The sequence below is a fragment of the Pogona vitticeps genome, chromosome 5 (assembly GCF_051106095.1).
Source record: "Pogona vitticeps strain Pit_001003342236 chromosome 5, PviZW2.1, whole genome shotgun sequence".
Taxonomy (NCBI): Eukaryota; Metazoa; Chordata; class Lepidosauria; order Squamata; family Agamidae; genus Pogona; species Pogona vitticeps.
In genome coordinates, this window is record NC_135787.1 from 95156093 (window position 1) to 95632865 (window position 476773).

Genomic DNA, 476773 nt, shown 5'->3' on the forward strand with positions numbered 1-476773 from the left:
ATTCCCATCAGCAGATGGGATTCTGACTATAGCACCCTTTTGGAGGAGTGTTATTTCCTCCTGTAGCATAACTGCATCGATGTTGTTACTACCACCAGACAAGTACGAGTGTTTTCTAATAACAAGTCTTGGCTAAATAGAGAAGTGCGCCTTTTATTAAAAGCCAGAAATGCTGCTTTTCATTCTGGTGATGAACTACAGTATAGAGAGGCCAGAGCTAAACTGAAAAGGGGCATTAGGGATGCCAAAGCTATGTGCAGCCAGAGAATTGAGCAACATCTTGAGAGTTCTGACACTCGTCGAGTATGGCATGGCCTATGACAAATCACAGGGCAGAGTAACAAAAACAGTCTGTGTAGCAGCAGTGATTTTTTGGCTGAGCAGTTAAATCAATTTTTCAGCCGTTTTTTGGTGGAAACAGGAACAACCATTATTCCAGCACCTACTGTCTGTAATACATCACTAGAAACTACCATTGACAGACAACCACTAGTACTGCAGATTTCAGATGTGAGACACGATTTCCAGAATATTAACGTTCGAAAGGCAGCTGGACCAGATGGAATCATGGGACGAGTTGTTAGGGGCTGTGCTGCAGAATTAGCTGGAGTTTTTATGGATATTTTCAATCTATCCTTGTTGCAGTGTTCTGTCCCCAACTTGCCTGAAGACATCTATTATAGTGCTAGTCCCCAAGCAGTCAGCTGTGGTATCGCTCAATGATTATACACCAGTAGTTTTAACATCTGTTATTATGAAATGTTTTGAGAGATTGGTGCTGGATTACATTAAGGCTAGTCTTTCACCTTCTTTGGACCCATGGCAATTTGCATACAGGAGAAATAGATCTACTGATGATGCTGTGTCCATTGTACTCCATACTGTATTGAGCCACTTAGAACAACAGGGAACTTATGCGAGGCTGTTGTTTGTGGATTATAGCTCTGCTTTTAATACCATTCTACCAAATAGGTTGTTTTTTAAAATGATCAACCTGGGATTACCTCAGGAGATACGCATGTGGATAAAGGATTTTCTGACAGATAGGCCACAGTCAGTAAGGATGGGATCTCACCATTCTTCTACCCTGGTACTAAGTACAGGAGCTCACCAGGGCTGTGTGCTAATTCCCTTCCTCTATTCCCTGTACACACATGATTGCACCCCAATGTATAACACCAATGCAATTATTAAATTTGCGGATGATACGACAGTGGTGGGGCTCATAAATAAGAACAATGAATCTGCTTATAGAAAGGAAGTACAAAGGTTGATACTTTGGTGTAAAGAAAATCATCTCACACTTAACATAAAAAAAACTAAAGAACTCATAATTGATTTTAGAAGGAAGAGAAATGTACATTTACCACTGTACATAAACGGTGAGGAAGTGGAGAGAGTTGGTAGTTTTAAATTTCTGGGTACTTACATCTCAGAGGACCTCTCATGGACTATATATGCCAACATGCTAATGAAGAAGGCACAGAAGAGGCTGTATTTCCTGAGAATGCTCGGCAAGTTAAATTTGTCTCAGCATTTACTTCTGTCATACTATTGTAGCACCATTGAGAGTGTCCTAACCTATGGCATTCTGGCATGGTTTGGGAGTAGCTCTGTAGCAGACAAAAAAGCTCTACAGAGAACCATTAAAATTGCCCAGAATATAATCAGGCTCCAGCTACCAACCTTGGATGACATCTTCACATCCTGCTGTCTGAGGAAGACACACAGCATCCTGAGAGACTCTTCCCATCCTGCTTATAACTTTTTTGAACTGTTACCATCTGGCAGAAGATAGAACAATTAAGTCTCGGACCACACGTTTTCTGAATAGTTTTTATCCCAGAGCTATAATTGTAATTAATAATGAGCTTAAAGACCACCAGTAGTGAATAATTAGTTGGACTGTGTTACTTGGCCTGCGGTGTAGATGTTTGTATTTTTAGTGGGGGACTTTTAGTGGGTGGGGAGTGTTTGGGGAATGTTATGTGTGTGCATGTGTCTGGTCTCTGGGTGTCTGTGAATTTCGTTGTATGGGTATACTGTGTATATATTTACAATGACAATAAATTATTATTATTATTATTATTATTATTATTATTATTATTATTATTATTATTATTATTATTATTATTATTATTATTATTATTATTATTGAGAGGGAGGTGCTCTCAATATAGTTTGATGGAGGGGTTTGAAAGTATTCTATACAATAGCCCTTTTCAACAATGGCTAGGACCCACTTATCAGTTATCTTTTTTCCATTCCATGAGGAATGGGAGAGTCTCGTGGAACTATAGAAATAACTAGGAATAATGCTTACCCTTTTGCTGCTGTTTACGAAAGGGCTGTCTGGTGCCTTGGTACTCTTGTTGTCTGAAGTGCACAGGATTGGCCTGTGTTGGTTGGTAAGACCTTTCCTGAGATTGCTGTTTACTGGAGCGAAAGGGTTGATACTGGTATTGTTGGTGGTAAAAGGGCTTCTTATAGGAAGGCTTTTGGTATCGGTATGGTTGATACGGCACATAGGATTTAGCCGTCTTCCTCATCTTATGGATATTCTCCATGATGTCATCCGATTTGGCATTGAATACCCCCACGGCGTCGAAAGGGAGGTCTTCTATTTTAGCCTTGGTATAATCGATGATGTTAGCTGACTGAAGCCATGCATGCCTCCTGACTGCTATTGAAATTGCCATGGACTTCGATGCCATGTCCGCGGTATACTTTGCCGCTACTATTTGCTGCTTCGCCAGAGTGGTAGCCTCTGTATATATGTTTATTAGCTCCGATTGCATAGGTTCGGGTGCTGCTTGCAAAGTGGGGAGTATTTCATCCCATAGATGTCTCTGATAGGCACCCATGGCTGCCTGGTAATTGGAAATCCAGATCAATAGTGCTGCTAGTGAGTAAAGTTTTCTCCCCAAAGAGTCAATCTTGCATCCCTCTCTATTCATTGGGGTCATAAAGGATTGGGTACGGGACTTGTACTGTGTAGATTTGACTACTATCGAATTAGGTGTCAAGTGTTTGGCTAAAAAACCCTGTGGGTTTTGTAGTGATGTTCTACTCTGTGTAGAATCAGCAGGGTTGAGGGTGACTTGTCCCATGATTCTTTCATGAGCTTGAGCAGTGCCAGAATACGAGGTCCTTCTCCTCTTGCTGAGAGATTTGTGCATCAAGCTGTAGGGTTTTAGCCATGTGTAGTATGAGTTGAGCATATGATGTATAGTCCTCCGACGTTGATGGGGGATGGATATTTGACGTATCTGCATGGGGGTGTTGGCTTTGAGATGCATCCGATGAAGACGAGTCTTCATTACGAGAAGACATGGAGGCCATTGAGGGTGAACGGTGTAATCCCTTGGTGTGTGCCCTTGGTATGGGGTCAATGTCCGACTGTGTAGCTGCTGAAAAGGGTTCGGTGTCGAGGCCATGTGGGCTGGAATAAAGCGTGGTCATGTCAACTGTTGGTCGGCTACAGGCATGCCTAGATCGTTTTTTAGGTAAGGTGATTTCTGGCACCACCGTCCTTTTTCAAGGTGGTCGAATTAGGGAGGTAGTGCTGTGGGAGAGTACCAAACTGGTGGTGGGTAGTTCGGTCCCCTGTAATCATCTTGGTAACCATAGCCATGGTACTGATCAAAGTAGTGAGAGATTCAACTTTTGAACTGTGAACGTTTTGAAATAAATTGACAAAAACCATCTGCTGAGGGAGTGGAGCAAACTCAAGGGTTACGAAGAGCCTGGTACGAGGATCCTTCTTATTTATTTATTTATTTATTTATTTATTTATTTATTTATTTATTTATTTATTTATTTATTTAATTTATACCCCGCCTATCTGGCCCACCGGACCACTCTAGGCGGCTTCCAAATATAAAATCAAATAATAAAACATAGACAAATACATAATAATCAAACAAGAACAGCAGTAAAGATAAAAAGGAAAAGTAAGAAAAAATCAAGAGTTGGCTGGAGGGAAGGCCTGAATAAACAGCCATGTTTTTAATTGGGTTTTAAAGGTGCCCAGCATGGGGGCCGCGCGAATCGCCGGAGGGAGATTGTTCCAAAGGCGAGGAGCCACCGCCGAGAAGGCCCGTTTTCATGTCTTCTTCAGGGCCTCTCTCGGCGTCAGGCTCCTCAGCCTCACCTCCTGACTTGCGCGGGTGATCCAGGTAGACCTTGGTGGGAGGAGGCGTTCCGCCAAATATCGAGGTCCTAAACCGTTTAGGGCCTTATAAGTAAGCATTAAAACTTTGAAGTTGACACGGAAACAGATGGGCAGCCAATGCAATGCGGCCAGCGTTGGAGAGATGTGTTGATATTTTCTCACTCCTGTAAGGAGCCTGGCCGCCGCATTCTGCACCACCTGAAGTTTCCGTGTCAGCCTCAAAGGCAGCCCCACGTAGAGCGCGTTACAGTGATCTAATCTTTAGATTACGAGCGCATGCACCAAGGTAGTGAGCGCCCCCATGTCGAGATAGGGTCGCAGCCGGGCAATCCGCCAAAGATGGAAAAATGCGGTGCGGACTACCGACGCCACCTGAGTTTCCATGGTGAGTGTCGGGTCCAAATATATGCCTAGGCTGAGCAAAGGAGATTCCAAACCTGTCCACTAAGTGATGGAAGACATATTAAGCATTCCACACTTCACAATAAGTGATAAAGACCATATATCTAAAGACATCTCTACCACGCATGCCCTGTGAGCAACCTGAGACAAAGAAATATCTTCTACGCAGGCTCTACTAAAAAAACAAACCCTGCCTAAATAGAATATAAGAAGAGGGGTCTGGGCAAACATTGGTCTGTCTGTCTGCTGAGACCAAAAGGCTTTTGGAACTAACTACTTTCTTTGGAACTTGGACAATGCAAACAAAGAATTCTTCTCTCTTTGGTGAGTATGTATGTGGTGTGAATGTGCTGAATGCATCAAACCCCTTTATTTAGAACTGTAATCAATAGGTAATAAAGTATATTTATTTTTGCATGTATTAATGTGTCTTGTGAGGTTCCTTGCTGTTTAATATTGTTCTTCCTGGGATACAAAAGGACAAGTAGTCACCCATTTGTGACATCAATGTCTGCCTGCCCTGAAGATCGAGGGCTCGTGTGGACCATGGCCGGGCTGGAAGGTACATCAGCCTCAAAATGGCCTGAGTTAGGAGACATGCTGAGTATGTCATGAGGTGCCTGGCCTGGAGGAATTAATTACACACTCCTCTCTGTCTGAAAGCCCAGGGTCCTCTCTTGAAGATTCCTCCGTGGTTAATGGGACCGGAGGAAGGGGTGCGCTGGTCGGCTTGGCAATTTTCTTTTGCTTATTTTGGTCTTTTTCCTTTTCTTTTTTCCCAGAGTTGTCGGACCATGCCTGAGCCTTTACCTTTTACTTTTACTTTATTTAGATTTATACCCCGCCCCTCTAGACAAAGTCTACTCGGGGCGGCTTACCCTGGCAGAGCTAGTTTGGATATCTTCTGAGAGTTTTTTGGTTTGGTAAGTATAGATGCTGAGCTGGATAGGGATTGTGCAGCCAGACTGGAAATGGTCTTAGCAGCTTCCGGATGAGGAGGGTTAGACAGGGGAGGGGGTCTGCACCTCTATAGTAGGATTTAAAGTCTTTTCATAGAGAAATAATGTTAATCTCTGCAGTGTAAGCCTAATTGCTGTCTTAGACGCCTGCACGTGGTGCATGACTGGGTTTGATGGAATTCCCCAGGCAAAATAAGCATTTATCGTGCCCGTCCATTAACGGAATCTTACGGAGGCAAACTGAACACCTCTTAAAGCCCCAAAAGGCCATAAAAAGTAATCATTGTTGTTTAGTCATGTCCGACTCTTCGTGACCCCATGGACCAGAGCACGCCAGGCCCTCCTATCTTCCACTGCCTCCTGTAGTTGTGTCAAATTCATCTTGGTTGCTTCGATGACACGGTCCAGCCGTTTCATCCTCTGTCGTCACCTTCTCCTCTTGCCCTCACACTTTCCTAACAGCAAGGTCTTTTCCAAGGAGTCTTCTCTTCTCATGAGATGGCCAAAGTACTGGAGCCTCAGCTTCAGGATCTGTCCTTCCAGTGAGCACTCAGGGTTGATTTCCTTTAGAATAGATAGGTTTGTTCTCCTTGCAGTCCAGAGGACGCTCAAGAGCCTCCTCCAGCACCACAATTCAAAGGCATCAATTCTTCGGCAGTCAGCTTTCTTTATGGTCCAGCTCTTGTGATGATTTGTGTTTTTATGAGATGCTAGAATGGGTTTTGTAGTCATAATATTGTCTTGACAGCATCCATCTTGATTTAAAGTCTGCTCTGTAGTAGGAAAGTTTTTCATGCTGTTTCAGAGAAGCTTCGCTCTCTGGTTATCTCGTTGCTAAGATGAGTAGAGAGCAGAGACTTTCGTAGTCAAAATAATTCTGCCACAAAACATGATAACAACTCTCAAGCTCTCATGAGAAAGTTAGGTGGGACAACAAGACCCAGGAGGGGGTGTTCCTTATGAAGAATTCTGGGAAGAAGAAGGGATTTGGTAAGAAGTTGGAAAAAGATGGAGTTGGACTGAGAAAGGTCAGACATGTGCTTTTTCCCATAATGGATTATAACTTTGCTATGGACTATTTTTCTTACCATGGACTGATGGAAGTCAACTGGATTTCATCTAGCGTCAGCCTGTGAAGACCCAAGACATGCGAGATGGACTGTGTTATGTTTTTTATTAGTTAGCATAATTCCATTTCTTTATTTTTATAGCTGGAGTGGAGGGGGGTGTTCCGTTTGTCTTGGTATGAAAATGTACCTACTGAACTATTTTACCATCAACTGAAACCTTTTCTAAAGCAATTCTTTTCAATAAAGCAGTAATGATTTGATCTGCATGCATTGGTTCTTGTACAGACTAGCTGAATGTCTAATTGGCCATGTGTGTTTGCTACCAGAGTTTTAGAGCCAGATTATTCTGAGTATAACTCATGGATTTGTCTGTGTGTGTTGTTTTTCTTAATAAAGGAGATTGGCTTTTGAGGAAGAAGTGTTAGACAGGACCTTGCTGAGACCTAAGGGCTCTGCTCAGCAGTCAGAGGTTTGTCTGGACTTCGGACTCATCCCAGTCTCCGGCACCCCCGTAAATCTCTTTGGAGATAAGGGGCTGCTTACAGCTCTCACTTCCATACATCACGAAAGGAAAAACCATAGCTTTGACTATTTGGACTTTTGTTGGCAAGGTGATGTCTCTGCTTTGTACGATGCTGTCAAGGTTTGTCATCGCTTTCCTCCCAAGAAGCAGGTGTCTTTTAATTTTGTGGCTGCTGCCACCATCTGCAGTGATCATGGAGCCCAAGAAAGTAAAATCTGTCACTATCTCCATATCTTCCCCTTCTATTTCCCAGGAGGTGATGGGACCAGTGGCCATAATCTTAGTTTTTTTGATGTTGAGCTTCAGACCATTTTTTGCACTCTCCTCTTTCACCCTCATTAAAAGGTTCCTTAATTCCTCCTCACTTTCTGTCATCAGAGTGGTATCATCTGCATATCGGAGGTTGTTAATATTTCTTCTGGCAATCTTAATTCCAATTTGGGATTCCTCCAGTCCAGCCTTCCGCATGATGTATTCTGCATGTAAGTTAAATAAGCTGGGGGACAATATACAGCCTTGTCGTAGTCCTTTCCCAATTTTGAACCAATCAGTTGTTCCATATGCAGTTCTAACTGTTGCTTCCTGTCCCACATATAGGTTTCTCAGGAGATAGACAAGGTGGTGAGGCACTCCCATTTCTTTAAGGACTTGCCATAGTTTGCCGTGGTCCACACAGTCAAAGGCTTTTGCATAGTCAATGAAGCAGAAGTAGATATTTTTCTGGAACTCTCTGGCTTTCTCCATAATCCAGCACATGTTAGCAATTTGGTCTCTGGTTCCTCTGCCCCTTCTCAATCCAGCTTGTACTTCTGGGAGTTCTCAGTCCACATACTGCTGAATCCTACCTCGTTGGATTTTGAGCATAACCTTGCTAGCGTGTGAAATGAGTGCAATTGTACTGTAGTTGGAGCATTCTTTGACACTGCCTTTCTTTGGGATTAGGATGTAGACTGATCTTTTCCAATCCTCTGGCCACTGTTGAGTTTTCCAAACTTGCTGGCATATTGAATGTAGCACCTGAACAGCATCATCTTTTAAGATTTTAAATAGTTCAACTGGAATGTCATCACCTCCACTGGCCTTGTTGTTAGCCAGGCTTTCTAAGGCCCACTTGACTTCACTCTCCAGGATGTCTGGCTCAAGGTCAGCAACTACATTGTCTGGGTTGTTCAGGATATCCAAATCTTTCTGATATAATTCCTCTGTGTATTCTTGCCACCTCTTCTTGATGTCTTCTGGTTCTGTTAGGTCCCTCCCATTTTTGTCATTTATCATGTCCATCTTTGCACAAAATGTTCCTCTAATATCTCCAATTTTCCTGAACAGATCTCTGGTTTTCCCTTTTCTGTTATTTTCCTCTATTTCTTTGCATTGTTCATTTAAGAAGGCCCTCTTGTCTGTCCTTGCTATTCTTTGGAAGTCTGTGTTCAATTTTCTGTAGCTTTCCCTATCTCCCTTGCATTTTGTTGCCCTTCTCCTCTCTGCTACTTGTAAGGCCTCATTGGACAGCCACTTTCTTTCTTGCATTTCCTTTTCTTTGGGATGGTTTTTTTTGCTGCCTCCTGTACAATGTCATGAACCTCTATCCAAAGTTCTTCAGGCACTTTGTCCACCAATTCGAGTTCCTTAAATCTGTTCTTTACTTCCACTGTGTATTCATAAGGGATTTGGTTTAGATTATACCTGAGTAGCCCAGTGGTTTTTCTTACTCTCTTCAGTTTAAGCTTGAATTTTGCTATGAGAAGCTGATGATCAGAGCCACAATCAGCTCCAGGTCTTGTTTTTGCTGACTGTATAGAGCTTCTCCATCTTTGGCTGCAGAGAATATAATCAATCTGATTTCGATATTGCTCATCTGGTGATTTCCATGTATAGAGTCGCCTCTTGTGTTGTTGGAAAAGAGTGTTTGTGAGGACCAGCTTGTTTTCTTCACAAAACTCTATTAGCCTTTGCCCTGCTTCGTTCTGAACTCCAAGGCCAAACTTCCCTGTTGTTCCTTTTATCTCTTGGCTCCCTACTTTAGCATTCCAGTCCCCTCGAATGAGAAGAACATCTTTCTTTGGTGTCAGTTCTAGAAGGTATTGTAAATCTTCATAAAATTGTTCAATTTCAGTCTCCTCAGCAATGGTAGTTGGTGCATAAACTTGGATTATTGCGATGTTGAAATGTCTGCCTTGGATTCGTATTGACATCATTCTATCGTTTTTGAGATTATATCCCATTACCACTTTTCCCACTCTTTTGTTGACTATGAAGGCTACTCCATTCCTTCTATGGATTCTTGTCCACAATAGTAGATATGATAATCATCTGAGCTGAATTTGCCCATTCCTGTCCATTTTAGTTCACTAATGCCCAGGATGTCGATGTTTATTCTTGCCACCTCCTGTTTGACCACCTCCAGCTTCCCGAGGTTCATAGATCTTACATTCCAGGTTCCTATGTAGTATTTTTCTTTGCAGCATTGGACTTTCCTTTCACTTCCAGGCACGTCCACAGCTGAGCATTTTTTGGCTTTGGCACAACCACTTCATTAGCTCTGGAGCTACTTGTACTTGTCCTCCGCTCTTCCTCAGTAGCATGTTAGATGCCTTTTGACCTGAGGGGCTCATCTTCCAGCGTCATATCTTTTAGCCTTTTGTTTCTGATCATGGGGCGTTCTTGGCAAAGATACTGGAGTGGCATTGCCATTTCCTACTCCAGGTGGATTGCATTTAGTCGGAACTCTCCACTATGTCCTGTCCGTCTTGGGTGTCCCTGCACGGCATAGCCTATAGCTTCTCTGAGTTACTCAAGCCCCTTCGCCACGACAAGGCAGCAATCCATGAAGGGGATAAAAAGTAGGGGAGATAATAAAAAGAATTTGAGGGAGAACTCCAACAGTTGGAGGGGGGAAAGGGGGGAAGGCACAAAACGAACAAATGAAGGTTCTAATTGCTCCGGGGAAAAGAAACAAATAAGATTTAAGGTTGAAAAGATAAGGAAATGGTAAATAAAGATAGCTAATAGCTAGAATCACTTTCTTTAATTGCTCTACTGTTCCTCACATCCTATCCGAATGGCAGAAAAAAAGGAACCGAAGGGTAGGCTGAAGAGGAAGAGCTAGTGCCCTTGGGGGGGGGGAGTGTGGCAAACCCAGACCTACTGGGATATGCCACAGTTTCACTAAGCTGCCACCAACCATTCCCTATAAGAAGTCACACAGACCAGGGATGGATTTTTAACAAATAAAAGAACAAGGTTTATTTAAATGACACACAGGGAAAATAAAATGATCAAATGAATAAGATACAGTAACGTGGCTTAGTCTCAATCATACATACACTAGTTTGGTTCACACAGAACGCATTTAACTAAAGCACAGACCCTGAACCTATCAGTTCTGGCTAACCCTACAGACACCTGAACCTATCAGGTTGGTACTGACTGACACACAGTAGTACCCTGTCTGACACACAGACTCCCACTCAAGCTTCTTCTCTCAGCTCTTCTCCAGCTCCTAAACTTCTCCACACAGGCTTCACATATATATACAGTACAGCCCCTCCTCCTGATGTCCCGCCTTCCACTCCCCATAGGATGGAACTTTCCCTCCAAACCCATGACAGACAGGTAACATCAGTGTTGTATGTAACACCTCCCCTCTTTATAAGTTGTTTTGTAGGGGGAAAGCTAAGGTGCTTTTCTCCAAAAAACAACCTGGATCCCAAAACACACAAAAACAGATATACAATAACATACAATACCGTACTTACTTATACTTACACTGGGATAAACATATCAATTAGCCATTTAAACATTTACCATGTACAATACATCAATTTATCTTTATTCATACAAACCAACATGTTTAATAAACAGACACATTTGACTTTTTGTCATCAAAATATATACATAGTCCATGTTTCTTTCGCCGTCTTCATTCTTCAGGTCTTCTTGACAAGGCGTCAGCAACACAGTTCACTGACCCTCTGACCACCTTCACTTCAAAGTCATAGTCTTGCAGGTTTAAAGCCCACCTCATAAGTTTTCTATTGTGGGTTTTCATTGTCTTTAACCATTGCAGTGGTGAATGGTCAGTGCACAGAATAAAATGTCTTCCCCAGATGTAAGGCTTGGCCTTCTGGATCGCGTAGACTATGGCCAGGCACTCCTTTTCCACGGTTGCCAAATGTCTCTCACCTTTCTGGAGTTTCCTACTCAGGTAGGACACTGGATGCTGGTCACCATTTTCATCCTCCTGGCAAAGAACTGCTCCTACCCCGCTGTTAGACGCATCGGTGTAGATGATGAACTCCCGGTCGAAGTCTGGAGCACGCAGCACTGGATAGTTGATGAGGGCCTCCTTCAACCTCTGGAACGCCTCCTCACAGTCACTGGTCCACGGGATGCGGTCATCAGTCTTCTTCCGCGTCAGATCGGTCAGCGGAGTCGCTATCTCGCTAAACCTCGGGATGAACTTTCTGTAGTAGCCCACCAACCCAAGAAATGATTTGACTTTTTTCTTGGTGTTGGGCCTGGGCCAATCACGAACTGCTTCTATCTTGGCCTCTAGGGGTTTTATCACTCCTCCCCCTACTATGTGACCCAAGTCTTTTATTTCTGGGCTACCCAGCTGCAGTTTGTTCTCTTTGCAGGGCCTAGGCCAAAGCACTTCCTCCCCTGGGTTAAAGTGCCTCTCCCTGCCTTCCTGGTCATCCCAAGCTTTCTTTCTGACCTTTTGAGCTTGCAGGGTCTCTGCTGCTAGCTCTAGGTTTCTCTTTAGGTCATTCCTTAAAGAGTCTATCTATGTCACAACATCTTGTGGGTCATCCTGGGTGATCGGCTCCCAATTTTGTTTGATCAAATCAAGGGGCCCTTTCACCGTTCTCCCAAACAAAAGTTCAAACGGACTGAACCCGGTACTGGCTTGTGGCACTGATCGATAAGCAAACAAAAGGGATTGCAGCTTCTGGTCCCAATTGTTTGGATTCTCTGCCAAGTAAGCCCTAATCATGCGCATTAGAGTCCCATTGAACTTCTCAGTTAACCCATTACTTTCAGGGTGATAGGCAGTGGTTTCCTTGTGCTTAATTCCACAGATTTGCCATAAGCGTTTCATGAGCTTCGATGTGAACGATGCGCCCAAATCTGTGATTATTTCTGAGGCAAATCCCATCCTGGACATATACCCCACCAAGGCATCTGCCACTGTGTTAGTTTCAATGTTAGTCAAGGGTATGGCTTCAGGGTACCTCATGGCATGGTCCACAATGGTGAGAATGAACCTGTTCCCCCTCTTTGTGGCCTTGGGCAAAGGTCCCACAATATCCACCCCTATGCATTTGAACGGAGTGTCAATCACAGGCAAAGGGCACAACTTTGCTTTGGTCCTGCCGCGGCTATTCCCCTGCCTTTGACACACATCACATTGTTTACAGAACTCTTTGATCTGCTTCCCTATTTCAGGCCAGTAAAAATTCTGTGTGATTCTCTGCTGTGTTTTGTTCACCCCTAAGTGCGCAGCAAACATGTCAGAGTGCCCCCTTTGTAAGATCATGGGGCGATACTTTTCAGGTACCACTAGCTGACTTCTGATCCCATCTCCCCCTTTTGAGATATTCCTCAGGGTCTCTCTATATAAGATTCCCTTTTTCTCTCGAAATCTCACTGGGGTTTCAGGTGTTAGCTGGGCGTCTGTCACCTGTTCAAAACACTTTTGGAGAGTGGCGTCTGCCTTTTGCTCTTGGCCGAATCTGCTGTCTGTGGTTAAGGTTTCCACCACAGCTTCGGAACTCCCCCCACCTGCTTCCGTCTCGGGCTCTTCAGTACCCCCCTGAACTGTCCCCGTGGTATCTTGTGAGCGTGTAATCACTAGCACCCGTTTCACATGTTCAGCCAGGTCATTTCCCACGAGCACGGCTGCTGGCAGAGTCGATGAAATCGCTAGCCGCCAAACTCCCCTCCAGCCTTGAAAGTTCATAGGTACCTCAGCTACTGGCAGCGAGATCACCTGTCCCTCAATCCCTGCCACCTTTATGCTCTCATTCGGGATTATATACTCCCTAGGAATAATATCTGGATGGCACAGGGTCACCTGGGAACAAGTATCCCTCAACCCCCGATACTGATGGTCAAGTATTCCTACGTCCACCCCTGCTGTTTCAAACAACTGAGAATCTGTTCTCACTAGCAAGCAGCGCTTGACCTCCACAAGAGGACCATTTTCCTCAGCCTGATCATCAGATGTCACTGTTCCAGATTGAGTAGCCATGGCAACCGGCTCCCTCAGTGACAAGGAGCTTTGCTCTTTCTGGACACAGAACACAGCTTTTGGCTTGGTTCCACTCGAATCATGAGGCACACTTCCTTTTAGCTGCTTTAATTTCTCACACTCTGAGATTAGATGGCCCTTTCCTTGACAGAAATAACATTTTCTGCTGTATTTTGAGTCTTTCTCATCTTGTTTTGGTTTTCCCTCCAGAATCTGAGGTCTTGGTTTCGTGTCTGAGGGCTTCCCTTCACCATGGGCCCCTCCCACTTGCTGGTTTCTTCCTGGTCCCTGAGAGTACTTGCTGTAGGTTTCTTTAGGTTTCCCTACCGATTTCCACTCAGCACCTAAGGGCTTTCTTATCTGGGAAATAAAATCTGCGATCTCGGCTGCTTCTGCCACAGATTTCGGTTTCCTTTCCCTCACCTGGAACTTCAGTTCCCCATGCAGGACTGAATAGAACTGTTCCAGCGCTATCAAGTCTTTGAGCTGCTGAAAGGTCTCTGTCCCCTCCTGAGATAGCCATTTCTCTAGCAGCCTCACCAGTTGGGCCCCCACTTGGGTAAAAGTCTGCTCTGGTTTCTTGGTGAGTGACCTGAATCTTTGCCTCAGCTGTTCCGCATTTATCCCATGTCTGGCAAACACCAGTTTTTTAAACTCTGCGAAATCTTTTAGCAGTTCCTCTGGCATCTCTGCATAGACTTCTGCCAGGCTGCCACTGATTAAAGATCGCATAATGGTCATCTTCTCAGTTTCCCTTACTGAGAAGTCCACAAACGCTCTTTCCACTAGGGAAAAGAACACCTCAGGGCAATCTCCCTTGTGGTATACAGGGAATTTCTTCAGGTCAGTCTTAGACAATTGGCCCCCCTCAGAATCTCTGTTGTTATTATTGTTCTGATTCATCAGTTCCAATTTTCTTAACTCAAACGCCATTTTCTCTCTCTGCAATTCCAATTCAAATTGTCTTTGCCTCTCCCTTTCCCTTTCCTGTTTCTCTTCCTTTTCCATTTCAAATTGCCTTTCCCTTTCCTCCCTTCTTTCTCTCTCTAATCTTTCTTCTCTTTCCAATTGCCTCATCCTCAGTTCATGCTGTTGGGCTAGGAGCATTTTCCTGAGTTCTGGGTTCTGTTCTCCCGTGCTGTCACCCTGCACTGAGCCAAATTCATCCTCAGAACCTTGGTCAACCTGGGGGTCTTTTACTTCACCCATTTCTGCCATTTGGCTTCGAGTCAAGGGCATAATCCCCCCCCAGAACAGGCTGCTTTCAAAAGTCAAGCCTCAAAATAAAGTGACCACTTTTTTTTTCTCTCTTTTGCCTCAGAACCAGCCTTCTATAGATTGCTGCTGTTCTTCAGCACTAACTTGCAACTGTTGCCAGCCAGAGTCCAACCCCCCTCTGCTAGGCCTCTCAGCAGACAAGCTAGATCACTGCTACTTTACACAGTTTTGCCTCAGCTTTTTTCCCGCCAAAACAGGTTGCCTCAGAGCTCCCTAATCTAGTCCCCAGTTGGCACGTTCTTCCACTAGCGCACCTCCCCGTGAGGTACACCTAGAAGATTACCTACGCGCTCTCAGATTGTCCCTGGCTAGACCCCCCTTGCTCTGGGCACACTTGCCAAGGCTTTGCTGGACCACTGGACAACTGGACCAGTCGTATCCCACACGCTGGACACCAATCAATGTGGCAAACCCAGACCTACTGGGATATGCCACAGTTTCACTAAGCTGCCACCAACCATTCCCTATAAGAAGTCACACAGACCAGGGATGGATTTTTAACAAATAAAAGAACAAGGTTTATTTAAATGACACACAGGGAAAATAAAATGATCAAATGAATAAGATACAGTAACGTGGCTTAGTCTCAATCATACATACACTAGTTTGGTTCACACAGAACGCATTTAACTAAAGCACAGACCCTGAACCTATCAGTTCTGGCTAACCCTACAGACACCTGAACCTATCAGGTTGGTACTGACTGACACACAGTAGTACCCTGTCTGACACACAGACTCCCACTCAAGCTTCTTCTCTCAGCTCTTCTCCAGCTCCTAAACTTCTCCACACAGGCTTCACATATATATACAGTACAGCCCCTCCTCCTGATGTCCCGCCTTCCACTCCCCATAGGATGGAACTTTCCCTCCAAACCCATGACAGACAGGTAACATCAGTGCTGTATGTAACAGGGAGAAACTAAATTGTTACTCTTTTTTAAGCTCAAGAATCTTCCGAACATCCTGCGCAGGCACAGAAGAAACCTATTTGTGTAAATTCACAGAGGCCACTACGAAGAAACCCTCTGGCTAAACTGAAGCATCAAAGGGATCTTAGTTAGGCATCCTTCAGTCTCGAAAGACTATGGTAACGTGCGCTGTATGGAGGACTTGGAACACCGTCTAGTGTGGCTGAGGAGGCCAATTTGAGAGTGACAATCCCTTCCACACTGAAGACAAATCCAATCTGTCCCCTGTCCAGCTCCCTGGTTTTGCTGCTTTTGTGACTTCCTCTTTGCCTCAGCCTGCTAGGCAAGGGTCTCTTCAAATTGGGAGAGGCCGTGATGCAGTGCCTGCCTCCAGGCTGAATGCTCAGATGTCAAGGTTTCCCATCTGTTTAGGTCTATTCCTAAGGCCTTCAGATCTCGCTTGCAGATGTCCTTGTATCGCAGCTGTGGTCTCCCTCTGGGGCGATTTCCCTGCCACCTCGTGGCGCAGTGGTTAAAACGCTGTACTGCAGCTAAAACTGTGCTCACGACCTGGGGTTCAAATCCCAGGTAGCCGGCTCAAGGTTGACTCAGCCTTCCATCCTTCCAAGGTTGGTAAAATGAGTACCCAGCTTGCTGGGGGGGCAATGTGTAGCCTGTATAATTAAAATTGTAAACTGCCCGGAGAGTGCTTGTAGCGCTATGGGGCGGTATATAAGTCCAATAAATAAATAAATAAATAAAATAATTCTCCATACAGGAGATCCTTTGGAATCCGACCATCAGCCATTCTCACGCCGTGCCCAAGCCAACGTAGATGTCGCTGTTTCAGTAATGTATTCATGCTGAAAATTCCAGCTCGTTCTAGGACTACACTGTTTGGGACTTTGTCCTGCCAGGTGATACCAAAAATCCGTCGGAGGCAACGCATATGGAACGTGTTCAGCTTCCTCTCCTGCCATGCACAAAGGGTCCAGGACTCACTGCAGTACAGGAGTGTGCTTAGGACACAGGCTCTATAGACCTGGATCTTTGTATGTGTCGTCAGCTTCTTATTGAGCCATACTCTCTTTGTGAGTCTAGAGAACATGGTGGCTGCTTTGCCAATGCGTTTATCCAGCTCGACATCCAGAGAGAGGGTGTCAGAGATGGTTGAGCCAAGGTACACAAAGTCATGAACAACCTCCAATTCTTGTGTAGAGATGGTAATAGAAGGAGGTGAGTCCACGCCCTGGCCCATGACTTGTGTTTTCTTCAGGCTGATTGTTAATCCAAAGTCTTGGCAGGCCTTGCTGAAACGATTCATGAGTTGTTGGAGGTCTTCAGCAGAGTGGGCAACAATGGCTGCATCATCTGCGAAGAGGAAGTCCCGCATGCATTTCAGTTGGACTTTGGTCTTCGCACTCAATCTAGAGAGATTGAAGAGCTTTCTGTCTGATCTAGTCCGGAGATAGACACCCTCAGTTGCAGTTCCAAAGGCATGCTTCAACAACTGGCTGTTGTGGGTTTTTCGGGCTTTTTCTCTCTGTCTCCCCCCCCCCACCGCATGGTTTAAAGTGGGACCTCCCAGGAGCTTCTGTCCATTTCCTCAGGAAGTTTTGTCTAGGAAGGAAACCCAGGTACTGGCTGTTGTGGGTTTTTCTGGCTTTTTCTCTCTGTCTCCCCCCCCCCCCACCGGCTGGCAGAAAAAGCATGGCACTACCAGGATTCCATGTGGTCTCTTCCTGCACAGTTTTACCACTGGCAAGATAGAGATTCTTCTCCTTCCAAGACTGCAGCAAGGCATCTTCAGGATGTTTCCCATTTGTAAGCTTCCTACTGGTCCTGGAAGTGAATGCTTTAATGCTTGGTTGATCCCACACTTGGAAAACCCTGTCGAGGAGATTCAACTTCCTTGTTAACTCAGTGTAATGGGTCCAACAGCTGATTGAACTCCGTTGGCACATGCTGCACTAGAACGAAGATGTGTCAGACACACCAGTACCACAAAGTTGCCATGTCTATAAGCTGTAAGGATCTAGTATCCCCTTGTTTGTGCACCACACTGTGTAATTGTCAGAGGCAACCTGCACTGCAAAAACTGTGGCTTTGAACACTGCCAATAGTTCCAGAAAATTTATATATTTTGCCTTTCTCTGAGAGCCAGTGGCCATGAATGTATTTGCTTAATTTTGATGGTGAGGCTGGTTTGTGTGATTTTATTATTTTTAGCTAAATGTAGGTAAAAGATGACGCTGTTAAGGTGCTACATTCAATATGCCATCAAGTTTGGAAAACTCAGCAGTGGCCAGAGGACTGGAAAAGATCAGTCTACATACCAATCCCAAAGAAGGGCAGTGCCAAAGAATGCTCCAACTACCGTTCAATTGCACTCATTTCCCATGCTAGCAAGGTTATGCTCAAAATCCTCCAAGGTAGGATTCAGCAGTATGTGGACCGAGAACTCCCAGAAGTGCAAGTTGGATTCCGAAGGGGTAGAGGAACTAGAGACCAAATTGCTAACATGCGCTGGATTATGGAGAAAGCCAGAGAGTTCCAGAAAAACATCTACTTCTGCTTCATTGATTATGCAAAAGCCTTTGACTGTGTGGACCACAGCAAACTATGGCAAGTCCTTAAAGAAATGGGAGTGCCTGACCAACTTATCTATCTCCTGAGAAACCTATACGTGGGACAGGAAGCAACAGTTAGAACTGGATACAGAAACACTGATTGGTTCAAAATTGGGAAAGGAGTACGACAAGGCTGTATATTGTCCCCCTGCTTATTTAACTTATATGCAGAATACATCATGCGAAAGGCAGGACTGGAGGAATCCCAAGCCGTAATTGCCAGAAGAAATATCAACAACCTCCGATATGCAGATGATACCACTCTGATGACAGAAAGTGAGGAGGAATTAAGGAACCTTTTAATGAGGGTGAAAGAGGAGAGTGCAAAAAATGGTCTGAAGCTCAACATCAAAAAAACTAAGATTATGGCCACTGGTCCCATCACCTCCTGGGAAATAGAAGGGGAAGATATGGAGATAGTGACAGATTTTACTTTCTTGGGCTCCATGATCACTGCAGATGGTGGCAGCAGCCACAAAATTAAAAGACACCTGCTTCTTGGGAAGAAAGCGATGACAAACCTTGACAGCATCTTAAAAAGCAGAGACATCACCTTGCCGACAAAGGTTCGCATAGTCAAAGCTATGGTTTTCCCTGTAGTTATGTACGGAAGTGAGAGCTGGACCATAAGGAAGGCTGACCGCCGAAGAATTGATGCTTTTGAATTGTGGTGCTGGAGGAGACTCTTGAGAGTCCCCTGGACTGCAAGGAGAACAAACTTATCCATTCTAAAGGAAATCAACACTGAGTGGTCACTGGAAGGACAGATCCTGAAGCTGAGGCTCCAGTACTTTGGCCATCTCATGAGAAGAGAAGACTTCCTGGAAAAGACCCTGATGTTAGGAAAGTGTGAGGGCAAGAGGAGAAGGGGACGACAGAGGATGAGATGGTTGGACAATGTCATCGAAGCGACCGACATGGATTTGACCCAACTCCGGGAGGCAGTGGAAGACAGGAGGGCCTGGTGTGCTCTGGTCCATGGGGTCACGAAGAGTCGGACACAACTAAACGACTAAACAACAACAATTTTTATTCTTTTAAATGTTTGTAAGCTGCCTTGAGCACTATTCTTTAGTGGAAAAACAAGGTATAAAAAAACAAACAAACTTTGGTCTTGCACACAATGGACTCCATAGACTTCACTGGAAGCATGAGTTGTAAGACTGGGGAGATAAGACAGACAAGCCTAGAGGCAAGTCCTAATATCCCTTAATATGGGAAAAGAAGAAATGTGAGCCATATTTGTTTTGAATCAAAGATCGGGCTTGTGGCCACCTCCTCATACGTCACAGAGGGGACGCCACTTCACACTTTCTTTCTCTTAACACGCTGCCACCAACCACACACAAATATCTGACTCCTCAGACAAAGGTATGGATTTTAAAAATAAAAATTATTGTTTATTGGTACAACTTAATATAAGGTAAATCAATATATGAACTGAATATGTCAATCAATAAAATAAAGAATCCCTTCAGTCACTATATCACTCAGACCTTATCTAACACAGTACTTCCTAACATACATGCCCTAACTCAAACTATCTTCTCATCCTAGCTAATCTCCCACACATCATTCACTCCCCCCTTATATACATAGCTCCACCTCCTGGAGTCCCACCTCCTGCCCTGCTATAGGCAGACGAGCTCCAGCATAACATTGATAGGCAGGTGACGTCATCGCAGCCGTCACAGGGCTGTAGTGCAAAGGTCTCATTTGGAGTGTGGTGAATTGAAGTACCAATGCCATGCATCTGGGCAATTTCAAAACATGGACCACTTTTCCCATAGGACAGCCAATCCTTTGATATAGCTATTATTGCCTTGGTGGACTGCAGTCTTGCCTCCATAAATGTAATGTCTTCAGTGGACAATGGATATGACTTTTTCTGATTGCTACAGAGAACCAGATTGCTGAAATGTTTCATTATAATACTGACACAATATTGTAGGTGAGACTCAGTATGGGCTCTAGCCAGTCACTTGTCTCTGCAAGGAAAAAGGCACTCCTGGTTACAGCTGATATTTGAACCTACATAGAGAGTGCTGGTTTCAGTACTCCAAGCTGCAGACCCAATCCTTCAGGAGTGTAATCCCATCAACCACAGGTAAATTTCCTTTAAACTGGTCTGACAATCATTTTAACAATAGGATATACATTTTATTTGAATTCAGTTTCAGTTTATTGGTCTTTGTCCTGTTCATTATTGCTAGGCAGAGCTCATGGACCTTTGCAGCATCCCTTGCAAATGATGTGAAGGACAGAGCTATGTGCTGTCACCAGTACCAGTGTACTGGTGACAGCAAACCCCAAATCACCAAATAACTTATCCTATGACTTCATGTAGATGTTAAAGAGCATTAGGGAGATAGTCGACCCCTATGGAACCCCATAGCAGTGATCGCAAGAGCGATCGCTTTGTGATGTTCCCTATGGGGGAATTTCGCTTTGCGATGATCGGTTCCCTGCTTTGGGCACCGATCATCGCAAAGTGATGATTTTTGAACAGCTGATCAGCGGTTTCAAAATGGCCGCTGGGTAAACAAAATGGCCGCCCGCTGCGTTTAGGGACGGATTCCTCGCTTTAGAGGCACTGAAAATGGTGGCGCTATGGAGGATCTTCGCTTAAAGGTGAGTTTTAAGCCCATAGGAACGCATTAATCGCGTTTTAATGCGTTTCTATGGGCTTTTTAATATCGCATAGCAATGTTTTTGTTCTGCAGCGATTTTTGCGGAATGAATTAACGTCGCTATGCGAGGCACCACTGTATATAAACTCACATGCTGTACTAACCAGAGCCAGTAGAGGGAGAACATATCACTTTCTGTTCTCCATTACAGAGTAATTATGGAATTATATTTTGCTAGAAAACAAGTAAATAACACTCAGTTTTATTTTAAGAGAAGAATATTGCCTTGAGGCAAAATTATCAATCATCTAGTAACCCAAATGTTCTTGGACTGTAACTCCCAGAAACCCTGGCCAGCACAGCTAACGGTGAAGCTTCTGGGAGTTGCAGTCCAAGAACACCTGGGTTACCCAATGTTGGGAACCACTGATCTAGTATGAAAACGGAATGGTAAAAAATGTTATGCGTAGCACAGATGATCATAATGTATGTTTACACTGGAAAGTCTACTGACATTGCACATATTTCACTATCACCTTCCCGAAGGAATACATCTAATTACGACATATATACCGCTTTCCCCAAAATAAGACCTAACCTGAAAATAAGCCCTAGTATGATTTTTCAAGGTAATATAAGCCCTATCCTCAAAATAAGTCCGAGTTAAGTGAAACCTCACCCTCCACCATTGTGCAGCAACCAGAAGATTACCACATAACTGTATTTGAATAAATCTAGATCATTGTACATGAAAAAAAAAACGAAAACATCTCCTGAAAATAAGGCCTAATGCATTTTTGGAGTAAACATTAATATAAGACCCTGTCTTATTTTTGGGGAAACACGAGCTAGGAAATATTTTTCTCAACCCACACATAACTTCAGGGTGAACACTATAACAGAATGTTGGCCATTAAATTGCATACTGACCATGTATTAAATATGTAGGAATTTTCTCTGAATACAGAAAAAGAATTGCAAAGTCCAATATCCTGTTGGGAATTTTAGCACACTCAACTAACATTGCAGAAGTGGATCCACCAATGTAAGAAGTTTGCTGCATGACTGGCTGAGAATGTGGGCAAATTTCCAACAGAATACTGGCTGAAAAGCTTTTTTCTATTGCATGTGGGATTTGCAATAAAGGAAGTTATACAGCAACCTTTTAATCAAGTTACTGTATGTTCAGATGCAGTAATGACAGTCTACAAACAGGGAATCGTTTAAAGCCATCAGTTTAATAAATACAATATACATATATGTATACATCAAATGCAGTCACATGTATAATTAAGTTTACATGTATTATATACATGAATGAGAGGTCCACATTCTTTTTGATAAAACTATAATTCTGTTGGCAAGAAAGGTTAAGAGATAAAGATATAGAATATTGCTGAAAACCAAAACACTAAACCTTCCCACCTTGTATTTCCATATGTGAAATCAACAGTTTCTCTTCAGAGTATCTAGTCATGTGGAATTTTCAGATGTATTAATGTTTGTGCTGTGCACACTCATTGACAAAGTGCTAGAACATAAAATCATGCCTACCTGCTTATTAAATACTTATGCCAACTCCAAAGTAATTATAATCAGATCTGGTTACATGCAGTTTATAGTGTTTTCTCAATCCAAATGAAATGCATGATTTTAATCAGAAGAATGTTTAATCATGACCATGTTTGATGATCTGCTGCCTGGAAAGTAACCTTTTGCTTTCTTAAAATGTTGTGCAATTAAAAAAGCTCATTGAAGTGACTAGTCCCTTTTCTCCATTTATATATTCAAAATAAACCCAAAGCACACCCAAAAAATTATCTCTTACACCAAATTTCAACTAATTAAATATATTCAAGTTTTCAAATAGTTACTTAGAAAAGAGGAAATATAGCGCTTAAAATGTAAATTGTACATCAGAGTGATTTAAAAAAATATACAGGAGGAAGAACATACAATAAGAAATTAAGGGTAGTACTACTATGAAGACATTTTGCATCAGTGGCTATTATGGATTTCATCTTGCAAATCTTTTCCTGTTCTTGCACCATTCTACATCTTTACATACTATACATGATATAGAAATATTTAGAAGTGTTTTTTTACCAATATATTGATCCAACTTACAAATCTTGAGGTAAAAAAGGAAGTATGGTTACAGATGTCTACTCCTCTCCCGAATCCTCATAACTCCACAATATGTTAGAGCAGTGGTCCCCAACCTTTTTCGGTCCACGGACCGGCTGGGGAAGGCGGGGCACCCCCTGCGCTCGCGCGCATGCAGAAACAGTGGTGCGGCAATTGTCTGGGCGTGCGCAGCGAATACGTGCGGGGGGGGGAGGTCTGTCTTAGTGGCCCGGGCCAGCTCAGGCCATGGACCAGCACCGGGCTGCGGACCGGGGGTTGGGGACCTCTGTGCTAGAGAATGTCTAAAGACAGAAACATCACATGCTGGATGTGTTAAAAGTCTCTTTCTTTCATCATAAGAAAAAAGACTGATCAGCATTATGCTAGAACTGATTACATAATAGCAACATGAAATATAAGCATTTTGGTTTTTAAATAACTGACTTTTACACTGTGGAACTGAATATTTATCACATTCAGTGTTAACAGAGTGACTTAAACTGACATGAACAATTTCCTTTGCATTCATTACTCATCTGTACCTTGCAAAAAACTAATGCTCAGGTTTCCAAAACTTTATGGCTAATTAGATTTTGTTAGCATTCACCTGCATTCAGTGTAGTTTGTGATGGTTGGTTTCGCTTTCTACAAAAGAAGATGAAAAAACAGAAACAAAATTTCAAATTTAGGATGGGATCAGCACATTTGTAAATGTTCAAGTGCTCCTCATATGCCAGATTCAATGAATAACTAATATGGGCTAGTCTGCAGTTATCTGATCTTGGTGGTCTCACTCTTCTCCACATGGAGAGTGATCGGTCTGCAGAGGAAAATCCATGTTATCCATGGAGGCTTTTAATGTGGGTTGGCACATGTGAATCAGTGGACAGTAGGTCTCTCTTCTCCAGATGTGTTGCTCTCCAAATGGAGAAGAGCAATGGCACCAGAAACAGAGTGGGGCAGGGCTACAGAGCTTCTGTCTAAGTTCTAAACACCTGAACAGGGCAATGAAGTTTCCGAATTATATTTCTTCATGTGATCACTTTGCCACGGTTTTAACATGCTGTAATTTTGTGGACATTTTGCAAACAATTTAGCAGCTGGTAATATGGATTTCCAGGTGAAGCCACCACTTCAAATACAGATTGGAAGGCTCTGCGATCCAGTTCTTCATCTATCTGATGTCGGTAGAAGTCTATGGCCACCAAGCAGAAGAGGTTGACATCTACTTGTTCGGATTTTCCCATTCTGCTGATTATATGTGGAAGACTTCAGAAAAAGTCAAGGATATTAACAAAAACACTCTTGAGATGTTTCATATTACAAATTGTAACTGCATCATTCTCTAGCAAGACTAAGATTTAACAATTAAATTGGTTCTATAAATCAGTACAAAGATATCCTATAAAGTGGTGCCTTCCAGAAAAATCTCCTGTTTGGCTATATTTCTGAACTATTCCATAACATATTTTCCTTACAGGAGTGTATATGGCAACTCTGTGTTTTGCTCTCAGGCAACTGCAAGGATCAACTGTAAAGGGACCATTCACATTATTCTACATTACAATTCAACAAAGCCAATCACACACAATCAAGCCTTAGTACAAGAAGTTGCAAAATGGGTATTACATTGATAAAACATGGTTATTAACCAGTGTGGTGAAATATGAGAATTCTTTTTGAGGATGATGAAAGATCATCCTTCTATTGATTTTCTCCTGGGAGTATGATAAGAATATTCTTGTTGAAGTCTTGTTTCAGATGTTACACTGCATTAAGTTGATGACATACTTTTTCAGAAATAAAACACTTCTGATTTTTCCTGCAAAAGTCCCGAGATTCCTGTGTGTATATATGTGTTCAACTGTGAAGCCTCTGTGTGTGTATGTGTGTGTTTAATTTAAAAAAATTGTCATGAGCAGGATTCCACAGGAACCTCAGTATCTTGGGGTGGGCAGGGTTAGGGGAATCAAACATACTTTATTTCCAAGAAGTCCCTTATCTGGTGTAACTCATGGAACAAGATTTCAGCTCTTTAATGCTTAACTGCTTATTTTAATAAAAGCTGGTGTCCCACTTAATATAGCAATTGCTAAGAAAAGTTTCAATACATTGGGGTTATTTGTACCCCCAGGATTCTGGATGTGGTGTTTACGTTTTCTCCATCTGGTTGGAGTTCAACTGTTCCCAGTCCCCACTGGAAACTTTCAAATCAAATGTGCAAACACACTAGAAAATCTAACCCCTTTATTGTAAGATAATGCATAAGTATGAAATGTCAAAGGTTAAGAAAGGGCCGTATCAACTTTGTATTCCGAGGACTGAATGCCGGTGGGAGAAATCAATGTTTGGTATGCGTTTGTGTGCATGGACAGGATCAGTGTCTCACTCACCACACCGCAAAGACAATCATTCTCCATTTATACACACATTTAATTCCCTCCACACTTTCCCTCTCTCACGCAAACATGCATGCACAGTCATACCTCCCCACTGTATCTAATGGAAAGGACTTGCACATTCCTGCCCTCCTTCCTACAACTGTGTTTCATTCAGTTTGCTGAAGAGTTGTTTGATGGGCTGGAGAGAATGCAGTTTCAGTGGAGAGGACAGTAGTAAGGATGACTCTCATTTCCATGAAAACATCGGTGGCACTTGTACGGACTGTTCTAAAGGCCTCCAGTGGTATCACATGAGCCAGAGACTGACAACATATGAGCTAAAGGGTAAAGGTGCTCTTTTTTTATCCTTTTGAAGTCAGCTGTGACTGCAAGTGCAGTAAAGATGTATTGCCTTAACGCTGTATATCAGTACGATCTGTTTGTTAACTTCCATTTTGTTTTTCCTGCTATTGCAGTGATGAATTCAATAAAAGTACTGAAAGTTTTTGGAGTGGTCTGTCACAGAACTTTGCCCTAAAGATTACATCTTGATATGACAACAGCAGCAGCTATAGCAAAATCTAAACGGTTTCACTAGTCAGACTCCAGATAATCCTTTGCTGTTCCTCTGACTAGAAAACTGCATCTGATTCTCAGCTATAAAAGCTATGACTTCCTGGGAGTCATTACACTGGTGGTAGTAGCCTTGACTGAAAACTGTACTGAAAAAGCAAACCTGCTAAAAATGCATCTGACAAACAGCTATGTAGAATATTTAAAAAAGAAAACAAAATGATTTGTCTCTAGCCCCTACACCAAGTTTTATAAATCTTTGTCTGAGGAAGAGTTCTGGAGAACTCATAAGCTAATATTGTCTGTAAATTTTTGGTGATTACAGAAGCATTACCCAACCAGGAACTTTGTTTTTATATACGGATCATAAGGCGGTTCCTCATACATCCAGAATACATTTTGCCTATTTATAAATATCTCAGTCTCCATAAGATGGACTATCAGCCATCAAATATATGACCCTAAAGAATAACAGAATTTAATGAACAGGCTCATATCACCACGAAGAGGTCTCAAAGCGATTTCACAACTACTTCGGTGTGCAACTGCTACCCAGGTGTCTTAAAAGGGAAAAACACTAAGGCTACCAGTGGGATATCTTCAAGAGAACTGAAAAAACATCTTCAAAACTTAGAGAAATTGTGGAGCTTTGGCATTCTCTGGTCCATAGTTTTCTTGTGCCAGAATTAGCCTACTCAACTGTAACACTGTATAAACTGTTGTTAAAAGGGCACAGATGGAGATGGTGATTGCCCTGTCTGTGCCTTTGAAACATGTCAGCCCAAAAACTGACAGAGTCTCCTCTAGCTAAAGGTTCCAGAAAACGTTGGCCAGTATTCCTTGGGAAAAAATTGGTGACAAAAACTGAGCATGCTTGAGTTCTTCCTACATAATTTCTTCCTAAGACAGCTCCTCTTCCTTCACAAGAGGTACTAGTTCTCTCACGTACTCCAGAAATGCGTGCCAAAAGATGTTATTATTGTTTTCCCATATGTCGACGTTTCACCTTTGAGGGTAATATTTTGCATGTATATGAGAAATGACTTCAGAAGATTGCTCCACACTCTAGCTTAACATGCCTTTCGATGAGCCACAATGTACATTCAGATTTTTGCTTTAAAATATTTTTTATGGTCAAAATACACATCATCTCCTTTCCCATCCTACCTAATGTTGATTAAATAGAGCTGTGAAACTACTTTTCATTTGGTTGTTAGACTAGTGATAAAAACTTTGACCTAGTGTACTTTCTTGACGGACCTTGATCAGAGGGGCACACTAAATGGAATGGAAAGCAACTCACTATAGGTAACCCATTGCATTACTGGTACAGTTTCTCAAAGAGTGATGATTAGATTATACAGTATTAGCATGAAAAAGGCAATCGGAAGCAATTCTGTGCTGCTAGACTCTATTATTCAAGAATGAGGAATCTTGTAACTGAATAGTCTCTCCTGTTTTCCCTTCTGGCTATCAAAGATAGATAACAGTGCAAGAAAGTAGTGTTGAGTACTGCTCTATACTAATGAGATGTATTTTCTATTAGGCAAAGAGGAATGGGGAAAAGACTATTCATTGTCCCAGCCAAGTCCTTAACTGAGACAAAGAGACAGAGAGAAAGTTCAGACATATAGCAGTGAGCTAGAAGCAGACTCTGCAAAGACCATGCTAGCTGCTATACAAAGTTGGCTAACCTGGGAAATCCACTTGTTTTAACATCTTTACAAGATGATCCTGCCTAGTACCAAGAGGAACTATTTTTTTATTCCAGCACCATTAGAAAAGAGAAAGATTATTACAGAATTCTGCAGAACAATACATATTGCATAGGATACATTGCTGAAATCCATTGGCTGGTGGAAGCACTGACAAAGAAACAAGACAAACTCCACATTGCCATAGCAACAGGTGTTCTCTGTGTGAAGTTGGAGAGTGACAACATCACCCAATCACGGACCATAGAAGATTGACCAGTGGTATGCAATCTCTGAAATACCTGTAAGAATTAAAACAGATAATTCATATGCATTAAAAGCTCTCCTGTAAGGGAAACACAAGAAATACATAATACCCCTAGGTCATATGTAAATGTTGTGGTTGAATTCTATTTCTGTACTGATTTCAATTATATATTTAGGCATTTTATAGCTGTCTCTTCAGTTCAACATGGATTCTCAAAACAGCTCACAAAAATTAAAAATATATAATGAAATATACAAGAAGCAACAGTACTAATCAGCTGTACAGCAAAGAGAGTACAACAAAAACAGCAGAGACTATTACTGTTTGCTTAGTGTGATGAATTCATCACAACGGGCTGTTACTGCTTCCCTGCATTTGTTTTAACCTAGAACTTATAACTGCATGAAATCCAAAAAAACCTGAAAAAAAATACCACACATTATAATGACTAAATTAAACAAAAGCAAAATGGAAATGTGGGAAAATACTGTATGTTTAATAGTAGTTACCTTACCTTATATACTACAGTTGCCATAAACTGTGGATATGGCTGCTGGTTAGATAAGAATTCTCCAATAACTTTATTCATTACATCTTGTGGAGGGAAAAAATCATCAAGAAATTGAGGAAGGATCCGAGTTACCACTCTGGCTTCAAAGGGAAACCCTTTTCTGACTCTAAAAATAAAATGGCATAACAGTTACTAACCATCTTCACATTGTTCAGATGTGTCAAGTGAAACCCACTTCTATTCATCCTAATTAGTGACTTGAACAGACTGGGATTGACAAAAGGGTTCTCCTTTGTTCTGGATAACACTCCCTTCAGAATGTTGTGGATGATTTCCCACTAGACCTCTTCAATTGAGGTAGATATAGTTAGATCAGTGGGCCAAAGCCTATAATGAATACTTACAGTTGAGCTGGAACCTTCACACAACCCATCTGGAGCAAGTTAAGTTCCCAGTCAATGATTTCAACAACAAGAATTACTCCAAAACCACCACAGGACCTCAGCAGGTAACAGGGTTAGTGCTGCCTGAGAGTCACAGTTCTTTGGGAAGCACCTTTTCTAGAGCCTAACAGGCAGCAACACTACAAATCCCAGGAAACCCTGTGGCAGTTTCCTTATTTATTTATTTATTTATTTATTTATTTATTTATTTATTTATTTATTTATTTATTTATTTATTTATTATTATTATTATTATTATTATTATTATTATTATTATTATTATTATTATTATTATTATTATTATTATTATTATTATTATTATTATTATTAACATGGAGAAGGCCATACAGGCTCCGAGGCAGGCACTGCTCCAGATAAGCATAATATATCTGTTAGCAGGTGGGCTAAAAACCCTTGCATTCTGCCTGGGAAATTCTTGAGGAATACTGGACACTGCAGTCTTAAAACACAAAAATGCAAACCCCGGTACTAGCCACCATATGCTATGCAGCTATGATCTCAGATGATCTGTTCCCCTCCTGCCCCTGAGCTCAAGGTGCATCTGGTACACACAAGTGACACAGGCTCAAAAACAGGACTTTAAACATGGCAATTCCCCTCAACATATTTAATTCTGCCCTCAGTTTTGACTAGTTGTATGCATACTGTATACTTAACTGAAAAATGCCATGTTCTGTGACTATTTATTATAGCTTTACTCACCACAGTTTACACCAGCTAAACTACCTGCAGTTTTTAGTAGAAGTCTACAGATGTATGGTTGGTTCTACTGTTGACAGATGAAAGTAATTGCTGAAAACAATTTCACTCTTGTTTAATACAGAATATTGATAAGACTTATGTTTTATCTATATACTGAAAAACAAGTGTGAAGTGACGTTTAAATTGTATCTTAACTAATGTTACATATTAATAAAACCAACACTTACTACATTTGCTTTAAGATTGAAATTTTCTACCTGTCAAAAAGAACAGAAACTCGCTCCATGGCCACAATTACAGACTCACTGTCTGGGGAGGCTTGACTGTGTTCTGTAACTCGCACAGGACTAATTTTCTCTTTTCCTAAAAGCAAAGAAAAAAGCACAATGAAACAGTTTTAAAATACAAAGGAATGCATTGTGGGGCAAAATACTGTTGTGCAAATTGGCATAACTGAGCTCAGGACCTAGAAAAATTTAATTTAAACTAAAGGAAAGCTTCCTATACCCCAAACATTCAGACTCTGAGGCTCCCCAAGGCCCCCTTTTGCCCTGAGGAAACCTTTGGGAATCTCAGGACAGAGGTGGGAAGCCTTGAATTGTAAAAAATAGCTGCTGGAATTCTGGATTGGGACCATGGGCAGTGATTTATCAGTATTAAAGGCATCCCAACCTTTCCTCCTAATGGCTCCTTTAGAGCACAAGAGAACCCTAGAGAGCATCAGAACCTGCAAGGAAGAGACAGGAAATTTTCCATTAATTTAATTTAAATACTTGTGGTGCATGATCTGGGTTATGGTGACATAAATTTATGCCAACAGGATTTTGCCCTGTTTTGCTAAAGGCCAGAATAATTCCCCTAGAACACAAATTGAGTTACCAGGATGCATCAGCTAATAGCTGCATGTGGCTGCTTACAGTCTGCATAATTAGCCCCATTCCATTTTTTTCTTCAATGAGTAAGCAGCAAAAATTGTTCATGATATTTCTGTGATAGCTTCAAGAGTTGAACTACCAAGGGGTTTTATAATGTTCTATAGTGCTCTGAGAGTATTGTTACACTTTTGACTTTGACAGATTTGCCATCTTGCATGCTAGCTTGATATTCTCCACAACCCACTTGGCTAGTCTCTGGGAGGACACCAGGTTGCATTTCCTTACGGCCTTGATAACACAGCCTGAATGACTTCCTAAATTCCATCATTCGTGAGTTATAGAAGCACATTGCACATCTAGGTTATGAAGAGATTTGCCCAGAGGTGGAGAGCTGAAAAAAAGGTAGATAGATAACACTTGTGAAGGTTCTGAATGTCATTGCCAGACCAAAGAGTAGGACCTGAAACTGGTATAACTCCTCTGAACAGAATGAAATGGTAGTGAGGGAGATGTGAAATAATGAATCCTCCAAGTCTACAACAGCAAACCAGTCTCTTATTGTGTAATTGAAGAACAGAGGTGAGGGTCACATGCAAAACTTCTTGGGTCTTACCTACTTGCTTATACCTCTGAGCTCAAGTACAGGATATAAATCTCCATCTTTTTTCAGGACTGTAAAGTAACAGGGATAATACTTCTTCATTTATCTCTTCTTACGGCACACAATGAATCACATTCTTTTGAAGTAATTGTGCTATTTTGTCTTTTAAGATGTTGGACAGAGGAGTAAATCAAAGATTTCCTGTGGACTGAAGCTTTTGAGACCCTGTGGCATAACCATGAGAGATGATAGATACTACCCAAGCTTCTGTGGTGACAGTACAACAAGTGTTATAAGAGACACTAAGTAAAAATAATATAGAAATAAAAAGCAAAAAAATGACAAAAAGGTGGTGGCATCTTAAAGACTAACTTTGATCTGTTTTTTTAATGTGAGCTTTCGTGAACAAGTCCACTTCATCAAACATAAGAGAAACAGATTCAACATGGAAATATGGCATGGTATGAAAATATAGATATCAAATGCAGAGATCATGGTTGGTTTGTAAGAAAGTCAGTGGGAGCATAACAATGTCATGATAACATCTTTGCTATGCAGGTCTTTCACTGAAGCTTGTGCTGTAAAGAATGCAAGAACCTCAGTCACAAAATAACAATGGTAAATATGGCGGAATGCCCAAGTCATGCCTGTCCGTCATATGGAGCTCTAGGGCAGGAGCCTATGGCAGAACAGGAGGGGTGGAGTCAGGAGAACAACTGGAGACTGAGGAGGGTTAGAGGAGAGTTTTTGAAGTGTTAAGACTGAGATTGGAAAAATGGTGTGTGTTAGAGAATAGATAAGAGATAAAAGTAATAGAAAATAGACAGTCGTAAGATATTGTTACAGTGGTTAATGTGAATTAATACAAACAAGCAAACGTGAATCCTATCCAAGTTAATGACTGAACAATAAAAGAACATCTATGACTTTACTTCTGTGATTTACCAATCAAACAATAAATAAACCTGTTATATTTGGCACCCCGGGTATAAGATTCATATTTGGTACAGAGTGGATAAAGATCCACTGGTGGCAGCATGTAAAGGGAGAAAATAGCACATCATGTCTGAAGGTGGACCTGTGTTTGAGGGAAAACAAATAGGGGACACTGGGGGAATGTGACAGTAGAGTAACGTGAATGTTAATTAGACTGGCTATTTACAATCCTTGATGATCTTTCCCCACTACAAGCTTCCATTTGTAATTGGTTGCAATAGTGTATGAATTACCTCAGGCAATGGATGACCACAAGGGCAGAGTCAAGAATCTGTTTTACCTATGAAGTTGAAAAATGCTCTTGTGGTCACCCATTGCCTGTGATAATTCACACACTATTGCAACTGATTACAAAGGGAAGCTTGTAGGAGGAAAAGATCATCAATGGATGTAAACAGCCAATCTAATTAACAATACCAATGGAGTAGACTTGTCCATAAAAGCTCACATTAGAAACAGATAAAAGTTAGTCTTTAAGATGCCACCATGTTTTGGTCTTTTTATACTTTTTATTTCCATTTTGTTGTTACTTATAATGCTTGCACAGACTAACATGGCTATCCCTTCTATAAAAGGCTCTAGATGGCCAGCAGAAAGGGTAGATGGGAAGGGAAGACTTGGTTACTTATATAACTATGGTTCTTTGAGTGGTGATCCATGTATCCACACAAAATGGGTTTGTGTGCCTGCACGGCACCACGACGGAAAGTTCCAGGGTCTCAAAAATGAAAGTGCCTCTAGCCAAGCACAACCTACTCTCCTCAGTCCCAGTTGTCCACTGCAAGAAAAAAGAGTAAGAGTGGAACAAGAACGGAGGTGGGTGGGATTGTATGGATACATGGATCGCCACTCAAAGAACCATAGTTATGTAAGTAACCAAGTCTTTTTCGCTGTGTCCATGCATGCACACAAAATGGGTGACTAGCAAGCTATACACTGGATGGGGGAATTACACCAGAACTGAAGACGTAGCAGCCCTATCCAAATGCTCTACACAGATCTAATCTGTAGTGTGTGACAAATGTCATCTGATGGGACCAAATTGTTGCTCAGCAGATCTCTTGGATGTCAATGCTTCAGATGAAGGTCACAGATGAGGATATTGCTCTTGTGGAGTGACTGTGGAAGGTCTGAGGCAAGGACTTGTTTGCTAGTTCTTAGGTCAGGGTGACAGCCTGAGAGATCAATTTAGAAAACTTTGAGACAAGACTAGGTGTCCCTTCTTGGGACCTTGGTAGAAGATGAAGAGTTTAGTTGTTTGCCTAAAATACTTTGTTCTATTTAGGTAAAAGGACAAGGCTCATCTGACATCCAAGGAGTGGACAGTTTTTGCAGAGAATGATAAAAGGCAAGTAAGATGATGGTTTGAGAGATGTGGAAACAGAATGCCATCTTGAGTAGGAAGGTAATATCTATGTGTAGAATAGCCTTGTCATGGGAGAAGATGAGGTATGGTGAATCACAGCGAAGGGCCATGAGTTCTGCAGCCTAATGGGCTGATGTGAGGGCCACAAGTGTGATCTTGAAGGTCAGTAAGTGAAGGTCTGTTGTGGCCAGTGGTTCAAAGGGGTGATTAGTGAGCTGTGGTAACACTAGTGAGATAATGGATTATAAGGGGGTCACACACCCAGGCAGGCATTCTGGAGGTCCTTAAGAAACCTCTTAATGGTTTGATGTTTGAAGAGATGTGACAATAGCTGGTTGGCTGGTTGATGCACCACTATGGCTGCCAGGTAGACTTTGGAAACAGATGAAAAGTCCCTTCCATTTAAGGTGGAGCAGGAAGGTTAGGACACTGGAGAGGCTGGAAATGTCTTCACTTATAAGTGTAGAGCAAGGTAGTGGAGGGGTGTCTCATCTGCCTCAGGATATTTACGAGGAGAGGCATATCCTCCAAGCAGTGAGCATCAGATGAGTGACATCTGGGTGAAGTACTGTGCTGTAGTGATGGGAGAGGAGGTCCGGGTGTCAGGGCAGCACCACCGATTGGTCGCTGCAAGGAAAACGGCTCTGACAGGGTTTGCACCCCGCCTGCTCAGGAGCAGTAACGGGGGCATCTGAAGTTAGTGATGTTGGCAAAAACATCAACAGAAGACACACCCCAGTGGGAGATTAGCTGACCATATACTTCACTGGAGAGTTCCCATTCATGTGCGGTCATTCTGTAGCTGAGCCGATCTGCCATCTATCTCATCTGTGCTCGAGATTTGAGTTGCAATGAGAATCTAATGGGCAATGCACATTTCCCATATGAGTCCTGTCAGGAAGAGGAGGCTGAGGGACTTGGTTCTGCCCTGTTTGTTCAGGTAGTGCACTGCCATAGCATTGTCTGTGGCAATTTGGACAGTGTGTCTCTATATCATAGTTCTGAAGGCTTGGAGGGCCCTGGATGATAGTGTCTACCTGTGGTAGGTGCAATTGTGGCATTGATACAAACTCCAATGTAGTGGATGGTTTGGGATAGGATTTCTCTGTATTGACTTATAGCCTAAGACTTGAGAGTAGTTACAGGATGAATGCAATGTTGGTAATTAAAGTGTCTTTGTTGTGCGCTACCAACAGCCAATTGTTGGGGTAGAGAAAGACGGTGATGCCTTGGGTTCTGAGAAATGCTGTCACTGGCACCATGTACTTGGTGAAAATCCTTGGGGCTGCGGATAACCCAAAGGGAACTGCCCAAAAGTTATTAGGCCTGATGGTCAATGAAGAAGCTTGGGAAGCAATGATACTGTGGGTAAACTGATATATGAAAGTACACATTGCAAAGTTTTATGCATGTGAACCATATGAAAGTACATGTTGTGAAGGTCTATGGATGTGGACCAGTTCCCCCTAGTGAATCAGGGGGAGAATGGATTATAATGTCACAACCTGGAGTGATAAACGTGTTGGGGGCACACAGATTCAAGAAGAGGCATAGCCTTCCATCCCTTTTTGGTAAAGTACTGGAAAAAGAAACCAGCGGAGGTGTGGTGGAGAGGTACCATTAAGATGGCTTCTTTATTCAGGAATGTGTGGATTTCCTCCTGGAGGACAGTAGAGGGTGGGGTGTGTTGGACACAGTCCATGGGTGGAAGAGTGGAGAATTCTACTGCATATCTGTGGGTTATGATGTTGATGATCCATGCATATGAAGTATGGATGAAGAGTGCTAAGCATATGTCTGTAGTTGTAATGTGGGGTGATGGTGGTAGAAGGATGTGTGCTGTTGAGTTTGGGTTGAGGCACAGCAAAACTGGTGTTACGGTTTCCTGCCTGCCTTTATGGAGCAGGTTGTTTGCTTGTATTTGGCAGAGGAGGCTGGGGTAAGGCCTTGGTGAGAAGGAAGAGTAAAGGAAGAAGGGAAAAAGGAAGATAGAGAACTTGTTAGAAAAAGGAACAAAGGTAAGTGAAGTGAGGCTCTGGAGCAGTCCTTCGTATGCGGACAAAAAAGGACTGAGGAAAGTGGGCCCATGCTTCTGCAGTACAGGCTAGAGGCACCTTCGTTTTTGAGGCTCTGGAACTTTCCAAAGTCATGGTGCACAGGCACACACACCCATTCTGTGTACATACATGGATACCATGAAAAAGAAGTATGCTTTATTTAAGCTGTACGTCTTCAAAATAATGCAAAGATTATGTTTTCACTTTTTGTCCTGTTTCTTAGTGGAGCCAGAAGACTTGTACCTTGGCTGTTGAGAGTGGTTCTTGTAGTATTGTAGAGTTCATTGACAAAAATATTGTGATTGATCAGATGGTAATTTATATTTTGTATAGGAGTAGGATCTATGCTACGTTTGTCTAAACTGCCTGGATGACAGTTGATTTAGTAGCACAGAAATCATCATAAGCTTAGCTGTCATCCATTTCTTGTACAGATCATCCATTAACTCATGTATCTGGGTATTAAAAAGTCCCACCCCATCAAAAGGGAGATCCTCAGTAGGAGCTTTGGAGTCATCTGAAATGTTACATGATTGCAACCAAACATGTCTTCTCAACATAACTCCTGCCACCATAAGCTTAGCATTATAGTCTGAAACTTGATGAGAGGAGTGTATCTGGCAGGTTGTCAGATTATAAGCATCTTGTTGCAATATAGTTGTGCCAAACTCTTCTTATCTATTGGCTATTGCTTCTTAGCCTTTTGGCTAGGATCAAGTGTGTAGGTTGTAATTTCCCCCAAATATACTGATATGTTCCCATGCCTGCCTGATAGTTAGCAATTCTTATACCCAGAATAGGTATCAAATAGACTTTGTGTCTCAATAAGTCTAGTTTATGCCCTTTCCTTATTGGAGGATCAGATTTTCTGAAGGAGAGGGTGGAGAAGTATCAGCCACCAGAGTCTGGAGAAAACAGTAGCTGTGAATGTTGCACATTCTCTGATTACTGGTTGTGGGTAGTATGATCTGTTCAACAACGGTTCCAAAGGAGCTGTTTGTTTCAATAGTGTACTGATTTTCCTGGTGAGTGATTTTGTTTCAATTGAGATGGTTGCATAGAGTCAGCAGCCATGAGTTCCAAAATTGGCTCCGCCAGAGGTTTTGAAACTGAGGCCAATAGCTTCCTTTTTACTATCAGTGGTGACACTGATCAAGTCATTGAACTTTGGCTGTGTGGAAGAGGTGAAGCTGAGTCTTTACAATGAAGTCAAGGGGATCTCTGTCAATATGGCATGATATATCCATTATCTAGGTTAAAGGAGTTGGTGAGCAATCAGGCAAACAAGCCCTGTGAAGTGTAGATGTTTCTATACTGATCTTTGGCTTTTGATGGCTTGAATCGAGCCAAAGAATCATGACATCCATTTCCTTTTTTTTATTTTTTTATTTTTCCTGTTTATCTGAAGATGTAGCAGACTTCTTTCTCTTAATTGGAATCAACTCTGAAATAATCTTTGGTATTGATGTCAGAATCACTGCCAAAACCGACGTAGATCTGGATACTGGAGTAGGGAAGTATAGATAAGTAATATGGTAATACTATTTTGTTTGTTTGTTCTCAAACATAGAAACTAGATGAAGGAAGGAGAAAACCATGGTAGAAATAACTACATGGAAGAAAGAAACCTGAGGCAAGTAAAAGTTCTGATGTTCTCTAAAGATGCTGCATGTGCAGTAGGCTGAGGAGAACTAATGGAAAACTGTTAGAGTGTGTCTTGCTCAGCATACCAGCAAAATAGATAATGATCTACAGACAGCAGCTAATATTCATGCAAAGAGGTTGAGGAGTGCCTGAGTGTGTCCAACACCATGTTGCTGACTCCTGGTATATGAATTAAAAATGAAAATTTTGTTTCTCTCTATAACTATCCCCACATGTGAAAAGCGACATCCAGGAATATGGTGCAGCACGTCCTTCACTGTTTGTTTAAGTAAAACATGATGTGGTACTATGGAAATCTGAACCATGTTTCCTTGTAACATCATCTCAAATGCCTGGAGTGCTTTCCAGACTGTAAGAAGCTAAAGAGCATTAATATGTATTCAAGAAGGCATCAGAGGTCATTATTGGTAATTTTGCTTAAGTAAGCTTCACAATGACATTACTGTATTGAGATTAAAGAACTGGAGGCATCAGCTGAGTGTCAGATATTGCTGGCGATGGCTAGCTGTTTGAAATTTGAATGGAGATAGTTCCAAAAGAACCCACAAAACAAACAAACAAACAAACACAACACTGTAGAAGGTAATATCAAGGTAGTCTTGACAAAACACTTGTTTTGAAAGCCATACACCCCAACACCATTTGGGACGTTCTCTGACCACTGGTGTAGAGAGCAAGGCTTGTTTGTTCTAAGGCAGTGCTTCATTACTAGCCATGCTGTTCAGGACTTCTGGGAGTTTTAATCCAAGAATATCTGGGGAACCAAGGTTGGGAACCACTGCCCTAAGGGACAACTGATAATCAAGTGCAAGTTGCTTGCCTTGTCTTCTATGTGTTATTATTTAGATCTTCGCCATTTCTCCTGTGATGGAGGAGTATTCTACATATGAAGAGTGCCTTTTGGACACAGGGGATGAGGTAAGACTAAGACAATGACTGATTATTTTTACAGGGACAGAGCAAGTCCTTGCCCATTTACTGGCATCCCTTGGGCCAAGGAAAGAGGGATAGATAACAAAGAAGAGGTTGTTTCAGTAGGTTTGCCACTGCTTAGTGAAGCACTACGAGTCGCCCCGAGTAGACTCTGTCTAGAGGGGTGGGGTATAAATCGAATAATTAATTAATTAATTAATTAATTAATTAATTAATAACACTGTAAAGGATTACAAAACAATATAGGGATACACAAAGATATATGGTAACTGAATAGTTTCCAAGAAGTGTTCCTTCATGGAGTGCATTTCTAACACAGAAATAAATTAAGAGACCCATACCTGTATACATACAAGTCAGCATTAATCCCAATGCAGCCATAGCTCTGTGGGGGCTGTGTACATTCACTCTGTCCACACTCAGTTTAACTAATGATTCACAATCCAATCTAGACAGTTGTTCTGAAAGGAGGAGTCGTTCTAAACCTCTCAGAACACAGTGGTAAATAATGGATGGAGTTGATTCTTCACTTCCAGACAATATCACTCCACACATCTAAGATAAACAGGAAAAAGTATTAAAATCCACAGACATGCAAACTATAGGAGAGATAAGGGGAACTCAGTTCAGAATACAATAGCATAACTAAAATAAAACATTTATAAATAGATTGGAAACATCAAAATCAGGCAGCTTGCCAGGAAGGATATTACTACTTATTCTATCATCTCAAGATCTGCTTCTTTGTCAGGCTCCTTTCTCTCATTAATATTTTCTCAGATTACGCTAAAATAACTGGGCCTTGTTTCTGAATAAACTAGCAGAGCACTGCTCAACTTATTCAATGTTTGCCATACTCCCCAAAATAGCTTATTTACAGAAAGCTAGAAAAATTACTGTTACAGCTGAATGCTTCTCATTTGCCTGGTATCTATCACTATTACCATAAATACCACAAAACCTTCTGGGAAGCTGCAGACAACTTGGCTGAATCTCCTGCTAACTTTTGCAGCAGCCACCATGGGGAATGGCCGCAGTGGAACAGGAGTCAAACATACAGCCGAGTTCCACTGGTACAGATATCTTCAGAATAGCAGTTACAAAATATCCTTCCATTCACTGAGAATTTCAACCTCTATCAACTCAGAAACAATTTCAGATAGAAACAGATGTTACATCTTGTCAGCTATGATTTCTGAGAATGACTGGCAAATTCACACCAATTAATGTATGGTAGACCAGTGGTCCCCAACCTTTTCCGAGTTGTGGACCGGTTGGGGGGATGGGGTGGGGTCCCTTCGAGGGGGGCAACCCCACTTGCGGTGGGTGGGGCACTCTCTTGGAGGGGCATGCTCATATGCTTGTGCAGAGGGGTGGGATACGCTCGTGCACATGCGCAAAGGAGCAGGGTGCGCTCACGGAGGGTGCTCGTGGGTGGGTGGGGCACCCGTGCGTGCAGGTAGTGGGCCGTCCATGTGGGTGGGGTGAGTGCATGCGGGGAGACGGGACATCTGTCTCCACGGCCCGGTCCTGCCATGACCACGAACCAGCACCGGGCTGCGAACTGGGGGATGGGGATCCCTGTAGTAGACTACTGGACAGAGACGGACATGATTAAAGGCTGAAATGCATTTCCTTTCATTTATATTTCACCAGTCTGAAAAATACTAATTCATTATCCATTTTATTTCTCAAGGTAAAAAACAAGTATAAGGAAACACAAACATATCTGTACAATTCACACATACCTGTATAATTCCAGAAGAGAATTCAGGTCCTACATCAAGTGGATAGTTTTCTATTAAATAGAATGCGACCGCACACATTACTAAAACATGCTGCTGGTTATGGATATTAACACAGCTGGTAAGGCAAACAAAAACAGGATTATCAATGGCCGGACTTTTGCCTTCAAAGTGTTAAAAGTATTTTACATTTGAATTCTAATGGAAGTCTAGAACTCTTTTTGACAAGACTCAAAAGTAGTATTGCAAAAGTTATTTATATGGTGTCCCTATCATTTCAAAGTTGTTGAAAACTTTACCTGAAATGCCTATTCAAATAGGCCAGACAGCTTAACCACAGTAAGATACACTGCTTTTCAGTTGAACAGCTCAGATATTCTGTAAAATGACCACAGCACAGAGCTTACTATGATAACACTTACTGTGCTATTCCTCTCAGATTAGAAAGCAGATATTCAGTGATGACTGGAATGAGCTGCTTTGCTGTTTCATCAAGCAGGTCACACTCAAGGATGTAAAGAATGCCATGGAGAGCTCCTATTCGGCTCGGCATGTGAGTGCTGCGAAGTGTTGATTCCAGAAGGCGACTTACTGGCTCTGCTACAGCTTTATCCTGAAATAAAAGATAAAATAATGCATGGAAAGGCATACCAAATTAGATCATAAGGTGGTGACTACAGCTAAAGTTAATTTTTAGCTTAAAAAATAATGAAGCAAAGGTTCATGAGGAAAATACTCTGGTGATTTTATAATTATGTGTCAAGTTAAAAACATGCAATACACTTCCTTTCAAGTTTATTAAGATTCCATATCACCTGATTTTTTTCTAAAAATGAGACACCACTTAACTCCTTGTGGGTCATTTGTTGAAATAAATGTCAGAGCTTGTTTGTACCATGCCGAGGAAGATGTGAGACTTGGATATGAGGCAGATCTTATTACACATTATGCTGAAATATTTAGATAAGACGAGAGTCTATGAATATAATTGGAAATGACTTCTTCACATTAACTTACAACACAGACTATGATGTCATGATGTGCAATGGAGTGCAATCAGAGAACGCTATAGGGTCTGGTTTGGAGAACCAATGTCCCAGACTACACCCTTCTACTATGGTCCACAGTAACTTCCTATTATGTTGCAATATTCAATAGTATCAGCCTTCCATCTGTGGCTCAGCCAGTTGCTTGTGGCTCAGCCAGTTGCTCTTCCTTCTGCTGAGTCTCCCTTTGTTTCTTGGTTGAAAGTGCTTGGTTTGCACTATTCCATTAGTGCAAACTAGAGATGGGGGTATTCGTACCCCTGCACAGGTGGACATAATGAGTGTCCAGTCCCCTGGGGCTGGACCATCCACTCACCCGTCCGCTGCTCTGGCTCCACACTCCCTTCCAATCACTCTGGAGCTCATGGCCGACTAGCCACTTGTCAGCCTGGCAGGGAGGCTCATCCTCCCTCCTTCTGCCAGGAGTGGCTAGTCAACTGCAAGCTCGCACATTATCAGTTTCTCACATTGTTGTGGAGGAATTTTGTCCCACTCTTCTTTACAATGTTGCTTCAGTTCATTGAGATTTGTGTGCATTTGTTCATGCACACAGCACACCACAGCATTTCAATTTGTTTGAGGTCTGGACTATGACTGGGAGTGCATTAAATAGGTTTCAATGCATTCCAGTGGGGAAACTGTTTTCGCTGGATGATGTTTTCGCTTAATAGTGATTTCAGGGGAATGAATTATCGCTGTCGTGCGGGGCACCACTGTATGTTAAAACACATCTGAATGCGCCGGACCAGCAAACTGCTAAAACTTCGGCTTTTATAGGTGGTCACACTTGCTGATGATCAATTACTCAAGAGCATTTAGTTAGCAACACCTGGCTGCTACTTTGCCTCTTAATTCCTATGGAAGCAGTAATGGTGTACTACACATGGCTTCTCCATGTTCACTTTATTTTTGTTAAATAAATCATGATGCAGTGCAATATGTCATGTGTTGTTCTTCATCTGAGGTTGTATTTATCTAATTTTCAGACCTGCTAAGGACCAGATGATTTTTATTATGTCTTGATACATAAAACCACAGAATTCAGAGGGTATACTTTCTTTTTCACATGACTGTATACAAAGAAAATACTGAACTGACCATAAAAGACATTACTGATGGGAAAAGTGGCAAAGGGCACTAGGAAAAGAGAAAGAGACAGATTTCTCAATAAAGGAATCCCCTTGACAATGCTTAAAAACTGTCCCTGTTTTTCCAAATGTAGTTTTTCTGCTGCATTCAACAATACCTGGCCATTCCTGTCTTTTTCTCTAGCCAACAAGAATGGAAGGATAAATGACAACCAAGAATGAAAATAAAAGAACACTGCAGATTTACATGCTTCTGCCCATTATGTAAGAATTTTTACTGCAAGGAGAATAGGGCTCTTTAGCAGGCATTTTTAAAGAAAATGCATGGAAATGTCAAGTCCCTGCGTAGCCAGTAGGTCCAGCAAGCCAACGAAAGTCTGCTGACAGACATTCTTGCAAGAAAACATCCCTATGTTGAGAAGACAGTGGGCAGTATAGTGGAACCTCTACTTACGGACTTAATCTGTTTTGGAATGGTGGCCATAAGTCGAAACATTCGTAAGTAGAAGCACCATTTCCCATAGGAATGCATTGAAAACCAATTAATCTGTTCTGGTCGAAGAAAAAGCACCAATTTTTTTTTTTAAAAGAGCAGAGCAAGCCCAGTCGGAAGGTGCTCTGTTGCTGAGGCTTTAAGAAAAAATCTAAAAAACAAACAAACATTAGAGCCACCTCCGTTGCTTAGGTTTAAGGGGAAAAAACTCCAGAGCCCTGCAGACACACACACACACACACTCCTTCGAAGCAGAGCACAGAAACATACCCTCCCTACAGACACACACACACGCTCACTCTGAAGCAGAGTCACTAACAACATAGTATAGAAACACCAAAAACCACCCAGAACAGTTTTTCTAAAGGAGAAAACAGGAGCTTACCTCCCTGCACACACACACACAGGCTCACTCTGAAGCAGGAGGCTCTCCCAAGCCTCCAAGTGCGACACACCCTATAACTGCCAAAAGAGCTACAGCACAAAGAAGCAGCCTCGGCGCCACCTACAGTTAGAAAGTTGAATTGCCCGCCTTTTCCCCTGCCTTTTTTCTGTTTGTATCTTGAAGCTCCATTTGCAAGTAGAAGAAAAATTTTGCGAACAGAGCCGTTTGTAAGTTGGATCGTTTATAGGTAGGGACGTTCATAAGTAGAGGTTCCACTGTACTATATCATCATCTGGATTCTCCTCCCCAACCACCAAATTCGAAGCATGACAATGTGCTATTTTTAGCAAGAGCTGGTAAAAAACAAGGTAACTCTGCACATTATGGCACAGATCATTGTTTGTGGCCCCAGGAGACTGTCTTTAAGGAAAGGATACTCTCAAAAAATAAAAGTTTCTCTAACCCTGCCTTAGGTCAATACTTCTTGGTGTGTTTTAATATGTGAAAATAGAGGAATGTGTGTGTGATTTTTCTTGTTTGTCTCCAGTATTGCAGACTGTACTGTAGACATGGATACCACAAGATTTACGTCATTGCTAGGAGGAGAACTGGATGTCATCAGTATAACAAAAAGGAAATAAACTAAAAACAGAAATAGTGTTGCACCTCAAATAACAATAGATTTATTTCAGTGTGAGATTTTGTGAATTACAATCCACTTCCTCAGACACATGTGCATATAACTGGTACTCAACTGCAGAGAACTTCTTCTAGACATTCCAAGTACTGGTTAAAGACCTTGAGGAACAAACCAAGAGCTCAGCACCACCGAGGTGAAGAGAGTATTTCCCAGCAATGCACTGGAATAATACAACTCCAGCAGAGTGCCTCTGATCCCCATCTCAAGACAGAATCCAAAAGGCTAGCATGGTTAAAATTACTGCAAGCAACTGAGAACTCCAGCAGAGAGAGGAACGTGCTCTTATGCAGGGCTTCAAATGAACAAAAGCAGATTGAGTTCCCAAACCAGGTCAGAAATAGACCTAAAAGATCACTAACACTAGCCTGAAATACCTTATAAAAACAATAACCTACCATTCCAAGGACAGCTGCTGCTTTACAAGTAGCTGGTACCAAATACTGAATAAGTATTTCATCTTCTGAGGGATGCACCTTCCGCAGTTCTGTTAACGTAGTGTACATCATTTCAAATTGATTCCTTTCTGTAAATAAGTCAGATACAGCTAAAAGCTGCAAGTAGAAAATACAACACGTTACATAGTTGTTTGTGGTCAGCAGTCAGTTTAAGACAGCATAGTACATTTGAATGTGCTTTAACAGAAAGAAACTTGAAAATGGAGATGCTCAAATACTTGTTGTTATTTAAAGAAAAACTGTATATTTTTTAAAAATCATGAACAGAACATTGGGCTTACTATAAGTGCTAGAGTAAAGAGAAGAGCAACTGCTCCCATTTGGTTCTAAGAGGCAAGGCTAATCAGGCAAACTTCCTATCACTTCCACAGAAAAAGAAGTCACCTGTAGCTCTGGTTCTTCGAGTGGTCATCTGTGAATTCACACTAATGGGTTAATCTGAGCCTTAGCAGAGCAGGCTCGGAACCTTCTATAGCTTTAAGGCCCTCCCCCTAGGCTATATCACCACCCCAGCACCAGGTGCCTCAGTTCCATAGAACTGTCCGCCGCTGCACAGCACGCCAAATAGAGGACGTAATATAGAGCGGGGAGGCAGGGCAGAGAGTGTGAATTCACAGATGATCACTCAAAGAACCAGAGTTACAAGTAACTTCTTTTTCTCTTTCGTGGTCTCTGTGAATGCACACTAATGGGTGGCTAGCAAGCTGACTTACGAGGAGGTGGGTGTCACGACAGGACAGAGGCCAGGACTGCTCTCCCGACGGCAGCTTCCGCTTTAGCCCGGACATCCAGATGGTAATGGGCTGCAAAGGTGAAGGGTGTGGACCACGTTGCTGTTTTGCAAACGTCCGACAATTCCACTCCCCAGAGGAAGGCTGTGGAAGATGCAACTGCTCTGGTAGAGTGGGCCTGAATGGTGCCTGGTAGAGGGATATAAGCAAATTCATTGGCCAATTTTATTGTAGATACCACCCACCTGGAAAAAGTTTGTGGGGAAACTGGTGACCCTTTAGTCTGTCCATCAAAAGCAATAAGGAATCTTCTGGAAGAACGAAAGGATTCAGTTCTAGAGAGGTAATACGCAAGTGCTCTTTTAACATCCAGTGAGTATAGGGATCTTTCCAAGTTCAAGGACGAGTTAGGAAAGAAAGTGTGAAGGACTATAGGCTGATTCAGATGGAATGACATGGCAACCTTTGGGAGAAAAGAGACATCAGGAAAAAGGATAACCTGGATGGAACTGCAAGAAAGGAGGGTCCAACTGCAGAGCCGTCAACTCACTAGCAAGCCTGGCTGAAGTAATAGAAACAAGAAAAGCTGTTTTCATAGTGAGCAGTTTCAGAGACGTGGATGCCAAAGTTTCAAATGGCAGCAACATTAGCTTCTTCAGAACTAAACGAAGTGACCACTGAGGTGTGGGTAGCTTGTAGGCAGGTCGCGTGTTCTTTTAGAAACTGCTTCAGTGTTGGGTTCTGAAATAGTTTGGCTGCATCCAAAGATGGGGGTTGGTGAGCAACCACTGCCGAAATGTAAACCCTGAGAGTTGAGCGAGACAGACCATGGCGAAAGAGGAGGAGAATGAAGCGGAGCAGGGCATCCAGCGAGGTAGGAGAAGCAGGTAAGTTATTTTTGGAAGTAAAGTCTAGAAATGCTCTCCACTTGTGGGAGCATGTGGTAACAGTGGATGGCCTACGAGCGTGCTGCAGAACCTCAGCTATAGAGGGGCCAACCTCCAGGCCGTCAGATGCAATGAGATCTGGATGGAAGATTGTGCTGTTGTGTAAGGATAGTAGATGAGGCAGCTTTGGAAGGCGAAGATGATCGATGGACATCTGACAGAGCGGGGAGAACCACACTTGGCGAGGCCACCACAGGGCTACAAGAATTACACTGGACTGTTGTTGGCAAGCCTTGACTATCACCTTTTGGATTAGAGGGACGGGAGGAAACATGTATAGGAGATCCTCCGTCCAGGGTGTCATGAACACATCGCCTAGTGAGTTCGGTCCAATTCCCGCTCTGGAGCAATACTGTTTGCATTTCTTGCTTATGGCGGAGGCAAACACATTGATGGACAGCATGCCCCACCGACTGCAGAGAGAGTGGAAGATGGCATTGTCCAACTCTCACTTGTGGGTGGAGTCCCGTGGATGATTCAGGCCTATATGGATAAGGCATGGGATAACGAAGGGTGGAACCAAAATGGCGGCTGGGAGAAATGTCGAGTATCATCCCAGAAAGAAGGTCCATGCTGTTCCATTCAAGGCCAGTTGGGTATGAGGTTGGACTCAAGGTGACGGGTCTTTTGCTTCTTTTTCCCTGGGCCGTCAGCTGTTGAGCCAAAAAGGGACCCAGGAGTAGCCGGTAGTTTGGGCTCAACAATTATCAAAGGTACCGGTGTTGGAGATCGACTACAGTGAGGCGAGAAAGCCTCATCCCAGTGTGAGGGCGGACTGTCCTCCGGTCTCAATGGAGTTGCTGTGGGTCCATGTCGAGCTGAAGCAATCAACACCGAAGGAGACAAAGGAAGAGCAGGGTGAGCCTGTTTGGATGCCTTTTTCTTCTTCTTTGACATCAAGCTCAACGGGGACTTCAATGTCGAGATGGTCGATTTTGAGCCCAAAGAAACGGGCTTTGAGACCCTGTGGACATCGGCGTTTGGAGGAGTTGCAATCGGTGAAGTCTCCGATGAGGGAGGGAGAGACGGCTCCATTTTGCAGGCTGGTTCAAGAGACTGTTTCCACAAATGGGAGCAAAGTCTCTGCTGCCTCTGCTTCAAAGCTGGTTTCATAAATGCTTTGCAGTGCATACAAGAGGCAGGTTGGTGCTCCTCACCCAAACAGAAGAGACACAAAGAGTGGCCGTCAGAAAGGGGAACCTTGACGTTACAAGTGGCGCAGCACTTGAAAGGCCCCAAAGAGGTCATAAAGTACAACTTGGACTTTGCTTACAAGTCCAAGTTGTAATTGAAAGGACATTCAGGAAAGCCAAAGTCAATAGAGGAGGGAGATCCAAGCCGAGGAATAGGAAAATTTTAAACGGACAAAACACACAAGCTCCGGTTACTGATGCTGCTGAAGTGGCAGCAGGAAACGGAACCAAGGCACATGGTGCTGGGGGTGGTGATATAGCCTAGGGGGAGGTCCCAGCACCATGTCTTTAAAGCTATAGAAGGTTCCCAGCCTGCTCTGCTAAGGCACAGATTAACCCATTAGCGTCCATTAACAGAGACCACGAAGGAGAAATGCTCTTTCTTTGTTGTAACAGGCTGCTTATGGTAAATCCAGTCAAATAAAAATGCTCCATGCCATTGTGTGTTAACCCGAGAATAACAGAAAACAAATTACACTAAGTAACAGTAGAGTGACAGATGCAACATCTGTTCTTCTCAATCCATACTTAAATGCCGTTCCCTGAGGAAGGCCAAAAAGACAGCTGAGAAGGAATCATGCCTTTTCAATAGTGGCCCCTGTCATGGATTGATTTATGTGGATTAAATTTTGTACTGAAGATGGGATATGTAGTAGTGAACAATGTAAAATGGATTCCATATTGGTTCTCTGTATAAATGATTTCTGCATGCTGACAGTGTATTTCTAGAGGGATGTGGGAATGTTTTCTTGTAGGCCTGAGGAGGACATTCCTAGATAAGAAGACTGGTCATTTGTTATGGCGGAATTGCGAACGTGCTGAGGAAAACAACACCTGTTTCTCATGAGAAGAGAAGAGAGACGATAAGGAAGGACTGTTTACCTGACTTCATGCTGTGATTGGATGACAGCGTGAGAGACGGAGAAGAAGGGGGGTTCCAGCTAAGCTTGAAAAAGGAACTCTTACTATGGACAAGAGACCTTTCCTGATTTTTTCTTTATTGGACCTTTTGGGACTAGGTCTTGTTGCCTGCTGAGCAGTGCAGGTAACAGACTGATAGAGCTGTAGGGGGACTAGGTAGAAAGGGGGGCTTTTAATAGATTTTCTAGGATTTCTAGTGTTTTCGTATTTAAAGAGAATTGTTGCTTCTTTTATATTTTATATCAAGCCTTGAAAATGATAACATGCTTGCTTATGCATTAAACTGACTTTATTTTGTGAATTTTTATATCTTTTTAAATAAAATAATTATAAAAATCAATTGGTCTCTTGAACAGTATAGCTGTCTTATTATTACCCTTAGGGGGAAATTTGGGCCACATTTAGCTACTGAGTCCTACCCAGATTGAGCAAAGTGAGTCTACTGACTACATAGCTCATGTGTATTTCTTTTTTGGAATTTTCTAAGGTTGCTGAAGTATCTTTTTTAGGGCAGACGTGTAAGCAGAAGTTGTGGGGTGGCCCTTGGCTGAAGTTACCAGGACTCGACTCAGCCTAATAAGGGAGCACAGGCTTCTAATTACTCTCTGTCTGAACGGTCAAGCATCTCTTAGGAGAGCTGATCGCTTACAGCCCCCAGCCTCTGGAACAAGTTATCAACAGAGACATGCCACTCTCCTTTCCCTCCTTATGTTCTTTTTTTGAATTTTATTTAAATTCAACTAAGACATCAACATAGAAAATCAAAAACAGAGAAAAGAAGAAAAATCCTTCTACTAATCTAAACCTGCCCCCCTTTTGAGTCAGAGACTCTAGCCTCGTTAACCCTCTGCTCTCCCCGGTTGGGTTTCCAGTGTGCATTGAATACATATACATGTACTGTATAGTCAAATTTGCCCTACATTCCTGTCTTCCTCTGGGCCCAAGAGTATATTAATTCCCAGCTTTGTTTTACATAGTCTTTTGATTGTTCCCGTAGTGCTTCTGATAGTGTGTCCAGTTCTGCTATGTCCCATAGCTTCTTTAACTTCTATCGTTGGAGTTTCTTCGCTTTTCCATTTTTGGGTCCAGAATACAGTGGGGTCTCGACTTACGAACTTAATCCGTATTGGAAGGCAGTTCTCAGGTCGAAAAGTTCTTAAGTCGAATCTGCATTTCCCATAGGAATGCATTGAAAACCATTTAATCCGTATCTGCTCTTTTCGTCCATAGAAACTAATGGGAAGCTGCTATTCCGCCTTCTGCCACTAGAGGGGGGATATATTTTTCTTTTTTCCTTTTAACCTAAGATGACTTAGCTTTTAAAAAAAGGAAAAAAAGAGTTCGTAACTCGAATCTAAGTTCGTAAGTCGAGTCCATATATTCCTATGAGAGCGGTTCGTAAGTCGAAACGTTCGTATGTCGAGCCGTTCGTAAGTCGAGACCCCACTGTAGTCTGGCTGCTGTGAGTATATATATTAGACAATGTTTCATTTTTTTATCATTAATCCCTGGCATGACATTCAATAATGCCATTTCAGGTTTTATATCCAATTTCTGCTGGGTAATTTCTTTCACTATTTCCCACACCTGTGTCCAATAATTTTTGACTTTTTCGTATGTCCACCACATATGATAGTAAGTTCCTGCATTTTTTTTACACTTCCAACACATATTGCTGCTACCCTCTGACATTTTTGCTAGTCTTACAGGTGTATAGTGCCATCTATAAAACATTTTGAGGATATTTTCTCTAATATTTGCTGGTTTGATCATCTTATAACTTTCTTTCCACATCTTAGCCCAATCATCAAGACCTATGTTGTATCCAAATTTTTTTGCCCATTTTACCATCTTCTCTTTCACTCTCTCATCCTCTAAATCATATTCTAATAAGTATGTATACATTTTTAAAATTATTTTTTCATCAGTATATATCCACAGTCTATCCACCTGTACTTTGCCCTCGGAGAAACCCACAGTCCTATCTTTTTTGTATCTTGATTCTAGTTTCACCATTGACCACCAATCAGCAGCTACACCCAATTTTTCTAACTCTTGTTTGTCCTTCATCTTCTCTTCTTTAGTTAACAGATTCTGATATGTGGTTAGTACTCCTTTCTGGTTCAGCACTTTTAATGTGAACGCTTCTATAGGCGCCACCCACAATGGGATTTTCTTATAGTTTTGTGCTTAAATTTTTTGCCATACTATCCCTAGGACCTTTCTGAGGATATGTTCTCCAAAATATGAGTCTTCCTTATGTCTCCCATACCATACATATGCATGCCATCCCATTTTTAGATCATGTCCTTCCAGTTTCATAAGTCTTTGATTTTCCAAAGTTATCCATTTAATCCAGTTCATAGCGCAGGCCTTGTAATATAGTAACCAGTTCGGTAGACCTGCTCCCCCCCTTTCTTTCAGATCTTGTAGCAATTTAAGTTTTATTCTTGGCTTCTTAGGCTTCTAGAGAAAATTTTATGTTAAGCTGTCCAAGTCCTTAAAATACTTCAATAGTATTGGAAGATTTTGAAATAGAAATAAAAGTTTGGGTAAGATCATCATTTTTATTGTTGATATTCTTCCCATAAATGAGAGTTGTAATTTGCGCCATTCCTCATGACTACAAACTAATATTCTCTCTTTTATAAAAGAAGAATTGTAGCCAATGCGACAGTCCGAAACATCCTTATTTTGATTTACTTGTTGACACTTCTGTAGTCTAAGATCAGGTAAAGACTTCTTTTTTTGGCAATAGAAAATATTGGCACTTCTTCAAAAATATGCAACTGGTAGAACATTCTGGCAGAATATTCAATGGCACAGATGAAAAAGCTATCTTACCCTCTGGTAAGGAGAAGCAAATTCCATGACGTAGCCATGGGCCTTGATGATTAATACCCATGAGTCAATGGTGGTAAATGTTGAGAAATGCGGTGAAAAGATCTATAAAGCCCTGTTGTTACTATTGTTTTTTCAACTTACATACTGCCCCATAGTACTGAAGCATACCCTGGGCAGTGTACAACGTTATTATGTAAACAATGTTTTGCCCCCATCCCCAGTGAGCTGGGTACTCATTTTACCAGATTCAGAAGGATGGAAAGCTGAGTCTATTTTGAGAGGGCTACCTGAATTTGTGGGGACTGAAATTAGGTTATGAACAGAGGCTTGCCTGCAGTACTTCAGTTTAACCACTCTGCCACAGAGCTCTTTATGTATTGTATGTATTATATTATCTATTGATATGAGAAATCTACTTTGCAAAAGCAGTAAGCTTCATATCTGTTCAAGTCAATCTTCTCATAGAAAAAGCCCTAATCATCAACAGGTAGGTACTCATTTTGGGTTTGGTGTCACTGGTCACCCTTGCTGATCTCAGCTATATGTGGCACTGCAAGGCGGGCATGTCCTTCAATAAGCAAATGGTCACATGCTGGGCTGAATTGACTTGCTGTGCTACTAGGATATATGCCTCATGAACAAGAGGGTAATAACTTTATGGTCTTTGGGAAAAGCTATTAGAGATTTCCATTTCTTCCAGAGAAATTGTTGTTAAGCAGTCAGGGCAGCTTGGTGACTATTATCGATATCCAAAGCAGTAGAAGATTAATAATTTTGGCTTATTAGGTTCAGATTCATTTATTCGAATTTAATTTTACCCCATCCATCTAGTGGCCAGGCCACTACTCTGGGCAGCTTACAATAAAATGAAAGCATGAACAACATAAACTAAACATAAACCAGTTTTCTATCTTTTTTGTTCACATGCATGGAATGAAACTTTCTCTTCCCTTCCATCTGAGTTTGCTCCACAATAATAAGTGTCAAATGGCCAAACAAAAACATGCATTTTCTGCCTGAACTGTGTACACACTTCCTATCCTAAGGGAAGTTAGAGACATGGTTGATAATTTAAATCATGAATGCTTAACTGAGACAGGAATAACAGTCATGGCGTCTGTATTGGTATTGAAGGGGTTGCTTCTACTCCATTAAAAACTGGGTCTGGAATTGTTGGTGGAGGTTTCTTAATTTCTGGATGAAGAGATGTAGCACTCTATTCGTCTGGTCAGTTTCAGAGCTAATATTCCTATCTCTATACAAATAAACTGCCTTTGTACAGATCAATGGTGTGACCACATTTGTAATATAGGCAAAAGGAAGCATTTCCTTATATAGTATAACTATGGAGTTTGCTTCCACAGGATGTAGTGATGGACACCAACTTCAAAGGCTTTACAAGAGTACTACAGAAAATTTATGAACTCAGGTCTGTGACTGCACAATAAGGAATGAATGAATGAAAATTCATGAGAATAAAGTTATCAATGGCTACTAGTCATAATGGCTGCATACTATCAAGCCCCAACTAAAGCTTCCAAACTGTCTTCAGAGGCAGACCCACACAGAGTGCCTTGCAGTAATCCAAATGAGAGAGAACCAGGGCTTGTGTCACTTGCTGAGTCAGGCCTCTCAAGGAATGAGTGCATCTGGCAGAACAGTTTTAACTGTGTGCATGGACTCCTGGCCTGTACAGGCAAGCATTATATTGTGTTTAACCAAATGAATATTTCTAATAAATGTCCCTTTCCAGGATTCCAATTAACCTTGCAATTTCTGCATGTGCCGAATTACAAATACAATTCTTTGCCAGCAACAGGAGTCCAAGCTATATGGAAAGAAATTGGCACCTTCTCTTCTGAAGATGCAGTATCAGAATTGGCATCTGGAGAGAATCAGGGTACTTTTCTAGTGGGCTGGTCAAAACAATGTAATGTGTTAACAGTGCAGCAATCTGCTTTTGAGAAATTATTTTAGTGATTGCCTCACTGACTCCAAATGAGAAGTAGCACACCAATTTTCTTTTGAAAAATAATGTTCCCAACTCTAAGGCAGGTTGAGAACTGGGCAGTTATCTCCCGCAACAGAAGAAACAAGAAGTCTGCTTGTTTAGCCATGCCTGTAGAATACAATGGGAGTCATGGGTCTTCTTCCTCCGTGGAACACTTAAGTCTGCATTCACAGATCATGGGAAAACAAAGTTCAAGCATCTGCATTGCCTGGCATGGTTAAAAAGTGATGAAACCCCTGTTCGGTCATTATGAAAAGCCATATCTACTTGTTTTGTATGTGTATGCAAAACAAACTGAGGCTCTGACTCATGTGGAAAGCCTACACAGACAGAAAACCTCTCTTTCTTCAGTTAGTTCTGCATACAGGCACTCCTCACTTAATGACTGAGTTCTGTTCTTATGACTACGATAAGCAAGGTGTAATAATAGTGTATAAGGGAGTAATAAATCTAATAAAGAGGCTAGATATCAAGAGCTCTACCCGAAACGTTCCTACCACTAAGGCGGAAAAAATAGAACTGGAGGCTGAGGGGGGAATGGAGCATGTGTGCAAGGGGCAATCTAAACTTTGTATCTTTTCAGATAAGCTCTAGAAGATTCCGAAGTTCCAGCGCAGGCGTTGATTTAACCCATATGTGTGCATTCACAGAGGTCATGCTGAAGAATGCTTTTCACTTTGTATTTTTTCATTATAAAATTCTGATTTTCTTTAATGTATTTTTAAGATAGCTTTTGAAGCTACCGTATTTTTCGCCCCATAAGACGCACTTTCCCCCCACAAAACGGGGGTGGAAAGTCTGTGCGTCTTATGGAGCGAAGAAAACAGATTATATTTTCCTGTTTTCTTCTCCTAAAAAATTGGTGCGTCTTATGGAAAGGTGCGTCTTATGGAGCGAAAAATACTTTTAAATGAAATATTATAAAGATGTATACTTTGCCTTATTAGGCTATAAGTCCTGATTGTTCATTTTTTACTCTTGAAAGAGTAAAGAGTACAGACGAGATACCCAGATGAGTTTGGAGATGCTTATTGTCACTGATTACTTGGTTTCATTCTGGTATTAACTCTTTACTAGGATAATGTGAGCTATGATAAATCACAGAATCTGCTCTCTTTGCCCAGGAGGCCTATTAATCTTTGTGGGACTCTTGGGGGGGTTGTCAGTAATCCAAATCAGGATCTGACAGTGAGAAGTGGTACAAGCAGTAACTTGTCAACTACTGTACTAGCAATTCACTGCTGCAGTTTACACCATGGTGCATGTACTGGCATAAGCCAACAGGAGTCAGGCCAACAGTTTTCATAAAATTTATTTTCCATTTTATCATCCACTAGTGTGAAAAAATAAGTTTCTGATAAAAGCATGATATGCTTCTAAATTTTAGCTGTTTCCATTATTCCAAACATTAGAAAAAAACTGTTTATTACTTCCTGAAATTGAAAATATAGACACTTACAGATCGGACAACTTCACTGATCAGAATAACTGGTGTCTTCTTGCTTGGGTTTGCTGGTAAAATCCACTGACTGTATAACTCTAGTAGGAACTGAGAACATGAATGTATATCCACACCAGCACGGTGTTTCCTATAAACACATTAAAAAAATAACATCAAATAACTAGAGACTGCAGAGAGACAGAGTAGATCTTGGGGCGGGAAATTACTCTGTCAGTTTTTCCTCACCACATTACAATTTAATTAAAGGCAATTTAAGTGGATTTTCATTATTCAGGTAGCCAAAAATGTTCACAAAACCTGGAATTGATGGGAGAGGATGGTGGTGAGGAAGGAGCAGGCATATCACTCTCATCATCTTCATCTTCATCCCATTCTTCTTCACGCAATGGAGTAATGCTATTTCCTAGCCATACAGAGTGGATGGAAACCTTAAACATTAAAAAAGGGTGGAAAATTTAAAAGTAATCAACAATTTATTTCTTAAATGCCTATATATTTCAACAGTGGCCACAAAGCTGTTGCTTAGTGTACTAAATCACACTAGCCCCCATACGTCCATTAAACCAACAGAGATTTAGTGAGTCAACTTCCATGTAATGTGCATTACTTTAAATAGGACTACTTTAACTGTGATTAAAATAAGTAACAATTAGAAAGGAACACTGGTGCTCACTGTGATATGTTCATTTTATATAGCAGAAGGAGGACATCCTCAAGAGATGGGTTGTTCCTCCTACTTGCTTCCACAGGCAGAACTGATCAGCCAATCAGGCTGCAGTAGGACTCCCTTAAGATCAGATTTCATCTCCAGCCACCAAAAACAGGGAATAATATAAACAATATAGTTCAGAAAAAAACAGATATGGTCGAAGCCTCTCCGAGGACCTGGTCATAGCAACTCAAGTGAGTGGGAGAATATCCTCCTTCTGCTACATAAAATGAACATCTCACAGTGAGTATGGAGGTACTGACAGATTTTACTTTCCTGGGCTCCATGATCACTACAGAAGGTGAGAGCAGCCACAAAATTAAAAGACACCTGCTTCTTGGGAGGAAAGTGATGACAAACCTCAATAGCATCTTAAAAAGCAGACATCACTTTGCCAACAAAAGTCCGCATAGTCAAAGCTATCGTTTTCTCTGTAGTGATGTATGGAAGTGAGAGCTGGACCATAAAGAAGGCTGACCGCCGAAGAATTGATGCTTTTGAATTGTGGTGCTGGAGGAGACTCTTGAGAGTCCCCTGGACTGCAAGGAGAACAAACCTATCCATTCTGAAGCAAATCAACCCTGAGTCCCCACTGGAAGGACAGATCCTGAAGCTGAGGCTCCAGTACTTTGGCCATCTCATGAGAAGAGAAGACTCCCTGGAAAAGACGCTGATGTTGGGAAAGTGTGAAGGCAGGAGGAGAAGGGGACAACAGAGGATGAGATGGTTGGACAGTGTCATTGAAGCAACCAACATGAATTTAACCCAACTCCGGGCGGCAGTGGAAGACAGGAGGGCCTGGCGTGCTCTGGTCCATGGGGTCACAAAGAGTCGGACATGACTAAACGACCAAACAACAACAAAGACCCCTCCTTGGAATGAGGGGAAGGGGTCAACTGACCGGGAGCAGCCGTTGCAGGGGGCTGAGACTTGACCGATCCTTCGCGCAACTGAGTCGGCATTGGTGCAGAAGCTACTGGGTGCATAGCCACCTCCCAGAGGTCCGAGCGCAGTCTCTGGAGCCTGTGTTTCAGTGCGGGTTTAGTAAAGCTTTTACAGGCTGCACAGTTCTGCGCCTGGTGTTGTTCGCCCAGACAAAAGAGGCCGTCAGATGATGGAACCTTGCCGTTACAGCTCACACACCTCTTAAAAAGAGCTGAAGAGGCCATAAATGGTGGGAAAGGAGGGAAAACAGTTGAAGAGTCCCGGGGAAGGGGAGGGGGGAAATCCAAACACGGAGAAGAAATAAAATGAAATAACTCACGGGGGATTGCAAATTACAAACGGAAAAAATAAATCAGGCGTAATTGAAAAAGTTAGTAGGCAATAAAGGCTGAGAAAATAGTCAATGAATCGCTCTATCTTTCCGAGGAACCTTTCAGCATGGCGGGAAAAAGGAACTAAGGGAGTGCTGGGTGGGAGGAGCATATACCTCATGGGGGATCATGCCACAAAATTGTTACTTTTAGCTCTAGAATATTCCGAGAACATCAGCGCAGGTGCAGACATAACCCATTTGTGTGCATTCACAGAGGCCACGAAGAAGAATTCTGATCTGTCACTAGCCCAGGTTGTTCATTGTTTTCTAGTAAAGGCAGAAGATATTTTAGTTTATAACCCTGGTGAGAGGATTCTTATTAATTGAAAGTCTTATGTAGGGGTGGTTGATACTTGTTCTAACATAACCCTGTGTCAACATGAGGTAATTCCTAAAGAACAAATTCTCCCAAACCAGACTGTTACCATAAAGAGAATAAGTTCTACTCCAGTGATTCTACCCACGGCTAAAGTGAAAATAAACTATAGAGATTGGATTGGAAATTGGGACGTGGCAATTTCTGATCAAATTCCTGCACCTTGTTTAACTGGGCTAGATCTCACTAAGTATGTGCAGAGTGCTTGTGAAGTAACAGGTTCCCTGAGAGAGCAGTTAACAATCCCTGAGGGAAAAATGGAATCCCAAACCTCTGAATCTATCCAGGGATATCCAAAGTTAGAAAAGAACCATGAGGTAACCAAAATGAATGATGAGGTTATTTTGAAAATCCCTAATGATCTTTCCTGTATTGAGGAACAGATGGAAGATAGTACTTTGAATGATTTTGCTACAAAGGTTAGAGATTATCCCATTCCACTGACCCCTGAACACCCAGAGAGGGTTTACATCTGATAGAGCATGTTAAGAGTGCTTTTGTACTTGCACGCTCACAAGGGGGCCAGGAATCACCCACTGCTAGAAATGGATACAGTTGCAGAGGGAAGCCTGGAGGGAGAAAGTCTCTTAGAAACTGATCTCATGCTTTTGAAAACCCCAAATAAAACTAGTTTGGCTCAGGAGGAAATTAGTTTGGTAGGCTGCTTTGAACCAGCCACCAATACACCCACTTTATTATCTCCTGAATGCCCTGAAAGGTCTTGCCTGGATAAGGAGCTTTCATATAGAAAAAAAGTCCTTAGAAGTGGCAGAGCCAAGCTTGGGAAGTACTCCTGAAAAAGGGAAAGGCTTGTATGAGGCTGAGGAAAGTGTATTCTGTCCTGAGGACCAAGTAGTAGAACTGATAACTATAGAGGGGAGAAAATTGCTTTTGGCAGGGGCAGAACAAGTAGTCCTTAAATCCTTGCAAGGCAACCCCCTATCTAGCATATAACTGAAAAAAGAAACAGAATCAGCGAACATACTCAGTGCATCTAAAACAAGCCAATTGTTGATTGCACTTAAGAGAAACTTGTATGAGAATATTAAGGTGACCCATGATCATGGTCCCCCACATGAGGAAAATGTTTCAATGAAAATACCTGTTGTAAGCTACACCCGTCTCCAGGGAGATCAGATGAGCCGGGAATAGAGAGATTCGAGAGTTAGGGCTAAGATGAGCCCTAAAACTCAGCCAGGCCACTGCACTAAACCTCTTTCCTCAAGTCCATCCCCTTTCTTAAGAAAAGACAGAAACACAACCAAACCATGAGTTAGTACTCAGATGAAATATGGGCTCGGTGGTAGCAAAATACTTGGCCAATTAATCAGGCTATTCTGTTCAAGAGACCAAACATAAGATCTTAAACATTACTGTTTTTATTAAGAAATATAGCTCTAAATAGAATTCAGTTTATTGCAAAGTAAGGCACTTAGTAACATTTCCAACCAAGACATCTAGATCACCCCACAAACTCCAGCTAAGAAAAATAAAACAAGAAATGCATACTAAGCTAGATTAAAGTATAGGCTTAGCCATCCTTCTCTTAAGGAAAAGGCATTCTTACATATCCAGGGATTCCATAGTCCATAGTCCATCAGGAAAGGTAGAATCCAATTGTAATCCATGTTAGGAAAAAGGCTTCATTTTAGGAGTTATAATCCATTTTGGGAAAAAGGCTCTTCTCTGTCTTTCTCAGTCAAACGCCATCTTACAACTCTCTTCTCCTTCTCCTTCCCCCACAGAATGACCAATTAGGAACAAGCAACTAGCGTCTTGCCCCGCCTCAAGTTCTCATGAGAACTTTTAGGTGTTATGATGTTTGTGGCAGATTTATTATGACTACGAGCAGTCCAGCTCTCCAGCCATCCTAGCAACTAGATAAGGCTAAGAGCTAGGCAGTTTGGAAAACAGCCTGTGAGATTCCTGTCACAGACACAGACATTAATTCAAAATGGATGCTATTAAGACAATCCTATGACTACATAAACCATTCTAACAAACACACAAATAACTTCAAAAACACATATCATTACACCTGTGAGTGAATGTTTGAGTGAGGAGGAAGGCGTAAGCCCTGACGTCTTGAAGAGGGACACATCCAGAGATGTTTGGGAGGAGGAGAGGGAACCGCCTACCCTTCCCCAAGCTGAGAAGGTGAAGCCCCGAACCAGAAAGAAAGCAGGCTTCACTAAAAAACAGCTGGCAGAGGATGCCCAGTGGACATCAGAGGGCCCGATGACTCCCAGTCGACAGAAGAGAACACGGAAGCAGTAGTCAGTGATCATTGGAGGGACTCCTGAGTGCCAGCAGTCGTGTGTCCAGCTGAAGGAGGCAGTAACAACCGGACCAGTCCATGACACACCTTACTACAACAGGAAAGGTGAAAGACTTGGACTTTGCAAACCATGGAGTAAAAGAGACTCAGACCGTGCCTCGAAAGCCAAATGACTAATGGGGGGGGGGAATAAACCAAGCTGATAATGGTATAAGAAATGTTCTGTTTGTGTATAGTGTGGAAAAACTGAATATTGATGAACTGAAATGTGGAGAATGATTCAAGGACTTTTAAAATAAATTGGATCGGACTATTGATTTACTGGTTAATTATCTATGTAAAAGTTTCCTGATTGTGATATATTTTTATAAGGTCGAAAATGTGAAATGTAGCAAGTGTAAATGATAAGGGATAAAGTATATTATTGAATTGTATTGGGATGTTTAGACTAAAAGAGATTGTGATTGTTATAATATTGTTATTGCTTGCAAAATGATGCCAGAGGGTAAGTAAAGTTTCATGTGTGATGATTTGTGTTTTTATGTGTATTAGAATGGGATATGTAGTCCTAAGATTGTCCCAATAGCATCCATTTTGATTTAAAGTCTGCTCTGTAGTAGGAAAGTTTTTCATGCTGTTTCAGAGAAGCTTCGCTCTCTGGTTATCTCGTTGCTAGGCTGAGTAGAGAGCAGAGACTTTCGTAGTCAAAATAATTCTGCCACAAAGTATGATAACAACTGAAGCTTCATGAGAAAGTTAGGTGGGACAACAAGACCCAGGAGGGGGTGTTCCTTATGAAGCATTCTGGGAAGAAGAAGGAAGTTAGTAAGGGAGTTGGAAAAAAAAAGATGGAGTTGGTCTGAGAAAGGGCAGACACGTGTTTTTCTCATAATGGACTATTTTTCCTACCATGGACTGATGGAAGTCAACTGGTTTTCATCTAGCATCAACCTATGAAGACCCAAGACACGTGAGATGGACTATTTATGCTTTTTGTTAGTTAGCATAATTCTATTTCTTTATTTTTCCAGCTGGAGTGGGGGAGTGGAATATCCCGTTGACCTTGATATGAAAATGTACCTACTAAACTATTTTACTATCAACTGAAATCTTTTCTAAAGCAATTCTTTTCAATAAAGCAGTAATGAATAAATCTGCATGTATTAGTTCTTGCACAGACTAGCTGAATGTCTAATTGGCCACGTGTGTTTGCTACCAAAGTTTCAGAGCCAGATTATTCTGAGTATAGCTCATGGATTTGTCTGTGTGTGTTGCTTTCTTAATAAAGGAGATTGGCTTTTGAGGAAGAAATTTACACAGGACCTGGCTGAGAACTAAGTGGCTCTGCTCAGCAGTTAGAGGTTTGTCTGGATTTCGTACTCATCCCAGTCTCCGGCACCCCCATAAATCTCTTTGGAGATAAGGGGCTGCTTACATCATGCAATGATGCATGTTTGTTTGGGATTGAAAACATGTTTCCTCTCCCAAACAAACATGTTTAAGGGGGGAGGTATGTAGCATTCAGCCCATTATGCAAAGTAAATCATGCTTTATTCATGTTCTGTGCTGATGTGGTTGAGAGGTGGGGCTACCAGAGAGGTTAAAAATGCGGAGCCTGAGAGGAGGGGAGTGTAGAGTTCAGTCAGAGTTAGAGGGAGAGAGAGATAGTTGGGAGATCTGAGGTGTGATCAGTCTGAATGAATAGCAACCTGTGAGATTTAAATAGAAGATTGATGCTTGATGAACCTGAAGTAAATACTGTACTTATGAATTATTAAAGAAACATCTGTAATTAATAAACCCGTTTTAAGAAAAAGTAAAAACTGAATGGACCTTCATCTTTCTTAAGTACGTTGATTTAGTGATCAACTGGTGGCAGCGTGTGAAAAGGTGTTTGGTTTGCCTTCATGTGCTCTGGGGCCACGAGGGGCAAATATCACAGTGGTTAATTGATGAGCATGATATATTAAGGCTTAAAAATATTTGGATTTCATCTTTCAATATAAATGAAACCACAAGGTTCATCTTAACAATGTGGTACAAGCAGCACAAAAATCTAGCCTTGCTATATTAAAATTCTTCTACACAATGGGAGGTCAGTACATTCCAGCTGCACTAAAACTGTTTCACGTCAAATCCTTTAGTCAGTTTTTGTATGGGGCACAACTGGGCCCCTATTCTTCATTTATCCAGGTAGAAGTAATTCAATCTAAATTCATGAGAGCTATCTTACAAGCTCCACTAGGGGTATCAAATGCAGCCCTTAGGCTTGAAGTGGGCTACCTGAAGGTTGAAGCCAGAGCTTGGGTGGCTATTTTTAACTTTCGGCTAAAACTAAACTTTTAAACCAATTGGACTGACTTCGCTGGTATTACAGGATAATGGAAGAGAGCAATATACAATAAAATCAACAGATATGGCTATTCAGTAGAATGTATCCAACAAATGGGATACATTAAAGCCAAGAGTAATCTTATTGAGACAGAAAGACAGCAGGACTTTGGTACTGTCATAAATAGGCTTATACTGTACTTGACAATGCACTGCTTCCACCCAAACCAGCTAAATATCTCTACTTACCCTTAACATCTAAACAATGCAAAGCTCTTACTCTAGCCTGCTTCAATGCACTTCTGTCAGCAGTCCAGGGAGGGACGTATAACAACACCCCTTACATGCAACGTATATGCCCCTGTAACACTGGAGAGACTGAAACTAGCTGCCATGTGTTATTTCACTGTGCTTTTTATTCTGGCATTCAAGAAGTCCTTGTTAACCCTTACATAAGAGCATTTCTTGGACAATCAGAGGCACATTACACACTGCTCTTGCTGACAGGGTGATACCCTGGCAGATATACTCAGCTAAACCAAAATTCAGATATGTTGACAAAAGTAGCTCAATTCTATGCTGCTGCAATCAAAATCCATGAAGGTTCCACCCAAAGCATAGCTATAGTATCTGTAAATTGGTGTACACACATAGAAGCCTATGAGCTTCTAAGTAACAATTCTGTTGTTCTATGCAAGCTACAATAGCCCATAGACAAGGCCTATGATAGGGAGGCAGGAGATATCTAATAAGATGTATGAATGTAGTTACATATATGTACATAGATGTTCTGAGTGTTTTTAGAATAATTTTATGTATCCTAATTTAAATAATGTTGCTGACTTTTGCTGGTCAATGACTGTAATAAAACATTATTATAGGAGGGGGAGCGTTAAGAAGCATCTGAAACAGGGTATGGGAGAGAACCACAAGGGTTGGGCAAAAAACCTGGGCTACTCCGTATGAGATGTCCGAGGATAAGGCACTGGGTAGAAAGAGTAGGAGCTAGTTGAGAAAAAAATTGCCCTAAAGCCCGGGGGAGAGCGGAAATGAGTCCAGTAAACAAAGAGTGTGCCAAGGCTGAGGCTGACGGAATTGAGGTCTGGAACTCAAGACCAGTAGATGGAGGATGTATAAGAGGTGAAACGGATGGATTTAGGCCTGAAGCTAAGATAGAGGAACCATAGTAGATTGAAGCAGAATGCCAAGCGAAAATATTGGAGCTGGAGTTCAGGCTGGAGGCAAGGGATGCTGGAAGACATCAGGCTGAATAAAAGATGATGGAGCCAAGGGGACAGAAAATGGTTCCTCTGTGGAAGCCCAGAATCTAAAAGGTGAGAAGGGGATGAGGAGTGGCTCGAGTCCAAGGATGGGACTGATAACATTGCAAGTGGGAAAAATGACCCAGTGAGTCCAGTATGGAGCCAGCAATTGGCTAAAGGCTAGGGAAGCAGGCTGCAGAGTTCCAAGGCAGATGAGGTCCACATGGGAAGTCTCTGGAGAAGGTGGAAGGAGGTGAGAACCACCACTTGACTTGGAAAACTTTCAGTCTTATCTCCAGGCTTGGGGTCCCGGGACTGTTGAAGGCTCGTTTATCTTAGAAGAGGATGGGCGCAGAGATCTTCCCAAAGGTGGGTATTCAGCCTAAATCGTTGGTTGCTGAAGGCTAAAGGACCGGAGTTGTAGCAGTAAGGGCAGGAATTGGGCTTGTGCACCTCTCCCAGGCAACTGAGGCACTGGGACTGTCCATCCAAAAGTGGGACTTCACAGCCACAGGTTGCGCACTGCTTGAAATGGCCCCCTGGGGCCATAAACGGGAGGGGGGAAGGAAAGAAAACAAGAACCAGGATATCCTACCACAATAACACAGTCATTCTCTCAACAGGGCAAGAAACGTGAAAAGGATGGAGAAAAAGCGGTGACTCGTGGTAAGCTAAAGAATGTTCCAAGCTCCCACAGTGGTGGCTAAAAGGAACTATGGGGACAGGGCATTTGTGTGCCAATATTTATGTGCCAAGTGATCAATGATCTTTCTTTTAAGCTCTAGAATGTTCTGACTGCTAGCACATGTGCACTACAACATCCATATGTGTGATTCACGGAGGCCATGAAGAAGAACATATTGCTTTGCTTGTTTCTGTGTTTGCTGCAAATGGTGCTGGTTACCAAAAAGACCCTGGTTTTGTTGTTTTCGTGTAGGAGCAGAAAATCTCACTACAGTAGACAATTGTCTGGCAGTAGATCTTGAGAAACCCTTTCTCATCAAAGAAGAGAAGACCTGCAAGTATTTATTATATATTTACACAGACAAATATGGCTAGTAGATATTCTGGGGATTATATGTAGTCCAAAAAAAGGAATACTTTTCATTTCTGATCCCATTTGATCTTGATGCTCCTAGGTATCACTGTAACAAGACAGTATTAGGTCATACTTCTGGAAAATCTGTTTCCCCTCCTACAGGAACTCATATTGTTTTCCATTGTCTTATCAGGCACAAGTGTTCCAGAAACATCACAGTGATTTAGCAGGAACAACGATCTAGTAGAAATAGCACACATGATTTATTTCTTGTCCCTCTCTCAGGCACCAATGTTCTTTCTGGCAATGGGGACTGTAAAGAATTAATAAATCCCTCTATCCTTTAGGAAGACTGGATGATCAAAAAACAAGTGTGAAGCTTTGAATAATGAGGCTAGGTTGTGCGACACATCCATCTAATCTAAGTTGAGGAGATCATATGTCCATATAATGCTTCGCACTCATCCTGTCTTGAAACATAATTTAGCTTCCCTTAAATAATAATCTTTACATTTGAAATCGCAAGACTGTATTCTTCACTCTCAGTTTCACAAGCATTGCTAAACAGACACACACTTTCTCTCTCAGAGTAAACAGCTGAACAAACCTGTCCCAGTTTATAGCCCATGTTTCCTATTTCACGTTCTGTATTGATCTGTAGTAAAAGTTTTTCATGGCTGATAAGACCACCTGAAAAAAAAAGACAAAAAGACATACATGATTTATACATATACGTATATACTCTCTCTCTCTCTCACACACACACACACACACACACACAGAGAGAGAGAGAGAGAGAGAGAGAGAGAGAGAGAGAGAGAGAGAGAGAGAGAGAGAGAGAGAGAGAGAACGAACCCACCTAACCCCCAAACATGAAGAAAGGGGACTTTTCTTAAGCATTATCTTTTCTGGGAATTGTAAGGATTGCCAACTCAATCAAGCCTTTTAGGATTTTTGGTGGCAAATCAGAATTTGTTCAAGTTGGTTTACACCTGAAGAAATTTGTCCATGCAAGGCATGGATAATAGTGACAACCGAGGGTTTCCTCCAATTCTTCTAAGTGGCAAGCTCTTTTGGAAACTGCAAGGCTACAAGCCATCTGTATAAGGAGCCATTGTATACTAACCTGTAGCAGAAGGGGACAGAGATGGAACAGGATCCCATGCTTGATATAAATGGTGAGTGGCAATGTTTTCTCTCTTGGATGCCAATTCTTGAATTTCTTGTTCTACAATTCCTCTGATGACATTTAATTTTCTTCCAAATCTGAAGTTCAACATAAATACTCATCAATGGTTAAAACATCTTCTATAGTTAGACAAACCTTTGGCCAGAATCCTGTTGGATTCATGCAGCATTAAGCACTACTTGCACAGCCACTCTACAGTTTGCTCTGCTTCCTTGAATGTAGGAAAGAGATGCATGTGTGATCACCTGGCATGACAGAATAAATCTGACACTAGATACTCATGCCTTGGTAATATCCTGCTTAGACAGGATATTGATAATTTCCAAAGTTTTGAACAGTAATCCCCACAATCCCTGATGATTTGCCATAAAGTGCAAGACATGAGAATTGCAATTCAAGCATCTGTAGGTTGCCAGGGCTCAAATCCTATGGTTTACTTCCACCGGATCCTACTGTTTCCACCTGGTTATATGCATTATAAAGGCCTTCAACAGAAAGGGGAGGGGAAAGTAGTCCCTATTACATTAGCCTTGTATATAAAAACACAGTGCTGGATATTGTCCTGTGTTGTATACCCCTGGGTTTAGGCTTTTGGAATGTGTTGTCCATTTGTTGATGAAAGTTTGGAAACCACAGTCAGCAACACCACTCCTACATTTGTTTCAACTAATAGAAAAGGTATGGCACACATCCCTGGCCATTTGTCCATTTCTAGCCTTAATTTAAGGTGCTTGCTTTAGCCTTTAAATATTTAAATGCATTGAGATCCAGGTAACTGAAGCACGATCTTCTCTATAATTCTTCCTCTGAGGTTCTTCACTGGATGAGGTGTACTGTCTTTTGAACATACTCTAGGAGACGTGCATCAGATAAAACATTTTTTATTTGTTCAGCATTTTAGTGTGGTTTAGCCTTCATAATTTTTATCTGTTCCCTGCCTTTACTGTTTTAAATGTATTCATTTTGTTTTAATTATATTTTTGTGTAACAGCTCTGTGAGACTACAATCTGAGAAATCCATACACACACGAAGTGCTCAACACATAAATGATGACAATATTTCCGGTATTTACTTCCAACAAAACATTACATTCAATTTATGTCAACATTTATAGCGTTTAATGACAAAAACCTAAAACTGAACACTGAATGACGTTTAGCTGCAGCCATGTTGGGTGATTATAACCTGGCCCACTGCATTTTACTTTTCTAGAAGACTACATGTTTAACCTTTATATAAATCCTCTGTATGAAGTCCTCCAGGGATTTGTAGTAGATTATCACCAGCAAGCTACAGACACCCTATCCAATTTTCCCTTTTCATCAGATTCATTTGATGCTGTGGAACTGCTAAACATATTTCTAGGACCAGCAGTGGCTTGGAAATGGCTTTATCATTTTTCAATTAAAGTGGATTTATATACTGAACAAAGTTTTTCAAAGGGCTATTTCAAAATATTCTATGACAAGAGGTCTGTGATTGTTTCTAATGATGTCTTGGAGAATGCATTTTTTCTCATGCAAGGTGGATCACCCACATTTATTTATTTATTTATTTATTTATTTATTTATTTATTTATTTATTTATTTATTTATTTATTTATTTATTTATTTATTTATTTATTTATTTATTTATTTGATTTATATCCCGCCCAACTGGTATATTTATTTGTTTGTTGTTCCCCATTAAGTTACTACAGTATATAATGCTCACCCTTATACTATGGTCTTGTATACTACACCTGATACTATTTTATGCAGTCCCTAGTAACAGCTTTTCTAGGGGCATGAATGGCTTTTGTAAGAAGCAGGGATAGGAAACTGAAAATCAGCTGCCAATCTTTATATGAATAAAAGCAATTTCCCTAGCATAACACCATCATTGGCTTCTTTGCTCATTGTTACCCAAAATTATTTTCAACAATCCCTTTTAAAAATAGATTCAGGAAGGAGAAAATTAAGATAAGAAAAGCAAAAACAAACAAACAAAAGAGTATCCAAAATACCGTGTATCTAGGACTTTCAAAGCTTTGTTGCGAGGTTGCTGTTCCAAGCTGCTAACCGCTGGATTGCCTGCAAGTGGTATTGTCATTGCACTAAGTACCAGAGATGTTATGGCTTGGACAGCTAGAACATTTATTTCTGTCTTTTCTGTATCTTCCTGAAAAAAAATTAAACACAAATCTAAAGTCATGGGTGTCTTTCTACAGCAAGAGATATAAAACTCACAAAGAATGATGGCAGTATACAATTATTCAAAAACCTCTGGTTTATCAGTGTGGGATATTGTGCTTCTGTATCAACAGTTCAAAACAGCAGGAAATAGTCCAATACTGCTGCATAAAAGTGATCTGATGGCACATACTATTTTTGGAGTATTTTCCTTAATTACCAGAAAATTGTATAGTGGCAAGATGGGTGGAATGGTTGAAATTGTGACTGGATATAACCACCTAGAGTGGTCTTTTAGGCCAGATGGGCGGGGGATCAAATAAAATAAAATAAAATAAAATAAAATAAATAAATAAATAGGCACCAAAGCTCTGCTAACAAAGACCATCCCTAGCCACAAAGCAAGAAAGAGTAATTCTACAGCTTAAAAAAGTGAGCTTCTAAATATTTGTTCTCTATTCTTTTTAAAACATTTTAAAAACTAGATATTAGATTTTAAATTGTATTTCAAATGCCAAATGTTTTTTTGAGAAGTACCTGAAATTTTGAAATGTTATGGTAGCTAGATACCAAATTTTAAATGGTTTTTTAAAATGCCAAAAGTTTTTATAAGGTATTTGGAATTTTGGAAACTGTAAATGTCTATTTTTCCAATGTGTGATTGGTCTAAGGACCATAACAATAAACTCTATAGGCATAAATATTTTTAAAAATACATTTTTACAACCAGACACTCCAGTCCTCTGGAGATGCCGGCCATAGAGACTGGCGAAACGTCAGGAAGAACAACCTGCTGCAATACAGGGATCACCAGGAGTGGTGGCAGTATTTTCCTCAGCCTCCACCATCTCCAGTTATCTCTATGGGGCGTTACAGGTGGTCCATCTCTGGTTTATGGCAGAAACGGGCTGTGAGGCAATCAGCTGTTTGCTGATCGCCGTAAAGCGAAAAATCAGTTCCCGAAGCAGGGAACTGATCAATGTTAAAGTGAAATTCCCCCATCTAAACATCGTTTTGCGATCGCAAAAACTTCAACGTTAAGTGGATTCGTTGTCAAGCGGGGTAATTGTCCAGTGGGGCACCACTGTATAATTAATCCTAACACTGCAATTCAAAGCTATATGAACTAGCATTATATATCAGATAATTTAGGCAAACTAAAGTATTTATACTGTACCTCTTGCTGGTTTTCCTCTTGATCAGTTCCAATTGGCTGGGTTACAAGAACACCAAGAAGAGTAGCCCAAGTTTCTTCAAACTGCATGCGATTTGTCCAACCTATGGAATGACACTACTGTCATTTGCCATGTCATATGATACAAATTTAGAGTAAGATATTTGAACTTCTATAACTCTATTGTGGGATGTGAGTCTCATTGCCTTTTACTTAGCAAGAAACCATGAAAAAAAATCCCCATCTTCTACTTGCAGGAAGATGTCACTGTATGTGATTCCCCACCCCACCCCACGAAAACTAACTGGAAATTATGTCAGATTTCACAGAAGTTTCATTTTTTATCCTAAAAGAAACACCTGTTCTCTATTCTTTTCAAAACACCAGTCTGAGCAGAACTATTAAAATTCCTGTGCAGGATTGCATCTTCCCTGTGTAGAATTCACAGGGGCACTGAGCAAAACAGGATTTCTTCAGAATTTGAGTTTGTGCACAGAATGGTGGCTCTCATCTTTTCAGGAATTCAGGAAATCTCTGTGGATGTGAAGAAGTCCAAGCAGGGAATCTCAGAATGGTGAGACTCAGAAAGTCTCCAATAATAAGAATTTCTGCAATACTCATAACAGCCCTAGGTTTTTTTTGTGTGTTTTTTTTACTAGCTAAAAATTGTTCAAAATTTCTGCAAATTATCTGTGTCATTTAGCTTGATATGGAGACATGTGGAGAAAAGGGGGAAACTGCAATTTATCTGTAATGCATCTTTACACATATCAGTTTGTATAAAACCTGGATCACTACACTGAGTTAATATACCTGATGTGTCACACACTACACTATTGTCTACAGCCAAGCTCTCAGATCTAATGGATATAATCCTAGCTTAACTTGTCCAGTAATAATAGATACTTTCCAATCTTATAGTTTAAGGATGTGGACAGAATCCTCAGGCAAGTGAAAAACCACTAAACCAGTATCAGATATCAATAACAGACTGGATGAAGGTGAACAAACTGGCATCTAGACCAGACCAGACTAACAAAATATATGTTCCTGGTCAATCAAAGGCAAATTAAGGGAAATGCGTTCAATCTGCACTAGACAGGTTTACATTTTCCCTGAAAGCACAGGTTTGAAGTTTGGGTGTACTTCTAGATTCAGCAATGAAGCTGAATGTCCTCGTTTCTATGGTGACTAGAAAAATGTTTGCACAGTTAAAGCTAGTGCACCAGCTAAATCTATTATTGAAGGTGTCTGGTCATGGTATGGTGATATACATCTTAGCTACATCTCATTTGGATTAATATAACATGCTTTACACAAGACCACTTTTGCAAGTGTTCAGACACATCAACTGGTCACAAAACATGCAGCTATACTGCTGACTGGGGCCAGTTACATGAAACATGATTCAACTGCTATGATAGTTTTGCTGATTACCAGCCTATTCTGTGCACAATTATAACTGCTAACTATGACCTGTAAAGTCTTATATGCCTTGGTTCTATGTTATAAGAAAGACTATACCTTAGTATCTAGCTAACTGAAAATCACTCACAATTATAGATATACTGGGCTAAATTCACATATGCTGACAAAAGTAGCTAAATTCTGTGCTGCTGCAATCAAAATCTGTGAAGGGAAGGTTCCACCTAAAGCACAGCTATAGAATCTGTAAATTGGTGTATACCAATTTGGTATAATGATCACACAGGCTCTATGAACTTTAAAGTAACAATTTTGGCATTCTGTGCAAGCTGCAATAGCCCATAGATAAGGCCTATGATAGGGAGGTAGGAGATATTTAGTAAGATGTATGAATGTAGTTTTATATATGTGTATATATAGATGTTTTTAGTGCTTTGGTGTTTTTAATGTTTTTAGATTGTTTTTATGTCTCCTAATTTAAATAAAGTATCTTACTTTTGCTGGTCAATGACCGTAATAAAACATTTATTATTATTATTATCTATTATTATCACTCACAATTATGGCTTAGGTAATTTTAAGTAACTTCTCTTCATTATGAAAAGTTTTTAAAACCAATGAATACTCCACTGCAATTTATGTGTTCAACTCATTTCCAATGTATCTACGTACCCAGTGTATTAATTCGATAAATAAATTCCTTGAATACTTCTTTCTCTTGAAGAAATTCTACTGGGATTTCTGGAAAAGCTGTGCCAAAATCACCAGTAGGCTTTGGAGACCAACCCAATTTCCAGACCTGTTATAATACAGAGAGTTGAAGAAATAAGAATATCTTTCTACTTGCTTACTATTCCCAGACAAAGAAAGATGCTGTAGTATGACAATGCCTTCACGAAAGGTGATTTTGGCTGAAATCCTGTTGGCAAAGCTATGCCATGTAACTTGGATAATATTATCAGCCATGTCCATGCTGCAGATGTTTTGAAGCAATAAATTACTAGGTCCCCCATCCCCACCAGAGTTCAGGGGTCCGTAGGGATGTCCTTTATCCTATGGTAGCCTTCAGGAGCTATAGAATGAGGTAGCTGCAGAACACAGTAGGGAACAATTTAAAGCCCAAAAATTGTTGCTGTTGATGGTCCTATACATGAGCACCACGCTGCATCAAAAATCCCTGGACCATTACATTGAGTTAATATGCTTCTAGCTTCCCACAGTAGACACCACACAGTTTATAGTCTACAGTCAAGCTCTCAAATCCATTTAGATTCACATTACAGAGAATCAGAACCTATTTCCAATGCCTCCTTCAGCAACTGACCACTCAGACGAGGAGGAAGGACAAGGATTCTACCCGCATAGCTGTTGCATGGTCAGCTGCTGGAGGAGGCAGGGGAGGGCAGCTCAAGCTCCTGCCTGGACTGGAGCACCACTGGAGAAAGAGGACCTTCACAGCATGAAACGGATTGTGAGAGTGGGCCAGCTAGCTGAAGGGTGCGGGGGAGGGAACCCGCAGAGGACTTCATACAAAGGGGTATGATTTCATTCAAGCCTATCTCTACTAGTAAACTGAAAGCCAAAAGAAAAAACAGCTTCCTTGCCTGTAACTGTTTCTTCAAGCCATCATATATGCACTCAGACATGGGAGCTTCTGTGCTTGTGCAGCATGCTCTGGAACCTTCTAAAACTGATCATGTTTTCCTGGGAGGAATTGGTGAAGGAGAATGGTCTAGTTGTGAGGACTTCTCAGTGATTTCTCCTTCAAAACTGAGACATGTTGAAGTGGTTGGGTTTTCCCCTCAAAGGAATGGTATGTATCTCCTGCTGGATGGTAGGAATCACTGTATCAACCCTTGGTAGTGGAGGAGGCAACAGATGCAATGGGTGATCCTCCTTCTCCCACTTCCTCCTCCTCCTCCTTTGGTTTTATAGGTATCAGGAGATCTTTTGCCTTTGTGTTTAAGCACAATATTGAGCTTGGATACTGGAGCCAGCTGAGGTTCTGAAACCCGAGGTGCTGCTACAGAGGTAGTTGATACCAGTTAATAGGGTGCCTGCAATGCTCTATTGCAGTCTGAGGTGATGGTTATGGAGGAAGCTAGAAACTGAGCAGCTGGTGAGGGTTCGTACAGAAGGCCACTGATTTGCATGGTTGTAAGTCAATGGATCAACTTTGGAAGATCCTGGAACACGCTGTGCAGAAGCTCCCATGTGTTTAAGTCCACAGAAACTATGGAGATTAAATAGTAGTTAATTGTGCAAAGCTTTTCTGCTTGCCTGTACAATCCCAAACCTTACTATTTAAAGGTCTTTTAAAAATCTGTTCTGCACAATCTGGAGTTCCTGTTTCACATACACCAACTGATTAAGGTTTTACCTTTAAATTAACATCCTCAGACTTGTCAAAAATCAGAAGTGAAGTTATCTCTGTAAAAAGCTGACAACAGTTATGTCCAAAAATCCGTATCATATATCAATTTTTGGAAAAAAATCTAAAGCAAGGGAGGCTGCTCTACCAATGGTATGTCCACATGAGCCAAATCACCTTCCCCAATTAGGGTTCTACCTCATGTGAAGAAGCCACCTACATTGCATTGCTTCTGCCTCTTCTGCTTCTTTTAATTTTGTAATGAAACAGAAAAATGTTAGGACTAGGATGCACCCCTTTTCACATATCAGCCCCACATGCAAACTGAATGGGTTTTATTTTTGAGAAAGACCTTTAGATAAGAAAACTCATAGCAGTGTAAGAATAAAATTTTATATTGAGGTGAAAAAAAGAAATGAAAATATCAAGTGTAAGCTAAATAATAAGCATCACACAATTATAATTAGTAATAAATATTAGCATCAACCTGCAGACACATACCAAGGGAGGAATTCTTGCATAACTGTTTACTAAGGGCAGCCTGGACAAGCTGATGATGATATTCCTAACAACAGGGGTAAGGAATGCTGGGATACGACTGTTTTCCTTGTGCCCCAAAGCCAAGATAGACTGCAAACATTCCACCAACTCTGCTACTATTTCACAAGTTGCTGCAATGTATCCAGATTCTTAAATTGGGAGATAAAACAAACAAGTTATATAATACTTAAGTAAGTAAACATGATAATATTAAGTTGCACATCGCTTCAAATCCATGCCTCGACTGTGTCATATCAAAACACCCAATTTTACAAGTCAGATTAACAGACTTCACCTGGCAGTACACAAATAACTGAAACGTCCTACAAAACATTTTAACATATCTTAAGCAATATCTATTGGAGCATTAAACTAAACATGTGCCTAAATCTACAGTGGGGTCTTGACTTAAGAACGGCTTGAGTTAAGAACATTTTGACTTAAGAACCACTCTCATAGGAAAATATTGACTTGACTTACATACTTAGATTTGAGTTAAGAACTGAAAAAAACCATGTGGGAGGCAGGGAAAGTGCAAAATGTGAACTTTCAGTTAACTGTTGGCCAGTGAAAAGGGTGCCTGTCTGCATCCCAACTCCTCCCAGCGTTTAGAGAGTGGATTGGGAGACAGTCTTCGGACTGCCTGGTACTGTACTGCCTGGACTGTATTTTCCCTGCCTTCCCTGAACCTTTCTTGACCTAAGAAAAAAAAGAAACAAAATATCCCCCTCTAGTGGTAGAAGGCAGAATAGCAGCTTCCCATTAATTTCTATGGACGGAAAAGAGCAGATACAGATCAAATGGTTTTCAATGCATTCCTATGGGAAATGCAGATTTGACCTGAGAATGTTTTGACTTGAGAACTGCCTTCCAATACGGATTAAGTTCTCAAGTCAAGACCCCACTGTAACTGGCAGTCCTAACTAGAGTACTGAATCAATGACATACTGAATGATGACTTATCAGTTACATAGATCCCATTAATTCAAAAGGTCTATTCAAGTTTGAATGACCAACTCCATGCAGGACATTATACTAAATGCATGATTGCACTTGTCTTTCCATCACTTTCAAAATAAACCTGGCAAAGGGTTAGAATCAGTACTGTTAACTCAGGATACAGGGAGAAGTTGCTACTAACCTTTTCCTCAACAATGTGTTTTCAAGGAATCCCCACTCATCAGCTAAAAGACATCATGGCTGTTATTTGCCCTGTGAGATATTTTCAACGCCTTCCTCCCACTTATTATTTTAAAAGTTAAAGAAAAATACATTATCCCTGTAATACATAACTTGATTTAATAAAATAACAAATACTTAAAAGAAATGTTCAAGTTTTTCAGAAAACATGAGCTCCATAATCACGTCGTTATTAAAAACAACAAATCCTGCCAAAATATTCTGTTAGTTTATTTAATTATTGTATGTGATTCGTAGCTTCTTCCATCCTTACCTGGTGCCTGTGAATTCGATTCATCTTCACTGACAGTGTTTTTAAGAGTCTTCTTCCTTTCTGGACGAAGAAGCTGACTTCCAGGTTCAATTGCCACTAAAGAAACACAACCATGAAGCACTTCCCAAGGTTAATCTTTAATTTTTCTGACTTATCATCAGATAAGGATTTGTATTGGCATACTTAAGATTCTTAAGAATGAGTCAAATAAACTTAGGTTCATGCAATATGATGGGCAAAAGTGGAAGGAGATGCTTGATCTCCTGCACTTCTACACATAGAGTGTTTTAATTTTTTCTGTCTCTCAAAAGTTCATAATACCATATTGTGATATGAAAACATTATTGTATGCTAATACTGACTGAGCAAACTCTCATTCTCAATTGCTAACCACTTTGCTAATGTATATGGAAGTTGAATCATTATTAGGTTGAAACATTTTGCTGTTCATCTAAGTAGCTTCTTCAGTCTGAGGAGAGTTGGTAGGAGATCCCTGATATATCCTCCATGTTGGTTTCACTTTCCCTTTGTCTAAATTGGCTCATTACATGCACAAAGGACTGGAGGTGAGTGAAAACCCTACTTCTGCAGTCCTTCTCTACCCATTGTCATGGGTCATTAACAGTTGTTCACAGCGATCTTTCTGGTGTGTGTGGTCCTGATCTTTCTAGAGACAGATGAAAGGGCAGCATGATAAATAGGAGACAGAAGTGCACTTCAAACCCACAAACACACTAAGGCAGACTTGTCCACCCAAAAGACCAGACACCAAAACATAACAGGAGCAATATAGAATATGCATTCCAATGCAAAGAGGAGTGTTTGGAGCTCTACGATGGAGAAACCAAACAGCCACTAAATGGGAGAATGGTTCAGCACAGGAGGGGCAACAGCTCAGGGCCACAATCAGCAGTGTTCCTTCATTTGAAGGACAGGCAACACTCATTTGATGTACTCATTTTGGACCGAGAAGATAGGTAGTTTGAAATAAGGGTCAAGGAGGCCATACATGTGCAGATTAATGCGGCGAGGGCCTTAACATACAACCTGTCCTTTCATCCGTCCTGTTACCGTGAACCCGCGTAGAATCCAGCAGAGTTAATATTTTCAGGTCCAGAAGGCAAAACAAATCACCCAGACACGTTCAGCTTCCTCCAGCACGACACGTGTATTTACAGCATATATACAAGTGTAGAAAGCGGCAGCATGACAGCATGGCATCATCAAATGAAGGTGGTGGTACATGTTCTCTATACAGTACATATATACAGTTGAGCCTCTGCCCTTATCCAATCACAGCAGATGTTGCATCATCCAAGGCACCACCTCTCCAGAGTCACTGTGACTCAGCAAATTACATACCTGTATAGCATGGCAGCTCATTATTACTTCTGCTCTGCTCTGTTCTGTTCAGGCCTGTAAATTTTCAATACTCTTGACATGTCCCCAGAAACATCCGTCCCCACACGCCAGAAAGAAGACCACTGCTAATGGCTGTTAACAACCTATGACAATGGGTGCAGAAGTGAGATTTTCACTCACCCCCCCATCCTTTGTCCATCTAACGAGCTGGGGAAGTGAAACCAACGTTGAGGATATATATCAAGGATCTCCAACAACGCTCCTCAGATTGGAGAAGCTACTTGGAAGAGTAGTGAAACGTTTCAACCTAATAAGAAGTCCAGTTGCTATGACTAAACTTTCAGATAACTTCACCTGGTTGACTGAGAATCTTCACAGATATTTTGCTAAAGGTTATATCATGGAATAAAATTTCAAGAACACCTTTGAATTGTACAGGTAATATCAGATAATATACTGACAGGATAAAACAGAAACAGTAAATGAGATCTGTAAAGTTATTAGAATGATGTTATATTACAAAAGTTTGGGAATGCACCAAATTTGCTTCAAGGAGCTTCACGCTCCACTTTCAGCAAGTTAACTCACCTGCTTCTATAATAAACTGCATACAGTTGATTAGAGAGCATGCATGTGTCGTATAATCTGCTGAAGCCAGCAAGTTGCACAAACTAGATTGTTGTAATGTCAAACAGCAGCAATCTAACACAGCCTGGAGATCTATACTTTGTGGAATGAACTTGTGTATTAAATGCCAAGCAAGTATCTGTGGAAAAACAGGTATCATGTGAGCACAATTCATTTCAGCAGATACCAATATATTTCACTTCTTATAATTAGAAAACAAGAGGTACAACTGTTTTAAACAAAAAAGTTCCATTAATCTTTAAATGACTGATTTTATTCAGTGTACAATCACTCTGTAAAATCCAGCAATTTCCAGTTACAGTGGTGCCCCGCATAGCGATGTTAATCCATTCCGGATTAATCGTCGCTATGTGGAAACATCGCTAAACGGAACGGAAAAACCCATAGGAACGCATTAAACTTTGTTTAATGCGTTCCTATGGGGAAAAAAACTCACCGTTCAGCAATGTTCCTCCATAGGGGCGGCCATTTTCGGTGCCTCTAAAGCGAGGCAACACAGCGGGGCAGCCATTTTGGAACCGCCGACCAGCTGACTGAAAATGGGGCCTTTGGCATTTTCCCCCAGCTGAGTGGCGGGAGTTTCAAGGGCCCGCTGCTTAGCTGGGAGAAAATGTCGGCAGTCCGTCGGCGGTGGCTTTGGAAGGACCCCGAAGCCACCGCCGACCGCCGACATTTGCCTTCCGAGCTCTCAAAGGGCTTCCCCCCCCCGACATTGGAGAAAGCCCTTTGAGAGCTCGGAAGGCTCTCAGCAGCGGCGGGGGCAGGGTAGGGGGTGTCCGGATGGCTTCCAGGCAAAGCACTGGAAGCCATTCGGAACCCCCCTGCCCCCGCCACCGCTGCTTGGAGCCACCCCGCGCTCGGCCAGCATGTCCGAGCGGCGGTGGAGAAGCCTTCCCCCGAGGCCACTCGGAAACGCTGGCTGCAAAAATGCTGGCGAGCGCTTCCGAGAGGCCTCAGGGGAAGGCTCCTCCTCCACCCCTCAGACGCGCTGGCCGGCATTTTCACCTGAAAGAGAGTCCGACCACGGCGGGGGTAGCCGGCCGCGGGGCGGATCCCAGCGGCGGGGGCAGGGTGGGAGGGATCTGGATGCCTTCGGAAGGGTCCTTCCGAGGCTACCGCCAGCATTTTCCCCCAGCTGAGCGGCGGGGCTCCCGCTCAGCTCGGGGAAAATGCCCCCTCCGAAGGGGAATCCCGACGGTGGTGGCCTCGGAAGGACCCTTCGGAAGGGTCCTTCCAAGGCTACTGCCAGCATTTCCCCCCAGCTGAGCGGCAAGAGCGGTTCTTCAGAGGCTCCCGCCGCTCAGCTGGGGGAAAATGGGGCCTATGGGGAAAAAATCGCAAAGCGATTTTTCCCCATAGGCAACATCGTAATGCGATCGCAAAAGCGATGGCAAAAAAGGCATCGCTATGCGGATTCATCGTTAAACGGGGCACTCGTTATACGAGGCACCACTGTAGTTTGAAATTATTTCAAGACACATCATCACAGTGGAGGTATGACCCTAATATACAAAAATCGCTAGGACTTAGATTCTCTCTAACATACCAGTTAACAGTGTGGTGACAGAATGTTTCTCAACACATATGTTCTGTTAGCTATTTTTATGTCTTACCTCTAGTGACATTACCACAAACCTCAGAATATCACTCTCTTTGTCTGGTGGAATACAAAGAGAAGCTGGCAGTTTAGAGAGGAATACCAGATACTGACTTAAAGCACGAGATAAGACCATTGTAGACTGGTATGCCACTGTGTCTCCTAAAAATAAGAATATGGACATAAAAACAAGTGTTATCAACAAACACTGGATTTTGTAAATCAACATATACAGGCAGCTTTTAAGTGCCCTACGTCACTGTTTCTGGGAAGGACAGTATTTTCCAACAAGAATTAAACAACAGCAGAGGACAGCCCTATCATATTTTTCTTTTTAACCAAAACATAACCAAATCTAATCGTTTATCTGCTATGAAACTTTTGCTGACTAGCCTAGAATGACATGGAAGTATCAGAAGAGCCAGTCATATCAGAAGGAAAATGTTTGTTTGTTCGAATTTAATGTACCACTCCTGCTAGTGCCATGGTACTACTCTGGGCAGTTCACAGTAAAATTCATAATCCAACAATTAATACAGTAAAACCATAAACAATCTAATCATATAAAAAAGAAGGCACCAGAGCATAAATAAAACTACATAAAATAAAAAAAATGAAACCAAAATAGAGAAAACAAATGACTGGATGGAGGTGCCAAATTGACTCACTCAACCAGGGTCAGAGTGGAAAGCCTCCTTAAAGAGCCATGTCTTCAATTGCCTCTTAAATACCACCAGAAAGGAGGCCAGGCAAAGTTCCTCTGGGATCTGATTCCACACAGATAGGGCCATTGCAAAGGTGACCCTACCTCTGGTAGATTTATGGGCCTCCCTTGGGGTGGCTAAACAGAGAAGCTTCATCTGTAATAACCTGTTGGGTCAGGCAGCTGACATTGGGGAAAGATGCTCTGATAAGTAACATGGGACCTGTGACAACCAAATCTCCCTAAGGGCAGAGTTCCACAGGCCACAGATCTACCACTTTGCACTGGGGCAAGTCCTCAACCTTCAGCAGTGCATAGCATCCGTGCCTGGAACAAACCTGATCATTAAAGAACACCTTACTTTACTCAGCACTTTGCAAGTGCTGCAACATGGGCTTTGTGAGTCCTTAGAACCCACATCAGCTCAGTTAAATAGGACTTCTCTTTGGTAGCTAGTCAATGGCTTTTACCACTCCTCTGGATTTATCCAAACCCTGATGATCCAAGAGACCACTCCTCAGTATGGATTTTTATAATTATTTTTTATTAAGAAAATATAGTTTCATAGAAACAGTTTGTTTCTGCTCAAGCATTAGCATAAAGACATGTTCAAAGGATGACTATAGTTAAATACAACAAATAAACACTAAAACTGGGCTAAGGTGGGCTAGCCCCACCTCCTTCTTCTCTTACCTACATTCTTTTTCCTTCAAGCTACACACACCATCAAGAACTTCTCTCAGGCAAAAGTTCTCTTCCACACCATGGTCTCTCCATCACATAACCCATTGTCCATTTTTGTATATTCCTCGGACCTCCTTCTTCATGACTGTAAACCAATTAACTCAAAAAGGCATAACTGTCCACTCCACCCCCAATTCTCATGGAGATGCAGGTGGTTTATCTCCATTCCAATTAGAAAATACAGTGGGGTCTCGACTTACGAACTTAATCCGTATTGGAAAGCAGTTCTCAGGTTGAAAAGTTCTTAAGTCAAATCTGCATTTCCCATAGGAATGCATTGAAAACCATTTAATCCGTATCTGCTCTTTTCGTCCATAGAAACTAATAGGAAGCTGCTATTCCGCCTTCTGCCACTAGAGGGGGATATATTTTTTTCTTTTTTCATTTTAACCTAAGATGACTTAGCTTTAAAAAACAGGAAAAAAAGAGTTTGTAACTCAAATCTAAGTTCGTAAGTCGAGTCCATATATTCCTATGAGAGCAGTTCGTAAGTCGAAACGTTCATATGTTGAGACCCCACTGTAATTTGTTGGGTCTTTGCGCTCTAGGCCTCTTCCTCCTTGCATCCTTATCAGGTTTCACTCTGTACCAGCCTCTCTGCCTTTTTCACATTCCCATGTCTTCAACTCCTTTCATTTTTAAAACCTAATAGACTCCATTTTCTTTCTTTCTCATTGACTACAAGTCCCACTCTCCTTCGATATCATGACAGGACCGAATCACGGGCTTTATACGCGAGCCAAAACCTTGAACCTGATTCAGGTCTCCACGGGTAGCCAATGGAGACGGGCCAGAACTGGGGTGATGTGAGCATATCTGCTCACACCCACCACCAGTCTGGGCACCACATTCTGGACCCGCTGAAGTCTCCGGATCAGCCTCAAGGGAAGCCCCACATAGAGAACATTGAAGAAATCTGAGAAATCCATCAGAATCCATTACCTTATAGAGGTGGCCCTCTCATGCAGAGGGCAAAGGAACTAACTTTCTAACACTGTTCAGGCATGAGTTGCCTCAGCATATCATTATAAATTTTTTCAATTTTTTAAATTAATATACATAAAAAAATGTAAAAAATCTACATATACACGTTGTGCTCCCCTTCATGGGACCAATGGAGATAATCAATTCCTTCCTTTTATAGAGCCCCATTCCCCTTCCAGAAGTACACTGAGTCTTGTTAAGATACACAAACTTCCCCTTTGTTAACATAAATTTGATAAATTCTCCTCATATATTCCCACGCTCATTCTTATTTAACATTACGTCTCTTACTCTAATTTCACATGTTAATTTATGATAAATAGCTATATTCCACACTTGTCTATATCAGTGATTTAGTTAGAAATTGCACTTAACCTTCCAATTCTTTGCTCTTATTTTTAAGCTAATATTACTAAATTTATAATCAATTCTTTTGTTGTCTACTTCCATTGTTCCCTCTCAAATATCTGTAAAAGTGCTATTTTTGGACATATTCTTAGATTTAAATTTTATATTTCACTTATTTATTTGAAAACCAACTTCCAAAATTTTATCATATATTTGCATTCCCACCACATATGGAACTAGATTTCCACTTCTTGCTTATATCTCCAAAATATCTGGAGTATTTTTTATTCATAAATTTTCATTTCACTGGCATTAAGTGCCATCTCCAAACCAATTTATAACTTTTCTTTTATTATTACAGACATACTTATTCTTTTATGCCACAGATTCTTCCACTTCTCAGTACTTATTTCCTCTCCCAAATCTGTTTTCCATAGCAGCTTAAAAACCTCTTGGGGATCCTCTATATCTTTTAATATTTTATAAATTTTATTTGTCATCCCCTTCATTCTTTTACGCTCATTTTCCTTTTCAATGTGTAATACAATTTCTTCAAATTTTGTAAGCTCACTGCATTCACCATTTCCTCTTACTAGTTTTCTAGTCCAACACTCCAACTGGATAACATTAAACCATCGAATCCACGCGATGGAGTGAGCCCCCATTTCTTGTCCCAGCTCCCGCCAACCTAGCAGTTTGAAAGCATGCAAAATGCAAAAAAATGCAAGTAGATAAATAGGTACCATCACGGTGGGAAGGTAACAGTGTTCCGTGTCTAGTCGCTGTGGCTATGTGACCATGGAAGATTGTCTTCGGAGAAATGCTAGCTATATGGGTTAGAAATGGAGATGAGCACTGCCCCCTAGAGTTGGACACGACTGGACAAATTGTCAAGGGGAACCTTTACCTTTTAACTATGATATTATTGCCGAAAGGTAGACTCTCAAGGATGAGATGGAGAGGCCTTGGTTTTGAGATGTAGGAGGAAGCAGAGAATGGTGGAAAGTGATGGGTTGATGGAGGATAACGAGGAACGTTTAGTAAAAGATTGAAAATTTCTTCCATTTTTACAGGTAGGCCTTTCTTGTGGATGGTTTTTTGGCCTGATGAAGAACATTCATTAGCGAGGGGGAATCCTCCATGCTGCCAGGTGCAGAACAGGTAAGTGCAGGTGTAGGATTTGGGAGTTGCTCTGTGTGAGAAGGTGTGGCAGGTGGAGGAGGTGGTGGATGTCTGACAGAGATTGTGGAGAACTGAGAACCAAGTCTGTCTTGGCCACCAAGGGGCTATAATGATGGCATTGGCTTTGTCTTGTAGACAGATGACACCTTTGTGGAAGAGAGGGAACCATGGAAAAAGGTAGGTAAGGGTTTGGGGCCAATGGCCAACAAACATGTCTCCTGGGAGTGTTTGCCGATCCCCGCTCGAGAGCAGTACAGTTGGCATTTCCAATTCATTCAGGAGGTGAAGAGATCAAGAGTTGGTGTGCCCCATTTCCGGCATAGTTGACGGAATACTGATTGATCTAGTTCCCACTCGTGAGCTTGGACATCTGTGCAGCTGAGTGAGTCTGCTAGGTCATTGTCTTGACCAGTGATGTGTAAGGCTGTGAGGCAGAATTGATGTTGTAGACACCACTCCCAGAGGTTGACCGTTAGGTAGAGGAGACCTGGGGAGTGGGTGCCACCTTGTTTGAGGATGTAGTACATCGCCGTCGTGTTGTCGGTGGCTATCTGTATCATTTTCCCCACAAGGTTTCTGAAAGCTTTGCAGGTTTTTATGACTGCTAGTAGCTCCAACTCGTTTATGTGGAGCAGTTTCTCTGTGAGACTATTTGGTGTGAACCATGAGGGATTTGCAATGAGCCCCCCAGCTGGTGTGACTACCATCGGTAGTGACTTGTATTCACGGGCAAGATTGTTGGAATGGCCGCCCGATAGAAAGGGTGGTATGGGAATGCCACCATTGAAGCTGAGAGGTAAGTTCTGGAGTGACTCTTAGCAGAGTCTGAGGAGAGTCTGTTAGTGGATCGAATAGGGCCAGAAACCAGGATTGGAGAGATCTCATTTTCAGACGTACATGTTGTATAACTGACATCATAGAGGCCATGGTGCCTAGAACTCGTACTATTATAGCAGGTATCAAGGCATGAGGAGTGAAACCATGAAGTAAGGTGATGAGATTTTGTTTTTTTTTTCTGTAGGAAGGAAGGTGCGAGTTCATGTGGAGTCTATGAGCATTCCTATGTAATGTACAGTCTTTGTAGGTTTTAATTTTGATTCCTGTTCATTGACAGTTAGACCAAGATCACAAAGAAGGGCGAGGGTGAAATGGGTGTCTCGTCGAGTTTTGCGATCGCAGTGTGCTACAAGGAGCCAGTTGTCGATACAGTGGTGCCTTGCACAGCGAGGTTAATCCGTTCCGGATTAACCCTCGCTGTGTGAAAGCATCGTTGAATGGGGCAGGAAAAGCCATTGGAATGCATTAAACATGGTTTAATGCGTTCCAACTGGGCTGAATACTCACCGTTCAGCGATCCTTCCCTATGGCCGGCAGCCATTTTCGCGCCCTCCCCTCGCTTAACGAGGGCGCGAAAACACTGCGCGCGGCCATTTTGGGGCTTCCAGCGGCCATTTTGTAGCCGCCGAACAGCTGATCGGCGGGGCGCAAAGCGAAGGTCGGTAAGTGAACCGCTTACCGACCTTCGCTCTGCGATTTTCGCCCTATGCAGGCACCGCTTTGCGATCGCATTTGCGATGATAAAACCGGCTTCGTAGAGCGAATTCATCGCTCTACGAGGTGCCCGTTGTGCGAGGCACCACTGTATATGGAAAGACGAAAATGTTTTGAAGTCTGAGGTAGGTGGCAACTGGTGCCATGCACTTGGTGAATACTCTTGGAGCTGTTGCAAGGCGAATGGGATCCTTTTGAATTGGTATGTTTGTGATCCAAGTTGGAAACAAATGAATTTTCTGTGTGCAGGATGTATTGCAATATGAAAATAAGCATCCCTTAGGTCTATGACCATGAACCAGTCCTTTTTTTGAAGTAAGGGAAGAACTGATTCTAGAGTTACCATATGGAATTTTGTGGTAATGATGTAGTCATTTAATCTTCTCAAATTTAGACTAGGGTGAAGTCCCCTGTCCTTTTTGGGGATGGTGAAATAGCAAGAGAAAAACCCACTGTTGTTTTGGCATTTTTGAGAAGTAAATTTGTTATTTCTTCTTGCAGAGGTTGTAATGGAGGGTGATGACGTGTTGCTGGAGGAAGTTCAAAGAAATGGATGCGGTAACCGTTTTTGATGATGGAGAGTACCCAGGAATCCATGGTGATGGATTACCATGCAGGTAAGTGTTTCTGAAGGGCAGGGTCGTGATCTTGGTCAGAGGAGCATCAAACATGGTGTTTGGGCCTCCAGTCATTTCCCCTAGCGGCAGGCTGTTGCCGGAGTTTGGCTCTTTGGTTTTTGAAGTATGGAAGGTAAGAGGTTTGTTTTGGAGGATCTAGTTGGAACTTCTGTGTACAGGTTATAAGGTTGTATCCATTGATTTTGTTGAGAACGCTGCTGGTAAGAAGGGTAGACTCCCCAACATCTGTTTGCTGAACATTTCTTTTGTACATTTTCTAGTATATTGTCAGTTGCAGCATGAAAGAGACCTGCTCCATCAAAGAGGAGGTCTTCAATATGTGCCTCAGCATCTTCGGCTAAGCCGGCTGTTCTGAGCCAGGAAAAATAGCATAGGGCTACTGAAGTGGACATGGGCTTGGCTGTAGCGTCTATGGTGTGGCGGGTGGAAGCATCTGTTGTTTAGCAAATGAGAGACCTTGTTGTTGGAAGGTTTGAGCTAGTATCTTTTTATCCCCTGGTAGGGATTCAATAAAGGTGGACATATTGTCCCAGAGGAAGTATTGGTAAGCAACCAATTGATAATTAGCGACTAGCATGGTGAAGACTGTGGAAGAGTAAAGCTATCTATCCACAGAGTCTATTTGTTGACTGTCTTTATTTGGTGGTATGAGAGATTGTCGGTGTTGAGATCTCGATTGTGAGGCTTTGACAAATATAGAATTTGGAGCTGGTTGTTTCTCAAGGAAAGTGGCTCCTGGGTCATGGATCCTATAGAGATTATCAATCCATTTAGACATGGTATGGGAGGAAGCTGGCTTTGTCCAGGATCCCTGTGCAGTACTAAGGAGAGATGGCAACATCGATATGTGTACCAGAATAGTTGTATTTTTAGAGATTGGATAGTATGGGTGATTGGCTGGTTCTGTTGATGGTTGGTGGATTTGAAGATCGAGGGATTTAGCCATGCAGATCATAATTTGGGCATAAGTCTGGAAATCCTCTGCCAGTGACAGTGAGTTGGTGTCGACAATGTTCGACTCTGCGGAGGTAAGTAATACTGATGGAGTCTGTGGTCAAGATCCATGTTCAGAGCCTTCGAGGTCATGTCTGGACTCGACGTATTGTCGATCGACTTTGGTGTAGAGAGGCTGAGCTTTGTAGTATTGCCGGTTATGAGTTGGAAAAGATGCAGGCCGCATGTCCATGGACATCTGTTGATGTTGAGAATTGTCGACATTGAAAGGTGGTGGTTGAGTTTGGTAGGGATGGACCTCAGTGTTGAGTCCGATGTCATAACGGTGCCAGAGTCAATGACTTGGATTTACTGGAGGGCAGGAACTTTGTGGAAGTAACAGAATGGAATGTGCGGGATGGATATTGAGGATCGTCGCTATCAGAGCCTGTGTCCCTATGATGCTGAAAGAGAGGTTGCTGATGCAATGGCATAGCAGTAGAATAAACGGACACTGACAATGCCGAGCATGAAGAGTGGTTTCCATCGTCTAGTCTAGTAGGAAAATAGGCTGGGGCTTCAAAAGCCTTGCATGCGGAAAAAAATTGCTCAACTGTTCTGGGCTTTTTTGGTACCAGGTGGGGAGCAGGCTGAGGTATAGCAATGTCTTGGTGATGTGGCCGTTTCAACACCGATGGCTGTCGAGAGGTAGGCCAACTACTAGAGGGTATTATCAAACCAGATAAAACACCTAGTTGACTAGTCAGTGCAGTTTGTTGAACAGAGCACTGGTTGGGGCAAATGGCAATCCGATGCGCGTGCTGAGCGTGGGTTTGAACCACATGCGATGAAGCAAGCTGTCAACATTGGTGATGTTGATGGTTCTGGTTAGGGATTGGTGGGCAATCCAAGGGTATCGAATATGGAATGGTGTCAAGCAGTTCGGGATGGAGATCATCAGGCAAGGCAATAACCGAAGAATTGCTCAAAGGAATAGAAGGTTGTAGACTGGGAGGAGAGGACGTTAGGCAGTCAACTCTATTGTTCCATTCTGGAGACTGAGAACAGGGTTGATGGGATGGGAGTCCGTCATCATCTGAAGGAGAACCAACTGAAACTGATTCAGAGAGTTGTTGTGGTGGGATGGCTGCAGGCTTAGACTGCTTAGCTCTTTTTAGAGGAACAGGCTCCGGAGCCGAAGCAGTTTCAGTAGGACAATGATGTCCAGAAGTCATTTTTGACGTCAAGGACTTCAGTATCGAGGATTCCAACTTGTGTCTTTGAGGTCTTAGACAATGTAGATGGAGTATTGAAGTGAGCTGATATAGCCGATGGACGTTGCTTTGATGATTCAGCAATAGCTTTTTCCATTGCTTTGGTTTGGGAAGTGGCCCTACAGGGAGGTCTGGCCATTTGAACTGGTTGTAAAGCTTGTTCCCAAAGTTGGAATTTTAGCCTAGAGAGGCAAGACCGGAGAACTCCACACTAAAAATTTTTGCAATGGGTACAGAAGGAAGTTTGATGTTCTTCTCCCAAACAGAAAAGGCACTCAGCGTGTCCAGCGGAAAGTGGGATCTTATTATCGCAGACGACACCCAAAGGGGCCATGAATTAGTAAGAAACGATAAAGAGAAAATGAATTGAATGGGGGGGGGGCGGCCTAAAGGCTGATAGCCAAAAGGAAAAATATTATATTTGTTTAGCTGACAATTGTAGTAAAAGAAAATGAAATAAAAGGAATCAAGATTAAGCTCTTTTTCACTTTACCCACAGAAGCAGAATGGAGAAAGAGGCTCTCAATGCGGCGGTTGAAAGAAACTGAAAGGGGACGCTTGGCGCCATGGTACTTATATGGGTGGGGAGGGGCTTATTCTAATGTGTTTATTGCTACCGCAGAAGCTCTAGAATCTTGCGATGAGGCTCCGCGCAGGCGTGAATCACCCAGGGTGTGATTCACAGAGGCCACAAAGAAGAACCCTCATTCTCTTATCTGACTTATAAAGCCAGTACAGGTAGCATGGCAGATGTTGCATAGTAGGTTAATATAATAGTATTCCTGAAGAGCAACTGAAATCAGACTAAACCCAACACTTGGAAAATCACCTCTACCAATACAAAAGAAAAGTAAATTTAGGCTTTAAGTTACATTGAAATGCCCTAAAAGTTACCAAAGGTGTTTTAATAGCTTTTGCACCCCTTTTTTCTCTCTCAATATCTTAACTGAAATTGGGAAACTGACATATTTCTTATGATTTTATTATAGTTTAGGATGAGCCTTCCAAAGGCTCAATTTTAACTAGTTCGAGTAAAGACAGAATATTTCACTATACATATACAAGACCTGGAAGGCCTTTGATGTTATATAATTCAATCATTCGGACAGTGCAAAATTTTGGTGCAGAATTAAATTTTATATTGAAAAGAATGCCCTAGGCAGCTAGTAATAATTAAACAAACAAAATACAGTAGTCATGGTCTTTCAAACAGGTGGACCCCAGATCATAAAAGGTTTATAGATCATAAGCAGAATGTATGCAAGACAACATGCTCTTTGATTTTCATTCCCACTGGGTGAGGCTCCGCCCCTCTCATGCACGATTTCTCCCCTGCATGTGCACCCAATTCTGCCCCCCTGCACGTGCACGGAGTTCTGTTGCAGCCAGAACCAAGGGGGCCACACAGAGTCACTATTTCAAGCAAGGCAATCACATGTTCCATATAAAACATCCTGAAGAACTCTTCATGTTCACTGCTAAGTTATGTGTGATTCTGAAGTGTCTGAATCTCCTGAAATGTTTACTATTGCTGATATGCAATGATGATGAAACTTTGATTGCTATTTGTTTTAATGCTAGGATTTTTAATGTTTGTTTGTGGTTTATATTTTACATTCAAGCCACATGAGTTATAGTAAGACATATTAAATATTAAAGCATAAAGCAATAAAATCTGCAGTATGTCTGTATGTATGTGTGAGTTGATAGTTACTTTGAACAAGTCATTGGAATAAAAGGTCTTTCTTGCTACTTTTTTGTGGACTTTTTCAGTGGAAACAAAGACTAAAGGACTTCATCAAAGCAAAAAGGAGCACAGAAACACACAGGCTGCAAAGGCACCTCTGTAGACAGTGCTTCCCTCATGTTGACAGCAGGAAGTAATAGGAGGAAAAGGCAACTCCATCCCTCGAAAGGCAAAAAGCCACACCAGCAAAGATAATCAATCCAAGCACAGTAAGCTGGCCAGGTTGGACCAGAGTAGTAATGTTAAGTCCATGGTGGGTGAAGGTATGGGCAGCAAAACCCTTTCTCCCCTTTTCAAAGGGCTGGCGTGTGTTGGGCCAAATATCTCCAAAGTTCCATAGTTTTCCCTTCATTGTCCAAGGCTCTCAACCCAGTGTTGGTATGTTAGAGGCAGGTACAAGAAGGATGTGGGCTGAGGAACATGGCAGCTGCAGCAGCTGTTCACTCAGATGGTGATTCTTGTTGAGCAACGGCATTAAGGTAATGAAAAGAATCCTTGCCTCATCCACAGTGGTTCCCCCTAGCAATACAGAATCTCTGTACTGGGCATGCAAAAATTGCTGGGCCTCTACAAATTCAAAACTTGAAACAGTATAAATTATTGCTCCCATAAAATGTCAGTGTAGTGTAGTGGATAGAGTGATGGACCAGGACTCTGGAGAACAGGATTTGAATCCCCACTTTATCATGGAAACTCAATGGAGGAGTGGAACTGGCAAAACCACTCTTTAAATATCTCACTTACCCTGAAAGCCTGATTTGGGTTGTTATAAGTCAGTTCCAAAACACACACACACACACACACACACACACACACACACACACACACACACACACACACACACACACACACACACACACACACACACACACACACACACACACACACACACACACACACACACACACACACACACCTGCAGATGAAAAATATTTCCAACAGTCTTAAGCAGAGAAAAGTCTCAATACCAGACAGATTGTCTTGAGTATATGGAAGTTCCAAACTACATTTACAGACAATAAAGATCTGTGAAAGTAAGAGAGAAATGAAACATAGATATTTGCCTAAAGATCGTGAGTATTTAAAAAATCTATTTAATGTGCAGGAGCACAAATTCATACCACAGAGCTTCTGCTAACATACTTATCCATAGGCCAGTGCCAGAATGATCAATGTTGTAATCCAATTAGTATGCATGTTGTCACTGTAAAAGTCTGCAGAAATGCTTGTAAATAATTCAACTGGATATACCTGCAGCATTTCTATGACTTGGAGCACTGTCTTACACGGATGAGAATTCCCACAATTAGAGCTACAGACTTTCAGGCTAAATGCCTGAACAGAGCTATAAGTTGCCATAGTTTGTGTATTCATATGTCGTATTTTTAAAAACAAACTGCTTTCTGAAAGCCAACTCTGCTTTGCTGAAGAATTCGAATGGGCAGCAACATACTCAGAAAATAGTTCATTGGGTCTGTTTGTAACTATATAGATTTAAATTGGTTAACCCTACTACATATAAAAGTGCTTTATAAAAATAAATGCTCTTTACTAAACATTACCAAGGATATCACTCAGTTTGTTCCAATATGGGGATGTTTCAGCTGGCTGCAATGGCTGAAAAACTTGATGATTGATTGGAAGCTTTTGTACAACAGAAGTCACATGATTGAGAGTTACTTTAAGGGCAGTTTCAAAAAGATTCTTCTGGCCTTTAGAGATTTCATGCATGCCGAGGCTTAAACATGGAGCTAAAAGGCTTATGTTGAAGTCCTGAAAGAACAGATAAGAGAAACTTCAGGATAAATTTTTAATGCAGAAATTCTTAATAAACTGATATGATATGTTAATTAGGTTATATCTGAAGTTAAGTTTATACAACAAATTCCACTCAATATTGAATACAACAGATGGCTGGATCCAGAACACACAAAAAGTGAAATCTGAAGAATACCTAGTGCAAGATATGTTCATTAAACATTATGAGACAGGCAATATTTATGTCTGGTATAAAAAACCCCATAAAATGAAAGATATTTTGCTTGTATGCATGGAGGAATAATATCTATGCCTTTATTTCACATAGTGGTAGCTATAATTTCATCAGAATTTAGGTTAAGCAACAACTGGATGAAATTCTATTGTTACGATACACATATGTATGCAAAAGGTTTGTGTGTGTTACAGGGGGAGAGACAATCCCAATCAAATCTAAATGTGAATTAAATATGTAAATATTCATAAGATTTCATAATTAGTAAAAACAAAAAATATAACTTGTCTTGTAAGCAAGCTCTATGGCCAAACCCCTCTTTCATAAATTAACACCAGTATAAGAAAAATGCTATAACCTACAGGTTGTCACTGACTGAACAGTAAATTCTCATTTCTTAACCTTAATCTCTTTGCATGAGAGTTGGGTGACTCTGCATACAACACAGAATCACAGCAGAGATGCTTTAACTTGTGCCAATCTAATTAATGCAAGAATCCAAAAGACAGCATCACAATGAAATTATGCTTAAGTAATCAAATTGAAGTAGGGACTATTTAATTAACAACAATCTGCAATTGCAGATTACACTGTCTCCCTTATGCCAAAGTAATTTATGCAAGATGATTTTGGCCATTAGTGCAAAATGGCACTCAAGTTGTAAATATTCAGTAAACTTCACTATTTAAAAACAGAAAAAGACTGAACTTTACCTACCATGGCCCAATTTCCTGGGTACATAGTACCAATTTCCTGGTATACATTTATCATACATAAATAATCTATTGCAACGGATTGGGAGACCAGCCCAATGTTAGATTACTTGGGATTTACTTTGATCACATAGCTCCATACTTGAAACAGGAACTGATTTCCATTTTCCAAGAGTGTTTGCATAAAGTAGCAGCCTTAGTAATAATTCTGATGGACGTCTTAAGAATATTTTGTTTTTATTCAAAAGAGCAAAGAAAGATATTTGAAGATCTGTAACATGTTTTGAATCTATTCAAAGAAGCTAACCTTACATCATGTTAATGCACTAATGTTAAGACTCAAAAATTGATTTAACTTGGAATTTAAAAACAGGTACTCCCATGGATTGCATCTGATGGTATCCAACAACAGAATAGATTCTCACTCACTCTCTGCATTCTCCTATACTCTGATGAGTGGGAATACTTGGTGGGGGAGAGTACTTTGGGATACTTGTGGGGGATTACTGTGAAGCAGAGCTTTGGGAAAGGGAACAAAGAAAATTCTGTCACATGACTGCAAGTCCATTTATAGAATGTTATTTAAATGTTTAAAAAGTATGACCATTCCATAATCTGCACGATGTGTCAGCCATCACATCTTTCTGCAGCATAGTAACAACTCTAATCATTTGCCTTTGCCTTTTGTTTGCTCTTTTTTCTTATTTATTTAGTTATATTTATATTTATTTATTTATTTATTTGATTTATATCCCGCCCATCTGGTCTGGTCGACCACGCTGGGCGGCTTCCAATAAGGTGTATACAATAAAACATAAGGATTTTACAAACAGTCTATAACACATACAATAATGAAACAAATAATAAATGAAAGAAAAAATAAAGAAAGAATTAAATATTGACAGGAGGGAAGGCCTGAACATACAACCATGTTTTTAGTTGACTCTTAAAATTGCCCAGCATAGGGGCCGCACGAATCACCGGAGGAAGGTTATTCTAGAGGTTATTCCTTTCCTTCCGGGCCTCCCTCAGTGTCAGGCTCCTCAGCCTCACCTCCTGGCTTGCACGGGTGACACGGGTAGAGCTAGTTGGGAGTAAGCGTTCCACCAAGTATCGAGGTCCTAAACCGTTTAGGGCCTTATATGTAAGCATTAACACTTTGAAGTCAATGCGGAAACGGATGGGCAGCCAGTGCAGCATGGCCAGAGTAGGAGAGATATGTTGGTATTTTCTCACTCCAGTAAGGAGTCTGGCCGCCGCATTCTGCACTACCTGAAGTTTCTGCACCAGCTTCAAAGGGAGCCCCACGTAGAGAGCGTTACAGTAGTCTAATCTAGAGATTACGAGTGCATGTACTAAGGTAGTGAGCGCCCCCGTGTCTAGGTAAGGTCGCGGCCGGGCAATCCACCAAAGGTGGAAAAAGGCGGTGCGGACTACCGACGCCACCTGCGTTTCCATGGTGAGCGTCGGGTCCACGTGTACCCCCAGGCTGTGGACCCCACTCTTCCTCCCAAACATGAGGGAGTTTCCCAAGCCACCATCCACAGGGCCACCCACCCTCAGAACGTCCGTCTTGTCTGGGTTCAGCCTCAGTCCGTTCTCCTGAATCTATTGCAGTACGGCCCCCAGGCAGCGCTGGAGGGACAGGACGGTATCACCTGCAGTTGGTGAAAAGGAAATGTAGAGCTGGGTGTCATCAGCATATTGATGACACGATGCTCCACACCCCCTGATGACCCCACCCAGCGGCCTCATATAGATGTTAAACAACATTGGGGAAATAGTCGACCCCTGTGGAACCCCACATTTGAGACTCCACGGGGCCGAGACACTCTCCCCAAGCTGCACTCTCTGGGGGCGGTCCTCCAAGAAGGAACGGAACCAGGCCAGAGCCAAGCCACCGATACCCAACTCAGAGAGCCTCCCCAGGAGGATACCGTGGTCAACGGTATCGAAGGCTGCCGAGATGTTGAGGAGGACCAACAAAGATATTTTACCCCTGTCGGCCTCCCTCAACAAATCATCGTACAGGGCGACCAATGCCGTCTCTGTACCGTGGCACAGCCTGAAGCCCGACTGAAATGGATCCAGGGCATCTGTTTCATCCAGATGTGCCTGAAGCTGGTCAGCCACCACCCTCTTGACCACTTTGCTCATGAAAGAAACATTGGCGACGGGCCTATAATTGCCAATTTCGTCCGCCGCCAAATTAGGTTTCTTTCTTATGGACCTAATGAGTGTCTCCTTGAGGGCAGAGGGAAACCTGCCCTCAAGGAAAGACCCATTTATTGTTGCTTATGATAAAAATGGATATGCCAGAAAGAGTGGCATGTCCTTTATTTAAGCAACTTAAATTGGATTCAAGTACATTAAAATTTGCTGTTTCCAGACCCTGAAATTCCCTCCCACAGGAAGCCAGGCTGGGCCCATCTTTGTAGCCCTTCCGCAAGCAGCCAAAGACCTTTCTCTTCAGAAAGGCTTTTCTTTAGGGACTGGCAGTCTGAGAGGGGTTTTTCAAATTGGATTGTTGTAGTCTCTTGTTTTTAAATGTTTTTTTCAGCATTAATTTTATTTTTCATTTTTAACATACTTGTTTAAATCTTTTTTAAAAACTGTGTAATTACTGTTTTTAGCTTTTAAATATTGTCCTTTTAATGATATAAGCTACCTTGGGTCTCTTTAAGGAAAAAAAGGGGGATATTTTAAATAAATAAATAGACATAACTAATAGGTTGTGGTGGAGGTCAACTTTGTTGTCCTCTGTGAAGATGCATGTTCATTTCAGTACATGCAGGGCAGGTCCTTGTTTCTTTAGAAACATAAAGGCAACAGGACAATTTTTTAATCCAGATACCATTTGAAAAAAGCAAAAGCACTGGAAGCAACTTCTTAAAAAGCCATTTCGCCAGCCTCTGGTAAGCCCACTCAGCAGTCAACATTTCAAGACTGTTCTAATGTATGAGCACTGCTGATTGATTAGTTGTGCTCTGCTGTTATTGGGGATGGAACTACTTACTTAATTAATTTTACTGCAGAGTGTCTTTTCCATCTGTCTGAAACATCTCAGTTTCTTTTAAAAACTTTATTTCTACATATTTTTTCCTGAAATCTGCACAAGGTAACTCAAGCACCAACATTTATGGAAAATAGTTACCTTTTTTAGATATCTTCAAAATAATTTTGAGAAAAAAAGACACTGACCTTTATGACAGTTACATCACAAATAATAGATTAAATAAAAATGGAATTCATTCAGTCCTCTATAAAAACTTTCATTTAAAAATATGCTATTAAGCTGTCAACAGAAAATTTCCACCTCAAAATGCATTGTTTCAAAATATTTACCATATTGAATGAATGCAATACAATCAAATTGGACATTTGAGATAAAACACAATGGTCAGAATCCCACTGCCAATTTAGCCTTGTGCAAGGGAAATTGTGCAAATCTTGATAGCAGATTGTTGCTTATTAATATAATACTCAGCTGGCTGGTTAGCTTAGCGGTTTTACTATAGAGCCAAAGATTGGGATTTTGATTCCCTACTGTGCTTCTAGAGAGGAGGCAGCCTGTGTGCTCATGGGCAAGCTGCACAGTCCCAGGATGCCCCCAGAAGAAGGGAAGGGTAAACGACTTCAGAGCACTCTCTGAAAAGGGTGTCCATAAGTCAGAATTGACTTGACGACACATGATTATTATTAATGTAATACTGGTTACATTACTGGGGTACGTCTAGTTGTCTTGTGTGATTTCCATCATCCATCAAGTGTTAATTAGCAGTAGGATTATGGCCAACAGAAGTAAAATTTAAAATGATTTTTTTCAGGTACTTTCCAACAATATTTTTATTTCCCCTTAGTTATTACTTTTATCTAATGTATGAAATAGATTTTAAAACTATCTTTCAGGATAAAGTATAACTTTAATGTAAGATCCCATGATTACCGTCTTCCTGGATGATAGTGAAATTAACCCAATATTGCATGCCTCCTCACATTCAGCTATCAAGTCTGATACTAGATTGTGACACTAAACATTTAGAAGTATAATTATAATTTCTAAACAGAGCTTCAAATTAGTTTGAATATAATATTTAACCTATACATCATAGTGCATATCATGCTATCACTACCAGAATCCAATCTGAAAAAAAGCTGTGCTCGGTCAGATCAGAGCCATCGTAAGAGACCTAGATCAGTCATTCTACATGCAGAATACACAAATTTATTATACTGTCTTAATTTTTTGCAAGCCATTTTGAGTCCCATCCCGCCCCACCCCCAGGCAAAAGGTGGCATATTAAATGAATTAATAGATAGGAATGTATGAAGACAGAAGATCCAAGTTCCGATCCCTTCTACCTCTCAGCTAGGTCTGGAAAATACTACCTGATCAGTGGGAACATTGCCCAGTAGTAAAACACATGCCATCCATGCAGAATGTTCCAGGTTCAATCCCCAGCATTTCCAGAAGGGCTACAAAAGACTCATGGGAGAATCCCATAAAACCACTACCTGTAATTACTGACTAGAGATGGGGGTATTCGTATATGAATATCCTGACACAGGTGATGTTAACGAGGGTCCAGCCCCATGGGGCTGGACAGTCCACTCACCTATCCGCCATGGATGTGGACGGCGCAATTCTACCAATGGCTCACCAGTGCGCGATCCACTCGCCACTCCTGGCAGGAGGCGGGAGGACAAGCCTTGCTGCAAGGTCAAAGACTGGCCAGCAGATCACGCACTGTGGAGCCATTAGTAGAATTGTGCCATCTGTGTCCCCGGCGGATCAGTGAGTTGATCCCCTTGTTAATGCCACCTGTGCAGGGATATTTGTATTTGTATACTCCCATCTCTAGTACTGACAGTACTGAGCTACGGGGCTGTGGTCTGACTATTCAACAGCTTCTTTTGATTCTGCAGGAAGCTCACAGAAGGACATGAGCACAGTAATTACATATATCCATGCAATGACTTTTGGCAAGTAAAGTTAGCTTTTAAAATATATACATCTTTTAAAAACTGAAAAAGCACATCAAACTCAAATATGTCCATTAATTTAGATCAGCAAAATTTCTTCCAAATACCCACCATTAATTATGGGATTTTTAATTTAAGTTACTTTTAAGATATACATTGTGTTTCTGAATGAGTGTGTACTAGAAGGAGGGTTTTAACCTTTAATATTTTTTAGTATTCCCCCCACTTTTTTGTTCCTTTCCTTTTACAGTTCCTTATGCCGTCCCCCTTTTTTTCCTTTTCTTTTCTAATTCCCTTATGCTGTCCCCCCTTTTTGTTGTTTGGTTTTTTGTTTGTGTGTTTTTGGGTTTTTTTGTTCTGTTTTTTTTGTTTTGTTTTATGGCAAGGGATAAGAGGGAGGATAGATTAAGAAATTAGGATGCTAAAAGGGCAATAAATAAGTAAAATAAAAGAGGGAGGGTATTAAGGAAAAAAGTAGGGTAGAATAGGAGCGAGAATTTGGCTGGGGTTTGGACTGGTGGGGGTGGCGTCCCCCCCCCCCCCGAGCTTGCGTTGAACCCTAGTACGGCACAGGGAAGTGGGGAGGGGGAGAAAAAGAGGTTATTTGTAGGGTGGAGGGATAGGGATAGGGAACTGCAAAATCTATTATGTGATTTTTTAAAATTTTTCTTTGTTTTTTGGGATGCACAATGGGACCTAAAAAAGATGGGATATAGAATGGACATGGGGAAAAATACAAGGACAGCTGTTCTAAATGTGAAAGGCCTAGGGTCTGTAACAAAGAGAAAAAGAACAGAAAAATTACTGAAGAAGAATAAGATGGATATTATTTACTTACAAGAGACTCATCAATCAAAGATGGAGTTATTGAACTGAAACTTCAAAATATACATATTTATGAAAAAGGATTTGGGGCTACCAAATCCAAAGGTATAGCAATATTGATCTCCAAACACTGAGAATTTGTGGTAAAAGAAGTAGTAAAATATAGCAATAGTAGGTATTTAATAATACAGGGATTAATGGGGGAAGATTACATGTTAGTAAATATTTATGCACTGAATGTAAACCAAGGAGAATTTTATAAAACTGTTGTTAGAGATGGAGAAGGTTAGAAAGGGATATGTTATTATGGCAGGAAATTTTAACCTGGTTTTAGATAAGGTAAAGGATAAAACTGTATGCAGAAAACATGAATTGAATAGTACCCTATTGAGTAAGATATTGAAAACCATGGATTTAAAAGATATATGGAGAGAATTGAAGGGAGATGAAAGAAGATTTCCTTATTATTTATCTGTACATAATAATTATTCTAGAATATATTTCATGTTTATATCTCAAAACCTAAATTTCTAAAGTAGTAGATACAGATATTAATGTGATAAAAATAAGAGATCATGCATTGATGACGATGGAGATGAAAGTTAAGAGAGATTATAGAGAGGCTAGAAGATGGACACTAATATTTTTCAATATATTAGTGCAATGGACAGGGCTAAAAAAGAATGGATAGAAATATGGTCAATAAATGAAGCAGGTGGGAGTAAAATAGGAGTGTTATGGGATACCATGAAAGCAGTTGTGAGAGGAATTGCCATAAGGGAATCGTGCAGAATAAAAAAAAATTGAAAGAAGAAAATATTAAAAAAATAGAAGAATCATTAAAAGTTTTAGGAAGCAAATATTTTATAAATAGAGATAATAAGAAACTACTAGAGATTCAAGCTAAAAGGAAAGAGTTAGAAAGCACAGAGTTAGAAAAGGTTCAGAGGGATTTGATATACTTGAAGAGGAATTTTTTCAATATAATAATAAAAATTCAAAGCTTTTAGCCAGAATATCTCAAACTAAAATATTAAAAAATACAATTGCAATGATTAGAAATAAAACAGGAAGGAATTGCAGCCTGATGAAAGAAAAATTAGTAGTATTACAAGAATTTTATCAAAATTTATATAAAGGAAATGATATAACAAAAGAAGATACAGAAAGTTATATTAAAGAAAATGTAAAGAGCAAACTATTAGAGAATGATAAAAGAAAATTAGAAAAAGAGATAAAGGATGAAGAGATTACAGAGGTTATCAACAAACTAAAAAATGGTAAATTTCCAGGCTTTGCTGGAATGGGACCAGAATATTATAAATCTTTTAAATCAATACTGATTCCCAGGTTGAAAATACTCTATAATGAAATACTGGAAGGAGAGAAAATACCAGAATCTTGGAAATATTCACTAACAGCTCTTATCCCGAAACCCAATAAAGATCTGACAGATCCAAGCTCGTATAGACCTATCTCGTTATTAAATCAAGATGCAATTTACAGCAATTTTAGCAAATAGAATGAATAAATTCATTACAAAATATATTAAAGAGGATCAGAATGGTTTTTTAAAAGGACAACAAATGGTGAATTTAACTAGAAGTGTTTTGAATATTGTATATAATACAGAAAAAGATAAGATAAAGGCAAGTATTTTATCATTAGATATTTTTAATGCATTTGATTGTGTAGAATGGCAAACATTAAAGATTCTTTTAAAGGTTTGGGGTTTGGGAAATAAATTTATGGGGGTAATAGATCAACTATATTTGGAGAACACTTCCGCAGTAATAGTTAATGATGGGATGACAGAACAGATAGCTCTAGGCCGAGGCACTAGAAAAGGTTGCCTTCTTTCCCCGGTTTTGTTTTGTTTGACTATTGAAATGTTAGCAAATGCAACAAGGAATGATGATTTAATTAGTGGTATGAGTGAATATAACAAAATAAAGATTAACTTATTTGCTGATGATTCCCTTTTGACAGTTAAAATCCATTAGAAAGTATGGATAGAATTAAAAATCATTTAGAAAAAAATGGAAAAATAACTAGATAACGTGTAAATTGGCAAAAATCAGAAATGTTTAATCATAATAAATAAAAACAAGAAAAGTTTGCTGATAAATATGATTTTAAGATATGTAAATCTGTTAAATACTTAGGTATAGAGTTAGTAAAGGATACTCAAAAAATAAAAGAGCATAATTAAAATAAATTAAAAGGGGATATTAAAACAAAACTACAGGAATATTCCAGTCTGAAACTTTCTTGGTGTGGAAGGATTGCATTGATGAAAATGAAGATTTTACCAAAGATTAATTTTTTATTTAGGATGTTACCAGTACAGTTAACAGAAGATTATTTTAAATTTTGGCAAGTAGTGATTAATAGATATTGTAATGAAGGGAAGAAAGCCAGAATAAATAAAAGGTATTAGTATAAGATAATAAAAAAGGAGGCATAGGTATACAAAATATTAAAAATTACTATATGGTTAATTGAAGTTTATTGTGGAAATTATATATAACTCAGAAAGGTTAATTTGGTGGAAATGGATCACCAGAAATACAGGTATATTGAAAAATATCTGTTTCAAATAATTGAAATATATAAAATAAGTGAAATCAATAACCCCTTTTTAAAAACTATGTTAAATGTCTGGTATAAGTATTTAAAAAACTATGTTCATTTAACTCTCCATTAATATTAGTGACTGAAATAGAGATTATTCCTGCCAATATGAAAGTCTATTTAGAATGATTTAAAGAAAAAAGTGAGTAGATTAAAAGAATGGTTGAGAGAAAAAGATCACCAATGAGACCAAAAGATCAACTGAAATTTTTCAAAATAAGAATATATCATGGTTGAATTATATGCAATTACAAAGATGAACTATGAAATGGGTAAAGAAGTATAACAAAGGTAAAAAATGAATAATTTCTATTATCATATGAAGATATTCAGATGAATGAATCAATGAAGGGTATAGTAAGTAAAATTTATAGATTTACTTACTTACTTTATTGAACTAATACCCTGCCCCTCCAGACAAAGTCTACTCAGGGCGGCTTACATGAGTAATAAAATACAATAATACAATAAAATACAATAAAATAACATACATAATAATAAAGACCTACTAACTGATGCATATATACGTTATCAAGATGGGATAGTTAAAAAAAATAAAGAAATAGAAAAATAAAGAAATAGTTAATTGACTGGAGGGAAGGCCTGCCTAAAGAGCCAAGTTTTTAAATGGCTTTTAAAAACACCCAGCGAGGGATCCAGATGGATTTCCGTTGGGAGAGTATTCCACAGCTGAGGGGCCACTGCTGAGAAGGCCCCTTTTTAGAAGAAGAAGAGATCAAGAATGAAGGACTGAAGCTAGTGTGGGAACAAGATTTAGGAAATAAATGGTGAAGAATGAATGAAGATATGGAAAATGAGGGTTTTACAATTTATGTTGGTGAGGATAAAATAATTTTTTTACAAAACTAAGTTTAAGATGGCATTTGACACGATAAAATTGAATAAAATTAACTCTTATTTGAATATCTGTTGGAAATGTGAGTAGGAAATTGTTACATACTTTCATATGTGGTGGGAAGATGAAAAAGTACAAAGTTTTGAAAATTAAACTTTAAAGAATTAACTGATAAATGTGAAAGGGATATAGAATTTAATCTTGAGATAGCTTTGTTATCAATATTTGTGAATGTGGAATATGAGTTGATGACTAGAGAGCTGATTTTCAATAAAATAAATAAATTTATTAACAGCAGCCAGATTAAAAATAGCCAGGAACTGGAAATCAAAACTTGAATTTCAAATAAAAGGATGGTATAATGAAATATGGAATATTGTTATAAATGATCAATTAACTTGTAATTTAAAGGTCAAGAAAGGAGATTTTTTTTTATTATATATAGGACAGATTTATTGAATATGTGCTAACAAAAGGAAAAGAGGAAGTTCCAAATCAGGAATCAATGCAATTCTGGAGAACAGGACAATAAAGGAAGAAGAATGGAGGCAATAAAGAAGAAGAGTACTGCAAGAGGTCCGGACTAGGGTGGTGGGGAACACAATTGATTTTTATTTTGGTTTATGTATTTTATGTTGTACTTTATAATAATAATAAAAAGAACAGCTTTTCGTTCTGATGTATACATTTACTGATACATTCATGTATATCTGTAATTGTATTTTTATACAACTACAGAGATAAGTGAACATACTACACTACAAACCAGGATTTTCTAGTTGCATTAATGGGGGAAACACAATCAATACATAAAAGTATACTTTCAATCAAAACTCTATCAAGCTTACCTTGTGTAGCATAAAAGAACTTAGTTCATGTTGAGGAATCCGATTTACCAACTCCGCACCTTCAAGTAGAGCCAAAGGTGACTTTGTGTAGCACTGCGAGCTCACTAGTGAAATATACCACTCCTTCCAAGAAAATAATTGAAGTTCAATCACACAATTATAAGCAAAGTAAAAATACATGATGTTTCTTGCTCACATTTCTATAAAGTTTTCTGAATCTGAAAGCTTATTGTACAGAGCTTCAGGAATTTGCTTTTTTGACCACAATTCCCAGAATCCTCCAGATAGAACGGCTAGTGGATGTTACTAGCCAAAATGTTCCAGCAAATGCGGAAGTACTGGAAACACAGGATATTACAATACATATTTATTGGAATGACATACACAAGCTTCCTCCCTTCAGCAATTCCATAAATGGCTGTTGCAAAGGTGCACAGTACACAAAAGACTCATCAGTGTACATGCGAGTCTACAGGTAGGTTGTTCTATACTATTCAGAAGGGGACAAATCCAAACACTTTCTCACCTTCATAAGGCATTTAGATTCCTTCAGGCTTACTGCAATCACTGTAAGGATTGAGCAGAATATTTGAATGACAGACCTGAGGACAGGAGGCAGTGTGGTCAGTTCTATGCCCCCTTCAAATATATAACCTGTCCTTCAGGATTTTCTCCATTCCCATTATAATGAGAACTATTAATTCTGTTGTGCTGATCTGACCAATAATCCCTGAAGAGAATGGAAGTACCTTAGTATGGTGTTTCAGCTTTGATAATTCTACCTCTGCTAAGAGTTGATAAGAGTCAACGCAACAAAATCTAACCTTCTGACAGCATTGAGCTCAGCTTCTCTGACACAGTCAATCCACCACCACACTGAAGTGTTAATGGGGGGGGGGGCTGTACATCTACCTAAGGAATTTCAGGGTGGAATGTTCACTAGAGAAAGGGAAGGAAAGCGAAGCGAAAGACTGCTTCTATCAGGCACCATTGACTTTTCTGTCACTCTGTGTCATCTGGTGTCTTTTCTCTTTGTTCCTGTTATAGGGAAGGATGTTTTTACATACCCTTGCTATATTGACATTTCAGTACTGCCTTCTTCACTGCAGGCCCTCCTGGGATGGCCCAGTTTATATTCTCTATTATTTAAGAAGTGCTCCTTTCTTGAAAACCAATGCAGCAGTGGATCCATTTCTGTTTTCCATTTATTGTGGAATGAACATTTTACTGTCTTTTCTGGTTGTTGAAGTCACATGTGCACTCAACCAATTAAAAGGCTATCAAAGCATCATAGCATTGCATAGCACCTTGTTTGCAGTATCAATACTACTGAAGGGGTCATGTAGCTGGTGAACTAGTGCTTGCTTAGTCCTGCCACCATAACATGGGAAATAACAAGCTTGTTATACAAAGCCTCAACCTGAAACATCACAATTACGATACATGATTTTTCCCACCTACTAAAATTTAGAAAATCAACATTCTGCTTCTAAATTTAGCAGACATAGAGTGCTATTCATACATCTAAAATGCACTGATAATTATGGAAGATCAACACCTGTTGTGCACACAGCAACAAGAGGTGTTTTGTGCAAAAAAATTTTTAATGTGGTCTTACTTTGTCTGGAATTACAGCTTCTAGAGCAAGCTGGTTCTCTCCATCCAATGGGTGTGTAGTAACTGAAGGAGATGGGCTAACTGTTTCTGGAGCAACAGTAAGGCGAAACCTATCCAAGAGCGAGTAGAGTCTTTGGTGTCTGAAAGCAGCATGAACAAGAAGAGAGAAAGAATATTTACAGTCTAGTAGAAACAAAAGTCCCTTCACGGACTGCTGCCTTGTCGTGGTGAAGGGGCTTGAGTAATTCAGAGAGGCTATGGGCTAGGCCGTGCAGGGACATCCAAGATGGACAGATCATAGTGGAGAGTTCTGACTAAACGCGATCCACCTGGAGCAGGAACTGGCAAGCTACTCCAGTATCAGTACCAAGAAGACTCCATGGACAGAAAGAGAGGTTACTTACCTATTATCATGGTTCTTCGAGTGGTCCTCTGTGAATTCACACAATAGGGTTCAGTCTGAGCTTGTGCTGGATTCCTCGGAATATTCTAGAGCTTAAAAAAGTAACACTGATTAAACATTGCCCCTATAGTGCATGCTCGGCCCGCCTCAACCCTCAGTTCCAATTTATTTGCCACTAGCAGAGCTCCGAATTTCAGAGAGCTGAAAAACCAGTGACGGATAGTGGGGAGGCTGGGCGGGATGTGTGAATTCACAGAGGACCACTCGAAGAACCATGATTACAGGTAAGTAACCTTTATTTTTCATTGCCTCTGTGAATGCACACAATAGGAGAGCCGTCACAACAGCAACAAAGTCAACAAAGCTCTCCCGAAGCTGGCTTCCTTCTTGGCCCTAAGGTCCAGTCTATAGTGTGTTATAAAAGTAGACGCAGTGGACCATGTAGCCGTTCTACAGATGTCTGGAATATCCACACCATGGAGCAGGGCAGTAGACATCACCACGGCTCTAGCAGAGTGAGCCTTCAGGCCATGTGGAAGAGCCTTGCCAGTCAGTTCATAAGCTAATGCAATGGTGGAGACTATCTTCTGAGAGATTGTTTGAGAGGAAGCAGGTGTGCCCTTGTGTGGGCCAGGAAAACAAACGAACAATTTGCAGGAGGTGCGAAAGTCTTTGGTCCTTGATGTATAATAGGCCAACACCCATCTGACATCCAAACAATGGAGCATCCGCTCAGCTTGTAAGGAAGGGTTTGGAAATAATGTTGGTAGAATCAGGGGCTGATTGATATGAAAACTGGAGACAACTTTTGGGAGGAAGGAAACATCGGGATAGAGGATCACTTTATCCAAGAAAAACTGTAAATAAGGTGGGCCGACTCGAAGAGCAGCTAGTTCACCTGCCCTCCTTGCTGAAATAATTACTACCAAAAATAACGTTTTGAACGACAACAGGAGGATATCGGAAGAGGCCATGGGCTCCAACGGTTGACGTGTCAAGGCGTATAGGACAAGATGCAACGACCATTGCGGTAACAGTGGTCTAACAGGTGAATGAATGCTATGGAGACCCTTAAAAAACATTGTTAACGTAGGATGGGAGAACAGGCGTGATGATTCAGAATCACTGGGTTGATAAGAAATAATAGCAGATATGTACACTTTTAAAGTAGAAATCGCTAGTCGCATGTCAAACAAGTGCTGTAGGTAAAGGAGAAGAGTGTCAAGGGAGACTGGTAATTGTTGCAATCCCTTAGGCCGAGTGAATCTTAAGAAATTATAAGAATATAGCAGTTTAGTTGATGGCTTCCTAGCTCTCTGCAGAACCCTGTGGACAATACCCATCTCCTGCATCTCAAGGTTGGTACGGAATAGAATGTTTGCACTTTTCCGTACTTTTCCTAGGAGTGTTGTGGACAGACTCCTGTTCAGAAAGTGACTCGGTATCAGCCCGCCCTGGGTATCGAGGGCTAGAAGGGGCAACGGCCCAGCTGGCGTCTGGCACAGCCTCGAATCGGCCCGAGTTTGGAGACATGCACATGGTATCCTGAGCCGTCTGAGCTAAAGGAATGTACTCCTCAGTATCAGAAAGTCCAATTCCTTCCCTCGAAGACTCCTCAAGCAGTATCGAAGGAGCTGGAGGAGGCACAGTAGGCAGTTTAACTGATTTCTTCAGCTTTTTGGGCTTATCGTTGTTTCCTTTTTGCAGGAAGGGCAATTCGAGAAGATGCCTTGGCTTTAGGCGGTTTTGAGGATTCCTTAGGCTTCACAGGAAGAGAAATGGTAAGAGTCAACTGCTCAACGGGAGAAGTCTGTTTAGAGGCCTCCAAACGTGGAGGGGTTGGTGCAGGGAGGGAGGAGCCTTCCATGGCGGGAAGAAGAGTCTTCTCCTAGAGAAAAGATTGAAGCCGTTGGCGTCTGAGTTTAATGGCTTGCTTGGAAAAGCCTTTGCAAGCAATGCAGGTCTGGTTGAGGAGTGATTCTCCCAGACAAAACAAGCATTTGTCGTGGCCATCTGAGAGAGAAATTTTGCGGGAACAGACGGTGCACTGCTCGAAGCCCCGAGGGGCCATAAAACAAAAAAGAGAATCCGTCGAAAAGCGGGGAGCGGGACAGAACAACAGCAAGCTAAAAATGAAAGGCAAGTTCTGTTGAAGGGTCAACAATAAAATAACAACAGGGAAAAAGGAGAAGAACAAAAAGATTAGCTAGGCTAGAATACTTAAGTATAGATGCTCTGCTCTTCCTAACATCCTAATGGTACGGCAGAAAAAGAGGAACCGAAAGGAAGAGGGAGCAGGCGGAGCCTATATACCCTTCGGGGGGAACTAATTGACTCTTTTTTCTATAGCTCTAGAACATAGGTTGGAAAACAGGGGTAAATTACCCCAAATTGGGTAAAAGTGAAAATCCTGGGGGTAATGAGCAGAGTGCTACCCCCTCCCTCCCATCCACCCCCACCCTCTGCAGCCAAACCTCAAATTGTAAGCCACCTCTCCCTGTTACTTCCTTCATTGCAGCAGGGCACTCCTAAATCATCTGTTCTTTCAGGAGATCAGGAGATAAGCTCCTTGATTGGTTGCAGCTGTGGATTAGCCCCAGGCAATCAATCAATCCGGGGCTTCTGAATGACTGCTTCCTCCAGAAATGACTGCAAACAAGCAGGAGGAGCAAGAGGATAAAAGAGCAAGCAAGGGAAAGGAGGGAAGAAAGGTGCGAGAGACCGAGGACTTCATCAAACTTATTTAAATGTACAAAATGGAGGGAGGGAGGAAATGGAGGGAGGGTGGGTGGATGGATGGGTGTGTGTGTGTGTGTGTGAGAGAGAGAGAGAGAGAGAGAGAGAAAGACTGGGTCAAAACTGTGAAAATGAACAGGCAGGCAAATAAAAGAGAAACTGAATTAAGGGGGGGAGGGGGAAAGGGTGGCTTTTTAAGGTGCTGTCTAGGTTTATCATTGCTTTCCTTCCAAGAAACAGGCATCTTTGAATTTCGTGGCTGCTGTCACCCTCTGCAGTGACCATGGAGCCCAAGAAAGTAAAATCTGTCACTGCCTCCATATCTTCCCCTTCTATTTGCCAGGAAGTGATGGGACTAATGGCCATGATCTTAGTTTTTTTGATGTTGAGCTTCAGACCATTTTTTGCACTCTCCTCTTTCACCCTCATTAAGAAGTTATTTAATTCATCCTCACTTTCTGCAATGCTTTTGCGTAGTCAATGAAGCAGAAGTAGATGTTTTTCTGGAACTCTCTGGCTTTCTCCATAATCCAGCGCACGTTAGCAATTTGGTCTCTAGTTCCTCTGTCCCTTCGAAATCCAGCTTGTACTGTACTTCTGGGAGTTCTCAGTCCACATACTGCTGAAGCCTAACTTGTAGGATTTTGAGCATAACCTTGCTAGCGTGTGAAATGAGTGCAATTGTATGGTAGTTAGAGCATTCTTTGGCACTTCCCTTCTTTGGGATTGGTATGTAGACTGATCTTTTCCAATCCTCTGGCCACTGCTGAGTTTTCCATTGATGATGATAAAAAAAGCACACTGGTCCTTTGATATTGGGCTGTGCCATCAGGGTGTGTGACATGGCCTTTAGCCTGGTTTGTTCCTTTTTGCACACCACACATAGAATGATTAAAGTGGTAGGGAAAGGCCCCCCTCCAAATCTGTGTTGGCTGTCTCTAGCAAGCATGTCATTGCTAGCACCACTCTGACAGACACTGATGATTATTAAATCCTCTGCGAGCTAGCAAAAATTTAATGCAACTTGCTAGGCACGTTGGACACCTTACTACTCCATATACCATACAATGGCTGGAGTGCAATGTGTTCCAGCCAAAATAGTGCACATCTTTATGAAATTTGGTGCATCCTGCTAGTTCGGTACACAGCCTGTGTAGATTGAATAATATTTTTAATTCAAATAATGTATGATTTCCTTCCTTTCGAATCAAGGGGGTAATGTTGGCGTATATAAATTTTTTTGGGGGGGTAAAAGGTAAAAAAGTTCACTGACCCCTGCTCTAGAATCTTCTGAACATCCTGCGCAGGCGCAGAATTAACCCATTTGGGTGCATTCACAGAGACCACTATGAAGAAGCGGAATTTTATTACTGCAGGCCATGCAGCATTTAAAAGGGTGTGAAGAGGCTATGAACTGAAAAGCCAGTTTGGAAAAGAAAATTGGGGGGGGGGGGGTGTTTCGGCCCTAAGGCTGGAGCAGTTATCTGCAAAAAAATTAATAAGCAAAATAATAATTAAAGCTTCGTTATAAATGAAAGGAAATCAATAACTTTCAGTTTTAGAAAGGACTCACAGAAGCGACGATAGAGGCTGTCAACATGGCAGTTGAAAGAAACTGAAGGGAGAGCCTTGGCACCAAGGTACATATACCAAGGGGAGGGGTCTGCACTAATGTATGTTTTTGCTATTGCAGAAGCTCTAGAATATTCCGATGAGGCCCCGTGCATGCGTGGATTACCCACAGTGTGATTCACAGAGGCCATGAAGAAGAACTAGTTATGTCAATAAGGAAACTTCTTGGATCTGCGGAAAAGAAACTCTCTGACCCCAAGGCATAAAATGAAATCTGTTTATTAGAAGGAAGAATTTTAATCATAGAGGATTTTAATTTGACTTTGTCATCTGCTTCCTTTGTTTTTTCAGACACTGTAACTGCTGTTTAGATTGACTGAGAAGGCTGGATCTGGTTAGCTAGGGAGTTCTGATGGACTATCAAAACATTCTATCTCACCATCAGTGAGTTCAAATTCTTCCCTAACACTGTTCAGTGATATTTAAAGTTAGGGCTGAGACATAAAGGGCTAGAAACAATGCTTTTTAACATCTATAAAATGCCGCTGGGGCAAGTCATCCAGAGATGTGGAGTTCACTGTCATCAATATGGTATTGACATGCAGCTCTATCTCTCCTTTTGATTTTCAGCAGTAGAAGCTGTGCAAATTCTGGAACACTGTTTGGCCCAGTTATGGACTGCATGAGGGCTAACAGACTGAAATCCAATCCTGATGAGATGGAGACGATGTTATTAGATGAAGAACCTGCTCAGTTATGAGGTACTCTGTTTGGTTTGTACAGGGTCACACTTCTCCTTGACCCAGCTCTCTCTATGAAGCACCTCATCTTGGTGGTGGCTAGGTCTGCCCTTTTTCCATCCCCAGCAGACTGCACAGTCACAGTCCTACCTGGACAGGAAATCTCTAATAACATTTGTTCATGTGTTGTTAATCTCTAGGATCAACTACTGCAGTGCTTTCTATGAGGGGCTGCCTTTGAAGGTGATACAGCAGCTTCAACAGGTGCAAAATGCAGCACCCAGATTCATACTGAGAGTACAAAGATATGATCACATCTCCCTGATTCTGGCATATCTGCACTGGATCTCTGTATGCTTCTGTGTCAAATTCAAAGTGCTGGTATTAACCTATAAAGACCTTAATGGTTTGGGGCCTTCTTACCTGATGAAGCATCTCTCCTTAAGATTGTCCACCTGGGCCAGCCAAGTTTCGTGTTTGCACGTGGCCACCCCTACAGAGGCCCAGAAAACTGCCACCATTCTTGGTAGTGGCTGGAATCCACTAAATAAGTACTTTATAAAAACAACAACAACAACAAAACCTCCACACTCAGCAAAGAACACCCCAGTGTTCTTTTGAACCACTGGATGGTCCCCACATAGAAGAATGATCAGTGAATAAGACAGCTTTAGCAAGGGGTGGAAGCTGGGTGCCTCACTGTCCTGCCTTGCTATCTTAGGCTGCCAACTAGAATGGATGTTGACAGGAACTGTTTTACTTAACAGAGGAGATAATGCTGTATAGAATATGAAACATGGTACAGGGCTAGCAGCCTGACAGAACAGATAAAAGGAAACCATAATTTAAAGGGTTATCTAACCAGTAGTCAAAATATGTTGAAATAAGAAAATAAGAAAATCTCCAGGTAGTGATTGAAGATGTTTCTATTGTCACAGCTTACTAATAAGTAAACACTGATGGCTAAAATCTAAACACCTTTGACTTGAAAAGATGATGAAAAAAAAAGGTCAGGTTTAAGATGACATGATATTTGGACATGATGAGCAAGCATGTTGTTTTTTCAGTTATCCTGGAATAGACAGCACTACCTGATAAAGTCCAAACATTAACCAACTGTGTGTAATCTGAAAAATATGTACATGGAAATGAGTTCAATTCCCAGAAAAATCAGCAGTCGCTGAACATGCCCTAAAACAAGCTGGACATGAAATTCTATTTCAAAATACTGAAGTACTGGACAACACCAGCAATCGTTATGTTAGACTGCACAGGGAAGCCATTGAAATCCATAAACATCAGCAGAGCTTCAAAAAAGAAGAAAGTCTAAAACTTAACAAGGCCTAGCTCCCAGCACTGAAAAGTACAGTGTGCAAAAGGTCAACGAACTCTAGCCAGCCACGAGGACCTGGGATCATTGCACACAAAAAGACCAGCTAAAGACACCCATCAACCACAGTGACAGATAATCTCTCCCCCTTATCACAACAATACATCCACAACAAAAACACGCTGATCACCCTATCTCCTGAAGAGGACAAAAGCTGTTCCCACAGCTATAAATACTCAACTATCCAACAAACAGCAACAGAGCATGGACAGTTCCTACTCCAGTCCTCTGAAGAGACTGGCAAACATCAGGAAGAACAAACTTCAGAACACAGCCAAAGAGCCCCAAAAACCCACATCAACCATCAATTCCTTACAATGCACAGGTATTGGACTGTAGTCTTCAGTTGCAATACATAGCATGTCTTGATGGGGGAATTTAAAAACTTGATCTACCCTGTATAGATTTGTTAGAAGACTAGCTCTTTGCTTCACCTTTGTCTATAGATGAAATAAAGACAGTGATTATGACTATGAACACTAGTAAATCACCGGGACCAGGTTTTTTAATTGAATAGTATAAAACTTTTTCAGACCTTTAAATTTAAAAAGTGCATTAGGTTTAAAATGAGATGTATGAACAGGGGACCTTAACATTCTCGTTGTATGATACCTATATCACAGTGATTCCCAAGCTTAGCAAAGACCACACTCAGTGTCCAAAGTTTAGACCCATTCCAGTAATTAAAATTGATGCTAAAATAGTAGCTGTTGTACTGGCCAACGAACTTCAAAAGGTAATTGCAACCTTGATACATTCAGACCTTATTTTGCAGTATTAGTAATGCATTACCTGTGTGCCAATCCACTTTTTTGAAGATAATCCTGAATTCTATCTAATTCTTCAACAGGCAATTGAGCAGTACTGTTCTATAAAGAAACAAGAGAAGCAACAGTTTGCATTGGCAATAGTTTCAGGAATGAAACACAACCATGGAGAGGCGGGGGGGGGGGGAGAGAATGGTAATCAAAAGCCACATACAGACACTTAATTACAATAAGCACTATTGTTTGTTGTTTTAATTATTATGGGCTAGCTTGACAAGCTGAGACTTGAAGGTGATGAGGTTTGGAACTGAAATGCAAAAGTATAGTGTGGTAACAAAGAACCTAAATTGTAAGTAAAAACAATGTACAACATCTTAATTAAGTTCAAGTAATCCCCTTATTGACCAATCATGCATCCAAAAAGGACAGAAATTTTTGCTTAAAATGTATGTTTGTTTATTTATCACATTTATAGTCTGTCTTTCCACAAAAAGATAGTGCTCAAAGAACTTTACAAATTTAGTCAAATAATAAAAACAGCTAAAACAATATGCAGGTTAAAAAATCATAAAATCATGTAAACCACTACCCCTATAAAACCATCAAAATCATATAAATTCATTAAAGCTATTAAAATCAACAAAGGATGAAGTTAAAAATAACAGAGCAAGCAGACATATGCCTGTCAGAGTGGAAACAGATTACAACTTGGAAGGGAGTGCATTTCATAGTCTTGGAGTCATGCAGGAGAAGGCCCTCTCCTATTTACCTGTTAAGTGGGCTTCTGAAACTGTTAGTATTTCTAAGAGTGCCTCTGCTGAAGATTTTAACCTCTCTTATTATGCGCCTCTCTAGACGGCTTATAATAAGAGAGGTGGCCCTTTAGATAGCAGGCCCCAAGCCAAAAGAGCTTTAAATGTTAAAACTAACCCTTGAATTAGGCCTCATAAGCAAATGACTACCAGTGCAGATCTTTTAGTATCAGGTTATATATGTAATTAAAATCCTATCCACCAGTCAATAATCTAGCTGCTGCATGTTGCACCAACTGAGGATCTTGGACTCTCTTCAAGGACAGGGCCACATAGAGTGCATTACAGTAGTCAAGACATAAGACAACTAAGACACGGAAATATATGTTTATAAATTTTAATACATTTAAGGCTTTGTGGCTGAAAAATGCTCCATTAACAATACATGGAAATAAAGCCTTCATTTATGACATAAGTAGGTTGAATCAGACGTCCAACAGCTCCTTTGCATATAGTATTTCCTTCCATATATATTAGTAATAATCCTCCCATTATTCTTTCCTATATTCCATAATGTCCCCCCAAATTTTTACACATTTTGAAAACTTAATTCTGAACGCATGTAGCATGACCTTGGTATGTGTCTGTTATGTTGATACAAGCTTCATACAGAAATACATGCAGAGAACCACCACCACTAGTGTGCACGGTCCCTTCCCCAAGCAGATTTTAATCATATCATATTTCAAGGAAAAATGAAGTAGGGATGTGCACCAGCTCCAACTAGGGCAGAGTTGGGATATTTGTGCATATCTGCGTCAGCTACAGAGAGGTTGAAAAAGCCTGCAATCCCCTTCAGGACAGTTCCCCTGACTCTACAAATCACTACAGATTGCTCTAGCATTTAAGGCTCAGATATGCTTGTATTGGCAGGTGGGGTGGTGGCCTTTGGCACCAGCCGCTGTAGCAAAGTAGAAAAAGGCTGACAGCTGAAATATTAATGAAAGTAAAAACCAGATATTTCCAATGGAAACTCCAATTGCTCAGCACCTGGGGAGGGCTCATATCAATCTCACCAGACTCTAAATATCACACTCCATCTTTTTGAGCAGCCACTTCAGATCCAGGCACTGCAAAGGGATGGTGAAGGCTAGTCACCTTCTTATTATTTTTCCTTTTACATAACTACTCTGAATTTTTGTTACACTTATGACTATGTGTCAGTGAACAACTCTCTTCAGTTGGATTTGACTGGGTAAGTTCAAGTGCTTCCTCCACTGTTCTGTTATTTTTGTTTTAATTGCCGGCTAATGCAGAGTGGGAGCTGGGCAAGAAATAGTTTAGGAAGTTGGCAGTAGCTCTATCTATACACTGAATATTCTCCAAAATTGATGGTGCTACGAAATGCTCCCCATCACAGGTCATAGTCCTCTGTTCCACCCATTCAGAAACATCCAAATACCAGCTCAAGGCAGGTAAATCCCAACCTATCCACAAATATTTGGACACAAACTGGATTGGGTGGTATTTGCATATCTTCTATTATGAATGCCAGCAAAATTAAAATGGGGGAAAAACAAGGACAAAATATTGTGGCACTGTTTCAGAGTGAGATTTCATGCACCAAACTCCACCTCTTCAGGCACAAAATAAATATCTAAAGAAGTAGATTTTGATCCAGGAAAGCTCATATTGAAACAGATCTGTCAGTCTATAAATTGACTCCATATTTTGGACTTTGTTATCCTTTCCCCCCTTTTTATCTTTCATACTGCCAACATGTTGAGATAGATTAACATGGGTACTTGTTTGGAAGTCCCTACCATGGAGCATTCAGATGGAAATATGAAAAAAGCTCCTGGACATTCAGAATTAAATAGATGGGGAAGGTCTAGGTGGAAGCATAGAGTAGTTGTCATTTGTGTTTAGGTGGTAATGAAAGCCATAAGATTTCGTAAGTAGATTTTTTAAAAAAACCCGGTAGCAATAGCAAGGAACCACAATAGAGAAAATACAGAATCAGAGAGCATAAACAAAACAAGGCAGAAAAACAGGGTTATTATATTGAAATCTGCAGAAAAGTAAAGCATAAGAACTTAATGAGGATCGTCAGATTTGGCAATGAAGTGGGTTTTTTTTCTGTTTCATCTTTTTTATTTCTTTCCTACACAAAATAAGAATTGAATTAACCCTTTAATGGTAATTTGACATGTGAGATAAAAATTAAAATTGAGATTGTTAAAAATGAATGAATTTAGTGATATATATAGAGATTTTATAGAATTTGTTCTAGTGAAAGGGAAAGGTCAGGCAGCAACACAAGAAATATGATATTTTTGGAATGGATAAGGGGATTTGTAATGCAAAAGGAAAAGAAACATATATTAACAACAACAGCAACAACAAGTATCTCAAAAGGTCCCAGTGGTGGGGAGCACTAAATGTTAGCAATAACGATAGCTCTGTGTATAGAGAAGTACTGTATTACTTTGTATTAAGGATACGTATATTTTTTCTTTTTTTCTTTGAAACTATTAATTTTATCTTTTTTAACTGATATTGCTGTTTGATGTTTGTATTGTAAGTCTGTTTTTCAAAGTTAAAAATCATTTCTTCTACAATTTCTCAGAGGAAGAACAGGTAACTACAAATCTGCGAAGCGTTATCTGTGTATTAACGCAGTGGTCTCCAACCTTGGGCCTCCAGATGTTCTTTGACTACATCTCCCAGAAGCCTTCACAACCACCTCTGCTGACCAGGATTTCTGGGAGTTGAAGTCCAAGAACATCTGGAGGCCCAAGGTTAGGGACCACTGTATTAACGTATAGGGTCAATGCCTATGCAAAGCATTACTCAGGAACATTCTAGAGCTGGAAATTTTACATGGTAATCCTAACTGAATGTTCTCAGACAAGAAAGTTCCCACTGTCCCTCTCTGTTTCTTAAGAAAATCACAGCAGACTGAAAAAAAAAACTAGTAGCATCTGAACAGGAGCAGAAACAGGCTCCTCTAGAGATGGAAGCTGGTCATGCAAAGGCACAGATGACCACTTAGAGGACCAAAATTACAGGTAAACAACCCATTTCTCTTTGTGGTCTCTTGTGCAAGTTAAGCAAGTTAAAGCATTGTGGGGGAGGTGCCTAAGATATACCGTGTTTCCCCAAAAATAAGACAGGGTCTTACATTAATTTTTGCTCCAAAAATGCATTAGGGTTTATTTTCAGGGGATGTTTTATTTTTTCATGTATAACAATCTACATTTATTCAAATGCAGTCACATCATCTTCTTATGGTTGCTGCACAATGGTGGAAGGTGGGGTTTCACTTAACTGGGGCTTATTTTTGGAGTAGGGCTTATATTACGAGCATCCTTAAAAATCACACTAAGGCGTGTTTTTGTTGTGGATGTATTGTTGTGATAAGTGGGAGAGATTATCTGTCACTGTGGTTGATGGGTGTCTTTAGCTGGTCTTTTTTGTGCAATGATCCCTGGTCCTTGTGGCTGGGTAGAGTTCATTGACCTGCTGCATGCTGTATTTTCCAATGCTGAAAGCCAGGCCTTGTTGAGTTTTAGACTTTCTTCTTTTTTGTTGAAGCTCTGCTGATGTTTATGGATTTCAATGGCTTCCCTGTGCAGTCTAACATAACGATTGTTGCTGTTGTCCAGTACTTCAGTTTTTGAAATATAATTTCAGGTCCAGCTTGTTTTAGGGCATGTTCAGCTACTGCTGATTTTTCCGGTTGTTTTAGTCTGCAGTGTCTCTCATGTTCTTTGATTCTGGTGTGAATGTTGCGTTTTGTGGTTCCAATATATACCTGGCCACAACTGCAAGGTATCCGGTATACTCTTGCAGTGGTGAGGGGGTCCCTTTTGTTCTTTGCTGACCGTAACATTTGTTGTATTTTTGTGGTGGATCTGAATACTGTTTGTAGGTTGTGTTTTCTCATAAGTTTTCACATGCGGTCCATGACCCCTTTGATGTATGGCAGAAATACTTTATTTGTGGGTGGCTGTTTTTCCTCTTTAGTTTGGTGTTGCTTTCTTGGTTTGATGGCTCTTTTGATTTCATTCTTGGAATAGCCATTCGCCTGTAGGGCCCAATTCAGATGGTTGAGTTTGGTGCTGCGAAATTGAGCTTCACAGTTCCGATTTGCATGGTCTACCAGTATTTTGATTATGCCTTTTTTGTCATGAGTGGTTGTTGGAGTTTTTGTGTAGGTACCAGTCTGTGTGGGTGATCACCTGATCACCCTATCTCCTGAAAAGGACAAAAGCTGTTCCAACAGCTATAAATACTCAACTATCCAACAAACAGCAACAGAGCATGGACTGAGTTCCTACTCCAGTCCTCTGAAGATGCTGGCCACAGAGACTGGCGAAACGTCAGGAAGAACAACCTTCAGAACACGGCCAAAGAGCTCAAAAAACAGTTGGAACATCAAAAACATTTATAGCTTTTTGTCTAGAGTTGATCAGTTGCTTATCTTTAACATACAGCAAAAAACCTCTTTAGTATTTGTGAAGATTAACAAGTTTAAAATAAAAACAATCATAACATCACTGTTTCATTTTATTTTTAAGTAAAGTTGGTTCGGGCCCTGAATACAGTTCAGATTTTTCATGTGGCCACCCTACAGAAATTAATTGCCCACCCCTGAACTAAGGCATATGTCACTATAGCCCAACCAGGCATCTCAAGGAGACCAGGCTCAGAGATGAATTCAGGAACACATCTGAACTGTGCGCCTGAGCTTTCAGGGGGAATATTCTCAATCCAACACAGTACTGCTTCATCTCTCTTTTAGTTGACCAGGAGTGCCACATCCTTGTTCGGATTATATTTCAATCTGTTTGCCCTGAGCCAGTCCATTACACCAGGCATTGGTTTAGAACTGAAATAGTTCCTTGGATTTGGATGGAAAGGAACAATAAAGTTGGGTATCATCAGCATACTGATGGCACCAGTCTCCAGAACTATGGATAACGTCTTCCAGCAGTTTCATTAAATAGCACAGGGGACAAAACAGAACCATGAGGGATGCCACAAGCTAATGGCCAGAGCATCAAACAGAAGTCCCCCATTACCACCTTCTGAGTATTTCCTTCTAGGAAGGACTATATTGTAAATAGATCCTGTACGTCCCATCCTAGAGAGCCAGCCCAGAAAAATACCATGGTTGAGGGTATCAAAAGATACTGAGAGGTCCATCAGAACCAACAGGGACACCTCTTCCCCCATCCGGTTCTTAGCATACGTCATCCACTAGGGCAGTGGTGGTGAACCTTTTGGGGCTCATGTGCCCAAACTGGGGGGAAAAACAGTGGGTGGCGGACCCAGAACCGGAAGTGGCAGCGCAAGGGGGAATCCTGGCATGGAGGGGCCTCAAGGCCCCTCCGCTGCCATCATCAGTTGCTCCAGATCTGCCTGCCGAAGCACCAGTACTGGCTGCAGCCACCTCCTGAGGTTTGGCTGCGTGGGAGGAGTAGTGATCTGGCAACCTTTGGCTCGTGTGTCAGCAGAAAGGGCCACAAACCTGTCTCCATCCCACAACCAAACCTGAGACCAGACTGAAATGGACTGAGATAATCATTCCACTTCATCCATGTATCCACTGGACTGAGAAATCATCACACACTCCAGTTTGTTATCATTACTGTTTTGTTCTGAACTATATTCAAAATGTCCTTCAACAGCCCTACTCAGCTTTTATAAACTCAAGACTGTGGCTTCCTTAAGGGAGTCAATCCATCTTATATTTGGTCTTATTATCCTGCTGCCTTCAACCTTTCTCAGCATTATTGACTTTTCTACTAAATCTTGCCTTCTCATGGTGTGCTCAAAGTATGACAGCCAGAGTTTCATCATTCTTGGTTCCAGCGAAAGTTCATGTTTGATTTTATCTGGAACCCATTTGTTCATCCTTCTGGTGGACTGGCATATTTGGAAAGCTCTCCTCCAGCACCATAATTCAAATTCATCAGTTTATTTTCTGTCAATTTCCCTCATTGCCCCGTGTTCATACCCACACACTGGTTGTGAATACAATAGTGTGGATGATCTTGGTCCTGGTCTCTAGTAACACATCCTTAAACTTGATGAGCTTTTCTAATTCCTTTATTGCTGCCCTGAGTTTCAGCCTTCTTCTGATTTCTTGGCTGCAGTCTCTATTTGGATTAATGACTGAATCAAGGTATACAACATTGCTAACTATTTCAAGTTTTTCACTGTCAATAATTCAACTCAATAATTCTATGATACTCTGAAACCAATTTTCCACATGATGTATTCTACAGACGGACTGGGAAATTAAATACATCTGACATATTTGCCTTTAGGAAGGAATGCTAATGCTGTTCAGAACTGATAATAGAATCATGGATGTTAGGACTGGTTCAGCTGGTACTGAAGTACAGGATGATCAATGCAGCTCTCTTTAATAAGGAGTGACATCCATTGCTAAATTTCACCAGATGGTGCTTTGGCATCCTTTCAGTACCTGCTTAGCAAAGGTGCTAGCTACCTGAAAAAACTCAAAGACAGGATAGCTGCCTTGCATCCCCATACTGGAGGAAAGGTAGACCATAAATAAAATAAATAATTTTAAGAGCAATTGTGATGAGTTTGCCAAAGGAAATTGTGACTTTGCCAGATGGCTTTTCCCTGGATCCAAGAGATACATGGAATGTCTATCCATAGTGGGGCAACTTAACTTTCACACAGCATTTCCAAAAGGGGTCTCTTAAGACCATAGCTGAGTTAGGGGATTTACAGAATGCCTGATAATGTGCACAAGGGAAATCATCTCAAAGAAAACTCACAAAAGAAGCTACACAAATGGAAATAATATTAAGAGTATAACAGTAATAGCACAATTGGGGGAAAAAGGAGAGACAAAAAAATAAAGGCATGTTAACGAATAGTTCACTTGGCTCATGCAAGAGACGGCGAATGCTCCCAATCCTCTTGCTGCAATGAAAGAACCATGAAGAAAGATGGCAGTCATGCCCTTTAAGCATATGCAATTTGCTTGGGGTCAGGCTTCCCACCAAAATCATTTGCCTCTAGAATAATTTTTAGTAAAACCTGTTAGGCATAAAGACTTCAGAGAAGAACTATTCCATGAAACAAATCTGTTCTTCCAGTGACATGTGGCTCAAGATAAGTTTAAAGAATAATCAAAGTAATAATGCTATCTGGACTTTTTATTAAGATTAATGAGGGAGTGTTGGTACAATCTGAAACAGTGGGAAAGAGATGTGGGAATATATGCATATGAGGAAGGGGGCAGCAAATTGCTTATCCTTCGTAAGTAATATGACATGCAATTCTACATATTAGATGAATGGTAAATCTTCTGACCTTCGTTACTAAAGGATGCTTGCCCTCTGCAACTTTCACAGAGAACTCAGCAGACGACACTGTTGCTCGCTGTGAAAAATCTGCACAACACTTTGAAGGCAGAATCTCTCAGATCTGCTCTCACTTGGATGTTATAGCTGTTGCAGGTCCTGTGAATGAAACAGTGGCCCCCCGCTTCCCCAATGTTAATTGATGAATTTCAGATGCTGCAGCCTGATTATGTGGTCAGGATCCTTGGAGAAGTGAAGGCTACCACATGCCTTCTGGATCCTTATCCTTCCCGGCTCATAAAAGCTGCCAGAAAGGGAATGGTTGATTGGTTAGGATGAGTGGTGAATGCCTCCTTGCAACAGGGTAGGATCCCATCTTGCTTAAAGGAAGCAATAGTAAGACCATTGTTTTTTTTTAAAAAAGCCCTTCCTGGATCCCACAATAATGAATAATTACCAAACAGTATCTAATATCCCATTCTTGGGGAAGGTACTAGAGTGGGTTGTGGCCTCCCAAGCTCCAGAGGTTCCTAGATGAGACAGAGTATCTAGACCCATTTCAATCTGGCTTCAGGCCTGATTATGGGACAGAGATGACTTTGGTAGATTACCTACATTGGGAAATGGATAGGGGATCTATTCCCTGTAGGTTTTGCTAAACCTCTCAGTGGCTTTTGATACTATTTACCACAGTATCCTCCTGCCCCGTCTCTCTGGAATGGGACTTGGGGACACTGTTTTACGGTGGCTATAGTCCTTCCTGGAGAACTCAGAAAGTGGAGCTTTGGACTCCTGTTCAAAACCTTGGCCGTTGACCTGTGGGGTCCCTCGGGACTCTGTTTTGTCTCCTATGTCTCTTTGTCTCCTAACATGAAACCACTGGGAGAGATTATATGGAGTTTTGGGGTTCTGTGCCACCAATATGCAAACAACACCCAACTCTACCTCTCCTTGCCACCTAAATGCAAGGAAGCTACTTCGGCTCTAGATCAGTGTCTAGTATCAGCAATGAATTGGATGACGGTGAATAAAATGAAACTTAATCCAGACAAAACAGAGGTGCTCCTGGTCAGTCAAAAGGCAGATCAAGGAATAGGGATGGAGACTGTACTGGATGCGATCACATTCCCATTAAAAAAATATGTACGCAGCACAGCTTGCGGGTGATTCTGAATTCATCCTTGAACCTGGGTATCCAGGTCTCAGCGGTGGCCAGAGTGTATTTGCACAATTAAAACTAGTGAGCCAGCTACATCCGTTTCTTGAGAGATATGATCTGGCCACTGTAATATATGCCTTAGTTACTTCCCAGATGGATTACTGTAATGCGTTCCTGTGGGGCTGCCTTTGGAAACTGTCAGGAAACTTTAACCTATAAAGGTCTAAATGGCCTGGGTCGAAGCTGTCTCAAAGACCGTATCTCTCATTATGAGCCAGCTTGGGTATTAAGATAATCGGGAGAGAGGCTTCTCTTTTGCTGATCCCAGACTTTGGAAGTCCCTCCCACAGGAGGCCAGACTGGCTCCATCTTTGCTAGCCTTCCGCAAGTAGGCAAAGGCCTTTCTCTTCAGGCAAGCCTTTCCTCAGTAACCAGCTACCGGTGTGTGATTGTTATGCATTACTGCTTTGACTAGGCTGCTAGTACTACTTGCATTTTCCTCTCAGAGTGACATTTTAAAACATGTTTGTATAGATTGATCTTTGCATTAATAATGCTTTTCAACTGAGGTAAGCTGCCTCTTTATTCATTGTTCTTGTGTGATTTTTAGATAGATTGCTATGCATTACTGCTTTGACTGGATTATTTAGTACTACTTTTAATTGAAATAACATCAACTGTGGGTCCTGATGGCAATTTTTAAAGTATCTATTTTAATTGCCTTTTAATCATTTTATCTTTTATTGTATTTTAACTGTTGTAAGCTGCCCAGAGACCTTTGAATAGAGTGGGAGGCATGTAAGTTAAATAAATAAATAAATATATAAATAAATAGATAGATAAATAGATAAATAAATAAATAGGTTGTTTTTTAAATAGGTTGATTTTTAAAATGATCAACCTGGGATTACCTCAGGAGATCTGCATGTGGATAAAGGATTTTCTAACAGATAGGCCACAGTCAGTAAGGATGGGATCTCACCATTCTTCTACCCTGGTACTTGTTACATACAGCACTGATGTTACCTGTCTGTCATGGGTTTGGAGGGAAAGTTCCATCCTATGGGGAGTGGAAGGCGGGACATCAGGAGGAGGGGCTGTACTGTATAAATATGTGAAACCTGTGTGGTGAGGGAGAGATGCTGAGAGACACTGGGTTGTGACGAAGCAGCAGCTGGGAAGAAGAAGCTGTTGTGGGAGTCTGTGTGTCAGACAGGGTACTACTGTGTGTCAGAGTACCAACCTGATAGGTTCAGGTGTCTGTTGGTTAGCCAGAACTGATAGGTTCAGGGTCTGTGCTTCAAGTTAAGGGTGAACCAAACTGTATGCTTGTATGAGTGAGAATAAGCCACGTTACTTTATTTATTCACCTGATTGTTTTATTTTTCCCTGTGTGTATTTAAATAAACCTTATTCTTTTTATTGTTTAAAAATCCATCCCTGGTCTGTGTGACTTCTTGAAGGGAATGGTTGGTGGCAGCTTAGTGTAACTGTGTGGCAGATCCCAGTAGGTCTGGGTTTGTCACATTGATTGGTGTCCAGCGTGTGGGATACGACTGGTCCAGTTGTCCAGTGGTCCAGCAAAGCCTTGGCAAGTGTGCCCAGAGCAAGGGGGGTCTAGTCAGGGACAGTCTGAGGCGCGTAGGTAATCTTCTAGGTGTACCTCACGGGGAGGTGCGCTAGTAGAAGAACGTGCCAACTGGGGAGACTTAGATTAAGGTGCTCTGAGGCAGCCTAGTTTTGGCGGGAAAAAGCTGAGGCAAAACTGCGTAGCAACAGCGAGCTAGCTTGCCAGCTGAGAGGCCCAGCAGAGGGGGGTAGGCTCTGACTCGATACTGTTGCAAGTAGTGCTGAAGAACAGCAGCAATCTCTAGGGAAAGCTGGTTCTGAGGCAAGAGGAAAAAAGTGGTCGTTTTATTTTGAGGCTTGACTTTTAAAGCAGCCTGTTCTGAGGGGGGATTATGCCCTTGACTCGAAGCCAGATGGCCGAGATGAGTGAAGTGAAAGACCCCCAGATTGACCAAGGTTCTGAGGATGAATTTGGCTCAGTGCAGGGTGACAGCACAGGAGAGCAGAACCCAGAACTCAGAAAAATACTCCTAGCCCAACAGCATGAACTGAGGGTGAGGGAAATGGAGGAAAGGGAAAGAGAGAAACAGCGGCAATTTGAAATAGAGAGGATGGAAAAGGAAGAAAGATTAGAGAGACAGAGAATTGAATTGGAATTGCAGAGAGAGAAAATGGCGTTTGAATTAAAAAAATTGGAACTGATGAATCAGAACAATAATAATAATAGGGATTCTGAGGGAGGCCAACTGTCTAAAGCTGACCTGAAGAAATTCCCTGTGTACCACAAGGGAGATTGTCCTGAGGTGTTCTTTTCCTTAGTGGAAAGAGCGTTTGTGGACTTCTCAGTGAGGGAAACTGAGAAGATGACTATCATGCGGTCTTTAATCAGTGGTAGCCTGGCTGAGGTTTATGCCGAGATGCCTGAGGAACTGATGAAAGATTTTGCAGAGTTTAAAAAACTGGTGTTTGCCAGACATGGGATAAATGCAGAGCAGCTGAGACAAAGATTCAGGTCCCTCACAAAAAAACCAGAACAGACTTTTACCCAAGTGGGGGACCAATTGGTGAGGCTGCTTGAGAAATGGCTATCGCAGGAAGGGACAGAGACCTATGAGCAGCTTAAAGACTTGATAGCACTGGAACAGTTCTATTCAGTCCTGCATGGGGAATTGAAATTCCAGGTGAGGGAAAGGAAACCGAAATCTGTGGCAGAAGCCGCAGAGATCGCAGATTTTATTTCTCAAATAAGAAAGCCCTTGGGTGAGGGGAAATCTGTAGGTAAACCCAAAGAAACCTACAGCAAGTACTCTCAGGGACCAGGGAAAAGCCAGCAAGGGGGAGGGGCCCATGGTGAAGGGAAGCCCTCAGACATGAAACCAAGACCTCAGATTTTGGAGGGAAAATCAAAACAAGATGAGAGAGAATCAAAATACACCAGAAAATGTTATTTCTGTCAGGGAAAGGGTCATCTAATCTCAGAGTGTGAGAAATTAAAGCAGCTAAAAGGAATGGTGCCTCAGAATTCTAGTGGGACCAAGCCAAAAGCTGTGTTCTGTGTCCAGAAAGAGCAAGGCTCAGTGTCACAGAGGGAGCCTGTTGCCATGGCTACTCAGTCTGGAACAGCTACCTCTGCTGATCAGGCTGAGGAAAATGGTCCTCTTGTGGAGGTAAAGCGCTGCTTGCTGGTAAAAACAGATTCTCAGTTGTTTGAGACAGCAGGGGTGGACGTAGGAATACTTGACCGTCAGTATAGGGGGCTGCGGGACACTTGTTCCCAGGTAACCCTGTGCCATCCAGATATCATCCCTAGGGAGTTTATAATCCCAAATGAGAGCATGAAGGTGGCAGGGATTGAGGGGCAGGTAATCTCTCTGCCAGTAGCAGAGGTACCTGTCAACTTTCAAGGCTGGAGGGGAGCTTGGCGGCTAGCGATTTCATCGACTCTGCCAGCAGCCGTGCTCGTAGGAAATGACCTGGCTGAACATGTGAAACGGGTGCTAGTGATTACACGTTCACAAGCCACCACAGGGACAGTTCAGGGGGGTAATGATGAGCCAGAGACGGAAGCAGAGGGGAGTTCAGAAGCTGTGGTGGAAACCTTAACCACAGACAGCAGATTTGGACAGGAGCAAAAGGCAGACGCCACTCTCCAAAAGTGTTTTGAACAGGTGACTGACGCCCAGCTAACACCTGAAACCCCAGTGAGATTTCTGGAGAAAAAGGGGATTTTATATAGAGAAACCCTGAGGAATATCTCAAAAGGGGGAGATGGGATCAGAAGTCAGCTGGTGGTACCTGAAAAGTATCGCCCCATGATCTTACAAAGGGGGCACTCTGACATGTTTGCTGCACACTTAGGGGTGAACAAAACACAGCAGAGAATCACACAGAATTTCTACTGGCCTGACATAGGGAAGCAGATCAGGGAGTTCTGTAAGCAATGTGATGTGTGTCAAAGGCAGGGGAATAACCGCGACAGGACCAAAGCAAAGTTGTGCCCTTTGCCTGTGATTGACACTCCGTTCAAATGCATAGGGGTGGATATTGTGGGACCTTTGCCCAAGGCCACAAAGAGGGGGAACAGGTTCATTCTAACAATTGTGGACCATGCCACAAGGTATCCTGAAGCCATACCCTTGACTAACATTGAAACTAACACAGTGGCCGATGCTTTGGTGGGGTATATGTCCAGGATGGGATTTGCCTCAGAGATAATCACAGATTTGGGCGCATCGTTCACATCAAAGCTCATGAAACGCTTATGGCAAATCTGTGGAATTAAGCACAAGGAAACCACTGCTTATCATCCTGAAAGTAATGGGTTAACTGAGAAGTTCAATGGGACTCTAATGCGCATGATTAGGGCTTACTTGGCAGAGAATCCAAACAATTGGGACCAGAAGCTGCAATCCCTTTTGTTTGCTTATCGATCAGTGCCACAAGCCAGTACCGGGTTCAGTCCATTTGAACTTCTATTTGGGAGAAGGGTGAAAGGGCCCCTTGATTTGATCAAACAAAATTGGGAGCAGATCACCCAGGATGACCCACAAGACGTTGTGACTTACATAGACACCTTGATGAATGACCTAAGGAGAAATCTAGAGCTGGCAGCAGAAAACCTGCAAGCTCAGAAGGTCAGACAGAAAACATGGTATGACCACAAAGCTAGAGAGAGGCACTTTGACCCAGGGGAGGAAGTGCTTTGGCTTAGGCCCTGCAGAGAGAATAAACTGCAGCTCAAATGGGCAGGACCATATAGGGTCATTTCCAAGATGTCAGACCTGAACTACCTAATAGAGCAGGAGGAGAACCAAGCAAGGAGGGTGGTTCATGTGAATGCCCTAAAACCCTACTACAGAGGGGTGTGACAAACCCAGACCTACTGGGATCTGTCACACAGTTACACTAAGCTGCCACCAACCATTCCCTATAAGAAGTCACACAGACCAGGGATGGATTTTTAAACAATAAAAAGAATAAGGTTTATTTAAATACAAACAGGGTAAATAAAACAATCAGGTGAATAAAATAAAGTAACGTGGCTTATTCTCACTCATACATACACACAGTTTGGTTCACCCAGAACCTTAACTTAAAGCACAGACCCTGAACCTATCAGTTCTGGCTAACCAACAGACACCTGAACCTATCAGGTTGGTACTCTGACACACAGTAGTACCCTGTCTGACACACAGACTCCCACAACAGCTTCTTCTCCCCAGCTGCTGCTTCGTCACAACCCAGTGTCTCTCAGCATCTCCTTAGTGTGTGTCCTTCACCACACAGGCTTCACATATTTATACAGTACAGCCCCTCCTCCTGATGTCCCGCCTTCCACTCCCCATAGGATGGAACTTTCCCTCCAAACCCATGACAGACAGGTAACATCAGTGCTGTATGTAACACCTCCCCTCTTTACAAGTTGTTTTGTAGGGGGAAAGCTAAGGTGCTTTTCACCAAAAAACAACCTGGGTAAAATACACAAAAACAGTTATACATACCATATTATACTTACTCATACTTACACTCCAAGTTAACCATAGCAAATATGCATTTAAACATTTTACCATATACAGTACATCAATTTACCTTTATTAATACAAACCAAATTCAAAACCAGGTACATTTTACTTTTTATCAGCATTATATACACATAGTCCATGTTCTTTCGCCGTCTTCATTCTTCAGGTCTTCTTGATAAGGCGTCAGCAACACAGTTCACTGACCCTCTGACCACCTTCACTTCAAAGTCATAGTCCTGTAGGTTTAAAGCCCACCTCATAAGTTTGCTATTGTGGGTTTTCATTGTCTTTAACCATTGCAATGGTGAATGGTCAGTACACAGAATAAAATGTCTTCCCCAGATGTAAGGCTTGGCCTTCTGGATCGCGTAGACTATGGCCAAACACTCCTTCTCCACGGTTGCCAAATGTCTCTCACCTTTTTGAAGTTTCCTACTCAGGTAGGACACTGGATGCTGGTCACCATTCTCATCCTCCTGGCACAGAACTGCTCCTACCCCGCTGTTAGACGCATCGGTGTAGATGATGAACTCCCGGTCGAAGTCTGGAGCACGCAGGACAGGATAGTTGATTAACGCCTCCTTCAACCTCTGGAACGCCGCCTCACAGTCGCTGGTCCACGGGATGCGGTCATCAGCCGTCTTCTTCGTCAGATCGGTCAGCGGAGCCGCAATCTCGCTAAACCTCGGGATGAACTTTCTGTAGTAGCCCACCAACCCAAGAAATGATTTGACCTTTTTCTTGGTGTTGGGTCTAGGCCAATCACGAACTGCTTCTATTTTGGCCTCCAGGGGTTTTATCATTCCTCCCCCTACCATGTGACCCAAGTATTTTATTTCTGGGCTACCCAGCTGACACTTGCTGGCCTTTACTGTTAGCCCTGCTGCACTTAACCTCTGCAGCACTAACTCCAGGTGTATCAGGTGATCTTCCCAGGTATTACTGAAGATCCCTATGTCGTCAATGTAGGCCACTGTCAAGTCACTGAGCCCTGCCAAGGTCTGGTCCATCAGCCTTTGGAATGTGGCTGGTGCATTTCTGAGACCAAAGCTCAGGACTCGAAACTCATAGAGACCAAAAGGGCTGCAAAAGGCAGTTTTTTCTTGATCCCTGGGATCAATTCTTAATTGCCAATATCCCTTTACCAGGTCCAATGATGAGATGAACCGACAACCCCCTATGGTTTCAATCAGGTTGTCTAGCCTGGGCATTGGGTAGGCATCAGGAGTGGTTACACGGTTTAATTTCCTGTAATCAACACAAAACCTAATGCTCCCATCAGGCTTGTCCACAAGGACTATTGGAGAGGACCAAGGACTAGAAGAGGGGACGATTATATTCTCCCTCAGCATCTCGTCCAGCTCCTTCCGCACCTTGTCCCTATAGGGTCCCGTTACTCGGTATGGGGATACTGCCTGCGGGGGTGCATCTCCTGTGTGGATCCGATGCATCACTCCCTTCACTATCCCCGGCTTGTTGGAAAACACCTGTTGATATTTACTAAGCAGCATTTTTAGTTCTTGCTGCTGGTCTTGGGTGAGTGCAGGACTGATCTTTACCTCCTCTGGGTTGTATTTTACTTCCCCTCTACCCTCCCAGAAGGGTAATTCCGCTTCCTCACTCTCAGCTGCTTTTATCGCGAATAAAACCCTCTGTTCCCCTCTGTAGTAGGGTTTTAGGGCATACACATGAACCACCCTCCTTGCTTGGTTCTCCTCCTGCTCTATTAGGTAGTTCAGGTCTGACATCTTGGAAATGACCCTATATGGTCCTGCCCATTTGAGCTGCAGTTTGTTCTCTCTGCAGGGCCTAAGCCAAAGCACTTCCTCCCCTGGGTCAAAGTGCCTCTCTCTAGCTTTGTGGTCATACCATGTTTTCTGTCTGACCTTCTGAGCTTGCAGGTTTTCTGCTGCCAGCTCTAGATTTCTCTTTAGGTCATTCATCAAGGTGTCTATGTATGTCACAACGTCTTGTGGGTCATCCTGGGTGATCTGCTCCCACTTTTGTTTGATCAAATCAAGGGGCTCTTTCACCCCTAAGTGTGCAGCAAACATGTCAGAGTGACCCCTTTGTAAGATCATGGGGCGATACTTTTCAGGTACCACCAGCTGACTTCTGATCCCATCTCCCCCTTTTGAGATATTCCTCAGGGTTTCTCTATATAAAATCCCCTTTTTCTCCAGAAATCTCACTGGGGTTTCAGGTGTTAGCTGGGCGTCAGTCACCTGTTCAAAACACTTTTGGAGAGTGGCGTCTGCCTTTTGCTCCTGTCCAAATCTGCTGTCTGTGGTTAAGGTTTCCACCACAGCTTCTGAACTCCCCTCTGCTTCCGTCTCTGGCTCATCATTACCCCCCTGAACTGTTCCTGTGGTGGCTTGTGAGCGTGTAATCACTAGCACCCGTTTCACATGTTCAGCCAGGTCATTTCCCACGAGCACGGCTGCTGGCAGAGTCGATGAAATCGCTAGCCGCCAAGCTCCCCTCCAGCCTTGAAAGTTGACAGGTACCTCTGCTACTGGCAGAGAGATTACCTGCCCCTCAATCCCTGCCACCTTCATGCTCTCATTTGGGATTATATACTCCCTAGGAATAATATCTGGATGGCACAGGGTCACCTGGGAACAAGTGTCCCGCAGCCCCCGATACTGATGGCCAAGTATTCCTACGTCCACCCCTGCTGTCTCAAACAACTGGGAATCTGTTTTCACCAGCAAGCAGCGCTTTACTTCTATAAGAGGACCATTTTCCTCAGCCTGATCAGCAGAGGTAGCTGTTCCAGACTGAGTAGCCATGGCAACAGGCTCCCTCAGTGACACTGAGCTTTGCTCTTTCTGGACACAGAACACAGCTTTTGGCTTGGTCCCACTAGAATTCTGAGGCACCATTCCTTTTAGCTGCTTTAATTTCTCACACTCTGAGATTAGATGACCCTTTCCCTGACAGAAATAGCATTTTCTGGTGTATTTTGATTCTCTCTCATCTTGTTTTGGTTTTCCCTCCAAAATCTGAGGTCTTTGTTTCATGTCTGAGGGCTTCCCTTCACCATGGGCCCCTCCCCCTTGCTGGCTTTTCCCTGGTCCCTGAGAGTACTTGCTGTAGGTTTCTTTGGGTTTACCTACAGATTTCCCCTCACCCAAGGGCTTTCTTATTTGGGAGATAAAATCTGCGACCTCTGCGGCTTCTGCCACAGATTTCGGTTTCCTTTCCCTCACCTGGAATTTCAATTCCCCATGCAGGACTGAATAGAACTGTTCCAGGGCTATCAAGTCTTTAAGCTGTTCATAGGTCTCTGTCCCCTCCTGCGACAGCCATTTCTCAAGCAGCCTCACCAATTGGGCCCCCACTTGGGTAAAAGTCTGCTCTGGCTTTTTTGTGAGGGACCTGAATCTTTGTCTCAGCTGCTCTGCATTTATCCCATGTCTGGCAAACACCAGTTTTTTAAACTCTGCAAAATCTTTCATCAGTTCCTCAGGCATCTCGGCATAGACCTCAGCCAGGCTACCACTGATTAAAGATCGCATGATGGTCATCTTCTCAGTTTCCCTCACTGAGAAGTCCACAAACGCTCTTTCCACTAAGGAAAAGAACACCTCAGGACAATCTCCCTTGTGGTACACAGGGAATTTCTTCAGGTCAGCCTTAGACAATTGGCCTCCCTCAGAATCCCTATTGTTATTATTGTTCTTGTTCATCAGTTCCAGTTTTCTTAATTCAAACGCCATTCTCTCTCTCTCCAATCTTTCCTCCCTCTCCATTCTCTCTCTCTCTAATTCAAATTGCCTTTGTTTCTCTCTTTCCCTTTCCTCCATTTCAATTTGCCTTTCCCTTTCCCTTTCCTCCACTTCAAACTGCCTCATCCTCAGTTCATGCTGTTGGGCTATGAGCAATTTTCTGAGTTCTGGGTTCTGCTCTCCTGTGCTGTCACCTTGCACTGAGCCAAATTCATCCTCAGAACCTTGGTCAATCTGGGGGTCTTTCACTTCACTCATGTCTGCTATCTGGCTTCGAGTCAAGGGCATAATCCCCCCTCAGAACAGGCTGCTTTAAAAAGTCAAGCCTCAAAATAAAACGACCACTTTTTTCCTCTTGCCTCAGAACCAGCTTTCCCTAGAGATTGCTGTTCTTCAGCACTAACTTGCAACAGTATCGAGTTGGAGCCTACCCCCCTCTGCTGGGCCTCTCAGCTGGCAAGCTAGATCACTGTTGCTACGCAGTTTTGCCTCAGCTTTTTCCCGCCAAAACTAGGCTGCCTCAGAGCACCTTAATCTAAGTCTCCCCAGTTGGCACGTTCTTCTACTAGCGCACCTCCCCGTGAGGTACACCTAGAAGATTACCTACGCGCCTCAGACCGTCCCTGACTAGACCCCCCTTGCTCTGGGCACACCTGCCAAGGCTTTGCTGGACCACTGGACAACTGGACCAGTCGTATCCCACACGCTGGACACCAATCAATGTGACAAACCCAGACCTACTGGTATCTGTCACACAGTTACACTAAGCTGCCACCAACCATTCCCTATAAGAAGTCACACAGACCAGGGATGGATTTTTAAACAATAAAAAGAATAAGGTTTATTTAAATACAAACAGGGTAAATAAAACTATCAGGTGAATAAAATAAAGTAACGTGGCTTATTCTCACTCATACATACACACAGTTTGGTTCACCCAGAACCTTAACTTAAAGCACAGACCCTGAACCTATCAGTTCTGGCTAACCAGCAGACACCTGAACCTATCAGGTTGGTACTCTGACACACAGTAGTACCCTGTCTGACACACAGACTCCCACAACAGCTTCTTCTCCCCAGCTGCTGCTTCGTCACAACCCAGTGTCTCTCAGCATCTCCTTAGTGTGTGTCCTTCACCACACAGGCTTCACATATTTATACAGTACAGCCCCTCCTCCTGATGTCCCGCCTTCCACTCCCCATAGGATGGAACTTTCCCTCCAAACCCATGACAGACAGGTAACATCAGTGCTGTATGTAACAAGGGGAACAGAGGGTTTTATTCGCGATAAAAGCAGCTGAGAGTGAGGAAGCTGAATTACCCTTCTGGGAGGGTAGAGGGGAAGTAAAATACAACCCAGAGGAGGTAAAGATCAGTCCTGCACTCACCCAAGACCAGCAGCAAGAACTAAAAATGCTGCTTAGTAAATATCAACAGGTGTTTTCCAACAAGCCGGGGATAGTGAAGGGAGTGATGCATCGGATCCACACAGGGGATGCACCCCCGCAGGCAGTATCCCCATACCGAGTAACGGGACCCTATAGGGACAAGGTGCGGAAGGAGCTGGACGAGATGCTGAGGGAGAACATAATCGTCCCCTCTTCTAGTCCTTGGTCCTCTCCGATAGTCCTTGTGGACAAGCCTGATGGGAGCATTAGGTTTTGTGTCGATTACAGGAAATTAAACCGTGTAACAACTCCTGATGCCTACCCAATGCCCAGGCTAGACAACCTGATTGAAACCATAGGGGGTTGTCGGTTCATCTCATCATTGGACCTGGTAAAGGGATATTGGCAATTAAGAATTGATCCCAGGGATCAAGAAAAGACTGCCTTTTGCAGCCCTTTTGGTCTCTATGAGTTTCGAGTCCTGAGCTTTGGTCTCAGAAATGCACCAGCCACATTCCAAAGGCTGATGGACCAGACCTTGGCAGGGCTCAGTGACTTTACAGTGGCCTACATTGACGACATAGGGATCTTCAGTAATACCTGGGAAGATCACCTGTTACACCTGGAGTTAGTGCTGCAGAGGTTAAGTGCGGCAGGGCTAACAGTAAAGGCCAGCAAGTGTCAGCTGGGTAGCCCAGAAATAAAATACTTGGGTCACATGGTAGGGGGAGGAATGATAAAACCCCTGGAGGCCAAAATAGAAGCTGTTCGTGATTGGCCTAGACCCAACACCAAGAAAAAGGTCAAATCATTTCTTGGGTTGGTGGGCTACTACAGAAAGTTCATCCCGAGGTTTAGCGAGATTGCGGCTCCGCTGACCGATCTGACGAGGAAGAAGGCTGATGACCGCATCTCGTGGACCAGCGACTGTGAGGCGGCGTTCCAGAGGTTGAAGGAGGCGTTAACCAACTATCCTGTCCTGCATGCTCCAGACTTCGACCGGGAGTTCATCATCTACACCGATGCGTCTAACAGCGGGGTAGGAGCAGTTCTGTGCCAGGAGGATGAGAATGGTGACCAGCATCCAGTGTCCTACCTGAGTAGGAAACTTCAAAAAGGTGAGAGACATTTGGCAACCGTGGAGAAGGAGTGTTTGGCCATAGTCTACGCGATCCAGAAGGCCAAGCCTTACATCTGGGGAAGACATTTTATTCTGTGTACTGACCATTCACCATTGCAATGGTTAAAGACAATGAAAAGCCACAATAGCAAACTTATGAGGTGGGCTTTAAACCTACAGGACTATGACTTTGAAGTAAAGGTGGTCCGAGGGTCAGTGAACTGTGTTGCTGACGCCTTATCAAGAAGACCTGAAGAATGAAGACGGCGAAAGAACATGGACTATGTGTATAATATGATGACAAAAGTTAAATGTACCTGGTTTTGAATTGGTTTGTATGAATAAAGGTAAATTGATGTAATGTATATGGTAAATGTTTAAATGCCTATTTGCTATGGTTAACTTAGAGTGTAAGGATAAGTAAGTATTATATGGTATGTATAACTGTTGTTGTGTATTTTATACAGGTTGTTTTTTGGTGAAAAGCACCTTAGCTTTCCCCCTACAAAACAACTTATAAAGAGGGGAGGTGTTACATACAGCACTGATGTTACCTGTCTGTCATGGGTTTGGAGGGAAAGTTCCATCCTATGGGGAGTGGAAGGCGGGACATCAGGAGGAGGGGCTGTACTGTATAAATATGTGAAACCTGTGTGGTGAGGGAGAGATGCTGAGAGACACTGGGTTGTGACGAAGCAGCAGCTGGGAAGAAGAAGCTGTTGTGGGAGTCTGTGTGTCAGACAGGGTACTACTGTGTGTCAGAGTACCAACCTGATAGGTTCAGGTGTCTGTTGGTTAGCCAGAACTGATAGGTTCAGGGTCTGTGCTTCAAGTTAAGGGTTCTGGGTGAACCAAACTGTATGCTTGTATGAGTGAGAATAAGCCACGTTACTTTATTTATTCACCTGATTGTTTTATTTTTCCCTGTGTGTATTTAAATAAACCTTATTCTTTTTATTGTTTAAAAATCCATCCCTGGTCTGTGTGACTTCTTGAAGGGAATGGTTGGTGGCAGCTTAGTGTAACTGTGTGGCAGATCCCAGTAGGTCTGGGTTTGTCACAGTACTAAGTACAGGAGCTTCCCAGGGCTGTGTGCTAAGTCTCTTCCTCTATTCCCTGTACACACATGATTGCACCCCAATGTATAACACCAATGCAATTATTAAATTTGCGGATGATACGACAGTGGTGGGGCTCATAAATAAGAACAATGAGTCTGCTTATAGAAAGGAAGTACAAAGGTTGATACTATGGTGTAAAGAAAATCATCTCATACTTAACATCAAAAAAACTAAAGAACTCAGAATTGATTTTAGGAGAAAGAGAAATGTATATTTACCACTGTACATAAATAGTGAGGAAGTGGAGAGAGTTGGTAGTTTTAAATTTCTAGGTACTTACATCTCAGAGGACCTCTCATGGACTATAAATGCCAACATGCTAATGAAGAAGGCACAGAAGAGGCTGTATTTCCTGAGAATGCTCGGCAAGTTAAATTTATCTCAGCATTTACTTCTGTCATACTATCGTAGCACCATTGAGAGTGTCCTAACCTATGGCATTCTGGCATGGTTTGGGAGTAGCTCTGTAGCGGACAAAAAAGCTCTACAGAGAACCATTAAAATTGCCCAGAATATCATCGGGCTCCAGCTACCAACCCTGGATGACATCTTCACATCCCGCTGTCTAAGGAAGTCACACAGCATCCTGAGGGACTCTTCCCATCCTGCTTATAACTTTTTTTTTGAACTGTTACCATCTGGCAGAAGATATAGAACAATTAAGACTCGGACCACACGTTTTCTCAATAGTTTTTATCCCAGAGCTATAATTGTAATTAATAATGACCTTAAAGACCACCAGTAGTGAATAATTAGTTGGACTGTGTTACTTGGCCTGCGGTGTAGATGTTTGTATTTTTAGTGGGGGACTTTTAGTGGGTGGGGAGTGTTTGGGGAATTTTATGTGTGTGCATGTGTCTGGTCTCTGGGTGTCTGTGAATTTCGTTGTATGGGTATACTGTGTATATACTTACAATGACAATAAATTATTATTATTATTATTATTATTATTATTATTATTATTATTATTATTATTATTATTATTATTATTATTAAATAAATAAATAGTGTTTTAATCTCAAAGTGAACTTTTTAAAATTTTTGTATACTCATTGATGTTTGCCTTAATATTGCCTGTTGATTAATGTAAGATACCTCCTTATTCATAATTTTAAAATATTGATTTTCAATTATGTTAACCACCATTTTAAGTTTATTGTTTTCAACTTTAAATATTGTATTTCATTGTTGTAAGCCGCCTTGGGTCCTTTTAAAGGAGAAAGGCAGTGTAAAAATATTTTAAATAAATAAATATTGAATAAATAATAGCCTTTAAAAACAACAACTATGAATCCTATAGCATTTTAAAGGCTACAAAGTCTTACTGCCATAAGCTTCCATGGACTGCAGTTAACTAACTGCATCAGCCAAATTTGAGTAATTGGCCAACTGCCATGTAATTAATATTCTATGTCTGACTATTCTGCTTTCTCAGAAACATTGATATATGAAGCATACATGAATACAAGAACATATTCAGGTACCTGGACAGTTGCAGCTAAAAGCATTTCCACTCGACGGCAAGCAAGGGTGTCAACCATGCGAGCGAGCACACGGAATGGAGTGCATAAAAGCTTGTCCACATACAGTATTAATACAGCACCAGACTGGCTCAGATGAATCCCCTCTAAGCACTGTAATGTCTTCTTTACTGCAGTTGGCTAAACAGAAATTAAAAAATACAATTAGAAACCTTTTTCAGACTAAATTTTCAAAAGGCAATTAACTCATAAAAGTCAAAAACTGCCAAATTAAATTTATTCCTCAGTGGTTACACAAAGTAACGGGTAAGATTTACATGTATTAACATAAAGGGTGAGATTCAAGGGTAAGGTTTACAGGTATTAACAAAAAACTCAACACAAGTTGTAATTTTCCTGCAAGTTTCTCTTTATGTTTTGTTTCCTTCTCCCAAACTGATGACGACAACCCAATTGTTACCTCTTTTTTAATTTACTCTAGAACAGCCTGAAGGAAATAAATGGAGGCTAATAAACTGAGATCCAGCATGCTGAGTCAATGAAGTGTTGGACTAAAACTTACAAAACCTCGGTTCAAGTCCTTACACAATCATGGAAACTCATTAGGACCATGAGTAACAGAACTGGTAAAACAACTCCTTAAATATCTCACATACCTTGAAAACCTTATTAAGGTTGCCATAAGTCAGATGCAACTTGACAGCACATAGGAACAACAACAACAATCAACTGAAACACAATATTTTGTAAACTGTCTAGAGTGGCTTGGGTTGCCAGATGGTACCGGTACAGAAATTAATTAATTAATTAATTAAACAAACAAACAAACAAACATGTTAGGAAGTGATTTCTCCAGCCATGGTATTCAGCTGGTTCTAGAATCAGCTGCACTTCCCCTTCAAGACTATGTTTATAGCTTTGGGTGCATGTGTCTACACTTATGGATCCAAAAGTACTCACAGAAACTCCAATGGTAATTTAATAAAATGAAATGAAATAAAGTAAATAATATCCATATACTTCAATAGTCTCAGTGTCTAAAATGGGCTGTATACCTCTACCCATTAACATTTTACTCTTCATAGCAAACAAGTGACACACAGTCAGTATGGGTTACAGCAATAATTATGTGCCACTGAGTTAATTCTGACTTATAGCAACCCCTTCCAGGGTTTAATAGATATAAATACTCAGAAGTGGTTGACCAATTCCTTCTTCTAGTGGTGCTCTGGGACCATGTAGCTTGCCCAAGACCACACAGGCTGGCTTTTCTCCTACAAGGCATAGAGGGGAATCTAACTCCTGAGTTAGTCACCAAAATAAAAGCAAATGCGTACGTTTTAAAACTCCAAACAACTTACAGCTGTGAAGTTCTCACACCGTGACTGAATTGCTTGGATGAAAAGACCACTTGCTGCAGAATTCCTGTGAATGGCACTAATGAAATCTTGCACTGGAGGTTCATGAGAGAGATTAATAAGATCTTGTACATGATTCACTGTCAGCCAGGTTAAATGTTCTGAGTCATGCAGGTTTTGACACTAAAAAAGAATATAACATAATTGACAGATTACCCACCTGTAATTGTAATTCTTTGAGTGGACCTCTGTGAATCACACCCTGGGTGATCCGCGTATGTGCGGAGCCTCATCGGAAGATTCTAGAGCTTCTGCGGTAACAAAAAAACACATTAGTGTAGACTCCCCCCCCCCCATATAAGTACCTTGGCACAAAGCCTCTCCTTTCAGTTGTGTCAACCGCCGCTTAGTAGTAAGCAGAATGGTGTAACAGAGGGGAGGTCGGGCCGGATGTGTGAATCACAGAGGTCCACTCGAAGAGCTAAATAACAGGTGGGTAACCTGTCGTTCTTCGTGGCCTCCGTGAATCACACCCTGGGTGACTAGTAAGCTGTCTTACCTGGAGGAAAGTTGTCACACCAAGGTAGAGACTAGAACTGCACGTTTAAAGGCCGCATCAGACTTTTGCCGGAGGTGATGAAAGGGGACGGCTGTGCTGAAGTGGCAGAAGCACAGACGTCTGGGAGAGGTACACCACAAAGAAAAGCTGTAGAAGCTGCCACTGCCTTAGTGAAGTGAGGGCGAATCACTCTAGGGACTGGTTGTCGAGCGCATTGGTATGCCAAATGGATGGTCGAGGCGACCCAAATAGATATAGTCTGGGAAGTTACCTGATGACCTTTAGTAGGTAGTTGATGGTTTATGAAAAGATGAGGTAACTGTCTAAAAGGTTGGGTACGTTGGAGACAGATGGCAAGGACTTGTCTGATGTCCAACGTATGGAGAAGTCTCTCTTGATGTGAAGAAGGTGATGGAAAGAATGAAGGAAGAACGATCGGTTGGGAGTGATGAAATTGAGATACCACTTTGGGAAGGAAGGAAATATCCATGGATAACTTCACCTTATTGGGAAAAAAACTCTAAGTAAGGATTGTTAGAACGCAGAGCTGCTAAGCTGCTAGCTCAGTGAGCTGAAGTGATAGCTACAAGGAAACCTTTTTTAAAGGTGAGGAGCTGTAGATCAGTTGTAGCTAAAGGCTCGAAAGCTGCTTAGGTAACTTGTTTCAGAAGCAGAGTTAGCAACCATTGTGGAGAAGGTGGTCGAGTATCTGGGTACATATGAGAAAGACCTTTAAGAAAACATTTTAGTGTTGAATGTCTGAAGAAATTAGCTGCTGGAGAATTTGGAGGTTGATAAGAAAGGTACACTCTTAAGAATGAGATGGAAAGGCCGTTGGACTTGAGATGGAGTAAGAAACAGAGGTGGTGAGTGATGGATTGAGAGAAGGTAGTGAGGAAGCTTCAGTGAATGATTTAAATGTTCTCCATTTATGTAGGTAGGCTTTCCTGGTAGACGGTTTTTTGGCTTGATGGAAAACATTCATTAGCGAGGGTGAATACTCCACGCTACCAGATGCAGAACAGGTAAGTCCGGGTGGAGGACCTGGGAGTTGTTCTGCGTGAGGTGGTGTGGCAGGTGGGGGAGATGGCGGACGTCTGATGAGAGACTGCGGAGGACTGGGGATTCTTTTCCCGAAACATAAGATTTATTTATCCGTCTCACTCTCTTGGCTTTAGAATCAGCCTGGTGTTTTAAGAGTTCACCTGGAGAAGCTTTGGTTTCGCTTTTGAGTCAGACTGATAAGATAAACCCGCCGCTGCTTTTCTTCTTTCAGCCAAATATTTTCATTCTTATTTTCAGCTTAATGAAGCTGCTTCATAAATCACAGGCTTCGGCTTACTTACTTGTTATATATTATTAGTTTATATTGATTCCTCTCCTCTTCCCCGGTAAAGGGTTCCTCGCGGCTCAGTGCCAAAGATGGCGCCCGCTCCGGTCCGTGCACGGTGATTTCTTCAGAGGGAAAAAGTCCGGGTCTGCCTCCCATTCTTCTCCTTCTGCCGCTCACCATCTGCTTCAGAGAGACTTCTTCTAGACTCTCCTTCGATTCCCATTTCAAAAGGGGGATCCCGGACCAGACGGTTCCCGGACCAGTTTTTCCAGAGAGCTCTTCTCTGGAGTTGCTGGCACCTCCACAACAAAGCCCCACCTCTCCGACTATCCTTATTTGGTGGTATGAGTGTTGGTGTCGAGATCTCAACTGTGAGGCTTTGACAAATATAGAGTTTGGAGCTGGTTGTTTCAGGAGGAAAATGGCTCCTGGGTCATGGACTCTACAGAGATTATAGATTTGTTTTGACATCCTATGTGAGGAGGCTGGTTTCGTCCAAGATCGTTATGCAGTACTAAGAAAGGATGGCAACTTTGATATGTGTACCGGAGTAGTTGTGTCCTTAGAGATTGGATCATACAGATGATTGGCTGGTTCCATTGATGGACGGTGAATTTGGAGGTCAAGGGACTTAGCCATATGGATCATAAGTTGGGCATAAGTCTGAAAATCTTCTGCTGGTGACGGTGGGTCAGCACTGACAATGTCAGATTCTGGTGAGGTGAGTAATACCGATGGAGTCTGAGATCGAGATCCATGATCAGAACCTTCGAGGTTGCATCGGGAGTCGACGGAATGTCAATCGATTTCGGTGCTGAGAGGTTGAATGTCATAGTACTGGTGGTTATCACTCGATATAGATGGAGGTGGCATATCCATGGACATTTGTCGGTGTCGAGAGCCCTCAACATCAAAAAGATGTTAGTTGAATGTCCATGAACTTTGTATGGTATGAGTGGACCTTGGTGTCGAACCCAGTATTGTAATGGTGTTGGGTTCCCAGTATTGTAATGGTGTTGGGTTCCCAACATGTTTCAGATTTACTGGCGGATGGAGATCCTGTGGAGGCAGGGGGATGGAGCAGGCGTCCATGGACTAGGATGGATATTGAGGATCATTGATGGCAGAGCCTGTGTCTCTGTGATGTTTAAATGGAGGTTGGTGATGCGGTGGCAGAGCAGTGAAATATATAGACGCTGGAGATGCCGAGCGTGAGGAATGATTTCCATTATCTGGGTTGGCAGGGAAATAGTGGAAGGCAAAAGCATCACCTGACGAAGAATGTTGCTCGGCCATTCTGGGTTTCTTAGGTGCCAGGTAGGGAGCAGATTGAGGTCCATAAGTGTCTTGATGATATGGTCATTTCGACAGCGATGGTTGTTGAAAGCAAGGGCAACTGCTAGATGGTACGATTGAACCGGGTGAAGTGCCTGGTCAACTGATAGGTGCAGTCTGTCTGAGAGAACACTGGTCGGGGCAAATGGTAACCCGATGAGCGTGTTGAACATGGGTCTGAGCCACACGTGATGGAGCAGGTGGCTTGTGAGACTGTTGTTGTCGATTTCTCTGCATAAGGATCAGTGGGCGATCCAACGGTACCAAATGGGGAACTGTGTCAAGCTGTTCGGAATGGACTCCTTCAGGCGAAGCAACAACAGAGAGGATGCTTGAAGGAATGGAGTGTTGCAGACTGGAGGGAGAGGATGTCAGACAGTTGACTCTGTGATCCCATTCCAGTGACTGAGAAAAAGGTTGATGAGACAGGAGTCCATCATCATCAGAAGGAGAACCAACTGAAATTGACTCAGACAGTTGCTGAGATTGTTTGAGGTATGGCTATAGATTTGGATTTATGGTGTTTGCTTCTTTTAGGTGGAGAAGGCTCTGGAGCTGAAGAGGCTTTGGTAGACATCTGGCGCTTAGTGGGAGCTTTTGTTGCTGAGGATTTCGGTATCAAGGGTTTCGACTTTTGCGTTTTAGAGGTTCTTGATGATGCGGATGGAATGTTGGAGGGAGATGGTGTGGCCAATGGACATTATTTTGAGGACTCAGAAACAACTTTTTCCATCGCTTTGGTTTGAGAAATGGCTTTACACAGAGGTGGGGCCATTTTAACTGATTGAAGGGATTGCTCCCAATGGCGGAGTTTCATCCTAGACAGGCAAGATCGGAGGACTCCACGACTGAAGTTCTTACAATGGGTGCAGGAGGAGGTTTGACGTGCTTCTGTCAAACAAGGGGCACTTGGCGTGGCCATCCGAGAGCGGTATTTTATTATCGCAGACCACACAGTGCTTAAATATGCCCAAAGGGGCCATGAATATATGGAAAAACCAATTTACAAAACAAAGGGGATTGGGGGGGAATGCTGTGGCCGAAAGGACGAGCGAGAGAAAAGGGAAACTAATACAGTAATAGTATTTAACTTGATCTATTTTACTAAAGATAAACGGTAAACATAAAAAAAGGAATCAAGATTAAGCTCTCTTTCACGTTTACTCACGGAAGCAGAAAAAACATGAGGCTCTCAATGTGGTGGTTGAAAGTAACTTAAAGGAGAGGCTTGGCACCAAGGTACTTATACAGGGGAGGGGCTTATTCTAATGTGTTTATTGCTACCACAGAAGCTCTAGAATCTTTCGATGAGGGTCAGCGCAGGCTCGGATCACCCAGGGTGTAATTCACAGAGGCCACAAAGAAGAACCATCAGTTCTAAGGATGTATTTTCACAGTGATCACAAAAAATAGCATTAAGTGTGAGAGACATTGACTTTAACAATTTTACTGATATCCGAACTCAGGAATAGCAAAGATAAACTGAGGGTCCATTTTGCATTTCTCCAGTCTGGGAACCCACTACTGGCTCTAACCATTTAAAATATGTTTTCTTTGCATTTTTCCAAAAATGGAAGTGACCAGAGGTTCACTGTTGGTTTCTCTAGAACAGGATAAAAATTTGTGCACCCAGCAAAGACATAAAACACTGTGCCTTAATTTAGGGAAGAATCACTGTTCCTTTTTTTCCCAGACTAACAGCGGTTTGAGAGGGTCCAAGGGGTGCCAAATAAAATTAAAATTAAAAACTAAGTGTTGGGGATGACATTTGGCCCAATTAATTCCACACCCGCCTAGCTGTACACCTCTATCAAACATGGGAAGGGTGGGAACTCCTCACTATATTAGAGACTGCAAAAATGGAAATCAGGAATAATAAGTTGCAATGCTATCCTTAGACTAGTGCTCTTTATAAAGTTGCCAATGGACATACTCACCAGACAATTCTCTTAGTAACTTAGTAGGTTCAGAGTCTACACTATTAAAAATCTATTAATAAAGTAGTGAAAGTAGAACAAGCACATAGCAAAAAGTTTCCTCCTGCTGTCCAGTTTGGTGAGATATACAGTGTATTACATTCTGGAAGAAGACAAGTCTAGCACATCAAGTTCTTAAGTAAAGGCATCTCGCAGAGACAGATTTGGTACAATAACCAGAATATCAATTTTAGAAAGTTCAATGACATTTAAGAAGTACAGAAATGAATACACATTTCATAAAACACCTAACTTCAACACTGCATTTAGTCCTGACACTGTTCTATCAAAATGACAGCCAATCAAATTGGTTGCATAAGAAAAAAAGAGAGCGAGCACTGAGAAGAAGGAAACTCCAGAAACAGTGTTTCAAATTATTAAAAAGGAGTCAAACTGATGCCTGTATCAGTTTGGAGGAATTTTCCTGATGTTATTATTAGTATACTATCAACGTAGTGTATGTAGACTTTCATAGCAAAAGACAATAGGTCTTTAGTGTAGGTGCTTTCAGTCACAAGATGCTGACAATGTAATAAGTGTAAGTGAAATTCATGTTAATTGTAAGTGGTTGTTTTACACACAAAAACAATGGCCAGAACCTTATGTGTTATACAAATATAAGTGCAATGACATAAATTATGAATTGTCACTAATTAAGACATTGGCACTTGTATTGTGTAATAGTTCTGTGAAATGATTTTTAGAGGGATATCAGCAATGTGTTAACTAGTGGCAATTTCCCACTGCAATTTATGCCACCATACTTACACTGGCATAATTAACTAATAGGATTCTGGCCACAGAAGGATGAGGACATTTAAAAGCAGGTCAACAGAAGAAATAACTCTCATATTTGGAATAATTCAAAACCTACCACATAATCACAAAAGAGGATGAGTGCCCCTCTTCGAACAATCTCTCGGTTACACATTCCAAGTTTTGATTCAGAGTCGTTGTTTCCTCTACTTATCTGAGAGCTAAGCAATTTAGCTGTGGAAAGACTGTGCCTTCTGAAAGAGACAGAATGATTTACATAATTAAATGAAAGCTTGGATTTGTAGAAAACAATGTTTTGCTACATTTTCTTGAAGTATGAATAACTCTTCTTGTTTTGCAGCTAATTCTTTGTGAGGGGTTTTCTAAAGAAAATGATGTACCAGGAGCTGGTATTTTAGACCCCATAGTCACTTCCTCTGGCAGAATTCACGCAGAATGCAAAGTGAATGCTGTTTTGCAGCAATGTTATCTGCAAATGATTTCCCCAAATTTCAGCTACCTGTCATGTAAAGTTTTTTTAAAACAAACAAAACATGTAAGGACAAGTCTCAACAATTGTATAGCTGTTTGCTGCTGGGTTGGCAACCAATGTAATATTGGGGGGAAAGTCTCACACTATTATTCAGTGAAACATGATGCAGTGGCTGCAAGGTGGCAGGAGATGGGGGGACTGGAATTCTTATTGGCTCCAGGAAATACAAAAAATATCCATTAATTCTTAACCATAGTCCCAATGTTCAGAACAGTGGAATTCTCAATAGGATCAGAAAAAAATCAAGTTTAAAAAAGAACATTAACTGAGAAAAAAGTGTTAAGAAATACACAGGTATCCTATCATCTCTAATCAGCAAAACTCAAGATGAAAACTGGGGAAAGAATCTTTTACAATGAAATATTCAGTCTGGCATTTCAAATTCATGTTGGTAGCTTCGATGACACTGTCCAACCATCTCATCCTCTGTCGTCTCCTTCTTCACTTGCCTTCACACTTTCCCAACATCAGGGTCTTTTCCAGGCAGTCTTCTCTTCTCATCAGATGGCCAAAGTATTGGAGCCTCAGCTTCAGGATCTGTCCTTCCAGTGGGGACTCAGGGTTGATTTGCTTCAGAATGGAGAGGTTTGTTCTCCTTGCAGTCCAGGGGACTCTCAAGAGTCTCCTCCAACACTACAATTCAAAGGCATCAATTCTTCAGCGGTCAGCTTTCTTTATGGTCCAGCTCTCACTTCCATACATCACTACAGGAAAAACCATAGCTTTGACTATGCGGACTTTTGTCGGCAAGGTGATGTCTTTACTTTTTAATATGCTGTCGAGGTTTGACATCGCTTTCCTCCCAAGAAGCAGGTGTCTTTTAATTTTGTGGCTGCTGTCACAGTGTAATCGAAGCTACCAACATGAATTTGACCCAACTCCGGGAGGCAGTGGAAGACAGGAGGGCCTGGCATGCTCTGGTCCATGGGGTGACAAAGAGTTGGACACGACTAAACGACAACAACACTAATGTGCAGCTCTATCAAAGCAAATGAAAATATGGGGCCAAGAAAAATTATTAGGAGTTACATGGCAATGGTCCACACATTCATAAGGGTGCCTTGCATTTTAAGACTCATTTACACAAGTGGGGGCAGGGATTATTTTTTTGTCCTCACACCACCACTCTATGGGCTAGATACTCTCAGCCTGACCTATCTCACTGGGTTGTTGTATGAGAAATGGAGAAAATAACATAGGTGTTGCCTTGAGGTCATTAGAGAAAAAGGAGGACAGAAATTTAAGAAAGACAGAAAGAATTTCTCACATTAAAGCTTATCTTTTTAATTTTTGTAGACTTTGGGTAGTTTTTTTTTCTTGGAAGAAGAAGCACAACAGGAAGAGCTGTTTACTAATGAGTATATGATATGGCTTATTTACTTCTTTGAAAAAAAAATCTATTCCAGTGTTTAGGTTTGGATCGTCCAGTGTTACAAATGGATACAGCAATACAGCTGGAAGTCATGAGGAAGTAGGAAACAGGGAAGAGAAGCTCATCCTCTTTACATAGGAGCCTCTGGTAAATGCTGGCTACACATTTCAAAACAAAAGTCATGATCAGGACTGGAGTCAACAAGGTAAGAACTAAGAACCTTCATTTGCATGTGCAGCTGCCCACTGTGTTGAATCAGGAGAAACTAACTACAGAAGAAACACTATAGTGGGAAACAAAGTATGTTCAGACTCCGGTCTGGTCTTGTGTATTCAAAGCTGACATTCTCATACAAGGATTTCATAAAGAATTTCCTATGTAGACTGGGGCTTTGTTTGAGAAGCACTTATCTTCCTGAGCTGTGGTGTGTTTTGATTAGTCCTTTTGCTGTGACTCTTGTTTTTGCGGCTTGACTCTAGCACACGTCTTGCACCAACATAAATATTTCTGTGGTACAACTCCTGTTTTAGAGTGCCCACTAGTCATGCATGAAGACAGCCTGGAATACAACCAATGCTTCCAGCAGGAAAACTGTATTTTAGTGGAATCTGTTTATCATTTCTATTCATGCTCAAAAATCCTTAAAAGCTTTCAAGGAACCCAACTAGACAAGAAAAAAACAGAATACTGTATATATTTTTGGATAATGTGATGTGGGGAAGGCTTCATTTCATTTTAACATGCAAGAAGGAAAAATATAACAAAGGATTATTTTATTTGACTGGCAAACCAAAACCAAAATAATGCTTAACTATGCAATGATTAATTTGCATTTTAAAGTCTGAACTCCAGAGAGTAAATTCATTTATTAGTTCCAGCCAGAGCACACTGACTGAGTGAATGGAATTTATTATGTGAACAATTATGCAAGTTCCATTGACTCAAGGAGTCTGTGCTACATGGATTGACAAACAAATTTAACCTTGGCATACAAGAAGACCTGGGAAGCAACAAGAGCAATAATTTAACAACATGAATTTAATAAAACTATGAGATGTGTAGTGGAAAATAATTCTGTTACCATGTAAAACAGCCTTACTTTGGAGTCTGATGTACTTCTGCCCACCAGCTGCAATTAGTATAATTCACAAGTAGTAATATTTGACACCATAGGAGTACTAAAGATGGATGTGTGGGTATCATGGATTTAACAAGTTCATTTAACCTTCCAAGTGTATAGAAATGATGATCAGATTCATCTGCTGTAAAAAGCTTGCTGGCTGCAGCTGTAACTCTTCTGAACATACCTAAAAAAAATTAAATGGTTAAAAAAGACATTTAACTTAGATTCAAGTCATATTAAAGGAACAGGTTAGTGGTCTTTAGTAAAGGCAAGTGATAGAAAAAAGGGATTGGCAAGGTTCTATTTCTTTCTAAAACCATACTTGTAGAGCTAATAACTTGAAACTTCGCCATTAAAAAAACTCAGACCACAGACCAGTTCCCCCTTCACTCAAAACATGGGCATGCCAATGCACCTTTCCTTTCCTTATGTTGAGGATACAGGTTCAACTTTTTGCTTTAAAATTGAGAGTTTTTAATTTTTTATGAATTTTGTCATTTCTTAAAAACAACTGAATGAGTAGACATCAATAATGGGAAAAGAGTCTGTCTTTACTGAACAATATCTTTAAAGAATTAGAAAATTTCTTTAAAGTCCCCATGCAAACAAACAAAGCAGAAACAAAAACAAAAATCTAGCAAGGAAACACTTTAGATTTATCAACATCCCTCCCAACAGAGTGATCTCTATGGAAACCACACCCACTCACAGACAAGTTCTTATTTAAGTCTCTTCTTTAAAATACAGGACTAGCATACTACAAGGTGTTGCAGCTGTGAGCTGCTCAAAAGTTTTTCCTTAGAGAACATGTTCTAGGATTTGACATGCTCCCAACAAAATCTAATGCTACCCAAGGAGAAAAAGTCAGAATCACAATTTTTATCCCACAACTGATACTCTAGCTTATCTATTTCAGTAAAAGATACAGATGTGGGGATACCATCAGCTTCAATTTACTCTGAATTATTTGTCTTAGAAATTACAACCAATTTGCTTTGAGCTGATATGCAGCCTGTTCAACTCAATTTGTATCCTGATATTTTCAAGGATTTGTAGATGCAATCAAGTACTACTCAACCTCAAATGTGAAAACAATGCTTGGGTTTCCTCTCCTTCCTTCTTCAACCCTCCCTGACTCCTGCCAAAGAGCACTGGAGTCTTTGCCCAATTCTCACCTTTCTATAAATTCATCTTGTATTACCTAGGCTCTATTGCCCAGCTGTCAGTAACCTCTGGATCCTCTCAAACAAAAGCTTTATGCCTGGCCCTGTTACAGAATTTAAATAATACAACTCTTTTGGGATATAAGACTATAACTCACAGGAGATATGAAGGATGCTTTTCATAATGATTGTAAGGAGGAGTGAAAGATTTGAGAGAAGAAAGAAACTACAGCAAGGATAAATAACAAAAACTGCTAGCTAGAGAAGATAGTGCAAGAGAGGAGACAAATTGCCCTCCAGACTGACAGGATTACAACTACATTTGAGTACAGCAAGAAATAAACCTGAGAGAGGAGTTCCTAATCTCTCACAAGACAATTTCTCCAAACTTCCTTTTGCCCTCTTTGGTCCTCCTCAAATATGTATATATTTGAGGATTATATATATATAAAATTCAAACATTTTACAATATGTTGGGAGGGCTGAGTACATAATTCTTTTAAATGAAAACAAATGAATTACCCATATTTGTAAATGTTTCTGTAGAACTATTACTTTGTCCAGAGAACACAAACCAATGTAAGCCCCATTCAGTACCTTAGGATTTATTCAGTAGAGATAGCAGTATTAGATTTATGAGCATAAAAGGATATTGGGTTGTATGTAAACATGAATGTGTCATTATACGTGAATGTCTAGTGTACATAGACTATACAGATCCTGAAATTAACATCCTCACTCCCTCAACCATTAATACCTCATTAGGTTCCTATGAAGATAATTTGAGAGGAGAATGAGAGGCATTTAAGCCACCTTGAAGAGCTTCCTTCAGGAAGGCAGGATAAAACTGTAATTTTGAGAAGGAATTTAATGTATGAATACTACCTACATTTGTTTTTGTTCCTTGCTCATATCCACTTGTTCTAATTTATGTAAGTCAAGCATGCCCAAATCAAGCTCAGCATTGCTCTGACATGAAAAAAAGTAAAGTGAGCAAGTGAGTGAGTAAATATGTGCATTTAGCAAGAGATACAGCAAACTACACCTGTTGACCATCACTTCCATTTTGGAATTTAAGCAAATCAAAATGCTTTTTCCATTAAACATCCAGCTTTTCTGCTAAGCTAAGCATTAAGAGGGAGAAGTAAGAAAGCTAGGAATGTGTTATATGAATGTCCAACAGGTAACATTAACTAAGATTAGCTCCATTAAAAAGAACAATAAAAACAGTTGTTAATTCATCTTTGGGATTATCTTATCAGGTATGTCAAGCATGCTCAGTTCAATTCTCCTGCCAAGTAATGGGGAAAGAGCAGCAGGAACATGTCCATAGAAAGAAATTGATTCTACCTAACTGATAAACCACTGATGAAGAGATGAAGGGAAATGGGAAGCTTAAGGTAGCATTTTTATGTAGGCTGGCTCAAAGGGATTTTTTTCTTGGCACAGAAGGACATATCTATTCATATCAGTTCCACACATCTACCTAGTTAATAACGTTTTTGTGCACACAGTATATCACAGGAGTACACCTCCACATAAATATTTTAGTATATCTTTTCATGTGACAACACTGAAGAAACGACACTTGGCTACAATGTAAAGCAGTGAGTGTAACAGTGCAAATGTGCTGTCCCCTCAAAATAACGCAACACACAGCCATTCGTGTCTAAACCGCTGACAAAAGTGAGTACACCCCTAAATGACAACGTCCAAATTGGGCACAAAGTGTCCATGTTTTGTGTGGCCACCATTGTTTTCCGGAACTGCCTTAACCCTCTTGGGCATAGAGTTCACCAGAGCTTCTCAGGTTGCCACTGGAGTCCTCTTCCACTCCTCCATGACAATATCACAGAGCTAGTGGATGTTAGAGACCATGCACACCTCCACTTTCCGTTTCAGGATGCCCACAGATGCTCAATAGGGTTTAGGTCTGGAGACATGCTTTGCCAGTCCATCACCTTTACCCTCAGCTTCTTTAGCAAGGCAGTGGTCATTTTGGAGGTGTGTTTGGGGTTGTCATCATGTTGGAATTCTGCCCTGTGGCCCAGTCTCTGAAGGGAGGGAATCATACTCTGCTTCAGTATGTCACAGTACATGTTGCCATTCATGGTTCCCTCAATGAACTGTAGTTCCCCAGTGACGGCAGCACTCATGCAGCCCCAGATCATGATACTTCCACCACCATGCTTGACTGTAGGCACGACAGACTTGTCTTTGTACTCCTCACCTGATTGCCACCACATACGCTTGACACAATCTGAACCAAAGAAGTTGATCTTGGTCTCACCGGACCACAGGGCATGATTCCAGAAATCCATATCCTCCACTAAAATTTTTCCCAGTTTAAGAAGTCCAGTGCTTTCATTTATTTCAGATGAACAAGTAAAATAGACCTGGGCCCTTACTTCATTTAACAAGTAAGATTTTAAAATGTAGACACAAGATCTTTGCAACAGGAAGTCTAGAAAGGTGTGTGTGTGTTTTACACATATATTATCTTATATGACTACAAACATGCATATGTTCAATATGGCTGGCCCAATACAGGAGGTGAGCATAGGTTACAATGTACCATGACTTGGATAGGGGCACCATTGGGTGCTTCACCTCAGGTAACAAAGTATCTTGGGCAGGCCCTGTATGAACACAGAAACACTTAAACCTTATATGAATTTCCCTATACATTCCTACTGTGACTTCAGAGATGATAACAAAGTCTATTTTAGACTGTAAATTACACTGGTGTTCTGAAAAAAAAGGGTAAGCAGCAGCTTCTAGTTCATCTGACAGGATTTGGATTTTAATTTCCTCAGGGAAATAGTGCAGCAAAGAATTCCTTCCAAGAAATAAGATCTTAAATTGTAGTAACACTGAAACTCGCAATTAAAAAACTATAGTTTCATTGGCTGGCTTAATGACATACTTAAACACATTACATTATGTTTAATACCTGATTTAAAGGTATGAATTAGGCACATAAGCAGTGTGCCCAACTCTTGGCAGTAGAATGTATGCTGCTGTTCATTCATATCCACATTCAAATGTTTAGTAGTAATATCTTCAAGCAGGATTCCTACTAACTGTAGTAAGAACCTAGAGAGAAGAAGCAACAAAATGTTTAAAAAACCATTGTATAGTTTACTAAAGAACTAAACAGACTTAAATATTTTCATTCCCACATTAGAGAAAAACACATATTCATGAATATATACACAAATAGTTCTCACTTTCCTAATTTCATTAACACAGATTATAAATAATACATTACAAAAAAACTAATTTAACTCGATGACTAGGCGTCATATACCTAGAAAATGTCTCCTCAGGTAGATATTGATCTTGTTCTTCCACAGTTTGTTCCTGAGTTAAGATAGGTATGTTTTCACCACTTCGTAGTTTGTTAATTTTTTCACATGAAATTAAATAGGGTGAAAAGAAGAGCTCCTGAATACGGGAAAGGACAATGTCTTCTGTTGACTGTGAAATCAAAACCCGGAGAATAGCAAGAATGCCTGATATCCATAACTGGACAGTGCTCACTGAGGCCTGTTGAACAAGGGAATCATAAAAATATATTATATTTAAAACAAAGACACCCACATGATGCAAGTTCTGCAACCTGAAAAGATGGTCCTATTCAACCATGAGTTCCAACCTTATATGTAACCCATAAGGGAAAGGGCCCAAAATGCATGAGAATACAAAATGAGGAAGCCTCTGTCAACTGTAGGAGGAAGTTGACAAAACTATTCATAAGGCTGCTTTATTGATATCTACATATTGACATCATAAGAAATATTAGGCTTACCATTGTATTTGGAGTCACAAACATGCTCCTTAAAAGCATGTCAACTGGGCGGAGCGCTGATGGTGCCAAAATTTCAAATAAAGTGTTCAATACTCCCAGAGCTTCATGGGAGTCAATCTGCATCTATTTTAAAAATTAAACACATCCCAATCATCATCACCATCACTACCACTACCACCACCACCATCAGAAGAAAGTGATCTGCAAGGGCAGTTAAACAATGTATGAAAAACATACCAAATTATTATTCATTTCACAGAATATCAAGAGCTGCACATTAAGATTGTTTATACCACACTCTCAACATGACAAAAAAACAAGAGTGAGGAAGTTTTTTCATCCTAAAGGCCAAATTCAACTTCATTTTCAATTCAACTTAGAAGACCTTCTTGGTGATGTTCACGTTACACAGCTAATCTCAAAAGGATAAGACCAAGAGTACCAGCATATTCCAGTTTAAAGCTATTACTGATGGTACCTAAGCCCTAGCAGAGGCATTTCTACTTTTCAGAATAGGCAAAACCCAACATGGGGTGTCTTAAAACAACAGAACTCATATAGACAAATATAATCAACATAAGAGTAAATAGGTGCAATTGAAATAAACAAGCTTTTCTTGACCAGTAATTAAAAGAACTATAGATCAGACTGAAATGTATCACAGAGCAAGTCACTTCAGGCTAAAAAACTGACACATATACTGTAGGTATACATATTTCTGGTCAATGGAATATTACTGAATAAGGGTTACATACTGTAGGTATGGTTCTTCGAGTAGCGATCCATGCATCCACACAAAAGGGGGTGGTGCACCTCCGTGAACACCATTTTGGAAAGTTCCAGAGCTTCAAAAACAGAAGTGCCTCTAGTCTATACAGCACAAGCTGAATGCCACTCTCCTCAGTCCCAGTTGTCCACCACAAGGGGGAAAAAAGGGGGAAACAAAAGAGGAGATGAGCAGGACATGTAGATAGATGGATCACCATAATTATGGTAAGTAACCAAGACTTTGTCTTTGTGGTGTCCTTAAATGCACACAAAATGGGTGATTAGTGACTTTGACAGTGGAGCTAGGAGTTACATCAGAACAGAGGGCAGAACAGCCTTTCCAAATGCAGCATCTTTCTGAGCTCTGACATCTAACCTATAGTGTGTGATAAACATCAATGTCCTGGACTATGTAGAAGCCCAGCAAACCTCCTGGAAGTCCACATAATGTATGAAAGCAGTGGATGAGGAGACTGCCCTGGTGGAATGACTGCAGAAAGTCTGAGACAGAGGTTTGTTCGCTTGTTCGTAGGTTAGGGCAATAGCCTGAGGGATCCATTTGAAGAATCGTTGAGAGGAGACTGGGTGTCCCTTCCTTGGACTTCGGTAGGAGACGAAAAGTTCAGTTGTTTGTCTAAAGTATTTTGCCATGTCCAGGTAAAAGGCCAAGGCCCACATGATGTCCAAAGAGTGAAGTGACTGTTCTAGGTTATTCTGTGGAGAAGGATAAAAAGTAGGTAAGATGGGGGGTTGAGACATATGGAAATGGTAGGAAGGTGATCTTGGTGTGGAGAATGACCTGATTTTGGGAGAAGATGAAATATGGTGGATCACACCAAAGGGATGTGAGTTCTGCAGCCTGGCAGGCCAATGTAAGGAAGCACCACCTTGAGGGTGGAGGTCCATTGTTGGCTAGTGATTCAAAGGGGTGCTTGTTGAGCTGTGACAGAACCAGCAAGAGAGACAATGGGTCATGTGGGGGGTGTCTCATATTTGGGTAGGTGTTCTGAAGGCCTTTCAGGAATTCTTTAACAGTTTGATGTTTGAAGAGATGCGAAGATGCATGATCAGTTGGTTGGTGTGTGACTATAGCTGACAAGTAGAACTTGATGAAGGAAATGGAGAGTCCCTTTTGCTTGAAGTGCAAGAGGAAAGCCAGAACAATGGGGAGATAGCTTGGAGAATCCGGCAAATTCCGTGATAATGCATAAAGTTGAAAACTTTTCCACTTATGAGTGTATAGATGATTAGTGGAGGGACATCTTGCCTGCCTTGGGATGTTTGCAAAGAGAGGCATATCCTCCAGGCAGTGAGCTTCAGGTGAGTGATGTCCAGGTAAAGGACTGTGCTCTGGTGGCAACAGAGAAGGTCTGGATGCAGGGACATCATCTGCCTGTCAGTCGCAGTGAGAAGGCCAGTGGTAAACCACTGCTGACATGGCCACCACAAGGTGATGACTGTCACGTCAGAGCAGTCATGGAGGATCTTCATTATTATTCATTGGACCAATGGAAAGGGAGGGACATTTATAGGAGGCTCCCAATCCAGTTTGTGGTGGCTTTTCAGCAGTAGTGGGCATATTTGGAATTGGTGACAGTGACAAAAATGTCTATGATGGGCTCACTCCAGTGGGAGACAGCTGAGTGTACACCTTTGTGGGAAGTTCCCATTTGTGTATGAGGGTCATCATGCAGCTGAGCTGATCTGCCATTTTGTTGTCTGTGCCTGAGACATGGGTTGCCACAGGGAACACTGGTGAACAACGCAGCATTACAAGAGGGAGCCTGACAGGTAGAGGAGGCCAAAGTACTTGGTTCCTCCCTGTTTGTTTAGATAATACATTGCTATGGTGTTGTCTGTGGCAATTTGAATGGTGTGGCCTCAAATCATGGTCCTGAAAGCCTGGAGGGCCTTGAAGATGGCTAGGAGTTCTGAGGAAATGGATATGATGGGCCCTCTTGTGTGTGGACCCTGTAGCCTGGACCTCTCTGTGGCAGCAGTGGGGCCCACGTTCCATCATGTTGGCATCCTGAAAAATCATATTAGGGTTTATTTTCAAGTTAGGTCTTATTTTCGGGGAAACAGGATGAGATCCATCAGGGTCTCAAGCATTGTCATTTCAATGGGGATGTTTGTCTTTTTATAGACACAATAAAAACTTTATCTTCGGCTGATAGTACTGGTTTGAAAAACTGGCAATTGTAGTGATTTTGCCATTCTCTCTATCAGGTCTCATTATAAGAGATCCTCCAAGGAGAGAGGAACAGCATCCTGGACACCAGGTGAGTATTCTGGGGAAAAACAGGCTTTCCCCACCTCCCTGTCAGAGTAAGCAGAGCTGTCATTTGATTGTCTCTTGCAGGGACAGAAGGTGTTGCATGCTGATGGTGTGAGTCATGCAGTAACTGCGAGCTGACTAAAAAGTCCAGATTAGGGGGGAGGCAGAAGCAGCTTGGATTAGGTGGCTTGGAGAGTCAGGGCATGGGTGGATGCCTGGGGAGATCCCTGTTGTTGATGCCGATCCTGTGGAAGACATAGAGCAGTGGAGCTGTGCGGGGAGAGAGATTGATTTTGAAGCTCCCGATGAGGATGGGACTCATGATGCTGCTCATACCTCCAGGGAAAATGGCCTTGAGGGCTACTACCATTGGTTTCTTGACATCAAGGGCAAGCACGTGTGCATGATCAAGACCTGCTACAATCTCAAGATGGGTGATAACTTCCATATGACTGATAAGGCCAGCCCATGTCCTCATACATAAAGTGACAGGGCAAAGGAAGGATTCATAGCAAGCATCCTCACAATACTGAGAGCTTGATTATGTTATCAGCATGGTGGAGATCGCGATACCAAGAACGATCAGGACCTCCTGTTCTCCCTGTCATAGTGTCTTGATTGTGGAGACCGTTGGGTAAAGGAGGGGGATCTCGATTTCAACTGTCACTCATCCTTGGATGGTGGAGGCAAGGATTGCTCATGCAATGAGATCTGAAGAGAAGGTGCTCTTGACAAGATGGCGATACTCTGCACAGAGGGGCTCTGACACTCATCCTCTGAGACCGAAACCATATACTGGGTGTCAGTAATATACTGACATCAACAGATTGCCATTTCTATCTCTTTTTTCGGTGCCTCAGTATTGGGGGCTGCTGTATACTTACGGCTGCTGTGCTACAATTTTTTAGTCTATTTCTATGGTGGTTTTGAGGAAGACTCTGTATAAGGGGCTTTCCCCAGCAAACCTAGCTAATCTGTTTGAGTGCTTGGAATTGCCCTGGGAAGGAGATAGGTCACTCAAAGGGATTGTTCCCAATGAAAGGATTGAGGCCAAGACTGGCAATTCTTGAGAGTAAGGGCAGTGAAGCTCTTACAGATTTCACAAGGCTGAACTAAATGGGTTTCTCCCAAGCAAAATAAGCAAGTATCATGCCCATCAGATTGGGGAATCTTCTTGCCAGAAGTGGCATATTTTTTCATTAAAGCAGGGGCCATAAATCATTGGAAAAGGGAGATGGCAGAGCCATGGCAGGGAGCAAGGAGTAGAAAACTAAACCCTTCCTAAACTAACATACACACACACTCTTTTTTAATTTTTTTACAAAAAAAGAAGAAGAAAGGAAACAAAAGGGAAGAAAAAAGCAGAGGACTTATCGGGGGGGGGGAACTCCAAAGGTAAGTAAGTGAAGGTTGCAGCAACAAACAAAAAAGGTCTGAGGAGAGCAGGGCCACATTTGGGCAGTAGAGGCAAGGGGCACTTTCGTTTTTGAGGCTTTACAAAGCTGTATTCATGCAGGCATACAACTCCCTTCTGTGTGGATATCTGGACACCTCAAAGAAATCCTCTTAGAAAATACAGTGCCGAAACACCACGTTTAACATAACACACTGGAGGAAGGCAGGATTTAAATACAAGGGAAGGTCATAAATGTTTTCAACAAACAGATGTGGAAGATTTACTCTACTGCAGCCCAGATAGTTTGGAGTTCTGATAAAATCTGTCTGTTCATAAAATTTGAATATTTTTTCCAGTCATGCATGCATGAAAATTATTCAGTTTGGCACCTTGTCTGTATGTTTTTCAATTGACAGTCACATTCCAGAACATACAGTACTCATATAACACCCGTATACAATCGTGGCCAAAAACATTGGCACCCTTGCAATTCTGTCAGAAAATGCAACCTCTCAGAAAATTGTTGCAGTTGCAAATGTTTTGGTACTCACATCTTCATTTCTATGGCTGTGTTTCAGGTCATTGTCCTGCTGGAAGACCCCTGACCTCTGGTGGAGACGCAGTTTTCTGACATTGGCCACTACGTTGCGCCCCAAAATTCTTTGGTAATCATCAGATTTCATGATACCGCTCACAGAGACAAGGCATCCAGTGCCAGAAGCAGCAAAGCAACCCCAAAACATCTTTAAACCTCCACCATGTTTGATTGTAGGGACTGTGTTTCTTTCTTGGAGTGCCTCAGTTCTTTTCCTGTAAACAGTGCCATGACATCCTTGACCAAAAAGCTCTACTTTTGTCTCATCTGTCCACAGTACGTTCTCCCAGAAGGATTGTGGTTTTGTCACATAAGTTTTGACATACTCCAGTCTTCCTTTTTTATACCTTTGTTTCAGCAGTGGTGTCCTCCTGGGTCTCCTACCATAGCGTTCTTTTTCATTCAGATGGCGACGGATAGTGCAAGCTGACACTGTTGTACCCTGTGTCTGCAGATCAGCTTGAATTTGTTTGGATATTAATCTGGGTTCTGTATCCACCATTCGAACAACCCTTCGTTGTAATTTTTCAGGAATTTTGCTCTTCTGTCCACGTCCAGGGAGGGTAGCTACAGTGCCATGGGCTGTAAACCTCTTGATGATATTGTGCACAGTGGGCACAGAAACATTAAGATCTCTGGAGATGGATTTCTAGCCTTCAATTGTCAATGTTTTTCCACAATTTTTTTCTCTGAAATCCACAGACAACTCTTCACACTTCATTCTTTTCTCCATGCTCAGCGCACATAAAACACAAAGGTTGAGTCAACTTTTATTCATCTTAACTGGTTGCAAGTGTGATTACTATATTGCCCACACCTCTTACTTGTGACAGGTGTGTCTAAATACAAATCAAAGGAGCATCACATGCCTGAAATGCAATTATTTCTTACAATTTAGACAGGATGCCAATAATTTTGACCGGTGCATTTTTGGGGTTCTGTGTGGGATTGTATCAGATTTGAGTTTCTTCTCTGTTCTTTTGTGTTGTTCCAACACAAACCAAAGAAATGAACATGTGAGTACCAAAACATCTGCAACCGCAACAATTTTCTGAGAGAAGGGTTGCATTTTCTGACAGAACTGCAAGGGTGCCAGTAGTTTTGGCCATGATTGCATTGCTCACAAAATTAATGCATAAGAACATATTTGTTGATAGAAGTAACTTTTAATTTAACCTGCTGTTTTGCCAGCATTGGAAGAATTATGTCTGCTATCTGTCGTGATAGTCTTTTCCACTTGTCTTCATTCTCTCTGTGACACTGCTGCAACACTAGAATGAACATTTCCAGCACCTAAAGATAAACAAAAATCTCAGAACACTATGTATTCCCTTGTAATGCTAGAAAAAAGTAGTTCTAACACAAATATCTTGCTTGTCTTAAATCTGATGCTCCAGATCTCCTTGGTCTTTTCATTCCCAATATACATTAGATATATCATTATATATCATTACATTAAGTATATTTCTGCTCAATGCAGTCAATGATAATGCTTATGAGAAACTGGACACTGTATTCCAGGTAAAGTCTGTCCAAAGCAGAACATAGTTTAGGTATGAGAAAACAAATAATATACAGTGGTGCCTCGACTTACGAAATTAATCCGTCTTGGACTGGTGGCCGTAACTCGAAAATTTCACAGGAGGCAGAGGGCAATGGGAGATGGGAGACAGAAGGCAGCGGAGGGGGTTTGGAAGCCCAGGAAGCCAAAAGCTGGCAGCGGGTGCAGAGGTCGGGGTGGCTTTTGGCTTCCTGGGCTTCCAAAGCTGCACCCGCTGCCCTCTGCCTCCTGTCCCCGCGGGGACAGGAGGCAAAGGGCAGCGGGAACGGGCGGCAGAGGGTAGCTTTAAATTTCCCCCCCTTCCCCCCCAGCCTTTTGTAGGTCGAAGCGTTGGTTGCAAGTTGAACCAAAATTTTGCGGCCGGAGCTTTTCGTACCTCAAAATTTTTGTAAGTAGAGACGTTCATAAGTCGAGGCCCCACTGTAATGAGAGGACTCATATTAAGAAACAGAAAAAGAGAAAAGGGCTACTTTTGAGGCAGCAGTCCTGCCAAAGAGTAGATGATTTAAAAAGAAAAACATACAACTTCACAAATTCTATTTATAGAGGCTTAGGCAGAACCATAGCCTGAGCAATACAACTCCCAGATCCTCAAACCAGCACAGCTTGCTGGCAAATTCCAGTAACCTTAAACAAACAAACAAACTTCTTCAAAGCTCTGAGCAGAAGCCATAATTTTCCAGAGTAAAATCAAATGCATTTCCCATTAAACACATTTGCTCCTCAACTATGGAATGCAACCTGTGCAAAGTTGCATAATCAGTTTCCATTTAAGTTGTTTTTTAGGAAGAACGGTGAATATATATTTTTCAGTCTGGACTTTTAAGCTGTTTTGATTATTGTGTTAATTTTTCATGGTTTTATTATTCAAACTGTTTCAGTGAAGTCTTGGTATTTTGCTTTTGAGTGGAAAGACCAACTACCAATATAATAACAAATAAAATACAAATAAATATAAACAAATGAAAAGCTGTTCAATCAGTCAGAATTGAACTGAACCCTCTATTTACGATCCATATCTTTCATTACCAATTTTGGGAAGTTGTTGCAATTTATTATTTCTTTATTACATTCATTTATGCCCCATATTTTCTAAAGTGGAATAGAGAACTCTCTTCTGCCATTTGTCATCTCAAACCTCTAGAATACTTTTTTTTTTACAAGGCACTTCATTTAACAGATTAGTCTCAACTTCTAATATTCATGAATCTGCAGTGCTTCAGCAAACGTGAAATAGTCTTAATTCTGGTTTCAAACTGTCAAGAGTTTTTGAATCATTAAAAGCACACATAAACAAGCATTTTATCATTAAGTGTCCTAAGTCTGGAATTGCCAAAAACTATGCTCCTTTAATTCCATGCTCTAAATAAAATAGTAAGAGATGTTAAAGTGAAAGCACTCAATTACACTTCACTACAGCTAAGAATCTACTTGATGGCACATAATTATTGTTATTAAGGTAGTTAACAATCAATTTACCTGCTGATTATCAGAAGCTAGAGCTAATAGTGCTGACTGGTTTTAGCACTGTTTACAATCATTATTTTTGTGTTTGCTAACAAACCCACTTTTTCAATTGAATAAACGGGTGAACATATTTTCACCTAATGTCAATCAATGTCTTGGTCATTTCTGAATTAAGAAAGGGCTGCTAGAAGTAGTTTAATTTGTAAGCCCAGTGAGATCTTTCACATTTTGTAAAGTGATGAGCAGCTCCAGCGGATCTAGGGGTCAATTAACCAGACAAAGGCTGCTGCAGGCTCAACTGCTTTCAAAAGGCATTTTCCCCATGTATCCCTCCCCCAAAAATTAATGAGCAGAAGTTCATTCTTGTTTAGTGTGTGGGTGAAAAGCATATGGCAAACTTTTTCTTACATTAAAGAAAATATTACTTTAGAGAATTATGAGCCCTACTTTAGCAGCTACAGGTCCACTACAATATGTTAGGGTTAATTTGTCCTCAATGATAAATCTGGAGCAATGATAAATAAATCTCACTTTATTTACAGTATACTGAATTTTCTGGGGTATCAGATTAACGAAGGAGGAATAACTAAGATTACTGTATCGTATTCACTGGACAAAATCCTCCTGCAGAATGTTATACTGTGTAAAATTATGCTGTCAATATCCAGCAGAAGGTATCATAGACTTGGAAGGGGCATATAAGACCACAGAGCTCAACATTCTGCTCAGCACAGGACTCCAAATTCAGGTAAATCTGACAAATGGCTGCCTTTCTCTTGAATGCCCCTAGTGTTGGAGTGCTCACTATCTCTCAGGACAGCTGGTTTCATTTATTTTATTTTATTTATATACCACCCATCTAGCCAAAGGCCACTCTGGGCAGTTTACAACATAACACAAATGATAAAAACGTCACTACTTATATAAAATAAATACAGTATTAAGTCATAATAAAATACCACAACATTTAGACATTTAAACATAAATAAATTTCATTGTTGAATATTTTATTAAAACAAATTGAAAGCTTTTCATTCCCCCCCCGCCCCAATTTCAGTTTCCAAGGCTCTCTTTTGCCCCAGGGAAGCCTTTGAGAGCCCACCACTGCTAGATCACAGCAACTGAGAATGCTACTTTTCAACAGGGTGGATAAAAATCAACAATTAAAAAAATCTAATTCATTTAAATCACAATTTAAATAAAAAATTAAACACTAAAATCAATTTTTAGAATTTAAATCATGATTTAAATCAATTTGATTTAACTTTTCCTGTTTGAAAAGAATGTTGGGTGTGATTTAAATCAAATCCATCCTGCTTTTCAAACAAGATTTGACACTGGATTTGTTGCATTTAGTATGTTTAAGCCAAGGGAGTCTGAATCATGATAGGCATATTGTGCATAGTACATGTAATTCCTATAACATTTACCTGATGGTACTGGATAAGCCTCAACAACATTGAGACAACCACTTCTTTTTGTGTTTCTAGTTCTTTACCAGCATCGGCTTTGTTTGCTCCTCTTAATATAAAGAGATCATGAACAATGGGTTGCAGAGCTGGTATTGCTAAAGAGAAAGACATTATGGTTTAACTTATAATTACATTTGTTATGCCACAGTAATCTTCTCATCTAGAGATGTTCTGCCATAAAGCTTAGTTCTGAAGCATCTTTATTTACACAATATCTTTCTTGCTTCCTCATATTCTAAAAATAGCCCAAGTGGTTACTTATGTAGATTACTGATCATCTCCAACTACAACAGGAAACATTTTTATCATGAATTCAGCTCTCAGTGATTTTCAAAGACAATTCCATATCCTAAAAAACAAAACCACTTTTTGAATGCAAAAGGTGAGACCATACTTACTCAAAGGAGGTGTCTTTGCCCTCTCTGATCAGACTACAAGAGCAAAAAATACTCTTCAGCCCATAATTGTGACAAAAACCCTAACAGCGAAACAACAGCCAGTGAACACTCTAATTGGAACATGAAGTGGAAAAAAGCAGAGGTGACAACAGTTCCTTTGTTTTCTTTGTTCATGTCAGAAACACCCCAATAAAATTTAAAAATATATTAGTTCTCACCCAGTAACAGTCAAAATCAAGAGCATTTGTGGCAATTACATCAAATCTTCCACATACTGAGGCACACAGAATACACTGACAAAGGTATGAAGCTGCTCATTATCCTCTGAACTCACAAAGAACAGTGCAAAACCCCCCATATTCTTAGGTTCATTTTGCTTCACTCTATCACTTATCAAGTAACATTGAAGTCACCTAGTTCTCTCTGTTACTGAGTGCTAGACTTTCCTGGGGATCTATCCATTTTAGGAGATATGTAGCTCTTTCTTTCTACACTGTAATCTTAGCATTCTCTGTTGTTTCTTCAGAATTCACAAATATTCTGAAAAAAAAAAGTTCATGCTTTTAATCTGGAGGGGCACAATGGTCTCCAAAGAGTGGATGTGCATTTGATGTTGATGCCTTCAGTGTTTCACTATTAGCTGCTACCTTTATCCATATGTCACTGAACACCATGCCTGCCAAGTAACCAAATTATCAATAGGGATTGGCTTCAGGCATCCAATAATTATTCTTCAGCTTTTATTGACTGCTATATCTACTTGCTTTGCATGGGCTGAGCCATTCAGCATCAGGTAGAATAGCATAGGGGCAAGGATATAGGTCTTAATATTTGTGGTTGTATGCCTCAGCTGGTTCCTGATAGGTTTCAAATAATATTCCTTATGGACACCTTTTGCATTGTTTTCTGGCAGTGTTTTTTATAGGTCATTGTATGATACAAAGCAACACCCATGCATTTGATGGCAAAGGAATGACCTAGTTCAACATTATTCTAAATTACCTGAAGTTTCTGAGATGCCTGCTTTATTGCTCAGATAAAGGTACATATCTGAGTCTTAGTAAGAGTGGATTTCAAGAAAAAAAAACTTGAGATTTTGAAGAAGGGTTGTTATTAGTTTAGTTTATAATCCTTGGTTAGATTATAAAATTTTAACAGTAAAATTTAATAGTGAACAGTGTTATACGTGGTAGAAAGATCAATACAAGCTACCTCCATGATATTCCTAGTTTCAAATCGTTCATTAGTCGTTTAGTCGTGTCCGACTCTTTGTGACCCCATGGACAAGAGCATGCCAGGCCCTCCTATCTTCCACTGCCTCCCGGAGTTGTTTCAAATTCACTTTGGTCCAACCATCTCATCCTCTGTCATCTTCTCCTCTTGCCCTCACAATTTCCTAACATCAGAGGCTTTTCCAGGGAGTCTTCTCTTCTCATGAGATGGCCAAAGTAGTGGAGCCTCAGCTTCAGGATCTGTCCTTCCAGTGAGCACTCAGGCTTGATTTCCTTTAGAATTGATAGGCTGATTCTCCCTGCAGTACAGGGTACTCTCAAGAGCCTCCTCCAGCACCACAATTCAAAAGCATCAATTCTTCTGCGGTCAGTTTTCTTTATGGTCCAGCTCTCACTTCCATACATCACTACAGGGAAAACCATAGCTTTGACTACACGGACTTTTGTTAGCAAGGTGATGTCTCTGCTTTTTAAGATGCTGCCAAGGTTTTTCATCGCTTTCCTCCCAAGAAGCAGGAGTCTTTTAATTTCAGGGCTGTTGTGCCATAATCTGCAGTGATTATGGAGCCCAAGAAAGTAAAATCTGTCACTGCCTCCATATCTTCCCCTTCTATTTCCCAGGAGGTGATGGGACCAGTGGCCATGACCTTAGTTTTTTTGATGTTGAGCTTCAGACCATTTTTTGCACTCTCCTCTTTCACCCTCATTACAAGGTTCCTTAATTCTTCCTCAATTTCTGCCATCAGAGTAGTATAATCTGCATATTGGAGGTTGTTGATATTTCTTCCGGCAATCTTGATTTCGGCTTGGGATTCCTCCAGTCTAACTGTTGCTTCCTGTCCCACATATAGATTTCTCAGAAGATAGATAAGGTGGTCAGACACTCTCATTTCTTTAAGGACTTGCCATAGTTTGCTGTGGTCCACACAGTCAAAGGCTTTTGCATAGTCAATGAAGCAGAAGTAGATATTTTTCTGGAACTCTCTGGCTTTTTCCATAATCCGGCGCATGTTAGCAATTTGGCCTCTAGTTCCTCTGTCCCTTTGGAATCCAGCTTGTACTTCTGGGAGCTCTCGGTCCACATATTGCTGAAGTCTACCTTGTAGGATTTTGAGCATAACCTTGCTAATGTGTGAAATGAGTGCAATGGTATGGTAGTTGGAGCATTCTTTGGCACTTCCCTTCTTTGGGATTGGGATGTAGACTGATCTTTTCCAGTCCTCTGGCCACTGTTGAGTTTTTCAAACTTGCTGGCATATTGAGTGTAGCACATTAACAGCGTCATCTTTTAAGATTTTAAATTGTTCAACTGGAATGCCATCACCTCCACTGGCCTTGTTGTTAGACAAGCTTTCTAAGGCCCACTTGACTTCACTCTCCAGGATGTCTGGCTCAAGGTCAGCAACCACATTATCTGGGTAGTCCGGGATATCCAAATCTTTCTGGTATAATTCCTCTGTGTATTCTTGCCACCTCTTCTTGATGTCTTCTGCTTCTGTAAGGTCCCTCCCATTTTTCTCCTTTATCATGTCCATCTTTGCACAAAATGTTCCTCTAATATCTCCAATTTTCCTGAACAGATCTCTGGTTTTTCCTTTTCTATTATTTTCCTCTATTTCTTTACATTGTTCCTTTAAGAAGGCCCTCGTCTCTCCTTGCTATTCTTTGGAATCTGCATTCAATTTTCTGTAACTTTCCCTATCTTCCTTGCATTTTGTTTCCCTTCTCCTATTTCTAAGGCCTCGTTGGACAGCCACTTTGCTTTCTTGCATTTCCTTTTCTTTGGGATGGTTTTTGTTGCTGCCTCCTGTACAATGTTACGAGCCTCTATCCAAACTTCTTCAGGCACTCTGTCCACCAAATTGAGTTCTTTAAATCTGTTCTTCACTTCCACTGTGTATTCATAAGGGATTTGGTTTAGATTATACCCGGTTACCCAGTGGTTTTTCCTACTCTCTTCAGTTGAAGCTTGAGTTTTGCTATGAGAAGTTGATGATCAGAGCCACAATCAGCTCCAGGTCTTGTTTTTGCTGACTGTATTGAGCTTCTTCATCTTTGGCTGCAGAGAATATAATCAACCTGGTTTTGGTATTGCCCATCTGGTGATTTCCATGTGTAGAGTCGCCTCTTGTGTTGTTGGAAAAGAATTTATTTATTTTATTTTACTTATTTATTGTATTTATACTCTGCCTATCTAGTCATTTCGACCACTCTAGGCGGCTTACAACATAAAGGATAACAAGTTCAAGAAAAAATTATAACAATTAATTAATTAAATGATTCTGCAAGATGGGAAAAATACAAAATAAATCAAATTCTTTTTCAAAGAGAAAAAGAATAAAAAAGGAAAGAGGACAGGAATTAACTGGAATGGAAGGCCTGCCTATACATCCACGTTTTTAGTTGGTTCTTAAAAGTACCCAGAGAGGGTGCAGCGTGAATCTCCGGAGCTAGGTTATTCCAGAGGCGAGGAGCCACTGCCGAGAAGGCCCGGTTTCTAGTTCTTTCCTTCCGGGCCTCCCTTGGCGTCAGGCTCCTCAGCCTCACCTCCTGGCTCGCGCGGGTAACACGGGTAGAACTAGTTGGGAGTAAGCGTTCCGCCAAGTATCGAGAGGTCCTAAACCATTTAGAGCTTTATATGTAAGCATTAACACTTTGAAGTCAATGCGGAAACGGATGGGCAGCCAGTGCAGCATGGTCAGAGTAGGAGAGATATGTTGGTATTTTCTCACTCCAGTAAGGAGTCTGGCCGCCGCATTCTGCACCACTTGAAGTTTCCGCATCAGCTTCAAAGGAAGCCCCACCGTAGAGCGTGTTACAGTAGTCTAATCTAGAAATTAGATGCCAGGTCTGCATTCTCCTACAGGATAAGAATGTTTGTGATGACCAGCTTGTTCTCCTGACAAAACTCTATTAGCCTTTGCCCTGCTTCATTTTGAACTCCAAGAGCAAACTTCCCTGTTGTTCCTTTTTTCTCCTTTTGACTCCCTACTTTGGCATTCCAATCCCCTAGAATGAGAAGAACATCTTTCTTTGGTGTCAGTTCTAGAAGGTGTAGTAAATCTTCATAAAATTGGTCAATTTCAGTCTCCTCAGCATTGGTGGTTGGTGCATAAACTTGGATTACTGTGATGTTGAAAGGCTTGCCTTGGATTTGTACTGACATCACATCCTCACCATGTTACATTAAGTGTAGTATTTGTGCTGTAAAATTCTTTCCTGGACTAAAGGAACACTTCTGTGGGATAAAGAGTGTTTTCACTACCTTCATTAGACAGTCAAGAATCATTCTTTCTAGGACTTTTAAAAGGTGAGAAAGTAATGAGATCAACCTGATTTTTTCCCCTGGATCTGTAGATTCTTTATCAGGTTTTAAGACAGCAATCAGTCATGACTTTTCCCAAATTTTCAGAATTCTGAGTGAGTCAAGGCAATTCTTGAAGAAATTAAGGAGCAACTTTTTTTATAGTGCCAACATGTTTTATCTATTCTACACAGATGTCATCCAGGCCTGCTGAATTGCCATTTTTGTAGCTATAAATAGTTTCCTCCCAATTCATTTAAGTCAAGCAATTTTGTAAGATTATTGATCTCCAGTTCTGATTTCCAATTGTGGTTTTCATTAATGAAGATGGGCTATTCCATTTGCTTAAATGTTTGAATGAGTAGTAGGCATCTTTCATTCTCGAGAGACTATGGTAACGTGCTCTGTATGGAGGTCTTGGAACAGTGTCTAGCGTGGCTGAGAAGGCCAATTTGAGAGTGACACTCCCTTCCACACTGAAGACACTCCCTATCCAGCTCCCTGGTTTTGCTGGTTTCAGGACTTCCTCTTTGCTTCGCCCTAATGGACAAGTGTCTCTTCAAAATGGGAGAGGCCATGATGCAATGACTGCCTCCAGGCTGAACACTCAGACGTCAAGGTTTCCCATCTGTTGAGGTTCATTCCTAAGGCCTTCAGATCCCTCTGGGGCACTTTCCCTGCACTAATTCTCCATACAAGAGATCTTTTGGAATCCGACCATCAGCCATTCTCACAACATGCCCAAGCCAACGTAGACAGTGCTGTTTCAGTAATTTATACATGCTAAAAATTCCAGCTCGTTCTAGGACTACTCTATTTGGAACTTTGTTCTGCCAGGTGATACAAAAAATGTGTTGGCGACAACGCATATGGAACGTGTTCAGCTTCCTCTCCTGCCGGGCACAAAGGGTCCAGGACTCGTCGCAGTACAGGAGTGTGCTCAGGACACAGGCTCTATAGACCTGGATTTTGGTGTATGCTGTCAGCTTTTTATTAAGCCATACTCTCTTTGTGAGTCTTGAGAACATGGTAGCTGCTTTGCCGATGCGTTTATCCAGTTCGACATCTAGGTACACAAAGTCATAAACAACTTCCAATTCTTGCGTGGAGATAGTGATAGAGGGAGATGAGTCCACACCCTGGCCCATGACTTCTGTTTTCTTCAAGCTGATTGTTAGTGCAAAGTCTTGGCAGGCCTTGCTAAAATGATTCATGTGTTGTTGGAGGTCTTCAGCAGAGTGGGCAACAGTGGCTACATCACTGGCAAAGAGGAAGTCCCGCATGCATTTCAACTGGACTTTGGTCTTAGCTCTCAATCTAGAGAGATTAAAGAGCTTTCCATCTGAACTAGTGCGGAGATAGACACCTTCTGTTGCAGTTCCAAAGGCATGCTTCAGCATGACAGCAAAAAATATCCCAAACAGGGTCGGTGCGAGGACACAGCCTTGTTTTACTCCACTTTGGATGTCAAAGGGATCTGATGTTGAGCCATCAAAAACTACAGTCCCCTTCATTTCCTCATGGAAGGACCTGATGATGTTAAGGAGTCGAGGTGGACATCCAATCTTGGGAAGTATTTTAAAAAGGCCATTTCTGCTAACCAGGGATGAATGCAGGGTTGAATGAGTAGGGCCTCCAGAAACACCACTCGATGAGTGCTACCTACTGCTCCCACACATGTAACAGCATAAAAGCTGTGAAAGTAATGAATCCCACATGTAGTAAAATGAGGACTACCCAAGCATCATAGACATTGTGCATTTAGCCAACAAATGTCCTTTTCCATCCATATTTCCAAATACATTATATACATTATGTTTACATGTCCCATTAATTGTTAGATACCAAACTACAGCAAAAGCTCATTTGAAAGCACATTTCAAACATATATGATATAATGAAGGAACTACGCAGTGACACCTCATTTTTTAACTAATTTGTTAGTTTAATTACAGCTCTAGCTTTTCAAATGATTTTCTCACATAAAAATAGTATCTCATACATTTTAGCGCAAATTCAGCAGCTGTTTCTAATGATGCTGCTGAACTGGAGATACATAGGATAGCAGCTCTTGTTCACTTATGACAGGAAATGAAAGACATCCAAGCTCCAATTTACTGACTTTATGTAGCCAAAGGTACGTCATGGTGCTGCGGGTTAAACCGCAGAAGCCTCTGTGCTGCAAGGTCAGAAGACCAGCAGACGTAAGATAGAATCCATGTGACGGAGTGAGCTCCCGTCGCTTGTCCCAGCTCCTGCCAACCTAGCAGTTCGAAAGCATGTAAAAATGTGAGTAGATAAATAGGTACCACCACGGTGGGAAGGTAAATGGCATTCCGTGTCTAGTCGCGCTGGCCATGTTAAAGAAAGCTAGAAATTGTTTTATCATTGGGCCCAGAAACAAACATGAGTAGAGAATATAATATATGTTCTGGATTTTACTATCGTAACACAGCCATGGAGTCAAGATTATATTAGATACTGTATCATTGTAAATACCTCCCTGTGTTTATGTTTTGTTTTCTCTTGTTTTCCCCCCCCCCCATTTGTATCCCTTTGAGTGTTGTGTGATTGTTATCTAATTAAAAAAAATAAACATGAATGGTTGAGATCGTATGGCAGCTTTATGCTAACTCCAATAAAGAAATTCCTCATAAGAATGCCATGAAGGTAGCCATGGCCCTAGAGCAGTGATTTGCAACTTTGGGTAACCCAGGTGTTCTTGGACTACAACTCCAAGACCACCAGACATGCTGGTTGAGATTTTTGGGAGTTGCAGTCCAAGAACACCTTGGTTACCCAAGGTTGGGAACCACTGCAGTACAGAAATAACTCCTAGGGTTGTCAGGGACGGGCTTCTTGGCTATTTCATAAGCCATTGTAATTGCCTTAATTACCCATTTGGCAAATCTAAGGGCACAAATAGCTTGTCTAATGCAGGACAAACAATAGAATTGTTCTAAATGTAGCTGCTCTTTGCAGACAAAAAGCCAAAGCATGTGAAGAATCTTACTCAGCTGCATGATATGGGTGGAGGAGGAAAAACACTTGCAGCACAATCTCCTGTGCCAAGTGGAACTCCAGTATCATTTTTGTTAAGGAGAAGAGAACATAACAAAACCTTATGTTGGCTCCCGTGAAGATGTGGCCCATTTTATCTTAGGGCAAAGATCTCCTGCCCTGTAGGCAGAGAAAGTAGTGACTAAGAAGCTGTACTTCCAGGCACATTATAGTGCACATGCTTTTTCCATCCCTTCAACGAAGTTGGACAAAACACGTCAGATTCTTAAAACAGAAGCAGAATAGCTATGCCTGTAATTGATGACTTCCTGAAAAACTCTGCTGCTCTGTCTGTAGAACTCCTTCTATCAAACAGATCACAGTAGAGGAAAAGTCCAGATTTTATCCCCGTGACTATCAAATTCACTATAAACTACTAATTACTTTGACAGAAAATTCCAAATTCTATTTCAAAAAACAGTTTTTCAGTCTGATTTTTAAATGCAGTAATACAAAGGCTCTAAAATTTTAATTAGCATATCTTATACCAAGTGTTGTTATTTTTCCTCTTTAATTACCGTGTGTCACAGCTTTCCTTCCACTGGCCATTATCCCATCACATAGCTGAATAATTTTTGGAATTCCAATTATCTGTTTGGAGTGGTAACGCTCATAAGATAGTAATACCAAGAAGAAAAAGACACTAGGAATAATTGCTTCTGATTCCCTGGAAGAGAAAAAGAAAGAAAACTGTTGGACTTAGCCACCATAATCAGGAACCTTTTTCTGGTAATGGAGGAGAATATTTTGCAGTAAGAGGTGTCTCTTCTGACACCTTCTCTTGGAGTTTGGGAAGCCAAACTCCAAGAGAAGTGGGAGTCTTAGTTTTGGAGTCACAGGACTAGACTCAACCAATCTATTTCTTAAAAGACAGCCTACACATAACAAGATGCAGCAGATGGTCATGGGATGATAACACAGCAGAACTGCCTTCCATGGTACAGTAACTGCTAACAGAACTTACGCTTCAGCTCATGTGAAACATCAGTTCTATTTTGTCTGGTAAAGATGAATAACTTCTACACAGAAGCCCTACAAGCAATGGTCTTTGCCCACTATCCAAAAATATAGTTCTGGATAGCCTCTTGGATCCCTTAAAAGTTTGTCATGAGCTTCCTTAGATCTATGTTTTTGTCAACCTGAATAAAAAAATATGACAAAATAGTGACAAAAAAGGTGAACTAGGTCTAGATGTGCATCCTCTTCAGGTTTCTACCACGAACAGGCATGGCAACAATTTTGCGGAACATTCAGATATTTACAATCCAATCTTATGTAATGGATAGAGCGACAGCTACAGAAACTCATGAGGGGTTGGAACTGGTGAAACAACTCCTTAAAGATGTCAAATAAAAAGCCCTATTAGGGTTACTATAAATCAATTCTGACTTCACAGAACATAAAGACATTTACAACATTCACAAATTCACCTGTTTTGATTCAGTGTCAGTTTTTATATCAATTTATGCAACTTGAGGAGACTGTGCAGCATTAAACAAAGAACAACAAAGAAGAAAATACTATACAAGAATGGATTTGTACCTGAACTGGCCCACCTCAATGTATTCAAACTGCTTTAGAACAAATCCAATGAAGACCTATAAGCAAAATGAATATTCATATTGAGTTATTAAAAACATAGTTTAAATAATTTACATTCACATAAAGCATACAAACATCAAATGTAATGAAGCAATTAAAATCACTTTCATATGTATTTTATTCCAGATAACCAAAAATACTTTTTATAATACTATTTTTAAAAGATAGAAAAATGTCTGTAATGTGCAGGGTCTGGACTGCAAATATATATGAACACATCATTAATTTCCTTTTTTTTAAGACAAGCAAAGAAGCTAGCTATTTTGTTTGTTTGTTTAGATGCTGCCCTTCTCTTTAAAAGCATCCAAGGTGGTTTACAGCTGCAGTCCCCAACCTTTTTAACCCCGCGGACCGGTTGGGGAATGTGGGGCATCCCCTGCGCTCGTGCGCATGTGTGAACAAGCGGGCACTGTCTCGCACGGGAGCTTGTACGCAGGTGCAAAGGAGGGGGCATGCATGCTTGTGTGCATGCGCAAAAGGGGGAGAGCGCTTGTGCAGGCACATGCTCGTGAGAATGTGGAAAGGGTGGAACGGCGCTCAGGGGGCACTCGTGCACATGCATGAAGGGGTGGGGGAGTGCTCGTGTGGGCACAGGTGCACACACGTGCAAAGAGGATGTGCAGGGATGGGAGTGCGTGCGGGGATGGGGGGGGGAGGTCTTTCTCCGGCCATGGACCAGCACAGGGCCACAGACCGGGGGTTGGGCACCTCTAGTTTACAGTATTAAAAGCTAAACAGTATCAGAATTTTAAAAATACAGTAATTAAACAAATATAGTATTAAAACGACAAGATAAAACAGTAGTATAAGTATATTAAAAATAATAATAAAAACTCAGCAATCTAATTTTAAAAATAGCTCTTAGACACTCAGTCACTAAGAAAAATCCTTCCTAATGAGAAATGTTTTTAGCTGCTTGCAGAAAGACGGCAAAGATGCTATCAACCTGGCTCTCTATGGCAGGGAAGTCGAGAGTATGGGAGCTGCAACAGAGAAGGCCCTTTCCCATGTCCTGATCAAATGCACCCACAAGGGTGGAGGGACCAAGAGAATGGACTCCCCTGATATTCTAAAAACATGAGAAAGCTCATAAAGGGAGATACAGTCCTTAAGATGACTTGGGCAAAAACCAAAATCTGGGATAAATCAAGGAGCACACCCAAGCAGCACACCTGCCTTTTCAGGGAGAATGTAACCCCATCCAGGACAGGCTGAATCCTTATTCCCACAAGAACCTCTGTCTTGCCTTGATAAAGTTTCAGTTTATTCACCCTTATCTAGTCGCTTGCTGGCTGGATAGCTCAATGGTTTAGGTATCTAGCTGTGGAGCCAGAGGCTGTGAATTTGATTCCCCACTGTGCCTGCTGTCAGTACAGCTAGCCTGTGTGGACATAGGCAAACTGCACAGTCCCAGGGTTCTTCCAGAAGAAGGGAATGGTAAACCACTTCTGAGTATTCTCTACCTGGAAAACCCTGAAAAAGGCCACCATAAGTCGGAATTGACTTGATGGTACATGATTATTATTATCCAATCCATTAATGACACCAGACACCAATCTAGCACCATCACAGTTTCCTCAGATTTAGATGAAAATGATAGAGTTGGGTATCATCCACATAATGGTGACACTGAACCCTAAAACTCTGGACAACCTCTCACAGTGATTTCATGTAGATGTACGACAAAACAGAACTATGAGGGACATCTCAGGGCATTGAAAAAAAGGGCCCCCAGCACCATATTCTGAGTTCTCCTCTCCAGGAAGGACCAATGCCGCTGTAACACAATGCTCCCAAATCCCATCCCCGAGAGTCGCCCCCCAAAAATACTATGGTTGATGACACTAAAAGTTACTGAGAGGTCCAGCAAGGACATAGTCCCCCTGTCCAGTTTCTGGTATAGGTCAACCAAAGCAGTCCCCATTCCAGGCCTGATGCCAAACTGAAATAGATCTAGATAATCAGTTTCCAGGAGCTGTGAAGCCACCAGACTCCAATACCTTGCCTAGGAAAGGAACAGTGGAGATTGGCTGGTAATTATCCAATACCATGAGATTCAATGAAGGCTTTTTCAGCAATGGCATTACTACTGCATCTTTTAAGCATGCTGGGATCCTGCCTTCTTGCAGAAAGGCATTCACTATTCTTCTTACCCACTCAGTCAGTTACTCTCTGGCAGCTTTTCTGAAGTCAGGAAAGACAAGCACCATAAAGCACAGTGGTGAAACTGCTGTACTGCAGCCAAAATTGTGCTAATGACCCGGGATTCAATCCCAGGCTGCCAGCTCAAGGTTGACTCAGCCTTCCATTCTTCCAAGGTCATTAAAATGAGCACCCATCTCATAGGGGGTGGGGAGGAATGTGTAGCCCCAAGAGTGCTTTAAGTGCTATGGGACAGGATATAAGCAGAACACTGTGCTTTTTCTTTTTGCTTTTTTTTTTTGCTTTCGTAGCCTTCACTTCTACACGCATCCTGTCTCCATCTTCAGACTGCAACAACTGAAACTTATTCATTAACATAGGACAAGCAGGGGCCACAGTTACATTCACAGGACCTGTATCAATTACAACATCCAAGTCAGAATGGATATGAGTGATTTTTGCCTGCGAAGTGTCACATGAATTCTTCACAGAGGGCTACAATTCTGTACTGACACATTGGTAGCAGAGAACAATGACTTCTTTGCTGCCACCATTGCCAGAGAGTAGGCCTTCCAGTGGACCCTAGCCCATGTTTAGTTGAATTCACTATGAGTTTTCCACCAGTGTTACTCTAATCCATAGGTCGGGGAACCGGGGTAAATTACCCCAAATGGGGTAAAAGTGAAAATCCTGGGGGTAATGAGGAGGATGCTACCCCCTCCCTCCCACCCACCCCCACCCTCTGGAGCCAAAGCTTTAATTGTAAACCACCTCGCCGTTACTTCCTTCCTTGCAGCAGGGCACTCCTAAATGCTCCGTTCTGTTAGAGAGATCAGAGAGATAAACCTAATTGGTTACAGGTGGGGATTAGCCCGGGGAATCAGTGAACCCCGGGGCTTCTGAATGACTGCTTCCTCCGGAAATGACTGCAAACAAGCAGGAGGAGGGAAAGGAGCAAGCAAGGGAAGGAAGGAAGAAAGAAAGGTGCGAGAGACCTAGGACTTCATCAGGCTTATTTAAATGTATGTAATTGTAGAAAATGGAGGGAGTGTGTGTGTGTGTGTGTGTGTGTGTGTGTGTGTGTGTGTGTGTGTGTGTGTGTGTGTGTGTGTGTGTGTGTGTGTGTGTGTGTGTGTGTGAGAGAGAGAGAGAGAGAGAGAGAGAGACAGACTGACTCAAAACTGAAAATGAACAGGCAGTCAAGCAAAAGAGAAACTGAATTAAGGCGGGGGGGGGAAGGGTGGCTTTTTAAGGTGCTGTCTAGGTTTATTATTGCTTTCCTTCCAAGAAGCAGGCATCTTTTAATTTTGTGGCTGCTTTCACCATCTGCAGTGATCATGGAGCCCAAGAACGTAAAATTTGTCACTGCCTCAATTTCTTCCCCTTCTATTTCCCAGGAGGTGATGGGACCAGTGGCCATGATCTTTGTTTTTTTGATGTTGAGCTTCAGACCATTTTTTGCACTCTCCTCTTTCACCCTCATTAAGAGGTTCTTTAATTCCTCCTCACTTTCTGCCATCAGAGTGGTATCATCTGCATATCTGAGGTTGTTGATATTTTTTCTGGCAATCTTAATTGCGGCTTGGGCTTCCTCTAGTCCGGCCTTTCACATGATGTATTCTGCATACAAATTAAATAAGCAGGGGGACAATATACAGCCTTGTCGTACTCCTTTCCCAATTTTGTACCAATCAGTTGTCCATATCCAGTTCTAACTGTTGCTTCCTGTCCCACATATAGGTTTCTCGGGAGATAGATAAGGTGGTCAGGCACTCCCATTTCTTTAAGAACTTGCCATAGTTTGCTGTGGTCCACACAGTCAACGGCTTTTGCATAGTCAATGAAGCAGAAGTAGATGTTTTTCTGGAACTCTCTGGCTTTCTCCATAATCAGCACATGTTAGCAATTTGGTCTCTAGTTCCTCTGCCCCTTCGAAATCCAGCTTGTACTTCTGGGAGTTCTTGGTCCACGTACTGCTGAAGCCTGCCTTGTAGGATTTTGAGCATAACCTTGCTAGCATGTGAAATGAAATTGCATGGTAGTTGGAGCATTCTTTGGCACTTCCCTTCTTTGGGATTGGTATGTAGACTGATCTTTTCCAATCCTCTGGCCACTGCTGAGTTTTCCATTGATGATGATAAAAAAAGCACACTGGTCCTTTGGTATTGGGCTGTGGCACCAGGGTGGGTGACATGACCTTTAGCCTGGTTTGTTCCTTTTTGCACACCACACATAGAATGATTAAAGTGGTAGGGAACCCCCCCGCCAATTCTGCGTTGCCTGTCTCTAGCAAGCATGTCATTGCTAGAAACACTCTGGCAACCACCTCTGTGAGCTAGCAAAAATTTAATGCAAATTGCTAAGCACGTTGGACACCTAACTACTCCCTATACCACACCATGGCTGGAGTGCAATATGTTCCAGCAAAAATAGTGCACATCTTTATCAAATTTGGTGCATCCTGCTAGTTCGGTACACAGCCTCTGTAGATTCAATAATATTTTTAATTCAAATAATGTATGATTTCCTTCCTTTCGAATCAAGGGGGTAATGTCGGTGTATATACATTTTTTGTGGGGTAAAAGGTAAAAAAGTTCCCTGACCCCTGCTCTAATCTCTGTCCCACTTGCTTTAATACCAAGAGCTCCCTGGCAAACCAGGGAGCCAGTTTGATTCTGCTTCATGGTGGTGGGGGGGGAGAGTAAAATTTAACTCGATATCAAACAGCATATTCCTGATAGATCAGTGTGAAGAGAATGTTTTTAAAGCTACTGCTTCTGTGGTGGTTAAAAAAGAATTTAGAGGCATAAAGAGAGATACTGAATGAGGAAATATGCAAAGTGCTAAAATGTGTCAATTACCATATTACACAGGTTAAAGATCCCACACAAGAAAATCAGAAACCACACCTAAGTTTTTTAGCACCAGAAGAATTTTTTTAAAAAAGTTTTGTCACTAACCCTCTTGGGTTCCTATTGAGATGGCAAACAGGTAGCGGGCTATCTTAACAACCTATCTGACAGACTAACTGTTGATCAATTTCAGGACTTTCAGAAAAAAAGAATTGTTAGAATGTCAGGCAAAATTGCTAAAAGATCTCTTTGTAACTTCTTTTATTTCAAAACCATGAAACACGAGGTCTACAAAACTCTTCCAAAAATCCTACTGCACAACAGAAGGCAGGGCCAACATCCAACGACATGACAGCTCCTCTTCCTGAAGGGGACCAAAATGATAAGAAGTTATTTGCCACTCAGTGGGAGGTCCTATACCAAAGGTTCCAGAATGCCCTTAGGGAGCCAAAATAGAATATAAATAAATCTGAAATATTTGATACTTAAACTACTTTAAATACTGAAAAACACCATGCTTTATTATCTATACAGCTTGTCCATTTAAATAAAAACATGAGTGGCTGCTTGTCTGTAATTAACTCTGTTACAAGGAAGCTGAAGAACTTACCTGATCGGAATCTAGAAGGCAGTAGTTAACTCGTAGTTGAACAAGCTGTGCAAGAAGATCTAAAACTTGCCTCTGCAGCTGTACTGATGTTGTTGTGGTATACTGCTTTAAAGCTTTGATGACAAGGGGCTCAAACAAACGAATGTGATTATGTATCATATTCTGTAAAAAAATGGGAGAAATGCATTTTGCTCAATAAGATTCCAGTCAGAAAGGAAGACTGCCTGGCTAAAGCAGTATAAACCTCATGCTGTTCATGGCCATCATGAGCCTCATTCTAATCATTTGATTATTTGATTTATATCCCATCTTTCTTACTAAACTGGGACTCAGGACAATTCAAAATAAGATTAACGGGAAGGTACAGACAAAAATACAAATTTAAAAAACACTAAAATAGCCTGTTTCCCTAAAAATAAGACCTAACCTGAAAATAAGGCCTAGTATGATTTTTCAGGATGCTCATAATATAAGCCCTACCTCAAAATAATTGTTGTTTATTTGTTTATTTGTTTATTTGTTTGTTTATTTATTTATTTATTTATTTGATTTATATCCCGCCCACCTGGTCAAGTAGACCACTCTTTGGGTAAGAAATGAGGGCTCGTGGTTAATATATTATTGAGCCCATATCTTGGAAGTAACTACCTAAATGTGATGTAACTACCTGTAACTAGTCACAACAAGACACATTTTAAAATAAGCCCCAGTTAAGTGAAACCCCACCTTCCACCAGCAACTCATTGTGCAGTAACCAGAAGAAGATGACAACATGACTGTATTTGAATAAATGGAGATTGTTGTACATGAAAAAAATTAAAACATCCCCTGAAAATAAACCTTAATGCATTTTTTGGAACAAAAATTAATGTCTTATTTTCAGGGAAACACGGTATAAACACAATTGAAAAATATATATAATATTGAAAGAAATTAAATTTCAACCAATTTTAAAAGGAATAATTTAAAACATAGAGCACCTAGCCCTCCTCAGTAATTAGTCAACTTCTCAGAAGCCTACCAGAATAAAGAGGACGCTGCCTGGCAACCAACAGACTAATGAAGTTGCGGAAGAATAGGTAAAATGTGGTTCCTCGGCACAAGGTAACACCATACGTTATTAAAATAAGTTAATCCTAGAGGCGAAAGGAACTCTTTGGGTAAGAAATGAGGGCTCATGGTTAATATATTATTGCGCCCATATCTTGGAAGTAACTACCTAAATGTGATGCAACTACCTGCAACTAGTCACAAGACACATTTTAAAGTAACATAACAAGAAGTTACGCAATTACTTTTGGGGGGGTAACATCTAGTCAGGTTCAAACATTACTTTTAAAATGCGTTTTAAGTCTTTTTAGAGACATTTTGACATGAATTTTCCAATGCCACCCTCTTATCAATTTTAGGTGCCAAAGGAAGTACTGTTTTGTTGTCCACTGTATTTTTAAAGTATTTCTGCAGTGCAATATCAGAACAGGCTGCTAGATGGAACTGCAACATGTTTCTCTGTAATTTTCCAACATGTACTGATTCTAATTGCTGGGCCTTGAGCTCAAATGCTTTACAAACGCCTAGACTTCTTAGTCTTTTTCTTCTTCTATTTTGTTTTATTTATATGCCGAATTTCTCCCATCAAGGGGCCCAAAGCGGCTCACAACATTAAAATTCACACAATTTGAAAACAAAATAAGTTAAATATTAAAAGATAAATTAAACAATATATAAATTAAAATACAATTAAAAGATTAAAACATGAAAAACAAAAAAGATTAAAATTATCTACTAAAATGGGGTCCAGGGATTCAGTTATACAGTGGTGCCCCGCTTGACGACGACCCCGGTAGATGACAAAATCGCTTGACGATGAGTTTTTTGCGACTGCTATTGCGATCGCAAAACAATGGTTCCAATGGAGCTTTTTGCATTACATTGATTAGGAGCCTGCTTTGTGAACCGTTTGTTCGCTAAACGATGATTTTTCTGGTTCCGCAAAATGGCTTTCCTCCGCAAAATGGCTTCCCTCCCTTCGCAAAATAGATGCTTTCCGGACCCCTGCTTTGAAAGACAGCAATTTTAAACAGCTGATCAGCAGTTCTCTATGGGTGATCTTTGCTTGACAATGAGGTATTTCCCCATTGGAATGCATAAACCGGTTTTCAATGCATTCCAATGGGGTGTGGTTTTTTTGCTTGACTACGATTTCGCTTAACAGCGATTTTCCTGGAACGGATTATCGTCATCAACTGGGGCACCACTGTAATTGTTAAGAGTCTGCCTGAAGAGATGGTCTGTAGCTTTTTTCAAAAGGATAAAAGGGAAGGGGCCATTCTGATCTCCTGAGGGAGACCATTCCATAGCCTGGGAGCTGCCACAGAGAAGGCCCCCTCCCGTGTCCCCGTCAGTTGTGCTTGTGCTGGCAATGGGACCAAGAGAAGGGTCTCCTCTGCTGATCTTAATTGCCAAGAAGGTGCATACAGTGGTGCCTCGCATTACAATGTTAATTCGTTCCAGCGAAATCACTGTAGAACGAAAACATTGTAAAGCGAAATTAAAAAGCCCATAGAAATGCATTAAAACCTGTTTAATGCATTCCAATGGGCTTAAAACTCACCGTCCAGTGAAGATCCTCCACAGGGCGGCCATTTTCGCTGTCTGTCTTGCGAGGAATCCGTCCCTAAACACAGCGGGGAGCCATTTTATTTACCCGGCAGCCATTTTGAAACCGCCGATCAGCTGTTGGAAAATCGTCGTTTTGCAAAGAATCGGTTCCCGAAGCAGGGAACCGATCATCGCAAAGCAAAATTTCCCCATAGGAAACATTGTTCTGCAATCGCAAAAAGTTCATCGTAATGCGATTTTGTCGTTAAACGAAGCGATCATAATGCGAGGCACCACTGTATAGGGAGATGCGATCCTTCAGGTAGCCTGGACGCAAGCTGTGTAGGTAATGACCAGCACTTTGAATTGGGCCTAGAAACAGACTGGAAGCCAGTGCAGTTCTTGTAACAGTGCAGTTTTTCTAGCAGGCGCGTTACAATGGTACCTGTAGCTAGCGCCCAGTCAATAGTCTGGCTGCAGTTTTGCACCAGTTGACTTTCCCCAGCCATCTTGAAAGGCAGCCCCACATAGAACTTGTTACAGTAATCCAAACGGGATGTAACTAAGGCATGTGTCACTGTAGCCAAATCCAACATCTCAAGGAACAGACGCAGCTGGCACACCAGCTTTAGCTGTGCAAATGCACTCCTGCCCGAAACCTAGACATCCAAGCTTAGGGATGAATCCAGGAGTACATTCAAGCTGCGGACCTGAGTTTTCGGGGTGGTGGTGTAACCCCATCCAGCACAAGTAGTATCCCTATTCTCTCATCTGCCTTCCAACTAACCAGGAGCACGTCTGTCTTGTTTGGATTAAGTTTCAGTTTGTTTGCCCTCATCCAGACCATTACTGATGCCAAGCACTGGTTTAGAGTCAAGACAGCTTCCCTGGAATTAGGTGGAAAGGAGAGATAGAGTTGAGTGTCATCAGCATACTGGTGGCACTGAACTCCAAAACTCCAGACAACCTCTCCCAGTGGTTTCATGTATTGTAGATGTTAAAAAGAAGGGTGACAGAGCAGAACCCTGAGGATCACCACAGGCCAATGGTGTTTTAACCACATTGTCTACTGGTAAACCTATTTCTTTCACTGGAGCAGTGGAGAATAGACCCAACCTCATATAAGAGCATGGGTTACAGCTGTCTGTATGTGAGGAAAACCCCTCCCAGTGCCATACCCCATCTCTGTGCTAAGCAGCAGGTGGAAGGTTTATAAAACCTTAAGTCACATGTCTCTGAGACATATCTGCATTAAAAGACTCAAATCAGCAGCCTCTTACATATACAGTGGTGCATCGCTTAACAAGCGCACTGTTTAACGAAGACTCCGCATAGCGATCTATTTTTTTAGATCACTAATGCAATCGCATTGCGATGTTCTGAATAGGCAAAACATTGCATTGCGATGATCGTAAGCATTTCGCTTACCGATCTTCGCATTGCGATGTTTTTTTAAACAGCTGATCGGCGGTTCCAAAATCGCCGCCGGGTGCCCAAAATGGCCGTCACAAGTGTTTTCACGCCCTGCCCTCGCTTACCGAGGGTGCAAAAATGGCGGCGCTATGGAGGAACTTCGCTGAACTGTGAGTTTAGGAGCCACAGGAACAAATTAAACGAAGTTCCGTTTAGCGATGTTTCTGCATAGCGACGATTAATCCAGAACGGGGCACCACTGTAGTCACATTTTGCATTTACTAGACTTCAGAATGAAGTTTTACACCACATGGTTGCATTCTGTACCATAATATGTCCTGTGTATGCGGACAGGATAAAAATTGAAGTAAATATTTTAAAATAATGTCTTTCCTTCACAGTATTTTTTAAAAACTATCAATCAACAACTTAAAAAATGTATTTTTTTACCGGTACCTTATCAGCACGATGCTTCACTGTACTCATCACGCCAGTTTTTAGTTGTGTAGATACCTTCTGTAGTATATCAAACCAGCTAAGAAAAAACAAAAATAAACTACTTTAATACTTTAAGAGGTTGTACTCTTAGTGGGGGATTTTAGTGGTTGGGGAGTTTCAGGAATTTTTATATGTCTGCATGTGGGTCTGGTCTCTGGGTGCCTGTGTGAATTTTGTTGTATGGGTATACGATGTATATATTTACAATGACAATAAATTATTCAAATTAATACTGTTAATGCCACAAAAAGAGAAGTTATCTACCTGTAACCATAGTTCTTCGAGTGGTCCTCTGTGAATTCACACATATGGGTCTTGTCTGCGCCTGCACTGATGTTCTCAGAAGATTCTAGAGCTGGAAGTAACAATTTAGTTGTGTGATTCCCCCACAAGGCATATGCTCCTCCCACCCTCCATTCCCCTCAGTTCCTAGATTTTTTTTCCGTCAGGTGTTATAAGAGTAGAAATGTAAGTAAACCGTGATGGAGAGAGGGGAGGATGGGTGGGTAGTGTGAATTCACAGAGGACTACTCAAAGAACTATGGTTACAGGTAGGTAACCTCTTTTTCTTCTTTGTGGCCTCTGTGAATACACACATATGGGTGACTAGCAGGCTTCACTTACCAGCAGGTGGGACATCACGGGAGGAAGGATGCCAACACAGCTCTGCCGAATAAAGCATCTTATCTTGCTCTGACATCTAGCTGGTACTGCTTGACGGAGGTCGACGGTGTGGACCGTGCAGCAGCCCGGCAGATGTCTGGGATCTCGGTCCCACATTGGAAGGCAACCGAAGTCGACAGGGCTCTGGTTGAATGAGCCTTAAGGTGTTCAGGAGGTGACTTTCCTGAAAGTTTATAGGCTAGAGAAATGGTGTAAACTACCCACCTAGAGATGGACTGAGACGATGCATGGGCTCCCTTGTGGGGGCCATGGAAGCAAATGAAGAGTCTATTGGACCTCCTGTAGGACTTAATCCTGTCTAAGTAAAAGGACAGGGCCCTCCTGACATCCAAAGTATGGAGCATATGCTCTAGTGGAGACAATATGGCAATATAATGGGTTGGTTGATATGAAAATCAGAAACCACTTTGGGCAGAAAGGGCACATCAAAGTACAATGTCACCATGTCAGGGTGAAATTGGGTAAAGGGTGGGTCGCTTCGAAGGGCGGCAAGTTCACTAGCCCTTTTTGCTGATGTGATAGCTGTAGGAATGCTGTTTTACAGGTAAGTAACTGCAGGCTTGAAGGTGACATGGGTTCAAATGGTGGACGCATTAAGGCGTTAAGCACTGTCTGGAGAAACCATTGGTATAATACGCTGATGTGGTGGGCGAATGTTGTTGAGTCTTTTGAGGAATTTCTTGACAGCAGGGTGTGAAAATAGTTTTGCAGAAGGGGAGTCGTCAGGTTGGTAGGCAACAATGGCAGAAATGTATACCTTCAGAGTGGATAATGACAGGCCAAGTTTGAAGAGATGGAGGAGAAAGTAAGTAAGGTATTAAGTGAAACAGGTACAGCAGGTAAGTTCTTATTGTTGGTGTACTTGGTAAAAGATTTCCATTTATTTTTATATAAGGAGAGAGTTAAAGGTTTATGTGCCTGTTGCAAGACTTCCATCACCTCTGGGATATCTTCCATGCTGCAAGATTGATAGAGGTCAGGTTTGGATGGTGGATCATACCTTGATTGAGAGTCAGAAGATCCAGGATTAGAAGAAGATGGACCCGGTCTGTGGACATCGATGTCAGGTGAGTGAACCAGGGCTGTTGGGGCCAACTCGGGGCTATGAGGATTGCATGAGCCTTGAACTGTCAAATCCGAACGATTGTACGCTGGACGAGTGGTATTGGTGGAAACAGGTAAAGGAAATCCTTGGACCAGTCCACCATGAATGCATCCCCGATCGAGTGGTTGTCCAACCCAGCTCTGGAGCAGAATATCATGCATTTGCAATTGAGTCTTATTGCAAAAAAAATCGATTGATGGAGAGCCCCACCGACAGCACAGTTGACGGAATACGGTATCATTCAGGGATCATTCGTGTGTTCCCAATGGTAGACGGCTGAGGTGGTCCACGAGATAGTTGTTGTCTGTCGTAATATGAACTGCTATCGGAATATTTAGTTTTGACAGCACCACTCCCATAGATTGACAACAAGATATAGAAGGGAAAGGGAGTGAGTGCCTCCCTGCTTGTTGACATAGAGAAGTGCTGTTGTATTGTCCGTTGCTAATTGGACAACCTGTCCCTTGATAAGTGGGAGAAAGGCATTGAAAGCTCTGATGATTGCAAGTAACTCCAGGTGGTTTATTTGAAGAGTCTGTTCTTTCTTTCACCACAGGCCGTGAATTTTGTGATGCAGGCAATGGGCCCCCCACTCAGAAGGGCTGGCATTGGTAGTGACCTGTATCGTGGGCTGAAGGGTCAACTGATGCACAAGTTTGGAAGGTAGGTCAACCATGTAAGTTGGGTAGCTAGGTCATCTGTGACTGTTAGCATCTTGGTATCATGGGATCGAATAGGGCTACAAACCAGGATTGAAGTGGTCTTATCTTGAGTCTGGCATGAAATATCAGCAATGTCGTGGAGGCCATGAGACCGAGAAGTCACTGTCCGTGATGTGCAGACATTGAAGAGGTGGGAATGAGGCAGCTGACTTGTTTATTTTTGCAAATCTTTCGTGAGGGAGGAAAGCTTTTGCTTGTATTGAATCTATACCTGCCCCAATGAAGGTGGGTGTTTGTTTTGGTTGGAGATGGGACTTTTCCAGATTGATTTTGAGTCCTAGTTTCTTCAGTGTATGTAGGGTGGTGTCTCTTGCGGCTACAACCTCATGGTATGATGCCGTGACTATCAGCCAGTCGTTGATGTAAGAGTGGATGTTTATACCCTGGAGCCGTAGAAAGGCTCCGACCAGCACCATGCATTTTGTAAAAGTTCTTGGAGCCATAGAGAGTCCAAATGGGAGAGAACAGAATTGGTAGGAAAAACTGTCGACATAAAAACGGAGGTATTTTTGGTATGAAGGGTGTATTGAGACGTGAAAACAGGCATCCTGTAGGTCGATTATGACGAACCAGTCATTCTGTGAAAGCAAAGGGATAACGGTATCTAAGGTAAGCATTCAGAATTTACGGGGCAGAATAAAACTATTTAAGTGTCTCAAGTCCAGAATAGGACAGAGTCCTCCATCTTTTTTGGAAACAGTAAAATATTTGGAATAGAATCCATTATGCCAATCGAATTGTGGTACAGGATTAATAGCCTGCTTGGAAATCAAAGTGGCGATTTCGCCCTGAAGGATGGGAGCAAAGGGCGTGGGTTGGATGAGTCCCATGGGGGTAAGGTACAGAATTCAATTTTGTAGCCATGGGCAATGATGGCAAAGACCCATTGGTCGCTAGTAATGTTTTGCCAGTAAGGTAAGTATGGTGCCAATCTGGTCTGAAAGGGGGGTTGTAGGTCTCTAAGGATATGGAGACATTGAAAAAAATATTCAGAATTGCTTACCCTTCCTTTGATTCTTGGGAAGGGATTACCTCTGATAAGTTGCATTGCAGAGGCAAAAGGAAGGAAAAAATGGCTGTGGGGTCGGGAGAGACCGTTCTGACTGTTGAGGTCGAAACTGCTTGTATGGATAATATCGCTGGTATTGATATTGAGAATAGGACCAGGAGTATGGTTGATTGGGATGGTACTGAGAAGGAAGGTCGAAAATTGCTGATTGGAGTAAGATTTCGCCGTTTAGCACATCTTATGAAAATTCTCCATGGTTTTGTCAGTTTTGTTGAATAGGCCAGTCCCACCGAAGGGTAGATCTTCAACCCGTGATTTGGTGTTGTCTGAGATTGTGGATGCTCTGAGCCAGGCATGACGTCGTACTGAGATGGAGGAGACCAATGTTTTAGTAGCAGCTTCTGCTGCATGACATGCAGCAATTCTTTGGTATTTAGCCAGGGTAATGGCTTCGGAATGGGCATTAATAAGGTCACTCTTTATCACTTTGGGTGCTGATTCAAGAAGGGGAAGTACAGTGGTGCCCCGCTAGACGCTTACCCCGCATGACGACAAAATCGTTTGACGATGACTTTCCTATGGGGGATTTTTGTTTAATGACGATTAGGTCCGTGCTTTGCAAACCGATTGTTCGCAAGACGATGATTTAAAATAGCTGATTGGCAGTTCATAAAATGGCTCCCCGCTGTTTTCCAGACTGATTTTCATAAGACAGAGATCGCAAAATGGCCGCCCTATGGAGGATCTTCGCAGGACGATCAGGTATTTCCCCCATTGGAACGCATTAACCGTTTTTCAATGCATTCCAATGTTTTTTCTTCGCATGACGATGATTTCGCTATACAGCAATTTAAACGGAATGGATTATTGTCGTCAAGGACACCACTGTACCTTGTTCCAGATATAGCGTTGATACGCTCCCATAGTGGCTTGGTAATTGATGTTCCTCAATAAGAAAGACTGTAGGGAATAAATCCTTCTACCTTTCTTATATCTACATTATATCTATCTTCCTTCCTTCTTTATTCATAGGGGTGACTTTAGATTTATTGTGGCCCCTAGACTGACTAGATTTCACTATTACAGAATTTGGTAAAGGATGCTTATTTAGGAATTCACTGTCATCACCATGAGATTTATAGAGGTTTTCAGTTCTGCGTGAAATCTGCATCATTGAAGGACGCTTATCCCATGTGTCTTTAATGAGTTGTAAGACAGATTTCCTGAAAGAAAGGCTGACTGGTGAAGACCTTTCCTGAATGATGTCGTCGAAAACAGGATCTGTTTCGGGTGATGAAGGTTCCTCAATGTTAAGACGAAGCGCTTTAGCCGTTCTCGATATAAATTGAGAATATGAGGAAAAGTCTTCTGAAGGAGAAGGAGGTTGGTTATCCTTGGTCTCATCAGGAGGAGTGGGGAGATCAGAAGATGAGTGATGAGAAGAAATAGATTGTTCATCTTCAGAGGAAGATGGTGAATAAGGTGATGTTGGCGACGGTTCATGTTGTCGAGTATCGTAAGGTTGCTGCTCCTGAGTGTCCGTTCATTCCATGACATACGTAGGAGTATGTAGTGAGTGGTCATACCTGCTCCATGACTATGTTAGTTTGGGCTTGGATGATGCTGAAGTGGCCGATGCATGCTTCTTGGTTCGACCTCAATTTTGTGGAGAAGGGGGTTGAGATGGCTCAGAAATAAGATGAGCTTGCTTTTGTTGCTCGGTATGATACAGTTTGAAATGTGATTGCCAGATAGAAGGGTCAAAAAACTGTAGGTCTCTTTGGGGAGACATGCTTCCTTTTCTCCGTTCGTTTTCTGGGAGAAGGAAGGGGAGTTTGGGGGTCAGAAACCGAGATTTCAACTGCCCACCCTAATGTAGGGTTGGAATGGGCCGAGGCCGGGCTGGACGGGTGTGCAGCCGGGAAATGGCCAATACTCAGTATTAAGCTTGATGTCATGGCAGAGACTATTATTTGTTGAATCTCCTCCTGATCAGAGGCAGAGTCATGAGCGTCCCTCGAGGATTCCTCCAAAATGAGAGAGGGGAGATATGGCTGAGAGGGCTCAAGGTGGGGTGGGGTATCCGTTTTCGGAGTTTTAGTTGTAGGTTTTTTCTTTGAAGGAGTATCAATTGATTTAGTGGAGGGTTTAGTAGACGATTTTGGCTTAGAAATCTTCGTTTTTTGTGCTTTATCCTTAGGTGGGACAGAGACCGCGGTATCAGGGGCAGTTTGAGCTGCAAGGAGTCTCTTGCCAGGGGAAACAGGGAATCTTACCGGCTCCCTGGAGGGGGAAGAAGGATTAACTGCGGTTTGCCAAAGATGAGATCTAAGCCTCTGTAAGCACTGTTTGCGTGCCGGTTGAGTAAGGTTTTTGCAGGCAGCACAAGAATGAGTGTGGTGAGATTCACCCAGACAAAAAAGACACTGATTGTGAGTGTCAGAGAGAGAGATCTTATTGGAGCAAGAAGTGCACCACTTGAAAGGAAACTGGTAGGCCATAAGAGAGGAAAGGGGGAGGAATCAAAAAGGCGGGAAAAGGCGACAAAACGCAGTAAGAGAGAAGCGATAGCTCAAACTGATTAAGTAAGAGTAAAGAAGATAGAGAAAATAGTAGCCCTGAACAGGGCTGTTTGGATAATTAGCGTTAAAAAGGCTAAAGAGAAAGCTTGGTCTTCCAAAGGAGAACCATACAGTTTGGCAGGAAAAAAACTGATGGGAATGGAGGGTGGGAGGAGCATATGCGTTGTGGGGGAATCACATCACTAAAGTGCTTTCAGCTCTAGAATCTTCTGAGACGCAGACAAGACCCATATGTGTGCATTCACAGAGGCCACAAAGGAGAACCAGTCTCTGCCTCCTCTGTTTGATGGCAGTTCTAAAGCAGCCAAAGAAGCTCCTTCTATCTTATATACCAAAGGTCCTCGCTGGGGCCTCTACTTAGCTTGGCAGGGCATAAAAGTTTGTTTCACTCTTTCCCACGTGAAATCAGTTGTTCCCTTCTGTATACTCAGAAGTATCAGGGAAAGAAGTATTGTAAGTAATATCTCGGCCTTGTCATAAAAAGTTTTATCAGGTTTCAACAATTACTGTATACTACGCCATAGGAAATCAGAGAATCAGAAAGTAGCCACAGCAGGCAAAATTAGCATTGGTTCCTTGATTACCATGGTGGAAAGGCAGAAATGTTGACAACTTGGTACAAATCACTACCTTGTCACCAATATTTGAAGGGTAATGTAGAAAAAACGAAGCCAAAAACTACAATATCCACACTGCACAATTTAAAATTATGGGCGTATATGAAATTTAGCTAAAGTTCAAACATTTTTTTACCAGTGGGACGTTTCTTCAATTTTAGCCATTGTCCATGATGTCCATGAAGTGGATGGGTTTGGTGCTGTATTACCAAATTTGTTTGTAATTAGTTATTAAAAAGATAACTAACACTGAGGAGGTTGAGATGGTGGCAGTAAATCAGTAAAGGAAAGAGGGCTAATTATTGCATTTTAATGATACAGGTGGGTAACACATATACAGGACTTTTGTGGGGGGTGACATAGGGATGGGGATAGGAAAAGCACACATTCTGGAGCTGGAGCTTTGATTAGAGTACCTTCTAATATACTGTAATGCCTTAATATCTCAGGCTATTTGAAAAGAACCTGCTTGCTGAATCCGAACCTCTCAGAATGGTTATGCAAGCAAACTTACACAGATATGGAGCTGGTTTTCAGCCATCTTCACTGCTATTACTGATTTTACTTTCAATGCATATTATTTACATATAGACAGATTTCATTCCAGTACATCAGCAAAAATAACATTCATTCAACTGAATGCATTTTCTATTAAGAGCTTCAAAAGATAAGAAATCTGACTACAGAGCTGGAGAACACAATAAAATGTTTTGTTCCAGGTCCTCCCAAATATTCTAACCAGTTGCATAAAAAGTAGTATTCTGAATAATCAATACAAAAGCATCTGAATAACTGCACATTCTAATAAGGCAAATGGGTTAATAGTTAATTTAGTATTAATAAATCTATATATAATGATATTTACAGGTTTTTTTAATCTGTGTGCCCCTTTCCACAAATTCTTAAGCCCCCTTATCAGAAGTTTTCTTACAAAAAAACAACAAAAAAGTGGGGAAAAATTAAAAATTGTTCTTACCCAGAAGTATCATGTTCTTGTTCAGCTTGCATCATATTCCTTAAACTAGCATCAGCAAGTGCCTGTGTAAAATGTGTGTAAGGAGCCATGAAGCAATAATGATAAAGCCCAGGCCTCAAATTTGAAGAACCTAAGCGCTGGGCTTTGCCTTGAGATTTGCTGGGGTTTGAAGATATACTATCATACTGTGAAGCCAGGTTTGTGCCAAACAACGTCTTCAACAACTAAAGAAAGACAAAAAAGCAATTCTGAAAGCAGTCAAATTAATAAAATTATCAAAATCTGCTTCTTTTTTAGGAAATTATAGCAGCATCACAAATCCACCCTCAGAGGCTATCTGAAGAAAAACCAAACAAATGTAGCTCTCATATATTTCTCCCTTTCTCCTTCCATGTCAGTCTGAAAACTTACACTCTTAAAGCAGCTCTGAAGGTGAGGTGAGAATGATGTGCACCACATTCACCTCCATTTATTAAGACTTCACTACCAGGGTTTAGGGGGACAACCCTTTAAGTACACCTAGAAAGACATACTATAGTATCAGGCAAGTAATCCAAATTATTTTTCATCTAGTTAAAGCAGGGGTCCCCAACCGTTTTCACCCCATGGACCGGCTGGGGAAGGTGGGGCACCCCCGCGCTCATGTGCATGCGTGAACAAGCCCACGCACTCTCTCGCACAAACAAGCGTGCACTCGTGCGCATGCACAAACTGTGATGCAGTGCTTGTCTGGCCACGCATGTGCTTGTGCACATGCGCAAACAGCAGAGTGGTGCTCACACTGGCCCATTGAAGCACACGTGCATGCGTGAATCAGCTGTGCGGGGGTGAGTGCATGCGGGGGCGGGAGGTCTGTCTCCACGCTCGGTCCGGCTCAGGCCACAGACTGGCACCGGGCCACAGACCGGGGGTTGTCGACCTCTGTCCTAATCTCATCCTATATCATGTGACTCAGAATATCTTTTTAACTTTAATGTCGTAAAAGAGCCAGAGGATGCAATGGTGTCATGTCTTGACCAATGTCTCTAATATTATGTGATTTTATCTAAATAACGTATTTTTTCTTCCTGGTCACTGACTATAGTAGTAGTAGTAGTAGCAGTAGTAAGTAGTAGTAGTAGTAGTAGTAGTAGTAGTAGTAGTAGTAGTAGTAGTAGAGTAAATAATATATTAAAAAACAAATCATCAAAATTTTCAAATGATTGAAAGCATTAACTTTAAAAAACTATCATGCTGAAAAACTTAGAACCAGGATCCAGGGACTTAATTTTAAAAATACATATTAAAGTTAAAAGCCTGCATGGAAACGTGGGACTTCAGCTGTTGGTGGAAGGATAAAAGGAAGGGGGCCAACCTAATATCTTAAGGGAGAGTATCCATAATCTGGTATCTGCCACAGAGAAGGCCCTTTCTCTTGTCCCTGTCAAGTATACCTGCCATGGCAGTGGGACTGAGAGGAGGGTCTCTTCTGAGGATCTTAAGAGCTGCAAAGTTTCATATGAGAAGAGACAGTCCTTCAGATAACCCAGATCCAAGCCAGGAGGAGTTTATCTGCAATAAAGAGTCCAAAAACAGTTTGATGGACGCTTACATGGCATTTACTGTATTTTTGTAAGAGTACACCTTAACTCCTTTTTTATAATTGAATCCTTTCTGTCAAACTAGTTTTTGTTCTTTTGTCTTATTTCATATGTAATCTTATATTCTTAATCAGAATGGTTTAATTAAATTATTGCATAGTGCAGGGCAAGATATTCAGTGTTTAGTGAACAGAGTGAAGGATTCAGGAGGATTTGTTTCAATTCACCACTCAGCTGTGGATGCTCACTGGAGGTGTGGAACTAGTAATATCACTGCTTAAATAACTGTTACCTTTGAAAGCTCTAGTACAGAGGTCCCCAATGCCCAGTCCGCAGCCCAGTGCCGGTCTGTGGCCTGAGCTGGGCCGGGCCATGGAGAGAGACCTCCCACCCACCCGACACACACTCCCCTCCAGCACAGCCCCTTTGTGCATGTGTGCACTCGCCAGCCCCCATGTAACCGCTCCCCCACTCTTTTGCGCATGTGCCCGAGAGCCAGTGCACCCGCATGAGCACAGCGCCATCTGCACATGTGCCTGAGTGTCCACACAAGCATCCTCCTGCTCCTTCGCACGTGCGCATGAGTGCACCCATGGCTGCATGAGAGTGCTCCTTTGCACATGTGCGTGAGAGCGAGGGGCTGCCCTGCCTTCCCCAGCCAGTCCGCGGGGTTAAAAAGGTTTGGGACCTCTGGCTTGGCAGACACATATAACCATCAGTATTCCACTCCAACTCTCCTAGAAAGTAGGTTAAACAAACTCCTCTAACAAGGGTCAGGACACTGACGCAAGCTATTGCGGTAGCATAGTATTTGGCCACTTTGCTAGTAATGTAAGAAACCTTATCACAGAGCAGCAAAAGAATGTAAAATTTACTGGGTTTTAAATTTACTTATTTTAACTTTGTGTTTTAAATTTATTTCTTTTAACTTTGTGGGCCACCTTGAGTCCTCTTATGGGGAGAAAGGAGGCTTATAAATGAGACGAAATGAAATGAATTATTATTATTATTATTATTATCATCATCATCATCGTCGTTGTCATTGTCGTTGTCGTTGTCGTTATTGTTATTATTATTATTATTATTATTATTATTATTATTATTATTATTATTATTATTATTATTATTATTATTATTATTATTATTATTATTATTATTATTATTATTATTATTATTTCCAATGCCTCAGTACAAGAATCATGGCAAAAGCTTGATTTGGTTATAAATGAGAAAATTATGACGAAGTTCTGATGCCTCCTAGACACCTCAGAAAGGAGGCTCAACTATAATTTCAGTTCCTATCATCCATGGCATGTTGAGAGGAACATTTTAAAATATATATCCAGGGACCAATCATTAAACCAATTTAGGCAAGGGCCTCTAACTCTGGATTATTAACAAATATTCCAAGGGATTACAGTGGTGCCTCGCTAGACGATGATAATCCGTTCCACTGAAATTGCTGTTTAGCGAAATCATTGTCTAACAAAAAGCATTTCCCCATTGGAATACATTGAAACCTCTTTAATGCGTTCCAATGGGGAAGAATTGTCGTTGTCTAGCGAAGATCGGCCATAGGAAAGCCGCTTTGTGTACCGCCAATCAGCTGTTTAAATCACTGTCTTGCGAAGCTTAGGTCCCTGGACGAGACAATCTCTACAGCAGAAATAGTGTCTTCTATCCCCCACCACTGATTGAGCAGCAGTGAATCTGAAGAGAGGAGATGACGCTGGGAGACACAAGGAAAATAAATTGGACATTGATTGGACATTTAATTGTACTTCAAGGAAGGAAGTTTGGTATTACTTTGTCATTATAAACTTAAGAATCATTCTCTTGAAAACATCATTGGCAACAACTCTGGGAAACTACACTTGTTTATGCTATTTGAAACATCTATCTAAGGTGCTGACAAAAAGCCTAGATTCAATGACCTTGAACACTTTATGGCTGTTTAGAATTGCCTTTCTTTTTGAGGACAGAACTGAATTGTACAGATAAATTAATCCTAGAAAGCCCTATCCAGACAAAGTGGAACTTCTAAACTGCATCCTGGGTTCTGAACTTGATGGGACCTTGAGCCTTGAGGCGAGGAAAACTCTACATCTGAGGCTGGATTCAAGCTTAACCCTAAAAATGATCAATCTATTAAATTGGACCTATGGAAGCAAGTATGGATGGAACTGGACTGATTACTTTAAACATCTGGACAACTTTCACTTGAATATAATTATTTGACATCTGCGACATAATGCAACAACAAGGACAATTTTGGGATGAAACAAAAGCTAACAAAAGCTTCAAGCAAGTTTAGAAATAGTGAGATCCCACAATGAAGAGGGAAAATTATTCACGAAGCAGTTAAAGAAGAACTATAGTCAACAGGAGACAGGGAATAATGAACAAGGAAATGAGAGTCTGGTGGATAATGTATGCCAAACAAAAGAGGGGCTGGAGAAAATTAGAGAAGAAAACCTAGGAGATTTAATTCTAACCCTGGATCTGAGGAGTTTTTTAGGTGTGCTAAGGGAAGATAAGGGGAGAGAATCAGCAGATCTAATTAAAAAGAGCCTGGAAGAATTATTGGAGACAGATCAAATGTATAAAATGTTCTCAGGTGGCACAAGGCACGGCAGAATCTTTAGAGCGATAGAAACAAGAACTGAGAAAAGACAAATAACCTGTAACCTGTGATAGTTAATATAGAAGGTTAATATTGAAGATTGATGAATTGTGAAGAATGTGCTTATGAATTATTCCAGAAACCACCTGTAATTAATAAACCTGTTTTGTTGAAACATCACTACTGGCTGGACCTTCATCTTTTCGAAGTAAACTAAGTCGATAAAAGAGATTGACTGGTGGCAGCACTTCAGAGGGCATGCTGAGGTACCTTGTGAGCTCTGTGTTTGGGGAAACAAGCAGGGGCCACAAGGGCAAATGCCACAGGAACCTACTCAGTTATTACTGCTATAAAATACAAAGCTCATTGGTTAAATTACCTCAAATTATATAAATTTGGAACCAGAATTATTTTTATTAGGTATGTTATTAGAGGATTTTGAGAACATGGTATACTATGAAAACAATATTATGATAGTAGCCAATATTGTATACTGTGAAACTATATATTTTCTTAATAAAAAATTAAAATAATTACCTGAGGAGTGGTAATGGCCATTGACTAGCTACCAGAGAAGTCCTAATCAACTGAACTGTTGTGAGTTCTGAGGAACTACAAAGCCCATGTGTCTGTACTGGCAAAGTACTGGGTAAAAGTAAATTGTTCTTTTAAGGTCAGGCTTATTCTAGGTGCAAAGGCTATGCACTGCTGGAGGTTGAAGACTTGCCCCAGCATAAAGATGGTAGATTTGTGGCTGAGGGATTTCCTGACCAAAGGATCCATGCTCCTTAGGAAGGTTCCAGTCCTGACAAAAGGTTTTCAGGAAAAGAACTGATCCCCATGAAGGGCCAAAAGATCAGACGTCTTTTTTGTTTTGTTTTACATTCTCAAGAGTATTGTTCTAGCTCACATCCCTTTCTGGGGATAATTGCTCTATTGAGACCATTTAACTTATCTACCCATAATATTTTAAGATTACACATTCCAGACAGTCATAAAGTACAATGTCTATACAATGTTATCTTTTGAACTCTTAAGATATGTGGATGACTTCTTAAGTTACGAATGTGGAAAACAAAGTAGCATAATTCTTGTTCTTTAATGTTGATGCTTTAGATGAAGTAAAACTAATTATGTAAACTCCAGGAGATGCTGTCTTTCTTGGTGACTTGAATTAAAAAAAAACAAAGCTAAAGATTGTTGAGAGAAGTGATGCCAAGTGCATGAGAAAAAAAGCATGATTACCACATGCCACATAATTACAGATCTTTAAAAAATCTGTACAGATCTTAATAATATCTCAGAATTGCAGAGCGGTAATGAACCAAATGGATTATCCCTTGTCAAAGAGACACAGTGAAGAATCAAACTCTCAATCTCTGGCTTTGCAGCCAGATGCTTAAACCTCTGAGCTATCCATCAGTTTTTTAAAAAAGTTATAGGAACTCTCTTGAATTAACATGCAGAAATACTACTACAATGATTAATGAGTACCATAGTATCCCTTAGAACAAGAAACACTTTTTCTGAAATAAAAAGGTGAACACATTGTCAAAAAGAAACACTTTTTCTGAAACAAAAATGTAAACACAATCTCAAATTGAAAATGAAATTCTTTTACCTGCTGTACACACACCGTTGCCATCATTGGTTCTCTGCTGAAACAAGATTTCAGATAGCCCAGAATTTCTTCAACATACTAAAAACAAGAAGTTTCAAAAAAAGTGGCTATGTAAGCAAAATGTCTTAAAATACCACTGTATAAATCTACAACACTATGAGGCCTGTATTGTCTGACCAACTCTGTACTGTTTTCGCGAATGCTTTCACGGCCAGGATCTAATGGTTGTTGTGGGTTTTCCAGGCTCTTTGGCCATGTTCTGAAAGTTGTTCTTCCTAACGTTTCGCCAGGCTCACCAGAAGAACAACTTTCAGAACATGGCCAAAGAGCCCGGAAACCCCACAACAACCATCTATATTGTTTAATAATTTCTTTAGATTTAAAGAATGAGAACATAAGGGGGGAAAAAAACCACATATGCCTCCATAGTGATTACTTTCCTTTCAAGAAGGAAACTGCCACAATGATACTTGAGAGTAGCAAGGGTTGATGGGAGTCATAAGGGTTTATGGGATGGGTAGTTCTTTGAGAAACTCCCCTTGTATGGCCTAATGGGCAGGGAGACTACATGTCCCCTGAGCTCCTGAGACTCCCATGGAGTCTTGTCACTCTCAAGCACCATTAGGGAAGTGTCCATCTTCTTGAAAGGCAAATAATGGCAAGCAATTTGGAATTCAAAGATGCAGTCAGTGTCAAGGCTTAGGGTGTGAGGAAGATGCCACTAGGGAAAGGATGACATGGAGTCAAGGATCCAAGTTTGTTTGGGTGGAAGGATACTATCTGATATTGACAGAGAAGTAGCATCTTAACCACCAAATCTAGTTAAAAAAAAAGATTAAAAGGGGAAGCTTGAGAAGATGACACATCAGAGCTGTCACCATCATCAGGTAATGCAGAAAAAACAGTTTTTACTGTCTTGTTTTATATATGTAATCACTCCATTCGAAATAGCATTTATTTTATTTATTTATTTATTTATTTATTTATTTATTTAATTTATATCATGCCTATCTGGTCTCGCAACCACTCTAAGCGGCTATAGAATAATACCTATTGCATTACATTGATAGTAAATCCCTTATCCATAAACTCTTATACCTTCACACACATACACACACACACACACACACACACACACAAATTGTTTACATTACCTGTTTATATTTCACACAGGCTCTTCTGTGGCTCATTATTGCAGTTTTATTTCTAGCTAATGTAACGTAGAATAACCAGCAGTCCAACCCACTGTCTACTTGCTTTAGTCTACTTTTGACTCAATATCCAATTTCAACAGCGGATGCCATATCTTCATAAATTTATCTTGTTTAATCTCCCCTCCGTATAATCTGACCCAATTAGTCAGTTTGTCCATCAGTGCCACTGCCCATATTTTATTCAAATATCTTTGCAAAGTGAGGTCCTGAGCATCTTTCCAGCATTGGGCAATTTCATTCTGCACTGCCCTTAAAAGAGTCACCACCAATTCTTTATTTTATACATTTTCATTTCTTCCAAAAAATAGTGAAAAATAACAATACGGTTTCATTTGGAACTATTTTTTGACTTCCTATTTTTTTCTAGGCAATTAATTACCTCATACCAGAATACTTCTATATTCAATCACATTAACCACATATGTTCTAATGTTCCATTATGGCTACACTTTTTCCATAATTCTAGTATCTTTCAATTAATTTTACGTACTTGGGCAGGACATACATACCACCTATCGACTATTTTTAACATCAATTTTTTAGATTTTCCCAATATCGATTTGATAAAGTTTGATAAAGTTAACTATTTGAGTTATTTGAAAGGCTTCATAATATTTTATTAAATGCAGTAACTAATCCTCCTTTTATATTTGGTCGATATTTTACAAAATGTATGAATCTTACTGTTCTTCCTTTTCATGTAATACATATTTCCAAGGTTTCTTTTGCCATAATTTTATATATTTCATTTCTGGCTTGTAGGGGTATATTTTGAAACAAAAATAATTATGGTAAAATAGAGGCTTTTACTGTCAATGTTCATTCACCCTAATAACGATAAATTTAGTTTTCCCAATTTCTTTATTTTTTTCTCTTATAGTTACAAATACAGCCTTAATTCCTATACACTAGTTGGGTTTATGTTTTTTGTTAACCATATACAGTGGTGCCTCACTTAACCGGTGCCCCGTTTAACGATGAATCCGCATAGCGATGGCAAAAATGCCATCGCTTTTGCGATCGCATTGCGATGTTGGCTATGGGGAAAAATCGCTTTGCGATTTTTCCCCATAGCCCCATTTTCCCCCAGCTGAGTGGCAGGAGCTTCGAAGCCCTGCCGCTCAGCTGGGGGAAAATGTCGGCGGTTGGTCAACGGTGGCTTTGGAAGGACCCCGAAGCCACCGCCGACATTTGCCTTCCGAGCTCTCAAAGGGCTTTCCCCCTGACATTGGAGAAAGCCCTTTGAGAGATTGGAAGGCTCTCAGCGGCGGCTGCAGCAGGGTCCGGATGGCTTACAGGCGAAGCACTGGAAGCCATCCGACCCCCCTATCCTGCCACCACTGCTGCTTGGAGCCGCCCCCGCGCCGCCTATCCCAGCCATGCTCGGACTCCCAGGGTGGGGTGGGGGGTCCGGATGGCTTCCAGGGCTTTGCCTGGAAGCCATCTGGACCTCTTACCCTGTCCCTGCCGCCAGGAGCCGCCCCGCGCCCGCCTGTCCCAGCCATCCTCGGACTCCTGGGAGTCCGATCATGGCTGGGATAGGCGGCGCGGGGCGGCTTCAAGCGGCAGCAGCAGGGTGGGGGGTCCGGATGGTTTCCAGGGCTTTGCCTGGAAGCCATCCGGACCCACCCTACCCTGCCCCCACCGCCGCTGAGAGCCTTCCGAGCTCTCAAAGGGCTTTCTCCAATGTCAGGGGGAAAGCCCTTTGAGAGCTCGGAAGGCAAAGAGGCAGTGAGAAAAGGCTGGAAATTCGAATTTCCCGCCTTTTCTCCCAGGCTTCTTGCTTTCAGAGCCCTGAAATGGCCTCCTCCGATGTGGGGCGGACATTGGAGAAAGCCCTTTGAGAGCTCGTAAGGCTCTCAGCGGCGGCAGGGACAGGGTAGGGTGGGTCCGGATGGCTTCCAGGCAAAGGACTGGAAGCCATCCGGACCCCCACCCACCCTGCCGCCACCGCTTGAAGCCGCCCCACGCCTGGTTTCCCAGCCATGCTTCGACTCCCGGGAGTCTGAGCATGGCTGGGATAGGCTGCGAGGGGCGGCTCCAAGCGGCGGCAGGATAGGGGGGTCGGATGGCTTCCAGTGCTTCACCTGGAAGCCATCCGGACCCCCCCTACCCTGCCGCCGTCGCCGCTGAGAGCCTTCTGATCTCTCAAAGGGCTTTCTCCAATGCTGGGGGGAAAGCCCTTTGAGAGCTAGGAAGGCAAATGTCGGCGGTGGCTTCGGGGTCCTTCCAAAGCCACCACCGACCGACCGCCGACACTTTCCCCCAGCCAAGCGGTGGGGCTTCGAAGCTCCCGCCGCTCAGCTGAGGGAAAATGCCAAAGGCCCCATTTTCGGCCAGCTGATCGGCAGTTCCAAAATGGCCCCTGGCTGTGTTGCCTCGTTTTAGAGGCACCGAAAATGGCCGCCCCTATGGAGGATTTTCGCTGAACGGTGAGTTTTGGGCACCATATGGGATTTTTCTTTCCGTTTAGCGATGTTTCCACATAGCGACGATTAATCAGAAACGGATTAACGTCGCTATGCGGGGCGCCACTGTACCCAGATATCTAAAACTAGAACACAAATCTAACATTACCTCAGTTTTCTTTTGTTCTATAGGAATATTTATACATAACAATCTAGATTTTTTATAATTATTTTTAGTATTGTGTGCTGATCAAACCTTTTTAGTACAGTGGTGCCTCGACCTACATATGGTCAACACTTATGACCATTTTGAGTTACGACCAGCTCCAGCTGCAAAATTTTGCTTCGACTTGCGGCCGGAGCTTCGAGTTACAACCAGGAAAAGGCGGGGGGGGGGGGAGGCAGGAAATTCAAAACGTTGGTAATATTCCGTAAAAGTTAAAATTTGTTGCTGTGCAGTTACAATTCTTCTTTCTTGAGTTTTAATTTTAACAACTGCCTTTTTAATAGCTTTGCTTTTTATAACTTTGGATACTACTCTAGAGTTTTTATCACCAAATTCATAATAAATCCTCTTCAAACACCTCATAGCTATTTCAGTTTTATTTGTTTGAAGGATTCTCATTCTATTCTAGCTCCTATATAGACGTGTCTTATTAGAACCTGATTTATTGTGTTCCTCTGACAGTTTATTTTTTCCTCTAATTGCCTTTACATTTTTTCTCTCTACTTTAATCTTGCCCCTCCATTATAAATTTTGCCCTTAACATTAAAGGATCCTGTAATATTTTTATTTCTTCTTTATCATTTATTTCATAGAACAGCTTAATATCTTTTTAAATTTTTTCAATAATTAATGGGTAAGTAAGCATATTATAACTTAAGGTTTAACTACAGTGGTGCCTCGTATAACGAGTGCCCCGTTTAACCACAAATCCGCATACCGATGCGGATTTTGTGATCGGAAAAGCGATCGCATACCGATGTTGCCTATGGGGAAAAATCGCTTTGCGATGTTTTCCCCATAGGCACCATTTTCCCCCAGCTGAGCGGCGGGAGCCTCCCAAGGAGCGCTCCCGCAGCTCAGCTGGGGGAAAATGCCTGCGGTGGCCTCGGAAGGACCCTTCTGAAGGGTCCTTCAGAGGCCACCGCCGGGATTCCCGTTCCCCGCGGTCGGCTTCCCCGGCCATGGTCGGACTGTCAGGAGTCCGACCACGCCTGGGGTAGTAGGCCGCGGGTGGGATCCAAGCCGCAGGGGGGGGGGTGGAAGGCATGGCCGGGCTCTTCGGCAACTGCCGAGGCTCGGATCCAAGCCTCGGTGGCTGCCAAAGAGCCCATCCATGCCTCCGATCCTCTCCCCACGGCTTGGATCCCAGCTGTGGGGGAAGGGTGGAAGGCACGGCCGGGCTCTTCGGCAACTGCCGAGGCTCGGATCCAAGCCTCGGCGGCTGCCGAAGAGCCCATCCATGCCTCCGATCCTCTCCCCACGGCTTGGATCCCAGCCGTGGGGGAAGGGTGGAAGGCATGGCCGGGCTCTTCGGCAACTGCCGAGGCTCGGATCCAAGCCTCGGCGTCTGCCGAAGAGCCCATCCATGCCTCCCATCCTCTCCCCACGGCTTGGATCCCAGCCGTGGGGGAAGGGTGGAAGGCATGGCTGGGCTCTTCGGCAACTGCCGAGGCTCGGATCCAAGCCTCGGCGGCTGCTGAAGAGCCCATCCATGCCTCCGATCCTCTCCCCACGGCTTGGATCCCAGCCGTGGGGGGAGGGTCGGAAGCATAGCCGGACTTCAGCCGGCTAAGAGGCCAGCGATCGGGCAGGAGGAGGTGGGAAGTTTCCCCCAACCCCTCCCGAGCGAACGCCGGGTTTTCAGCCAGCTAAGAGGCCAGCGATCGGGCAGGAGGTGGTGGGGGAATCTTCCCACCTCCTCCTGCCCGATCGCTGGCCTCTTAGCCGGCTGAAGTCCAGCTATGCCTCCGATCCTCTCCCCACGGCTTGGATCCCAGCTGTGGGGGAAGGGTGGAAGGCATGGCCGGGCTCTTCGGCAACTGCCGAGGCTCGGATCCAAGCCTCGGCGGCTGCCGAAGAACCCATCCATGCCTCCGATCCTCTCCCCACGGCTTGGATCCCAGCCGTGGGGGAAGGGTGGAAGGCATGGCCGGGCTCTTCGGCAACTGCCGAGGCTCGGATCCAAGCCTCGGCGTCTGCCGAAGAGCCCATCCATGCCTCCGATCCTCTCCCCACGGCTTGGATCCCAGCCGTGGGGGAAGGGTGGAAGGCATGGCTGGGCTCTTCGGCAACTGCCGAGGCTCGGATCCAAGCCTCGGCGGCTGCTGAAGAGCCCATCCATGCCTCCGATCCTCTCCCCACGGCTTGGATCCCAGCCGTGGGGGGAGGGTCGGAAGCATAGCCGGACTTCAGCCGGCTAAGAGGCCAGCGATCGGGCAGGAGGAGGTGGGAAGTTTCCCCCAACCCCTCCCGAGCGAACGCCGGGTTTTCAGCCAGCTAAGAGGCCAGCGATCGGGCAGGAGGTGGTGGGGGAATCTTCCCACCTCCTCCTGCCCGATCGCTGGCCTCTTAGCCGGCTGAAGTCCAGCTATGCCTCCGATCCTCTCCCCGCGGCTTGGATCCAAGCCGCGGGGTGTGTGTGTGTGGAAGGCATGGCTGGGCTCTTCGGCAACTGCCGAGGCTCGGATCCAAGCCTCGGCAGTTGCCCATGGCAGGGCTAGCCCCGCGGGTCCTATCCAAGCCACGGGGAGAAGGTGGGGAGATCGGATGCCTGTCAGGCATCCTGGGCTCGGCAGCGCGGGGCGGCGGGGACAGGGTGGAGGGGTCTCCCCACCCACACTGTCCCCTTCGCTGGCAGCCACCCCCGCCGCTTTCTCCAGCCTGGATCGGGCTCCTGGGAGTCCGATCTCGGCTAGGGAAGGCAGCGCGGGGCGGCGGGGACAGGGTGGACGGGTCTCCCCACCCACCCTGTCCCCTTCGCTGGCAGCCACCCCCGCCGCTTTCTCCAGCCTGGATCGGGCTCCTGGGAGTCCGATCTCGGCTAGGGAAGGCAGCGCGGGGAGGCAGGGACAGGGTGGAGGGGTCCCGAAGGCTTCCAGGCTTTTGCCTGGAAGCCTTCGGGATCCCCCACCCACCCTGTCCCTGCCAGTTTTTAGTCCATTGGAATGCATTAACCGGGTTTTAATGCGTTTCAATGGGCTTTTTAATTTCGCTTTACGATGCTTCCGAATAGCGATGTTAATCCTGGAACGGATTAACGTCGCTATACGGGGCACCACTGTACATTGTTGCTTACCTGGTCCTACATAAATAGTGGCTTTGATAGGAGCTGCAGTTACTGGTACTTAAAGCAAGCATTTCATACCATAAAGTAACTATTAAGTAAGTGCCATCAGTGCAATCTAAACCAAAATCAGATCTGAAGCTGGTATTGAGGTCAATATCAGGCCAAAGGACACTGAGGCTGGAGAAACCATGCCTCTACACTGGAAAGGTAGAGCTAGAAAATGCAAAGATGTAGTGACAGATGATAGCAGTATCTGAAAGAGCAGTATGGCTAAGGTCAATACCATGGATGACTAAAAATTCTAAAGGAGAATGGGAGACTGAAGGGAAAAAAAGACTTTTTCCAAGAATGAATTGTTTACACCAATAAACAACTGAGCAAAAAAAGGGTGGTACTGTATACTGGAAGTGAATGTCCCAAGAGCTACAATCCCAGGCAAAATTTGGAAACAGATCATAAAGTGGTCATTGTACAAACACCTAGAAAACAATGCAGTAATAACTACAAGCCAACACAGATTTGTCAAGAACAAATCCTGTCAAACTAATTTGATTTCTTTTTTTGATCAGGTAACCTCTTTGATAGACAGAGGGAATGTTGGAGACATCACATATCTTGACTTCAGCAACACTTTTGGCAAAGTGCCCCATGATATCCTGATTAGCAAGTTAACTAGGTCTGGGCTGGATAATCAAGTGTCAGGTGGATACACAATTGGCTACAGAATCGTACTCAGAGGGTGATGACTAATGGGTCCTTCTCTAACTGAAAGGAGGTAACAAGTGAGGTAGCCCAAGGTTCAGTCCTGGCCCCGATGCTGTTCAATATTTTTTCAATAAAAACACACATAGGCTTGGAAAATGTTCACTTCCGTGGTTTTACAAAATAAGTAATTTAGTACATAACTTAGCATACTGAATTCCTACAAGTGGATTTTGCTATTGCCTTATAAAGAGGGGAGCATGCTGTGCTGCCTGCACCCCGATAGTGTCTCCCCTTCTTCATGTGCATAATGCCATTTTTGCAACACCAGAGAGGGAGAGTGGAACCTCCTGACTCTCATGAACTTGACAATGTTCTTTGAAACCCTAAGATTCTGTACAACCCTGGTTGGAAAAGATTGCTCTCCGACATTTCAAGAGTGGCTTTGTGCAAGCACAAGACCAATGCGTACAAGTCACAAACCAAGAAGAACAAAATATTTCAAAAGCTTCCTTCCCATTAGGCAAGATAAAAACAATATTTTTTGCACTGGGACTTCTGTGGGAAAACTACAAGATTTATTTTGTGCACAATACAAGCTGTTTTCCACAAAATAATTTTTTGCTAATACTGCTGATAGGGAAAAAGTGCTGGTCTGTTTGCAACAGTGAAAAATCTCATAGTAGTTTACATTGTTTTCAACAGGGTGTCTTGGCCTGTCTCATGGACACTCTTTTTCATGGAAGGTGAGATATCCTCTCTTGTGCAGGATGAGATAATCTGCCAATATTAATTAGATATTTTTTCAACACATAGCCCTCAGTCATGCAAATCACAACACATTTTATACATACCTTTAGTCACACCAACATTAATCTGATTGAAATCCACATATAAAACTACACTGTGGACCAAGGCTGTACCCCAATGGACTACATGACAAACGTTGCGCATCAATGGGACTTCGATTGATTTTTCTCTTATAACAGCTTAATCAGTTTGATAAGTCAGATTCTAATGCAGGAAACTGGTGTTAGAAAATTTCAGAAACTGCATTGTGGAGGTGCTCATGTAGAGCTGAAATGTTTCTCAAGACAGAAATCAAAATCCTGAAAAGTTATCTTTTGGTACCAACCAACATATGGAAATGATGCTCCCATCATACCAACAAAACCAGGAGAGCTCTGAATCTTAGGATCTAAAATTAGCAAAACTGGGTGTTACTGTTTGCTTCTCCAGTTGATACACCACAAGGATACATAAACTACATTTAATCTTAGCCAAAAGTCTGAGAAACAGCATTCAGATATGTCAACTTACTTTTCCAATGTCTTGAAGAGTTGCAAGCTCTAATATTTGAGAGAGAACATCCAAACCAGATCGCAAGAAACCACCAAACTTTTCATTGTTGTTCTGGAGATCCAGTGTAACCTTACATCCCACAACAAAAAATAAATATTCAAATTGAGAGCACAACTCTATAGGATGCTTAACAAACCTAGCTGAGATTGTAACATTAAACTGATTTACTTGGGAATAATGCCTATTTAACTACTTCTGTGTAGGCATATGCAAAGCTGTACTGTTAAAATGATATCAGAAAAGAACCTGCCACAAAGAAATTCAGCAAGTGACAAGAAAAAAGCAATACAAGCATTACAGTGGTACCTCTCCTCATCCGATGAAAAACTCGCAAGACGAAAGCGTTTTGCGATCACTGTGGTGCCTCGCAAGACAGCTCCTTCTATGGCCGTGCTTCGTAAGACAATTCCCCCCCCCCCGCAAGACCGATGCCTCGCACGTTGAAAATAATTCATTTGTCTTGCAAGGTTTCCCATAGGAATGCATTGCAATGCATTCCTACAGGAAACCGCTTTTCACAAGACAAAAATTTCACAAGACAGTGCTACTCGCAGAACGAATTACTTTCGTCTTGTGAGGCACCACTGTATTTGCTTCATTTCTTTGTATTAGTTTCTGTCAAAGGAAGAAAAGCTAATGAAGAAAATCAAAAGGTGCCCTTTAGTTTAGTTTAGGGCACATTCAAAGCTGCAGAACCACAGGTCAAAGTTAAAGAGTAAAAGGACTGCAAGTTCCATATCTTAAAGTAATCCTATACCTTTAAAAGATGTCTGGAAGGGAAAAATCTACCAGGAATAGCATTCCCTATCACTGCAAACTATAATAAAATTCACACTGCCCAACAATGCATATAAAGGCATTCTCTCCACGGATGGTGAACAGGCCAAAAAAAAAAAAAAAGAACTAACCACACCTACTACCTAGGATAGCTGCCTGAGTAGCTGTTAGGCTGGTGCTCAGGTATGAAACTCATAGGAGACCTATTATCTCTATCTATGGCAAAAGGTCTCCTGTGATAGCACAGATATGTAAGCTTCTAAAAGTGTGGCCAAGTTAAAGATGCATCCAAAAATTCCACTAATAAAGGAAGAAACATTGTTTTCTATTCTGCCGAATTCTGCCCTTGAACTGCAGACTATGCACCTATCAAGGAGATGGGAAAGGAAGAGATAAGAATATTGCTCACTGCGACTTGCATTTCATAGTGTTACTAAATGCAAAATAATAAATGTAAAAAAGATGTCTGGTTTGATTTTATACTGCTACAAGCACTGGAAGATGACAATATTATACACATGGTGTTTATCTAGGATTCATGGAAGATACATTTCTTTAATATGATCAATGCATATGACAAAAAAAAATCACAATCAGAAACAAAAGCCAGAATCCAGATGATGTAGATTTGTGAATGTTAAGCTGACGGTGTGCACAGATGTGACATTTTATCTTTAATTAAAACTTTCCTATCCCCCTCACCCTCAGGTTCTGAGAATCCCTAAGGATCCCTTATAGAGATGGACATGAACCTTGGTCTAATTCATCGTCATCCTTGCACAGATGTTGTGCTGGCATGGCATGCTCCCGCCTTCCCTGCACACCCGGCCATTCCTTAGGCAACGTACACTTCCTTCCCTGTCTGCCCATCACAACTACTCACTCACCTTTTGCAGTGTCTCTTCCCTCTTCCACCTTCTCCATCAGCCACCCACACAAAGGTAGCACTGCAGAAATCCCTGCCCCAGCTTCTTGTTTGAGTGGGTCATTGATGAAGGAGGCAGAAGAAGGAAGAAACACTGCAAAAGGTGAGTAGGGAACCATGTTGATGGAAGCACATGTCACCCAAGGAATGGGTACAGGGGCACCATGCCTGCAAAACTCCTATGCAAGTAAGGCAACAAATTGGGCTGGACATCTGAACAAAGGTTCATGCCCATTTCTAATCCCTTTTGATCTGGTAAAGCCTTTGGAGGGCTCAAGATGGGAAGATTTTAATGTCTGAAAAACACTGCTGCTGTTCTCACTGCAGACAGTGGGGCTGCTGGTGGTAATTTTGGAACATTAAAGACTCTTCTCATCCCAAGGACTACAAAAGTTTCTCCAGCCAAAAGGGAAGTCTAGGCAGCCTCAGAATTTGAGCAGGGGGATTAAGGGACTTTAAAGATAAAAGGCTGTGGTTGATGACAACAGACCAAAGTACACATAGCTGTGCCAACAGGATTTCAGCCATTGGGCCCATTTATCAGATAGAAAGTTCATATCACACCTATTCATGTATTTGTGTACTTGCATGTAAGGCTCAAGCTGGGGACAGAGAGACAGGACATAAATGAGCCTACTTGGAGCATACATACAGATCAGCAACATTGCAATGTTAAGAGGCCAATGTTTTCTTGCCATTACAAACCGCTTATGACAACTTGCCTTTTCAGCATTTCCAGTCACAGGACTTCTGTAGCAGCATTAAACTGAACTGAACTTAAAAGATGCAGAAGTCAGTGACTAAAATTATGACTGGACTGGGGCACCTCCCTTATGAGGAAAGGCTACAGCATTTGGGGCTCTTTAGTCTAGAGAAAAGGCCCCTAAGGGGGGGGGGGCATGATTGAGACATATAAACTTATGCACGGGATAGTTAAAGTGGAAAAAAAGGGAAACCCTTATTTTCTTCTCACGCAATACAAGAACCAGGGGACATAAACTCAGCATGTTGTTAGTCTGTGGAACCCCTTGCCACAGGATGTGGTGATCATCTGGCCTAGATGGCTTTAAAAGGGGGTTGGACAGATTCCTGGAGGAAAAGTCCATCGCAGGTTACAAGCCATGAGCGGGATGTATAATCTCCAGGCTTAAAAGGAAGGTACCTCAAAATGCCAGATGCAGGGGAGGGGTATCAGGAGAAAGGTATCTAGTTGTCTTGTGTGCTCCCAGAGGCATCTGGTGGGGCCACTGTGGGATACAGGAAGCGAGACTAGATGGGCCCTTGGCCTGATCCAGCAGGGCTCTTCTTATATTCTTATGAACAGAGTCCTCTACAGTCTAGCATACTGAATAGACAAAATTCTATCATATTACATCAATACTATGTTGCCTATTAGTGTCTTTGGCAAGATAATTCTTTAACTGGGATACCTAGAGTGGTGGAGTGCAACAGACCCCAACCTTTTTGTACAAAAGGCGGCACAGCGCTTGTCTGGGTGCGTTTGTGCTCATGCACATACACAAACGGCGGCGCAGCGCTCGCACGGGCACACTGGAATGCATGTGCAAACGGGCTGTGTGGGGGTGAGTGCATGCGGGGGTGGGGTGGGAGGTCTGTCTCGGTGGCCCAGTCCAGCTCAGGCCACAGACCAGCACCGGGCCGCAGGTCTGGTGTAGAGGACAGAGTGACGGAACCAGGACTCAGGAGGACTGGATTTGAATCCCCAATCAGCCATGGAAGCTCCCTGGAGGTGTGGAAATGGTAAAAACACTCTTTACATAACTCACTTACCCTGAAAACCCTATTAGGGTTGCTATAAGTTGGTTCAAAATGACAAAATTCTTTGTCAATTACAATAAAGTTTGGAATACTGGGTGAACTACAGTAAGCCCAGGGAAGTAACAGAACTTACAGAGAAGATGATACCCCAAATCCCCACTGCTTCAATAGTTCAACTCTAGTTGTCACTTATTATGCTAACTATTAAGACTTCTGCCATTGGGCTTTATTTCAAAAACTTGCAAAACTCTGTAAGTAACTTAGTATGCTTCATTTACACATTTTGCACATCCAATACATAAATGTTTAAAATGAGTTCAAGTAACAAAGCATAATAACATTTTCATTTGATATTCAATCCCAATGTAGAACATATAAAGCGAAGAAACATGATCTACAATATGAACAAACTATTAATCTCAGAGCGTTTGAAACTGAGCAGAGGAAAAGGCAATACCTTATAGTTGGCATGAGTTGCTTTCAAAACATCATATAGCTTCAGATATGAAGGGAGGTGATAGAAGTTGCCCAGTGATGATGATTTACTTGGTGGAGCAGGACCCGAAGCATCAATTTGCCTAGGTGCTTATTAATTAAGACGAAAAAAACTATTATAGTAGCATTCATCTCTTAGAACTATCCTACATTAACTTAACATAACTTTATCTAGGTAAAGGTAAACGTTCCCCTTGACATTTAGTCCAGTCGTGTCTGACTCTAGGGGGTGGTGCTCATCCCCGTTTCCAAGCCGTAGAGTTAGAATTTGTCCATAGACAGCTTCCATGGTTATGTGGCTAGCGCCACTAGACACGGAACACCGTTACCTTTCCACTGTGGGGTACCTATTTACTCGCATTTTTACATGCTTTCGAACTGCTAGGTTGGCAGGAGCTGGGGCAAGCAATGGGAGCTGGGACAAGCAATGGATTCGATCTTACGACCGCTGGTCTTCCGACCTTGCAGCACAGAGACTTCTGCAGTTTAACCCACAGCGCCACCACATCCCTATAACTTTATCCACTTCTGTACAACTCTATGGATACAAATGTGACCTGCGGTAGAATGCTGCAGAATTGAGTGTTCTTATGTAGGATTCTAGATGCTCTCAATCGATTTCCCTTCCTCTCGAAGTGAGCCAGCTTTTCATACTGACTGACATACACAGTCAATGATGGGTGGGGTGGGGAGTTCCAGATGAAAGATACTACCACCCTCACAAAGATTGTTCCTGCTTCTACAAACCTTTTTTTTTTTTTGGTTTGGACAGATAAACATTACTTAAAATGCAGCACTCCTGAAGGAACCCAATACCCTTGATCCATTCCAATCCAAGTTTAAGCCACATCACAGTACAAGGCATCATTGGTCGCCCTGCATGATGACCTTTTGAGGGAGGCTGACAGGTGCAAGGTGTCCTTTTCAACATTCTGACAACAGTATCCTCCTTGCTTTGTTTTGGCTCTGACACTTTCTCGGGGACCGCCCCCAGAGAATGCAATTAGGGGAGATGGTTTCCACCCCTTGGGTCATCAACTGTGGAGTGCTTCATCTCCCCACTGCTGTTTAACATCTACATGAGACCATTGGGAGAGGCCATCCAGAGATGCGGAGTGACGAGTCATCAACATCCAAATGATACACAACTCTATCTGTCCTTCCACTCTTCTGCAGTGGATGCTATCTGTATGTTGTGCTGAGTTGGATGAGGGATAATAAACTAAGACTGAATCTAGACAAGACGGAGGTCCTGTGGTTTGGAGAGCTCTCTCTTTTGCTGTGGTTCTTCGAGTGGACATCTGTGATCCACAGTCTGGGTGATCCACACCTGCATGGAGCCTTATCAGAAAGTTCTAGAGCTTCTGCGGTAGCAAAAAACACATTAGAATACGGCCCTGCCCCTTATAAGTACCTTGGCACCAAGTAAGTAGTTCAGTTGTGTCAGCCACCACTATATTAAGCAGAATGGCGTGTGACAGTGGGAAGGACGGGTGGGATGTGTGAATCACAGAGGTCCACTCGAAGAACTACAATTACAGGTGGGTAACCTGTCGTTCTTCTTCATGGCCTCTGTGAATCACACTCTGTGTGACTAAAAAGCTGTCTTACCCGGAGGCAGAGTGTCACACTAAAGTAGAGGCTAGAAAGATCAAGTCTATAATGCCGAATGAAAGTGAACAGCTGTGCCCAGGTGGCAAAGGCGCAGACTCTGGAAGAGGTACGCCATGTAGGAATGCTGAAGGTGATTCACGCTGGTGGAGTGAGGGCGAATCACCTTCGGTACTGGTTTCCGTGCCAGTTGATATGCGAGATGAATGGTTGAAGCGACCCATCTAGATATAGTTTGAGACATCACTGACGAGTTTTGGTAGGTGGATGGTGACTTATGAAAAGGTGAGGTGAGCATCTGAAAGATTGGGTGTGCTGGATGTAAAAGGCAAGGGCTTGTCTAATGTCCAGAGTATGGAGGATCTTTTCTTGAGCTGACAACGGTGATGGAAAGAAGGAAGGAAAGATAAGCGGCTGGGAGAGATGGAATTTCTTTCTTGAGGAGGACAGAAATATCCATGGATAGTTTCACCTTGTCTGGATAAAAATTGTGAATAAAGATAGTCATAACGTAAGGCTGCTAAGTCACTAGCTCATCGAGCTGAGGTGATAGCAACGAGGAAAACTGTTTTAAAGGTAAGTAGTCCTATATCAGTTGAAGCTAAAAGTTCGAAAGGAGCTTTAGTAAGTTGTTGTAGTACCAACATTAACGACCATTACGGGGAAGGTGGACACGTATCTGGGTACATATGAGATAAACATTTAAGAAAATGTTTTAATGTTGGATGTTTGAAGAAATCAGCTGCTGGAGAGTTGGAAGGCTGATAAACTATGGCAGAGAGGTAAACTCTCAAAGAAGAGAGGGAAAGGCCAGTAGACTTCAGATGAAGCAAAAAACGTAGAACAATGGCAAGTGATGGGTTGATAGAAGGCAATGAGAAAGCTTCGGTGAAAGATTTGAATTTGTTCCATTTAAACAGGAAAGCCTTCCTAGTGGAGGGCTTTTTCGCTTGAAGGAGAACGCCCATTAGCCAGGCGGAATCCTCCATGCTGCCAGGTGCAGAACAGGTAAGTCTGGGTGAAGTACTTGGGCATTGTTCTGCATGAGGAGGTGAGGCAGGTGAGGGAGGTGGTGAGTGTCTGATGAGAGATTGTGAAGGACTGGGAACTAGGGTTGTCTCCGCCACCAAAGGGCTATAACATCGGGTTTGTCTTGTAGGCGAACTACGACCTTGTGGAGGAGCGGGAAAAGCAGAAAAAAGTAAATGAGGGTCTTGGGCCATCGGCCGATGAATGCATCTCCTTGAGAGCACTTGCCAATGCCAGCTCGGGAGCTGATTCACACGGGAGGCAAAGAGACTGGGAGTTGGTTTGCCCCATTGCTCGCAAAGACAAAGAAAAACTGATTGGTCCAACTCCCACTCGTGAGCTTGAGAATTTGTGCGGCTGAGTAGATCTTGGTCATGGGAGCATCAAACGTGATGTTTGGGTTTGTTGTCATTTCGCCTAGTAATGGACTGCTGTCAGGGTTTATTTGATTTTTGAAGTAGGGTGTATAAGAAGTTTGTCTTGGAGGGTCACGTTGGAATTTCTAATATGAGTTGTATGGTCTTTTCCATTGATTTTGTTGGGGGCGTTGTTGGTAAGATGGATAAACTCCCCAACGCCTAGTTGCTGATCTTTTCTTTTGCACATTTTCCAAAATATCATCAGTTTCAGTATTAAAGAGGCCTGCCCCATCAAATGGAAGGTCTTCCTCAGTCAAACTAGCTGTCCTTAGCCTAGAAAAATGTTGCAGGGCTACTGAAGTGGCCATGGACTTTGTTATGGTGTCTACCGTGTGCCTAGCAGAAAGCATCTGTTGCTTGGCAATGAAAAGGCCCTCATGTTTGAAGGTTTGGGCAAGTACCGTATCTTCTGGTAAAGGTTCGACAGAGGATGACATTGTCCCAGAGGAAATGTTGATATGCACCCATGGCTCCTTGATAGTTAGCGACATGCATGGTGAATGCTACTGATGAATAAAGCCATCTACCTATTGAACTGATCCTCCTACTGTCCTTATTTGGTGGTATGAGAGTCTGTCGATGTCAGAATCTGGATTGTGAGGCTTCAACAAATATAGAGTTTGGAGCTGGCTGTTTTTGAAGGAATAAAGCTTCAGGGTCATGGACTCTGTAAAGGTTATCGATTCGTTTTGACATTGTATGGGAAGAGGCTGGTTTTGTCCAGGATCATTGAGCAGTGCTAAGTAGAGATGGTAGCATTGAGGTATGTACCGGAGTAGTTGTATCATTAGAAATTGGATCGTATAGATCACTGGTTCTTAACCTTGGGTTACTCAGGAGTTTTGGACTGCAACTCCCAGAAGCCTTCACCACCAACTGTGCTGGCTGGGGTTTCTGGGAGTTGCAGTTCAAAAGCATCAGAGTAACAAAGGTTAAGAACCACTGGTATAGATGATCGGCCGATTCTGTCGAAGGGCGGTGGATTTGGCGATCAAGAGACTTAGCCATATCGATCATGAGTTGGGCGTAAGTTTGGAAATCTTCTGCCGGCGATGGTGGATCGGCATCGACAAGATCGGATTCTGGAGAAGTAAGTAATACTGACGGCGTTTGAGGTCTGGATCCATGACTGGAATATTCAGGGTCGCGTCAGGAGTTGACGGATTGTCAATTGACTTCGATGTCAAGAGGTTGAATGTCATAGTACTGACATTTGCGACATGGACATTGTCTGATATGGCTGAATGTCAGTGTCGAACTCGGGGTCATAGTGATGTTGAGTCTGATCATTTGGTTCTATTGACCGACTGAAATGGTGCGTTGGCAGGGGGACAGAACTAGTGTCCATGAACCAGGATGGATATCAAGGATCATCGATATCAGAGCCTGTGTCTCAGAGATGACGAAACAGAGGTTGTTGATGAGTTGGTAAAGCAATGGAGTATATAGACACTGGAGATGCTGAGCAAGAGGAACGTTTTCCCTCATCAGGGTTAACAGGAAAGTAGTGGGAGGCTGCAACTGTAAGAGCCTCACGTGTAGAAGAATGTTGCTCAACCATTCTGCGTCTTTTAGGCACCAGGTAGGGAGCAGATTGAAGTCCATGTTGGTCATGGTGATATGGCCATTTCGACACCAATGGCTGTTGAGATTGAGGCCCGCTGTGGGAAGATACAGCAAATTGGATAGAGCAACTGGCTGATTGGCGGTTGCGGTTTATCCAGTCGAGCATTGGTCGGGGCAAATGGCAACCCGATGAGAGTCTGAACCACACGTGATGGAATAGACGGCTCCAGGGATTGTTGGGGCCGATGTCTCTGAGGAGGCCATGGTGGACGATCAGATGTCACAGAATAAGGTATGGTCTCCAGTTGTACAGAGTTGGCTATCGGGTGAAGCAACTACAGAAGGGTTGCTCGAAGGAAGTGTTGAGGACTGGGAGGAGAAGTTGTTAAATGATCAACTCTGTCATCCCATTCTGGTGATTGAGAATAGGGTTGGTGAGACAGGATTCCGTCATCGTCAGAAGGCGAACCGACAGAGATTGATCACAAATTTGTTGGTGGTGAGAAATGACTGTAGACTTAGATTTATGTTGTTTGGATTTTTTAGGTGGAGAAGGCTCTGGTACCGAAGAGGCTTCAGTGAACATTTGGCATATAACAGAGGGCTTCAATATTGAAGATTTCTGTATTGAGCATTTCAACTTCGGGTTTTGGAGGTTTTAGATGAAGTGGATGGAGTGTCGGAACGGGATGGTGTGGTCGATGGACGTTGTTTTGAGTCCTTGAAAAGAGCCTTTTCCATCGCTTTGGTCTGAGAGGTGGCCTTCCAGGGAGGTTGGGCCATTTTAGTTGGTTGAAGGGATTGTTCCCAAAGACAGAATTTTAACCTCAAGAGGCGAGAATAGAGAACTCAGTGCTTAAAGTTATCACAATGCTGGCAGGAGGACGTTTGGTGTGTCTCTCCCAAGCAAAAAGGACACTTAGCGTGGCCATCAGAGAATGGTATTTTGTTATCATAGACCATGCAGTGTTTAAATGAGCCCAAAGGGGCCATGAATAGGAGAAAAACAATTTGGAGGGAAAAAAACGATGATGGGGGGTGCTCCGGCTGGAGGCCGAGCGGGGGGGGGGATATCTCTGAGATGATAAATCCAATGCATTCTAATTGTAAAGGAAAAAATTAAACGAAAAGGAATCAAGAATAAACTCTCCCTTTTACTACAGAAGCAGAACTATGAGGCTCTCAATGCGGCGGTTGATGGAAATTGAAAGGAGAGCCTTGGAGCCAAGGTACTTATAGGGGAAGGGGCCTATTCTAATTTTTTTTTCCTACTGCAGAATCTCCAGAACTTTCTGATGAGGCTCCACACAGGCACAGATCACCCAGAGTGTGAATCACAGAGACCACAAAGAAGAACTGGCACATTCAATGCACAATCAGTGTCCATGGTCCAATCCACCTACTTCCATCTTAGACGGACAGTACAGCTGTACCCTTATCGGGACACTCAGTCCCTCCCCATGCTGGTCCATGCACTGGAAGTCTCAAAAATATACTATTGTATATACTATACTAGGAAGATTAGATTCCCTACAACTCCTGTAAGTGCTTTTGTTCTTTCTTAAATCGGGTCAGACTTGGGAGAAAGAGTGTTCAGCTGCCCTAGGGTTAAATTAATGGACCCAGTTTTGCCTGGTAAAGGAGCTGATCATTCCGGACCCTCTCTGTCTCGTGTAAAAGCAGTTTCTTAGGAAACCTGGCTTTTACGACACATAGTAGTTGTGTTGTCTGTGACTACTTGTACTATTTTGCCTGACAGAAGAGGTTGGAATGTTTTGAAGGCCTTGAAAATCACTAAGAGTTTCAGCTCATTTAAGAGTAGAAGGGACACCTCTAGTGTCTATGTGTCATGAATCTGGCAAGAGTGGCATAGTGCCCCCCAGCTGAGAAGGCTGGTGTTCATAATAATATGAAAAGAAGGGATCAAGGGCCAGAAGAGTCTGCCCATGAAAATGTTCAGCAAATTAGCCCAGTGCAGCTGTGCATTGAGCTCCAGAGTGACTTTGAGGAGTTGGGGGGTGGCGACCCCACAGGGGGTCAAAGAGCGAGCGATACCATGACTGTAGAGATCACATTGCATGCATGTGAGATTACTGAGACTGTCAAGACTATGAGGCCCAGCAGCTGTTGGACCTTGTTAGCTGAGACCATTGTTCCTGGGAGAACAAACAAATCATACAATGGATGTCAAGGTGGCGGGAGGGAGGAGCGTATGCTCTGGCAATGATGAACTTCAAGACTGGCCCAATATAACCTAGAAATTGGCAAGGGGCCAGATAGACTTATCAAAGTTCACTTGTAGGCCGACATCCTCAAGGAGAGACAAAGTAGTCGTCCTTACATGATCCTGTGCCAGCCTCTCGGAGTCAGCCACTACCAGTCTGTCATCCATGTATGGGTGAAACAGAACTCATTATGCAAATATACCACCACAGGAGCCATGCACTTGGTGAAAAGCTACAGAGCTGTGACCAGTGCAAAGAGGAGTCTTGAACTGATAAATTGAGTGGCCAATCGCAAAGCTAAGGAAGCAGTGATGGTCTTGCCTGATGGAAATATGAAAATATACATCCTTGAGGTCTATGACTGTAGCGAACAGCCCTGACCCCACCTGTCCGTCACTGCGGAACCTTGACACAGGAGCCAATGAGTGAACGGAAGGCAGAGCCAAGGGGGGAGTGGAGCAGAATAAAAAGACTGGTGGATGAAGTCTGAGGGGGAGAGAGACTGTGTGTAACTTAAAAGTGATCTAAGAGTAAGTTAGAAATCTATAAGAGCCGAGATTAAAGCAGAGTGTTAAAGGAGTTTTGGTTATATATCCTATCTGATTCATATATAAGTGATTGGCAGCCTGTGATTCATCCTATGAATACTGTATATATTGATTATTAACTTCCCTGATCAAATAAAAGATTTAAGTTTTGACAGCACACATGTCTCCATACTCAATTGATATTAAAGCATTAATATCTGGTGGCAGCGAAGAAGAAGAGCAAGATCCTTGTGAAGGCCAGGGGGATAAGATCTTCAGAGGAAATTGTGACAACCACAAACCAATCCCTATGGCAGAGTAGCAGGATGACCATTTCTAGAGTTGCCATGCAGAATTTCTTGGCAAGGATGAATCTGTTGACTCCCTGAAGGTCAAGAATTAGTCTGAGGCCACCATTCCTCTTCGGAACCATGAAGTACCATGAATAATGGCGCTCTGAGATAAGATGGTCTGGAACCAGTTGGATTGTGCCCTTGTGTAGAAGGGAAATGACCTCTTATTCCAGAATAGGTGAAGGAGGGGTTGAACACTGGTGGGAGGGAAAGAAGCTCTATGGCATAACTGGAGCGGATAATGAATAGAACCCACTTGTCCAAAGTTATATGGGACCATGTTGGAAAAAAGGCAACCAGGAGAGGTGAGGAGGTCAGAGGTGCAAAGAACTGTGTCAGACTGGACTGTAGACATCAAGAGTCAAAGACACTGCTTCAGTATGCAATCAGAACGTTTAGTGCTCAAGGCCAATCTATACTTTTGACATTTGTTCCTCTGAGGATAGTAAGAGGTGGAAGACGTAGACAGTAATGATCTTCGGAACCATGAAGTACCAAGGGACTGGGACACAAGGTCTACAGAAAACCCACCCACACAGACAGGTACCTACACAGAAACTCCAACCACCACCCACGGCAAAAGAGGCATAATCAAAACACTGGTAGACCGTGCAAATCGGAACTGTGAAGCTCAGTTTCTCAACACTGAACTCGACCACCTGAATTGGGCCCTACAGGCAAATGGCTACTCCAAAAATGAAATCACAAGAGCCATCAAACCAAGAAAACAACACCAAACTGAAGAAGAAAAACAGCCACCCACAAACAAAGTATTTCTGCCATACATCAAAGGGGTTACAGACCGCATGGGGAAACTTCTGGAAAAACACAACTTACAAACAGTATTCAAGCCCACCACAAAAATACAACAAATGTTACGGTCAGCAAAGGACAGAAGGGACCCCCTCACCACTGCAGGAGTATACCGGATACCTTGCAGTTGTGGCCAGGTATACATTGGAACCACAAAACGAAGCAGCCACACCAGAATCAAAGAACATGAGAGACACTGCAGACTAAAACAACCAGAAAAATCTGCAGTAGCTGAACATGCCATAAAACAAACTGGACATGAAATTCTATTTCAAAATACTGAAATACTGGACAACACCAGCAATCATTACGTCAGACTGCACAGGGAAGCCACTGAAATCCACAAGCATCAACAAAAATTCAACCGGAAGGAGGAATGTCTGAAACTCAACAAAACCTGGCTCCCAGCTCTCAAAAACACAGAGTGCAAAAGGTCAACAAACTCTATCCAGCCACAAGGTCAGGGGATTACTGCACACAAAAGACCAGCTAATGACACCCATCAACCACAGGGACAGATAATCTCCCCTCCTTATCAAAACAATACATCTACAACAAAACACATTATTCAACCATCTCCTGATTAGGACAATAGCCTACCTCACAAACTAGCCTTCTCACAGCCACAAATACTCCACCCACTCTCAAGCCTACCCAGAGCACAGTTTGCTGTCCTCTGAAGATGCCAACCACAGAGACTGGCGAAACGTTAGGAAGAACCACTTTCAGAACACGGCCAAGAAGCCCGAAAAAACCCACAACAACCATTAGATCCCGGCCATGAAAGCCTTCGCGAATACATTGAACGCCTCTACGGGGAGGTAACAGTCAGACAGACCCGGAGACTGGAAACACTCCGAAGCAAAAGAGCACAACTACTATGTTCCTTAACATTCCTACTATGCTGCAGAGACACAAAGACCATACCAGCATTCCTCAGGACAAAAAGGACCATCCTTTCTCCACAGGCCAGCCGCATCTACGACCATCTGGAACATGCCCTCCTACGGGAAAGAATCCACACAACCCGCAAAAAACTGGACTCCACAGACAAAGAACTACTAGGCCTACACATCACTATCAGCCAAAAAATGAGAAGTCAAGACTGGGACAAGAGTGATACCCTCTCTTACAATAAGATGGAAAAAGAAATGATGAACCACACAGACAGACAAAAACGGAAATTCAACAAATGCCAAACAAGCCAACAGAAACCTACACTAGATACCACGCGCATCATCATCAACCTATCGGGACGCCAACTCTCCCCAGAAGAAACCTCAGTCTTAAGCAAAGGAGGAAATTTTGCAATAACACCCAGCAAAATTCCTGTGGAAGATAGAATTGCCAATGTGGAATCAGCATTATATCATCTTCCAGAAGAAAAAGCAGAGGAAATAAGAGGGGAAGTGACCAGGATCCTACGGAAAGCAAAACCCCCGAAAAGTAACATAACAAGAAAGGTGAGAAATGCCATCAAGTCCCTGAACTCAGACCCAAACATCATCATCCTACCAGCAGACAAAGGCAACGCTACAGTAATCATGGAAACAGAAGAATACAGGGACAAAATCAGAGAACTTCTAGACCCCATCACCTACAGAAAACTGAAACGGGACCCAACTAACAAAATCACAAAACAAACAAACATGCTGATCAGGAGTTCCTCCCTGCACCCCAACGTCCTCCAACGAATTTGCAAGACAGAAGCTCTCCCACCTAGACTATACGGACTCCCCAAAATCCACAAGGACTCTACCCCGCTCAGGCCCATTGTAAGTGCCATCGGCTCCCCAACATATGAATTAGCCAAACACCTAGCAACCCTTCTACAGACCCACATTGGACAAACCTCATCCTACATCAAGGACTCAGGGCATTTCATAAGCAAGATCAGCACCCTAAAACTCAACCCTGGGGATAGACTGGTCAGTTTTGATGTAGTATCCCTGTTCACTAAGGTACCAGTAAAGGACACCCTGATACTCATCCAGCAGATATTCCCAGAAGACATCAAAGCTCTCTTCCAGCACTGCCTTACAACCAGCTATTTCCAGTGGGATAATGAATTGTACGAACAGACAGATGGAGTGGCCATGGACAGCCCTCTCAGGCCGGTTACAGCAAATTTCTACATGGAGCATTTTGAAAAACTTGCCCTGGCTTTGGCACCCCTCACACCCACAGTCTGGTTCCGATATGTGGATGACACCTTTACAATCTGGAGTCACGGTGAAGAAAAATTGGAAGAATTTCTCAACCATCTCAACAGCATCCACCCAAACATACAATTCACCATGGAAAAAGAAAGAGAGGGCCAACTCCCGTTCCTAGATGTCATGGTCCTACGCAAAACTGACCTCCGACTGGGACACAAGGTCTACAGAAAACTCACCCACACAGACAGGTACCTACACAGAAACTCCAACCACCACCCACGGCAAAAAAAGAGGCATAATCAAAACACTGGTAGACCGTGGAAATCGGAACTGTGAAGCTCAGTTTCTCAACACTGAACTCGACCACCTGAATTGGGCCCTACAGGCAAATGGCTACTCCAAAAATGAAATCACAAGAGCCATCAAACCAAGAAAACAACACCAAACTGAAGAAGAAAACCAGCCACCCACAAACAAAGTATTTCTGCCATACATCAAAGGGGTCACAGACCGCATGGGGAAACTTCTGGAAAAACACAACTTACAAACAGTATTCCAGGCCTCCACAAAAATACAACAAATGTTACGGTCAGCAAAGGACAGAAGGGACCCCCTCACCACTGCAGGAGTATACCGGAGTTGTGGCCAGGTATACATTGGAACCACAAAACGAAGCAGCCACACCAGAATCAAAGAACATGAGAGACACTGCAGACTAAAACAACCAGAAAAATCTGCAGTAGCTGAACATGCCATAAAACAAACTGGACATGAAATTCTATTTCAAAATACTGAAATACTGGACAACACCAGCAATCATTACGTCAGACTGCACAGGGAAGCCATTGAAATCCACAAGCATCAACAAAACTTCAACCGGAAGGAGGAATGTCTGAAACTCAACAAAACCTGGCTCCCAGCTCTCAAAAACACAGAGTGCAAAAGGTCAACGAACTCTACCCAGCCACAAGGTCAGGGGATTACTGCACACAAAAGACCAGCTAATGACACCCATCAACCACAGGGACAGATAATCTCCCCTCCTTATCAAAACAATACATCCACAACAAAACACATTATTCAACCATCTCCTGATTAGGACAATAGCCTACCTCACAAACTAGCCTTCTCACAGCCACAAATACTCCACCCACTCTCAAGCCTACCCAGAGCACAGTTTGCTGTCCTCTGAAGATGCCAGCCACAGAGACTGGCGAAACGTTAGGAAGAACCACTTTCAGAACACGGCCAAGAAGCCCGAAAAACCCACAACAACCATTAGATCCCGGCCGTGAAAGCCTTCGCGAACACAGTAATGATCTTTGTCTGCCATGGGATTTTTGTGGAGACGGTGCAGATGAACGCCTTCTCCACAAAGGGCAGTAAGAGCATTGTTGCTGTTGGTAAACACCAAGCCTCTTCACAGCCAAGTGTTTCTTCTGGAGATCATCTATTATGCCATCAGTTTTGGTATGGAACAGACCATCCCCATCAAAGGGGAGATCATCAATCTCGCAACAGACATCATCTGCAAAACCAGCCAAATGAAGCCGAGCATGTCATCTGACGGTGCTCATGGTTGCAATAGCCTTGGCTACGCAGTCCATGACATGATAGGCTGAGCGCATTTGCTGTGCTGCTACTGACATAGCTTCTTGGCATACCGCTGTTGCGTCTGCCCTGGCTGCCTCCAGTAGGCCATCCAAATGCATCTGAAGCTTGTTTAGCAACACCTGCTGATAGAAACTCAGCACTCCCCCCCCCCGGTATTTTGCCACCCGAATTGCCAGCAAAGCCATAAAATGTAGTCACCTGACCACTCCATCAAGAGCCTTCTTTGCTCTGTGGAACATGGACCTGCCTGCCTTTCGAGTGAATCTGGGAGGTCGCTACAATAACCAAATTTGAATGGGGAATCTTGAATAGAAAGGCAGCCCCCTCACCCTATAAAATTCTCAACTCTCTTGCGCATGGGCACTGACGAGATGGGCTTTTTCCAGGCATCCTTTGCCAAAGCCAGTAGAGACAGAACCATATTTATTTATTTTATTTATTTATTGCATTTATACCCCGCCTATCTAGTTGAACGACCATTCTAGGTGGCTACCATCCCTATATGAATTGGGGAGGAGGCACTGGAAGTAATCTGATCATAGAGATGATCCAAGTGCTGAGGAGAGAGTCTGTGTGTAGAAATGTTAAGGGAGTTGGTTATATCCAGCACAAAGTTGAAACAGACCTTTACATTTCCAAAGGAGATGGTGGATTTATGTCTTCCACCTCCGTATCCAAGGTGGTGATCATGGCTGACTGAGGCGCTGATTCCAAATCCGAAAGGAGGAATGAATCCAAGAATGAAGAAGAAGCCAAGGATTGGTGAGACTCTAGCATTTCTGATGGAGACGGACACTGCTGATGGAGGGGTTGAAGCATCTTCGGATCTGGGGCTTGTCCTTGCTGGCGATAATCAGATCTGACAACAGCGGAGGTAGAACAGGGTGGCTGCTAAATCAGAATCTGCTATTGTTGGGAGAATCCAAAGGCCATTTAACTTGAGGGGGAAGTCTGGTGGCAATGGTCTACCTCAACAGCAGTTGGGGTAGGGTAGTGCACTTGCTGGGTTGGGGCACATTGATGCTGAGCAAGATTGGGAACAGCAAGAACCAAAGGAGGTTTCCAATTATGAAGGCCAGGATTGGCAAGAGCTGGAATGGAACAGTGAACCGGGAGCAGGGAGTTAGCATAATCATACCTACATTATTTCTGGGCATACCTCAATGTTGAGTGAGACCGGGCAGGCACAATTGTTACTGAATGTAAGAAGGGAGTGGTCTCTTGTTGCTGAGCTCAAATCCAAGAAGCCAAAAGAAGACCGGTCACTGGTTGAGAAAATGATGCCGGCACTGAAAGAGAAGGCACATGTGTCTGGCTGGGTGCCACAGGAGGCGGTTGTGCATAGAGAGTGGCAGGAGCCACAGACACTCCCTGAATCATTGGAGCCGACACAGATGAGGGAGCACTGGAAGGCATCCCCTGCAAATAATGCATGGGAGAATACCATGGTGGTTACAAATAGACTCCTGGCTGTTCTTGACGAGACACTTGGAGGTAAGATATAGGAAAATATTGTGTTGGCTATTTGAGTAGAAGTGGACAGAGACATCAACTGCAATCCTTGAACTTGGAGAAAGGCAGCCGAAAATCCATTTGGGAGCTGGAGCAGTCAGATTCGGAGGCTGAAATTGGGAGGTAAGTGCCCCAAGTGATAGGAGCGAACCTGTCAGGGCAGTTGGATTTGAAGTCTGAAGCTGGAAAAGCAATGCAGACAGAAAAAAAGCTGTCAGAGTGGTCAGATACAAATCTTGAAGCTGAGAAGGAGCCCCAAACTCTGCAGCTAGAACCAAGGTCCTCAAACTTTGAGTGACAGGTAAAGGACACTGGAAAACATCAGTTACAGTAGAAGTTGACGGAAGGGATAGTAGCTAGAGGGGACCTCCTTGAAAAGATCTAAAATCCAAGAGATGAGGTACTGGTGGAGATGGAGAGCAGCAGCTTGAATGCAAAGGCAGTGATTGAGAATGCTGAAGTGGCGAGAGACCTCCCAACAGATCTGGCAGGTTTTTGACCAGGCTGGGCTGGTGTGTTCCTCCCAGGCAATAAAGACACTGGGACTGCCCGTCCAAGAGATGAATCTTCCTGCCACAAGTCGTACTCTTCTTGAAAGGGCCCCCTGAGGCCATTAAAGGAGAAAGGAAAGTGGGGGGGGGAGAGATCTAACAAAACAAAAAGTAAAAGGTCCTACCCAAATAATGTGGAAAATATACAGTGGTGCCTCACAAGATGAATGCCTCACCTGATGAAAAACTCGCAAGACAAGAGCGTTTTGCAATTGTTGTGGTGACTCGCAAGACAGTTTTTTCTATGGCCTGCTTCACAAGACGATTTTTTTCCCCGCAAGAGCGATGCCTCGCAAGACGAAAATAATTCATTCTTCTTGCAGGGTTTCCCATAGAAATGCATTACAATGCATTCCTATGGGAAACCGCGCTTTCACAAGATGAAAATTTTGCAATACGACGCTACTCACAGAACGAATTACTTTCGTCTTGCGAGGCACCACTGTAGTCTCTCAACAGAAAGAACATGCAAAGGAAAGCCGCAAAGAGACAAACAGTAAGCTCAAGAGTGTTCCTAGTTTCCATGGTGGTAGCCAAGAGGAACTGCGGGTCAGGAATTTGTACACCAATAAATGCACACTGCGAGGGGAATGAGAATAACCGTTTATTTTTAAGTTCTAGAATGTTCAGAAAATGTGTGCTACAGAACCTATGTGTGTGATTCATGGAGGCCACGAAGAAACACATATTACCCATCAATGAATGATAAAACAATCTTACTACTTTTAATATGCATGGAAATGTATTTAACTGTCACCAATTACAAACGGATTGGGGGGAGGACATACAATCAGCTTACATTAATGTATATACCAATGGTTCCCAACCTTTTTCAAATCATGAATCCCTTTTATTATAGCCAAGTAACCTGTGACCACCCCATCATATTTGCATAAAAAAGCATTTTTAATGGGGTAAAGTCATCCCTTCTCAAAAAGAAGAGGCTTCTTTCTCCTCAAACGAGCTTGTTTTTCATATATACACATATGCATAACTTTAATATCCCAATCCAAAAGGTCATGGTAGAAATTATTTAGCAATAGCTACAACACATATAAGACAAACCCTCAGAAAACACTTGGGGATCATGATCCCCAGGTTGGGAAACACTGCCATATGCCTAGTCCTTATGTACATGCATAGCTGATCTGTCTTGTAGAATTCCACACTGATACGATTTTAACATCCAATAAAAAATGGACGACATTAGAAATTAAATGGATCCCACAGTGCAATACAACTGACTACCCACTGCACAGATGGAAAAAATTCCTACCTGGACTATTCTCACTTGTCTTCTTAGGGCTCATTGGTACAGATGTCTGTTCTGCTATTTCTTTTTCTTTTCCTTTTCGCCGAATTGGACTCAGGGAAGGTGGATTTGTTAGAGATGGCAACGTTGCCTTGAAAAATAGTAGCCATTATTAGTTAAGGTAAAGGAAAAGTAAAGGTCAATCATACTCATCACAGCAATAAACCATACATATTAATACAATATTGCAAGACAATTAAGATCACTTATCAATCTAATTCTGACAGCATTACAAACAGGTATAACTAAAAAAACAGCAAAATCTTTAAAGCTTTTTCTTAGTGTAAGTCTAGAAAAGTTAGGTTATAAGAATTAATGAATCACTTCTGCATCTGACTAAATGTTTTTATTCAAACAAGTGAAATCGGTGTAATACTATTAATTAAAAACAAATGAAATGTCACATGTTTCTTGAGATATTTGATCTGGCTATGGTGACACATCCCTTAGTTACATCTTGCCTGGATCACCATAATGCACTCCACGTGATGCTGCCACTGGAAAATGTTCAGAATTTAACTAGTCAGAATGCTGCAATCAGGCTGCTGACTGGAACATGAGTTTATGCAAAGCATATAACTCTCTTATTAAACCAGCTTCACCAGCTGTTGGTCCCTTTCTGGGTCCAACTTAACCAGCTGATGATGATCTAAAAAGCTCTATATGGCTTGCGTCCAGCTATCCGAAGAACTGTATTTTCCAATACAGTGGTGCCTCGCACAGCGAGGTTAATTCGTTCCGGATTAACCCTTGCTGTGTGAAAACATCGTTGAACGGGGCAGGAAAAGCCATTGTTTAATGCGTTCCAATTGGGCCGAATACTCACCATTCAGCGATGCTTCCCTATGGCCGGCAGCCATTTTCGCGCCCTCTCCTCGCTTAATGAGGGCGCAAAAACGCTGCACGCGGCCATTTTGGGGCTTCCGGCGGCCATTTTGTAGCCGCGGAACAGCTGATCGGCGGGTCGCTTACCGACCTTCGCTCTGCGATTTTCGCCCATTGGGGCCGTCGCTCTGCGATCGCATTAGCGATCGAAAAAACGTCCCCGTAGAGCGAATTCATCACTCTACAGGGCGCTCGTTCTGCGAGGCACCACTGTATTAGCCTCCCACACTAATAGATCTTCCAAAGAGGCCCTTATCTCAGTCCCACTACTCTCATAGACTCAAACACCTTTCTTTTCAGCTAAGCTTTGAAATGATTTGAAAAAAAATATTATTAAGATGTGAATATGGTAATTTTTAATAGTGTTACCTGTTTAATTGTTTATTATCACTGTATCCCACTGTTTTAGTTCTATGAGTATTATACTTTAATTAATGGTAAGATACCCTGAGTGCCTCCTCTAAAGAAAGACAACACATAAATTAAGTAATAAATAAACATGCTAATTTCATTTCACAATTTTGAAATAGAAGAATGGTATTTGTGCACTATACCAAACACATTTTTTTCAATTTTCTGAAGTGTCATTAGACTGCTGTTTTTACTGCAACAAACCAACTCAGTTAACTAACCCCTTGCCCATTTGGAACTTACTAGTTTATGATTTGTCAGTGGGTTTTTTAAAGACTGTTTAAAATGCTTAAAAGTACTGTACCTTTATTGTTGGGCCAGGAACTACATCATCCAGTACATGAGCACAGATATTAATGATCTTCAGCAAATGAGAAAAAATTTGCTCTACTAAAAGAACAAGAGTTCTGTCAGCTAGAGCTGGCCAAGGCTCCTCCTGCTTAGCAGCACCAAGATTGGCATCATCTTCATTAGTCCATGGATTTTTCAATGATTTTGAAGCACTAGCTAAATGATAACAAATTTATTTTTAACAATAATTTACATTCAACAAGATAATGCATTATTCAATATGCACAAAATTGCAAAGCAAATAAAATCTGCTAGAGATTGATTCTAAACCTCCTCCCGTGGACACTGAAAACCCTGGATAATAGTGAACGCTATATGTCCCACTCCTCACTTGCAAAAAGCTATTTTAAAAAATCAACTCAAAATTAGAAAATAAAATCCACTTTAATGTTTTTTATTTTATTAAAGAATATAAAGCAGAAAAAATACAAAACAAACAACAACAAAATAAACGAATTAGTGCATACACAGAACAAGTTGAACTATTCAATTATACATTAGTGCCCTCCTACATTGGGACCATTCAAAGACCTGTTGCATCAATTTTTGAAATACGATTGCTGTGACGTTCACCTCTATGAAGCACCTACTTTTTGTGCCCTCACAAAGGTTCCAGTCTTTGTTTCCCTCACTGCCACCAGTGGATTACCTCTATCCACAATATAAAAGACTTTTGTCCAAACACTTGTCTGGTAAATGCAAACAGAACTCATTTATTGAAGTGTAGCAAAGTTAGTAATAATCACAGATGTTCTTCAGTTGTTCATTGTACACAAGCAAATAATTCACAGGTCTCTCTATACAGACTTTCTTCATGCCATATAATTAATTACCACCTTCTCTATTTATCTTAACCAGCTTAGCTCTATTAATATCTGTTCCTTCTCTCTCTGACTCTCTGACTCTTGACTAACTCTCACTGACTCACTCCTGACCTACTTTTGACTGACTGAATCCTCCTCTCAGCCTCCACCTTTTAATCTCTCCCTCGGCTCTGCCTCTCCACTGCATTTGCATAGAACATGAATAATGCATGACTTATTTTGCATAACAAGGGGTGAATGCTACAATTGCCCATTCCCCTTACAAAACTGCATTGATTCTTTTGAAGGTGTGTGAGCCTTCCCTTTAAGCAATACATAATGAAAACTCCACAAATAGCTGTAAAAGTATTCTTATTTGTAAAACGCTTTTTAACCTTAACATGACAAGTTAACTTATAATTAATTGGTATATTCCATCCTTTTTTGTAACAGTCACTTAATGGAAATTCTTGCTTTAATTTCCAATTCTTCAAGGGCAGCGTGAATGTTTTTGACCCCAATGTCAAGATGGGCTACAGAGAACTGATTTTACAACCCTGGGTGCCCAGACATTCTTAGACTACAACTCCCAGAAATCCTGGTCAGCACAGCCAGTGGTGAATGCTTCTGGGAGTTTTAGTCTAAGAACATCTGGGAACCCAAGGTTAGGAATCACTCTTCTACAGGATACCCTCTTGTGGTCATTACTATTTTAAAAAAAACACCAAGCAAGGAACAATACCTGAACCTGACCAATTGACAGGTCTGTTTTTCAACCAGTGATAAGACTGGAGTGTCTCACAAAGCTTGTTCATTTCCCACCTGTATTCTAGATCTTTGCTCATCTTGGCTTTCAGAGTCCACCAGGGATTGAAAGGGAATCCAGATTTTAGAAGTACAGTGGTGCCTCGCTTAGCGAGCGCTCCGTTTAGCGACGAAATCGCTTTGCGACGAACTTTTTGCGATGTTCCCTATAGGGGAATTTTGCTTTACAATGATCGGTTCCCTGCTTCGGGAACTGATCATCGCAAAGCGACCATTTTGCACAGCTGATCGGCGGTTTCAAAATGGCCACTGGGTAAACAAAATGGCCCACTGCTGTTTTCTGGGACGGATTCCTCGCTTAAAAGGCACCGAAAACGGCCGCGCTATGGAGGATCTTCGCTGAACTGTGAGTTTTAAGCCCCTAGGAAGGCATTAATAAGGTTTTAATGCGTTTCTATGGGCTTTTTAATATTGCATAGCGACGTTTTCGTTCAACAGCAATTTTTGCAGAATTAATTAACGTCGCAATGCGAGGCACCACTGTAATAATCAATTTTTCCAGGGAAACAAACTCTAACATTGCCAAATCATGATAATATAATTTGTAATAACTATTGCCCTGTCTAATCTTCCATTTTTGAGCAAACTTGTGGAGTGTGAGGTGACTTTTCAAACAGAAAAAAGCCTTAGAATATACTGATTATCTAAAGCCAAGGACAGACTTGATTTTGGAACTGTAATACACATTTATTCTGGTAGATGACATATACTGGGAAAAGGAGAAGGGAACTGAGTGTTTCCAAATTACAGTCAACCCTCTACTTACGAACGTCCCTACATACGAACTTTTCGATTTATGAACAGCGCTGTTCGAAAAAATTGGCATTGACTTGCGAATGGAGCCTTGACCTATGAACGAGATCGAGGCTCCATTCACAAGTCAATGCCATTTTTTGCGAACGGAGCTGTTTGTGCCTTTGGAGGTCTGAAAGGGCTTCCCCTCCTCTGATGTCGGAGGAAGCAGTTTGAGAGCTCCAAAGGTAAAAAGGCAGGGAGAAAGGACGGGGAATTCAAATTTCCAGCACTTTCTCCCTGCCTTTTTGCCTTCGGAGGTCTCAAACAACTTCCTCCAATGTCGGGGGGAGAGCCCTTTGAAATCTTCGAAGGTGCCGATCACAGTGGCAGGGACCCAGGGAAGTCTCCCAGGGCTTGCCCGCCACCATGGGAGACCTCCCTGGGGGTCCCCACTGCCGCAATCAGCACCTTCGGAGTTCTCAAAGGGCTTCCTCCAATGTCAGGCGGAAAGCCCTTTGAGAGCTCCGATGGCATAAAGGCAGAGAGAAAGGGCTAGAAATTCAAATTTCCTGCCCTTTCTCCCTGCTTTTTTGCCTTCGGAGCTCTCAAAGGGCTTCCTCCGATGTTGGGGGGGAAAGCCCTTTGAGACCTCAGAAGATAATTATTTGAAATGCTGGAACGGATTTATTCCGTTCCCCTGCATTTCAATGGAAAATGGTACTTCGACTTATGAACTTTTCAATGTACGAACGCCGTTCCAAAATGGATTAAGTTCATAAGTCGAGGTACCACTGTAGTGGCATTAATAAAAATGAGACATTAACAGTGCTTGGGGTTAACAGGAGCAGAACAGAAAAGAGAAATAAGTCCAGTTGTACCAGTAAAACTCCTAATTAAGATAAAACCAATCAATATAGTTTTATAAGATAAAACCAAACTCTCTTACCAGCAAGCAAATTTCCAGCCAGTATCAAAGCATCTTGATGGGCAGACAGATCTAGCGGGAGCCAAGCTGATGAAAGAAGGGACAGAACCAAACCTGCCATTCCAATAGTGGTATTCTTTTGAAATTCTTCAGTAGAACCCAGTAGGGAAAAACTGGAAGTTGAATTATAAATGGTCAATTGCCACAAAACTGACAAACGCAAAACAGAATTAGTAACACACAAGTGATAAAATACAGTACAGTGGTACCTTGACTTACAAACGTCCTGACTTACGACCATTTCAAGTTACAACCAGCTCTGGCTGCAAAAATTTTCTTTGATTTGTGGCTGGAGCTTCCGGCTATGAACAGAAAACGGCAGGGGGAAAAGGCAGGGAATTCTAATCACTAACTGCTGGTAGGCGAAGAGGCTGCTTCTTTATAGCTCTTTCACCCCAACGGTTAGAGTGAGTGCGATTGGAGGAGGCTTCGGACTGCCTGGTAAGGTAAGGTGCTGCTTTTTGCTTTTTTAAAACTGTTCTGGATAGGTTTTGCAGCGTGGTTTTGGGCTGGGGAGGTTATATTTCTGTGCTGTGATGGGTCTTGGGGGTTTGTTTGTTGGGATTTTTTCCCATTTCCTATGGATCTTGGTGGGTTTGTTTGCTTTTTAGGGTTTTCCCCCCATTTCCGATGGGTCTTAGGGGATTTGTTTGCTTTTTGGGTTTCTTCCCCATTTCCAATGGGTCTTGGGGGATTTGCTTGCTTTTGGGATTTTCCCCCCATTTCCGATGGGTCTTGTGGGGTTTGCTTGCTTTTTGCTTTGCTTTTTTTGCATTTCCAATGGGTCTTGCATGCTTCGATTGCTTTCTGCTTTGCTTTTTTTGCATTTCCAATGGGTCTTGCACTTTGCTTGCTTTTCTTTCCCCCCCCCTTCAGCCGGAACAGATAAATTGCATTTCCGATGAGTCTCGCAGTGATTTTTGTGTGTGCGTGATTTTTTTTCCTTCAGCCAGAACGGATTAATTGCATTTCAATGGGAAATGGTGCTTACAACCATTTCGAGTTACGACCAGAGTTCTGGAACCAATTAAGTTCATAAGTCGAGGCACCACTGTACATGTTAAAATCAGAAGTGAAACAAACATGCAACTGCCATTTTCTTTACCACTTCTGTTAGATAAGTACCAAATATTTCCCATGTCACACATCCCCTCCATCATTGTAAATAAAAATTCTCATCTCATGTCTCCAGCAGGTTTTTATATCTTTGCATAAAATGCAAAGAAAAAGTTATATAGAATTCTATACTAAATAGCTCAGACTCTAATTCATGGGAAAGAGTTCTTTTTCCTCACATTTTTATATACTATTAAATTAAATATCAGATATCTCAGTCCTTGATCTGATAGCCTCTGACACTAAACTTCTTCTCAATACGGTTCAACTACAAATAACACAGAGCAGAATTTTGATACCTGGATGACTGTCTTCTGTTTTTGTAAACATGAACTCTAGAAGCTTGTATACTGGAGGAAGAAACATACCCACAGTGCCATCCTACATTCCAGGTGCAGACTGGAAATGATGTGGACAGAAGACACAAAGCCTCACAGCAGCCAAACTGAAAACCCCAAACAGAAAATATATTACTATCAATAATAAGGAAAAATGTGCAATGACATGGCTCTTCCTAAAAACAGCAAATTAGAACACTTCCCAAGAAAAAATGCATTGCCCAGCATTATCTGTTTAATAATAATAATAATAATAATTTGACTTACGTACAGTATACAAAACAGAACCTTTGAATGTTAGAACAGATTACCAGCATTTGAATGGAAATATATGATAAAAATATCTAAGCAAACTCAATGTGCACTAAATTATAGTTTTAAATGAATTCAAAGCTTCATGTGGAAATTTTTTTTCCTAGAATATTTCACTGAGGCCTGTCAGTTACTACTGGACAGGAACACTCCATCAGCTCACGAATGTGAGAGCTGACCTTTATGTACTTGCCACTGGTATGCAAGCAGAGATTCCTGTTACAGAAATCCATCTCATGTTTGCACAGGGAGATACTGGGCATGTCCTTGGCACAAGGGTTTAAAAGTCAAAACATCTGCACTACATCCATTGCATGAGCACTTTGCCTCAACAGGATCCCTGCCCTTGGGGAAAATTATACAAAAAAATTAAACACTGGCAAAATGTTCACTCCACATGACTAGAAAGATGGAACAAGACATTGTATTCCAATATTTAGATGTCATTGTAAACTGTGGGATATAAATGATGTATACGTAGGGAGGTTAAGACAATGCCTTTAACATTAATTAATTAATTAATTAATTTGATTTATACCCTGCCCATTTGGTCTATAAGACCACTCTAGGCAGCTTCCAATATAAGATAAAACAATAAAATAACACAAAATATTACATGAATCATACAATAACAAATACAATACAAAGACAGAATAAGAAATAAATAAAGGAAAAATAAAAAGAAAAATCAGATATTAGCTGGAGGGAAGGCCTGAATATATAGCCATGTTTTTAACTGACTTTTAAAGGTGCCCAGAATGGGGGCCGTGCGAATCTCCAGAGGGAGGTTGTTCCAAAGCCGAGGAGCCACTGCCGAGAAGGCCCAGTTCCGTGTCTTTTCCTTCCGGGCCTCTCTTGGCATCAGGTTCCTCGGCCTCACCTCCTGACTCGCACGGGTGATCCCGGTAGATCTTGGTGGGAGCAGGCGTTCCGCCAAATATCAAGGTCCTAAATTGTTTAGGGCCTTATAAGTAAGCATTAAAACTTTGAAGTCGATGCGGAAACGAATGGGCAGCCAGTGCAGCATGGCCAGAGTAGGAGAAATATGCTGGTATTTTCTCACTTCACTAAGGAGTCTGGCCACCGCATTCTGCACCACCTGAAGTTTCTGCATCAGCCTCAAAGGCAGCCCCACGTAGAGAGTGTTACAGTGGTCTAATCTTGAGATTACAAGCACACGCACCAAGATAGGGCCGCAGCCGGGCAATCCGCCAAAGGTTTAAAAATCCAAATGGTAAGCTGCTGTAGGAATGGATAGGTCTGAAAGACTCACTGTTAGAGATCTTGATGATGATGTAGTCAAGGCATGGGAAACAGCTGAAATAACTCTAGAAAGATTATTTTCCATTGTCACATCTGTTGGACTTTGAACCATGCTATAACCTCTGTAAGTCCTAGAACAAAATCAATCCCGTTTGTAAACTTTCATAGCAAAGATTTTGTTACATTAATGGCAAAAAATCATTTTATGATTAAGTACCATATTTTTCCATGTACATGACCCCCCCAATGTATAAAACAACCCCCTAATTTTGACCCTTGATGGAGGCGGAGGAGCAGTTAATGGGCAACTGCTCCTCCACCTCCATCTCCTGCTGCTGCTGTTGTCTCCGCTGCCTGCCCGCTTACCTCCTCCAGTGCGACTGCCGGGGCTCACCTCCAGCTCACGTCACTACCTTGTCCCCAGCCGTAAGGAGATGATCGCTGGAGGAGGTGATCCAGCGGCAGCACCAGGAAGAGGCGCCTGAGCACGTGTGAGAGTGCTTGTTTGCCTCCACCTCTGCCTCCTGCTGCCTCCGCCACTGGAGGGGACAAGGCGCCAACATGAACTAAGCCCGTCAGTCCCACTGGAGATGGTGATCGGGTGCGTGGGGGAGGCAGCAGCAAGAGGCGCCCGAGCACATGTGAATGCTCCTTCACCTCCGTCTCCTCCTCCTCCTCCTATTGCTGCTGCTACCTCAGGGCCACCAGAGAGGACAAGCCATGAGCCCTGGAAGAGGCAACTGGGAAGCGGCAGCGGCAGCAAGAGGCACTCAAGCAAGCGTGTGACTGCTTCCTTCCATGTATAAAACGACACTCAATTTTTCCTCTAATTATTTTAGGAAAAAGTGTTGTTTTATAAATGGAGAAATACGGTATCTTCACCATATGGTATGTTATTTTGAATTTTCTAGTTTCTGGTTTGTGCTTTTCCTATTATCAGAGGAAATTTAGGACTACCTCACTCTAGGGCAGTTGTAGACAAAGTTCAGCCCTCCAAATGCTACTGGACTACAACTTCCAGTATTCCTCACTCTTGCCATTCTGGCTAGAGCTGATAGGAGCTGTAGTCCAGCATCACCTGAGGACCACCCTGTGCTCACCTCTGTTCCAGAGCACTAGTCTGAAGTCAGTCCTTTAACTAGATCTGGATCGCAGCATTTCCCCATCTGACCTGCACATCTCAGTCTCTCCAACACTTCTTACTGGAATACAAATGAGCCACTGAAGTGACAGGCAACTTGCAAAGTAAAGGTAAAAGAAGCACAAAAGCAAGCTGCTGGCAAAGGAACAGAGTGTTTTGTTTCCTCCCTCAGTATCCCATTGCATGTCCTTATCTAAAGAAGCAAGAAGTGGAGAGAACATGGATTCGGAGGGTGGATGTCAAGGTCAGAGAGAATGAAAGGAGAAGAGTAGATGGAAGGAAGAGAAAGACTGTCTTTTAAAAATCCCCACTACCAGACTGAAGTATGGAGTAGAGAAGACCTTAAGATAAAAGAATAAGGTAACAGTCCTTCCTATTCACTGAAGCATGTAGTTCTTGAAACACTGCATGTGAAGAAATGGAGCATTTCCTATAAAAAAGATTCCACACATCTGTGTTCTAGATCAGTGGTTCTCAAACTGGGGTCCCCAGGTGTTCTTGGACTGCAATTCCCAGAAGCCTTAACCACTTCCTGTGTTGGCCAGGATTTCTGGGAGTTGCAGTCCAAAAACATCTGGGTACCCAAGTTTAAGAACCACTGTTCTAGATGACCATATGTAACAAGAGTCCTGAACTCAAGCTTTCGATCCATCACAGAAAATTTCATCAAACACATAACGGCCCAAACCTTCTTAACATTTAGAAATGAATTGCACTAACTCAAAGATCTCCACAGACCTTATCAGTTGTACACTGAGTTGCATAAGTTGTTCTCAAATTTCGAACTGCCTCCCATGTTCTTCCAGAAGTAGGGAAAGACCATTCTCTTCAGGCAGGTTTTTCCTTAGTGACTGACTGTCTAGGAGGGTCCCCCCCTCAAATGTAACTGTTTCTGCTTTTATTGCTTTTATTAAAACTATTTACTAGTTTTAATATTATAGTTGTTTAATTTCTTAATATATTGTAATGATTTATTGGTTTTAGCTTTCAATATTGTTCTTTTTTAATTCTGTAGGCCAACTTGGCTCCTTACAAAGAAAGGTGGGATATAAATATTTTAAATGGATAAATATATAATAATACATGTATGTGGCAATATCTTAACTTGGGGTATTTACCTCCAAAATTTACCTGCATAGCTACACAAGGGGATTTTTGCTAGTGTCTAAAGAATAAAGGCTTGATGTGGAATGGAAATCATCTCATACTTCAATTTCTTCCTCATTCAGGTGTTATACGTGTAAATTCTGGTTTGATCATGCAGCTACTCACAAAATCATGCTCCCCCCCCCTTTCTGCTTTCTTGCTGTGGCACCTTTATGTGTCATATTACCAATCTGTTTGGTAAAATTCGGAGAACAATGAAGAACACTCATCTGAATGAGTGTAGTTTTGTTGCCCCTTGCACTATATACATAGAGAACCCTCAAAAAGCTATACTTCCCACAATACCCTAAGCTTCCCAAGAAGTACTGGGGGAGGAAGTAGGGGCCTCGTGGCACAGTGGTTAAACCGCTGTACTGCAGCCAAAACTGTGCTCACGACCTCGGGTTCAATCCCAGGTAGCCGCTCAAGGTTGACTCAGCCTTCTATCCTTCTGAGGTTAGTAAAATGAGTACCCAGCTCGCTGGGGGGGAGCAATGTGTAGCCTGCATAATTAACTTGTAAACCACCCAGAGAGTGCTTGAAGCACTATGGGGGGGTATATAAGCAGCACTTTTTTTTTTTTTTTTGCTTTAGACATCTTACTGTCCAACTCAGCTAGGCAGCATGGCAGTCGCCTGGAGCAAGTAAGGTAGGTGTTATGGCCCATGAAGGGGGGGGGCAGCTACACTGAAAGACCCCTTCATTTAGAGATGGGCATGAGCCGGTTCATTTTTTAAAAAATCTAAAATAAACATGGTTTGTCAAGACCAACAAACCATGAGCCATCATGAACCACCACTGTGCCGGCTCACGCCCATCTCTAGTACTGATCTATTCCAAACCAGAATGTTCTGATGCAGATTCTGCACAGGTGCAGAATCCATTTATATGACTCACAGAGACCACAAAGAAAAACAACTAATTACTATTACACTATTTTTAAAAAGCATTACGTGTTTTTAACGCACAACAAAGCACCTTAGCATCACAAGTAAACTAAAAAAAAAGATATTTTGATCCATATCGCAATCCAAAGAAAATATTTTAAGCTATTAACAATGCAGAAAACTGCATTAAAATGGAAATGGGGAAAAATACAGTTAGAAATTTAAAGCTATACAAGAAAGAATGAACCAAAACAACACACCTAAATGTATGTCACCCACTACAAACCATTCTTTCTTTACCTATAAATCTGTAAGCCACGTTAACATTTAAGACTTCTTAGCAATTTTGGTATTTTAAAATACAAACCTCTCTGCCTTTATTTATTTATTTATTTATTTATTTATTTATTTATTTATTTACTTACTTACTTACTTATTTATTTATTTATTTATTTATTTATTTATTTATTTGGACTTATATACCGCCCCATAGCGCTACAAGCACTCTCCGGGCGGTTTACAATTTTTTAATTATACAGGCTACACATTTATTTATTTATTTATTAAATTTATACCCCACCCCTCTAGACCATGTCTACTCGGGGTGGCTTACAACATAAAATAGATCTATATAAAAAATATATATAGTCATAAAATACAATTTCTATATTAATTAAAACAATTAATTAAGAAAGGATACTAGGTTGGGATAAGATAAGAAAAAAAGAAATGAAAAGAGTTAGCTGACTGGAGGGAAGGCCTGCCTAAATAGCCAGGTTTTTAACAGTCTTTTAAAAACACCCAGCAAGGGTGCCAGCTGAATTTCTGTTGGAAGGGTGTTCCACAGCCGAGGGGCCACCGCCGAGAAGGCCCGGTTTCTAGTTTTTTCTTTCCAAGCCTCTCTCAGCGTCAGGCCCCTCAGCCGTCCCTGCTGGCTACAACGGGTGGTTCGGGTAGATCTGGGTGGGAGGAGACGGTCTGCCAAATATTGAGGTCCCAAACCGTTTAGGGCTTTATAAGTAATCATTAGCACTTTGAAGTCGACGCGGAAACGGATGGGCAACCAGTGCAAAGCAGCCAGGGTGGGGGAGATGTGTTGGTGTTTTCTCACCCCACTAAGTAGCCTGGCTGCCGCATTCTGGACCATCTGTAATTTCCGCGTCAGCCTCAAAGGCAGCCCCACGTAGAGTGCGTTACAATGGTTTATGAGCGCATGTACTAGAGTATGAGCGCATGTACTAGAGTAGTGAGGGCCCCCCGATCAAGATATGGGCGGAGCTGGGCAATCCGCCACAGATGAAAATAGGCGGAGTGGACCACGGACGCCACCTGGGTTTCCATGGTATGCGCCGGGTCCAGATGTACCAAGCTGCGAACCTCATTCTTTGCGGCAAGGGTCGTCCCCCCGAAAGAAAGGGAGTTGCCTATGCCGCTGATGGAAGGACCACCCACCCTCAAGACCTCCGTCTTGTCCGGATTCAGCCTCAACCCATTCGACTGCATCCATTCCAGTACAGTCTCCAGGCAGCGCTGAAGGGACAGAACGGCATCCACTGAGGAAGATGAGAAGGTGATGTAGAGTTGTGTGTCATCAGCATACTGGTGACACGAGGCTCCACACCCCCTGATGACCCCCCCCCCCAGCGGCCTCATGTAGATGTTAAACAGCATTGGAGAGATGATCGACCCCTGTGGAACCCCACAACTGAGGCTCCACGGGGTCGAGACCCTCTCTCCAAACTGTACTCTCTGGGGACAGTCCTCCAAAAAGATCGGAGCCAAGCAAGCGCTAGGCCACCTATCCCTAACTCAGAGAGCCTCCCCAGGAGGATACCGTGGTCAATGGTATCAAAGGCCGCTGAGATGTCAAGGAGGACCAACAGGGATATATTACCCCTATTGGCCTCCCTCAACAGGTCATCAATCAGTGCGACCAGTGCCGTTTCTGTGCCGTAGCGCGGCCTGAAGCCCGACTGGAATGGGTCCAGAGCATTGGTTTCGTCCAAAAGCGCCTGAAGCTGATCTGCCACCACCCTCTCAACCACCTTACTAAGGAAAGAAACGTTGGCGACGGGCCTATAATTTCCGATGTCGTCCATTGCCAAGTTTGGTTTCTTCCTAATCGGCCTAATGAGTGTCTCCTGGAGAGACCCATTAATTATTGCAGTGGCCCATTCTGTTGTTACAGGCCTGGCTGCTTTGATTAGCCTGTGCGGGGGCCTTGATTCCTAAAATACATTCTGTACAACTATTTGTGTTGCATTTCCTGTTTTTTCTTGAATTATAACATCTTTTTCATGAGAAACTATGCAATTCATGTTATGCTATAACACAATATTATGGCAGATTCAACATTAAATGCAATAATTGAGACCATAATTCTGTTTCTGTGTCAGTATTTAGAACTACAGTAATGCTTATACAAATCCCATCATCAAGCCCCAGCTGAACTTGACACAAGGAACCCACTCCTATAAACCACGCACAAAGAAAACCCCTTAATTAACTGATTCATTTAGTTTTTACACAGACATACATCTACTAAAAGAAAGTGGAGAAAACCGCCATGGATAAAATAAAGGCTATTGTTCGAAATGAGATACAGAATCAATTTATGAATTAGGAAACTGAGTCAGGCAGTTTTCCTGCAAAGGAAGGAGGCAGCAGAATATAACTGTACCTGGTGACAGTGCTTGCTGCAAACTGAGAAGCAGGCTGAGTTTCATGCATCAACAATTTTAGATAGACACTACTCTGATCCCTTGCCATTGCTACTACTGGATCAGCTTGCCCTTGGTCACAATTATAAAAAAGCTTTGGAACCAGTCTGAAATAAAAAGAAAGATTGCATCTAAAGCAGCTTTCAGAAATAAAATATGAACCATCTAAAACCTTCTAAGCTTCACAATCAAAATATAAGATACCCTCCTAATTGCATAGATGTTTAAACTGAGAATTGTAGGTCCCACCTCCAGGACATTACTTTGTATCAGAGCTCCTCTGAATGGAAATATGGCCTTACCAGAATTCCAGCTATGGTAGCTCTATAACCACATTCAGCCAAAAATGATTACAGAGCCCTATGCTGATATCCCCTCTCAGTGCATGAATGTCTAGAATGCTGCTGGGCATGTGGCAAGACATGCATGCACATCCACTCTGCCCCCAGCTTACCTACATGTAAACAGGTAAACAATGCATAGGGTTTATTGACTAGATTTAAAGCAAGATTCATCAAAACTTTTTAACTTTAATAAGTCTAAAGGGATTACTAAACTTTCAAATTTCACCTTACATTGAAAAACGAATAATGTTAAGCATTTTAGATTTAGATTTATATTAGGTATACTTCCGTCTCGAGAGACTATGGTAACGTGCTCAGCGTTTAATACTATGGATATTAGGTATGCAAGTTACATTGGTAAAATATATATGTGAAGATTCTAAGTCATCCAGGTGAGGTTACATGGAAGTTGAATCGTGGCAACTGGACTTTATTAGGTTGAAATGTTTCTCTATTCATCCAAGTAGCTTCTTCAGTGTGACTGAAGAAACTACTTGGATGAGTAGGGAGATGTTTCAACCTACCGTATTTTTTGCTCCATAAGACGCACTCCCCCCCAAAAAAATGTAGGTCTTATGGACCGAAGGCAGCAATTTTGTCGCTGCTGGCCCCGTGGGGGGAGCGTCGCAAGGGTCCGGGTGAGCCTTCCAGGACCCTTGCAAGGCTCCCCCACCCCCCACGGGGCCAGCGCCGGCGAAATCACCAGCTTCCAGGTGGGGGGAACGTCGCAAGGGTCCTGGAAGCTCACTCAGACCCTTGTGACACTCCTCCCACCCCCACACGGGACCAGCGCCGGCGAAATCGCCAGCTTCTGGGAGTGTTTGGAAGCTTGGGGAGCCTCCAAACACTCCCAGAAGATGGCGATTTTACCCCCCCTGGCCCTGTGGGGGGGTGGAGCGTGGCAAGGGTCTGAGGGAGCCTTCCAGGACCCTTTCCATGCTCCTCCCAGCCCCGCATGGGGCCAGCACCAGAGAAATCGCCAGGTAGGTTCTGGGAATGTTTGGAGGCTTGGGGAGCCTCCAAACACTCCCAGAAGCTGGCGATTTTACCCCCCCCCGCCCCCATGGGGGGAGCATGGCAAGGGTCTGAGGGAGCCTCCCAGGACCCTTGCCACGCTCCCCCCACCCCCGCACAGGGCCAGCACCAGCAAAATTGCCAGTTTCTGGGAGTCTTTTGAGGCTTGGGAAGCCTCTGAAGAGTCCCAGAAGGTGACGATTTTGCCCCCTCTGACCCCCGAGGGGGGCAGGGTGAGTCTCTAAAGCGTCCTGGAACACACCCTAGGACCTTTTGGAGGCTCACCCTGCCCCCCCCCGCTGGGCCAGAGGGGGGGAAATCACCAGCTTCTGGGACTCTTCTGAAGCTTCCCAAGCCTCAGGTCCCAGAAGCTGGCAATTTCACCCCCTCTGACCCCCGGGGAGGGGCAGGGTGAGCCTCCAAAGGGTCCTAGGGTGTGTTCCATAAGATGGACCTCTCCATAAGTCTCACCAATTTTTAGGAGAAGAAAACAAATTATTTTTTCCTGTTTTCTTCTCCTAAAAATTTGGTGCGTCTTGTGGAAAGGTGTGTCTTATGGAGCGAAAAATACGGTAATAAGAAAAGTTCAGTTGCCCTAACTCAACTTCCAGATTATCTTGGTAAACTAACACCAAAAATCTGCTACAAAATATGTGTCTGAGGAGTTGTGCATATTACCCCTAAAATGCTATTTAGATTATTCATAAACATCCTCCCCTAAGCTCCAACACAGTTCTCACAACATCAGATTTGTGGATATTCTAGATTCAGAGGGCAAAAAGAGACTATCTTCAACTACTGCATCACAGAACTGAAATTACATTCTAGTGATGCTTGCTTTTTCCAGAAATACACAGATTAATACAAGTAACACTACAGCAGTTAATGTTATGCAAGCATTATTAAACAAGTTTATTGTAATTCTTCAGTTTGACCAATACCTTACTAAGGTAGTAGCTGCGATGTGCCTCACTCTCGGGTCTTCATCTCCAAGCAGAGAAATAACTACATCTTTGAGCACACGATCCTGAAGTTTTAACAGCTTTGGGAATAGGATAGTTCAAAGACCCATCAGCAAATCCCATTTAATTTTGTCCAGTTTACTCTAAAATGTTTTGATTTTGATTTCTGGGTAAAGTATGAACACTTTTAGGACATAGCTAAGAACATTTAACTGTATGTTGAACTATTAAGGACAAAGCTTGTAACTCATCTTTAAATGACTTGCATCCATACATAAAATTTTACATGGAGAGACCAATTAGAAACGTTTATTTGACATCTAATATAAATACATATAAACAATCAGAAATGCATAAAGTAATCAAATAAGCATTCTCAAATAAGCTGTAAGATTAACTTGGACAGATTGTGAAGCAGGCAATGTGTCTATCTTTCCACTGCTTATTTAACAAATTTAGAGGTCTTATAAGCAAAGATCCCCAACCTTTTCCCAACCACGAACTGGTTGGGGGGGGACGTGGCACGCTTGTGGGGGTGTGGTGCGCCCACAGGGGGGTGGAGCGTGCTCGCACACATCAACGCAGGGGTGCTCACACACATCAACACAGTGCACTCTCAGGAGGTGCAGCGTGCTCACGGGGAGGGAGGAGATCTGTGTCTGTGGCCCAGTCCTGCCTAGGGAAATAAAACTGTATATAAAGGGATTTTTTTCATGTTCCCAGCTGTTAAGGATTTAAGATATTGATCCCTCTGCATACACAGGGTAATCTGTTGGAAAATGCATCATGTCTTTCACCTTAGAGAATCCTGCTTGGCAATATGTTCATCCGCATAACATCCCTAAATCTCTTTCAAATGGAACAAGTTAAATCTACATTTGGCAGGACCGGGCTGCAAAAATACATCTCCTGCCCCCCGCATGCACTCCTCCCCCGCGCATCCACCCCCCACACATGGGTGTCCCACCCACGCATGCTCTCGAGCGCCCCCTGCTCATTTGCAAGCTAGCGCCCCGTCCACCTGCACAAGTGCATCCCCACCCCTGCACATGTGCGAGCATGCGCCCCGTCCACCTGCTAGTGTGCACCCTCTTGCACAGCCCCCGCCCCCCAACTGGTTCGTGGTTCGGAAAAGGTTATGGACCACTGCTAAAAGATATACAGTATTCTCTGCCAGCTAAAAGAAATAAACTGTGTAGAAAGGGAGTTTTTTCTTGATCCCAGCTGTTAAGGATTTAAGATAGTGATCCCTCAAATCTGCATGCACAGGGCATTCTGTTAGAAAATGTATCATGTCCTTCACCTTAGAGCATCCTGCTAGTCCCAACATTTGGCTGAGGAAGATACTGAAATAATTCATTTTGTTGGGAACCCCAGAAGCAAGAGATCAAGACCTATAATACTGAAATTTTTCAACTACCGTATTTTTCGCTCCATAAGACGCACCTTTCCATAAGACGCACCAATTTTTTAGGAGAAGAAAACAGGGAAATATAATCTGTTTTCTTCGCTCCATAAGACGCACAGACTTTCCACCCCCCTGTTTTGTGGGGAAAAAGTGCGTCTTATGGTGCGAAAAATACGGTATGTCAAGAAAGAACAGTTTCTTACGGTTATTAAAGAAAAGCCAGAACTGCTAGTCTATAGATTGAATCCAGTTCAGATCTACCAGGATTTAAGCAACGTATCCATACAGTGAAGGAGAATGATGAAGCCCATCACTTTAATCTTAACTAAGAATGACAGGAGATACAACTGGGGTCTTTTTAAAAATATGGAAGGACAGAGTCCTTAACAAAATCAACTCTTTTGAAGAAGGCAAAGATCTGCTGATTGCGTGGGGGCTCTGACAAGAAGATGAAAGTGACCAAGGGACAAGCAAGTAGGCCCACAAAGATTGGTAGTTTGAAAGAGAAGATATTTTGACTGGAAGAGACTACTGGATATTATCAGATATTTGAAGACTGCCTCCCACCCTTTTTGATTTTGTTTTTTTTCCCCCTTAGTGGGTCCTATTTTTTTAACATGTTTTTCCCCCCCCCATGGTTTTTTATTTTTGTTTATTTTAACAGGAATCAATATATCTACTTTCTGTGAATTCTTCAGTTATAGCAAATATAAAGCAAAGGGCCAAACAGAACAATTACTCACTCCAGTATAATGATGAGAACCTCTGTGTAAGTTGTTGGCCCTTCCTTCCAAAAAGTTAATTAGCCTAAACAGAAAGATAGGTATATATGATGAGTTCTTGTTAAAACCCAGCAAACCAAAATTAGCAATGACAAATATTTTTAAAAGAAAAAATGATTTAAGAATAGGAATGAAACTATACAATGAGAACACTTACCGAAAATCTATTTCAGCAAGGGTTTCCAGCAGCTCAGTTCTAACTAGCCAATAGGAGCTATTCCTTAATGTAAGGAGGTCAACCATTAATTTTAAACCTAAGGCACTATAGTTGCTATTGCACAAGCTTGTGATGCAATGCTAAAGAGAAAAAAGAGAAATTTAATGTTTTTCTAAATATAATTAGCATTTTATAACATGTAGATTCAAAAGCTTATTGATTTAGTATTTGCAGAGTATTTTTATTTGGAACATTTATGTAATATAAATATATTAATGAAATAAAATATAGCTAATCAAGCTAAGTTATTTATAACTTTGGCTACATGGAGCAATTAGAAATACTTCTACAGGATTCCCCCCCAAAAAAGGACACTCATGAAAATCAATCTGATGTGTCAATGTCATCTTCTTCATCACCATCCACTAAATTAAAAGCTTATTAAATAGGAAAGGATTTAAACTCTGATTCCCTATTAAATCTCAGGGGCTTAATAACAGAACAGAAAATTCTGATTAAACAGAAGGATAATCAATGACAAGAGCAATTCTAAAATACTACAGATTATCCCAAAGGGTGGCAGACCTTCTCCTGATAGAGGTCTTCAAAGTAAAACCTGGACAGCTTTGTGCTAGGGATGTTTTAGTTCTAGTTCTTCAGCACTGAGCATGGGGGCTAGTCCAATGTCTTACAAGGTCTCCTTCTGATCTCTTTGTCTACATGTAATGGCTATCACAATAGAAACAATACAATGTGCACATGCAGAGATACACTTAAAGCTACAAGCTTCCAACACAGCAGCTCAACAAATCCCCTTACTAGCAATCATGCATATTTGCAAAAACAGAACTCCAGCAAATGGTGCCATTAACTTTAATAGCAAACTCAGATGATACTGTGGCTAGCAATATGGAAGTGAACAGGAACAAGCGAAGATGAGATATATACTTGGAATACTCCATAAATATGAGGAAGCATACAGATTTGCAAGCTAACTGGATAGCGCAGTAAATTAGGCTTTAGAGCCAGAGGTTGGAAATTCTATCCCCCACTATGCATCTCAGAAAAATCAGTCTATGTGGTATTCGGCGGGCTGCACAGTTCCAGGATGCCCCCGAAGAAGAGAATGGTTAAACTACTTCTGAGTACTCTACATCTAGAAAACCCTGAAAAGGGTCATCATGAGTCAGAATGTACTTGATAGCACACTATTATTATTATTATTATTATTATTATTATTATTATTATTATTATTATTATTATTATTATTATTATTATTATTATTATTATTATTATTATTATTATTATTATTATATTTAAATGTAAAAATGATTAATGGCCTGACTAGGCGCTTTAAGTTTTCAGAATATACAGAATGTTCAAATGTCAAATGAGAAAAAAGAAACAGATGGACTGGAGAAGATGAAGATGGTAATAGCCTGCTTAAGTTCCTAACCTCTTATAATAAGTATCCGGGAATGCAATGTTTGTGAAAACATTAAAAATCTTCTTGAACCATACAGAAAAAAATATTGTTCACAACCACAGTACTACCCAGTTGTATTAATCTCTCCAGCATTATAGGAGGAGGTTTACTCATAATTTAGATTATTTACCTCCCAGCCCAGTATTAAACAGTGTTTTTATAGACATATTGCCACTATTGGCTGTTTGCTGCATTTTTGAGTTATTTCTGCTCAGTTGTGACCCTATGCATTAATAATCTCCAGAAAATCCTATGGTTAACATCCCTATTCAGTTCTTGCAAACCCTAGGCTATTGTTTCTTTTTCTGAGTCAATCTTCAAATTTTCAGTCCTCCTCTTTTCCTAGCACAGTTGTCTTTTCCTTTGGCTCTAGCTACTATACTATATTTCTGTACCCCTATATCTGTAACACCATAAAGCTACCTGTTCTACTTTTCAATATATTGTATTTGAGATGTTTCTGCTTACCCTCACAGCTGTACAAGCCAGCTTGCATGTAACGGACGATTCATCTTGCAGAGATTTTTGTAACAATGGTATACAATCTACCAATGAAAATTTATTTCCTAGGAATAAGGAAAACAAAAACAATAAAACAACTAAAAGTATTATGAGTCAAAAGAGATATTCGCAAATTAATCCCACCATTACCTGTTGAAACTCTTATACATGCTAGCCAATTTTCCACATCAAAACGAGATTTACTGAGAATAGAATAAATTATTGTTCCACATAAAATGGCTGTTGCTCCTCTAATCTGGGGATCTCCGTGGTCAATATAATTCAAAATATCCTTTACATATTCCTCTTCTAGAACAAGAAGTTAAAAACACAGAAAAAAGTTTGATTATAAACCTTCTTGATGTTCTGACAGTGTCTATGAAAATCAACTATATGAAAGCTACATTCATATGTTTAAGAGCAACTCAGAAAAGTAGGTATAAATCTATGCATATGCTTCTTAGTTACAATAAAACCAAAATATAAAATATAACTTTATTAATTTAACACTTGGAGCACACTGGAATGGAAATTCCAGTGAATCTGGGAAAAGGTCAAACATTTATAGTACAGTGGTGCCTCACATTACGACATTAATTCGTTCCAGTGAAAACGCTGTAGAACGAAAACGTCGTAAAGCGAAAATAAAAAAGCCATTGAAACGCATTAAAACCTGGTTAATGTGTTCCAATCGGCTAAGAACTCACCGTCCAGCGAAGATCCTCCATAGGAGCGGCCATTTTCGGGTGCCTGTGCAGCGAAAAATGGCTCCTAAACACAGCGGGGAGCCATTTTGAGCACCCGGCGGTCATTTTGAAACCCCAATGATCAGCTGTTTTGATTGCTGGGAAGCGAAAATCGGTTCCCGAAACAGGGAACCTATCATTGCACAGCGAAATTCCCCCATTCAAAACGTCATTTTGCTATCGCAAAAAACTCGCCGTAATGCGGATTCATAGTTAAACGGAGTGCCAGTCTTGCGAGGCACCACTGTATATAGCTCCATACAACACACAGCTCACACAGTTGGGACTGAGCATGAAGCAGTAATAACTCCATTCTGCTGGGGAAAACCTATACTGTTCTGTTGCTAAGGGAGAAAAAGGAATCAGCTGCCATTATACTTAATATGTTATCCTATCCTTCATTGGATGTTGCAGGGAAGCAAAAAAGGCTGTAAGGAACTTCATTCTGAGCCACAGTTGAACAGGAAATCATGAATTCATGATTTTACATCAAGAGAAACATACAATACATAGAAGAGGCTAACTTTATGTGTGGTGAAGAAGAAAAATCCTTCTAGATACTGAAGAACATTATGTTCCTTCTCTTACTATGAAGTGAGAAGAACAGGCAAAAACTGACAGTTTCACTTTAACTACCCTGTTTCCCCGGAAATAAGACCTAACCTGAAAATAAGCCCTAATATGATTTTTCAGGATGCTCGTAATATAAGCCCTACCCCCCAAAAAAGCCCTAGTTAAGTGAAACCCCACCGTCCACCATTATGCAGCAACCAGAAGAAGATGACATGACAGTAAAATAAAACATCCCCCGAAAATAAAGCCTAATGTGTTTTTTGGAGCAAAAATTAATATAAGACCCTGTCTTAGTTTTGGGGAAACATGGTATGAACAGATAGCTGGCTAAGCTATGTGGTAATTTCTGAAGTAATGAAAAATGTTTAAAAACAAGTTGTTCACAAAAGAAACAAGAAAGCAATGTAAAGCTCAACATACCACACTCTTCTTTGGTGACTTCACAAGACATTTTATACAGTCTGCTGAAGAAAGCTTCAGGATGGAGTGCAACAGCTGCTCCTACACAGCTTATAGCTAAAGCTTTTACACTTACTCTTACATCTTTATCGGGGACTAAGACTAAATAAAAAAGATAAAAGTAATAAAGTACAATTCATTTCATTATATAACACAAACATCCACATGTTTAGTCAATAGTTAATTTAATACTTTCAACCTAAATAACAAAAACTGTTGTAATGAAATATGAGTAGTATGAAAACTAATAAACACATATCAGAAACAGTATTTCCACTTTAGAATTAAACAGAGTAAATAAGAACCCATGCCAGAACTAGCAATGAGCAAAATTAGGAATTCTGCTCCAGAAAATATTCCATTGACAATCCAAGTATTACGCAGGTGTCTGTCCAATGCCAAGACAAGGGCTTCACTAGGTCTCTTCTTAGTCTCACTGTATACCTAAGATGTTTTCACATTCTGCCAGATTTCATGCATCTTAGCAAAGAATAGAGCCTGCATAATAGAAAGTAAGCAATCCTGCCCCAGTCAAGTCTTGCATCCAATTCCCCCTGATCACCCTACAGGTTTTCTCATGGCTCTTGGCTCCAGAACATGCCAATGATATTATCAGCATGGACATTCACTTCACAACCTAAGCACATTAAAATAAACTTGCCATAGGTTACAATCAATGTTACCTCTAATTTCCAGCCCCACTGAGATGGGGCTCTGCCCCTCTTGTATGCAACGTTCCCCCCCCGTGCCCACTTGATTTCCCCCCCCCATGCAGGATTCCATCACAATTGTAACCAAAGGGACTGAAAACGATCACTGTCGGTGTATGGAGGAGGAGGAAGGCTGTGTGGAAAAGGGCAGAATTGTGTGTGCAACTGTGCAACCTAGAGCAGGGGTCATCAACCCCCGGTCCACGGCCCACTGCACGTCCGCTGGCTTGCTGGAACTGGGCTGCAGACACGGATCTCTGCCCCCCACTCAGGGGGGCGTGTCACCCTCATAGGAGGGCGTGTCTCACTTGCTTGTGGTAACCGTTCCCCCAATGCCCCTTGTAGGGCAGCCTGAATGGGAAGTGCCAATGGCCGGCCATGGGGCTCAGCACCACCCCACCCAGGGCAAGCGGATGGGCAGGAGCGTGCACCAGCATTCCTACTGCTTCCTGCCTGGCCAACCCTTCCCGGGAAGAGGTGGTCCGGGCTGGATCGCATAGGACGCTGATGCTCGTCCGCAGAACTTCCGCCTTCTGGGGCCTCCCGTTGGAGCTTCACTCCCACCCTTGTGGTAGTGGCACAGCCACCCACCCACACCGAAGTGAGGCTGGGCCGCCACTGCCCTGAAGAAGGAAGGATGGACCGATAGGCAGACGGACGGGCAAGTGAGCGACACAGGGGCGGAAGGCAGAGATAAGCCCCATCCTTGGGTTCCCCCCCCCCCGTGTCACCATCCCTGGGAAGAGGAGCCCGGTGCACCCCGCCCCGTTGCCCTGGGACCCCTGGCAGAGTGGGAAGAGGAGGCGAGCGGGAATCCCTGCATGTCAGCCCGATCCTGTGCCCACCTCCCATTCAGCGCAGTCGCCTCCCCCCTCCACTCTCCCCGGGCAGTCCTTCCACCCACAGGCCGTGCCATGCTGGCCCTTCCGGGAGAGAGCCTGGGTAGGATAGGGAGAGGTGGCAACGGCAGCTGGGGGCCCCTTTCAGAGATTGGAGGTGGCCGGAGGCTGGTAGCGCTGGCCTCTCGGGACCTTGGCTGGGCAAGAGGCCACACAGGCAGACACGGCGGGTGGCCAAGGGCGCAGCTTGGCAAGGCATCCCTGCTGCTGCGGGAGGGGGTGGCAGTGGCAGCATCCAGGGCACCAACAGCTCCTCGGGCACAACACCGCCACCCCCTCTACCCCTACTGCTACTACGACTACTGCTACTCCTGAGGTGGTGCAAGGCAGGATCTGTGTCCTGGATTTAAAACCTCCCTGGGCCTAGCCTGGAAAGGTGGGCTGGGTGCCCCGGTTGCCTCTGGTAGTTGCCAACAAGCTGCGCCAGGCACGCCTGGCACAAGCCACCAGGTCTTCATTAGCCCTCCCTCCTCTTCCTCCTCCTGCCCCCCATTAAGAGGGTGATGGGACGGGCTGAGGGGAGCATCAGGAGGAGGAGACCCAGCCACCTCTGGAAAAGGACCCCCCACCCCGTCTCCACTCCGGAACTGTGCAGGGATTTGTTTGGACATGGAGGAAGGTGCGCCTCGACGGCTGCAGGCTGGCAGGGAAGGGGGAGTGGGGGACACCTGCACGCTGGCACACATTGGAGGGTCAGTTCCTTCTCTCCCCCCCCTTCAAAAAGCAGGGAAGAAAAGGTGGTCCCCGGGAGGCTGAGGAGGCTTGGCTGATCTGTTCCAGTAAGGTGCTACTTTTAAAAAAAGTTTTGGGTGGCTTTTGTTTTGTTGGGGGGGTATTGAGGGTCAGTGTTGTTTTGTTTTTTGTTGGGTTTTTTTTGCAGTCCCAGCATTGTGTGAAGAAGTACTCTTTTTATCTTTCCTGAATCTCAGTTTTAGTTGATAACTAAAAGACAAACATTTTTTAGCTGTATCGCAAAAGGAATACAGTGGTGCCTCGCATGACGATGTTAATTCGTTCCAAAAAAATCGCTATCGAACGAAAACGTCGTCATGTGATTTTAAAAAGCCCACAGAAATGCATTAAAACCCAATTAATGCATTCCTAGGGGCTTAAAACTCATCGTCCAGCGAAGATTCTCCATAGCGCGGCCATTTTCGCTGCCTGTGCAGCGAGGAATCCGTGCCAGAAAACAGCGGGCAGCCATGTTTTTCACCCGGCGGCCATTTTGAAACTGCTGATCAGCCGGCCAAAACTCATTGTTACATACAGCACTGATGTTACCTGTCTGTCATGGGTTTGGAGGGAAAGTTCCATCCTATGGGGAGTGGAAGGCGGGACATCAGGAGGAGGGGCTGTACTGTATATATATGTGAAGCCTGTGTGGTGAAGTTTAGGAGACGCTGGGATGTGAAGAAGCAGCAGCTGGGAAGAAGAAGCTGGTGTGGGAGTCTGTGTGTCAGACAGGGTACTACTGTGTGTCAGAGTACCAACCTGATAGGTTCAGGTGTCTGTTGGTTAGCCAGAACTGATAGGTTCAGGGTCTGTGCTTCAAGTTAAGTGTTCTGTGTGAACCAAACTGTATGCATGTATGAATGAGACTAAGCCACGTTACTATATCTTATTCACCTGATCATTTTATTTTCCCTGTGTGTTGTATTTAAATAAACCTTATTCTTTTATTTGTTGAAAATCCATCCCTGGTCTGTGTGACTTCTTATAGGGAATGGTTGGTGGCAGCTTAGTTAACTGTGGCAGATCCCAGTAGGTCTGGGTTTGTCACATTGATTGGTGTCCAGCGTGTGGGATACGACTGGTCCAGTTGTCCAGCGGTCCAGCAAAGCCTTGGCAAGTGTGCCCAGAGCAAGGGGGGTCTAGTCAGGGACAATCTGAGGCGCGTAGGTAATCTTCTAGGTGTACCTCACGGGGAGGTGCGCTAGTGGAAGAACGTGCCAACTGGGGAGACTAGATTAGGGTGCTCTGAGGCAGCCTGTTTTTGGCGGGAAAAAAGCTGAGGCAAAACTGTGTAGTAGAAGTGAGCTAGCTTGCCAGCTGAGAGGCCCAGCAGAGGGGGGTAGACTCAAACTCGCTACTGTTGCAAGTTAAGTGCTGAAGAACAGCAGCAATCTATAGAAAGCTGGTTCTGAGGCAAAAGAGAAAAAAAAGTGGTCGTTTCATTTTGAGGCTTGACTTTTTAAAAGCAGCCTGTTCTGAGGGGGGATTATGCCCTTGACTCGAAGCCAAATGGCAGAAATGGGTGAAGTGAAAGACCCCCAGGTTGACCAAGGTTCTGAGGATGAATTTGGCTCAGTGCAAGGTGACAGCACAGGAGAGCAGAACCCAGAACTTAGAAAATTACTCCTAGCCCAACAGCATGAACTGAGGGTGAGGGAAATGGAGGAAAGATTGGAGAGAGAGAAAATGGCGTTTGAAAGGGAGAGGGAGAGAGAGAAAATTGCTCTGGAAAAAGAAAGGATGGCGTTTGAATTAAGAAAACTGGAACTGATGAACCAGAACAATAATAACAATAGGGATTCTGAGGGAGGCCAATTGTCTAAGGCTGACCTGAAGAAATTCCCTGTGTACCACAAGGGAGATTGTCCTGAGGTGTTCTTTTCCCTAGTGGAAAGAGCGTTTGTGGACTTCTCAGTGAGGGAAACTGAGAAGATGACCATCATGCGATCTTTAATCAGTGGTAGCCTGGCTGAGGTCTATGCCGAGATGCCTGAGGAACTGATGAAAGATTTTGCAGAGTTTAAAAAAACTGGTGTTTGCAAGACATGGGATAAATGCGGAACAGCTGAGGCAAAGATTTAGGTCAATCACCAAAAAGCCAGAGCAGACTTTTACCCAAGTGGGGGCTCAATTGGTGAGGCTGCTTGAGAAATGGCTATCTCAGGAGGGGACAGAGACCTTTCAACAGCTTAAAGATTTGATAGCGCTGGAACAGTTCTATTCAGTCCTGCATGGGGAATTGAAATTCCAGGTGAGGGAAAGGAAACCAAAATCTGTGGTAGAAGCCGCCGAGATCGCAGATTTTATTTCGCAAATAAGAAAGCCCTTGGGTGAGGGGAAATCTGTAGGTAAACCCAAAGAAACCTACAGCAAGTACTCTCAGGGACCGGGGAAAAGCCAGCAAGGGGGAGGGGCCCATGGTGAAGGGAAGCCCTCAGACATGAAACCAAGACCTCAGATTTTGGAGGGAAAACCAAAACAAGATGAGAAAGACTCAAAATACGCCAGAAAATGTTATTTCTGTCAGGGAAAGGGCCATCTAATCTCAGAGTGTGAGAAATTAAAGCAGCTAAAAGGAATTGTGCCTCAGGATTCGAGTGGAACCAAGCCAAAAGCTGTGTTCTGTGTCCAGAAAGAGCAAGGCTCATTGTCACTGAGGGAGCCTGTTGCCATGGCGACTCAATCTGGAACAGCTACATCTGCTGATCAGGCTGAGGAAAATGGTCCTCTTGTAGAAGTCAGGCGCTGCCTGCTGGTGAGAACAGATTCTCAGTTGTTTGAGACAGCAGGGGTGGACGTAGGAATACTTGACCGTCAGTATCGGGGGCTGCGGGACACTTGTTCTCAGGTGACCCTGTGCCATCCAGATATTATTCCTAGGGAATATATAATCCCGAATGAGAGCATAAAGGTAGCAGGGATTGAGGGGCAGATAATCTCACTGCCAGTCGCGGAGGTACCTGTCAACTTTCAAGGCTGGAGGGGAGTTTGGCGGCTAGCGATTTCATCGACTCTGCCAGCAGCCGTGCTCGTGGGAAATGACCTGGCTGAACATGTGAAAAGGGTGCTAGTGATTACACGCTCACAAGCCACCACGGGGACAGTTCAGGGGGGTAATGATGAGCCAGAGACGGAGGCAGGTGGGGGGAGTTCAGAAGCTGTGGTGGAAACCTTAACCACAGACAGCAGATTTGGACAGGAGCAAAAGGCAGACGCCACTCTCCAAAAGTGTTTTGAGCAGGTGACTGACGCCCAGCTAACACCTGAAACCCCAGTGAGATTTCTGGAGAAAAAGGGGATTTTATATAGAGAGACCCTGAGGAATACCTCAAAAGGGGGAGATGGGATCAGAAGTCAGCTGGTGGTACCTGAAAAGTATCGCCCCATGATCTTACAAAGGGGGCACTCTGACATGTTTGCTGCACACTTAGGGGTGAACAAAACACAGCAGAGAATCACACAGAATTTTTACTGGCCTGACATAGGGAAGCAGATCAGGGAGTTCTGTAAACAATGTGATGTGTGTCAAAGGCAGGGGAATAACCGCGACAGGACCAAAGCAAAGTTGTGCCCTTTGCCTGTGATTGACACTCCGTTCAAATGCATAGGGGTGGATATTGTGGGACCTTTGCCCAAGGCCACAAAGAGGGGGAACAGGTTCATTCTCACCATTGTGGACCATGCCACGAGGTACCCTGAAGCCATTCCCTTGACTAACATTGAAACTAACACAGTGGCAGATGCCTTGGTGGGGTATATGTCCAGGATGGGATTTGCCTCAGAAATAATCACAGATTTGGGAGCATCGTTCACATCGAAGCTCATGAAACGCTTATGGCAAATCTGTGGAATTAAGCACAAGGAAACCACTGCCTATCATCCTGAAAGTAATGGGTTAACTGAGAAGTTCAATGGGACTCTAATGCGCATGATTAGGGCTTACTTGGCAGAGAATCCAAACAATTGGGACCAGAAGCTGCAATCCCTTTTGTTTGCTTATCGATCAGTGCCACAAGCCAGTACCGGGTTCAGTCCATTTGAACTTTTATTTGGGAGAAGGGTGAAAGGGCCCCTTGATTTGATCAAACAAAATTGGGAGCAGATCACCCAGGATGACCCACAAGGTGTTGTGACATACATAGACACCTTGATGACTGACCTAAAGAGAAACCTAGAGCTAGCAACAGAGACCCTGCAAGCTCAAAAGGTCAGAAAGAAAGCTTGGGATGACCAGGAAGGCAGGGAGAGGCACTTTAATCCAGGGGAGGAAGTGCTTTGGCCTAGGCCTTGCAGAGGGAACAAACTGCAGCTGGGTAGCCCAGAAGTAAAGTGCTTGGGTCACATAGTAGGGGGAGGAGTGATAAAACCCCTAGAGGCCAAAATGGAAGCAGTTCGTGATTGGCCTAGACCCAACACCAAGAAAAAAGTCAAATCATTTCTTGGGTTGGTGGGCTACTACAGAAAGTTCATCCCGAGGTTTAGCGAGATTGCGGCTCCGCTGACCAATCTGACGAGGAAGACGGCTGATGACCGCATCCCGTGGACCAGCGACTGTGAGGAGGCGTTCCAGAGGTTGAAGCAGGCGCTAATCAACTATCCAGTGCTGCGTGCTCCAGACTTCGACCGGGAGTTCATCATCTACACCGATGCGTCTAACAGCGGGGTAGGAGCAGTTCTGTGCCAGGAGGATGAGAATGGTGACCAGCATCCAGTGTCCTACCTGAGTAGGAAACTTCAAAAAGGTGAGAGACATTTGGCAACCGTGGAGAAGGAGTGTTTGGCCATAGTCTACGCGATCCAGAAGGCCAAGCCTTACATCTGGGGAAGACATTTTACTCTGTGCACTGACCATTCACCACTGCAATGGTTAAAGACAATGAAAACCCACAATAGCAAACTTATGAGGTGGGCTTTAAACCTACAGGACTATGACTTTGAAGTGAAGGGGGTCAGAGGGTCAGTGAACTGTGTTGCTGACGCCTTGTCAAGAAGACCTGAAGAATGAAGACGGCGAAAGAACATGGACTATGTATATATATTGATGACAAAAAGTTAAATGTACCTATTTTTTGAATTTGGTTTGTATGAATAAAGGTAAATTGATGTAATGTATATGGTAAATGTTTAAATGCCTAATTGCTATGGTTAACTTAGAATGTAAGTATAAGTAAGTATGATATGGTATGTATAACTGTTGTTGTGTGTTTTATCCAGGTTGTTTTTTGGGAAAAAGCACCTTAGCTTTCCCCCTACAAAACAACTTATAAAGAGGGGAGGTGTTACATACAGCACTGATGTTACCTGTCTGTCATGGGTTTGGAGGGAAAGTTCCATCCTATGGGGAGTGGAAGGCGGGACATCAGGAGGAGGGGCTGTACTGTATATATATGTGAAGCCTGTGTGGTGAAGTTTAGGAGACGCTGGGATGTGAAGAAGCAGCAGCTGGGAAGAAGAAGCTGGTGTGGGAGTCTGTGTGTCAGACAGGGTACTACTGTGTGTCAGAGTACCAACCTGATAGGTTCAGGTGTCTGTTGGTTAGCCAGAACTGATAGGTTCAGGGTCTGTGCTTCAAGTTAAGTGTTCTGTGTGAACCAAACTGTATGCATGTATGAATGAGACTAAGCCACGTTACTATATCTTATTCACCTGATCATTTTATTTTCCCTGTGTGTTGTATTTAAATAAACCTTATTCTTTTATTTGTTGAAAATCCATCCCTGGTCTGTGTGACTTCTTATAGGGAATGGTTGGTGGCAGCTTAGTTAACTGTGGCAGATCCCAGTAGGTCTGGGTTTGTCACACTCATCACTTTGCAATAATCAGTTAGCGAAACAGGGGACCGATCATCCCATAGGGAACATCGTTTTGCGATCGCTTTTGCGATCGCAAAATCTTCATCGTGGTGCGATTTCGTCATCAAACAAAGCGCTCGTAATGCGAGGCACCACTGTACAAGTTTTTCACTATCCACTTTTCCCATTCCATGCATAATTTTATATACAGTAACAACAGCAACCTATGCTTTATACTCCAGCAACGGCATAATTTGGCATCAAACTTAGCTGAAATGTTATTTAACAGGGGCATGTATATCTACTCCAAATGAAGCTACACTGAACTCTGTAAGACCTATTCCTAGGCAATCAAGTGTAGAGCTGCAACCTGACCTACAGTATGTTCTTATGGTACATATGGGTTGTTGTGGCTAGCAACTCCCATCAGTCTACCTACTTGAACAATGTGAGGGATTATGGGAACTGCACTCCAAAAATATTTGGAGGGCAGCTGTTCTGTCTTAGATATATTAAATTCCCTGCAATTCAGAATTTAAACAACACAATAAAATGAAACAACAAGCTGTTCACTGGTTTAAATAAAAGAGAAAAAAGAAAATGATTAATTTTTACACAATGCCCAATTTTCTTCAACTTACCACCTTTCTCCCCTGTAAGCAGAAAAGAGGCAGACAGGAGGCGAACACAGTGAACTAGCGGAGCAGCATTTTCATCTGTGTAACACCCTATATCCCCTTTAATTCTGGAGAGCTGTTTTCAAAGAAAAATCTAATTATTATGCATGTTTTTGTAACAAACATTGGACTAAAGCAAAACTTTAAAATAGCGCTAGTATTCCCAGAATACTTAATTGTTTTAAAACAGGGGTGAGCGATTCTTTGAATTGCATTTGCCCTAAGCCTTGTCTTCTCACTGCCAGTATAAAATCAAATTTCCTGTAATGCTACCAACTTTTAGCAAAATAGGAATGTCAGTTTAACTTTAAATAAGCAAGATGGGGAACATATCCCAAAAATTGAAGCTTCGCTGTTATGAATGTGGTGAACTCAATGTTAACCTATAGAAAGGCTGGACTTTAGAGCACACCAATCAAGACTATCCAAACTAAGTGTTAGCATATCTCTTCCATATGTGGGATAATCCAAAAAGAGAGGTTACTTACCTGTAACTCTGTTTCTTCAAGTGGTCATCTGTGAATTCACATTAATGGGTTAATCTGTGCTTGCGCAGAGGTCAAACATGCGTTCGCCAGGACCACCGCCCTAGTACATGTGGTCCGCCCATCTGGGCGATTGCCTCAGTTCCCAAACAGCCCACCGCTCTATTAAATGAAACAAACGTGACAGACAGAGGGGAGGACAGGCAGGAAGTGTGAATTCACAGATGATCACTCGAAGAACCAGAGTTACAGGTAAGTAACCTCTCTTTCTTCTTTGTGGTCTCTATGAATGCACACTAATGGATGATTAACAAGCTTACCTGCCAGGAGGAGGGACATCACAGAAGAATAGAAGACAAAACCGCTCATCCAAAGACCGCATCCAACTTGGTGCTGACATCCAAGTGGTATTGAGATGCAAAGGTCAACAAAGTGGATCAGGTAGCAGCTTTGCATATGTCATGAATAGATATGCTTTTGAGAAATGGCATGGAAGTAGCCACTGCTCTAGTGGAATGTGCTTTAACATCAGCAGGCAAAGGCTTTTTAGCGAATTGGTAAGTAAGGCGTATGGTTGTCACAATCCATCACATACGACCCCCTGTGTGGTAAATGTGGGGAAACAAACAGTCTCTTAAACTTACAAAAAGAAGCCGTTCTGGAGACACAGAATGCTAAAGCTCTCCTAACATCCAAGAGATGGAGAGAACGCTTGATGTCTGTGGCAATGGGAAGAAGGTAGGTAAAATGACAGGCTGACGGGTATGAAAATCAGAGACAATCTTTGGGAGAAAGAAGACGTCAGGATAGAGCATAATCTTGTTTGGGTGGAATTGGAGAAACAGAAGGTCAACTCACAGAGCCGCAGGTTCAGACACTCTATGGGCAGAAGTAACAGCTGGAGGCGTTCAGATGAAGTTGCAAGAGGCTCAAAGGGTGGTAGAGTGAGGCGTCGTAGGACAGTGTATAAGGACCACTGTGGTGGTGGAAAAGGCCTGGCTGGTCGCAGGTTGGATACGCCTCTTAGGAATTGTTTTAGAATAGGATGTCTGAAGAATAAGGCAGCAGCAGAGTCTTTTTGGCTGATATGCCACAATTGCTGAGATGTATACTTTAAGCATAGATAAGGAAAGGTGTCGATTGAAGAGATGAGAAAGGAAAGCAAGTAATGCCTGGAGAGTAGTTGGTGTAGTAGGTAGATCCCACTGACAGGCAAAGTTTTGAAAGACAGACCTCTTATACACATAAAGCTGCTTGGTGACAGGTTTCCGAGCATGAGCTAAAATGAAATTTACAGAGGATGGATCCTCCAGGCTGTGAGGTGAAGAGACTGGAGGTTGGGATGGAAGGTTCGTCCTGATGCTAAATGAGGTGAGGGATTGGGGGGAGATGGATGACCTCAGAGGATATCGAGCAGAGCATGGTGAACCAGGGTTGTCTTGGCCACCACGGGGCGATAAGGATGGCATTTGAATGATCTTCGCGGAATTTGACAATGGTCCATAGTAGAAGGTTGCATAGACCAGATGGGCGGGATACAAATCAAATCAAATCAATCACTCCATCAATCAATAAATAAGAGGAATTGGAAGGAAGAGGTAAAGCAAGTGTGAGGTCCACCTTGTCATCAGGGCATCGCCGAGGGAGCCCGGCCTGGTGCCTGCCCTGGAGAAGTACAGGGCGCATTTGGTGCTGTGTGCTGTGGCAAATGTGCTTATTTTGGGATATCCCCACTGGTTGCAGAGCTGGAGGAATATGGAGTCGCCGAATGTACACTCGTGCATCTGAGAGCGAAGCCTGCTGAGAGTATCCACCAGATGGTTGTGCTAAGTGGAAGTATGGACCACTACAGGGAAGATATCATGGTTGATAGTTGAACAGCAAGGTACAGGAGAGGAAGGGAGTGAGTTCCTCCCTGTTTGTTGATTTAATAGAGTGCTGTGGTATTGTCTGTAGTCACCTGCACAGCAGTGCCGATGATGAAAGGCTTGAAAGTGCGGAAAGCTTTGAAGATAGTAAGTAACTCAAGATTGTTGATATGGAGAGTTTTCTCGTAACGAGACTAAGTGGCATGAATGTGTAGGCCCCAGCAATGTGGTGGTAATTTGAACTGTCAGTTGAAGAGGTGCAAAGGGTCTGCCAAATGAAGAGATTGACAAGAGTGGTCCATCACAAAAGCTGGGCTGCGAGTTCGGGGGTGACCTATATAATTTTGGTAGATGGGTTGGACATGGGGTCAAAGAGGGAGAGGTACCAGGCTTGAAGGGAGTGCATTTTCAATCCAGCGTGCTGTATGACCAATGTGGTGGAGATGATGAGGCCGAGAAGACATTGAGCTTGATGGGCAGTTACGAGCGCGTAAGGTTGGAAATCTTGGACAAGACAGTGTATCTTTGTGGCTCGCTCTTGATGCAGGAAAACTCATGCCTTCCATGAGTCAAGAATGGCGCCTATGTGACTCTTTCTGAGGGAGTTAGGATGGATTTGTCCATGTTGACCCTGACGTTGAGATCCGCTAAGAGAGAATGAGTGAGGTTTACGTCATGTAGAGCCTGAGAATGCGATGGGGCTACTAGCAACCAATCATCAATGTACGGGAAAACCAAGATTCCTAGAGTGAGGAGATGAGCTGCTACAGGAGCCATGCAATTTGTAAATACCCATGGGGCAGTGGAAAGTCTGAATGGAAGGGCTTTGAATTTGTAAGTGGTTTGTCCAAGACAAAATTGGAGGAATTTGCCATTATCTTGTCTGATGGTAATATGAAAGTAGGCATCGGCTAGGTCGATGACAGCAAACCAGTTGCATTCTTGCAGTATTGGAAGAATACTGCAAGAAATCACCATGCGAAAACGCCTTTGAAAAATATAGTAATTGAGGTCTCAGAAGTCAAGAATGGAACAAAGTCCTCCATCTCATTTTGGGACCATAAAGTAGTGGGAGAAAAAACCTGGATCGTCGTGTTGTGGAGTGACCGATGATATGGCGTCTTTTGGGAGGAGTGATCTAGGGTGTTTGATGATATAGTTGGAATGATTCTTGGCGGTGGTAAGAAGGCAAACTCTATTGCAAACCGGTGGATATAATAGACAGGACACAAGAATCAGTGGTGATGGATGCCCAAGATCGAAAGTGGGCTGCTAGGTGGGTGGTGGTAAACAGTGAAGGTGAAGTGAGTGGATCTGGGTGATAGGGGAGTCAAAGCTTCTGCTTTATTTTCTTATCAGGGAGTCTAAAGGATTGTCTAGGACGTTGTCGTTGTGTGGCCTATCGAGGTTGGAACGAAGAAGATTGAGGTTAAGTACCATTGTTTCTCTGGGAAAGATTTATATTGATGAAAGGGTTATGGGCGGCACCATTGATATCTCTGGGGTTTGTAGTATGGCTGATTATTTCTCATCTTTTGTAGGTTATCTAAAATTTCATCTTTTTTTTCATCAAATAGGCTGAAACCAACAAAATGTAAGTTTTCAATAAGCATCTGAGAGTCATCAGAGATGTGACCAGAGTAGAGCCAAGTACGTTTCCAGAGGGCCACAGCTGTAGCCATGTGTCTTGATGCGACCTTGATTACATGGTGTGCTGTGATGTGCTCGTCGTGCTAGCGCCATGGCTTCTTGATGAAAAGCGAGGCTGCGGGACTTATAATCTCCAGCCTTATTCCATAGATATCTGTGATAAGCTCCCATGGCTCCCAGATAGTTGGCAGTGTGGAGAGTGAAGGATGCCAGAGAGTAGACTCTGCAGCCAAAGATGTTGAGTTTCCTGCCCTCCTTATGGTTGGGCGTAGCATTAGAGCAATTGCGAGCTCGGTTTTGTGTCGCATCCACAATTACAAAGTTGGGAGGTGGATGTTTAGAAAGAAATTCGGTATTTTCGCCTTGGGTCTTGTATAAGTTCTCGACTCTTTGAGAAATCTGAAGTACAGAGGATGGTTTAGACCCTAGGGTCCCAACCTTTGTTACTCGGATGTTTTTGAACTGCAACTCCCAGAAACCCCAGCCAGCACAGTTGGTGGTGAAGGCTTCTGGGAGTTGCAGTCCACAACTCCTGAGTAAGCCAAGGTTGAGAACCAGTGGTTTAGACCATGGCTTTTAATTAACTTGAGAAGAGAAGGGATGAACCCATACAAAGTGGAGGTGTCTCATTAATGTCTTCATATACTTTATCCGATTCTTTTTTCTTTTTTTAAAATAATTTTATTTCAACTACAAACACATATCTAAAATGCAGTACAGATACCCCACACCCTCCCCCCTTTGAGGACAGGGATTCAGACATCATTACATTCCAGCTTTCCCAAACTCCAGAGAGCACTGTAAAAAAGAAAAAGAAAAACTAAAAAAGACAAAGCCCATCAATCATTTTGCCCTATCTTCAAGTCTGACCCTGGACCCAAGCATGTATTAAGTTCCAACTTTGTTTTGCATAGTCTTTTGGTTGATCTCGTAGCGCTTCTGATAGTGAATCCAGTTCTATAATGTCCAACAGCTTCTTCAGGAGCTCCTCCATTGTAGGTACGTCTTCACTTTTCCATTTTTGGGCCCAGAGTGACCCAGTCTGTTGCCACCCCTAGTTCCTCTAATTCTTGCTTACTTTTTATATTTTGTTCTCTATTAAGTAGTTCTTTGTAAGTTAGCATCATCCGTTTCTGATTCATCACTTTCATCGTAAAGGCTTCTATGGGGGCTACCCATAATGGGGTTTTCTTATATGTTTGTACTCGGAATTTATACCACACTATACCCAATGCTTTCCTTACAATATGTTCCATAAAGTGTGATTGTTCCTTATCCTACCCATACCACACATATACATGCCAACCCTTGCTTAAGTCATGCCCCTCTAATTTCAATAGTCTTTGGTTTACCAGGGTTATCCATTCTTTTATCCATGTCATTGCACACGCCTTATAATATAATAGCCAGTTTGGAAGTCCTACACCTCCCCTTTCTTTCAAGTCCTGTAATAGCTTAAGTTTTATTCTTGGTTTCTTAGTCTTCCATGTAAATTTAGTTGTCAGGCGAACCAGTTCTTTAAAATATTTAAAGTTCAATAATATTGGTAGATTTTGGAAAAGAAATAGTAGTTTAGGCAAAATCATCATCTTTATCGTTGCTATTCTTCCCATCAATGATAGTTGAAGCTTACTCCAATCTTCCAGGTTCTTCGGAATTTCCTTCTGTATTCTGAGGTAATTTTAGGTTACTGGGTTTTTTGATGATGATGACTCCTAAATTTTTTGTACTACTTCAAAATTAATTTCTCTCAGCAGTTTTCCAGCTTCTTCTTTCTTTATGTTTTTAATCATAACTTTTGTTTTTTGATGGTTGATTTGGAGACCTGCTACTTGTCCGTACTCTTCTATGATTCTCAATACTTCCTCTAGGTCTCCCTGAGGATTCTCAAGTATTATTACCAGATCGTCTGCATAGGCTTGTACCTTAAATTCTTCCCCTCTAATTTTTAGACCTTTAACTCTTTCATTAGCTCTTATCTGTCTATTTAGGATTTCCAGCGTTAATATAAATAAAAGAGGGATAAATAAAAGAGGGGATAACAGACAACCCTGTCTTGTGCCTTGTTCGATGGATATACTCTCCGTTAAGTTCCCATTGACCTTAATCTTGGCTTCTTGCTTAGAGTATATTGCTTTGATTATTTGTAGAAATTTTCCTTCTATTCCCATTTCTTTTAGTTGTAGCATCATAAACTCCCAGTTGACATTATCGAAGGCTTTCTCTGCATCTAAAAAGATTAACATCATCTGCTTTCCTGGATGGAGTTCATAGTATTCTAAAATGTCTATTATCATCCTTATGTTTGATGACAATTTCCTTTTAGAGAGGAAACCTGTTTGGTCTTTATGTATTATTTCTCCTAATATTTCCTTTAATCTTGAAGCCCAGATGGTTGTGAAGATCTTATAATCAACATTTAGTAGAGAGATTGGTATGTAATTCTTGATTTTGTTCTTTTCAGTCCCCTCTTTATGTATTAATGAAATGTGTGCCTCTTTCCATGTATTTGGTATTACCCCCTTGGACTCAATGACTTCGGTTAACTTCTTAAATTGAGGGTTTAAGATTTCTTCAAATGCCTTGTAATATTCAGCTGGTAATCCATCTGGTCCTGGAGATTTGACTGTTTTTTCCAAGCCTCTTGAATCTCCTCCATTGTGATTGATTTGTTTAACTTCTCAAGTTGTTGGGGGTCAAACTTCCATTTTGGAGATGTATTCAAGTATTTCAATTGCTTCTCTTGCTCTACGTCTCTTTTCTTATAGAGGCCAGTATAGAATTTTACTACTTCTTTTTCAATCTCCTTTTGTGTATAGATTTCCTTTCCTTGCTTATCCAATATTTCCGTAATTCTCGTTTTCTCTCTCTCTTTTTTTATTTTATATGTTAACCATCTTCCCGGCTTATTTGCATTCTCAAAAAAGTTCTGTCTCGCAATTTTATTTTTTTCTCCATCTCTTCTTGTTCTAACAAGTTAATTTTGTGCTGTAAAATATTTATCTTATTCAATAAACTCTTGTTAGTTGGAGACTTTTTAAGTTCTGTTTCCTCCTTTTTTAAGGACATGGCCAAAGTGTGATATTGTTTGTTTCTCTCCTTTTTTCTTTGTGTATTATGTTCTATTGCCCATCCACGAAAAAAAGTTTTCGCAGCATCCCATATCACTGTCATCTCTGTATCCTGGGGTTTATTAATTTCGAAGAAGAATTTTAATTCCTTTCTCATTTTATTCAGAAATTTTTCTTCTTTCAGTAAATGGCTATTCAACTTCCATGAGCCTCTTCTTGGCGTTTGTCCTAAGCTCATCCATATTGGATTGTGATCTGCATATGTGTTTGGTAGGATATCAATTTCATTCACTTGATGAGTGAGTTCCGCTGAGATCCAACAATTGTCTATTCTTGACCAGGAATTGTGTCGATTAGAATAAAATGTATAGTCCTTCCTTTTTGGATTTCTGGTTCTCCAAATGTCGATTAAAGTTAATTCTTCTGCCATTTCCAAAAATACTTTGGGTATGATGTTCCTTGTTCTTTTCCTCCCATTTCCATTGCTCGTAGATATAGCCTTTTCTTTGTTCACTACTGCATTAAAGTCACCCATGATTCTGTTCCGCCTTCAGAGTTAATTGATTCTTCAATTGAAGAAAAGTTATGCTGAGATTCGTTTGGTGCATATATGTTCGCCAGTAGTATCTCTTCTCCCTTGTAGGAGATTTCCACCATCAATAATCTCCCATCTTCTGAGGTGAAGACCAGTTTTGGCTTTAAATGTTTTTTAATGTATATTGCTACTCCTTTTTTCTTCTGTTGATTTGAAGCTATAAAAGTTTCCCCTAATCTAGGCATAACTAACAAATGTTTATCTTTTTCTTTTATGTGAGTTTCTTGAATAAAAATGATATCCGCCTTCATTTTAACAAGTTTGTTAAATATTTTCTTTCTCTTCTGAGGCGAGTTTAGCCCTTTGACATTCACTGAGAAAAACTTAATTTGTTCCGCCATCTGCGCGTTCCTTACTACCCGTTTTATCTCTCTGTTCCTTGCTTCTGGTTCTCCTTGCTACCGGGGACGTCTTTGACCTCTCTTCTTTTCCTGCCTTTTCTTCTTCTCCTTGTTCTTCTTCTGAGTCTTCGGTCATCCACTGTAATTTCTCTTCAGGCACCTTCAGTTTTTGTTTTATTTCTATTAAGAAACTTCTGGCTTTTCTTTTACTGTTCAGGTTATGTCTTCTAGTCTCCCACGTCAGATATATCCCTTCTGGTACTTGCCACGAGAAGGGAATTTTCCTGTCGATTAATATTTTGGTGATGAAATGGTATTCTTGTCTTTTTTTCACGTGCTCCAAGGCACCTGTTCCAAAACGTTTATTTTTATTCCTTTTATTGTCAAGTCCTTCTCTCTGTGGGCTTTAAGGATCTTTTCTTTTTACTATTCTTCTCATAAATTTTATATGGATTTCCTTTGGCAGTTTGTTTTTCCTCGTATACGCATTGGACTGTCAATAAGCATTTTCAATAGAAATTTGTATCTCCTCTTTAGTCATTCCGATCTGTTCAGCCAGTTCTCCAGAAATTAATGTTATTAATTCCTGTGGAGTCTCTCCTGGGGTCTCTTCCAGATTCTGAATCCTCAGAAAATAAGGGGCTTTCTCCATCTCTAATGTAAGAAGGTGTGAGTGCATCTCATCTTTTTCTGTTTTGATGTCCTCTATATCCTGTTCTGCCTTGTCTAATCTGCGCTCGATCTTCCTTACAGCCTGGTTGAAAGAAACTAGTTTTTCATCCACATTTTTAATCTTTTGATCTACGCCTTCAACAGCTACTCTAACCTCCTGGATCTGCTCCGAAACTTGTTTAATGATGTTAGATTGCAAATCCTGCATCGCAGCTTTAAAAGGATCTGGCGTCATGAATTTGGCTGCCCCTGAAGTGGCGTATCCTGGCGAGTCTTCCTTCTTTCTTGACGACATATTATTTCCTTTCCCTCCTTTCTTCTTCTTCTTCTTCTTCTTCTTCTTCTTCTTCTTCTTCTTCTTCTTCTTCTTCTTCTTCTTCTTCTTCTTCTTCTTCTTCTCCTTTTTTCCCCTTCCTCTTTCCTTCCTTCCCTCTGATTGGAAAAAAGCTAGAAAAAAGGGAGAAAAAACAAAAAAGACCACCTCCTTTCTTGTTCCTGGCAAAAAGCTCTTTCCCCTCCTTCAAAACCACACCACAGCACATGCAAAATTATTCAAGCATAAAACTAAGTACATCCATCAAAGTATAATAAACAGCTCTGCTGCAGTTTCCCGGCCAGCCACTAGAGGTCTCTAGTTGCTCATAAAAAAGGTGATGGTTATTCTAGAAGATTTCAGCTTGCTGGTGAAAAGTTCCAATCAGCCACAAGAGGTCCTCAGTGTACTCAAAAAGTCTCAGTTCTAGCCGTATAGTCTCCTTATCAAGCGAGGCGTAGAACAATACCCAAAAACAGACAGAAGCAAGCCCAAGTCTTCATGTTAAAATGGGTGACTAAAAACGTCAAAAACCATTTTATCACCTTTTATAATCCAAATGGGTTTTTATAATCCAAGTGTGTCGCTCTATGTGTCTCTTAAGTGGCAATCTCTGCTAGTCTGACTGTGTCCGGTAAGAAAAAATGGAGTTTCTCAGTCCTCTTTCACTTTCGACGCTCTCCAGATGACACTAATATACCATCAAACATATTAAACTGTCTCAAAGTGATTCATTATTGCCACCTCTGAGCTGTATAATTACTCTTCGTGGGAGTTAATGGGCAGGGTTTGTAGGATTCTGCAAGTCTGTTTACATTAACCCCATCAGATTCCCCCACAGACTGTCAACAGACATTCCAGTCCACTCCTAACATCCGAAAAATTCCTTTCCTTTAAATAAAAATCTTCCGTCACTTGCCGTCTGGAGTTCTTTTGTTTTCTCAAAAGATCTTAGCTTTTAAGCTGCTTCCTCACTCCCCCTTTCTTAATATGAGACAGCCTCTGTGGAAACGTAAAACAGGTACGAATGTGGTTTCAAGCTTAACTAGCCTCCCGGTTATAAATGTCTCTCGCATTCAGCTATAAATCATTGGGTCATTTACTTTCCAGTTTCAATAACTCACTATTTCAGAGTTCTTCAAAGGTCTGATCCCTGCGTCCTCCTGGCGGAGCAGTACAACTGCAGCAACATCCAAAGATGGCGTCCGAGGTGTCCTTCTGTCTTGGGAAGAGAAACCTCTAGGGGAGAAGTTGCTCTCTGCTCCCCCAGATTTCTCTCAGCTCCCTGAGACCTGAGGTGACCTTCTCCTAGGTCTCCCCCCTAATAAGAGATTAGGGGTGCCTGGACCCCTCGGCATACAGCAGGAAGTTCTGGAGCCCCAGGTCCCTGCTGCCTTGCTGTTTCTAGCTCCGCCCCAACCTATCCGATTCTGATCGAACTGGTTGCTGAACATCAAGGTCCATGGCTTTGGACTACCAGCGAGTATGAAAAGAAATCCTGAGATGGAGATGGAGGATTAGTATCAGCGATGTCAGAATCGGGGGTTGGCAAATTAGGGGGTGATCCTTGCAGTGTCACTGAATCTGAAGTGTCAGAATCGGAAAACTGTACAGGTGACAATGAGGAGGCTTGTCAGTATGAGGAGGCCGATGCGTCAGGAGGAGCCTCTGCAAGTGGTGTCTGGATATTGTAGTACCATGCTTTGAGGTTACCGTGATGTGAGGCATTTGTGGGCCTTGGTAGTATCTATGGGTACGGGTGAAGGCCCAATATAAGTCGTGGTAACTTGTAAAGAGGATGAGCGAACCTGCGAGAGTATAGCCAATTCGGCAGACGGCAAGGAAACCATAGTCAATGGTCTTGGTTTCTTTGGTGCCAAAGACAGCTGAATTACATTAGATTGAGTATGGTGCCATTTACAAGATTTGTGTGGTTTTGGTATCAGAGGAGGCAGAGAATGAATGATATTGTCCTCAGATGACTGGTCGTAGACATGCCTCGGATGGTATCGAGAAGGACATGGAGAGTCCGAAGAACCAGAAGGATAGTAATACGTGTTTTGAAGATGCTTGGGTTCAATATATTGCCCAGTATTGGGCTGCCAGTATCAGTATGAGCGATGTCGATACTGCTTGGCTGGAGGTTCATAATAAACAGGAGGCTCATAGACACTGACTCATTTGGGCTGATGGTGTCGAGCCCAGGAGTCAAGCGATACCGACAGTCCTGAATGTATCGGAGGCTGTGAACATTTGGCATCGGACCGGCCCGTATCCAGTGCATGGTGGTGTTTCACCTTCCGCTTATGCAGAGGTAACAGATCAGCAGGGATAGATGTTGAATCCAACTCACACACGGAGACAGAGCAACCCATAGACTTAGGCCTTGAACAAGCCGAATACGGGAGTACCATCAGTTCAGCTGAGGTATTTGCCCATGATGGAGACTGGGCCAAAAGAAGAGAGGGCAGTTGGCCAGATGGAGGCGGGATGGAATCACGGTCGGAATCAAGATCTATGGCAGGTTAGTCCTGGGTAGAGTTGTTGAGCAGGAGCAATCATGAGAATCATTAGAAGTCTTTTTCAGTTTCTTAGGTTTGGAACGGTCCGATTTCAAAATATTGTATTTTTCGCTCCATAAGACGCACTTCTCCATAAGATGCACCAAATTTTTAGAAGAAAACAGGAAAAAAATAATGTTTTCTTCTCCTAAAAATTGGTGAGCCTTATGGAGAGGTCTGTCTTATGGAACACACCCTAGGACCCTTTGGAGGCTCACCCAGCCCCCCCCCCGGAGGCCAGAGGGGGCAAAATCGCCACCTTCTGGGACTCTTCTGAAGCTTCCCAAGCCTCAAAAGAGTTCCAGAAGGTGGCAATTTGGCCTCCTCTGGCCCGGCGGGGGGGCCAGGGTGAGCCTCCAAAGGGTCCTAGGGAGTGTTTCAGGATCCTTTAGAGACTCACCCTGCCCCCCCGGGGGTCAGAGGAGGCGAAATCGCCACCTTCTGAGACTCTTCTGAAGCTTCCCAAGCCTCAAAAGACTCCCAGAAGGTGGCGATTTCGCCCGCGCTGGCCCTGTGGGGGGGGTGGGGGAGCGTCGCAAGGATCCTGGAAGGCTCACTCAGACCCTTGCGACACTCCCCCCACGGGGCCAGTGGGGGCAAAATCGCGGCCTTCGCTCCATAAGACGCACAGACTTCCCACCCACTTTTTTTTGGGGGGGGAAGTGTGTCTTATGGAGCAAAAAATATGGTAGCCTTTGGTGTTGGGGTCAATTGTGATGTTGGTCCCGAGGACTTTGTTTTATAAGATTTTGGTTTAGCTTTGGACGAAGATATTGTCAGTAACGGAGAAGTAGTGGTAATGTCAGTAGGGAGCGGAGGTGGCTGTGAGAATTGTGATTCACTCATGGTAGGTGGTGGACATAGGGATCGCTCCCACAGAAAGGACTTAAGTAATTGCTGATGGAGTTTGAGAGCTTGCTTTGTAAAGTTTTTACAAAAATGACAAGAAGCCGATTCTCCTAGGTAAAATAAGCAAGACTTGTGACCGTCGGAAAGAGGCAGCTTATTCGGGCACGAAGTACACCTCTTAAATGGCCCTGCGGGTGCCATAAAAAGCAGGAAGCGGGAGGGGGGGCCAGTGGAACGAAGGAAAAACAGATCAAAAGTCTCTCACTGATTTGAAGTATTTTCACTCTTTCTTTCTATAGGATTGATTTATTTCTATTTTTCACTCTTTTTCTCTAAGTTTTAAAGAAGAAAAAGTCGCAAACGGAGAGCTCGTCATATGATGAGACTTCAGCGGCAGCAAAAAGGAACTGAGGCAAATCTCCAGGATGGGCGGACCATGTGTATTGGGGGGCAGTCCTAGCAAACGCATGTTTGAACTCTAGAATATTCCAGAGACCTCAGCACAAGTGCAGATTAACCCATTAGTGTGAAGAACGCCGAGGCCCGGTGAGAAAGAACAAGAAACTGGGCCTTCTTGGCAGTGGCCCCTTGGCTCTGGAATAACCTCCCATCAGTGATCCATCTGGCTCCCTCGCTGGGTGTTTTTAAGAGCCAATTAAAGACTTGGCTCTTTCAGCAGGCCTTCCCTCCTATCAATACTTCATTTTATTTTTATTATCATTTTCTGTTTTCCCATCTTGAGCACTACTAAACATTACTAATTACTATTGTTTTGAATTGTTTTAACTGTTTTAGTTTATAGTGTTTAATGGAACCCACCCGGAGTAGACTTTGTCTAAAAGAGCGGGATAGAAATCTAATAAATAAATAAATAAATATGAAGAATTATTTTTCTACAGAAAAAAATATTCCATCCATTTACTCTGTACATCTACACAACGTACTTGCCAAAACCCCAATTACCCAATTTGGTAATTTTTTTATCTCTACCACGCTTCCTGTCATAGTTTCACAAACACTGCATACCAGCTGCGGGAAGCAAAAAATGCCAGAGAAGGAGAAATACTTATGTGATTGCCACTGTACAATCAAATTAGCAAACAGGATTGTAGCTACTTCAACCCACGATGCAGAAGACTGCCCCCCATACCCTATTTTATAGTACAGGCTAGAATCCTATTAGTTATGCACTGTGGAAAAAAACAGTTGGCATAAAACTCAGTGGCAAATTGCCACAAGTTAAGAAGTCAGCATGCGCGTTTGCTGTTGTGTGCCAAATCACAATTTCACACAATGGCAAACAGAAGAAGGAAAAGAGCACAATTTGAATAAACTCAAGGGAAAAAAACTTTCACCATTATTAATATATTTAACCACATACAATTTTCAATTAAACAGAACCCTTCAATGAAAACAACACATACCTTATTTTCATTATCTGCAGGTTCTGTTTCCTCCTTTGATATAAATTTATCTATGCTGCTGGCAGAAGGCTGTCTGCTGTGTCCCATATTTTTTAACAAATGGGATTGCTGAAGGGCTTCAGAAAGAAAATATAGCTGACTTAAAATTTTGCATTTCAAACAATACAGATTACTGTTTCTCTTTAAAGTGCAGTTACAAAAAGGTAATAATTCCATTACTAATATTTTCTCATGGATTTCCCATCTGTTGAAAAACTTACCAAAACAATGATTTTTAAAAGGTTCTATGGTTTCATCCTGGAGGATGTTTGCTGTTTCATCTTCCTCGTCTTGCAACTGTCCAATCTGCATTCCAGAATACTGGTTTTCAGCACTTTCTAGAATCTAAATTGTAGAAGGAGTAACCTTTAAAAACAGTTTATTTTAACAGTATAACTTGGTTTTACCTTCAGTTCATGCTACATATACTCCTTTAAAAGGCAAAGACAGAAGTGCTGATCTATAAAAAAGAAAAATCCAAAATCTACTAACAAAAAGGTCACAAAGAAGTGTACAAACACTCAGTTTGTCCAAAACTTTTAATAAAGTTAGATAATGCAAAACCCAGGAGATGCAAGAAACAACAAAAAGTCTAAAAATCAAGCTACCTATTGTGGTCATGAGATTTGCATTCAGACCTAATGTCAAAATGAAAAACGCAGAATGAATTAATTAGAATTTGCTGGGTACTACAGATGTCAAATTATACTTTGAATTCTGGAAAGAAGAAATAATATCCAATCCCCCTTCTGCTCACTATTTCTGGCTACACCCATTACTTGTTAGCTCAGCAACTTACCAGTTTCCATGAAAAGGTGCCCTTTTTTTAGAAACAAGACTGTTCCTCAAAACAACAATGGCCACACCCTGTACTAAAACCTGAACAAAACCCATATTCAAGTAGGTCCAGGCAATAAGTAATCCATACATGTTTAGAGCACTACTGTCTACTCAAGTGCCCTGCTCAAGTTTTGCCTACGTGAGATTAACAGAAAATTATCAACCAGTGTGGGGGGAAGAAACTTTAGCTTTACAGTAGCCCACATGTACAGAGATAATGAAGCTGTGAAGAGAATATTTAAGACTTTCTAGATTTACACTACAAAACATTTTGGGTATTTGTCTATTTCCTGAACTCTGGACACATGATCCATATACACAGCCTTTCCCCATAATTTTGAACAGATTTACACAACAGATCAATATATATCAGTATGTGATATCTACAGAAGGGTAGATTATTTGATGGTTCAAATGACATCTTACACAAACAGCTAGAAATAAGCAGTCTCTTCTCTTCAGTTCCACATACATAGATTTGCAAGCTCATTCATGGAGACACAGAAGGACAGGTTACCTACCTGTGATTGTAGTTCTTCGAGTGATCCTCTGTGATTCAAAATCTGGGTGATCCGAACATGCGTGGAGCCTCATCAGAGTACAGTGGTCCCCTGCAAGATGAATGTAATTTGTTCCGCGAGAATCGCTGCCTTTCAAAAAAAAATCATCTTGGGAGGTTCCCTATGGGAACCTCGCAAGACGAATGAAATTTATTTGTCTGGCAAGGCATTGGTCTCCAATAAAAAGTCTTGCAAAGTATGGCCATACAAGAAACCATCTTGCGAGGCACCACAGCGATCGCAAAAAACAATCATCTTGCAGGTTTTTCGTCGTGCGAGGCAATCACCTTGCGAGGCACCACTGTATTCGAGAGCTTCTATGATCAGAAAATATACATTTGTACAAGCCCTTCCCCCCTAGTATATGCACCTTTGTGCCAAGGCTCTCCCTTCAGTAAAGTCAACTGCCACTTTGGAATGAGGATGTGACAGTGAGGCTAGGTTGGGATGTGTGAATTACACAGGACCACTTAAAGAACTACAATTGCAGATAGGTAATCTTTCTTCTTTGTGGCTTCTGTGAATCACACTCTGGGTGACTAAAAAGCTGACTTACCCATCGGGGGGTGTCACGCCAAGGTAGAAGAAAGAATAGCATGTCCATCAGACTTCTGGCAAACATATAGCCGATAGTGATTAATAAATGTGGATGGCTGCAACCATGTGGCAGATGTGCAAATCTCATAGAGAATCCCTCAGAGGAAAGCCGTGGATGCCACCAATGCCCCTGTAATGTGTGGGCGAAGGGGCTGTGGCAGCAGACAATGTGCAAGCTGCTAGGCAAGTCAAATAGCAGAGGTGACCCACGTGGATATACAATGTGAGGTGATTTGGAGACCCTTTGATGGAGGCTGGTAGCTCTGATAAACAGTCCAGGCAAATGTCGGAATGGCTGTGTGCAGGCTATATAAAAAAAATTGAACCCGTCTGGCATCCAAGGTGTGACGGACGCATTCTTGAGGAGTAGATGCAGATGCGAAGGATGGAAGAACCAAGGGTTGAGAGAGGTGGAACTGGGAGACAATCTTGGGAAGGAATGAAATATCTACAAAAAGCTGGACCCTGTCAGGGTGGAACTGGTGAGTGGTGGGAACACTTCAGGACAATTCTGTTCAAATTACATTGGCTACCAGTTGCTGCCCGAGCCCAATCCATTTGCATGTTTTGACATATAAAACCCTAAATGGCTTGGGCCCTGGATACCTGAAGGGCCGCCTCCTTCCATATAAACCTACCCAACGATTAAGATTCTTGAGCCGTCCCTCAAGGAGTTAAGAGGGATGGCTTGCAAACAAAGGGCCTTTTCAGCAGCTGCTCCCAGGTGATGGAACACCATCCCGAGTGAGATTCATCAGGCGCTGACATTGATAACATTTTGGTGCCAGGTCAAAACCTTCCTGTGCCAGAAAATTTTTAATTGAAATAATATCAACTGTGAGTCCTGATAGCAATTTAGAGTACTGTATTTTTAAATGTATTTTAATTGTTTTATCTTTTTATTGCATTTAAATTACTGTAAGCTAACCGGAGACCTTTGGGTAATGTGGACGGCATGTAAGTCAAATAAATAAACTGGAAATATGGGTAGTCAGAATTTTGTTAATTTTTTAAAAATAATTTTAATACAAAAAACATATGCAACAACAAAAATACAAAAAATACAAATAATAGTAATTATTATAAACTAAATTCTAACGTGTACCCCATACCCGCGAGATTCCATTTAACGATATTTTAATTACAGACTAACTCTCCAAAATTGTATAGAATTTTCTTTAGAGGCTTTCCCCCTTCCTTTCACTAACACAAATTCCACAAATTTACCCCAAACATCATAAAAATTGTTAGAGCTTATTTCCCCTCTTTTTATTTTAAGTTCAATAGTCAATTTATCGTTTAATGCAATGTCCCATACTTCACTATATCAATCTTCTATTTTATTGTCATTTTTGTCTTTCCAAAACCTAGCCATTAATATTCTAGCATTCGTCATAAAATTGGTGATTAATTCTTTCGAATAATAATCCAAATCTGTTACCAAAAATTGACAATAAAGCAATTTTAGCATTAAAATCAATATCTTTACCAAATATATCACACATTTCCTTAAAAATCAATTCCCAAAATTTCTTAACCAGTTTGCATTCCTACAACATATGAAAATACATACCAATTTCCTCATCACATTTCCAACATGCTTTTGGGTATGCTGGATTTATTGTATTTAGTTTTACAGGAGTCAAATACCATCTTAAACAGATTTTGAAAAATTTTTCCTTTATTCTTGTCAACATTAATCTTAAAACTCTCATCTTCCACATTTTTATCCAATCCTCATTTTAATTTCTATTTTTAAATCATTTTCCCAAATTAATTTCAAAACTTCTGTTCCCCATTCTTTTTCCTCTTGTTCCAAAATTATATATTTTACTTACTATTCCTTTCAAAATTGTATCTTGCATATCTTCATGTGATGACAGAAACTGTTCGTACTTGGTAAGTTATCTACATTTGCCATTAATTTTTAACCAATCCTTTGTCTAGGTGTCTAACTGAGTAAGATTATACCAAGATACTTTATTAGTTTGAAGTTTAGACATAATCAACTCCTTCGTTCTCATTTTGCTTACCCAGTCCTTAAATCTTGCAACCCTTTTATTCTTAAACAGTTCTACTAAACCCTTTAAATTTGAAGGAAAACTTTCTATTTCGGTCACTTATTTTAATGGTGAAGTTGAGGGACAAAACTCTTTATATTTATTCCATATATTTAACATATTTCTTTAAAAGGGGGTCTAATCTGATTTATTAAACTTCTCTTTACAACATTAAACAAGTGTCCTTCGGCATTCCCATTTATTTCTGAAGATTCCATCTCCCACCAAATTAGTTTTTCTTTATTATATATAATACCTCCAATAACTCTTAACTGATTTGCTATATAATACTTTTTAACATTAGGCATACCTAAACCTCCTTTTTTTGCGCCTTATACCAATATTTTTTATTTATTCTAGATTTTTTACCTTGATTACAAAATCCATTAATTAATCCCTGCCAATACTTAAAATCCCCTTCTTCTAGTTGTATTGGGAGCATCCTAAATAAGAAAATAATCTCTGGTAATATTTTCATTTTGATTATAGCAATTCTCCCAAACCATGACAGTTTCAATTTAGAATACTCTTGCAATTTATCTTTAATTTCATTTTTTAAGTTATTTAAATTTTTCTCCTTTAATTTTTGAGTTGTTCTATGTTTATACTTAAATATTTGATATGATTACACATTTGAACACTGTATTTATTCACTAATGTTTCTTGTTCCTGTATATTATAATTAAACATCATCATTTGTGATTTTTGCCAATTAATCCTATTATTTCCTCAAATTTTTCTAAATGGTTTTTGACGTTTTTCATGCTCTTTAATGGGTTTTTAATAGTCAATAATGAATCATCAGCAAACAATTTTATCATTTTTACCTATTCCTTTTATTGATTTATCGTTTCTTATTGCGTTAGCTAACAATTCTATAACCATACAAAACAATATTGGTGAAAGTGGATAGCCTTGTCTTGTACCTCGGCCTAGAAAAATCTTTTCCGTTAAACCATCATTAACTATTACTTCTGAAGTATTATCTGAGTATAATTGACCAGTAACCCCTCTAAACTTTTTACCAAATCCCCAACCCCTTATAAGAAGTTTTAGTGTTGGCCATTCAACACAATCAAAATATATCCAATGATAAAATCATTGCTTTTATTTTTTCTTTTTCTATTTCATATATAATGTTTAAAACTCATCTAGTTAAATTATCCATTTGTCTATCCTTAATAAAACCACATTGGTCTTCCTTAATATAATTTGCTATAAATCTATTTAATATATCTGCCAATAGAGCTGTAAAAATCTTAGCATCTTGGTTTATTAAAGATATGGGTCTATAGGATCCCAGATCTGTTTGATCCTTATTGGGTTTTAAAATAAGAATCGTTAATGAATGTTTCCATGAAGCAGGTATTGTCTCTCCCTCCATTATCTTATTATAAAACATTTTTAACTTAGGTATCAAAATGGAACTAAAATGTTTATAATATTCTGGACCCAATCCATCAGGACCTGGTGTTTTACCATTTTTAAATTTATTTATAACTTCAGCAATCTCTTGTTCATTGATCTCTTCTTCTAATATTCTTCTATCATCTCCCAATAATTTATTTTTAAATTGTTATTAATATATTTTTCTACACATTCTTTCATTACATTATTTCCTTTACATAATTTCTGAAAAAATTCATGAAAAATCTTCAATTTTTCTTTCATTATATTACAATTCTTACCTGTTCCATCTTTAATTATCCTTATTGAGTTTTTTGCTCCTTTATTTTTACACATTCTAGATAGCAATTTTGAATTTTTGTTAGTAAATTCCAAAAAAATCTCTTTAAAGCAGGAGTCTCAAACTCAATTTACCTGGGGGCCACTGGAGGCAGAGTCTGGGTGAGGCTGGGCCACATCAGATTTTCTGCCAAGTGGAGCAAGAGCCCGAGGAAGCCACCTAGTAATTTCCTTAGCCCCCCTTCGGCTCCTTCTTCACTATCACCACTACCACCACCAGCAGGACGAAGAAGCGGAGAAGGGAGGGAGCGCTGGTGACAGCCTAGCGCCTAGGGCAGTGGTCAGGGAACAGGGGTAAATTACCCCAAATGGGGTAAAAATGAAAATCCTGGGGGTAATGAGGACATGACCCTAAACCCCTTCCCTCCTCCTCCTCCTCTGCCCGGAGGGGGGTCTCCGGCTGCCCGATAGCTCCCTTCCCGCCCTCCGCTTCCCCGGTCCAGCTGCAGCTGAGCCACGGTGGCTGACGATGGGCCCCGGTCGGTGACATATGGCAGCCGAGAAGCGCTGGTGGGGCTGGCTATGGAGGAGAGCAAGGCCAGGGAGAGTGGTCAGAGCATCCCGGCCAGAAGAAGCCTCTCATTCCAGTGCCTGGAGAGGTGGATCGTGGTGGAGGGGGGCGGTTGAGCCTCGACAATGGCCTGGGCCAGGCTGAGCCTCCCAGCGCTGGAACGCTGTCACTGCCCCATGCCCCGTCGGGTGGCAGCAGCGCTCACCCGGCTGTGCAGCTTCCTTCTGTGGCACCTCCATGGCAACCAGTTGGGCCTGGTGGAGCCTCTCGCCCTCTGTGCAGCAGCTGCTGGAGCCGGTGCCGGAGCGGGGGACAGCATTGGATGCCCCAGGCAGGTGAACCACCTGCTGCTCTTCAACGGCTGCCCAGGAGCCTCCCACCAGCGGAGAAAGGGAGCCGCCCCCAGAGGGCCAAGGACTGAGCGCATCCCTGCCAGGCGGAGGAGGAGGTGGCGGTCCAGGTGCGGGTGGCGAGGCTGCAGCAGCGGTGCTCAACTGGCTGCGCATGACCGAGATCCTTCCTTTCAAATCAAGGGGGTAATGTTGGCGTATATAAATTTTTTAGGGGGTAAAAGGTAAAAAAGTTCCCTGACCCTTGGCCTAAGGCATGACATAATTTTAAAAAAACAAAACCTCACAGAATCGCCTTGCCAAAGGAGAAAACCCCCCATCGGTACCTGTGAAATTAAGCAGAATAGGGTGGGGACCCCCACAGGTGCGCGCACATGCATGCACACAAACACACACACACACACAGAGAGGTCTGGCAACCTTCCTCTGAAGGCCCCCCTCAAAAAAAGGCACACTCAGCAGCAGTAGCTACTCCCATGACAACAGAGGAGCAAACTTTGCAAGGCGAGCCCAGGCAGCCTCCACAGCTGAGGCGGCTGAAGCAGGATGGAGGAGGAAGCCCCACGGGGTGCTGAAGCGGCCGCTGGCCAGGCTGTTTCTGGGGGTGCTGAGAGACAAAGAGAGCCAGAGAGCCACTTCCCTGGAAGAGGCGGTGGCGGTGGCAGCTGCTGTTGGCGGCTTGGAGGCACTCTTCGAGGGGCCGGGAGCGAGATCCGCTCTCAGGCATTGCGCCGCGGTGGCTCGGACGCTCGGGGAAAAGGGCCGTTAGCACAACTTGCTCGCTGGCTCTCCCCCAAGACAGCGCCTCTTGCACCCTCCATCCAGAACTGCAGCCTGACAGTGGGCGGGCAGGCTGGCTGGCTGGCAGGCTGCAGTTCTGGATGGAGGGTAGGGTGCAAGAGGTGCTGTCTTGGGAGAGAGCCAGCAAGTGAGGCGAGGCTTTTTTGACTCTTGACAGCAGTGGCCGTGTGGGCACTTTGGGGGGGCAGGCAAGTAGGGGCCACAAACTATGATCCAGCGGGCCGCAAATGGCCCCCGGGCTGCATGTTTGAGACCCCTGCTTTAAATACATCAAACATCAAATCTCTCTGAACTTTCTCTATTTCTACATTATCTAATTCCTTTCTCTTAGTCTGAATTTCTAATAAAATTCTATCTCTTTATATAAAAATCTATTTTCTAAATTTTTCAAATCTTCTTCCAATGTTTTCACATCTCTTTCCTTAATGTTTTTAATTTACACTATTCTCTAATTGTTATTCCTCTTGTGCTTACCTTCATGGTGTCCCACAATAGGCCTGGTTTGGCACCTACTGTTTCATTTATTGTCTATAGTTCTAGCCATTCCTTCTTTATCTTTTCTATTACTTCTGGGTATTGCAAAATATTATTGTCCATTCTCCACCTTTTGGAGTCTTTATAATCTTCCTTTATTTTGATCTCTATTAACATCAAACCATGATCTGTTATTTTAATAGGAATTATTTCAGTATCAACTATATTAGAAATTAAATCTTGAGATATAAATATATAATCTATTCTAGAGTATTATGTACCACTGAAAATTAAATATCTTTTTTCATCCCCTTTCAATTCTCTTCAAATATCCTTCAAATGGTTATTTTTTACCTTTTTAGTCAATATTGTATTTCTTTGATAACTATCATTCCGACCATATACCATTTTATATTTTATCTTATCCATAACCATATTAAAATCTCCTGCGATGATAACATAACATTTTTTTTACCTTTTCCATTTCTTTAAAGACCAAATCATTAAATTCTCCTTGTTTATTATTAGGTGAATAAACATTAACCAAAATATATTCTTCCAACCCCATTTTACCTTGCATTATTATATATCTACCATTACAATCTTTTACTACCTTTTCTACTTTAAATTCACAATTTTTGAAAGTTATAATTGCTACACTCTAGATTTAGAAGTTCCAAATTTTTTTCATGTCTATATTGTTCATCTTTAATTCACTGACTCCATTTTCTGATTGATGAGTCTCTTGTAGAAAGACAATATCCAGCTTGTTTTTCCTCAACAATGCTTCTAGTCTTCTTCTTTTCACTGTTGATCCAGGCCTTTCACATTTAAAGTTGCAAGTCTTATTTTTCTACCCATGTGATTTCAAAAGTTTTCTTTCCAATAGATCCCGTGTGTAACCTTTCCTCCCACCAAACTACCAAAAATGAACTGAAACATAAAATAAACATAACAACACCCAATCCAATCTTGTGAACATATATATTAACATCCTCTCCACCACAGTCCCACGCCATGGCCACTGGCGTGAGCAAAAGGTGGGGGGTTAGACGCCACCATCATTCGGAGGAACCACGACCGGAGCCGAGCCTCTGATCTTTTCATTTGACTTTCACATTTCTACTTAATATTAGTACTAAAATAGTAATAAAATAAGAATACCCTTCTCCTTCCTCCTTTCCCTTTTATTATACTCATTTTTTTAAAAAAAAATCAGTTTTTAGTAATTTTAATTTTGTTATCATTTTTACTATACTATTTAGTATATTTAATGTGTTTATATGAGTATGACTTATTCAAGAGAAAGAAAGAAAAAGAAAGAACAAGAATAAAGTAATAGTCAATAAAGGTGATTAGAAAACAACAGAAAAACATCAAAAAATTAAAAGGGGGAAAAGGGGGAGGAGAAAAACATATATATATGTTTAAACACACACACACACACACACACACACACAAGTATATAAAAGAGAAATTTTATTAGGAGAAAGATAAAAGGAAAAAAAGAAAAAACTGGTCCATCTTCTTCCACATATCTGATTATTTCTGGTTCAGCTTTCTAGTTCTTTGCTTGTCGTCATTTAGTGATTTAGTCGTGTCCGACTCTTCGTGACCCCATGGACCAGAGCACGCCAGGCCCTCCTATCTTTCACTGCCTCCCATAGTTGTGTCAAATTCATGTTGGTTGCTTCGCAGACACTGTCCATCCATCTCATCCTCTGTCGTCCCCTTCTCCTCTTGCCATCTCACTTTCCTAACATCAAGGTTTTTTCCAAGGAGTCTTCTCATGAGATGGCCAAAGTACTGGAGCCTCAGCTTCAGGATCTGTCCTTCCAGTGAGCACTCAGGGTTGATTTCCTTTAGAACTGATAGGTTTCTTCTCCTTGCAGTCCAGGAGATTCCCAAGAGCCTCCTCCAGCACCACAATTCAAAGGCATCAATTCTTCGGCGGTCTGCTTTCTTTATGGTCCAGCTCTCACTTCCATACATCACAACAGGAAAAACCATAGCTTTGATTATTCGGACTTTCGTTGGCAAGTTCTTTGCTTGTAGCTGGAGTTAACTCCTGACTTTGTCCTTCCGCCCAAATTTTCCAAGCTTTCAACAATTCTGTGCCTTCCTCGCAAGAGCAGATTTTAAACAAAATCTTGTCTTTCCAGATTTTCAAAAAAAAATGGATAACCCTATTGATATCTGATATTGTTTTTCTTCAAAATTGCTGTAACTGGCTTCATAGATCCTCTCCATTTCACACATTCTTTACATAGATCCTGGAAAACCTGTATTTTTCTGTCCCGATAAACCTGCTGGTCTTGTTTTTGTTTAATTACTTTCATAAATTGTTCTTTCTTTGTGTAATTCAAAAACTTCACCACCATTGGTCTAATTCTGAGACTTTTTGGGTTACCCAGGAAATATGCCCTTTCTATATCTGTTTCAGTCAGATGTTGCATCTCCATTATGGAGTTAATCCAAACTATAACCTCTTTTCTGAGATCTTGTCCGTGTTGCACTTGGAAATAAATTATTTTAATATTAGACCTTCTGAGGTTATCTTCCATGTATATCAGCTTTTTATCAGTTTCACAAATTTGTTGATCCATGGACACTATTTTTTCTTTATTTGTTTGAACTGTATCTCCAAGGTCTCTAATTTTGCTTTTGACATCTTTAAGCTCCTGTGAAACCCTTAAAAATTGATCTTGAAGTTGATTAATACTCATTTCGATGGACACTGATCTTTGTCAAAGCCTTCTGACATTTTACAAGATAAATCTTTTATGAGCTTCGCAATCTCATCCATCTTATCTTCTTCAGTTGGTAAGGTCATCAGTCTTTCCAAGCTGCGATCTGAAGGGCCTTTGACAGATTTGTCCCTCCTCCTTGACATAGAGAGGTCTAATTAAGAATAATTATTGTTGTTTCAGGCTTTCGTTTGGAACAGGGCAACTGGAAAAATCCAGAAGCTTACCGGACCCAAAAGTGAAAGTAACTCCCAGTTTTAAAACAACACAGTCCTTAGAGAATTTAATTAGCTGTACACTTTCCTTATCCTTCTCTTCGAGGATTTATGTAACAAAAACAAGTCTTCTAAAAGAAGAAATGCATTTTAATAGCTTTTTACTTTGCTGGGTGATATGGAGGTTCACTCCTAGCTGGTCATTCCTCCAAGCGGAAGTGAAGTCGTGTAGTCAGACCGTAAGGCTGCAACCTAACTGGAGTGTCATGCAGAGGTGATCACCAGGAGGAATGTGGTCTTAAAGGTTAGGAGACACAGATCACTCAATGCTAGGGGCCCAAAAGGGGTCCACGTAAGGTGTTGAAGGACTAGTGTCAATAACCATTGAGGTGGAGGAGATCCCACATCAGGGTATATATATATGTTAACCCTTTAAGAAAATGCTTGACAGTATGATGTCTGAAGAATTTAGAGACTAGAGAGGTTGGTTGTTGGTGCGCAACAATGGCAGAAAGGTATACTTTGAGCGATGACATAGAAAGTCTCATGTGTTTGAGGTGTAGAAGAAAATTTAGAACAGTACAGAGAGAAGGTTTAGTTGGTAACCGTGCTATTGAGGAAGTGAAGGATTGATTTTTTTTCCATTTATACATCCCATTTACACACAGACTTGAGAGTAACCATGCAAAATTTGGTGGTGTTAATGTATTGATTTATGCCCCTGGGGTTGAGAATTGGGCAGAGGCCGCCATCCTTTTTGATAATGGTGAAACAGCAAGAGAGAGAAACTGTGACTGTATGGTGTAGTGGTATCAGCTCTATCGTGTCTTTGAGTAATAAGGATTGTATTTCATCTTGTAGAGTTAGCGACTGAGGTGTGACAGTGTGAGACAGTGGAGGAAATTGTTGGATCATTCTATGATGGAGAGGACCTAGGTGTCTGTGGTGATGTTTTTCCCACATTGTTAAGTGTCTCCAAAGAGTAGACAGAGGCAGGTGCGGGTGGGAGGTGGTAGCAAGATTTCAGCCAGTGTGATGTCAAACAATCGTGGCATCTGATTGTAGTTTGCTGCCAGGTCTTGGTGTTGAAGAACTATTGTTTATAATAAGGAGGAGCTGTTTGCCTCTGAGGTTCTTGTTGAAACTTCTGATAAGAGGTGTATGGGCAACAAGACTGTGTGTGCTGATTCGCTTCTTTTATACGTTTTCAAGAATGACATCTATTTCGGCATTGAAAAGGATGACACCATCAAAGGGATGGTCTTCAATACAGGCATGGGCATACTCTGTGAGGCCAGCTGTCCTAATCCAGGAGAAATGGTGAAGCGCCACAGAGGTGGCCATAGACTTAGAGGTGGCATCGACAGTGTGGCATTGTGAGACTGGGAGTAGCCTCAAGGGGTACTACATGGGGTACTGTCTGTCTCTCTCAACAGAAAGACGGAGGACGAAGTGGTGAACATTGGAGGAGAGTTAGGGTGGTTGCAGATAGAGTCAGAAACACTAGAGGACACCAGTTTTGTGGGAAAGGCAGAAAATATAAAGGAGAATGGTAAAAAAGAAGGCACTTCAGAGTAGAGGAAGCTTGTTGGGCACAGGAAGAGAAGGTAGAGCAAGAAGAGGCGGTGGTAGAGCTTTAAGCCCTTTTCCTGCAGAGGAAGCAGAGGAAGAGGAAGCAGAAGGAGAGCTGTTTCTGGGAGGACATTTTGTTTGTTTTTCTAGCCTTGTGGCCTTTTTAGGCCTGCAAGGGTGTGTTTGCTCTGACCTTTTGTTCTCCCTGACCACATGGTCTAAGGGGGTGGGATTTTAGCTTTAAATAAGTGAAACCAAAAGCACGCAAAATTCTCTGATTTTATTTTTTAGACTCTAACTTGGTAAATAGGAAAGACAAATAGGACTGCATACACCTGGGTGAGCAGGGAAGTTTTAGGGGGAGGATCAGACTTCCTCTCTTTTTAATTCACTGACCAATCAGTCAGGATGGAGAGCGCAGGATCTGTTGCAGTCACTTGTAACACCTGTGGCATGTTTGTTTTCTTGCCAAATGAGGTGCCTGGTTAAAAATGCTCTAAATGTAAGTTGGTGGTCCTCTTGGAAGACAAAGTCCGGCAACTGGAGGCCTGTGTTTCTAATCTTCGCACTATGAGGGAGTAGGAGGTTTTCTTGGAGAGGGCAGAGGCCAACACAAGTAAAATCTCACTGAGGAAGAAGGCAGTTCACAAACACAAGAAATGAATGCTTGGAGGAATGTCACACATAGAAATAGAAGAAGCAAAAACCATACAGAGAGCTTGCAGCTACAGAACAGATTCCAACCTCTCTTCCTTAATAATCAGGACATAGACCAGCAGCAAGAGCAGTATTGTCAGCCTGAAGAGAATATCCAGAGAACTCTGGAACCATCTGCACAGCAAGGAGCCCCTACCAAGCCTCGGAGGAGGTGAGTGGTGGTAGTGGGGGACACTCCTTGCTCAGAGGAACAGAAACAGCAATCTGCAAGCCTGACAAGATGAACCGAGAGGTATACCGTCTACCTGGAGCCAAAATTTGTGATATAACAAAGAGACTGACAAGACTCATCAAGCCCACTGACTCTTACCCCTTCCTTTTAGCCCATGTGGGAACCAATGATACTGCAAAGCGCGCCTTTCAGGATATCACAAAGGATTATGAAGATATGGGTAGGAAACTGAACGACCTGGGGGTGCAGGTCATTATTTTATCTCTCCTCCCAGTTGAAGGATGTGGCCCACAAAGGGAGAGAATAACAGAGGTGAATACCTGGCTCTGCAGATGTTGCCGTCAGGAACATTTTGGTTGCTTCGACTATGGTTTGCATTTCCATACAAATGGTCTACTGGGAAGGGAGAGGGTGCACCTTACTACAACTGGAAGGAATGTTTTTGCTCACAGGCTCACTAATCTGATAAGGAAGGATTTAAACTGAGTTCTAAAGGGGAGGGTGACAATTTTCTTGAGGACAGGAACCAAGAAAGGGCTGTGGTGAATAGCCAAAATGTTGTAGAAAGAGTAAGGCAAGTAGTATGGCAGCCCACCAGTGGGAGGAAAAACAACTTTAGTAAAGGGCTTGTAGGAAGAACAGTCTTAAATGTCTCTACACCAATGAGCAGAGCACGGGAAACAAACCAGAATGGTTGACTAAAGGACTTTCAACTCAGCAAAGTGTAAAAAAAGCATGTACAAAAATGGAAAAATGTGGAAAGCACCAAAGAGGAATACAAGCAAATAGCCAGTATATGTAGGGGGATGGTAAGAAAAGCTAAAGCACAGCACAAACTTAGGCTTGCTAGAGAGATTAAAGATAATAAAAATTGATTTTTTATTTATGCCACCAGTAAAAGAAGAAAACAATAGGGTTGTGTGGAAATGATGGCCATTTACTAACAGGGGACAGGGAAACGGCAGAACTACTCAATACCGTCTTTACCTCAGTTTTTTCCTAAAAGGAAAATAGTGCTCAACCTGAGGAATGAAGAGCAGGTGAAATAGTGTGGGAAATGCAGCACAGAATAGGCAGAGTAGTAGTACAGGATTACCTGACTACCTTGGATGAATTTAAGTCTCCTGGGCCAGACGAATTGCATCCAAGAATATTAAAAGAACTGGCAGATGAAATATCAGAACCACTGGCAATAATATTTGAGAATTCTTGTAGAACAGGGGAAGTCCCCACAGACTGGAGGAGGGCAAATATTGTCCCTATCTTCAAAAAGGGGGAAAAAGAAGACCCAAATAATTATTGCCCCATCAGTCTGATATCAATTTCTGGAAAGATTCTAAAGAAGATAATTAAGCAGACAGTTTGTAATTACATAGAAAGCAATGCTAACATTACTAGAAGTCAACATGGGTTTCTCAAAAATATGTCATGCCAGACTAATTTGATCTCTCTTATTTTTGATTACAGGCCTGGTGGATGAAGGGAATGCTGTGGATGTAGCATATCTTGATTTCAGTAAGGTCTTCCACAAGGTGCCTCACAATATTCTTCCAAAGAAGCTAGTAGAATGTGGAATAGATAGTGCTATTGATAGGTGGATTTGTAATTGGCTGACTGACTGAACCTAAAGGGTGATCACAAATGGCTCCCCTTTGTCCTGGAAAGAGGTGACTAGAGGAGTGCCCCAGGGTTCTGTTCTGGGTCCTGTGTTATTCAACATCTTTATCAATGACTTGGATGGAGGAATACAGAGTATGTTGATTAAATTTGCAGATTATACCAAATTGGCAGAAGTTGCTAATTCCCCAGAGGACTGGATTAAAATTCAAAATGGTCTTGACAGATTAGAGTCCTGGGCCAAAACTAACAAAATGAATTTCAACAGGGAGAAATGTAAGGTCCTACAGCTAGACAGAAAAAAATGAACTGTACATATATAAGATGGAAGACACCTGGCTAGACAACAGTACCTGTGAAAGGTATCTAGAAGTCTTGGTAGACCACAAGCCAGACATGAATCAGCAGTGTGATGCGGCTGCCAAGAAAGCCAATGTGATTCTTGGTTGCATCAATAGTATAGTGTTTAGATCAAAGGAAGTGATACTACCACTCTATTCTGCTTTGCTAAGACCTCACCTGGAGCATTGTGTCCAGTTCTGGGCACCTCAATTCAAAAAGGGTGTTGACAACCTAGAACATGTTCAAGGAGGGTGACTAAAACGGTTAAAGGTCTGAAAGCAACGTCCTACGAGGAGCGGCTTAGGAAGTTGGGAATGTTTAGCCTTAAAAAAGAAGGTTGAGAGGGGATATGATATACATGTTTAAATATTTGAAAGGATGTCATGTTGAAGAGGGGACAGGTTTGTTTTCCAGGGCTCCAGAGACAAGGACACGGAGCAATGGTTTCAAACTACAGGAAAAGAGATTCCATCTGAATCTCAGGAAGAACTTCCTGATGTTCAGAGCTGTCCGGCAGTGGAATAGGCTGCCTCAAAGGGTGGTGGAGTCTCCTTCTTTGGAGGTTTTTAGCAGAGGCTGGATGGCTATCTGTTGGGAGTACTTTGATGGATGTTCCCACATGGCGGGGGTTGGACTGGACGGCCTCAGTGGTCTCTTCCAACTCTATGACTCTATGGTAGAAATAGTCCAAGAAGATCCCTGGACGGGGGAGTGGATAGAGTTCAGAGTTCCTAGGGAGTACACTGAAAGGGAATGGAAAAGACAAAAGTATAAGAAGCCACCTTATTGGGGGGAGACAGAAGAAAGGAAACAAAGAAAGACATATAAAGCCTGGCAACAAGGAGAGGCCCAGATACGAGAGCAAAGGAAATGTATGGAGAACCCTGGGAGATCCCGTGGGGCCAATCCCTTCCGACAGAGATGGCAATAACACCCGGGCAAAAAGATTTGGGAGCCACAGGTGGGCTGGGTTTACCACCCTCAGCAATAATGTTAATGGACCATGCACATGGAACCAAAGAGTTACACGTTCTTCACCCCTATCGTTCAAAGGGGATTTAACGCATTTTGAAAAGGCTAAAACTTTTGACTTACTGTTGAAATCAGAACCAGAAAATATGCATATAAATGAAGCAGAAGATTTGTTAAAACAATAAACCATTTTTACTTGAGGACTTTGGTATACAGCAACCTTCTTTGAGTCGAAAAGTGGTGAAAGAGGTAAAGGACACTGAATGGGATCACAGGTGTGCGGCCAACATTTATTGTATGGCTACTGAGGGGCTTTCTTATTGAAAGGTTTGTGCAAGAATCCTTTTATTATCAGGTAGTGCTTCAATCAGGGTGGACATGCTGTCCCATAAGAAGCGTTGGTAGACACCCACAGCCCCTTGATAGTTAGTGACTCCCATGGTAAAGGCAACCAAGCCATCAGCTCATTGAGTCTATGTCCTTGTTAGGTGGAATCAGGTTTTGTCGATGTCGAGAGCGAGACTGAGAAGCCTTGACAAAGATGGAGTTAGGAGTGGGCTGTTTCTGTAGAAAAACAGCATCAGGATCATGAACGCGAGGTTGTCAATACGCCAGGAGATAGTATGTGATGAGGCCAGCTTAATCCAAATACATTTAGCTTTGCTAAGAAGAGATGGAAGCATAGAGATGTGGACTGGTGTGGTAGTGTCCTTAGAAATCGGATCATAAAAGTGATCTGATGGTGGGTCTATGAATCTGGAGCTTGAGAAACTTAGCCATATGAACCATTAACTGGGCATAAATCTGGAAGTCCTCAGCTGGAGACGGTGGGTCAGGATCTGCCAGGTCTGAGTCTGGTGACATTAAGAGCACCGATGGCGTTTGGGGCCTCAAGCCTTTGTTGGAAGGATCGGCACCATCCGGTGAATCCATCAACTGTTGATCAACATCAGTGTCATAAGGCTGTTCGCCTTGATAATGTGAGTGTGAGGGCAGTCAATGTCAAGTTGTTATCCACGATAAGAAGCTGATATTGAGGATCCTCAACATCAACAAAGTTGGCAAGGAGGTGGGCTCAATATGGAGTTTGTGGAGCGTGCTGTTGATGAGGCTGCCGAGTTGGTAACAGCACAGATGGACCACACTGGATTACTGTAGAGTAGATGGATGCTGGTGATGCCGAGCAGGACAAACGGTCGAAGTTGTCCAGCTGTAAAGGGAAGTAATAACTTACTGGTGCTGAGAAAGTAGTTGTGGCTGAGGAATATTTTTGGCGCCAATTGATATGCGGTGTCAGTTGAGTCTGGATAATGCTGGTGGTGTGATTGCTTCAACACCAAAGGTTCCATTCTAGGAACAAAACGCTCGGATGCCACTGATGGGCCGGGAAACATGGCCGGTTGATAGTAGTTGGCAGGCATCTCGGCAGGGCACTGATCAGGACAAAAGGCTTCCCGATGATGAGGCTGATGGTAAGTGGTGTCCACGAAAGAAGGCAAGCAGACGTTCTGGTAAGGTTGGTGCATATGTTTGTGCACCAGAGGCCAAGGCAGTAAGCTCACAGGGGCAGGATAAGGCATGGTATCAAGTTGTGCAGCAGCATCATGGGTGAGTGAAACAGCCTCAGAGGACTGAGGGATCCAATGCTGACGAGGTCCTCAGACTCAGGAGGTAGCTGAGAAGTTGGTGTTGATATAGCCTTGGAGGGCTTTGATTTCGAGTACTTGGATTTTTTCAGTGAACAAGGTTCAGCCACTGAAGGCTGGTCATTCAACACCTTCCATTTGGTGACTAGAGGCGTCGAGGCAGTAGACATTGAATGCTTGGTCTTGTGAGGCCAAAAGGAGAGATAAGGCAGGAGATAAGGCCGAAGTAGACGTCAAAGGGGCCTCTTGTTTTTCGGAACAGGAGGTAGTGGCTGATGGATGTCGTTTTACTGCTTCAGAAATGGCCTTGTCCGTAGCTCTGGCGTGAGGCATGGATTTGCACATTGGTTGTGCCATAGGTTTGCCTGGCTGGAGGGATTGTTCCCAAAGTCCCAAAGTTAAGCCTTGAAAGGCAACTGTGTAGCATCCCACACCTGAAGTTCTTACAGTGGGGGCACGAAAAGGTTTGTTGAGCCTCTCCAAGACAAAATAGGCACTTAATGTGACTGTGGAAAATCTTATTATTGCAGACCATGCAACGTTTAAACTAGCCTGACGAGACCATAAACTGAAGACAGGGAGTGGGAAGCAGGGACCTTCAGCCCAAGGCAAATACAGCGGTGCCTCGTATAATGAGTGCCCCGTTTAACGACGAATCCGCATAGCAATGCGGATTTTGCGATCGCAAAAGCGATCACATTGTGATGTTTCCTATGGGGAAAAATCGCTTTGCGATTTTTCCCCATAGGCCCCATTTCCCCCCCCCCCAGCTGACCGGCGGGCGCTTCCGAGCGACCGCGGTGGAGGCTTCCCCGGCAGTCACTCCGAAGCCTGCGCCAACCAGCTGGGGGGAGAAGGTTGGAGCGCCCGCAGTGGACACTTCCCCGGAGGTTCCTCTGAAGCCTGCTTCAGAGCAACCTCTGGGGAAGTGTCCACCGCGGGCGCTCGGAAGCCAGCACCGCCCAGCTGGGGGAAAAAGGACGCCCGCAGCATTTTCACGCCTCGCTTACCGAGGCGGCGAAAATGGCGGCCGGATGGGGAATTCTTCGTTTACCAGTGAGTTTTTCCCTAATAGGAATGCATTAAACTGAGTTTAATACGTTCCTATGGGTTCCCCCCCGCACAGCGAATAATCCGGATAGCGACGTTAATCCTGGAATGGATTAACGTCGCTATGCGGGGCACCACTGTAGTGGTTAAGGAATTTCTGTGCATTCACAGAGACCACCAAGAAGAATAAGTATGTAAAGGGTTTTCTTTTCTTTTCAGGAAACAGACTCACAGAAGCTATAAGCAAGGCTCTCAACACAGCAGTTGAAGAGAAACTGAAGAGAGAGCCTTGGCACACATGTACATATATTAGGAGGGAGGGGCTTGTATTATTGTATCTTTTCTGGTAGCAGAAGCTCTAGAATATTCTGATGAGGCTCCAAGCACGTGTGGATCACCCAGAGTGTGATTCAGAGGCCACAAAGAAGAACCTGTTTTTCCAGATACAGAAAATTCTCCAATAGATTTGGTTACAGAAACCACTTTCTTGTCATCAAGAGGAGTTGAACTCATGGTATAAGGAACATGTTTTATCACTAGCAGGCATTTACTGTAGATTCCATCAGAATTACCATTCAAAAGAAATATATCAACCTTTTTGCTTGCAGGAAGATTGAAGTGGGTAATCTGAGGACGACTGAGAATAATTTCTTAGAATTACCAATAGTCTAGTCACACTCTGAAGGGATAGAGATAAAATGGATAATTTGTGTATTTATGTTTTATTATTTTTTTAAAATTAAAAATAACAGATGAACTCCCTAAAGGGAGACATCAGCTTGAGTTTGCAAAAACTGAGCAGGGCACAGTTGAGGACACATCATTTTGAAGACTGCTCATTTCATCACCATGAACTGGAGGCAATTTGATGGCACTTAACAATAACATGTATTCTAAAGGTTGCCAAAACTGATTTCCATTAAAAAAAAACTGATTTAACAAAAAAGGTGTGTTTTTAACTGAAAAGAACAGAAGAGTAGCTCCTTTCCATCTCCCCCTTCTAAAGCAGTACCTAAGTAGAATGCACATAGCAAAATAGCAAATTGCTAAATAAAAGCTTTGGTGAGATATATACTTTATCTAAATAGCCGCCTAGAGTGGTCGAAATGACTAGATAGGCGGGGTATAAATACAATAAATAAAATAAAAACAGTATTTGGAACTAGATTCACTACCCAAACTAGTTGTTTAGCTGGATTCTAATTAAGTTAGCAATGCCTTGCAGAAGTGTTTAAAAATGGTTAATTATTTCATGTTTACAATTAGGGTTAGTCTTTGCAGAATGCTTAAACCTGAATATCTTATCAGAAAATTCAGATGTAAAATAAGTTAGATTCCTCAGAAACCACCTGGAATCCTCCCACCCATTGAGCACATACCATTTCAGAATAGTCTGAAGGGGTTACAGCAGAATCTGGACCTTCTGTAGTTGTCTGAGAGCTGTCACTAATAGGAGAAGATGCCCGAGTGACACTGTTCAAGTCTACTGCAGGGTCTGATTGGACAGCACTGATTTGGCTGGAGCTTCTGCTTAGAACATCATCGTCATCAGTATCCCCTTTGTTAGCTGAACTTGTTAAATCACAGCTTGTCAGGTCTGACTCTGATTGCAATGTGTGTTGAGAACGTGGCTGCTCAGTTATGATGTCACATCCTGAGGAATCAGTTACTGAACTTGTAGCTGTTGAAATTACTGACGAAGAAGCTAATTCACCAGTTAACTCACTTGTTACAGATGCTAAAATGAAACAGGAGAAACTCATAAGAATCCAAAAATACATGTAAATGTCAGATGAGGTTATGGTAATTTACAAATCTTAGTCACTTACTAGTAGGAACATACTGCCACCCGCAGCCTCTTCTAAACATCATTTGACCAACGTCTCAGTTGGTTACTTATACCTGAATCATATCCTATGACATATCATAAAACATGACATACAACAGGAGTCTATATATTTTATGCTACTGGGCACATGTAGAATTTTAAGAAAGCGTCCATAGCTATTGTCACAAAATGCCTGCCATGGGAAAGGGGGTCTACAAGCTACAACTAAATTCTACCATTCCTACTGTTTTATTTCATCATCTGTGAAAACAGCATTGTTGGACTTAACACCCTCCTAGGAAAGAAGAACAGTCACAGTACTTCAGCATAAGACAGAGACCCTAACTGTCCAAAGAAAAGGCTGTCACTCCAACAACGGAAAATGAAAATAAAGACAACATGTTTCAAAAGTGCTTGATTTAACCTAGGCCAACATGCTCTTCCATAACTTATACCTGCGTAAGGGTGATGCCATTACAGGGGTGGGGGGGAGGTGTTCAGTAAGTAAATGACTTCACACTTCTATCCCACATCTTGACTGTCTCACATGTAGTCAGTCCCACTGCACATGAGGCATTGGAGCCTTCTGCTCGATAAAGTTCGGGGGGGAATTCTGGTAATTAAAAGTGTTAGTCCTTCCACCCACGGGCCCCCTAGCTTGCGCATAATGAGAATGATTATATGCAAGTTGGATGAGGTGCAGAACAAAAGTAGGAAGTCTTACTGAAAATTTGCCCCAACTAAAATGTCATCACCCTTCTGCAGGAATAACTTATGCAAGATAATTTTGGCCATTTCTTGTTTTCATCTTCTTTCATTGAAGCATTCATTCTGAACTGTGACTTCCCTGGAGTACCCTGGCAAAATCAAAAAGCTCTCTACATACTACCTTAGCATAGGGAAGACCAAAAGGCATAATGTAACTCCGGATATCAATAGGAGGATGAAACTCTACAATAACTTAAAAAATCCCCACATTGGTGACATCACCACTCTCACAGAGACGTAATTTATGGAACAGAGTCTTGGCCAGGGTATCATAGTAGAAATCAATGTGAAAACAAATCACTGGCATAAAGAGACTGTGATAATACAGTGGTGCCTCGCACAGCGAGGTTAATCCGCTCCGGATTAACCCTCGCTGTGTGAAAGCATCGCTGTACGGGAAGGAAAAAGCCATTGGAATGCATTAAACTTAGTTTAATGCGTTCCAATAGCAGCTTTACTCACCATACAGCGATGCTTTTCCAATGGCCGGCAGCCATTTTCACGCCCTCCCCTCGCTTAACGAGGGCGCAAAAACGCTGCGCGTGGCCATTTTGGGGCTTCCGGCGGCCATTTTGGACCCGCCGAACAGCTGATCGGCGGGTTGCAAAGCGAAGGTCGGTAAGCGAAACGCTTACCGACCTTCGTTGTGCGATTTTCGGCCATAGAGGCCATTATTCTGCGATCGCATTAGCGATCAAAAAAACGTCCTTGTAGAGCAAATTCATAGCTCTACGGGGTGCTTGTTGTGCGAGGCACCACTGTACACTGTGGGACTCTGATTTTCAAAGCTACTGGCTGAAATTCTGTTGTGAAGCATGTAAAACATGAAATTCTGTTGTGGAGAATGTGATATTCTGTTGTGCACATTCACAATGTAAATGATGTCTGCAGCAGCAAATCACTGCCGATTAAAGGCTTCCTCTGGTGAGTTCAATGTTCACATAACTCATAGACAGTTTAACAGAGTCATGTGCACCCCGAAGTTGCCAAAGAAAGCCTTTAATCAATAGCAATGTGCCCCTGTTAATTATAGGATTCCTACTATGTATGTAGAGTTGTGCAACAGGATTTCAATCAGTGAGTTTTCCCTTTAAAAAGATACAAGTCTATGAACAGCATAAACATTTATCTTTCACCTAACTGTCAACTGCAGTCTTTCTATAAGCATTTGTTTTAACATCCTTAGTTGTAAAGATTTTTTTCACCTATAGCATTAGTTTTTCTAATAGACACTGGCTAAAATTATGTTACTTAGCTTAATAAGGTGCACTGGAGCAGACTAACTGAATCAATGGAGATTTGGTGAGTCAACTCTTTAGGTTCACTGATTCAAATTAGTCTGCTCTAATTACAACTTACTTTAGTGCACTGGTTCTTAACCTTGGGTTACTCAGGAGTTTTGAACTGCAACTCCCAGAAGCCTTCACCACCAGCTGTCCTGACTGGGGTTTCTGGGAGTCGCAGTTCAAAAGCATCCGAGTAACAAAGGTTAAGAACCACTGATTTAGTGTAATAAATCACAAATACAGTAGGCCCACATGAATTAATGGAACTTACAGAAGGGCTGACTCACTAAATCCCCATTGATTAAATAGGTCTACTCTAGTGCAACATACTATGCAAAGCAACAGGATTTCAGCCACTCTTGTCTTGCCTGATGAAAAATGGTAACAGTGAACATACAATCAAATACAAACAAGAAGCAACTCTACCTGCAAAACTTGTGTTGCTGACTTCAGATCTTGTTTCAGAGTCATCTTCTAAACCTTCTTCTTCCCCAAGAAAAATTTTAGCTGATAATCAATACAGGAACTTCTTTAGAATTTCCACTATTAGTAGATCATCACATAGAACTTATCTATACTTATGAACCTTTTGTTTTAATAGTATTTACAATGCTCAAATTACATACATAGGTGAGGAAATAAAACATATACAGAAATGAAGTACAATGAGATTTCAAGGGATACCAAGAAATGGACAAACTAGATGGATAGTGGAAGTAACATTAGAAAGGTTAGTAAAAAGTGTTGCTTTATCAAAAGTTTATCGAAATTTATTATCATGGAATACATCAAACATTACAACTTGCAATATTCAAGACTTATACCAATTCCATCTGCCTGTGTTGTCAAGTTTCTTCATGTACTAATCTAGATCAGAACTCTAACACACAATATTAAAATTATTCCTTTTTGTCTTGTCAAAAAAGATGATGACTTATCCTTTGTAGATGCTTGAGATACAAGAAGGAGTAAGGAGAAATTTTGTAACCTCAATAATGGTTATGGTAGCATGTTCCTGTGACCATACAAAGGATTAAAATGAGTAGCACATTTAGCTTCCAGCATATAAAACAGCTGGAATATCCTTTATATTTTCAATAATTTATTATAAATATATATCTAGGACTGTCTTCTGAAAACAGGAGTAAGTCTATCTAAAATGTTAAAACACAGCAAGAACATTATACTCTTGTATTTAGAGGAATTTATTTGAGTTTAATTATCTCTGTCTAATAAACCACTAGGTAAAGGTAATGGTTCTCCTTGACAAATTGTCCAGTCATGTTCGACTCTAGGGGGTGGTGCTCATCCCTGTTTCCAAGCCATAGAACCAGCGTTTGTCCGAAGACAGTTTCCGTGGTCACGTGGCCAGCGCAACTAGACACGGAACACCGTTACCTTCCTGTGATGAGATGGGTTTTTGAGTTAAAATCTTTTAAGGCATATGGGTATTGTAATTAAGAAATGAGCCAGAGAGGTTCCATCTTGATTCTTTGTATAAAGTATCTTTGCTATGCTGACAGGTTGTTTTCTAGGCGAGCAGAGAGAATGTTATTCTGATAGCCTGAGAAAAGGACTCGGTGTGATTAGATGGGAATTGTTGTGACTCTTTGATAAACTACAGTAACCCAAATAACATCTGGAGTGTATGGGAAAGAAGTCATGTGGTGCAACAGGACTGTTTGCCTAGTAACGAACTCTGATTGGATGACATCGTGGGAAGGTGCGATAAGCCCTTGCCAGTTACTCTTGAAAAAGGAACTTTTTGCCTATGGACATTGTCTTTCAAGACCAATCCTTCAGTCATTGAAGACCGACTCTTCATTCATTCGTGACACATGGGACTATCCTTTACTATACTGGATTACTTATGGATTTATGGGATTTTTCCTAAGGACTATGCATGGACTATTTTCTATGGACTGTTACCCATGGAATATTCTTTATGGACTTCTTTTCTTGGAATACTCCATATGGACTATGCTCTTGTAATTTTGTAAGGACTATGGTACATTTACTGGATTTTTCTTTTCTAAGGATAATGGGACTTTCACTGGATTTTTCTTTTTAGTACAGGATTCTTGTTCTACAGGATCACTAAGGACTACAGCCTTTTTATAACCTACTTGGATTATTTTGTTTTACTAATGAATTACTGGACTGGAACTGTTTTTATTCTTTTTAATGGCTTTTTGTGTTTTTGTAAGGTTTTTGAACACTTTTCTAATTTTTCATGTTTTCTTTGCCTCACTACATCTTTGTAACTAAGCAGCACAATGCTAGTTTATTTGCTTTGGTTTAATTTGGCTTTGATACCTAGAAACATGCTTATTCTTTAATAAAATAAAGATTATAAAACTCAATTGGTTTTCTGAACAGTACACTTGTCATAGGGTCATCTGAGAGTGCTGCCTCGGCCTAGTTTACTTAGAGTCCTGTCAGTGGTGCAAGTTAAGTCTAAGGACTACAAAGCCCACTTGACCTTTTCATAATAATATCTGAGAGTACAAGGGTGTTCTTATGTGGGCAGACCTGTGAGAAGGAGTGTTGTATCATGGCTAGCTGAGTTTGGACTCACTCAGCCCATTTTAGCATGTGCAAACTCCTGATTGCTCTCTGTCCAGGCTTACATGTGTGTTTTCGAACCCGTGTTTGCTGACCGTGGTGGTACCTATTTATCTACTCACATTTTTACATGCTTTCTAATTGCTAGGTGGGCAGGAGCTGGGACAAGCGACGGGAGCTCACTCTGTCTCGTGGATTCAAACTGCTGATCTTTTGACCTTGCAGCCCAGAGGCTTTGCGATTTAAGCTGCACCGCCACCACATCCCTCTAATAAACCATTAGACCAAGATAAACATTCTGCTCATTGGTTAGCTGCTTTTAGGTGGGTTTTTTTTTCTTTTTGGTTCTTGCTTGTGCTATTTTCAAACATTTTCACTATTCTTTAAATCATGGCTTCCCATTACATTTATGCCCCATTACATCCAAGCCTGGTATGATATAATTTTTTTTCTTTGTAATAAACTTTTCAAGATTTTGCTATTTAAAACTAAAAATGCTATCTCGGAAACTTAGCCATTATTGTATACGGATGAAAAAAGGTTTCCTATCCCAGTCCTATAGCACACATATTTTCTTTACAGAGGTATTTGGTCACATGCTTGGAGAATCTAACTATGGAACAACGATGTGAGGGGAAGAAGACCTAGTAGGATGGTCGGCCCATGAAGGCTATTAGATCCAATGGGATTCTGAGATGGATGAGTTTTTGGCTAACCTGATTGGTACTTGAAGCAATTATCACATCCATATGTGTTCTACATTTCAGGACCTGCCCCTCACCCTGGTTTACAGAGCTGCAGGCCATGAAACAAGTGAGGAGAAAACTAGAGAGTAATTTCAGGAATACTCCCTCGGATGTTAACTTGGCTGCAGTAAAAAATATGTTAGCAAATACTGGAATACAATTCAAATTGGGAAAAAAGGCCTATAATACCAGGTTGATTAGTGAGGCAGCTAACCAACACTCTACTGGGTGTTCTGTGACTTCACAGGTGCTAGACACCATCCAGGGCCTCAACTGGACATGACTACCTATGACCAGTTCACAGCACATTTTCAATCTAAGACTGAGACCATCTGTAGAGACCAGGACTTTGTTAGTATGGCAATACTGTAGATCAGTGGTTCTTAACCTTTTTGAAAGAAACACCCCCTTGAGCCATTGAGGAAGTTATCATTGCCCCCCTCCCCACAGTAGCACAGCGGCGGTGCCACCACAGGGAGGGGGGCAATGATAACTTCTTCAATTGCGGTGGTGGCGGCAGCACCACACCCGCTGCCAGCACCAGCTGCTCTGCATCCGGTAGGGAGAGGGGCAATGATAACTTCCTCAATGGCGGCGGCATGGTGGCTCCATTGCCCCCCATCATTCCCTTCTGTTCCTTCACCCCTGCGTCACCCCTTTTCATTCCATCACCCCCCTGAAAAATTAAACCGCCCAGGTTAAGAACCATTGATCTAAAGTGTAGATCATACTGATGTGCTTAACACACTGTCTTGTCCAGTTGTACTGGATGGATTTCAGCCTGTACCGCCTGAGGGTGCTGATAAAGCTCTTCCACCAGAGTAAAGACCCACTCCCTTCTGGGTCCTAAAGTCAGCCAATGAAGTAACAGTGGAATGAGCTGTTCAGATCATGAAGTCCTCTCCTTACAGGAGGGATACGTATATGCTTCCCAGTCTGAAGAAGACAACAGTCCAGCCTGTTCTTTAAAAGTCCAGCTTGGCAATGGATGATTTAAAAAACTTTTGACCTGTTGCCAGGCAAATGGAAAAGACAGCCTTATATGTCAACATTTTACAGTACATTAACATTTTATAGTGCATTAATGGAAGTGTAGAGCCTAAATCACAAGAAGTAATAGTTATATTCTATGCTTTGCTGAACAGACTGCTTTTGCAATATAGTGTCAATTCCTAAATGCCACATTTAAAAATACTGATAGTTTGATCTTGGAAATGTAAAATCAAATCCTAAGGCAAATGGTTGAAAGAACTTACTTTAGCACAGCAAGTCCCAACTAGAGCAGGCCAATTTGAATCAATGGAAGTCACAGAGGAACTGGCTCACCAAATCATCACTAATCTGATGTACCCACACTACAATTTACTACACAAAGCAAGAGGATACCAGCCAGTATGCTCATTTTGTCATAGAAGATATAGAATATTCTTAGATTCTGAAGGTTCAGATGTCAGGACTAGGACTTGGATAGAAACTGCTGAGATATAGATTACAATAAAATAGTAACAAAAGTTTTACAGTGGAACAGACTGTCTAAAGGCAGTTGGCTCTTCTTTGCTATAGGTATTCAATTAGAGGATTAACAATCACTAGGGTTAGTACAGTTATGTCTTTCTTTATATATCCTTAAGAGCAGGAACTTAACATACAGGGTCTTTCCAACTACAGCATTCATTAAAACAGCCAGAAAATATGTTATTTTTCTAATAGTCAAGCCTGTAACACCACAAAAGTCCTGGCATCCAAAAAGCTACCTTATGCAAGCCCAAGGGTTTCAGCTTACGTGGAGGAGTTTTGATTACTTTCCCTTTAAGCAGAAACCCACACATGGCACAATATAAACTATTTTTGGAAGTCCACTCAACTCAATATGCAGTGTGCTGCTCAAGGAACACAAGTACAAAACATCTTAACCAGTCTATAGGTCCATGGATGTTAGCCAGTGAGTAGATAACATTAGATTCTGCTGTTCATACTATAAACAATTTGACAAAAAGTGGGTTAAAGGACACATACATAGTAATGCTAGCTTCAGAAGAGGTAGCTATAATTAAAATATAACAGTCTTTAAGGTACCACTTTAAAAGTGTGTCCCTTTTTAAAATTTTATTTTATTTGGCCTGATAGACATACTAACGGATACATACTTATGTAGACAAGGTTACTTATTTCAAATTTTTAATATTGTAGAAATTGGTCTGCATTCTCTTTGAGTCCATGAACCGATTTCTACAAACCCTATAGCAGTAATGTAAATCTTGTTTTTTCCTCGCCTCTGGAACAATCTGCCTCTGGAGATTCATGCAGCTCCCTCGCTGGCTATTCTTAAAAACCAACTAAAAACATGGATGTTTAGGCAGGCCTTTCCTCCAGTTAATCTCTGACTCTCCCCCCTTTCTCTTCTTTTTTTATGGTTTATTTTTATTTATTTTTTCCATCTTGAAGAACTGCTATTTAGTGTAATAATTCCTTTTTATATTTATTGTTGTTATGTGTTGTAAGCCGCCTAGAGTGATCGTAATGACCAGATAGGCGGGATATAAATAAAATAAAATAAAATAAATCATAATACACAACTAAAGAATGGGTCCACAATTCAAGAAAAATGTAGCAAAATAATATAGAAGGTTCAGCTATCCCAAGCTATATTGGGATACTGTATGGAAGAGAACACAAACTAAACCCACTGTTTAAATTAAAATGCCTTCCTGGCTTTAAAAAAAGCAAAAGACGCTGAAGGATCATAATCCAAAATCTGGGCTAAAAATAATAATAAAAGCAAGTATGAGTTATATGAACAGTTTACATACAAAACTGCAGTGTCAAAAATCTCATGAGCTGTGCTAGTCGAAATTATATACAGGGGTTTAAAATAAGCAGTATAAAACATGCATTAAGAATGTGCCATACAAGGTGAAATCAAGACAAAACAAACTTTAAAAGTTGTAAAAAAATATATCAATGCATTTCATTCAAAACAAGGTATCACAATCCAAAGGAACATTCATACAGAAATTAGACATTTAGCCAAATTCATATTGTTACTAATGATGACTAACATAATCTTAACACCACCAAAAAGAATGAGAGCAGAAAATTGTGGTTCTTTTAATGATCAGCAGCAACATATGCTAAAAAGTAGAAAATAATGATACACATGTTTCATAGTGACATCCGTTTGTAAAGAAGAATCAACCAATATATATGTTAATAGAAACCAAAGTTTACCAAGTTAAAGGAATGAAAAGAAGCAGAAAACATAAAGCAGAGACTATGATTTCATATATAGGTACATATAATCACCTTTTTGTTTTCTGGAAAAAACAGGGCTGCATGAAGACCCCCCTCCAGCTGCAAATTATAGAAAGTAAGAAATCAAGGCACTGATCACAGTGATGTCAAGAAGGTATTATAGTAGCCTCTGAAAAGTCAGGTCACTACTTTCAAGCCTCATTTAAGAAGAATGTTATTATTTTCTCCTGCTGACAGCAGTAACTGGCGGTAAACATTACTAATGGAAACTAGCTCTGTTTCTAACAAACATGAATAAGCTACCATGTTTCCCCAAAAATAAGACAGAGTCTTATATTAATTTTTGCTCCAAAAATGCATTAGGGCTTATTTTCAGGGGATGTTTTATTTTTTTCATGTACAACAATCTACATTTATTCAAATATAGTCATGTCATCTTCTTCTCATTACTGCACAATGGTAGAGGGCGGAGTTTCACTTAACTGGGGCTTGTTTTTGGGGTAGGGCTTATATTAGAAGCATCCTCAAAAATCATACTAGGGCTTATTTTCAGTTAGGTCTTATTTTCGGGGAAACAGGGTAGTCTACTACTCTATTTGAATATTTCAATAAATAATTAAATAATTATTTTTAAAGATATTAGCAATTAAAGAAACAAAGGAAATGTTTCAAGATAATCAAACTCACTATGCATTCCACTTTGTCGCAAATGCAAGTGCTGATAAGAAAACCAACGGTTAAAACAGAACACAGGAGAGTGGCACCTCAAGCATGGCACCTTCAAGATTAGAAATTAAAATGTTACAATTTATTGCATTTTTTAAGATGGAACTTTTTAAAGAGCTATTAGTTTGAAATTTCATCCTTAAAGCATTGAGAAAGCTGACGGAGATGTTCTGGTTAAATACACTAAATTTAACAGAACTAAGAATTTTAACAGAAGGCTGCCTAATTACTTATTGCAGGCTTCTGTTTTTGAAAAAAAAACTATATATAGCTTACCTATAAGTTCTACTATGCTGTCACTGCGGTTTCTGCTCGTAGATTCACCTTTGGATACATTCATTTCTGCAATACCACCAGCAGTAGTCAGAACAAAGAGCAGATTTGGAGGTGGTGTTTTGAGAAGCTGTTGCAATAGTTCTAATGAGCCAGTCACAACATTATGGTCTTGATGCTGTGTGTAATGCAGACTCAATTCATAAACCTAACATTTCAGAAATAAAACTTCGTAATTAGGTTTAGGGATGTTTGGGAACTTTCACTTCTTTAGTTATTTACCAAAGAAAATGTGCAATACTTTAATTCAATATATATATATTGATATATTGAATATTAATATACAGTACATGCAGAAACTCTACTCACAACATAGCAGTTTGTATGTTTGGAATCAAATTCAAAAACTTATATAGATAATCATATGAAATTATGCCAAATATTTAGTGTTCAAATCAGGAAAATTATATAGTTGACATGTAGAAAACACACTGAAATCATTAGTTGTCAATTAATAATATAAATAAAAAAGAATACAGAAGTTCCAATCTAAATGTAGTAAAATCCAAAGAACAACAATTTAAAATGCAATGTTTTATAACAGCAGTTCCTAACCTTGGGTAACCCAGGTAGGGTGGATTAAAATCCGGGATTTTCTTAAATTGGATTTTTTAAAATTTGAATCGGATTTATTTTAATGAAATGCTTTTGGAGAAAAAAATCTATCTAAAGATACATAGTTCTCTTTTTAAGATGCATTTTAGTTCAAAGGTTATTCAACATGAAATAGAACTTAGTTTTGTAGTATGGTTATTCAAGCAGGTTTTCCTTCCTGCTGCATCTTAATATTTATATTTTTACATCTTGGATTTTTACATACTTATTGGTTCTATTGTTTTTAAATTGTGTAATGCCGCCCAGAGTAGACCCAGTCTAGATAGGCGGGGTCTAAATCTAATAAAATAAATAAATAAATAAAATATGAGACTGTATATTCATGCAATATTTAAATTTTCAGTAGACTAATTCAATTAATCCAAGTCATCCAAACTGAGATAACATGCACTTTTTTACAGTAAAAATGGTATAACGTTCAGGAAAGACCTTAATCCCATTGTTCTGCAAATATATGTACAAATAATGAATACATTACAGTAGGACCACAGTATCTGCAAAGGATCGGTTCCAAGCCTCCCTGCAGATGCCGAAAAACACAGATACAGCAAATACTACACATTGCATGGTCTCTGGATCCCTCTAGTAGCCATTTCTGTTGTAAGCCACCCAGAGACCTTCAGGTAGTATGGGTAGCATATAAGTTAAATAAATAAATAAATAAATAAATAAATTTCTGGTAAATACACCTTGCAAATACATATACATACATTTTTCGGGAGGGGGATATTTAGATAAGTGAATAAGAATAATTGAATCAGCAGATTCTGATCCCGTGGATAGGGGGGTTCCTACTGAATCTTAAATGCTAGGTTTGAAGATGGTTTGGAAGATAATTTGCTTTTTAAAAAAAATATTTTGTTTAACTGCTTCAGTTAATAAACATTGATGTTTAAGCAAATGCAAGAATATAAACGCTACACGTTATTGTTTTAGTTGAATAAAACAATTTAAGTAGTTCTGCAAATATGAATGATTTGCCTTTTAAACAAAAATCAACTGATACAGCTGTTTTACTAATCTGACAAGTTATTCTAAATATGAAATCTTGATCTGATTGCCAATATTAAGATTGTAACTACCAGCAAGAACGAGTCTTTATATTTAAAAATCATGATTTAAATCAAGACTTTCTGACTAGTGATTTAAATCATGATTTAAATTGTGATTTAAATCAACTTGCTTTAAATAATCCATCCTGAACCCAGATGTTCTTAGATTCCAATTCCCAGAAGCTTTCACCACCAGCTGTGCTGGCTGTGGTTTCAGGAAGTTATAGTTCAAGAACATCTGAGGACCCAAAATTGGGAATCACTTTTATATGACAAAGGTTGTTGCTACAACATGGGGATCAATCACTAATGCTGCAACCTGGAATATGGTCTGTTGAACTCAGTGAGAATTATTTCTTAAGTAGATGTGCAGAAGACTGCATTATAAAAATGTTAAATGTTTCTACGTTATTCTTACCTGTATAAGTTGATCTAAAGAAGGAGAAATCTCTGTTTCTTTCCGTATCACACCAAAGCTACCTTTAAGACTTGTATCTTTTACTTGCTGCTGCAGTAGGGGTATTAGATACCTTAAGGTCAGCAATACACCAAGAATTAAGACATTGGGATATTCCTCTTTCATGGGGGATAATAAACCTGCAAAGGTAATTGTCATGGTTTTAAAAAGTTTTAAATTGCACTTTTTGGCTTTTAAAAATGTGTAGTACTTTTTCTACATTCTATAGTTGAAATCCTGGTTGTGTTCACATGTGTCTATTAGAAAGAAACCTTAAGCCCCATCAAGATAGTGTGTGTATTGTGATCACCAAGGGAAATAGGTCACAATTTGGACTGCTAATGCAGTGGTCAGATGCAATCTATTTCTTGATTATCACATGACTTATGGGGAGATGTGTTCCAGTCTGACCCCTAACTGTGCCCAAGCTGGAACTTTTTGATCCAGCTGTACGTTACGTTTTTGAGCTGGGCTGAATCGATTCCACAGCAAAGACAAGAAACACTTTCAGGGAGATCAATCCCATTGAAATAGCCCTTTCCAGTGCAATAAGGCACTTTTGCAATTGTCTGACTGCACCCTAAGTGTGCATTTACCCCATCAAAAAAGCATGTGTGAGAGTAAATATAAAAGAAGTATGTGTAAATATACATATGGTGTTCTGACTAAGCATCCATCTAGTATTCAGGCACTCATCTAGTGTGTGTATTCATGAGCCCCAAAGCATGCATGTTCTCATCCAGCACTAGTATGTCTGTCAAGCATTCATGCACCTATGCACATGTGCCCATGTCTGCCGCCAAACTCTGTGGCGAGTATCCTGTTTTGTAGCCCCACTGTTGTAACTGGAGCAAATGCTACTAAATAACGTTCCTGCTTCAATGTTGCATTGGGTTGCACATTGCTTGGTCTCATTTTGGATTGTGTGACTCATGCACAATGTAAGAACTGCTGGATAGCTCAGTGGCTTAGGCTTCTGGCTGCAGAGGCAGAGGTTAGGAGTTCAGTTTCCCACTGTGCCTCCTTGACAGACTGTACTCAACGATCCATAGGGTCCCTTCCAGCTTTGCAGTTCTAAGACTGTTATAATGTCAATCTGCCATTCCTGATGATACTTTCTGTTGGACAACTGGACCTATGGGATCTATTTCATCCTTTCCCAACAATGTTCCTCTGTATTCTGCACAGTACAAATAAAACAACTGACATCACAAATGGCAACACACACACAAAAATGTTTCGGAATATTTCTATTTAGCTGGACACTCTTTGAGTGACCTTAAATTGACTGTGTTAGAAAAAAAATCACTGCAAAACTAGACTTGAAAGAGAAAAAGCTGAGCTAAAGTATATAGAGATGCTGGAGACCCACTCAAAAGTCTTAAATATCAGTCAAGGGTTTCTAACTCATTACTAATTGCAAAATCCTATACTGATTCCCATAGCTTGCCACATCAACCAACAACACACTGTTACCTTGTAGACTCACAGACTGACAAGCGGAATTATCCACAGCCCGATAATTCTATTCCTTTACTTACAAACCACTGTTACTTTACCCCTTATCTGTATCCCTACCTGGTCATGTGGCCATGTATAAACATGACAGTCATATAACATCACTCTAATAACTGAGGAAGTGAAAGCTCATATTAAAATACAGCAGTTAATCTTCAAGGTGTCACAATGTTTCTGTCCCTTCTTGTTTTTTCATCTGACATGTTTTCCTAGACCCGTGGTGGTGAATCTTTTTGGGCTTGTGTGCCCAAACTGGAAAAAAAAACAAAAACCAGCAAGCGGTGTGCCGCGGCAGCAGAACCAGAAGTGGCGGCAGTGGAACCGGAAGTGGGAGCGGAAGGGGGAATCCCAGCATGGAAGTGCCTCAAGACCCTACTCTGGATCCGGTGCCAAAGCACCAGAATCACGGCTGCAGCCGCCCTCTCAGGTTTGGCTGCGCGGGGGGGGGGGGAGTAGCGATCCAGCGACTTATGGCTCGCATGCCAGCAGAAAAGACTCCGTGTGCCAGCTGTGGCACGCATGGCATAGGTTCACCATCACTGTCCTAGACAGACACAGCGACTTCATTGAAAACTCTTTCTCAGAAGTCTGTGAGTGCATATATGCATTACTCCCTCACTTACACATGCACAGAGATAAAAGATTACTCAACCATTCTTTAGACTGAAAAACTTTTTTTTACTACTTGGATGCATTTTTGTTATGTGTTGTCAAGTCACTTTCAACTTAGTCGTAGTAGTAGTAGACATCCTTCAGTCTTGAGAGAATATGGTAATGTGCTCTGAATAGAGGTCTTGGAACAGCATCTAGTGTGGCTGAGAAGGCCAATTCGAGAGTGACAATCCCTTCCACACTGAAGACAGATACAATCTGTCCCCTATCCAGCTCCCGACCGTCAGCCACTTAACTTGAAAGCCAATCATAGATGAATGATAGGTCTTCAAAATGTCCTTTCCCCAACAACCCTGCTCAGTTCTTTTAAACTCAAGCCTGTGGCTTCCATTAGAAAATCAATCCATCTCGTATTTGGGTCTTCCTCTTTTCTTGCTGCCGTCAACCTTTCCCAGCAATGTCTTTTCCAGAGAATCTTGCCTCTTCATGATGTGTCCAAAGTAGGACCATCCTGGTTCCATAATTTTTGGCTCCAGAGACACTTCAGGCTTGATTGCTCTAAGATTCACTTGTTCATCTTTCTGGCAGTCCAGGGTATCCACCAAGTTCTTTTCCAGCACCTTATTTCCATTTTATAGTAGATAAATTCAGTTTTAAGGTATGTCCAGATTTCATTTTAAATATGTTTATTTTTAGAAGAAAATAATGCCTGATTTTTTTAAAAATCTGTTTAGAAATTAAAACAATTATACATTATAAAATAATGAAATGTTACCCATTTTGTTCACCTTAAGTACTATTTCCCCAGACTTTGCATGCTAATCTGTTTTTGCCATCTTACCTAATAGTACATGCAACAGCCAAGTATAAAAATACTGCGTTCTTCGTGAATGCTGGCAGATGCTGACTGCTGATGCAGCTGCTGTTCGACGAATAGTAGGAGAACTCGATTTAAGGTTAGCTATAAAAGCCTTCAATAAAACCTAAGGTGGAAGAATTTTTCATCAATGCATTATCTGTAAGACATTATAATATCTAACAGTAACAGTGACTCATTCTATTATAAGTTTAAACATGCTTTAGAGATAATATACAGTAAAGGTAAAGGTAAAGGTTCCCCTTGACAATTTTTGTCCATTTGTGTTCGACTCTAGGGGGCGGTGCTCATCCCCGTTTCCAAGCCGTAGAGACAGCGTTTTGTCCAAAGACAATCTTCCATGGTCACATGGCCAGTGCGACTTAGACACGGAACACTGTTACCTTCCCACCGAGGTGGTCCCTATTTATCTACTTGCATTTGCATGCTTTCGAACCGCTAGGTTGGCGGGAGCTGGGACAAGCAACGGGCGCTCACTCCGTTGCGTGGATTCGATCTTACGACTGCTTGGTCTTCTGACCCTGCAGCACAGGCTTCTGCGGTTTAGCCCACAGCGCCACCATGTCCCACAATACAGTGTAATATACAGTGGAACCTCACTTTAGAAAAGCCTCGGTTTACATAATTTTCAGTTTATGAACTGAAGTCCATAGAAAATAATGCCCCGGTTTACATTTTTTTTACTTTTTTTCCTGCTGTACGAAAGGATTTCCCCAAGATGCATTGTGCCTGGAGGTTTCTAGCGCTGCCCCCGTTCCTAGAGCAATCTGTCCATTGGTTTACAAAATTTCCACATAACGTCCCAGAGGATATATTAATTTCATAAACCAAAGTACATCCTTCCAGTTAATGACACTGACATAAGTGTAATGGTATAAACTGCAGCAATGAATTCTCACCAGTTCATAAGTTGCCACTTTTACCCTGTCACTAAATGAAAACAAGTTAACCAACAGCCATTTGCCTGCACAGCTGTGAGAAAAACTGAGGGAAGTGGAAGGGAAAAGGGGAAAGAAAAGGGAAAGGAAAGAAAAAATATATGGAAACCTTTTCGTCTTGATTGGAAAGGAATTTTAAAAGAAACCAAGTTTCTTTCTGACATTCCGCCAACTTAAAAAGTACCGTATTTTTTGCACCGTAAGACGTACTTTTTTTCTCTCCAAAGGGGGGGTAGAAAATCCGTGCGTCTTATGGTGCAAAGGTGGTGACTTCGCCCCCACTGGCCCCATGGGGGGGAGCGTCGCAAGGGTCCGAGGGAGCCTTCCAGCACCCTTGTGATGCTCCCCCACCCCCCCACAGGGCCAGCGCGGGCAAAATAGCGACCTTCCAGGACCTTTTGAGAGGCTTTCAAGCCTCTCAAAAGATCCTCGAAGCTCGCTATTTTGCCCGCGCTGGCCCCGTGGGGGTGTGTGGGGGGAGTGTGGCAAGGGTCTGGAAGGCTCCCTTGGACCCTTGCCATGCTTCCCCCACCCCCCTACGGGTCCAGGGGGGCAAAATCGCCAGCTCCCAGGACCTTTTGAAAGGCTTGAAAGCTTCTCAAAAGGTCCTGGAAGATCGCTATTCGCCTGCGCTGGCCCCATGGGGGAGTGTGGCAAGGGTCTGGAAGGCTCCCTTGGACCCTTGCCATGCTTCCCCCACCCCCCCACGGGTCCAGGGGGGGGCAAAATCGCCACCTTCTGGGGCTCTTTTGAAGCTTCCCAAGCCTTAAAAGAGCCCCAGAAGGTGGCGATTTTGCCCCCTTTGACCCCGGGGGGGCAGGGTGAGTCTCTAAAGGGTCCTGGAACACACTCTAGGACCCTTTGGAGGCTCACCCTGTCCCCCCACCAGGCTAGAGGGGGCGAAATTGCCATTTTCTGGGGCTCTTCTGAAACTTCTCAAGCCTTAAAAGAGCCCCAGAAGGTGGTAGTTTTGGCCCCTCTGACCCCGGGGGGGGCAGGGTGAGTCTCTAAAGGGTCCTGGAACACATTCTAGGACCCTTTGGAGGCTCACCCTGCCCCCCCAACAGGCTAGAGGGGGCAAAATTGCCACCTTCTGGGGCTCTTCTGAAGCTTTCCAAGCCTCAAGAGCCCCAGAAGGTGGTGATTTTGCCCCCACTGGCCTTCAGGGGGGGCTGGGTGAGCCTCCAAATGGTCCTAGGTTGTGTTCCATAAGACGGACCTCTCCATAAGGCTCACCAATTTTTAGGAGAAGAAAACAGATTTTTTCCTGTTTTCTTCTCCTAAAAATTTGATGCGTCTTATGGAGAGGTGCGTCTTATGGAGCGAAAAATACGGTATACAGTTGACGAAGAAATATAATTGCTTCATTCGGATACAGTATAACTTGGTGCCTAATGCTGTTGAGCTCCCTTCAAATTCCAAACTCTTGAAGGACAGGGAGCGGAACATGAGAGCCCCAAGCTCTCATGGATCATCTTGATAATGCCAACTGAAGTCTCAAGCAGTATATGTGAATTGGGCCGAAATGAAATACAGCTCAGAAACCTATTTTATGGCACACTCCATTCAAAATTTAAAAAAAAAACTTCTACATTTTACGGTCTCATAAATGAAACACGTATTTTAACAATGTTATATAACATGGTTAGCCTTGTTTTATTTACTCCAACTAATTCCTAGGTGCAACATAACATTTTTAAAGATAATTATACCTTAATTTCACTGTCATTTGCAAAATTCCCAAAAGCTGCCATGATTTTTGGTATTGCTGCAGCCAGTGTCTCCTGTACTGATTCTTCAGACCGCTTGCTTACTCGTGTTAGACAGGGCAAAAGATTTACCAAGTATGGCCTGCAATAAAAAAGGAAGAAAAGTAATATACTGTACTATTATTAAAATAAGTCTAAGAAAAAAGCACTAAAAATGTTCACTTCCATATCTTTCATATGGCATACCACTTCCCATAAACAAAGTTGGGAGTGTCATGATGATGGTATATGTGGTCAGAAGCATGTCATGATGATGGGATATGTAGTCAGAGTGTGAAGATGATTTAAGGGACACTGGAATGTGTTTTTCTAAGCACCATGAGTCTGTTTTCCTGAAGACCATTACAGCCAGGATCCAGATATCATGAAGGCCATATTCAGAGGCCCTGGAGACTCAACATTCCAAGCTTGTTACAGAAGAGATAAACTACACCTGGACTCTCATGGAAATAAGGGGAAGAGAGAGGTGCTACAACTTAAAAAAACTTAACAGCCAGAAAGGCCATAAAGAAGGGAGGATGATGGGTTATTTGAATGTGTCTGAGACTGGAGGAAATGGATTCTATTCTGTTTGGGATTTCATTCCATGATGACGGTATGAGCATGTAACTTGAAGGAGAGAGGATGTAAGTAAAGGAGAAAGAAGAAAAGGTGCCTGTTGAACTCTCTGGCCGAATGCCCAGCGGCCCTTTAGGGGGTCCAGTGCATCACAGGGAGCATCACCCTTAAATTTTCCATCACCTTAAACTTTCCTGCACCTCCTCTGCGGAGGTGGATATCCTTGTTGGTGAAGCCAAAGATCTCTAGGAGTTATAATATTGTGAATTAAGTTAAAAAATATCAGACACAAAAACCAAACAACAATTATTTGATTTTCTGCATCTTCATACATCTTAGGCACACAGTAAACACATGACCAAAAAACCCACCCCAAATACATTCTCTTGATATAACCTTTAACCTACAGATATGTTTTTTGAACAATCCAGCATACTCAAAGTAAGCCTACAATACCAGAAAAATCTCACCTGCATTTCTGGGGTCGAACAAGATGTGCAAGTTCAGCAAACCTCCAAAGAGCAGCACGCAGACTTCGAGAAGCACCATTCTAGCCAAATGTAATTGAGAATGTATTAGTAACACACAGGTTTCAGGTACCAGTTTTGTTTTTACTAATCTCTCCCTCTCTGTGTGTGTGTGTGTGCGCGCGCGCGCTTGTCTGTGCACACATGTAAATATGATACACACACACACAATGTACGCATACCCAGATACACACAGAATCTGGGGACCACTTGCAAATTCAAGGACTCAAACTGTCTAAATGCAATGACTGTATTTACTCTTTTAAAAGGACAATACTGTTACATTTAAAAATATATAGACTTGGGGAAAAATCAGAGTGAAAAAGTTTTCTTAAGGTAAATGAATTCTCTTGGAAAAATCAATTGATGTTGTGAAAACCCTTAATCTACAGTACCCCATATAACGACTCTTATTTACTTCATTCAGTTCCTAAGAAGCTGTAATAAAGTAATTAGAGAAGCACAAGTAGGGATTTGATAAACAAACAAAGCAATCCCCTCTCTCTGCTGTCCGTCAGCCCAAATACAAACAGTTAGGAGCTTTACTCTTGTCTGTTTCAAAAAGCCCACTTGATTTTAAATAACACAACACAGACATATAAGATTTTAATTGGTTGGGCTGAATCATCAATTAATTAGGTAGCGTAAATTCAGTACTCAAAATGCATTCGGTTTGGTCAGGAAAGAACATAATTTTAAACTGTCAAATAGACAGAAGTATTTATTAAAGAATTAAATCAACATAACTCTAATATAATATAAATAGAAATTTGTACAATTTTTTACTCTAAGCAGTTTCCCTCCCCTTCATTGCATGTCTCTAGAAAAATAATTAAACACATTCTCTAAATAAAAAAAAAAAATTATTATCTCACGTCCTTGAATACAGCTGGTAAAGCACAGAAGTTTTTTAGTTGTAGGGATATTTCAGCAACGACTATAAAATCAATCATGTAAATGTTTCTTCAGTCCATCATAAATCTCCATCTTGTCTTCTTCCTCCCAGCAGCAAAAACGAACTCTCTCCTTGCTGTTTTTTAAACTGTCTTTTTATCTAGGGAAACTCCCACTCCCTTCGGCCAGCTATATTTTTTTTTCCAGTTACCAGATAAGCAATGTGCAGAAAAAACTAGGTGAAAGTTCTTGCTGCCTAACTTAATTCCTCACACGCCCCCCGAAATTACACAGAAATTCAGATTAGTCTACTTATCTAATTTATAGTAATTTGATACAAGGAATTAAGAAAATATAAAACATGTTATATATCAAAACTCTACTACAAAAGTATATATGAAATAATGAAACACTACATTCTATGAAATTACATCAGATATCTAAGTCAACGCTCAGTGTTGCATGAGTTTTCTTCTTCATACATTCTAGAAAGACTATCTGCTACTACATTCAATTTTCCTGGAATATGTTGGATATTAAAATCAAAATCTTGTAATGCCAAACTCCATCTTAACAATTTTTGGTTATGAGATTTCATACTTTGTAACCACACTAAAGCTCGGTGATCGGTTTGAAGCGTGAATTTGCGCCCCCATAAATAAGGTCTCAAAAGATTCAATGCCCAAAAAACTGAAAGTGCCTCTTTTTCAGGAATAGCATAGTGTTTCTCGCGTTCCAGAAGTTTTCTAGAGAAATAGGATATCGGATAAAGGTTTCCATCTTCTCCTTGTTGTAATAAAACAGCTCCTAGACCTAATTCAGATGCATCAGTTTGTAATACGAAAGGTTTGTTGAAATCAGGAGATTTCAAAATAGGCGCATCAACAATTTTAGCTTTTAAGGCATCAAAAGCCTTTTGACATTCAGGAGTCCATTTTACTTTGACAGGTTCTCTTTTTCTAGTTAGCTCTGTCAAAGGTGCTGCCAAATTACTAAAATCCGGAATAAATTTTCTGTAGTAGCCAATTAGACCTAGAAACGAGCGTACTTGTTTCTTAGTTTTAGGAATAGGCCAATCATTGATAGCTTGAACTTTTGCTTGTATAGTTTGAATTTCTCCTTGCCCAATCAAATGTCCTAAATACATGACTTTTCCCTGCATCCATTGACATTTACTGGCTTTTACTGTCAGTCCTGCTTGTTGAAGTCTGGACAAAACAGTTTCAATGTGTGTCAAATGAGATTCAAAATCATTACTAAAAATCGCAACATCGTCAAGATAAGCATTAGCATAAGGTAAACCTTGCAAAAGTTTATCAATCATCCTTTGAAATGAAGCACCTGCATTTTTCAAACCAAATGGCATTCTGCGGAACCGGAAAGTTCCCACATGAGTGATGAAAGCGGTCTTATCTCGTGATTCTTCTGCCATATCTAATTGCCAATAAGCATTCTTTAGGTCAAGGATACTTATAAATTTTGCCTTAGCAAGGTGTTCAATCAAATCATCCATTCTAGGCAAAGGGTAAGGATCCGATTTGGTAACACTGTTCAACTTCCTATAATCAACACAAAATCTCACTTCTTCTTGAATTTCACCTGTAGCAGTCTTTTTAGGGACTAGTACCACAGGTGAAGTCCAAGTAGGGCTGATTGCCTCTTCAATAACTCCTAGAGATAACATCTTTTGAATCTCTTGCTCAATTTGTTTAGCATGATTACCAATTGCTCTGTATGGGCTCGACCGTATAGGTTGAGCATCACTATCTGTAGTGATTTCATGACTGACTAAATTTGTGTAACCTGGTTTGTCTGAGAACACATCTTGATGTCGTTCTAGGACCTGGTACAACTGATCCTTCTGATCTTGATTACCTGTTAAGATAATATTATCAGACCAATCACCCGCATCTTGCAATTCTGACAACATATCAATTGGTTCATTGGAAGAATGGAAATACTCAGCATGATATTGAAAAACCATTGCAGATCTAACTTTGTAACGTTTCAGTCTATTGACATGATAAAGAACAGGTTTCTTTTTAGAATCCAGCATTTTAACAAGATAATTAACATCTCCAAATCTTTGAACAATTTCTCCTGGACCTTCCCAGACCACTTCTAACTTAGAAGGTCTGAGCGGGTTCAGTACTAACACCAAATCACCCACTGCAAATTCTCTGTGTCGGGATTTCTTGTCATGATAGTATTTCTGTTCAGCTTGAGCGTTCATCAAGTTGTCTCTAGCTAACTCTTGAACAGCTAAAAGTTTCTCTTGAAGTTGTCGGACGAATTCTGCAACTGGTGCTGAACTAGATTTGACCGTGTGACAAACCCAGACCTACTGGGATCTATCACACAGTTACTAAGCTGCCACCAACCATTCCCTATAATAAGTCACACAGACCAGGGATGGATTTTTAAACAATAAAAGAATAAGGTTTATTTTAAATACAAACAGGGTAAATAAAACAATCAGGTGAATAAAATAAAGTAACGTGGCTTATTCTCCCACACACAAGCATACAGTTTGGTTCACCTAGAACCTTTAACTTAAAGCGCAGACCCTGAACCCATCAGTTCTGGCTAACCAACAGACCCCTGAACCTTTCAGGCTGGTACTCTGACACACAGTAGTACCCTGTCAGACACCCAGACTCCCACAACAGCTTCTTCTTCCCCAGCTGCTGCTTCGTCCCAACCCAGTGTCTCACAGTGTCTCAGCATCTCTCTTCACCACACAGGCATCACATATTTATACAGTACAGCCCCTCCTCCTGATGTCCCGCCTTCCACTCCCCATAGGATGGAACTTTCCCTCCAAACCCATGACAGACAGGTAACATCAGTGCTGTTATGTAACACCTCCCCTCTTTAAAAGTTGTTTTGTAGGGGGAAAGCTAAAAGTGCTTTTCACCAAAAAAACAACCTGCATAACATACACAACAACATTTATACATACCAGATAATACTTACATATACTTACACTCCAAGTTAACCATAGCAAATATGCATTTAAACATTTTACCATATACAGTACATCAATTTACCTTTATTAATACCAACCAAATTCAAAACCAGGTACATTTTAACTTTTTGTCTTCATTATATACATATAGTCCATGTTCTTTCGCCGTCTTCAGTCTTCAGGTCTTCTTGATAAGGCGTCAGCAACACAGTTCACTGACCCTCTGACCACCTTCACTTCAAAGTCATAGTCCTGTAAGTTTAAAGCCCACCTCATAAGTTTGCTATTGTGGGTTTTCATTGTCTTTAACCATTGCAAAGGTGAATGGTCAGTACACAAAATAAAATGTCTTCCCCAGATGTAAGGCTTGGCCTTCTGGATCGCGTAGACTATGGCCAAACACTCCTTCTCCACGGTTGCCAAATGTCTCTCACCTTTTTGAAGTTTCCTACTCAGGTAGGACACCGGATGCTGGTCACCATTCTCATCCTCCTGGCACAGAACTGCTCCTACCCCGCTGTTAGACGCATCGGTGTAGATGATGAACTCCCGGTCGAAGTCTGGAGCACGCAGGACAGGATAGTTGATTAACGCCTCCTTCAACCTCTGGAACGCCGCCTCACAGTCGCTGGTCCACGGGATTCGGTCATCAGCCTTCTTCCTCGTCAGATCGGTCAGCGGAGCCGCAATCTCGCTAAACCTCGGGATGAACTTTCTGTAGTAGCCCACCAACCCAAGAAATGATTTGACTTTTTTCTTGGTGTTGGGTCTAGGCCAATCACGAACAGCTTCTATTTTGGCCTCCAGGGGTTTTATCATTCCTCCCCCTACCATGTGACCCAAGTATTTTATTTCTGGGCTACCCAGCTGACACTTGCTGGCCTTTACTGTTAGCCCTGCTGCACTTAACCTCTGCAGCACTAACTCCAGGCGTATCAGGTGATCTTCCCAGGTATTACTGAAGATCCCTATGTCGTCAATGTAGGCCACTGTAAAGTCACTGAGCCCTGCCAAGGTCTGGTCCATCAGCCTTTGGAATGTGGCTGGTGCATTTCTGAGACCAAAGCTCAGGACTCGAAACTCATAGAGACCAAAAGGGCTGCAAAAGGCAGTCTTTTCTTGATCCCTGGGATCAATTCTTAATTGCCAATATCCCTTTACCAGGTCCAATGATGAGATGAACCGACAACCCCCTATGGTTTCAATCAGGTTGTCTAGCCTGGGCATTGGGTAGGCATCAGGAGTGGTTACACGGTTTAACTTCCTGTAATCGACACAAAACCTAATGCTCCCATCAGGCTTGTCCACAAGGACTATCGGAGAGGACCAAGGACTAGAAGAGGGGACGATTATGTTCTCCCTCAGCATTTCGTCCAGCTCCTTCCGCACCTTGTCCCTATAGGGTCCCGTTACTCGGTACGGGGATACTGCCTGCGGGGGTGCATCCCCTGTGTGGATCCGATGCATCACTCCCTTCACTATCCCCGGCTTGTTGGAAAACACCTGTTGATATTTACTAAGCAGCATTTTTAGTTCTTGCTGCTGGTCTTGGGTGAGTGCAGGACTGATCTTTACCTCCTCTGGGTTGTATTTTACTTCCCCTCTACCCTCCCAGAAGGGTAATTCAGCTTCCTCACTCTCAGCTGCTTTTATCGCGAATAAAACCCTCTGTTCCCCTCTGTAGTAGGGTTTTAGGGCATTCACATGAACCACCCTCCTTGCTTGGTTCTCCTCCTGCTCTATTAGGTAGTTCAGGTCTGACATCTTGGAAATGACCCTATATGGTCCTGCCCATTTGAGCTGCAGTTTGTTCTCTCTGCAGGGCCTAAGCCAAAGCACTTCCTCCCCTGGGTCAAAGTGCCTCTCTCTAGCTTTGTGGTCATACCATGTTCTCTGTTTGATCTTCTGCGCTTGCAGGTTTTCTGCTGCCAGCTCTAGATTTCGCTTTAGGTCATTCATCAAGGTGTCTATGTAAGTCACAACGTCTTGTGGGTCATCCTGGGTGATCTGCTCCCAATTTTGTTTGATCAAATCAAGGGGCCCTTTCACCCGTCTCCCAAATAGAAGTTCAAATGGACTAAACCCGGTACTGGCTTGTGGCACTGATCGATAAGCAAACAAAAGGGATTGCAGCTTCTGGTCCCAATTGTTTGGATTCTCTGCCAAGTAAGCCCTAATCATGCGCATTAGAGTCCCATTGAACTTCTCAGTTAACCCATTACTTTCAGGATGATAGGCAGTGGTTTCCTTGTGCTTAATTCCACAGATCTGCCATAAGCGTTTCATGAGCTTTGATGTGAACGATGCTCCCAAATCTGTGATTATCTCTGAGGCAAATCCCATCCTGGACATATACCCCACCAAAGCATCGGCCACTGTGTTAGTCTCAATGTTAGTCAAGGGTATGGCTTCAGGATACCTTGTGGCATGGTCCACAATTGTTAGGATGAACCTGTTCCCCCTCTTTGTGGCCTTGGGCAAAGGTCCCACTATATCCACCCCTATGCATTTGAACGGAGTGTCAATCACAGGCAAAGGGCACAACTTTGCTTTGGTCCTGTCGCGGTTATTCCCCTGCCTTTGACACACATCACATTGTTTACAGAACTCCCTGATCTGCTTCCCTATGTCAGGCCAGTAGAAATTCTGTGTGATTCTCTGCTGTGTCTTGTTCACTCCTAAGTGCGCAGCAAACATGTCAGAGTGACCCCTTTGTAAGATCATAGGGCGATACTTTTCAGGTACCACCAGCTGACTTCTGATCCCATCTCCCCCTTTTGAGATATTCCTCAGGGTTTCTCTATATAAAATCCCCTTTTTCTCCAGAAATCTCACTGGGGTCTCAGGTGTTAGCTGGGCGTCAGTCACCTGTTCAAAACACTTTTGGAGAGTGGCGTCTGCCTTTTGCTCCTGTCCAAATCTGCTGTCTGTGGTTAAGGTTTCCACCACAGCTTCTGAACTCCCCCCACCTGCTTCCGTCTCTGGCTCATCATTACCCCCCTGAACTGTCCCTGTGGTGGCTTGTGAGCGTGTAATCACTAGCACCCGTTTCACATGTTCAGCCAGGTCATTTCCCACGAGCACGGCTGCTGGCAGAGTCGATGAAATCGCTATCCGCCAATCTCCCCTCCAGCCTTGAAAGTTGACAGGTACCTCTGCTACTGGCAGAGAGATTATCTGCCCCTCAATCCCTGCCACCTTCATGCTCTCATTTGGGATTATAAACTCCCTAGGGATGATATCTGGATGGCACAGGGTTACCTGGGAACAAGTGTCCCGCAGTCCCCTATACTGACGGTCAAGTATTCCTACGTCCACCCCTGCTGTCTCAAACAACTGAGAATCTGTTTTTATCAGTAAGCAGCGTTTTACCTCCATAAGAGGACCATTTTCCTCAGCCTGATCAGCAGAGGTAGCTGTTCCAGATTGAGTAGTCATGGCAACAGGCTCCCTCTGTGACAATGAGCTTTGCTCTTTCTGGACACAGAACACAGCTTTTGGCTTGGTCCCACTAGAATTCTGAGGCACCATTCCTTTTAGCTGCTTCAATTTCTCACACTCTGAGATCAGATGACCCTTTCCCTGACAGAAATAGCATTTTCTAGTGTATTTGGATTCCCTCTCCTCTTGTTTCGGTTTTCCCTCCAAATTCTGAGGGCATGGTTTCATGCCTGAGGGCTTCCCTTCACCATGGGCCCCTCCCCCTTGCTGGCTTTTCCCTGGTCCCTGAGAGTACTTGCTGTAGGTTTCTTTGGGTTTACCTACAGATTTCCCCTCACCCAAGGGCTTTCTTATTTGGGAGATAAAATCTGCGATCTCTGCGGCTGCTGCCACAGATTTCGGTTTCCTTTCCCTCACCTGGAATTTCAATTCCCCCTGCAGGACTGAATAGAACTGTTCCAGGGCTATCAAGTCTTTAAGCTGCTCATAGGTCTCTATTCCCTCCTGCGATAGCCATTTCTCAAGCAGCCTCACCAATTGGGCCCCCACTTGGGTAAAAGTCTGTTCTGGTTTTTTAGTGAGGGACCTGAATCTTTGTCTCAGCTGCTCTGCATTTATCCCATGTCTTGCAAACACCAGTTTTTTAAACTCTGCAAAATCTTTCATCAATTCCTCAGGCATCTCGGCATAAACCTCAGCCAGGCTACCACTGATTAAAGACCGCATGATGGTCATCTTCTCAGTTTCCCTCACTGAGAAGTCCACAAACGCTCTTTCCACTAAGGAAAAGAACACCTCAGGACAATCTCCCTTGTGGTACACAGGGAATTTCTTCAGGTCAGCCTTAGACAGTTGGCCTCCCTCAGAATCCCTATTATTATTATTGTTCTGGTTCATCATTTCCAGTTTTCTTAATTCAAACGCCATTCTTTCTTTCTCCAGAGCAATTTTCTCTCTCTCTCTCTCTATTTCAAATGCCATTTTCTCTCTCTCTAATCTTTCCTCCATTTCCCTCACCCTCAGTTCATGCTGTTGGGCTAGGATCAATTTTCTAAGTTCTGGGTTCTGCTCTCCTGTGCTGTCACCTTGCACTGAGCCAAATTCATCCTCAGAACCTTGGTCAATCTGGGGGTCTTTCACCTCACTCATGTCTGCTACTTGGCTTCGAGTCAAGGGCATACCCCCCCTCAGAACAGGCTGCTTTAAAAAGTCAAGCCTCAAAATAAAACGACCACTTTTTTCCTTTTACCTCAGAACCAGCTCTCCCTAGAGATTGCTGCTGTTCTTCAGCACTAAAGTTGCAACAGTATCGAGTCAGAGCCTACCCCCCTCTGCTGGGCCTCTCAGCTGGCAAGCTAGCTCACTGTTGCTACGCAGTTTTGCCTCAGCGTTTTCCCGCCAAAACTAGGCTGCCTCAGAGCACCTTAATCTAAGTCTCCCCAGTTGGCACGTTCTTCTACTAGCGCACCTCCCCGTGAGGTACACCTAGAAGATTACCTACGCGCCTCAGACTGTCCCTGACTAGACCCCCCTTGCTCTGGGCACACCTGCCAAGGCTTTGCTGGACCACTGGACAACTGGACCAGTCGTATCCCACACGCTGGACACCAATCAATGTGACAAACCCAGACCTACTGGGATCTATCACACAGTTACTAAGCTGCCACCAACCATTCCCTATAATAAGTCACACAGACCAGGGATGGATTTTTAAACAATAAAAGAATAAGGTTTATTTTAAATACAAACAGGGTAAATAAAACAATCAGGTGAATAAAATAAAGTAACGTGGCTTATTCTCCCACACACAAGCATACAGTTTGGTTCACCTAGAACCTTTAACTTAAAGCGCAGACCCTGAACCCATCAGTTCTGGCTAACCAACAGACCCCTGAACCTTTCAGGCTGGTACTCTGACACACAGTAGTACCCTGTCAGACACCCAGACTCCCACAACAGCTTCTTCTTCCCCAGCTGCTGCTTCGTCCCAACCCAGTGTCTCACAGGGTCTCAGCATCTCTCTTCACCACACAGGCATCACATATTTATACAGTACAGCCCCTCCTCCTGATGTCCCGCCTTCCACTCCCCATAGGATGGAACTTTCCCTCCAAACCCATGACAGACAGGTAACATCAGTGCTGTTATGTAACAGACCGCACCTTCCCATTCGGATTTCAGGATATCCAAAGGTCCTTGAAGATTTCTTCCAAATACCAACTCGCTCGGGGAAAATCCACCTAGTGAAGAATGAGCGGAACTTCTATAGGCAAATAAAGCAAAAGGCAAGAGTTCGTCCCAAATGTTCCCATACTCTTGAGTCATCGTCTTGATCATACGAAGTAAAGTCTGTTGACCTCTTTCCACCATTCCGTGTGATTGAGGATGATGAGAAGTACTGAAGCTAAGGGTGATACCACTTATTTCGCAGATTTTCTTCATGAGTTCACTAGTGAAAGCTCCTGCTTGATCGCAAATGATTTTGGATGGAACACCAATACGTGAGCATAAGTCCACGATGATTCTAGCTATGGTGGTAGCTGACAAGTTGCTGATTGCATAAGCTTCAATCCATCTACTTGCAGAACAAATGAAAGTGATGATGTACTTCTTCTTGGTCTTAGTAGGGATGAATGGTCCTAACACATCCATTTGTAGATACTTGAACACTTGGTCGGGTATCTCCATAACTTGCACTTCAGCCTTGGTTTGGTCTGTTTGGTGTCCTACTCTTTGGCAAACATCACAGGAACCAACATATTCCTTTACGGCTTTGGAAAGACCAGGCCAGTAAAAATGTTGAGAAATTCTCTTGAGTGTCTTTCTCATACCTTGGTGTCCACTGGAAGGATGATCGTGTGCCATTTCAAGAATTCTCAGTCTATAATCTGAGGGCACTACTAACTGTCGCACGGGTTGAGCTGCCATAAAATCCTTGGGATAGTACTCACGGTATAACAGTCCATTTTCTCCCCATAAAAAGTATGCTGACTGTTGGACAGGCTGTTGAGCGTATTCGTTTGCACGGGTTCTTAAAGATGCTAAAGAGGGATCATTAAATTGCTTTTGTCTAAAGTCCTCCGATCCTTTAGGAACGATTTCTTCTATTCCGGCCTCAGTTGTAGTTGAGTCATCAGATTCGGTCTCAAAGAGCTGTTGCGGTGTAGACTCTTCTCCTTGAATATCATCAGGAGTAGGCTCTTCCTCTGGAATATCATCTGGAAATACTTGATCTTGTTCATATTCTGAATCTTGTTCCTCATCTGGCTCATAACTTTGATCTGGCTCCTCCTCTTCTGGTTCTAAGTCTAGTTCTTCTATTGGTTCGACTTCTCGCATCTTCTTGCTCTGGGATCGGGTAACTACTTGAATTACAGGTGGACCTTGGCTTTGTATTTCGTCCAACACAGCGAGATCATTTCCTAGAAGAAAGTCAGGTTTCCCCTCATGGGTCAAAATATGTTTTACTCCAGTCCAGGACTTGTATGTAATTTTCAGATACGCGACAGGAATATGTTTTAGCTCATCTCCTTCGCTTGCATAGGTTCTTATGGGGCATCTCAAGTTATACAAGACCAAAGCTGGATCAAGAAACTGACGGCTTATTGAAGAAAGTTCAGCTCCAGAATCTCTGAAAGCACATAAAGCTACATCTCCGGATGGTGTATGCAAGAAAACAGTCTCGGTGAACTTCCTTATAGTCCAGTTCCTTTGGTAATCTGGTATTATGGTGTCAGGATCTAAAATAGAGTATTTTTGTCCATCAGCAGTTTCTCCGATGTAGTCTGAGGTTACAGAATCCATTCGTAAGTTCAAAACACGAGGTACACCATAATTAACTTTGGCTTGAGCCCCATTAGCTTGAGTTGAGGTTCTAGTTGCTCTTCCACCCTCTTGACTATGTGAATGTCGAATGCTTGACTGGAAGGGTACTGATGATGTAGTACTGTGAATATGGTCTTGAACAGTTCCTATTGACTCTATACTCGTATAAGCCATCTTAGGAGCACTAGGTCTGCCTTTGGGTTGTACTGGAGCAGATGTTCTTCTCCCAGGCTCTTTCTCTTGTTTAACCGGAATGTTTAACTTCGGACAGTCTCTTCTCAAATGAGAACCACCACACTCGAAACATTTGAGAGGTGGTCTTGTCTGTCCCGGAGCTATACTCTTACGTGTATCTTCTGTCCTTCGTCTGGGATCTTGCTCAAAAGACTCTCTAGTTAGAAATGAACTCTGTTTCCTGGGGAACACTGGTGCCGTCTTCGGCCTAACCGTCGGGTCAGGTCGTTTGAAGGAAAGTAACTCATCGGTTCTTAAGGCCAATTCTTGCAGATCCTTGAACCTCTTCTGCATCAAGACACTTCTGATCTCTGCAGGTACTAAAGAAAGAAAATGTTCTTGGTACATCAGTGTTCTCATGTCTTGGAAAGTACTGGCGCCTACTGAGTCTAGCCATTGATCCCCAAGTTTTTCTAATCTATCAGCCATTGCAGAGTAGCACTCATTAGGTTGTTTTTTCAGTTTCCTGAAATTTTGTCTCAAAATTTCTGGAGTGTATCCAAATTTTCGTTTGATATATTCACGAAAAATCTCCCACTCGACGTCCTCATTAGGTACAGTTGCCACAATCTCAGCAAGAAGTCCACTACATTGTGTACGAATCAAAGGTATGTACCATTTCTGAGGGATCTTCAAATCTTGGCAAACTTTCTCATACAAAGATAGGAATGATAAAACGTCCATACCCTCGTGATAAAAAGGTAGGTTATTTCTGTTCACACTGGCAATCGATTTGTCATATTCCTCTTTTCGCTTCCTTTCCTTTTCCATTTGCTGGAGTTTTGCTTCTCTGTACTGTTTGGACAACCTTAACTCCAATTCTCTGATTCTCTTCTCTTGATTTTGGTTAGCAATAAAACTAGCAAACATCTTGGATAGTTTGTCAATTGGGTCTAATTCTTCATCCAGTTGGGATGCTGCTGCTGCTGCTGCTGCTGCTTCTTCATCATCTAACCTTACTTCTTCTCCTCTTTGGTCTTCCTCTAAATTGGTATGCCTGGGTCTTGGGCGCACAACGATGTCTTCAATAGCTTGATCTTCTTGAACTCCAGCCATCATCTCACTTAGTTGCAACCGTCTGCTTACTGGAGATAGATGAGCTGCACTTTCTGTATCAGCTTCGTAAGAATCTGAAATGTCATGCTGCAATAATGTCTGAAGACCACCAGGTGTCACTTCGACATCTCCTCGGAGCAATGTACCCCGTAGACCACGAGATGTCGCCCTTCTCCTTCTCTCTGATGCCAAAAAAGATGCAAAACTGTCCATGTGCTTTAAAAATGAAATTAGCACATAGGGAAAAAAAAATCACTGCAGAAATGCTTGTGAAGTTCAAGGAATTCACTCAGAGAAAAATGTACATTTAATAAGCCAATTTAACTTTAAAAACGTTCTTTCCTACCAAACTCCTGCATGGCTAATGTTTTTATCAAAGAAAACCCATTAGCTTTTCACTTACTCACACAGCTCTGCTTTAAGCAGACACTGCTTTTAATGCCATAAATCAAATATATAGTAGGCTAACGTCTTACTTTTACGATCGTTGCCTAGCTATAAATCTTCAAACTGTTGCCAGCAAAAATAAACAAAGCACGTGTTTCATGACACCGCTGCCACCATATAACGACTCTTATTTACTTCATTCAGTTCCTAAGAAGCTGTAATAAAGTAATTAGAGAAGCACAAGTAGGGATTTGATAAACAAACAAAGCAATCCCCTCTCTCTGCTGTCCGTCAGCCCAAATACAAACAGTTAGGAGCTTTACTCTTGTCTGTTTCAAAAAGCCCACTTGATTTTAAATAACACAACACAGACATATAAGATTTTAATTGGTTGGGCTGAATCATCAATTAATTAGGTAGCGTAAATTCAGTACTCAAAATGCATTCGGTTTGGTCAGGAAAGAACATAATTTTAAACTGTCAAATAGACAGAAGTATTTATTAAAGAATTAAATCAACATAACTCTAATATAATATAAATAGAAATTTGTACAATTTTTTACTCTAAGCAGTTTCCCTCCCCTTCATTGCATGTCTCTAGAAAAATAATTAAACACATTCTCTAAATAAAAAAAAAAAATTATTATCTCACGTCCTTGAATACAGCTGGTAAAGCACAGAAGTTTTTTAGTTGTAGGGATATTTCAGCAACGACTATAAAATCAATCATGTAAATGTTTCTTCAGTCCATCATAAATCTCCATCTTGTCTTCTTCCTCCCAGCAGCAAAAACGAACTCTCTCCTTGCTGTTTTTTAAACTGTCTTTTTATCTAGGGAAACTCCCACTCCCTTCGGCCAGCTATATTTTTTTTTTCCAGTTACCAGATAAGCAATGTGCAGAAAAAACTAGGTGAAAGTTCTTGCTGCCTAACTTAATTCCTCACACCCCAAACTAGATACCATAGTAATATATCACATGCTAATGCTAGAAGTTTCAACAGAAGAAAGCCAAATTGTCTTTTAAAATGGAATAAAAGCATGAAAATTCATAGTCGCAAAGAAGTATACAGTGGTGCCTCAACTTCTGAAATTAATCCGTATTGGAACGGTGGCCGTAACTCGAAGTTTTCTTAAGTTGAAGCACCATTTCTCATTGAAATGCACGGGAATGGAATTAATCCATTCCAGCATTTCAAAAAAATACAAAAACAATTAAATCACACAGAAAGCCCCATCGGAAGGCTCTTGGGCTTAAAGAAAAACAACCAAAAATAAACAGAGCAAGCCCCAAAGGCCGCAAAAAAACCCCCCACACAACCCCAAAAATAGACATCAAGCAATCCCCACGCTAGGACTGCAAAAACCAACACAGCACAGAAACATAAACCCCCTCAGCCGAAGCCCACCCTGCAAAACCCACCCAGAAGTTTCTAAAAAGGAAAAAGCAGCACCTTACCAGGCAGAATAAAACCCCCGATGGCACTCACTCCCAATGGGGAGCCTCCTCCTGTGCCGCCGCTGACGCAGTACAGAGGAACCCCTCCAACCCGCGCGCCTCAGCCCAGCATCTTTTGGCCACCCTTACTCATGAGTAGACCTGCGCCTTCTGCAGGCCTTACTCATGAGTAGGCCCATGCATTCAGCAATCCTTACTCATCAGTAGACCCGCACCAGGGATGGGCAGGGAGTGTACCAGCTTCCTGCACTCAATGGCAATCCTGAGCTGCCCCCGCCTCTACCTCCTCCTCCTGCTTCGCAGGAGTAAAAAGTTCCCTGACCCCTGCTCTATCTGTTGGGGTGAATGAGCTACAAAGAAACAGTCTCTTCACCACCAACAGTTTGAATTTCCTGCCCTTTCCCGCTACCTTTTTCTGTTCTTAGGTCAAAGCTCCGGCCACAAGTTGAAGCGAAATTTTGCGGCCAGAGCTTTTCGTAACTCGAAATTTGTGTAGGTAGGGGTGTTCACAAGTCAAGGCACCACTGTATATAGGTTGTAAAGATAAAAGAGGAGAAAATCAACTATATTTCTCTAAATAAAATCACATGCTTATTAAAGTACAGGTGCCATTAAAAATGTAGTTTGCCACAACAAGATAGCAGAATCCTCCTTGGCACACTTTCTCTGACACCATAACAAACAGCTAAACAATTAAGCCTGTTAAGCTCTTGGTTGTAATATGACTATGGCCACAAAGATTTAAAGAGGTATTATTATTCTACCATGTTTCCCTGAAAATAAGACAGGGTCTTATATTAACTTTTGCTCCAAAAACACATTGGGGCTTATTTTCAGGTGATGTTTTATTTTATAGTCATGTCATCTTCTGGTTGCTGCACAATGCTGCACAATGGTGGAGGGTGGGGTTAAATTAACTAGGGCTTATTTTGGAGGTATGGCTTATATTACATGCATCCCGAAAAATCATACAAGGGTTTATTTTCAGATTAGGTCTTATTTTCGGGGAAAGAGGGACTTACTCCACAATGAAAAAGAAGAACGTTACTCTACTGGATTATGGAGAAAGCCAGAGAGTTCCAGAAAAAAATCTACTTCTGCTTCATTGACTATGCAAAAGCCTTTGACTGTGTGGACCACAGCAAACTATGGCAAGTCCTTAAAGAAATGGGAGTGCCTCACCACCTTATCTATCTCCTGAGAAACCTCTACGTGGGACAGGAAGCAACAGTTAGAACTGGATATGGAACAACTGATTGGTTCAAAATTGGGAAAGGAGTATGACAAGGCTGTACATTGTCCCCCAGCTTATTTAACTTGTATGCAGAATACATCATGTGAAAGGCTGGACTAGAGGAATCCCAAGCCAGAATTAAGATTGCCGGAAGAAATATCAACAACCTCAGATATGCAGATGATACCACTCTGATGGCAGAACGTGAGAAGAAATTAAAGAACCTCTTAATAAGGGTGAAAGAAGAGAGCGCAAAAAATTGTCTGAAGCTCAACATCAAAAAACCCAAGGTCATGGCCACTGGTCCCATCACCTCCTGGCAAATAGAAGGGGGAGATATGGAGGCAGTGACAGATTTTACTTTCTTGGGCTCCATGATCACTGCAGATGGTGACAGCAGCCACGAAATTAAACGATGCCTGCTTCTTGGGAGGGAAGCAATGACAAAGCTAGACAGCATTTTAAAAAGCAGAGACATCAGCTTGCCGACAAAAGTCCACATAGTCAAAGATATGGTTTTTCCTGTAGTGATGTATGGAAGTGAGAGCTAGACCATAAAGAAAACTGACCGCCAAAGAATTGATGCTTTTGAATTGTGGTGCTGGAGGAGACTCTTGAGAGTCCCTTGGACTGCAAGGAGAACAAACTTATCCATTCTAAAGGAAATCAACCCTGAGTGCTACTGGAAGGACAGATCCTAAAGCTGAGGCTCCAATACTTTGCCCATCTCATGAGAAGAAAACCATGGATACCAATCCCACAAATACAGGGGTCCTACTGTATACAACTTCCCACTTCACTTCTCACCCCTTTTCTAGCAGCTCTCCAGCCACCCTACAGCAAAGGATATAAATGCATCAGGTACTAATTTAAGCACCACAGTAAAATCACTGAACAGAATACTTTGATCATAATGTTCTATACAGCTGAATAAAAGAGCAAGATGTTAAGTGAAGGCATTTGGTATGACATGGATGCTTAAACTAAGCATGTCTAGCTCTGAATGGATAAATGGAACCCTAACATAGGAAAAAGCTGTTCTAATGTTAATCTTCCATGTCAAGAGGCAAAAAAAGATAGACAGTTTACCCTTACGTGCTTACAAAAACCTGATCTGGTGAACTAACAAAAGAGCCACCTGCATTCCTCAGAACAGATATTACACCTGTACTGTACTACAGATATATTTTTAAAAAGGAGCGGGGAACCTTCAGATGTCTGGGAAACAAACATGCCCATCTCTGGACATTAGAAGGCCATACCCACTGCTGCAACCTCCAAATCTTTTTGTTTCCTTACAAAAGTTAGGGTTTAAATTGAAAAACTATCTTTGTGCCGTCCTAGAGGTTTGAAAAACATTTTTAAAAACAACTGAAAATGTGGGGTGGCACAGGATGCATAGTAGTGTTAGGAGCCCCCCAGACATGATAAAGCTGCCCCCATACCCTGCAGAGAACCATCATCCCTTTCCATCACACAGGGCACAATAATATATTGCAAAACAACAACAACGTTTTAATTAATTCTTTAATTATCAGAAAAAAACTTTTTCCAAATAAGTGTGGTCTGATGGTGACTGACCTCGCATCGGTCCCCTTGTCATGGTCAGATCACCACCTGATAAAATGTAACCTCACAGTGGCTCTCCCCCCTCGCAGGGAGCACGGACCTATTTCTATGGTCCGCCATCGAAGGCTACTGGATCCTGCTGGATTCCAGGATGTCATGAGAGGGGTCACGGCGGACCTGGCTAGCGCTCCTGTCGATGCTCTGGTTGATAGCTGGTCCACCTTCGTAACCAGGGCTATAGACACGATCGCGCCTAAATGCCCTCTCTGTTGTAGAGCTCGGCCAGCGCCCTGGTTTAACCAGGAGCTTCGAGCACTGAAGCGACATAGGAGAAGGCTAGAGTGTAGGGGGAGGAAGAACCCGACAGATTATAATAGGATAGTTGTCAGGGTTGCAACTAGCCTTTACCTGTCTAAGGTAAAGGCTGCTTGTCGAACTTACTTCGCTAACCAGATAAGCGAAGCATCCAACCAGCAGGCGGAGTTATTCCGTATAGTGCGTAACCTATTCGGAACTGGTCTGGATGATAGGCCTCCCCCTAGTTTTTCACCTGACCAGTTTGCAGCCTTTTTTAAATCTAAAGTGGAGGCCATCCGACGGGACCTCTCTCCTTTTTTGAACACAGTGAGTTGAGCAGAGATGTCCAGCGCTCCATCTTGCCCGGTAACCCTTGACTCCTTTTAGCCTGTCATGCCTGATTCTGTGGCCAGAGTGCTTGACCGCTGTGGAGCCACCACCTCCTCCTTGGACCCTTGCCCAGCCTGGCTAATCAAAGCAGCCAGGCCGGTAACAACAGAATGGGCCACTGCAATAATAAATGGGTCTTTCCTTGAGGGCAGGTTTCCCTCTGCCCTCAAGGAGACACTCATTAGGCCCATAAAAAAGAAACCTAATTTGGCGGCGGATGAAACTGGCAATTATAGGCCCGTCGCCAATGTTTCTTTCATGAGCAAAGTGGTCGAGAGGGTGGTGGCTGACCAGCTTCAGGCACATCTGGATAAAACAGATGCCCTGGATCCATTTCTGTCGGGCTTCAGGCCGTGCCATGGTACAGAGACGGCATTGGTCGCCCTGTACGGTGACTTGTTGAGTTAGGCCGATAGAGCCTTTGATACCATCGACCATGGTATCCTCCTGGGGAGGCTCTCTGAGTTGGGTATCGGTGGCTTGGCTCTGGCCTGGTTCCGTTCCTTCTTGGAGGACCACCCCCAGAGAGTGCAGCGTGGGGAGAGTATTTCAGCCCCGTGGAGTCTCAAATGTGGGGTTCCACAGGGGTCGACTATTTCCCCAATGTTGTTTAACATCTATATGAGGCCGCTGGGTGGGCCTGGCACCCAGCTCTATGCTGCTGATACCCAGCTCTACATCTCCTTTTCACCAACTGCAGGTGATACTGTCCTGTCCCTCCAGCGCTGCCTGGGGGCCGTACTGCAATGGATGCAGGAGAACGGACTGAGGCTTAACCCAGACAAGACGGAAGTTCTGAGGGTGGGTGGCCCTGTGGATGGTGGCTTGGGAAAATCCCTCATGTTTGGGGGGTGGCCCTGGCCATGAAGAGTGGGGTCCACAGCCTGGGGGTACACCTGGACCCGACGCTCACCATGGAAACGCAGGTGGTGTCAGTAGTCCACACCGCCTTTTTCCATCTTTGGCGGATTGCCCGGATGCGACCTTACCTAGACACGGAGGCGCTCACTACCTTAGTACATGCACTCGTAATCTCTAATTAGACTACTGTAACACGCACTACGTGGGGCTCCCTTTGAAGCTGATGCAGAAACTTCACGTGGTGCAGAATGCGGCAGCCAGACTCCTTACTGGAGTGAGAAAATACCAACATATCTCTCCTACTCTGGCCATGCTGCACTGGCTGCCCATCCGTTTCCGCATTGACTTAAAAGTGTTAATGCTTACGCATAAGGCCCTAAATGGTTTAGGACCCCGATACTTGGCAGAACGCCTGCTCCCACCTAGATCTACTCGGATCACCTGCATGAGCCAGGAGGTGAGGCTGAGGAGCCTAATGCTGACAGAGGCCCGGAAGGAAAGGACACGAAACCGAGCCTTCTCAGCGGTGGCTCCTCGCCTCTGGAATAACCTTCCTCCGGTGATTCGTGCGGCCCCCACGCTGGGCACTTTAAAGAGTCAACTAAAAACATGGTTGTATGTTCAGGCCTTCCCTCCTGTCAATATTTAATTCTTTCTTTATTTTTTCTTTCATTTATTATTTGTTTTATTATTGTATGTGTTATGGACTGTTTGTAAAATCCTTATGTTTTATCGTATACACCTTATTGAAAGCCGCCCAGAGTGGTCGACCAGACCAGATGGGTGGGATATAAATCAAATAAATAAATATTTTATCATTTATTGAAATTTTAAACATTAACACAATTCAAGATAATGAATCTATAGTGTTTAAACTATAAATAGCATCCCTGAAGTACCATTGCTTATTACATAACTTACATAACTAAAAAGCAAAGTACAGATCAAAAGAAATTCAAGACCAAAGGAAAAAATGGCTCACCTTTTTAATCTCTTTGTAGAGTTCTAATTGTAACCTAGGAAGATTAGAATCCATCAAAGCCTAAGATAAAAGAAAATGGCATATTTAAGCATCTGCAAACTATACCCAAAAATTCTTGATGGTTAGCAGCTCATGGAGCTCTTTGATATTGTAGTATTTAGTTTATTAACTATAAAGCCAACCATCTGATAGATCTATAGAGGGAACTCCAAAACCTCTGTATTTCTTATACCAGTGGCTAAATTATTTTCCCATTTCAACATAATCAACTGTTAGACTAAATTATAGAATAAGTCAGCTCAGGTGTGGAACTGAACAAGCCTGCAAGGTTTTGTGGCCTGCTTAAATAGAAATTATGTCCTACCGCACAAATAGCTGTGTAGAAAGATAGGCAAGCTGTCTTGCAGAGGAAGATTAATCTCTCTGTTTCTCACATTCAGGTTTGAATAATTCAACTCAAAAAGCTAAAATGCCATCAACAACTTGAAGCAGGATATAGCAGCAAGATCAATTACATACTAAGATATTCCTTAGTACAAAAAGTCTTTGCAGGAAAAAACTAGGCAGGCTCAGTAGCTATGGAACACTAACACATTTTTTGGGGAGGGGCAAAAAGTGAATATAGTATTGTGCAGGATAACATAGTTAACTGACTAAAACTGTGAATAGAGACACTCCAATGTTTCACTATGTCCCAGTGGTACCAAGGAATATTGGATAAGCTTAAAGTAACGGTGAGTGATCCGGCTGGATTACTATAATGTGCTCTATGTGCGGCTGCCAATGTAAAGTGTGAGGAAACTTCAACAGGTCCAAAATGCAGCATCCAGATTGCTGACTGGGGCTGGTAACAGGGACCACATAACCTCCCTATTACAGCAGCTCTACTGGCTGCCAATGACCGGGCATAATTTAAAGTGCTGGTTTAAACCTATAAAGTCCTAAATGGCCTAGGTCCAAATTATCTAAAAGATCATATCTCCCATTATGAGCCAGCCCAGGTGTTAAGATCATCAGAAGAGGTCTTTTTCCCAGTCCCGCCACCTTCATAGGTGTGTCTGATGGGGACACAGCAGAGATCCTTCTCTGTTGCTGCACCCAGACTTCGGAGCTCCCTCCCACAGGATGCCAAATTGGCCCCATCTTTGCTATCCTTCCGCAAGCAGGCAAAGACCTTTTTCTTCAGGCAAGCCTTCCCTCAGTATGTGGTTTTTAGATAGATTTTTAAAAATTATTGCTTTCACTGGATTCTAGTACTACTTGTGTTTTCCATTTTTGTGTTTTGCATTTCTCGGAGTGACATTTCTTTGTATAATTATTGATCTCTGCCTTAATATTTCCTGTTAATGTTGTAAGATGCCCCCTTATACATTGTTTATCATTTTAAATATTGTGTTTGAATGATGTTAACCACCGACGCATATTCATTGTTTTCAACTTTAAATACTGTCTTTCGTTGTCTGTAAGCCACCTTGGGTCCTTTTCAAGGAGGAAGGCAGGGTAAAAGTGTTTTAAATAAATAAATTTCAGGGCTCAAGCTGCTCCCCAAGGTGCTCATCTGGTTATTCTTAGATTAAAGGAAATCAGATAGTCCTGCATTTTATAAAACTTCAACACACACCATATTGGTTTTGAAGTTTTCATCTTGAGAACAATCACAGTCTTTGTGAAGAACATGGGGCTTTCTGGCTAAAATTGTATGGCTGTACAAACTACTAACCATTCCATCCAAAAATCTTATATTATTTTCATGAATAGCTGCCTAGAGTAGTCGTTTTGACCAGATAGGCGGGGTACAAATAGAATAAATAAATAAAAATAAATATTCTCCAACGCATGCTAGTCAACAGAAGTTAAAGAGTTTATTTGTCCTTCCACTGCTTCTTTACACCCAGGTTAGCTCTTGTTTTAAGCAAAATAATGTACAGTCAAAATCCTATTAGGAGCAATAGGTGAAGTTTGCATTGAGGTTGATATTTTCATTTCAGTTATGTTTTCATTTCAGAACACAAAGATAAATGCTCAGTAACTGTAACAGCATAACTGCTCAAAACAAAGTCTGGCTTTGCTGACCTACATACGGACATTCAATTCATATCTTGCTAGCAGGCTTTCCAGAGATAAGCAGATGGACACTGCGTGAACAGAATGATGAAAGAGATACATCTCAGATCTATGCCAGTTTGGCACTTCCATGCTCTTCCTTGGCAAGAGGAGATAACAATGGCAACTATATACCTGAAGAGCAACTTCTCCTCTTATAACACCAGCAGGTGCTCAAAGCTGGCTGTCACAGCTTCAGCAGACCATTCTCCAGACCTCTAAAACTGAATATTCCCAACATGATACCCATTAATACCTCTCATGGTATGTCACAAACTTTCCATCTTTCTGAGTGTTCTACTGCAGATTTAAAAATAAAATAAAATGGAATAACGAAGAGACTGACATTGCTGCCCCATAATTAAAAACAATAACAACCAGAAATGCAGCTAAAAATGGTAGCAGCAAGTACGGGAATCTTTCCAATTGACCTTCAAAGACTATGTATTGTATCAGCCATACAAAGTAGCACGACGTTGTCACTACAATTTTGTTGTGGGAATCAAAGCACTTCTGTGTATTCCAGTTTACAGCTGTACTGATTTGCTGATAGAAAATGTGATACCTCAAATTCATTGTATTAGCAGCATTACACACTGAGAAATAAAGGAACTAGTGCTACATGTTGCACAGTTAAAGAAAGACTGCACTCCCACATTACATTTTAAGACTGACATGCAGGCTTCATGACTACCAACATGGTCAGCCTTTTTCATCTCCTGTTTCCAGAGCTTGGAAGTAATGCATTAGAAAAAGTTATTTATTTATTTATTTATTTATTTATTTTATATCCCGCCTATCTGGTTGGTTAAGACCACTCTAGGCGGCTAGTTATTTTTACAGTGAGGGATGTAATATATTCACATTTCCAAAGTGGGGGGTTCTCCACAATTGTTTCATCCCCAACTTCACCCTCTAGCAAGGAAGCACCAGGACTGACTTCATCTTTAGCATCAACTTCTTTGATTAACAACAACTTTAAAGGCATTGATTCAGTTTTCACCTCCATGTCCACAGGGATTGCTTCTCCCAGGGTTTCACGTTCTGCCTTAATAGCTTCAACAGGGTTAATATTACAACTAAAAATAGTCCTGGTGAGAAGCAAGGGGAGCAGAGGGTTCCCATTAACTGGCCCAACTGCTAGGGGGTCTGTGTAGTGGCAGGTGGAAGGCTGTTGATCCAGGATTGGTCTCAAGGTAAGTGGGACAACTTTGGCTCTCTTGGTTGTGGCCTTCTCTTCCTCTCATTCCTGTTGTTTTTTTCTCGCCCTCAGCCAGTTTTCTCACCCCAGTATGGGGGCTTATGCACCAGTTTGCTCCACCATTCTTGTTTGACTACCTCTCTGGGCACTTTAAGTTGGACCCATTTTCTGCTCCAAGGATCCTCTTTGACTATGGTGATCCAGTCTTCTTCAGGGGAGTCCATTCTTACTAACCCTTTGCCTTTTTCTTTATACGCTCTCTTTTCTTCTCCTTCCTCCTCCAACAACCCCCCTCAGTTCCCTCTCTCTCCCATTTATCTGCCCCTTCTCTTGCCAAAACTCCTCCTCCTAATGGTTCTTCAGTTCGCAGATTTTCATCTTTCTTCAAAGTCAGTTTAGCAATCCCTTGCATGCCTTCTACTAATGTCAACCTCCCCTTTTACTTCAATATTTTTGCCTGTTTTAGGGGACAGCACACCAAAAAGGAGGGTCTCCTCCATGCCCCTCTTCTCACAAAATGTAACATAATACTTATATAATGAGTAATGTTTTCTCACTACTTCCCAAAATTACCTTTTAAGGGCATTTCAAAAGGCATTTTTCAAGTTTCAGGTTAAGAGAGAGGGTCTATGAATTCCCATTCCTCTTATCAATCCTAAATGGCAAAGTACTGCCTTGTATAGCCTTTTGCTTCTTTTTAAGAGCATTTTTCAAAGAACAATGTTGCCACTGACTAGTAGAGAATCATTGCCCTATATTTTTTCTGGCAACAAAACCACAATGCATAATAACCAACAGAATAATGACAATAATGAAAATAATCTGAATACTTCAAAGAACAATTTCCTTTTAAAATGACATGTGTGCTTTTCACATAGTTAAATTAATCTACTATTAATATACTTACTATGCATGGGAAGACAACTATGATGGTTACCTGTTCATTGAACCTAAAAAAGTGTCTCACAGATTCCACCATTTCTCACATTAAATGCTACCAATCTTGATATGAGCAGAGGGAGCAAGATAGCCCTGTTCCCCACATTCTATCTCTCAGATATGGAGACCTATATCTGAAGAGGAAAGCAGTCTCTACTTGTAGACATGGAATCCTAGTTTTGGACAGCTTCCAGTGCTAGAGACTGCTCTCTTCATCAGCTGAAAGGTACCACATAGTTGCTTCCCTCTGATCAACCGTTTTCTGAACATCTCAATCAAGTGATGGCTAATCCTCAGTGTTATTCTTGTTTATACAGCAATTCAGACTGCAAAACTATTGTAAATAAAAATGTACAATTAATAGAATATTTTGATTTTAGTTTCCTAAACTATCCTACCACATAATAACATGTTATTAACTAATGAAATTATTAGTTCATTAAAATAGGTAATTAAAAAACCTAAGTGCAACTTACCTTTATCACTTTATTAAGACATTCATCTGCAACCATCCTAACATCTGACTCCACATCATCACTACAAAGAAGGAAAAGTTCCATGGCAATGCCCAGCAGCTTCTGAAATTCTGGAGAATTTCTTATATAAAAACAGTTAACATGAAATAAAATGAGTTAAATGCTAGCAATTCTGATGTTTCATGCTCCCAACTTCTAAAACTGAAAGTAATATTATAAATTTAAACAATTTAAATGTAATACATTTCTCATTATTTTAAAACAAATCCGTAGCATACATGAGTAAAGAGTACTAAAAAAAATATTTTTGGAATTATCAAAGTGAATGAGGATAATTAAACATTAAGTGCAACACACAGGTCAGAATTTTATTGATTAGCTATACTCTAATTCAAATTAGAGTATAGCTAATCAATAAAGGGACATGGTGGTGCTGCGGGTTAAATCGCAGAAGCCTCTGTGCTGCAAGGTCAGAAGACCAGCAGTCGCAAGATCGAATCCACGTGATGGAGTAAGCTCCCGTCGCTTGTCCCAGCTCCTGCCAACCTAACAGTTCGAAAGCATGTAAATGCAAGTAGATAAATAGGTATCACCACAGTGGGAAGGTAACGGCATTCAGTGTCTAGTCACGCTGGCCACATGACCACGGAAACTGTCTCCGAACAAACGCTGACTCTACGGCTTGGAAAAGGGGATGAGCACCGCCCCCTAGAGTCGGACACAACTGGACTAAATGTCAAGGGGAACCTTTACCTTTTTCAAATGTGGATGATAAGAGACCCTTCAACTGTGTCAGACAGAAGACCAACTCAATTTGAGCTGCCTACTATTTCAAGGTTCGAAAAGAGTAGGATTAATTTTGGAACTAGCCAAGACAGTTTCTTCTTTGCCCAAATAAATCCTATTTAGTATTTCTGACTCCAGAAGGATGGCCCATTTTTCAGCAGAGATACATTTAGGAACACTGCTGCTATTCACTACCCAGAATGGACCTTGGTTTGTCCATGCAGTAAATGAACCTCAGGACATTATCACAGGCCAAACCTATAGTTCCCTTGCAAAATTAAAGGTAGAGGCTAGAATTCATTTGGTTTTCTGAGGTAAAGAGGTACCTTGGAGCATAATTGCTGTTCACTGCCCAACTTCAGCGAAGGATTAGATTTGAGAAGCAAGAGATGCATGGTGGTATGCCACCATCATCTAGTTCCTGCTTTCCTTTAGGAACTGGAAGGTAAATCTACTGCTTATTTTTGCAGCAATTTTTTTTTCAAAACATTTCTGCTCCTCACATTAAAACAACTAGAACTGATTGTTTGAAAATCTTTCAATAATGGTAAGCACCAGAAACCTCCAAATTCCCCCATAAATGAGGGTATATTTGAGCTCCTCCCAACCCCAAGGCAAATTGAGCTCTGCTAATTATCTTTGCAGAAAGCAATCAATTGCTCACAATAGTCTAGGTACAAGTAGAGTTTTTGAAGGCTGCTTATAATATCTTTTAAGCCTGATTGTGGGAATTGTACAACCACTACTGTCCCCAACATGACTGATACGCATGAACATGCACACACATGAACAAGAAAAAAAAACCTAGCATAAAAATGATAACTCATACTCCAGAAGCAGCCAAAAGCTATTCAAATGCTATTTTAGGGTTGTCTCACTTGTTTTAAATACATTTTTTTCTTCAAACTTGGAATAACCTTCTGGTCCCTTATATTTTTGAAGGAGATGAGTGCACCCCCAAAAATCTGGGGAAGGGGGAGTGAGAATTAAGTGGCACTGGCCCCAGACTCTCAGTATCTGCTTATTGCAAAGCATAGTTTTCAGGTCAAAAGTGAAAGATCTAAGGCCTCCAAGTATTGCTGTAACACAGTTTACATTATAACTGATTACTGGCTATGGTGGCTTGGGCTGATGACAGCAAGAAAGTAACATGCACAGATCTATCTTTGAATCAAGAATGGGAAAACTGTGGGTTTCCAAATGCTTTTGGAATCCAAGATAAATCCGTCAAGAAGCAGCACACAGTTATAAGAGCACCCCCAATGTATGTGCTTTCTTTGTTCTTCTCAGTTTTATATGTCTTCTCAGTTATTTTCTTCTCTATTGTGATCAAAATTAATTTATATTTTGACAAGCAAAATGAAATATAATAATAATAATAATAATAATAATAATAATAATAATAACAATAATAATAATAACAACAACAACAACAACTATTATTATTATTATTATTATTATTATTATTATTATTATTATTATTATTATTATTATTATTTATTGTCATTGTAAGTATATACACAGTATACCCATACAACGAAATTCACAGACACCCAGAGACCAGACACATGCACACACATAACATTCCCCAAACACTCCCCACCCACTAGAAGTCCCCCACTAAAAATACAAACATCTACACCGCAGGCCAAGTAACACAGTCCAACTAATTATTCACTACTGGTGGTCTTTAAGCTCATTATTAATTGCAATTATAGCTCTAGGATAAAAACTATTGAGAAAACGTGTGGTCCGAGTCTTAATTGTTCTATATCTTCTGCCAGACGGTAACAATTCAAAAAAGTTATAAGCAGGATGGGAAGAGTCTCTCAGGATGCTGTGTGACTTCCTCAGACAGCGGGATGTGAAGATGTCATCCAGGGTTGGTAGCTGGAGCCCGATGATATTCTGGGCAATTTTAATGGTTCTCTGTAGAGCTTTTTTGTCCGCTACAGAGCTACTCTCAAACCATGCCAGAATGCCATAGGTTAGGAAGGACACTCTCAATGGTGCTACGATAGTATGACAGAAGTAAATGCTGAGATAAATTTAACTTCCCGAGCATTCTCAGGAAATACCTCTTCTGTGCCTTCTTTATTAGCATGTTGGCATTTATAGTCCATGAGAGGTCCTCTGAGATGGAAGTACCCAGAAATTTAAAACTACCAACTCTCTCTACTTCCTCACCATTTATGTACAGTGGTAAATGTACATTTCTCTTCCTCCTAAAATCAATTGTGAGTTCTTTAGTTTTTTTGATGTTAAGTGTGAGATGATTTTCTTTACACCATAGTATCAATCTTTGTACTTCCTTTCTATAAGCAGACTCATTGTTCTTATTTATGAGCCCCACCACTGTCGTATCATCCGCAAATTTAATAATTGCATTGGTGTTATATAGTGGGGTGCAATCATGTGTCAACCTTTTCCAGAGTTTATCCTGCAATAAACTGACTTCAGCTCACTTGTCCCACTTGAAAAGTATACAAAACCCTCAAAATAAAAGAGAATGATTTTCACAAACACTATATACCCCATGGTATTTGCATTAACAAATTTCAAATGCTTACCTTAAAGACTGAGCAACTATATTTTCGCATATTGTCAAACAATGATTCACTCGATCTTTCTTGGTTGTGGAAAGCTCTTTCTTTCTAGAAAAAGACAATATATTATAGACTTCAGTTACAAAATTATAAACCTTAACCACTCAAATAAATCTTTAAAAACTAGAAACAAAACCTTTATTGGGCTTTGCTCTCTAAAATTTTGCATCTACCTACTAGTACTTTCAATTTTACTTCATTCCATTTAGCTCATAACTTGAATTCTTAAATGTGATTAAATTCACTGGCTTTTTTTATCATTATTATGAAAGAAATTCTACACAGAGGGACCCATCAATCACCTCTTATATCTGATAATTTTATTTCTGTAATTTAAAAAGTTTAATACCTTCCCATTGTGTACAATGAGTGTCACACACTGGCCTCTCTCCATGTAGTTATGTATTGTCCTGCATGCTCAGTCATTTTGGAATTTATATGGATCAACACAGTACAGTGGACCCTCTACTTACGGAATTAATCCGTATTGGAACGGTGGCTGCAAGTCGAAAAGTCTGTAGGTCGAATCTCCATTGAACTACAATGCATTGAAAACCGATTAATCCCATAACCAGCAGTTTTTATTCTATTTTTGTTCCATTTTGGTTTGTTTCTGGTCTGTAAGTCGATTCTCTGGCTGCAAGTCGAATCTAAATTTTGCGGCCAGAGAAGTCTGTAACTCGAAAAGTCTGTAAGTCGAGGGTCCACTGTAAATGAAATCTACAAAACTAAATACAGTATACTAAACAGCACATCATTATGATGACCAAATATAGCTCAAGAGCCAACACTACACTCCCTCTGAAGGATCACGTCTGCAACTTGGGGGTTCTCCTGGATCCAGCACTCTCTATATAGGCTCAAATATTGGTCGTGACCAGGAGTGCCTTTTATCAACCCGTTTTGCCCAGTTGCACCCCTACCTGGATAAGAAATGCCTAGTAACAGTGGTTGACACATTGATAATACAGTGGACCCTCTACTTAAGGAATTAATCCGTATTGGAATGGCGGCTGCAAGTCGAAAAGTCTGTAGATTGAATCTCCATTGACCTACAATGCATTGAAAACCGATTAATCCCATAACCAGTGGTTTTTATTCTATTTTTGTTCCATTTTGGTTTTTTTCTGGTCTGTAAGTCGATTCTCCGGCTGCAAGTCGAATCTAAATTTTGCAACCAGAGAAGTCTGTAACTCGAAAAGTCTGTAAGTCGAGCCGTCTGTAAGTCGAGGGTCCACTGTACTCTCTATATAGGGCTGCCCTTGAAAACAGTATGGAAACTTCAGCAGGTCCAGCATGCAGTGGTCAGACTGCATTCTGGGACTAGTAACCTTCACTGACTTCCTGCCAGTTTCGGTGTTCAAATCAGTGTGCTGGTTATGACCTATAAAGAATGGTTTAAGACCTTGATACTTATTGGAACCTCTCTCTCAGAAATCAGCTACCCATTTTACCCATTCCTCTCAATCCATGTTGCTAAAAGTGGCTACATCAAGGGAGGTCAAAAATCTGACAACAAAGAATCAGGTCTTCTTGGTGGTGGGCCCCAATCTTTGGAATAAGCTTCCACTTGAGGTACATGAGGCTTCTTCCCTACTGATATTCAGAAAATCGGTGAAGACAGAATTATACAAAGCTTCCTTCAATAACTTATCCACAGATACTATTAATATTAATTTGATTTTCTTTTCTTATGCTTTCCTCTTCTTTTTGTATTAATTTTAGGTCTAGATTAGTGAACCACCATACTGATTGTATATTATATGAAGTTGTGTGTGATTCTGAGTTTTAATTTATAAACCGCCCAGAGTAATGTTTCCACTAGAGGGATAATATATTAGATACAGTGGTGCCTCGCTAAATGATTGCCTCGCAAAACGAGGAATTCGCTAGACCATAACTTTTTTGGAGCAATGTTGTGCTTCACAAAACTATTGTTCCTATGGGCAATTTTCGCTGGACGATGTTTGGGTCCTTGTGTGTGTTTTTTTTGTTTGTTTGTTTTTTGGGGGGTTTTACCCTGTTTCGCAAGACGGTTTCCCTCCCAATTGGAACACATTAATTACATAAGACCTACTTTTTTATCCCAAAAAAGTGGGGGAGAAAGTGTATGCTGCTGGCTTTCTAGGAAAAACAGCAGCATACACTTTCTCCCCCACTTTTTGGGGATAAAAAAGCAGATCTTATGTAATTAATGTGTTTCAATGGGGGAAAAATATCTTGCAAAGCATCACAAATGGGGCTATGGCTGCAAATTTAAATGATGGAGGATGGTGAAAACAGCCAGGAAACAAAGGGTAAAGAGATTGTAAAAAAAAAAAAAAAAAGAACAGAGAAATCACAAACATAATGGCCCCATAAACACAAATTATGTAGTTGAGTTCCCCACATTTGGGGAAATCACAGCACACCCAAAGTGCAATGGATAAGCCACTCCCTGGGAAAACCATTTTTACAACATGGTACTGTATTTCCCCTACAAGGTATGAGTTGGAATGGCCTTTGCATCTCCTACCCCCTTCTGTCCCCTAACTGCCCATGTTATGGTGACCGCCTGGCTGCACCCCCACTCAGTACAGGGCTGCACAGCCCCAGTTCTGCCAGAAGCCAAGAGAGCTCCTCAGTGTTTTGGGGTGCCCTGTGGGACCCCCATCAGGAGCTAAGTGTTCCTCCCACAATCCTCTAGTGCACAGGTATTACCATAAGGTACAGTGGACCCTCGACTTACAGACGGCTTGACTTACAGACTTTTCGAGTTACAGACTTCTCTGGCCGCAAAATTTAGATTCGACTTGCAGCCAGAGAATCGACTTACAGACCAGAAAAAAACCAAAATGGAACAAAAATAGAATAAAAACTGCTGGTTATGGGATTAATCGGTTTTCAATGCATTGTAGGTCAATGGAGATTCGACCTACAGACTTTTCGACTTGCAGCCACCATTCCAATACGGATTAATTCCGTAAGTAGAGAGTCCACTGTATTAGCATATGCTAATACCTGTGCACTAGAGGCTCGTGGGCTGTATGTGGCCCTCGGGCCGCACTTTGCCGAGGTCTGGTTTAGGACCTTGGTATCTAGCAGAATGCCTGCTTCCAGCCAAATCTGTCCATAATACCCGTTTTTCATAGGCAGGGCGGTTGAGTGCCTTGACCCCGAAGGAGGCCCGGAGGGAAAGAACAAGAAGCTGGGCCTTCTCAGCGGTTGCCCCACACCTGTGAAACAATCTTCCCATGGAGGTACGCACCCTCGTTGGATGGGTTTAAACGAGCATTGAAAACTTGGCTCATCTGTCAGGTTTTCCCTGAGCATTAAGTTGCTGATATCTCTGCTTCCCTTTCATCATCCTTTTTGCCATCCTTTCATCATCCTTTCTACCATCTTTATAGTCATTAATTTTAATTTATCCTACTAGTTATTGTGTCTATTGAATGTTTGTACTATTTTATTCTTATTGTGTTGTTTGTCTTGTTGTTGACAGCCGCCCAGAGTGGCCTGGCTGCCAGATGATGTGGGGTATAAATCTAATAAATAAATAAATAATAAATACGTACAAATCTAAACTTAATGATCCGACTTGTAATAGGGAATAATATTTATTTATTTGATTTATATACCGCCCATCTGGCAGCAAAGGCCAACAATCCAGTATTAGGCCATGTTTCCAACCTCATTTAGTTTCTTGAGCCAAAATTTCAGGATAATATCAAAATACAAACAACTACATGTACTAAGAGTATTGCAAAAACAAAACAAAACTGAACAACAAAACCATGTGGAACAATTTGCTTGATTGTATATATTTTCCATAAAAAGGATATCAGTCAATGCTCTGAATATTCTCTGAGATCCTTATACGTACTATATAAATAAAACTTTAAAAAATGCTACAATACATATCACAGATGTGTTTCACAACCAAGGATATTAGAAGATGCCAGGGTGGAACATATAAAAAAGATAGATTTGTATCTGGGTAAAATATTTTAAGGCTCTCAAAATGACCAATTGTGGCATAGTACAGTCAACCCTCGACTTACAAACGACTCGAGTTACAAACATTTCGACTTACAAACCACTCTGATAGAAAAATATTGACTCGACTTGCACACTTAGATTCGAGTTACAAACCAAAAAAAAAGGGTTTGAGGTGGGGAAAGCATGAAATTTGAACTTTCAGTTAACCGTTGGCCAGTGAAGAGGGTGCTTATCTGCTTCCTTGCTCTTCCCAATGTTTTGAGAGTGGATTTGGAGACAGTCTTCAGACTGCCTGGTACTGCCTGGTATTGCTGGTATTGCCTGGTACAGTGCGGTAAGGACTGTATTTTTATTTTTTGGCGCTTTTTTAATTTTTGATTTTTGGATTTTTAAAAGGTGTTCCCTCCCTCCTTTGCTGCCCCCCTTTTCCCCAAAAGGTGCTTGTATTGGCTTCTCTTGATTGAAAAGGCGCTTTTCAAGGTGATCTGTTGTCTGAAAGGTGCTTGGTTTTTCCCAGAAGGTGCTTGTCTTGGCTGAAAATGTGCTTTTCAGGGTGTTCTGTTGAAAAGGTGTCTGTTCCCTCCTTCTCTCCCTCTTTTCTTTCCTTGTTTTAAAACCTAAGTCATCTTAGGTTAAAAGGAAAAAAAGAAAAAATTCTGCCCCTAGTGGTAGGAGCGGATTAACCGGCTTTGCATTAGTTCCTATGGGAAATGCCCCTCAACCTAAGAACCAAAAACAGCCGGAACAGATTAATTGGTTTTCAGTGCATTCCTATGGGAAATGCTGATTCGACTTACAAACTTTTCGACTTACAAACTTCGTTCCATTACGGATTAAGTTTGTAAGTCGAGACCCCACTGTATAGATCAGTGGTTCTTAACCTTTGTTACTCGGATGCTTTTGAACTGCAACTCCCAGAAACCCCAGTCAGGACAGCTGGTGGTGAAGGCTTCTGGGAGTTGCAGTCCAAAACTCCTGAGTAACCCAAGGTTAAGAACCAGTGGTATAGATAGCCATTCATGAAGCTTTGATTTTAAGCAGGTACACAATTAAAAATACAAGCTTCCCACAATTTGAAGAACAGCTCAAACAGACATCACAATCATATCCATAATATTGAGAAAAAGTCTATTAAATTAAATGGAGACTATTCCCATATAAACAAATACTGTATAGGATTTCAGACTCATTTAGTTTACAAATCTACTCTTCAATACAGAATAATCTTAGGATCACTTACCACATAAGAAACACAATAAAAACTAGAATATCCAGTCAATTTTTTTAAAAAATATATCTTTTTAAAAAAAACTCTAAGAAAATATATTAAACAAAAGTGGCACAATATGAAACATTAAACTGCATCTGTAACCAGGTGGAATCATAATTGAAATCACTAGTCAGAAAGTCTTGATTTAAATCATGATTTTTAAATGTAAAGACTCATTCTTGCTGGTGGTTACAAACTTTAATATTTGCAACCAGATGAAGATTTCATATTTAGAATAATAACATGTCAGATTAGTAAACAGCTATATCAGAACTGATTTTAGTTTACAATAACATTATACAGTCTACTATTTTTACTGTGAAAATGTGCATGTTATCTCAGCTTGGATAACTTAGATTAATTGAATTACAGTGGTGCCTTGCTTAGCAATTATCTCGGTTAACGATGTATTCGCTTAGCAATGAGGTTTTTGGAGCGATTTTGCGTTCTGTTTAGCGATGTTTCCTATGGGGAAATTTCGCATAGTGATGTTCGGGACCTTGTCTCGCTTAGCGATGACAGTTTAGGTCCCCCTGTTTCACTTAGCGATGTCCGTTTTCACTATTTTAAGTTCAATGCATTCCAATGGGGGGGGAATTCACCAAAAATTAACGAAGAGTCAGAACAAAGCCAAATTAAGTTTGCAAAGGTTTTACAAGGTGCACTAACGATCCCAAGCATTTAATACAGTTTTTGAACATTTTAAGACACTTTAAAAATAGCAAAAACGGACCTGTCAAAACCATTGAAATGCATTGAAACCTATTCAATGCATTCCAATGGGGGAAACCGCGTTTCACTTAGCGATGTTTCCTATGGCGATTTTCGCTGAAGGACGGCAATCCGTTCCCATTGGAATGGATTATCCGGTTTTCAATGCATTCCCATGGGAAATGGTGTTTCGCTTAGCGATGTTTTCCCATAGCGATGTTTTTTGGGAACCAATTAACATTGTTAAGCGAGGCACCACTGTAGTCTTATCAAAAATGTAAATATTCCATGAATATACAGCCTCATGCTACATAACTAAGCTCGACTTCATGCTGAATAAACTTTGAACTATAAAGCACCTTAAATAGATAATTATCTTTAGATAGATTTTTATTCTAAAAGCATTTATTTAAAATGAATCTGATTTACATTAAAAATCCAATATAAATTAAAAATCTGATTTAATTTTTTTTAAAAAATCTAAAATTTTAAAATTAAAAAAATCTGATTGATTGAAAATAATCTATTTTTGTCCACCTTATCTGAAACCATTCCCAAAACTCTCTCTGGAGTCCATACTGGTTTCTGGATACAGTTGCAGGTTGACCTATCCATCTGAACTGTAAAAGTGGGCCAATGATTTTTCACATCAACACCAGCACTCAGGCAGAGAACTAAAAATGGAATGAAGATGTGCTGCTTGACCAAGAAATAAATGTAAGCACATCATGAGTTAAATAAAGCTGTCATACCTTTGAAACCATTCCCTATTACAGTATTTCCAAATAAACATACCAACCCACAGGCAGCAGGTGAAATTACAAAGAGCTGATCATATCATGTTTCTTGTCACTTGTGATTTTAAAGTATCAGGTTCACAAATCCAGGAACAAGCTTTTATGAGCTTTCACACATACTGCTGTTCTCTTCTCCCAGGCTAACGAGATTCCAAAAACCATGATATCTATGCAGATATACAGCTGAGCAAGTAAAACTACTGTACTGTATATGAAAAGCCTCTAAAATCTCTGAACCTATCTGTAATGATACTTTAAAATAAAGGATAAACATTAAAGCTAATCTTACTGTAGCAAGGAACGGAATCAGAATCTTTATAATTCTAAGGTCAATGAAGATTACACAAGTTTACTTCCCTCCCTACAAAGGGCAACAGATGTCCCTTGTCTTTTGACAAGTATTCCTATCGCTTTCTCAGAGATCCCGTCACCTCTGTCTTCCTGCCAAAGCAGGGAGAATTATTACTGCTTAAATTTGGGAGGTGCAGAGAGAAAAGGATGCCCTCTTGACTGCAATTTTCCCTTTTCAGAGAAATGAGGGGAGGGGAAGGTAAATACAAGAATACTGTACAGTGGGGTCTCGACCTACGAACGGTCCGACTTGCGTACTTTTCGACGTACGTACAGCTCCAGCCGCAAAATTTCGGATCGACTTGCGGCCAGAGCTTCGACGTACGGACTGAAAAGGCAGGGGAAAAGGGCGGGAAATCAAACCATTGGTGGCAAAGAGGCTGCTTCTTTCGCTCTTTCGCACCAACGGTTTGGAAAAGGGAGGCGATGGGAAAGCCCAACCAGAGCAAGCGAAGGGCAGCGCAGCAGCGGTGGGGAGAAGGTCTTGCTCCCCTGCCGGGGAAACCTATTAAGGAGAGACTCCCTAGCCATCGGTGGGAACCCACCCCTCCTCCCTGCTCAGCGCCCAATGGATTTCCCCCATCGCCGGGCCTCTTACATGCAGCCGGAAGCTGGGCTGGCCGTCCCTTGCAAGCCGGGGCTATTTGCAGGCGAGTTCTCCCTGGCTTCCGTTATCGCTAAGGGGAAGCCGCCCAGGGCCTCTTCGGCACGGCGGTAACCGATGCCGGCCAGCCCTCGCCTGTGCTGATGACTTTAGGCATGCTGGGGTGTGCGTGGCCACTGCAGGAGGAGCAGCGGAGAAGCTGTAAAGCTGCCCGGTGGGGGAAAAAGCCCTGTTCGGCTCCCGCTTTTCTCCCCCCCCCGCCCTGCCCAGCTTCTCCGCTGCTGAAACCACCATTGGGGCAACCCTTTGGGAGAAGCTGGGTGGCGGGGAAGAAAGGGAGGAGCCGATCCGGCCTCTCTCCTTCACCGTGCGGCGTCTCCTGCAGCGCTGCGCCCGATGGCGGTTTCGGCAGCGGAGGAGAAAGGCAGCGGGGGTGGCCAGGCTCGGTGGCCAGAGCCTTGGCCCGGCAGCGGGGGTTAGAATCCAGGAGGCCTTCTGGCAGTGGGGGTGCAGGTAAGGTTCTGCTTTTTGCTTCTTTAAAACTATTTTTTTGGTCTTTTGCAGGGTGGGATTGGACTGGTGGGGTTATGTTTGTGTTTGTTTTTTTTTGTTTTTTTTTGCAGCCCCAGGGCCTTGCAGTGTTTTAGTTTTTGGGGGCATTTTTTTCCTGTGGGTCTGTGCTTAAATGTTCTGGGTTGCAAAGACTGGACTAAAAATTTCAAAAGTGCTTTTAACACTGTTCCCTGCCTCCCCCCCCTCCGTTCCTGAACTCTTCTTGACCTAAGAAAAAAAAACTGTAAAAATATATCCCCATCTAGTGGTAGACGGCAGAATAGCAGCTTCCCATTAGTTTCTATGGACGGGAAAGAGCAGATACGGATTAAATGGTTTTCAATGCATTTCTATGGGAAATGCACATTCGACCTACGAACTTTTCGACCTGCAGACTGCCTTCCAATACGGAATAATTACTTAAGTCGAGACCCCACTGTACTTTCGTTTCCCCCAGCCAACCACTTTAAAGGATTTTACAGTGTTGTAAGAAGTTAGTTTACCCAAATCAAGTTCCACTTACGTCAGGCGGGGCCTCATATACCACTATGTGAGGTTAAATAACTGCAGCTACAAGCATTACAGGCATGAACCTGTCAAGCGGGCTCCTATGGGCCTTCTAACTACCTCAAGTACTGAACAACTTAATTCTTTCAAGGCCCACACTTCTCTGGAACAAGAAACACCAAGAAGAAAAACGCTCGGTATTGAAGGGGGGGGAATCCCACACACATGCCGCGTCTCCCCCTAGCTGGGCACCCCCGACACCCCCATTCGTCTCGTTCCCCCTCCCTCCCCCCCCCCCAAGCCGACTCACGGTCTTTGAGGCGGCTCTTCCGGGACGGCGGCCGCCACCGCGGCTGAAGACACGGCCGCGACGGTCCCTGTTGGCGCTGCGACTGTCGCGGGGCTTTGTTGCTGCTGGAAAGAACGGAGGGACTCGAAGGCCTTCATCAGCTTCTCCATGGTGGCCATGGCCACCTCCACGCGCGAGGACACGGGGCGGGGGCGCTTTCGCCAGCGGCTACTGCCAACCTCGCCCTCTCAAGGGCGGCGGCGACAGCACCACCACCGCTCGAAAGAGAGAGAGAGAGAGAGAGAGAGAGTGCACACAGACACACACAAACGCGCGAGCGAGCGCGGTCAACCCCCCCCCCCTTAGCGCAACGAAGCGCAAAGGACTTAAAGCGGGGCGTCGCTCCCAATCCGCCACCAACACACGGCCGCCATCTTGAAAACCTCCCGTCATTCCCCCAGCAACGTCACCGGCGGAATTTCTCTGCCCCGCTTCCTTCCCTCGGCGATTCCGGCGGCGGCCGAGGCTTCTGCCGAAACGGGAGCGTGAGAGAGGGGCCGTAACAAAGAAGAGGAGGGCGCTCACCCCACTTCCCTTCTTTAAGCGCATATTCATTCAGGAGCGCAGACTTGCGGGGGAGGGGGCGAGTTCCCACACACAACAAATGGGAGAGGGAGCCTGCAGTGCCAAGAGCTGAGATGGCCGTGGCACGCAACGTCTCTCTCTCTCTCTCTGTGCCTTTTCTCTTCCCCTTTCGTCGCAGTCTGTCCAGCAGTCCTCATGCAGCAGTTGGTCTATGAGAAAGCGACAGTTTCTCTGTTGTTCAATAACAATCCACTTAAACTATTGGAGTTTCAATGGAGTCGTAACTCATTTCCCCCAAAGGTGTACTTGTTGGGAGGGGAAACGTTAAATCAGCCCACTCCCTGGATTGATAAAAACCACCCATTCCCAGCGTGCAGCGCTCGACCAAACAGCTCATTTTGTTCGGGGGGGGGGGGAATAAGTGACAATTCAATTCTCAGTGGCATTTTTACTCATTTCTCCAAGAGAGGAAGCGCAAATACAAGCTGCTTGGACCGCCCGAAGCAGCTTCTTTACCAGATGTGGAAATCTGTATTGGAGGTAAACGATTCCCCCATTCATGCAAATAACGCGCACGGTTTCCAGTCAGCCAAATTATTTCGGCACGTGAAGCAGAAAAGGCCTCTATATGCGGCCTCTCCTCGTTCCCAGCCAATGGGATTGTGATTCATGGGTTTCTCCTCCACCCGGAAGGGAAACCTCCCAGCAAGAGCGGAAAGGGGGGAGGAGGTCGCTCACGCTCGTAACGAGGAGCGCCTGTGAAGGCCGGCGCGGGGAAGTCTCGTGGCTGCGGGGCAGGCGCGTGGGTCAGAGGGTGGGGGGAGGCAGAGAGGACCTCTCTCGGTGGGTCACTCGGTGGGGCCGCGCTCAGGGAGCTACTTCCAACGTCATGGTTAAAGTCGCTAAGCGAAGGAAGCATGCGGCCGCCGCCGCGGCCCCCAGCAAAGCTCCGGTCCCCGCCGCCGCCGCCGCCGCCGCTTCCGTGCGGAGCAACCCCTTTGAGGTGAAGGTGAACAGGCAGAAGTTCCACATCTTAGGCAGGAAAACGAAGCACGATGTAGGGTTGCCAGGAGTTATGCGCTCTAAAGCGCACAAGAAGGTGAGTGACCGGAGGGGGGGGGGGAGGTAATCTGGGTACCTTTTATCCGAGCGTGTATAAACTGCTTTCCCAAAAATATAATGTACCCTTTAGTTGCACTCCGATTCATGAACGGTGGTGGCGATAGTGTGCCCTGGATAAGTCAACTCCATCCGTCTCGGCTTTTCTTTCACTCTAAAATCAAATGTCTAATCCTTGTAAAAACCAGCGTATGAGACAAGAAAGACATGTCTCCACTACTCTCTTATTTTTCTAAACATCTGACCTGTTTTAGCAGTGTTTTTAGCCTGCCTCTAGATCACTGAAATGATTGACACGCATTCTCTTTAATGAATTGTCTCAGAAAAGGGTTTGATCCAATATACGTTTCTCTTACCAGTAGCACGGCTACTTTTGTTTTCTGTTGTGAATGTACCTAAAATGGAACTTGGCAGAACTGAAGAGAACCTAAGAAAATGTGACTTTTGCATCTACAGAGTTCATTGCAACTGTAGGGAACAGACAATTTCCCACTTATGCCAGTGTGTTCTCTGCCTCTCAACATATCCTATGGAGGATTTGATGCTGGCTTACTGGCTGCTCTTGATGTTGCCTGTTATTGGGCAAAAATTATGTGATATATTTATTAATTGCTTCTTTTATTCATCCTGCTTCTAATACAAAGAAGACTGAAGCCTTTTTTGTGTTGCCTAAACAGTAGAGTCTAGGAGTGGAATATGAGCAGATATAAAGCCATGCTTATGGGCAGTTACAAGAGGCAGAGTGGTGTACAGTGGTGCCCCGCTTGACTACGATAATGCATTCCGTTCAAATCACTGTTAAGCGAAATCATCGTCAAGTGAAAAAAACTCCATTGGAATGCATTGAAAACTGGTCAATGCATTCCAATGGGGGAAATACCTGATCGTCCAGCGAAGATCATCCATAGGGCGGCCATTTTGGGATCCCTGTCTTGCGAACAGTCAGTCCGGAAAACAGTGGGGAACCATTTTGCGAACCACTGATCAGCTGTTTCTAATCGTCGTCTAGTGAAAAAACGGTTCCTGAAGCAGGGAACTATTCATCGTAAAGCGAAAAAAACCCATAGAAACATCATTTAAAGTCGTCGTCAAGTGGGGCACCACTGTAGTAGTGGATAGAATGTTAGTATGACTCTGGACACCTGTTTTCAAGCCCCTGCTCAGCCCTGGAAATTTGCTGGGGGTAACACTGGTAAAACCACTTCTTGCATCTTGATAACACATTGCAGCAAGAAAAGGACAATTACAGAGATTTAAAGTAACTAGGAAAGAATTAAGGGACGTGGTGGCACTGCGGGTTAAACCGCAGAAGCCTCTGTGCTGTAAGGTCTATAGATCTGCAGCTGTAAGACCGAATCCACGTGATGGAGTGAGCACCCGTCACTTGTCCCAGCTCCTGCCAGTCTAGCGGTTCGAAAGCATGCAAATGCAAGTAGATTAATAGGGACCACCTCGGTGGGAAGGCAACAGCGTTCCATGTCTAAGTCGCACTGGCCATGTGACCACGGAAGATTGTCTTCGGACAAATGCTGTCTCTATGGCTTGGAAACGGGGATGAGCACCGCTCCCTAGAGTCGAACACGACTGGACAGATATTGTCAAGGGGAACCTTTACCTTTTAGGAAAGAATTAAAGGCTTGTGAAGGAGGTCTGAAGGAGAGTGTGCCGTCTTGCAAGACAGAGGGCAAAGTGGGAGGAATGAGACCAGAAAGTGTTGGATTGGAATCGGACCCAAGGGAGGACATGATGGAGGAGGGGATGAGAGCCGAAAGAAAGGAGGAGTTTGAAATATGCTGGGTAGAGGAGCGGCAACTATCAGTGTGGGAAGAGGGTATAAGTAAGGAGGGAGAGCGACAGTTGGGGACTAGACATGTGGAGGTGGAAGAGAGAGCTGGAGAGTTTGCATGAATATGAGAGAGTGAAACACAGGAGCTATTGAGGGACTTTCCAAAACCTGAAGCTAGGAGGTTAATTCCCAGATCTCCCAGGAAAAGAGTTGGGAGAAGTGAAATATGAAGCCTTGGAATGATCAGTGATCGTATTTCCCAGGTGAAAGGGAAGAGAACGTCAGGTGATAAGATCAGATTCAAAATTCAGTAATCCTCCACAGGAGGGGATTGGACCCAGCATCCATGCTGCGGCACCAGAAAATGTTGGGTATATTCTTAAGGGCTACTATACTGTGCTTGTTTTCTGTGTTTTCTCTGTCTTAATCTTTGTTGTTGTTTTCAGTGCTCTGTGTTTGTCTAACATTTTGTTGGAGTTTGTGATACATGTTGTGATCTACGTTAAAGTGGTCAGATCTGCAAGTTTTGAAGATTTTCCCCTAGATTTAGGCATCCACTTATAATGTAATGAGCGGAGTGAAAAATCATGTGTACATGAATGAGAAAAATGCATGATTGTGTTATATGTTGACTGCAAGGTTCCCACTAAGCTGGGTGTGCATGCACACACCCATGACTCTACTTCCCTCTGTGCAACTCTCTTCCTTCTCCACGGAATGATCAGTGCACGAAGGGGTGGAGTTGCTCACACATGCAGGGGCGAGAGAGAGAGGCAGAGTGAGGCTGAAATTTAGAGGGTACGTTCGTTGAATGTTTGAAAATTATACTCAAATACCACTATAGCTTTGACCTTATCCATTATATACTTCTTTATGCTTTGATCTTCTCCATCATATGCTTATCAAGATACTATCCAGGTAAGCTATAAAACTTGACATAGTACTTCTTATCTTTTGCCTGCTCAGACTAGTGGTAGCTTCACAGAGACAGCACCACTTGCAATACACCTTCCAATTAGATGGCAGAGTCCTGTCTTTATAAAAAAAAAAACAACGAGGCGACAAAAGCTGTATTCTGTTCTGTCCTGTCTTGGAGAGATCACTAGTGCTGTGATACTGTATGCATCCTAGAAAATTATGCCTGGTACTTTTGTAATTTTCCTTGAATTTTTTAAAAACTTATTTTTAACAAAAGAACCTATTACACATACCTGACTATGATTTTTGAAACTTTTAGATACTGCACCATCCACAGCTGTATAGTGCTCAGCTTGATGAAGACCTATACAGGGCTGAAAGTTAATTTATGTTTGTGGGGAATTTTTAGTGGTCTAGTATAAGTATCACCCACTCTTGCCTTTGGGTAGATTGCAATGTATTTAGACATGCCTTTCTGATGTTCTGTTTCAGTATGATTATGCTAATCAGGTTTGTGTTCCACTTTTCAGCGTACTCAAACTTTGCTAAAAGAATACAAAGAAAAGGAAAAATCCAATGTATTTAAAGATAAACGTTTTGGTGAATATGATACCAAAATAAGTCCAGAGGAAAAAATGATGAAGAGGTTTGCCTTGGAACAACAGGTAATGTTTAAGAAAGGCACATATGTCATGGTTTCCAGCAAATGATTTTAATTGTCAAGGAAAGGCAGCAAACTTAGTTGTTTTATGTATTATTACTCTGTTGCCCAGTGAAGGGATGAGTACTTCTGCAATTTTCTGCCTCAGGTGAAAGCTTGCTTTATAGTCTACTTAGATTTTTAAGAAGGAGGGAAGATATCATTACAGTACTGCAGTGGTCCCCAACCTTTTTAACACCGTGGACCGGTTGGGGAAGGCAGGGTACCCCCCATGCTCATGCACATGCACAAGGGAGCAGGAGGCACTTGTGTGGCTGTGCGCACACTCGTGTGTATGTTTGAAGGGGTGGGGGTGTTCGCACATATGCGCAAAAGGGCTGTGCGGGGAAACTGTGTGCAGGGTGTGTGGGGGAGATCTTTCTTCATGGCCCAGTCCAGCTCAGGCCACGGACTGACACGGGCCGCAGACCAGGGTTGGGGACCCCTGATTTACTGATTTGTCTGGGGCAGATAAGTATCTTTTTCTGCTGGTCCTGTTTTCTTAGTTGACATCTGAATTCATGTTTAGGCTACATGTTTGGAAACTGAAATATATTTAGCACTGTTCCCGATATAAGTTCTGTTCAAGCAACTTTCTAGTCTCCTATCTTCCTCACTAATTTGAATTTTACTTCTGTGCATATTTCCTTGGTAGTGAGTCCTGCTGAATAGGCATGGAACTTGTGTATTTTTTGGAGTATACTCCCCAGAGGTCTGCAGGAATTCCTCCAGAATTCAGGAGGGAGGGGCTTTAGCCAAAAAAATCAAAGTCCTCTCAGGTGTTTTGAATTGCTTTCATCTGAATAATACATTTTTCATCTGACACAATGAAACATGCTTAGGCAGGGCTAAGTTCTGTGGGAGCTCCAAGTCAATGAAGGTCTGGTAGTTTCCCCGCCCTATGTGCTCTGTACAGGTGCCTCTTAGGAAGCTACCAGATCTCTACTGCCTTGCAACTCCCACAGAGTTTGCCCTGCCCAGCCACTTCCTCTTTCTTCATGAATATTCATCATGTTCAGTGGTGCTTTTATTCCTCAGATGTAAACAGTTTAGATCACCTGAGAGTAATTTTTGGTTAAAGCCCCCAAAATTCTGGCTGGGAGAATTCCTACAGACTTCTGGAGGCTGTCATCCAAAACGTATTATTATAAACCATTAAGACTTGGTTATGTTTGTTTTTACCATTATAAAATGTAAGGAACAAACCTATAGCATTAAGTACTGATTTTTCATGTCTAGACTTGTATACAGTGGAAACCCCATATCTGTGGATCAGTATCTACTGATTCCCTTTTCCATGGTCTAAAAATATTAAAAGAAAAACATCCAGAAAAATACTGTTTTCGCATTTATTACCAGAACCAGATACTAGAGCATTGATGGCAAACCTATGGCATTTGGGCCACAACTGGCACTCAGAGCCCTCTCTGTGGGCACGCTAGCCATAAGTCCGCCATCGAGAAATACATACCCATCCTCCAGTCCTGGATTTTGGCACGTCCCTCTGCTGGTGCAGTGGTCCAGTGGAGGGGTACAATGGCAGCCATTACCGGTCTAACCTGATGGGGGATTGGAGGACTGGTAAGTATTTCTCTGTTAATACAGTTCGTACTGGCACAGGGAACCGCCAGCCTATGGTTTAAAAAGCGAGCCTTAGCCTAGATCTCCTGACTGTCCTCACCTATAAACTGCTCAGCAAATCATATCCAAGTTACTGTTTTCTTTGTTCAGTCTTGCCCTCTTCCCAACAGCAAAACTGATGGAGGCGACATTGACCTAGTTTGGAAAAAAGAATGTCTGGGTGCAGTATCCTCTTTTCCTTGGGAACTGAAGAGTCACATACTTCATCCTAACCACTTCTGACTCTGGTCTTGCTTATGTGTGGAATGTAGGAAACTCTCCCCAGAAATGGTCTGACATAGCTAGATTGGGAGGGGGGGGGTTTCCTACTGCTAATGAAATAGTTAGGTCCAGAAATACCGTAATTAGACACTGACACAATTTTCATAATTCTGACTCTGTATGCCTCCACAGTGGATTTGAAATGAAACAACTGAGGATTGAAATGCACACTTTCATCTTTAATTCAAGGGTTTAAACAAAAATATTGTACGAAACGTTTAGGAATTGCTACCATTTTCACACATAGTCCCCTTATTTCAGGGGCTCAAATATAATTGGACAAATTAACACCATCATAAATAAAATGTTTATTTGTAATGCGTTATCAAGAATCCTTTGCAGGCAATGACTGCTTGAAGTCTGGAACACATGAAGCTTATGAATGATTTGCACCTTGTGGTGACCCCTCTATTTTCTCTTGTGAAGTCTTCTCTTTGTGGTAGACTCTGATAATATGTCTACATTCTGGAGAGTGTTCTTCATTTGGCTGGATGTTGTGAAGGGGTTTTTCTATTCCATGGAAAGGATCCTATGTTTATCTGCCACTGTTGTCTTCCGTGGACATCCAGGCCTTTTTGCGTTGAAAAGTTCACCAGTGCATTCTCTTTTTTTCCAGAATGTTCCAAACTGTTGATTTGACCACTTCCAATGCTCGTGCTATCTAATGGATTTCTTTTTTTCTTTTCTTTTTCAGTTTAAGGATAGCATAGAGAGTTCCTTTGAACGTATGTTGTGGGTTTACAGCAATAGCTTCCAAATGTGATTGCTACACCTGGAATCAACTCCAGACCTTTTACTTGCTTTATTGATTGTGAAATAATGAAGGAATAATCCACACTTGTCTATGAAATAGCTTTTTAAGTCAATTGTCCAATTACTTTTGGTCCCTTGAAAAAGAGACAGCTACATATTAAATAACTGTACTGTAATTCTTAAACCCTTCTTCCAATTTGGATGTGAATACCCTCACATTTAAGGTGAGAGACTACACTTAAAGCCCATTCATTATTTAATTGTAACTTGAATTTATTTTGGTAAATAGCCAAAATAACAAATGTGTGTCAATGTCAAGTTATTTTCAGACCTGATTGTAGAGCTCAAATGACTGATATTTAAGGGATCTGGCAAAAAAAGAACATTCCTCTTTCTCCACAGAATGGTATGCATGTGACGGGTTTTTAATTTATTTTATATGTTAGAAGTCAAAACTTGGCAATTAAATAGGTGATTCTGGACAAGAACTGAGGATACTACAGGCCATAGGAGTTTAGTGGCCAAAATGTTAGTGCTTTAAATAATTAAATAATACTGTAGTATATTGAGGCTGTGAGTGTAAGCGTTGCTTGGTTTCACTCTATAACTGAAACATGTTCATACAGCTGTACAACCGGTACCTATCCAAAGCTGTGGTTTTCAAAACATTTATTGGAGGTTTTACAACTTTATTATGCAGCCAAGCTCCATCAATTTCCTGCCCCTTGCCAAACCAACCCATCAGAGTAAGGCTGTATCAGGTTAAATACTTCGAAGTTGGGTAAATTTCAAATACAGTAAATGAATATTTCTTATCGTAGAAGCTCTGAAGGTAAGAATTATTAGCATTCTTGCCAAGATCACATAAAAGCATTTCTCCATTTGTTTTGTTGCAGAAAAAATATGAAAAAAAAGACATATATAATCTCAATGAAGAGGAAGACTTAACCCACTATGGTCATTCTTTAGCAAACATAGAAAAATTTGACGATATTGTCAATAGTGATAGCGATACTGAAGAAAGAGGAATACTGTCAGGTAAGAGGCAAATAGGTGCAATGTAATGCATGCATTTAGTGGTTATGGTTTATTGTAGATCTGTGTGTGTCCATTTGAGTTCAAAGGGGGGAATGCTGAGATGCAAACACCTGTAAATACCAATAGTTACAGAAACAGCAACAAAAGTATTATTTCATTTTTTATGTGTATAAATTTTAGCTATGTGTAGAAATAAGTATTTTTAAAATTGAAAAGAGTAAGTAAAATTGCATTTAAATCTGATGTTTACATTTTTTTTTTTAATGTTGTGCTCCTTGCATAAATTGTGGCTTCCCATACATCAGTTTCCTATTACGGTTTTAGTTGTGTGTGTACTTAGCTGGCAATAGGATCTGAAGAACCCAATGCTACTTACTTTTGCGTATGTATGAATAGAATTAAAGTATAGAAGAAAATCTTTGGACTTCTGTACCAAATATAGAAACTGTTAGCTAAGGTTATTTTTCATAGTTGGCCTATTTCCTTGACAAGAAGTTTTTTTCATTTTTAGCGGACTTAACTGCCACTCACTTTGGGGGTGGTGGCCTTCTTCGTAAGAAAACATCTATAGAACAGCAAGATGAGGAGAATAAAAAAAAGTCAAGGAAGGAGCTTATTGAAGAACTGATTGCAAAATCCAAACAGGAAAAGGTAAACTTAGAATTTCTGATAGGATAATTGAATTTTTTTCAGACAAAATACACGTGTTTACAAATTTTTATGAGTTTCCCGTTTTTCATTTAATTCACCTGTTCTCAGTGATTTAAAGAAATCCTTAAGCTTCTCCTCGTGTGGAATTGGTTCAATATATATCACTTGATGAATAAAACCTATAAATAATGGCTTAGATGCATGAATGGCCACTGAGAATTAACATTTTTGTGTTGTTTTATATCCTCACTAGACTTAAATTCAAATGTGTTTCTTGACCAAGGCTTTTCAGTTATAGCTTTCCATATGATTATGAACTGGAATTTCACAAACCCTTCACCTTTAGTTATGCTTGTTATGGCTAATGGGAGCGATAGATCAAAACCTCTAGGAGCCCTGTCCACCCTCAATTAGACAGTTGTCTTGCATTCAGGTGCAGAAAAATTGAACGTGGTATACACCAAATTCAAATAATTTTCATATCTTAAAAATCCAGTTTTGACTTTCTGTCTTAATTTTTCACTGTATGTCACTTCATTTTTTCATAATATAGCAGAGAGCGATCTATATGCTAGATGGTTGTTGTATAGTAACTCAGTTGTCACATTTATTGTAATTTTTTTCCTCAGAGAGAGAGGCAGACACAGAGAGAGAATACAGAAGAACTTACAGAAAAACTTAATACTGAATGGAAAGAAATTCAAGAGCTTTTGTTCCATAAGACGTCCAAGTCACAGACACAAAATCAAATGGAGGAAAAGCCCAAGGTATGTGTTTCTGACCTCCTTGTTCTGTGCTGCCTTTTCCAAAATAATGTTCTAGTTTTCTGTGTGTTAATTATTCAGGCTTCCATCTGAGCTCCTTTAACACTAACCTAATTCTCTTTTCCAGTTACTGGTGGTCTTTATTATCATTCATTGTGAGTGGGTGTGCATCAAGGATGGCATAGATGTTGTGGTGCCACACTCCCCCAGTCTAACTGACTTGTATAACATCTAGCAGATGTGTTTTTATTCTGGAATTTACTTCCGCACATCCCACTTCCCAAATGCTTGCTGTGTACCTGAAAATGGAGCTCTTGGGAAATGTGAAACATGGCTACCCTGGCAGTTTGTGTTGAAAGGATGGTGTAGAAAGTTCTTTGGCAGGACATTTTAGTCAATATTTTAGCTGAAAGCAAACTGAGATATAACACTTTCACAGTATTCAGTTAATAAGAGATCTCTCACATAGGTTGTTCCTATGAAACACAGTAAGCATGATTAAGGCAAAGACTTCAATTTGGCTGTGGCAGAGGTATGACCAACTGCCTTCTAATTGCTTCTTCTGGAGTGTCTTCTCCAGGGCACAAAGCCTGGGTAAAATAATATGGAGGATAGGCTGTTACCCAACCAGCAAATCCCCCCTCTCCACATCACTGAAATAGGCCAATGGAAAGGCAAGAGCCAATACAACTGGTTCCAGCGACATTGCAGGAGTTGACAGAACGACACAAACTGTCTCCGGGACTCTGGCTCCGGATTTTGCCTCGAGATTAACTCCTGAAGCCTTTTCCATCAGTGGATATAGTCACAAGGCAGTGGAGGTTTGAAATCGGAGTTTTCCTTCTCCTAGATGGGCTGTCTTCCAGGGCTGACAAGTCCCACCTATCCAGTCCTATTGGCCATTCCCTCTTTATTGTAATGGCTATTGAATTTTAACCAGAGGCTAAATTTATTTTTCACTAAATCACACAGTTGAGTGCATGAGTCATAGAAAGTCCCAGTTCACACATTCCCTTCTTCCCATGTGGACAGGAAGAGATGTTGAGGAATATACATTTATAGTTAATCCAGACAGGGTGTGGTTAGTTTCAAAAAGCCAGAAACTACAGTTGGAAAATGATGAGTTTGAATTTGACCCTATTAGTATTGACCACAATTGAGTGTGACAGAGTTAACTACATCCCAGATTGCTTGCTTCAGAAGCCCAGCTAGATAGGAAAAGGAAAACAGAGAGAAAAGCATGCAAGCCTGTTGCTTGCTGTAATTCATTCTCGCATATAGTATGCTAAACTTCAGTTTATCATCATGAGCAAATATTACTAGTATGGTAAGCAAGAGTGGGAATCACACAGATTGTAGGCCTCTCAGTTCATTTGTCCCCCTGTCCCGTTTTTTGGCACAAATGGAGAATTGTGACTCCTGGAAATCTCCGAGAACATGATTTTCCTTTTAAACAAGGTACCATCTACCATCCATCTTGTTTATCAGAGCTGGGATTTACAAAATCTGGAAATAGAAATGCATGAGTTTTGGTAGGGAATTGGCATCTCTCACACTGAATCATGGGGGCTGAATCATGCGTTAAAATATATTTGGGAGGCATTGATGCAACCCTAGAATTTGTCTGCCATTGAGTGTTTTGGCTTTGATTGCATTGGGAGAAAAGTGATTAATAATTATAATTATAGTTTTTATTTATTTATACTGCACTCTATACCAGAGTGCATTCCAATAGTCAAAAACAGTTAAAATACAAACATGACATAATTACAATGATTAAAACATACAGTAAGCAATTATCATTCAATAAGGCAATAAACAATCAAAATAACTATAGTAACTATATAATAATTAGACTTCAGTAATTCTGTCCCAATAATTGCCTATTTCCATGGTCAACCCCTATTGTTCCAAGTTGCGCAAGTAGGTTTTTATTAATTCATTTGAATTTGTCCAACTCTGGTTCTACACGAAGGTCTTGCAGAAGGGAATTCCATAATTTTGGGACCAGATGAAAAAATGTGCTAAGTCTGGAGTTAGTCACCTTGGTCCAAGGGACTAGTAAGAGACCAGAATCCGCAGATCGAGTCCTCCTGCGAGGAATATGCCACCCCACAAGTTCCGCTAAATAATTAGGGCAAGAGAAATGTAATGGATCCTATGAGTTTCCATGGTTACTGGATCCTATGAGATACCAGGATACCATGAGAGGGGTTCCAGCGGCACTGTCTGGTGCTCCTGTCGAAGCTCTGGTGGATGGCTGGTTCTCCGTCGCTACTAGGGCTGTTGACACGATCGCACCCAAACGCCCTCTCAGGAGCAGAGCTCGGCCAGGACCCTGGTATACCCAGGATCTACGAGCAATGAAGCGAGTAAGGAGATGGCTAGAGTGCGTGTAGAGAAGGAAACCGACGGATTACAATAAAATTGCTGTCAGAATCGCAACTAACCGTTACCTGGCTAAAGTAAAGGCTGCTAGAAGATCTTACCTCGCTGACCGGATAAGCGATGCTTCTAATCAGCAGACGGAACTCTTCCGTATAGTTTGCGATCTATCCGGAATTGGTCTGGGTGAAGGGCCTCCCGCTAGCATCTCACATGACCAATTTGCATCGTTTCTTAAATCTAAAGTGGAGGCCATCCGCCGTGATCTTTCTCCTTTTTTAAATACAATGGATCGAGCCGAGATGGCCAGCGCTCCGCCTTGCCCGGTAATTCTCGATTCCTTTCAGCCTGTGACGCCAGATTTGGTGGACAAGGCGCTTGATCGCTGTCGGGTCTCCACCTCTTCTCTCGAGCCTTGCCCAGGCCTGTAACAACAGAATGGGCCACTGTAATAATTAATGGGTTCCCCTTGCCCTCAAGGAGACACTCGTTAGGCCCATTAGAAAGAAAACAAACTTGGCAATGGACGACATTGGAAACTATAGGCCCGTCGTCAACATTTCTTTCCTTAGCAAGGTGGTTGAGAGGGTGGTGGCAGATCAGCTCCAGGCGCTTTTGGATGAAACCAATGCTCTGGACCCATTCCATCGGGCTTCAGGCCGCGCTATGGTACGGAAACGGCACTGGTCGCACTGATGGATGACCTGTTGAGGGAGGCCGATGGGGGCAATATGTCCTTGTTGGTCCTCCTTGACATCTCAGCGGCCTTTGATACCATTGACCACGGTATCCTCCTGGGGAGGCTCTCTGAGTTAGGAATAGGTGGCCTAGCGCTTGCTTGGCTCCATTCCTTCTTGGAGGACCAGCCCCAGAGAGTACAGCTTGGAGAGAGGGTTTCGACCCCGTGGAGCCTCAATTGTGGGGTTCCACAGGGGTCGATCATCTCTCCAATGCTGTTTAACATCTACATGAGGCTGCTAGGTGGGGTTATCAGGGGGTGTGGAGCCTCGTGTCACCAGTATGCTGATGACACACAGCTCTACATCTCCTTTTCATCTACCTCAGTAGATGCCGTTCTGTCCCTCCAGCGCTGCCTGGAGACTGTACTGAAATGGATGCAGCCGAATGGGTTGAGGCTGAACCCGTACAAGATGGAGGTCTTGAGAGTGGGTGGTCCTTCCGTCAGTGGTATAGGTAACTCCCTTTCTTTCGGGGGGATAACCCTTGCCACAAAGAATGAGGTTCACAGCTTGAGGGTACATCTGGACCTGGCGCTTACCATGGAAACCCAGGTGGCATCCATGGTCCGCTCCGCCTATTTTCATCTATGGCGGATTGCCCAGCTGCGTCCATATCTTGATCGGGGGGCCCTCACTACTGTAGTCCATGCGCTCGTAATCTCAAGATTAGACCATTGTAACACACTCTACGTGGGGCTGCCTTTGAGGCTGATGCGGAAATTCCAGATGGTCCAGAATGCGGCAGCCAGGCTACTTAGTGGGGTGAGAAAACACCAACACATCTCCCTGACTCTGGCTGCTTTGCACTGGTTGCCCATCCGTTTTCGCGTCGACTTCAAAGTGCTAATGATCACTTATAAAGCCCTAAACGGTTTGGGACCTCAATATTTGGCAGATCATCTTCTCTCGCCCAGATCTACCCGAATCACCCGCCATAGCCAGCAGGGACGGCTGAGGGGCCTGACGCCGAGAGAGGCTCGGAAGGAAAAAACTAGAAACTGGGCCTTCTCAGCGGTGGCCCCTCGGCTGTGGAACGCCCTCCCAACAGAAATTCGGCTGCCACCCTTGCTGGGTGTTTTTAAAAGACAATTAAAAACTTGGCTATTTAGGCAGGCCTTCCCTCCAGTCAGCTAAGTATTTTTATTTCTTCTTTCCTTATCCTACCCCATCTTGGTAATTTTTTTCTTAAATTAATTGTCTTAATTAATATAGTAATTGTATTTTTAATGATTATGTATATTTTATATTGATTTTTATGTTGTAAGCCGCCCCGAGTAGACATGGTCTAGAGGGGCGGGGTATAAATTTAATAAATAAATCAATAAATCAATAAATCAATAAATAATGCTTTAAATGTCAAAACAAGTACCTTATAATATGTTCTTGATATGATGGGTAACCAGTGCAATGCCTTGCTTTGCTGGGAAATGTGGGAGTAGCACGGTAGGTTTAAAACTACTCGTACTGCGCTGTTCTGCACAAAGATGAGAGGACAAACTGCAGAAGAAGAGAGACCAGCTAACAAGCTATTACAATAATCCAGGCATGAAACCAGCAGGGCATGAACAAGAAGTTTCATAGTCTCAGGAGTCAGGAAGCGACGAATACGGCGAATATTAGCCAAATGGAAATTGTCTTGGCTGTCACATTCACAAATGAACGAAGCGACAGCCGATCATCCACTAAAACTCCAAGATCCCTAGTCTCTGAGACAGGTGTCACCAAGCAGCCCTGGAGAGAAATAGAGGAAACAGTCAAAGGGCAAGCGGGACGATCTGGGTAAAAGACCAGAACTTCAGTCTTGTCCATAATCGATTTCAAGTGGTGAGAAGAAATCCACAATGAAACATTTGACAAACAACCTGTCAAAGAAGTCCAGATTTTATTATTAAGCTCTGAGTAAGAGTGGTATACTTGGGTATCATCTGCATAGATACGATAGTGAAAGCCCTGTTCAGAAATTATGGTGACCAGGGAAAGCGCATATAAAAAAAAAAGGAATTGGGCCCAACACTGAACTTTGTGGAACACCAGCAGTGAGAGGAAACAGTTGAGAGGTTTTCAGTACCCAATGATACTGAGAATGAACAATTTGACAGGTAGGAAGAGAACCAAGAGTAGTACTTCCAGAGATTTCCAAAGAAGCCAACCTCGTCAAAAGTATTTGATGGCCAAGTGTGTTGAATGCTGCTGACAAATCAAGCAGCACCAACACCGATGAATGATGTTGAGCCTTGGCCAACAAGATATCCTTCAAGACTCAAGCGAATACAGTCTCATTTGAATGTCCAGCCCGAAATCCCGATTGAAATGGATCAATGGCATTAGGCTAAATAAGGAGTCAATATAAGTTAAGATAGAAAAGGAAGGAGAGAAACAGGTCGATAGTTAGCACAAACAGAAGGTTCGAGGGAAGGTTTCTTCAACAGGGGGACGAACAAAGGCATGCTTAAGAGAACTTGGAAATTTGCCAGTAGAAAATGAACAATTCACTATACTAGTCAAAAGTGGCAGAAGGGAAGGACCTATAACGGAATAAAGAAAAAAGGGGAAGGGATTGCAAGGTGTAGTGGTTAATGGAGAAGCAGACAGAATTGCAGAAAATTCCTCCTCTGATACCCAGGAGAACTCAAACTGGTCTCCTGTGGATCAAGAGGGAGAAGGACAAGGTGGAAGAGAATGTCAAAAAGGTTGAACAGATTTTTTTCAGTTTTCTGAAAAAAAATAATCAGCTAGCACGTCAACTGATGGAGATAGAGAATGATCTTCAGTTGTATTGGGCAACCTTGGGGCCAGTATATTCCTAAAGGTATTACATAACTGTCTTGGATTATGTGACTGAGCTGTAATAGTAGACTGATAGAAGGTCTGCTTAAATTTAAAAAAATACCTTCCCAGTGCTCATTTTAAAAGACAAGGAGAATGCTCTGATGGTGCATGCTTCCATTGTCATTGTAACCAACAAAGGGAGGATGGTTCATTTTTAAGCTCCTGAGTTAGCCAAGGCCGAGCAGGGCGAACAGCTCTCTCTCGGCAAACAGAGGGGGCTACCTGCTCCAACACCTCACTTGTGACTAATTGAAAAGTATCAGCTAGTTCATCTACTAAGCTAGACTGTAAATTATCATCTAAATGCTGTGGTCTTGACCAATCTAAGAATGGCTGTATGATCCCCTGATTCAGACCTACTATAAAGTTACTAGAGGAAGCCTACTTGCGGCCAGAGCTTCAACCTACGAAAACAAAAAGGCAGGGGGAAAGGGCAGAAAATTCAAACCATTGGTGACAAAGAGGCTGCTTCATTGCCCCAACAGTTAGGAAAAGGGAAGCTCAGCCACCCGAGCTTCCAACACCTCCCCGACTGCCACGACAGGTGCCAGTGCTTTGGAAGCCCAGGAAGCCTCCGCAGCAAATTTTTGGATTTGTTTTGTTTTTTGCGGCCCCAGGGGCTTGCAGTGTTTCGTCTTTATATTTTTGGTGTGTTTTTTGGGGGAGGGGGGGCGGAACGGATTAAATGGTTTTCAGTTCATTCCTATGGGAAATGGTGATTTGACTTAAGGATAGGCCTTTCTCTAAGTCTCACCATCCTCACAGGTGCACTTGGTTGGGATATGGGAGAGGGCCTTCTCTTTTGCTGCTCCTAGACTTTGGAACTCCCTCCCACATGAGGCCAGGCTGGCCCCATCTTTCCTATCCTTCCACAAGCAGGCAAAGAACTTTAAGAACATAAGAAGAGCCCTACTGGATCAGGCCAAGGGACCATCTACTTTAGCTTCCTATATCTCACAGTAGCCCCACCAGATGCCTCTGGGAGCACATGAGACAACTAGATACCTGTCTCCTGATACGCCTCCCCTACATCTGGCATTTTGAGGTACCTTTTCAGCCTGGAGGTTATACACCTTCATCATGGCTTGTAACCTGTGGTGGACTTTTCCTTCCCTCTGTCCAATGCCCTTTTAAAGGCATCTAGGCCAAATTCCACTAAGATCATGGCCACTGGTCCCATCACCTCCTGGGAAATAGAAGGGGAAGATGTGGAGGCAGTGACAGATTTTACTTTTTTGGGCTCCATGATCACTGCAGATGGAGATAGCAGCCATGAAATTAAAAGATGCTTGCTTCTTGGGAGGAAAGCAATGACAAACCTTGACAGCATCTTAAAAAGCAGAGACATCACCTTGCCAACAAAAGTCCGCATAGTCAAAGCTATGGTTTTCCCTGTAGTGATGTATGGAAGTGAGAGCTGGGCCATAAAGAAAGCTGACTGCCGAAGAATTGATGCTTTCGAATTTTGCTGCTGGAGGAGGCTCTTGAGAGTCCCTTGGACTGCAAGGAGAACAAACCTATCCGTTCTGAAGGAAATCAACCCTGAGTGCTCACTGGAAGGACAGATGCTGAAGCTGAGGCTCCAATACTTTGGCCATCTCATGAGAAGAGAAATCTCCCTGGAAAAGCCCCCGATGTTGGGAAAGAGTGAAGGCAAGGGGAGAAAGGGACTACAGAGGATGAGATGGTTGGACAGTGTCATCAAAGCAGCCAACATGAATTTGACACAACTTCGGGAGGCAGTGGAAGACGAGAGCCTGACGTGCTCTGGTCCATGGGGTCACGAAGAGTCGGACACGACTAAACGACGAAGGCCAAATTCCATCACGACATCCTTGGCAAGAAGTTCCACAGACTAACAAGCTGCCTTGGGTCCCTTTTGGGGAGAAAGGCAGGATAGAAGTATTAATTAATTATCTTAATTAATAAAAGAAAGGAAATTAAACAAATGAGTGTTTGAGTAAGTATTGTAACTCTTACTAAGTTGTGAAGCACTTTATTGTAGGCCTCAGTGTGAACAAAGGGAAACAACCTCTGACAGAAAAAGCAGAAAAATATAATATCAAATGTTTTACTTATGTTTGCTGTTAGTTATTATAAAGCAAATATGTGCACAAATGAAATGGATTAAAACATTCTAACAATGTTTAGTAGGATGATATTCTGATTTCAAGACAGAATAACATGTAATCATGTATGGTGAACAGTTCCAGTCATCAGATATATTTCACTCTGTTAGTTTTGTTCAGTGGCATAATTGATGCAACCGGTGGATTACCTAAACCAAAACTTGAAATAACAATTCAGAATTATATCTATGGGGCCTAACAGTGAGTGTCTTAGTGGCAGTGGTAAAACTGCTCCTTAAATACCTCACTTTGTTTGACAATCTTATTAATATCTATAACTTAGTTCTGACTTGATGGAGAATAACAAAAAAAAGAGAGCTTGTCCATCTTTTTTTAAAAGAAATTATGCATGATTAGGGAAAATCGACCTTTCTCCAGACTTCAATTCTAGACAGTAGTTGCCAAAAGTGTCAGTGCACTTAAAGCATCCATTAAATTTAATGACAAATATATTGGTCAGCAAAATCATTAATTTTTTTGTTGCTTATTGTTTATTTTGCTTTTGTGCAGCCCGATGAATATGATATAATTGTCAGAGAGCTTGGCTTCGAGATGAAGGTACTGCCTTCTAATAGGATGAAAACTGAAGAAGAGTTGGCAAAAGAGGAACAAGAGAGACTTCAACAACTAGAGGTATCATATCTGTTTATGTATATAAGAAATGTTCAGTATTCAGTATTGTATAGTTATTTTTAGCATCACATTTCTGTTCTGTAGAATGAACACAGATTTGTCAGTTTTCACAGATAGAGCACCAGTGTGATATAATGAATAGAGTATAGCACATTTGTTCCAAAACATGACATAAAACATGGCATGATGGGTAACAAAACACTGGAGATAAACTAATCTGTGCAGCTCTCTGCTCCTTATAAATTTTATGAATTATTTAGATATGAGCTTGAGAATACAGGTGAGCAGAAGTGACCTCTTGAAGATTACTTGATGTTTCGGTTGGAAACTTGGGTTGAACTAATTGAAGCAGGACAACTTTGGATTTCTATATGTTCAAAGAAAAACCACCTGACATTTACTAAGAGTGATGACAGTGCCTAAGTTGCCAGGAATCTTAGAACTAATAGTAGCAAAATTATTATTTGATTTCTGAGGTTTAGGAAGTTGCAATGTTCCCAATAACACAGAAGTTATCAAACCATATTGTCAGTTCTGTGAAAATATTCAGGAATTTAAAAATAGACCAAAAGTCCTATAACAGGTTAAAAGTTGTTAGGTTTTACTTATACAAAGCTTATTAAAATCTTCATTAGATGTACAAACTATAAAACAGATGGATATTATATACGCCCTGGGTATATATTGTACATTATGTGCAACAATACCTACCACTTTTATTTAAAATACATTTTATGAACACTGAGTCTCATTTAGTATACCAGCAACTTAAAGCATATTATTCCTCTGTGCAGGTGGGGAGCAGGTCTAATCCACACATATGAACTTTCACTACATTTCATTCTGACCTGCATAAGAGGATTGTTATGTGGATTAAATGAGAGGGAGAAATCCATTGGAGCACTTTGTTTGTTTCTTTATTTAGAGTAACAACATGATATAAGTGTAATAGACAAATGGTTAATAAATGTTATGTGTGATGTAATATATATCTATCCATATGTTGAAGTAATAAACTTAATTAAGACGTTGGCATATTCTGTTGTCCTGAATGTATTTTATATTGCAGGCTGACCGAATACGTCGAATGCATGGAAAAGACGAACCAGAAGTCAAAAAGAGTGGCAAGCACATATCCGCTGATGATTTGGCAGATGGGTTCCTCCTTGATAAAGATGACAGACATTTCCTTTCTTACAAAGTACTTTTTTCTTCTTTCTGAAGCTGAAATAAGGCACATGCAGAGTCTGGGGCAAATCGCAAAGATTTTCAGAAGTATAGATAGTTTGGAGGGACGTGGTGGCGCGGAGGGACGTGGTGGCGCTGCGGGCTAAACTGCAGAAGCCTGTGCTGCAGGGTCAGAAGACCAACAGTCGTAAGATCGAATCCACGTGACGGAGTGAGCTCCCGTCACTTTGTCCCAGCTCCTGCCAGCCTAGTGGTTCGAAAGCATGCAAATGCAAGTAGATAAATAGGGACCACCTTGGTGGGAAGGTAACAGCGTTCCGTGTCTAAGTCGCACTGGCCATGTGACCACGGAAGATTGTCTTCGGACAAAATGCTGGCTCTATGGCTTGGAAACAGGGATGAGCACTGCCCCTTAGAGTCGAACACGACTGGACAAAAATTGTCAAGGGGAACCTTTACCTTTACCTTTTAGATAGTTTAAGGCAGTGATGTCGAACTGTGGCCCTCCAGTTGTTCTTGGACTTCAACTCCCAGAAGCCTTCACCACCACCTCTGCTGGCCAGGATTTCTGGGAGTTGAAGGCCAAGAACATCTGGAGGGCCACAGTTCGACACCACTGGTTTAAAGAATGGTTACGTAGCACTACTGACCCAAAAATTCAGGTTTGTTGTTGTAATTGTATTGTGTACCTACAGTATGGCCAAGTTGGAGGAGTCCACTACACCCCTCTTAGACACAACCCATTAAATGATGTAACTCTTCCTGGAAGTGTAGAAAGAGGCTGACCCGATGAGTCTGCTGCTCAAGAGAGGTGGATTCATGGTTAGTGGTAGGAAGATAGTGGGAGTGGGCTTTTTGAGAGGCAGTGCTTCTAAGGCCTTCTTGGGTTCTGGCTAGGATTGCCAAGCCATATGGCTTTGATCAACAGCACAGAAGGTCACCTGCATCCTGGACCAGTTTGTTATTCAGCACCTGAGTCTTGTGCTGAGGGATGTTTCTGGCATCTGTATGTACAGACACCGCCCAACACTTTGTAGCCACCTGTCTTATTAGAGAATATTGAATTGTAAATCGAGATTATCATGGAGTGTAGAAGTCTGCCCCCACATGTGAATTCCTGCTGTTAGGTCCAAGTTGCCTTCTTATCCAGCAGTCTTTGTGCTCCCTGACTTGACATTCAGTCACTCTTCACTGAACAGTGAAGACGCTTCTGGAGAAGGGGATAGTGCCAAGGGACCTACTTCTGTTGCCCAGACACCTGGGGCTTCTTAAGTACAACTCAAAACCTCACTGCATTATAATCTAAGGGTGAGGGTGACCTATTTTTTGCAGTCCTTGGGCAAACCTTGAGGAATCTGCACTAGAATTCCTTCTAACAACTAATTTGAAGGAACTTAAGCTTTCTCAGGAAAAGATTTGTAGAATAGCCGTGAAGATTATGCTTCCGGTGAAGCTTTATTTTGAAGAAAATAAAATCCAGATATTCTCTTTCTCCTCTGAGGTAATCAGCTGTTATTTTTATAACACTCCCGACATTTGGATCATTGAATAGGCACCAAGAGGGCAAACACAATTCTATAACTATTGGTTCTGCTACTTGTTCAGCAGAGTTGTTCATGACTTGCTATCTTTGCTTTGGATATTTTATTTATTGTAATTTCACAATATTTAAAAATTCTGTTTAGCTACATCTGTAAAAATTGGCTGTATGGAGATAGAAAATGGGAGGAGCATCCCAGTCCAGCCAGTTCTGTTTTTCATTAATGACTATGCCTCATATTGGTCTTAAACGAGGTCACCTCCAGAGTGCAGCACCATCTAGCAAACAAATCAAAGGAAAGTTTTACTGATAATATTTTCAGTGCTTATAATTTTTTCTGATTAATATGTAACCTCTACTAAATAGGATGGCAAAGCAAATATCGAGGATGGTGAGTATGAGCAGAAAGAAAATGTAAATAGAGAAGAGCATGACAGCAAGGAAGAAGGAGAAGAGGAAGAGGGAGAAAGTGAAGAAGAATCTGATGCTGAGACCGTTGATAGTCATTCTGATGGTGAAATGGGTGAGGGACATACAGAAGAAACCAGTGCTAATGAAGAACATAAAAAGAAAAGTAAAGGAAACCAAAATAAATTGCAAGTTAACAAGCATAACACTGTGAGGGAAGCTGCCACATTGGAATTGCCATATTTGTTTGCAGGTAAGAAAAAATATTGACACTGGCTAAAATGTATCCTGTGGAGGAGCTGTAGCGTCTCATATATATCCGTGTGTGTGTGTGTGTGTGTGTGTGTGTGTGTGTGTTAAAAAAGGTGGTAAAACTGTATTCTTAAAAAAGGTAGATAATTTACAATAGTTTTTAAAATTACAACCACAACTACTATTTTGTGTCACTTTTCATGTATTTAATGAAATAGAAAAATTCCTCTAGTAAACAGTCGGGTTACACATCTTCTTGTATATTATGCCAGAAATACCTGCTCCGTTTTATAATGTTGCCTTTCTCAGAGGCGTCCAAATGTAATAAATATTTGGATGGAATCTGCATTTATCTAATTATATAACATATTTGTGAGTTTTTCGAATAGCCAAAATTTTGTAACTTAAGCTTGCCAGCATAAATTTACCACCTTTTTGAACACACCAGCATAAGTCCAGCATTGTAAATTTCAGTGGTAAATTGCTACCAGTTAAGAAATTGGCACTTGTATCTTTTGTTCTGCACTAATCATGGGACGACAGAGGACGAGATGGTGTCATCGGAAACGACTTAAAGACTAAAAAAAAGCAAAATCATGTGACTTAAGACATGGCAAGAAATGCAAGTTTCAGCTTCTTAACTGTCAGTAATTTACTGCCCAAATGTATGCTCGTGAGATAAGTAATAAGATTCTGGCCACTTTTCCTGAACAGTAGTAAAATACCTTATTTACAGGTACTGATATAAGGGGGGTATAGCTCTAGGTTTGATAAGTATCTCATCACACTGCATGATATCTGTCCTAAAACCTTTTGCAACTATCTAAATTATGTATCTATAGCAGAATTATACATGGATAGGTTTACTGTCTGTTTTAAATTACTGTAATCAAAGCTTTCAATGGGCTTTTATAGCTCACCTAAACATAAATAACAAGAGCAAAAGATACTAGTCATAATATTGGCAACCCATTGTTCTTCTGAAGGCATTTACAGTACATATTTTAATCCTTCTCTAATAATCATAGGTCAGAACTTTCAACCATATTATGTGAAAGTTTACCAGATGTTTTTCTTTATTACAATAGCTCCAGAATCTTATGAGCAACTGAAGGCATTGTTGTTGGAAAGATCAATAGATGAGCAGCTTCTTGTGATAGAGAGAATTCAGAAATCCAATCATCCAAGCCTTGCAGTTGGAAACAAAGCTAAGTTAGAGGTATGCTTTTGTGATTAAACACATCATTGAAAGAAGAGTTTGGGAGAAAACATGAAGGGGGTGAAACAATTTGCCTTCAGTAATTCATTTACCAGTTATCTTACAAATTGTATTCTATAGAAACTGTTTGAATTCCTTCTGGAATATGTTGGGGAACTGGCACGTAAGGAGCCACCAGACCTGAAAACAATAGACAAGTTGATCCCGTAAGTTTAATAATGTGTCTCGTTATTCCAACATGTTTAAGGGAGTTGACTGCGACACACATATATTTCATTGTACTGCCCCCTCTTCTTGCCAGTGGAAACTTCTATGCATACAGTTAAATTTCTTTTTGTTAGTTCAGTATCAGTTTAAGAGAGTTGTCTTGTTGACGTGTATGTGCATAAAGACAAAAAGTTTGGTTAACTGTTTCATTTTGCAGAGACAGAGTGCCGACTGAACAAGTGACAAAGAATAGTGACAGTTAAGGATCTGATCCCTACCTGAGAAAGGATATACATTAGGCTGCTATTTTGACTAATTGATTCTAGTGTTTAGTATTGCTGGAGTTGGGTGGGGGATGGAACAGTCTTTAATGTCTGTGATGCAGTTTGACACTGATGACCTTTTTTTTAACAGGACCTTATATGATCTTTGCCAGATGTTCCCTAAAGCGGCAGCTGATAATATTAAATTCATCCTTCAAGATGCTGTTCATGAAATGGAAAAAATTCAAGAAGTGAAAAGTCATGCTTTATTTCCAGGATTAGATATGGTATGTTTCATTTTACTTATTTGTTATATTTCTAGAAGGCTTTTCAGACAGTAATCAAGCGTGCTACAGTTTTTTAAGTACCTGCTTCCTTCTAAATCCCAAATAAGTGCTTCTGTTCCAAATCCTCCTCTTATAAAGTAGGCATACTGTGCTCTATGTCTCACTTGTACAATCTAATGAACATGGTATACAAGGAAAGGATGAACAGGGAGAAGGAAAATGAGCAATTCAGGAGCTAATTCTTACATAATATTACATCAGTCCTTCAAACTCAGATTGTGATTGTTAACAAAAGTAGTCAAAACGAGGCCAAGAAATAGTGAGATGATGTATATCTACTGAAAGAAACCCCAAGGTTTGCAGAAGTACAAAGCGGAAAAATAAATGAGTGAGGGAAGAACTCTCAGTTCAGTCTAACTCTTGAGTCCCAATTCCTCAGGCCAGTCTACTTCACAGAGTTGTGGTGATGCCGAAAGTGAGAAGAAGAGCCATATACACCCTAGAGTCCTTTGGAGAGTATAAAATGTAATAAGTGTATAATGTCAATAAATGCGTGTCAGTAGGAAAAAGGTAAGAGGCCATTTACTGCTTGGCTGTAACAGGAATGTACCAGTTAGTAGGTGAGAAGGCTGTGCTGTGGCATTTCATTACAGGACTCAGTTGTACTTACTGCAAATTTGCAAGATGGTTGCTGAGGAAGATAATTTGGCATAAGGAGGAGCAGAATTGCAACCAGTGACTTCCAAAGAGAGAAGAGGCTTCCTGTCTCACTGCTTCTTCCAATGTAGCTAGATTAAATCAATGGATATTGTGGCTTCCTTTTAAGTAGATTATTTCTTTTACTATAAATATAGTATTCTGGGAGCATTGCATATTGCAGAAAGGCAGTAGTTATCATCAGCTAGATTAAAACTTGGATCCATCTTGCACTGTAAATCCATACATATTGTCTTAATTTTACTGGAGTCACTTTGCAAAAGGTTACAATAAAATCTCTTAAACCATTATACTTTTTAGCTGTGCTTGAACATTCTTCTGAGCCTTGTTCTGTTGATACTGTTTCCCATTCATGAAGCTACCAGTACTTACGTCTGCCACTTTCTATCCAAAAACTCATTTGTACATAGAAGAAAATGGCATTACAGTAGTTGGACTCATTAGCAAATCAGTGTTGTATGTGTGTAATGTTTCATGGCACGTATTTATTTGAATATTTAGTGGCCTCAAATGGGTGTACATTTTCATACAGAATGATGTTCCCATAACAACATTCTGTATGAAAACAGGAGCTTTTAGGCATGGAGAAAGAGTCATACTTCTGCCCTTTCCCATTCTGTATGATTACATGACTGGATACTGTACCAGGCCCCACAGGTGTAGCTCCAGGGGTGTTAAATTGATGCTGAATTGGGCATGAGGATTTTGAGCATGTTAAGGACATAGTAATATAGCTATTGGTGTTGTTTTGACAGTGAATCTTTCTTTCTTTCAGCTCATATATTTGAAAATTATTGCACTACTTTTTCCAACGTCTGATTTCTGGCATCCAGTGGTAACACCATCATTGGTTTATATGAGCCAGCTACTTACAAAGGTATGTTAGTGATACCTTTCATAACATGGAATTTCATACTTTCAAAACTAATAGGCAAATAGCTAAAATGTGTAAAGCTGAAACTATTTAAGAACAGATAGCATATGAAACCAGATAATGTGCTTGGTTGTATCATCTCCACAATGAGAAGGCATGAGATAGAACTTTGGATATTGAGCATCTTTCAAAAGCACTGTAAGACCTTTCTGTATTATTTAGTTTTAATGGCCAGGGTGGAAAGTGTTTAGTAGAATGGCATAAAGATTGTAATTTTCTGCAATTCCACTGCTGAACTTGGATAACTGTCTATATCACTAGGCTTAATAAATGTGTGAGGAAGTACTTGGCAGGTGTTTGGGACTAAATGGGGCAGAATTTGTGTAGAATTTAGGAAGGATGGAGCAGAAAAAGACGGTACTATGTGACATAAGAGCCTTGGAAGGTGAAAGCTGTATTAACCCTAAAGACAGTAGGTCCCAAATTTTTTGACTTATGTCTCTCTTAACTTACAGGCCAATGGCTTCCCCAATATGATACTTTGGACGATGGGGAGGAGAAGGGAGGATGCCCAGCCTAAATAGTACTTCCATAGAAGTAAAAAAAAAATTGGGAACCTAGGATTTGGATCCGAAGAAAGGAGGAGGGCGAAGAAGAGAAAGGAGGGGGGGGAATACAGATGGGCATCAAGGGAAACTGAGGCCAGGTTGAAGGCAGCGCGTGGGGTCCCAGGGAGCTCTCCTTACCTGGCCTGCCCTGCCCTCATCAGCTGATGAGAGGATGGCATCCCCTCCCCTCCCAGACCCATGGGAGCCCTTTGCACTTGGCCCCTCTGACCAGCTCTGGGACCTGCAAACAGATCAGTGGGACCTGGGCTGGGCACCAGCATGGCTCTAGATAAGGCAGGACTGCATGCAGTGATGGTGGCAGCTGCAGAGGCAGAGCCCTCAGCAGTGGGCCCACATGGGGCTGAAACAGCAGATGCAATGGTGATGTTTATTTATTTATTAAACTTATATACAGCCCATCTGGAACTTGTATATTCTGGGCAGTTTACACAAAATATAAAAAATAAACTAAGAAGGTATAAATGAGCTAAAGACACAAACCAAATTAACAGCAGAATCCAAGATGGAAAAAGAAAAATAGGCCAGGTGATGGCTGTAGGGAAGGCCTCCTGTATAACCATGTCTTCAAGGCCCTCAGCAAGGGAGCCAGGCTTATCTCTGCAGGCAAATTATTCTAGAGATGAGGGGCCACTGCCAAGAAGGCCCAGTTTTTAGGGTTTTTTTCCCCTTTGGGCCTCTCTTGGCATGAGGCCCCTCATCTGCCCAGTCTGAATGGAATGGGTGATATGGGCACAATTAGGCAGAAGAAGGTGCTCTGCCAAGTATTGAGGCCCTAAACCGTTTAGGGCTTTGTATGTAATAGTCAGCACCTTGAAATAGTTGCGGAAGCGAATAGGTAGCCAGTGTAAGGTGGCCAGGATGGGGAAAATATGGTGGAATCTTTTCACCCCTGCTAATAGCCTGGCCACCATGTTCTGGACCATTTGAAGCTTCCGCAGCAGTCTCAAAGGAAGCCCCACGTAGAGAGCATAGGTGGGCGTTGCCAAGGGTATTGGGGTGCAGAGGTGGATTGAGCCCCTCTCCTTCTTCCCGTGAGGAAAGGTGTTGGGAAGCAGAAAAGCAGGCCTGGTCAATTCTGTGGATTACACAATGCCTCTGGCCAGGTTTCAAGGTGCCCCTAGGTGTCACAGCACACATGCTTAAAGACATTGATAGACAAAGTCTGACATGTAATACAGAATTGTTCAGCTGTTTTATAATATAACGTAAGATGCTTAGTGCTTTATTGTTTTGATCTTGTGATCCTTTTGAGATGCTTGCATTCTAAAAGGTAGTCTGGAGTGTTTTAAATAAAGGAATAAAATTCAGAAAGGATAAGGATATTACTGCTTAAGTGTATTTAAAGAGAAGAGATAGTTTAAAACAATACAGAACCTTCTTTGCAGGTGCTGAAAAATCAATATTTGACACTTAATGTCAGAATCCTATTGGATATTTATACATGTGCAAGAGTAGTCGCTGAAGTTGCCTCGGCTAGTTGGTGACATGACAGGCCTGGGAGTTCATGCACCCAGCCCCTTGTTAATTAACCATAGCAACTCCCACAATTCCTCCTGTGCACATGTAGATATCCAATAGGAGTTTGGAATGTAAACTTGATTTTCTGTGTCTAGTAATTGTGTGTGTGTATTTTTATGTGTTTTGTTTAGTGCCCAGTAACAACAGTTCAAGATGTTATGAAAGGATTATTTATTTGCTGTCTCTTCCTGGAATACATATCGCTGTCTCAAAGATTTGTCCCAGAGCTTCTCAATTTTCTCCTGAAAATTCTTCATATGGCTACACCTAAGAAAGAAGTACAAGGTAGAAATGTGGGCTTTAATTTGTGGAAGGATGCCAAACACTTTTTCACTTTCCTGCATCTTCCCATGGTTTTATCTGAAATAATGGCAATGTCAAATATTTGTAGAACTTTTGTTGTGCATGTTTGTGTGCCAGAACTAAATGCTATCAGCATGAAAATGATTTATAGAAATTGTTGCCTTTCTTGAAAAATACCAGGTGTTTTTTTCTTCGCTGTATATGAACTTTAAAAACTATAAAATTGGTATAGATTTGGCTTCCATTCCTGCTAAATGAAAATATTAAAAATTCATAAAGCTTTTGATGTTTTAAAATAACTATGTCATCAACTGTCTTTCAATTTCATTTGTTCTTAAACTTTAAAGGGAATTTTTAAAAGCAGGAAGCATATACTACTGCTGTGTATCTGGATATGTAAAATATTTTAACCATAATTTCCATTGGAATCTACTGTTAATAGTAGCTTGAGCATTTTTTTTCTTTGTACAGTGGTGCCTCGCATTACGATATTAATTTGTTCCAGCGCAATTGCTGTAGAACAAAAACATTGTAAAGCGAAATTAAAAAGCCCATAGAAACGCATTAAAACCTGTTTAATGCATTCCGATGGGCTTAAAACTCACAGTCCAGCGAAAATCCTCCATAGGGCGGCCATTTTCACTGCCTGTCTTGCGAGGAATCCATTTTATTTACCCAGTGGCCATTTTGAAACCGCCGATCAGCTGTCGGAAAATCGTAGTTTTGTGAAGAATCGGTTCCCAAAGCAGGGAACCGATCATCGCAAAGCGAAATTCTCCCATAGGAAACATTGTTTTGCGATCACAAAAACGATTGCAAAAAGTTCATCGTAATGCAATTTCGTCATTAAACGAAGCGATCATAATGCGAAGCACCACTGTTTTACAGGAAACATTTATATAAATGATAGATACAGTATGAACACACATTAATTCATTTGCAACTACCATGAAAAAACTTCTAATACATAATAGAGAGAGAAATAATACCCATTTTACAGATATCTCTACATCTCTAGAGCTAAAAGTAACAATTTTATGGTGTGATTCCCCACAAGGTACATGCTCCTCTCACCCACCACTCCTCTTTCATTGGTTTTTAGTTCATTAGTTTCCTTGAGCAGTATTTTCTAATGGGAAAGCAGGATAAAAATGTAATTAATGGCCATTGGTATGAAGATTATTTGTTTGTGTACATTCTTCTTTTCCAGGGCTTACTTTGGTACATCCTTTTGCGTCACTAGGAAAACAGTCAGACGTGCTTGTGGTCTGTGATAAAGCAGACATAGAGACCTGGCAAAAGCAACGTTTTTCACTCCACATTATGACAAGCTCAACAGAAAATAACAGAACAGAAGTAAATCATCTTCGGTATGCTGGGGAAGTAAATTGCACAAGAAACCAATTAAAGGCATTGTATTCTGGGCCAATCAATTAGGTGTTTTGAACCTGTTAGAAAATATTTCCAGTGTCTGGGTGGTGCTAGGAGGTATCCAGAAGCAGCCATTCTCAACAGGAGCCATATGGCCCCTTGAGGAGGTCCTGGCATCTGTGAAGGGGGCCACAGGCTGGAAACAATTCTTCACTCACCATCTTATAAGCTTCATTATGCAACTTACAGAATCCTGATTCAGCCTATATTTATTCATATTGTGTTTATGGCCATGGAAAAAGGTTGAGAATAGCTGTTCGGAATGATAGGTACTTCCTTGCATGCTGCCGAAAAAGGAAAAGATTGTGCGATACAGATTATTTAAAGAAATGGTCCTCATCCTGGTGCTTTCCTTGTATTGTCCTATCCTTAACAGTTCAAAACTGCTGTTGCTACTTCTTTGAAATCTTTGCTAATCCTATTTTTCTTATCTTTTACTTTGCTGCTGCTTCATTTTTTGTCTCTCTCTCACACAGTGTACCGTATTTTTCTGTGTAAAAGATGCTACTTTTTCCTAAAATCATTATACCAAAAATTGAGGGGTGTCTTTTACCTAGAAGTAAGCTGAGATAGCTGAGGAGAGGACAAAATGGTCCATGCCTTGCCTCTGTAAACAGGCTTCCTTTAGTCAGGAGGCTTAGTTTTCTCCAGTCATGATCTTTACGGAACTGACGTCATCATTGGAGGTGGAGCCTGTAGGGTCAGACTCGTAATGTCCAACGTTCTGAGCCCAGAGGCTGAATACTCAAAGCTACGTTTTCTGAATTTGGGGGTTAGAAAAGGGGGAAGTGTTATAAACAGTGGCGTGTTATAAACAGAAAAATTTGGTATGTCATTCTACTGCTGTTTCTCTCCCATTGTCCAAGCTCTTGACTTTGTCCAACTGTAATCAAAAGCTGAAGAAATGCCTCATGAAAAGTTAACACTGCTTTTTAAACAACCGGTTTCCCAGATTTACAAACAGTGCAGAAGACATCCATGCTTCTCTATTCTGCAGCTGTGCAAGAAACTAGCTATACAAACTAGTTGATGCTGTTCTTACAAGCCCTCAAAAGCAGTTCCTATCCCAGCTCCAAGCGAGCAACCCGGGAGTCTGAACTGCTTGCTGGGTCTCAAGGTTACATTCTGCAACCGGACAACAACAGGTCTAGAGAGTTTGGGGGAGTTTGCCTTATCAGAAGAGAGTCTGGAAGTCAATTATAAAGCAGTCACTATGCAAACATGTAGAAAACAAAATAGTAATATCTAGAAGTCACAGATTTATCAAGAACAAATCCTGCAAGACTAATCTGATCTCATTTCTTGCTTGGGTAACCCCCCCTTAAAGACAGAGGGAATACTGTAGACGTGGTATATCTTGACTTCAACAAAATACCTTGACAAAGTGCCCCATGGTATCTTGATTAGCAAGTTAACTAGCTGTGGGCTGGATAGATCAAGTGTCAGGTGGGTACACAGTTGGTTACAGAATTGTACTCAGGGAGTGATGATTATTGGCTCCTCCTTCAACTGGAAGGAGGTAACAAGTGTGATACCCAAGGGCTCAGTCCTGGGTCCTGTGCTATTCAATATTTTTATTAATGACCTGGATCAGGGAATACAAGGAATGCTAACCAAATTTGTGAATGACACAAAACTGGATGGAATAGTTAACACCCTGGAAGACTGAAACAAAATTCAAAATGATCTAGATAGGCTTGAGCACAGGGCTGAAAACAATAGAATGAAATTCAACAGGGTAAGTACAAAGTACTGCAGCTCAGACAAAGAAACCAAACGCACAGTTACAAGATAGGAGATACCTGGCTCAGCAATACTACAAGTGAGATGGATCTTGGAATTGTTGTAGGTCACAAGCTGAATATGAGCCAACACTGTGATGTGGCTATGAAAAAGGCTAATGCTATTTTAGGCTTCATTAAAAGAAGTATAGCCTCCAAATCCTGTGAGGTACTAGTGCCTGTCTCTTTCAGCACTGGTTGGGCCTCATCTTGACTTCTCTGTCCATTTCTGGACACTGCAGTGGTGGGACATATATACTCCTATTGGATTTTTAGAGGAAGAACAGCATTTAAAATGCAGTAATGTGCATATCCCCCTTTATCAGCTGCAAGCATTCTAAGACATCTGGTCGGATGGGGGAAAACTTTCTCTTTTTCAAAATTCCTTCAAAATTTTTCTGACTGCAATATGAGGGAATGCTGATAAGTATTGAGCCTTTCTCAGAAAAAAAATGAACTAGGAAGCTTTAACTGCCATACCATTCTACATATTCCCCCAAGAAGTCAATGCACTTACGGCATCTGTCCTGCAGCTTCTTAAGTCCCTGCAAATAAAACTCTTCCAACTGCTGGTGTAACCACTCAGTTGCAGCATTAGTTGCCTCCAGAACACTCCCAAATCGTTGTCCCTTTAGGTGTTTTTTGAGTTTGGGGAACATCATAGTCAGAAGGAGCCAGGTTGGGAGAATAGGGTGGATGGGGCATCACTTGAAAGCCTAAGGAGGTCAGTTTTGTCATTGTTTCATCTGCAGTGTGTGATGAGGCGTTGTCATGCAAGAGGATGACACCTTTCCAGAGCTTTCCTTGATGTTTTTCCTTGATGTTTTGCCTCAACCTTGTCAATAAAGCACAGTAATATTTTGCATTGATGGTTGAACCCTGTTGAAGGTAGTCCACCAGCAGAACTCCCTTCTTATCTCAAAAAACTGTTGCCGTTTGCTTCTGCACCGACCTTAGCACTCGGAACTTCTTTGGCCTGGGGGAACCACTGTGCCTCCATTCCTTAGACTGTTCCTTTGTCTCAGGATCATAACAGTAGATCCATGTCTCATCACCAGTTACCAGTTTGCCCAGGATATCTGACTCATTTCTTGCTAAATGTTCCAAAACGGCCACTGATGACTCCATATGTTTCCTCTTTTGTTTGGTTGTCAAAAGTTTGGGGATCCACTTTGCTGCCAGTTTTCTCATTTCCAAGTCGTTGTGGATAATGGCACCAACTCTCATGTGATATTCTCAGATATATAGCAATACTTTTAGCTGATATTCGGCGGTCCTCCATGATCATGTCATGGATATCTTTCACATTTGCAGGCATAGAGACAGAAACAGGCCTTCCACTGGGTTTCTCACGTTCAATGCCGAAATGGCCAGTTTAAAAATTGACAACCCAACGTTTAATTGTTGCATATGAAGGGCCACTGTCACCCATAGTTTATGACATTTCATCATGGATCTGTTTGCACCTTTCCCTTGGACAAATTGGCCAATACACCCTGCAATTTTTAGCTCCCTAGCTCATTTTTTTCTGGGAAAGTTGTAATATTTATCACCACCCCCTCGTATTGCCATGACTGTTCTCATAATTTTAATTGTATTTTTAATTGTATTTTAATTGTATTTTAACTGTATTTTAATCATTTTATTTTATTGCATTGAATTTTAATTGTTGTAAGCCGCCCAGAGACCTTTGGGTAGAGTGGGCGGCATATAAATTAAATAAATAAATAAATAAATAAATAAATAAATAAATAATTTAATGCCGCAGCTATTTTGAATTCTGTATTAAATACAAAGAGCTGTGTCATAATATTGAGGAGCCTCATGGTGCAGATGTTAAACTGTAGTACTGCAGACAAGACTCTGCTCATGCCCCGAGTTCAATCCCAATGGATTCAGATAGCCAGCTCAAGGTTGACTCATCCTTCCATCCTTCCAAGGTCGATAAATTGTAAACCATCCAGAGAGTTATATGCAGCACACTTTGTTTTTTCTTTGACAGAGGCATGCTTCAAAAATAGCTGTTGACAATTGTTTTGCAGGTTATCTTGCCTAAGCTTGTGCCTAGAGCTGGTTAAAAAATGTGCAGTTCTGTATGGATCACTCTCATCTTTCCTTGAAATAGTGCAGCCATTTATAAAGCTCCTTAGTACAGACGTATCGCTGATGTACCCTCCACAACTGCAGGTAAAGATTTATTGTTACCTTTTTGAGATGCAATCTACAGAAACATATAGGGAAGCTACCACCCCAGGGAAAAGCATCTTGGATAGTGAATCACAATGATGTGAACAGCATCTGAATCTGTGAAAACACTGATTGACAGAACATTTAAGAGCAAGTAGCTGAGCTAATTTTCAGGTGGCCTTCAATATTACTCAAATATCAATGGGTTTATAAGAAAGCCTTGCCGGATCAGATCAAAAGATCAGTTTTTGTTTCCACAGTGAACATGCAAACAGTTCTTTGAAGCCCACTGGCAGATTATAAATGCACTAGCTCTTCCCCTGAGCAGTTGCTATTCAGTGACATAAACTGTCTGAACCTGGAAGTGCGATTTAGTTATTGTAGCCAATGACTACTAATTCCTGATAGACCTATTTTCCATTTATCAGGATATGTATCAGGATGGAGAATATGTTTGTTATGTATTATGTGAAGGACTTTTCTGTTATTGAATTCTAAATCTAGTATTGTATAAGCATTATGTTGCGGCTTTCTGTATTTTATCTTTTTTCCTTCCCCAATAAATTAAAATGTCCTCTGAGGCCAGGTGTTCCTTCCTCTGGATTAGATTGCCTTCTACATAGTTTCATGGGCTGTTTCAACTGCAGAATCAGTTTATGTAAATTATATTCTGCCTGTACTTTTGTTTTGTTTTTCATAATTCCAATGCCTTTTGAAAGTGGAATCTTTTGATATTTTCAGGAGCTGTGTGAAAATGTTTTAAAGCAGCTGAAAGCCCAAGGACAGTACTGTCCACTGGTGTGTGAAAAGAAAAAACCTGTGCCTTTGAAGCTGTTCACACCAAAAATAGTGAAAGTGTAAGTGTCTCCAGCACTGTAGAATTACAAATGAAAGTTGTGTACAAAATTGGGAAGAATGCATAGACCACGTAAATTGTAAATTGAATGTGATGCAGTACAGATTTTCAGCTGAAAATAAAAGTTGATTTGGCTGCTGGTGTAGGTGGTGCAGTGTGCTGACTGCCTTGTTTGAAGTTAATTATAATAAGAAGGAAAAGTTGAAACATATTATTGAGGTTAACCACATTATCTGCTGCTGTACATAGTTTTTTTTTTTTTTTTCAAAAAAGCAGTATATCAAAGGCAACATAATAACCTGCAATTGGTCATAAGCATTATGTGCTACCTGGAGAGAGGGCATTTGTACCTTCAGTTACGTTGTCAATAAAATGTGATAAAAGGTTGTGTAAACCAGAAATAAACTGAGGTTTTTTACACTGGGTGCTGTAAATATAAAATATGGATAGGCATAACAGGTGAAATGTGATAGAAATTAAATTTCAGTAATTAAAAACTGCCTGTTTCTGTGCCATGCCGTCTCCACTTGTTCCATAATTCCTTTCATGGTGTGGAAGCTGAAGGAGCCATGAGATGGAAGAGAGATGCCTCTGATGATCAAAAATCTCTTCTGCAGGATGATTTTGTTACCAGGGGAGATTTTCAGTAATTAAATATTTCTTCTCTTCTATAGCTTCCATGCTATGAAAGTAATGAAACGTCAGGAAGAACAACCTTCAGAACATGGCCAAAAAGCCCGAAAAACCCACAACAACCATTAGATCCCGGCAGTGAAAGCCTTCGTGAATACATTAATGACACAGGATTTGGAAAAGCTGCAAACATGGAATGTTTTTTATTAACAGAAATCATTCCCTGCCCATGAGGCATAAATTACATAACAGTTTCCACAGGGATTAATTATACAGCAGGATTTCAAAAAAGAATACAACATTACTGTCTTTTTCTGTGTATAAGATGATACTTTTATCTAAAATCTTTAGACTAAAAATTGAGGGTCATCTTATACATGGAAGTAAGCCAAGGAGAGAACAAAATGGCCCATACCTTGCCTCTGCAAACTTAGCTTCCTCCAATCACGAGCCTTATGTAACTGATGTCAGCTGATGCTGAACAAACCAATTGGAACACACCTTGTTGGAGGTGGAGCATGTAGGCAGTGCTCAGATGCAACAGGGACAGTACTGTTATATAAATGTTACCTAATTACTAAATTAAAATGTATTCTGTTTTATGTTTAAAATATTGATTTCTTAATTTTGGGTTAGAAAAGCGTTGGGACTTCTAATCTCATGTGTCTTATACACGGAAAAAAAATCTGTAGAACTATACCTGCCCTGTGTCTCTAACCTTAACATGATGTGATTTTCAATATAACTCCTTAATATTTTTTTTTTGTTAAAATGAATTTTAACTAATTAGAATGGAAATAAGGTACCCCTCACACATTAAAGGTATTGGAAGTTTTGCTAAGTCCAGCATAAATTTGTGCGTAAGAATGTCATTTCTAATTTCAGCCTCGAATTTGGAAGAAAACAAGAAAGTAATAAGAAAGAGCAGGAAAGAAAACGTCTGATTCATAAACACAAACGTGAACTTAAAGGAGCTGTTCGTGAGATTCGCAAAGATAACCAATTTCTTGCCAGAATGCAGCTTGCAGAAATCATAGACAGGTAATTCATTATTGTTTTATGCTCCACATACTTTATGTTGGGCATTTATTATTTATAATAATTGTAATTTTTCATTGTCTTCCTTGAGACAATTACAAAAAAAACATAGCTGCTAACATCAGTTATACACAACAATTTCTGTGTAGCAATATAAATTTTGGGTAAAAACAAACACTTCATTTGGCAAAGTGTTTATTTGTACAGTGTGTGAGTAGTGTTGCCTGTGAATATGATATCACATACCATAATTTTCTGTGTATAAAACTACACTTTTTTCTTAAATAATTAGACACAAAATTGAAGGTTGTTTTATACACGGAAGGCAGGCGCTTTCCCTGCCTTTTGCGAAGCCACAGAGTAAAGCAGCCGTGAAAGGGCGGCACACCCGCACCCCTTTGATCCTGAAGCAGGCATGAAAGGGCGTCAGGATCAAAGGGGTGCAATCCTGCCGCCCTTTTATGGCTATGTTACCCATTTCCTAAGCCCCACAGGATTTAGGAAATAGTGTTAACATTAACTTCCAAGAGCCTTTTGAATATTGTAGTTTCAATGTTAGAGGAAGTTATGTTAAAAGGAGAGTAAGCATCCATAATCAATGGTAATTTGTAAAGAATTCAGGTAATGTATTCTCAGCATGCTATTAACTGAAGCATAAATATGGTGTAGCTGATATATAAGATTGCCTTGCGTTCCAAAGCCATCAAGCTGTTAATCATTGATGAGGAGAATATATACATTTCAGCTCACATTGAACATAGGTTGAGCCCTTTGCTAAATAATTTGTGTGTGTGTGTTTTCAGAATTGTGAGTTCTGAAAATGAAACAAACCCATTTATAGCTTATTTGTCAAAGCATAAACCTGCAAGTGGTGGCTCCAGATTTCTGATATTCTGGTTCGGGTTCAGTTGTCTCAAAAGTAGAACATAATTGTCTTGCATCTCCTTCTGGGTAATAGTCAGGATAGAAATTAGGTAAATAAATTAAATAGAATAAATATGTGCAATGTTTCATTGTGCATTTAGATTCAAAATAATCAGTGCAACTTTATTTTAATTTTCAGGGATTCGGAAAGAAAAAGAAAAGTGAAACAGCTGTTCAGGAGCCTTGCTGAGCAGGAAGGAGATTGGAAGGCAATGAAGAAAAAGAAGTTTTAAATAATGTACTTATGTTGTATAGAAGACAGCAATAGATACTTGTATTTCTAATATGATTTGGAATATATTTGTAACATGAATCTTATATGGTTACAGTATTTCTTGGAAAAGCAAACAAAGTGGATGTATATGTATGGGAATAACCATATTGTTAATAAAATATCCAGTTGTCTTTGGCATACTTTTAAAAAGTTAGTGTTTGCCTCAGTTCATCAGATCTGAGTATCTCTGATACCAGCCTGCACAAAGTCGCATGCAACAGCCAACTACCACAGCGGATTCAAACAGTGAAGCAATCACAAGCAGTGTGGGCATTTTCATTCCTTTAATTGGTTAAGTGCTGCCTAATTAAAACCAGCTGAAAACATTAACATTTATATATGTTGTCCCCTATATTCAAAGTACACCAAAATAAATATCTAGTGGATTCCGCTCTCAGTTCAATAAATTCTGTGACCCAACTCCCAAAAGTTTGTGCATTGCACGTTGTGTTTGTCTTTTCCTCTCAGTATGAACTTCATTCACTCTAAAATATACTGTATTTAATTTATTATCATCAAACACCAGCACCAGACAAATTGTGCAGTACACAACAAAACAGAACAGGCACCTACATTATGCCAAGCAATACATCCTCAAAGTATGTAAAATGTATGTGATAATTATCCAAAACTGGAGAAAAAAATCACTGTGTTAGAGAACTGCAGCAAGCTACGGCAGCTGCATAGAATTCAAGCACTTTCATAGTAATATTGAATAATGCCAATCATACAACTCCTGTAGGACCTCAGACATTGGGAGAGTTCAGATGTTACAAACAGGCTTCTGTTAAGCTAGGAACATGTAAGCAGTACACTCGCCTCCGCATGCCATCTAGGTTGTCCTCTACCACTGGCTGCTTAGTCTGAGGAGGAGCTCAGATGGCCCTTCCCTGCCTCCTCCAGCAGCTAATCAATGTGGCTGCACAGGGAGACTCTCCTGCCTTCTCCCAGGAGTGGTTGGCTGCCAGAGGAGGCAGGGAAGGGCAACCCAAACTCCTTCCTGGACTGGGCAGCTGGTGACAGAGGACAACCTGGGCGACATGTGGAGGCTTGTGAGTGGGTCAGCCAGCCAGGGAGTGGTTGGAGGGAACATGCGGCTGTTGTGCAGCACAAGTTGTATTATGCTGCACGACTTAAGTCGTGCCTATCTTTAGATGAAACCTAACAAACTGAAAAGCTAGAGGCATTCCTGGCAACCATAAGGCAAATCAGGATAGGGATTCAGCTTGTACCAGATGAGATTACACTTCACCTAAAAAGTCAGGTTCATAGCTTGGTTGAGCTCCTGGACTCAAACCTGAGCTTTGATGCAGTGGTTTCAGTGGTGGCCAGGAGTGCATTTGCACAGTTAAAGCTGGTGTGCCAAGTGCTCATTCATTGAGATGTCTAACCCAGTCACGGTGGTACATGCCTTAGTGACTTCCTTGTTGGATTACTGCAACATGCTGTACGGGGGGGAGCTTTTTAAGAGTGGTTGGAAACCTCAGCTGGTTTTAAATGATGCGGCCAGACTGCTGACTGGCACTGGTTATACGAAGCATGTATGTCCCTTGTTACAATAGTTTCACTGGCTGCTAGTTGGTTTCTAGGCCCTATTCAAAGTTCTAATTATTTCCTGTAAAAGCCTACATGGCTTGGGCCCAAGCTGTTTGAAGGATCATATCATCTCATATGAGCCTCCACAGTTTTTAAGATCTGGAGAGGCCCTCTTGGTTCCACTGTCTTCAGAAGATTGTTTGGTGACGACACAAGAGAGGCGCTTCTCAGTGGCTACTCCCAGGCTTTGGAATGTGTTGCCCGTCCTGTTTAGGCAAAGATTTTCCTCTTCAAGCAGGCTTTTGAGCAGTAAGCAGGAATGCCAGTTTATTAACTTACAGATGTTTAAATGTTTTTAAATAGTTTTTAATCTTAATACTTGGTAAATTGTTCTTCTCACATTTCTCAGTCTGTGTCCCCTTTCAAACGTGCCAGTTGACCCCAGGGAGTCAAATGCCGCCCACTGAGAATGGCTGGTTTATATAAATCATTTCCGCATTGATTTCAAAGTGTTAATGATGACATATAAAGCCCTAAACGAGTGGTACCCAACCTTTTTAATGCCAGGAACCGGTTTTGTTGATGACCATTCTTCCAAGGACCGGGGGGGGGGCTGCTGCCGCTGGCATCTGTGAATCGGGGTGTGGGGGGGAGACTGCATGGGGGTACTTGTTATGCAGTAGGTTGTTGGAGGATAGCTATGAATCAAACACATTACATGTATTGTGCCCTTTGTCCCCACCCCCACCCCGGAGTAAAGAGGCAAGACACAGGTGTTGGATTAATTAGGGCCACACTTTATTAACTTTAATTCTTGTTGTTCCCAAGCAGGGGGGCCTATAGTTAAAATAAAAACCAAAATAAAAATACATAAACAGAGTAAGTCCATGCTGGGACTGCAAAAAAAAACCCACTAAAAAACAAAACACCGGCCCTCAAATCCCACCCCCCCCCCCCGCAACAAAACAAAAACTTTTTTTTAAAGCAGCACCTTACTGGAACAAACCAGCCAAGCCTCCTCAGCCTCCCAGGGAACTCCTTTTCTCCCCTGCTTTTTGAAGGGGGGGAGAAGGAACTGACCCTCCAATGTGTGCCAGCGTGCAGGTGTCCTCCACTCCCCCTTCCCTGCCAGCCTGCAGCCGTCGAGCCGCACCTTCCTCCATGTCCAAACAAATCCCTGTGCAGTTCTGGAGTGGAGACGGGGTGGGGGGTCCTTTTCCAGGGGTGGATGAATCTCCTCCTCCTGCTGTCCCCCTCAGCCCGTCCCGTCGCTCTCTTAATGGGGGGGGCAGGAAGAGGAGGGAGGGCTAATTAAGACCTGGTGGCTTGTGCCAGGCATGCCTGGCGCAGCTTGTTGGCTGCTGCCAGAGGCTACCGGGGCACCCAGCCCACCTTTCCAGGCCAGGCCCACGGAGCTTTGAAATCCAGAACACAGATCCTGCCTTGCGCCACCTCAGGAGTAGCAGTAGTCGTAGAAGTAGGGGTGGAGGGGGTGGCCGTGTTGTGCCGGAGGAGCTGTCGGCGCCCCAGATGCCGCCGCTGTCACCGCCACCCTCTCCCGCAGCAGCAGGGACGCCCTGCCAAGCTGCACCCTTGGCCACCCACCGTGTCTACCCGGGCAGCCTCTTGCCCGGCCAAGGTCCAGAGAGGCCAGCACTACCAACTTCCAGCCCACCTCCAAGCTCCGAAAGGGGCCCCCAGCTGCCACTGCCATCTCTTCCTGTCCTAGCTGGGCTCTCTCCCGGAAGGGCCAGCATGGCATGGCATGCGGGTGGAAGGACTGCCCAGGGAGAGCGGAGGGGGGAGGCAACTGCACTGAATGGGAGGCGGGTGTAGCCTCCTCTTCCCGCTCTGCCAGGGGTCCCAGGGCAACAGGGCAAGATGCACTGGGCTCCTCTTCCCAGGGACGGTGACAGAGGGGGGAACCCAAGGATGGGGCTTATCTCTGTCTTCTGCACCTGTGTCGCTCGCTTGCCCGTCTGTCTGCCCATTGGTCCATCCTTCCTTCTTCCGGGCAGTGGTGGCCCAGCCTCACTTTGGTGTGGGTGGGTGGCCGCGCCGCCACCACAAGGGTCGGAGTGAAGTTCCAACGGGAGGCCCCAGAAGGCGGAAGTTCTGCGGACGAGCATCAGCGTCCCATGCGATCCAGCCCGGACCACTTCCCGGGAAGGGTTGGCCAGGCAGGAAGCAATAGGATCGCTGGTACGCGCTCCTGCACATCCGCTTGCCCTGGATGGGGTGGTGCTGAGCCCCATGGCCGGCTGTTGGCACTTCCCATGCGGGCTGCCCCACAAGGTGCATTGGGGGAACGGTTACCACAAGCGAGACACACCCACCTACGAGGATGACACGTCCCCCTGAGCGGGGGGGGGCAGAGGTCCGTGTCCACGGCCCAGTTCTGGCAAGCCCGCGGACCTGCAGTGGGCCGCGGACCGGGGGTTGATGACCCCTGCCCTAAACGGTTTAGAGCCTCGATACCTGGCAGAACCCCTTCTCCCACCTATATCTACTCGAGTCACTCGTCATAGCCAGGAAAGACGGTCGATGAGCCTAACGCCGAGAGAGGCCTGGAAAGAACCAGTGGACTCCTTTCGTCATTTAAGCGAGCAACACGGCACTGCTGTTGGATGATGAGAAAATGCAGAGAGAAAGAGACGGCCCATAGAAAAATATAGGCTCTTGCCCCAACTGAATGACATAGTGGAGGTTGATGGCTTTGAGAGGTCAATATGTCGGTGATCCTGCTCTGGATGTTATTCTGAACTTTACAAGAGCCATCCGAAGTAGGAAACCTTCTTGTCAAAAGGAGCTTAGTATCTCACACAGGGCTTTCAATATCTAAACTAAAATCCAGAGCAGATTGGCCACAGCACTGACCTTGAAGACACCAGCCTTTGCTGAAATGTCGCCATAAGGGATAAACTACGAGGCTGGCTCTATCCCTTCTCCTTTTGTCCCATGATAGATTGAGTTCCAGTGGTTGATGGGAAGCTAGGGAAGCGTTAGTCACATCTGGCCTTAATTTTCAATGGATTATTTTCCCATTAAATATAAGGCAAACAAAATCTTTATTGTGCTATCAGTAGACGATTCCAATATGAAAATAGGATTAATGCACCAATTTAGGGCAGAATCCAAAGTCCCAGATAAGCTTGCTGAAGAAGGTTTGGATTTGGCATAAGTCCCTTTTGCCGGCACAACTATCTTTCTGCCGGCCTAGCCCCCTTGTTGTTTAGTCATGCCCGACTCTTCGTGACCCCATGGACCAGAGCACACCAGGCTCTCCTATCTTCCACTGCCTCCCGGAGTTGGGTCAAATTCATTCTGGTAGCTTCAACGCTAAGGTTGAGAGTGGGTGAGGCCTGTGCCGGCTGTCCAATAATGACCCAGGAGGCTGAGAGTGGGCAGAAGTCTACTCTAAGGGACCCAAACTACCCTCCCAGAAATTAACCAGGAGGCTGAGGGTGGGCAGGATTAGGATCAGATGGATCCATGCAGCCCCCCAATCATGAGCCAGGGGGCAGAGGGAGTAGTTGGGAGTCAACCCGGCTGCCCAATGATGGGGGAAAAGAGCCCAAGTTAAGTCCCTAAACATTACCCAACCAGAAAAGAAGACAGGAAGATGGACAGCGAAAGGTCAGACCCTGAGCTGTGTAGAGTTGTGTCAGAGAAACTACAGCACCTGTGTTCCCTAACATGCCCAGCCTAGGAATGGTTGCCCAAAGTACAACTCTGCACAGCTCTGGTTGCCATAGTTGCCATTGATGATGAGTTCGAAGGGAGGGGAAAGGGAATAACATGAGGCCATCCCATGGAAGGAGGGTGGCATCGCATGTAGGGAGGTAGCTAAGAGCAAAGGGATGGGTTTCGGTAGGAGAATCCTTGGGAAATGCTTGGGAATGTGAAAGACAGCTCTGCAGTTCCAAAAATGTGGGGAGAGGGCAAGACGGATCACATCCTGCAGGAATGGCCGGAGAGGATAGCCCCAATCAGCTGGAGTAGGGGAAACATGGCCATCAGCATCTGTATGAGTCCTCCCTGTTCCCTCCCATTTGCCATGCACTAAACGTATCCAACCAGTAGCCTTGGCCGGCAGGCCAGCTCTCCAGCAGACGAAGCAGACTGGATGCCTCCAGCACCTGGGCATCATGATCTGATCCAGGCATAGTGCCATTCACATAGGTAAAAGTTCCCTGGGCATTAGCAGAGGCTATTATGTTAGTGGCATTTATGAGTTATTTTTCACTTCCCCTTTCACCTTTTTACAGCCAGGACCCTCCCTCAGCAGGCATTTCCCAGTATGCCTACCAAGGCTGCAGCAGTCGGGGCTGGACTCCCCAAACCCCCTCCTCCGATGGGGACCAAACGCTCTTAGCTTCAGGAAGAGTCTCCCCAAAGGGGACAGAACCAGGATTCTGCTGGAGAAGCATCGAGAAACCCATCAGTCAAAAAGACTGTGTTCGGCCAGAGGGCTTGTCAAGCGCATCACCACACCGTAGTCTGCCTTTCTTCAGAGAGACCCTTGCCTCCCTGGTGCCAGCAGTGGGGATATTGAAAAGAGTTTAAAACCCAGTCACTCTCCCTGACTCAGAGATCCCGGGTTTTGGCATCAGGAAAGCTGCCACTCTAACCATCTCTCAGAAAACAGAGCAGAGGAAAGACCAGAGAGTCCCTGGGAGCAAAAAAGCAGTTTATTTTGAACTCAAAAATCACAAACAGTCACAAATGCATTTCGTGTGAATTCAAGTGTACCTATGTGTTTAGCTCACTTATAGCTAATAGCCACCTGTTTATATATTTTGGATGTCTTATTCACTTCACAGCTACAAAAAGAGTGGAGAGAAGAGAAAGAAGGCTCAGGCAATGAGAGAGCCATCCTGGCTGTGAAGAATGCTATCTATAGGCCTTGAAACTGGGGAGGAATTTTTTGGCTTCCCTTGGTGTGCTAATTAGGCACACCTGGTGACCTCCAGGAGCTACTCTTCCAGGAGTTACCAATTAGTTGGCTTCAGAAAGGACTGCACCTGATTGGTTGGAAAGGTTGCAGGCCCTGATGGAGGGTGATGGGACATAAGGCCAGCCAGAGGAAATGGCTGAGTTCAGCAGTTCTGGGCAGCAGTTTTATTCTGGCTGGAACATGTCCTCCAGCCTGCTGTTATGAGGAACTCTGTTTGCGCGCTGGAACCTTGTTACTCTGTGGGGAGAGCTGAGAGGTAAGAAGCTGTTATTGTTTTTGGTGGGAACAGCTCTTAGTTGCCTAAATCTCAGAATAGGCTTTGTCCTTAAGGTTGCTTTTGAGCCTGGATGTCCTTTTGCATCACCCTGGCTCAAAGCATGACTAAAGTGGTCAGTGCATCCTCTCTGTAAGAGGCTTCACACTCCACTAATAGTGAACCTGGAAGAGTCTAGAAAAAATCTATTAAGCTGGGTCAGCAGTTCCTTTCAACTGGTTTAGCTTTGCTTGTTGACTCAGGGGAATGCATTTCCCCAGAACGGTGTTGACTTTGCTGTTAGTCTTTGAGTATTGATTAGGGGGAAGAGTTGTTCAGAAACGGGATGTGAAATGCTATGATTGTCTCATAGAGTTGAAAACATTTTGCAGGAAACTGTTGAATAAGACAGGTAAACCTTAGAAGGAAGTACTTGTTTTGTTCTTCATTTTAAAGCAGCTTATTTAAGGCACATAAAATAAACAGATGTATTAAAAAAAATTCTGGGCCTTGTTTTATTAATCCTCTGAGAAAACAATGGAGGAGTGCAGAGCCATCTTTTCAACATACCAAATTAGCAGCCTATATATATCAGGGAAAGCAATCAAATAAAATAAAATCAATAGTGGGCAAAGCATCATTAACACAGTGGCAGAGATAGAACTGTTCTTCTACATCAATAAAAGCTGGTTGGAATTGGACTGTCTTCACAGTCTGTCCAGGAGCTATTAAGGGACGTGTGCCGCAAGGCCTTTCCCCCACATAGCAAACCAGATGAGCTTGCCAAATGCCAGTCTAAGAGTGCAAGCAGCTTTTCAGGTTGAGAGAAAGGATGCATCTGAGCCATCTTTACAGGGGAAGCACTGGCCTCTGTTGCCAGTTTAAGTACAGGATGAAGTGGAGGTATGGAGTTGAAGTGCTGTAGTAAGTCAAATATTATGAAATGCTGCATGTGTGAAGGAGAATTTATTTTTGTAGTTGATCTTTCCAGCATTTCTGTGAATGCTGATTATTGTTTTCTTCCCTTTAATTTAGTGATGCAAAATACATTAATATGAAGTATAAATTTTTCTTACAATTAGTTCCATGGAGATAATGAAACTTTAAAAAATAGAAGGTTTATGTAGTATTGGACAAGGTTATTGCATTGCAAATCCTTTTTTGAAAGTTCTCCACCTGATGTTGCTTAAAACCAAATGAGAATTGTAACACAGTGGTTGAGAACACGGTTCGAAACAGGTGAGAACGCGTGTTTATCCATGTAAGGATTAAAGACTAGTACACAACATCACTTAGGTTACTTCAGATTAAAAGCAGCAGTCAAAAAGAGTGAATGAGTGTCAGGAGTTAAGATCAAAGCATACAGTTGATTCAGGATTGTCAAATGGCCATGGTAAAGGTGCGGTTTCCCACATTTACACTATTCTCATCTGACAGTTTTTTCCTTGTGTAAAGAAGAAAGATCTTGTGTGCCAGATTTTAAATTTCTATTTTACCTATCTTGTTCTAATATTCTTGACTGATTTTTTGTGGATGGAAATGTCAGGGTTCTAGTTCCTCCAGTGGTTTTTTTTTTTTTTGCTTAGAGCTGTGTTGCCAAATGCAAACTCGAACAATGCAGGTTTGTTGCCTTTAATGCTTCTGTGAACATACAGCAGAAGTATTTCAGTGCAAAAGTACTTATTTCTGGAAAAAAAAATTAGTATTCTGACCATTGCAATTTTGCCTTCTTTTCTCCCTGCAGAATGTCAGAGATGTGCACGTTGCATTAGAAAGCACAGTGAGCCATCAAGTGCAAGCACGTGAACTCTTGGTTGAAAGAACTGGAGTGACTGTTTTATATGCCAAATGGCTTCTGCATCTGCTGAAACATCTCACGCCTGAGAGACATCCTAGACTATAGTGATCAAGAAACAAAGACTAAAGGTTTAGGTGATCACAGAAGAAAAAGCAATTAACTTTAGAGACAAGCAAGAAGTCAGTGGACATGTAGATGTCCGCCAGCGGAATTCCTAGGGCGACGCCCCGAGAACTCCCTTTTATTAACCTCAACAAACTTACAGATTTTTGACAGAATTCAGATGGGACACTAGTTACCTAACGGCCACTTAGGATTGGCCAGACAAAGCCTTTGAAGTTCTGCTGTAACTCGAAGGGAAAATAGTCAGAATGAATGAGTCACCGCTCCCCTTCAGGAGCCCTTGTCATTGTGGCAGGAGAGTGTGCTCTGCACTGAAGAACAGATATCAGCTAGTGACCTTGAGGAGGGCGTTCTCACGCTAGACCATATGGAAGTGCTATGTTTTCTAAACTGGACCTTGAAACATAGTCCAGCAATTCTTTTTTCTTTCAACTTGTGACTGACGGCCATTGTCAAAAAGAGAGAAAAATGCCTCCTAATGACTACAGAATATGGGGTGCAGAACCGCGCTCGTGCTGGCCGGAAAACTACGGGGGGGAAGACAGGGCTCGCGTCGAGGAGGGAATGACTGCGGGGGGGGGGAGAAGAACTGCAGTTGTGGTGGGCAGGAAGAGACCATGGGCATTAGATGGGATGCGTCAAGGAGGCATTGACAAGAAAGTGGGGTGGGTGGGTGGGTGGGTGGGCGGGCGGGACCATGCTTGTGTTGGGCCAGTAAAGGGAGGGTGGGGATAGATGGGGCTTGAGGGGAGGGGAGACAAGAGGGTTGGGGATGAAGGGGTATTTGGGGCAGGCAGGGCATGAAATGATCATTCTATGGGTGTGTTTCTACCCATTTAACGCACACTTCTGCCTAAAATAGTGTGCTGTATCCCAAACTCCAAGTCAGTTTTTCCCAGAAGCTACAAACTACGACTCATCTATTATGGGTGTTTTCTCTACCCCAAGAGAGAGAGTGAAAAACTGACTGTATCCTCTTGAGGGAATCCCATGAAAAGCATTTCCTTGACATCCACCCAGGTAGGGCCTGAGAAATATGTCCCCAACCCCAATACTAAAATTGCCCCATCAGTGGCTCTTCCTGAAATGAGACAATGCAAAGGCTGCTTATTTCCTTGGCTGATGGGAAGCTTCTCACATGTTATTGTGAATTCAACAGGCTTTCGTCGTCACCTTTTAGAGAGCGGTGCTGTTTTAAAGCTGAGGCAGGAGAAATATTTCATGTACCCGTCTCATGTGGGTAGGTGTCAAGATAATCCTTGTATTGAATTTATTCAGGAAGGGAAGCATTGGCTTCTCTTCCTTTAGAGGGAAATAGGCAGGCTTGGCGTCGTCTCATTTTAGGGGATTGGTGTGTCCTTAGGCGCCTTTCATCTTGGATTAGGCGACGTATTTCCTCTACCCGTCTTGTATGATTGGTTGTCAAGGAAATCCCTTCTGTGGGCTTTCCTGAACAGAAGTGGAGGTTTTCCTTCTGTTCAAAGACAACATCAGGATTGGCATCGTCGTAATTTGGTTTGTCACAGTGCGCTTTTTATTATGGAGAAGTATGTCCTTTACCCCTCCTGTGTGGTTGGTTTTCTAGGAAATGACTTTCTTGTGCTTTCTTGAAGAGAAATAGTCATTTCTCTTCTGTTGAAGGAAAATATCAGTCTTTGCATCGTCGCATATTGGGGGACTGGTGCGTCCTTAGGCGCCTTTCATCTTGGATTAGGCGACGTAGTTCCTCTACCCGTCTTGTGTGATGGGTTGTCAAGGAAATCCCTTCTGTGGGCTTTCCTGAACAGAAGTGGAGATTTTCCTTCTGTTCAAAGACAACATCAGGCTTGGCATCGTCGTAATTTGGGGGAGTGATATGTCACCGTGCACTTTTTATTATGGAGAAGTATTTCCTTTACCCGTCCTGTGTGGTTGGTTTTCTAGGAAATGAGTTTCTTGTACTTTCTTCTGTTCAAGAAAAATATCAGTCTTTGCATCGTCGCATATTGGGGGACTGGTGCGTCCTTAGGCGCCTTTCTTGGATTAGGCGACGTATTTCCTCTACCCGTCATCTGTGATTGGTTGTCAAGGAAATCCCTTTTGTGGGCTTTCCTGAACAGAAGTGGTGGTTTTCCTTCTGTTCAAAGACAACATCAGGCTTGGCATCGTCGTAATTTGGGGGATGGGTATGTCACAGTGTGCTTTTTATTATGGAGAAGTATTTCCTTTACCCGTGCTGTGTGGTTGGTTTTCTAGGAAATGACTTTCTTGTGCTTTCTTGAAGAAAAATATCAGTCTTTGCATCGTCACATATTGGGGGACTGGTGCGTCCTTAGGCGCCTTTCATCTTGGATTAGGCGACATAGTTCCTCTACCCATCTTGTGTGATTGGTTGTCAAGGAAATCCCTTTTGTGGGCTTTCTTAAACAGAAGTGGAAGTTTTCCTTCTGTTCAAAGACAACATCAGGCTTGGCATCGTCGTAATTTGGTTTGTCACAATGCGCTTTTTATTATGGAGACGTATTTCCTTTACCCGTCCTGTGTGGTTGGTTTTCTAGGAAATGACTTTTATGGGCTTTCTTGAAGAGAAATAGTAATTTCTTTTCTGTTGAGGGAAAATAGCAGTCTTTGCATCATCGCATTTTGGGGGAGTGGTGCGTCCTTAGGCACCTTTCTTGGATTAGACGACGTATTTCCTCTACCCGTCTTGTGTGATTGGTTGTCAAGGAAATCCCTTTTGTGGGCTTTCCTAAACAGAAGTGGAAGTTTTCCTTCTGTTCAAAGACAACATCAGGCTTGGCATCGTCGTAATTTGGGGGAGTGATATGTCACCGTGCACTTTTTATTATGGAGAAGTATTTCCTTTACCCGTCCTGTGTGGTTGGTTTTCTAGGAAATGAGTTTCTTGTACTTTCTTGAAGAGAAATAGTCATTTCTCTTCTGTTCAAGAAAAATATCAGTCTTTGCATCGTCGCGTATTGGGGGACTGGTGCGTCCTTAGGCGCCTTTCTTGGATTAGGCGACGTATTTCCTCTACCCGTCATCTGTGATTGGTTGTCAAGGAAATCCCTTTTGTGGGCTTTCCTGATCAGAAGTGGTGGTTTTCCTTCTGTTCAAAGACAACATCAGGCTTGGCATCGTCGTAATTTGGGGGATGGGTATGTCACAGTGTGCTTTTCATTATGGAGAAGTATTTCCTTTACCCGTCCTGTGTGGTTGGTTTTCTAGGAAATGACTTCCTTGTGCTTTCTTGAAGAAAAATATCAGTCTTTGCATCGTCACATATTGGGGGACTGGTGCGTCCTTAGGCGCCTTTCATCTTGGATTAGGCGACGTAGTTCCTCTACCCATCTTGTGTGATTGGTTGTCAAGGAAATCCCTTTTGTGGGCTTTCTTAAACAGAAGTGGAAGTTTTCCTTCTGTTCAAAGACAACATCAGGCTTGGCATCGTCGTAATTTGGTTTGTCACAATGCGCTTTTTATTATGGAGACGTATTTCCTTTACCCGTCCTGTGTGGTTGGTTTTCTAGGAAATGACTTTTATGGGCTTTCTTGAAGAGAAATAGTAATTTCTTTTCTGTTGAGGGAAAATAGCAGTCTTTGCATCATCGCATTTTGGGGGAGTGGTGCGTCCTTAGGCACCTTTCTTGGATTAGACGACGTATTTCCTCTACCCGTCTTGTGTGATTGGTTGTCAAGGAAATCCCTTTTGTGGGCTTTCCTAAACAGAAGTGGAAGTTTTCCTTCTGTTCAAAGACAACATCAGGCTTGGCATCATCGTAATTTGGTTTGTCACAGTGCGCTTTTTATTATGGAGAAGTATTTCCTTTACCGGTCCTGTGTGGTTGGTTTTCTAGGAAATGCCTTTTATGGGCTTTCTTGAAGAGAAATAGTCATTTCTCTTCTGTTGAAGGAAAATAGCAGTCTTTGCATCGTCGCATATTGGGGGAGTGGTGCGTCCTTAGGCGCCTTTCATCTTGGATTAGGCGACGTAGTTCCTCTACCCGTCTTGTGTGATTGGTTGTCAAGGAAACCCCTTCTGTGGGCTCTCCTGAACAGAAGTGGTGGTTTTCCTTCTATTCAAAGACAACATCAGGCTTGGCATCGTCGTAATTTGGTTTGTCACAATGCGCTTTTTATTATGGAGAAGTATTTCCTTTACCCGTCCTGTGTGGTTGGTTTTCTAGGAAATGCCTTTTATGGGCTTTCTTGAAGAGAAATAGTCATTTCTTTTCTGTTGAGGGAAAATAGCAGTCTTTGCGTCATCGCATTTTGGGGGAGTGGTGCGTCCTTAGGCACCTTTCTTGGATTAGACGACGTATTTCCTCTACCCGTCTTCTGTGATTGGTTGTCAAGGAAATCCCTTTTGTGGGCTTTCCTGAACAGAAGTGGAGGTTTTCCTTCTGTTCAAAGACAACATCAGGCTTGGCATCGTCGTAATTTGGGGGATGGGTATGTCACAGTGCGCTTTTTATTATGGAGAAGTATTTCCTTTACCCGTCCTGTGTGGTTGGTTTTCTAGGAAATGACTTTCTTGTGCTTTCTTGAAGAGAAATAGTCATTTCTCTTCTGTTCAAGAAAAATATCAGTCTTTGCATCGTCGCATATTGGGGGACTGGTGCGTCCTTAGGTGCCTTTCATCTTGGACTACGTAACATGTTTCCTCTACCCATCATCTGTGATTGGTTGTCAAGGAAATCCCTTTTGTGGGCTTTCCTGAACAGAAGTGGAGGTTTTCCTTCTGTTCAAAGACAACATCAGGCTTGGCATCATCGTAATTTGGGGGAGTGATATGTCACCGTGCACTTTTTATTATGGAGAACTATTTCCTTTACCCGTCCTGTGTGGTTGGTTTTCTAGGAAATGAGTTTCTTGTACTTTCTTGAAGAGAAGTAGTCATTTCTCTTCTGTTGAAGGAAAATATCAGTCTTTGCATCGTCGCATATTGGGGGACTGGTGCGTCCTTAGGTGCCTTTCATCTTGGACTACGTAACATGTTTCCTCTACCCATCTTGTGTGATTGGTTGTCAAGGAAATCCCTTTTGTGGGCTTTCCTAAACAGAAGTGGAGGTTTTCCTTCTGTTCAAAGACAACATCAGGCTTGGCATCATCGTAATTTGGTTTGTCACAGTGCGCTTTTTATTATGGAGAAGTATTTCCTTTGCCCGTCCGGTGTGGTTGGTTTTCTAGGAAATGCCTTTTATGGGCTTTCTTGAAGAGAAACAGTCATTTCTCTTCTGTTGAAGGAAAATATCAGTCTTTGCATCGTCGCATATTGGGGGACTGGTGCGTCCTTAGGCGCCTTTCATCTTTTATTAGGCGACGTAGTTCCTCTACCCGTCTTGTGTGATTGGTTGTCAAGGAAACCCCTTCTGTGGGCTGTCCTGAAAAGAAGTGGTGGTTTTCCTTCTATTCAAAGACAACATCAGGCTTGGCATCATCGTAATTTGGTTTGTCACAATGCGCTTTTTATTATGGAGAAGTATTTCCTTTACCCGTCCTGTGTGGTTGGTTTTCTAGGAAAAGACTTTTATGGGCTTTCTTGAAGAGAAATAGTCATTTCTCTTCAGTTGAAGGAAAATATCAGTCTTTGCATCGTTGCATTTTGGGGGACTGGTGCGTCCTTAGGCGCTTTTCATTTGGCTTGGGCAATGTATTTCCTCTACCCGTCTTGTGTGATTGGTTGTCAGGGAAATCCCTTTTGTGGGCTTTCCTGAACAGAAGTGGAGGTTTTCCTTCTGTTCAAAGACAACATCAGGCTTGGCATCGTCGTAATTTGGGGGAGTGATATGTCACCGTGCACTTTTTATTATGGAGAAGTATTTCCTTTACCCGTCCTGTGTGGTTGGTTTTCTAGGAAATGAGTTTCTTGTACTTTCTTGAAGAGAAGTAGTCATTTCTCTTCTGTTGAAGGAAAATAGCAGTCTTTGCATCGTCGCATTTTGGGGGACTGGTGCGTCCTTAGGCGCTTTTCATTTGGCTTGAGCAATGTATTTCCTCTACCCGTCATCTGTGATTGGTTGTCAAGGAAATCCCTTTTGTGGGCTTTCCTGAACAGAAGTGGAGGTTTTCCTTCTGTTCAAAGACAACATCAGGCTTGGCATCATCGTAATTTGGGGGAGTGATATGTCACCGTGCACTTTTTATTATGGAGGACTATTTCCTTTACTTTCATGGGCTTTCTTGAGTAGAAGTAGACATTTCTCTTCTGTTGAAGGAAAATATCAGTCTTTGCATCTTTGCGTTTTGGGGGAGTAGTGCACTATTAAGCACTTTTTCTCTTGAGTTGGGTAAGGTTTTCTCTTTACCTGACTCATGTGATTGTGTGTCAAGGATATCACTTTTATGGGCAGAACAGAAATGATGCTTTCTCTTCCCCTTAAGGTTATTATAATTTGTCTTTGTTTTCCTATCATGTGATAATCCAATCCCTGGCTGTGATCTGATTGTGAATCGACAGGAAAGACAAGGGAAATATGTTTTATCTTAGTTTTGAAAGTAATTTTGGAGAGATGAAAATAAAACAAACTTTGTTTTTTGATTTTCCTAAATCCTGAATAAGGTAGTTTATCAAGGCTACCTGAATCCATGTCTGTTGCAGGTGGTTCAAACTGTAAACATAAAAGGAAGCATTCCTGCATGGCAATAGATTGTATCTGCCCAGGAAACCAGAGCCTTACCCCTGCTTGCCCACAAGGGATTTCTATGCTTATTAAAAGGATGACCGAGAAGGAGACAGGTGGGCTTTGACAGCGCTCCAAGGATTGCTCCCATCATCCTTGCTGAGGACTGATCTCCCGCTACAGAAGGGGCTTTTGGATGAGTGAGTGTCTCTTGTGAATGGGAAGTATGAGAGATTGCTTTTGGTACCTTTTGTCCCTTATGTCTCCTCAATAAATGTTACATGAATAGTGCTTAACCCCGAATGACTGGTGTGTGGTCTTCTTGTCAGTAGCCTGGCTAGGGCCTGCCTCACTCAATATTTGCGGTCTCTGACCCAATAAAATACATGCATATAATATTTAAAACAAATGGAAGCAATTGAAACATTTCAAGATTGCTAAAACAGTATAAGTTAATAAAATAGATTACCCAGACATTGTTTTTATGACGGGATTAGGCAGAGGTTAAGAATTTTCATTTTGTATTCTTTTGGCAGAGAACAGGAATTGGGCCACTGATTCAGTGGTTATCTTGTTTGTGTTGCTTATTAAATACTTTATATACCAAATCAGAGTCCTTCCTGGGAAGACAGTCATTATAGGCGTGAGAAATTAGATAGGCTCATTTTTGTAATGATTACACTCTAAGGACATATTTCAAAGGTTCAATTTTGCTATCATTACAAGGACACAATCTTTTTTTCATAAGGGATGCTGGAATATCACCCATCTAAAATTGTGAATTGGAGACAGTTGAATCTGGCTCTTGAAAAGTTTTGCCTATATTTTCGGTTAATCAAATTCTCCAAATACTGTGCACTTTGAGATAAATTAAAGTTTAGGCCAAAATGCAAGATAACATCTTTTGTGAGCCATTGAGATTGATTTTCAGTATTCATTGTCCCTAACCTGTTTTTCTAGGATAGACTTGGCTGCCTTAGGTTCCTGGGCATAAACCAAAGTCCATAGAGAGCCCTAATAGATGCAGTTTGGCTGGAAAAGCTTTAAGCCATGAGCTGTTATGTACATCTTTCTGTAAAAAGTTGAGCTATCACATGGAGGAATTAGTATGTATTTCCTTATTCCAATATCTGAAAGCAAAGAGCCAAGCGCTACATTCTAGTGATATGAGACCAATCTCTAATCGTAAAGCAGCTGAAGGGACACATCTTGGCATTCCAAGGATGGATGTTAGAAAAAATGAAAGAACACTCTTTGTACTTGTGTGAAATGCTAGAATCCAAGTGCGTATTCCTTATAGCAGTTGAGGCAGAATCTTGATCTTAAAAACTTGGATAAAAGCTAGTATAAATTCCGCCCCCCCTTAGTAAAAAAAAACGCAAGATGGCTTTCTGCATGTGCCGGTCTGCTTGAATTATGGACTGTCTGTGGGCGGCCCAGGAAAGTTTATGGTAGAATATAATGCCTAGATATCAGCTGTTTTACTTGCTCAATGCAAGCACCATTAATTGTCCATTTTCTTGATGTTACAGACTGAGTGAAAACTAGCATTAATTTTATTTAATTTTGGTGGTGTTAAATACCATCTTAGACACAGTTTAAATTTTTTTCCCTTATTCTCACTGACATAAATCTTAAAATGCCTCATATTCCACATCTTCCTCCATTCTTCCTCTTTTATCCTTTTTCCAAAGTCTTGTTCCCATACTAGCTTCACCCCTTCTTTATCGCTTTCTTCTTCTAGATCGAGCAGGAATCCGTAAATTTTACTCACTGTGCCCTTTACTCACTTTCACTCACTGTGAAAGGTTTTCCTTTCTGTAGTTGTTATATACCTCTCTCAGTTGTTGCTTGACTACGTCACATTCCCACTCAAACCACTTTGTGCTGTGTATCTGAAATGAGACTTGTGAAATAAGTTGTTTCGAGGTTAGTGCCATATTCATATTCATGCCTGGGATCTGTGCTTTTGTGCCACTGCAGTGACATGCTCTGAAGGACACTTGATTTTTGTGGTGTAGTCTGTGAGTGCAAATGGGATCAATGATCTGACAGTGGTTTAGGGAGGGTTGCATCTAAAAATCCTATGAAATTATGAGGATCCATGCTTCAGATTCAGGTTTAGTGCCACTGCAAAGCCATATGTTAAAGAAACCATGATTTTTGTGGGTAGACTCTGGATATATATGGGATATATGATTTGATGGTGGTTTGGTGAGGATCCCATGTAAAAATTGTATAAAAATGAGGATCTGTTCTTGATTTCATTAAAGATATTTTTAAAATAACAGCAGATAGACTCAATTATAAGTTTACCAAATACAGTGGTGCCTCGCTTAATGGGTGCCCCGTTTAACGATGTAATTGCATAGCGATTAACTTTTTGCAATTGCTTTTGCGATCGCTTTGCGATGTTCCTATGGGGAAAAACTGCTTTGCGATGATCGGGTATCCTGTGTCACTTACCAATCATCGCAAAGCAATGATTTTTTAACACCTGATTGGTGGTTCCAAAATGGCCGCCCGCTGTTTTCTGGGATGGATTCCTCGCTTACCAGACAGCGAAAATGGCCGCCGTATGGAGGATTTTCGCTTAAAGGTCTGAAGCCCATAGGAACGCATTGAAGGGGTTTCAATGCATTCCTATGGGCTTTTAATATCGCATAGCGACGAAATCGCTTTGCAGCGATTTTTGCTGCACTGATTATCGTTGCTATGTGAGGCACCACTGTATTTTAAAGCTAACTTATCTTAGACAATTCTATAATAACTTGTAAAATAGATATTTAAGGAATACGACAAAGTATTTCAGACACTTTTGCTAAGGCTTTGTCAAATCCAACCCAGACGTTCTTTAGGATTAGAAGGCATAATCAAGCCATTGTGAAACCAATGGGCGGTTTAGACTACAGATGCGGGTTTCGTCTTCATCTAAAACGATGAATCCCACTGGCACAGGTGGCAAGCCTGATTACCTCCTGCTCTCAGAACCCACCGCTCTACATACTTACCACATGGTGTGTGGCGGGCATCATCGTCAACGTGCCCATTGCAGCAGTATTCTGGCTGCTGCAGCCCCACCTCCCTGCTCGCCTGGCCACTCGCCCGGACACTCCACAGGCGAGCAGGGAGGTGGAGCTGCAGCAGACGGGCTACTGCCACTATTAGTGCACTGGCAATGAGGTCGGCCATGCGCGCCAGACCTCACATGGTAAATGGGCCAGCAGGTTCGGGGCTGGGAGGTAATTGGAACAACCATCTGTGCAAGCTGGATTCATCTTTGTAGATGAAGATAAACCCCTATCTCTAGTTTAGACCAACTGAGATGCCAATACTGAAAATACAGAAATATAGTCAAAGTTCGGTATTTTAGGTGTAGTAAATAATACAAATTAGACCCGTTGAATCAATGAGAATCAATAGCGCAAATTACTACATTAAACAGGGTTTCGGCTATTAAATGTAATGCAAATAATAAGAAACAGCAAAGCAGGGCTGAAAGATGCTTCCCACATATTTGACCTTTGCTGCATTAAACAAAAAGAAAATGATAACACTTTTGTTGACCATAGAACAATAACTTCAATGAACCAGTTGCTTAAGGCTTCCTTTAAAATACTACATAGCAGAATTTACAAGAAGTGTAAAAAAGGGTGAAGTCAGAGAAGGGTGTGGAATCAGAAAAGCACTGTTCTACCTACATAGATCTGGGAAGAGATGTCATAACATGAATGTGTATAAATATATTTGTTTTTCTGACTATGAGAAAGCCTTTAACAAGGTCCAGCACATCAAACTAATGGGGTTATTGGTAAATAAAGATCCTGAGTCAAGATATATTTGTGTAATTGGCAACTTGGATTAGCAACAGAAAGATATAAGTTGAAGGTCAAATGACAGAGAGCATGGATATACGAAGAAGAGTAGGACAATGTCTCATCATTATTTTTCAATATGTACTTGCAAAACATATTTAGAGAGGGATGTGTTGATTCAAATTACAATATTAACAACGGAAAGGTCATCAGCATCAGATAGGCAAATGGTACCGTTTTATCAGCTGTGAGTCTAGATGGTTTGCAGAGTTGATTTGATAAAGTCAGTGAAGTAAGCAATGAGCATGGACCAATATTCCCTCTTATTTTCCACCAGCACTAAGTGAAAACCCCAGCCCACGTGTGCAAAGTTCCAGCCATAACCAGAACCAAATGAGTGGCAACCCTAACTGTAGGTGTGCAGCACCAATACGTACAGCTCTGGGAAGCTGCACACCTGGGCAGCTTAGAGAGAAGGTTGGTATGAACTATAAATATTTAACATCTACATGAGGCCACTAGGTGGGGTCATCAGGGGGTGTGGGGCATCATGTCACCAGTATGCTGATGACACACAGCTCTACATCTCCTTTTTATCTACCTCAGTGGATGCCGTTCTGTCCCTTCAGCGCTGCCTGGAGACTGTACTGGAATGGATGCAGTCGAATGGGTTGAATCTGAACCCGGACAAGACAGAGGTCTTGAGGGTGGGTGGTCCTTCCATCAGCAGTACAGGTAGCTCCCTTTCTTTTGGGGGGGACAACCGTTGCCGCAAAGAATGAGGTCTGCAGCTTGGGGGTACATCTGGACTCGGCACTTACCATGGAAACCCAGGTGGCGTCCGTGGTCTGCTCCACCTATTTTCATCTATGGTAGATTGCCCAGCTGCGACCCTATCTTGATGGGGTGGCTCTTGCTACTGTAGTCCACGCGCTCATAATCTCGAGATTAGATCATTGTAACACACTCTACGTGGGGCTACCTTTGAGGTTGATGCGGAAAGTTCAGATGGTCCAGAATGCGGCAGCCAGGCTTCTCAGTGGGGTGAGAAAATACCAACATATCTCCCCCACTCTGGCTGCTTTGCACTGGTTGCCTGTCCGTTTCCGAGTTGACTTTAAAGTGTTAATTTTTACATATAAAGCCCTAAACAGTTTGTGACCTCAATATCTGGCTGATTGTCTTCTCCCACCCAGATCTACCCGAGTCACCCGACATAGCCAGCAGGGACGGCTGAGGGGTCTGATGCCGAGGGAGGCCCGGAAGGGAAAAACGTGAAACCACGCCTTCTCGACGGTGGCCCCTCGGCTGTGGAACACCCTCCCCACCGAAATTCGGCTGGCACCCTACCTGGCCATTTTCAAAAGCCAACTGAAAACTTGGCTGTTGCAGGCCTTCCCTTCAGTCAATTAAGTGATGCTTATTTCTTATTTCTTTCCTTTAACTCATGCCATCTTGGGACTCTTTGCTTTAAATTAATGGTTAAAATTGTAAGCTCTTTGATTTTATATTTTTCAGTTTTTATCTATGTAAATTGTGTATATTTTAAATTGTTTCTATTTGTATGTTGTGAGCAACACAGAATAGACCATGTCTAGATGGGCGGCATATAAATGCAATGAATGAATGAATGAATATTAAAGCTTATAGCAATCAGTAAAGAGCAAACAACCTAAGAAATTCAGTTAAAGATCCAAAGTAGAGTACATTGAAGAATGTACACTAGAACATAGTGACATTTTAGCCATGCAATAAAACAGAAGAGAGAAAGAATGGAACACCTTCTTTAGGAAGAAAAATATAGTACTGTATAGAAGAAAAGATAATGCCTCTGAGAATACGCCTTGTAGAGTGCTAATATTCTTGGATCTACTATATGGGTTGGAATCGTGGATGTTAACACTGAATACTGTAAAAAAGGATTTGAAATGTAAATTTATCTGATAAGAATTTTGTGGATTGAGAAGGTGACCTTCTCAGTCCACAAAAGCAATCCACATTCAGCTTAAGTGAGTGAATAAAGACCAAGAATCAGAACCACAAAGCGCAGTAAACTAAAATAATTTGGTCATGTAATAAGAAACAAAGGGTACAGATTGTTTCAGCTGATCCTTCGAGAAGTGCAAAAGAAAGCAGAAGACATTTTTGACTGAAAAACCTTACCAACTAATGCCAGATGAGAGACAACATTATAATTTTAGAGCTCTTGCGACCATAGAATCGCTCCAGTGATGCCTATCCTCTGGTAGAAGAGGGTTGATAAGAAATAGTTGCTCTACGGCTGAAATCCTGTTTGCAGCATATGCCCAAGTGTCATTTTCCATCTGTTCCTTCCTGATAAACAACATGCTGCTGCTGGGATTCTTGGGATATATGTGCGCAAGCTTGCATACACCAAGCCATCACACAGCTGCCCCTCCGAAAATTGCAGCAGTGGTGGACTGTTTACCAAGAAGGAGCAGAAAAGAAAGTTAAGAAAGTTTATTTTGTAGTAAGGCTTACTTGGGCTTACTCCACACACATATGCTCAGAATTTCAGTCTTAAACAGAATTTTGAACATGAATGAGGCATTCATGGACAGCTGGGACTACTAAAGGAAGAAGAACTCATACCTCAGTGGTAGAACTCACAAAAAAAAAATCCAGATGCTTGCTTCCAAATAATTAGTTTCTGGGTTAAGTTCAGTTTTAATCTTGTTGAAGTATCTCCCTTGATTTGGATAGATATCTACCCTTGAGGCGAGGTGAGAGCCATGGAGGAGGAATTGAAAACTTGTGGGTTTACCCACCGCTAGCTTTGGTACACGTTGGCTTCTTGAAAGCCAGAGAAACTATCAAGCAATGTATTTTGAGATGTCTATAGCTCTAGTTCTGCATCATTTGGACTCCAGGAGCTACACCTAAAATGTTACCTTTATGGTTAAAGGTAAAGGTAAAGGTTCCCCTTGAAAATTTTTGTCCAGTCATGTCCGACTCTAGGGGGCGGCGCTCATCCCGCTCTTCAAGCCATAGAGCCAGCGTTTGTCCGAAGACAATCTTTCCGTGGTCACATGGCCAGTGTGATTTAGACACGGAACACTGTTTACCTTCCCACCGAGGTGGTCCCTATTTATCTACTCACATTTGCATGCTTTCGAACCGCTAGGTTGGCGGGAGCTGGGACAAGCGACGGGTGCTCATTCCGTTGCGTGGATTCGATCTTATGACTGCCGGATCTTCTGACCCTGCAGCACAGGCTTCTGCGGTTTAGCCTAAATGCCATAGAACTTTCACCCTCGTCGTTTCAGGGTGTTACCTACCTTCAGGGCTTCTAGAAATAAGGTATGGCATATCTCTTGTTCCCAGTGCTTCTGCCCCCATCAAATCAGATCCGGTTGAGACTGCTGAATACATTTTATTGGAGTGATTATTTTATGAGGAAACGAACTTTTATATATTGAGTTGACAGAATAAATTTCAGACATCTAGCATACTGACAATACAATGTTTAAATAAAATATGGTTCATCGGTGGTTAAGAGAATGGATTAAATTACAGGACTGAACTCTAATACAAAACTCTTTGAAGTACAACTTTTTTTAAAGAAGTGTAAGTGCATTTAATAAATAACAACAGTATAGCAACGTTTCTGCAAATGCGCTGTGAATCCTTGGCCTTTGGATGATGCAAACATCGGTTCTGTTGCTGGACTTGGAACTGCTGGAAAGCCTACTGATGCGGACTGGTATTTGTCCTGGGTTTCTCTGCTGATTTCTCTATATCTTTCTTAAAAAATAGCTCCATGAGTAGCAGCAATTGTTAGCTTGGCACAGCACAGAGATTTTCAAAGTCAGGCTTATTCTTTGAAGTCTAGAATAGTGAATAAAATTAACAGTTAGTGTATTGCACTTCAGAGGCACCCTTGTAAAATGCATTGGTTCACATGCAATGTTCTCATATCGATAAATGAAATTCTATGAAGCTGGGAATGAGCAGTACTCCTTCCTCACCACTCTCCTCCTCCTCCCATTCCACACAAGCTTTGGTGTGGCAATCATGGTTTCTGTAAACCAGGACTCTCCCTTCTGTTAACAGTAGAGCCTGATTTAATGATACCGTAGTTTACTAATCTAGACATAAGGGATACTTCTAAACAAGACTTTAAAACTACATTGTTCACAGTACACTATGGAGAACGTCAGGCACATCCAGTTGATATAGTTTAGGCATTAGGTCATATTTTATTTCAGAAGTGTGCTGAGGGTATTAGATGCCTCCTTTTACAAGCTTTATAAAACAGCAACAAGTCACACTAATTGTAAAAGCAGGATAACATAAGAAATCCGAATAATTAACCAATCTGACCAGATCAGAAGCACAGTTCTATTAATTTCATCATCATGTGGTTTATTCAATGCAAAAAGCATAGACATCTTTATTAAATTTTACTGATGACTCGTTTGTTTAAAATAGTACTTAAAAAACATTTATTTTCATGCCTATTAGCTGCTAGAACAATCCCATATATTCAGTGTACGTGGATCTAGATAATAGAACAACCGTTAGATATTAGAGCAGAATAAAATAATGTTCCATTTTTATTTTTAAAAGTACAGTTCTCAGTTCAATATCTGTGCAAGTAAGACTGTAGGATTGTTGAGCTAAAGGATATGGCTACTTGGTACAAGTATGTGGATGAGAAAGAGAAAGATGAACAACAGAAATCAGTAGCAACACATAACTGAACAGTTTGTAACATGAGATCCTAAGCTTTAGAACAGGCACCCTTTCCTGACTTGATGGTTTTGAGTAAACAACTATTGTAGTCTACCCAGAAAAAGGTGTCAGCTTCAGGAAGGCAACTCTGAAACTTTGGAAAGAGGCAATAAGAAATGTGCCATTGGAGATCAATGGTGGCAGCCAACACACTGCTGTCTGTAAATCATACTCTTTATTCCAAAGAGAACCATTTAATCAATTAATGATCACTGATTCAACAAATTAAACAATTTTTACCACTCAAGGCTAACAATCACCACCACTATCTATTAATCTCCCAACCCCTAACAATTAACTCTAACAAATTAATTTTCAAATTTAATAACCTCGTAATAACAGTATGGTATCCTGTCTTACAGTGTAGTTGTTTTTGCTCTATCGTATTTGTTTACTTGTGCAAAATGGCATACAAATATATAAATTTCAATCAAGTAGAGAAAATCAAACAACTCTCATACCATCTCAGTAAACTGATCAGTACAGGCCAAACGGACGTGCTCAGGAGTTGCTGGACTGTCCAGAATAAACATCCTGGGTAATCTTTCTTTACGTGCTGCAGCAACAGCATCCTTTATAGCAAAAAAGACAGAGCATCCCAGGAACAAAGCGGGCTCACCAATTGCCTGCAGATGACCATAAACACATATGCATGTGAAATACATAATAAGAAGAGAGGGTGATGATTGTAAGTAGTTGCAATGACATGTGTATGTAGGAACTCAAAGATTACTATAAAACAAGCTTTTGTCATAAATTATAAAGGAATAACTAGGGAAGGCTAACCTACTGTCACCCTTCTATAAACCGTAATCTCAGGGAATGTCACAGAAGACAAAAATCTACCTCGATCATATGTACATGTCGCTTTAATCCTTCCTGAATTTGCAATTGTTGCAGACCTAAGTCAGATCTACACATCAGACAAGAGACATGATTGTGGATTCAGAAAGGATTAAAAGTGACATATAGATCTAGTCCTCTTAATTAAAGCCCCTTAATTTGACTTACATGAACTTGAGATAAATGAAATGGGGTAAGAACATAATGATGCTCTCTATTTATAAGACCTATATGTAGAGTATACACAATTTTTTTTCAAAGAAAAGGATTGGATAGCATAATGTTCTGACAGTGGTGGCTGGTCCACAATTAGGGCAATGGTGGCACACGTGGTTCACTGTACCCCCATTAAGCCCCCGCCTGGTTTTGCCCACAGTCGTTGCTGTTCTTTCTACCCCATCAGTCACAAAGGGCATCAGTTGCTGAAACACTTCCATTCCAGAGACAGGCAAGGAGAGATCCCAGAACTATTTTTAGTGTATTGACCCCCCCCCCCTCAAGATTGGCATGCAGGTCGTTTTGAATTTGGCCTACCTGCAGATGTGTTTTTACACCAGTTTATTTGATGTGCTAAATACATAATACACCTTTTATATTCTGTTTGATATTGAGATACGATTACAATATAGCTGAATAAAAATGACTGAAGCATAAAAATATACAGTGGTGCCTCACATAACGTTTTTAATTGGTTCCAAAAAAAACACAACCTTATGCGAAAAAAACTTTATGCGAAACACCATTTCCCATAGGAATGCATTGGAAACCAGTTAATCCGTTCCAATAGGCACGGATTGGCGTCCTTAAGCAAAAAAAACCCATAGGAAACATTGTTAAATGATACAATGTTTCCTCCATTGGAATATATTGAAGCCGACTCAATACATTTCAATGGCTTTGCGAAGTCAATTTTTGCAAATTTAAATGTGTCATAAAAGGGTCAAAATGGTTTTAAATGCTTGGATTAGCTTCTGCACCCTCTAAAACAGATGCAAAAGTTAATTTGGCTTTGATCTGACTTTTCGTTAATTTATGCTGAATTTTTTCCCCCCAACTTTTGACAGCTGTCAAAATCTGACAGCTCCATTGTTTCCTATGGGGGAGAAAAAAATTCACAAAAAATTAATGAAAAGTCAGATCAACGCCAAATTAAGTATGCACACATTTTAGAAGGTGCACTAACGATTCCAAGCATTTAAAACCGTTTTTCAACATGTTAAGACACTTTTGTAATTGAAAAAATGAACATCGTTAAGTGAAGCAGGGGACCTAAAACCAAAAACTTTAAGCGAAGCATGGTCCCAAAATCGCTATGTGAAAATCGCCCATAGGGAAAAACGTTATACGAAGCACAATCTGACTCTGAAGAAATAAACTTTAAGCGAAAAAAACATTAAACGAAGCAAACGTTATGCGAGGCACCACTGTATTAATTTAGTATATCCTCCAAGGGCAGTGTTGTTTTGAGCTGCCTCAATTTCCCCTTTCAGTTTGAGCATGGGAGCACTATATAAAATTTGTTGTATTTCTTGCTGGAGTATGGGAGACCGCTTCAGTATCTGCTGTCACCAACACTTGATCTATTGGGAAATAACTATCCTCCCCATTATTTAATGAAGCTTTAAAGGTGTGCATGTAGAATATAAGGGGACGATGGTCACTTTCTGTCTGTGCACCCACTGTAAAGTATAAAATGTTATCTAGTAAGAGTGGGGTAATAGCTAAATAATCAAACTAGCTCCATTTTTTACTGAAATATGTGAACTCCCACAATTCATCACCTTGGAAATTACTATTTAATATTGCCAAATTTAGCTTATCAATCAGCTGCCAAAAACTTTTTCCAGTCTTATTCAGGAGGGGATCTTTTGTATTTCTTGACTGATTATAAAAGTCACCAATATACTCAGCATAGGCAGATCTAAAATGGCTGTTGCCCAGACAAGCATTAAAATATCCAAGCAGTGTTGTTTGCGCTCCATGAAATTTTGTCTCAAGATCATATATGTACATTTCTAAATCAGACCAGCAATGCCCATAATAGAAAGGAGATGAATAAGGTGGAATATAAACATTCACAACCAAAATTTCCCAATCCTTGAAGATCAGGAGAACGGCCATTGCAATAGATCTTAAAGATAGTAGTAGTAAAACAGCACAGACCACTGGGGTGGATATCAGACAAGACAACCCTCTGTTTGGACAACCTCTAGCTACTGCAGGGGTTTCAGCAAGAGTGAATGAAGTAAATCCATTTAATAACAACTCAGATAATAACCATGTCTCCTGAATAAAGATAATATCAAAATATTCGCGAAGGCTTTCACGGCCGGGATCTAATGGTTGTTGTGGGTAGTGGTGTAGGAAGCACCAAGCCAACTACACCAGAGCACAGAGTGCTGTCCTCTGAAGATGCCGGCCACAGAGACTGGCGAAACGTTAGGAAGAACAACCTTCAGAACACGGCCAAAGAGCCCGAAAAACCCACAACAACCATAATATCAAAACTTTTTATAAATGAGAAAAATGATGGATTTTGAGTTTTGTTCAACCAGCCAGACACATTCCATGAAATGCATTTTAGATGGTGCTCGCTTTGAATTGCAAATTGTCAGTTTGAAGCAGGATAATCCATGGATGATTCTAAGTCAGGCATTGAGCTCACCACTGAATTTATTTCAATAATAACAGAGGGTTACTCTGGGCATTATCTAGGGGTGCCTCAGTTATCAAACAGAGATTGGGATGGTCTGTAGGCACTGTTAAATTAGAACTGGGAACCCTTTTATTTATTATTATCATGGGCTCCAGGGGGATTTTCATTCTGTCCTTAACCTGTGTCTCCACCGGGCATCCTAGTGTGGGCAGTTGATTGGATGCTAGGTCATCACTGGAATTTGGGGGCTGTTCTAGATCCCTCAAAGTTGCAACCAGGGAGTCCAGGCGATTCGCTAAGGACGCCTGCACATCAGTTGATAATTTACTAAAGGATGAGATAAGATGAGTCTCTATTTCCTCTTCTGGCCAAGCAAGGCCTGGCTTGATCTTTTCTGTTGCATGCCTATCATCCTTATGGTTTTTAATAAAATTTTTGTAATCATTTTGCCAATCAGTTGGGTGATCTTCTAAAATCTGAATAAGGTCTTCCTCTGTATGTTTCTCCTGGACATAAGCTAGGGTGTCTCTTTCCATTTCTCTAGTGCAGTGGTTCTTAACCTTTGTTACTCGGATGTTTTTGAACTGCAACTCCCAGAAACCCCAGCCAACACAGTTGGTGGTGAAGGCTTCTGGGAGTTGCAGTCCAAAACTCCTGAGTAATCCAAGGTTAAGAACCAGTGCTCTAGTGTACCCACACAAGAGAGGTAGGCTTTGTCCATTGTTTTAAAAATATCTTACAGCAGTTATAACCCACACAGCTAATTCCTTTCTTCTGCTATAAATCCTATTGGTCATTATGCTATCTTTGAATGTTACTATCGCACATGCTTGGGTATAATTGTAGAATAAGTAGTCCACATTTAGAATTTGGGATGTGGAAGTTAATTCTGGAATTATAGGTTCTAGAGTGCTGATCAAGTTCCATTTGCGTTTATTTTGGGTAAGTATCCCCTTTCATTTTGGACATCCACGTAATGCTAAAGTGTTAGCCATTAATCTTAACTTCCATCTAGTTCTATTCTCAGGCCGCATCAACTGGGCTGTTAGTTGATTATTATTCTTAGGGTTATTATTTATCATGTCAGTCCATGGATTATTTCCCACTATATCTATTTTATCCTCAATGTCCTGTATGGGGGGAGTAATAGCTATTTGGTCTAAATGTGTTAGGGCCTGGCCAGTATCTAACTTTTCAGAGTTCCTTTTGGATCTAGAAGATTTTCTTTCTTTCTTTGGTTTCCTCTCAATAAGTTTAAATAGATTATGGAAATCCATCTTGTCAGATGACTTGTCTTGCTTGTGCACTTAATATTTTTAGTCTTTTTTGTACACCCATGTGAACTCCTTACCTGTGCCCTGTTTTTAGCCTTCTTTTTTAGAAGTTTTTTCCCTTTGGACAAATTATCCAGTGGAAGTCGGGGTGTGGTACCTTAGTCAGTTTGTGTATTATTGTTTCTGGGTAAATTGCTTATTGCACTTAAGTTGGTTAATGTAGTTAATAACTCATGAGATTTGAAGAGGAATGATTTAATTAACTTCATCTCATCTAGGATATCTTTTACCCAGTGGAACAGTGTGTGATATTAGACTTATCATTTGCCTTGATTATTTTTGGCAGGGGTCCTTTTTCTATTTGGGTGCCTCCTTGTGTTAATTCTTTATTTGTTTTAATACAAAGACTTCTACCCTCTTTCTTCCTTTCTTCTCCACCCCACTGGTGTCCAAAGCATTTTCTGCAGCTGCTAGTTCCATTGCCAGGTTAGGACCAGGATCATCTTTCTTTGATTCTATTATTGTACACCTATTCTCAATTGACCAGTCTAAAGTTTCATTTATGTGTTTAATACCCTCATTTTTGGGAGAAAAGAAATCAGTGATTTTCTTTTGACTTCCTTTCCTCTCTTCTAAAAAGCTGCCATGTGCTGGGGAAATCCCATGTTTTTATACCTCTGCCTAGTAAAAACTATTATTCAACAAAATCAAATTATTGCTGTAATAGACTAAATTCAAATAATAATAATAATAATAAAATAATAGGAAAAAGTAAAAATGTAAGATAATAAACTATGATAAATTCTATACATATATAAAACTATAAAAGTATAAAACTATAAATGCAAAAAATTCCAAATTCCAAATTCAATTTGACTAATCAATACTGAGTGCAGAAAATACTCAAATATATATATATATAGTTATAATAAGTCCATCAACCAGAATTGAAAATAAAAAACAGTGGGGAGCTCCCGCAAACTTGAACGCGATAATAGAAGTATGAACAAACACAGAGCAGGCACTCCCAAATTTTCTTTAGAGTTCTTAAGAAGCCCAGAACTGAGTGTCTGTCTCAGCTCCCAACCATCCAAAAGCAAAGTAAAGCTGTCTTTAGACTTTAGCTGTCTTTAGACTTTGCGGCAACAAATATCAAAGTTTGGAGGGAGTTTCATTCTCAAGGTGGAGAAGTAATCTCAAATGGGTTACCACACCTGCTGTTCTTACTCCGTGAATTTCTACTTGATAGTGAGTACTTGATAATGAGTACCTGCTTGATACAGAAGTTACAAAGCTTTTCAATCCACGTTATAGAAAGTGGGGTGCTTCAGCTGGCTTTCCATGGGTTTGGAGGCTCTCGATGTTTAATCAACAGTTGAGCAGTGTAGAGGACGTGAACATAGGGACTGCCATCAAACAAAAAAGCTTTCATTCCTTGCCTCAGGCAAACCTTCTCTTCCAAGCCTCTTGGCCTCAGCGATGACCCGTCCTTAGAGTAACAGGAGTATACACAAACTCTTTAAACAGAGAACTTAGATAAATAATGTCACCAGCTTTGGGTCCCCAGATGTTGTTGATGTCAGCTTTCCAAAGCAGCAGTTATATTTTGGTTGATTATACTTGTCCTATCACCAAAGATATGAACAACAAACCGCAAAGTCTAGCTTACAAGTTCTTTGTTTTTGGATTTATTTCTGTTCCTTAGTTTGGCGTCAAGCATAGCAAGAATACTAATAAATACAGGCTGTCTTGGACAGGATAATTGTTTAAAGAAAACTTTAAAAGATTGGACTGGAGGATGCAGCACAAACAAATGGTGTTGTCTCACCCAACCACAACCGGAACTCCAACTTAGAAATTTAACTATTTCCAGTTTGAAGAACAGAAGTTGTGCTGGACCTACAAAGATTTAGGGGGATAGAGAGAGCTTGCGTCTAGGAGGCAATGCCTGCAGCTTGAAGGGATGCGAAGAACATGGCTTGTGCTGGACCCATAAAGATAGAGGGGATAGAGAGGGCTTACATCGAGGAGGGGATGCCTGCAGTGTGAAGAGGTTTGAAAAACAAGGCTTGTGCTGGACCCATAGAGGGGATAGAGAGGGCTTGCGTTGAGAAGGGAATGCTTGCAGTATGAAGGGATTTGAAGAACAAGCCTTCTGCTGAGCCAAAAAAGATAGAGGGTTATAAAGAGTGCTTACGTCAAGGAGGGAATGCCTGCAGAGTGAATCAGTGGGAAGAAGGTGGTTTGTGCTGGATCCAAAAAGACTGTGGGGGATAGAGAGTGCTTGTGTCAAGGAAGGAATGCCTGCAAGCTGAAAGGGTTTGAAGAACAAGGCTTGTGCTGGACCCATAAAGATTGAGGGAGATAGCCTACATCTAGAAGGGAATTCCTGCAGGGTGAAGTACTGGGAAGAACAAGGCTTGTGCTGGACCCAAAAAGACTGAGGGGGGTAGAGAGGGATTGCTTCGTGGAGGCAATGCCCGTAGGGTGAATCGGTGGGAAGAACAAGGCTTTTGCTGGATCTAAAAAGATTGAGGGGTATAGAGAGGGCTTGTGTCGAGGAGGGAGTGCCTGCAGAGTGAAGGGGTTTGAAGAACAAGCCTTCTGCTGGCCCAAAAAAGATAGAGGGGGATAGAGAGGACTTGTGTCAATGAGGCAATGCCTGCAGCGTGAAGGGGTGTGAAGAACATGGCTTGTATTGGACCCATAAAGTTACAGGGGCATAGAGAGGGCTTATGTCGAGGAGGGAATTTCTGCAGAGTGGATTCATTTGAAGAACAAGGTTTGTGTAGGAATAAAAAAGATGGAGGGGGTAGACAGGGCTTGCGTGGAAGTCGGATTGTCTGCAGAGTGGAGGTGTATGAAAAGCAATGGTTGTGTGGGGACAAAAAAGTTGGAGGGGGATAAACAGGGTTTTTTTGTGTGGAGGAATTGCCTTTAGAGTGGATGGTTGTAAAGAACAAGTCTTGCACTCATCCAAAAATGATGGAGGGTGATAGGGTTTGTGTCGAGGACGGCATTCCTGCAGTGTAAAGGGGTGCGAAGAACAAGGGTTGTGCTTGACCAAAAAAGGTGGGGGGTAAAAGATACAATTTGCGTCAAAAAGATGGAGAGGGATAGATAGGGTTTCCATTAAGGAGGGAATGCCTGTAAAGTGAAGGGGTGCAAAGAACAAGCCTTGTGGTCAACTAAAGAAGATGGCGTTGGATAGCTCTTTTGTCAAGGAGGGAACGACTGAAGAGTAGAATTGGGGGGGAAAGGGTTCTGCTTGGTCAGAAATGTAGGAATCCCAGACAGGGCTTGTGTTTTGGAAAGGTATAACTGAAGATTGAGTGGGGGATGGGGAAGAGCTTGAGTTGTGGAGGGAATGCGTGGAGAATGGAGTGTTGAAGATGCAGGCTTTTGTTTGTCCACAAGCTGGGATGTACTCATGAGGGCTGAGTGTGCAGAAACAAGCTTGTGTTAGGCAAGAAGAGATGAGGGGGATATACCTGGCTTGTTTTGTGGAGGGAATGACCGGCAACAATGTGGCCAAAGAACCACATTGTCGGAAAATGTGGGATGATAGACAGGGTTTGTGTTGAATAGGGAATGACTGGAGAGTGGGGAGGGATGAAGCAGGCTTCAGGTGGCTGAGAAAAATTGGGGAGTGGGCTTAGACAGGAATTTTGTCAAGGGGGGAATGATTGGAGAGTGTGGGATGAAGAACAAGGCTTGCGGTGCGCCAGAAAACTGGGAAATATATAGGCTTGCATCAAGGAGGGAATAACTGGGGAGTCGGAGAGAGAAGAACCAGGATTGTGGTGGGCCAGAAAACAAGAGGGGATAGACAGGGATTGTGTCGAGAAGGAAATGACTGGAGATAGTGGGGTGAACAACTAGACTTGTGTGGACCCATAATATATGGGGCTGATTGACAGGTTTTGCAACAAGGAGGGAATGACTGGAGATTTAGAGGATGAAGAATCAGGCTTGTGGTCAGCTAGAAAATTTGAGGGGAACAGAAAGGGCTTGTGTCAAGGTGGGAATGATTGGAGAGTTGGGGGTGAAGTGAATAACCAGGTTTTTGATGTTCCAGAAAATATTGGAGAGACAAACAGGGCTTCTGTCATTGTGGGAATGAGCAGAGAGCTAAGTGGTAGTAGAGGAGAAGAACCACACCTCTGGTGGCCAGAAAAGATTGGGTGATAGACAAACCTTGCGTTGAGGAGGGAACTCTTGTAGAGAAGTGTGAAGAACCAGGCTTGTGGTGGGCCAGAGATGTGAAGGGGATAGACCAGGTTTGAGTTGATTAGGACATGACTGGAGACTTGGTGAGTGAAGAACCAGGCTGGTGGGATAGACAGGGTTTGATGAGGGGATGATAGGACAGGGAATGATTGGACAGTGGGGGAAGAAGAAGCAGGATTTCAGTGGGCCAGAAAAGATGTGTGGGGGGGGGATGGAGAGGGCCTACATGACTGGTGAGTGTTGGTGGTGAAAAAACAGTCTGGTGGCAGGCCGGAAAGATGGGGAGATAGACAGGGCTTGCATCAACAAAGTGTGAGAAATGGTTACACCCTTGTTACTTAATATAGTAACCAGACAACCACGAATTCAAGCAGTTCTCCTTTATTAAAAAGCACTTCTGCAAAAGTGGGTGTCCTAACTAGGTGGGCACACTGATCAATACAGATAGCTTGATATTTATTCCCTATTCCCAGCCACATGGTCCCTCCCTTGTTTCCCCATTGGTAGGTCTTCCAAGGCGTACAGCCTATCCGGTACGCCTAAACCAATCATGTGAAGTCCCGCCCCTGTTTACATCTCCCATTTCCCATATTAACTAGACCCCAGACTCCTATTTATTTTTCTCCTTATTTGGTACATGCTCCTCTTTCCTTAACCTTCTTACGGTTATTCTTACTGACCTGTATGGTTTCCTCATTATTGTTGTTTAGTCGTGTCCGACTCTTCGTGACCCCATGGACCAGAGCATGCCAGGCCCTCCTGTCTTCCACTGCCTCCCAGAGTTGGCTGCTGTCACCATCTGCAGTGATCATGGAGCCCAAGAAAGTAAAATCTGTCACTACCTCCATATCTTCCCCTTCTATTTGCCAGGAGGTGATGGGACCAGTGGCCATGATCTTAGTTTTTTTGATGTTGGCTTAATCGCTCAATCTTCTTGTCAGTACAATAGGGTACCTCCCTTATTTGTACTTTCCTCTTATAATTTCTCAAGACTTCTCTAAATTCTTTATGTTGGCTAAATAATTAACAAAGAGTATCTACTGATTATTTTACCATAACTATTTACTCAATCGTCCTTTCTTCTGAATTCCTCCTCTTCTTATTTCATAATTGCTGTATTTTGCATTTTTCATTTTCCTTTATTGTTTCCATTCTCAAAGCGTGCTAATATTCCTGCTATTTCATTCATAGTCTCTTTCTCTATTTCTGGTATTTCATATGTCACCAGCTGGTATTCCCAACATAATCATGGGAACAAACGCTCCCTGTTGGGCATCTCTCATACATCCACATAAAATGGGTCCACATTGCATAATACAATAACCTATTATCCTAATTATCCTAATTGTCCTAATTATCCTTATTATCCTTATTATCCTTATCCTTATTATTATTATCCTTATTATCCTTATCCTTATTATCCTTATTATTATCCTTATTATTATTATCCTTATTATCCTTATTATCCTTATTATTCTTATTATTATTATCCTTATTATTATTATTATTATTATTATTATTATTATTATTATTATTATTATTATTATTATTATTATTATTATTATCATTATCATTATCCTTATCCTTATCCTTATCCTTATCCTTATCCTTATCCTTATCCTTATCCTTATTATTATTATTATTATTATTATTATTATTATTATTATTATTATTATTATTATTATTATTATTATTATTATTATTATTATTATTATTATTCTTATTCTTATTCTTATTCTTATTCTTATTCTTATTCTTATTCTTATTCTTATTCTTATTCTTATTCTTATTCTTATTCTTATTCTTATTGCTGCTGCTGCTGCTGCTACTACTACTACTACTACTATTACTACTACTACTACTGTCTCCAGAAAAAGTGACTTCAGCCATCCCAAGTTTGGTAGCTGACTGGTCAATCAGGAAAATGGATTCCTTCTTTGCTCTGTATGTGGTATTTCAGCTACTTCCTCTATTTGGCTGATATCCTCTTCAATTTGCTTCCCATAATCAGGGACATACCCACAACACCCCTTCCCAATTACTTCCTTGTAATGTTCCTCCTTGTGCAGCCAATGTTATGTCCAATGCCTCCCTATTTTGTAGAGATAACTGCCTCAAGTCACTCAGCTCCAATTTTATTAGCTCCAAGGCTTCTCCTGTTTCATTTGCTAATATTTCCACTACCACTTATATGTGGTACATGGCATGATTAAGGGACCTTAGATTGTGTCAATCGATTGTAATCCTTGACATACTGATGTGCCTTGGCAACATCTCTTTTATTCCTTCCTTGTGTTTTTGGTAATTCTGTTAAAATTCAGAAGGAAGGCAATTACTGTAGCTATGTAACAGTTCCCATTCCAATTGTTGGGCAGGATGGTATAGGCCAGAGATAGCAAACCTACGGCATGTGTGCCACAGCTGGCACGCAGAGCCCTTTCTGTAGGCATGCAAGCCATAGGTCACCGGATCGCTCACCCCCCCCCAGCCACTGATCTTTCCACAAATAAAATAGTGTCATCACAATGCAGAAAACATATTGCTACGTTGTTGTTCCATAATCCACTGCAAATAGTACCCTGAGATATTTAGGTTCACTCCTCACAGTCTGTTGTCCATGTTCTGTTTGACATCTTTGCTCCATTTACTTTAATGTTTATTTTACAACTACTGTAAATTCTATGTGCCTGTTCCATTACACCCCCCAACACCAGAGACCAGCACCAGGCCTTATTACTTTAAGAAATCCTCTTGCAGAAGATTCTGCCTTCCCTTCTCGTGAAATTATTAGGATTTCTGTCAATAAATTATATTCTAATCTGTGCCTCACTCTATCAGAATGTGAATGTGAATAAGGCATATATTGGAATAATCACCACCCGTCACCTTCCCCTGCCCACAACAGTATGGACCCTGAATACCATAGATGGTACCAACTCCAAATACAAAGATTACTACAATTAGTAATACTAGGTCTGTAAGGTGCCAACAAAGGATCCAGAAACTTGTCCAAACACTTCCCATCATTCTGTTATTGTCCAGTAGTACTTATCACTTTGATGCAACCTGTATTCATTAGAACATGCATCCATAAGATTCTGTTCTTTTCCCCAAGTTTTTGGGTTCATTTACTGTTCCCTTTACTCTAGTATCATTAGCCCACTCTTTTTCTGCCATTCAGATTGCTGTTTTGGTGACCAAGAGTACTTGAAATGGGCCGTCCCAATCGGCTTCTAATTTTGGGGTCTCTTCAGGACTTTACCAACACCCACCATCCAGGTTGATACTTATGCACAGCAAATTCCTGTGGTGGAGTTCGACTCAAAAGTCCTTCTGAACTGAGGAAAAAAAAAAGTGGACAGCCCAAGTATATGTATTACTTAAGAAATTTACCAGTAGTTCCAAACTGTGGACATTCTAAACGGGCCATATAAGACAGGCCAAACAATATTTCATATGGTGATATACTAATGTCTTTTTGGGGAGCAGTCCTAATTTTCAGTAGAGCAATAAGTCAACAACATCTGAAATGCAGCATTGTCTGTTAGAACTAGGCATGAAGGTTTTACTGTGTGATTTCTGAAGAAGTGGGTGAAGGTCCAGAAAAGATTAGATTAAAATATAGCAGTCTTTAGCAGAAATAAAAGCAGCCTTGGATTCCTTAGCCCTCTGCCAGGGCACCTGGGGAGGATAACATCCCTGATGAAATGCTGTAAAGAGATCATCACCACTGAGCTGTATGAAATATTTTGTCTTTGCTGGAGGGAAGGTGGAGTACCACAGGACATGAAGGATGCAAACATTGTCACATTGTACAGTACAAGAACAAAGGTGACAGGGCAACTACAATAACTACCGTGGCATCTCTCTTCTCAGCATTGTAGGGAAGCTGCTTCCCTGTGCTGTGCTGAAGATACTCCAGGTGCTTGCAGACAGAACCTAGCCAGAATCGCAGTGTGGATTTTGAGCTAATAGATCCACCATTGACATGGTATTTTCCCTCAGACAGTTGCAGGGGAAATATAGGGAACAAATGACAGCCACTCTTTGTGGCCTTCATAGATCTCACAAAGGCCTTTGATTTGGTTAGCAGGGATGGCCTTTTTAAAATCTTTCTCAGAATTGGATGTCCACCTCGACTCCTTAACATCATCAGTTCCTTTCATGAGGAAATGATGAGCATTGTAGTTTTTGATGGTTCAACATCGACTCCCTTTGACACCTGAAGCAGAGTGAAACAGGGCTGTGTCCTCACACCAACCCTGTTTGGGATCTTTTTTGCTGTCATGCTGAAGCACACTTTTAGAACTGCAACAGAAGGTGTCTTATCTAAGGACTAGATCAGATGGAAAGCTCTTTAATCTCTCTAGATTGAGAGCAAAGACGAAAGTCCAGCTGAAATGCATGTGGGACTTCCTCTTCGCTGATGATGCAGCTGTTGTTGCCCATTCTGCTGAAGATCTCCAATAACTTATGAACTGTTTTAGTAAGGCCTGCCAAGATTTTGGATTAAAAATCAGCCTGAAGAAAACACAAAACATGGGCCAGGGTGTGGACTCACCTCCCTCTGTTACCATCTCTACACAAGAATTGAAGGTTGTTCATGATTTTGTATACTTTGGCTCATATATGTTATCTTGTTGTGTTTTAATCTATGTAAGCCGCCCCGAGTAGATGTTGTCTAGAGGGGTGAGGTAAAAATTGAATAAATAAATAAATAAATAAATAAATAAATGACCTCTGACACATGGTTGTTGTGGCGGCATCTTCAGAGGACAGCACTGCCACAGAGACTGGTGAAACGTTAGGAAGAACAACCTTCAGAACACGGCCAAAGAGTCTGAAAAACCCACAACAACCATTAGATCCCGGCCGTATTCGCGAATACATCTCTGACACACTTTCTCTAGATGTCGAGCTCGATAAATGCATTGGCAAAGCAGCTACCATGTTCTCTAGACTCACAAAGAGAGTATGGCTTAATAAGAAGCTGATGGCATATACCAAGATCCAGGTCTATAGAGCCTGTGTCCTGAGCACACTCCTGTACTGCAGTGAGTCCTGGACCCTTTGTGCATGGCAGTAGAGGAAGTTGAACACCTTCCATATTTGTTGTCTCCAACACATTTTTGGTATCATCTGGCAGGACAAAGTTCCAAATAGAGTAGTCCTAGAACAAGCTGGAATTTTTAGCATGTATGTATTACTGAAACAGCAGTGTCTACATTGGCTTAGGCATGTCATGAGAATGGCTGTCGGTCGGATTCCGAAAGATCTCCAGTATGGAGAATTAGTGCAGAGAAAGCGCCCCAGAGGGAGACCACAGCTGCGATACAAGGATATCTGCAAGCGGGATCTGAAGGCCTTAGGAATGGACCTCAACAGACGGGAAACTTTGACATCTGGGTGTTCAGCCTGGAGGTAGGCAATACAGCATGGCCTCTTCCAATTTGAAGAGACATTTATTCAGCAGGCCGAGACAAAGAGGCAGTCCCAAAACCAGCAAAATCAGGGAGATGGACAGGGGACAGATTGCATTTGTCTTCAGTGCAGAAGGGATTGTCACTCTCAAATTGGCCTTCTCAGTCATGCTAGATGCTGTTCCACGATCTCTATTCAGAGTATGTTACCATAGTCTCTTTAGACTGAAGGATGCCTACACAAAAACATCCACAGAAATACAAGGTCACTTACTACAAGGAATATGTTAAATAGAAAACCCTGATGTTATCATGTAACACAAATCCCATTTGGGTGTGGGAGCTGATCACTCTTTTCAGACCTCCCAGTTCGTTATAAAAGAATTTCAGCATGAGGAGTTTGCAATACTGTGGCACACACGCCTTAATCCAAATTGTGTGACCATTTTCTATATTTTTGAATACTTTCTTTAGTCTATAAAACTGGCTGGATAGCTTAGTCAATTTGGTCCCTGACTCTAAATCCAAAGATTAGGGGTTCAAATTCCCCACTCTGCTTCCCAAAAGAAGAGCCAGTCTCTCTGTCCTTTGGTAACACATAATCTCATCAAAGGGAAAAGTAAAACATGTATTCTCTACATAGAAAATCCTAGAAAGTGGGACAATCAACTGGGACTGATTTGACAACATGTAATTCTGTAATTATTATTTATTAATTCCTGTACCGTTTCCTGCATTGTGGTGGGGGGTGGGAATACAGTTTTCTTTAAAAAGGAAAATGTACTGTTTACATATAAAAGATCGATATTCAAAAAGTCCTTGTTCAAAACAGAGCTGTGCTGAAACTCTATCACTTCTACCTGGTGCTAATGGTTACATCAAATAGCTCCTATGAGTGCAGCACCTCTTCCCCTAACCATGAAAGATTTCCTTCACTTGTGATCACCACAAACCAGCTGCTATTGAGGTGCATGAGATCAAACCTTGGCTCACCAGTTTTAATAGTTAAGATGTCAAGTTTCAGTTATCCCCACTACTGTAATTGTATCCCCACTGGGTTTTAGGTCCTTTTCTTCCAAGTGATGGTGTTTTAAGACACTTTCAACCCTCCTCGTTGGTCAATGACATTTTTGGATTGAGACACTTCTCATGAAATGTGTAAGGTCCTCCTTAGCACACAGGGCAGCTTCCTTGGTTGTCCTTCTGTTTTTAAGTTCACCAGCATTCTCCATGCAGGACAGCTTCACCTTTTAACAACTGGATTACATGCACAGAAGGAGGACAAGAAGATATCCCTGTGCATGAGGGTACTGAAATGGAGGGTGGAAGAGCATTTGTCTAATGAATTTCAGCTTGATGCTCAAATTGTAAAACAAATAGAGGTCTCTGCTGGGCTCCATCACATCATACTTACAAAGGATTATGCCTGTAACCTAATTCACAGGTGCAGTAAAACATGCTTTTGCAGTGAAAGCTGGCAAAAATGAAATGCAATATCCCACATTAATAAACCAGAGACTTTTTAAAAAAGAATTTATTTCCGGGCTTTTTAAAATGGGAGTTTTAAAATATCCACAAATCCCAATAGAAATTTCCCAAATATAGAATTATCCAGTGCTGTGGGATTCCAGGAGCACATGATCTGTGCTATGGTTATTGGGAGAGGACTGAAGCAAGAACAGCTTGGATGTGGCTGTAGTTCCTCTGTTCCACAATATTTTGAAGGATTGTTTTGGACCTAACAAAATGGTGAAGCAAAGATGTGAGTAGGTACACCAAGTACAGAGACATACACACCCTTTAACCTCTCAGATAAACTAACATTGCTCGCTCTGTAGAATGCTAGAAAGCTATGTTCCAGTTTCCAAACTCTTTATTTCAATTAGGCAAGCTGCAAAAGAAAAGCTATATAGGACGAAAAGCTTTACAGACATGCTGTGTGCATGTTTTCCAAAAGATGTCCCTTTGCCTTTTGAAATAATAAAGACTGGATTTTGCAAAGAATGTCACTGGAAACCAGGGTCAAAATCATCCATATTATGTGAAAGAAAGGCAGTGAACAAGACAGGGACAAAAATCAACTCATTTGAAATGTGGTGTTGGAGTAGGGCTTTATAAATACAAAAGACAGCCAGAAAAGTAGAAAAGTGGATGCTCAATCCAGTCAAGCCTGAACTGATTGAAAAAGAAAGGAAGAAAGAGAGAACAACCTAATACGAGATGTTGGTTTACAAGATCTGTGTAGATAGGACATTTTGAAAGTCAGTAACTCTCATAGTCAGCACACATCAGAAGTGATTTAATGCACTGGTTCTTAACCTTGGGTTACTCAGGAGTTTTGGACTGCAACTCCCAGAAGCCTTCACCACCAGCTGTCCTGACTGGGGTTTCTGGGAGTTGCAGTTCAAAAGCATCCAAGTAACAAAGGTTAAGAACCACTGATTTAATGGCACAAAGTATCTTTATAGTTTTTTTCCTTAATAACTAAGCAATTGTCTAGTGACAAAGTTGGTGGAATAGGCCCCCAAGCTCTGCTAACATCGAGGTAGACCATCTCCAGCCACAAAGCAAAAACCAGCAATTTCACAGTTTAAATGAGTGAGCTTTGAAATATTTATCCTCTCTTTTTAGAAAGATAGATATTTAAAAGATATATAATAGAATAGAAAAATATACTTAATATATTAATATATTTTAAAAAGAGGATAAATACAGGGGTGCCTCGCATAGCGAATGCCTCGTTTAGCGATGAATTCGCATAGCGATGGGGTTTTCCGGGGAAAATAGTGCCTCGCATAGCGATGTTTCCTATGGAGGAAACTAGCATAGCGATGGTTGGGGCCATGCTTCGCATAGCGAATGCTGTCAATGGTCCCGTTTCGCTTAGTGATGTTTGCAAAAAGAGCGGGAAAACTGGCTGTGTTGCAATGCTAATTTCTTAGCGATGTTTGCAAAAAGAGCGGGAAAACTGGCTGTGTTGCAATGCTAATTTCTTGTTTTCCTCAAATCCTATCTGCCAGTACCCAGGATGCATTGTGCCTGTGCGGGGAAGGTATAAAACCCCTTGCCCATGCATCCTGGGTTTACTCTCCCATGTGCACTTCCAAGGTTGGCATTTGTCACTTTGGACTGTGTTTTGGGGGTGCATCCTGTGCTTGAGCAAGAGAAGGTAAGCTTGCATTACTGAAATGCTAGATGTTTTTTGCAAGGGGGATTTTGGGTCTGTGCATTTGTGTGGGATTTTTGTGTTTTAAATGTTTTCTTTCTGCCATGTGGGGATGTTGGGTCTGGCTGGCTCTGGCTTTGGTTATGGGGGGGTTAATTGGGGGAATTGCAGGGGTTTTTTTGCTGGGGGTTTCTGTGCTGGGACTGCTGTTTCTGGTGGAGTTATGCTTGCCTGAGCCTGGGATTGGGGTCCTCAACTGAAAAGCCATTTTACAACTTTTTTTCTCTGTGCTTGGCTGCCCATGGGGTGGGGGTGCTGGGGTCCAAGGGTGCTGGAGGCACACTGGGACTGCTGTTTCTGGTGGAGTTATGCTTGCTGAGCCTGGGATTGGGGTCCTCAACTGAAAAGCCATTTTACAACTTTTTTTCTCTGTGCTTGGCTGCCCATGGGGTGGGGGTGCTGGGGTCCAAGGGTGCTGGAGCCACACTGGGACTGCTGCTTCTTATTCCAATTTTGAATGTTTTTCCTGTAGGTGTGGTGTGGTGTGGTGTGCTGTGGTGTGTTGTGTTGTGAGTCCTTTGGTGGCTGTTTGATCCTGAGGTAGGTAACGTTTCTTTTCGTTTGGGTTTTTTCTCCTTTGTTTGTGGTGGAGGGTGTTGTAAGGGTCAGTTTAATTGTTCTGAATTTTTCTTTGCTTAGGCCTTGCCTTCAGGTGTGCTGTAGCCTTTCCAGGCTTTTCCAAACGATCCGTTTGATCCTGAGGTAGGTAACGTTTCTTTTCCTGTGGGTTTTTTCTCCTTTGTTTGTGGTGGAGGGTGTTGTAAGGGTCAGCCTAATTGTTCTGAATTTTTCTTTGCTTAGGCTTTGCCTTCAGGTGTGCTGTAGCCTTTCCAGGCTTTTCCAAACGATCCGTTTGATCCTGAGGTAGGTAAGGGTTTATTTCTTCCCCCCCCCCCAGGTTGTGGTGCATGTGTGTGTGCCAAAACTGCCACTTGCCTGTCCAGGGCAGTTTTGGCCAGGTGTGGGAAGGTGAGGCAGATGTACATCACTGACAGTTTTTTTTTTTTCATTTAACGTAGCTACAGCGCTGGACATGGGTCCAAAGAAGACTGCTTCTGCCCAGGTTGGCAAGCCGACCAGGGAGAAGGTCACGCTTGAAATGAAGAAGGAGATCATTCGTAAATACGATGGGGGGAGACGCATTGCGGACCTCGCCTGGGAGTACGGGCGCAATGCATCGACCATCGGCACCATCGTGGCCAAGCGTGACAAGATCCTTTCAATGGATGCCGCCAAGGGTGTCACAAGGATCGCCAGGAACTGTCCAGCTGTCCTGGAGGAGGTGGAGAAGCTCCTGGTGATCTGGATGGAGGAGAAGCAGCGTGGAGGGGACACGGTCACTGAGGCTGTGATCTGTGAAAAGGCCAGGTCCTTCTATGCCGACCTCATGGCAGAGCAGCCCGGAACATCAGCTGAGCCTGAGGAGTTCAAGGCCAGCAGAGGCTGGTTTGAACGATTCAAGGCAAGATCTGGCATCCACAGTGTGGTTAGACACGGAGAGGCAGCGAGCTCAGACACCACTGCTGCAGAGGACTTTGCTGTGGAGTTCCTCGAGGTCATAACCACAGAGGGCTACCTTCCAGAGCAGGTTTTCAACTGTGATGAGACCGGCCTGTTCTGGAAGCGGATGCCCAAAAGGACCTTCCTCACCCAAGAGGAGAGCAAGCTGCCTGGCCACAAGCCGATGAAGGACCGCCTGACCCTCCTCTTCTGTGCCAACGCCAGCGGGGACCTGAAGATCAAGCCGTTGCTTGTCTGCCACTCTGAAAATCCACGTGCTTTAAAGAAGCACAGGGTAGACAAAGCACGGCTGAAGGTGATGTGGCATTCAAACTCCAAGGCTTGGGTGACACGGGTACTCTTTGTGGACTGGGTCAATCACGCTTTTGGCCCAGCTGTGAAGCGGTACCTGTTGGACCGTGACCTGCCTCTGAAGGCCCTGCTCCTAATGGACAACGCTCCTGCCCATCCTTCAGGCCTTGAGGATGACTTGTTGGAGGAGTTCTCCTTCATCCGGATCATGTTTCTCCCTCCAAACACCACCCCGCTACTCCAGCCCATGGATCAGCAGGTGATCGCAAACTTCAAGAAGCGCTACACCATGGAGCTGTTCCGGCGCTGTTTTGAGGTGACTGATACCACCAGCCTTACCCTCCGTGACTTCTGGCGTGATGAGTTTGACATCGTCATCTGCCTGAAGATGATCGCCAGGGCCTGGGACGGTATCACCCAGCGGAACCTGAACTCTGCGTGGCGCCCACTCTGGCCAGGCTGTGTGGCTCCTGGTCCTTCAGCACCTGCACCTGAGTCCACAGTGATGCAGGACATTGTGGACTTAGGGAGGGACATGGGCCTCGATGTCACTGAGGATGACATTGCAGAGCTGGTTGAGGGTCATGACCAGGAGCTGACCACACAGGAGCTGGTGGATCTTCAGGCGGAGGCGAGGGAGGAGCACGAGGAAGAAGAGCAAGAGCATGCAGAGCTGTTGACCAGGGACCTTAAGAAGTTTTTGACCAGCGGGAATTATGTGCAGACTATAGCACAGCGGTATCACGAGGACACGAATCTGGCACAGAACTTATCGAATTCCTATGACGAAAGGATTGTGTCCCCTTTCCGAGGAATTCTGAAAAGGCGGCAAAGGCAGCTGACAATGGACAGGTTCCTCACAAAGAGACCAATGCAGGAAGAGGAACCTGCTCCTTCCACCAGTGCTGCTCAGGTTGCTTCAACGTGGAGCATTTCTTCTTCCTCCCCCTCATCAACCCCCTAAAAGAGTGCTGCATTTATTTGGGGTGGTTAGGGTGGTTTAGACGATTCCACCTCAATTGTTGATGTTAAAGTTGAAATGTTTACTGTAGTTTTTTGCTTCTTCACTGCAAGAAGGGTTTCTGTAGTGTACTGATGCACTTTCAAAAAAGTTTGTTGTGAAATGTTATGCTTCTTCACTGCAAGAAGGGTTTCTGTAGTGTACAGTACTGATGCACTTTCAAAAAAGTTTGTTGTGAAATGTTATGCTTCTTCACTGCAAGAAGGGTTTCTTACTGATGCACTTTCAAAAAAGTTTGTTGTGAAATGTTATGCTTCTTCACTGCAAGAAGGGTTTCTGTAGTGTACAGTACTGATGCACTTTCAAAAAAGTTTGTTGTGAAATGTTATGCTTCTTCACTGCAAGAAGGGTTTCTGTAGTGTACAGTACTGATGCACTTTCAAAAAAGTTTGTTGTGAAATGTTATGCTTCTTCACTGCAAGAAGGGTTTCTGTAGTGTACTGATGCACTTTCAAAAAAGTTTGTTGTGAAATGTTATGCTTCTTCACTGCAAGAAGGATTTCTGTAGTGTACAGTACTGATGCACTTTCAAAAAAGTTTGTTGTGAAATGTTATGCTTCTTCACTGCAAGAAGAGTTTCTCTGCTGAAAGAGTTATGCAGATGTTCAATCACCTCGATTTCTGAGTCTAAAAAGTTGTCTTATGCTATAAAGTTTATGATGTTTAATGTGCACTTAATAAACCCTTTGTTATCCTGATTTGACTTTGTTCTGAGTCTTTTTTTTAATTTGTTATAAGTTCTAAATGCTTGGGGTGGTCAGTGCAGGTTGTAAAACCTGTGCAGACTTAAACTTGCCTAGGTTGTGACTCTTAGTTAATTTTGGTTGAATTTTTCCCTCCCCCATAGAAATCCATGGAGCCCAAATTTTGACAGCTCCATTGTTTCCTATTGGGGAGAAAAAAAATCACCCTAAATTAACGAAAAGTCACATCTAAGCCAAATTACATTTGCACCCGTTTTAGAAGGTGCAGAAACTATTCCAAGCATTTAAACCCATTTTTGCCCCTTGTATGACACATTTAAAATTGTAAAAATTGACTTCGCAAAGCCCTTGAAATGTATTGAGTCAGCTTCAATACATTACAATGGAGGAAACATTGTTTCGCTTAGCGATGTTTCCTATGGGGTTTTTCGCATAACGACGGCAATCCATTCCAATTGGAACGGATTAACCGGTTTCCAATGCATTCCTATGGAAAATGGTGTTTCGCATAGCGATGGTTTCACATAGCGATGGGTTTTTTTGGAACGAATTAACATCGCTATGCGAGGCACCACTGTATTTCAAAGCTCACTCATTTAAACTGACAAACAGACATTTAAAAGAGTTTCTCTTTCTGGTGTACCAAAATATAAATAAATATATATGTAAATATTTGTACACCAGAAAGAGAAACTCTTTTTAATGTCTGTTTGGGCAGGAATGAGTTTAGAAGTTTTCTCCTTAGAGTCTTTCAATTTGGTTCCAAGTGTCAGATTCAAAATTTCAGACCTTCCATGGGCTCTCAAACGTGCAACACTGTTGCAGACTTGAGAGTGTTTTTTATGTTTAGAACACTCATTCACCTCAGGAAGCCAGAAACACAGACTTTCCCCCTCAAAATTGCTTTTTAAAAATTCAGATCATCCCCCTCCAATGCCTGGATTCCTTACAAATAAATGAAGGAGCTGAAACTCATCATTCTCTGTCAAGATAAGCAAGTTTGGACTTTTCAATGTATTTGATTTGTTTTAAATCTACAGAGTGCGGGAGGTCACTGCTGTCTGCCTGGGAGTAAAATACTGTACTTTTCAACAGATTTTTCACTGTCAATAGGAAATCATCAGCAAACAAATTAATCTTTATTTTATTATTTTCACCCATACCTTCAATTAAATTGTCATTCCTTATTACATTTGCTAGCATTTCAATAATCAAACAAAACAGAACTGGAGAAAGAGAGCAACCGTAACTAGTGTGGTTGTTATGGCTTTTTCGGGCTCTTTGGCCACGTTCTGAAGGTTGTTCTTCCTAACATTTCACCAGACTCTGTGGCGGGCATCTTCAGAGGACAGGAGCAGCCTTGGCCTAGAGTAATCTGTTCTGTCATCCCATCATTAACTATTACGGTGGAAGTATTCTCCACATATAATTGATCTATTATCCCCCTAAATTTCTTTCCAAAACCCCAGCCCTTTAAAAGAATCTTTGATGTTGGCCACTCTACACAATCAAATGCCTTGAAAATATCTAATGATAAAATACCTGCCTTTGATTTATCTTTCTCTATATTATATATAATATTCAAAACCCTCCTAGTCAAATTTTCCATTTGTCTTCCCTTTAAAAACCCATTCTGATCCTCTTTAATATATTTTGTAATAAACTTGTTCATTCTATTTGCCAGTATTGCAGTGAATATCTTTGCATCTTGGTTTAATAGTGAAATAGGTCTATAGGAACTTGGGTCTGTTAAACCTTTATTAGGTTTTGGGATGAGAGTTATTAATGAATGTTTCAAAGAATCTGGTATTTTCTCTCCTTCCAATATCTCATTGTAAAGTATTTTATCTTAGGGATCAGTATTGACTTAAAAGCTTTATAACATTCTGATCCGATTCCATCAAAGTCTAGAGTTTTACCATTTTTTAGTTCTATAATATCTTCATCCTTTATCTCTTTTTCTAATTCTCTTTTATCATTCTCTAATAGTTTACTCTTAACATTTTCTTTAATATAATTTTCTATACCTTCTTTCAATGTACTATTAGCTTTATATAAATTTTGATAGAATTCTTTAGACTACAAATCTTTCCTGTTTCATCTTTAATCACTCCAATTGTATTTTTTGATCTTTTAGTTTGAGTTATTCTAGCTAAAAGCTTTGAATTTTTATTACTATATTCAAAAAAATCCTCTTCGTATATATCAAATTCCTCTGGACCTTTTCTAACTCTACACTTTCTGTATAGAAATCTCTAATGATAATAATAGCTTGAATCTCTAATTAATTTTTTTATTATCTCTATAAAGTATTTACTTTCTAAATCTTTTAATGATTCTTCTTTTTTATATTTTCTTCTCTCAAAGTTTTTATTCTACACGATTCTCTTATAGCAATTCCTCTCATAATAACTTTAATAGTGTCCCATAACACTCCTATTTTACTCCCATCTGCTTCATTACTTGACTATATTTCCAACCATTCTTTCTTAACTCTATACACTACAGCTCTATGCTGAAAAATTTTGGAATCTATTCTCCATCTTCTAGCTTCTCTATAGTCCTTCCTAACTTCCATATCCATCACAATCAACACATGAACCGTTATTTTTATCACATTAATATTTGTATCTACTACCTTTGAAATTAAATTTTGCGATATAAAGATAAAATCTATTCTTGAATAATTATTACGTACAGAAGATAATACGTAAATCTTCTTTCATCCCCCTTCAATTCTCTCCATATATCTTTTAAATCTGTAATTTTCAACATCTTGCTCAAAAGTGTACTTTTGTTCAACTCATTTTTTTTACATACAGGTTTATCATGTACCTTATCCAAAATCATGCTAAAATCTCCTCCCATAATCACATATCCCTTTCTAACCTTCTCCATCTCTTGAATCACATTTCTATAAAATTCTCTTTGATTCATATGTGGTGCATAAATATTTACTAATGTATAACTGTCTTCCCCTATTTGACCCTGTATTATCAAATATCTACCATTTCTATCTTTTACTACTTCTTTTATTGCAAATTCACAATTTTTAGATATCAATGTCGCTACACCTTTGGAATTGGAAGTCCCAAATCCTTTTTCATAAATATGTATATTTTGTAATTTCAGTTCATTAACTCCATCCTTTGATTGATGAGTCTCTTGTAAATAAATAAAGTCAACCTTGTTTTTCTTCAGTAGTGATTCTATTCTCTTTCTTTCTGTTACAGACCCTAGGCCTTTCACATTTAAAGTAACTAAACTTATGTTTTTCTCCATAATCTGACTTTTATTTGGTCCCGTTGTGTATCCCACAAAACAAAAACAAAAACACCCTAAGAAACCAAATGCACCTACATCTCTATCTAATCTATCCCTAACATCCCTCTCTACATATAAACTCTTTTCCTCCCTCCCATTTTCCCGTGTCTCAATAAAGTTTGATGCGAGCTCTGGGAGGGAGGGAGATGCCACACACACCAGTCTGGGCCCCAGCCAAATCTTCATTCCTGTCTCACCCTACCCTATATATATATCATAATGCCATAATGCCTCTTTCATTTAACATATTTGTTTCTATTTATGTCCTTATCCCTTAACTTTTCCTCTCACTTCTTCAACCCAAAAACAAACAAACAAAACAACCCACAGAAGACAAAAGACAGTGTTAATAAAAAGAAAAGGAAGAAAAAGGGAAAAGAAATAAAAAATACAGTGTTAAAAAAAGGAAGATAGAAAGAGTGGGGGGAGGGGGGAGTAGTCAAACATCCGATAACATCCAATGGTTTCTTCCAATCGAGATATCTTTCTCTTTCAAATTTCCACTCCTTGCACGCTTACTTACTTGTACCTTGGTCGCCTTCATCTTCTTGCCAAAGCCCCCTCACAATCAGCAAATCCTTGCCTTCTTCAAAAGAGTAGATTTTGAAAACTACTCCATCCTTCCATATTTTTAAAGAGACAGGACGAACCAAGTTGCATTTTCTACCATTCTTGATTAGAATTGAAGTGACGGGTTTCATCGTTTTCCTCCACTGTATAGATTCATTCCTTAAAACCTGGTAGATCTGAACTGGGTTTGATCTATAAACTAGCAGTTCTGGTTTTTCTTTAATGACCTTAAGAAATTGTTCTTTCTTGACATAGTTGAAAAATTTCAATATTACAGGTTTTGATCTCTTGCTTCTGGGATTCCCAACAAAATGTATTCTCTCTATATCTTCCTTTGCGAGATGTTGGGAAATCATAATAGAATTAATCAAGGCCACCACTTCCTGCTTAAGATCAGTTCCTTTTTTATGTTCAACATTCATTATTTTTATGTTGTTACATCTTGAGTTACCTTTCAGATAGATAACTTTCTTTTGCAAATCATCTGTCTTCTGTTGTTGCACCTTCATTTTCCCTTGGAAGTCTTCCAGTTGTTGAACTCTGCCCTCCTTCTCTCAGCTTGCCTTCATGTTCTCCATTTCTCCCTGGATTGCTTTCAAGTCTTTTCCCATCTGTTTTTCTTTTATTAAAGAGTCCATTTTGGAGAAAACCTGTTCCAGTTTTGTATCAATTGGGCTCTCAAGTTCCTTTACACAAACAGCTAATCCCGAATTTTTCCCCCAAGCTGGCTTCAGTAAGACTGCTCAAAGAGGTAGCCCCTCCCTCCTCCTTTCCCACAGCTTCCTGAATCTCTCTAGAAGCTTCTTTAGGAAAGGGCTCTTCCTCCACTTGTCTTAAACATTCAAGGCTATGATCTGATGGTTCTTCTGCTTCTCTTGTCCAACTTCTAGCTCTTTTATCTCTGTTTTTCCTCATAAGCAGAGCAAATATTCATAGCACAAGAAGACAAGCCATCTTTAACAGTCTTTAACAGTTCTGTAGCTGTATAACTTCACTGGCATTCTTTCTGAGTGAAAACAAAAGTACATTCCTCAGATATGCAGCCAGTCTTTTACAATTTAAAAAGCACTTCTATCTCGCTTGAAATTTTCACAAAGAATTTAAGCATGTTTACTCACATTTCCAGTAGGGGAAAAGGCATTTATCACCCTATTTACGTTCCACAGGGTGAGGAGACAAAGATTTAACTGCGCATCCCATCCCGGCAGAAGTAACATCTCAATGACAATTTTTTTTGATTCATGATTCATCAATGTTACCGAATCAATTAATATGAATTTATGAATATTCATCGACAAATCATTTTGTCAATTTGTCTTCAATTTAAAAGCCTATAAAACTGGCCACCAAACACCTAGAGACACTATATCTGCAGGGAAGCTTCTTCAGGCACTTTTCTACAAGTCCACGACATTTGGTGAACATTGGGTAACAGAACTCTGAGTTATATAGTCAAAAGTAGAACAACCCCAGGAAAGCTCCCCCCAGGTACTTAGATAATCCAGAATCAAACTGAAGCTTCCTAGGTTTTTCCCCAACACGCCTGCCATGTTTGGTGAAGATTCAATATCCGACCTCCAACTTATTCACCCACAAATTGGGTCACCACAGGATAGTTTACCATGTGGAACAGAAAAGCCCATGGCATTGAGGGAGTTATATTTCACTCCAGCAGAATGAAAGATCTTTGGCACTGAGGTAGCTTGGTTTGTCTCTCGCAGGCACACAGAGGCATGAGGCATTGAGCAATTAGCAGCACTGACATAGTTGGCAGCAGTAGAGTGTGTTGCCCCATCGGGCACTGGGATACATAGAAGCAGCAAAGTAGTATGTGCTGCCCCATTAGGCACTGAGGTAGATGCTAGCAGCAAAGTCACATGTGTTGCCCCATCAGGCACTGAGGTTGATGGCAGCAGCAAAGTCACATGCGTTGCCCCATCAGGCACTGAGGTAGATGGCAGCAGCAAAACCACGCGTGTTGCCTCATCAGGCACTGAGGTAGAATGCAGCAGCAAAGTCGCGTCTGTTGCCCCATCAGGCACTGAGGTAGACGGCAGCAGCAAAGTCGCGTGTGTTGCCCCATCAGGCACTGAGGTAGATGGTAGCAGCAAAGTCGCGTGTGTTGCCCTATCAGGCACTGAGGTAGACGGCAGCAGCAAAGTCGCGTGTGTTGCCCCATCAGGCACTGAGGTAGACGGCAGCAGCAAAGTCGCGTCTGTTGCCCCATCAGGCACTGAGGTAGACGGCAGCAGCAAAGTCGCGTCTGTTGCCCCATCAGGCACTGAGGTAGACGGCAGCAGCAAAGTCGCGTCTGTTGCCCCATCAGGCACTGAGGTAGACGGCAGCAGCAAAGTTGCGTGTGTTGCCCCATCAGGCACTGAGGTAGATGGTAGCAGCAAAGTCGCGTCTGTTGCCCCATCAGGCACTGAGGTAGACGGCAGCAGCAAAGTCGCGTCTGTTGCCCCATCAGGCACTGAGGTAGATGGTAGCAGCAAAGTCGCGTGTGTTGCCCCATCAGGCACTGAGGTAGACGGCAGCAGCAAAGTCGCGTCTGTTGCCCCATCAGGCACTGAGGTAGACGGCAGCAGCAAAGTCGCGTCTGTTGCCCCATCAGGCACTGAGGTAGACGGCAGCAGCAAAGTCGCGTGTGTTGCCCCATCAGGCACTGAGGTAGACGGCAGCAGCAAAGTCGCGTCTGTTGCCCCATCAGGCACTGAGGTAGACGGCAGCAGCAAAGTTGCGTGTGTTGCCCCATCAGGCACTGAGGTAGATGGTAGCAGCAAAGTCGCGTGTGTTGCCCCATCAGGCACTGAGGTAGACGGCAGCAGCAAAGTCGCGTGTGTTGCCCCATCGGGATGTCCACATCCCACACTGATTTTCTAGGCTGGATCAGTGTGGGATTACATTCTAGGTACCAACATAATTATTGGCAGATACGGTGGCATTGGGGGTGGCATTGGTAATTTATTGGCAGATATCTGCCACATGGATGAGGAAGAGGGAGGCATTTGCCATCAGGGAGGGACAGAGACACTCACCAAAGTGAACTAAAATATGCTGTTTTTGCCTGGCAGAAACGGTGGGATGATTAATTCAGATCTGCAAGCAGCACATGAGCCTCTAGAAGCTGGAATGAACAGTGTACCTACCTACTGAGGCAGTAGAAAAGGCTAGGACGCTGGAATGAACAATCTGCAAGGAATTTGGAATGAAGGCTGAGTGGACTTTGGAGCACCGTGCTTAGCTATGCTATTTTGCCAATCATTGCCATTAACGTGAACAGTGTTTTGTTTTGTTTTTTGAAAAAATTATTACAACTGGGATGGGCAAATTAGATTGAGTGATGTCATTGACAACTGCAGACAGATCATGAACTTGTGTTTATATTGGTTTAAAAATGGTTACGGTACATAACTGTGCACTAGGACTGTGTACATTTAAGGCAGTAGATTTAAACATGGAGAGGGAAGAGGTGCCCTTTGGAGTTTTCTAAGCAAAAGAGAGAACCAGTGGACTCGTTTCGCCATTCAACTGAGCATCACGGCACTGCAGTTTGAGGACGAGAAAATGCAGAGAGAGACTCGGCCCATAGAAGAATATAGGCTGTTGCCTGAACTGGATGGCGTAGTGGAGGTTGATGGCTTTGAGAGGTCAATATGTCAGTGAACCTGCTCTAGGTTTTTATTCTGAACTTTACGAGAGCCATCCAAAGTAGGGAACCTTCTTGTCAAAAGGAGCTTAGCATCTCACACAGGAGTTTCAAAGTCTAAACTAAAACCCAGAGGAGATAGGCCACACCGCTGACCTTGAAGACACCAGCCTTCGCTGAAATGCCGCTGTGAGGGATAAACTACGAGGCTGGCTCTATCCTTCCTCCTTTTGTCCCACGATAGATTGAGTTCCAGTGGTTGATGAGAGGCTACGGAAGCATTAGTCACATCTGGCCTTAATTTTCAATGGATTATTTTCCCAGTCAGTATAAGGCAGACAAAATCTTTATTGAGCTATCAGTAGACGACTGCAATATGAAAATAGGATTAATGCACCAATTTAGGGCAGAATCCAAAATCCCAGATAGGCTTGCTGGAGAAGGTTTGGATTGGCCTTTAAGTCCCTTTTGCTGGCACAACGATCCTTCTGCCGGCCTACCCCCCTGAGGCTGGCCTAACACTCTGTGCGGGCTGATCCCCCATCTGATCAGTGGACAGAAGGGCCAAAAGGGGGAGGGGAAGTGGAGGAGAAAGGGAGGGGCAGGGGAGGAGCTGAGTTACACCAAGCTCAAACTCCTCACCCTTATGCTGGCACAAGTCAGGCCAGGAAAAAAAATACTCCAAAGTAATTTCCAGCACATGGAACCCAATGGGAGCTTGCAAAATAATTAAGGCCCAATCCTCCCACCTCTCAGGGAGACACACTCAGCTGAGATTACGATACAGCACACCATCAACGGTATATATACCCCTCACTCAGATGTCAACATACGGGCCAGGGGACTTTCTCTCTGGCTTTGCAACATACTGACTTTGGACTCACGAGGAGACACTTGAGTCATGGTGGTGGTGGCAGCTCACTATGGGAAATGGCACTTTGCAACACAAAACACACAAAAGACCCACTCCAAAGCGTGTAAGTTCTCTTCTCTAACATCTGTCTGCCTCGCATCCTGCCTCATATCCTAACAGGTAGAGACTTCAACCCCCAGAAATCCTGACCAGCAGAGGTGGTGGTGAAGGCTTCTGGAAGTTGTAGTCCAAGAATATCTGGAGGCCCAAGGTTGGAGACCACTGTACTAACAGGTAGAGCCACTAATCTGTCTGCCTCTTATCCTAAAAGGTAGAGCCATCCAGGAATACAGCTGCAAGACACAAACACCCCGAAGCCTGTGGCTTCTAGCTTCTAGAAAAGAAAACCCAGGTAAATGAACGGAGGAAAGCCATGAAATGTCAGTCTTGCCTTTCTCATGAGAGCACTTCTCACTAGCAACAAATAAGACTTAACTTCTTCTCCTGCCTGTGTCTTCTAGGGCTGAAGTGAAGTTGTTGTTGAGGGTGGGCAGAATGCTACTCTAAGGGACCCAAACTACCCTCCCAGACATTAACGAGGAGGCTGAGGGTGGGCAGGATTAGGGTTGGATGGATCCACGCAGCCCCCCAATCATGAGCCAGGAGGCGGAGGGAGTGGGTGGGAGCCAACCCGGCTGCCAATCATGGGGGAAAGAGCCCAAGTTAGGTCCCTAAACATTACCCAACCAGAAAAGAAGACAGGAAGATGGACAGTGGAAGGTCAGACCCTGAGCTGTGTAGAGTTGTGTCAGAGGGATGAGAGCCCCCATGATCCCTAACATGCCCAGCCTAGGAATGGTTGCCCAAAGTACAACTCTGCACAGCTCTGGTTGCTATATTTGCCACTGATGACGAGTTAGAAGGGAGGGAAAAGGGAATAAGACGAGGCCATCCCACGGAAGGAGTGTGGCATCGTGTGCAAGGAGGTAGCTAGGAGTAACGGGGCGGGTTTCTGCAAGAGAATCCTTGGGAAATGCTTGGGAATGTGAAAGACAGCTCTGCAGTTCCAAAAAAGTGGGGAGAGGGCAAGACAGATCACATCCTGCAGCAGCTTGCTTGCCTCATGGCCCAGAGTAGGCATGGGCCACATTGTCTCGCAACTGTACCTCCTGTGGATCCGGGCCCTGGGATGTTTCTCCCGTCACATTCAAAACACACATGGGAAGTCATGGCTATAACAGCCCCCACATCTGGGGGGGATCTAGGGGGGCAAGTTATGTAGCACAGCACACACTAGCAAGGTCTTTGACACCTTTTCTGATTTGCGGAGCAGGCGACCCCCTACGTGCTGCAAAAGACAGAAACGCATTTTCCCCACCCCAAAGGATCACTCGCTCTGTCACCATTCTGGTTTTCCTGTGTGCTGCATTATAGGGGCTGGTGCATCCAGGGAGGTCCTTAGGATACGGTGTCTGCAGGAATGGCCGGAGAGGATAGCCCCAATCAGCTGGAGTGGGGGAAACATAGCCGTCAGCATCTGTATGAGTCCTCTTTGTTCCCTCCCATTTGCCACACATTAAACTTACCCAGCCACCAACTTCAGGCGGCAGGCCAGCTCTCTGCCAAAGGAAGCAGACCAGATGCCTCCAGCACCTGGGCATCATGATCCAATCCAGGCATAGTGCCATTCACATAGGTGAAAGTTCCCTGGGCATTACCAGAGGCTGGGCTCCCCAAACCCCCTCCTCCGAAGGGGACCAAATGCTCTTCGCTTCAGGAAGATTCTCCCCAAAGGGAACAGAACAATGATGCTGCTGGAGAAGCATCGAGAAACCCATCAGTCAAAAAGACTGCGTTCAGCCAGAGGGCTTGTCAAGCGCATCACCACACCGTCGTTTGCCTGTCTTCAGAGAGACCCTTGCCTTCACCCACCAAGTTCTACCCGGACCACCCGCGCGAGCCAGGAGGTGAGGCTGAGGAGCCTGACGCCGAGGGAGGCCCGGAGGGAGAAGACACGAAACCGGGCCTTCTCGGCGGTGGCTCCTCGCCTTTGGAACAATCTCCCTCCTGAGATTCGCTTGGCCCCTACGCTGGGTACATTGAAAACTCAACTAAAAACATGGCTCTATGTCAAGGCCTTCCCTCCTGCCAGCACCTAATCTAACTTAATTTATTTTTCTCTTCCTTATCTATTTATTATTTACGATTATTTATGATTTTTGTCATTTTATGTTAATTGATATTTTAATTTATTTTATTATAATTGTATACATGTTCATGTTAGCCGCTCAGAGTGGTATAGATTTACCAGATGAGCGGTGTCGCGAACACGGGTTCGAAAACACACGTGTAAGCTTGGACAGAGAGCAATCAGGAGTTTGCACATGCTAAAATGGGCTGAAGAGTCCAAATTCAGCTAGCCATGATACAACACTCCTTCTCGCAGGTCTGCCCACATAAGAACACCCTGGTACTCTCAGATATTGTGAAAAGGTCAAGTGGGCTTTGTAGTCCTTAGACTTAACTTGCACCACTGACAGGACTCTAAGTAAGCAAGGCCGAGGCAGCATTCTCAGATGACCCTATGACAAGTGTACTGTTCAGGAAACCAAATGAGTTTTATAATCTTTATTGTATTAAAGAAAAAACATGTTACTAAGCCAAATTAAACCAGTCCAAATAAACTAGCATTGTGCTGTTTAGTTACACAGATGTAGTGAGGCAAAGAAAACATGAAAAATATAAAAGAGTTCAAAAACCTTATTAAAAACACAAAAAGACATTAAAAAGAATCAAAACAGTTCCAGTCCAAGAAATCATTAGTAAAAACAAAATAATCCAAGTTGGTTATAAAAAGGCTATAGTCCTCAGTGATCCTATAGAATAAAAACCCCTAAACAAAAGTAAAAATCCATTATATGTCCCATAGTCCTTAGAAAAGAAAAATCCAGTGAATATACCATAGTCCTTACAAAATTACAAGAGCATAGTCCATATGGAGTATTCCAAGAAAAGAAGTCCATAAAGAATATACCATAGAACAGTCCATAGAATATACTCCATGCACAGTCCTTAGGAAAAATCCCATAAGTCCAAAAGTAATCCAGCAAAGCATAGAAACCAGTCCATGTAGGTAGGCCACCAGTCCCAAATGGCTGAAGAGTAGGTCACGAATGACTGAAAGGTCGGTCTTGGAAAGACAAAGTCCATAGGCAAAAAGTTCCTTTTTCAAGAGTAACTGGCAAGGGCTTAATGCACCTTCCCACGATGTCATCCAATCAGAGTTCGTTACTAGGCAAACAGTCCTGTTGCACCACATGACTTCTTTCTCATACACAGCAGATGTTATTTGGGTTACGGTGGTTTCTCAGAGAGTCACAACAATTCCCATCTATCTAATCACACAGAGTCCTTTCTCAGGCTCTTAGAATAACATTCTCTCGGCTCGCCTGGAAAACACTTGTCAGCATAGCAAAGATACTTTATACAAAGAAACAAGATGGAACCTCTCTGGCTTATTTCTTAATTACAAAACCCCTATGCCTTTAAAAGATTTTAACTCAAAAACCCATCTCATCACAAGCGGGATATAAATCAAATAAATAAATAAATATAAATAAATAAATTGCCTCCCTGGTGCCAGCAGTGGGGGAGTTCAAACGCATTTAAAACTCAGTCCCTCTCCCTGACTCAGAGATGCCTAGTTTTGGCACCAAGAAAGCTGCCACTCTAACCATCTTTCAGAAAACAGCAGAGGAAAGACCAGAGAGTCCCTGGGAGCAAAAAAGCAGTTTCTTTTGAGCTCAAAAATCACAGAGAGTCACAAATGCATTTTGTGTGAATTCAAGTGTACCTACATGTTTAACTCACTTATAGCTAATAGCCACCTGTTCATATATTTTGGATGTCTTATTCACTTCTCAGCTACAAAAAGAGTGGAGAGAAGAGAAAGAAGGCTCAGGCAATGAGAGAGCCATCCTGGCTGTGAAGAATGCTATCTATAGGCCTTGAAACTGGGGAGGAATTTTTTGGCTTCCCTTGGTGTGCTAATTAGGCACACCTGGTGACCTCCAGGAGCTACTCTTCCAGGAATTACCAATTAGTTGGCTTCAGAAAGGACTGCACCTGATTGGTTGGAAAGGCTGCAGGCTCTGATGGAGGGAGATGGGATATAAGGCCAGCTAGAGGAAATGGCTGAGTTTAGCAGTTCTGGGCAGCAGCTTTATTCTGGCTGGAACATGTCCTCCAGCCTGCTGTTATGAGGAACTCTGCTTGAGTGTTGGAACCTTGTTACTCTGTGGGGAGAGCTGAGAGGTAGGAAGCTGTTATTGTTTTTGGTGGGAACAGCTCTTAGCTGCCTAAATCTCAGAATAGGTTTTATCCTTAAGGTTGCTTTTGAGCCTGGATGTGCTTTTGCATCACCCTGACTCAAAGTATGACTAAAGTGGTCAGTGCATCCTCTCTGTAAGAGGCTTCACACTTCACTAATAGTGAACCTGTAAGAGTCTAGGGGAAAAAAAAACAATTAAGCTGGGTTACTCTGGGGAATGCATTTCCCCAGAACGGTGTTGACTTTGCTCTTAGTCTTTGAGTATTGATTAGGCAGAAGACTTTTTCAGCTTCCTTTATTTCAGGTGGGCCCTTTTGATAGCCTTGCTTTTGCCTCCCATCCATTGGGGGCATTCCTAGCCGGTGCAATAAAAGGGCCTTAGACACTCTCTCTGCATGCAAGGCTTAGTCTGAGCTGTAGGTGGCAGCAGAGCAGTTCTCTCTCTTTCTCTAGCCATGCCATCCCTGGTTCTCAGGGTTGACCATGTCTTTCAGTCTGTCTGTCTGTCTTTCCTCTTCCAAGGTAGAGCGAGGCGTGGACAGGGCGCTTTTCCAGAGCTGCTGCCTATGGCAACTGGATGTGTCCCCCCAAGGTGGATGCCAGGGCCCTTCTCTGCCCCACAGCCTCTTTCGGGAAGTGCCTGCAAGCCCCGCCCAGCGAAGGGAACGCCTCGTCCTCCGCTCTCTCGCCACCCAAATCGCCCTTGGAGGATTCTCCCGAAGGCCGGCGCTGCTCCGCCCCCACGCAGAGCCTGAGTGTATTGCCGAGCAACCCTACGGCATCCCCCGGCCTGGCGTGCTCTGGCGGAAGGGGCATCGGCAGCTGGCCGGGCGAGGCGAGGCAGGTAGGTCGCTGCGCCTGGCGGGAGAGGGTGGTGACCCGTTGGACCGAGGGCTGGGCTCCTGGCCCCAGTCAGTGCAGGTTCTTGTTATGTTACCCCAGCGTTGGAGCAGTCCCCAGTTTGCCAAAGACCAGGAGTGGGGAGGGGGGTGGAAGAAAATGCCAGCCCAGGGGCTGCCTTGTTGCCTGCCACCTCTTTCTGTCTGTCTCTCTTTTTCCACTCAAAGGTCCCAGCTTGCTTGGGGGCGGGAGTCACCCTTGTAGAGTCTCTTCTAAACTGATCATTTCCGCAGGGCTTTTTGATCTTAAATGTCTGGAGGGGATAAAACCTCTTCATCTAAGGTATGATAAGGAAAAGATTGCCCAGTTTTTTACTGCTTTCCTTTTCAGTTTTAGGCTTTAAGAGGTACATTTTCCCCCCATTTCATATTGTCCATAGGAAGCAATACATGAAGATATATGTTGTTATGTTAACGGTGTACTTATTGTTTTGCATGTTATCTCTTGTCATCTGCTGCATTGTCATTTTGGTTTACTTGGTGTGCATTGTGTTTTCAGACTTTTGAAGTACGTCTGTGCGCCGATTGTTGAATGAGCATAATGAGTAACAAGGAAGAAACATGGCAGAAATGGGATGCCAAACGCTATGATTGTCTGGTTGAAATGAAAACTCTTGACTGAAAACTGTTAAATAAGTCAGGTAAACCTTAGAAGGAAGTTTTTTTCTTCTTCTTCATTTTAAAGAAACTTATTTAAGGCACGTAGAGATGTACAACTTTTTTTAAAAAAAACTTCTCTGCCTTGTTTTATTAATCCTCTGAGAAAGCAATGGAGGAGTGAAGACATATCAAATTAGCAGCCTATATATATACAGTGGTGCCTCCGGATTAACCTTCGCTGTGGGAAACATCGCACTACGGAACAGAAAAAGGCATTGGAACACATTAAACAGCGTTTAATGCATTCCAATGCCATAAAATACTTACCGTTGTGCGATGTTTCCCAGGGTCCGGCAGCCATTTTCGCGCCCTCTCCTCGCACAATGAGGGCGCCAAAATGGCTGCCATCAGCTGTCCGGCGGGTCCAAAATGGCCGCCGGAACAGCCGAAAGGGCCCGGGGTGCAGCGTTTTTGCGCCCTTGGTAAGCTAGGGGAGCGCGCGAAAACGCTGCCATAAGCCCCAAAATGGTTGCGCGCAGGCACCACTGTATATCAAATTGGGAGAGCAGGCCGAGGCAAAGAGGCACTCACGAAAGCAGCAAAATCAGGGAGCTAGATGGGGTACAGATTCTATTTGTCGTAAGTGTGGAAGGGATTGTCACTCTCGAATTGGCCTCCTCAGCCACACTAGACGCTGTTCCAAGTCCTCCATACAGAGCACGATACCATAGTCTCTCGAGACTGAAGGATGCCTATGATATGATATATATATATATCAGGGAAAGCAATCAAATAAAACAAAATCAGTAGTGGGGAAAGCATCATTAAAACAGTGGCAGAGATACATTGTTTTTGCACAGTACATCATTAAAAGCTAGTTGGAATTGTACTGTCTTCACAGTCTGTCCAGGAGCTATTAAGGGATGTGTATCGCAAGGCCTTTTCCGTGCATAGCAAACCAGATGTGCCTGCCAAATGCCTCTCTAAGAGTGCAAGTGACGTTTCAGGTTCAGAGAAAGGATGCATCTGAGCCGTCTTTACAGGGGAAGCGCTGGCCTCTGCTGCCAGTTTATGTACACAGGGACAGAGTGGAGGTACGGAGTTGATGTGCTGTAGTAAGTCAAATACCTGTTTGTAAAGTGCTGCACGGGTGCAGGAGAATTAATTTTTGTAGTTTACCTTTCCAGCATTTCTGTGAATGCTGATTGTTTCCTTCCCTCTAATTTAACAGTGTAAAATACTTTAATATAAAGTATAAATTCTTGTTAAAATTAGTTCCATAGAGATAATGAAACGTTAAAAAATAGAAGGTTTATGTCGGATTGGACAATGTTATGACATTGTAAATCCTTTTTTGAAAGTTCTCCATCTGATGTTGAGAACTGTAACGCAGTGGTTGAGAACATGGTTATGAATAGGTGAAACCTCGTGTTCATCCATGTAAGGATCAGAGACTAGGAGAGCGTACACGGCATCACTTAGGTTACTTCAGATTCAAAAACAAATAAAAGCAGAAGTTGAAAAGGGAGTGAGAGAGTGTCAGGAATTAAGATCAAAGCATACAGTTGATTCAGGATTGTCAAATGGCCAAAATAAACGTGCGATTTCCCACCTTTACACTATTCTCATCTGACAGTTTTTTCCTTGTGTAAAGAAGAAAGATCTTGTGTGCCAGATTTTAAATTTCTATTCTACATATCTCATTGTAATATTCTTGACTGATTTTTCATGGATGGAAATGTCAGGGTTCCAGTGCCTTCAGTGTGTTTTTCTGCTTAGAGCTGTGTCGCCAAATGCAAACTCTAACTATGCAGGTGTGTTGACGTTAATGCTTCTGTGAACTTACAGCAGAAGTATTTCAGTCAGTGTTCTGACCATTGCAATTTTGTCTTCTTTTCTCCTTGCAGAACGTCAGAGATGTGCACTTTGCATTAGAAAGCACAGTGAGCCATCAAGTGCAAGCACGTGAACTCTTGGTTGAAAGAACTGGAGTGACTGTTTTATATGCCAAATGGCTTCTGCATCTGCTGAAACATCTCACGCCTGAGAGACATCCAAGACTATAGTGATCAAGAAACAAAGACTAAAGGTTTAGGTGATCACAGAACAAAAAGCAATTAACTTTAGAGACAAGCAAGAAGTCAGTGGACATGTAGATGTCCGCCAGCGGAATTCCTAGAGCGTCGCCCTGAAAACTCCCTTTTATGAACCTTAACAAGCTTACAGATTGTTGACAGAATTCAGATGGGACACTAGTTACCTCATGGCCACTCAGGATAGGCCGGAGAAATCCTTTGAAGTTACGCACTAACTCTAAGGGAAAATAGGCAGAATGAGTGAGTCACAGCTCCCCGTCAGGAGCCGCTCTCACTATGCCAGGAGAGTGTACTCTGCACTGAAGAACAGACATCAGCTAGTGACCTGGAGGGGAGCGTTCCCACACTAGACCATATGGAAGTGCTATATTTGCCAAACCTGAACTTGAAACATAGTCCAGCCATTCTTTTTTCTTTCAACGTGTGGCCAACGACCATTGGCAAAACGAGGGGGAAATGCCTCCTTATGAGAGACTTGAGTTGGCACCCTTGATAGCAAAAGAAAAACAATAGAACACAGCTGGCATCAGGAAGGGATGTGTGTTGGGGAGGAAATGACCCGAGAGGGGAAAGACAGATGGTGTGGCAAGCACAGAATGACAGAACATCCTTGGGGGGTGGGGGAGAGAACCAAACTTGTGGGGCGGGGGGAGCAAATGGACAGGGCTTGGGTCATGGAGGGAATGACTGCAGAATGGGGGGTGAGGAACCATGCTCGTGGTGGCCGAAAAAATACGGGGGGGATAGACAGGGCTTGCGTCGAGGAGGGGAGGGGGGAGGGGAGGGGGGAGGGGAAGGGGGAGGGGGCAGAACTGCACTTGAAGTGGGCAGGAAAAGGCCATGGGCATTAGATGAGTTGCGTCGAGGAGGGACTGACAAGAGAGAGGGGCGGGTGGGAGGGACCATGCTTGGGTTGGGCCAGAAAGGCAGGGTGGGGATAGAGGGGGCTTGAGGGGAGGAGAGAGAAGAGGGTTGAGGGTGAAGGGGGATTTGTGGTAGGCAGGGCACGCAGCGGGGAGCAGAGGGGGCATTGCGGGAGGGTTTGTGAAAGGAAAAGGGTGGTCCTGGGAGTGGAGAGGGATGGACAAGAGGGGTTTATTTGCATAATAGAGATGAATGAGAAGAAAGGAATGTTATTTTCTTGGGTATAAAAGGGGAAAGAGAAACAGTCTTTTTATGGGTGTGTTTCCACCCATTTAATGCACGCTTCTGCTTAAAATAGTGTGCTGCATCCCAAATTTCAAATCAGCTATTCCCAGAAGCTGCAAACGACCCCATCAGAGTTGTTTTCTTCTCTCTACCCCAAGAGAGACTCTTAATAACTGACTGAATCCTCTTCAGGGAAGACCATGGAAAGCATTTCCTTGACATCCACCCAGGTAGGGGCTGAGAAATATGTCCCCTACCCCAATATTAAAATTGACCCATCAGTGGCACTTCCTGAAATGAGACAATGCAAAGGCTGCTTATTTCCTTGGCTGATGGGAAGCGATAGCTTCTCCCGTGTTATTGTGAATTCAGCAGGCTTTCGTCTTCGCCTTTTAGAGAGCGGTGCTGTTTTAAAGCTGAGACAGGAGAAATATTTCATGTACCCGTCTCGTGGGTGGGTGTTAAGATAATCCTGGCATTCAATTTTTTCAGGAAGGGAAGCATTGGCTTCTCTTCCCTTAGAGGGAAATAGGCAGGCTTGGCATCGTCCCGTGCTACAGCTGGCTGAAGTTCTAATCTTCAGGCAGGAGAGCTCCTTCTACCCGTCATTCGAGGGAGGGTTTCAAGGAGAACACTTAAGCATTTGAGAATTGTTAGTTTCTCTTCTGCTCCATGTTCATAGCAGGTTTGGCATCGTCGCATTTTGAACAAGGGTTCATTCTGGCAAGGTTTTGCATTGTTTAATTTTGGGGGTGTGGTGCGTCCTTAGGAGCCTTTCATATTCGATTAGGCGACGTATATCCTCTACCTGTCTTGAGTGATTGGTTGTCAAGGAAATCCCATCCGTGGGCTTTCCTGAACAGAAGTGGTGATTTCTATTCTGTTCAAAGACAACATCAGGCTTGGCTTCGTCGTAATTGGGGGGGCTGGGTTCGTAGTGCGATTTTCATTACGAAAAGGATTTCCTTTACCCGTCCTGTGTGATTGGATTTCTAGGAAATGACTTTCATGGCTTTCTTGAAGAGAAGAAGTAATTTCTCTTCTGGTTGAAGGAAACCATCAGTCTTTGCATTGTTTCACTTCGGTGGCGTGGTGCGTCCTTAGGCGCCTTTCATCTTGGAGTAGGCGACGTATTTCCTCTACCCGTCTTGAGTGATTGGTTGTCAAGGAAATCCCATCCGTGGGCTTTCCTGAACAGAAGTGGTGATTTCTCTTCTGTTCAAAGACAACATCAGGCTTGGCTTCGTCGTAATTGGGGGGGCTGGGTTCGTAGTGCGATTTTCATTACGAAAAGGATTTCCTTTACCCGTCCTGTGTGATTGGATTTCTAGGAAATGACTTTCATGGCTTTCTTGAAGAGAAGAAGTAATTTCTCTTCTGGTTGAAGGAAACCATCAGTCTTTGCATTGTTTCACTTCGGTGGCGTGGTGCGTCCTTAGGCGCCTTTCATCTTGGATTAGGCGACGTATTTCCTCTACCTGTCTTGAGTGATTGGTTGTCAAGGAAATCCCATCCGTGGGCTTTCCTGAACAGAAGGGGTGATTTCTCTTCTGTTCAAAGACAACATCAGGCTTGGCTTCGTCGTAATGGGGGGGGGCTGGGTTCGTAGTGCGATTTTCATTACGAAAAGGATTTCCTTTACCCGTCCTGTGTGATTGGATTTCTAGCAAATGACTTTCATGGCTTTCTTGAAGAGAAGAAGTAATTTCTCTTCTGGTTGAAGGAAACCATCAGTCTTTGCATTGTTTCACTTCGGTGGCGTGGTGCGTCCTTAGGCGCCTTTCGTCTTCGATTAGGCGACGTATTTCCTCTACCCGTCTTGAGTGATTGGTTGTCAAGGAAATCCCTTCCGTGGGCTTTCCTGAACAGAAGTGGTGATTTCTGTTCAAAGACAACATCAGGCTTGGCTTCGTCGTAATTGGGGGGGCTGGGTTCGTAGTGCGATTTTCATTACGAAAAGGATTTCCTTTACCCGTCCTGTGTGATTGGATTTCTAGGAAATGACTTTCATGGTTTTCTTGAAGAGAAGAAGTGATTTCTCTTCTGGTTGAAGAAAACCATCAGTCTTTGCATTGTTTTACTTTGGTGGCGTGGTGCGTCCTTAGGCGCCTTTCATCTTGGATTAGGCGACGTATTTCCTCTACCCGTCTTGAGTGATTGGTTGTCAAGGAAATCCCTTCCTGGGCTTTCCTGAACAGAAGTGGTGATTTCTCTTCTGTTCAAAGACAACATCAGGCTTGGCTTCGTCATAATGGGGGTGGTGGTGGCTGGGTTCGTAGCGCCATTTTCATTACGAAAAGGATTTCCTTTACCCGTCCTGTGTGATTGGATTTCTAGGAAATGACTTTCATGGCTTTCTTGAAGCGAAGAAGTAATTTCTCTTCTGGTTGAAGGAAACCATCAGTCTTTGCATTGTTTCACTTCGGTGGCGTGGTGCGTCCTTAGGCGCCTTTCGTCTTGGATTAGGCGACGTATTTCCTCTACCCGTCTTGAGTGATTGGTTGTCAAGGAAATCCCTTCCGTGGGCTTTCCTGAACAGAAGGGGTGATTTCTCTTCTGTTCAAAGACAACATCAGGCTTGGCTTCGTCGTAATGGGTGGGCTGGGTTCGTAGTGCGATTTTCATTACGAAAAGGATTTCCTTTACCCGTCCTGTGTGATTAGAGTTCTAGGAAATGACTTTCATGGCTTTCTTGAAGAGAAGAAGTAATTTCTCTTCTTGTTGAAGGAAACGATCAGTCTTTGCATTGTTTCACTTCGGTGGTGTGGTGCGTCCTTAGGCGCCTTTCGTCTTGGATTAGGCGACGTATTTCCTCTACCCGTCTTGAGTGATTGGTTGTCAAGGAAATCCCTTCCGTGGGCTTTCCTGAACAGAAGGGGTGATTTCTCTTCTGTTCAAAGACAACATCAGGCTTGGCTTCGTAGGAATGGGGCGGGGGCTGGGTTCGTAGTGCGATTTTCATTACGAAAAGGATTTCCTTTACCCGTCCTGTGTGATTGGAGTTCTAGGAAATGACTTTCATGGCTTTCTTGAAGAGAAGAAGTAATTTCTCTTCTTGTTGAAGGAAACAATCAGTCTTTGCATTGTTTCACTTCGGTGGTGTGGTGCGTCCTTAGGTGCCTTTAGTCTTGGATGAGGCGACGTATTTCCTCTACCCGTCTTGAGTGATTGGTTGTCAAGGAAATCCCTTCCGTGGGCTTTCCTGAACAGAAGGGGTGATTTCTCTTCTGATCAAAGACATCAGGCTTGGCTTCGTCGTAATTGGGGGGGCTGGGTTCGTAGTGCAATTTTGATTACGAAAAGGATTTCCTTTACCCGTCCTGTGTGATTGGAGTTCTAGGAAATGACTTTCATGGCTTTCTTGAAGAGAAGAAGTAATTTCTCTTCTTGTTGAAGGAAACAATCAGTCTTTGCATTGTTTCACTTCGGTGGTGTGGTGCGTCCTTAGGCGCCTTTAGTCTTGGATGAGGCGACGTATTTCCTCTACCCGTCTTGAGTGATTGGTTGTCAAGGAAATCCCATCCGTGGGCTTTCCTGAACAGAAGTGGTGATTTCTGTTCAAAGACAACATCAGGCTTGGCTTCGTCGTAATTGGGGGGGCTGGGTTCGTAGTGCGATTTTCATTACGAAAAGGATTTCCTTTACCCGTCTTGTGTGATTGGATTTCTAGGAAATGACTTTCATGGCTTTCTTGAAAAGAAGAAGTGATTTCTCTTCTGGTTGAAGAAAACCATCAGTCTTTGCATTGTTTTACTTTGGTGGCGTGGTGCGTCCTTAGGCGCCTTTCATCTTGGATTAGGCGACGTATTTCCTCCACCCGTCTTGAGTGATTGGTTGTCAAGGAAATCCCTTCCTGGGCTTTCCTGAACAGAAGTGGTGATTTCTCTTCTGTTCAAAGACAACATCAGGCTTGGCTTCATCATAATGGGGGTGGTGGTGGCTGGGTTCGTAGTGCGATTTTCATTACGAAAAGGATTTCCTTTACCCGTCCTGTGTGATTGGATTTCTAGGAAATGACTTTCATGGCTTTCTTGAAGAGAAGAAGTAATTTCTCTTCTGGTTGAAGGAAACCATCAGTCTTTGCATTGTTTCACTTCGGTGGCGTGGTGCGTCCTTAGGCGCCTTTCGTCTTCGATTAGGCGACGTATTTCCTCTACCCGTCTTGAGTGATTGGTTGTCAAGGAAATCCCTTCCGTGGGCTTTCCTGAACAGAAGTGGTGATTTCTCTTCTGTTCAAAGACAACATCAGGCTTGGCTTCGTCGGAATGGGGGGGGCTGGGTTCGTAGTGCGATTTTCATTACGAAAAGGATTTCCTTTACCCGTCCTGTGTGATTGGATTTCTAGGAAATGACTTTGATGGTTTTCTTGAAGAGAAGAAGTGATTTCTCTTCTGGTTGAAGAAAACCATCAGTCTTTGCATTGTTTTACTTTGGTGGCGTGGTGCGTCCTTAGGCGCCTTTCATCTTGGATTAGGCGATGTATTTCCTCTACCCGTCTTGAGTGATTGGTTGTCAAGGAAATCCCTTCCTGGGCTTTCCTGAACAGAAGTGGTGATTTCTCTTCTGTTCAAAGACAACATCAGGCTTGGCTTCGTCATAATGGGGGTGGTGGTGGCTGGGTTCGTAGCGCCATTTTCATTACGAAAAGGATTTCCTTTACCTGTCCTGTGTGATTGGATTTCTAGGAAATGACTTTCATGGCTTTCTTGAAGCGAAGAAGTAATTTCTCTTCTGGTTGAAGGAAACCATCAGTCTTTGCATTGTTTCACTTCGGTGGCGTGGTGCGTCCTTAGGTGCCTTTCATCTTGGATTAGGCGACGTATTTCCTCTACCCGTCTTGAGTGATTGGTTGTCAAGGAAATCCCATCCGTGGGCTTTCCTGAACAGAAGTGGTGATTTCTGTTCAAAGACAACATCAGGCTTGGCTTCGTCGTAATTGGGGGGGCTGGGTTCGTAGTGCGATTTTCATTACGAAAAGGATTTCCTTTACCCGTCCTGTGTGATTGGATTTCTAGGAAATGACTTTCATGGTTTTCTTGAAGAGAAGAAGTGATTTCTCTTCTGGTTGAAGAAAACCATCAGTCTTTGCATTGTTTTACTTTGGTGGCGTGGTGCGTCCTTAGGCGCCTTTCATCTTGGATTAGGCGACATATTTCCTCCACCCGTCTTGAGTGATTGGTTGTCAAGGAAATCCCTTCCTGGGCTTTCCTGAACAGAAGTGGTGATTTCTCTTCTGTTCAAAGACAACATCAGGCTTGGCTTCGTCATAATGGGGGTAGTGGTGGCTGGGTTCGTAGTGCGATTTTCATTACGAAAAGGATTTCCTTTACCCGTCCTGTGTGATTGGATTTCTAGGAAATGACTTTCATGGCTTTCTTGAAGAGAAGAAGTAATTTCTCTTCTGGTTGAAAGAAACCATCAGTCTTTGCATTGTTTCACTTCGGTGGCGTGGTGCGTCCTTAGGCGCCTTTCATCTTGGATTAGGCGACGTATTTCCTCTACCCGTCTTGAGTGATTGGTTGTCAAGGAAATCCCATCCGTGGGCTTTCCTGAACAGAAGGGGTGATTTCTCTTCTGTTCAAAGACAACATCAGGCTTGGCTTCGTCGTAATTGGGGGGGCTGGGTTCGTAGTGCGATTTTCATTACGAAAAGGATTTCCTTTACCCGTCCTGTGTGATTGGATTTCTAGGAAATGACTTTCATGGCTTTCTTGAAGAGAAGAAGTAATTTCTCTTCTGGTTGAAGGAAACCATCAGTCTTTGCATTGTTTCACTTCGGTGGCGTGTTGCGTCCTTAAGCGCCTTTCATCTTGGTTGAGGCGACGCATTTCCTCTACCCCTCTTGTGTGATTGGTTGTCAAGGAAATCCCTTCCGTGGGCTTTCCTGAACAGAAGGGGTGATTTCTCTTCTGTTCAAGGACAACCTAAGGCTTGGCTTCAATATTTGGGTGGGGGACATATGTCTCAGGCCCTATCTGGGTTCGATGTCAAGGATATGCTTTTCATGGTCTTCCCTGAGGACGATTCAGTCAGTCATTAAGAGTCTCTCTTGGTGTAGAGAGAAGAAAATAACTCTGATAGAGTGCGTTTCATTTTCCCCTTATATACCTAAGATAATAACATTCCTTTCTTCTCATTCACCTCCATTAAGCAGATAAACCCATCTTGTCCATCCCTCTTCACTTCCAGGCCCACCCCTTTCCTTTCACAAACCCTCCCGCAATACCCCCTCTGCTCCCTGCTGCGTGCCCTGCCTACCACAAATCCCCCTTCACCCCCAACCCTCTTCTCTCCCCTCCCCTCGAGCCCCCTCTATCCCCACCCTGCCTTTCTGGCCCAATCCAAGCATGGTCCCTCCCACCCGCCCTGCTCTCTTGTCAGTCCCTCCTTGACACATCTCATCTAATGCCCATGGCCTTTTCCTGCCCACTTCAAGTGCGGTTCAAAACCCTCCCCTCCAATCATTCCCTCCTCGATGCGAGCCCTGGTGCCATGTGTGCCATGGCTGTGCTCTGCCAAGAAAGGGCCACCATTTCCACTCCAGGGTGGATAGTGGTTCTCACTTAGATGTAATTTTGGATTAGCAAAAAGCAAAGTGTGCTGCTGATATTCCTCCCCATAGTGCTTCAAACACACTCTGGGCGGTTTACAAGTTAATTATGCAGGCTACACATTGCCCCCCCAGCGAGCTGGGTACTCATTTTACCAATCTCAGTAGGATAAAAGGCTGAGTCAACCTTGAGCCGGCTACATGGGATTGAACCCTGGGTCGTGAGCACAGTTTTAGCTGCAGTACGTCAGTTTAAGCACTCTGCCATGAGGCTCAGTGCATTAGGGTGCAAGTCTATCTACTGTCCCAGCTTCTGCAGCAGAAAGTTGTAACAAACCACCAGAATACACTGCATGTTTCCAGGTGAACATTACTTGGAGAGGATAGATGGCTCAGTGAGTTAAATATTTGGCTGAAATGTCAGAGGTTCTGAGTTCAGTTCTCCAATGTGTGTCCAAGGTAAAGAGCCAACCTCTTTAGTCCTGAACAAACTGCACTGTCTCAGGGTGCCATCAGAAAAAGAAAATGTAGACCACTTCAAGAGTATACCTACAAATCCCTGGCTAGAGTTGCTATAAGTTGGAATTAAATTGATGGCAGACAATGGTGATTATCGGACATAATGAATGCCAGGGCTTTTTTATTTTATTTAATTTTACTTGATTTACTTTTCTGGACTGCAGTAGCTGGAGGCTAAATTTAGACTCTTGAACTGGTATCATCCTTCAGCCATGAATTAAAGAAACAATTTAGTTATGCTTACAAAACGGGAGCATTCCCAGAAAACATACGGCAAACTTGGCCACCTCCCTGCTTATCCCTGCCTCCAGGTCATTTCTGAACAGATTGAAAAGTACTGGTCCCAGGACAGATCCCTGGGGCACACCGCTTTTCACCTCTCGCCATTGTGAAAATCGCCTGTTGACTGGACCTACTCTCCTGGTTTCCTGGTTCTCAACCCATTCATAAGAGGACCTGCCCTCTTATCCCCTGACTGTGGAGTTTTCTCAGCAGCCTTCGGTGAGGGACCACGTCAAACATCTTCTGAAAATCCAAATATCTAATGGTTCGCCCACATCCACATGCCTGTTGACCTTTTCAAAGAATTCTAAAAGGTTTCTCCCTGGAACAGACGTTGGGATAACCGGCCTGTAGTTTCCCGAGTCCCCCCTTCTTGCCTCTTTAAAGATTGGTGTGACATCTGGCACTGTGACTGTTTTAAGAGACAAGGTGTATATTTTAGTTAAGAGATCAGGAACTTGATTTCTCAGTTCCTTAGTAACCCTTGGGTGGCTGCCATCTGGGCGCAGTAACTTATTGATCTTCCGTTTATCAATTAGGTCTAAAACATTGTCTCTTTTAACTTGTCTAATGATTATGTATTATGATATGAATAAAAATGTCCTGTAGAACAGAAGAGATAGAATTAGATACTTTTTTCAGTCCTTGTGAGAAGTATGACTCTCAGAATAACAGTATGCTGCCTGAAAACCAGGATGCTTGTTTCTTTTCCTTGCTTATTTATTCTATGACGGAAATCCTGTTGCATCGCTAAACAAAAGATGTAGCATTTGGAATTGAATGGTTGTAAGTTAAGAAATCTCTGAGGATGTATCGGTTGCATGCCAGTTTGTGTAATTCAGTATCAGACCATGGAAATTTCTTAACATATAGCAGTTTACTTTCAGAAGTTATATCCTTTGCATATCTGCAGATTCCTGGCTCTGCATTTACAGGTACATTATTCCCAGTGCAGCAACAGCAAAAATCTTTTGACTTGCATATTGTGTTGCTTTCCACGTAACTCCATTTCATGCTGCACTCCCGTGCCTGATGGTTTTTGCTTTATTATTTGGGTTGTGTTTCTCTTGTCTGGTTTTGTTATGGCCCAAACCAACCAACCAATTATTCCTATTGTGCTGATGTGACACAACCAAGCAGAATTACTGGCAAAAGTGGTAACAGAGGGAGGACAGGATCAGCAGCGCAGACAGTCCTGTTTTGATTTTCCGTCTGCTATGTCTTGCACATTCTTTTGCTTATCGGTTAAAACTTCTGTTGTCCTCTCCCACCTTACAAGCAAGCAGGTTTGGATCTGAGGATGGAGAAATGAAGCTAGGTCGTTCCGTATCATTATAACCCAAAGAGACTCCAGATTATTCAAGGACAACAAAAGGGAGAAAGCATGAGGATTTACAAGCTCACAATATCTGGTATCACCTGATTTGTCACAGACGGTTTCCTCGCAATTTGCTGGTCATGGCTGTGGCATATCTGGAATGTTGTTGGTATAACCAACCTTGCATCAAATATGAGAGACCAGGGCTGGGGACCCTTTAGCCCTCCAGATACTTTGCATTACAAATGTCCATTGTCATTTATCATTAGACATGGCGTAAGAACTACTGGGAACCGAATTGCATAATACTTTGAGGACAAAATAAAATCCCTATCTTTTTATAGCAATTAAGCTAGCGCTACTCGGCTTTAGGGCTAATTTGCTAGAAACATTCTTATAATTGTCATCTGAAATCATAACAGAAGAATATGTACATGCATATCATTTGCACGGCTCTTTCTTTCCAGTAAATGCAAATGAATAATTAAGATGAGATTATGAGTTGTCATATCATATGGTTCTTCTTGGCACAACTTCAGGCAGCCATTTGCACTCAGGAGACGTGTGTTTCTTTCTTCCTTCGCAAACAACTCTTTGGAGAGTAGGTGTCAGATAACTGTACAGGGCAAGTAAAGTAGGCAAACAAGTTTAGCCCACTTAATTTATCTGTGTAAATCATGTCTTGTGCGGTCTTGAACATCCCTGCCTTGGCAGTGAAAAGGGAAGGAGCTTTTTGGAAGATGGGGTTGTTTGGAGTCTTTACAACACGTGGTTGTATTCTGGGTGCCGTGACCAGATGAAGTAGCCCAGTCGTGTGTGTCCTCCCCCCGTGGTAAAACATCCACCCGCACACAAAGTCACTCACTCTCTTTCTTCCTTGATTGGAAATGGAAATCGTTGGCCAGAAATTAATGCATTCCAGATGTTGCCTTGAAAGACCCCTGAATACCATAAATAAGGTGTGGGCTGGGGCCGATGGGAGGGGGGGAAAGAGGGGAATTCTGGAAGATTTCCCGACCCGCTTCTTGACTTTGCAACCCCTTTGTGCCTCTAAGTGCTTCTCTAGAAAGCGTGAATAGCCTTAGGGAGAAAAAACGTGGTTGGTGGTTGGAAGTTGGTTGGAAAACAGTGTGACAACAGTGAATTAGAACCAGGAATCCTATCATCTTATATATATCAAAGTATGTCTGTAAGACATAGTAGCTTTATACATTTTTCTCATAAACCAGTGTCTGAATGTGATTTCTAAAAGTAAAGAGGCTTCCACTAATCGCCTTTTGATGGTCAGGGGCTGAATCCACAGGTTAAATCTACTGATCTGCTAGCACTGTAGTGGTGGGTTAGAGGTCTTGACTGGAGCTCAGAAAGCCAGCTTTGCTTCTTAGTACCTTTAATTAATTACATTTAATGTGGTGGCACTGCGGATTAAACCACAGAAGCCTCTGGGCTGAAAGGTCAAAAGACCAGCAGTTTGAATCCACGCGACGGAGTGAGCTCCCGTCGCTTGTCCCAGCTCCTGCCAACCTAGCAATTTGAAAGCATGTTAAAAACGCAAGTAGATAAATAGATACCACCACGGCGGGAAGGTAACGGTGTTCCGTGTGTAGTCACGCTGGCCTCATGACTACAGAAACTGTCTTTGGACAAACACTGGCTCTACGGCTTGGAAACGGGGATGAGCATCGCGCCCTAAAGTCGGACGCGACTGGACTAATTGTCACGGGGAACCTTTACCGTTACTCTAACTTTAATTTATGCTGCTTTCTACTAGGTCTGGGACTGAAAGCAGCTCACAGTTTAATAAATACACTAAAATAAAGTATGGGCTAATTCAGAGAGGCGTTGTTTGATGTGCTTCAGGAGCAAATGGTTTGCTCTTTTTTCTTACAACCACATAATATAACTGCTAGAGTGAACCAATTTGCCCCTACAACCCCCCAACGTGCATAGTTTTAAATCCCTGTCAGGGGCTTCTACATTTTAGGTGCAGGTTTGTGCAACTCTAGTTTAGTCTGTTCCCCGTGTGTGTAATTGCTGGGAATGCACTGAAATTTAGCCTTGCAGCTCCATAGTCAGTGTCAATGTCCAGTATTGTGAAATGGCTTTAAAAGTAAGCTGCTTCAAGATATTGGCAAATTGAACACTTCCCCTGATCCTATGTGGAGGGACAGGAGAACGGGAAGAACAACAACAACAACAACAACCACAACAACCACAACAACCACAACAACAACCACAACCACCACCACCACCACCACCACCACCACCACCACCCCCAAATAAGAAAGTGGATGATAATGACAAAGATCATGCAGTGACTCTTCTGCAAAATATGATGCAGGCAACATTGCTTGCCTTTGTCTCAGATGTTACCACCTAAAGATATGAACAAGATTCTTTGGCGGGGGGGGGGGTGAAGAGTTTGTAGAAGTTTGTAGAAAACAAAAACTCCTCCTTCTCCGCAATAGTTCCATGACAAATTATCCCCTACTTCTGAGACCTTCACTATGCAGCCAGAATGGGGTGGAATGTTGACTTCTTTTTCAACTGCTCCAGTGCCCCCCACTGGACAAGCCATGGTGCTGGCAAGCTGCTTTTTTCTGAAACTTGGCCTTTCTCCCTTACTCCTCCCATCATCTGGGTTGTGCTTGCTCTTTCTGAGCACGTGGAAGGGCAGGGAGTCTGTGGTTATAAAATCCAAAATATTTAGGCAGACTACCCACGAATGGAGCAGCCTGTTTATCTAAACCAATATTTTACAGTCATTCCAGTAGTTTTGACTCACTACCATAGGCTAGAATCAACTTAAGTTAAACATATACACAAAACAGGGCAACCTGACACCTGCTCCAAAGAGGTTTCTGCAATCTGAACAGTGAGTGCGAAAAAGCTATTCATAAAAAAGATGCTTCTGTTTAGTAATGGCAAGGGTTTGTTGATTATTCTGGCTTGTGCAGTTCGCTGCCAATTAGAGTACTCCAGCAGAAGTTAAAAAGTTACTTTTGAGAAGAATGAGTGTAGTTACAGGATACAGCCAAGCAACAGAAGGATAGTGCTTTGGGGCACCGGTTCACAAATATATATAGACACAGAGAGAGTATATTCCTAACAGTGTTGTTATGGCATGCCATTGAGTCACCTCTGACTTAGTACATAAAAATAGAGCTTAAGTTGTAGGCATGCACTTTCATTTGAAATACAGGAGCATAATATGTTTTTAGAGTAAAAACTGTTTTGAAAGTGAAAAAGAACAATGAGAATGTGTTGAATTCATTCTAAAAATATAATGGCTTATAGCCTTAAAATAAGGCACAATAAAACAACAGAAAACAGAAATATATCTCTTACAGCATTGAAGTTTTAAAATGTAAAAACATGTAAGGTTTACACACACACACACACACACTCTTAGCTCTCACCATTTTTAGACACACAGAAAACATTTCTAAACAATGCTCACCCATTAATTTTTTTTTCAGATTAAGTGAAATCCAAACTTATATCACAAACCTCTGCTATTAAACAGCCATAGAAATATATGTGCACCATTTACCCATCAGATATCAGTATTTCCTATTTTCAAGGGGAGGATTCATCTGAATATGCGAAGAGGTTCTCACTGCCGCCTCTATTCATGCCATGGAAGACCATTTACCCATTTTGACCAAAGCTTTCCTCTTTAGACGGTCACTCCAGATCCAAGGAGACCAACAAGGGCTAGAAGTCTCACCTTCCTCAGATATTCAGTTTAACCCTTTTCTGAACAGCTGGATGGGGCTATTATGACTGAGCTACATTTCAGATTTCTCTACAGTATATGAACTGGCAACCTATGTCCTCTATTGCAGTGATGTCTAACCTTTTCCAAACCGTGGACTGTTTGGGGGGATGGGGCACCTGTGGGGGTGGGTGGGCCATGTATGCAGTGGGTGTGCATGCATGTGAGGTGGGGAATGCATGCGGGGGAGGGGGGCAGGAGATCTGTTTCCACGGCCCGATCCTGCCAAGGCCACAGCCCGGTTACCAGGCCAAGGACCGGGGGGGGGGTTGGGAACCCCTGCTCGGTTGGCTCAATACTGGCGATCGATTCCTCTCTTCAATATAAGAAAATAAAATCTGAGAACCACAAGTAAGGGAAAATTCAGGAACCGAAGTAGCACCACAAAACTATAGAGTGGTTCCCCAAGTAATCAGTCAGCCATAGGAGTTAAGGAAGTTACAAGGGCATTATCTTCCCCCTGTCTAGCGTTGACAACAAGTCCAGGGATAAGTTTTTATAGACAAGCTGTCGTTAAAGCCGGAAGCACATCAGCATGGGAGAGATGTGGCCAAGACGGTCTTTCCTGGCTGTGATAACAGGCTGGAAAGGAATCCCATGCTTAAGTCTGGAAGACTGACCACAAAACAAAGCAAGATCGTTTGCAGACTTTGAGAGCGGAGAGAAGCTTCAGGGGTGACACTCTCACAACCAGCCCTTAAAAATGTTTCTCTCCTTACAGTTTCTGTTTCTGCCCCAAGTCACAAAGATCAGGAACACGGAGAGCTTCAGGAGGACTCCTAGCTTGGGAGAACAGCTCATGAGTTACATTCAGGAGATCAGAGGCTGAAAGGACGGATGGAACCCCCCTGTAGATGACAATGGGGGAAATAACATGTATGTGCCCAGCCACAACTTAGCCCGTTAGGAAAAGCACTTATCTGCATTGATGCTCTGGTCCCTCTGGGATCCAGCCAATCCTTTGCAGAACTTGAAGAGTGACTTTCAAGGAGATGGCTGAAGCCGTTCATAGCCGAGCAACCAAATCCCTGATAAAAAGACATGAAATATTTGTCAACATCCTCTCTAGGATAGACTACTTTGGACATGGCTCATTCATAGCAATTGTACCTAGAACTTTGCTCAGAGCTGTAAGGATTATTTTAAAGCACCACATAAAATATAGAAGCAATGTGTAAAACAACTTGAAGAAATTAAAAAGTTTTAAAGTTGCCTGGAATTATTGCAACAAAGAAAATACCTACACTTAAGGTAATCAGATGAAATTTTGAAATGCTTGTTCACGATTGTCTGATTTCATTGTGGAACTAAACTTTTACTGGGGTAGTGTCAGCTATGATGAACCTAGGAAACCTTTGTCATCTATAAAGGCTTCTGTGATTTGCCCTTTAGGTCTGCTTTTAAGTTGGCACGTAGGGGGAATTGTACTGAGCTCTCCCAAATAGGGTCGGAACATAGTCATGGTCCCTGCTGGCTGGGGAATTTTTTGAGGCACAAGAATAAGAGTAACAATAACAACATGTTTTCCAACTTAATTCATTAGTTAAATAATTCATTCATTCATTCAACTGGGATGACCTTGTGGGTCAGGCAGATGACATTAAGGAGAGACACTCTGACAAGTAACATGGGCCCAAACCACAGAGGGCTTTGTATGTGATTGTCAGAACCTTGAACCTAATCCAGAACGCGATGGGCAACCAATGGAGGCGAGCTAGACCTGGAGTGGTCAAATTTACTTGCAGCAACCATCAGTCTGGCTGCCGCATTCTGGACCTGCTGAAGTCTCCAGATCAGGTTCAAGGGAAGCCCCACATAAGGCCATTGCAGCAGTCGATGTGGGAGATGACTGGGGAATGCACCAACGTTCTGAAGGAGTCCTTGTCTAGATAGGGGCAACATTGGGTGATTAGCCTAAGCTGGTTGAAGGCTGATCTAGACATGGCTGCAATCTGGGACTCCCAAGAGAGAGACAGGTCCAGAAGAACACCCAACGTACGCACTTGGTCTCTAAACTGGAGGTGAGTATCATCCAGCCTAAGGACCATACCCCCCAACCTATCAGAGGTCTCCCCAAGGAACAAAATCTCTGGTTTGTCTGGGTTCAGTTTGAGCCTGGGTCCATTCCAGTACTGCAACCAGGCAACGCTCCGGCTTCCAGGCAGCATCCACTGCAGAGGTGTTAACAGAGATATAGAGTTACGTGCCATCAGCATACTGATGACGCCTTACTCCAAAACTCCTGATGACCTCCCACAATGGCTTAACATAGATGTTAAACAGCACTGGGGATAGTGCCGATCCCTGAAGAAGCCCACACTGAAGGGGCGAAAGTTGTGACAGCTCCTCCCCATTGTGGCCTGAATCCAGACTGGAAAGGGTCAAGGCAGTCCTGCTCCTCCAGGTATGACTGCAGCTTTTGGATAGATTTTCACCATGGGATTTGAGTTTTCTTAACGCCAAACAGAAGAGAAGCAAATGGGATACTAAGCTACTAAGGGGCACTCATGGGCTGCGTACTCAGAAAGGGTTTCCTCCACCAAATCGTTTAAAAAAAAAGCAAATGAGCAGAGCTCCCAGTTTGCAAAACTACATGACAGTGTATGTTCTGCCCTCTGGTGGGCATTACTAGAATTGCCGGCAGGGTGTCTAAGGGAAAAAGAAGAGCCTTTGAATGCCAAAATTTCTATTAAAATAAATGCTAGTGCATAAGGATCCTGCTGCATTCAAGTCCAGACATAAAATGTAAGACACAGGGAATTGTATCCTGGTATCTTTGTTGAGCTTGGTGGTGCCAGTTAGTCAGTCATGACTTGAGTTTGGTTGGATTAATTGGAAAGTATGTGAGAACAATTTTAGTGTATGTTCATCTCTGTCTTTTGCTCTTGGATAGATTTTCACCATAAAAAGAGGTATCAGACTGGTGATTTGATGGGGTTAGGGGGTAGGGCTTTGTTTGTTCCCTTTTAAGAGCTGTCCTGCAACTTTTTTGAGATATTCTTGGGGCACGTCTTCTGTTTGGCACAATTCAGTGGGATTCAAAAGTAGTTGTGTGACAGTTCTTGAAGGCCAGTGAAGGCTCATCAGCAACCTTTCAGGGTGGGGCAAATGCTGCACACCAGCTCCCCACCGCACCGCGACAGTGCTGCGCCTCGAGGGCTGGTGTTGCCACTGCTGCGGCTCCACAGATGACTTCTTCCACCTTTTGCTGAACTCCCAGCGGCTGCAACAATCAGCCGAGGAAGGGCCAAGAACAGCTGACAGGTGAGGACCCTTGGCTAGGAAGCTGTGAGTGACTCTGGGCCTCCCTGATTCGCGGTGAAGAGGAGAGCGGCAGGAGCAGCGAAAAGGGGCAGCAAGTCACTCCGGCACCAAGGCTGGTCCCCAGCCCTTGTCCATGGTTGGGAAGCAGAGAGCGACTACGTGACCACATTCTGCTGAAAGAATCGACCAAGGGTCCTTTGCAGTTCGGTAGGGAGGAGTGTGTTAAATGTCATTTCGTTCCTCCCCTCGACTTTAACAGACCCTTTGCAGTCCAGTTTACCCTACACCAAATGTGCAATGTAACAGGGATACCTTTCAGCACACACAAACACAAAAATATCCCGAGTTCTTTTTCTGCTCCTGTGAGTGTTGCAGCTGGGCTCAAAGGGAATCGGGGGAAAACAGAGAGTTGTTGCATTTCGTCATCTGTGGTGGTCAAACTACCTTGGGGCTTTGACTCTTTAAGCCCTGTCTCCGCTATGCCACTGGAGTCTCTGTAATTTGATGTATAAAAGATATGTCCTCAATCCCTGAACTAGCTATAATGAGCACTTGTCCAAAAGCACTATCAATCAAAAGCAGACTGATGAATTGCCAACCTTTCAATGTTATGTTAAAACTTTGTGCTTTGAATGGAAACACAAAAATCTACTTTTCCTGTCTCTTGTGCCACGCACATATTAAAAGCAACAACGTGTGGTAAAAATGAGAGAAGATAGAACGTACTCCTATGGTCTTCTGAGGGGATCCTGTGGGTAACGAAGAAAGTTCCCTACAGAATTTCTCTCTTGACTGGCTGCCACTGGATAGCTCTGGCACCCGGGGTTTTCCAGTCATGCAAACGATGGGCAAGTCTGACACTTGTTCCGTCTCTTGTGTTTGAAGTGATTCAATCTCATGCTGTTTCCAATGTGTTTATGTACACATCTGTGGATTTGGGCAAGTTCTAGTCAAACAGGAATGGAACATGTTTCCTAACAACCTGAAGCAGACAGGTTCAACACGAGGGGGAAAGAGGGCCAGGTTCTTGCTGCTCGCCATGTAACTATTAAAACTGAGCATCCTGCCAGGAAGGAAAGAGGCAGCTACCCTAATTCAGATCCATGAGTATGGATTAATGCAGGGGCATTCAAAGTCAGAGGACGGCTGTCGCCATCCACCAAATCCAAAGCCTTCTTGGTTACACACATGCACTCATTCTGGCCCCAGAGCCCCATGATTGACACTGAGACTTTCCCTCTCATTGAAACCCACAGGATGAGAGGGAGACTTGCTGGCAACTAAGAGGATGGACCTGATATTTTCATTAAAGTGGATCTGGAAGTTATTCATGATTGTCCATATCATGTGGTCAGACCTCCTTGATACGAAGGAGTGGCAAGGGGGATGAGATCTGTCATGAATTTGATTATGAAAATAGAATAGAGTTGTATTTCATAGGATTTATTTCAGAGCTGCAACGAAAAAGCTAGAAATCTGCTTGTGTCCAGGTGCTAATTAGGAAGAAAAAAATTGTACAAGGTCAGTTCTTTTTCCAGCAGAAGAAAAAAAAGTAAAGAAGAACGAGCTGACCCTTATCTTATCTCAACTCCGATGGACAAGGACATAACTTCTTAATTTAAGAAAGATCCGTGAAGAGAGAGGAGAGCGACGGAGAAGAGATGGAAGGGAGAGAGACGACACACCGAGAGATATGCAGCCGACAGAACTTTATTTTAAGATTGCGTAAGAATGCTTATTTAAGATATAGTTAGACAGTTCATTATTTTCACTTTATAGAGGAAATGACTGGTGGCTAAGGCTGGGTTATTTTGGAAATAATTTGGAAATACTGAATGACGTTAAAATGAGCTTGTGGAAATGATATCTTTTGTAATAAAATATAAAAAGACAAATTGTCTGTAAGCTGTCTCCTTGTTTAGACTAAGCTACTGTAGTAAATTGGATATTTTGGAACTAGGATTGTTTTGATCTGGCCACATTACGCTACCAAATTAGGGTCCTAAATTAATGAAAGGAAGATTAGATCTTGCAGAGCTCCTAGACCTTGTTTATTTAAAATCGGGACAGACTTGGGCGAAAGGGTGAGAAGTCGCCTAGAGCAAAGTCAAGGACCCAATTTTGCTGGAGATAGGGACGGATCATTCCTGGATCCCTCTCTGTCCCGTGTAAGGGCCGTTCTAAGGAACGCTTTTACGACAAGATCCAGTGATAAGTAGATATTGCAAGGCAAAACGTTGCATTGGTATGTTGTTGGACTGACGGCATGCTGGAATTGTCACTGGATTAAACACCCAGACATTTCTTTTCAGGAGTCACACCTCTACCAGGCTGATGGGGATCCACTAATCAGATTTGGGGCAGGAAATATGGTTGGGTGATGTCAACGTAGCCGTAGCAAATGGATTGCAGCTGCAGTTCTCTGGCGGGAGCTGAACAGGGTTCAGCTCTTGTGGAGGTTTGGGACATTGGGGTCGGATCTGGATGGCTTAAGGGTGAAGATAGGAGTCTACTCACCCAGAACAGTTAACACACCTCCTTGTACGCGGGGTGGTGGTGGTGGTGGTTGTGATGAGATGGGTTTTTGAGTTAAAAATCTTTTAAAGGCATATGGGTCTTGTAATTAAGAAATAAGCCAGAGAGGTTCCATTTTGTTTCTTTGTATATAGTATCTGTGCTATGCTGACAAATTGTTTTCTAGGCGAGCAGAGAGAATGTTATTCTGAAGGCCTGAGAAAGGACTGTGTGATTAGATAGATGGGAATTGTTGTGACTCTTTGAGAAACCACCGTAAACCCAAATAACATCTGCTGTGTATGAGAAAGAATTCATGTGATGTAACAGGACTGTTTGCCTAGTAACGAACTCTGATTGGATGACATCGTGGGAAGGTGCATTAGGCCCTTGCCAGTTACTCTTGAAAAAGGAACTTTTTACCTATGGACATTGTCTTTCCAAGACCGACCTTTCAGTGATTCGTGACCTATACTTCAGCCATTTGGGACTACCTACATGGACTGGTTTCTATGCTTTGCTGGATTACTTTTGGACTTATGGGATTTTTCCTAAGGACTGTGCATGAACTATTTCCTATGGACTGTTACCTATGGAATATTCTTTATGGACTTCTTTTCTTGGAATACTCCATATGGACTATGCTCTTGTAATTTTGTAAGGACTATGGTATATTTACTGGATTTTTCTTTTCTAAGGACTATAAGACATATAATGGATTTTTACTTTTGTTTAGGGGTTTTTATTCTATAGGATCACTGAGGACTATAGCCTTTTCATAACCTACTTGGATTATTTTATTTTACTAATGATTTCCTGGACTGGAACTGTTTTGATTCTTTTCAATGGCTTTTTGGCTTTTTGAATACTTTTATATTTTTCATGTTTTCTTTGTCTCACTACATCTGTGTAACTAAACAGCACAATGCTAGTTTATTTGTTTTGGTTTAATTTGGCTTAGTAACATGCTTTTTCTTTAATAAAATAAAGATTATAAAACTCATTTGGTTTCCTGAACAGTACACTTGTCATAGGGTCATCTGAGAGTGCTGCCTCGGCCTAGCTTACTTAGAGTCCTGTCAGTGGTGCAAGTTAAGTCTAAGGACTACAAAGCCCACTTGACCTTTTCACAATAATATCTGGAAGTACTAGGATGTTCTTATGTGGGCAGACCTGCGAGAAGGAGTGTTGTAGCATGGCTGGCTGAATTGGACTCTTTCAGCCCATTTTAGCATGTGCAAACTCCTGATTGCTCTCTGTCCAAGCTTACACGTGTGTTTTCAAACCCGTGTGGCAGGGGCAGGATCTGGTCCAGCTTGGTGGCCCGCAAGCCCAACATCTGCCCCAGGTATGTGAGAATCACAGAGCGGCATACACCCGTGTCGTTTCCAGGAGATGGCCATTTCTGGTGTAAACTTCAGCAGCTGCTAAAGTGAACAGTGGTGGGCGCCAGGTGGCCCTCGGGCGTCTCGATGCACCGGATCCAATCCCCCCAGTGCTGGCCAGGGACTGCTGCTGTAAACAATCAAGGGGTGGCCTTTCATCCAAAGAATTGTGCATATTGTCTTCCTTTGTAGTTTTTAGAGCCCTGGGGAGAGCCCGCTGAATGATAGGCCAGCAACTACATAATTAATCACAAAATTAATTGATTCAATATTTCTTAAATGATTATTATATCATATATATATAAAATACTTTTCCTCATTGATTTCAAAGTGTTCATGAATGACATATAAAGCCCTAAACGGTTTAGGACCTTGATAACTAGCGGAACGCCTTCTGTCCCACCTAGATCTACTCGAGTCACTCACCATAGCCAGGAAAGACGGCTGAGAGAGGCCTGGAAAGAACCAATGGACTCCTTTCGCCATTCAAGAGAGCAACACGGCACTGCAGTTTGATGATGAGAAAATGCAGAGAGAGTCTCAGCCCATAGAAGAATATAGCACAATCAGTTACATACAGCACTGATGTTACCTGTCTGTCATGGGTTTGGAGGGAAAGTTCCATCCTATGGGGAGTGGAAGGCGGGACATCAGGAGGAGGGGCTGTACTGTATATATATGTGATGCGTGTGTGGAGAAGTAGAGAGACGCTGGGATGTGAAGAAGCAGCAGCTGGGAAGAAGAAGCTGGTGTGGGAGTCTGTGTGTCAGACAGGGTACTACTGTGTGTCAGAGTACCAACCTGATAGGTTCAGGTGTCTGTTGGTTAGCCAGAACTGATAGGTTCAGGGTCTGTGCTTCAAGTTAAGGGTTCTGTGTGAACCAAACTGTATGCATGTATGAATGAGAATAAGCCACGTTACTTTATCTTATTCACCTGATCATTTTATTTTCCCTGTGTGTTGTATTTAAATAAACCTTATTCTTTTATTTGTTAAAAATCCATCCCTGGTCTGTGTGACTTCTTATAGGGAATGGTTGGTGGCAGCTTAGTTAACGTGTGGCAGATCCCAGTAGGTCTGGGTTTGTCACATTGATTGGTGTCCAGCGTGTGGGATACGACTGGTCCAGTTGTCCAGTGGTCCAGCAAAGCCTTGGCACGTGTGCCCAGAGCAAGGGGGGTCTAGTCAGGGACAATCTGAGGCGCGTAGGTAATCTTCTAGGTGTACCTCAGGGGGAGGTGCGCTAGTGGAAGAACGTGCCAACTGGGGAGACTAGATTAGGGTGCTCTGAGGCAGCCTGTTTTTGGCGGGAAAAAAAGCTGAGGCAAAACTGTGTAGTAGCAGTGATCTAGCCTGCCTGCTGAGAGGCCCAGCAGAGGGGGGTAGACTCTAACTTGCTACAGTTGCAAGTAGTGCTGAAGGACAGCAGCAATCTATAGGGAAAGCTGGTTCTGAGGCAAAAGAAAAAAAAAGTGGTCGTTTTATTTTGAGGCTTGACTTTTTAAAGCAGCTTGTTCTGGGGGGGGGATTATGCCCTTGACTCGAAGCCAAATGGCAGAAATGGGTGAAGTGAAAGACCCCCAGGTAGACCAAGGTTCTGAGGATGAATTTGGCTCAGTGCAGGGTGACAGCACAGGAGAGCAGAACCCAGAACTCAGAAAATTGCTCCTAGCCCAACAGCATGAACTGAGGATGAGGGAAATAAAAAGGGAAGAGAAACAAAGGCAATTGGAAAAAGAAGAAAGATTAGAGAGAGAGAAAATTGCTCTGGAAAGGGAAAGGATGGTGTTTGAGTTAAAAAGATTGGAACTGATGAACCAGAACAATAATAACAATAGGGATTCTGAGGGAGGCCAATTGTCTAAAGCTGACCTGAAGAAATTCCCTGTGTACCACAAGGGAGATTGTCCTGAGGTGTTCTTTTCCTTAGTGGAAAGAGCGTTTGTGGACTTCTCAGTGAGGGAAACTGAGAAGATGACCATCATGCGATCTTTAATCAGTGGTAGCCTGGCTGAGGTCTATGCCGAGATGCCTGAGGAACTGATGAAAGATTTTGCAGAGTTTAAAAAACTGGTGTTTGCAAGACATGGGATAAATGCGGAACAGCTGAGGCAAAGATTCAGATCAATCACCAAGAAACCAGAACAGACTTTTACCCAAGTGGGGGCCCAATTGGTGAGGCTGCTTGAGAAATGGCTATCTCAGGAGGGGACAGAGACCTACGAGCAGCTTAAAGACTTGATAGCACTGGAACAGTTCTATTCAGTCCTGCATGGGGAATTGAAATTCCAGGTGAGGGAAAGGAAACCAAAATCTGTGGCAGAAGCAGCCGAGATCGCAGATTTTATTTCCCAAATAAGAAAGCCCTTGGGTGAGGGGAAGTCTGTAGGTAAACCCAAAGAAACCTACAGCAAGTACTCTCAGGGACCAGGGAAAAACCAGCAAGGGGGAGGGGCCCATGGTGAAGGGAAGCCCTCAGACATGAAACCAAGACCTCAGATTTTGGAGGGAAAACCAAAACAAGATGAGAGAGAATCAAAATACACCAGAAAATGTTATTTCTGTCAGGGAAAGGGCCATCTAATCTCAGAGTGTGAGAAATTAAAGCAGCTAAAAGGAATGGTGCCTCAGGATTCTAGTGGAACCAAGCCAAAAGCTGTGTTCTGTGTCCAGAGAGAGCAAGGCTCATTGTCACTGAGGGAGCCTGTTGCCATGGCTGCTCAGTCTGGAACGGCTGCATCTGCTGATCAGGCTGAGGAAGGTGGTCCTCTTGTGGAGGTCAAGCGATGCTTGCTCGTGAGAACAGATTCTCAGTTGTTTGAGACAGCAGGGGTGGACGTAGGAATACTTGGCCGTCAGTATCGGGGGCTGCGGGACACTTGTTCTCAGGTGACCCTGTGCCATCCAGATATTATTCCTAGGGAATATATAATCCCGAATGAGAGCATGAAGGTGGCAGGGATTGAGGGGCAGGTGATCTCACTGCCAATCGCGGAGGTACCTGTGAACTTTCAAGGCTGGAGGGGAGTTTGGCGGCTAGCAATTTCATCGACTCTGCCAGCAGCCGTGCTCGTGGGAAATGACCTGGCTGAACATGTGAAACGGGTGCTAGTGATTACACGCTCACAAGCCACCACGGGGACAGTTCAGGGGGGTAATGATGAGCCAGAGACGGAAGCAGAGGGGAGTTCAGAAGCTGTGGTGGAAACCTTAACCACAGACAGCAGATTTGGACAGGAGCAAAAGGCAGACGCCACTCTCCAAAAGTGTTTTGAACAGGTGACTGACGCCCAGCTAACACCTGAAACCCCAGTGAGATTTCTGGAGAAAAAGGGGATTTTATATAGAGAAACCCTGAGGAATATCTCAAAAGGGGGAGATGGGATCAGAAGTCAGCTAGTGGTACCTGAAAAGTATCGCCCCATGATCTTACAAAGGGGGCACTCTGACATGTTTGCTGCACACTTAGGGGTGAACAAAACACAGCAGAGAATCACACAGAATTTCTACTGGCCTGACATAGGGAAGCAGATCAGGGAGTTCTGTAAACAGTGTGATGTGTGTCAAAGGCAGGGGAATAGCCGCGACAGGACCAAAGCAAAGTTGTGCCCTTTGCCTGTGATTGACACTCCGTTCAAATGCATAGGGGTGGATATTGTGGGACCTTTGCCCAAGGCCACAAAGAGGGGGAACAAGTTCATTCTCACAATTGTGGACCATGCCACAAGGTACCCTGAAGCCATACCCTTGACTAACATTGAAACTAACACAGTGGCAGATGCCTTGGTGGGGTATATGTCCAGGATGGGATTTGCCTCAAAAATAATCACAGATTTGGGCGCATCGTTCACATCAAAGCTCATGAAACGCTTATGGCAAATCTGTGGAATTAAGCACAAGGAAACCACTGCCTATCATCCTGAAAGTAATGGGTTAACTGAGAAGTTCAATGGGACTCTAATGCGCATGATTAGGGCTTACTTGGCAGAGAATCCAAACAATTGGGACCAGAAGCTGCAATCCCTTTTGTTTGCTTATCGATCAGTGCCACAAGCCAGTACCGGGTTCAGTCCATTTGAACTTTTATTTGGAAGAAGGGTGAAAGGGCCCCTTGATATGATCAAACAAAATTGGGAGCAGATCACCCAGGATGACCCACAAGACGTTGTGACATATATAGACTCTTTAAGGAAGGACCTAAAGAGAAACCTAGAGCTAGCAGCAGAGACCCTGCAAGCTCAAAAGGTCAGAAAGAAAGTTTGGGATGACCAGAAAGCCGGGGAGAGGCACTTTAACCCAGGGGAGGGAGTGCTTTGGCCTAGGCTCTGCAAAGAAAACAAACTGCAGCTGGGTAGCCCAGAAGTAAAGTGCTTGGGTCACATAGTAGGGGGAGGAGTGATAAAACCCCTGGAGGCCAAAATAGAAGCTGTTCGTGATTGGCCCAGACCCAACACCAAGAAAAAAGTCAAATCATTTCTTGGGTTGGTGGGCTACTACAGAAAGTTCATCCCGAGGTTTAGCGAGATTGCGGCTCCGCTGACCGATCTGACGAGGAAGAAGGCTGATGACCGCATCCCGTGGACCAGCGACTGTGAGGAGGCGTTCCAGAGGTTGAAGCAGGCGCTCATCAACTATCCAGTCCTGCGGGCTCCAGACTTCGACCGGGAGTTCATCATCTACACCGATGCGTCTAACAGCGGAGTAGGAGCAGTTCTGTGCCAGGAGGATGAGAATGGTGACCAGCATCCAGTGTCCTACCTGAGTAGGAAACTTCAAAAAGGTGAGAGACATTTGGCAACCGTGGAGAAGGAGTGTTTGGCCATAGTCTACGCGATCCAGAAGGCCAAGCCTTACATCTGGGGAAGACATTTTGTTCTGTGCACTGACCATTCACCATTGCAATGGTTAAAGACAATGAAAACCCACAATAGCAAACTTATGAGGTGGGCTTTAAACCTACAAGACTATGACTTTGAAGTGAAGGTGGTCAGAGGGTCAGTGAACTGTGTTGCTGACGCCTTGTCAAGAAGACCTGAAGATTGAAGACGGCGAAAGAACATGGACTATGTATATATATTGATGACAAAAAGTTAAATGTACCTGGGTTTTTTGAATTTGGTTTGTATGAATAAAGGTAACTTGATGTAATGTATATGGTAAATGTTTAAATGCCTAATTGATATGGTTAACTTAGAATGTAAGTATAAGTATGTATGATATGGTATGTATAACTGTTGTTGTGTGTTTTATCCAGGTTGTTTTTTGGGAAAAAGCACCTTAGCTTTCCCCCTACAAAACAACTTATAAAGAGGGGAGGTGTTACATACAGCACTGATGTTACCTGTCTGTCATGGGTTTGGAGGGAAAGTTCCATCCTATGGGGAGTGGAAGGCGGGACATCAGGAGGAGGGGCTGTACTGTATATATATGTGATGCGTGTGTGGAGAAGTAGAGAGACGCTGGGATGTGAAGAAGCAGCAGCTGGGAAGAAGAAGCTGGTGTGGGAGTCTGTGTGTCAGACAGGGTACTACTGTGTGTCAGAGTACCAACCTGATAGGTTCAGGTGTCTGTTGGTTAGCCAGAACTGATAGGTTCAGGGTCTGTGCTTCAAGTTAAGGGTTCTGTGTGAACCAAACTGTATGCATGTATGAATGAGAATAAGCCACGTTACTTTATCTTATTCACCTGATCATTTTATTTTCCCTGTGTGTTGTATTTAAATAAACCTTATTCTTTTATTTGTTAAAAATCCATCCCTGGTCTGTGTGACTTCTTATAGGGAATGGTTGGTGGCAGCTTAGTTAACGTGTGGCAGATCCCAGTAGGTCTGGGTTTGTCACACACGGCACTGCAGTTTGATGATGAGAAAATGCAGAGAGAGTCTCAGCCCATAGAAGAATATAGGCTCTTGCCTGAACTGAATGGCGTAGTGGAGGTTGATGGCTTCAAGAGGTCAATATGTTGGTGAACCTGCTCTGGGTTTTATTCTGAACTTTACAAGAGCCATCCGAAGTAGGGAACCTTCTTGTCAAAAGGAGCTGAGCATCCTACACATGGCTTTCAAGGTCTAAACTAAAACCCAGAGCAGATTGGCCACAACACTGACCTTGAAGACACCAGCCTTCGCTGAAATGCCGCTGTGAGGGATAAACTACGAGGCTGGCTCTATCCTTCCTCCTCTTGTCCCATGATAGATTGAGTTCCAGTGGTTGATGGGAAGCTAGGGGAGCATTAGTCACATCTGGCCTTAATTTTCAGTGGATTATTTTCCCAGTGAGTATAAGGCAGACAAAATCTTTATTAAGCTATCAGTAGACGATTACAACATCAAAATAAGATTAACGCACCACTTTAGGGCAGAATCCAAAATCTCAGATAGGCTTGCTGTAGAAGGTTTGGATTAGGCCTAAGTCCCTTTTGCCAGCACAACTATCCTTCTGCCGGCCTAGCCCCCTGAGGCTGGCCTAACCCTCTGTGCGGGCTGATCCCCCATCTGATCAGTGGGCAGAAGGGCAAAAAGGGGAGGAAAAGTGGAGGAGAAAGGGAGGGGCAGGGGAGGAGCTGAGTTACACCAAGCTCAAACTCCTCACCCTTATGCTGGTACATGTCAGGACAGGAAAAAAAAACTCCGAAGTAATTTCCAGCACATGGAACCCAATGGGAGCTCCCAACAAAATTAAGGCCCCAATTCTCTCACCTCTCAGGGAGACACACTCAGATGACATTAAGATACAGCACATCACCACCGGTATATACTGTATACCCCTCACTCAGATGACAACGTATGGGCCAGGGGAGTCTTTCTCTCTGGCTTTGCAGCATACTCACTTTGGACTCACGAGGAGACACTTGAGTCGTGGTGGTGGTGGCAGCTCACTATGGGAAATGGCACTTTGCAACACAAAAGGCTCAGCACAAAAGTGGGGACAGCACACGCACGCACACACAAAACACCCACTCCAAAGCATGTAATTTCTCTTCTCTGTCTGCCTCGTATCCTAACAGGTAGAGCCATCCAGGAATGCAGCTGCAAGACACAAACACCCCGAAGCCTGGGGCTTCCAGGGAGGAAAGCCATGAAATGTCAGTCTTGCTTTCCTCATGAGAGTACTTCTTACTAGCAACAAATCAGAGTTGACATCTTCTCCTGCCTGTGTCTTCTAGGGCTGAAGTGAAGTTGTTGTGAGAAAGCTGAAACCCTGCATGCCCACAACAGACTTCAGGGAGACTCCAAAGCCCATGAGCCAGGTCAGTCCATACCCCCTTGGTGCCCTCTTTAGCTATCTCCCAACAGCACTGCCATGTCCAGTGCTCTACAACTTCAAAAGAAGCAATGGCCTGCTGCCCTCTCCTTTCCAGACTAGGCTAGGGCTTTGACTGTTGTCCCCCCATCTCTCTTTTTTATACAGGTAGCTGTGCTACAGGTCCAGCTCCCGAAGCACTCAGCCGTGTGTGACCACAGCCATTTCAGTAAGCACTGCCTAAGCCTTGCACCTGGACCCTGGCAATGGTTTGGTCAGACAGCTATGGGTCAGGTGCGGCACAGCTACACAAAGGCTCTCTGCACATGTCTCTCTGCTGTCTGTCTGTCTCTCTGTCTGTCTTCTCTTTGTCGAAGATACAAGGGTGTTTCTGAGGCAAAATGCCAGTGCCCAGGCACGCTATGTTCCTAGCACTCTTTCTTTGAACCTGCTCAATAAAACGCCATCTACAACAACTGTGTCAAGTTTGTTTGTTCTTGTAATTACATGATTACACAAGTAGGCTCAAGGCCTTTCTCCTAGGGGAGGATGTGGCAGGAAAAAGGAAGGAACATAAACTCCATTTTCCACCATAATGTCAGGGGAAGGGTGGAAGAAACCCCATGGCTCGCCTTTAACATGGGGTGGGGCGTGAAAACAAATGCAGAGGGCCCCATCCACCCATATGAGCTCTAGGAACAAGGTTGAGAGTGGGTGAGGCCTGTGCCACCTGTCCAGTAAGGACCCAGGAGGCTGAGGGTGGGCAGAATGCTACTCTTCAGGGACCCAAATTTCCCTCCCAGAAATTAACCAGGAGGCTGAGGATGGGCAGGATTAGGGTTGGATGGATCCACGCAGCCCCCCAATCATGAGCCAGGAGGCGGAGGGAGAGGGTGGAAGCCAACCCAGCTGCCCAATCATGGGGAAAAGAGCCCAAGTGAAGTCCCTAAACATTACCCAACCAGAAAAGAAGACAGGAAGATGGACAGTGAAAGGTCAGACCCTGAGCTGTGTAGAGTTGTGTCAGAGGGACGAGAGCTCCCGTGATCCCTAACATGCCCAGCCTAGGAATGGTTGCCCAAAGTACAACTCTGCACAGCTCTGGTTGCTATATTTGCCACTGATGACGAGTTAGAAGGGAGGGAAAAGGGAATAAGACGAGGCCATCCCACGGAAGGAGTGTGGCATCGTGTGCAAGGAGGTAGCTAGGAGTAACGGGGCGGGTTTCTGCAAGAGAATCCTTGGGAAATGCTTGGGAATGTGAAAGACAGCTCTGCAGTTCCAAAAAAGTGGGGAGAGGGCAAGACAGATCACATCCTGCAGCAGCTTGCTTGCCTCGTGGCCCAGAGTAGGCATGGGCCACATTGTCTCGCAACTGTACCTCCTGTGGATCCGGGCCCTGGGATGTTTCTCCCGTCACATTCAAAACACACATGGGAAGTCATGGCTATAACAGCCCCCACATCTGGGGGGGATCTAGGGGGGCAAGTTATGTAGCACAGCACACACTAGCAAGGTCTTTGACACCTTTTCTGATTTGCGGAGCAGGCGACCCCCTACGTGCTGCAAAAGACAGAAACGCATTTTCCCCACCCCAAAGGATCACTCGCTCTGTCACCATTCTGGTTTTCCTGTGTGCTGCATTATAGGGGCTGGTGCATCCAGGGAGGTCCTTAGGATACGGTGTCTGCAGGAATGGCCGGAGAGGATAGCCCCAATCAGCTGGAGTGGGGGAAACATAGCCCTCAGCATCTGTATGGGTCCCCCCTGTTCCCTCCCATTTGCCACACATTAAACTTACCCAGCCACCAACCTCAGGCGGCAGGCCAGCTCTCTGCCAAAGGAAGCAGACTGGATGCCTCCAGCAACTGGGCATCATGAACCCATCCAGGCATAGTGACATTCACATAGGTGAAAGTTCCCTGGGCATTACCAGAGGCTGGACTCCCCAAACCCCCTCCTCCGATGGGGACCAAATGCTCTTCACTTCAGGAAGAGTCTCCCGAAAGGGGACAGAACAAGCGCATCACCACACCGTCGTCTGCCTGTCTTCAGAGAGACCCTTGCCTCCCTGGTGCCAGCACTGGGGGAATTCAAAAGAATTAATTTTTGTAGTTTATCTTTCCAGTATTTCTGTGAATGCTGATTGTTTCCTTCCCTCTAATTTAACAATGTAAAATACTTTAATGTAAAGTATAAATTCTTGTTACAATTAGTTCCATAGAGATAATGAAACATTAAAAAATAGGTTTACCTCGGATTGGACAACGTTATGACATTGTAAATCCTTTTTTGAAAGTTCTCCACCTAATGTTGCTTAAAACCAAATGGGAACTGTAACACAGTGGTTGAGTACATGGTTATGAATAGGTGAAACCTCATGTTCATTCATGCAAGGATCAAAGACTAGGAGAGCGTACACGGCATCACTTAGGTTACTTCAGATTCAAAAACAAATAAAAGCAGAAGTTGAAAAGTGAGTGAGAGAGTGTCAGGAATTAAGATCAAAGCATACAGTTGATTCAGGATTGTCAACTGGCCAAAATAAAGGTGCGATTTCCCACATTTACACTATTTTCATCTGACAGTTTTTTCCTTGTGTTAAAGAAGAAAGATCTTGTGTGCCAGATTTTAAATTTCTATTCTACATATCTCATTCTAATATTCTTGACAGGTTTTTCATGGATGGAAATGTCAGGGTTCTAGTGCCTTCAATGTGTTTTTCTGCTTAGAGCTGTGTTGCCAAATGCGAACTCGAACAATTCAGGTGTGTTGCCTTTAATGCTTCTGTGAACATACAGCAGAAATATTTTAGTGCAAAAGTACTTATTCCTGGGAAAAAAATCAGTGTTCTCACCATTGCAATTTTGTCTTCTTTTCTCCCTGCAGAACGTCAGAGATGTGCACTTTGCATTAGAAAGCACAGTGAGCCATCAAGTGCAAGGACGAGAACTCTTGGTTGAAACAACTGGAGTGACTGTTCTATATGCCAAATGGCTTCTGCATCACCTGAAAGGTCTCATGCCTGAGAGACATCCTAGACTATTAGTTAGGTTAGTTAGGCATCCTTCAGTCTCGAAAGACTATGGTAGCGTGCTCTGTATGGAGCTCTTGGAACAGCGCCTAGTGTGGCTGAGAAGGCCAATTCGAGAGTGACAGTCCCTTCCACACTGAAGATAAATCCAGTCTGTCCCCTGTCCGGCTCCCTGCTTTTGCTGCTTTTGTGACTTCCTCTTTGCCTCGGCCTGCTAGGCAAGGGTCTCTTCAAATTGGGAGAGGCCGTGATGCACCGCCTGCCTCCAGGCTGAACGCTCAGATGTCAGGTTTTCCCATCTGTTGAGGTCTATTCCTAAGGCCTTCAGATCTCGCTTGCAGATGTCCTTGTATCGCAGTTGTGGTCTCCCTCTGGGGCGCTTTCCCTGCACTAATTCTCCATAGAGGAGATCCTTTGGAATCCGACCATCAGCCATTCTCACGACGTGCCCGAGCCAACGTAGACGTCGCTGTTCCTAGACTATAATGACCACGAAACAAAGACTAAAGGTTTAGGTGATTACAGAACAAAAAGAAAGCAATTAACTTTAGAGAGAAGCAAGAAGTCAGTCGACATGTAGATGTTCACCAGCTGAATTCCTAGAGCATTGCCCTGAGAACTCCCTTTTATGAACCTTAACAAGCTTACAGATTGTTGACAGAATTCAGATGGGACACTAGTTACCTCATGGCCACTCAGGATTGGCCGGAGAAATCCTTTGAATTTCTGCTCTAACTCTAAGGGAAAATAGACAGAATGAGTGAGTCACACACACACCCCGTCAGGAGCCGCTCTCACTGTGCCAGGACAGTGTACTCTGCACTGAAGAACAGATATCGGCTAGTGACCTGGAGGAGAGCGTTCCCACACTAGACCATATGGAAGTGCAATATTTGCCAAACCTGAACTTGAAACATAGTCCAGCCATTCTTTTTTTCTTTTAACCTGTGGCCAACAACCATTGGCAAAATGAGAGAAACATGCCTCCTAATGAGAGACGTCAGTTGGCACACTTGATAGCAAAAGAAAAAACAAGGGAGAGAACACAGCTAGCATCAGGAAGGGATGTGTGCTGGGGAGGAAATGACCTGAGAGGGGATAGACAGATGGTGCGGCAAGCACGGAATGGCAGAACTTGCTCGGGGGGGGGAGAGAACTAGGCTTGTGAGGGCTGCAAATGTGGGGCGGGGGGAGGAAATGGACAGGGCTTGGGTCATGGAGGGAATGACTGCAGAATGGGGGGTGGGGAACCACGCTTGTGGTGGCCAGAAAAATACAGGGGGATAGACAGGCTCACGTCGAGGAGGGAATGACTGGAGGGGAGGGGGAAGAACCGCACTTGAGGTGGGCAGGAAAAGGCAATGGGCATTAGATGAGATGCGTCGAGGAGGGACTGACAAGAGAGTGGGGCGGGTGGGCGGGACCATGCTTGGGTTGGGCCAGAAAGGCAGGGTGGGGATAGAGGGGGCTTGAGGGGAGGAGAGAGAAGAGGGTTGAGGGTGAAGGGGGATTTGTGGTAGGCAGGGCACGCAGCGGGGAGCAGAGGGGGCATTGCGGGAGGGTGTGTGAAAGGAAAGGGGTGGTCCTGGGAGTGGAGAGGGATGGACAAGAGGGGTTTACCAAGTGAAACAATCTTTCTATGGGTGTGTTTCTACTCATTTAATGCTTCTGCTTAAATGGGTTTTTGAGTTAAAATCTTTTAAAGGCATATGGGTTTTGTAATTAAGAAATAAGCCAAAGAGGTTCCATTTTGTTTCTTTGTATATAGTATCTGTGCTATGCTGACAAATTGTTTTCTAGGCGAGCAGAGAGAATGTTATTCTGAAGGCCTGAGAAGGACTGTGTGATTAGATAGATGGGAATTGTTGTGACTCTTTGAGAAACCACCGTAAACCCAAATAACATCTGCTGTGTATGAGAAAGAATTCATGTGATGTAACAGGACTGTTTGCCTAGTAACGAACTCTGATTGGATGACATCGTGGGAAGGTGCATTAGGCCCTTGCCAGTTACTCTTGAAAAAGGAACTTTTTACCTATGGAATATTCTTTATGGACTTCTTTTCTTGGAATACTCCATATGGACTATGCTCTTGTAATTTTGTAAGGACTATGGTATATTTACTGGATTTTTCTTTTCTAAGGACTATGGGACATATAATGGATTTTTACTTTTGTTTAGGGATTTTTATTCTATAGGATCACTGAGGACTATAGCCTTATTATAACCTACTTGGATTATTTTGGTTTTTACTAATGATTTCCTGGATTGGAACTGGTTTGATTCTTTTTAATGTCTTTTTGTATTTTTAATAAGGTTTTTGAACTCTTTTATATTTTTCATGTTTTCTTTGCCTCACTACATCTTTGTAACTAAACAGCACAATGCTAGTTTATTTGTTTTGGTTTAATTTGGCTTAGTAACATGCTTTTTCTTTAATAAAATAAAGATTATAAAACTCATTTGGTTTCCTGAACAGTACACTTGTCATAGGGTCATCTGAGAGTGCTGCCTCGGCCTAGCTTACTTAGAGTCCTGTCAGTGGTGCAAGTTAAGTCTAAGGACTACAAAGCCCACTTGACCTTTTCACAATAATATCTGAGAGTACCAGGGTGTTCTTATGTGGGCAGACCTGTGAGAAGGAGTGTTGTATCATGGCTAGCTGAATTTGGACTCTTCAGCCTATTTTAGCATGTGCAAACTCCTGATTGCTCTCTGTCCAAGCTTACACGTGTGTTTTCGAACCTGTGTTCGCTACATGGTGGCAGCGGCACGATGGACCACGTGCTGGGTTTTGTAGTACCTCAGGATGACCAATTTTTGTTCTATCTAACAGCTTGAGTGACTCTGATCCACAAGCTAAGTTTTGATTGCAGTGGGACACTGAGGCTTCAAGGAGCTAGGTGCTTCCCTGGGTGTAAACAGTAATTTCCTAGGAAACACTGTTTGCCAGCAGTTAGATCTAAAGGCTGTGGTGAGAGGTGTTAAATCTTCAGGCTGTGGTAATGTGTGTTAGAATCTGGGGTGCTCTTTTAAGAAAGAGATTCCCAGAGGGACAAGCAAACTGTTAGGAAACAATTGGATTTAATCAATAGGCATGTGCAGGTTGTTACAACGTTGTAGTGAAGAAATTCCAAGATGCATGTCCTTTATTTTTGGAGTGCTTGCACCCAAGTGAGCAGGTCATTTCACAATCTTAGGATTGCATAAATGACTCTGACTACATTGTTTTGGGACTTGCATCCAGGTTTTTTTTTGTTTGTTTTTCGTTTTTGTTTTGGCCTAAGTGTACTCCTATAATCTTAGGATTTGCCGGAGCACCTGGCCGTGTTCCAGACTAGCTCTGGGTCTCCCCACTACGATCTTAGGATCTGTCAGGAGTACCTAGTTGCATCTGGCTTGGCCTAGAGTCATGCCCTATGATCTTAGAGGTATCTATCTGCACCCAGTTCAGTCATTGATCATCTCTGTAACTTTAGGGTTCACAGAGTGATCACAGTTTTTCTTTTCTCTTCCTTTTGGATTTTTCAGTATTCTGGTTTGGCAGCTGTCTGTCTTCTCACAGACCTTAGGGTCAAAGAGTGATAGCAGTTGGTCGAAAGTGCAGAAGAGATTTTTAATTTTATTTTGGTTTGGCAGCTGTTTGTTATCTCGCCTATCTTAGGATAGCAGAAGGGACAGCAGTTGGTCAGAAGTGCAGAGGAGATTTTTAGATTTTCCTTTCTATTATTAGAGTTTTGTTTGGTTTTATCGCTGACCTAGCCTAGGCTAAATTGCCAGCAGAAGATGGAGGAGAAAAACCAGTCAGAAACCGTGGATATACTCTTGGAAGTGGCTTCGGGATTTTTCGAGCAAGCCAAGCAGAAAATTAGGGAAAGATTTCCTGATACGTGAGCTTTATCAGGAAAACATCCTTTTAAAACGTTTTCTTAGCACAGAACCTGGCTTGATGCAAAAGTTTTTCCAAAATCAGCAGGGTTCCTTTGGGGATTACTGCAATGAGACGCTCCAAACAATTGGGAGCAACCCTGAGATGCAAGATGCTTGTGCGGAAAGAGTTAACAAGGCCCAGTGGAATTCTAATGAGCATTCCAGAGAAGACAGCGATTCATCGCCCGTCCAAACAAAGGATTTACAGGCCCTGGAGCCGCGCACAGAGGGAGGAATGCAGGAGAAAGTTTGCCGCGAAGGGAACTTGAGGAAATCAGCATCGAACGACGCAAGGGAAAACTGCAGTGCTCCAGAGAATTGCAGTGCATTGGAAGTCAACTCAGAACCAACCTCAGCTCTTTCTCAGAGCACAGGACAGGTGAGAAGTTCTGAAATAATTCGGGAGGAGACTATGGGTTTGCCAGGACTTGTGTCAGCAGATCTTGATGCATGTCAGATCTCAAACAACCCCCCTTCTCTTAGCCCAGAGGGAACAGCGAAAGCAGACCCTGTTAGGTTGGCAGAGACCCCGTGTACTTCATGGCAGTTCGGAAGTAAAGAAATATACCAAGGGGGTGGCCTACTCAAGGTACCGGAAAAGTCAGCTGAGGAAGCTGGAGGAGTGAAGGTTTTCTCAGAGTCTTTGCCCAGTGCCATAGGAGGTGATAGTGGAGCAGTTTTGCAGCATGCACTTTCACATTGTTGCGATAGTACAAATGACTCTGTAAACTTGATTAAAGATAGAAAGCTGCATTTGAACCTGTCAGATTGTGAGACTGTTCCTAACACAACCAACGATGGGGGAAGCGCTAACTTTTTGGGATTACAAAGTACTGATGTTTCTCCAGAGACTGAAATCATATCTGAAAGCTTTGGCCCAGTACCACAGTTAATCTTCTCAGAAAGATCTTTAGAAAGAAAGGCAGAGGTTTGGGACCATTCTTATTTTCAACAGCCTATTTTCCAAGGAAGTGGTGAGAATGCTGATACTGTTTCTGAGGCTATGCAGAGTACTCCCGAGGGAACTTTGACGCAACAGCGGCCTCTTGTGACCAAACCTGATAGCACAGCTAATTCAGTGATACATGTGTCCAGGGGTGTGGCATTTCTGGACCAAGGCGTGGAAGGCATTGATCAATTTGGCCCAGGACAGATATTGGAGCCTGTGTTAGCTAATCACCAAGACGTCTTCTCAATTTCACCGGGAGAAACTAATGAGGTGACACATTTTATTACAATCAATGTTGAGATGTTGGTAGAAATTGTTGCAAACGCTGAATATATTTCTGTGACTGGAATAAAAGGAGGGCTTTATCAGATTTTAATTAAAGAGGGACATCGCCCTTATACATCATTTACTTGCCCTCAGGGAATTTACCAACTCAGAAAACTAGCACCTGGAATGGAAAATACCTATGTTACTTTTCAGAAATTGGTTGATGAATTGTTTGGTGATTTATATTATGTGATTGGCTATGTAGACAACCTTGTAATTTACAGCCCTGATCCAATTCAAGCAGACCAAAATGCTTTGACATTCTTAGAGAAGCAGAGACATCGAAGCCCAAGATTAATGCAGTGGTATTTCAGATTGCAAAAATATGATTTTGATGCTAAACATCTACTTAGAAAGGAGGCTTTAATTCCCCACTGCTTATCTCGAGTGTTTAGTGCAGATGCAAGGGGAGAAAATGGCTAGAATTGTTAAAGCTCTGATGTTTAATTTTCTTGGTATTCTGTATGACTATGTTCCTGAGCATACATAGAGTGTTTTATCCATTATTGCTTCATATGAGTATATTGGTTTGACAAGTTATTATGATGTTAACCCTGGTTTCATTATTTTACTGTTTGA

General features: G+C 42.3%; 2 protein-coding genes and 1 long non-coding RNA gene across 5 annotated transcripts; 2 read left to right on the forward strand and 1 right to left on the reverse strand.

Moving 5' to 3' along the window:
• Window positions 1–23254: 23254 nt before the first annotated feature.
• On the reverse strand, window positions 23255–341456 carry HTT (huntingtin). Of its 3 annotated transcripts, none has more exons than XM_073000995.2 (67): window positions 341168–341456; window positions 332052–332135; window positions 328696–328816; window positions 323977–324036; window positions 304325–304404; window positions 303240–303378; window positions 300554–300695; window positions 297544–297722; window positions 295402–295606; window positions 294451–294498; window positions 288263–288343; window positions 285334–285692; window positions 265187–265310; window positions 264927–265042; window positions 251062–251173; window positions 242249–242389; window positions 240660–240818; window positions 240477–240574; window positions 238523–238662; window positions 238327–238390; window positions 236155–236255; window positions 233816–233962; window positions 227972–228092; window positions 226417–226493; window positions 224894–225045; window positions 221538–221740; window positions 219902–220028; window positions 204209–204336; window positions 200229–200339; window positions 191292–191369; window positions 185468–185691; window positions 177731–177809; window positions 173261–173422; window positions 167597–167652; window positions 166573–166721; window positions 158019–158155; window positions 154737–154853; window positions 148524–148646; window positions 148023–148261; window positions 147666–147808; window positions 143526–143733; window positions 140620–140755; window positions 134546–134725; window positions 133188–133364; window positions 109514–109590; window positions 101882–102020; window positions 100264–100386; window positions 88974–89184; window positions 77324–77469; window positions 75651–75828; window positions 73701–73796; window positions 72209–72396; window positions 70009–70135; window positions 67915–68015; window positions 66572–66726; window positions 64503–64642; window positions 63984–64066; window positions 54361–54491; window positions 54061–54190; window positions 43895–44050; window positions 40210–40400; window positions 39791–39905; window positions 38384–38597; window positions 29807–29912; window positions 28387–28549; window positions 27746–27906; window positions 23255–24225 (listed from the first exon to the last, which is right to left on the reverse strand). In XM_073000995.2, exons 1-67 carry the CDS (start codon window positions 341323–341325, stop codon window positions 24012–24014), a joined length of 9330 nt encoding a protein of 3109 aa, XP_072857096.2. In that variant the 5' UTR covers window positions 341326–341456; the 3' UTR covers window positions 23255–24011. The 3 variants fall into 3 exon arrangements, with proteins under 3 accessions (XP_072857096.2, XP_072857094.2, XP_072857095.2); XM_073000993.2 differs by having other exon boundaries at window positions 226348–226493; XM_073000994.2 differs by lacking the exon at window positions 294451–294498 and having other exon boundaries at window positions 226348–226493.
• A 979-nt stretch (window positions 341457–342435) lies between these two features.
• On the forward strand, window positions 342436–378757 carry NOP14 (NOP14 nucleolar protein). The gene is made up of 18 exons (XM_073000997.2): window positions 342436–342830; window positions 346085–346219; window positions 349806–349947; window positions 350459–350598; window positions 351228–351365; window positions 359956–360078; window positions 361148–361279; window positions 363173–363467; window positions 364555–364685; window positions 364806–364891; window positions 365307–365442; window positions 366935–367036; window positions 369312–369465; window positions 370694–370853; window positions 374738–374882; window positions 375624–375739; window positions 377257–377412; window positions 378473–378757. Exons 1-18 carry the CDS (start codon window positions 342621–342623, stop codon window positions 378564–378566), a joined length of 2595 nt encoding a protein of 864 aa, XP_072857098.2. The 5' UTR covers window positions 342436–342620; the 3' UTR covers window positions 378567–378757.
• Window positions 378758–437135: 58378 nt separating this feature from the next.
• Window positions 437136–440046, forward strand: LOC140704757 (uncharacterized). The gene is made up of 3 exons (XR_013545573.1): window positions 437136–437202; window positions 437757–437898; window positions 439765–440046. It is a non-coding gene; the product is annotated as an uncharacterized LOC140704757 (long non-coding RNA).
• Window positions 440047–476773: the final 36727 nt, after the last annotated feature.

Excerpts from the sequence above, each read along its gene's own strand:
- HTT (XM_073000993.2), bottom strand. The coding sequence starts at position 341,325 with ATGGCCACCATGGAGAAGCTGATGAAGGCCTTCGAGTCCCTCCGTTCT. Across the intron at positions 238,391-238,522 it reads CTTGCTGAAATAGATTTTCG|GCTAATTAACTTTTTGGAAG; the intron begins GTAAGTGTTCTC and ends CTTTCTGTTTAG. Across the intron at positions 64,643-66,571 it reads TTGAAAGTCCTAGATACACG|ATTTGGAAGAAAATTAAATG; the intron begins GTATTTTGGATA and ends GTTGAACTTCAG.
- NOP14 (XM_073000997.2), top strand. The coding sequence starts at position 342,621 with ATGGTTAAAGTCGCTAAGCGAAGGAAGCATGCGGCCGCCGCCGCGGCC. Across the intron at positions 361,280-363,172 it reads GACATTTCCTTTCTTACAAA|GATGGCAAAGCAAATATCGA; the intron begins GTACTTTTTTCT and ends TCTACTAAATAG. Across the intron at positions 364,686-364,805 it reads GAAACAAAGCTAAGTTAGAG|AAACTGTTTGAATTCCTTCT; the intron begins GTATGCTTTTGT and ends TGTATTCTATAG.